General features: G+C 43.0%; 4 protein-coding genes across 10 annotated transcripts; 3 read left to right on the plus strand and 1 right to left on the minus strand.

Moving 5' to 3' along the window:
* Nucleotides 1-36,428: 36,428 nt before the first annotated feature.
* On the plus strand, nucleotides 36,429-285,927 carry MCPH1 (microcephalin 1). The gene is made up of 15 exons (XM_065401927.1): nucleotides 36,429-36,447; nucleotides 37,090-37,155; nucleotides 41,224-41,315; nucleotides 60,350-60,468; nucleotides 65,017-65,101; nucleotides 65,975-66,089; nucleotides 66,527-66,667; nucleotides 71,114-71,209; nucleotides 74,213-75,544; nucleotides 84,295-84,407; nucleotides 110,088-110,125; nucleotides 118,280-118,442; nucleotides 148,561-148,638; nucleotides 280,974-281,211; nucleotides 285,872-285,927. The coding sequence occupies exons 1-15, from the start codon at nucleotides 36,429-36,431 to the stop codon at nucleotides 285,925-285,927; spliced, it is 2,751 nt and encodes a 916-aa protein (XP_065257999.1).
* Nucleotides 153,961-224,160, minus strand: ANGPT2 (angiopoietin 2). 4 transcript variants are annotated; one of them, XM_065401167.1, is made up of 9 exons: nucleotides 223,873-224,160; nucleotides 198,465-198,620; nucleotides 195,368-195,489; nucleotides 188,279-188,511; nucleotides 185,257-185,384; nucleotides 170,777-170,878; nucleotides 170,046-170,212; nucleotides 155,720-155,850; nucleotides 153,961-154,121 (listed from the first exon to the last, which is right to left on the minus strand). In XM_065401167.1, exons 1-9 carry the CDS (start codon nucleotides 224,158-224,160, stop codon nucleotides 153,961-153,963), a joined length of 1,488 nt encoding a protein of 495 aa, XP_065257239.1. The 4 variants fall into 4 exon arrangements, with proteins under 4 accessions (XP_065257239.1, XP_065257238.1, XP_065257241.1 ...); XM_065401166.1 differs by having other exon boundaries at nucleotides 185,257-185,387; XM_065401169.1 differs by lacking the exon at nucleotides 198,465-198,620.
* Nucleotides 285,928-332,349: 46,422 nt separating the features above from the next.
* AGPAT5 (1-acylglycerol-3-phosphate O-acyltransferase 5) lies at nucleotides 332,350-470,487 on the plus strand. The gene is made up of 8 exons (XM_065400398.1): nucleotides 332,350-332,568; nucleotides 371,876-371,945; nucleotides 376,380-376,495; nucleotides 384,607-384,696; nucleotides 412,163-412,253; nucleotides 441,077-441,238; nucleotides 468,363-468,486; nucleotides 469,981-470,487. The coding sequence occupies exons 1-8, from the start codon at nucleotides 332,350-332,352 to the stop codon at nucleotides 470,204-470,206; spliced, it is 1,098 nt and encodes a 365-aa protein (XP_065256470.1). The 3' UTR covers nucleotides 470,207-470,487.
* Nucleotides 470,488-538,300: 67,813 nt separating this feature from the next.
* Nucleotides 538,301-550,890, plus strand: TMEM14A (transmembrane protein 14A). Of its 4 annotated transcripts, none has more exons than XM_065400570.1 (5): nucleotides 538,301-538,453; nucleotides 541,611-541,696; nucleotides 542,727-542,828; nucleotides 547,952-548,039; nucleotides 550,212-550,890. In XM_065400570.1, the coding sequence occupies exons 2-5, from the start codon at nucleotides 541,621-541,623 to the stop codon at nucleotides 550,249-550,251; spliced, it is 306 nt and encodes a 101-aa protein (XP_065256642.1). In that variant the 5' UTR covers nucleotides 538,301-538,453; nucleotides 541,611-541,620; the 3' UTR covers nucleotides 550,252-550,890. The 4 variants fall into 4 exon arrangements, with proteins under 4 accessions (XP_065256642.1, XP_065256640.1, XP_065256641.1 ...); XM_065400568.1 differs by having other exon boundaries at nucleotides 538,302-538,463; XM_065400569.1 differs by lacking the exon at nucleotides 538,301-538,453 and adding an exon at nucleotides 538,580-538,675.
* The last annotated feature ends 5,131 nt before the right edge of the window (nucleotides 550,891-556,021 follow it).

Consider the following 556,021-nt stretch of genomic DNA (forward strand, 5'->3'; position numbering starts at 1 on the left):
TTCACACTTCTCTTTGTGATCAAAAGAAAAAAAAAAGCCTTGATAGCAACGATCAAAAGAAATTTAAAAAACCCACTAAAATAATTCACTTTAGCAAAACTGAATAAATAAATGTAAGTCAGATAAAACCAAACAGACAGATGGTAAATAAAAATCATGCATAAATTAAATAACAATAAATTTATGACTTTGCATAAGACCTTTTATTCAGTACACAGACTCTACAAAGACAAAATCAGTAACAAATAGCTTTTTTTAATCTTGCTGTGTAAAATATTTTTTTCTACTCAGAACGGAAAGACTATGTTCAGTAAAGATGGCTTTTTTCCTATCTTTGGCTCAACATTTTTGTCACATCACTGCTAGATATTTACAGTGATTCTCACATAATCCCTTGGGAATAACAATAATCTACATCAAAGGAATGTCCTGGGGTTCACAAAAGGAAGTCGAATATAAAGCTGTTAAAATGTCAATATACGTGCTTCAAAATGTACAAGACACTGTTGAAATGAAAATATTAGTAATTTTTTAGCTTTATCATTTGACTCAATATTAAGTAGTAATGTTTGGGCTGGGTCTTTATGTTTGGAAAGTGCTTACCACATTTTAGGCATTAGTACAGTGCAAGGCTCGTTACTGGAAAGATTTAGAGTTACTTTACTCATGAGAGTAGTCCCATTAGTCTTGATAGTAAAGTTACTTGTGTACATAAACCTGTGCTCTAAAAGAATAATGTTAATAATAACCGAGTGAATCATCATGGTATGGCACTACATAATTCAATATTAACACAAGATGACTGATTCACTCTCAAATATCTACTTATTGTTTTTAAACCATCTTTGATGTCTTCTTGACAACCATAAGGTTATGCCATGAGAAGCCAGACAAGACCAAGCAAGAATCAGACTGTGGCCATGGGCTGACAAATGGGTAGAGCAGCTTTGGGTAGAAAAATATTTAAGTACTGTAATGATAATTAGTGTTGAAAAGCAGCAACAACAAAAAAGATTATGCCAAAATTGACTTCAGTCGGAGCATTGAGTAGACATGCACACTTCTGAGTGGTAATAAGCTGCAAAACAATGATCAGGTAAAGAATTTCATTGGATCTTCTGGACTAATTTTGCAATTGTACTATTATTATTCAATAATAATATTGCTTTAGCACCCAAAGGCCACAATCAGGACTGAGGCCTCATTGTGCTAGACACTGTACAAATGCATATAAAAAACAGTTTCCTGCCCATCTCAAAAAAGATATATTGGAATTTGAAAAGGTTCAGAAAAGCACAACAAATATGATTAGGGGTATGGAATGACTGCTGTATGAGGAGAGATTAATAAGACTGGAAAAGAGACGACTAAGGGGGGATGTGATAGAGGTCTATAAAATCATGACTGGTGTGGAGAAAGTAAATAAGGAAGTGTTATTTACTCCTTCTCATAATACAAGAACTAGCGGTCACCAAATGAAATTAATAGGCAGCAGGTTTAAAACAAACAAAAGGAAGTATTTTTTCACACAACGCACAGTCAACCTGTGGAACTCCTTGCCAGAGGATATTGTGGAGGCCAAGACTATAACAGGGTTCAAAAAAGAATTAGATAAGTTCATGGAGTATAGGTCCATCAATGGCTATTAGCCAGAATGGACAGGGATGTTGTCCCTAGCCTCTGTTTGCCAGAAGCTGGGAATTGGCGATTGGATGGATCACTTGATGATTACCTGTTCTGTTCATTCCCTCTGGGATACCTGGTGTTGGCCACTGTTGGAAGACAGGATACTGGGCTAGATGGACCTTTGGTCTGACCCATTATGGCCGTTCTTATGAATACAGTCAAATGTATAAATTTTTATAGACATATTTACAATTGGGGGGTTTTTGAACTGGTAGCTCTGCCTATGATTAAGGTTGCCTAACATTTCCCATTGTAAGACCCTGTTTTCAGTTGCTTGTAACTTTGCCAAACTTCAGCCATTTGGGCTGAAATTTTCCATGCCATGTGTCTGCCTTAGGTTGAATGTTTTGGAAAAATTCAGACAAAATGGTTCAGACATCTTTGAGAATGAGTCTAGGGAAAATACATTGTTATGCCCAGGTAAAAAAAATTCTTGTGACTTATTCTTTGAAAAACTCTAGCACCCGTCTGCTTTGGAGCAGGGATTTCACATTTGGCAGGGGAGTGACCTTTGTGCTAGGGACATGCCTTTTGCCATTCTCATGAAAATCTGCCCAAATTTGGCCAATTTGAAAAGACTTTGCAAAATTGCAGTTCACATATGCTCAATAAAGATGTATTTGATTTTAGCAGCTAAATTCCTGAAAGATTCCATCTGCGCGGGGCATGTTCTAACCGAGGGCTGAACCAGACTTTCACTGCAATTGCAGCTCTGGGCTGCTGCAGGCCAGGTCAGGTACAGGCACCTGAACTGAGAGCAGGGAGCCTGTCTCTCCTGTGCTCCCAATTACCTCCCTCCTGCCCCCCGCTGAGCCCACATAACGTGGAGAGGAAGCTCCCTGATTTGAATGCAGAGGGGAAACAAGCTGGGACTGTGAGGAGTAGGCAGGGGAGTAGACTGGGACAAGGAGCCTGGTGGGGAGGAGGAATAGAAACTGGGACTGGAGGGTGGCAAGAAGATGGGGTGTGGGGGAGAGCGGGACAGGTTGTGCAAGGAGACTGGGACCTGGAGCAGGAGCTGGGATTGACTGGGTCAAGAGACAGGACCTGGGAGCCAAGTGGGAGGACTGCGACTGGCTGGGCAAGGAAACTGGGAGGTGGACAGTGAGACAGGGGGCGGGGGACTGGGCTGCAGTAGCTGGGAGTGGGTGAAGAGACAGGGAAGACTGGGACTGGCAGGACAAGGATTCTAGGACTGAGAACCAGTGGGGTAGGGGAAGGAGGAGAGAAGGGTAAGGAAGACAAATCTGAGGAGGAGTGTGGGTGCTGGGGGAGAACTGAAACTTAGCTGGGCAAAGAGAATGGGACAAGGAACTGATAGGGGGACACTGAGATTGAATGAGGAACCTGGGGAGGGAGATTGGGAGCCAGCAGGGAGAGGGAACATGGACGGAGGTGGCATGACTGGAGGTATGACAGGTCAGGGGAGAGAAATATTGTATGAGGAGATGGGGGCAGGGATTGGGACTAACTGTACAGGAGACTGTGGACAAGGACTGAGGGGCTGAGGGGGACTGGGAATGGCTTGGCAAGGGTCCTGAGGGTGGGGTGGAGATACTGGGAGTCTGGAGAAATGAAACTCAGACTTTCTGGGTAAAAAGACTGGGATGAAAAGCCTGAGGAGTGGAGCCTAGGACTAGCTAGATGAGGAGAATGGAGACTGGGCTAAGGAGCTAGGGGTAGGGAAGTGACAGGACTGGGACAGAGACAGGCTGGAAGAGGTTATGCTTTGGGAGCTGAAGAATCTGATCCCATTAAAGCACACTCCCCTCCAGAGCCTGGAATGGAACCCCAGATTTCTGTGTCTGACCACTCCTCTGCTATCAGCAAATATCTGTGAAACCCACTGGCAAAGTGTGAGTCTCATTCCCCTCTAGTACAGATCCACATATAGATTGACAACATACTACTCCTATCTGTTATTCCATTAGCTCAAGTGACTAAGGTCTGTACAGTAGATTTCAAGGTGCCAAACCTGCTGATGACTCATGTAGGTGTCAGTATGATGCCACATGATGGAATAACTGGTTTTTCAATTTGTTTTTTAAAAAAAACCTAAAAAACTACATGCATAAAAATTCTGTTAAAAGTACATTCTTAAAGTTGCAAAGTCAAGACCTCAAATGTTAGGAAATGTCAGAATAAAGATTTTTTTTTCTGTTTTGGGCTAAAATCTCACAGTTCGATCAAACCTAAACCCTACTCTAACCTAATTCAGACACAGATTAGAACATCTGCTCTTTGCTCCATCTTTAATAATACCTGACCTGAGCATTTTGAGACAGCTGTGGTGTCTTGCTGATAACACAGTTGTCAGGACTTCTGCATGAAGGAGAACACACTGGATTTCTATATTTAGCACCCAAAAATAGCATAGTTGAATTAAAAATCATATTTAAAAAACTAGATTCCTGCCCAAAAAGAGCTTATGATCAAATTTTAGAGGTGACATACAAGAGAATAACAGACAATAGGGGGAAAGTGTAAAGAAGGACAAGGCTCCCAAGATTAACAATTATGTCATAACTCAGTTTTCCCTACACAAAGTTTGATGGTTACATTGCTTTTCATTTTATTTATTTACATTTTTTAAACTTTATTTGCCTCAGCTCCACACATAATCAAGACACACATAAAATCAAAAATATAATTGGTCATAAACATGTGCAAGAATCTTTTTTGCCTATGCATCATATCAAAGAGAAATGAATGTTTATGTGACTTGGGCAGATTCCCAAAGCAAGTGCACAGTTTATACTGTGAGCTTTATCACATTCTCACTTTTCTAGTTGATCATGCCTCCTATTATTATTTTCCATAAAGACTTTGACTTTTTAAAAGTGCCTGTGGGCTGGTTTGTTGTTTAACTCTATTTATGGATGGGCAAACCTGGAGAAGTTTGGCCTTGTATTTGGGTTCACCTGAAACTCAAATAGCTCAGAAAAATATCAGCTTGCCAGACCCCAGTAAACCCTTCTGAAGATCCGCTACAAACAGATCTCCATATGGACTCTGTAAAAGTGGCATCATGGGTTCCATCTTTGTTGTTTACAAGTGTTAGTTACCAATCAGCCATGCAAACTGAATTCTGAAATTCAAGAGATCTGAAAAATCAAGCATTCTCATTCATCATCATCAATAATATGATTTGCTCTGTGGTCCAAATTCTGCCTTAAATTACTGCACAGCCTTCTAATCAGTAAAGGTGGATCCATTCCTGTAAATCCCATTGTTTTCAAGTTATGCCCTCAATTACACCTGTGCAACTAAAAGCAGAATTTGGCTCTGCATTTACAATATAGTTAATTATTCTGTTGATGAAGTGTGAAAAAGAACAGAATCCAACTTCTTCTCCCAGATCTGTGTGGGTTTTGTAGGACTTTTGTCCTTGAAATGGGCAGATACACCCAGGGATCAGATCTGTTGAGTAAGAAGATGCCATTTTTACACAGTCAGTCTTTAGAGTGAAACCAGACTAAGTTCAGATCTGTTCAAACTAAGATATATCTCCATCAGTTCCTGTTGTGAGAGAATGCAACATCTCTCATTACAGCAAAATAGGCATAAACGGAGCTATCTTGCTGAGAAATTCAGACTCCCAAGGATGTCTGGAGGACACAGATGGTCAAGAGAAATCCTGGATACACCCAATCCCCAGTAAATTAAGAAGGTAAAATGCAGGGCTGAATAGCTATTGAATATTTTTTAAATGTTTTATAGATGAGAAAGAAGCAGTGGAATTTGGGAATGGATGCTACTGTTGCACTCGAGAGTGGTAAAAATGACCAGTTGAAATCCAGCAAGGGCTGAATAATATTCTATTTGTGTACATTGTTTATGGTAATAATTGGGCTTGAGTTTGGAAGTAGAGCAGGACAATTCAGAGTGGAAATTCAATGGACTAGTATTTGATACATCCCCAATTCCTAGCTCACTATAGAGAGACTGAGTTGGTCAATCCCAATCTCTTAGCTCATATCAAGTCACATAACATTCCAGTTATTTTAATCGCTGATTGGCAAGCAGTCTGGAATTATTTTTCAAACTGTCTATCCACCTTTACTGATTTCCCAGGTGTTATTAATGAATATCCCAACCATCCAATATGACACAGCCTATCTTGCCAGCCACATGTGGCTCAAAAACTCTTTGCACCTCTTTCCTCCATTCCTCATTTTCCTTCTTGATTGCATGATTGTCAGGTCTAACGAAGTATAAAAAATCATTTGTCATTATTATACAAACCGATTTATTCTTTAGCAATAGTATTATCTGCATCATAGTCGTGCTCAGAGGCCTAGTCACTATAAATATTATTGTGCTAGTTGCTGTACTATGCATAGGAGAATATGGTCCCTACTTTTAAGAGACTGCTGTTGTCAGTTGCTACCGGTGTGGTGCTTCTGCTTTCTCCTGTTGATATCACTCGGCTGCGTGCGTGTGTTCCCTCTGTGTGCTGCCCCAGCTCTGCGCAGATAGCTGACACAGCAGACCCGAAGAGAACCCCCCAATAACCACAGAGTCTAGTAAGGTACGAAGGCACCTCGGCCAGGTTTATTGCGACCCTGACACAATTGCAGTTCCCTGTAGGTTTCTTAGCCTAATTCAGGGCATACTACGAGAAAGTGCCTCTTGGCAATGGACTCAGCTCAGTCAGTGGCGGGACTTTCCACTGCCCCCTCGGCTGGACAAAGACACCACCCCAGGGATACATTCTTATACACAGGTACAAACAAGCTACACATCACTCCTGATGTATTGAGGTGCAACCCCTCTACGTAGCAAGGTGCCGCCTCTCACCTTGTACAGATTGGTTCGATCAAAACAACTCTATCCATCATTTTACCCTTTTGCCCCCGTCATTGGGATGGGTCGGCCTGTTCCATGTTATCTGTGGAATGTTCCCCTATGGTATGTCTTGGTTCTATGTTTATACTTTAACTTTGCTAGGTGAATATATATTTATGCAACATCAGTCCTTTCCTTGCCAGCTTCTGTGAGCAGGGCCTGCCTCTGACTCACAGCTTAACTTTGCTTTATGTTAGCAAAGTTTTGACCATTACTTTAGTTCAGGCCTCAGGCCTCATACTGGGCCTTTATCAGGGCCTTCACTTACCACAACTAATCTAACTTAAGACAAGATGCAATGAATAAATGTAGTAAACAGGAGGGAATGGTGGGTGAAGAAAGCATAAGCGCAACAGTAATATGAACATGATCTTCAACAGGCTTGATGGCTTTCTAAAGAAGAGATGGCATTGTCTGGAGAATTACATACAGGTGTACACATGGGAGCCATGATTTACCTGTGGCAATTACAGTTACCATTGACCAGGAGTGCCTGGCAACGGGCAACCACCATAGCACCATAGAGATCAGAAGATACTTTGCTGCTGTCACTTTGATAGGATGACTTCTGAGTGCTGCAGTCATACCATTTCTCTGGTATCAGGCAGAACGACATGCATGGCATTGGTGTGAGTGAGCAGTTGCTTGGCTCGTAGACCTGCTTCACTGGAATCACACTCTCACATGTCCAGCTGCTTTCTTCAAGGAAATACAAGTGTTGAATAGAGAAGTGGAGCCTGAGGTTACAGAGAAATGCAGGAAAGCCCTTGTTAAAGTCACATGAGTGCAGGCTATAAGAATGGACCAACAGCATAAACAATAAAATAGCAAGATTGAAAAACGAGTGGTTTACTATCCAGAGTTCTGACACTCTGGTAGTCTGGCCCCATCTCAGCATGTAACAGAGCTCTATACAAAAAACTGTGAGGTAGGCACACCAGCCTAAGGTTCAGGTGAAACAAGGATCTGCCCTTCCTCCAACATCTGTCCTCCCATCCAGCATCAGAAGCATGATGATGAACTGCTTTTACAACACATATTAGTGCCTTCTATATGTGGAGATTATCATTTTTTGGACTATACCACCATAGCTAGGGCATCAGTCCTGAGCACAAGCCATTCCTCTTGTCTTGCTCACCTGATAGCGTTGTCTACGGAAAACTACTCTTCAGTAAATCAGGACCATCAACATGGACTTGATCTAAAGACCCATGGTGACCTTACTGGGAGAGTGTTGTGATAGCAAAAGCAGCAAAAATACAGAGAATAAAAATACGACTAGGGGCAGGAGCTTCCATACAAGGAGAACTCAAAAAGAATAACGGCACACACCTTTGGGAGGTGAAAAGTGTGCTGAAAAGCATTCTGTGAGTTAGAACTGGTTAGCTTTCAATTCTACCCTCAGGACTGCAGCCATGAGGAGAGTAAAACGGGGTGGCTTGCAAGCCATCCTCTGTATGATTCTTCTTGCCCATTCTTCCCCGACTCGTCTGCCAGACTCCTTTAGTGCAGTTACACAAGGCAAAAATTATAGAGGCTATCAGTCCCCATGTTTGTGGGCATAACATGGACACCAGCAAACATCAGGAAAAATATTCCTCCTTTGCAATAATGCATCAAGGGATTATGGTCATTTTACACCTTCCTCTGAAGCATGTGGCATTGACATCTCTCCAGGAAAGCCTTAAATGGCCACTAGCTAGTATTTGATATGGCATCCTGTTTTTCCCTGCAGAAGGACTACACATTATTTCTGCAGAATAGAAACCTGGGCTAATTTGTACGTTATTATATTTGTACATTATATAGAAACATGGAAGATAATAGTCAACAGATTCATTTCTGTTATGTGTATTTCTCAAACACTATCTGCTTTTTCATCTAAAAATTTAATTTCAATTCAACTAAAAAAAATCTGTATTTCATTATATTTTTTTCTTCTCCCCATCCTTTCTTTCCCATTTCCCCCTCTTTTCTAGGGGAAAATAGGTAGAGAAAGAGGAGATGGGGAAGAAAGAACTAAAAATGAGTACCACAAATATTTTTTATTTCAATAAATTTGAATGAAATAAAAACTTTTATTTCAAATCAAATGATATTTTTCCTATCAAAACTAAGTAATGTTTTTCCATTTGACAATTAACAATAATGGGACAGTCTCACAGATATTGTTTTTAAAACAATGGATTAGTCTTGGTACAAAAATAACTACCAAAAAAACCTTAATTCTACAAAATTTGAATGTTACTCACTGCTAAATGCATTTGGATTTAAGTGAAGAAGCAAATTTAACCATCAACTTGAAAGAACATATCTCCTTCTTAAAATTCAGTATCAGCAAGTAATTTCTAAGATTACTAGACCAATTGGAAGAAGTGAGAGGAAAATTGAGACCTCTCTCTCTCTCTTTTCTTTTCTCTGCTTGATTACTATGTATTGACAGTCATTTGCATCACTGTCCTACTGTGACTGCCATACATTACTGCAGGGAAACTTGCATGCACACTCTTTTCTTGGTGGGGTACTTGGGTGACTATCTAGTATACATTATGCACTGGGTGATGCTGATTATACATTTATTTTTACAGACTACATTTCTCTTCTATGATTCACCTGTCTTGCAGCCCTCACAAATTTTAAAGCAGAATAGCACCACCTAGTTGTTCACATACCAAAGTTAATGCCCTTTTTAGAAAAATGTGAGTCGGCTTTTGGCAACATCCTTGATGATCAAACAGTAGACCTGCAACCCAGTTACTGTTTCCCAGAAGACAATAAGATTTTCAGATCTCTATTACAGATATGAAATGCTAAACAATTATGATAACCCTGGGTATAATAACAAAGCATACTCTTTGCATTGTTTAAAGTTTGTTTCTGTATGACTGTAAAGGGGGGAACTGAACTGCTGAAGACCTTGAACACAATAGAACTGACATGGTTCCACTGCGTGTGGGGGGGGGGGGGGTGAGTGAGTGAGAGAGAGAGAAAGAGAGAGCAGGATTCGAAGAACTCATGTAGGGCATCTGCACTCCATGCATTTGCAGAGCTGCTCTCAATGAAAACTCTCTTTGTCTTCTTCCAGAGGGGTCTTCTGGGTGGGAGCTGAGTAGCCCCACAAAAGCCCTTCCCCATTCCCTTGTGAAGGGGAGAGCAGCAGATGTGGGGGCTACAGCTTGCTAATGTAGGATTCAATCCTTCACAGCCCTTGTGGCCTTTCCCGAAGCACAGTCCAGTTACTCAGGATTTATCCTTTGTTTCTTGAATTTATCTAAATTATTTGCAGAGTATTCTTGTCAACATATGCTTGCCATTTATTTTCTTACTTATGTTCCTCTCTGAACACCACTGTAGATATTTATGTACACTGCAGATCAGTACTGTCCACAGTGAGGATCTTTGCTTTACTCAGTCAAATTCACTTACAGATCAGAACGGAGAATTTTACACTTTGACTTGCTCTTAGTCTGTTGTGTCTTTCACCAGTGCTCTTCTGTGTCACTGTGTCAAATTAAAACTTTGCAAAAATGGAACAAATGAAGCCACCTGAAGGATATGGACTGTAAAAGAATGTGTCAGAGAGCTGGCGAAGGGATTGCAGCACTTCCACATTTTCCTGGAAGAAAGTGGTAATCTGTGTGTATAATATATCAGAAAGACTGAAAGCCTCCATACATCTTCTAGTTGGGAGATCTAACATTACATTCCAGCGGAAGCATGAAGGAGATTACAAACTGTTAAACATTCATTAAACAAAGTCAAGACTACTGTGAACCTTGCAAGAATGTCCTTTGGGATTGGCAAATTTTCTTTACAAGAAATTAGTTGCCAAGTGAGATTACTATAAAGGAAAAACCTCTCAATGGAACAGAAACAAATGCCAGATCAGGCTAAAAGATTCTAGAAATGGGAGGAGATTTTTATAGTTAATATCATTAAAATGTGCTGTAACTGGTTAATGTTTGTGGGATGAGGCTGCCATCCCTTCCTACACATTGTTTATCTGAGGGTCACTAGTAGAGAGCAGGGGAACACATGGGTTGGAAGGAGTGAGCTTTACCATCATGGTTGCCACCTTCATTGTCTCTTGGGAACCTAGGATCTACCATGACACTGTTGGGTCTTCATTAGTCTGATCCTGAAAGGAATCTTGATCACATAGGGCCAGAGAGAGGGAGCCAATGACTTCACCGCCTCCACCTGACCTCTATCCTGACAAACACGTGGAATGTGAGACTTGGGTTTCTGCTGTTACCCTCCCTTGTGTGTCATTTTCCTTCTCCACTTTATTTATTCTCTTTCCTTTTTGTATTCTGTCTTTTAAAAAAACAGAACAAAACAAAAAAACAAAGAAGTTTTGCTAGCCAAGTCAACTCAATCTTTTGCAACACATCTTTTGCAAACTTGTGACAGAGAGGCAGCTGAAAGCTGACACTGACTGACACTGGTACAAGTTTGCCAGGTCTCGGAGGGCATGTCTACACTGCAACTGGAAGGTGTGATTGCCAGCGTCGGTAGACAGACTCACACTAGCTCAGCTCAAGCAATGTAATAACACATTAGAAATAGAAATTTGGTCACCATGGGACGCCAAATGAGTAATAACCCACAATTCTTGAGGGGCTCATGTCAGCAATTCTCTTTGATATTTCAGTTCAAACACACCATGTCAAAGTACTGACTTCTGCATAGTCAAGTGGGTTAGCAGAAAAGTCAGTAAAGTCAGTACAAGTAGCTATATATAAAATCTCTGGTAAATTTCATACTTAGCATTGTTCAAATATTGCAACACACTTCACAATGCTTTATTAGGATCACTAACTCATGGGCAGGAGGACAGAAACCATCATGCTAACTTCTGTTAAGCTTCTTGAACCAAAAACCTTTAACCCTGAAATAGTTACAAAAGAGTCAGGAAAATAGAATAGAGGAAATACTGCAACAAAAATGCTAGACCCCCCAGTGGTAGTGGCAGAAGGTGTCAGATTTGAAACAAAGTGACTGGCAACTTTCAAGATAACAATTGTACCTTACCCAGCAAGGTCATACATAAAAACAACCTCAGGAGGAAGACAGGATACCTAAATAAAACCAAAGAAGACATTGGCTCTCTACTTCTTCAGGATATCTGGTGTTATTGACCAGATCTCTCCACTAGACTGCATTTTGTAGTTCAGTTGGCTTTGGACCCATTTGAGGCTCCCTGTTCTATCATACTGCCAGTGCTGGTAATATCCCACAGAAGGGAAGGCAGTTTTAAGGGGCCAGTCAGAAGCAGCTGCTGAGTGGTGGGAACAGAAGGAGGAGGAGGCAATGCCTCTAAATGGCACACTGCCTGCATGTGCATGGTGGTTACATCGTTACACACAGGGTGCAGGCAGTGCTGGATTAAGTCATAGAAACCATGTAGGTTGCCTAAGGATATCAGTCCATGCATAGGGCCCCAGTTCCCAAGTCATGTGATGAAGGCAGACTCTCAGCTTTCATTTAAATTGTCTTTTTCTCTAGTCCTTGTGGTTACAAAGAAAAGCTTAAAAGCATGAGTCACCTGAATCTGCAGACAGAATGGAACAGTACTAGCTCTGAGACATGTGAAATGTCCCATGCATCTCTGTGGGATGCATTAACTCCAAGATCCACTATTCCTTGGGAGATGATCTGCCAATACCCTAGCTGCAGAAGAAGGTGCAATAACCTATGTGTGACAGGGAACTATTTGTCTGTATTGTATGTCTTATGATATTTTATTTGATTTAGGAAGAAACGGGCAAAACATAACAGTAGTCACTGTAGTTAGTGGCTACTGATCTCATTCATGTGACAGGAGAATTTGATTCCTCTGATGAGCAGAAAGTATCCAGGATGTTGTTGGTGTTATACAATGTTAAACTGTCTGGTCTAGGTACTTTTACCATTTAATATGCAGTGTGCATGCATACAGTGTTTTTTACTTTTCATTTCTGGCATACAGATCTTGCTGGACCTCAGCCATGCTCCTTCCCTGCTACTCTCCCATTCTTCTGTAACCATCTCCTTCTCCACTTCCTCTTCCCCTGACACAAATTGTGTTGATAAGAGAGCAAAGCTCGGCCCCTTAAAAAATATGTACAACTCCATCCTGTTTACTCCAGTTAGGGTTGACCTCTTTGTCAAAACTGCAGAGCTTCACACTAAATTACAGTATTATGAAACAATGGAACTTTAATGTAAATGTTTCTCTGCCTGAAAGGACTTAAGGGTACCCAAGTAAAAGCAGTGTGCAAACATTAATTAATAAATGCTCACAACACTCCTTTGAGTTAGGGAAGTAAAAATTACTAAGGCAAACTGAGAAAAAGTAGCTGTATCACCTTATATTTTGAAAATGTATCATTTTAGTTTAACTCAGTTTACAGTAACAAAGGTTAAGAAAATTGAAGTTTATGTCCCCTCATCCTTCTTTGTACCTGTTTATATTCAGAAATGAAAACCTTCAGTCATTATCTGTGGATCATTTTGGTTACCCCTGAATTTACTAAACAAGATCTTTATCTCTGTTGGTCATAGCCTACTTTCAGAACCTGAGAGCAACAGCAATGTCCCTCGGTATAAAAGAAAACTATTGGAAAAATTGCTAGCTGTGTTTCCTTTTAAGTTTCTAGGTGACTTTCTAAACTCAATCTAGACCAAAAAGTTATGTAAGTACGATGAAACAAATGAAGAAACTGCTTTCCCTGAAGCATTTTGTAGTTTATCTGACTCTGAGATTAATGACACTCCTCATTTTCTCCTTGTAACCAGAAGCATTGATCAGTTTTGATTTATGTAAAGATGAGCTTTTGGTTTGTTTCTTTTTGTGATGTTGTGGGTTTAATTTAATATGCTAAAACTTAATTTATTGTTTTAAAGCTTATTAGGAGAGTGTGACATTTCTGGATGTTATCCAGACTACTGAGGGGCTGTGTGATTACCTGCCCTGTAACCTGGGGTGCCTTGCAATACCTTGCTGCTGTAGCTCTCAACCTGGATTGCTCACAAACAGCCATCAGCATGCAGCATGTCCCTGAGTGTCTGTGTATAACTCAGCCTGCCAGCCACATTCTGGTCACACTCTGGCTCTCACTAGCATTGGTTGTACTGCAGGGTGACCCCCAACACGCTCCCAGTCCCGGATTTCCCCCCCAAAATGTATGTTCTATACTGTCCAGCCGTCTCCTGGACAGTCCAGAGATATTAGGTCCATTGTCCCTTTAAGAGAACAATACACAACAACTTACCACCTTAAAAGGATTTATCCAGACAATTTAACTTAAATACACTGGATTAGTTTCAATTAAAGAATAAAACAATCTTTTTAACTACAAAGAGAGAGATTTTAAGTGAGTACAAGTAATGAGGCATAAAAGTCAGAATGGTATAAGACAACTAAAGATAAAGCACTTCCTAGTGCCTAACTTAACAAAATATATTTGATTCAAAGTGTGGAAGTTGGGAAAAGAGCAGACATCTTAGTCTTCCAGGAAGAGCAAGAGTCAGGCTAACCCTAACAGCTAATAATGCGAGACTTCCAAGCAGGGCCTGGGCGAATGGAAAAGAACTGTAAGAGATGCTGTTTTTCGACCTTGTGTTAGGTAAGAATAGAATGCAGACTGTAGCAGAAATTGCTGAGAAAAGTAAGATATCAGAAAGGAATATGTATAAACAAAATGCAGTTGTTGATCATACTGTATGTCACAAAAGGTATAAATGCTTGCCTTAATTGTTTATCTAACGGAGACCTGCCTCGGGAGGGGAACCCCTGCCCGTGAGTACTCTCCCCTTGCAAGTGTTAAAGAAAATAAAGCTGCCTCTGGCATGTTGCAACCAACCTCAGAGTGAGAACTCGTTTTTCTCCCATAATTTGGTGCCGTGACTCAGATGGCAAACGCCTGGCTGAGACAGCAACAAGTTACTACAGACTGTTCCCCTGCGAACCCCATGGCGCCATAATAGACGTAAGAGACCTTTTGAAATCTCTATTGGGGTGTCGCAGGAGGACTGACCGTGGGGCCATCTGTCCCTTTGGGCTCATGCCATGCGAACTTTTGCTTATGCAACAGGATCAGATGCAGAACGGTGTTGGGGAATTGGTTGCCCCATGTAAGGTTAATTGGATGCATACGCAGGGGCTGGGAAATGTGTTGTTGCCCCAGGGTAAGCCAATGTGTGGCTTAGGTCAGACCTATGTGAGTTGAGGGGTTGTGGTGATGCCCTCAGATTGGAACACAGGTGTGTTCAGTCCGGACGGAGGGGTTGTGGTGACACCCTCAGGTTTAAAAAAAAAACAAAAAATGATGCATCTAGATATGGGGAATGAGTGTGTGTGTGTGTGTATGTAATATGTGTGTTTGAATGAATAAAGGCTGGTTATGAGCTGCTGACCAAGTCTTAGACTAAGCTGACTCCAGCCGCACCAGGGCTACCCCATGTGGGAGTTCTGAAAATAAGGGGGGGTGACCCAGCGGATAGGAATTTTTCCTTATTTACGAGCCACTGACCCCAGTGGACCCTTTCCTGGGAAGTGAGAGAGTGAGAATTTTTTTTAGCTCATGAGCTGCTGAGTGAACAGTGCATTTCCTGGAGTGTGAGGGAAATCCTTTCTAGCTTATGAGCTGCTGACCTAGTGGACAGGGTGCCCCCCCCCCCCCCGAGATTCCCTAGTTTATGAGCCGCTAGCAAACAGGGTGCCTCCCCCCAGTGTGTGTGACTGGAAAATGGGTGGGGGGCAGTCTAAGAAAAAGCAGCTGTATTGCCTTACATTTTGAAAATGTATCATTTTAGTTTAACTCAGTTTACAGTAACAAAGGTTAAGAAAATTGAAGTTTATGTCCCCTCATCCTTCTTTGTACCTGTTTATATTCAGAAATGAAAACCTTCAGTCATTATCTGAAGGGGTGCTCTTTTGGCGGTGGGGGGGAATTCTTAGACTGCAAGTGTTAAAGAAAATAAAGCTGCCTCTGGCATGTTGCAGCCAACTTCAGAGTGAGAACTCATTTTTCTCCCACGCTATCATAATGTGATGAAATGGCTAGGATGTTTATGTATAGGGCCCTACCATATTCACGGTATATTTAGGTCAATTTCATGGTAAAATTGTAAATTTCATTATTTCAGCTATTTAAATCTGAAATTTCATGGTGTTGTAATTTTACGGGTCCTGACCCATAAAAGAGGGGGGGGGGTCACAAGGTTATTGTAGGGAGGGTTGCAGTACTGCTACCCTTAATTCTGTGCTGCTGCTGGCGGCGGCACTGCCTTCACAGCTGGGCAGCTAGAGAGCGGCGGCTGCTGACCAGGAGCTCAGCTCTGAAGGCAGAGTCGCTACCAGGAGCAGCGCAGAAGTAAGGATGGCATGGTATGGTATTGTGACCCTTACTTCTGCACTGCTCCCTTCAGAGCTGGGCCTTCAGTCAGCAGATACCACTCTCCGGCTGCCCAGCTCTGATGCAGTGCAGAAGTAAGGATGGCAAGGTATGGTATTGCCACCCTTACTTCTGCGCTGCTGCTGGCGGCACTGCCCTCAGAGCAGGATACCCGGCTAACAACCGCTGCTCTCCAGCCGCCCAGATCTGAAGGCAGCGCAGAAGCAAGAGTGGCAATACTGCAACCCCCCTAAAATAACTGCGTGAATTTGGTAGGGCCCTATTTACGTACCACTACTATCTACTGAACAGAATGAGAATTGTGTGTCATATGTCCTATGTAGGGTGACCAGATCACACAGGTGAAATAGACTCATAGACTCATAGACTTTAAGGTCAGAAGGGACCAATATGGTCATCTAGTCTGACCTCCCGCATGATGCAGGCCACAAAAGCTGACCCACCCACAACAGAATCTTCCAGCCTGCGACCCCTGCCCTATGCTGCGGAGGAAGGCGAAAAACCTCCAGGGCCTCTGCCAATCTACCCTGGAGGAAAATTCCTTCCCGACCCCAAATATGGCGATCAGCAGAACCCCGAGCATACAGGCAAGATTCTACAGCCGGACCCTCATTTTACCCGCGATGGCACGTTAATGCCTAATTGACTAAAATCACGTTATCCCTTCAAACCATTCCCTCCATAAATTTATCAAGCCTAATCTTGAAGCCAGAAAGGTCTTTCGCCCCCACCGTTTCCCTCGGAAGGCTGTTCCAAAATTTCACCCCTCTGACGGTTAGAAACCTTCTTCTAATTTCAAGCCTAAACTTCCCCACGGCCAGTTTATATCCATTCGTTCTCGTGTCCACATTACTACTGAGCTTAAATAATTCCTCTCCCTCCTTGGTATTAATCCCTTTGATATATTTAAAGAGAGCAATCATATCCCCCCTCAGCCTTCTTTTGGTTAGGCTAAACAAACCGAGCTTCTCGAGTCTCCTTTCATAGGAAAGGTTTTCCATTCCTCGGATCATCCTAGTGGCCCTTCTCTGTACCCGTTCCAGTTTGAGTTCATCCTTTTTAAACATAGGAGACCAGAACTGCACACAGTACTCCAAATGAGGTCTCACCAGCGCCTTGTATAACGGAAGCAGCACCTCCCTGTCCCTACTAGAAATACCTCGCCTAACGCATCCCAAAATCACATTAGCTTTTTTCACAGCCACGTCACATTGCCGACTCATAGTCATCCTGCGATCAACCAGGACTCCGAGGTCCTTCTCCTCCTCCGTCACTTCCAACCTATGCGTCCCTAACTTATAACTAAAATTCTTATTAGTCATCCCTAAATGCATCACCTTACACTTCTCACTATTAAATCTCATCCTATTATTGTTACTCCAATTTACAAGGTCATCCAAGTCTCCCTGCAGAATATCCCGATCCTTCTCCGAATTGGCAATACCTCCCAACTTTGTGTCATCCGCAAACTTTATCAGCCCACTCCTACATTCGGTTCCGAGGTCAGTAACGAATAGATTGAATAAAATCGGACCCAAAACCGAACCTTGAGGAACCCCACTGGTGACCTCCGTCCAACCCGACAGTTCACCTTTCAGTACTACCCGCTGCAGTCTCCCCTTTAACCAGTTCTTTATCCACCTCTGGAATTTCATATCGATCCCCATCTTTTCCAATTTAACCAATAATTCCTCGTGCGGCACAGTATCAAACGCTTTACTAAAATCTAGGTAAATTAGATCCACCGCATTTCCTTTATCTAGAAGGTCTGTTACTTTCTCAAAGAAGGAGATCAAGTTGGTTTGGCACGATCTTCCTTTCGTAAACCCATGTTGTAATTCGTCCCAATTGCCATTCACCTCAAGGTCCTTAACTACTTTTTCCTTCAAAATTTTTTCCAAGACCTTGCATACTACAGAAGTTAAACTAACAGGCCTGTAGTTACCCGGGTCACTTTTTTTCCCCTTCTTAAAAATAGGAACCACATTAGCTATTTTCCAGTCCATCGGTACCACCCCCGAGTTTACAGATTTATTAAAAATTATCGCCAAGGGGCTTGCAATTTCTCGCGCCAGCTCCTTCAATATTCTAGGATGGAGATCATCCGGTCCGCCCGATTTAGTCCCATTTAGCTGGTCAAGTTTGGCTTCCACCTCTGATACTGTAATTGCAATCGCCCCTCCTTTATTCCCCTCTGTCCCGCTCCCTCTATTCCTAAGCCCTTCATTAGCCTTATTAAACACCGACGCAAAATATTCATTTAGATATTGTGCCATGCCTAGATTATCCTTAATCTCCACTCCATTTACATGCTTCAGCGGTCCCACTTCCTCTTTCTTTGTTTTCTTCCTATTTATATGGCTATAAAACCTCTTACTATTGGATTTAATTCCCCTCGCGAGGTCCAACTCTACACAGCTTTTGGCCTTTCTCACCGCATCCCTACATGCTCTGACCTCAATAAGGTAGGTTTCCTTGCCGATCTGTCCCCTCTTCCATTCTTTGTACGCTTTCTGTTTTTTCTTAATCGCCCCTTTGAGACGCCCGCTCATCCAGCTAGGTCTAATTCTCCTGCCTACTAACCGTTTCCCCTTTCTCGGGATACAGGCCTCGGACAGCTCGTGCAGCTTCAGCTTGAAATAATCCCAGGCCTCATCTGCCTTTAGCTCTCTAAGTATGTTAGCCCAATCCACTTCCCTAAGTAGTTGCCTTAATTTATTAAAGTTGGCCTTTTTGAAATCGTAAACCTTAGTCACAGTTTTATTTCTGTTAATCCTTCCATTTAGTTTAAACCGAATTAGCTCATGGTCACTCGAGCCAAGGTTGTCCCCTACTACCATTTCCTCAACTAGGTCCTCACTACTCACCAGCACCAAATCTAAAATGGCATCCCCCCTCGTCGGTTCAGCTACTACTTGATGAAGGAATTCATCTGCTAGCACGTCTAGGAACATCTGAGCCCTATTATTGTTACTAGCATTTGTTCCCCAATCTATGTCCGGGAAGTTAAAGTCCCCCATGATTACACAGCTCTTATTAGTTTTTACTTCCTTAAAAACATTAAATAGTTCTCTGTCCGCATCCAGGCTAGATCCCGGCGGTCTATAGCACACCCCAAGCAGTATCTCAGGGGAGGCTCTAGTAGTTCTTTTACCCAGTGTAATCATTGCCCAGACAGACTCTGTCTTATCCATTCCATCACTTATTATTTCTTTACATTTTAGCTCATTATTCACATACAGTGCCACACCCCCACCTTTACCTTTTTTCCGGTCATTCCTAAACAGCACATACCCTTCCATACCTGTACTCCAGTCATGACTACAGTTCCACCACGTTTCGGTTATTCCTATGATATCAGGTTTCATTTCTTGGACCAGGAGCTCCAATTCCTCCATTTTGTTACCTAGGCTTCTCGCATTGGTGTATAAACATCTTACCGTATGCTGTCTATCCTTTCTCCCATTAGTTATGCACTTTGGTACGGACCCCGTAGTGTCCATCCGCCCCCTCCTTCTAATGTCCAATTCCCTACCCCTATCTATATCTGTGCTTATCTCTTTGCCCTCTTTTTCAGTGTTGGAATCTGGCGTGGAGATTAACTGGACATCTCCCAACCGTCTCCCCCAAGTTCCTAGTTTAAAGCCCTTTTGATGAGATGAGCCAGCCTCCCTCCCAGAAGTCTATTCCCTTCCCTACTCAGGTGAAGTCCATCCCGCGAGAACAGCTGTCTGTCCCCGAAAGCCTCCCAGTGGCCATACATCCCAAAGCCCTCCTTATAGCACCACTCCCTCAGCCAGCTATTTATCCTCACAATTCTGTCTGCCCTTTGCTGTCCTTCTCTAGGAACAGGCAGAATCCCACTGAAGATAATCTGAGCCTCAACTTCCTTAAGCGTCTTCCCCAGCCTGGCATAATCTCCCTTGATTCTCTCTAGCGAGAACCTAGCCGTGTCATTCGTTCCTACGTGAAGGACGATCAAGGGGTTCTTACCTGCTCCTTTTAGGATCCTTTTCAACCGCAGGTCCACATCCCGTATCTTAGCGCCCGGCAGACAGCACACCCTTCTATTTTCTGGGTCCGCCCTGGTCACAGGCCTGTCTAACCTCCTCAGTAAGGAGTCCCCAATCACATAAACCTGCCTTTGCCTAGGGGCAGCGCAATCTACCAATCTATCCCCTGTTCCCTGCGGCCGTAACTCCTGTCTGTCTCCATTTTCCCTTATAGTCCCCCTATTGCCATCCTGTATCCTCCCGGGGCCGAGTATTGATGCTGTCTCCATCAACTCCTCCCCCCTATTGGACTAGCTGCCCTTCTTTTCTTCCTCTGCCTCCCACCATCAGTTACCACCTGCTGCGTCCCCTCCTCGTTAGCCAAACACCCAAACCTGTTCCTGAGTTCTATTTCCCCGTCACTAGCCCTCCTTTTCCTTGGCCTGCTTCTCACGGTCACATGCTTCCACTGCTCTTGTTCTCCCCCCGACATTCCCCCCTCACAGACCATAGCCCCCGCTTCCACCTGCACCCCCGAGCATTCCCCTTCAGTCACCCCTTGCCTTTGCTCCATTAGCTGCTCAAACCCCCTTCTAAACTCTACCAGGGTCTCTACCTGCATCTCCAACCCCCGAACCTTTTCCTCTAACAGGGCAAGTAGGCGGCATTTCATACAGACATACCTCTGATCAGGTGCACCTGCTAGGACTATATACATACAGCAGCTGCTACATGCTTTCATCTGCATTGTGTCCCCTGCTGCCTGGCTCATGGCTGCTATGGTCTCTGCCTGCAGCCTCTGAGGGAACAAAGCACACCGACCACCGCGCCCTCCTGCCTCCCCTTCCACCTCCCCCTGTAAACTCCCACTTAAACTCCCCTGTTAGCCGCCCTGTTTGCCGACCGCTGCTCGCTGCTAGCGAAATATCGGGAGATGGGGGGCAAAAAACAAAACAAAAAGCCGGCGGCGGAGGAAAAAAAAAAACGCCGCCAGAGTTCCATGCCCCGCCCCTCCCCCACACCAGCTTGCCTCCGCTCCGTCTCCACCTCCCCACTCCCTCCAGCACTTGCGCCGCCATACAGCTGATCAGCGCAAGCCTGGAAGGGAGGGGGGAGGAGGAGGAATGCGGCGTGCTTGGGGAAGAGGCGGGGCCAGGGCAGGGATTTGGGGAGGGATCCAATGGGGTAGTGAGGGGGTGGGGCTGGAAGCGGGGCCAGGGCGGGGATTTGGGGAGGGATCCAATGGGGGAAGGAGGGGCGGAGTTGGGGCAGGGGGGCGCGAGCCCCCTCCGGGCTCCGCTCCGCCTGTGAGCGGAGGCAAAATATCGGGACAATTCGCGTCCCGACCGAAGGTAGGTCGGGACGCGGGACAAATAAGCAAATATCGGGACAGTCCCGATAAAATCGGGATGTCTGGTCACCCTAGTCCTATGCTGCTAACAGCTAATTGAGGTTGTCCTTTAGCCCAAATAATAGAGGTCTGTGGTTTTTGAAGCAGAAGAATGTAAGTTCTACCTCAGATGTTGCCAGGAAATATCAAGTGATTATCATGTTTATCATACTGAGAATTATAATGATCCTACTTGGCAATGGATTTGTTAAAATATTGGACAGTTTATATCATCCCTGTAAGCTGGCAATTCTCTCACCCTGCTCTTAACGCAGCACATACAATGCTGGACCATGTCCATCTTTATTAGGGCTTGCTTTATTGCAAACTTCAACAACAAAACATAAACCTCACCCTAAGCTCTCTTCTGAGCTTTGCTGTTCCTGTTTGTTTGTTTGTTTGTTTGCCCTTGAAGGATCCCTCTGCCTCAAATCCTTTTATGCCCATATATTAGAGCTACTAGGAGACCCTCCCACAGCCCTATTCCAGTAACAGGGAGACCATCTCTATAACTCTGTGCAAGTACAAGAATCTTCTTACAATTCTTTTTTTGCCAAGGAACTTTTATAATACTGTTGTTCTACCAAATACAGCAATGCAGCATTGTCATAGTAATTTATTCACTTGCCTGTTGTTTGATACAATTTTGTTGCTGCCTGCATGTTCTATATAGAAGTGTAAAAGACTTTGTCCAGCCTTCCAATGCAATTAAAATTACTTCATTTAGGCCCAGTTTTTCAAAATGGCTACTCATTCCAGGTGCCCATTTGGAGCCATCTCAAAAGCACCTGTTTTTCAGAGGGAAAGTGCTCAACACTCTCTGAAAATTAAGGCACACAAAATCATTAGTCACTTTTGAAAAATTCAAAGGCCTAAAGCTCTGACCCTGTGTTTAACTTTATGCACTGTAATTCCACTGAAGTCAATAGAGCTACTCATAGTGCACAGAATTAAGCAAATGTGTAAGTCTTCGTGGCTGTGGCTATGCGTATACTGCAGGGACTATAGTTGCAGGGACTATGCTGCCGTAGCTATGCCGGCATAACCACATAGTGTAAATGCAGCCTATAGCAATGGAAGGGGCTTTTCTGTCGCAGTAGGAACACCACCTCCAAGCAACAGTAGCTAGATCGATAGACGCATTTTTCTGTTGACCTAGTTGCACATCCACTGGGGTTAGGCTGGCAAAGCTATGGCACTCAGGGGTGTGGATTTTTCATATCCCTGAGTATCATAGCTATACAGTAAGTCCTCGCTTAATGTTGTAGTTATTTTCCTGAAAAATGCTATTTTAAGCGAAACGATGTTAAGTGAATCCAGTTTTCCCATAAGAATTAATGTAAATGGCAGGGGAAGGGGGAGAGGAGAGGTTTAAATTCCAGGGAAATTTTTTTCACCAGACAAAAGACATTATATATATATCTACACGTTATATGTTTTAAACAAACAATTTAATACTGTACACAACAATGATGATTGTGAAGCTTGGTTGAGGTGGTGGAGTCAGAGGGTGGAAGAGGGTGGGTTATTTCTCAGGGAATGCCTTGCTGCTAAATGATGAACTAGCACTCGGCTGAGCCCTCAAGGGTTAACACATTGTTGTTAATCATAGAATCACAGATGTAGCCTCACACTCTACAAGGCAGCACAAACGGAGGGAGGAGACACAGTAGACGCATGGCAGTGGCTGCAAACATTCCCCGCAGAAACTGAACGTGATGATGAACCCACGCTATCACACTGGCGCGCACCACTCCCTCCACTTTCCAAAGTGATGGGGGGTGCATGTGTATGTGAGAAAGACACACACCGTGTGTGTGTGAGAGAGAGAGAAAGAGAGACAGAGACACACACCGTGTGTGTGAGAGAGAGAGACAGACACACACCATGTGTGTGTGTGAGAGAGAGAGACAGACAGATGCTTTGTGTGTGTGTGTGAGAGAGAGAGAGAGAGAGAGAGAGATGCATTGCCCCTTTAAGTACACTGACCCCACTCTAAGTACATTGCCTTTTTAAGTAGATCAGCAAGTCAAGACCGCAGCTGCTACCAGCAAGCTCCCTTGGTCCTGAGCCCTGTCTCGTGTCCCCCATCCCGTTCTGTGGCGATGGGGTGCAGGTGCGGGGGAGGGGGACACCCTGACATCAGCACCCCTCTTCCCCCCCCCCACCTGCTGCACAGCAAGCAGGAGGCTCTCGGGAGCACCTCCAAGGTAGAGGGCAGGAGCAGCACAGGGCAGTGGGGGGAGGGACACCTAAACTGCCGGCAATTGATAGCCTGCTGGGCGGCTGCCGCACAGGGAACTTAGGGGAGCTGATAGTGGGGCTGCCGGCCCACCCTGATTCCAAGCCCCCACCAGCTAGCTCCAACAGTCTGCTCTTCCTTCAAGCAGTAGACAAAACAGGCGGCTGCGAAACAATGTTTTATAAGGGAGCAACTTTAAATGAGCATGTTCTCTAATTGATCAGCAACGTAACAATAAAACAACGTTAACTGGGACGATGTTAAGTGAGGAGTTACTGTATGAGCCTAAATTTTAAGTGTAGACCAGGCCATTGTAGGATCAGGGTCTTAGGCCTTAGATTTTCGTCAAGGCAAACAATTTGAAAATTTCAGCTATCGTAATTAGCAGTCAGGCTCTGAAATGTGTTGATGCTCAATTACTTATGGTGAGACAACCAAAGAAAGATAACCTAGCATTGTGAGTTTCTACTAAGAAATATTCTAATTCAGGGAGAACAGTTCTTTAACTTGTCAGATAGAGATCTCTTTAGTGAAAGTGATGTGGCATGTGTGTGGTAGATTAAAATGAAATAGCAAGAACAAGTTAACTTTTTTGCTTGCATTGTATCTGGCTTTGTGCTATACAGTATTATACTCTTTGAAAGAATGCAGCAGTGGGTGACATCTACATTTCTACCTCAAATAATTTTTTATTTTTATCTCCCTTAATTTTTCCATTTTTTGTGGGACATTTTAGTACTTATAAAGGAGTGGGGATGATAGCACTGGCTATAGGCAAAAATAGTACAGGCAGGTGCTTTGCAAGCATCACACAGTTCCATAGATAATTCTCATCTGATTAGTAACCATTTTGTCCCTGTCTCATATCTCTTCTGAACAAACTGACAAAGTCACTTAATTCTGTTTTAGGTAGTTAATCTGAATTAACTAAAGGTGTGACTTGAAAAAGAATTAATTAAGGCACATTAAACCCCTGTGTGGACTCTCTTATTCTGAATTAAAGTGTTTTTTATATTGACAACCATTAAATCATAGAAATATAGGGCTGAAAGGGAGCTTGAGAAGTCATTAAGTCCAGCCCCCTGGGCTGAGGCAGGACCAAATATACCTAGCCCATCCCTGACAGGTGTTCATCTAACCCGTTCTTAAAAACCTCCAATGATGGGGATTCTACAAGGTCCATTGGTAACCTCTTCCAGTACTTAACTACCCTTATAGTTAGAAAGTTTTTCCTAATATCTCTCTTGCTGCAGATTAAGCTTATTACTACTTGCCCTACCTTCAGTGGACATGGAGAACAATTGATCACCATCCTCTACAGCCTTTAACAGATCCTTTTCTGCAGTACTACTGCCTAGCCAGTTATTCCCCATTTTGTAGTTGTGCATTTGATTTTTCCTTCCTAAGCATAGGAAATGGACATTCAAGTGGACCAAATTTATTTCAGTTGTGACCTTCTGACAGACAAATTTGAGTCCAAGTCTCAAAAAGTGCAAAGGAAATGGGTTAACGTTTCGGATCACCAAATCTCACAGCCGCCATCTATATTCCTTCTTTATAATCCAGTTCTGCTCATCCTTTCACATATTATCTGATACTAGATGGACCAAATTCAATATTGACTTCAAAGAATTCACACCAAGGGTAAATTTGGCCCCTGACAACTAAGAGTATATTATAAACCACTTTAAAATGAACAAAATGTGTTTGTTCTTGCTGACAGTAAATACATGTTTACCTAACATTTGTCATTTCTATGGGAGGAACAACGTTTGCTGCTAGTCTATAATCTGCTTGTATATGTTTCAGCACTGAGAGCTATACTTAGTTCTGTCACATCTGTTCTATCCACTTACCTTGATAATGGATGTAACTAACTAAACAGGAGCTAAGGAAATGCAAAAACATTTTGCAGCCATATTATACTGTATGTTGTTTAGATGTATTCATGGAGGAGGGGAGAAATGGATAAGGCTGATGGAAGAGGAAGTAATATTGTGTTCATTTCATAGGCTATTCACTTCCAAAATGTACAGCATAAAGAAGATATTCCCTAAAGTACTAGAACACCTAATCCAATCTATTATATGCATTTACTGAATGTCTGTTGCTGTGGCATATGAGTGCCACACAAGGCTTCAAAAGGCTGTGGTCTCAATTTGGAGCTCTGCTTCTCAGAAGGTTCTGCTTGGGGGGCGGGGAAAGGTGTATTTTAAACCATCATTTTGCAACCCGTGAATTGGGGGCCTGGTCCCCCATGTAAGTTAGTGCACCACAGGGATTGCTCTAAGTTAAAATGACTTCAAATTGCCTCCTGGAGCCTGCTCTGCCAGCCAAGACTATCTGGAGCATGAAGCACTGACCACACGCCTCCTTCTCTTGATACTCTGCTTCTTGCCTTGAGCTTGCCTTTAGCATGGGTACGTCTACACTACCCGCCGGATGTGATCGATCTATCGGGGATCGCTCTTATCGCGTCTACATTAGACGCGATAAATCGATCCCTGATCGCTCTGCTGTCAACTCCGGAACTCCACCAAGGCGAGAGGCGGAAACGGAGTCGACGGGGGAGCGGCAGCGGTCGACTTGCCGCCATCCTCACAGCCAGGTAAATCGACCTAAGATACGCCGACTTCAGCTACGCTATTCGCTGTAGACCTAGCCCATGTCGCTCCACAAAAGACTGAACAGGGAGTGGGATAAAGCCACTATTTCAGCTCTATACTGCTGGGGGGATAAAGCCACTATTTCAGCTCTATACTGCTGGGGGAACCGCACACCAGGGGTATTGCACAGAGGTCAGTTAAATTGGCTTTACAGTCTCTTTACAGCTGCTGTCCAAAATTGTGGCCCGCCCGAGCTGTCTGGAGGGCAGTTAGTTAAGTTTACTATGCCACACTACACCACTCCATGGGCAATTCGGTCTCCTTTTTATTAGCATGGTGTTGAGTCCTGCTCTCAGTTCTATAATGGGCTGTTATTTTTAAGCATGGCCCTATGTTTTCCTCTATTCTGGCTCTTTGGGGGAATGCTATGCCAAAGAGATGTGTTCTAACAGTATGACTAAAAAATCACAAGGGTAGGACTCTCTCCCATTACCAGCATTCCACATACTCAAAAGTAAACCTGGTGCTGTGTCAGCCGATTAACTGCAGGACCAAAAGGGGTCATTTTTTAAATTATAGGATAGAAAGAGAAAATAAAATTGGAGTCCCTGCTTCAGCTGAAGAACAAATATTTTTGCATTGATTTTTCTTTTTCCACAGCCTGAAGAAAGTTTTATACTTAGTACATATCACTTCCTTGTCTGTGATCATCTGCACTAGAAAATTAGAAAACAAAGCCCTCACCTTGCTGAAAACATTTAAAAATTCTGCAAGACTCCAAGATATTATATTTTCTTTAATGATAGAAAGGTAAGGGAAGTATCATTTGATTCTATCACTAACTTGCCACAGAATGAGATTTAAAGAGCGAGGCTATCAGTAAAGGTTTCTGAGAATAATATATACACATCCACTTGACAGGTTTATATAACATTCTCCTTTTGACAACGCTTGCTAAAATATTTGGATTATTTTAAAAACAACTCTAAATTTCTTTGTTTTAACATCTTACAAAATAGAAGAGAGGGGAAGAGCTAAGAGGTAAGAAATGCCCTATGTCTATTTAGGTTTTATTGCTTTGTAAAAGTGAAATTTTTACTCTTTTACAAAATAGAAGTGCAGAGCTATATTGTGGGGTTTTAACCAACAGTCACGTAAGGAGAGATGCAGGGGAAGGGGATCAACATACTATTGCCACTCCAGGGAGGGATTTTGTCTGTGGAGAAACAAGACATGCAGAATGCCTCTGGGGCCACTGAGGGGTGACTCCTACATCTCCTTTTTAGAGGTGCAGTGTATTATAAACTACTGCTAGTGCTGGTGTCAGACTGCTATTTGGTATGGAAGGTGGCAGGCTAATGGCATCCTCCCACATTACCTTTGAGTTTAATAGCACTAAGGTTAGGACAATAAGCTGGGATCTCTGGTCTGCAAAAGCCACTGTGCACTGTGTAATGTTGCCTCAAAGCAGCCGCATACGGCCAGCAGAGAATAACCCTGGTGCGCCAACTACTCGCTGTTGGCATAAATTGGGCAGGGTGGTTCTGCTGCCTCCTACACAACCCCCCCACCCATCCACCCACCCACACTCCTGGCATAACAGGAAGGAGGGATCATGTTGGGAGCAGGGTATAGGTGGGACAGAGCATGTGAAGGTCATGTCAGAATGGCACACCAATGGCATAAATTAGGGCTGCCCCTGCGTAGCCTTAAATTGCACTGGAGTTGGATGGTCTGAATGAGGTAGCCACAACCAGTGCCCTGCAGCATCCCTTTCCACTGTCTGACTGGAGCTGGGATGCAGTGGAGAATCAGGGCCTCTGAATCAGTGGTGGGACTGGTCCTGCTACAATCTTACCGCTAAAGAAGTTTTCCCTTAACTCAGGCAGTAGAAACCTGTGTTTTCCTAGTAAAGATCCTTAGTGCTATTTCCTCAGACAACTATTGTTGCCAAACTTTAAGTATTCGGGATGAAATTTTCCTAAACCTTATCCATTAGCCACATTGCTTTTCTGAATGAATTTTCCAAATCTATGTGCTCGGCTATGCTGTTTGTAATCACGGCTTTACCCACTAGACCAGTGGTTTTCAAACTTTTTTTCTTGTGACCCAGTTGAAGAAAATTGTTGATGCCCGTGCCCCAACAGAGCTGGGGATTTAGGGTATGGGAAGGGCTCAGGGCTGGGGCAGAGGGTTGGGGTGCAGGGGTGAGGGCTGCAAGGTGGGTCCGGGAATGAGGGGTTCAGGGTGTGGGAGGGGGCTCTGCGCTGGGGCAGGGGGTTGGGATGTGGGAGGGGGTCAGGGTTCTGGGCTGGGGGTGCAGGCTCTGGGGTGGGGCCAGAGAGGAGGGGTTTGGGGTGCATGAAGGGGCTTCAGGTTTGGGGGGTGCTCAGGGCTGGGGCAGGAGATTGGGGCACAGGGTTGGGCCGCGGACTTACCGCGAGCGGCTCCCAGTCAGCGGCACAGTGGGGGTGCTAAGGCAGGATTTCTGCCTGTCCAGGCACTGCGGACCGTGCTGTGCCCCGGAAGCGGCCAGCAGCAGGTCTGCCTTCTAGGCAGAGGCACGCAAGCAGCTCCGCACGGCTCTCGCCTGTACACACCACCCCCCTCCTCCAGCTCCCATTGGCCAGGAACCGGCCAATGGAAGTGCAGAGCCGGTGCTCGGGGAGGGGGCAGCACAAAGAGCCCCGTGACCCCCCCGCCTAGGAGCCAGACCCGCTGCTGGCTGCTTCCGGGGCGCATTGCGATATTGAAACAGGTAAGCACTAGCCTGCCTTAGCCAGGCAGCACCACCGATGGGACTTTTAACAGCCCGGTTGGCAGTGCTGACCAGAGCCGCCGCGACCCAGTACCTTACATTCCGTGACCCAGTACTGGGTCGCGACCTGCAGTTTGAAAACTACTGCACTAGGCAACACACCCTGGGGTACAACTGGAAACTGGGGTACTGCTGAGCCCTCTGGCATACCAACCTGGGCTCCCTCTCACACTGTGATGTTGTGACAAGCTGGAATACTCTCCAGGTCCTGCACTTACACAGCCATCCACAGGCAGGGACACACCCAGATGAGTTACATGAATGCTTCTCCTAGCCACTCATGAACTAACAATAGAGAGGCTCCAGCCAATTCCCCCAGCTCCCCAGCCTAGGACCCCAGAGCTCTACCGTCTTGCCCTGATCAGAAGTCTGATCAGTGTAAGTACATTACCCAATCCACCCGTCCCTCAATATGGAGAGGACATGCACCAACCTTCATTCCTGAGATAATTTCCCTTGCACTTCAAGCGACACACTGTTTTAGGTAAAACATATAACACATTTATTAGCTACAGAAAGATAGATTTTAAGTGCTTATAAGTAGTAAGCATACTGATCAAAGTTGATTACTAAGAAATAAAAGTAAAATACATGTAAAAGTAAAATAGACAATACAAGTAAAATAGAAAATTCCCTTCAGCCTGGGACCACATCCCCAGTTCAGTCTTTGTTCTCCGAATGTGCTTCCAGGTGTTGAGTTGTGGGGGGCATGAGGCCAAGCGATGATGTCACTCCCCCCTTTTTTAGGTTCCTCCAGCTTGCTGGAAAGATCTTTTGCTGTGACGTGAGTCAAACAGTGTCCATCGTTTGCATGCTCCCTCTGAGAAGTCTTCGTTGTACACAGATCCTGCGATAGTCCTTAGTAGTGGGGTTACCCTTAATGAGCCATCAGCACTGTCTGGCTTCTTCATTGTTGTATCTGAAAGGCTGGTTGTGTGTGTGTAATGCTGACAGACCCCAGTCGTTGGCGGACAGGATTGAACCTGGGACCTCTGGAGCTTAGTGCATGAGCCTCTAGGCTAAAAGCCAACGGGCTCTTAGCTAAGGCTGTAGAGCAGACTCATTTTATCTCTAAGTGGTCTCGGTGCCACTAAATGGGACAGAACACCACACCCAGGAGGTGTGTGGGTTACATACTTGCCTAGCTGAGGAAGCACATCCCAAGCTTCAGAGACTTCCCAGTTGAAATCCTGGACAAGCCCCCACTTGCAATGTTGATAAACCCCGGTTGTCGTCGGGCGGGATCGAACCTGGGACCTCTAGATCTTAGTGCATGAGCCTCTCCTGCATGAGCTAAAAGCCATCTGCCTCTTAGATAAGGCTTTAGAGCAGACTCATTTTATCTCTCTCTCTAAGTGGTCTGGGTGCCACTAGATGGGACAGAACACGACGCCCACAAGGTGTGTGGGTTACACGTGTTTCCAACCTTACAACATATCCCAGTAACATACACATAGCAAAACTTCATAACTTCACATACAATGATAGCACATACAAATTAACTGGATATTAATGTTCAACAGATTAAGACTTTTAAAATGATACTTTGCAAAGCATACTTTGTACAAAACATATCACCATGGTAAATATGTGAGTGCCAGGGTGTTGCTTTGGGGTACAGAGTGTCACACCCTCCCAGAGCCAGGGATAGGATCCAAGAATCTTGATCCTCAACTCTTCACTGTTGTCTAGAAAATTGTGTAACCCATTGGCAAAGAACATTTAACAGACTCTTCTAGTAACTTTTCACATAGAAGATAACTATCCAGTTTTGCCTCTTGTTAGTTCTTTAGCCTGAGTAGTAAAGGTCTAGGCTTTGGATGTAAAAGTTCTGGGTCCAAATCCTGCTGGAATTTCTCTTTTTTAAATTTTCTTAAAAAAAAAAAAAAGTTATACAGCACCCTCAACACATCCTCCCCCACCCCTGCCACAGACACACCACACATTTTAAAAATTTAAGATTGCAAAACGAAGTACTCAGAAAGTTAGGAAAAGCAGAATTAATTTTGCCCATGCCCCTATAGGAGTTGTTGCTGAATGAGGATGATGAGATTAGGCTCTGTGTGCAATTCATGTACTAGAAATGAAGTAAAGCTAGCAACGCTAGAGTGCAGTGCTTGCGAAAATTTTACATACTGCATTTTGATTTTTATGTGTAATTTTAGGGGATTTCTTTAATCATCTGTTTGGTAGTCTCAAGTGACAAGATTTAAGATTTTGAGCTGTTGATGGTTGGTTAACTCTTAAAGCCTCCGTGAAACCAGCCTTGACTCATCACTGAAGCCTTTACACAGGAGACTGAAAACTGGACAGAGTAAATACATTTTCTAAAGTTTTTGGTAAAGTAAGCATTTGTTATATTTACTAGTAATGCCTTTTTTTTTCATTTTAAATTAATCCTGTAGTTGGAGAAGGGTTTTCTGTTGTTTTTTTTTAGGGCTGCAAATTAATCGTTAACTCACGTGATTAACTCAAAAACATTAATCGTGATTAATCGTACTTATAACAATAAAATACCAATTGGAATGTATTAAATATTTTTGGATGTTTTTCTACATTTTCAATATTGATTTCAATTACAACACAGAATACAGAGTGCACAGTGCTCACTTTATATTATTATTTTTATTTCAAATATATGTACTGTAAAAATTATAAAAGAAACAGTATTTTTCAATTCACCTCATACAAGTACTGAAGTGCAATCTCTTTATCATGAAAGTGTAACTGACAAATGCAGCTGGGTTTTTTTGTTACATAGCTGCACTCAAAACCAAAACAGTGTAAAACTTTAGATCCTACAAGTCCATTCAGTCCTACTTCTTATTCTGCCAATCGCTACGACAAGTTTGTTTACATTGAGGGGAGATACTGCTGCCTGCTTCTTATTTACAATGTCACCTGAAAGTGAGAACAGGCGTTCACATGGCACTTTTGTAACCGGCGTTGCAAGATATTTACATGCCAGATATGCTAAACATTTGTATGCCCCTCCCATGTTTTGGCCACCATTCCAGAGGACATGCTTCCATGCTGATGATGCTCATTAAAAAAATAATGAGTCAATTAAATTTGTGACTGTACTCCTTGGGGGGAGAATTGTATGTCTCCTGCTCTGTTTTACCTGCATTCTGCATATATTTCATGTTATAACAGTCTCAGATGACGACCCAGCACGTGTTCGTTTTAAGAACACTTTCACAGCAGATTTGACAAAGCACAAAGAAGATACCTATGTGAGATTTCTAAAAATAGCTGCAGTACTCGACCCATGGTTTAAGAATCTGAAGTGCCGTCCAAAATCAGAGAGGGACGAGTGTGGAGCATGCTTTCAGAAGTCTTAAAAGAGCAACACTCTGATGTGGTAACTACAGAATCCAAACCACCAAAAAAGAAAATCAACATTTTGCTGGTGGCATCAGACTCAGATGATGAAAATGAACATGCGTCGGTCCTCACTGCTTTGGATCGTTATCAAGCAGAACCCATCATCAGCATGGAAGCATGTCCTCTGGAATGGTGGTTGAAGCATGAGGGGACATATGAATCTTTAGCACATCAGGCACGTAAATATCTTGCAACGCTAGCTGCAACAATGCCATGCGAACGCCTGTTCTCACTTTCAGGTGACACTGTAAACAAGAAGCAGGCAGCATTATCTCCTGAAAATTGTAACCATCCTTGTTTGTCTGAGTGATTGTCTGACCAAGAAGTAGGACTGAGTGAACTTGTAGGCTCTAAAGTTTTCCATTGTTTTATTTTTAATGCAGTTTTTTGTACATAATTCTACATTTGTAAGTTCAACTTTCATGATAAAGAGATTGCACTACAGTGCTTGTATGAGGTGAATTGAAAAATACAATTTTTTTGGTTTTTACAGTGCAAATATTTTTAATAAAAATAAATATAAACTGAGCACTGTACACTTTGTATTCTGTGTTGTAATTGAAATTAATATATTTAAAAATATAGTAAACATCCAAAAATATTTAAAATAAATGGTATTCTATTATTAACAGTATGATTAATCACATGATTAATTTTTTTAATCGCTTGACAGCCCTAGTTTTTTTGTTTTGTTTTTTTACATTGTAGAATGGTATCACTTTTTTTCTCATCTGAATGATAACTTAGTAAATATTTAATAGATTTCATTGCTTATATTTTCTTGGGTTTTGGAATTGTACTTTGTATACACTGATTATATAACTTGCTTATATCAAAATTAATTCACCACTCATTTCTTGGTGGCTCTAATACAGTGGTTCTCAAACTTTTTTGTGCGTGGACCACTTGAAAATTGCTGAGGATCTCAGCGGACCAATTAATGATCTTTCCAAATGTTGTTTGTACTGTTAGCTAACTATTGTAAAGCGCTTTGGATAAAAGCGCTATATAAATAGGGCTACCATACGTCTGGATTTCCCCGGACATGTCCGGCTTTTTGCTCTTTAAATAGCCATCCGGGGGGGATTTCTAAAAATCTAAAAATGTCCGGGATTTCCCCCTGGTCGGCTATTTATCGACCGAAAAGTGGCTGACAGGGCGGCCGAGCGCCGCTCGCATTGGGGCCTCGGCAGCCAAAGCCCCTTCCCGGCTCCCCCCATCCCCTGCAGCCTTAGCATGCCGCCCGGCAGCGCTGGGGGGCGGGGCTGTGCGCGTGTGAGGGAACGCGGCGGCGGGGCTGGCAGCGGCGGCCAGAGCCCCTCCCCCACTTCCCCCCTCCTCCACAGCCTCAGCACACCGCTTGGCAGCGCTCGGGCAGGGCGCTCCTTGGGGCACGGAGCCAGACACCTGCTCTAAGCCGAGCGGCACGGTAAGGGGGCCGGGGAGTTGGAGAAGGGGGGCAGTCAGGGGACAGGGAGCAGGGTGGGGAGTTCGGGGGGGCTTCAGGGGGGCAGGGGTGTGGAGAGGGGTTGGGACAGTCAGGGATAGGGAGCAGGGGGGGTTAGATGGGTTGGGGGTTCTGGGGGGGGCTGTCAGGGGGAGGGAAGTGGGAGGGAGTGGCTATGGGGCGGGGCTACCCCCCCCCCCGAGTGTCCTCTTTTTTGAAAGTTCAGATATGGTAACCCTAATATAAAAAAACATAAAAATTATTAACGTTCTTTTGTTCTACAAATAAAAGCACACAACTCATATTTTAATATCAGTAGTCTTACCTTTCTAACGCAGTGGATGTGCCCTCTCTCCCCTGCCACGGCAGCCACAGAGCTTAGGCTGGGAAGGAGGACCGTCTCTCCCCGGCAGCCGCAGCCCTGGAGGTGGGAAAAATCACCTCTTTCTCTGGCTGCCGCAGCCCTGCACATCCCAAATTCCCACCACCCCCTCTTCTCACCCCACTGCCCCCTCCCACCTACCCCCTATTCTCCCAAGGCCACCACCTCACCTTACATGTGCGTCTTCTCCAAGATCCAGGCACCTAATTAGTGGAGCCATGCCTGCGTGGCTCCACTAATTAGGCGAATGGCCCTTCATTCTCCTATGTGCAGCCGCCCAGGCGTGCACCTTAGAGGGAACAATTCGCGGACCACCTGAATGGAACTCGCGGACCACTGGTGGTCCACGGACCACAGTTTGAGAACCTCTGCTCTAATCAGTTGTATATTTTAGAGAGGCCCAAAATGGAGGCACCTTGGTGTGACACAGGAATCATCCAAATTTTGTTCCTGAAAAAGTCAATGGCAAAATTCTCAAAAATTTCAGTGACAGCAGAACTGGGCCCAAATTCTCCAAATAAGGTCTGGAAAGGAACTGCTAACTGTAGATTTAGAGCCAAATCCTGCAAACACTGATGCATGCACATAATTTTACATGTAAGAATAGACCCACGGATTTCAATGGTGCTATGCACAGGCATAAGTTTTTGCAGGAATTGAGCTTTCATCAAATATTCTTAACAAAATGCAAAATCACAAAGTTCAAGTAATTTTCTTTTTGTAATGCTACCCACTTGAAAAAGAACTATTTCTTCCAAAATTTTGGCCTAAGAATACAATTTTTTCTATCTAACCAGACCCATACTGCTGTGAAAATAGCCTATTTGTTGAGTGAAGGTAGCTTTGCATCAAAAACATGCAAGACTAACATTTTTATGTGACAAGTATCAGAGGGGTAGCCATTTTAGTCTGGATCTGTAAAAAGCAACAGAGAGTCCTGTGGCACCTTTAAGACTAACAGATGTATTGGAGCATAAGCTTTCGTGGGTGAATACCCACTTCGTCAGACACATGTGGGTATTCACCCACGAAAGCTTATGCTCCAATACATCTGTTAGTCTTAAAGGTGCCACAGGACTCTCTGTTAATTTTTATGTGAAAAAGCTATTTAACCAAAACCTGCACTTATTGCCCCTCCCAGCTGGATGGTAGAATTTGCCCGTCACAAAAAGGCCACAAAGTGATATTTTGGGTGGGATGGAGGAAGAGATATCACTAGATCAAATGCCAAAAAATTGCATGATAAAGCTTGAGAATACATGTGTGTCCCCCCATAACACTGGACTCAGTGGGGAATGTGTGCGTATGTGTCCCAGGGGTGAAAGTAACTGAAAGGACTTACCAGTACGCAGGGCCGTGGTCCTAGGGGGCAGGGCCTCAACCGGAAGAGGCGGGCCCTTTAAATCCCAGGGCTCTTTATATCAAGATGTAAAGGACCCGGGGCTCTGGCTGCAGTAGCGGCTGATAGGAGCCCCGGGCCCTTTAAATCACTGCCAGAGCTGTGGTGGTGGCTGGGAGCCCCAGGGCTCGGGCGCCGATTTAAAGTGCCCGAGGCTGGGAGCCCCCAGTCCTTTAAATCGCCGCCTGAACCATGGGGCTCCCGGCCGCCGCCACTACCACGGGGCTCCAGCAGCAATTTAAAGGGCCCGGGGCTCCAGTTGCTGCCCGGAGCCCAGGGCTCTTTTAAATTGCTGGCCTGGGGTAACTACCCCCCTGCTGGTACCGTCAGCTGTGTACCGCGGCTCTTGCCGGTACACCACACCGTACCTGTACTGGCTTACTTTCACCTCTAGTGTGTCCCCGTAACACTGTGCACTCTGTGGTGTGTGTGTCTCCCCACCACGCCGCATGCAGTGATGTTTCTGGGAGATGGATTGTGCAAGGGCAGTTTTCAATATTTTGCATCATCCGCCTGAGGTGACACAGAAACAAACACGGCACTGACCCCCCCCCCCCGCTCCCCACTGGGCTCCCCTGCCTCCCCCCGCAATCCCCCCAGCACTGGACCGCCAGAAAACTCCCGTTACCGACCCTGCTTCCCCCCCAGCTCTTTTCAGGCAGCCCCGCCACGCGCGAGTCTCCCTTGGGCCAGGGGAGGGGCGGGGCGAGCGCAGTGCGCAGGCGCTGTCGGCCGGGCTGGGCCGGAAGCGGTTTGAACTGCGGCGGGAGACGGCGGAGCTGATCCGGTCGTAGCGTAGCACTGAGCGCGACCGGCCCCGAGCGGGCAACATGGAGCCTATCCTGGAAGGTACCAAGCCGCCTTGTGGGCCTGTTTGCCAGCGTGTGGGGGCAGCTCCGGAGGCGGGGGGAGATAACAGCTGCTGCTCCTCCACGAGGAGGGTAGCTGGGGGGGAGTTAGCAGCTCCAGGAGGAGAGGAGGATAGCTGGGGGGGAGGGGGGAGTTAGCAGCTCTAGGAGGAGGAGGGTAGCTGGAGAAGGGTGTGTGTGTGGGGGGGGGAGTGGTTAACAGCTCCAGGAGGGTAGCGGGGGCGGGGAGGGTAGCTCTAGGAAGGGAGGAGGGTGGCGGGGGGGGAGAGAGTTAGCTCCAGGAGGGGGAGGGGGGAGTTAGCAGCTCTAGGAGGAGAGGAGGATAGTGGGGGGGGGAGAGTTAGCAGCTCTAGGAGGAGGAGGGTAGCTGGAGAAGGGTGTGTGTGTGGGGGGGGTTTGGTTAGCAGCTCTAGGAGGGGAGGAGGGTGCGGGGGGGGGGAGTTAGCTCCTGGAGGGGAGGAGGGTAGCTGGGGGGAAGGGGGGGGAGAGTTGGCAGCTCTTGGAGGAGAGGAGGGTAGTTCCCCTGGGGGTGGGGAGGTTATTGGTTCCCTTTATATTCCCCATTTTCTGTCCAGATTTTCAGGGCTTGCTATTCAGTTTTTTTTGTCTCTCTCATCAACAGAAGTTGGTCCATTAAAAGATATTACCTCACCCATCTTGTCTTTGCTAGGACTTTACTTGGAGTTAGGTAACTTAAGAACACACCTTTTCTCCTAGTGAAGACACATCCTCTGTTGCACCCATTTGAACTGTTTCTTTCGTCCCACCAGTTTCCCTGTCATTTTCACAGTTTCCTGGCAAACTTGTATTAAAACCCTCTTGTCCTGGCCAACAAGACAGTTGGGCCTTGTTTACATTTGAAAATGTTGTAACCATTCTCTATCAGCAATGTAGCTGTGATGAGTGCCTTAAGCAGTAGTGTAGATCGGATGGGGGTGTTTTTGCCATCAGATTACGAAAACCTGCTAGGGTTGCCAATTTTCTAATCACACAAGCACGAACACCCTAGCCCTGCCCCTTCCCCAAGGCCACGCCCCCCACTCACTCCATTCCCTCTCCCCCACCCTCACTCACTTTCACTGGGCTGGGGAAGGGGGTTGCGCCCCGGAAGCAACCAGCAGGTCCGGCTCTTAGGTGGTGGCGCATCAGGCGGCTCTGCACGCTGCTCTCGCCTGCAGGCACCGCCTCCGCAGCTTCCATTGACCGTGGTTCCTGACCAATGGAAGTGCGGAGCCAGTGCTCGGGGCGGGGGCAGCATGTGGAGTCCCATGGGGGCCTCTCCCCCGGCCTAGGAGCCGGACCTGTTGGCTGCTTCTGGGGCGCAACACGGAGCCAGGACAGGTAGGGACTAGCCTGCATTAGCTCTGCCGACTGGACTTTTAACAGCCGGTTCGGCGGTGCTTACCGGAGCCACCAGGGTCCGTTTTCGACTGGGTGTTCCAGTCGTAAACCGGACACCTGGTCACCCTAAAACCTGCTGTATGGTTTTCATGATGTGGAGAAAATCCCTGAGTTGTGCTACATTAACACACCATTGCAAGTACTGGTGCGACTGTACTGTTGCTGGAAAATTGATACATTTTCCAAAGTAGGGTCAGGGTGGGAGTTGTTACTCCTGCAGCTGCTCTCTGAGCTGTGTTTGTGGTGACTGGAAGGCACTTCTAGCCTGGTGTAAGTAGGGGAAGGGAAACTGCTACACTGTTGTGAACACCTCATTTCATGTAAGAGTCCCTTAGACCTTATTTACATGAGCAAAAATAAAATCTCTATTTCAGCAGCTGCCTGCAATGGTGCAGCTTCACTGTTAGCAGCGGTAAAACAATAAGCACTAGTATATAAACACTATAACATTGTATACCACTATATCATGAAAACTACTGAGTAAGTCTTCATGAAATAGTAGTAAAAATTCCCAAACCCTGTCTATACTATACGTGCTAAGTTTGCTTGTCTAGACATGCTCAGAGATAGTGCCATGACAGTAGAAGCTGAAGTACGCCTGGAAGCATAAAGAATAAAAGTATAAAGGATTTGTTGTCACTTCCCTAAAATAGAACGTTCACTTGCCAGTTAGGGGCCAATTAGCCTGAATGTCCAACCCTGATAGCATCTGGCCCATAGTGGATGCCACCTGTAATAAAATAATAGAATATCAGGGTTGGAAGGGACCTCAGGAGGTCATCTAGTCCAATCCCCTGCTCAAAGCAGGACCAATCCCCAACTAAATCATCCCAGCCAGGGCTTTGTCAAGCCTGACCTTAAAAACCTCTAAGGAAGGAATTCCACCACCTCCCTAGGTAATCCATTCCAGTGCTTCACCACCCTTCTAGTGAAATTTTTTTTCCTAATATCCAACCTAAACCTCCCCCACTGCAACAGTCTAGAACAGTCTAGATCGGGGCGGGCAAACTTTTTGGCCTGAGGGCCGCATCGGGTTTCCAAAATTGTATGGAGGGACGGTTAGAGGAGGCTGTGCCTCCCCAAACAGCCAGGCGTGGCCCGGCCCCCGCCCCTTGATGGCCCCCCACGGACCCTTGTCCTATCCACACCCCCCCGTTCCCTGTCCCCTGATCACTCCATGAACCCCCGCCCGACTGCTGCCCGACTGCCTCATCCAACCTCTCCTCTCATTCCTGACTGCCCCCCCGGGACCCCTGCCCCATCCAGCCACTCCTGTCCCCTGACTGCCCCTGGAACCCCTGCCCCTGACTGCCCCCCATCCAACCCCCCTCCTTCCTGACTGCCCCCCTGCCACCCCTACCCCCATTCAACCCCCGTTCCCCGCCCTCTGACTGCCCTGATCCCTTCCACACCCCTGCCCCCTGACCACCACCCCTGAACTCCCCTGCTCTCTATCCACCCCGCCCCCTTACCACGATGCCTGGAGCACTGGTGGCTGGCGGTGCTACAGCCGTGCCGACCAGCTGGAGCCAGCCATGCCACCGCGCAGCACAGAGCACCGGGTCAGGCCGGGCTCTGCAGCTGCGGTGCCCCAGGAGCTCACAGCCCCGCTGCCCAGAGCATTGAACTGGCGGCACAGTGAGCTGAGGCTGTGGGGGACTGAGAACAGCAGGGGAGGGGCCGGGGGCTACCCTCCCGGGCCAGGAGCTCAGGGGCCGGGCAAGAGGGTCCTACAGGCCATTGTTTGGCCACCTCTGGTCTAGATCCATCCTCTTTGGAACCCCCTTTCAGGTAGTTGAATGCAGCTATCAAATCCCCCCTCATTCTTCTCTTCTGCAGACTAAATAATAATCCCAGTTCCCTCAGCCTCTCCTCATAAGTCATGTGCTCCAGCCCCCTAATCATTTTTGTTGCCCTCTGCTGGACTCTTTTCAATTTTTCCACATCCTTCTTGTAGTGTGGGGCCCAAAACTGGACACAGTACTCTATATGAGGCCTCACCAATGCCAAATAGAGAGGAATGATCATGTCCCTCAATCTGCTGGCAGTGCTCCTACTTATACGGTCTAAAATGCTGTTAGCCTTCTTGGCAACAAGGGCACACTGTTGACTCATATCCAGCTTCTCGTCCACTGTAACGCCTAGTTTCTGCAGAACTGCTGCCTAGCCACTCGGTCCCTAGTCTGTAGCAGTGCATGGGATTCTTCCGTCCTAAGTGCAGGACTCTGTACTTGTCCTTGTTGAACCTCATCAGATTTCTTTTTGCCCAATCCTCTAATTTGTCTAGGTCCCTCTGTATCCTATCCCTACCCTCCAGCGTATCTACCACTCCTCCCAGTTTAGTGTCCTTGTTGGATATGGACATGTCATATGACAAACGTGTCCTTGTTGGATGCTACTGTTGTGGCAAATGATGCAACCACTTCCTTTTCTGCAGTATTGGCAAGTGGCTGGTTATATTTCAGAATAATTCTTGAGTTTAGCTTGGAACAATTTAGATAAAACATGTAGCTTATCATTATGCTCAACTTGTGGAGCAAGCCTGAGAAAAGGAGGCCAAGGAGAAACTCTTGACACCTTAATTTTTTGGAGGCTAAGGATGGTCTATTGGTAAGGGTGCTAGTCTGGAACCTGGATTCAATTCGCTACAGCTCTGCAGACTACATGTGTAACATTGGGCAAATTTCTCAATTTCTCTGTGCCTCACCTCACTATCAATAAAATGGATGTAATAGTATTTTCCTATCTCATAGGGATGCTGTGAGGATAAATACATTAAAAAAAAAAAAAAAAAAAGAGACTGAGGTGCTCAGATGCCATGTTACTGGGGGACCGTATAAATACCTAAGAACATAAGTTTAAAAAAAGAGATAGAGGTTGATCAGGAAATAAATGCTGGAGACCGTCCTGTTTTAAGCCCCATATTTAATATCCATTTAAACTTTGTGATTGGCTTTTTGGCACGTCTGAGATACAAGTCAGACAAAAGCATCTGGGTCATTTGGAAGGCCAGATTTAGCTGTACTTTCATGCTCTTACCAGGCTGAACTGGCCAACCATGGGAATGTATTCGCCAAACTTGTCAGTTTCAGTTTTACTAAAATTCTAGCAGCCCTTCTAAACCAGTCTTAAAAAAAAAAAAAAAATGCCTTCTGTTGCTGATGCATGGTGTTAAGTTTATTAAACACATGTAATTGCTGGTGATAAGCTTACCCACAGTGACACTTCTTGCAGAGTAAGTTACTACTCTGTACGAGTAAGGGTGGCAGAATCTGGTCTTAAAAGAGACTTGAGCAAGTTTTTTTCAATATACATAGACAAAAGCACATGCTAATACACAGCTTTTGTTCCCCAGGTGTTTCAGCATATGTAGAAGTATGGTCATCCAACAGAACAGAGAATTATTCAAAAACGTTTGCACAACAACTTCTGGATATGGGAGCAAAAGTAAGGAAATAATTTTCTTGTAAATGAATCAGGAGGGCAAAGTTCCCTCTCAGACTGTTGCTTGCATATTCTATTTGTCATGTATGTCTCCTTGTATGTATGGGTTAATCTAGGAGGGATGTTGTAAGAGTCAATACTGCTACCATCACTCAAATTCATGAATGTGTATGGCAGATGGGAAATGTGTTAAACCCTATTATATAGTAGTATACCAAAAAACACGTTGTTGTGAAGCAGTTAGGCTGGCTAAACACAACATACTTGACACAAACCCACAAAAGCAAGGAAAAGAAAAGCTAAGCTGCTTACCAGGACATATCCAGTACTCTTCCACGAACTTTCACCCACCTTGTCATTGCTATAACTATCATAAATCCCAGACCATGCACCACAGTCTTACCTCTAACCTTGTCAACCCACCATCCTGCCAACATCCCTACTAGTGTGGCACTGCTCTGAAAAGTGGCTGTAAAAATAGTATTGGGGGATTCTATGTATGTGTTTCAGTGGTGAATATCTCTAATGTGTTTGGTTTTCAAGTGTAAAAATGTTTAACTCCAGATTTCCCCCTCATTTTTTAGCCATGCTGAGCTTGAACCGGAGGCTAGACATCTATGAGGATATGTCAGAGGGACAGGCTGAGATTTTAGTTTGAACGGAAGGAGACAGGCCTGGAGTAGAAAGGGAAACCTACTGTTTACTCATGTTAGCCCAGCAAAGCCCAGATGCATGGGCTCTGCATCTAAGAGAGTGCGCTTGGTACTATCTTTCATGTGAATCAGAAAAATTGTTTACTAAATTACAATTAGACACCTGTGCAAGTCTATTAAAGGGGTTGGCACATGTCATTGATAGTACGGGCTATGGAATCTCTATTAACTGGTGACAATGTGAAAGAAGGAAAGATCCCAGCTTGACTCTAAGCTGATGGAACCTTCCTATGACTTCTCTGTTTCAGTCAGCCTACAAAAAGGAGTTCAGGAGAGCTGGCAGTTTCTCAGAGACAACATTAAAGGCACAATATCAATCTGTCACGATATCTATTGAGCTGTGACACTCTAAGGCAGGCCTGCACAACATACAGCCCGCGGGCCGCATGCGGCCCGTGGGGGGTCACTGTGCGGCCCGCGGGGGGTCACTGTGCTAGGCACCAGCAAAACAAGCTGGTGCTTGGGGCGGCACATTTTTAGGGGCTGCATGGCCGGCGCGTAAATGCCGCCCCTAAAAATGTGCCCCGGCCGCCCTAGCTCACCTCCGCTGCTGCTGCCGCTCGCGCGCCGCTACTCGCCCTCCCTCCCAGGCTCTCAAGCTCTCAAGCCTGGGAGGGAGGGGGAGCAGCGGTGCGCGAATCAGCTGTTTCGCGCGCCGCGGCCGCTCGGGGTCTCCCCCTCCCTCCCAGGCTCTCAAACCTCGGAGGGGGGGGACACTCCGAGTGGCCGCGGCGCGGGCGCCACTTCTCCCCCTCCCTCCCAGGCTTGAGAGCCTGGGGGGAGGAGGCAGGGAAGGGGCGGAGTTGAGGCGGGGCCGGGGGTGGGGTAATTAAAAAACAGGGGGGGGCGGGGGGGGCGGCCAAAATTGTTTTTGCTTTGGGCTGCAAAAATCCTAGAGCCGGCCCTGCGCGGGGGGATTCCAAACCCCACGCACACAAAGTCCCGAGGCTGGCGTGGCGGCGCTTCCTGGGGCAGCTCCTGGTGGCGTGCCTACCCGCCGACAGGAGCCAGCAATGCGGGCGGCTGAGTCCAGCCCAATCAGACCTGCGGGGGTGGGGCTTTCAGGCGCCCCCCACCCAACGCCGGCGCAAGGATATTTTTGCGCCCTTGCGCGTCACCGGCCCCCCTGCCCCAAGCGGGACACGGGCAGGGAGCCCTCGCGCGCTGCCGCGCCTCCACCCCCCCCCCCCGCCCCAAGCGGGACACGGGGATGGAGCCCTTGCGCGCCGCCGTGCCTCCACCCCCCCCGCCCCAAGCGGGACACGGGGATGGAGCCCTCGCGCGCTGCCGCGCCTCCACCCCCCCCCCCCCCGCCCCAAGCGGGACACGGGGATGGAGCCCTCGCGCGCTGCCGCCCCCCCCGCCCCAAGCGGGACACGAGGATGGAGCCCTTGCGCGCCGCCGTGCCTCCACCCCCCCGCCCCAAGCAGGACACGGGGATGGAGCCCTTGCGCGCCGCCACGCCTCCACCCCCCCCCGCCCCAAGCGGGACACGGGGATGGAGCCCTCGCGCGCCGCCGCGCCTCCACACACCCCCCCCGGCCCCAAGTGGGACACGGAGCCCGCGCGCGGCGCCGCACCCCCCAGGCCTCAAGCAGGACACGGAGCCCTCGCGCGCCGCTGCCCCTCCCCACTGCCCCAAGCGGGACACGGGCACGGAGCCCTCGCCCCCCCCCCCAGCGGGACACGGGGCTCAGCCACCGCCCCTGTCCTGAGTGCTTTTTGGCCCACCTCCCCCGGGACTCCTGCCCCATCCAACCCCCTGCGTTCCTTGATGCCCCCCCCCCGGGACCCCTGCCCCATCCACCCCCCTTCCCTGTCCCCTGACTGCCCTCCGCCGCCCCATCCAACTCCTCTCCTGATTCCCTATCCAACCACCCCTTCTCCCTGTCCCCTGACCACCCTTGGAACCCCTGCCCTTGACTGCCTCCCACCGCCCCATCCAACCCCTGCTCCTTCCTGACTGCCCCCCGGGACCCTTGCCCCCATTCAATCCCCCTGTTCCCTGCCATCTGACCGCCCCGACCCCTATCCACCCCCCTGAACTCCCCTGCCCTCTATCCAACACCCCCTCCCTGCTCCCTTACCGCGCTGCCTGGAGGTGGCTGGAGGCGCTACAGCCGCGCTGCTCGGCTGGAGCCGGGCCACGCCGCCACCATGCAGTGCCTGGAGCACCGGGTCAGGCTGAGCTTGCAGCCCCCCCGCTTCCCGCGAATCAGCTGTTCGCGCCGGAAGCCTGGGAGGGCTGAGAAGCAAGCGGCGGCTTCGCGCTCAGGCCCAGGGAGGCGGAGCAGAGGTGACCTGGGGCGGGGAGCGGTTCCCCTCCACGCCCCTCCCCCCGGGTTACCTGCTGTGGCGCGGGCGGCTCCCCCCACCCCAGCTCACCTCCACTCCATCTCCGCCTCCCTGGGCTTGAGCGCGAAGCCACCGCTTGCTTCTCTGCCCTCCCAGGCTTCCCGCGCGAACAGCTGATTCACGGGAAGCGGGGGGGGAGGGGGAGAAGCGGGGCAGAGTGTTCAGAGGCGGAGCGGAGGTGAGCTGGGGCCAGGGAGCGGGGTGGAGAGCTGGAGCACCCATGGGGTCGGCTCCTAAGGCGCCACTTTTGGATAATGTGCTCAGGGGGAGCAGCCGCTCCCTCTGCTCCCCCCCAGCTACGGTCCTGGTCACTTCAACTTACCGGTTGTTAAATTTAGAAGCCCTTTTAGAACCGGTTGTCCCGCGCAGGACAACTGGTTCTAAAAGGGCTTCTAAATTTAACAACTGGTTCCCGCGAACCGGTGCGAACCAGCTCCCGCTCACCACTGGAGACTCCCCTTGCCGCTCTCACCCTAGGAGCCAGAGACCTCCCAGCAGGGCTGGTGAGTGCGGCCAGGGAAGGGGGAAGGGTGTGGTGGAGTGAGTGTCTGGGAGATGTGCGGGGGGTGCTGGGCTGTGAGGGTGTGGAGGGCGCTGGGCAGTGGGGGAGGTTTGTGTGTTTTGGGGTGCTAGGCAGTGGGGGCCTGTTGGGGGGTGCTGGGCAGTGAGGGAGATCTGTGTGTGTCAGGGCACTGGGGGTCTGTGTGGGGCATTGTTTAGTTGTGGTGGTGGGGCTGTGGGGAAGGACACTGGGAGGGAGAGAGGAGAAATCTGTGTGTATTGGGAAACTAGTGAGTGGGGGGTTCTATGTGGGGTGCTGATGTGTATTAAGAGTTACCAGCTGGATTGAGGACTGATAGATCTGGACAGAGTTTATATTGAATGGGCAAATTAAAAAGATCGCAGGGAAAAACAGTAAGGTTAGTTTAGCCGTCTTTGACATTTCGACCAATAAGGAAATTAAAATGCATTTGTAATTACATATCTTACTCTTGGCTGATAACACTGCTCTACAGCCAAAATGCTTCTGAAATAAATGTAGTCAAACTTTACTAATTCTGGGTCACTGAGAACGAAAATGATGCTTAAAATTGTTGATTGGCTCTAGTTTTCAAGATATGCTATTGGGTCAGTATATACGACCCTTGACTTGGGAATGGCGGAGGATAAGTGAGTTATAAAGGGAAGGGATCTCAATTTAAACCAGAAATGACTAAAATACATCTTTGACTGGATCTATGAATAAATCTATGACTGGGTTTGGACAGTACTTGTTTTTTAGGCAAAACAATGAATGATGCAATCTGAAGCTGGTATTGCGTCATACATGATATGAATTGGATCATGTTATTCCTAGAAGTCATGGATGATGCAATCATAACGAAGCTTACATCACTCTGCTGAACAAATTGCCCTATATCAGCTCTAGAAATCATACAGTGTCGTGCTCTCTTATTTGTCAGTGTTTGATTTTGCAAAGGGACACATTTCTGTTTAGCCAAAGTGAGCAGAGATGCCTCGTACTTGTGTAAACAGTGCAGATAACTTCTGCTATGTTTGTGGTGAAGTGACTTTTGCATCACAAAAGCACAGTATAACCACTATGGTTAAGAAAGCCTATCACCTTTATTTTGGCTGCAAAATTGGAGATCAGGACAAGAGGTGGGCCCCACACATATGCTGCAACACTTGTGCAACAAATCTTCACCGGTGGTTGAACAGGAAAAGGAAATCTATGCCTTTTGCAGTGCCAATGATTTGGAGAGAGCCAACAGATCATCCCAGCAATTGTTACTTCTGCATGGTGCCTCCAGTTGGGAAAGGTGTGTCAAAGAAGAAAAAGTGGACTGTGCATTATCCAAACATTCCATCAGCTATACGCCCAGTACCCCACGGAGAAGGACTGCCGGTTCCTGATGCACCAGAATCATTCTCACTCGAGTCAGATGAGGAAGAGGAAGAGGATGAAACTTCTGGTCCTGAACCATCAATGTCACAGGACCCACATTTTCTCCCATCCTCCTCCTCTGAACCACACCTCATAACACAAGGTGAACTGAATGACCTTGTCAGGGATTTGGAACTACCCAAGAGTAAGGCAGAGCTGTTGGGCTCCAGACTACAGCAGTGGAATCTCCTGGCAGGTGATGTTAGGGTTTCCATGTTCCGTGACCGTCAAAAGGATCTTGTCCCATTCTTCTTCATGGAAGGTGATCTTGTAGCCTGCAACAACATCGATGGTGTGATGGCAGAACCTCAACATCGTTCACAATCCAGATGAGTGGAGACCGTTCATTGATTCATCGAAGACGAGTCTTAAAGCTGTTTTACTGCATAATGGCAATGTTTTGCCATCAATTCCAGTTGGTCATGCAGTCCATATGAAGGAAACCTATGACAACATGAAACAAATTTTGAGGTGCATAAACTATGACCAACATCAGTGGCAGCTTTGTGGCGATTTGAAGGTTGTTGCTCTCTTGCTTGGTCTGCAGACTGGATACACAAAGTACTGCTGTTTTCTCTGCGAATGGGATAGTCGTGCAAGAGATTCCCACTACATCAAGAAAGATTGGCCACTCCGACAGTCATTGGAGCCTGGGAGGAAAAGTGTTCAGCATCCACCACTTGTTGAATCAAGGAAGATTTTGTTACCACCCTTACACATCAAGCTGGGTCTGATGAAGAACTTTGTCAAGGCCATTGACAAAACACAAGCAGCTTTCAAGTACCTCCGTGGAAAATTTCCAAGGTTAAGTGAAGCTAAGATAAAGGAAGGTGTCTTTGTTGGTCCTCAGATTCGTGAACTTCTTCGAGATGATGCATTTGACCATGCACTGCGTGGCAAGGAAAAGACAGCATGGAAAGCCTTCCAGTTAGTGGCAATAAATTTTCTCGGAAAGAACAAGGCAGACAACTACAGGTTGTTGGTGGAAAACCTCCTCAAGGCATACAAAAGCCTTGGTTGCAACATGTCACTAAGGATACATTTTTTTGCATTCTCATCTAGATTTTTTTCCACCAAACTGTGGAGCAGTGAGCGACGAGCACGGCGAGTGATTTCACCAGGACATTGCAACAATGGAGAAATGCTATCAGGGCAAATGGAGCCCATCAATGCTTGCAGACTATTGCTGGACAGTGACAAGAGATGAATTTAATGAATACAAGAGACAAGCCAAGAAGTGCCGAGTAGACACTGAATAGGACTAAACTATGTACAGAATAGTTTTTTGCCTTTTGTTTCATAATAAATTTTATTTATATAACCCTTTTGCTGATTTTTAAAGTGTTACAGAAACAGGACAGGTGAAATCTTATCATGTAAAGCAACCATAAACACATGAAAAGACCTAGGTTTACAATTTATGATTAAAACTCTACTATCTACACAATATACATAGACATAAAATGTAAAAACTTAAATATCTTAGAAACAGTAGCCAATCAGTTATTTTAATTGTCATATTTGAATTCAGCACATCAAAATACATAATAAATAGCACATTTTATCTCTGAAGCAGACGACTTCTCAAAAATTGTAGTGAATCATTTATTGATATTTTTTAGGAAAATTTTCAATTTAAAACACACACTTTTGTTTTTCTTTTTTTACTTATGATGTCTATCTGAAAACCCATATAAATTGACACAAATTGCAAATTAAAACTTTTTAAATGTATAAGCATTTTACTCACTTGGGCGCATTTGCCTCATGGCACACAAATTTGAACTCTGCTTCAAAAATTTGCACAGAAGAAATTTTTCTTTTACCTTAATTATACTATCTTAGGAGCCCGCTATAACATAGTACCAAGGTTCAATACAAAGTCATATAAAAGTTATACAAAAATGCATAATGCAGAGATTTATCTACAACCGCATTGATTGACTGCTGTGTGCAGTAATATAGTGACCCCTGGACCTACAGGCTTCCACACACCGTCAGTGCCTTGCTAGTGTGCCATGCCGTGAGATATCTCTTCTCTTTGTGTGTGACTGTGAGTGTTTCCCTTGTGTGTGAATTTATTCAACAAAATCTTGAGCTTCATAATGGATACCATGAGTGAAAAGTAAAAGAGAAAAATAGAATCAGAGCACAGAGTTTTCAACACTGAATGGACGAATAAATACTTATATACTATTTCCAAAGACAAAATACTGTGCCTCGTGTGTCGCGAAACGTTAGCCGTTCCTTCGGTGGCACTTTGAAACTAAGCATCCCAATCTCGCCAAATTGAGCCCAAATGAAAAAATAATTAAGGCAGCCAGTTTAGCGAAAAACCCTTAGTAGAGAACAGCAAATTTTCAAGAAAGTGAGCACTGAGAACGATACAGTTACTAAAGTAAGCTTTAAAATTTCTAAGGAAATTGCTGCTGCTGGGAAATGCTTGACAGAAGGCGAGTTATTAAAAAAGTGTATGTTGATTGCTGTATCTGAGTTATGTCCAGAAAAGAGGGGAATATTTGAGAATGTCAGTCTATCACGCATGACTGTACGGAGAAGAATAGCTGACATTTCTACCAGTTTAAGTGATCAGTTAAAGCAGAGAGTCAGTGAATTCTGCTTTTACTCCCTAGCTATGGATGAAAGCACCGATTTAAAAGACACCGCCCAACTTCTTATTTTTATTAGAGGTATTGATAAAAACTTTGAAATTACTAAAAAAAAGAACAGGAGTACTTGTGGCACCTTAGAGACTAACAAATTTATTAGTCTCTAAGGTGCCACAAGTACTCCTGTTCTTTTTGCGGATACAGACTAACACGGCTGCTACTCTGAAATTTGAAATTACTGAAGAACTTGCTGGCATGTGCTCCATGACGGGTTGCACAACCGGAAAAGAAATCTCCAGTGAAGTGATAAAGTGCACGAATGATAAGTCGGGATTAGATTTCACAAACTTGGTGGCCATTTGTACTGATGGTGCTCCAGCTATGTGCCAAAAAAATGTTGGAGCAGTTACTCTTCTTGAAGAATTGATCGGGAGAGAAATAACCAAACATCACTGCATTATGCATCAGCAGGTTTTGTGTAGCAAAGTCTTAAAATTTGAGCATGTAATGTCAGTGGTAGTTTCCATTGTAAACTACATGCGTTCTAGAGGACTAAAACATAGGACATTTCGAGCCTTTCTTGAAGGGGTAGACACCGAGTGCAATGACTTAATCTACCATACAGAAGTGAGGTGGTTGAGTCGAGGAAGAGTGCTCCAGCGTTTTGTTGCTTTGAAAGAGGAGGTAGCAAAATTCCTAGAAAATGGGCCAATAAAATTCCCAGAGCTTGAAAATGAGTCCTGGAATCAAGATCTCTTTTTCTTTTGTGATATTACAGCACACCTGAATGATCTCAACATTCAACTTCAGGGAAAAAATCAACTTATATTTCAAATGTGTGCAGCAGTGAAAGCTTTCAAAATGAAATTGAAACTTTTCAGAAGTCAGCTGTCAAAAGGTGAAATGTGTCACTTTCCCACTTGTGCACAGCGTATCCCTCAGCACAAACACGCTGAGTTAGGAGAAAAATACGCAAAGCACATCATTCTTTTGATTGAAGAATTTGACAGAAGACTTACTTTGTCTAAAGAAGAAGACGTCCAGTTGAAGCTGATTGCAGATCCCTTTTCTGTGGATCCAGAGGAAGTGCCACTAGATTTGCAGTTGGAGGTTATTGAACTTCAGTGTTCAGCAGTTTACCGAAATAAGCACAGCGAAAGCAGCTTGCGGGACTTCTACAAAAGTCTGGACAATGAAGTTGCACTGAAAACGTTCAGCATTTTTGGACGCACTTACATATGTGAACAAACATTTTCCATCATGAACATGAATAAAAACAAGCAACGATCTTCTCTGACTGACGACCATTTGGAAGACATTATGAAAATATCCACTTCAAATATGACCCCCAAATGCGAGAAGCTTGTTGCCGAAAAGAGATGTAATATTTCTCATTACATTTGCAAGGTAATTATGAAAAGTACAAATGTTTTCTTTCAACGGAACAGATGTTTTTAATTTTTCCATGATTAATAAAAAAAATTAAAATAATTTAAAAAATTGTTTGATTTAATTGAAAAATTCTTAATAAAGTATCACACACCCTCCCCCCCAAACCTTAGCTGTTTCGGCGGGGCGGTGCTGGGGAAGGAGGGTTTGTTTCCGCGGGGCTGGGCGGTGCTGGGGGGAGGGTGTTTCCGCGGGGCCGGGGGGTTTCGGCCCTCAGCTGTTTTCTTTGGAGTAATATGGCCCTCGCCGCTTTATGAGTTGTGCAGGCCTGCTCTAAGGGCAAGTCTACACTACAAAATTAAGTCGACTTAAGTTATGTTGACGTACAGCCACCTCAGTAATTAAATTGGTTTTTCATGTCCACGCTACTTCTGTTGGTGGTGCTCATCCTCACTAGGAGCCCTTCCACCGATTTAACTGACCATGTGGGGCACTGTGGAGCTCTGGGGCTGACAGCTGGAACAGTCAATGCAGTGTCTACGCTGACTCTGCGTCGACCTAACTATGTTGACCTACGATCTATGCCTCTTGCAGAGGTGAAGTTATAAGGTCAGTGCAGCGGGCGACTTACATTGGCGGGAGCAACATTATAGTGTGAACGCTTACAGAGTTAGGTTGACCTAACTCTGTAGTGTAGACCAGGCCTAATTTCCCCAGACCTGAAGAAGAGCTTTGTGAAAGCTTGTCTCTCTCACCAACAAAAGTTGGTCCAATAAAAGATATTACCTCATCCACTTTCTCTTTCTAATATGCTGGGACCGACATGGCTATAACAACACTGCATACTTTGCACTTGTTTTTATTTAATTTCATTTTGTTGATTCAGACAGTTTTCCAATGTGTCAAGGTTGGTTTGAATTCTAATTCTGTCCTCCAAAGTGCTGGCAGCCCCTCCCAGCTTGGTGTCATCTGTACATTTTATAAGCGCACACTCCATGTTGTTATCCAGGTCATTAAAGAAAATAGTACAGGACCTAGGATAGAAACCTGTTGTATTAATTTAAATGGAATAAATGAGCCCAAAGAAGTTAACATGACCCTGAAACTGTCCAACATTGAACAGTTTTTTTAAAAGTTCAGGGTTTAATATACAGACTTCAGCCTGCTTAGGACCATGGGAAACCCATTTTTTTTAACTTTGGTTTAAAAAAAAGGAAAAACAGTTTAAGAATTTGAAATATAAAGTGTTAAGGCTTTCATTTTAACCATATCCAATGTTCATTTTCCTTTAGCTATAGAGAATTTTTATAAGGGAAAAACTTGTTTGACATCCTTTTAGGTGGCATTAAAGATTATAACTGTCCTTTTTGTGCAAAGGAGCAAAAGTTGGTTGAGGTACCCTGAAGCTGCTGTTGCAGCTTGATTCTGTTTTTTAGAAGACAAAATGACAAAAGAGGGCAGAGGAAAGAACAGCAAAAATAGCAAATGCAGCTTCTGTCTCTGGTGTTGATTTTCACTTGCAATCTCGCTGCTGGAAAAAGACAGGCACCGCAGTGGTCTTATTAGCCACTCAAAGTTTTACCAGAATTGTGCTCTTTAGGGCACTGCATTTAGCTTTCTTTCTGGCCACAGGGTTACAGCAGTGTTAGAAAATATAAAGTCTTGGCCAGCTAAGTCGGACTCTCTTAGTAAGCAGAAGGGAAAAAGGATAGAGATAGGAAACAGAAGAAATAAAGTAGGGAAGGAAAAGGACACTTCGGGTGTTGGGAGCAGCCAGTCTCACGTTCCAGTTGGTGTTTGGGATTTAGTCAGGGCTGGAGGAGGTGTCATCTGGGTCCCTCTCTCTTGCCTGGTCTGGTCAGGACAGCTCTTGGGATTAGAATAAAGAAGGCACAGTGGCATCATGCTGGATTCTGGTGTCCCAGGCAGGGTGGATTTGATTTAAATCACTAGTCAGGAAGACTCGATTTAATCATGGATTTCTACATAAAAGTGCATTCTTGTTGGTTGTTATAACCTTAATACGTGTTCTTCACAACTCAGAGATAGATGTAGGCTTCATTTTTAGAAGGTACACACTATACATTTTTAAAGTGATTTATTTTGAAAACTTTTCAGATTAGTTTTACAGCTATATCAGAAAATTAATGATTGTTTGGTTATTTCATTTACCAAAGGTAATTGAAGCAGATATTTATGAAGTCATTGAGAGGTGAACTATCTCCAATTCAACAGGTTAATCATTAATATTTGGAGGACTTTCTTGCCATGCTGTATTAGGAGAACATCACCAGAAAAGACATTTAAATTGTTTTATTTAACTAAAACAACAAAGTTATGTATTCTGGATTTTTTCTTCAACAGCAAACATATAATATTTTAACAAAACAAACATATGAATTTTTGAATTTAGTTAAACATTCAATTTTTTTTAAATTAGTTTTTTACTAAAATAGTTAAATGAAATATTAAAAAAACAAAATTAAATTGACTATGTCAGCCAGGTCAACATGAGAAACTTAAAATATTGGCTTCTGCAGCTAACTCAGTCGTCTTCACCTTCATTTTCCTGTTTGTTCATAATCTGGAAAAGAAAAACAAGCTTTCCTGCTTTTTCAGGTCCCAAACGATTTCTCAATTTGGAATGAATTAGTCCAAAGGAAGAAAATATTCTTTCTACACTGGCAGAAGAAGCAACTGCTGTTAAAAGTGAAATTATCACTTCAGTAGTCTCTGAATCCAAGTGCTTAAGTGACTTCCTCCAGTTCACTGGTGTGACTTTCTTTAAAACATCATCAGCAAACATATATTTCTTGAATGGTTCACCCTTAGCTCTGGAGTTTATTATAGTTGGTATTATGGAGGGATGATTGCTGGATGTCCATGTCATAGCCAACTCCTCTTCTTCAGCAGTTAAGGTTTGACCCTGGTACCGAGTATTGAGAAATAATATATAGAGGTGAGAATATTTGCAAGAAAATGAGCTGGAGATAGTGCTTGTCTCATTTGTTTTTTTAATGCTTGTAATTTAACACTCTCATTGCATATTTCTCTTTTTAAGATCTGACTCAGTTCCTTCCAAATTTCAACAGCATCAGCAATAAAACAGCTATTTCCCTGCATTTTGTTCAAGGCTACAGAAATAGGCTTCAGGGTACTCAGCATGTGTTCAACATTTCTCTTAAGCCCCAATGTTGAGAACTTTGGCTGTGACAGTGCTATCTATTTTTTCACGATTTTGTTCACAAACTCATCAGATTAGGCCAGTTCTTGATATAGTGCTCAAAACAGTCCACTACTGAGTTCCATCACACGTCTTGTGGGAGAGTTAGCTTGATTCCTCCCACGTTTTTCAGAGCAGCTGGTGCAAAGTGGTTGTTACGGAAGTATTTTGCAATTTTAACAACATTAGCCTTTATTTCTGGCACACTGTAGTCTTTGGCTAGGAGGTGCATCAAATGAGCACTGCAACCGTATGTTACTGGCTTGGGACTCTCTTTTAAATAATTTCTTCTCATCTTGATACATTTGCAGCATTGTCTGTGACCAAGCTGCGTACTAGACATTTTAATTTTTTTTCCACAGTTTGTTATAGCTTTTACTGCTACTTCTTGTAAGTATTCTGCTGTGTGCGCATTTCCTGATGTATCAATTGTTTCTGTAAGGAAGACATTCCCCCCTTCTCTTGTCACACAAGCACATACAACAGGGTCATTGTGGATATTGCTCCACCCATCAAGACGCAGGTTAACAATTTTACCCTCTAGACCTTTTGCACACTGCTCAATTTCTCTTTCATACACGTTATCCAGCAATTTGCCTGTGACATCTGCTCTGTTGGGTGGACTGTATCCTGGTCTTAATGACTTGAACCATGTTAATGAAGTGTGGGTTCTCAATCATACGGAAAGGAGAATTTGTTGCATAAACAAACCGGGCAGTTTTTTCATCAATTACCCCTTTTTGTAATCTGCTGGTTCTTATCACAAACTTATCTATGGTTGTTTCTGGATGATGGAGGTTTTTTTTTTCTTTTTGCTACAGGTGATATACTGTGCGCCCACCCTCCCCTGCAGCCGCTGTCACAAAACTCTTTCCCGTGTGCCCCCCAGACACTGCCAACACACTCTTATCAACCTCCTGGCTCCAATCTGTACCCGCGGCATTCCACTCCTCCCCTGTCACAGTCCAACACTGCGGACTCCCAATACCCACTGCACTCAACGCCCATCCCTCTGCAGTTTAGCCTTGCTGAAGTACAGTACCTGCTGCACTGTACTCCAAAGGAGAAGGTTGGATATGATTCCTGGACATACACAAATCTTTAACAGTCCTCTGACCCTTCCTTCTCCCATCCCCCTCAGTGCTGATGGGTATTTTTGTTTGTCTCTCTCCTCTGGTTGTTGTTTTTTAAATAAAGAATTGTCTTGGTTTGAAAGCAATCTTTATTCTATTAATTGAAAGCAAACAGAGCCCTGCAAAGCAACAATTATCTTAAACCTTCATATTGCATTGTCTGCACCAATCACAATCACCTCCTAGCATTACAAGCACTGCATAGTAACAAATATTTGGCTTTCAGCTTCAAATTGCTGCCTCAAGGCATCCCTGATCCTTATTGCCCTGCGCTGCGCCCCTCTAATAGCCGTGGTCTCTGCCTGTTCAAACTCAGCCTCCAGGTGCTAAGCCTCAGTGGTCCATCCCTGAGTGAAGCTTTCACCCTTCCCTTCACAAATATTATGGAGCATACAGCACGCGGCTATAAGGATAGGAATATTGTCATCTAGGCTTCCCATCTAGGCGGTGCCAGTGGGCCTTTAAACGGCCAAAAGCACACTCAACAGTCATTCTGCACTTGCTCAGCCTGTTGTTGACGCTCCTTGCTGCTGTCAAGGTGCCCCATGTATGGCTTCATAAGCCATAGTATTAAGGGGTAGGCGTGGTCTCCTAGGATCACAATGGGTATTTCGACTTCCCCTATGGTGATCTTCTGGTCCAGGAAGAAAGTCCCTGCTTGCAGCTTCCTGAACAGGCCAGTGTTCCAAAAGATGCATGTGTCATGCACCTTTCCAGACCAGCTTGCGTTAACGTCTGTGAAACGCCCAAGGTGATCCACAAGCGCCTGGAGAACCATAGAGAAATACCCCTTCCGATTAATGTACTCAGTGGCTAGGTGGTCTGGTGCCAGAATTGGAATATGCGTGCCATCTATCGCCTCTCTGCAGTTAGGGAAGCCCATTTGTGCAAAACCATCCACAGTGTCACACACGTTGCCCAGAGTCATGGTCTTTCGGAGCAGGATGCGATTAATGGCCCTGCACACTTCCATCAACACAAGTCCAACAGTTGACTTTCCCACTCCGAACTGGTTAGTGACCAATCGGTAGCAGTCTGGAGTAGCCAGCTTCCACAGTGCAAATGCCACGCACTTCTCCAACGGCAGGGCAGCTCTTATTCTCGTGTCCTTGTGCCGCAGGGCTGGGGCGAGCTCATCACACAGTTCCATGAATGTGGCTTTCCTCATCTGAAAGTTCTGCAGCCACTGCTCGTCATCCCAGACACGCATGATGATGTGATCCTACCACTCTGCTTGTTTCCCGAGCCCAAAAGCGGCGTTCCACTGTGGTCAGCACCTCCATGAATGCCACAAGCAATCTTGTGTCGTAGCTACTAAGCGTGGCAAGATCAATATTGCACTCCTCTTGCCTTTGTAATTTAAGGAATAACTCCACTGCCACTCCTGACGTGTCAGTCAGAGCAAGCAGCATACTGGTCAACAGTTCGGGATCCATTCCTGCAGACCGAAGAGGCAGAGTGCGTAGTACACAAACCGTTAAAGATGGCGCCAAATGCGGACGGAAGCACAGGGATTGCTGGGATGCGAAGCAATGAATCGCGGGGCATTGGGACAGGACCCAGGACCTGTGACCCCCCTCTGCCTTCCCACAACTCTTAGCATCAGAAGAGGAAGAGCTGCTCTGTGGGATAGCTGCCCAGAGAGCAGTGCTCCGAATACCACTGCAAGTGTGAACATGCTATTGCACAGGCAGCTGACAGTGTGAACACACAACAGCGGTTTCTCTTCTGAGCAGCACTGTAAGTCTGCCAGTGTAGACATACCCTTCTTGACAAATCCATATTGGCTATTCCTTGTAGCCTTGATTACTTAGGTCAGTGGTTCTCAAACTTTTTTTTCGTGGACCACTTCAAAATTGCTGAGGATCTCGGTGGACCACTTAATGATCTTTCCAAATGTTGTTTGTAATGTTAGCTAACTATTGTAAAGTACTTTGGATAAAAGCTCTATATAAAAAAAAGTAATAATTATTAACATTTTTTTGTTCTACAAATAAAAGCACACAACTCATGTCATGCCCCTCTTTTTGCATTCCTCGCCTTCTCTGTTGCATACTTGTCTTAACTTCCATGCCCTTCTTGACCTATGCCCACCTTACTTTATCTTTCTTTTACTATGAAGATGTTATCATCACCTCTGATTGGCCCATGATGCCAGCCTCTCTTGCCCACTTGTTAAATTTTCAAACAAGTACCTTCATGCTTTCTACTATGCTGTCCCTCATGGTTGAGAGGAGCTCCCAAAGTTACCTCCTTCAAATTCTTCTTTGCCATGATACCTGTGAAAAACTTGACAATGATTAGACCATTGGTGTGCTCAGACCACTTCCTATCATGCAGATCAATGTTGTCTCATTGTGGGGAGTACAAAGAAACAATCTGTATGTCTGTATCCATCAGTTGTCTCTAGTCTTATACTTAGATTGTAAGCTTTTGGGAGCAGGGACCATCTTTGATCTGTTTGTACAGTGCCTAGCACAATGGGGATGTGGTCCATGACTAGTGCTCCTAGGTCCATGGTGATATAATAATTTGTTGCAAAAGCAAATGTGACTCACAATTAACACGGAGTAGATCTGTTGAATAAGAAGGTGTTATTTCATGTAGACAGTTCAGGCTATAATTACATTGAGGTCTTGAGAATTCTGAGCTGCTGATTTTCAAGGTTCTCTGACCGTGGATGACAGCACAAGTAGCAAAATACAGTTTTTGGTCCATCTGTTAATGATACTTTTGATATCACTCACTCTGGCAGCCAGCAGTAAATTTGCACAAAGAATCATAGACTTTAAGGTCAGAAGGGACCATTATGATCATCTAGTCTGACCTCCTACACAACGCAGGCTACAGAATCTCACCCACCCACTCCTGTATCAAACCTGTGTCTGAGCCATTGAAGTCCTCAAATCATGGTTTAAAGACTTCAAGGTGCAGAGAATCTTCCAGCAAGTGACCTGTGCCCCACGCTGCAGAGGAAGGTGAAAAACCCCCAGGGCCTCTGCCAATCTACCCGGGAGGAAAATTCCTTCCCAACCCCAAATATGGCGATCAGCTAAACCCTGAGCATGTGGGCAAGATTCACCAGCCAGACACCCAGGAAAGAATTCTCTGTAGTAACTCAGATCCCAACCCGTCTAACATCCCATCACAAGCCATTTGGCATATTTACCACTAATAGTCAAAGACCAATCTCATTATACCATCCCCTCCATAAGCTTATCAAGCTTAGTCTTGAAGCCAGATATGTCTTTTGCCCCCACAACTCCCCCTGGAAGGCTGTTCCAGACCTTCACTCCTCTGATGGTTAGAAACCTCATCAGATTTCTTAGTCATTTGGGAAGGTAACTTATATAAAAAAACATTTTTAAACACCTGCTTTCTTCATCCTTTGCAAAACACATTCTTAACTTTTAGCAAAGTCTTTAATTGTGTTTTGGGATGAGTGGCCCTGGTGCATGGTGAAGTTGGTTGACAGATGCTCAATCTCTACATGTCCCAAGAAGCTCTTTCATTTTCAAGTCCAACACTATAATTTGTGCAATACAGCTTTCCCAATATGAGTTGTCTTCTGACAGACTAGTGTCAGTTTGAACCCCACCAAAAGATTTCAAGATGCTAGTAATCTTCCTGCATCCTCTATTAGAGTGATTAATTGTGGTGCCATACACATGGATGGAACCTTAAACAGAGTACCTGCCTCAGAGAATTAAGTTGACAAGAACAATAAAAGATCAAAGAGGATGAGGTGAGGAGATGATGACGATGGAAAGATCATGTAATCTCTTGAGTAATGCATGTGTTTTGAGGGCTACATGGGTATTTTTGGTTTGGCTAAGATAATATTTTACAAGTTTGTCAAAAGCAAAATTTAAGTATCGTATATACTCGATCATAAGCCAGTTCGTTTATAAGCCGACCCCCACAAGATGAATAAGTAAAAATGGAAAATTTTTATAACCCATTCATAAGCCGACCCTATAATTCAGGGGTCAGCAAACTTTGGCTCCCGAGCCATCAGGATAAGCCGCTGGTGGGCTGAGATGGTTTGTTTACCTCGAGCGTCCGCAGGCATGGAGGTAAACCTAAGTAAACAAAGTGTCCCGGCATGCCAGCTGCTTACCCTGACGGGCTGGGACAGCAACTGGTGGGGAAATTTTTGTGGGAGGAGAAGCTGGGAGTCAGGGGAGTAACCCCTGTGACCACCCCCCACATGACCCCACCCCTAGCCCGGGACCCCCACACTCTCCCCATCCCATCCCTTCCCACCTTATCTGGGGAGGGCCAGAGGAGGATGTCTCTGGCCTGGCTGGAGCTGCTCCGGCAGGCTGGGCAGTGTTGCTGCAGCCTGCTCCGGCAGGCCAGACCGGGCGGCGCAGCCGCAGCATGTTCCAGCAGGCTGGGCCGGGCAGCACGGCCCCAGCGTGCTCTGGCAGGCCGGGCAGCACGGTCACAGCATGCTCTGGGGGGCGGGGCCGAGTGGCACGGCTGAAGCCTGCCAGCCCCAGGGCTGCAGCCTGCCAGCCCCGGAGCTCCAGCTGCTTCAGAGGCTGGGGGAAGAGCAGTGTGGCCAGAAGCGGAGAGACTCTGACCCCGCCTCTTCTTTTCTGGCTCTGCTGGATGTGCTGCCTCTCCTTGCTCCCTCTTTTGGGGGGAGGGGTTGTGTCCCACCTCTCCCTCTCTATACCCGTTCATAAGCTGACCCCCTTCTCTGGTGCTTCCCCTTTTTCCTAAAAATAATCGGCTTATGAACGAGTATATACGCTAACATAGATGAAGGAAGGGTGGAACATTAGAAGGATGGTGAGTGGTGAAACAATTTGAATTGAGTTCTAAACACTGGCTTGTATTCACTACAAAATTTTACTATGTTTATATGTTTATGAAGGTTTAGTTAGGTGAAATTATTATCATGATTTAGTGGTCAGTGTAATACAGTTCCTGAGGGTTTAATTGTGATTAGTCAACATGATGCTGAAAGTGACTTGTCCTGATACACACTGACCATATAGTTGTTCTCTTGTCATGATTCTTCACAACTGTGATTAGTTTTGTAGTGTAGGCCAGCCTGCTGTGAGGGCCATTTCAAAAGTACAAATAAATTATATATGGATGAAAATCAGTTAGAGAGAGGTAACATTAGAACTCTTCAGCCATGTGCATACTTTAATATTATATGGTGATGCACTTATTATCATTTTGGATGATGCTGACTAGTTTCTGGGTCTACCTCCTGTGACACCTGATGCATGAAGTCATATTTAGGGCTTCTTAAATGAGGTAACCTTTCCAAGGCATTCGGATGGTTGAAAATAAGGGTACAGCAGGCAGCTAAAAAGTGGTGGCCTAGAACAAAGCTCTGTTTGAAATCATGAGTCCATTTTATCCTACCTTACATGTTGGAATTCTTGCTTTGAGGTGGTAAAAGCTCTTCTTTAGTAACATACTAGTTTGACTAACGAATTGGCTTGTTTTTGGATGTTTCTTGCTGAGAAAGGAAAGATCAAAACAATCTTTGACGAAACACGCTTTAAAATAATTTTTTACAGTAACTTTTATGAAGTCCCTGGATTACTACTTGCAATAAAAGTGGACTATTTTATGTAGCTTCATGAAGGTTTGCTGATCAGTGAACTGAAATATATAATACTTCTTTGTATAATCCTGCAGGTTTCAAAAACTTTTAACAAGCAAGTGACTCATGTAGTCTTCAAAGAAGGACATTTGGCTACATGGAGAAAGGCACAGAAGACTGGAGTAAAACTAGTTTCTGTACTCTGGGTGGAAAAGTGAGTAGTGCTGTATATTAAAAATGTGACTTTTTCCAAGGGGAAGAGGGAATCTAATCAAGTACTATGTTTTTAAGAACTGCAAAAAAGTACAGTATATAAGTTTTTTGTATATTTAAAATAACCTTCACAACTATGGCTAACTGGCCATTTTGAGAGGTCACACTGAAGTGATGTACATTTGGTATTTTTATTTTAAGGCATGTTGGTTCCCTAAAGAAGAAGAGCGTGGTTCTATTTTGAAAAGTGAAGTGACTGTAAACCTGATTTCACAGTGTATTCTCTAATATTCATACAGCCCTCTCTTCTCAGAGACCTGTACCAAAACTACTTTGGACAGATGGGCAACGGAGATCATACAGAATAAATGCACAGTAGAATTTCTACTTTTTCCTAGGAAACAGTTTCTAGTATGCTACCCTCTGCCCGCTCTAACAATCAGAGTAAATTGCCCTGCTTTTAAAAAATCAGCTCCATATAGAATGTGCCCGCACAGGAGAAAGAATGAGGGCCGTATTTAATCTGGTTCCTATTTGATCTTGCAGGGATAGATTGGTCCTGGGTTTGGAAGTTTCTCAGCAGCCACTTGAAAAAGTTCAAATTTGAAGTTGGCCCAGACAACCATATCATAGGGAGGTTTTCTGTCATCCACAAGCCTCTGAGTGTCATAGACAATTTTGTCCAACACAGAAGAAAATTCTTTCACTTTTGCTTATGAGTGCCAGCACTTAAATACAGAGCTTTGCCCTTCCAGTTAGCCACAGCATCTTGAGTTTTTTGTCAAAATCCTTCTGGTGCCTGTGGTTACTTTCTAAACACACAATTCAAATATTTTCTCAAAAAAATGTGGTCCAGGTGCTGTTGCTGTGGATGCAGTGTCTTAGACCTAATCAGAGGATCTTCTACATCTATGTTTTCACCTTTTGCTCTCTCTGAATAATCCAGAGAATGAAGTGGGAGCAGAGCAACCATGGGGGTTCCAATGTTAAGAGCGTAAGTTCTGTTTTATATAGGTTCTTAGACTACACTCATCACTAGTATCTGAGCATCTTCCAGTAGTGCATTAAGCAATGTGATAAACATCTGTCACATGTTTATTCTTTCACCTCCCGGGAGGGAGGGGGGGGAGAGAAGAGAAGTGTACAATGGAGTGTTTTTGTTCTGGATTTTTTTTATATATATTACCAAGGCTGTGGGTTTGTCACAGAAGTCACGGATTCTGTGACTTTCTGGAACCTCCGTGACTTTTGCAGTGGCCATTGCAGCTAGACCCCAGGCCAGCTGCACCGGCTACTGATGGGGCAATCGCGGGCCACCCCAATCCCCTTGTCCCCCTGCATCACCAGCAGGAGTTTGAGTGTGGGAGGGGGCTCAGGGTTGGGGAGTGGGAGGGGGTGAGGGCTCTGGGCGGCGTTTACCTCGGGGGGGAGGGGCTCCTCGGAAGTGGCAACATTCCTAAGCGGAGGTGTGGCCAGGTGACTCTGCCTCTGCCTGCAGGCACCGCCCCTCAGCTCCTATTGGCGCGGTTAACAGCCAATGTGAGATGCGGAGGCAGCGCTCAGGGCAGAGGAAACACGCAGAGCTGCCTGGCCACGTCTCCGCCTAGGAGCTGAGGGAGGAAGATGTTGCCACTTCTGGCGAGGCGCAGAGCCAGGTAGGGAGCCTGCCAACCCTCTCCCCCAGCATCATCGGGGGGCCCGGGCCGTGCACTGCCCTCCCTCCCCAGCACCAGCAGGCGTCCCGGGCTGCATGCTGCCACCTGCCCCTGCCCCGAGGCACCCCCAGGCTACCTCCCCCCCCAGATTTAGTCAGGTGTATATAGTACAAGTCATGGATGAGTCATAGGCTGTGAATTTTTGTTTACTGTTCGTGACCTATCCATGACTCTTACTAAAAATACCCGTGACTAAAACGTAGCCTTATATATTACACATGCTGCTATTAGTTTGTTAGACAAGGTAGGTCAAATAAATGAGCCTTACACTTGCAGAAGGTGGTGAGGTTTATCATAGTCCTTATTTCCTGTGAGGGGTTCATTCACAGGCTTGAGCCAGCCCACAATGAAGCTCTGTCTCCTCAGCCAGAGGGGAGCCCTAAGTATTTCATACTTTTTGGAACTCATGAATCTGAGTGAACCCCTTATGGTTGCTCTGCTCAGACAGGGCATTATATGACAACGACCAGTCCATGGCCTAGAATAAAATACTATGTCATCTATAGCCAGGAAAATGGAATTAAGCTGCCTGGTTGTTGAGAGGAAACAGCTAAAGAGAGAAGAGACTATGGTGATTGATCACATTCCTGTCATTCAGAAGGAAATCAGCCAATTGTCTATTCAGTTAGTTGAATAAAGTTCAAATACTGATGCAGAATATATCTCCCAGATTAACCATAATTTCATAAATACTGGAAACCTAAGTGTTGAGTATGGGAAAAACTCAATTATTTCTCAACCCAGACAGCGAGAGTTTCCTGAGAGTAAGATCACTACAGGTGCCTCAGACAATGCATAGAGTACCTCCATGAGAACCTGATTTGGTATTAGAGGCTTTTTACAAAACCACAGTTTGAGCTCCAAACCCATGCGTCTCTGGTGCTCTTTTGTTTCATCAGTCTGAATTTTATTTGAAAAGCTTTTTAGGGCGAGGATAATCCCTCTATTTGTATCTGAGCTCAATATAATGCCACAACTTAACTTACATGTCTATTAGAGAGAGAAATACTGTTAAAATAATGTTAAAGTTGCAAGGCTAAGCTCTGAAAAGTCAGGAAATGCCAAAAAGTAAAGATAACTCAAAAGCAGGAGAGCAGAAATGATTCTTTGTGGAATATGTAGAACCTCTGAAAGGTGCTTTTCTTTCATGTATTAAGCAGAAAAACACTTATTTTTGCTTTAGAAATCCAGGTCTTGTCTACCCTGTTAACATTATCTCACCAGTTTTTACGGAATATTTCATCAGAGATGCTATGCAATTCAACTTGATTGGCACTGTTTCTGCTTAGATTATTGAAAGTTCTGTGTGTTTGTTAAACACAAGTTCATCTTAGATGCCCAAATTAAGTTTGGAGAAAAGGTGTTCAGATGCTACAGGGAACTGAAATTTCTAAATTCAATGTGTCTCTTTAAAAAACTATACTGATGTAGCATTAAGGCTCCAGATTTTTACACAAAATGATAGGAAATGCAAATCAATGTTCTCTTAGAAATGTGTGACTTATTCACATTGCATATATTAAATATTAAAGGTGCTTTTATTAACAGTTTAACTGATCTTATGCAAATTGGACAAATGTTTTCATTTCCTGACTTTTGTTTAAATTCTCTCCACCTCAGTGCTGTTAATATAACTTTTTCATATTTAAGATAGTCTAGTTATGTTCTAGGTGGTAGCATCTGGGATTTAATAATAGCCATTTGTTTAAAGCTCATTGAGTATCATGTTTTTTTAAATCACCTTTGCCTGATGTTTCAGAAAACCTCAGTAAATTCAGATTAATGTACTAACATCTAACTCTTTGAAACTGCACGTTTTGCATAAAACAAATCTGTGGCCGTGAAGCAATTTGTTCGTATATTTTCTACTCCAAAACTTAAAATTACTCAGATCATGCTATATTGTAGTTCTGAAAATGTGTACTTTATAAATGTAAGATCACTAGGTGTCACTAGAATCACATATTTGAATTACTCTAGTGCAGTGTTAATGCTTCATAATTTTTTTTTCATAGTCAATTCTATTAGGTACTGAAAAATTGTAGAGTAATGAAACTTGTTTACTGTTTCTGGTTAAAATTGTTTTTTAGCTCTTTGTTTTATGTAGTATATTCTATATTAGTACCCAAAGTGGTGTCCCAGCTTCCCGCAAATTATTCACAACTACAGATGGATAGGACCCCAGCTCACAAAGATTTTAGTCCCAATATTCTCAGGTCAAACTCCCAATAGGAAAAATGGAAGAAACATAGCTGACTGGGTTGAGGCAGCATGTTTGCCAAAGTCAGCTGGATGAGTAAAAATGGACCTTGTCAGGGGCTAGTTCCTTCACTCTTTGTGAAGACCGGGTGAGGAATGATTAAAAGTGAAAGTCAAGATGGGATAGGGCCTCTTTCTCTTCACTTGCCTGACTGCAAACATCTCCTCTTCCTTTTCAAACTATTGCTTACCCATGGACCCTAGTTTGAGAGAATAGACTCTCAGAAAGGGAACAGATTAAGTCCTTAATTTATAGGCACTTAGAAAGAAGTTCACTGCCTGATCAGAGGAGACCTTTAGTTCCCAGATGCAGGTCAAGGCCACTGGCATGATGGAGAGCTAAGTCATGCCAGCTGGACTTTGTAAGGAGCTCTCTGCCTGCTGGGCAACTAAGGAGTCAGAGGCACAGTTTTTGGGCTTTCCACTTCCCTTCAGGTATTATTTCTAGGTCTGTTCTCTCTGTTAATTTAGATATTTGTTGTGGCTAATCGGTATGGCCTTTTTACCATTTTAAAATTAAATTCTATTTCTAAACAAAGTAAATGTATTAACTGCTTATTTATTATATTGTACAGATGCAGAGAAGCTGGTGCCCATATTGATGAATCATTATTTCCTGCAATATACACTAATGAAGGGTTACCCCTTCTAATTAAAAAAGTGAGTGTGTAATTTTAAAATGATGTACAGAATAGTAAACTTCCTGATTTTGAATCTCTCTTCCCATCCCCCATCTTTGTTCCAAGGGAGTCTGAATTACTAACTTTCAGAACACTGGGCAAAGCTTATCTGTTTGAGTAGGGATTTGAGGATGACTGACGTGTGTGGGGATCTGACATGTTCCTAATTTCAATGATACTTGGCCTCCTAGGTGCTAAGTCACTTTTGAAAATGAAACTTTAGGGCCATAAATCACTTTGAGTATGTCTATGCTGCAGCTGGGAGGTTTGATTCTTAGGCCAGGTAGACAGACTTGTGCTAGCTCAGCTCAAGCTAGTGTGTTAAAATAGTAGTGTGGACTTTGCAGCACTAGTGGCAGCTGAGCTAGCCACCGGAGAACAAGACCACCCGACCCCCTGAGTATGACCTTGGGCAGCTAGCATGAGCAGCTGCCTATGCTGCAACACACATGCACTGCATATTCTAGCATGCTAACTCAAGCAGAGATAGCGTGTCTGCCTGCCTGCGCTGGGAATCTCATCTCATCTGCAGTGTAGAAATATGCTTAGGCACTTTTAAAAATGTTAATCCAAGTCTAAAATATTCCATATTTTCAAATGAGTATTAAAATGTCCACAGTGGTTTTGTCTAATTTCTTATTGGTCATTCTGATAAATCTGAAATCATTGTTTCCTTAATCCACATTGAAATTTCCCCCTAAATTTTATGGTCTATCCATGGCTGGCTAAATGGGATTTACCAGGGAGTCATAAATGATGTAGAATGATCATATAATAGTATTGTATGATAAAAGAGAGAAATGTTAAGTACAAGTTAATTTATGAGAAGTTTATGCTGTGGTTAATCTTGTAGCACAAATGCATGCAGCCAAAAGACTTCGTTGAAAAAACACCAGAAAATGATAAAAGACTACAAAAAAAATTGGACCTGATGGCTAAAGAACTAGATATACAAAAAACAGCAACCGGTGAGTTAATACATAGTTCTGGTTAGAGTGTAAAAATTAAACACTGCACCAAAAATACATGCCAAAATATCTTTGTTGTTTTAAGTTTCAAGAGAACTCATAAGATATAGCTTATTTTTACTTTTATCACTTTATAATTGAAGTTAACATAATGAGAATTCATATTATAAATAACTAAGAAAAGCTACTACAAGTATTATGCATGCTTTGGTATTAAAGAATAATTTACTTTTTAGTAATTTAAAAAGTAGTATTGGACTTCATTTTTAAGGAGTTGTTTGGAATTCAGCATTATTAAACTTGCAGTACTGACAGCATTGTAGAAATGTAGTTTTTAAGTAACAGAATTTAAAAATACAACTTTGTACTTTAAAAATTCATGCTCTGTTCAAATATGGAAGCCCCATATTAACTGCAAATTACAATTACTTTTTTAGAAACCGATATACCTGTTTTATTATTTGAGGATGATGGTTCACTTGCATATAGCCCTACAAATAAGATAAAAGATCAGTGCAGTGCAATGGAAAAGAGAATAAAGGACATGAAGGAGAAAAGGGAAAATCTTTCCCCTACTGGTAAGGAGTTAAGCCTTATGAATTCATTAAAAAGCATAAATGGTTGCCATCTTTCTTGCTGAATTATGTTGATGCTAGCCCTGCACACATTCCAGGACTGTGTAATTTTCTTTTGAATTGATAAATTAAGTTGCTGTGAAACATCTGCCTACCCTGACTTAAACTGAAAATGCATGATTAAAAATATATAAATATTGAAACCAAATCGAGGACTCTTGGTCCGACAACCTGTAGTCATGCGATTTTTATGTTGAAATCATTCAAGTCAAGCAGGGTTAAGTCATTGCTTGGATAAGGGATTTGCAAGGAACCCATAGGTGCTAGTAATCCATTAGAATGAGAGCTCTGCCCTCTGAGCGTTGAACTACTGACATAGCATAGTGTTGGGAGATGCTGTCTTTCAGAGAATATGTAAAACCAAAGTCTTGACTGCTTGTAGTCTTTAAAGAACCTTTGGCACCTCTTGCAAAAGTAGGGGTGCTGGTGAAATATCAACTTAATTACTTTCTTCCTGCAGTTAAAATTGTTTACAATATTTCTTGTAATCTAAACTGTTGATTATTGCTTTGTGCTCCATTTCAACCCAGAATTAGTAGTTCAGTGGTAGATGAAGTCATCCTAGTTCATAGTTTCTAGAGCAGCTTACATTTTTTTAAAGAACTTTGGGTACTTCAAGATGATCATCATAAAATAGAATTGAAGTATACCCCTCCCCCCCTCCACAAATGAACCTCCATTGTTTTTACCCCTTGCTCAGTGAAATCTGATGTGAACAACTGGTGGAACCCATAAATATCAGGGCCGTTGCTCTCTGGAATTCCATGCACCCTCTTTTGCCAGAGATAAAAATTGAATGGGCAGCATACTTAACGCTGGATGGCAGCATGGATCTAAGCACGGTGGAGAGTAGTGGTACAATGCTCACAGTCAACTTAGCAACCACCTCTCGTGGCTAGCGGGAGGGGTAGATTCCTTACAGTGATGGGGAATCCCTCCCATCGCTGTAGTGAGTGTCTATACTTAAGCGCTACGGTGGTGTAGTGGAAGTGCTGTCACTGTGCCACTGTAGTGGTTTAAATATAGACATAGACTAATAGTCCAGTTTCAGAAAATATCACATGGTCAAGCTCCTGGACTCTTCCTATTTTGGGGGCTGAAAACAGGTAACGAATTGAGCTTTTTTTCCTTTGCCCTCTGTCTTCAGAGTATGTCATTTAGGATCCACAGCTGTGTTAGTCTAATATCTGCCTACAGTTCACCACCAGAACTTTGTTGCTCCACCCATTTAAAGAATTATATTCTGCACTCCTGTTGCTACATGTTCCCTGGTCTAGTCTAGTCCCTTTCTAGACAGTCACCAGTCTGTTGTAAGTGGACCCAAATGCTGGGTCCCATGTGTTTTTTAAGCCACCTGGGTCTGGGCTGAGTCTAATCTGTTTCTAGTTTTGGGCTTCTAGATACACTCCTAGGCTGAGACCTTTTTGTCTGAGCCCTTTCTTGGGACTCCACAGTTCGGCTACCAAAACACTGGAACCAGTGACTCAAACCGCCTGAGCTCCTATTTGCTTGCACATGCTCCTGCAGAGTTTGTCTTAGGGTTTAACTGTAAGCCACAGCTTTCAGGGTCAATGTGGCAGAAAGGCAAGGAACACAGGCTTAGCAACGAATGTTTTTTAACCACAGTCACTTTACTCTGAAAAAGCACTAGGGTTATAGATCTTTGCAAAATGACAGAATACCTGAGGCCTGGTCTACACTGGGGGGGGGATCGATCGATCTAAGATACGCAACTTCAGCTACGAGAATAGTGTAGCTGAAGTCGACGTATCTTAGATTGATTTAGAATCACTTACTTCGTGTCCTCGCGGTGCGGGATCAATGGCCGTCGCTCCCCCGTCGACTTTGCTTCCGCCTCTAGCCGAGCTGGAGTTCAGCAGTCGAAGGGAGAGCGATTGGGGATCGATTTATCGCGTCTACACTACACGCGATAAATCGATCCCCAATAGATCGATTGCTACCCACCGATCCGGCGGGTAGTGTAGACGTATCCTGAGATGCACAACTCCTTCCCCCAGTCTAATCTCAATCCGTCTGAGAGTGTGAGGTCTTGTCAGCATATCAGGCTAGGCAGAGTCCCTCCTGCCTGGCCGTTACTTTTTGCATGTGGCGATGAATGATCTACTTCAAAGAGAAATTGTTCTTAAATAGTCTTTCCCTCTTTGCCTTGTTCATAAGAACATAAGAATGACCATACTGAGTCAGACCAAAGGTCCATGCAGCCCAGTATCCTGTTTACCCACAGTGGCCAATGCCAGGTTCTTTCTTTGGGCTCCTGTGTAGAGAATCCATTGTTCCATGGAGAACTGGTAGTTGAAAAACAACCATTTAGTAGCCCTAGTTTTTTTTTGGCTTGGGCGCTTCTCAGATTGTTCTCCAATGTGGTGTGACACACCTTTCTGGGCAGCCGATTGGAATATCTCATAATAGCCTGGTCTTGGACAGGGTTAGTCATGTGTTCAGCAAGTAATACCAAATGGATGTCCTAATACAACATGGAGCTTTTTGAAAACCTGACCTATGAGGAAAGGATAAAAAACATGTTTAGTCTTGAGAAAAGAAGACTGAGGAGGGACCTGATAAGTTAAGTGCTTCTATAAAGAGGACTGTGATCAAATGGTCTTCAAGTCCACTGAAAGTAGGACAGGATGTAATAGATTTAATCTTCAGCACTAGAGGTTTAGGTTAGATATTAGGAAAAGCTTTCTAACTATAAGGGCAGTTAAGCACTGGATTAGTCTTCCAGGGGAGATTGTGGAATCCCCATCATTCGAGGTTTTTAAAAACAGGTTGGATAAACATCTATAATGGATGGCCTAGGTTTATTTGGTCCTGCCACAGTGCAGGGGGTTGAACTTTAACTTCTCAAGGTCCCTTTCTATGATTCTATGGTGCTCAAAATACTTCATAATAACCAGCCACATACTACTCGGTCACACTCCAGTCATGAGCAGCAACATGGTAAATTTAGCATTTTTGTTCCTGCTACTAAAAACATTCCCACTAACCACAGAAATACTCGAAATTCTTAAAGATTCTTCCCACTCACTAGTGCTATTATTTTAATATTCCCTAATATGTCTATTTAAATACCATCTGACATTTCATACTATAACTGAAATCAGTGATTGTCAGATAACATAAACTGCAATGGTTCTGCTGATATGCACAGTAGAATTATGCAAGTAACACTTTGTGAGAGTGAAATCTTATTTAATCACATTTCTTGACTCAAATGTTGATTTGTTTTTAGATTTAAAAATATATATTTTCATACCAGAAACATGCTATTTTGAAGTAATTGTTTTTGTTTTGAAGTATTTGTTTTTATGGGATTAAATTTGTTTGAAACAAATTCAGTGTTAAAATATTGATTTTTGTAATAGCATGGTCCTCTAGTTTTGAACAAAAATTCCACAAAATTGAACCTTTTTGAAAATTCCAGCCAAACCAGTTTTTTCCTTTTTTAATTTTTATTCATACACTTAATGTCAGGTCACTACAAAAGGGAGAGCTCGTGATAGATAAAAGACATAAGCAATCTAAATGTTACTAATTTACTATACAAAGTAGCACTGGATGGTCCGATTTTAAATAATCAATTTAAATATTTTTTAAAGAAACAGGTTTAAATTGGGTTGTGGCTATATTAAGCTGTGCAAGTTTGTGCTATTTGTAATAACAATGAACTGAAGTATAAACACTGTATTTGCAAATACCGCTACTGGTATTTGAATTTACAGAACTATCTGCAGAATTCAAAACAATGAAGATTAAGGCCTTGATCCTGCAAACATTTAAGCACATGCATAACTTTACTCACATAAATAGTTCCACTGATTTCAATGGGAGCATTCAAGTGCTTGAAATTTTAGTAGGTGCACAAGTGTTTGCAGTGTCAAGGGCTAAAATTGTATTTTCCCTTAGTGGCATAATTTCTCTTTTCACTTCACACTAAGATCCCTTCACAGTTAACAATAAAAAGCTATTTAGACTTTTAATACTTTAACAATGCACTTGTGAACTTGTTTATACACACAGGCCAAAATTTTCAGAAATAGGAGCCTAAAGTTAGGCTTCTAAACCCATACTTAGACACCTAAGGGTGGAATTTTAAAAAGTATCTAAGTTACTTAGGGAGGGACTGAGAGAGCCAGGTTGAAGCATTTTAGCGTTCTTGGCTTATGGAGGTTCAATATATCAGAAAGTGGTATTGGTTGCAAATATATCGCAGGCCTGTTTGCTTATAATTTTGTATGTGCATGTTTTGCATCACAGTAACTATGTTAATGACTTTTTGGATTTGTCTCTTAGCATAGACGAGCATTTTAAATTTGAAACTTTCATAGGGAAAAAAGTGTAATAAACTATTCATAAATTATTTTTTAGCTTCACAAATGTCTCAGATATCTACACTTAATTCAACACAGCCTGGATATGGAGAGTCTCTTGGTGTCACCAGTTCTGCAAGTGCATTGCTGCCAGGTAAATAATGTAACTTTAAGTTCTGTGAAATATATTTTTTAAAATTATAAATGTTCTAAGTAAAACCATAATATATTCTAGATAGTTTGTATTATAGTGTAGTGTCACATACTCAGATTTTGACTTCAATGAGACAACCTCTCTTATATAGCACTTTTTATTAGCATATCTCAGAGTGCTTCACAATCCTTAATGTGTTGCACGGATAAATATCCCTACGAGATTTGGGAAAACATGCTCATATTTGAATACAAGTGGTAAAAGTAAACAAAAAGTTGTCCCCTTGATTTGAAAAGCATGTAAAATGTAAGAACTGTAATGAAAGAGCATGAGAAACTATATGAGGTAAATGCCCATCCTTGTTCTTGTGGCTTGCTGTCTTGGTTCACTATTGGTTCTCTTTTCTTTTAGTAGTCCTATATAAACTTTTGTGTGTGTAGTTCAAACAGTCTGATACTGGAAGCAAAATGAGAATTAAATACAAAAAGAGAACTCGAAGACAAGGCCTTTGTGGAGAAACTAAATGAATCCTTTGCATCGGTCTTCACTCAGAGGATGTGAGGGAGATTGCCGAGACATTCTTTTTAGGTGACAAATCTGTGGAACTGTTCCAGATTTAGGTGTCAATAGATGTGGTTTTGGAACAAGCTGATAAATTAAACAGTAATAAATCACCAGGCCCAAGAGTTCTGAAGGAATTCAAAGATGAAATTGCAGAACTAGTAACTGTGGTATGTAACCTAACCTTTAAATCAGTTTCTGTACCATATGACTAGAGGAAAGCTAATGTAACACTGTTTAAAAAAAAAAAAAAAAAAAAAGAGTCTAGAAGCCAGCTTTTCAATTAGGGCTGTCAAGCTATTAAAAAAATTGTGATTAATCACGAAATTAAAAAAATAATTGCGATTAATTGCAGTTTTAATCGCACTGTTAAATGATATTCTATTTTTTTAAATATTTTGGATGTTTTCTACATTTTCAAATATTGATTTCAGTCAGAACATAGAATACAAAGTATACAGTGCTCACTCTATACTATTATTATTTATTACAAATATTTGCACTGTAAAAAAGAAACAAAAGAAATAGTATTTTTCAGTTCATCTAATACAAGTACTCTAGTACAATCTCTTTACATGCAAGTGCAACTTACATATGTAGATTTTTCTTTTGTATTACATAACTGCACTCAAAAACAAAACAACGTTCAACTTTAGAGCCTACAAATCCACTCAGTCCTACTTCTTGTTCAGCCAACCGTTAAGACGAACAGATTTGGTTACATAATGCTGCTTGCTTCTTATTTACAGTGTCACCTGAAAGTGAGAACAGGTGTTCACATGGCATTTTTGTAACCGGCATTGCAAGGTATTTACGTGCCAGATATGCTAAACATTCATATGCGCCTTCATACTTCGGCCACCGTTCCAGAGGCCATGCTTCCATGCTGATGACTGGTTCGGCTCGATAACTATCCAATGCAATGTGGACTGACACACATTCATTTTCATCATCTGAGTCAGACGCCACCAACAGAAGGTTGATTTTCTTTTTTGGTGGTTCAGGTTCTGTAGTTTCCAAATCGGAGTGTTGCTCTTTTAAGACTTCTGACAGCATGTTCCACACCTTGTCCTTCTCAGATTTTGGAAGGCACTTCAGAGTCTTAAATGTTGGATCGAGTGCTATAGCTATCTTTAGAAATCTCATATTGGTACCTTGTTTGTGTTTTGTCAAATCTGCAGTGAAAGGGTTCTTAAATTGAATAACAGATGCTTGGTTGTCATCCAAGACTGCCATACCACAAAATTTATGGCAGAATGCAAGTAAAACCATGGAGCAGGAGACATACAATTCTCCCCCAAGGAGTTCTGTCACAAATTTAATTAACACATTTTTTTTTAACGAGCTTCATCAGCATTGAGGCATGTCCTCTGGAATGGTGGCCGAAGAACGAAGGCGCATATGAATGTTTAGCATATCTGGCACGTAAATACCTTGCAATGCGGGTTACAAAAATGCCATGTGAACACCTGTTCTCACTTTCAGGTGACATTGTAAATAAGAATCAGGCAGCATTATCTCCCTTAAATATAATCAAACCTGTTTGTCTTAGCAATTGACTGAACATGAAGTAGGACTAAGTGGACTTGCAGGTTTGAAAGTTTGACATTGTTGTGTTTTTGAGTGCAGTTATGTAACAAAAAAAAAATCTACATTTGTAACTTGCACTCTCATGTAAAGAGATTGCATTATAGTACTTGTATGAGGTGAATTGAAAAATACTATTTTTGTTTTTTACAGGGCAAATATTTATAATAAAAAATAATATAAAATGAGCACTGTACACTTTGTGTTCTGTTGTAATTGAAATTAACATATTTGAAAATGTAGAAAAACATCCAAAAATATTTCTAATAAACAATAATAAAATACCAATTTAAATTTGTGATTAAAACTGTGATTAATCATGATTAATTTTTTAATCGAGTTAATTTGTTTTGAGTTAATCTCTTGAGTTAACTATCATGAATTTGACAGCCTTATAGGCAATTACAGGCCGGTAAGCATAACTTCATTACCATGCAAACTGGTTGAATCTATATAGTAAATAACAGAATTACCAGACACAGATGAACATGATATGTAGGGAAAAAGTCAACATGGCTTTCTAAAAGGAAATCATGCCAGGTTTCTCAGAGCTGTTCTAGAATAATCAAACATTCTTCTAATCTGTATCTGAGCCCTGGATTGCTCGAGTTCTGAAAAGATTCTTTTAAAATTATCACATTCTTCCACCAAACACTTTATAAAGTGAATATTTTAAGAGAGAAAATACAGAAATACATTTTTTCAATATTTCAGTGAAAATCTTAGCCGTGTGAATGTTAAGTGGCTAAATCCTTGGACAATTATTTCAGTAACTTCCCACATACTTCAGTAACTTAACTTTGTACTATTCCATTTTGTTAAAATGTTTATACTGCTGTTCTTAATGTCTTGCAGAAGAGCACATCAGTGATTCTTTAAACTCGAGTTTTGATGACATTTGGGGAAACTGTAAATACAAAAATCAGAAACCAGCATCAGTTGAAAGTGATATTTATGTTTCAACACCTGCATCAGAGTATTCTCTGTTTTCCAGCAGTGACCAAGGGAACTTAACTCCAAAATCATCTAACAGAAAACATTTAAACAAAAAACTAATTTTGCAACACCCTCTAAAAGGTGAACTATTTGCTAAAAAGAGAAAATCTGAAGTCTCCCCTAACCTAAATCAGAGTGGTGAAGATACTCTGACTTCTGCGTCAGTTTCAACCAAAAGTTCTTTTCTCCAAGAAAAAGGCTTGAGTCACATCACTCTTTCCCCAAAAATGGTCCAGTTGGAAGCTGCTGCAGTTACCACAGGTAATCAGTCTGATTCATTAGTGAGCAGTGAAGATTCTATTAATATGCATTTGGTTGACATAAATATTCCTGTTGACACAAGGGATTGTAGTGTCAGATACAAAATAAGGGGGAAACCAAAAAGAGAAAAATATAATATGAAATTGACCACCTCGTCATGTAAGGTAGGGTCTGAAAATGAGTTTCTTGTAGCAATGACCACACGTAACAAGTCATCAGACATAGAGGAAGCTTCGTATGATGACTTTTTTTCACCTTCTAATTTGAAGAAAAGTGAAATGCAAGTAAGACACTTTCCTTTGCAAGTTCAGCAGAAATCGCCAAGTGCTCCTGAAGTGAGTTGCAAAAGAGACTTTTTAAGCCACAAACAAGATAGACTGTTTGAAGGGTCAGATAAACAGTGCACTGCTGTTATCAAAAAAAGGAAGAGAACTGTTAAGACAAGTGGTGTTTCAACAGAGAGTGACTGCAAGCTAACTGAATGTTCAGAAAGTACAATAAGTGTGACCTTAAACTGCATATCAGGTGGAGTAGCCACTGAGACTGCAGAAGCCCTGGGTTCTAGCCCTCTGAATAAACTGCCTCAAAATATTCAGAAAATATCCTGCAGAACTAGCGTGAATAGCTGCCCTCAAGCTACTGGTAAGTTGCTCCATTCAAGTGAAAATTCAAAGATGCAGCATCATGATGCATTAAAAATGCTTGGGCAACTAAATTCTAAAATGGACTACCATGTGGAAGGAAAACAATGTCTTTCAAAAACTAGACTACCAGAAGAAAATACTGTATTGACGGCACCAGATTCTTTAAAAAGTGACAAAATGGGTGTAGTGGAGCCAAAAGAACACCCACTTACTTTTCCAGACTCTACAAATACAGAAAAATCAACAGGAGAAAAGAAGGAAATCCTGCTCAAAAAATGCAGTCCAAGTATGTGAACTTCTTTTTCCTGATACACCTCTACCCTGATATAATGCGACCTGATATAACGCTGTCAAGGTTCCTTCCCCACTCTGAACTCTAGGGTACAGATGTGGGGACCTGCATGAGAACCTCTAAGCTTAACTACCAGCTTAGATCTGGTTTTGCTGCCACCACCCAAATTATTTATGAGTTATTTGGGAAACTCTGTCTACCTCTCCCCTAGAATATCTCCCTCCCAAGTACTATAACCCTTCCCTGGGTAGCCTTGAGAGACTTCTCCACCAATTTCCTGGTGAACACCGATCCAAACCCTTGGATCTTAAAACAAGGAGAAATTAACCATTCCCCCTCCTTTCCCCCCACCAATTCCTGGTGAGTCCAGATCCAACACCCTTGGATCTTAAAACAAGGAAAAATCAATTAGGTTCTTAAAAAGAAGGCTTTTATTTAAAAGAAAGAAAGGTAAAAATCATCTCTGTAAAATCAGGATGGAAAATAACTTTACAGGGTAATCAGATTCAAAGAGCCCAGAGGAACCCCCTCTAGCCTTAGGTCCAAAGTTACAGCAAACAGAGGTAAACCCTCTAGCAAAAGGAACATTTACAATTTGAGAAAACAAAGATAAAACTAACACACCTTGCCTGGCTGTTACTTACAAGTTTGAAATATGAGAGACTTGTTCAGAAAGATTTGGAGAGCATGGATTGATGTCTGGTCCCTCTTAGTCCCAAGAGCAAACAACCCCCAAAACAAAGAGCACAAACAAAAGCCTTCCCCCCACCAAGATTTGAAAGTATCTTGTCCCCTTATTGGTCCTTTGGGTCAGGTGTTAGCCAGGTTACCTGAGCTTCTTAACCCTTTACAGGTAAAAGGATTTTGGAGTCTCTGGCCAGGAGGGATTTTATAGTATTGTACACAGGAGGGCTGTTACCCTTTCCTTTATAGTTATGACAAACACAAATTTGAATATAACACAGTAAAGCAGTGCTCCGGGGGGGCGGGACTGCGCACTCTGACAGATCAAAGCAAGTTTGATATAACGCGGTTTCACCTATAACGCGGTAAGATTTTTTGGCTCCCGAGGACAGCGTTATATTGGGGTAGAGGTGTATTTGGCACACTATAAATACCGTGTGCCATTTTTCTTGTGTATCCTAAGAAACAATATTATCATGGTTAATTGTACTGTGATTTTACAAATTGTCCATATTATATAGTTCTTAATTTGGAGTGTGTATATTCCTTTTAATCCACCAGTGGAAAAACTACCTTTAAATAAAATTGCAGTTAAAAATTAGTAGGGGGAGATGCCCATAAAAATATAAGTTGAAAACTTGCATTGCTGTAACTCATGCCATTGGTGTAGATGGAGGTGAAGGAGTGAGTCCGAAAGATATGGATGGAATGCCAATTTCAACTTAGAATTTGTTTTTCAGTGTGTTGCAGGCTTAATTTTTAACAGTCATCAGATTTTTTTATTACTGGATAATCATTTAAGCAAGTTTAAAAATTGCTAGAATCATTCTGGTATTAGAATATACTAGTATGATACGATACCAAAGGAATTTCCCCGCAAAAAATTACTGTCTGTTGTGGGTATGCTATTTTTAAAATTTGATATTTTTGACTTTTGAATATGGGAAAAACTTTTTCATATAAGCTTAATTTCATTTTGTAAATTTAGTTAGACTTTTACAAAAGAGTGCTAGAATGACGTCTAAATTTTATTATTAAAAACTTCATGCAAAGTTTTAGTGCACAGAAAGCATAGCTGATTATGAATCATGAAAAAAAACCTAAGTTGACAGAGAACCTTAAATATAGCTGTAGGTATGATATCTCTACACCTCCCGCTACTGGTTTGGCTTAATTAATAAAATAAGTACCAATATTTTAAGGTCTGGAGTACCCCACAATTGTGTAGCTCAGGGGTAGGCAACCTATGGCACGTGTGCCAAAGGTGGCATGCGAGCTGATTTTCAGTGGCACTCACACTGCCCGGGTCCTGGCCACCAGTCCGGGGGGCTCTGCATTTTAATTTAATTTTAAATGAAGCTTCTTAAACATTTTAAAAACCTTATTTACTTTACATACAACAATAGGTTAGTTATATATTATAGACTTATAGAAAGAGACCTTCTAAAAACGCTAAAATGTATTACTGGCATGCGAAACCTTAAATTAGAGTGAATAAATGAAGACTCGGCACACCACTTCTGAAAGGTTGCCGACCCCTGGTCTAGCTTAAAAAAATAGCTTTTGTCTCAAGTTTAGACCTAAATGATTATGGAGATCTATATGTTTTGTGCCATGTACCCAAGCTTAGAAAATGGTCATAAAATTAACATCTTTCCTTTGTTCTTTTTACAAGATAAGCATAAGGACCTCAAAGGTGCTTTTTCCATTTGTGTGGTTTTAAACTTAGATAGCTGTATCAATTGCTTTGATATTAGTTGAATTTTAACTTATAAATTATAGCTCCAAATCCAAAAATGAGCTTCTCTTCGGGGCCACTCTGCTTTAATTCCCTCAAAGAGGAACTTTCATACTTTGGCAAACTTGAAAATATAATCAATTTACTGAGCCTTTACATTTTTCTGCCTCCTGCTGCTATTTGAAAATCTGTTTTTTGGTTAAGAACTTCCAATTACTCCAGTTCTGCTTGATCTAATGATGTTATCTGGCATTTACCATTGTCACTGTTTTCTTTGGCGGTGCTTCTGATGTCACAAGGTCAGCCTTGTGATTTCACTGCAGGATCAAATAGAGCCTGAGTTTGGGGAGCCCTTGTGTTTAAAATCATTTGAAAGGGAAGGAGCAATAATGAAAAGTATAAGATTTGAATTTGTTTAGATATAAAGTTATGTGAAACACAAGTCCCACTTAAACTTTTAGATTAGTTAATGTGGAGAATTGTAACAGCTGTGAATCAGTGTAGTTATTAAATATTGATGTTTTGTAAATAAAGCCTTCATTTTTATTTTGGATTGATTGTGAATTCCCTTCTAATACAAGAGAATTTATTTGTTGCTGTTTATGTTGAAATAGTCAAAATTGTTTAATAACTTTTATTTTTGTTCCTATGTTCCAGGTAATTGTTTGAAAGTGTTATATGCAAATATTGATTAGAGCTAGCAGAGAGGAAACTACTGCTTTTTAAAATGCTGAAAAAAATCTCTAATAAACCTTTGACCTTTCTCCTGAAACATGTAGACAAAAAGTAATCCAATATCCATGATGACAGAACTGATCTGCTTTCTGCATAAAAGATTTGTCCCTTGAAAAAAAAATTTTTTTTTTTTTGCTCTGATACTCTTATGCTAGAGTTTGAAACTTAGAGAGAAAGATTTGACCCCAAATATTTCTCTTTCCTTTAGTTATTGGCAAAATTCCCATTGACTTCAATGAGAGGATACTTATTTTCAATGGATCCTCAATTCTGTCTTTGCCTGCGCATGTTATTTTTCACCACTAAGACTTGTGTGAGCAGTTGATAAAATTTTCATGTGCAAACCATTTGTGGCCATAGATGTGAGTGCACGGGTATTGCATGCAAGTGAAATCTGGGATCTGACAATTCAGGTCTCCTGCTCTGACTTTGCAAACTGTGCACAATTTCCTAAGCAGTTCACTTTTATAGGTTTCTGTTCCCACTGTTGTCCGTGTCTCTTCCTGAGCTGTGCAGGAATAAAAGTGGCAGTGCTTGGTTTCACTCTACTGCTAGGAGCAGTACGTGCAGGAGAAGCACAAATGCAAGAGCAGTAGAAATTAATTAGTAACCATAAGAGACTTAAATAAAACATCTCCCTAAAATAAGATTCCTCTTGTCTATTAATTGTTTTGGTGGAGTAGAGAATTCTTCTACCCTTGATCATTTAAAAAAAAAGAAAAACTATGGTTAACATCTTATAGTGCTTTGTGATCAGTGAAATTTATGTCAAGGTCCTAGATTTGCGCTGAACACAAGGGAGAGAATTAGTGGTTTTCTCATCTGTGAATAAGAGTTAATGGAAATGCAGCAGTATACACTATTTTCAGTGAACATTAATATACCGTGAGATAAGGGAAGCCTAATGGGTTTGCTAGTTATCGAATTATGTAAAACTTCCTTGTAGTTCAAACTTAATTAAACTATACATTTTATAGTAATACAATTTCCATCAGTCTGGTTGTGATTTATTTTTTGATAGGGATAGCGATTAGATAAGTTAGTGTTCTACTGTGGTTTAGAATGGTAACACTTGCCCAGATCTGTTTAATTCCTATAGCTATTTACCTGAAAACCCCAGCAATAAATGATAGGTTAGGCAAGGAATGGAACATTAATAGATTTTAAGAAAGATTAAACATTCTTCAGTTGTTCAGATGACACTTGAACAGATTTCATTCACATTATTTTTAGTCTTTTTGAATTACAAACTTGGGGATTGAGTGATTTTTTTTTTTTTTTGGATGATCTATAGTGAATATGGGAACCGTACATTCTCTTACATGGCAAAAGTTGTAAATTTCTCTGGTCCCCTATAGTCTTGTGGATTGATCACAAGGCTGAAGAATCAAGAGTCCTGAAATCTCTTCATGGCTGCTATTTGCTTGCGGTGACAATGGGCAACTTTAGTCCCATTTACTTGGATGGGAGCTCCAGGGGGTGACACTTGGCTTCTCTTGAAGTCAATAGGAGTTTTGCCACAGATTTCAAAAGTTGGGCCAGGCTTTCATCCTGGGTGTTCAGCACTACTGATATTTGAGACACACAAATTTGAAAATGCTAGCCTTAATTTCTCTACCTTAATTTTTCCACCTCTGTAAAGACACAGATACTTTAAGGTCGGATAACTGTGTGTGTGTGTGTGTGTTTATATAACAGCTTGTCACGGGGTGTCAAGTTGAGGCAGACAAAGGAGTAGCTATGGCTCAAATGGCAAGAGTCACTAGGGTGCTCTCTGTCTTTAGGGCAGCTTGGCCTAGTGGCCAGAATCCATAGGGCCACCCTTGCTCCCAGGGCAGTTTGGCCTAGTGCCCAGAGTCATTGGAGTTGCCCTTGGCCAGTCATGTCCGCCCTACATGTGCCTGCACCCAGCGGTAAATGTGGGGCAGGATAGGGGGTCCTAGGCTCACCCTACCCTACCAGGTCCTGACCCGGGCCTTATGAAACCTGTAGTCCTGGATTCAGGCTCGGTTTCCCATTTTAATCTTCGTATTCCCTGGGCTGCCTCCTATGCTTGATTCTGGCTCCGTCAGTTCCCTTGGGGGTAGTGACCTCCTGTCACTCTGATCCTCTGCGGTTGAGGGGATTTCCAGCTCAGATGCCGTGTCTTCAGCCTCGGAAATCTGGAACTCTAGCAGTTCTCTGGCAGGAGCCTGCAGCATACGTCCACTCTCCTCAGTCAGTCCAGACTGAGCAGGGCTGCTACCTTGTATATCCTGCTTCCAGCTAGAGCATGCCCAGCAGGGGCAAGGGGGCATGGCCTCTTCAGCCCACTGTGTGGACAATTCCAGGTGGGCCAGTGTGGGCTGCTTATACCCCGTCACACAGCTACATATTATATTTCTTAATGTTTTTAATCCTTTACTTGTAAATAAATGTTTTATATAGGGCTGTCAAGCGATTAAATAAATTAATTGCGATTAATTGCACTCTTAAACAATAATAGAATACCATTTATTTAAATATTTTTGGATGTTTTATACATTTTCAAATCTATTGATTTCAGTTACCAGACAGGATACAAAGTGTACAGTGCTCACTTTATATTTATTTTATTAAAAATATTTTCACAGTAAAAAAACAAAAGAAATAGTATTTTTCAGTTCATCTAATACAAGTACTGTAGTGCAATCTCTTTATCATGAAAGTTGAACTTACAAATGTAGAATTATGTACAAAAAAAATGTATTCAAAAATAAAACAATGTAAAACTTTAGAGCTTACAAGTCCACTCAGTCCTACGTCAGCCAATCGCTCAGACAAATAAGTTTGGTTACAATTTGCAGGAGATAATGTTGCCCGCTTCTTGTTTACAATGTCACCTGAAAGTGAGAACAGGAGTTCTCATGGCACTGTTGTAGCCGGTGTCACAAGATATTTACATGCCAGATGCGCTAATGATTCATATGTCCATTCATCTTCAACCACCATTCCAGAGGACGTACTCCATGCTGATGACGGGTTTTGCTCTATAATGATGCAAAGCAGAGCAGACCGATGTATGTTCATTTTCATCATCTGAATCAGATGCCACCAGCAATTTGATTTTTTTTTGGTGGTTCGGGTAGTTTCCTCATCAGAGGGTTGCTCTTTTAAGACTTCTGAAAGCATGCTCCACACCCTATCCCTTTCAGATTTTGGAAGGCACTTCAAATTCTTAAACCTTGGGTTGAGTGCTGTAGCTATTTTTAGAAATCTCACATTGGTACCTTCTTTTCATTTTGTCAAATCTGCTGTGAAAGTGTTGTTAAAATGAACAACATGTGCTGGGTCATCATCCGAGACCATGAAATATATGCAGAATACGGGTAAAACAGAGCAGGAGACATACAATTCTCCCCCAAGGAGTTTAGTCACAAATTTAATTAATGCACTATTTTTTTAACGAGCGTCATCAGCATGGAAGCATGTCCTCTGGAATGGTGGCCGAAGCATGAAGGGGCATACGAATGTTTAGCATATCTGGCACGTAAATACCTTGCAACGCCGGCTACAAAAGTGACATGCGAACGCCTGTTCTCACTCTCAGGTGACGTAAATAAGAAGCAGGCAGCCGTATCTCCCAGAATGTAAACAAGCTTGTTTGTCTTAGTGAGTGGCTGAACAAGAAGTAGGACTGAGTGAACTTGTAGGCTCTAAAATTTTACATTGTTTTGTTTTTGAGTGCCGTTATGTAACAAAAAAAAAAATCTACATTTGTAAGTTACTCTTTCACAATAAAGAGATTTCACTATGGTACTTATATGATGTGAATTGAAAAATACTGTTTATTTTGTTTATCATTTTTACAGTGCAAATATTTGTAATAAAAATATAAAGTGAGCACTGTACACTTTGTATTCTGTATTGTAATAGAAATCAATATATTTGAAAATGTAGAAAAACATCCAAAAATATTTAAATAAATTTCAATTGGTATTCTATTGTTTAACAGAGTGATTAATTTTTTGAGTTAATCGTGTGAGTTAACTGCGACTAATCGACAGCCCTACTTTTATAGTTTTCTATACAGTGCCTTGCCTGATGGAATCCTGGTCTATAACTGGGGTCAGTAGGCACAAATGTAATTCAAATTATATATATAAAAAAACCAATATGCTAAAGCTATGTAATTGGTACTCTGCGTTTAAAAGGACACTTTAATTTAAATTAAATCCCAATTTTAGCTCTTGCATGTGAAAGGATTTTACCTGAAATGTAATATTAAGGTATATGCCTTCATGAATGAGTGAGAATTTTCATTATATAAATACTACTCTGCAGTGTTGGAATTAAAACTCATCAGCTTTTTTCTGTTCCATCAGAACCAGAATGTGACACTCTAAATCCAAATGAAACTTACTATTTTGATTTTATCATCTAAATAATGAGTAAGGTGCACACATTAAATAGAAGAAATGGTAGAATACTTAACTAGATTAAAACTGAAAACATTTAAATACTAATGGATAAATGACACTTTTTTGTTCTTAAATTACTTGCCATATTTTTGTCCTTTTAAAAAAATTTTTAAATTCTTGGGTGTTCTTGGATAGTTGATAGAGAATTTGAAAGTTTTATATTTTAGTAATGAAGATTTTTTTAAAAAAAATCATGTATATGATTCATTTTGCTTGGTCAAGTTTTAAATGCAGTTATATTCATGAATATTGATTTAATACACTTTCGTATTTTATGCTCTAAAAGAAATGGAAAATCAGCTTATTTGGGGGAAGCTGAATTTCGAATACCTGGTGCACTAAATTTTCTTTAACAAGACATTAACATTTTGAAATGAAAAATTGTGCAATGTCCTAGACTAGACTCGAGTAAACTAAATTGGCAATAATGACCTAGTTAAATCTTCAGTAATTAAACCTGCGTTTATCAAAAGATTGATCAAAGTGTATACATCTTAATCACGCAAATTAACTTCTCAAAAGTGGTTTTGACAACCCTGGAGACTGAAAGTTATTAAATCACAGAACAGATACAGCACAGGCAATGACAGTACATGCTTATCCTTTTCTGGAGGGCCATATTTAGAGTAGTAGCTAGGCTCCATGCCCATTTAGTCCTCTACCTGATGACAAGGTGCCAATTGTGTTGGAGGGGTATGACTTGAAAATAGACCTGAGACCACCAATTCATTTTAAGTAGGCTAATAAACATTGACATATAAGGAAAATTTCAAACATCAGTGCTTTATGTCCCCAAATTTAGGCTTTGTGTGGATACAAAGAAATTCTGAATACTTTTCTAAATAAAAATGCCTTTGTGTGTTTTGAAAGTCCACATACTGTATCATTGTGCCACTGTGCATGAGATTAGAAATTGTGAGGCTAAACCAGAGACATAGGAGTGTAAATGCACTGTCATAGTTTGAGTGAAACAGAAAAGTAAATACCACAAATATTAATATGCAAATGATATTTTGAAAATGTTTTAGTTGTATTTGCTGGTATTTGGGTGAAAAGATTTCCAAAAACTTTTTTTAGAATTTTTTTTAACCAGATTGCACCTTGCTTTCTCCGCAAGGTTCTAAACTTTTGATGCACTTGGTTTCTAGGTACTGAAAATGAAATTTCAGTATGTGAGGCTACAGATGTCTCTTGTGAAGTTTTTAATGAAAACAAGAATAAGCCCAGTGGAGAATCAAAGAAAACTGGGAGAATCAAAAAGGTCAGTCTACATAGACACAATGTCAAGACCATTTTTTATATGTAATATATGATTTTAACACCTTTAAAAGATAAAACTTTCCTCAGTATGCAATGCAAAATGATCTATTGAATTTTCTGTCATTTTTTTGTTTACATTTTGGGTGAATATTGAATAGGAAGGCCTAGACAGGCATACTCTAGTGAGGCTTGACTATGTATGAACTACATCATATGATTGTCAGTGTATTTAGAATATGACTTGAAAACATGCCTTAAGCTTCTCTTTATCAGAGAACTACTAATTGTGATATTTTTAGTAGTTGTATTGTGAAGAAGCATCCATTTAAACAAAGTGGGGTTCACTTCTATGTGCTGTATAGTACTAAACAATTTATGGTTCAAGCAGGACTTGAATGTAAAACTTTGAAGATGAAGCATTACTATAGAACTACTCTCACTTAATCCTTCTGGTTTTTCACTTTTCAAAAACCTTGTTTTTGGTAAATGTAAAATTGATTAGCAGCAAATATAACTGGTAAAAGTAAATTTACATACTATGTACCACCTGGCAGAATGAAGATAAAGATGGCTGAAGTTTCTTGCGGACAAAATCACCCAGAGAGAATGCAGAGAGATGAAGTATAAACCAGCTAAAGTAGGATAGAAAGCTAGCTCATGTGTTTCAATGGATGTCTGTCTAAAGAATTTCAAAGAGATCTGCTGGTCAAAAGACCTATTTTCCTTCTACATTGAAATATTAAGTAGGTGCAATTATTGGATAGCTTCCAAATTAAATGCCACTCTTGGTAGCAGGTTGCTGGACTAGATGGACCAATGGTTCCTGCCTTTATGCTACTTGATTCTTTTAACTGTTCACAGACAGATTCTCTTTAAAAAGAAAGAGAACAGACTTGCTGAAATCACGGCTGTTGCTATATTTGGAGATTTCTGGTCCACTATTTTGAAGAATTTAGTCAGAACCATCTCATGGTTTGCCACAAAAATTTGACTCTGTATTGCGCCCCCAGAAAATATCACCATTCAACCTTTGTTATGACTACTTACAATAGCAATGATTGAGATTCTGTATCAGATTTGTAAAAAGCAACAAAGAGTCCTGTTGCACCTTATAGACTAACAGATGTATTGGAGCATAAGCTTTCGTGGGTGAATACCCACTTCGTCAGACGCATGAATTCTTTGTCACTGATTCATTCATCTTTAGTTTGTGTAAATTATTTACTACCACAAGTGTATACAATAGTTCCCATTTTATCTCATTGCTCTTATCTGTTTTGGCATCCTTGTTTATCTTAACTTTTTGTTTGTTTAGTATTAAGCATTTTACATAATTCAATAGACAAGCAGTATTAGCAGAATCCAATCTCATCACAATACTAATTTACAAGGCTCTTTCAAAAGTTCATAAATTGCTGTTGCTTCCTGTCTAATTGAACCCAAGAGTGGTTCTGCAGAATTCCAGTTGTATAAGGCTGTGTTTGATCCTGCTTCTGTAGTTACAGATACTCATTTTGAAATGTGATCTGCTCAAATTATTATTTAGCCTGTAAAAAACAGTCTGGGAAACAGTATAAACTACAGTTAATTTTCCTTCAAAAGTTGGTTTAGAATCAGGACTCCCATAAGAAGTATTTTGAATGATAATTGATTTTAATACTTTTTCGCAAGTGAAAAGGTTGTCACTATATTAACTGGGATTCAAGAATTGTGTTTCCAGCCCTCTCTCCTTCTCCATTAGTGTTGAACATCAATGATACCTGTACTGTCTAGGTGAGAGGTAGATCTTTGCAAAGTGCAGTATCTGTTGCTCCTTCCCAGCCAGAACTCGAGAAGCCTGGGAGCTTCACCTATGAAAGCACCTAATGGAGAAGGCTATGAGGCCCCTTTCTGATCCGGGCCAGGGAGACCTCCTTGTATGTCCGCCTCAACTGACCAACAGTGCCCCCCAAGTATGTGCCAACATCTAAGCCCCAAGACTCTTCTAGGGCTCCCCATGAGACTAGAGGGCACTCTCATGGGCATAAGGACAGATCCTCTTTGAGGACTGTCCATAAGAAACATGCTTCCTCCCCAAGCCACTTCAGGTCGAGTGAGACATCACATTCTGAACTTAAGGAACTGGCTCCAGTGAAGACTCCCAGATTAGAGGGTAAAGCACATAAAAAGAAAGATCAGTCAGTCACCTTGGTACAAAAGCAAGAGGATAGGTGTTGGCCCATTCAGTTTGAGTGCTGGTCTGGACCCATCATCGGTAGTGCTTTGATCATCTAAAGACGGTCCGGCTGCCACAGATGCACCACGTCCTTCAGACTTGACTGCTGCAACTCCTATACTCCTGGAGGAAGTCTACCCCAATAAATCTTAAAATTCTGTGCACAATATTTTAAAATTCTGCATATTTTATTTGTCAGAATAACAATATAATCATGCCAGTTTCAGTTATTTTGCTAATTTTATTTCAAGATACCTGTCAGCAAATATGTCTGTAACAATGCAGACAACGAAAAAGATTCAGGAAATGTTTTTTGACAAATAGATTCCTTACTAGGCATATTAATACAGAACTTTGAGTAATTAATGTAAACAGAAATATATTTCCTGCACCCCTCAGAAGCAGAGCAAAAACTTGGGGGGATCAGGGGTAACAGAGGAGCTGAGGCAGAGAGAAGTAATTGCTGGAAAAAAGCCTGGGAGTGATCTTGCAGGGTTGTTGGGTGTGAGTGGGAGAAGTACAGAACAGTTATTTTTTTGGGGGGGAGGTATTGTTAGGGAGTTGGGGAGCCTTCCCCATGCAGATCCTGGGGAACTACAGATGATCAGCCTCACTTCAGTCCCCGGCAAAATCATGGAGCAGGTACTCAAGGACTTTTGATATGGTCTCCCACAGTATTCTTGCCAGCAAGTTAAAAAAGTATGGACTGGATGAATGGACTATAAGATGGATAGAAAGCTGGCTAGATTGTCGGGCTCAACGGGTAGTGATCAACTGCTCGATGTCTAGTTGGCAACCGGTATCAAGTGGAGTGCCCCAAGGGTCGGTCCTGGGGCCGGTTTTGTTCAACATCTTTATTAATGATCTGGATGATGGGATGAATTGCACCCTCAGCAAAGTTCGCAGATGACACTAAGCTGGGGGTGAGAGGTAGATACACTGGAGGATAGGGATAGGGTCCAGAGTGACCTAGACAAATTGGAGGATTGGGCCAAAAGAAATCTGATGAGGTTCAACAAGGACAAGTGCAGAGTGGGAGAGAGCAGATGCCCACTGCAAAGGAGGGGGATAATGCTCCAGCCCCTCCCCCAGTGGTACAATTGTTGCCAGACGAGGCAGTTGCGGGGCTTGGGCAGACCAGCCCACCCGATGACTTCAAGGAGCACCAATCCCTACTGCGAAGGATGGCCTTGAATTTGGGCTTGGAGGTGGAGGAAATGACAGAGCAATTGGACAACCTATTCAATGTGCTTCCGGCGACAACCCCCTCGCAGGTCGCATATCCTGTGCATGAAAGGGTTCTAAAGATAGCCAAGGCCCTCTGGCAAACCCCATCCTCTATCCCGCCAACTTCCAAGTGGGCTGAAAAGAAATATTTTGTGCCTGCTAAAGGGTTTGAATACTTGTATACCTACCCGCCCCTGGGATCGCTGGTCGTTTCTGCGGCCAATAAAAGGGACAGGCAAGGGCAGGCGAGTTCCACTCCCAAAAAGAAAGATGGCAAGAGGCTGGACCTTTTCGGAAGGAAAGTTTATTCAACAGTCAGCCTTGAGTTTCGAGTGTCTAACATCAAGCCCCATTGGGCAGATACAATTTTATTTTGTGGGACTCCCTAACGAAGTTTAAAGACTCCCTGCCCGAGGACCTGGGCCAGGAGTTTGCCACCATTTTGGAGGAGGGTACCGCTGTGGCGAGGAGCTCCCTCTGGATGGCCTGGGATGCGGCCGAGTTGGCAGTCAGGGTTGTTACCTCAGCCGTGGTGATGGGGCGGAGTTCCTGGCTTCAATCCGCGGGTCTGTCCCAGGAGATGCAGTCCTCCATCCAGGACCTCCCCTTTGACGGGAGTGGACTCTTCTCGGAGCAAATGGCTGCGAGGCTGCATGGACTCAATGACACTCAAGATACCCTCTGCTCGCTAGGCTTGCATATGCCGCAATCAACGAGGAGACAGTTCAGGCCACCCCCATGATCTAGGCCTTGGCTTCCCTGGCAGGGCTCCTCTAAGAAAAGAGATAAAGACATGGTGTTCAGCTGTCACCGTTGCCCCTCTGTCTCCCGTTCACCCGTCCAGCTGGGCTCCTCAAAACACCAAGGGGGCCAGAAGCACTCGTTTTGAGGGTACGCTCAAGGATAGTGCCCAGTCAAGCCTCAGGATCCACCACCCTAGTCATTCCTCAACCACATGCGTCCCTTCCGGTCGGCTTGGTCGCGAGTAACCTCTGACTGCTGGGTGCTCGGCATAATATCTCTGGATGACACTCTGCAATTTTCGGCCTTCCCTCCCTCCCCCGTCCCTCTTCAGGGACCCTTCCCACGAGCAACTCCTCGTTCAAGAAGTGGAAAACCTCCTATGACTGGGAGCCGTGGAGGAGGTCCCCCGGGACATGAGGGGAAAAGAGTTCTACTCCCACTATTTCTTAATTCGGAAATGAAAGGGGCCTAAGACCCATTTTTGACCTGCGACACCTCAACAAGTATCTCAAAAAGTTGAAGTTTTGCATAGTCTCCCTGGCCTGCATCAATCCCTCCCTGGATCTGGGAGACTGGTACATCACCCTTGACTTGAAGGACGCATACTTTCATATCTCCATCTTCCAAGGCCCCAGACTGTTCCTCCATTTTGTGGTGGGCCAGTGCCATTTCCAATTCACGGTGCTACGCTTTGGATTCTTGTTGGCCCCGCGAGTGTTCACAAAATGTATGGCGCCGGTAGCTGCTTACCTGACGCGTCAAGGGGTCCAGGTTTATCTATACCTTGACAACTGGCTCATCAAGGGCAGATCTTGGGATCAGGTTTGAAGGAGCCTCGATCTGCTATGTTCCACCTGCCACGATCTGGGCCTGTTAATAAACAAAAAGAAATCAACCCTGATACCGGTACACCGGATAGAGTTTATAGGAATGGTCCTCGTCACCATGTGGGCCAGAGCCTTTCTCCCAGAGTCCTGTTTCCAAGCCATGTCAGACCTGATCTTGCATGTGAGAACCCACCTGTTCACCACCTCCCACGTGTGCCTCAGGTTGTTAGGTCACATAGCCGCCTGTACTTATGTGGTCCGTCACGCCCGGCTTCACCTCAGACCACTGCAAGCGTGGTTAGCATCGGTCTACATCCCCAACAGGCACGATCTGGACTGGGTGGTCAGGGTGCCGGGTCACATACAGTTGTCTCTGGAATGGGTGGCTGGACCCTGGATCAGTGTTGAAGGGTCCCTTTGCTGCCCTGTCCCTGTCGCTGATCCTGGTCTCCAATGCCTCGGACCTTGGCTGGGGAGCCCACCAGGGCAATCTCAGCATGCAAGGCTGTTGGTCCTGAGATGATTGCTTGGCCTGCCAGGCTTTCCTGCCTTACCTGAAAGGTAAGGTGGTGCAGATTCTGATGGACAAGGCCACAATGTTTTACATCAACAAGCAAGGCAGAGTCTGGTCATCAGTCTTTCGTCAAGAAGCTCTCCGTCTGGGATTTGTGTGTGCAGTATGCCCTTCATCTCATGGCTGCACACTTCCCCAGAGCCAGGAATGTGGTGGCCGATCGCCTCAGCACGACCTCAGAGACCAGGTCTCGCCACGAATGATCTCTCCATCATGGTCAGTGTGATCTTCCGAAGGTGAGGGACTCCCTGGGTGGACTTGTTCTGGCAGAACAGAACAGAATGTGCCGAATCTTCTCGATTCGGGGGATCGACAGGGGCTCCCTATCAGATGCCTTTTTGCTCCCATGGTTGTGGGCTCTAATGTACGCCTTCCCACCGGTGCCATTAATCCACAGGTTCCTTGTGAAGATCATACAGGACAAGGCAAAGGTTATCCTAACAGCCCCAGTTTGGCCTCGTCAACGCTGGTTCGGCACACTGCTGGACCTCTCGGTGGCTGCCCCGCTGCGACTGCCGCTCTGGCTGGATCTACTGTTTCAGAACCATGGCACTCCTTTGCACCCAAATTTGGCAGTGCTGCACCTGATGGCTTGGCTGCTGCATGGCTAAAAGCACGAGAGCAGCCCCAATCCTGGACCCCTGCCTCTGCAGGGCCGGGTGGCGGCCCCGGACCCTGTGGGGCTGGGTGGTGGCCTCGGACTCTGAGGGGCTGGCTTAGCCAGCAGTCCCGATCCCAGACCCCCACCGCGCTGGGCAGCCTGGACCCCGCTGCGCCAGGCAGCCGGGAACCCGGACCCCACTGTGCAGCCCGGCGGCCTTTAGCACACAGTTGGGTTGCAGCTGTGTGCTAATTGGGCCGCATGCAGCTCGTGGGCCACGGGTTGAGAACCGCTGGACTAGATGATCTCAGTGGATCCTTCTGGCCTTATCTGTGAATCTATAAATTTCAGAAATACTATAGGTATAATCTATAGTGGGGGTTCTCAACCTTTTTCTTTTTGAGGCCCCCCCAACATGTTATAAAAACTCCACGGCCCACCTGTGCCACAATAACTGGTTTTCTGCATATAAAAGCCAGGGTCAGTGTTAAGGGGTAGCAAGCAGGGCAATTGCTTGGGGCCCCATGCCAGAGGGGCCCCTGTGAAACTACATTGCTCAGGCTTCGGCTGCAGCCCCAGGTGGTGGGGCTCAGGGCCCAGGACTTCAGCCCCATGCGGTGGGCTTTCAGCTTTCTGCCCTGGGCCCCAGCGAGTCTAATGCTGGGCCTGCTTGTTGGCTCCCCTCAAACTTGCTCGTGGCCCCCGAGGGGGCCTCAGAGCCCTGGTTGAGAACCACTGGTCTATAGAGTATCCCATTCCCAGCAAAATTCCTGTATACAATCATCTTACCACTGTTTACCACTTTAAGATATTAATACACTTATCAACTTGTTTGCTTTTTTACCACCTATCCCAGGGTGTCTTACGACTTCTACAGAGGGGGCAAATTCCTTACTTTATCTCCTGGACCATAAATATAAACTTACAGGCTACATTAGTATCCTTAATTTACAGTAGAACTCACAGTGATATCAGTGGAGGCTTGCACAAAGATCAGTGGTAAAATGTAGCCTCTATGGTAAACAACTGAAAGTTTAGTTACTGTTGTTGGGTACCTAATTGTTATTTTGAGGTTGTAATTAGCATGCCAGAAAACCAAAGCAATTCAGTGGGCTGCAGCTGCTTTGGTGATGAGTCAGTGTAAAACTGAACCTGTTCCCCTTTTGGCATGAAAACTACCAAGAGGAAAAGCAACTGCTGATGAGATCCTCCCATTTGGGATATTTAACTTTTGAATATCCTTTGCAAGCTAACTGATATCTGGCATAATTCTGTATGTCGGAAATAGTCTAGTTTACGGAACAGCATTCTAAATTATATCCATACAGCTCTTGAAGATTGTTGTAAATCACTCTGAACAAGAGATTTCCTTTTTCCATTTCATTAGCAATTGACATAATTTTTGTATTAGTAATATAACACTTTTATTAAGTGAATTAGTTTGTATTTTTATGTCTTTATTCATTCAAATTAACCACTTCTTTATGGATGCATACTGTAGGTTGAAGAGAATCTGTTAAGATTTATTTTACTTATTTTGTATATTACACTTATTTAAATAGTTGGGCCTCTCTCCATTACAGAAAGCATAAAAGGTGCTTGATGCTGCAGGTTCATTAGCTTTGAAATGAGTGGCAGTTTTGCCTTAATGCAAACCACAACATTTGACTGATAGCTTTTTAACATGAGGTGTGCTGCCATTGTTGGGGATGGGTGAAGAAATATTAATATTCATGGGGGTGCAAACTCCAACAGAGGGAGAAACTGACTTTTAAAGCTGAAGCTGTTTACACACACAAACTGTGGCTTTAAATAACTCAATTGACAGTTATGTCAGCTTTTAAATTTCATTTTTTATATTTATAAAGCACATTCCTATAGTGGTGGTGGTGTATTAACTCAAAACCAACAAACTATCAAGTCAAACAAGCCAGTTGGACAGATTCAGCTGTCAAGGGACCAAGGCCAGCTCCAGGCACCAGCTTACCAAGCAGGTGCTTGGGGCGGCCACTTCGGAGAGGGGCGGCACGTCCAGCTGTTCGACGGCAATTCGGCGGACGGTCCCTCACTCCTGCTCGGAGCGAAGGACCTCCCGCCAAATTGCCGCCGCAGATCGCGATCGCGGCTTTTTTGTTTTGTTTGTTTGGCTGCTTGGGGCGGCCAAAACCTTGCAGCCAGCCCTGCAAGGGACCAGGAAACTAAAAGCCCTATATTTAAACAATTAAACTAATGGTTGCAGGTGGGTTTTTTCTGTATGGCTCCAGTCATAGTTGTGCTAACTTTTTAATTGAAATTGTTGCTGTAGGAGCATAAAACTGCTGTGACGGATTCGGTCACAGAGACTCCCTTGGGACTGTCACCTGACGTGCTAGAATTACCTCTGAGCCCATTTTTCCTGCCTGCTTGGGACTTCCGGAACCCTGTCTTGTTGAGCCAGACACACTAGCCTGCTGCAACACAGGCCCAGGTCTGGTCCACGCCCCCAAAGCTGCAGACTTTAACCAAAAACTGCTCAGCAGGTTACCTGCCTCCAGCACCCAGACACCGAGTTCCCAGTGTGATCCAAACCCCAAATAAATCCGTTTTATTCTGTTTAAAGCTTATACAGGGTAAACGCATAAATTGTCCTCCCTCTATAACACTGATAGGGAGATATGCACAGTTGTTTGCTCCCCCAGGTATTAATCACTTACTCTGGGTTCATTAATAAACAAAAGTGATTTTATTAAGTATAAAAAGTAGGATTTAAGTAGTTTCAAGTAATAACAGACAGAACAAAGTAAGTTACCAAGATTTTCTTCTTCCCACTCCAAATTTCCCTGGCTTTTATGAGGGTGTAGAGCCTCTGCCACTACTCCGGTCTCTTGGGTACTGTGATTGGAATTTATGGTGCTGCTCTACCTTTCCATCTTTTTATGGAGGGAGGGATGCTACTCTGCCCTCACTCTTCTTTGTTCGTGGGTTGGCTGTCCAAAGGAATAACTCCAGTGCCTGTATTTTCTGTGTATTGTGAAACTGCAGAACTTGCCATGGAATTCTTCCCTTGCTGCAGAATTGTGCTCCAGGTTTTGTTTTCATTTTAAAAGAACAGTTGTTTTTAGTCGTCGTCGTTGCAAAGGGAACACGGAAAGTCTGAGCAGACTGTAAACCATTGCAGTGATGCCACCCACAGTGTGAAGAGAGTCTGAAATAATAGCTCTTTGGCACTCCCTGTTATCTCAATAACAGGGAGTCCCCTTGGACTTTGCTGTTCTGTGGCCATGGAGTTTCATTCTTCCAAGGTGCAACAGAATCAATATTTTTGCAGTGAAATTTGCCATTTTGTTGCAGCCAGCACCTGACATTTAATTTTGTCTCCCTGTCCTGTCCGCACCTGTCTGTCACTTCCTCTGCTCTCCAGTGTCCCATGAGGAGTTAATTGAATTACAGTGCATATACCTTTAACTGCTGCATGGAGCTAGGAAGAGGAGTCAAGAAGCTAAGTCTGGTAGTCAGTTTGCAGGCAGGGGATAGAAAAAAACAGAAGTGTAGGCTGGCAAGCTGGGCAATATTAGAGGTCCAGCAAGTGGAGCAGGGTTGTCTGGAGAGTATAGCAACAATAATTCCTTAATTTTAAAAATCACTGAGAATAACTGATGAATGTTGTCAGTGGGTGTTATCAACTGTGAGACAGTCATACATTTATGTGTGGGAAGGTGAAGAATTGGAAATGAAAGACATTTAGACTCATAGACTCATAGACTTTAAGGTCAGAAGGGACCATTATGATCATCTAGTCTGACCTCCCGCATTGTTCCTGTCTTTCCTAAACAGCACATACCCCTCCATACCTGTACTCCAGTCATGACTACCGTTCCACCACGTTTCGGTTATTCCTACGATATCCAGTTTCATTTCTCGGACCAGAAGCTCCAATTCCTCCATTTTGTTACCTAGGCTTCTCGCATTGGTGTATAAACATCTTAATTTATGCCGTTTGGCCTCTCTCACATTTGTTATCCAATTTGGTACGGACACCGTACCGCCAGTGTGACCTATTAGTCTAGTATCCATCCCCCCCCTTCTCCTTATGTCCAATCTCTTCCCCCCGGCTGTAACTGTTCTTATCTCATCGACCTCCCTCTCAATGTTATAATCTGGTGTGGAGATTAACTGGACATCTCCCAACCGTCTCCCCCTAATTCCTAGTTTAAAGCTCTTTTGATGAGATGAACCAGCCTCCCTCCCAGAAGTCTATTTCCTTCCCTACTTAGGTGAAGTCCGTCCCGTGAGAACAGTTTTCTGTCCCCGAAAGCCTCCCAGTGGCCATACATCCCAAAGCCCTCTTTATAGCACCACTCCCTTAGCCAACTATTTATCATCACAATCCTGTGACCCCTTTGCTGCCCTTCTCTAGGAACAGGCAGAATCCCACTGAAGATGATCTGAGCCTCGATTTCCTTAAGCGTCTTCCCCAGCCTGGCATAATCTCCCTTGATTCTCTCCAGCGAGAACCTAGCCATGTCATTCGTTCCTACTTGAAGGACGATCAAGGGGTTCTTACCTGCTCCTTTTAGGATCCTTTTCAACCGCAGGTCCACATCCCGTATCTTAGCGCCCGGTAGACAGCACACTCTTCTGTTCTCTGGGTCCGCCCTGGTCACAGGCCTGTCTAACCTCCTCAGTAAGGAGTCCCCAATCACGTAAACCTGCCTTTGCCTGGTGACAGTGCGATCTACTAATCTATCCCCTGTTCCCTCTACTTGCAATCCCTGTCCATTCCTATTTTCCCTTATAATCCCCCTTATGCCATCCTGTATCCTCCCGGGGCCCAGATTTGGTGCTGTCTCCATCAACTCCTCCCCTCTTTCTATGGGACTAGCCGCTCTTCTCTTCTTCCTCACCCTCCCCCCTTCAGTTACCACCTGCTGCACCCCTTCCTCGTTTTCCAAACACCCAAGCCTGTTCCTGAGCTCTATTTCCCCTTCACTGGCCCTCCTTTTCATGGTGATAAAATAAATGCCCTGGATTTTGATGTCATTGTGCTCTGAAATACAGGACTCTGATCATAGTTTTCCTAAGCTACAACAGAGTGAAATTGACCTGATTCTTGGCTGTTTCATTGTGATCCACATAGTTCTGTGTTATGGACCTGGTCATTGAAGTACTTGATTTCTAAAATACAACAGTGAACACTGAAAGTATGTGCCTTAGTTCAGAGCCACTGGCAGAGGCTTGGGAGCTGGTAAGTGCCCCAGAGGTTGGTCCTGGGGCTAGTTTTGTTCAACATCTTTATTAATGATCTGGATGATGGGATGAATTGCACCTTCAGCAAGTTCGCAGATGATACTAAGCTGGGGGGAAAGGTAGATATGCTGGAGGGTAGGGATGGGGTTCAGAGTGACCTAGACAAATTGGAGGATTGGGCCAAAAGAAATCTGATGAGGTTCAACAAGGACAAGTGCAGAGTTCTGCACTTAGGAAGGAAGAATCCCATGCACCACTACAGGCTGGGGACCAACTGGTTAAGCAGCAGTCCTGCAGAAAAGGACCTGGAGATTACAGTGGACAAGAAGCTGGATATGAGTCAGCAGTGTGCCCTTGTTGCCAAGAAGGCCAACGGCATACTGTATGAGTAGGAGCATTGCCAGCAGATCAAGGGAAGTGATTATTCCCCTCTATTTGGCACTGGTGAGGTCACACCTGGAGTATTGCATCCAGTTTTGGTCCCCCCACTACAGAAGGGATGTGGACAAATTGAAGAAAGTCCAGCTGAGGGCAGCAAAAATGATTAGGGGGCTGGGGCACATGGCTTACGAAGAGAGGCTGAGGGAACTGGGGTTATTTAGTCTGCGGAAGAGAAGAGTGAGGGGGGATTTGATAGTAGCCTTCAACTACCTGAAGGGGGGTTCCAAAGAGGATGGAGCTAGGCTGTTCAGTGGTGGTAGATGACAGAACAAGAAGCAACGGTCTCAAGTTGCAGTGGGGGAGGTCTAGGTTGGATATTAGGAAACACTATTTCACTAGGAGGGTGGTGAAGCACTGTAATAGGTTACCTAGGGAGGTGGTGGAATCTCCATTCTTAGAGGTTTTTAAGGCCCGGCTTGACAAAGCCCTGGCTGGGATGATTTAGTTGATGTTGATCCTGCTTTGAGCAGGGGATTGGACTAGATGACTTCCTGAGGTCTCTTCCAGCCCTAATATTATTCTATGATTCTAAGACAAACACATGATCTAGAGGAGATGGGGTAGGGCATCCCTAAACAAATGGAATATTGTTCTTGCATGCTGTTTTGCTTTTAAATGGACTTGACAAATCCAAACTAGTTATCTAGTCTGTGATCGCCACTAGGAATGATTCCCTGGCCAAACCCTTGGCACGGAGGTGGGCAAACTACGGCCCGCGGGACCCTCCTGCCTGGCCCTTGAGCTCCTGGCGCGGGAGGCTAGCCCCGGCCCCTCCCCTAGTCTTCCCCCTCCCCCGCAGCCTCAGCTCACTGCGCTGCCGGCGCAATGCTCTCGGTGGCAGGGCTGCGAGTTTCTGGGGCAACGCAACTGCAGAGCCCAGTCTGACCCGGTGCTCTGTGCTGCGCGGTATGTGGCTGGCTCCAGCCGGGCGGTGCGGCTGTAGCGCCGCCAGCCACCAGTGCTCCAGGCAGCGCAGGCAGGGAGCAGGGTGGGTTGGATAGAGGGCAGGGGAGTTCGGGGTGATGGTCAGAGGGCGGGGAGGTGGCTAGGGGTTGGGGCGGTCAGAGGTGGGGAACAGGGGTTGAATGGGGGCAGGGGTCCCAGGAGGGCAGTCAGGAATGAGAGAAGAGGTTGGATGGGGTAGCTGGGGGCAGTCAGGGGTGGGGGTTCTGAGGGCTGTCAGGAGACAGGGAGTGGGGGGAGGGTGGATGGGGCAGGGGCTCCGGGGGGGGGGGGGCATCAGGGAACAGGGAGGGTTGGACGGGGCAGGAGTCCGGGGGAGTGCCATCAGGAAGTGAGAAGCAGGGGGGGTCGGATAGGGGGCAGGGCCGGGCCGGGCCACGCCTGGCTGTTTGGGGAGGCACAACCTCCCCTAACCGGCCCACCCTACAATTTCCGAAACCCGATGTGGCCCTCAGGCCAAAAAGTTTGCCCTCCCTGCCTCTCTGGTCACTCAGTAACAGACTTAAAGGTGGCAATTTTGCAACAGAAAAGCTTCAAAAACAGACTCCAACAAGAAACTGCTGAACTTGAATTAATATGCAAACTAGCTACCATTAACTTTGGCTTGAATAGAGACTGGGAGTGGCTGGGTCATTACACAAATTAAATCTATTTCCCCATGTTAAGTATCCTCACACCTTTTTGTCAACTGTCTGAAATGGGCCATCTTGATTATCACTAGAAAAGTTTTTTTTCTCCTGCTGATAATAGCTCATCTTAATTAATTAGCCTCTTAGAGTTGGTATGGCAACTTCTACCTTTTCATGTTCTCTGTATGTATATATATCATCTTACTGTATGTTCCATTCTATGCATCTGATGAAGTGGGCTGTAGCCCACAAAAGCTTATGCTCAAATAAATTTGTTAGTCGCTAAGGTGCCACAAGTACTCCTGTTCCTTTTGCAAATATGGAAAGTTCAGTTCTTTTATCTGGCTTTCTCATCTGGTTTAGTAGATGAAAAGCACTTGTGGTCCTATTTCCTTCATCACTGAAATAATTCCACTCTAGGTTGTGGCTTTCTCCAGATTTACTGGTACAGTCAGTAGGGGAATATTTGGACAAAGTAGTGCATATTAAATAGGTGGCATATGTTGCTTGGACAAATTCCACTTGGCCTGTGAGGATGAGATGCCTAACTTCCTCAGACCTTACATCCAGAACTTAGCCAGGAACAAATGTAAAATATTATTGTTCCAAGCAAATTTTTATCATGGATGCATTTTATTTAGCAGTCAGAGAACAAATTTGGAGGTTGGGTGTGTCTCTTTGCAGTATAGGTCAGTTAACATACAGGAAATATCACATTGTTTTTAAGTACTGGCAGGATTTATAAATGCTGTTTCCTTTGAGAGGTATTGAAATACATGTTTTATATTTCATGTGACTTGGAAAAAATATGCTTGTTGGCAGACTCTAAAATGAAATATTTAATGCAACTGTATTTATGAGAAAGACTTAAAGAAAAAGCAGAAATCATGTAAAGGTCCTATAGGTGTCTAATTTATACCACAGCATGTATTCCAGACTTTGTGTCATTTGGGAAAAATGTGTTCTGTTTTAGAATACAAATGTGAAGATCTTTAGGAATCACAGATGAATGATAAATAAAAAGGGTCGGTTTGCCTAATGCCACCTTTTCCAGTGTTTTATTAGCAATAATTCTGGTATAAATGTGCATTAGAAACTCAGTGATGCTCCCCAGATGGGTTTTTTTTTACCATTTAGAAAAGAAACTGCTAATTTAAAACATGTTTACGATAAAAGCGCAATGTAAAATAAACCAGACACAAATAGTGTAGATAGTGTATATAAAGGGGCAAAAGGGAGTAAAAGCAATTAATTTGAAAAATGTAGAACTAAAAATTGAACATAGTTTGGTTCAGTTTTCTACTGACGACCATCTTAAAACACATTGGTTGTCCTATTGAAGCAATAGGACACATGTCTGCTTAATAGATGACCCCTAGCTTGCAGAAATGTGCACTTTTGAATGAAGAGGGAATAACAGTTCATTGGGAGTGAAATTCACCCAAGTTCATAGTTTGCATATGGACTTCGGTGTTCCTTAAACCTCATGGTAGACATTTTAAAAGAGAAGCTACTAACAGAGCATTCACACAGGCTAGTCGCTGTACCCATTCTGTGTGCCCCAGAGGCTCTCTGATGGCCTCACAAGGCTGACTTTAAAGGGAGTGGTGTCAGGACAGGCTGATCCACAACTGTGGATCCAGCAGTATTTACACCCTGAATATGTGTCACTGGAGGCTGCAGCCAATATCTCAGTTTATAGGCTTGAGAAGCAGCTGCATGAGGGCTGTACTTCAACTCTGTGTATTGACCTTCAGTTAGGCAGCTTTTGTGGTACATTTGGGATAACGTATCCTTGGATGCAAGTTCAGCAAAGTTGGGAGTCTGACTGTTAATACTGGTGTATTCCAAAGTATTGAGTTTGTGCTGAGGCAACCCACAGGTAATATAAATACATAGGATGAGATTTGCCACCCAGGCAGAGGGAATAGGGTGGGGAACTGTAGTCTTTTAAAGCTATCTTTGTGGTCTCCCAGCTCTGGGGGCTGGAGAGGCCTCAGTGTAACTTAGGGTATGTCTACACTACGAGAGTAGTTCGATTTTACTTAAATCGAATATGTGGAATCGATATTACAAAGTCGAACGTGTGTATCCACACTAAGGACAGTAATTCGACTTTGTGAGTCCACACTAACGGGGCAAGCGTCGACATTGGAAGTGGTGCACTGTGGGCAGCTATCCCACAGTTCCCGCAGTCCCCGCTGCCCATTGGAATTCTGGGTCGAGCCCCCAATGCCTGCTGGGGGAAAAAATGTGTCGAGGGTGGTTTTGGGTAACTGTCGTCATCCAACCGTCACTCCCGCCCTCCCTCCCTGAAAGCGCCGGCGGGCAATCTGTTCGCGCACTTTTCTGGTAAGTGACAGCGTGGACGCCACAGCACTGCGAGCATGGAGCCTGCTGCGACCATCGCTGCAGTTATGGCCGTTGTCAACACCTCGCACCTTATCGTACACCTTTTCCAGAGGCAGATGCTGAGAAATCGGGCGAGGAGGCTACGGCAGCGCGGTGAGGACATTAAGTCTGAGAGGGGCACAGACCTCTCGCAAAGCACGGGACACCGCGCCGTGAACATCATGGTGGCAATGGGTCATGTTGATGCTGTGGAACGGCGATTCTGGGCCCGGGAAACAAGCACGGACTGGTGGGACCGCATAGTGCTGCAGGTCTGGGATGAATCACAGTGGCTGCGAAACTTTCGGATGCGGAAGGGAACTTTCCTGGAACTTTGTGAGTTGCTCTCCCCTGCCCTGAAGCGCAAGGACACCCGGATGCGAGCAGCCCTGACTGTCCAGAAGCGAGTGGCCATAACCCTCTGGAAGCTTGCAACAGAGAGCTACCGGTCAGTCGCGAACCACTTCGGCGTGGGCAAATCTACCGTGGGGGTTGCTGTGATGCAAGTAGCCAACGCAATCGTTGAGCTACTTCTGTCAAAGGTAGTGACCCTTGGAAACGTGGAGGTCATCATAGATGGCTTCGCCGCGATGGGATTCCCAAACTGCGGTGGGGCTATAGATGGAACTCACATCCCTATCCTGGGACCGGACCACCAGGCCAGCCAGTACATTAACCGAAAGGGCTACTTTTCAATGGTGCTGCAAGCACTGGTGGACCATAGGGGACGTTTTACCAACATCAACGTCGGATGGCCGGGCAAGGTTCATGACGCTCGTGTTTTCAGGAACTCTGGTCTGTTTAGACGGCTGCAGGAAGGTATTTACTTCCCGGACCACAAAATAACTGTTGGGGATGTGGAGATGCCTATAGTGATCCTCGGGGACCCAGCCTACCCGCTAATGCCCTGGCTCATGAAGCCCTATACAGGCGCCCTGGACAGTGAAAAAGAACTGTTCAACTACCGGCTGAGTAAGTGCAGAATGGTGGTGGAGTGTGCTTTTGGACGTCTCAAGGGGAGATGGAGAAGCTTACTGACTCGCTCTGATCTCAGCGAAACCAGTGTCCCCATTGTTATTGCAGCTTGCTGTGTGCTCCACAATCTCTGTGAGAGCAAGGGGGAGACCTTTATGGCGGGGTGGGAGGTTGAGGCAAATAGCCTGGCTGCTGATTACGCCCAGCCAGACAGCCGTGCGATTAGAAGAGCCCAGCGGGACGCGCTGTGCATCCGGGAGGCTTTGAAAGCTAGGTTCCTCAGTGAGCAGGGTAACCAGTGACTTTTAAGTTTGTTTAAAGAGAAGCTGAACCTGCCCCCGTTTCTTTACCTGGTTAATGTTGACTATCCTCTCCAGCTACATACCCCGTTCACCCCGTCCCCCCCCTTCCAACCCACATTTAAAAATAAAATAAATGGAACTTTGTTAATGAACCCTGTTTTCTTTATTACGGGTTTTGCGGTAAACTGTTGAAACTGGGACGCAGACTGTGGTGGCGAGCGGGCGTAGTGATGGAAAGGACGCTTCTAAACTAGAGGAATGACAGGCTCCTGCTCCTAGAGGGGTCCGCAGTGGTGGACTGGTTGTTTCAACGGAGCCTGCCACCCCTCCTTTTCGGGACTCTGTGTGTGGGGGCTATGTGACTTTGTGGCGGGGGAGGACGGTTACAGATCCCCTGCTGCGTGGCTCTGTGATCCAGGATAAGGACCGCTGCATAAGATCTCTAACCGCCCTCCCCCGCCACAAAGTCACATAGCCCACCCCCACACAGAACATGAAAACCACCTCCCAGACTGACCAGGGTGCCTAGTGACTGCAATGTGTGTGTGACCTGCTGCTGAACCTGCTCCCGTGTCTGTACCCTGGTAAAGGTGACTGTCCTCTCCAATTACCAACCCCCTTCCACCCTTCAAACACACTCTCCTGTAAAAGAACATGATGGAAACAATAATTAACAGAAACGTATTTTTTATTAGCAACTACACAGTTAGGGGATGAAACTGGGACGGGGGCTTGGGTGAGGCGGGAAGGAAAGGACTTATCAAATTTTGGGGAATGAGAGCCTTCTGGTACTCAAGCAGTCTGCAGGGGTGGAGTGACAGTTTTCACGGCCCCTGCCGCCCCTCCTTCTTGGGACTTTGGGTGAGGGGGGTATGGGACTTTGTGGCGGGGGAGGGCGGTTAGAGAGAGACTGCAGCGGGGCTCTGTCCTCCTGCCTCCGGTCCTGCAGAACATCCACAAGGCGCCGGAGCGTGTCCGTTTGCTCCCTCATTAGCCCAAGCACCGTTTGAGTCGCCTGCTGGTCTTCCTGCCGCCACCTCTCCTCCCGTTCAATGTTTGATCGATGGTATTGCAACATGTTCTCCTTCCACTGGGTCTGCTGGGCCGCCTCGGCTCGGGAGCAGCCCATAAGTTCTGAGAACATGTCATCCCATGTCCTTTTCTTTCTCTGCCTAATCTGCGCCAGCCTCTGGGAGGGGTATGCCAGGGTAGGTCGGGAGACATTCGCAGCTGTGGGATGGGAAAAAGGGAGTGAATTCCTCAAAAAGATAATTTTTTGTGAACAATGAACATAGTCGTTCTCTGTGAACAAGACCATGCACAGCACCTATCACATGCGCACTCAGGACAAGGTCGAATTTTCGGCCTTCGCATTCAGTGCCTCGGGTCTTGCAGTGGAGATCAGACAAGCGCGGCAGGACAGCGGAATTCGGGTAGCAGGCTGACATGGTAAGCCGTAGACTTTTGGCTGCTTAAAACTTAAATTATAGCAGTGCCCTCCTTTCACGTTCAAAGCAATGCTCCTAGCGTTGGCCAGTTCCTGCTGCCGGCAATCCGGCAAGCATGAACTCTGCCCCTGTCCCACCCCCTCGCGGCTGTCCCCGGGAAAGATCCCTGTATGCTGCCCCTCTCCCGCCTCCACCGCGTGGCTGTAAACCGCCGGTTACAGTTCTGTAAAGGAACAGGCAAGCAGTCCCAATAGTAACATTCCCCTAATTCTAAGCAGGTCACCATGAGCGACATCACTCTGCTGAGGATTTCTGAGACAGAGAAAGAACGCATGCTGCGTGAAAGCCAGCAGAAACCAGGGCCGTATGCCGCCATGCTCTGCAAGGCAATGATACCAGAGTACTTGATGATAGCCTGGCGCAGAAAAGTTTCCTACCACGGAGGACACAATAAGGCTGCTCTCCCCAGGAACCTCATGGAAAGGCTTTCCAATTACCTCCAGGAGAGCTTCGTGGAGATGTCCCATGAGGATTTCAGCTCTATCCCCGGACATATAGACCTTATTTTCCAGTAGCTGCACTGGCAAGGACTGAAAAGTAGAGCGCCTAGGGCAAACTAATCATGATAAACCGGACATTGTTAGATTCTTTTGCAGTAGTTGCACTGCCAAGGACTTAAACGTTAAGCGCCTAGGGCAAACCAATCATGAAAAACCCATTGTTAATGTTCCTGTTCTGTTCAAAATAAATGTTTACATGTTTAAAACACTTACCGACTGATCCTTCCCCTGATTCAGGGTCCGTGTTAACACCTAGGGACGGTTGGTAGGGGATCTCTGTGAGGGTGATGAAGAGATCCTGGCTGTCGGGGAAATCAGCGTTGTAAGTGCTGTCGACTGCCTCGTCCTCCTCATCTCCTTCCTCATCTTCCCCGTCCGCTAACATCTCCGAGGAAGCGGCCGTCGACAATATCCCATCCTCTGAGTCCACGGTCAGTGGTGGGGTAGTGGTGGCGGCCGCACCTAGAATGGAATGCAGTGCCTCATAGAAACGGCATGTCTGGGGCTGGGATCCGGAGCGTCCGTTTGCCTCTTTGGTCTTCTGGTACCCTTGTCTCAGCTGCTTGATTTTCACGCGGCACTGTGTTGCATCCCGGCTGTATCTTCTCTCTGTCATGGCTTTTGAGATCTTCTCGTAGATCTTTGCTTTCCGTCTTTTCGATCGCAGCTCTGAAAGCATGGACTCATCGCCCCACACAGCGATCAGATCCAAGACTTCCCGATCAGTCCATGCTGGGGCCCTCTTTCTATTCTGAGATTGCATGGTCACCTCTGCTGGAGAGCTCTGCATCGTTGCCAGTGCTGCTGAGCTCGCCACGATGTCCAAACAGGAAATGAGATTCAAACTGGCCAGACAGGAAAAGGAATTCAAATTTTCCCGGGGCTTTTCCTGTGTGGCTGGTCAAAGCATCCAAGCTTGGACTGCTGTCCAGAGCGTCAACAGAGTGGTGCACTGTGGGATAGCTCCCGGAGCTATTAGCGTCGAATTCCATCCACACCTAGCCTAATTCGACATGGCCATGTCGAATTTAGCGCTACTCCCCTCGTTGGGGAGGAGTACAGAAATCGAATTTAGGAGACCTCTATGTCGAACTAAATAGCTTCGTTGTGTGGACGGGTGCAGGGTTAATTCGATTTAACGGTGCTAAATTTGACATAACCTCCTAGTGTAGACCAGGCCTTAGACAGCCCCTAAGTTACAGCAGTCTCTCTGGGCTGTGCTGTGTGCCACAGTGCTGCCTGGGATCTCTGCAGCATGGCATGCTGGGGCCCTACCCCCAATAAGCCTCTGTTGCCCCCACCCCTGCCCCAATACACCCACTATGGCTAACTTTTGCAGTGCCTGTGCTGGGGCAATCCTTTCATAGCTAGATATGGGGCTTTTTAGGACTTCTTTACATGGCTCCAGCCTTTGCCCTGGGTGTAAAGTGGCCAAAGTGGATCTGACTCCTAGTGTTTTACAGATACACAATCTAACTATTAACTGTGCCAGTATTTTTGCTATCCACCATATTCTCCTAATGGCTTCCGTGACACTGCCCATAGGAATATGCCCCATGCTGGTAGTAAACAAGACCATATCACCTGGATCCAGGTTGATATGGGCTTTATTGGAAGGATGTATTTGAGTGCCTAATATGAACATGAAAAGTCCAGAAGTTGGATTTATTTTTTTAGGAAATTTTATTAAGCTGATGAAGATTCCAAGAGCTATTGACACTAACAGCTTATGTGAATTTGGCAAAAATAAAGTGGAAAATCTTTTGGCTAAGAAAAGAATGAAATTTCATTATCTTAGATATGTAAATAAAAATCTTCCTTCCAGTTATTAGGATAGCAATAAGTACAGACATAATCAGCAGGTGCTACCATTAGCAAGTTAAGTGTTTGGTAAGATGCATTGTATGTTTCTAGTTAAGGTGCAACAGGATTGAGTTCATAGTTTTTCACATTGGCTAATCTTCAGATACAGCTCCTGTTTATCACCACCATTTCAGCACACCACCTCACTTTTTGCACTGTTTTTCTCTTTTTTTTTGTTTACTTTGTTATTCCTCTATACTTGACTGTTTAATTTCTTTTGTATTCTATAATTGTTTACTTTTGAACTATTATCAAATGCCTGTGTAACTTACAGCAGTGTTTCCTAAATCTCAGGTATAATATATTTTTTGTCCTGATTTTGTATATGTGTAGAATCATAGAAGCATAAAGTCAGAAGGGATGCAAGGGTCAGTTTAGTCTAATCTCTTGCCAAGATGCAGGTTTTGTTGTATCTAAACCATCCAAGATGGATGGCTATCCAGCCTCTTTTTGAAAACCTGCAATGAAAGAGCTTCCATGACTTCCCTAGGTAGTCTGTTCTATTGTCCTACTGTTCGTACAGTTAGGATTTTTTTTTCTGAGATTTAATTTAAATTTCCTATACTGTAGTTTGAACTCATTGCCTCTTGTTCTGTGCTCTGTGGCAAGAGAACAACTTTTCTTCATCTTTTTAATGACAGCCTTTTGAGTATTTGAAGACCACTATTATGTCCTCCCTTAATCTCCTCTTTCCAAACTAAACTTACCCAGTTCCTTCAACCTTTGCTCATATGGCTTGCATCCATCCCATCTTTGTTGCTTGCCTCTGGATCTTTTCTAGTTTCTCTAAATTGGTGACCGAAATTGGACACAGAACTCTAACTGAAGCCTAACCAGGGCCAAGTAGAGCGGCGCTATCACCTCTAATGACTTGCATGCTATGGCTCTGTTAATGCAACCCAAAATTGTGTTTGCTTTTTTTGCAACAGCATCGCATTGTTGACTCATGCTGAGGTTGTGATCCTCTACAACTCCCACATCCTTCTCAGCAGTTATCCCCCATTCTGTATTTGTGCATTTGGTTTTTCTTCCCTAAGTGTAGCACCTTACATTTGTCTTTGTTGAAGTTCATTTTGTCATCTGTAGGCCAGTTCTCCAATTTATCAAGATACCTCTGAATTTTAGCTCTATCCTCCAAAGTATTTGCAGGGCCCCCCTCCCCAGCTTTGTGTCATCTGCAAATTTGATCAGTATGCTCTCTATTCATACATCCAGATAATTAATAAAGATGTTAAATAAGACCAAATCCAGAACTGATCCCTGTGGAACCCCACTTGAGACCTCCTTCCAAACTGCCATCATTTACTCCTGAAGGCATTCTGTGCCAAAAAATTAAAAATTCTGTGCACAATATTTTAAAATTCAGCAAAACTCTGCAAGCTTTATTTGTCAATAAATAAATGCAGAGGCTCCAGCATGGCAGCGGGTAGCACGGGCCACTGGCTGTACGAAGGTGGGAGATCACCCTGCAGCCTCCCCACACCCCACTCCGGGGACACACAGACTTAGTGGTGAGGCTGCACTCAACCCTGACACAGCACAAGGCCTAGGCCTGTTCCAGAAACACCCTGGGGCCCTGCCCCTCTACACCAGGTGTGGGGCAGGCAGGCTCAACCAGGCAGGATCCAAGTGTGGAAGGGGCTCAGCGTGGGGGGATCCAAGTGTAGGATGAGAGGATTCTGTGTGGGACAATCTGGGTGCAGGCAGTTCAGGAGGGGTCTAGGTGTGGGGGGATCTGGATGCACAGAGGCTTGTTGTGGGGGTTCCAGGTGCAGGGGCAATGGGGCTTGCAGGTGACAGTGGTTGGGGCTCAGCAGAGGGGTCTGGGTGCTGGGAGAGTGGGGCTTGGTGGGGTGGTGGTCTAGGTGCAGCTAGTTGGGGGTCTGGCTTGGGGGTCTGCATGTGGGGGCTCAGGGCGGTGCAGGGGCTGAGGCTCATCAGGGTGGGGGTTTGAGTGCAGGGAGCTTGGGGGTGGTGGTGGTCTGGGTGCAGGGGTTGGGATCTGAAGGCAGGAAGTCTGGGTGCAGGGGGGCTCCAGATGCAGGGGTTGAGGTTCAGTGGGGTGGGGTTCAGGTATGGCGGGCTAGGGGAGTTCTGGGTGTATAGGGTGAGGCTTGGTGAGGGTATCTGGATATGGAAGGTCCAGCTGCACGGGGGTTGGGCGAATGGGGGAGCAGCTCCCTGCACAGTGACCTCTCCCCCTGTGGCTGAGGAGCGATAGGGGCAGGAAGCAGGGGAGGATGCTGAGCTTCCTGCAGCTGGAGAAGGTTTCTGGAGGTGGGTCTGACACAGCCCCAGCCACTCCTTGCAGGGGAAGAGGAAGTCCCGTCTTCTCCTGCCTCCAGCCCAGCCGGGACTAGCAGCTGATCCCGGCTCAGGGTAGGAGCCACTGGCTGGGGTGTTCCCAGCCCCAGGGTGATTTTCATCTCTGCCAGCTGCTCAAGGTGCCTGAAACAATGTAACTGCGCTGCTAGGGAGTGGTGCCTGACTGCTCTTGCAGCTTCCCTTTGCATCCCTGTCAGTGGCACAGAATTCCCCCAGGAGTAATCATTCCATTAACAGTGACTCTTTGTTTGAGGTTGTGTAACCAATTATGTATCCACTCAATGGTAGTTCCATCAAGCCCACATTTCTCCAGCTTGTTTATCAGAATGTCATGTAGGACTGTGTCAAAAGCCTTGCTTAAATCCAGGTATATTATGCCCACCACATTCTTCCTATCCACCAAACCAGTTACCTTGTCAAAGAAGGAAATTAAGCTAGTTTTGCATGATTTGTTCTTAGTAAATCCATGCTGGCTGCTAGTGATCACCCCTTCATCCTCCAGTTATTCACAAATTGAATGTACAGATATATACATTTCTAAAAATTCTATTTCTGTGTTACTGTATTTATTTCCCAAAAGCTTAACTGTGGTTAGTCTCTCTTCTTTTGAATTTCCTTTAAGTTTTTATTATCTATTTCAAACTCTGAAAAATGTCTTTTAATGGCTTTTCTGTGTCCTCGTCCCATTTCTTTTAAAAATAATGTACTAATTAACGAAGGATAGGAACAAAGCATTTAAGCAAAGGGAAAAATGTGAGTGTATTTACAACATTGATATTTATAACTCACTGTATAATCTGAAGCCAAATTATTTATTTAAAGCCCATTCACATCAAAGAATGAATATGCATTCTTGCTGCAAAGTAAAAGCCATTAGTCTAGTAAAATAATTCCAAGGAACTCTCCTCTTCTTATATTACTTGACTATACAATGGAGAATAATTCTGTACTGGTAGGGGAGTTTATACTGTGGGTCTGTTCTTTCTCTAATTGTGATTCATTAATAAGTAAGATGCAGTGAGGCGTTCAGCCACCTCTTGAACCTGTGCTACAAGCTTTAAGCTGATTTACAGTATCTTAGGCATTCTCAACTATGTACATGATTCAAAGGAAACTAGTTGTGGGAAGGGGTCAGCAAACTTGGGGTTGTGGCATGGCATGGGGAAACAGTAGAAGAGACACTGTGTGGATCTCCTGTGGATCAATAGATTCGTAGGAAAACTTCTAGAGCACAGATTTATTTAAAACACTATATGAATCATACAAATATTTTCAAACAAACCTTACATACCTTTTTGTTACTGTGGGTAGTATATGTAATAATATAGTACTAAGCAGACCTGCTTGCCTTCAGTTTTTGGAAAACTTATTTTAGGTATATCTGTTTCTTAGGTAGACAGGTTGATGCTATATGCAATGTATATGCTTCAGAAAGATGAATAAGTACTTTGCCACAATTTTCTATGTTAAAGAAAAGCATAGATTTGCTAAGAGAATGAATATATTCTGTATCTTGGTAATATACCTAATTTTCTTCTAATGATTGGTTACCAGCTCGAAGGCGTAACTCAAAGTATGGTAGCTGTACAGTGGCATTGGACTGAAGTTTTTGTAAACTAATTTGAAGTATTAATCATTATCACCAGCTGAAACTAGTACACCTCTACCCCGATATAATGCGGCCCGATATAACATGAATTCAGATATAACGCGGTAAAGTAGTGCTCTGGGGGCACGGGGCCGCGCACTCCAGCGGATCAAAGTAAGTTCGATATAACGCGGTTTCACCTATAACGCGGTAAGATTTTTTGGCTCCCGAGGACAGCGTTATATCGGGGTAGAGGTGTATTACAGAACCATCTTGTTTGCACCGTCTCTTGCTCAGGCACCACATTGGTGGTTTTACACTTGTATCTTAACAAATGGTTGTTTGTTAAGATACAAGTGTAAGGGGGTTCCGAGGCTCTAGCCCACCTTTTATAATAGATTCTAAATTTCCCCCCAAGAAATAATTTTTTGTCCATTTAAGTGATTGTTAACATATTTGGATGGGGCCATTGGAGCATTTGCTTATGCTTCAGAGAAGGGCAGATGGCAGAAAGTGTTTGTGCAGTGTATAGCGGTTGCCTTCCCTGATGCCAAAGTGCATCACTTGTGATATGCCTGACCATCACTGTCCTTGGAATCATGTGACATGTAATCTGTTCAGAATTCTTATTTCCTGCAACATGCAGCAGGCCTGCAAACTAGTGTCTTAATCCTGATTTACTTTGTGTTTTTAGTGGAATCTCTTATAACTTAGTTTCTGTGGGAAAAAGTTTTTCATATTTTTGACTTTGTTTTCTTGTTCTTCCTTTTTTAAATCTCTAGCCAACAAGAACATTAGTCATGACAAGCATGTCCTCTGAGTAAGTACTACATATTTTTGTGTCTTTCTATTCAGTGTAAATTTTGAACTTGTTTATAGTCTTGGCTTTCACATACTGAATTAAATTTATTTGTAGGTTATCCATGAAGTATATTTCCTTCTGTTGAGTGGCATGCATATGCTTAAATACATGGTGTTATTCTGTAGACTAGAGCAGGAGTTCTCAACCTGGGGTACACAGAGGTCTTCCAGGGGGTACATCAGCTCATCTATATATTTGCTTAGATTTACAACAGGCTACATAAAAAGTACTAGCGAAGCCAGTACAAACTAAAATTTCACACAGACAGTGACTTGTTTATACTGTTCTATATAATATACTATACACTGAAATGTAAGTACAGTATTTATATTCCAGTTCATTTATTTTCCAATTATAGGGTAAAAATGAGAAAATAAGCAATTTTTCAGTAATGGTGTGCTGTGACACTTTGTATTTTTATGTCTGATTTTGTAAGCAAATAATTTTTAAGTGAGGTGAAATTTGGGGTACAATAGGCAAATCAGACTCCTGAATGGGGTGCAGTAGTCTGGAAAGGTTGCGAGCCACTGGACTAGAGTACATGTTATGGTTGTCCTACACAGCAATTAAAGGTAATAAAACTACAGTATAGTACATACATATTTGTGGAAGAGTTAGTATTTTTCTGGTATACTCTTTTTATTCTCCTTAAACTCTTACAAAATAAAGATCATCCAACAAAAACACAGTCCCACATTTTATGTTAAATTCCTTTGACAAAAAATAACAAGTTATTTGTGCCACCCACATGTCTGTTTCAGGTTTGAAAACATTTGATAAACCATGATGGTTATATAAAGATGAATACTTTAAAAATGCACTTGTCTAAAGCATTTCTTTAAAGATAGCTACTAACCGTGTTTCTGTCAATTTTTCCACTTTCATTATAAAATAATAGTTCAGGAAGCAGAAAAACTTAAAATATAGTTTTAGTTTTTATCTTCTTTATGCCTCATGAAACTCGACACTAACACCCATCCATTTTAGAGCATCAGTGCACTTCACAAGCCTTACATTTAACTGCACAACACAACATCCCCTATAAGGTAGGTAAATATGATCACCATGTTACAGATGAGACAAATGAAGCACAGGGAGGTTGTGATTTGTCCAAAAACACAGGAAGGAAGTGTTGGCAGAGCTGGAAAAACAACCCAGATCTCATGGCCATATTGCAAAACCATCCTTTCTCATATTAAATGTAATCTTCTTGCATTGATCCTCCTTGTCTAGCTATCCCACAGTTCCCACAGTCTCCGCTGCCCATTGGAATTCTGGGTTAAGCTCCCAATGTCTGATGGGGCAAAAATATTGTCACAGGTGGTTTCGGGTACATGTCGTCAGTTGCCCCTCCCTCCGTGAAAGCAACAGCAGACAATCGTTTCGCGCCTTTTTTCCTGGGTTACCCATGCAGACGCCATACCACGGCAAGCATGGAGCCCGCTCAGCTCACCATCACCGCTGCTGTTGTGAGCACAGTAAACACCTCACGCATTATCCTGGAGTATATGCAGAACCGGACTAAGAGACGCCAGCACGAGGAGGATTTTGATGAGGACATGGGCATAGACGTTCCTGAAAGCACGGGCTGTGGCAATTGGGACATCGTGGCGGCACTGGGGCTGGTTGATACAGTGGAACGCTGATTCTGGGCCAGGCAAAGAAGCACAGACTGGTGGGACCGCATAGTGTTGCAGGTATGGGATGATTCACAGTGGCTGTGAAACTTTCGCATGCGTAAGTCCACTTTCCTGGAACTCTGTGAGTTGCTTTCCCCCACCCTGAAGCGCATAAATACCAAGATGAGAGCTGCCCTGACAGTTGAGAAGCGAGTGGCGATAGCCCTGTGGAAGCTTGCAATGCCTGACTGCTACCGGTCAGTCGGGAATCAATTTGGAGTGGGTAAGTCTACTGTGGGGGTTGCTGTGATCCAATCATTGACATTCTGTTATCAAGGGTAGTGACTCTGGGAAATGTGCAGGTCATACTGGATGGCTTTGCTGCAATGGGATTCCCTAACTGTGGTGGGGCGATAGACGGAACACATATCCCCATCTTGGCACCAGACCACCTTGCCAACCAGTACATAAACTGCAAGGGGTACTTCTCAATGGTGCTGCAAGCACTGGTGGATCACAAGGGACGTTTCACCGACATCAACATGGGATGGCCAGGAAAGGTGCATGACGCTCACATATTTAGGAACTCCAGGCTGTTTGAACAGCTGCAAAAAGGGACTTACTTCCCAGACCAGAAAATTACCATTGGGGGTGTTGAAATGCCAATAGTTATCCTTGGGGAGCCAGCCTACCCCTTGCTCCCATGGCTCATGAAGCCTTATGCAGGAAGTCTGGACAGTAGTAAGGAGCAGTTCAACTATAGGCTGAGCAAGTGCAGAATGGTGGTAGAATGTGCCTTTGGACATTTAAAAGCTCGCTGGCGCTGTTTGCTGAGTAGGTCAGACCTCAGCGCAAACAACATTCCCATTGTTATTGCTGCTTGCTGTATGCTCCATAATATCTGTGAGAGTAAGGGGGAAACGTTTATGGCGGGGTGGGAGATTGAGGCAAATTGCCTGGCGTCCGATTTTGAGCAGCCAGACACCAGGGCGATTAGAAGAGCACAGCAAGGCGCGCTGCGCATCAGAGAGGCTTTGAAAACTAGTTTCATGACTGGCCAGGCTTCGGTGTGACAGTTGTGCATGTTCCTCCTTGATGCAAACCCGCCTCCTTTGTTGATTTAATTCCCTGTAAGCCAACCACCCTCCCCCCTTTGAAATAAAGTAACTATTGTTTTGAAACCATGCATTCTTTCTTTATTAATTTGGAAAAAAAAAAAAGAGAGAGATAACGTACAAGGTAGCCCGGATGGGGTGGGGGAGGAGGGAAGGACAAGGCCACATTGTTTATTGTAGTCACACTAATAATCAAACTGTTTGAATGACAGCCTTCTGTTGCTTGGGTCATCCTCTGAAGTGGAGTGGCTGGGTGCCTGGAGCCTCCCCCCCTCCTTCCCCCCTGCGTTCTTGGGCATCTGGGTGAGGTGGATATGGAACTTGGGGAGGAGGGCATGCGGTTATACAGTAGATGCAGCGGGGGTCTGTGCTCTTGTTGGCTTTCCTGCAGCTCGAACAAATGCTTCAGCATGTCCATTTGATCCCCTATTAGCCTCAGCATCGCCTCCTGCCTCCGCTCTTCGCGCTCACTTAATTCTTTCCTGGCCTCTGCCACTGAATGCCTCCATGCATTAAACTGTGCCCTATTAGTGCGGGAGGACTGCATGAGCTCAGCAAACATGTGATCATGAGTGTGGGTTTTTTTGCCTTCTAATCTGCGATAACCTCAGGGATGGAGATGATAGAGGGAGTGTAGAAACATTTGCACCTTGGGGGAGATAAAAAGGGAGAGTAAAATTTAAGATGATACATTTCTGAGAACAAAAGGGAGACTCTTTCACAGTGAATCAAGCAATTCACAGCAGACAGCACATGTGCTTTAGGTACAAGGTCAAATTTTGCCTTTTATATTGAGCGCCTGCCGGTGTGGTGACACATCTCACACACACGGCTGGGCAACAGAATTCGGTTTCCAGGCAGCCATGGTAAGCCAAAGGGAACGCGGGTTTGGCTTCTAACGCCTTCATAACATGTGGGAATATTTTCAAACTGCAGCGCCCTCCTTTCCCAGAGCAAGCAATGGGTTGGGTTTCACATTTAAAAGGAGGGGCTGCGGTTTTTGGGTGGATGTGCAGCACACACCGACCCCCACCCCACCACGTGGCTATTCTCTGGGATGATCCCTTCTCCCCTCCCCCCGCTGCGTGGCTATTCTCGGGATGATCCCTTACCCCCCGCTGCATGGCTATTCTCTGGGATGATCCCTTTTAGCCAAGCGCAAATAGCACAGCATGAACAGGGTCCTTTTACTGTTCCCTTACAAAAATTCCCCTATTTCAACCAGGTGACCATGAACGATATCACTCTACTGAGGCTAACACAGAAAGATATAGACTGAATGTTGCTTGAATGCGACCAAAACCCAGAACCATTCGCTGCCATGCTTTGTGCTGCAATGATTCCAGAATACTTGCTACTGGCTTGGCGTGGTAAAGTGTCCTACTGTGGAGGATGAAATAAGGCAACCCTCCCCAGAAACCTTCTGCAAAGGCTTTCAGAGTACCTCCAGGAGAGCTTTATGGAAATGTCCCTGAGGGATTCCCACTCCATCACCAGACATGTGAACAGACCTTTCCAGTAGCTGTACTGGCCTCGAATGCATCCCAGTTCTTCAGGGCAAATCAAACATTAAACACTATTGCTTTTAAACCCTGTACTTTAGTTACAAATGTGCACTCACCAGAGGTGCCTTCTCCAGCTTCAGGGTCGGGGATCCCGCCTTGGGAGGGTATTGGCTCCAGGGTGATGAAAAGTTCCTGGCTGCAGGGGAGAACGGATTCACCGCTTGCCTGCTGTGCATTCTCCTTCTCTTCCTCATCTGCAAAATCCTCCTCCCTGTTGCGTGAGACTCCCCTCTTGCAGGTGTCCATGGACAGTGGTGGGATAGTGGTAGGGTCTCCACCTAGAATGCCATGCAGCTGGTCATAGAAGTGGCATGTATGGGGCTCTGACCCGGAGTGACGGTTTGCCTCCTTTGTCTTTTGGTAGGCTTGCTTGAGCTCCTTAACTTTCACACGGCACTGCTGTGTGTCCCTGTTGTAGCCTCTGTCCAACATGCCCTGTGAGATTTTTGGCAAATATATTTGCATTTCTTCTTTTTGATCGGAGTTCGGCCTGCACAGATGCTTCTCCCCATACAGCAATCAGTTCCAGTGTCTCCCTTTCGATCCATGCTGGAGCTCGTTTGCGATTCTGGGGGGACTGCATGGTCACCTGTGCTGCTGAGCTCGCCATGCTGACCAAACAGGAAATGAAATTCAAAAGTTCCCGGGGCTTTTCCTGTGCACTTAGCTAGTGCATCGGAGTTCAAAGTGCTGTCCAGAGCGGTCACAACGGAGCACTCTGGGATAGCTCCCGGAGGCCAATACCATCAATTTGCCTCTGCACTATCCCAAATTCGACCCAGCAAGGTCGTTTTTAGCGCTACTCCCCTCGCAGGGGAGGAGTACAGAAGTCAATTTTAAGAGCCCTTTAGGTCGACGGAACAGGGTTGGTTGTGTGGACCCAATCATTTTTAAATCGACCTAATGCGGCTAAATTTGACCTAACCCCATAGTGTAGACCAGGCCTTAGTTTATGTTATGGTATGTATATGGCTAATGGTAACCAAATTTGTCCCTCAAAAGTCTGCTTTCTACTTTGAGGTCTGTGCTTTGAGCTGACTGCATTCAGAGTACAGAGAGCACATTATAGGTTGTGTTCCCCAGTCTATGGGTGGGGCGGACTACCTCTGGAAAGAGGAGGAAATGCATCCCTCTAGGAGAGAAGCCATCTGCCAAGAGCCTGTTCTGCCTGAGTAGGAGCTAGGGCTATAGAAATGAGTCAGTGGAATTTAAGTAAATATAGGGGTGTGAGATGAGTGGGTGTCTTGACATTGTTTTCCTCGTATAAGAGCATAGCATCACCCACTGGCCCACAGCAATACCTAGCCATATTGTACTTCACGGAATTGCAAACCCGTAAATCTGTATCAGTAGGTTTGTAGCTTGTTGAAATGTGAATTGGCTAGTTTCTATTGTAAACTATGATATTAGAGCTATTTCAGTTCAGATTCATATTGTAGGACCTTTCCTCTCATTCCAGAGCATATCTCATGTAGACACCAAAAAGAGCCAAGATAAGCTTTGGGAGGAGTGTGTAAAACATATCCCCTGAGCATATAGTCCAGGTAGGGTCAGCATCCCTGTGAGTTCAAAGTTGCCATGACCATCACACACAATCTCTGTCCAACTAAAACACTCTGCCGGATAAAGGAAGCATAAATATATCCAGTGACAAATAGGTAAGGCTAAGATGATCACAAATGAGGGTCTAAAGTTAGGCTCCTAAGTCTATATTCAGGCAGTTAAATAAGTTAATAAGAGCTCTGCACTTGGCATCTCTTTCAGTGGGAAGTCAATTTGCTAAGCTATTTGTTTTCTTTAAATCTCATTTTAAAAGCTGTTGCTGTCTCTATGAAGAATCCTTTTAGGATCTTCTTAGAGTTCTGTGCACTCTTTGTTTTAGCCAGTTTATTTTGGGAGCTTTTTTATTAAGTTACTTTCTGCAGAGAGAAATGTGGATGGAATGAAAAAGTGCCCCACAGGCTATAGGAGATGTCCTGAACATGCTTACAAGATGGCATTGATTGACATATGAACTCAGCCTATTTTTCCTGAGAGGATCAGCATTGGACTAGATGGGTGAATCTGCTCCAGGCTGTTTCTTAATTACTTGAACTTGAGTAGAGGTGTTTCTGAGCTTCCCCTCAAGCTCCCAGGCGTCAGGTGTGTGGACAGAAAAGACATTGGAATCAAGCTTTTGGTTACAGTACTGCAGCAGTAAATTGTTCTCATACATCATCTTTCTTCCAGGGATACTAAGATCTCAGTGGTCACATGATGATGTATTTATGTACTTCAATATTCATATTCATAGGTAATATATAGAGAACTCTAGTTACAGGTCGACATTCAGTATTTTACATGGAAATTTTATCTGGTGGCAATAACTTGTAGGACTAGTGAGCTTCGTGCTCTGGTGATTGATTCAACATACAGTAATTTTTATGATGGTATTGAGGTGTCTAGACAGTAGGGACAAAACTTTAAAATTAGGCATTTGAGTTTGGGACACCTAGTTTAATATTTAGGCTAAATGCAGGGTGGATTTGATTTAAATCAAATTAATTTAAATCATGATTTAAATCACTAGTCAGGAAGACTCGATTTAATCATGGGTTTCTACATAAAAGTGCATTCTTGTTGGTTGTTATAACCTTAATACATATTCTTCACTTTTAGAAGGTACACACTATACATTTTTAAACTGTTTTATTTTGAAAACATTTCAGATTAGTTTTACAGCTATATCAGAAAATGAATGATTATTTGGTTATTTCATTTACCAAAGGTAATTGAAGGAGATATTTATGAAGTCACTGGGAGGTGAACTAGCTCCAATTCAACAGGTTAATCATTAATATTTGGAGGATTTTCTTGCCATGCTGTATTAGGAGGAGAACATCACCAGATAGACATTTAAATTGTTTTATTTAACTAAAACAAAAACGTTAAGTATTCTGGATTTTTTTCTTCAACAGCAAACATATAATATTTTAACAAAACAAGCATATGTCCCTCACTTCTCACATTTATGTCCAGACTTCTTGTCCCGATCTATTCCGCCCCCACCAATCTTCTATTCATTGAACTTTTTAAAACTTTGCACTTTTAGAGAGAGGTAAGGGGTTGACTCTGTGTACACAAATTGGCAGAGGGACAATAGAGTTGAGGTCTGTTATTTCTCACCTCTATATATTATTTATTTAAGAACATTTTTGCTGTTAACAAGCATGTTACCTCTGGAGAGACAAATCCACAGTTTGAGAACTGTAAAACTAAGCATCTCTGATGGTATCTTCTAGACTTAGCACTGAGTCCCATTGGGTAGATAGAAAGATTAACCTAAATAATCTATACAGAAGCCTCTGGAACCCCATAAGATTGGGTCCCTAATCCATGAACTATTGGAATTCATTTACAAAACTTTTCTTAAACATTACATGAATATATTGTCTCGTACTATAGAATTAGAATTTATAATCCCTATCGCATTATGAGAGATCTTTGAACTATAATGTATCTTAATTAAAACTATCTTTAGATAGTTTTTTCCCTCAAAAAGCATTTTATCAAAAAAATTCGATTTAAATAAAAAAAAATCCTTTTTTTAAATTAAAAAAAAAAAATGATTTTTATCCACCCTGGCTAAATGTGGCCTGATGTTTGGAGGTGCTTAACAACTGGAATTTCCCTGTGAAATCTGTTAAGCAAAAGTTTTGATTGAATTTTTACATTTATGCATATACCCTAATAGTTACTGTATATAAAGTAAACATTTAATATTGAGTTCTACTGATTGTGGATTCCCCACCTCCCCCTTCTGTGTTTTGGCAGGAAGCAGTGTGCAATAATTCAGGTGGTGAATAAACTTGGAGGCTTTTTGTTTTCGGATGATGTATGTGAAACGACTACTCACGTGGTTACAGGGAGTCCTCGTCGCACCTTGAATGTAATGCTGGGAATTGCCCGGGGCTGCTGGATTGTGTGTTACGAATGGGTAAGAGATATATCTGAATTTTACAATAAAGTAAATCAGGTTTGTTTGTTCAGCATTAGCTAGGATATAACATCCCTATCAAAATCTTGCCATTAGCAATGGCATCTTCATTATTCTTTTGCATTAAATAGAATTCTGTTCTGAAACAAGTAGCTCTATTTTTGCAAATATTGAATACACAAGGATTGTCATAAGTGGGTTTTTTTTTTGAGTACTTCTAAAATGATATTGAAACATTTGTTAAGGGAATCTATTTTTAGATAAAACAGTTTCTTCCTTTTTATGATCTACAAAAAGGAAGACAAGAAGATTGGAAAACATGCTTTATGAAAACCTTGTATACAAGCAACTATGTAGTCTGAAGATGTGCATCATGATTGCTTTGAATATGTTTTCTTGGTCAATTTCTTATATTCTTTTATATATTAGTTTAAAATGTAATAGTTTGTATTTTTTCAAGTATATCAAGCATGTTGTTGCCTTATAACCAAGAATAGAGGACCAATGTCATAGGGCCAGATTTCTAAAGGTAATTAGGCACCTAAAGCAGCAGATAGGAACTTAGTGGGATTTTCAAAGGTACCTAGGTGCCTAACTTCCGTGAAATCAATGGGAGTTAGGTGCATAGGTGTTTGAAAATCCTACTAGGCCAGTGGCTTTCAACATTTCTAGACTGCTGTACCCCGTTCAGGAGTCTGCTTTGTCTTGCATACCCCAAGTTTCACCTTACTTAAAAACTACTTGCTTACAAAATCAGAGCTAAAAATACAAAAGTGTCACAGCACACTATTACTGAAAAATTACTTACTTTCTCATTTTTACCATATAATTCTAAAATAAATCAATTGGAATATAAATATTGTTCTTACATTTAGTGTATCGAGCGGTATGAAATTTTAATTTGTTCTGACTTTACTAGGGTTTTTTATGTTGCCTGTTGTAAAACTAAGCAAATATATCTATATGAGTTGATGTACCCACTGGAAGACTTCTGTGTACCCCCCTGGTTACGTGTACCCCTGGTTGAGAACCACTGCACTAGGCAACTAGCTGATATTTTAGGTGCCTAATACTTTAAAAAAATCTGGCCCATAATCATAGGTGCTGGAACTTGGGGTGCTGCCGCACTCCTGGCTTGAAGTGGTTTCCATTACCTATTGGGTTTACAGTTTGGTTCAGTGGGGTCTAAGCACCATCCACTATAAAACTTGTTCCAGCACCCCTACCCATAGTCTTGTATCATTTAATACTTCACATAAAGATATCTTCTTAACAGTATATTTCTATAGGGTGCTACTTTCTTTAAAAGATGCAATGAACATGAAAATTATATATTTCCATCCTAAAATTGCTTCAAATAACTAAGATTATAGACAAATCTTAGTAATTTTTTTCCTGTTCTTTGTGTAGTTGACAATATTTGGGTAGAGTCAATTTCTCTGTTTTGTCAAATGTCAGTTGCACTTCTCTCATGACTATTGTCGGAGAAAAACACAGTTCTCACTTTTTGTTTGGGTACAGCAAGTCAGATGCTTTATTTTCTCTCTATCAATTGCATAGAGGGAGAGAGCTAAGCAGGTCTCTCAACAGGTAAACAATTACAGCAAGCATTTATACCTTTTGTTACAGACAATAATGAGCAACAACTGCATTTTGTTTATACATAGGTCATTCTGATATCTTGTTTTGCTTACTAATGTAGACTCTTAGTCTACATTCCATATTATCTACACAAGGTCGCAACAACTTCTTACACAGTTCTTTCCCACTTGCCTCACACATTCCTCGCTTTTACAAATCTCGCGTTATTAGGGTTACAGTTAGCCTAACTCTTGCTAACGAACTGTCATGCATTGCATTCCCTTCCTGTCAGTTCTTTCTCTGCTTCCACACTATCATGATGTCATTGATCTCATATAATGTTCTATGTCAAAAGCTCCAACAGAGCATTAACTAGGAGCAAAGCCAAAAGTATCGCTTGATTAGGAATAATCCAAATAGGATCATATTAAGATCAACACTTTTACCCGCTGGGCCAACTTTATCCATGCTATAATGCCAATGAAGTGAATGGAATAGATCAGGGATTAATTTGTTCCTTTAAGTATCATTGGACCAAATCTTTAAGCTGTCTTCACTCTTTTTTTTTTTTAATGAGTTGATGTGTGGGCAACACACTCACTGAAGTAAGTAGGAGTTGTGGATGAGTAGGATATAGGCAAGTCTGATAGATGCTATGGAGTCATGGAATAAATATGCAAAGACTATTGTATTAAGTTTATGCTATATGTATCTTTCCGGGCTTGCTAGTGATTGTATTCCTGCCTAATGGGTCAGATAACAGATGCTTCCTGCAGGAACTAATCCCCAATACTTAAACAATGCAGGTAACAAGTCTTTTTGAAGTTTTGCCCCCTTGAGAAAATAGCACACAGATGGGTTGACACTTAGTTCAAAGGCTTTGGCAGACAAAGGACTTGAAAATAACAGCCTTGATCTGGAGAGAGGGTCATGGTCACAATCCAAAAACTGACATGCATAAAACTCAGTGCAGCAGAACTAGACCTTGAGGGAGGATCTGAAATATTTTAGAACCTACTAGTGTCTGCAGGTGGTAGATGAGTGACCACCTTGTAAGCTAGCCTGTGTATAAGCTGTTTATTCTTTTTAAGATACATTTACTCTAATATTTTTTGTTTTGAATAAATAGTACTTTGTTTTATGAAAGCTGCCCGGTCACTGGTTAACCCTGCCATTGCCCTAGAGAGAATAATGAACTGAGTTCAACAGAGCTGAACTGAGGTCACATCTGCTGAGGCGAACACAATGAATTGCAGGAGTCTGCAGCCTGATACTGTGGTCTGAAGTGAGAGAATCACGGGATTCTATCCTGAGAAAGGTGTCAGGCCTTCAGCTGCCCCCTAACTTGGGTGGCTTCGAGGAAGCCACAAGAGGGTCAGAGGTACAGGTAACTCAGGAATTTAAACTGTAAGGATAACAGGCTTTGGTTTAATATTAATAAGTAATTTATTTAATATTTAGATTCCTTTAACTGTGAATATTATAATATCATTTTGCTTTAACTGTCATCCAATCACTAAAAACGATTTTGGGGTGTGCAGAAATGTAAACATTCAGTGCCAAAGGTCACTAGGAACTCTCCATATCAAAGGTTTCATAAACACTGTTTTCTAACAGATGTGAATAAAGTATTTTATCTGTCACTAAGACCTTGAAATGAATTATTTCAAAAAAGGAAAAGTCTAGTTAAAGGGCACCTCTTATCCAACAGGGCATTTTTGTCTCATTTCTAATTTTGTCATCAGTATCAATTTGCTATCCTTTCACCCAAATTATTCATGACTCAACACCCTTATCAGAGGAGAGGAAATAGTTGAAGCCATACACATTTATATGAAAGTTCATCTGTCTTCCATGACCACAAGGAATACTGTAGAAAATTAGTTAGAGGAAATTCAGTAATGCAGAACATAGTCTGTCTTTTCCGATAATGCTAAAATAATGAATCCATAAACTGCTTTAACTTAAATCTTAATATTACTACTCTCAGCAGTAGAACATTTCGGATTGGACACTGGAAATAATTTATCATTTAGTTTTAGTATATAGAGTTGCTTTAAAAAGAGAATTAATTATAGAGACTTAGTAGTGATATTTAGGTTGCCTAATACTTTCCATTAAAAGGTTCTTTTGACCTTTTTGAGAAGCTTTAACATTTCCATTGTTTGCCACAGGCCTTTGAAATTCAGCAATGGGATTGAGGTTCGGCGAGGGAAGTGCCTTTTCTTTGGAAATTCCATACAAAAATCTATGTTAAAAGAACAGTATTTAGGTTTCAAAATCAAACACACAAATGTTGGGGAATGCCAGATTTACAGTTGGCCAGGCAACCTTAATTCAGTCCCCTTGTGCACATGTATTGCGATACATTCATTATTTACATGATTGCATACTATTTTTCCCCTACAGGTGGATTTTTTTTGTATGTAATATAGAGAATAGATGCAGCATGGTACATTTTCCACATTGTCCCACCAAAGTGCTTCAACCAGGTTTTGGAGGTTCAATTGATAGTCTAGACCAGGGGTCTCAAACATGCGGCCCACGGGGTGATTTTCTGCGGCCCGTGAGCCTCTCGCAGCCCCCCTACCCTCCCCCAGTGTTTACCAGAGCGGCTCCGGCCGGACGTGCACCGGGAGCAGGGCAGGCTCCGTGCCTGCCTGCCCTGCCCTGCGCAGCTCCGGGAAGAGGCTGGAACATGGGGAAGGGGGGGCGGAGGGGCTGTGTGTGTCTGTTGCTTCAGGCAGCGCCCCCAGCAGCTCCAATTGGCTGGGAACGGGGAACCGCGGCCAATGGGAGCTGCTGGTGGCGGTGCCTGAAGCAACACACAGTCCCTCTGCCCCCCCTTCCCCACGTTCCAGCCTCTTCCCGGAGTGGGGCGGGGGCAGGGCAGACAGCCAGGCAGGGAGGGAGCCTGCCCTGCTCCCGGTACGCGCCAGGCCAGATCCTGCCCCCCGAAGCCCTCCTGCAGCCGAACCCCCTGCCCTGAGCCCCCTGCCGCACTCTGCACCCCGACCACCTGCCATACCCTGCACCCCGACCCCCTGCCTCACCCCGCACCACTCCTGCATCCCAACCCACTGCCCTGAGCCCCATACCACACTCCTCCTGCACCCCGACCCCCTGCTGTACCCTGACCCCTGCCCTGAGCCCCTGCCGCACCCTGCCCTGAACCCCCTGCTGCACCCTGCACCCCTCTTGCACCCCAACCCCCTGCCCTGAGCCCCCTGCCTCACCCTGCACCCTGACCCCTTGCTGTACCCCTCACCCCTCCTGCACCCCACACCCCAACTCCCTGCCTTGAGCCTCCACCACACCCTGCACCCCCTGGGGGCAGGGAGGGGGCAGAGTTGGGGTGGGGATTTCGGGGAAGGGGTTGGAATGGGGGCAGGGAAGGGGTGGGAAGAGGCGGGGCAGGGGCGGGGCCTCGTGGAAGGGGTGGAGTGGGGGCGGGGCCGAGGGCGGCAGGGGTGGGAGGTGTCAGTAATGCGGCCCTCGGGCCAATGTACTAGTCCTCATGTGGCCCTCATGGTCATTTGAGTTTGAGACCCCTGGTCTAGACTCACTAACTTACTTAATCATTGATTACTAGTAAAAATGCCAATGATACTGATGCTTTGTGTGATATGGATTGTTCCTCACTAGGAACTGAAACCACAAATTTACTTTACTTAGATCAGTGTTATTTTGTTTCAAATTCTAGAATATAATTATAGAATATAGTTCTCTTTGCCAGAAGCTGGGAATGGGTGACAAGGGATGAATCACTTGATGATTACCTGTTCTGTTCATTCCCTCTGGAGCACCTGGTATTGGCCACTGTCGGAAGACAGGATACTGGGCTAGATGGACCTTTAGTCTGACCCAGTATGGCTCTTTTTAAGTTCTTCAGTAAATTACTTATGGTCATTTAAGTATGTTGCATAATGACAGATGGTTAGAAGACATCATTTCCTCATACATCACCCTGAACACAAGACATGTCTTTAAGCAGCATGGCCATGTGGGCTTTTGTGTGTTACTGCTTAACAATGCTATAATACAACATGACAGTAATAAAGCAGTAAATAATAAGTAATAAATGAAGCTGTACAAACTAATGAATGGCATAACTAGTGCTTAAGCAGTGAATTTTTTTCTGGGGCAAAACTCTTGACATGAAAAACGTGCACTAAAAATCCCTTCCATGCTAGGTTGGGAAGATTTCAAGAACAGGAAGTACTGAAGTGCCAAAGGTTTTGTGCAACAGATGGATCATATTTGCTGTAATCATAATCAAAGAAATTATCGTAGGCCAGATACTCAGATACAGGAAACACACTTGAAATACGTGTTGCTTTACCATACTTTGTAAGTTAAATCTTCTACTATACTTGAAAATATTATGAACTTTTCTCTTTTAGTATAATTTAAACACTTCAAATATATTCTGTAATTCTGCAATTTTCTTTAGTTTTTATGTTTTTATGTATAAGAAATTTTGAGTTATCGCTAGCAGGTCAAAAGAAACTAGTTAACTCAAAGATACTAATATATTTAATTATCCCTTTTGTTTTATACTGTTATAATTACTTGGACTAATGTCTCTATGTCAGTTGTCTGTACAGAAACTATTTGGAAGTAGCTTATTTTGTTGTATTTTCCGAGTGCTGTTTTGAAAACATTGGATGAAATCCTGGATCTATTAAATTCAGTGGAAAAACTCCCGTTGACTTAGCAGAGATAGGATCTGGCCTACTGTGTTTATGAAAACTTTGAATGTTTCAGTGACAGAAGTTATTTACCTCTGTGACCTGTTCATGGACTCTGTATCTAATTTTCTGTTAAAGTAGGAAACTAGATACTGTGGCTTTGCACTCCAGTCCAGAACCATGATAGACAGATGAGCTATAATCCATCTTGTATTCAGATAAACAAATTTAGTGTCTAAACTAAATTGTGTAAATACTGTAAGGATTGATTTAGGGCTTAACTGTAAAATTGGATTTCATTTTACAAACCAATTACCCAAACCTAACAAATCTTTTAGATTTATCTATTAATCTACTTGATTGGTTGCCATTTACTCTTGGTCAAAATACCTTTGTAGTTACAGCATTGACATGCTGCACACATTGTAGTGCATGGTACATCAGTTCCTGCTGGGTATTATCTATAGAGGAACCAATTCTCATTTAATATATCTGAAATGTCTAAGAAAGTGCTGTGTGAAATACTACAATTTTCTCAGCTCAACTGGATTTGAATTGCCAATCGTTTTTCAAGAGATATATCTCAGATTAACGATGTCAAATAAAGCTGTAAATCTAAAGCTAACTGATATCTTAATGTTTACGTTTAAGTGATATTTAATAAGAATGGCTTCCTTATTAGATGTTATCCTTTGTTCTACTCTGAGACATTGTCTGAAAAAAATTGCAGCATATGTTGAGGCTAAATACAATACTTCATTATTATGTATTTAGCATGATTATTAAAAGAATAGACCATGCAAATTATTTGACACAGTAATGACTTCTTTATTTTGGCATTTAACACGTTAACTTTGGATGCTGCAGATCATAATTGTTAATTTTACTAAAAAAACAGTGTTGCACTATCCAACTTCCAAATATTTTTTTTAAAGATAAACATTTCTTTGGATTTCTGCAATAACAGACAAGTGTTTTAGGCTCCCTTCCCACTTACTAACAAGAATAAAACATAATTAAGTAGCAGTTTATCCTCTCCAACATCCAGAAAAATTGACTCGCCCAACAATACACAATTTTCCTCCTGCATTGCAGATCTCACCCCACCCTCTGTAGCAATCTATGCAAACAGTTATGGCATGCTCCAAAAGTCAGCAACTCCTTCAGACTGAGAACTGCACATATTATACTTGATGATTAAGAGCCTGCAAAAGTTCATTTAAAAAACACAAAAGCTATTCTTAGTAACAGAAAATGGACAAAAGAGCTCCTAAAACTGCCTTATTATAAAAAGCATTGCTCTTCTTTGAGTGGTGGTTTGTATTGTATTCCACTGAGGGTTTTTGCAGAGAATTTGAAAATAATGTATATTGGTCCGCTCATGCACCCTGACTCTCCTCGTGCTTCTGTCCGAGGCGATAAAGCATGGGGCAGACTGACCGCATCTCCAGGTCGGATCCTTCTGTGTCCTCGTCTGACGCAGTTCTAAAAAGCATAGTTGTAAATAGTTTTTGCAGTTTTAACTGTAGCTTCACTAGTTTTATTTCTTTCCTAGTTTTAGTAGTTAGTAGTTTTAATGTCTCTTTTGAGTAGACTTCAGGGATTTTTGTCCCCTTTCCCGGCCCTCCTGTCGGTACTGGACTATACCCAGAACTTCGGGCCTCAAACTCTGCTCCTCCTGCCCCTGCACCAACGCTGCCTCTACTGCCTGGGAGAAGCTCACATCGTGGCCAGGTGCAGTATTTCCCAGTCCTTCCACAGCCATGCCTGAGAAGGCCAGGCACTTCGTCTCTGGAAGTTTCTTATGGAGATGGCCATGAGACTGCATTCAGACCCAGGCTTGGAACCCTCCATGTACATCGGACTGATTCAGTGAGGAGTGTGCCTCCCCCTGCTGTATCTGATTCTGGTGTGGGCAGAACCACTCCCACTGACCCCATGGTGGGGCCTAGTCAGGAGATTAAGAAACACTCTCATAAGCACGATACTTAGGCCTTGTCTACACTACGAGAGTACTTCTATTTTAGTTAATTCGACTATGTGGAATCGATATTACTAAGTCGAACGTGTGTGTCCACACTAAGGACAGTAATTCGACTTTGTGAGACTTTGTGAGTCCACACTAACGGGGCAAGCGTCGACATTGGAAGCGGTGCACTGTGGGCAGCTATCCCACAGTTCCCGCAGTCCCCCCTGCCCATTGGAATTCTGGGTCGAGCCCCAAATGCCTTCTGGGTAAAAAAATGTGTCGAGGGTGCTTTTGGGCGCCTGTCGTCATCCGTCCATCACTCACGCCCTCCCTCCCTCCCTCCCTGAAAGCGCCGGCGGGAAATCAGTTTGCGCGCTTTTCTGATTACTGACAGCGCGGACGCCACAGCAGTGCGAGCATGGATCCCGCTGCGACCATCGCTGCAGTTGTGGCAGTTCTCAACGCCTCGCAGCTTCTCCTCCACCTGTACCAGAGGCAGCTGCAGATCAATCATGAGAGGAGGCTACGGCACTACCGTGACGGCATGAAGTCGGACACTAGCTCCGACCTCTCTGAGAACATGAGACCCAGCGCTCAGGACATCTCGCTGTCACTGGGTCTTGTTGATACTGTTGAACGGCGATTCTGGGCCCGTGAAACCAGCACGGAATGGTGGGACCGCATAGTGCTGCAGGTCTGGGATGAATCCCAGTGGCTGCGCAACTTTCGCATGCGGAAGGGGACTTTCCTCGAACTGTGTGAGTTGCTGTCCCCTGCCCTGAAGCGAAAGGACACCAGGATGCGGGCAGCCCTGACTGTCCAGAAGCGAGTGGCCATAGCCCTCTGGAAGCTCGCAACGCCAGACAGCTACCGGTCCGTCGCTAACCAGTTTGGCGTGGGCAAGTCTACCGTGGGGGTTGCTGTTATGCAAGTAGCCAGGGCAATCGTCAAGCTACTGCTATCTAAGGTAGTGACCCTGGGAAACGTGGAGCTCATCAGAGATGGCTTTGCCGAGATGGGATTCCCAAACTGCGGTGGGGCTATAGATGGGACTCACATCCCTATCCTGGCACCGGACCACCAGGCCAGCCAGTACATCAACCGGAAGGGCTACTTTTCCATGGTGCTGCAAGCACTGGTGGACCATCGGGGACGTTTTACCAATATCTACGTTGGATGGCCTGGCAAGGTTCATGACGCTAGGGTGTTCAGGAACTCTGGTCTGTGTAGACGGCTGCAGGAAGGTCTTTACTTCCCGGACCACAAAGTAACTGTTGGGGATGTGGAGATGCCTACAGTCATCCTCGGGGACCCTGCATACCCGCTAATGCCCTGGCTCATGAAGCCCTACACTGGCGCACTGGACTCAGGGAAAGAACTATTCAACTACCGGCTCAGCAAGTGCAGAATGGTGGTGGAGTGTGCTTTTGGCCGTCTCAAGGGGAGATGGAGAAGCCTACTCACTCGCTGTGATCTCAGCGAGACCAATATCCCGATTGTGATAGCTGCTTGCTGTGTGCTCCACAATTTGTGTGAGAGCAAGGGGGAGACCTATATGTCGGGGTGGGAGGTTGAGGCAAATAGCCTGGCTTCTGATTACGTCCAGCCAGACAGCAGGGCGATTAGAAGATCCCAGCGGGACGCGCTGTGCATCAGGGAGGCTTTGAAAGCCAGGTTCCTGACTGAACAGGGTCTCCAGTGACTTTTTACTTTGTGGACACAGATGCTGAACCTGCCCCCGTTTCTTTACCCAGTTACTGTTGACTATCCTTCCAAGTTACATACCCCCTTCCCCACCTTCCCAACAAATAAAATCTGTTCTGTTCTGTTAATGAACAAGGTTCTCTTTTTTACTGTTTTCGCGGGAATGTTTTAAACCGGGGACGCAGACTGTGGCGGGGGGCGGGCTTAGTGTTTTAATGCAAATGATGCTTCTAAAGTCCGGGAATGACAGGCTCCGCAGTGCTGGATTGGTTGTTTCAACGCAGCCTGCCAGCAGTCCTGGGCGGGACTGGATGTATGTGTCGGCCAAGTGACTTTCTGGCAGGGGGCGGAGGGTAACAGATCCCCTGCTGCGTGGCTCTGTGATCCAGGATAAGGACCGCGGCATAGGATCTCTAACTGCCCTCCCCCGACACAAAGTCACAGATCAACCCCCTCGCACCCCAGAACAAGAAAACCGCCTCCCAGACTGACCAGGGTAACTGGTGACTGTGCTGTGTATGTGTCCTGATGCTGGACCTGCCCCCGCCTCTGTAGCCTGCTACAGGTGACTGTCCTGTCCAAGTAACAAACTCCTTCCCCCCCTTCAGACAGAATCCCCTCCAAAAGACACTCTCGGAAACAGTACTTAACAGAAACAGATGTTTTATTATGAACCGCACATGAAAAGGGGGGGGGGGAGGAAACTTGGACATGGGCTAGTGTGAGATGGGTAGGAAAGGACTTTTCAAACTTTGGAACGAGAGCCTTCCATTGCTGCAGCAGTGTGCAGTGGCCGACTGACAGTTTTAATGGCCCTTGCCGCCCCTCCTTCTTTGTACTTTTGGTGAGGGGGGTGTGGGACTTGGTGGCGGGGGAGGGCGGTTAGAGATAGACAGCAGCAGTGCTCTGTCCTCCTGCCTCCGGTCTTGCAGAACATCCACTAGGCGCCGGAGCGTCTCCGTTTGCTCCCTCATTAGTCCAAGCAGGGTTTGAGTAGCCTGCTGGTCCTCCTGGCGCCACCTCTCCTCCCGTTCCATGACTGCTCTGTGCATTTGTGACAAGTTCTCTCTCCACTGTGTCGTCTGGGCTGCCTGCTCTCGTGAGCACTCCATAAGTTCATAAAACATGTCTTCCCGCGTTTTTCTCTTCCTTCTTCTAATCTGCGCTAGCCTCTGGGAGTGTGATGCCAGGCTGGGTTGGGAGACAGTCGCAGATGTGTCTGTGGGAATGGGAAAAAGGGAGTAAATTCCTGAGACAGATAAATGAAGTTGCTAACAAAGAGCATAGTCTTTCTCTGTGAACAACACCATGCACTGGACCTTTCACATGCGCACTCAGGACAAGATCGAATTTTCGGCCCTCGCCTTATGTGTCTGGGGTCCTGCAGTTGCGATCAGAGAAGCGTTGCAGGACACCTCTACTTCTGCTGCAGGAAAACATGGTAAGCCGTAGACTTGTGGCAGCTTAAAAATGTAATAGTAGCACTGGGCTCCTTTCGCACTGAATGCAAGGCCACTCTTTGCTGGCAGCAATCAGGGAAGCATGAGCTCTGCCCCTGTCCCACCACCTCGCGGCTGTCCCCGGGAAAGATCCCTGTATGCTGCCCCTCTGCCGCCTCCCCCGCGTGGCTGTAAAGCAGTCCCAATACTAACATTCCCCTCCCTAATTTAAAGCAGGGCGTCATGTGTGACATTACACTCATGAGGATCTCGGAGACCGAGAGGGGAAGGATGCTGCGTGAGAGCATGCAGAGGCCTGGGCCGTATGCCGCCATGCTGTGCCGCGCACTGATCCCCGACTACCTGATGGACTCATGGCGTGGGAACGTGTGTTACCACGGGGGACCGAACAAGATCGCCCTGCCGTGGAACCTCATGCGCATGCTGGAGCGGTACCTCCAGGAGAACTATGCCGAGCTATCCCAGGAGGACTGTCTGTCCATTCCCGGGCATATTGACTGCCTTTTCATTTAAGTTCAGCATAAGGGACTACAGAGTGGAGCGTCCTGTGGTGGACTAATCATGAATATACGGACAGTACTTGATTTTCTATACATAGTTAGGAGTAAATAGTTCACTAAGCCAACCAAATCATGAACAACAAATTACTAATATAGTTAATATTCCTGTTTTGTTATAAATAAAAGTTTCTATGTTTAAAGGAGTGACTGAAAAGCCCATTCTTAACAATATAAATATTACAGTTATGTTAAAATGAAATGTTTAGATGTTTAAAGCACTCACTGCTTGATCCTTCCCCTGATTCGGTGTCCGGGGTACCGGCTGTGGACGGTTGGTAGGGGATCTCGGTAAGGGTGATGAAGAGCTCCTGGCTGTCGGGGAAATCAGCGGTGCAAGCGCTGTCGACTGCCTCGTCCTCCTCATCTCCTTCCTCATCTTCCCCGTCACCTAACAGTTCCGAGGAGGAACCGGCCGTGGACAATATCCCATCCTCGGAGTCCACGGTCAGTGGTGGGGTAGTGGTGGCGGCCGCACCTAGGATGGAATGCAGTGCCTCGTAGAAACGTGATGTGTGGGGCTGGGATCCGGAGCGTCGGTTTGCCTCTTTGGTTTTTTGGTAGCCTTGTCTCAGCTCCTTGATTTTCACGCGGCACTGCGTTGCATCCCGGCTGTATCCTCTCTCTGCCATGGCTTTAGAGATCTTCTCGTAGATCTTTGCATTCCTTCTTTTGGAGCGCAGCTCGGAAAGCACGGACTCATCGCCCCACACAGCGATGAGATCCAAGACTTCCCGATCAGTCCATGCTGGGGCCCTCTTTCTATTAGATTGCACGGCCAACTCTGCTGGAGAGCTCTGCATCGTTGCCAGTGCTGCTGAGCTCTCCACGCTGTCCAAACAGAAAATGAGATTCAAACTGGCCAGACAGGAAAAGGAATTCAAATTTTCCCGGGGCTTTTCCTGTGTGGCTGGTCAGAGCATCCGAGCTCGAAGTGCTGTCCAGAGCGTCAACAGAGTGGTGCACTGTGGGATAGCTCCCGGAGCTATTACCGTCGATTTCCATCCACACCTAGCCTAATTCGATATTGCCATTTCGAATTTAGCGCTACTCCTCTCGTTTTCGAGGATTACAGAAGTCGAATTTAAAAGAGCTCTATTTCGAACTAAGTAGCTTCGTGGTGTGGACGGGTGCAGGGTTAATTCGATGTAACGGCGCTAAATTCGATATAAGCTCCTAGTGTAGACCAGGCCTTAGTCTTCCGCAAAGTCCAGGAAAATGAATGTTCCCTCCACCAGCATGACCCAAGGGGATGGAGCACATTCCAAGTCCCACAGGCACAAGAAGACCCATAAATAATGGGATCCAGCAGTTCCAGGGGATGAACCATTAACATTATTGGCTAAATACGATTTCCTGAATTACACTGTCACAATAGGATCATGTCTGCCTCTAGGCCCATGTCGAAGAAGGGAAACTCATAGCCAGAACTACCCTCCAGTCCGCAGTAGATGCAGCTGATACCTCTTCCAGAACCATGGCTACAACTATTGTGGTGTGGTCCTGGCTTCATGCTTCTAGTTTTTCTAGGGAGGATTAGAACACCATCAAGTACCTGCCCTTTGATGAATCCCATCTCTTCAACCAGAAGACAGATGAATCGTTACATACACTGAAAAACTGCAGAGCTACCTTTGGTTCATTGGGCATCTACATTCCTGCCCGAAATGAAAGTTCCACCACCTGTTGTCCATCCAGTGGTACAGGTCTCCCTAATTTTACCAACAGAGACTTTACAGACTCCCTTGCAAACAGCAAAAGGTGCAGAGGTCTCGCTTCCTGAGCCTCCCTTCACAGGCTTTCATGTCTCAAACCCAACCACAAGCCAAGAGGTATTTTTGATGCAGTTCAAGAGCCACCAACCACTGAGCCTAACACCTTATGACTTTCCCACTCCCTTGGGGGTCGTTTAGCATTCTTTTTCCATGCTTGGAGTGCAAAAACAAAGGAGAAATGCGTGCTGAATGTCATGTCATGGCTATACCATTGAGTTTGTAATGCTACAGCCTCAAAAAAAAAAAAATCACTCCCCGTCCCCCTTCAGGGACCACTCTAGACAAGAATACTGTCATGAAAGATGAACACTTTATTACAATGAGGAGCAATAGAATGCATTCCTCTAGAATATCAAGGAACAGAGTTCTACTCAACTTACTTCCTCAGACCCAAGTAAAAGGGAGGTTGGAGACCAATTCTCGATTTCTGCCACCTCAGTCGCTTAATCTGCAAATTCAGGTTTCACATGGTCATGCTGGCAGAGATAATTCCAGCCTTAGAAAAAGGTATGTCTTTCACGGCTCTCGATATGAAGAATGCTTACTTCCATGTTGATATTCATCCCACCGACAGATGTTTTCTCAGGTTTATGGTTGGCGCCAACGTTTTCCAATACAGGGTACTTTCCTTCAGGATAGCTACCACTCCCAGAGTCTTCACCGAAGTATTTCAGTAGTAGCAGCTTGCATCAGATGTTAGGCTCTCCTTGTTTTCCTGCTCTTGATGACTGGCTCCTAACTGCCAGGTCCCATCAGGAAGCTCACGTGTTGATCTCTCTCTTACTTAGCCTCCTTTCTTCACAGGGAGTCAGCTTCAACATCGAGAAGTCGATCCTCAAACACATGCAATCACGGGACTTCATCAGGGCTACTACAAAGTCTATCACAGCATGGCCATGTCTACCCATAGACAGGTTTCAGAGATTAACATCATTATAGCTTGTATCATGAACAACCCCTATGTACCAGCCAGGACTTGTTTGTCTCTTCTGGGCCAAGTGGCTTCGTGCACTTAGGTGACCCACTTCCCGAGACTTCACCTCCGCTGCCTTCAGACACGGCTTCATTCCATATACTTTTCAAACTGTCACCCTATGAACAGCATGCTGACAATCCTAGCCAGGGTACAATACTCCTTTGGTGGCAGACCCATATCACGTACGTGTGGAAGTCCTCTTTCTTTCCTCGTTCCCGGACAAAACGGGTATAATAGACGCGTCCATGTTAGGCTGGGGAACCCTTATGGATGACCACACAACACAAGGAAGTGGACGCTTTGGGAATCCAGGATGCATATCAATATGCTAGAACATCAAGCAGCAAGAAAGACATGAGTCCTTTCTTCTGTTCTTTGGCTCCCATCATGTTTTGATCATGTCGGACAACACTAACACTGTATTCTATGTCAACAAACAAGGGGGAACGAGATCCGCCACTCTGTGCAGAGGCAGTCAATCTCTGGAACTGGTTTATCAGCCATCAGATCATCCTCTCCGCAGCTATCTTCTGGGGGGACACAATGTAATCATGGTCTCGCTCAGCACACACTTTGCAATAGACCATGAGTGGGAACTTCATGTTACAGTGCTACACGACAGCTTCATGTGATTGGGAACCCCAATTAGGGACCTATTTGCCTCTCAGGTGAACAGCAAGTGGCCACATACTGTCCCAGGGAGCCCTCGCCTACACTCCCCGGGTGATGCTCTCCTCTTCTGGGCAGACCAACTCAGCTACATCTTTCCCCCACTACCACTCCTGCCTCAAGTGCTGCACAAGATCCGATAAGACAGGTCATTCTGATCACCCCTTCTGGCCCAGATAATTCTGGTTCCCCAATCTCCTATGCATATCTCCTGCCCACTGATTTCCATCCTGAGCTTCCTCAGTCTTCTGACACAGTATAATGGCAGGATCAAGCATCCCAATCCACATAAACTCCACCTCAGGGTGTGATATTTGGATGGACATCTGCTCTAGAACAGATATGCTCCTCAGCTGTGCAAGACATTCTCTCTGACAGTAGGAAGGGTTCCACTAGACAGTGTTACTGGGTTAAGTGGAAACTTTTTTTTATCTTGGACATAACACAAGGGGATTTTACCAGAAGCAGCAGCAATTCCCCTCATTCTGGACTATATTCTATCCTTCCAGTCATCGGGCCTCACCTTCAGCACTTTGAGAGTCCACCTGGTAGTGATCTGTGCTTTCCATACTTCTGTGGAAGGTCACTCTCCCTTTATATATATAACTTCTAGATTTTGGAAAGGCTTCCTCCGCACTTTCCCACCCCTCCAAACAATCACACCTTAATGGGACCTGAATCTGGTACACTGGGTATTAATAAAGCTCCCATTTGAACCACTGGCATCTTGTTCCATGCTCCTCCTTTTGATGAAAGTTGCCTTCCTTGTTGCTTTCACCTCAGTGAGAAGAGTCGGTGAACTCAGAGCTATGATGGCAGACCTGCCATTTACAGTATTCCACAAGGATAGGCTCTACATCCAAAATTTTTACCAAAGATAGTTTCCCAGTTTCACATTAAGCAATCCATTCACCCACCTGTTTTTTCCCCAAAACTGCACACATCTGCAGAAGAATGTCGATTCCATTCCCTCAACATCCGACAAGCTGTGGCCTTCTACCTGCAGAGGACAAAACTATTCAGGAAATTCCTTAGACTGTTCCTTGCAGTAGCAAATAGACTTAGGGCACAGGCCATCTCCACCCAGAGAATCTCCAAATGGATTTCTGGCTGTATTAAACTCTGCTACCAGCTGTCGAGACTACCTCCCATCTATAGGGGTATGGGCTCACTCCACTAGAGTTCAAGCTATGACCATTGCATCCTTTAGGACATATGTGGAGCATATCTCATAGACATATGTTGAGCAGCCACATGGAGTTCTGTATGTACTGTCTCCACACACTACACCTTGGAGCAGGACTCTGTGGTGGATGCCTCCTTGGCATGGCAGTTCTCCGCAAGACCCTTCTATCCTCATCCTCTCACCCTCCTCTGACTTAGGTACTGCATGTCATGAAATTAGTGGAATAACTCAGGAAGTCATAACTCAGTGGAATACAATAGGGACCATCACTAGAAGAAGAGTAGGTTGCTTACCTGTAACTGGAGGTTCTTCGAGCTGCGTGGTCCCTATCTGTATTCCGCTTCTCACTCTGTCCCCTCTGCTTTGGATCTGTCAGATTCATGGTGGAGAAGGAACTGGAGATGTAGTTGGTCTGCTCTGACCTTTAACGCCTTGGACGGAAGCACAAGGCTGGTCAGGGCATATGCGCAGACCAGCGGATGCTGCTTTCTAATTTTTTGACTCTGTGTGCATGGTGCGCATGCATAAACACTCAGCGGAAAAACCATAGGGGCCACACATCTCGAAGGACTTCCATTTACAGGTAAGTAACTTCAATGACATCCCCCAGGGTACAAGATGGACTTTTGAACAGCAGTGTCCCCTTAATTTTCCAGATCGGGGTGTCTCTTACTAGTGCTAGTGAAAAGCAGCCTCTCCAGGGTCTGCTCACACTGCCATGTCAAGGCACACCCAGGAAAGTTACATGAATGCTTTCCCAGCCACTCATGAACTAATGCAGGGCAACACCCGCATATCCCTCAATCCCAGCCTTGCACCCCACAAATGTGCATCTTACACTACTCAAGGCCTCCTGGATCAGAGTAGGCTCATTAATTAGTTTGTCATTTCATCAGTGGAAATGATCATGCCACAGCCTTTGTTTACTTTAGAGATTCCCCCAGATACTTCAGTCAAAACACACTGGTTTAGATAAAATATTAAAACAAGTTTATTAACTAGAGAAAGAGATTTTAAGTGATAAAAGTATAAAAGTCAGAATTGGTTACAAAAGAAATAAAATATAGAACCGCAATCTAATTCCTAAATTTACCAAGCTAACCAAGACTTGAAGCAAGCAACTTTCTCACTCCATCTCCAGTTCCTTCTCCATCCATCAGATGCTGCAGGTAGTTCACAGTTCATTGTTCTTAGTTCACAGGCTGGATCTCCTTACAGCCTGGGAGGGCTACTCCAGTTCAAAGGTTTTCTTTGTTTTCTAAACGATCTTGCTCTGTGAGTGGGCGGAGGGTGGGGGGGGGGGTAGAAGCCATTGTCTCTTATTTTATACTTTCCTTGTTGAGGAACACACCAGTCCCCCCCCGTCCCCGCTGGGGTGTAGACAAAGCAATCTCTTGTGTATGTGAGATTCAAAGCGTCTCTCAGGTGAATTGTAAATTTCTGGCTCATACATTCTGTATACGTGACATTTGCGATGACATGCAAAGCCTTTGTTATTTCTGAGGAGGTGATCTGTGGGCGTTCTCCAGACTCACAACTTGTTTCAGTAACAAACCTATAGCAAAATTGGATAACTGTATACAATGATGGTACATACATGTTAACAGGACAACAATGTTCAATAGATCATGAGTTTTCAATGATACCTCACAGGGCATGCTTTGTACAAAATATATCATAACCATACAAAAGTGGTGAACATGGGGTACAGGGTGCCACAACCTCCTCTTTAGAAACACAGAAGTTGCCATACTCGATCAGACCCATAGTCCATCTAGTCCAATATCCTGTCGGGCAGTGGCCAGTACCATTTTTGAAGAATCAACATATCAGATGTGAGATCTGTTATGGCAACTTTCAGTGTAGTGTGAGTGTTTTATAGTTTATAGTACGGTTAACATCTTGGATTAGGTAGAACCTCTTTTTTTTAAAGGATCCCAGAAATTTTATAAATTTAAATCTAAAATATTATATAAAACTATACACAGGAATAACTTCATGCACCAATAAAATTCAACTTGTTCTGGGATGAATTGTGGGAGTACTTTAACAGTGCATAGAAATGATAACAGAAAGAAATAGACCCCATTTACTTGAAATGGCAGGAAGACTATGTAGGCATTTGCCAGAATGAGAATTGGGTTGGGACAGAGGATTTACCTTCTAAATTCAAATGGCCTTTTTTTGTACAAATATATTTTTCCATTCAGCTTTTATTCTTTTTATTGCTATGTAAACTGCCGACAGCTTTAATTAATTGAATTAAATAATGCATGAACTATACTGTCATCCTTGTGGATGGGTGCCCATTTGGTCCACATTCAAGCCTTGCTAAATGGGAGGTACTGGAGAGATATTGTGGAACTTGAATGTTCTGAAAAGAGAGAGAAATGATTGAATTGTGGCAAGAGTGCATTAATTTATGAATAAATTATGCAAACAGCTTGTCAGCCATTCAATACTAGAGTGGGGAGATTCATGACCCAGGAAGAGGTAATAGGATGGAGCACGGTGGTCCTTCCTTTCAACAGAATGTGTATCTGTGCTTCAGAATTCTCAGACACCCACAATACAAAGGCTAATATGAAAAATTGAAGGGCTTGAGGATAGTACCCTGGTCGGAATTTCATTATTCTCTCTCTAACATGTAGATGGGATGGGCTTCTTCTCCAAGACATTGTTCCTGAACACTATTAGTGAGGTTTCTCAACCATATGTCTTATTAGCCATAGGCAAATAGGCTTAAAGGTAAACTGTTTTCAAGAACTGATTATAATTTGTCCAGTGTTTTCTGATTTTTTTCTAAAGTCCTATGAAACTGATGTAATCCAGAAAATACAAAAGTTTCAAGAATCTGTAAAATGAGTTAGTTTCTAGAGATGTGGCGGTCAAAGTATGCTGCTCATTTATTTACCGTATTAGGAGTAGACTATTTCTGTGACAGGTAGAAACACGGACTGTCTCTACAGGGAAAACGTCACTGAGCAATGTTAAAATACAATATTTTTTTAACCCCTTATCTAATCATTTTGTAATGGCCCTACTGGGAACAGAAAGCTGAAGCAACTGCTGAAAGTGTCACAGCTGCTCTGAAAGTCTACCTCTGAAACTCTGAATGGCCAAGATCCTTGAATATAAATGATGCTGTTTGGGTTCTATTTTATGCAGATAGCCATTACGCTGTATCATTATTAGCCTTTTTTTTTTTAATGCTACAGTAAATACAATTTCCAAAGGATGATAGGGGAGGGAATTAATGAAATGGGGAGCTCTTCCTCTTTGCATATACACCTACCTGTATACACCTCTACCCCAATATAACGCGACCTGATATAACATGAATTCGGATATAACGTGGTAAAGCAGCACTCTGGGGGGTGGGGCTGCACACTCCGGCGGATCAGCGTGTCTGGCTCCGACACACTGCTCTGAGCGGCGTGTTAAGGGTGTCAGGCCAGGGCTGAGGGTTTGGATAAGGGGCAGAGGATCTCGGGGGGCGGTCAGGGGACAGGGAGCGGGGGGGTTGGATGGTTTGGAGGTTCTGGGGGCGGGGTGGTCAGGGGACAGAGAACAGGTTATTGGATAGGGCGTGGGAGTCCTGGGGGTTATTAGGGACGGGGGGGGGGGGTCTCTGGAGGGGGCAGTCAGGGGATAAGGAGCAGGGGGGCTTAGATAGGGGGTGGGGTCTTGGGAGGGGTGGTTAGGGGCAGGGGATCTTTGGAGCGGGGGTAGAGGGGTCAGTCAGGGGGCGGGAAGTAGGTGGGGGTTGGATAGGGGGCGGGGCTAGGCTGTTTGGGGAGGCACAGCCTTCCCTACCCAGCCCTCCATACAATTTTGAACCCCGATGTGGCCCTCGGGCCAAAAAATTTGCCCACCCCTGCATTAGGCGTACTCATCTCTCCCGCCTATTTTAATCTAGTTTCTAAATTGTGTGCAGTATAAACTAAGCTTAAGTTGTCTCATTAGTTGTATTTTGGAAACATTGTAACTCTGTGCTGACATTTTCTAAACAATTTAAAAAAATTGTTAGCATTAATACAGTATTAAAATACCATTGATGTGATGGCAAGTAGTTCACAGCCACGGAAACGAAAGGCATGGACAGTCAAAGAAAAATTGGAAGCTTTAGACAGACTGAAATCAGGAATGAGCCAAGCGAAGGTCTCAAAAGAACTAGGAGTGGGGGAATCAATATTAAGAGGGTGGATCAAAGATGAGGAAAAATTACGATCAATGCTAGTTGAACTGGATGAAAGTGAAGGCATGGAAGGGAAGCGCCTAAAAACTGCCAAGGATAACCAACTAGCTAGAGCAGTATTTATGTGGTTTACCCAAGAACGCTCCGACGGCACACCAATTTCCGGTGACATTATAAGGAAACAAGCAGAGAAATTGAAGAAGGATCTTGATTTTAGACGCTCGGGTGAGAACGCTTCTGCACATCAAGGTAACGAATTTAAAGCTAGCAGTGGATGGCTTAATCATTTTTTAAAACGTCATGGCATTTGGCAAGTCGCAATTTCAGGAGTGATGCGCTCCGCAGATATAAGAGCTTGCGACGAATACCCGCTAACGTTACAAGAGATCATCATCGAAGGTGGCTATGCTCCGGAGCAAATCTATAATGCTGGTGAAACCGGCTTATGTTACCATATGCTGCAGGATAGAACACTTTCTTCTAGGACCGAAGAACAAAAGGTTTTAAGGTGATAAGAGAGAGTGACAATACTTTTCTGCATGAATAAAACCGGTTCACATAAACTTAAACCTCTGTGCATAGGCAAATCCAGGTCACCTAGGATTTTCCACCATAAGAACATGGATTCGCTTTCTTTCATTTATCGCCATTCAAAAAATGCTTGGATGACATCGGATATTTTCGAGGAATGGTTTAAGAAATATTTTGTACCAGCTGTCCGGAGCCACCTACGCAGACAAAACCTGGAGCCAAAGGCATTGCTCCTACTTGACAACTGTCCCGCCCACCCCCCAGTTGAGACCTTAACCAGCAAAGACAGGAAGATGAAGGTGAGCTACCTTCCTAAGAACACGACGTCCAAAATACAGCACCTCGATCAAGGCATTATAGCCACATTTAAAATGAACTATCGTAAAGCCTTAGTAAAGAAAATAACGGATGTCATCAAGAAATTAATTTTCTGGATGTATTTAACTTAGGCGAGACAGCCCTGCTAGGAATCACTCCATGAATGATAGAGAAATGTTGGCATCGCGGTCTCAAAAGTATTTTTGTCACTGAAAGCGACGACAGCCAAGATGAGGAAGAAGACGAAGATGAGAACAACTTTGAAGGTTTTACGGTTTTACGGAAAAAGAGTCCATGGAGACAGAACGAGTCTACAGGGAACTTATGGCTCAAAGTGGGATAGCTGATGTTCAAGAGTGGATGGAGGTGGATGCTATGTGTCCAACCTATGAACAACTTACAGATGTAGATATAATTCATAATGTTGCCCCTCAACCACCTGGTGCCTCAGAAAATGTGTCTAACCCTGAGGATAGTGACGAAGAATCCTTGGCGCCACCGCCCAAAGCTGCTGATGCGGTTGTAGGGTTAGAGATTGGTCTTAAGTGGCTAGAAAGCCATGATGTGGGTAGACTGCAATTACTGCAGTTAAAATCCATAATTGACCTGGCAAAGAAGGCTCGCAGTAGCATGAAGCAACAAAGTATAACAAGTTATTTTTTTTTTAAATTTTTAAATGTTCTTAAATAAGAAAGCATCTTGTACCCCCAAAAAAGGTATTTACCATTTTATCAATGTCTCTAAAACTTGATTACTTTACCTTTTTTAGCTTCATTTTAACCTTTTCTATAAGTAAAAACTCCCATCTCCAAAATGTTTTCAGACTATTTAATAGTTAACAGTTCATATTACTTAACAATCTACGTATAACATACAGTAGTTGGCTAAGAGACAAAGTGGCCCATGCTCCTATTTGCTAAAATACCAAAATCCTTTTTTACAACAATTTGTAAGGATGTGTAATTAAAAGCGTTTTCTGATATTTTATGTGAATTTTGCATTTTCCTAAGCATTACACGCAGACCAAACAATTGATGTATGATGAAACATAGCCCACATGGTTGCATTTAGCAGTGCTTAGTACCTGTGTTGTTAATACACTGTATCTTTTAAGTAAGCTTATAAAATAATTGTCATTAAAGAAAGGAGATACAATTTAACCATTGTAGAACAGATTTATTTACTGCATACACCGTGTTAGTTCTAACAAAAATGATTTGCTGACTATTAATAACGGAAATCCTTGAGGCCAAAGCAAGTTCGATATAACGCGGTTTCACCTATAATGCAGTAAGATTTTTTGGCTCCCGAGGACCGCGTTATATCGGGGTAGAAGTGTGATATGGATTATGTATGATAGTTTTAAATTACAAGATCATATTATTTTTCCCCTACATGACCTCAATCTCATTTTACTCTGTAGGTTGAATGGTGAATGAAACAGTTTTGTATAGGAAGGAGCCTAATCTTATTTGTATAGTAAATGAAGTAACAGTCCTCAGGACACCTGCCTCATACAATGCAAGAGTCAGATGGTGTGTGAAGCATGAAGCTTGCATTTGACAATGCGGATAAAAATAAATGTTGAGCAGCTGCTTCGTGCACTGAGCACTATCCATTTTGCACACTGAATGAGTTAGGGGCCCTGCAGAGAAAAGTAGTATGTGGTTGTGCCACTTAAGACTGCATCATAATGCACCAGCATCTGGAAGAGAGTTAAGGTTGCATGGAAAATCTTAATTTTATGACTCTGAGTGTTTCACTTTGCACTTTGGTCTCCTAATTGTTTTTTTTAATATGAGGTGATATACAATTTCTGATCTTTCTAAACTCAAGATACGGACAGTGCATTGACACATTTGCCCCAAAAAATAGGATTTCAATGTTTTTAGGGTATGTATAAATTAAGGGAATGAGATACATTGTCATTACATACAGTGCAGGTTGGTTAAACCCTATTAATATAATTAGTTGCATATTTCATTGGCATAAATTTCAAGATGATATATCATAGAATATCAGGGTTGGAAGGGACCTCAGGAGGTCATCTAGTCCAACCCCCTGTTCAAAGCAGGACCAATCCCCAGAGAGATTTTTACCCCAGTTCCCTAGATGGCCCCCTCAAGGATTGAACTCACAACCCTGGGTTTAGCAGGCCAATGCTCAAACCACTGAGCTATCCCTCCCCCCAAAACAGGGAATTGAACCTAGGTCTCCCAAGTCCTATGCTAGTGCCTTAACCAGTGGACCATCCTTTTATATATATATATAGAATTGTAATAATTTATTTGGAAAAATACTTAAACTTACAAGTTTGCATTATTAAACCGAAGAGGTAGATTTTTATTTTGTATATTGTATATTGTTCTTAGGACGGTTTCCTAATACTACCTAATGGAGAACTGAATTGATTTGTTAACACTTAAAGGGCTAGAGAAATATTTACTATGATAATAAAAGGGACCCCACCAAAGCGCTCAGAATGGTGTTCATTGGAATAGAAATAAATATAATAAAAACTTAAAAATACACAACTTCTTAAAATATTAACACAAAAACAAATGAAAAGTGTCTAATTTTTCAATGGGAAAGATTGAAAAGGAAGGTAATATATTACAGGGTCAGTTGTCATTCTAGATTCACACTTTGTAAGAAGCACTTTAAAAACTTCCTGCCAAGTGAGGAGGTATGAAATCAGATAGTTTCAAGGTGGGGAGGACATGTGCGAGTTCAATATTGTAGTGTCAACCACAACGTGGTGTGCTCTTGACTTCAAGCACAGCAATGGGATCCTTAAAACAGTGGTAGCCTGTGGGCACAGAAACCCACTACATGGCCCCATCAGTGTTATTGTCAGATAATATCCCACATTACGCATCAAGTTCAGTCTCTTAATGATCCTTTATCAGTTACTTGTTTTGTGTCATAACTGGTATTCATTTAAATCATTAATGCCGACTTGCAATTCTCTCTCAGGGCTAGGTCCACAGATCCTCAGTGTGGGTTGTCTCCTGTCTGTAACTGTAGGGGGCAGAATCAAAGCTGATTGGACAGCTGACAAGGGACAAGCCCCCACCTTCTGGAGACCCCCTGAGTTTTGTTCTCTCTCTACTATCAGGCAGTGAAATCCAGCACCAACTGAGAGAGAATGGTGGGGAAAAAAGCCTGAAAAGGCAGTTTGTCTCCAGCCAGAATTATGACATCTCGCAACCCCCCCACCCCCCACCCTCTACGACAGCTTAGGTAACGGGCTAGGAGGTTGGCTGAGAATGGTCCAAACAGGGGACCAAGGCTGTGTTCCTCCTGCTCTTTAACTTTGCCAGAGCATGCAGAAGGAGAGGCATTGTGCACTCCAGCCGCTTGGTCAGAAAGGTTTCACTTTGGCCACCGTAGCCAGACTTAGGAGACTGATTCCCCAGGCATCTTGACAAGCAGGCCACAAATGTCTCAAGGGATGGTGGAAAAATTAAGAGAGCCCTTCAGCCGCAGGAGATGGTTGCCTGAAAAGGCAACAGCCCTGCATGGGGAAACCATAAGTGAGACCGGCTGAATCCATCACAGGCAGAGCAAGGAGCAGTCGGTGAGACGATTTTGTGTGTGCATCTTCCTGCAGTGCAGGTCTCATTACTCCCCACCCCTTCCTTCCCTTGTCAAGCAATTCAATCTCTTTCCCCATGGGAAGTCAGGAATTCTGCACAGAGGGGAGAAGGGACTCCCCCCCTCAAGAAGAAATTACCTCTTGGGCTAGGGAGCCCCTGGATTTAGCACAAAAAGCTCCTGTACCTCAGCTATCACCATCTTGTGAGCCCCAGGCAGCAGCTACAGTGTCCCATCACAGGCATTCTATCCTCTCTCTAAAGGACAAAGATAATGAGGTACCTATTAGCAGAAGTGGTTTGCAGGACTCTTCGTCTGACCCAGGTTCCCAATCCCCACCTCCCTTAAGGAGTAAAAATTTTTAAAAGGGCGAACAAGGTTCAAGAAATTACCTCAGAAACTTAGAAAACTGGCCGGTCCTCCATTTGACAGCCGTTCCTCTGACTTATCCCCAGAGGATGCCAGAGCTAAAGGCTCTTCACATAGGGTTTTCATACTCAGAAAGAAAAATCATAATAAAAGGAGTAGAATTTGTTGTCTGGTTCTTCATCATCATCATTTAATTCATTTTCATCCTTATCTTCATGGGTATCAACAAAGAAAAAAAAGAAGGTTGGGAAATCTGTTAAATTTAAATCAAAGGGAAGAAAAAAGAAGTCAAGAAGAAAGTCAGGACATTCTTCACAGGAGGAAGGTGAACTCTCAATCTCAGAATCACAGGATGAAGAGATCAATAGGATCTTTTTCCAGCTGAATGATTTGAGAAAGGTTGATTAGATACTTAAGTATTCTATCGGATGAGCCTACTAGAAAAAATTCTAAGGAGGAAGAATAGAGGATTGGTACAGAAATTACCAAAAAAAAAAAAAAAAAGTATATTCCAACAGGTTAAGCTGAACCATATATTCCCCCTTCATGTCTTTTTGGAAAGAGTAATTAAAGCTGAATGGGAAACCTTGGTACAAGTCTATGACATTGTCCAGGTGTGAGAGAAAATTCTACAACATGCACCATAGCGAAGCAGATTTTGTGTCTTTTCCCAAAGTGGATGAGGCAGTTTCATCATTAGTCAAAGAGACTGCTGGAAGGGGACTTTTTCCTTAAAGAATCCAATGCCTGCAGAGTGGAAATATAACTGCAGCATACATTTTGAGTCTGTATCTTCCTCTCTGACAGCTTCTGGTGTGACAACATGTTAAGCAAGAGCAGTACTGGCCTGGACTGACAATTTGGTAGCCAGATTGCCAAAAGGCTAAGCAATCGTGGTTAGGTTCAGAGTTAAAGAAAGTCTCAATGGCTTCAGCATTCATAGCTGATGCAACCAGAGATGGTTTGAGGTTTTCAGCACAGGTCTCCAATGAGGTCTCCAATGTGGTGACCAGATAGCACCTCTGTTTACATGACTGGAAGGGCTATATAGAGGCCAAAATCACATTAGTAGTTTGTTTGTTTTTTAAATATTCAGGAGCTTGGTTATTTGGGGAGCCATTAGACAAAGGTTCCTCAGATAAATCAAAGACCTTACAGAACCTTCCTAACTCCAAATCCCGGTCTAAAGGTTTTTACAGGTCTAAATATCCTTTTTCTAAGTATAGAAGTCAACACTACAGCAAAAGCAAATGTAACGAGTCTAATCCCAGAAAGGAGAGAGACCAGTCTTCCCACAATGCAAATTCCAACTCTAGGAACATTCTCATACTATGGTCAGGAGAGTACTGACAAGCAACACCTATGGGGGAGAGTATTAAAGTTCAAGGACTCAATGGCCTCTCTCCACATCAGACAGATGGGTCCTGGATGTGGTTTAACAATGGTACATCAGAGAATTTTCAAAGATTGTGAATTGTCGTTTTCCCTTTCACTAGTATCATCAAATCTGCAAAAGAGGTAAAATATGCTAAAAGCCATAGTTCATCTTTTGTGAATCAGTGTAGTATCGTTCCTGAGATGGAGACGTTCTCTGGTCACTACTGAATCTCTTGTTCTGGTACCCAGGAGGTCTGAGGAGGACAGAGCTGTGTTGGACTTAAAACACCAGAACAAGTTCATAAGGATCATGTTCATGAAGTTCATATCAGTGCCGATCTGCCAGGGGATTACTTTGTTAATCAATTTGAAGAAAGCCTATATTCACCAGGCACACAGGAGATTTCTGCAGTTTGCTCATGGGACTGATCATTTTGCAGTGCAAAATGCTGTATTTTAGACTGTCATCTGCACCTTTGAGCATTCTCAAAAGTTCTCATTGTTCTGGTGGCTTTTTCTCAGGCAGAAGGGGATACAGGTATACCCTTTCCTATTCTAGACAGAGCCCCGTCCAAGGAGGTGGTCTGCTTGAGTGACTCAGCAAATGATCCAAACATTGGCAGCAAACCATTGATAACTACTCTGAGTATGGTCCGTGAGGCTGAGGAAAGGTCTCTTCCAGTCCTATGTTTCTATGAATCTATACTCAGCATCATGTAACCAAAGTGTCTCATGTTCTGGAATTTTTACAAGATGGTTTTGATATCAGGTTGCAGCTCCTGTAAGTTAAAAGTTCTTCTTTGAGTGCTTGCTCATGTCGATTCCAATTAGGGGTGTGTGTGTGCTGTGTGCACAGTAACCAGAAGGTTTTTCCTCTAGCAATACCCGTTGGGTTTGCTCAGGTGCCCTCTGGAGTTGCACCTCCATGGCATCATATATAGGGTCCCGCCACCACCTCAGTTCCTTCTTCCTGCCTGTGACGGTTAGCCAGAACGCTCATTTGCTCTTGCTTCGGCAAGCCTTCTCCCTAGTAATCTTCAGACTGTCTTTCTGTAACTAGTTTAATCAGTTAGTTAGTAGTTGTAGCTAGTCATTATATAGTTGGATTCCAGTAGGGAATTGTTCTGGGGGTACCCCCTGCTTCCCTACCCCCTCTTCCCCAGTGCTGGGGCATGCCTCAGTCCCAGGGTTTAAACCCCATGCAGCTTGTAACAAGCCTATGACCAGGAGCAACCCTCACACTTCCTGCTTGAAGTGCCTGGGGGAATCGCATCAGAAGGACCATTGCAAAATCTGTAGGGGATTTTGCCCCAGGACTCAAAAAGAAAGAGACCAATGGTTGAAGATCCTTCTGATGGAGGCTGCCCTCTGCCCCCACTCGGACCCGAGTTCGGCCAAACTGATGCCTAGCACCTCAACATTGGTGCACAGTGCTCCGGCATTGACACAGGAAACTTCGGCGCCGAGAAAGGACTTGGATACAGATGCTCGGCACCAACAGGGCTCCAAGCATGGCAATGCATGGCACTGTTCACCAGTCCCTGGGTGCCCCACAAGAAGAAGAAGCTGGACAGAGGGCACTCATCCACACCGAGGCCGGGATGGAAGGGCTCTGGAGCAGTGAGACCCACATTGGGCCAAGTAAGTGCGGCACCACCTCGCCTGGCACTGCTGACTCCTGCACCAACAAGGGGTCAGTCGAGTCCAGCTCCTCAGGACTCCCTCCTCGGGAGAGTCGCAGAGAGGCTTTGGAGCTGCCCTTCACACTGGAGACCTTTGAGGCAGCGAGAGAGCTCATCGCCTTCACCACCTTCCCCTCCCAGGCGAGAGAGCCTAGATCTCCATCTTGGAATTTAAACGTTGTACTCAGTGCCATAATTCAGTTGTCCTTTTTACTTGACTATCAAAACGACTCTTCTGACTGCTATCACTTCTTCAGCAAGAAAGTTGTTAGAGTTGGGAGCATTATCCATCCTGCTTCATCTTTTACAAAGATAAGGTGGCTTTGAGAATGGATCCCACCTTTATTCCAAAAGTGAATATGATTTTTCATCAAGCACAAGGGATCTCATTGCCTGCTTTTTGTCCACATCCTTCTCACCCAAAGAAGCAGCTATGGCATTTGTTGAATGTAAGATGAGCCTTAAAGTTTTATGTGAAAAGGACTGAGCATAAGAAAAACAGACTTACTGGTCTTATTTCATCCAAGAAAAAGAGGTGCTAAGGCATCTAAATCATCAATCTGAGTAGATACGCTGATGCATTGCTGAGGCATGTAGAGCAAAAGGATTCAATTCTCCACTGGGCATCGGAGTTCACTCAGTACAAGTGGTGGTGGCATTGTGGGTGGAGAAAGGACAGGCCGGTTACAATGAAATCTGTAAAACTGCAGCTTGGTCATCCCTGCATATATTTACCTTGTTTTACAAAATAGATATTCAGTTTTCAGGTGATGCAGCCTTTGTCATGTGGGTTCTGCACACTGATGATTCCTTTTGGTAAGAGAATCCTTTCTTTCATTGATATTTTGTTCCCTCCCTAGGAATTTTGTCACTGCTGAGAAAATCCCATGCAGAGGATCTGTGGACCTAGCCCTGAGAGAGAGAATGGGAGAAATTTTGGTTGTTTACCTGAAATTTTTCCCTTTTCGAAGGAATAGGCCCACAGATCTGTTTCTCCCTGAAAAAGGGAGATCTGTTTAAAGTTCTCTGCAGTAGTTAAATTTTTCTTTGAGTATTATTTTGGCAAGGTGCTGATGCAGGATGAGAGATTCATTTTTTTTGTTTCACAATCCGGAGAGGCTAGCTTTGGAAGCATCTCAAAACTGAGGGGGTCTCCAGAAGATAGGGGCTAGTCTCTTATCAGCCATTCAATCAGCTTTTATTCTAAACCTACAGACAGGTGATTATCCACACTGAGGATATGTGGACCTATTCCTTTTGAAGAAAGGAAAGACTTCAAGTAAGCAACCACAAATTCTTATTTTTAAACCTCTTATTAATCTGCAGGAAAACATTTGATTTGGGTTTAAAAAAAAGTGTAACCAACTATTCTAACTTCAGTGTTAATTTTAGTTGTTTTCAAAGTGGCTGCTGTTTTATTGCCTCTTAAAAAGTACTATAGAATTTTAAGTGTCTACTTATTACTTAACTTATTTTAGGTACTGTGGTCTTTGGAATGTGGACATTGGATTTCAGAGGAACCATATGAACTGTCAGCCAATTTCCCTGCAGCTCCTGTAAGTTAAATGTTTGTGAATTTAGATTCATTTCTCTGTTAAATGAATAGTTACAGAACTAGGGGTAATAATGGTGACTGGCTATCATGAATAAGTGTCTTTATTAGAAAAAATATAGATACACGTATTCTCTCTCTTGCTCACTCGCGCTCTCTCTCCCCACTCTTGTCCAATCCTCCTTCCTGAACAGTATGCAAAACCTGTGGTACAATATGTAAACATTTAGAAAGAGATTCACTTGTTGAATAACTTCTGAGTAAACAAGGGCAGGTCTACACTTAAAAAGCTGCAGTGGTGCAGCTTTAGTGAAGACACTACTTTGCTGACGGGAGAGCTTCTCCCATCAGCGTAGTTAATCTACCTCTGGGAGAGGCAGTAGCTTGTCGACGGGAGAAACTCTCCTGTCCACATAGCACTATCTACAGTGGCGGTTAGGTTGCTATAACTGCCTCGCTCAGGAGTGAGGATTTTTCACACCCTTGAGCAACATTATACTGTTATACCGATGTAAGTCTGTAGTGTACACCTGGCCTAAGTTTCATGTTTAAATATGCATGTTCTTGAGTTTTGTAGTATCATGTCTTATTTCTTGCTGTGCTCGTGTCTCAGTTGGAGACTATCATAAGGTAGGAAAAGGCAACAGGCCACAGCTTTAACACTTCTGTTCCAGATGCTGCGTACATTACTGTTTTTTCCACTGAATGGATTTCAGGAACTTAAAGTCGCTCTGGGCTTCACAACCCAGTAAGTGAGTAATACAGAGCACTTCTTCTTAAATGCTAGCTTCCCAGCAATGACTTGAGCATTTGTGCAAAAAGTTTTATTACCTATATATACTGGGCTATCTCCAGGTACACCCCAACTTCATATTGTCTGAAGTTATTAAGCAGTAAATTCGTTTTGGGCTTTGATACAAGCAGGATTGTACCAACCTGATGGTTGATCACATCACAAAAGGGTTTACAATTTGTCTTACCTGTATAAGACATATTTTCTTCAGCTACTTGTTTCATATAGTGTTTCACACGTTTTGATGAGAGAACATTTAACTGGTGATTGAACTTTGCTTTCCTAACTACAATTTTGTTGTATTTTTTGAATTTGGGATTTTTAAATTCCTTTTACATTCATAATCATTTTATCCGAATATTTCCAAGATAAAGGTTTCTCTTTGGTTTTTAATAACATGCTATTATAGTGTAGAGCAGAGGTGGGCAAACTATGAGCCACTTTAAGCCGTCCCGCATGCTCTTGTTGGGGAGTTGGGTCTGGGGCTTGCCCCGCTCCAGCCGGGGCGCAGGCTCGGGGGCCGTTCCACGCGGCTCCCAGAAGCCACGGCATGGCTCCACTCCGGCTTCGAAGCACTCCAATGGGAGCTGCAGGGGCGGTGCTTGCCGATGGGGCAGCGTGCAGAGCCGCTTGGCCGCGCCTCTGGGTAGGAGCCAGAGAAGGGACATGCCACTGCTTCCGGGAGCCGCTTGAGGTAAGCGCCACTCAAAGCCTGAACCCCTGAGCCTCTCCCCATGCCCCAACCCCCTGCCCCAGCCCTGATCCCCCTCCCGCTTTCCAAACCCCTTGATCCCAGCACCCTCCTGCACACCAAACCTCTCATCCCCAGCCCCACCCCAGAGCCCGCATCCCCAACCGGAACCTGCACCCCTTCCCACACCCCTGCCCCAGCCCTTATCCCCCTCCTGCCCTCCAAACCCCTCCTACACCCCAAATTCCTCAACTCAGGCCCACCGCAGAGCCCGCACCCCCAACCAGAGCCCTCACCCCCTCCTAAACCCCAACCCCAATTTTGTGAGCATTCATGGCCTGAAATACAATTTCTATTCCCCGATGTGGCCCTCAGGCCAAAAATTTTGCCCAACCCTGGTGTAGAGAAAATACAACAGTTATTCTAAAATGACTGTGTGAGTGTAAAAAGAAACTAGTGGTGCATTTATAGATTTGTTTAACGTAAGAGTCCTTTTGGAGAGAGGTGGAGGGATGTTTTGTGGGGCAGCAAATAACTAGCATGTTGTTTTCTATCCAGGTAGGTGTGCTGCTTCTGTTGTGCCAATCATTGTTTATAGAGTATGTTGAAGAGAGAAGCAGGAGAAAGCCAGATGATTTTAGCTTAAGGCTGTAGGGTTTTCTGTTTCTTTTAAACCCCTTTTCTCATTAATAACTTGGCATGTTATCAGTAGTTTTGCACAACATTCTGTAAAGCCCTTTGAGAGTGATTTCTGCCTTTTATTAACTTCCTCACTTCTGTCTAATATCTGCTTATCACCTTCATTCCTTCAGTAGAAATGGGAAGGCTTGGGGGACATTGAAAAGTTAGGTTGAGGCACATTAGGGTTGTGCAGAGAGTTTTTGTCTGGGTTGTACTTTATCTGTGAATAAGTGAATCTATCCTCTTTTCAAACACTCCCATCTCAAGGTGTTTTAATTTTTCTTGTTGTAATTACCGTAGTTGCACTCAAAAGAGTTTCCTTCCTTTTCTTATTATATCTCATAAGAAGCATTTAAGAAGGGAGGATGGGATAGGAATGAAGAAATATATAATGCTTATGCTTTTGAAGGTTATTGAGGAAGGAGGCAGGAAAAGGCACTCTTGCTAATTTGTAGTTGCTTCTTGCAGTCACTGCAGGCTGTGGTACAAGTCACTGAATGGTTGAGATTGCCTTATCTGACACCTGTATAGTCTCTCTTAGATAGCGTTTGCACTTTAAATAAGCCATGCAATCTTATTTAGTTAGAAAGGCATCTAAAATTGATTAATTGAATTCTAAACATTAAGGTTTGATTTAAAAAAACTACAGAATTTTCAAATAAAATTAGAGATGGTAATTACAGAATGATGATTTTAAAACTTTGACTGGAGTAATGATCAAGGTTAATGCCATGGTAAAGATTGAGAGTTTTGGAAAATCAAACTAGACCAGCAATGTCTGCTGGTTAGATGTGCCAAAAATTTTGAGCACTCATCAGATAATTTTTAACAATATTATGAAACAAGAATTCATATTTTACAGATCTGGCTCACACAACTCAATTCATAATAGGAAAAAATAATTAAACCTTAAATCAGTGTTCATTTCATTATCTGATATTCTCCCTGTACTTTCCTTAGACAAACTGAAGATTATAGTTGAGGTCAAGGAAGCATGATTTTTATTTAATGACTGACCAGTCATTCATACTGTGCCCATTGTTGTGCTGTCTGATACCAAGATGTTCCTTAATGAGCACTTTTAAAGAATGGATTGTTGCTGTGGGTGATGACCTAAATCTTTCAGATGTTGAGGATATCTTTTGTATTTCTTCATATGAATAAAAGTATTATGAGTATTTTGGTGATCTATTGAATTAAAAATGGGGGATAAAGTATCATACCATTGTAAGACAGCTGTTTTATGCAAGTGATTTGCAAAGTAATCTTTTGACTTAGTATGTTTGAAGAAGAATGTTATAAGCTTGGTAGAAGTAATATTACATTTTTAAATAACGGTCTTAATTATATTTTGCCTATTATGTAAAATGCTTGTTAGGACAACTCAATTAACTGTTCATTCATGGGATTCATATAAATCACAATGAAGTATTATTTTTATAAGTCTCATAATATATATTTTGCCTCCATTCTCCTTGAATAATTCTGATACATTACTTGCTACTACTACAGCAGTCTGTTTTTGCCACTGCTGTAGTTAGCATATAACTGGGTAACTTTTTGAGAGCAGTTGATTTACAACAATAATTACTGATGTAATGTGCATATAGAAAAATAAAAAGACTTTAACATGTTTTGTTATCTGAGCCTCAAAAAAATCTAGAAAATGTTCAGTACCGGAAACATGCTTTTTTGTGTCACATTTGGAACTCAAAGTTCAATAGCGGTCAATGAAAAATTTCTAAAATTGTCATGTTGGGGCTGATACCAAGCATGAGAAATTTCAAGCCAGAAGTAATTTTTTGTTGTGACCTATATAAAATACTGAAAAGTGTTTAGAAGAGAAGTGTCTTCTGAACCTTCATTTTAGCATTTCTATCAATAACCCATAATACATATTTTTTAAGCATATTGTTATAATAAACATAGGGAAAAATCACCCAATAAAGCCATTTATTCACTTAAAGATATACATTGAGGCCTAGATTATCACCACACTCAGAATTGCCTGAGTCTCATACAGCTATTTCCCACACAGAAAAACTGTCTGTCCATAGGATATTTTTAGGTTTCTCTTCTTTCTCTTTCTAAAATGCAATAAAATTTATCTTAGGAAATAAACATGAGCTTTTTTCCATAAAAGAGCAGATTGGTTTTAAAGAAGTTATTAAAGTTAGCTTGTTTTTTACAAAAGGTCTAAACAAACATCACCAGGTGATATTTAATTGCATGGAGAACAGCAGTTGTCTGGTGTTTTAAGTGAGGCAACAGCATTATGTAATACTTAATTCTCAGTTTTTATACATTAAACAACTAGAAACGGGGGAAAGTGCAATCTTCATAGAAAATGTAATGAAACACATGATACCATACTATAATTGGCAGGAGAGTTTGTACTTTAAAATATCAACTGTAATAAGTACAAAATCTGATAATTTTTAAAAAAAACATAAAATAGTGATCAATTATACACAGTATTTTCCAAGAATAAATGCAAAGCACTTAAATGGAGATACTATTTCTACTAAGATTGTTAAATAAACTGATGTGGACTACAAGAAAAGCCCCAAATAAGTCTAAACGCTATTTGCAAAGAAGTCTTTGCAAAGGAATGTATCCTTTAATTATGACAATGAGCTAATTACAAGGCACTATATATTTTTATGTACATAAACTACAAACAAGGTATGGGATAGAAAAATAGTTCTAGATTAGATTGCAAGTTAGGAGAGTTTTATATTAATGTAATGTTTAAAGTTCAGTGATGAGCACAAAGGCACATTTCTAAAACTAAGTTTTTAGATATTTTTCACAGTTCCAGTTATTTACTAACACACACAACATAAATGATCAAGAAAACAAAGTCCTTAAATTGTCTGACAGTTTCTTGGACATCCTTTTTTACTTAGTCTTTCTGCCAAAATCATTGTTACACAGATTATTTCATGTTTTAGACTTTGCTGTGTCTAGTTGAGTAATGTGAGCTTGAACTGATGAAGACTATCACAATTCAAGAATTGGAACAAATTGATCCCTTCAGAATACTAGTGCATGTTTTCTGGGCTGGAAAATGACAAATTGCAGCTGTGAGTTTAAATGTTTGGCAAATGTAGTTTTTGAAGACTATACAATACACAATTCACATAGAATGCAAAAGGCATTTAGAAATCTGCTGGTCGGATCATCATAGTTGTGGCTTTGAGAGAGTACCCTGATCCTTTCCAGTAATACCACTTAATACCATTAAATTTGTTGGTGTTCTGCCGCAATGGATAGTACATTCCATTCAAGTTGGAGGGACCACATGCATCAAACCACCAGCCTGTAAGAACAGAAAACAAACAAAAATCTGAAATAATGAAATTATCAGTATAAGTAGTTTTCAAAATTGTATGCACAAATACCTTACAGTGTCCTGATCCTGAAACTAGAAAAAATATAGGAATATTAAAATACCTAGTTTTCACTCGTGTGCCTCCAGATCTCTCCTCCTTGGTAACTTTAACCACGATGAAATGTATATAGCAGAGTAACATACTTGAGGAATATGCACTACAAAATTTAGCTGTAGGAGTTGTAGCATTTTATGGGATGTGGTTGTAAAATAAGGGAGGGGGCTTCAATAAACTCCTCAAAAGTTTATCTTACTACATATTTCAGAGGTTGATGGTGATAGATCTAAGGGCAGAATTTGGCTTGAAGAGGATAATCATGATATTGTATCTTTTTCCTTCTGCCTTCTCTCAAGATTATATAATTTTCCACTTTTAAAGTCTACATTTCTACTTAAATGAAAATTGCTTCCCTTGCAGCGAATTCAGTTTGCTTCAGTGCTTAAAGTCTGTAAAGATGTGCACTATTTCTAAGCCCCTCAGTACTGAAACAGCTAGCTGAACTCTGCATAAAGGAATGGTGAGAAAAAAAGTAGCTAAACATATTCAGTTTCACATCTTTTTCTTCAAATTTCGCTTGTTGTCCTGAGTTGTTAGTAAGGAATAGGGAAACTTTATTTTTATTAGTAAAAACAATATTTTTACACTTTTGTTATACTGATGGTAATAGGAGTGCTGTGTTTTACAAGGCAATAATCCAGTTCTCCCTTTGGATAAATTTAAGCTGCCTTCAGACTTGCAATCTATACAGTCAGGAAGCAGATCACTGTTTTGTAAATTGAGTGTGCCGCTCTTAAGCAACATTTAAATTACAGAAGGTGTGACTGGATTGCAGAATTATAGAGAAAGTTAAACCTGCTTTAAGATACAGAAACAATCTAAAATGTAATGTCAATAAACGTGTGAACAAAATTGATCCAGAATTTATCCACCTACATAATAATTTTGGTATGCTTTGAGTAAATGTATTCTTACTTCAAATTATATTTAAATATGGGAAAAAAGTAATGTTTTGTATTACTGAAATGTATTCTTTCATGACAACTACATTCTAATTGTCATACTTTTAAAGAGCCTATAAAATGCTTAGTTCCCATAGGATCACTAGAGATTTCTTGTGCCTAATTAAACAATTAGAAACCATTTTGTTGATTAAAAAGATGATTCCTGATACTTTTGGGGGGCATTTTGATCATTGGGCTACTTTCCCATGCTATTTGGAAGCGCACTCTGCTGTCTTCTGTTCATACCAGTTTCACAATAGCAGGCCTTGTTGTTGCACAAGCTGTGAGAGAATGAAGGTCTATTTCCTCCCAATTTTAACTCCTCTCATTTTTACTTTAGCTGAGCTGTCTTTGAAATGGTAAAATAGAAAATTTGAACTCACTGAACTAGCATTTCCAATTGTGAGTTTTGGACTTTGTCACTAGTCAGGATTTAATACGTCAAAATTACCATCTATTTACCTCATGGACTGTTTTACTGCCAATAAAAATAGGAAGATTGAGAAACAGAAAACCATTCCTACCTCCTGTTAGCATTTGTGAACATTTGCAAATACATTTGTCATTGTCTGCATCCTTTGTGCTAAAATCATTTCCTGGTTGGCTGATGCTACTTATTTTGCCCGCTGTCCCAGTAAGTCCTTTAAGCTGGATCCTGTAGAAGTGCAGAACGGAAAAACAAATGTTAGATTGAAGCTAATGGCAGTTGATCTACACAGTAATGAGGAAATTTTTTGTAATAAATATCCTGTTTAAACAACAGTTTGATTCTCCTCTTGTTAATGTACGGCTATAAACTTTCTTTGAAGGGTATTGTGTTGGTATGAACAGTAACACTGTCAGCATAACATTATATTGAAGAGATAAAATAACCTCTGCTTTTATAGATGTTTGTTCCACCTGTGTTAGATTAACAGAGATTATATGGAGGTATATATTGATAATCCTTGAGAAATGTACTCTATGTAAGAAGAACTAATACCATAGTAACTTGCATATTAAAGTGCATTACATATAAGCAATACTAGTAATGGATTTTTAAATCCTCTATCTAATTTTCTCCCTGCCCTATTCTTACACTGGGTTACTCCTGGGGGAATACTGCGCCTGCACAGAATTCATGTCCCCTGCAGATTTCTTTGCTTCCCCGCAGAAAAATGACTTTCTGACAGGGGCGCAAAGGGAAGCTGCAAGAGCAGTCATGCACCACTCCCTGGCAGTGCACGTACAACATTTCAGGCACCCAGAGCAGCCGGCAGAGAGGTAAATCACCGCGGGGCTAGGGACACCCCAGCCAGTGGCTCCTACCCTGAGTTGGGATCAGCTGCTAGTCCCAACTGGGCTGGAGGCAGAAGAGGACAGGACTTCCCCTTCCCCTTCCCCTGCAAGGTGTCAGACCCACCCCCAGAAACCAGGAAGCTCAGCATCCTCCCCTGCTTCCTGCCCCATCACTCCTACGGGTGTGGGGGGTCACTGTACGGGGAACTGCTCCCTCCATCCACACAACCCCCAAGCATCCGGACCTCCATACCCAGACATCCCTGCCAAGCCTCACCTGTTATATCCAGAACCCCCCTAGCCCTCCATACCCAAACCCTACCCCACTGTACCTCAACCCCTGAATCTGGCGCCTCCCTGCACCCAGACCCCCTGCCTCCAGACCCTCACACCTGCACCCAGACCACCCCCACTGAGCTCCCTGTACTCAAACCCTCACCCTGATGCCCCACCCCCTGCACCACCCTGAGCCCCCACATCCAGACCCCCATGCCACTGACTGCCAACTAGCTGCACCCAGACCCCCCCCACCAAACCCCACTCCCTCAGCACCCAGACCCCCCCTCCCGCTGAGACACCCAGACCCCTCCGCTGGGCTCCAACAACCTTTACTTGGAAGCCCTTGCAGAGTCCCATTGTCCCTGCACCTGGACCCACCACTGAGCTGCCTGCACCCAGACTGTCCCACACAGAATCCTCTCACCCCACACCTGGATCCCTCCACACTGAGCCCCTCCACATGTGGATCCTGCCTGGTTGAGTCTGCCTGCCCTGCACCTGGTGCAGAGGGGTATGGCCCCAGGGTGTTTCTGGGGCAGGCCCAGGCCTTGTGCTGTGGCAGGGTCGGGTGCAGCCTCACCCTTGACTCCATGTCCTGGGGGTGGGGAGGCAGTAGAGTGATTTCCCACCTTCGTACAGCCAGTGGCCTGTGCTCCCCACTGCCACGCTGGAGCCTCTGCATTTATTTATTGACAAATAAAACTTACAGAATTTTAAAATATTGTGTGCAGAATTTTTAATTTTTTGGCACAGAATTATTAATTTTTTTGGTGCAGAATGCCCTCAGGAGTAACTGGTATTAACATGCTGTGGCAGTCTAATATGAAAACTGTGTATCAGTGATGGGTAAAATTTCATTGGTAATAAGGTTGATTTTCTCTGTCCTTTCCTTCCCACTTCCCAAAGGGACTCTTCCTTTGCAAATCTTTTGAGAATTAAAAAAAAAATGTCAAATCAATTCATGGTCAACAATAATGATTTTAATTTTCAAATATTGGAGGGAAGATATAGGCTATATAGCACTTCATAGTCATATGACAAGTCTAACTTTCAAGTGAGGCTGCTACTACATTGTTTTTAAAAACTGAAAGATTTATATCATGTGATTATCAAGTAGTATAGAGCTATCTTGTTTATTTAAGAGAGAGGACTGATCTTCTAAGGAATTTTTAATTTCTTCTCAAACTTGTCTTGATCTTGCTATGTGCCTGCCTGCTGTAGAATGTCATTAGATTAAGGACCATCATCCTGGAGTCAGTTTTATTACAATGCTGAATTTTTCTCTAAATGTTAATTAGTTTTTAAATTATTTTAAAGAGTCTTGGGCAATTATAAACAGAATATTTTGAACCATTTCACACTTCCTCATACTTTCATATAAGGAAATATGGATGTTTATCAATAACAATGGATTTTAAAAGTTTAATGATCTTATTACAGATTATCTTTTTTTGAAATATCCTTTTAAAAGTGTAGGTGATGTTAGAAAAAGCTTAATGTAGATGTTGAACTTTTTTTTTTTTAAAGAGTTCAGACTTAGGTTTCAAATACTGATCCAGTTAAGCCAATTTCTAACATAGTTTGTCTGTGCAGTGTTGACAGTTTCCAAACATTGTGTACAAGTCTAGGGTTAGTTTTCAAACATTGTTCGATGCCTGACGTAAACAGGCCATTATTCTAGTCACTGATTTAAGAAATGGTTGGATTGAAATCAGGATACCTGTGAATAACCATTTGAAACTACTTTTGATGTGAAAGATCCCATTGCAACTTTCTGAAGAGCATAGATTTTTCTCAGGTGGTTTTGGCCTAAATTTCCCCTCTCCTGTTTCGGTGTGCCATCATTTAGTTCCTTCCTTTCCTTCCTTATCAAAGGCTCCATTAGAGTGGGGCTATCATATATTTGTAACGTTTGTGAATCACTTTGGGGTAGTGTGGGGTAAAAGGCTATATATAAATGTGAACTCTTATTGATTTTGATTGAATGGGTCTTTGGATTTTTTAAAACCTGGTGTGATTAATCTTAACTAGATTTTTTTCAGAGCTTTTGAAAATTTACCTCACAGGGTTTGTGAAGTTTAATTGATTGATTCTTGAAAAATGCTTTGAGATCTTCAAATAGAAAGTCACGTCTATTGCAAGTGCATAATTGATGAAAGTTATTTTTAAAAGGTCTTCTAAAGTTAGGAACCTAAAGTCTATATTCACTTACCTAAATAAGTGGCTCTGACCAAAAACACCCCAATATTCACTCCCTCCACATTATTATAATAATTGTTGTGCAAAATACATCTTGTTGAGGTATCATTTAAAATCTAATAACACGCAGATCGTCAATATTCTTGTGTAATATATATACGAAACATGTATTAGGAGTTATGAATATAAGCTGAAATTGATTACCATGTGTTTTCCAGCAAGTCTGGGGAGTGGGTAAACCGGTTTCTCAAAGACACAGGATAAGCTGCCTCCTCTAGCCAGGTGTCAAAGTTTGATTGCCAATCACCTGTCAAGTGACTATTGTTTGGCAATGAAGGGGGGGTAAGAACAGATCTATCTGAATTTTAGCAAACAACGTGGACATTTTTTCACCATGAGACTTCATGTCTCTGTCCTCACAGTTGGAATGAACTTTATTTAGGGGTAATCCTCAGGAAAATGCATTTCAAAGGGTGACTGGACTATAAAAGCGAGGTGCAAAAACACCCCAACCTATCTCTCTCTCCCTCTCTCTCATCTAAGAAGACAAAGGAACCAGCCCTTTGACTTTGGGGGAGTAACTGACCTGAGAATTTGGTCAGTAATGTTGCTGGGAAACTGGTAAGGATTTTACCTTGAACCAAGTCTAGCTTGTTATGTTTAACTACTAAAAAACATTTTATCTTTATTTCTCTTGTAACCATTTCTGACTCTAATACCTTATATTTTTGTACTCACTTAAAATCTCTTTGTAGTTAAACTTGTTTTATTTTTTTAATAAAACTAATCCAGTTTTGTGTTTAAACTGAACAGTTAAAGTAGCAAACTGTTGCATATTGACCCCTTACAGAGGCAATGTACCTCTAATATCTGAACAGGAGAGGGCTGGAAAGTGCAGAACACACGTTTTTGGGAAAATTCAGGACTAAGAGTGTGTTGGGGTCACCCTGCAGGTAGTATCCAAGGCTGATGAAAGCCAGAATGTGACTGGAGTGTTGTTGACAGGCAGCCAATGTTATTGCTGCTGGGCCAGGCCTGTAGCTATACACAGACACTCAGCACGTGAGCTGCATGCTGTTAGGTTTAGAGTTGCCAGGCGTCCGGTTTTTGACTGGAACGCCTGATCGAAAAGGGACCCTGGTGGCTCCGGCTGTTAAAAGTCCAGTTGGCAGCGTAGCGGGTCTAAGGCAGGCTCCCTGCAACTCCTGGAAGCAGCCAGAATGTCCCTGCAGTCCCTAGGTGCAGGGGTGGCCAGGGAGGCTCTGCGTGCTGCCCCCACTCCAAGTGCTGGCTTCATAGCTCCCATTGGCCAATGGGAACTGTGGGGGTGGCAACTGCGGACGGGGCAGCATGCTGAGCCACCTGGCTGCACCTCTGCCTAGGAGCCGGAGGGGGGACATGCCGGCCTCTTCCAGGAGCCACCTGAGGTAAGCACTGCCTGAAGCCTGCACCCCGCACCTCAACCCCCAGCCCTGAGCTCCCTCCTGCACCCAAATTCCCTCCCCAGAACCTGCAGCCCACACCCCAACCCTCTGTCCCAGCCCTGAGCCCCCTCCTGCACTCCAAAACCTTTGGCCCCAGCTTGGAGCCCCCTCCCAAGCCCCTCATTTCTGGCCCCACCCCAGATCCTGCACCCCAATCCCCTGCCGCAGCCCGCTGAAAGTGAGCGAGAGCGAGCGACAAAGGGAGGGGGGATGGAGTGAGCGGGGGCAGTGCCTCTGAGAAAGAGTGATGCAGGGGGCAGGACAATTGGTTTACTGCAATCAGAAAGTTGACAACCCTGGTTAGGCTGTTTGTGAGAATCCCAGTTTGGGAGCTACAATAGCAAAGCATTGTGAAGCACCCAGGTTACAGGTGATGACACAGCCTCTCCCTGGCCTGGATTGCACCCTGAAATGTGACAATGGCCTTATTTCCAAAAGTGCTCAGCAACCAGCATCTCCAAGGGAAGATCATATGAAATTAGAAACCTAAGTATAAATTATTGGCCAATGATGATAATTTGGATAGAAAGTGAGAGATTGTAAGTACAAAGATCTCAAAGCACTTAATAGGCATTAAGTTAAGGTTAAGGTTCACAGTCTCCTTTTCAGGTAGATAGCTGTAATTCTCCCAGTTATATAGATGGAGAAACCAAGACAATAAGTTGCCATGTCCAAAGTCACCCAGAAAGTCTCTCAGAGCTGGGAGTAGAACTAGATCTCATGACTTAGTCTTTTTCTAACCATATATGTTCCTGTGCTAAGTGGATCGGTATATCATTTTTTCCCCTTACATTGTTTCTTTGAAGCATTTCAAAAACTTACTAATGTAAAAGGAAATTATTTTTATGCCATGAATATTACAGCGTAGCTGAATATTTTCAAGATAATTTTAAAATGTATATCCTTTTTATAATGTTAAATAAAATATACTTTAAACCACTGAATTTTATGGCACATCAAATACTTGCTTGCATTTCAAGAGGAAGCATCTATTTGCAGACAGCCATCTTAGTTTGCAGTAATTATTTTTTAATAATGTAAATGGACAAGGGTAATGACCCATTTTGCAAAGGTTGTCCTTATAAGTATTATAGTGCCTTAATTTAAAAATAAAATCTCTGCTATAGAGTCTGTTTCCAGATGAGAAAATATTTGGTTTGGATTTGAAACAACCACATACTATTTAGGCATTAAGATCCAACTTTTGTTGGAGGAATTGGGGGTAAGATATTGATAGTTCTTTGAGTGGCCCTGCACATTCCCATTTATGGGGTACTGAGCTGCCTTTGGTGGAACCTCCTCCTACCAGTGTCAGCTAGAGCACCCTCACCCCCTCAGTTCCTGCCAACCGTGTGTGCATGGATGGATGTGAACTTCAATCTGTTTGTGAGCTGAAGCCTTTTTCTTCTTAAGCCTTAAGCCTTTCTTTCTTCTAGTGGTAGTTTGTTAGTATATTTAATGTTTTCTGCCATTCTGGGTTATAGTGGAATTAAAGCAGAGGAAGCAACCACATGCGGTGCCTCAACTGCCAGGGAGAAGAACACCCACCTTCTGGATGTTTGATTTGCTGAACCTTTAGTCCCAGAGCCTGCAAGGACACTTGAAGATCCTTCTCAAGGAAGCTCTCAAGGCTAGACTTTCTGGATCAGATCAGTCCTCAGATCCAAGGTCTCAGAGGCCAGTCGTGGCTCCTGTGAGTTCCAGTGACTGAAGGGTTCCAAGAAACTCAAACCCCTGTTGGGGCCGGATTCAATTCCTGCGCTTCCACAGTAAAGCTCCTGAGGCTACACATGTCCAAACCGGGGCTGCATGGTCAGATCTGACTGCCCTAGTTCCAGAAGAGAGGTCAAGAGACAGTTTGATCATCCTCACCAATGCCATACCTCATGCCTTGCAACTTTCTGATCCTGATGGATCCCCCTCAACTGCAGGACCAAGGTCAATTCCTACTTCCACTTCCAGATCCAGGAAGATTCAATCAGGCTACATCTACACTACAGGGGGGGATCGATTTAAGATACGCAAATTCAGCTACGCGAATAGCGTAGCTGAATTCGACGTATCAGATCCGACTTACCCTGTTGTGAGGACGGCGGCAAAATTGACTGCCGCGGCTCCCAGTCGACGGCGCTTACTCCCACCTCCGCTGGTGGAGTAAGCGCGTCGATTCGGGGATCGATTGTCACGTCCTGACGAGACGCGATAAGTCGATCCCCAAGAGATCGATTTCTACCCGCCGATTCAGGCGGGTAGTGTAGACCTAGCCTCAGTGTGTCAGAACTGGGGCCATCAACGCCTTCAATTCTGAGTGGTGTAGCACCGAAAAAAGATACATAGAACAAAGCAGCCACTGTTGGCTGTGCCACTTCCTATGCATCAGAATTATTGATTCTGTCCAATTCTGACATGGCTGATATCGTTCTAAAGCAGAGACCTGTTTCACCTCCAAATTTAGTAGCAATGGAGATGGATTTGTATATAATGTTGGATCTGATGTTGTCCAAGTCTTCGGACTTGCTGTAATTCCTGCTTTGGTTCCAGTGTTGGTTCCAGCTACATCAGAGGTGGGCAAACTGCGAGCCACATCCGGCCCGCGGGACCATCCTGCCTGGCCCTTGAGCTCCCGGCCAAGGAGGCTAGCCCCCTGCCCCTCTGCTGTCCCCTGCTCCCCCCCCCCCCCCGCAGCCTCAGCTCGCCGTGCCGCTAGGGGATGGTAGGATAGTCATGGGAGTCCCGAGGGGGCCTGTCAGGGGGCGGGGATGTGGATAGGGGGCGGGGCAGTCAGGGGACAGGAAGCAGGGGGGGGTTGGATAGGGGTTGGGGTCCCGGGGGGGGCGGTTAGGGGTGGGAGGTCCTGGGAGCGGGTGGTTAGGGGACAAGGAGCAGGGGGGGTTGAATGGGTCAGGGGTTCTGAGAGGGGCAGTCAGGGAGTGGGAAGTGGGAGGAGGCGGATAGCGGGTGGGGGCCAGGTTGTTTGGGGAGGCAAGCCTTCTCTACCTGGCCCCCCAACCCCGATGTGGCCCTCAGGCCAAAAAGTTTGCCCACCCCTGAGCTACATCCATGGTTCTGGAAAGGTCTGTCACCATGCAGCCCAAGTTCACTTTTTGGCTCCAGTTCATGCATTGGATCTGAGTGTGAAATGCAAAATTTCTAAAAGGAGGCATGTTTCCCTGGTTCCAAGATCCATCATAATCTTTGTCTATTGTTAAGAAGAAGAGGCCATAAAGTGGACCTGTACGGGGTCTCCATAAAGAGCTGAATCCTCAGACCTTCCTCCTCAGACCTACCACTGTCATCTCTGGTGCATTTTATCTCTGATCCAGACCTGGGTCAATACCAGGAGGAAGATAGAACAGCAATTCTCAATAAGGTCATCAGCCCCAGGACCGCCAGTCTCCCCAGCAACTTGGATTCAGGAACATGCCTACAGGAGGTAGTCCAAAGGGTGGTACAAAGCAAGCTATAGGTCTTTGTGTTCCTGTATCTCAGGGGTTCTCAAACTTCATTTCTCCGCGACCCCCTTCTAACAAAAATTACTACACGACCCCAGGAGGGGGGACCAAAGCCAGAGCCCGCCTGAGTCCCTCCAAAGCCCAAGGGCTTCAGCCCCAAGTGAGGGAGACTGTAACCTGAGCCCCACCACTCAGGGGACCCCAAAGTGGGTCACAACCCCATTTTAATGGGGTTGCCAGGGGTGGCATTGGACTTGCTGGGGCGGAAGCTGAAACCTGAGCCCCACTGCCCAGGGCCAAAGCCGAAGCCCAAGGGCTTCAGCCCTGAGTGGTGGGGCTCAGGTTACAGTCTCCCCCACTTGGGGCTGAAGCCCTTGGGCTTTGGCTTTGTCCCCCCACCCGAGGTGGTGGGCTTTGGGCTTTGGAGGGACTCAGGCGGGCTCTGGCTTCGGTCCCCCCCTCCTGGGGTCGTGTAGTAATTTTTGTTAGAAGGGGGTCGCGGAGCAATGAAGTTTGAGAACCCCTGAGATACAGGAACACAAAGACCTATAGCTTGCTTTGTACCACCCTTTGGACTACCTCCTGTAGGCATGTTCCTGAATCCAAGTTGCTGGGGAGACTGGCGGTCCTGGGGCTGATGACCTTATTGAGGGCCACCTCAGGAATTCGTCAGTTATCCTCCATGTGGATGGAGAGGTAAAGTTTTATCTACAAAGTATCCAACAGTTCAGAGATCCTCAGATCCAACTTCTCTACGGCCATTGACATTTCAGACAGTGCTTTCTGAGGAAGAATGTAAGGGGATAGCTGTCCTCTTTGAGCAGGAACATATGGAAACACACTGTGAACCTGATTTATCACCAGATGAACGTGTGGGAGTGGCTTTAGCCTCCTTTCCTTTCGAAGACACTTTGCAGTTCCACAATTTGGTGAACTGTATGGCGTCCACTTTGAATCTGTCTGCAGTGCCTGTGGAGGAGACTTCTCCCACGCTGTTTGATATCCTTGATGCTACCTTTAGGAGTAGAATATCTCTACCCATTTTGGATGGTTTGCTACAGCTGGCTAAATGTGTGTGATCTGCTACTGCCTCCTGTCAACCTGTCTCCAAAAAGGTTGACAAGTTGTGTCAGATACCATCTGAGGGGTTTTCATGTTTCCATACACATCCTATACCTAATTCACTGTGGTGACCGCTGCCGCTAACAGGGCAACATCTGGACAATCACACTCCACCCCATCTAATAGGGAGAGGGGAAAAGATTGATTCATAAGGGGAGGAAAGGCAAATTATCAGGTAGTCATGGCCCACTACAGTTCCATTTATGGAAAAAGATGACATTGTTTTAACAAAACTTACATGACACTTTGGACCCTACTGCCAGAACATTATCATTTGCTCTATCAGGAGGCAAGATTGGCTTTGTTCCTCCTCTCTAGCTCTGGACACTTGGCTTATACTGGAGGAGCTCTCTTTTCAAGGAGGGGGAGCGCCTTTTCAGTGAAAAGACAAATTAATAGAAAAATTAAAGGACAAGAGATTGACAGCCCACTCTCTGGGTTTAATTTTCTCTGCTTGGAAAAGGCCCTCTATTTTATTTCTAGTACCAAAAGCAGTCCTACCCCCAGTCTTCATTATTTTATTTTTTGTCAAGTCAAAGATTTCAACAATACCAGCAACCTGTAGCTTTCCAGAATCAATGTAGAAAGAGGCCTTTCAAACCAAGGTCTAAATCTAAACAGCCCGCTTTCTTGTCATCATCTTCGTAGTGGAACAAAAAGCTTCAGTTTTGATGAGAAAATTAAGAATCAAGAAACACCCAATCAGGATCAGTCTACCTTCTTCTTTCGAAACAAACTAGCCCACTTTATCAATGCATGGAGGCAAATTACATCAGACCAATGGGTTCTAGAGATTGTAGAAAGGGACTATGCCATACCTTTCGAGATTCACCCTCTCCTCCTCCCCCCAGTTTCTTCTACCTTTAACTCGTCAGGGACCCTTCCATTGAGGCTATTCGTCTTGCAGAAGTTGAAAAATTGCTTCTGATAGGAGCAGTCGAGGAGGTCATGCAAATACCAGAGGGATTTGGGTTTTTTATTCCTGTTACTTTCTGATGCAGAAGAAAGATGACAGAATTTTTCTAATACTAGACAGAAGAGGCTTGAACAAATACATCTGGAGGTTTTGGTTCTGTATATTGCTTTATGGCATCCTGTACTTACATGACTCCATTTGCACATCTTAAAAGGAAACTTATGCAGTACTGGATGTTTCAGCTCTACAGGCCAGTTTGGGACAGCCTTTATATGTTGATCACCATGCCTCAGAACAGCATAGTTTCTCTAGGATGGTGGTCAGTCAGAGAGAATGTGTTCAGAGGTGTACAGTTCTCTCAGGGTAATTTCAGATGCATCAAACAAGGTGTGAGGGGGACTCATGTGAATCATTTATGACAGTTCAAGGGCATGTGCAGGAGAGAGCACTGCACATCAATGTGTTGGAAGTGACGGCTATTCACCTGGCCCTCAGACTTCCTCTCTCACCTACAAGGGAGGATTGTGACAGACAATGCATGGCTGATGTATTACAACAAGCAAGGGAATGCTTACTCCGCTCTCCTGTGTGCAGAGGCTATAAGCCCACGGGATTGGTGTTTTTTTACTAAACACCAATTTTTACTAAAAGCAGCAAAGAGTCCTGTGGCACCTTATAGACTAACAGACGTATAGGAGCATGAGCTTTCGTGGGTGAATACCCACTTCTTCGGATGCATGGGTATTCACCCACGAAAGCTCAGGCTCCTATACGTCTGTTAGTCTATAAGGTGCCACAGGACTCTTTGCTGCTTTTACAGATCCAGACTAACACGGCTACCCCTTTGATACTTAACATTTTTACTGTGGCCCTATATCTGGCAGGGGGAAACAATGTAGTTGCTGATCATCTCAGCAAAGACAGCTTTCAGATGCACAAATGGTACGTAACAGATCTGTCAATTATCATATTCTCTAGCTGGAATTGACCAGGTGTGAAGCTGTTTGCAACATGGTCCAACAAAAAGTGTGACCTCATCTGTTCCAGAGTGGGTAGGGACTGTCTTGGTCAGATGCTTTCCTGCTGCACTGGGGAAAAGGCCTGATGTATATTCTCCCCCCCCCCCCCTTTCCCGTGATTCAGAAGGTGGTTAGATACACCAGGACAGGGCAAAGATGATTATCATTGCCCTGGCTTGGCTATGTCAACAGTGGTTTATTGATCTCCTTCAATTCTCTGGTGGAGTCTTAATGTGTCTGACAATGCCTCCAGACCTGCTGTTTCAGCAGGAGGGCAGGAATCTTTCACACAGATCCATAGTTTCTTCACCTGTCGGCACTGGCAATTAGACTTTGACTCTGTCTGCTCTTGAGCAGTCATGTTCTTTGTCTTTGCAGGACATGCTAATTAATTCTAGAAAACAGTCTACTAGAAGCTGTTACTTCTTAAAGTAGACCCAGATTTCAGGCACGGATGAGGGAAAATCTGATTCCCTTGTGTCTGATTCTCTTCCTTGTGTTCTGAATACTTAATGTACTTAAAATCTCAGGAATTATCTAACTCACTGTTAAAAGTTCATTTGGCAGCCATCTCTGCATATCACACGTTAGTAGTTGATGTTTTTTCATAGTTCAGTTAGCCATGCTGGTGAAGTAGCCCTTTCAAACCTTGGCTCAGTGTTCTTTCTATTATTTAGTGAACAAAATGGCTTTCATTATTGCCATCACATTGGCTTGGGGCGGCAGTGAATTGAATGCTCTTAGGGCTTATACACCTTTTACTTCTCTTGATAAGGACAAAGGTAGTTCTCAGACCTGATCTCAAGTTCTTACTTAAAGTGGTGGTTGATTTTTTTTTCACATCAGACAGTTAATTTGCCACCCTCCCCCTCCCCCAAGCCGCACTCTAATAAGGAGAAATTGGTCCTGCTACACGCTTTGGAAGCCAGAAGGTCCCTTGCTTGTTATTTAGATAAGAGTAAAGTTTTCATATATTTTCTAGATTGTTAGTGTCATGCTAAAAACTACATGGGTTATACAGTTTCTTCTTCTCTTGATGGATAAAATGTATTGCTGAATGTTACACACTAGCAAAAGTTCCTATATTTGCTTCAATTCAACCACATTCCACTAGCTGTGGTTACTTCCTTTGCTTGTCTTAAGCAGGTGCCAGTTGCTGAAATTTGCAGAGCTGGAACCTGGACTTCAGTGCACACTTTTAGGAAGCATTATATTTTGTATTTGGCCTATAGGGCAGATGTTGGATTTGGTAAAGTGGTGCTTCAGACTCTATTCAGTTAGGACTTTGTTCCTGCCTCCAAGTTAGTTTTCACCACTGCTCAATTTGTTCCATAATTGGGAATATGCAGGGCCACTCAAAGAAGAAATGAAGGTTACTTGCTCATGTTTGGAGTTCTTTGAGAGGGCTCTGCATATTCACACTTTCCACCACCTTCCCCTCTCTGTCAGAGTCCTTGTTTGTTCTGTGTCTCTGGCTTTGAGGTGGATGCAACTAAGGTGGTGAGGGTGCTCCGCCTCTTACATAGCCTTGCCCTCAGAACATCAGTGACACTGAGGGGAGGGGTGGGAGTATGAGAGAGCTCTAACTGACACTGCTACAGGAGGTTCTACCACAAAACACCACAAGGTGGCGCAGTACACTGTAATCTTGACTATGCAGAGCCATCTAGAATAACTCCAATTGCAGGTGAGAAACTTTCAGTTTGGGACTGCTTTGTATGTGGGGGTTGAGGTGAAGTCAAAGTATATTTCAGTTAATCTTTGGTAATCTCCTGATGGCGAAAGTCTTCTATTCTAATTTTATTTTCCTTGATGAAAAAAATGTAATGTTTAAGAGCTCATGTTTTTAATGGCTTCTGAACTCCTTGGATACAGTTCAGTTTTTGGGTGCAAAATTGTATTTTATAAAGGTTTTCATTTAGAAATCTATGAATTTGGGTATCATGGAAGGTGTCAGATTGACCTTCCTTGTAGTCTTCTAACTTGTCTACTGGACAAAGCTTGGACAGCAGTACTATAAGCCTCCTCATGCTATTCCATCCAGTGGTACTCAAAGAAATGTAAGTCTCCTCATACAACTCCCTCCAATGGATCTCAACTCTTTTCTAAATAGTTCACCTAAAGCAATCTTTCCCAAAGTGAAAGGCTCCTTATCACATTACCAATCCCTTCTATCATCCAGCCCCCAGGACCTTATTTACCCATAGGAATCATGGTTTCAGTGACTCCTTTCTTCCTTCCTTTTTTTTTTTTTTTTTTTTTTAAAGTAGTTCCTGACCTTAGTCTGGTAACTTCTTTTGCCCTAAAGACAAGACCACTTAATTCCATTCAAGAATAGAATATTAAAGATCCCCCTGAAGACTTTCCTTTTTAACATATGGGTAACTGTAACTGTGGACGGAATATATACAGGCTAAAGTTACAAGAACACACTGCTAGGCATAAAGTTTTATTAAAATAAGAGGAACAATGAAACTAGAAATTAAACCCTGACCATTGGGATAAACCGAGGACCCACCAATCAGTAACTCAACTGGGAGCTGCATTGATTCTCAAAAATAAGAGAACAAATCAACCCTACTTTGGCAGACTGTGCAGCTGCATCTGCAACCTTGTGGTTGCTGTGTGCATGTCCATGGGTGTAGATCAGGAAGTGGGGGGACTGTCACTAGATGTAATTCCTGATCTGCCTGCTTCTGCCTCTTCATCTCCTCAAGAGAACACATGCACGCAGGAGGCCACTCCTTCACGACCCCCTGAGAGCTATGTGCCAACACCCAATTCTGGCCTTGTTGGGTTCTCCCCCTACACACAACTATATTAGGTATATTGCATGTTGGGCTGTCTATAAGGGGAAGGAGGGGCCTGAAGGTATTACTTACCTACTGTATACTGGTGAAAAGGTACATACTGTTCTATTTTTTAAAAATCTACTAAGATTATGTAAGGTATAGATGAAAATTAGTAGCAAAGACATACTTTAAATGCATTCAGAGCAACTGCTTTGTAATTAATATAAAAAGAAAGTTATGTAGCTGAACAATTCACAGGAATTAATAGCTGACTGATGTTTTTTTCAACTCAGTGCTGTGTTTGCTTACCTGTACTTTAGTTCTTCACTTGCTAGATAGAAATGTTCATACAATGAATATGCCTCATTTCCTTCCCAGTCTTTCAGGTGTATTTTAAGAACATAGCGTTTCTGATTAGTCAGTTGAGAAACTAACTCATTTCCCAGCCAGTACTCCCCAGCAGGATCACCAAATCCCTGTAATTCAAGTTGTATATTTAAATAACTTTAATTTGTTTTTCTTTGATTTTGAAATAATCAGTTCATCAATTTTTAAATGTAATTGCTTTGTCAACACAAAAAGTACACTACAAATATGAGGATCCTAGGTCTTTGGTATTTCAAATTTTGGATTTCAGCAGGGACCAATTTAGGAACTTTAAACAAAATGTATCAGTATTAGACTTATTAGATCTGGCGAACATTTGCCAATAGAAACACAAATATAAATAACTTAATGAAAAGTAAAGATGTGGACGCAACATGAAATAGCTTAGAAAAAAAATGCTACATTTCTTTGTAAAAACAAACATCACACTTGCAAGTCTCTGCTTAGGCAAACAGTTCATATTACTCTGGCATTTCCCAAATGAAAGCACAATTTTTCATCTGAGAACTAAAATGCAACTTTAGAACCTGTTTAGGCAATACAACTTTAAGTAACTGATTAATATTCTTTTGTGATTAAGTCAGTGTAGATTTCAGAGATTATCAGAAAAATAATAAATTAGATTTAAAGCTTCAAAAGAGTGTGGCTCTTACCATCTTGTACTCTTTCCATGTCCGGTGAAAGTCCACACTGCCATCTTTACGTCGCTGAATAACTGTCCACCCCCCTCCACTGCTTTCCATATCACAATATGTCTGTCAATAAGAAGAGTGTGTAATTGCATAAATGCAGGTACTCACATGCCAATTGACACATATTGCACAGTATACACTAAAACTACTGTTGGCTTTTGTTTGCCTAGCAGAGCTTGCCAGGTTTGCTAACACCTGTGAAGCTGAGCTGTTTTGAATAGCTTGCAGTCTAATTAATGATGATATTGAAACGGTATTGAATGTTTTTGAAATACTGTACTTACTGTATATTGGTTTTATGTTGTATTACAGGGGTCGGCAACCTTTGAGAAGTGGTGTGCCAAGTCTTCATTTATTTACTGTAATTTAAGGTTTTGCATGCCAGTAATACATTTTACATTTACAGGGGCCTGCGGACGGAACCCCAGACTGGCAGTGGGCTGAGTGGGGCCAGCGGCCAGGACCCAGGCTGGCAAGGGGCTGGCGGCCAGAACCCCAGACCAGCAGTGGGCTGAGCAGCTCAGCCTGCTGCCGGCCTGGGGTCCTGACCGCCAGCTCCTGCCAACCAGGGTCCCAGCTGCTGGCCCCGCTCTTGTGCAAAAATAGTTTAAGCAACTCTCAAACAAAATATTTGTTTTATTTTTATGGTTTCTCAGAAAAAATATATATTTTAGTTAAAAGAACACATTGATTTTAAAACAATTTAGATTTTTTAAATGCCTTGCACAATGCAGAACATAATGAATTACATCAGTTTCTGCACTAATGTGATGAAAGGCTGACTTCAAAAGCTGCAGCTAAACTAGTGCTTTAATAATATTGCTCTAAGCTACGTTTTATATTAAAAACACAAAACAAAGTTAAGCCAGTATTTCTGACATTTCCCAAAAGTTATCACAAAGCCTTGAGAGTCTCTAAAGATGTCCACTTGAGTTAACCTTCACTTTAATATAGTTTTTAGATATTGGATTAGAAATTTGGATGGGTCTGTGCCATGCTCTGAACTATTCAAGAGTTCATTTTTTCATTTGTTACATAAGAATGAGCTATGCGATAGAGTAATTTGTCTGAGTGATATTCCTGGCTCTGCCACTGACCTGCTGGGTGACTCGCCTTCTCTGTGCCTCAATTTCCCCATCTGTAAAATGGAGATGATAATCCCCTCCTTTGAAAAGCACTTTGCCATCTGCTGATGAAAAGCGCTATATCAGAGCTAATTGTTACTATTATATGTACAGTATTATATGTACTATTACAGTACATTATATTATCTCCTAATGCTTAGGAAACTTACTGTGACCTGGTCATTAAAGTATTACATGCAAAGAACTGCCAGTTACAATTTAAGGTTCTCTGTGAACTACCTTTTAGTATTCTGTCCTTTCCTGTTTCTTGTTATAGAAAATTATTGGAGCAGCTTTACCAGTGTGAAAACACTGAAAGAAACTAATTCATGTAACATGCATCCTGGTTTAAAGAAGAGATAAAAATTAGATCACTTCAGTTTTAGAAATGTTAGGCCATATTTAATTTGGTGGAGTTAGATTTACATTTGCCAGTGGCAAATTTGGTCCATTAACTACAGTAGTGTTTTATTTTTCAGACCTTTTAATCTAATTTACCTTATAATGCAGACTGAGGCTTCATACTTTCTTGGATATACCATTTATACTACTATAGCTTAAACATGGAATAATTGTTCCATGTTAGTTTTAATGTGAACATAAATTGATGCTGTGTGTTGTAGGCTTAATTGCAACTCTTTAAATGTGAACAATGTATATATTAAATTAGACCTAAGCTTCCTAGTTCTGTGGGAAGGTGAACTGTTTTTCCACTGGATAAAGTAGCCACACTTCATGAAAAATGCCTGCAGTCATTCCTCTTTGGGCTGAGATTTCATCAGCTAAGCAATGTTAGGACTAGTTAATACTTAGATGGGAGCCCTCTAAGGAAAATCTGAGCTACAGGAAGTGGTTTGGTGAGTCAATTTGTAATCTTACAAAGAGATGCTAGAAAGACATTCTGCTGGAGATGTAAAACAGAGGTTTGGACTACCTACGATCATTAAAGATCCCTTTTCTTATTCTGCCTGTATTAAAATTACACTGGTTAATTAAAAATAAGGTGTTGCTGTGTGACATGTGACTCAAGGATATTCAGCCATTAGTTTACGTTTTGCATAATGTAAGCTAATGGCTAGTTCATTGAGAACCTTTCCTTTTAATTTTGCAGAATGTAAATGAAGTCCTAAAGACAACTAATATAAAGTATTAAAAGGACACTGTCAACTTCAAATGTAGTTTGCAATGTTATTGTAGCCGTGTTGATCCCAGGATATTAGAGAGGCAAGGTGGGTGAGGTAATATATTTTATTGGATCAACTTCTGTTGGTGGAAGAGACAAGCCTTTGAGTTACAAAGCCTTTGAGAGCTCTTCGGGTCTGGGAAATGTATTCAGAGCATCACAGCTAAATACAAGGTGGGGCAGACTGTTTAGCATAAGAATTGACACACATTGTAAGAGAGCATTCAAGATAAAGTGGCTGGTTAAGACTTCTGCAGTCAGAGGTCAAAAAAGGGGGGGGGGGTTAATGGATTAGATTATTATAATAAACCATAAATCCAGTGATTTCTAAATCCATGATTTTTAGTGTCTAACAAAGCTATGAATTTAAGCTCCCAGGCTTGTCTTTTGAAAACGTTGTGCAGGTTTTCTTTGAGGATTCAGAGGTCAGATATGGAGTGATTGCATTATGAGAAGTGTTCACTCACAGATGATATGGTGTTTTTGTCTTTTATTGTTTTTTCTGTGCAAGTTCATTTGAGAGTGTAGTGATTGTCTCATTTCACCCACATAGTTGTAATTGGGGCCTTTAGTGAACTGGATGGTATGATAGGCATGTGTAGGACCCATGGGTCTTGAAAGATGTGTTGTGTGGCGGGTATTGGTCATCTTAGAAGGGGAGATATGTCTGCAGGTTTTGCATCTGTTCTGGCAGGATCTGGCACTGCTTTGAGTTGGTGTGTTCTGGTCTGTGGGGAGTTTACTTCTGATGATGATCTTGGTGAGGTTGGGGTGTGTTTTAAAAGCCAGAAGAGGGGGTTCAGGAAAGATTTCTTTTAGGATGTGGTCCCCATCCAGTATGGGTTGTAATTGTTTGTTTGATTCCCCCCTATGATCATCTACCACCCAATGCTGAAATCCATATGGGCTAGCAGTAAGGTTCCAGCCTGTTTCATTTGGTATTGTTAAAGACTGTATTCCTTGCTATGTAGTGAAGGTATGAATCTTTACAATATGCTTCCAACTGTGGAGGGGTAAAAATATTTGGATATTTTAAACACTTGTTTGAAAAGGTTTAAATATATTTTTATTAATGTTAAGATAAGCTAACTTTTAATCAGTATCAAAATAATTGAAGCATTTCTGTTGGACCCAACTTAGTTGGCAAGGAAGCATCATCACAAATGTTTTGTTGATTTCAGCTCTACCCTCTTTCTCCCATTTAACTCCAACTGTCATATGGTCTAACTTCAAATAAAGTTGTTCATTCCCACTTAAAGCAATGGATCAATCATCATAAGTCAAAACAATATACTTCAATGGAATATATTTTTTATGTACTGCCCCAGACTGGATTTAAAAAAACAAAACTGTTGACCACAGAATATCGTCTACCACCTGATAACAAGGATTTTCCTTCATAGTTAAACTCTGACTCATCTCCCCCGCCCTCCCCCCCCCTTTTTTTACACACGAAAAAAAAGCACCTCTTGTATATTCTCCCTCCTAAAGTTATCACTAACTGTTAGAAGGTACACTTACATCTCCAAAATCATGACTACGCACTACTTTTAAGCTCTCTACCTATTTCACGTTATCCTCTAGCTCAGTTTCTAGGTCCTCCTATCAAAGCTGTGACTTTTTTTTTTTAATCCTTTGTTTTGAGTTCCTGAAATCCTGTCTAATTGAAGTTAGTGGCAAAATGCCCATTAACATCAGTGGAGCCATGATTTCATCCTTGAGTTCTCTTGCAGCCTTTGTATGTGGCAATAATGTGTAGGTCATCTTGGGATGAAAAGTGTGTCCCCTTAAGTATATGGGCACAGCAAGTGTGTATTACTATGGCTAATTATAAAGTAACCAAGGTAATGCATACTGGTTCATTGTACCACCTTCCAAGGAGGAAGCTCTAAGAGTGCTAATATGAAGTACAGGAAAGAGGTTTTATCAATTGATCTTAGGATGTAGGATATCCAAAGCAGAGAAGATACTAGTGATAGGTTGTACTTGGGGTGTATGTTTAAGATAGGATAGTCTTATGTCATGCTATTGAAACTTGTTGGGAAGGCTAAAGAGAGGAAGAAAATGAGTTGGACTAGGGACAAATTTGAGCTATTTAGAGTATATCATATGAGTAGGATTAAATTGAAGGCAGCAACCTTACTATTTAACATTATTGGTAAATAAGAGTTACATTCAGTTGAGCGGTTCTATTATACCCAAAGCCTGTTGTTTTTGATTTACCTCTATTTTATAGTTAATGATTTGATACAGCATGCATATGAGATGTAGTAAAGACTAGGATTATTTTTTTTTTAAAGGAAAAGTTGGAGCATTAAAAATTATGAAAGGTATGGTAAAAACTGAGCAGTCAAATTTAAAATCAGTAAAAGTTGATTTATGTAACCTATAATGCATAGGTAAAATTCATTACCATGAGAGGCAATTGAGACAAATACCATAGCTGGATTTTAAAATGGGTGTAAATAAGTTTATTAAGCAGCTACTCAAGTTAAGATGTTGATATGGCAGAGGCATCAAGGCTTATTCATCAGACTGAGTTAATCATTGAAGGGGTCAGGAAAGAATTTGTACGTGTATGTAAAGCATTGCATAATTTACCTGGTACATTATAAAGAATTTGTTCACCTTCCTCTGAACCATCAGGTATAGCCAATGATAGAGGCAGGATATTAATTTAGATGGACCTAATTTTAACAATTTCCTTATGGCCTGAGAGCTTGGGCTAAACTTCAGTTCCACTGGAGTTTGTTTTAAAGTTATAAACTCCTTAAAATAGGATTAAACAAATAGTTCTAACAAGATTAAAATATTCCCAAACAGTGGGATTTTACATCATAAAATAGAATAATTTACTTAAATTCTGCAGATGTCTCATATAAAATATTTCTCTGTTCTAGCAAATATTCATTTACGCCCCCGAGCAGTAAGAGTATCTGCTTCTTTTTTAGACTTTACAATCTTAGGGCTAAAGACTGAGTTTTCACTTTTATTTGGAAACTACCTTGCATGCTATAGTGGCTACAGAAATACAAAAAATAAAATTTGCAAGACTAATAGGAATGAACAGAAGAAGTGGTTCCAGAAAAAAAAAAAGTTAGTCTTATTTAATGGATTTTCTTAACAGTACTGATTTGATAAATATAATCTTAAAACAGAGGCAGGATGCATATTTCCACACCAAAGATTTCTGAATCAGTTGGGTTTTTAATATGTATTATGTTCTTTTGAAAGGTGCCACTTTTTTAGCCATGGAGATGAAAATCGATTTGATTGGCAGAAAAGGTATTGCAAGGTAATGTGAATGTGCCAGTGTATCTCACCTACTATTCTGAAGATACCAATTTTAAGGGGTGAGAAGGTAGCTATCTACCTGAGATTTCAGTGTATGGACTCTGACCGTGCCATTTTGCATGTTGTTATTTTACAGACCTCTCCACAGGGAAATGGACTGAGCACAGAAACTAATCACACGCAGAGTACTAAATTGCCTTCAAACAGTGATAAACTTTCTTTACTTATCAGGGGGTAGCCGTGTTAGTCTGTATCCACAAAAACAACAAGGAGTCTGGTGGCACCTTAAAGACTAACAGATTTATTTGGGCATAAGCTTTCGTGGGTAAATAACCACTTCTTCATCTGAAGAAGAGGTTTTTAGATGAAGAAGTGGTTATTTACCCACAAAAGCTTATGCCCAAATAAATCTGTTAGTCTTTAAGGTGCCACCGGACTCCTTGTTATTTTTCATAGATTCTAGGACTGGAAGGGACCTTGAGAGGTCATCGAGTCCAGTCCCCTGCCCTCATACTTACAATCTTGATTGGCAACCTAGGCCCCCAACTTGTAAACACTCATGTACTCAACTTTACTCATGTGAGTAAACCCCTTTGACTTCAGGATTAGTGCCTTTGAGGTGAAATTTAGTATCCTGTTACTAACTACTTGACTGATGCAGGTTCCTATCTATATCTGCTAAATGTAATATTTATTATAAAGATAGTAATTTAAATATATATTTCAATAATTTTGTGGTTTAAAGATCAGCCCTTTGGGCTGGAGAATAACAAAGTAGAAGAATAAAGATGAAGAGTAAAGAGAAGGAAAGGTTAAGTTAAAGAAACTAAATTGAGGGGAGTAAGATACTTTAGAAGGATTTATCAGAATTTTTAGAGATTACAGACAAAGATAGCTTGATTTAAAAAAAAAAAAAAAAAATCTTAAAAGCCTAAAGAAAGAGATGGGCCATGTGAGTAAGGGGAAGACACAGGGACAACTGCTTAGTTTTAAAAGAAACACAGTAGATTTACTGTGTAAAAGTTTGCTTCCAAGGACAGGGATTTCTTTTCATTTAGTAACTTATGTGAAAATTGAAAAATGAGGGATGGCTAATTGGTGGTGTATATAATTGGATCAGAATTCCTTTAAAAGGATTACATTAAAATGAAAACAGGACTTTCTCTAGCACTCTTTACTCAGGTATAACTCCCCTGGACTTTAAAACCTCAAAGATACGAACGCCAGAGTTACGGACTTACCAGTCAACCGAACACCCTCTGGAACTGGAAGTAGTGGAGACAAAAAAAACAACTGCCTCGGGGCTTTAGTCCTCAGGGCTTCAGCCGGGGGAGGGGAGGTTAGGGCTGCAGCCACAGGGTGAAGGGGGGATCAGGTCTCCAGGCGGGTGTGCGTGTCATGGCTTCTGATCCTTGGGGGCTTGGGGCTTCAGCCCCACGGCTCCTTTCCCAGCTTCAGCCCCACGGGGGGCACAGGGGCTCAGGGCTTTAGATAGGAGGGAAGCACCGATTTCAGCCCCAGAGCTTCCCCCATAGCTAAAGCACCTGAGCCCTGGCACTCCTGGCGCTCCGAACCCAGGAGCAGAGCCGTGGCGCACCCCAAGCCCTGGCACCCTCCGTCCCCCCCACAGGGCAGAGACGGGAATGGAGATTCAGGGCTGAAGCCCTGAGTCCCGGCACCCCTTGCAAGGCTGAAACTGGGAGCGGAGCCATGGGGCTGAAGCCCCGAGCCCCAGTGCTCCCCCCGCCTCCGATCTAAAGCCCTGAGCCCTGCTGCTCCAGAGGGTCAGATGCCCTAACACTAGGGTTACCATATTTTGAGTGTCCAAAAAGAGGACACTCCACGGGGCCCCGCCCCCAGCCCCGCCCCCGCCCCAACTCCACCCCTTCCCCAAAGTCCCCGCCCCAACTCCGCCCCCTCCCCTGCTTCCCGCGAACATTTGATTCGCGGGAAGCCTAAAGCAGGAAGCAGGCAGCAGGTAAGCTGGGGGGGGTGGGGGGAGGAGGCGCGGCCCAGTCTGGTCCCCTCCGGCGGCCGGCCCCGGCCCCGGCGTCTCCAGCCTGGCTCGGCTCGGGCCCTGGGGTGCCGGCCCCGGGCCAGCCCCCGGCCGAGCACCCCCGGGCCAGCACCGCCGGCCCCCGGCCCGGCCCCAGCGCGGCCCCGGCCCAGCACCGCCGGCCCCCGGCGGCCCGGCACACCCCCCGGCTGCCCAGCACCGCCGGCCCCCAGCGCACCGGCCCCCCAGCACCCCCGGCGCACCGGCCCCCGGCCCAGCGGCACCGGATTTTCCCGGACATGTTCGGCTTTTTGGGATTTCCCCCCGGACGGGGATTTGAGTCCCAAAAAGCCGGACATGTCCGGGAAAATCCGGACATATGGTAACCCTACCTAACACCCACCTCCCACTCATGGCTGCAGCCTCAAACCCCCTCCCCCCCCCAGTGGCTGAAGTCCGTACATCTTGTTCAGAGTTACCTCCATTCCCAGGATGTCCGTAACTCTGAGGTTCCATTGTAATGTTGGTTGGAAACAGGAAAAACAGATACAGGTTTAGACAGGCAGCAGGCATCTTCAGACAGATGCCAAACACAAATAAAGATATTAGCCTCTCGGATTACAGCAAACTGGGCCTGTGTGCACATGCACGTGTGCACATATTTGATGTATTTTGTGAACAAACTGCTAGATGGCTCAGGGGCCTAGCAGCTGTGGCACTATGTGGAAACAAAACTTGATTATTATTAGTTATTTGTATTATGGTGACATTAGAGGACAGAGGATCAGGGCCATATTGTATGAGGTGCTGTATGAAGGTCCTTGTACCAAAGAGCCTAACTTCACGCACTGTGAGAAGTCAGTGGGACTACTCAATGTGTGAAGTTGAACATGTGTGTAAATCTTTTTAAGGATCCAGCCCTAAAAGTTGATACTATGGATATTATGCAATTTGAGTTAAACTCTATACCTTGCCTAACAGATTATGATGAAATGATAAACTAAACAGCAACCATTTACATGTTTCCTACATGTACAAAACACTAACATATGTCCAATACTGAACAAAGTTTCCCATTCAAGGAAAAGGAGAGATTCTGGATATACTACCCACAGCACCAAAACATGAAAACAAGGACTATTTAAATTCATAAATTGTAAGTGACATGACTTTTGAAATTATATAATGTTGCCATTCTCACAACTTCATTGCACAATATTTGATTGCTTTCAGATACATTGATGCATGCAATTTGTTGAGAATCTCAGGTTTCCTTTTCTTAAAAAAAAAAAAAGTTTCCAGTCTTCATGGCTGTGGGGAAAAACTTGAAAATGTGACTTCTAAAGGCTCAACCACCAGAAGGCAAATGAAAGGATACCATTTTTTTTAGTCTCATGATTTTTAAGTCAATGTCATTGTTTTGGGGGACTTGACTCTCAATTTTTGGATGTTTGGCAACACTGAGTATAAAATGGAGTAATCTAAAACTTCAACGGGTCCAAGTTTCATCCCAATGAAGAATGGGAACATTTTCAAAACCTCAAAAAAATTCCTGTCAGGAAAACCATTTCCCACCTAGCTCTATATTACACTTATTTAATTCTGTATTATGATTAAATCTACCAATAATGAAGTAACATAGGTTTACACAAAAATTGTTTATAACCAATGGGAGATCAGAAGGTATTATAAGAGGAACAGATGAAAATATAAACTGTAGTGCAGCACTTTGGCAAATAAAAAAATTCATTCTGTTTCCTGGTCTGTATGGCAATCCACATCATAAACCATAGAAAATTGTGTTACCATGTTGATTATCTAGAATAGATATAGATATCTATATATACACACCGATTCTCTTGACACTTCATTTTATGCATTGTCAATATAAAACTGCCTCAGACCTGAAAATGTAGGGGTAGTGTAAAATAAAATTTGAATTTGATACCCTGAGAAATAACAAAAATATATTTTCTATTCTCTTAATGTCTTCTTTTTCCTCATCTGCAGTACACAAGGTGAATTTATTTTTCATTTTTAACATAGCTAATTACCCCGTTCTCAAAATCTTCAAAGTATTAGGTCTTTCTGTTCAAATATTTATTGCAAAACTAAATATTAAAATATGAGCCCTGCAAATATTTTACAGTCAAGTACATTTTGCATTCTAAAGAGTTTGATTATAATAATTCATCACAAGGATGGTATATTTTGACTATTTTTACACACAATTTCAGAAGTGTTTTTTTTTTTTTTTTTTAAAGAAACAGGTGAATCATGCTATGAATACTTACACCGGAAACAATGCACAAGTTACTTAAAATGTTTTTGAATTTAAGCCATATTATTAAACTCTCTGATAGTCATAAATCAGTTCTCTCTTGTACTGTTAACAGGCACATGTTTTTACAAGCTACATAGTCATGATCCAATATATTATATTTGAAGGTGGAGTCAAGACCAAAGGCCAAAAAATGTGACCACAACAGCTGTTCATAGTCTCCATAATTTTACTTTTACTGTAATGTCTGACTGCTGTAGTCCAGTGCTTACATATTCAGTGGTTTGCATCTCTTTTAACATTTGAAGTTGTGAATGTAGACTTCCTTTGCTTTTAGGCATCTTAAACACGCCAACCCTACCCCTCATTTCATTACAGCAGTGGAATCTCATGTTACTTAATTTTCCTTGTAAGATATATATATCAATTCACATATTAGTGTCTCCAAACATCCCCTTTTTTAATCTTTCATTTTATACACTTTCTGATAATATTTTTGTAAATTCCATATGCACTATACAAAAAAGCTATGAGAATTCATTAGATATTTTTTCCCTTTGTAAATATATGGCAGCAAGATTAAATCCTAAAGCACTCATTGTGCTGTTGCAGCAAGTCTGAAAATTAAACGTGTGCTGTCAGTCATGTGCTTTCAAATTGTCAACTTATCCACCAGTTGACTGTGATGGTTTTCTTCCAAGACACTATTAAATTGTGGTGTATAAAAATCAGATGAGGATATAAAATATGTAAAGCTGCCAAGTTCCATCCAGAGGCTGAAGGGAGATTTGAGAGATATTGGAAGGAGTGTTGAAGTAATTAGTGCAATCATATAACACACAATCAATTGCCATTGTCTAAATATTTGCCAAAAAAGGACTTAAGAGCACACCACAATAACTCCTAATGTTGCCTTGGAAACTCAAAACACAAAAATATGCATTAATCCAGCATCACTCCTGTGGATGCTCATTGAATTTTTATTTTGTTTTGTTTTGCAGGTTTTCTTTGGCTCTGCATCCAGGCATTATCTGTCTTCCTAATTCTGTTGTCCTTATAAGAACATAAGAATGGCCCTACTGGGTCAGAACAAAGGTCCATCTAGCCCAGTATCCTGTCTTCAGACAGTGGCCTTAACTGACTCTGGTACCTCTCTCAAGTGTCCCACGTTTCACACAGTTGCATTTTGATTGGGTTTTGTAGGGTTTTTCCACCATACTGCCACATCCCTAGACTTGCTTGTACTTGTGGCTCTTGCCAGAACTGTCTGCAAGCTGCAGAGCCCACACAGTTGCTTCTCTGCCAGTCCTGCCAGCTATCCGTAGAACCATTTTAGAACCCCTCCCTCAGGCCTTGTCTGGATAAGGAAGTTGCACTGATTTAAAATTGATTTTGGAAACTGATTTAAATTAAACTGGTGCAAAACCCCAGATTCCTAATCTATTTAAAATAAACTGAAATAAGCCTGGTTTAAACCAAAATAAATGTATCCATGCAGGGGTTTGCACCAATCTAACTAACAGTATGTCTACACTACAAAAAGGTGTGTTCTTAACTTGCATTAGCTAATTTGGGTTAGACATGGCAACTCAGCTTTTAACTCAGGTTAGCAGCTCAAATTTAAGGGGTGTGGCGATGTCTTCACTGCTATTTTAACCCAAATTAGCTCATATGAGTTAGCTAATCTGAATTAAGAAAACACCTTTTTGTATTGTAGACATAGCCTCAGTTTAAAGTCATACCTTTTAGTTAAACTAGTGCAATTTTCTTAGGTAGACAAGGCCTCACTGACTGCACAGCTGGACTGGCTGAGCCCCAATGAGTGTGTTCACCCATGTTGGGCAGCTTCTGCCTGCCTGCAGCCGCCACTTACATTTACTCTCCCACATCCAGTTTCTTAGAGTAAGGTAGACTGCCAAAGAGGCTTAACTGCTAGGCCTTTCTCCATCTGAGAGGGCTGGGCTGGAGGGAACTGTGATCTGTGTAAAGGGAAAAAGACTGCAAGGCCTGCCTTCCCTCCCTTCCCATGCCTCACTCCACCCTCAACCACTGACAAGCGTCAATGGTTACTTGGGCTTTCCTTTATTGGCAAAAGATTTATGGTCCTAAGATTGTGTTGGAGAGTCCTGTTGGTGAACTGGCAGGTGCTGCTAAATTGAGGAAGTATTTACAGCAAGAATGCTCCAGTTGCCTACAGTGTTCCCTCTAATTTTTCCCTCACATCACCTTCATATTGGTGCACATAACAAAATTCATGGGTGGGGCTGAGGGGTTTGGAGTGCGGGAGGGGGCTCAGGGCTGGGGCAGAGGTTTGGGGTGCAGGGGTGTGAGGGCTCTAGCTGGGGGTGTGGGTCTGGGGTGGGGCCTGGAATGAAGGGCTCAGGGCTGGGGCAGAGGGTTGGGTGCAGGGTGTATGTGCTCTGGGGTGGGGCCGGAGATGATGGGTTTGGGGTGCAGGAGGGTGCTCCGGGGCTACGGCAGGGAGAGAGGTCTCCCCTCAGCAGGACCTGGGCTTGGGGGGGGAAGAGGTGCCTCTCTCCACCGCGGGAGCTCTGGGGCTGGGACTGCAGGATAGGCGCTCCTCCCCCAGCCCCAGCAGGTCCGGGCCAGGGGAGGGCCGCCCCGGCCACGGCTGGATCCTGGCCGCTCCAGGGTTGGGCCGCGGCAAGTCCAGGCCGCAGGCTGAGTTGGGACCGGGGTAGGGGTGCTTCTCCGGCAGCAGGTTGGGGGCTGGGCTAGGTGGGGGCCGGGGGAGGGGCACCCCAGCTGCGGCAGGTCCCTGGGCGGGTTCCTTGAGCGCCTGAATGGTGCTAAATAGGCGGCCGCGCAGCTTACAGGGAACTTAGGTTGCTTATACTGTCCTGCTGTCTCTGTTCGATCCGGGTACATTTGAAGAGGCAGCTAGCCGTGCAATGATCTATACAGCTGTGTGCTGATACATACAGTGATTTTAACTGTTGCATCACAGTTAGTGGAAGTTATGGTAGTAAAACATCAGTACAGTAGAACCTCAAAGATACGAACACCAGAGTTCACACCAGTGTCTACCAGACACCCTGTGAAACCAAAAGTCCTCAATCAGGCCTCAGTGCGCGTGCACACACACAGCAAATACTGTACTGCCTTGGGGCTGCAGCTGCAGGCGGGTGGGAGTCAGGGCTCTGGGCGGATGTGGGGGCTCGGGGCTTCTGACCCTTGGGAGCATTGGCGCCCAGGGCTTTAAACCGGGCGGAGCGCTGGGGCTCGTGGCTTCAGCCCTGTGGATCTGTTCCCAGTTTCAGTGTGGGAGGGGGAGCGCGTCGGGGATCAGGGCTTCATCACCGCGGCTCCACTCCCAGTTTCAGCCCCACGGTGGGTTCGGGGGCTCTAGCTTTAGCTACACATGGAGTGCTGGTTTCAGCCCCAGCGCTCCCCCCCGTAACTAAAGCCCCGATATGCAGCACCCCCACTACCCAGCTGAAGCCAGGAATGGAGCTGCAGGGCTGAAGCCCCAATCCCTGGTGCCCCCTGTGGGGTTGAAGCCAGAACAGAGCTGCAGGGCTGAAGCCCTGAGCCCTGATGCTCCCAGGGGACAGAAGCCCTGATCCCCCTACCAGGAGCCCTGGTGGGCCCCTAGGGTCAGAAGCCCCAACTGCGCCCTGTGCCCTGACCCCCCCCCCCCCCCCCCGAACCCTGCGGCTGCAGCCCCAACTCCCCCTTGGTCCCCCCTGGCTGAAGTCTGTAACGTCTTGTTCAGGGTTATGGACCATTTCGGAGTTACGGACAACCTCCAATCCCGAGGCGTCCATAACTCTGAGATTTTACTGTAGTTTGTCTACACTAGCATTTCTTTACCTCCTGGGTAGCCCCAACAGTGTTAAGGGTACGGTTTTTTGGGTGGGTTTTGTTTGTTTTTGTTTCCAGAGAATAAGGGTTAGTGTAGACCAGACCTTTTACTTTTTCCCAGGCAGTTATGCTGTGGCATGTGAACTGTCTGTTTGCACATATACAGAGCTGTTTTGTTGTGTATGTAACATAGATATGTTGAGGCAGAACCTTACAGTATCAGTAGCATTAGTTTAGTTCTGTACTGTTCATGTGGAAATGAGGGGTGAAATCCTGGCCCCTCTGAAGTCAATGGTAAAACTCCCATTGGTTTCAGTGCAGCCAAGATTTCACTTGAAGTGCTTTTTTTTCCACAGAGTTCAAACGAAGTACACCTCTACCCCGATATAACGCGACCCGATATAACAGGAATTCGGATATAATGCGGTAAAGCAGTGCTCCGGGGGTGCGGGGCTGCGCACTCTGGCGGATCAAAGCAAGTTCGATATAACGCGGTAAGATTTTTTGACTCCCGAGGACAGCGTTATATAGGGGTAGAGGTGTACCGTAATTCAACTGAAGTAATTTCCATATGGAGGAGTGATAAGCTGCCATTAGCAAACACGAAGAAAATATTACTTTAAAAGACTGGTTACCCAATTTGGATTTAAAATATCTTATTTGCTAGATACATTTATCTCCTTAACAGTTAATTTGGTACTGCACAATTAGAGTTACAGGCTTTGGGGAACACTCTACCTTTTTTTCTTCTGCACTATTAGGAACTGTTAAGGTGTAGATTCCACTGGTTGTAAGTCCTGATTTGAATGCTTCGGCACAGTCTTTGAAACGGATTTGTTCTTCTTTAGCCAAAAAGTTGTTCTTGGCTGCTAAAAATGAAATAAACACATTGAAGGGATATAAGAATAGATAAATAGCTCAAATAGCGCTGAGCTCAAGTTCTTTTCTGAGAGAACGTTACCATGATGTAATAGTAATTAACGATGTAATGAAATAACAGTATATTGACTTTGCAGTCCTGAAGTAGGTTTTTGCCCTGCCCCTGCTGGTGGAAAGCACCAGAGGAAATTAGCTTAACACGCTAGTGATATTTTGCTTCTTCATATTCAGATACAAACATAACTGCTTGATAAGTATCAATTCCTTTATACCTATTTGCATGCTTGAATAGAATAACATAGGCATATTTTTCCTTCAGTTTAGCAGTTTCAACTCTCATTAGAGAATTTGATGCTATCTGTATTACAAATTGATTACTAACATGTACAAAGATATCTGTACAACTATATGTACATCCTTTCATATTATTCCTTATGTAAATAAAAAAGATGCCTTTGTGGTGATCTTATAAGTGAGCCAATGTCTTCAGGTCAGCAAGATGTCTGAATCATAAACGACCTTTTTCTTAAACTGAAATCAGTTAGTACAGTATCTTAGGCTGGGGGCAAATGGAGCTGGTCTACACCAGAAACTATGTTCTTTTTGATGAATTAGAGTTCAAAAACTTAGCCTCTTAGCCAGTACAGCAGTATGTCCTTTGCTTGCAGAGATGGATCTCTCCATAGTATACATATATCTGGGGTTACCCATAACTGCCAGTCAGAAGTTTCAGCTAGTGTGCAACATACAGTCTCTGCACTCAGCATGACTGCTTCTGTGTGTTCAAGGGTGAAGCTCAGGGCATTCTCAGTGAGGGTTCCTCAGTTCTGGAATTTGTTGATGTATTTTTTTTTTTTTTTTTTTTTTTTTTACATCTGTGCCTATGCCTGGCCATGTTTTAAAGCGCAATCTAAAATGTATCTTCTTGTTTGTTGATAGAGGGTTTGGAATTTCCTGGCATTTAGTCAACTAGTTGATATCTATATTTGACCGTTTTGGGGTGGATACTGTGTTGGGGCAGTAGAGTATATGTTCCCTATTTTTGATTCAAAGAGAGGAACGTGGCCACACACTACAATGATAAGCCACCTGTAAATGTGTGTAAATAATACTAGCATTATTTTTATTCTTTTCAGCTTGTTTATCAGTTTACCTGCTTACATAGTTCGTTTACCTCAAATATAAAAGAACACATTCAACTTTATAATTGCTTTTCCACACTCTATTGTTTGTAAGCTAGCTTAGAAGCTTTCCCTGTTGATTTTGTCTTGTTGGCAGTCGTTATTTTTTCCGCTCCAGGTTTCATGGTTCTGTAGCCAACATGACTTTGACTTGTTTACTTATTTGTTCACTAGCATAATAGATAACATCAGCAGGAATGTGCACAGCTTCAGGAATGGTATTCAGTGAGATACTATCAGGTGCTATAGGGCTAAAGTTTGGGGTTTGGTTTCTTTAAAAAATTGACAATTGTAGATATGTCTTCAAGATTGTTTTTTGAAAAATGTTTTTCTTCTTTAAAAATTAATTGCTTGTATTTGCAATCAGACTTTGAAGCATTGTGCCTAGTGCTTGAGAAATGCAGAGAAATTACTACAAATCAACTAAACTAGACTGTTTTCATTACTTTCTATATTGCAGTCAGCTTAGATAGAGAAACAGTGTAAAATGTGAAAAATAAGGTTAGATTTTTTTAACTCTTTTGCTTTCAATAATAAAAGAAAAATACTCTTAAACAGTTTAATTTTAATTTAACAATAAATATTTAGAGTGCACTGGAAATTCTTTTTGAGCCGCAACTTTTTACATAGGTAAAAGTGTAGGCCCAAACTATTTATGGAAGCTAATAGTTATAAGCAAATTTGGGTTCTGTGGAGATTGCTGAATTGAGAATACTGAAGTCATCCACACTGTACTTTCAATTGTACTGAAAACACTTGTTTTAAACTGTGTGTGTGGTAATTTCAGACATCATAAATTTAGAGGCTATGCATGCTGCACTGTATTCCCAGCCCCTGTCAACCTAAAGAACAAAGATTCTATAGTCTTACTTGGAAATAATTTGCATATAGCCATAAATTTCAGCATCTGGTCAATGCACCCTTCCCCAAGTACCGGTAGGGTTGGACATGGAGCGCACAGATCTTGCCAGCTATGGTTAGCATAGGTGAGTGGGTTCTAGGGTATATGGGGAGGGGTCGGGAAGTCTGGGTGGAGTTGTCAGGGGTGTAGATGCATGCTGTCTGTGGGTTGGGGGTCTTGCTTGAGGGAGCCTTGGGCTAATATTGAGCCCCTCATCTTCAGCTGCCTATCCTGGCTGTTCCTTCCTTGCTCAAACCTGGGGAACTGAAAGGAGGAGATAGAGAGGTTGCCGGTGCCAACAAAGCCTGTGCCCACAATTGCCCTTAGGAAGAGAAACTACAGACCCTGCTGGCAGCCCAGCTGGATGTGCAAGGATCCAGCTTGGCAAGGGTTGTTTGACAAGGCTGCCAGATGTGTTTGTGCCATGTTGAGACTATGTGACATTTGTCAAACTCAACAGGGATGCCTACTAGGAACTGGTCTGGCAAAGCAAAGCAATATAACTCTCAGAAGCTAAGCAAAATATTGTTGAAAACAAATGTATGGGATATTTGTTTTGGTTTAGGGGTTTTTTTGAGGGGGGAGGGAGGGAAAGGTTGTGACTAATGGGCTTACCTCTTCAGGATAAGTCTTAAATTGTATAGCAAGTCAAACAATTCACCGATGCAGGACTTTAAGACAGTACAATACATACATGCATTTTTGAGATGCTAAGGTGGGGAGAAGATAGAACATGTAAGGATACACAAAGTTAGTGAGTGCTATTCAGCTGATATAATAGTGTTTATACTTCACTTACAGTTTGGTGTAGCTATCATAGTAAGCAAGTTGTGAACCGTCTCCATCAGATCATGTTGCTGTTTTTGCATAACTGAATTGTTTACCGTAGCAGTGACTAACTGTTTCTCTAGTTCTTCTATTATAGAATTTTGTCTGGATACTAGTACTTGAAGTTGATCTTTTTCATCTTTGATTGATTGTAGCTGAAGTGTGTGCTTGTCTTCCATATCAAGGACTTTTTTTTCTAGAAAGCTAATAAAAAGAATATTATTAGGGTCAATTCAGCATTTCTGTGTTTTTAGCTGAAGACTATTAAGCCTGTTATAGTTATTTTCCATCTTAACATATTTTTACTGTGATTTTTCTAACTGGATTCTGCAGAGAATATTATACACGTAGTGTCATGCAGAACACCGTGAACTGTATTTAGTTGACATATGCTTTGTCTGATGCATTACATAACTATAATCTGTTCTATTAGTCAAATAAATGAACGACTTTTTGGCCATTGTATAGTATGCCAGTTCATACACCATAACAACTCTTATGTGTTCCACAATACTTCGGTAGTATGAAGGGAAAAATATAATTTTCCTTTCTGGACTTGAAAGGAAAACAATCTCTCTTGAGGGTAGTAGGAGAATCAGACATGACAATGATTTAAACCTAGAGTAACTATTATTTATGGTTATTCAAGTGCCTTGAATAATACTACTTTTCTCTTCAGTAATTTAAGGAAAAGCTAGCCTCAGAGACCTTTATCATTAGAATTAAGTGACCCATTTAAAGATCAAACCTATTCAACTTTCTATTTTCTCTCCAGTTTTTTAATTAAATATTTCTTTGGCCTCAACAAATAGAAATTAGTTCTGACTGTTATATTTGGAAAAGCTATGAATATATAATTACTGAAAGTGTGCTTGTTACCTTTTCCAGAATTGGAGAGGGAGAAGGTTAAAAGGATGTAACTTGCTCTGATGTTGGTCAAATCTTTCATAGTGTTTATTTAAAACATAAGAGTTTTGGGTTTTGTTTTGTTTTGTGTTATTTATTTATTTTATTTATTTATTTTTGAAGGGATAAACTGAATGCTGGAAAGTTAAGAAATAATACCTACAGTATTCAGATCATTCTTACATGTTTCAGTAATGATGTGGTGATCTCAGGTCTGGTAACTGTAGTCAGAAACTATAGTGACTTTTTAAAATTGAATATTTACTTCGCTCCCATTGGATAAAGATTCTTGTTTGTAGATAGCTGGTATATAAAGTCTTCAGGGAGCATACACAAATATAACAGGGCAGCAAACACAAATGTCAAAACATGTCTGTCCAACTTTTTTTCTCATTGAAAAATATGGTTTTGATGTAGATTAAAGTATTCTGCTATTGCTACTTTTAGATTCGTCTCCAAATTGTTTACTATTTGAAACTAAAATAAACTTCTGAGGTTTGACAGTTATGCGTTGTTCATATTAGAAATTAGTTTTGTCCCCCTCATAACATCCTTCAGAGACGATTAATATGACAATGTGGTGAATGAAGCTGGTTAAGCAAAAGCTATGGCATCTTTGCTGGGCAACCATTGGATATAGAAGAGGGCAGGGATAATGGCTGGATTTTAATCCTAGCTTTCAGCAAATGGAATGGTTGGGAGCCTGGGGCCTGAATAGGATCATCTCCTCCCCAATATAATGGATTAGAAATGGTAGCAGTAATCTTTGGCAGTGATTTGACTGTGCAGCTGGATAGCCCTGTGCTAACAGACAATAACACAACTTTTCTTTAAGCTGAGATGAGACAAGGTTTGATTGGGTTAGGCTGGATAGTAAGTAGCTGCAAGCCCCATTCCAGAGCCTGGCAGCTGCGACACAACGCCATCCAAGATCGCCTGATCAGAGCCAACCCACCACCTGTAGGGAAGGTTGCCGTGAACTCCTCCATCCCTGGAACCAACAGCCAACTACGACCAAACATCGTCATCACTAACGAGGACCGGAAGAAGATCATCATGTCACAGTGCCCTTCGAGAACAGGACCCCGGCCTTCAAAGCAGAGTTAGCATGCAGGTTTTCTGTCAGACCCATAGTGCATATTCGCCTCTCCCTGTCTCTCATGTAAATTAAGCATGGTAAACAAAACATGGTATGTCTACACTTAAACTGCTACAGCAGCACTAGTGCTGTCTATATCAAGGTTTAGTTTGGCATAGCTGCATCTCTCAGGTGTGTGGATTTTTCAGACCCCTGAGAGATACAGCTATGTTGCTGTAAATTCCCAGTGTAGACCATCCCTATATCTCACTGCAAGTCAGTGGGACTTAGGCTGCTAAATGTCTAGTCATTTTTGATGATGAGACTTAGGAGTTTAAGTCACTTAGGCACTTTTGAAAAATTTACCTTAAGTCAACAAGAACAACCTCTTTTCACATAAAGATATCACCTGTGACTTCCCAAAGACTGTTTAACCCAGATGTGGTTTCCTGTCTGACATAGGTTAAGTTCTTTTAAACCTAGACATCTTTACTTGGCTGTGCCCTTTATATTTACGCTGGCTGGTGGGGAGAAGGTGCAGCCAAGCTTGTGTGTCCTGGCCCTGCAGTGAGCTCAGAGCTGATGCTTTAGGGCCCTGCTGGGCCAATAGGCTCCGCAGGCCATGCAGAAAACAAGGCTGATAAGATGGCCCTCTGCCTGTCTGATTATATGTATTGGATTGAATAAAGCTGTGGCCTTTTTATCCAAACAAGTGTGCCAGTCCATTCATTAGTTGTTGGCTACCATGTCTCTAAAGTAATATATCATTCTAACAAAGGATCCTGTGTATTCATTATGAGAACTGTCATGACATGATAGTTGTTTGGTTTCCTCTTTAAATGCAACATTTCTCTTGCAAAACAATGGCATTAAAATGCATTGCTGAGCCCATTTCAACTCCTTTCTAAATAACTTTCAGAGAGGCAGAGAGAGAGGTATGACAGAAAGTGAGCAGGCAATAGATTGGGTGTGTGTGACAATGTTTTTATATGCAGTGTTGAAGTGTTGTCAGTCCCAGGATATTAGGGAGACCAGGTGGGTGAGGTAATATCTTTTATTGGACCAACTTCTGTTGGTAAGAGAGACAAGGTTTTGAGCTACACAGAGCTCTTCCTGAGGTCTGGGAAAGATACTCAGTGTCATAGCTAAATAGAAGGTCGAACATATAGTTTAGCATGAGTAGTTGGCACGTATTCTAAGGGACCATTGAAGGTGAAGTGTCCATTTACACCACTGTAATTATAGGACAAAAAGTGGGTTACAGATTGTTGTAATAAGCCATAAATCCAGTGTCTTTATTAAGACCATGATTTTTGGTAACTAGCAAAGTTATGAATTTAAGCTCCCTGGCTCGTCTTGTGAAGGTGTTGTACAGGGTTCCTTTGAGGATGAGGACTGAGAGGTCAGATATAGAGTGATTGCTTTGTGAAAATGTTCACCAGTAGGTGATATGGTGCTTTTGTCTTTTACCTATGTGAGTTCATTCGAGGGCTTAGCAATTATCTGGTTTCACCCATAGTCGCTGGGGCATTTAGTGCACTGGATGAGGTATACCTAGGGTGACCAGATGTCCCGATTTTATCGGGACTGTCCCGATATTTGCTTCTTTGTCCTGCGTCCCGACCAATATTTGGTCGGGACGCTGGACAAACAAGAAATTTTGCCCTCTGCTCTGGCGCTCGTGCCCCCCCCCCACCCTGGGTCCACCCCCTCCTTCCCCCATTGGCTCCCTCCCCAAATCCCCGCCCTGGCCCCGCCTCTTCCCCAACCATGCAGCATTCCTCCTCCCTCCGAGGCTTGCAGCTGCATGGCGGCGCAAGCCTGGAGGGAGGGGTGGCGGTGGTGCTTGGATCCTGGCGCTGGTGAGTCAGCTCCGGCACCCAGGCACCGGGCGGGCGGGCAAAGGGAGGCTGGCAAGGGAAGGAGGGAGATGGGGGCGCTCAGCTCTGAGCTCCCCGCCGTGCCAGGGGCTCCTGCCCGGTCCGCTGCACACAGGGGCCGGGAGCGCAGCCTGGAGGCTGCTCCAGCCCTGCAGCCCGCGGGGCAGCGCGGTGGGTCCGGGCGGGGCAGCGCGGAGCGGGCAGGGGCCGGGTGGGCGGCGCGGGGGCGTGAGCCGAATCCCCGCTGCTGCCGGGGAGCCCTGTGTCTCTCCCTCCCGCTCGCGGCTGCGGCTCCTTCCCGGCGGGACGCGCCCCCCCGGCCTGCCCCGGGCACATGCGGCGCGCGTCCAGCGGCTCCTTCCCAGTGGGAGGGAGACTAGGCGCGGGGGATGTGCGCCGCATGTGGCCGGGGCGGCGGGAGGCGCGTCCCGCCGGGAAGGAGCTGCAGCCGCAAGTGGGAGGGAGAGGCGCGGGGCTCCCCGGCAGCAGCGGGGATTCGGCCCGCGCCACCCACCCGGCCCCTACCCGCTCCGCGCTGCCCCCGCCCGGACCCACCGCGCGCCGCATATGCCCGTGGCGGGCCAGGGGGCGGGAGGCTCCGCGAGGAGGGCAGCGCGCGTGGCCAGGGCCTGCTAATGCCCCCGGCCCCTTTGAAACGCCTTTTTTTTTTTTTTTTTTTTTTTGCTCCGGCCCCCCCTTTTTTTTGCTTCCCCCCTTGCGTCCCAATATTTTATAGCGCTGATCTGGTCACCTTAGATATACCACATATAATAGGCATGTGTACGACCCCTGGATTGTGAAAGGCTGTGTTGTGGGGGTATTGATCATTGTAGCAGTAGAGCAGGGGTAGGCAACCTTTCAGAAGTGGTGTGCCGAGTCTTCATTTATTCACTTTAATTTAAGGTTTCGCGTGCCGGTAATACATTTTAACGTTTTTTTAGAAGGGGTCTCTCTCTAAGTGTATATTATATAACTAAACTATTGTTGTATGTAAAGTAAACAAGGTTTTCAAAATGTTTAAGAAGCTTCATTTAAAATTAAATTAAAATGCTGATCTTACGCCGCCAGTCTGCTCAGCCCGCTGGGTGGGGGGTGGGGGGTTCAGGGCAGAGGGCTGGGTGTTGGGGGGGGACTCGAGGTCAGGGCAGAAGGCTGGGTGTGGGGGGGTTCAGGGCAGAGGGCTGGGTGTTGGGGGGGACTTGAGGTCAGGGCAGAGGGCTGGGGTGTGTGTGGAGGTGCAGGGCACAAGGCTGGGTGTGGGGGGGGTTCAGGGCAGAGGGCTGGGTGTGGGGGGGGACTCGAGGTCAGGGCAAAGGGCTGGGGTGTGTGTGGAGGTGCAGGGCACAAGGCTGGGTGGGGGGCGGTTCAGGGCAGAGGCCTGGGTGTGGGGGAGGACTCGAGTTCAGGGCAGAGGGCTGGGGTGTGGGGGGGGACTCGAGGTCAGGGCAGAGGGCTGGGATGTGTGGAGGTGCAGGGCACAAGACTGGGTGTGTGGGGGGGTTCAGGGCAGAGGGCTGGGGTGTGTGTGGAGGTGCAGGGCAGAAGGATGGGTGTTGGGGGGGGGTTCAGGGCAGAGGGCTGGGGTGTGTGTGGAGATGCAGGGCAGAAGGCTGGGTGTTGGGGGCAACTCGAGGTCAGGGCAGAGGGATGGGGGGGTGCAGGGCAGAGGGATGGGGCTGTGGGGGTGCAGGGCAGAGGGATGGGTGTGTGTTGGGGTGTGGAGGTGCAGGGCAGAAGGCTGGGTGTGTGTTGGGGTGGGGGGGTTCAGGGCAGAGGGCTGGGGTGTGTGGGGGGGTGCAGGGCAGAGGGCTGAGTGTGTGTGGAGGGGGTCAGGGCAGAGGGCTGGGGTGCTCGGATCGTGGGTCAGGGCAGAGGGCTGGGGTGCTCGGATCGTGGGGGTGCTCCCAGCCCCCTGCCCTGAGCGGCTCAGGGCAGGGGGCTGGGAGGGATATGCCCTGTTCCACCCCCTTCCCCCAGGCCCGTCCCTACCTCTCTCTGCCTGCTCTACGGAGCAGCCAGCATGCTGCGCTCGGCTCTGCTCCTCTGGGAGGGGGAGGAGGAGGGGCCGGAATGCACCACGTTGTGCGAAGAAGCGGGGGGAAGAGGGACGCTTGGCTGCTGCAGGACCAAGCTTCTGCCTCCTGCCCCCGCAGGGGAGAGCGGTGGGCGGGGCGGCTGAGTGGGGCGGGGGGCCGGGACCCCCTCCCCACCGCTCTCCCCTGCGGGGGCAGGAGGCAGAAACTTGATCCTGCGGCAGCCAAGCTTCCCCCTCCCCCGTTTCTTCCCACAGCGTGGTGCATTGCGGCCCCTCCTCCTCCTCTCAGTGGGCAGCAGCGTGCCACTCAGAATCGGCTCGCGTGCCGTAGGTTGCTGACCAGAGGTATAGCTGCAGATTTTGCATCTGTTGTTCTGGCAGGGTCAGGTGCCACTTTCAGTTGGTGTGTCCTGGTCTGTTTTTATGTTAGTTCTGGTAGTGCTTTTATTTTAGTCCTAAAGAAGATGTCTGAGCTTCTGCACATTTATGGCTTCATTGCACACAATGGTATTTCCTTTATTGATCACGGGAAAACATAACCATCAAACTAAAAATGTTGTATTTAAGAACACTTTTGTAGTGCACAGAGCGGAAAACACTGCTGAAACAAATCAGTTATCCAACATTAATTTTTAACATTGCATAATAGAATGTGTAGCTAATACTAATAGTTGTAGACAAGGCAATACAAAAGTGAGGGTTTGTATTTACAATAATACATTTACGCTTTGAGGAGCAAGAATTCACGAACAAAGCGAATCATTTATAAAATTAGAGGGTTCTGGAAATTTCAGTTTTTACATCATTTTTCTTTTGAGAATGTTTTAGTAGATGTTTTCTAAAAATTACTATTTCAGTAGAAAAGTGGTAGAATAGTTAGCTTGAGACTTAATTTAGGCAATAATACCACCAATGACAATTTGTATAAATTAGAGAATACAGAGGTTCCAGTGGGTTGTTTTTCTCTGCTCATCTCATTCCAGCTTTATTATTTTATGCTTACCAAAACAAAGGATTTCCCCTTATTATTTCTTAATTGAGTAAAGGTTCTCTAAGTTGGGCACGACCACTGAGGTATCATTTTGGAAGAGAAATGTTTTCATGCAGAAAAAAAATATTAAAAGGACAATTTAGCGCGCTGGAGAGGAAAAGCTATCTTACCTGTTTTTTTCTTGCAACTTAGTTATTTCATTGGTTTGATCTGAAATCTGCCTTTCTAATTTGTTGGTTGAAAGAGAATGTTCCAGAAGCTGAAGTTCAAGTCTTGTTGTCTGATTTAATACCTAAATTAAATAAATAAAAAAGCAACTTTGAAAACCCAAGTTAAGTTTTTTTTTGTCTAGTTATAATTTAATCCTGTTCTAGGGTCAGTAGTTATCGCATGTAGAAAATAAAATAAAAATATGTATTTTTTGTCATATAATCTGAAAGATGTACGTGTGCATGCATATATATACTGATTTGGGCATAAATACATTAATTAGGATTATAATGGAAAATGCTCAGAATTACTGTAGTTTTTTGTTCGACCATTAAACAAATGCATCATAATTTATATTTCCACTTATCTTTATCCTGAGGAATGTTTCAGTGGTGGTTTAATAAACCACATTTGTGATTCAGTGTTTCAAAATTACTTTGTCCATTAGCTTTCTAATGAGGTAGATGAGAATCAGTATTTGAAATGTATTTACCGTTGGGGGGATTCTGAGTGACTGCATGCCTGCAGAAAACGCACCTCTCCCCCACAGATTTCCTGTGTTTCCCTGAAGAAAGCAGTTTGCGTGGGGGGGAGGGCGGGAGGCGACCATGGGTGCACTTTGGGGGGGGGTTGCCCCCCTCCAAACAGAGGCGAGGCATGGGGGGGGGCACAGGGGCTACATGCGCCTATTCCCCCCCCCCCCATTCTGCCGCTGGCTCTGCAGCTGAACGCCGCCTCCTTGGTCCTAGTACCGGCCGTGCTCCCCCGCTAAACAGGCCCATCAAACCCTCACCCTGACAAACCCTGACAAACCCTACCCTGCTACTCCTGGACCCCTCCGAGCCCCCCACCCCACTGATCCCCAACCAGCTGCACCTGGACCTCCACCCCATCAAGCCCCACTCCTCCAGCACTTGGACCCCACACCCAGACCCCCCCGCGGAGCCCCAACCACCTTCACCTAGATCCCTGAAGAATTTTTAGGTGCAGAATTTTAAATTTGGGGGGGCAGAATTCCCTCAGGAGTATTTATTGTATTTGTTCTTTAAAGAATAATTTCCTATGTAAGATTTTTCCCATTCTGGTGTGAATATATAAAGCATTTTCTTTTAATATGGGTGGCCATATCCTGGCCATGCTGAAGTCCTTGGGAATATTGCCTTTGACTTCAGTGGGACCAGAATGTCACAGGTGTCTAGAAGTGAAAAACATCATTTGGATTGAACAGTTTACCATGTGACCAAATTTTTAATAGACTCATTCCATGGTTTCAGTTTTAGTAAACCATTTTCTTATCCAAGTTCCTTTTTATTCAGAATTACATCTACCACTGAAAAAAACAATAGTATTGTGATATGGCGTGGAAGATCAGTTTTGCTTTGTTGCGTTACATTCTTATGTGTGTTCTCTAGACAATGTCAGTTTTCTGTTTTAGAATAGCTTTTTTTAGTTCATCAGAATTTGGCTTTAGTTGACAGGAAGAATTGATTACTCACATCCTTCATGTTAAATAGTCATTCAGGACATGATTTCACACTTAAGTGTAATTGAGAATTATTGCCAAAGAATGAGTGTCCTTGAGAGAGCAATTGTTTGGTTAATCTCCTTCTGTTATTAATTACGCTTTTAACCTACTCAACAGTAATTTCAGAGAAAGAAAGTTGCAGTGACAGTCTTTTTCCTAGTTGGGTAATTTCTGTAAAGACTTTATTGTGAGTGGATATAAATATTTTCTCAGCAAATGAAAAAACATGGGGATCCTTGAAAAATGGTGGTCCTTAGTGATAAAGCCATTAAGATGTATTTAACTTGCTTCTGACCGGAGCCATCAGTTTACCATACAGACTCAAACAAATATATATTGTAGCTGACAAATTACCTCTTCCAAATAACCAGATAATATCTATAAATAGCAGTATGTGCTGTAAATATTTATTAGTTAATATTTGCACAGTACTTTGAACATATGAAGTATAATATAAATGCTAAATATTTTAAATATCTGCTATAGAAATACATATCTGAATTTGCTTACCATGTTAACAGAATTTACAAAATACACAATGCCATTTTACTTCAATCCAGGATTTATCCTTATATATCTTACTCTACAATTTAGAACTGTTTGCTGAGACGTTTAGAAAAAATCAGTTTTTGATGATTTGTCTGCTAGCAGAACAAATGCTTTTCAATTAGAGCAATAATTAATGATACACCTTTAAATTCATTCACTTTGAAAAATGTGCATCACTTATTGTGTGGTAATAATTGTTAAATTGTTTTTTTTAACTATAGCAATAAGATAAAAGAAGGTATGTGGTTATTCAGTAGTGACCATACTTGTGGATACAATTGTCTTGAGCTTTAAACCAGTGCTGGAATTCTGAAAAGTTTTTCCACTTACAGTATGGGAACTTCTCAGTTTCTTTTAAAGACCTACACTTGAAGTGGGACTTTTACACTGAAGTCAACTAGAAAAAAAATTGCCATTTACTTTTTCCAGTAGCTTCCTCTAATTCCTCAGCCTTTCTTCCACTCATTTAATCTTCTTATGATTCATCCAACAGTGAAATCATAAATATGTACTTATGACATTAGTGTCTTATAGTGGAGATGACTGTGATTATCCTAGATTCATTATGCTCTCACAGCAGTATTCCCAAGGAGAGAATAAGCTATCATGGAGAACACTTATTGATTAGGAAAAGATAAAATAAAGTACAGAAATAAGAATCATTTTTATTTTTACAGTACTCTGAAGCATACAAAGTCATTTAACAGATCAGAAGCATGGTCCCTGTCCCAAAGAGATAAAACCCAGTTTAGCTGTGACCTGACAAATGGGAGGTGAATAATCAGGAAGGGGAGGTAGTATGGGTTACAGCAGATCATATGATTACTCAGTTTAGGCTGGGGCATATCTTGGAGGTTTTAAGTGTATTATTTATTAAAGAAATATGTAGCTAACATTTTAAAATTTCCCTATTATGACAATCCCTTGTATGGGTTGCTCCAAAGCCCACTAAAGTAAATGAGAATCTGAAATTTATTACTTACTTGAGCTTCAACATCTGTCAACTTGCGGGTCTGTTCAGCTGTTTGATTCAGTAGGTTTGTGCCTATTTCAATCATTACTGCAGTCTGATTCTGCACTGCATTTTGCTGGATCTCTACCATTTCTTTCTTCATATTGTCTTGGATGTAATTCTCAAGCTATATGGGGAAAAGAAAGAAGATAATGGCTTTCTTTACATTTTTGTTTAAGAGTACAGTCAACATGCAGACTAGGTTGCTAAATCAATCTCCTCTTAGGCCTTGTCTATCAGTCTGTTTTGTGAAAAATTTCCCTTAGGGTACGTCTATACTACCCGCCAGATCGGCGGGTAGTGTTCGATGTATCAGGGATTGATTTATCGCGTCTCATCTAGACGCGATAAATCGATCCCTGAATCGACGCCCGTACTCCACCTCGGGAGGAGTAAGCGGAGTTGACGGGGGAGCCGCGGAAGTTGACTCGCCATCGTGAGGATGGCCAGGTAAGTCGAGCTGAAGTTGCGTATCTTAGTTCGAACCTCCCCTCCCCCTCCGCTAGTGTAGCCCAGGCCTTAGTTGCTAACATGGATTTAGCTCCACCACAGGGAGCAATGGCAGGAGTGCATGCTGAGTTAAGAAACTTGTGGCCACCACAGTTAACCACTATTGTGTAGACCTATTCTGGGCAGGTTTAGAAATAACAGAGGTTAAAATGCTGGCAGCCACTTTGAACCTTGTCTATACTAGCACTCCCACCATTGTTACCACCAGAGGAGCTGCACCAGTGTTAGTAATCATGGAAAATTTTAGAAGACAAAGGCCTAAGAGTTTAGTCACCTTCCTGTTTCAAGACTTCAGAAATATTTTGAAGAGCATTTTTTAGCTGCATGATTACATGTTAAAGATCAGAGATGAAGTCTGATTATTTATTTATTTGTGTGTGTATATTATTCAAGAGCCTTTCAAACAGATGAATCCTAGGGTGAGCCATTTTGGTTACTATAAACACCACATGTCTAGGGATGCAAAAATAAAAGCTGCTGAAATTATTTAATTCTAAAATCACTCCAATGACCAAATAGACATTTATTTATTTTTTGTAGTCCTTATACCAAATAGAGCATGCAGATGCTCGCAAAGAACTAGTTAGAGGACAGGTAAGGTTTCAAATAATTTGATAGCGTCTTTCAGTCTCTCTGAATTGTCTGACAGCAGTTTGATTTTTCTCAAATGTATTCAGAATTATTCTCTGCATAATTTCTGCAAATAATTCCTGGTTTGTAGTTTGCTCATACTTGGTTTGCTCTTTTGACTGGAGATATAGGTCACATGGCATATTTATTTCCTGAATGGGGATGAGTCATTTAGATCAGCTTTCTAGTAAAAACATCAATGAAGGCGCATTCAAAATCCACTTTCTTTGACTGTTTTCTATAATCATTAGAAGTTGTTCTTTTGGCAAAAATTTCTATTGGTAAATTGGAACCTGATTTGGCAAGATGCTTAAACGTGTGGGTAGTCTCATTGATGTCAATGGAATTATTCACGTGTTCAAAGTTAGGCACATGCTAAAACAGGGCCTTAGGTCCAGGGTGGATAAAAATCAATGATTTTTTTCAAGAAAATCAAAAAAATCAGATTTTTTTTATTTAAATCGGATTTTTTGATAATGCTTTTTGAGGGAAAAACCTATCTAAAGATCGTTTTAATTAAGATACATTGTAACTCAAAGATATCTCATCATGGAATGGGGATTATACATTCAAATTCTATAGTATGAGACAATATATTCATGTAATGTTTAAGAAAAGTTTTGTAAATGAGTTCCAATAGTTCATGGATTAGGGACCCAATTTTATGGGGTTCCAGGGGCTTCTGTATAGATTATATAGGTTAATCTTTCTATCTACCCAATGGGACTCAGTGCTCAGTCTAGAAAATACCATCAGAGATGCTTAGTATTGCAGTTCTCAAACTGTGGATTTGTCTCTCCAGAGATAAAATGCTTGTTAACAGTAAGAAGTGTTTTAAATAAATAAATATATAGAGGTGAGAAATAAGACCTCAACCCTATTGTCCCTCTGCAAATTTGTGTACACAGAGTCAATCCCTTACCTCTCTTTAAAGGGGCAAAGTTTCAAAAAGTTCAATGAATAGAAGATTGGTGGGGGCGGAATAGATCTGGACAAGGAGAAGAAGTCTGGAGATAAATGTGAGAAGGGAGGGACAGGCTGTAGAAACAAAAGTGAAACTGTTTGAGCAGCATATTCCAGAATGCACTTTTATGTAGAAATCCATGATTAAATCGAGTCTTCCTGACTAGTGATTTAAATCAATTTGATTTAAATCAAATCCACCCTGCTTAGTTCACTAGAATATTCACAGAAAGGGGCATGAACACAAGTGAAACAAACTATTCTTTTTCTCTGAGCAAGTATTTGTTGAATTTTTAAGTATCCATTTCTAGGGCTGAAAGTCTGTTCAATGATTTGGATGTAAAGAAAACATTTGGAACTTTGATAATGTAAGCTATTAATGAACTATTATTTAAGGCAACATGCATCACCGGGGCGGGGGGAGGAGGGGAAAGGGGGAGTTCAAACCCTATGGTATTCAAGTGAACTTCAAGGGTGAAAATCTGCATTTAAAAGAGAACCTGGGATACCAAGTTCCAGGAATATGAAATATTAAGACATTTTTCTTTGGTCCAGCCCCTTGTTCATCTTAACATTGTAAGTTTAGAGTTGCTGGGTTAAAAGTACAACTATATTTGTCACCCTAAGGAATCAATGAGATTCCTTTTAGAATCCAACACATTTTGAAAGGTTCATTCTTAATAGTCTGAAGCTGCCAGGCTTTGTCTATATCTTGTTTAATTCAAAACCATTCACAAAACCAAATCCACAGAGTCTGAGATGAAGGGTTAAAATGGACTCTTTAAAATCATTTTATGGATTTCAGTACTATGTGAGTTAAAAAAAAAAAAAGGTATTCTTTCAAAATCTCAGGGTTTTAGAGCTTATATGAGTAAAATAAATAAATAAAAACTTTCTCCCTGAGGATCTGAGAGGTTTTGGTCTCTATGATGAATCCTGTTAAAGAAAGAAAAGGAAGCTGGCATCTCCGAATTGCATTTCAGAATTTCTGAAGCTTCACAGGCTTATAAAGCATAGAGGCCTTTCAGAAGAAGTAAGAAAAAAAGAAAGAAACCCCTGTTTGCTGAAGGGCCACGTGTTTTCCCAGTGCTTTGGAATTAGAATTGAGCATCTCTCTCAAAACCCAACATCTTTATGGGGTTAAATATAGCGCACAAACCCCCTTTTCTCTTTTTACTGCTGCTTGTAAGAGAAAAAGTCTCTAACCATAGTCAATACATGAGACTTCAGTGAGTGTTAACTTTATGAGAATTCCGTGTCTCTGTTATTACATTAAGATTTTTAGGGGGGAAATGGTCAAACTCCAGCTGTGACATTTTTTAAATGACCTGTTTTTTATATTTATTTTTATTCAGAAACTGATTTACCTGTAAATTCCCAGAAAATCTGTGTACTCGAAAGTGCTGTAATTTTGGAGAGAATACACAGTATTTGTCATACATAGTAAAGTGGTTACATTCCTGTTTTTTAAATGCAAAATTCAATTCAACCTTAAAAAGAAGCATAACTCACAGAACCACATAATAAATAGACTTCTAAGGTTTTGTTTTGAAGGATTGGGGAAAGGTGGTAGATTTCTGATAGAATTTGAAAGAAGGCACAATATGACAATATTCTAACTGCACTATGTAGTGATATTTTCCAAGGTTTTTTTTTATCATGGAAGTTGGTACTGGATGAAATTTTTGTGTAAAAAACATATGTTAAATACATGTTAATGACACCTAATTAAAGAAAGTAACCCTGAGTGAATTCACAGAAAAGTAACCCTTTTAACACAGGTTTCGATCCCAAAGCTTTTAGAAAGAGTTCAAAAAATACTTTAAAAATTAATTTATTTCATAGTTAAGGCTTTTAGTACAACCAGAATAAAACTTTTGTAGAGACACACATAAAGCACTTTATTTAGATGTAAAATCTGTACTGTCATCCCTTATTACTTCAGATCATATTAAATTATAAAATTTGACAGAAATATTTAACTTAAGTTGCCAAAAGAATGAGGGCAGATCAGTCATATTGGAACACATTCTAAAACATCGTTATTATAGCCAAGATTTTTTTTAAACAAACAGCAAGCTTGAAATTGGTGAGGGAAAGAAAAACATGTAGTATCTGTTAATAGAAAATTATCTTTCAGCTGCTGGTTTGAGTATATTATTAATCACTTGCAGAAAGAATTGACTTGCCAATTCCAATTCTTAGCTAAATGAAGAATCTTTGTGATCCATATTGTTTAGTTTGTGTTCATCTTACAGAACAACTTTGCTAATAGACTAACAAATGATTTGCGCTTTCTGGAGACATTTTAATTTGTACTTAATCCATTTAAAATTATAAATGAGATTTTGGTTTTGTTTTCTTGAATGCTAAATGGTTTATCTAAACTACTAAACATTCATGTCCTTGGCAGCAATTATTGTTTTAATAATACACACATTAAAATCCCTACTTTGCCAAGTGCCAACCCCCATGAATGGCACAAATAAGCAAATAGTACATGATGCAGATCTCGGTCTCAAAGATCCCTGGCTGGAGTGAACAATCAAACTTTTTAATCAAAGTAGGCTCATCCTGCTAACAGCCACGTCTGTGCCCTAGAAATGAGAGACATGTGCCATGAACCATGAGTCCCTAACACACCCTTGTAATCCAACTAATGAAGCCTTGCCATAATAGGAGGACTTGATGATGAAATTGACTAAAAACTAAAACAAAAGGGAAACAGATTAGCTCATTTATTGTGGAACCTAAGAAAGATGGATGTAAAGTATCATCAGAATACAATTAGTGAATGTAAATTAAGCTTCTCATTTTTATTAATATAACATTATTAATTACGGGTATTAATCTAATTTATAACACAGTTAACAACATTTGTATTTTAACATCTAGTTTTAAGATGTTAGTACCTCTAAGGAGGGAGTGAAAATAATAATAGGTGGAAATAAGTTATTATGGTAACTATGATTAAAGCATGATGTTAACAAATTGGTTGAAGTAACTGATATCTGCTATTGAAATGAGCATGATCTTTTATTTAGTTTTCAGTCCAGAAAACACAAATGTAATACAAATTACCTCTCAGCAGGATGAGATGGGAGGAGAGAAGAGAACCCACAGCAATTACTATTAACTGCTTGCTTATTTCCTTATAGCATTCTGAAACTACTGTGCATGCGTTGTGATTATAATCCCTGACTACACTGAGGATTTTAGGGAAATCTCCCACAGATACTTTAGCACTGGCACAGCTCCTCTGGTACTAGCAACGATGGTAAAAATGCCTGCAGCTGAACTACACTCGTGCCTCTACCACTGTTAACCTTGTTGGAGCTGCATTTCTATTGGTGAAATGGTACACAATTTCTGTGAAATCCTCAGTGTAGCCTTAGGCCTGGTCTACACTGGGTGGAGGATCAATCTAAATTACGCAACTTCAGTTACGTGAATAGCGTAGCTGAAGTGGACATACTTGGATCGACTTACCGTGGCATCTTCACCGCTGTGAGTTGACTGCTGCTGCTCCCCTGTCGACTCCGCCTGCACCTCTCACGGCCTTGGAGTACAGGATTCGATGGGAGAGCACTCAGGGATCGATTTATCGCATCTAGACTAGACGTGATAAATCGACCCCCGCTGGTCGATCACTGCCTGCCGATCCAGCGGGTAGTGTAGACATACCTTTAGGCTTTGTCTATACTACCACTTTTGTCAGTAAAATGTTTGCCAGTCAGGGGTGTGAAAAAACATACTCCTGACCGACATAAGTTTCACCGACAAAAATGCTGGTGTGGAGAGGCTCTCCTGCCGACATAGCTAATGCCGCTCATTGGGGTGGTTTAATTATGCTGGCAGGAGAGCTCTCTCCTGCCAGCAAAGAGCGGCTACTGGTGAGAACTTACAGTGGCACAGCTGTAGCAGTATAGCTGTACCGCTGTAAGGTCCGTAGTGTAGACATAGCCTTAGCCATCAATAGAATATGAGACTATCTGAGGTTGGGTCGTCTGCACTAAAAGGACCATTCAGGCTCTCAAAGAGATCTCCCAGATTCTGCAATAAAGGGGATGCAGTTAAGAAGAGAAAGCTGTAGCAAGTAGGTCATTGAGAGATTTCAGCCGTCTGGGGAAGTGCATACCCAACAGACAGAAGGAAAAGTTGACAATAAAGAGCTAAAGAGAGGAGAAATGTACTGCACCCAGCCTCCTAAGTGAAAAATAGAGCCGAAGAATTCATTAAGTTTGGTACTTTCATTGGATGGCAGAAGAGGAAAGCCTGAACTGCTGACTCACATGTGAAGAAATATCTGAGGAGTAAACTCAGAGAAGAGAGGTCTGAGGGGAAAAAAACAAGAAAAGGCGCCTAAGCCGCTTACCTCAGTTTGTTGCAGGGATGTAGAGAGGAGAATTTTTTGAGCATAGCAGAGGTTTTCCGAGAAACTAAAAACCGTTTCATGCCCATAAGGTGACAATAGGAAACCTAACAGAATAGACTTAGGACTAGTCTGTAGCACAGTAGGTTTGCCAGTACAGCTATACCAGCAAACTCTCCCAATATAGCTTATACTGGATCCCCAAAGGAAATAAACTATACCATCAAAAGCACTTTTTGGGTGGTATAACTGCATCTAGAATAGGGCTTTTGCCATTATAGAAATGTTGTGTAAAAAAAAAAATCACTCCTCTAACTACTATACCAGCAAAAATTTTAAGTGTAGATTTGGCTTAACACTTAGCAGTCCATTGTAAGGATAGCAGTAAGAGGAGGTGTCCTCACAAAGTCGTCCTATCCCTGTGGTCAAGAGGCCTGCAATGTCAGTTGATCATTTTCCTATTGTTTGTTTAAAGCCCTGCTCTCTCCCCTCTTTTTCTTTTCTCTGACAAACACTGAGAAATATGGTGAGACATGAAAGTAGGAGACATAGCAAACCTCCATATTTTCAGCAGAGGAGGTAAGAGTTTGAGAAGGCCATTTCTGACACTCTTTTTATGTTAATCCTGTTTTTCAGCATGCCTATTAATCCCTTCCCCCAGAAATAGCTATAGTGGTTGTGACACATTCTATATGATTTTATGAAAATATGCTAATGAGTGTGAATATAAATATGCTTCATGCAAAAGGTCTCTTGTAAGGTATCATTACAAAGCTTATAATCTACTGAGTGCGGTCATCCTATTTGTATAAATGTACCACTCTTGTATCAGATACAAGAGAAATATGAAATATAACTCTGAGGGCCTATTGTAATTATGCAAAGTGTGGGCCATTAATGTTGGTTTGGAATCTTGCTGACTCCCATCAACCAGGACAGTTGACTGCAGATGGCTCTGTTTTACAGTATTTGCAAGTCTTCCTGTATACGTGTGTGCTGGCTTGTGGGTAATGAAGTCTTACAGTGACATGTGATCATGTCACCTGAACTGGAATCCATCTTTAACCTGGTGCCTTTCCATTGAGAAGGAGGGGGTGGGAACCCAGAGAGGGACAAAGGATTCCCGCCTGATGCAAAAACTATATAAATGGGTGGAACAGAACAAAGTGAGGCAACCATCATGAGGAATCCCTAGCTACCACCTGAGCTGGAACAAGGGCTGTACCAGGGGAAAGGATTTTGCCCTGATTAGGAAGGCATCCAGTCTGTGAAAGAGACTTATGAAAACATCTTTCAGGGTGAGATTTTATCTGTACTCAGTTGTATTACTGTATTAGGCTTAGATTTGCGTATTTTATTTTATTTTGCTTGGTAATTCACTTTGTTCTGTCTGTTACTACTTGGAACCACTTGAATCCTACTTTCTGTATTTAATAAAATCACTTTTTACTTAATTGACCCAGAGTATGTATTAATACCTGGGGGGGGGGGGGGAAGCAAACAGCTGTGCATATCTCTCTATCAGTGTATAGAGGGCAAACAATTTATGAGTTTACCCTGTATAAGCTTTATACAGGGTAAAACCGATTTATTTGGGGTTTGGACCCCACTGGGAGTTGGACGTCTGAGTGTTAAAGACAAGAACACTTCTGTAAGCTACTTTCAGTTAAGTCTTCAGCTTTGGGGCAAGTAATTCAGACCCTGGGTCTGTGTTGGAGCAGACTGGCGTGTCTGGCAGGGAAAGCAGGGGCAGAAGTAGTCTTGGCACATCGGTCTGGCAGTTCCCAAGGGGGTTTCTGTGATTCAACCCGTCACAGTTGTCTTCGCATATAGTGCTGTAGTAGCACATCTGTTGTGCGTTAGTGAAGACACTACTCTGCCAACAGGAGAGCATCTCCCCTTGGCGTAGTTAATCCACATTCCCAAGGAGCACTCCCATCAACATAGTGCTGTCTACATAGAGGGTTAGATCGGTATAACTGTCGCTCAGGGATGTGGATTTTTCACCCCCGTGAGTGACGTAGTTATACCAATATAGATCTGTAGTGTAGACCTGGCCGTAGTTGTCCTCAGACTTTGATTATATTCAGCAGTGTGCTCTACAAATTATGTATTTTAAACTTTTGTAATGTACTGAACATTACTTGGCATTATGGAACACGAGTGAGTTAATATTCGAACTTACAAAGAGCTCTTCTTCAGGTCTGGGAAACATACTCAGAGTGTCACAGCTATATACAAGGTGGAACAGATTGTTTAGCATAAACAGTTGACATATTTCAAGGGACCATTCATGGTAAAGTGGCCCATTAATTGCTCTCCAGTCATAGATGGGGAAGGGGGGGGGGAAGCTGGGGGTGAATTAAGTGGGTTATAGATTGTTGTAATAAGACATAAATCCAGTTTCTCTATTCAGTCCATGATTTTTAGTATCTAGCAAAGTTATGAATTAAAGCTCAAGGCTTGTCTTTTGAGGGTGTTGTGCAGGTTTCCTTTGAGAACGAGGATTGAGTGGTCAGATATAGAATGATTGCTTTGTGAAAGGTGTTCACCCACAGGTATATTTATTTTTCTGTGCGAGTTCATTCAAGAGCTTAGTGATTGTCTGGTTTCATTCACATAGTTGTTATTGGGGCATTTAATGCACTGGATGAGGTACAGCACATGTTGTGATAGGCATGTGTAGGACCCATGGACTGTGAAAGGTGTGTTGTGGGGAGCGTTGATCATAGTAGCAGTGGAAATGGTGTCTACAGGGTTTGCATATTTTATGATCGGGTCAGTACTGCTTTGATGGGGTTCAGGAAAGATTTCTTTCAGGATGTGTTCCCCATGTGTATGGGTTGTAATTGTTTGATACCCCATATCCCAGTGCGGGGTGGTAGGTGACAACTAGTGGTGTGTGCTCAGAGGGGGCTATATTTTTGTATTGAAGCAGGCTCTTTCAGGGTGTTTGGGATGGCCTGTTTCATGATGCAGTCTGTTTCTCTGGAGTGTCCTTATTTCGTGAAAGTGGTTTTAAGTGTGTAAGGTATATATCCTGGACTTCCTGTGGTACCTTAGTTTCTGGCTGTAGATAACAGATTTCTTGGTGTTTGACATGGTCACTGGATCTGTGAAGATAGATCCATGGGTTTCTTGTATATAGTTGTCTGTAGGGTTCCATTGTTGAAGCTGATTGTGGTGCCCAAGAAGTGGATGTTAGTACGGGCGTGTTCTACAGAGAGTTTGATGGATGGGTGGCAGGGTTGTTGAAGTTGTGGTGGAAATCCTGTGAGGGAGTTTAGGTTATCCCTCCAGAGAATGAAATATCATCGATGTAGTTCAAGTATATCATTGGTTTCATGGTGCATTCAACCAGAAATTCTTCTTCAAGGTGGCCCATGAAGTGGATGCCATACTGGGTAGCCATCCTTGTATCCATGGCTGTCCTCATAGTTTGGACAAAGTGTTTTGTTCTTGAATGTAAAATTATGTGTGAGGATGAAATGGATGAGTTTGACCATGTGATTGGGCTAGATATCTCAGGGTTGTCCATTATCTGGTAAATATATGACGCAGGCAGCGATGCCATCATTGAGTGATGTTGGTGTATGACATCCATGGTGGTAAGGTTGGTGTCTCTTTCACCAACAGAAGTTGGTCCAGTAAAAGATTTTACCTCAACCACCTTGTCTCAATAATATCCTGAGACCAACATGGCTACAACAACACTGCATACATTATGGAACATAGCAATTATTTTGTGCAATTAGTCTCCTAAATTGATTGTGAGAAAAAATCTGAGGGGAAAAAATTAAAGTAAAACAAGGTCTGCATAATTTTTAGTTAGGAAAATATGTATAATTGCTTTGTTTCTCTATACTGTATTCACTACGTTGTCTAAGCTTCCTGTTGTTTCTAATTCTCTAGACTTTATTGGACAAAATGAAAGAGATTGAAAGAGTCACAGTACTCTCTTAAAAAAATAAAATAAAAATAAGTATACCTCTAGCACAATTGGGCCTTGGTCTCACTTTCTTGCCTGTTTCAGAGTGTCTGCTGTATGGCCCCATTCAGTTTCTCACTGGCTGACTGAGTCACATGAGGTAGCATCTGGCCCACAACCTGGAACATCTTTTAAAGCACTTCCCCCAAATGTATAGATGCGGCAGTGGGAATTAGTTCAGGTGGCCCTGGTGGAACTCTTGGGAGTGCTAACCCACAGGTGCATTCTTGCTCAGCCTGGAGATCATAGTGTATATAGACTTAAAATACAAGTCTCTGAAATCTACATAATTTAAATGACTATGTTTTTAAATTTAAAGCTAAGAGATTAAATATTACATTTTATGTTTTTATTCGAAATTAAAAGCTACACTAAGTGTTGCTTAAGGTGAGATTTCCTGTATGTCAATGAACATGTATAACAGTGAAATATATTCCAGTCTTTATACAAAGGAAAAAGTATAGTTTGGTTAAACATATGAGCATACAAGTTTTCATCATTCTTACAGGTACAGAAACATTTTTCCTGAATTATCAAATTTGAGAAATCTTAAGCCAGTCTTTGACAGTGGGGTTCCTGAACTCAGATTTAGCTATCATGTATACTGTAATATAGAAGGAATGAAAAATGATACTAATTGGTCTCACCATACTCTGCATTCATTTGCTCACATTCGTCTCTGCATGGCTGTAACTTCTCAGTAATATGAAGGCTAAACACTGTTAAGATTTCTATTTTTCAAACATTCTAGTTTTCTTTACCTCCATATCTGTTTTCACTTTCTGTCAATGTTACTATTAACTAAAATGGAAGCATAAATTGAAAATATTGCTAGCACTTTCATGTTCCATTTATATTACTGGACCTAAGGAAACAAAATGTTAAAGTATTATCTTCATGCTTAAAAAGAAAAAAGCTAGCTTCATTTGCCTGTTTGTGATCCAAGTTCTCTTTGTATAAAAATTCCCAATTAAAAGTATGTAACATGAGGTTTTGTTGCAACAGTATCAGAAAAATAAAATAAATCTTGTTCCATTTTACTAAAAGCCAAAACGGAAAGAGGAATTTAGTGTCCTGTAACTTGAAGAAAAATGAATAGACTATAAAACAAGCACATGATTTCAGGCTGGAAGAAAGTCAGTTTAAAATTGTTTGCAGTGTTGTCAATTTAAAACTGGTTTGTTGCTGTTGATGCTTAGGGCAGGAAGTCCCTTTAGACTTCTGTTTCACAAGGGAAAAATAATCCTCTTGAGAATGCATGTGGAAATGCTTGAGAAGCCTACAGTATTCGTTCTTTACATGCCCTACTGAGTGTATTTGTGCCAGGCCAAGCCTCCTGCTAAGCTTTTCTCTCATCTCTCTTTTCTGTTGTCCAAAAAAAAAAAGTGAAAGTAAAAACATAAATTAATAATATCTGGACGTGCATTGGGACATATTGGAAAACGTTCACAATACAATTTTATAATAAAATGCTAAGAGTTTAAGTAATAGTGTTTAGAATAGTAAATAAGCATATAAAAGCAAATGACATCCCTGATGTCCCCTTCAGGGAAATAAACTGTTCAGATAAAGATGAAAATCAAATCTCCCATTAATGACATGAAACCTAATGAATATAAATACCTCCATTGTCTTCACAAGCATTTATAAAGAATGACCATCTCAAGAGATATAGTTTCATCTGAAAGCACAGTGGTTTATGTGGAACTTCTCAATACTAAAAGATTTTGCAGCATGATATGAATATTTTCCCTTACATATTTTGAGCTAACTGCAAATATTATGACCCAAATGACTATTGTGAAAAAGCACAAGAGTACACATTAGGTAGAGAGGGATTTTCAGGTCTCAAGATATCCAAAAGCTCTTCACAATTCCAAATATTGCAATTTGTAATCTCACATATGCAAATCATATTTTTTTCCTAAATAGTTTGCCATTTAAAAGAGAATGAAGGTATTTTATATCCTTGAAGATACTTAACATTGGGGTGGATGTATATTTTTTCTTTAGTATGCGCTAGACTGTAAATGAAAATAGACTCATATCTATTTTAATTTCTATGCTTGGGATTTCTTTAAATATTCTTGGCAAATACGTGCATGCTAGAAAACATTGTAATAGTTTAAATCACTTTCTGTATAAAACCCAATGTGTAAATATATGAATAAAAGCAAAAAAACCCCACAACCTATTATATAATCAGAAATAGATGAAATTACCTGAGCTTTTATTCTAAAACACTGTTTTTCAGGATCAAAGCTAAGTGGCATTTGCTCTTAGAAGGCAGGGAAGGAATTCATAAAGTTCCCATTAGTCTAAAAATAAAGGACAAATAAATAAATAAATGTCTGAGTCATTAATGGCATTTTGCCGAAGTTCAGTAGCAATGAAGCCAGGAAGACAGTGAGTCAGTGGTGCTCCTGCTATTCACTGGAATGTGTATAAAAAGTCTTGTGTGAACATAATGAATGGGTTCATCCACACCACTTTAAGCTATTTAGAGTTAGGACTCCTCGTTTACAAAGTATATAAGTAACTTTGCCACACGTTACTTAATTTTTTATTCAAGATTTGTGTCAGGCCAAACGTTCATTAAATATTCTAACTTTTCAGGAGAGGATGTGGGGTATCTAACACCTTTGCCTTGTCAGTATTAGTAATATTTGTACAGCACCAACAATGAGCTTGGACCTTTTGCAGACAGGTATAAGGACGTGTTCCTGCCCTGAAGAGCATACGGTCTGAATAAACTGCCAGTATTCAAGATGTGAAGTAATCCTTTGCTACTTGCTTAGTCTGTTTTCAGCAGGACAGTGAACTGGATAGAACAAATAGACTATAGGTGGCTTGCTTCATTAGGGGTACTTATCACCGGGGATGCTCAGGGGTCTGTATGCATACAGGCATTGTCCAACTAATTTACTAAAATCATGAAGTTTTTAGGAAGTTAGTGGAGCTACTTGGGATTAAGCTCTCTCATTACCTTTTTATTGTACTTTAGTTCCCACATCCACATCTGTTATAAACTTCTCCTTTGAGAAGATACCCTGTTTTACAAATGTCTCATGACATGGGTTGACCTATTATAACTGAATTATTTTAGGAGGTAAAAAGTAAAAACCTTCTTTCAAAATGTGCTAGTAGTGGAAATGCTAGGCATTCACAATTTCCTCTAATATTCTACAGTAGTGCTTTTCAGGGAAGCAGTAATCTTACTTTGCACCCACACCAGAAGAAAGAATGATTTGGAGTTCAGAGATCAAATGAGTTAGGAAGCTGGAGAACACAATTAGTCCCTCTTGTTGGTTATAAAATTTGGGTGTGTCTCATTTCAAGAGTGTGTTCTTAGCGTACCTTTTAGTGTGAACCCGTTAGATGCAGAATTATTGGCATTTTCCAGACTTACAGAGAGGAAGCACTGAAAACATTCACAATATTCATTAAACTCTGGAACACTTTTGACTCTAAGTCAATAACATTTTATAAAATAAACCTCCTCTTTCTGAAGAAACTTCCTGTGAAAATCAGCCACTTACTTTTTTTAAGATGAAGACAGGCATGGTTTTGAACGTGTAGTATTTTCAACCAGTGCATACACTGTCGTTTGCTGATGTTGACTTTTAGTGGATTACATTTTATTGCTAACAATATACATTGTAATGTTCCTCCCAGTGTCAATTTTTTTTTTCAAGTTATTAATTGCAGAGATTTTTCTTTACAGATTGTAGTAACTCTCTCTAGGTTGTTTCCCTTGTTGATGTTTTTTAGCGGGTCCTGGGAGCCTCTTGTTAAAATTTCACCACCAAACAGAAGGAAAGGTGGGAAGGATTTACCTGCCCCATATGGAGTTAACCTCTCTGGATAGTACTAAAACAAACCTGTCAGAGATGACATCCCTGAGGCTCCTAATAGTACTTCTGAAGAGAAAATGTTTGACCTTTAAGTGGACCAGATTGCACTAAATAGTAGGTCTTTCAGAAAAATTTATCGGGGAAGGATCTTGTAAGACCACCCTACTACAAAGTACACAAGCTGAATACTTTGCAACTTAATATGTTTGTTTGCCAAGTGGTGGGGTTTTTTTACTCCTTTCCTTTTATTGTTCCCTCTGCACAGTAGGAGCTTTCAAAGTATTCCAACCTGAAAAACAGCTAGAATGCTATCTGCCTAAGAACTAAGAAATTCAAATATCTGGAAGAAGATTAAAGTCCTCCTATAGGTGACATGTAATACCTCTTAAAACACGACACTGCAAATGCTAATGATGGGAGTACTGCCTAGTTCTGTGTTTAACATTGACGCTCGATGGAAATTATTTATAAATGTTATCACCTTAATTAAAAAGACTTCCCACCTCAATAGGCTGCTGCTTTCGAGTTGATTGTCCTTATTTATTTTGTTAAAAAGGCACCCACACAAAACCCCTGCATTTGTCATCTTCAGTGTCTTCCTTCCAAACTTTGATCTCTGGATCACTGATGGTCCACAGAAAGCAGGGCGGTCATATAATAGTGTTGCCTCTTGTATACAACTCCAGCGAGGACTCCTGAAAGCCAGGAGCCAGATCTGCCACTACTCTGTAAATGAAGCTGCCTCCTCCACACTTCCCAGAATCAAGAGCAGCCACTCTCTGGATAAAGTGGAAGCCATTGCCACTGGCAGCAGGCCAAGGGAAGCTCCCACCACATATACTGAGAAATGAAGAGGCAACTATCAGGACAGGAGCTACCATGGGATGAAGCTGCCGCCACCTGCGGGAGCTGCTGCCAAGATCTGGGGCCCTGGGGGAGTCATTGGGAACAATCTTCACTGAGGAGAGAGACTGCAGGAAGTAGTGTTCCCTCAAAAAACATCCTCGGGTGGGAGACACTGCCAAAGAGAGTGCCATTGCTGGAGGAGGTCACCAGAGGACCCAGGTCATCAATTCTTTAGGGCAGCATTTCTCAAATGTGACCATCATGGCCGCATGCAGCCACCAGGGGATTTTTCTGTGGCAAAGACAGCCTCCTGGGCAGAGATATGTGGGGAGGGAAAGAAAGTAGTGGCCCCTCCCTCTCTGCAATGCCCAGTTGTTGCTCCTGGCTGCCTTGGTGTTTGCTGGCACCATCAGCAGATCAGCGCCTTGCACCACACAGCCTCCTGGGGGCTCTGAGCGGTGCCTCTGCAGACACATGGGGTCAGTGTGTGGTGCTCAGTGGGCTTCAGTCCTGGGCTCCAGCTCTGGGCTTCAGCCTGGGGCGGCAGGGTTTGGGCTTGGAAAAATTGTCAGAGCGGCCACCAGCAGGGGTTGGTGGCCGCACTCTGAGGCCACCAAAAAATTGTTATGAGAACCCTTGCTTTAGGGTAAATTGGCCTGGAGAGGAAAGAAGGGACTAGGCTGAGGACCCAGAAGAAGAGGGATGGAGAGGTAAGGGAGTTTAAATAGTAGGGACTGATGGGATAACGTGATTTTAGTCAATTAGGCATTAACGTGCCATCGCGGGAAAAATGAGGGTCCGGCTGTAGAATCTTGCCTGTATGCTCGGGGTTCTGCTGATCGCCATATTTGGGGTCGGGAAGGAATTTTCCTCCAGGGTAGATTGGCAGAGGCCCTGGAGGTTTTTCGCCTTCCTCCGCAGCATAGGGCAGGGGTCGCAGGCTGGAATATTCTGTTGTGGGTGGGTCAGCTTTTGTGGCCTGCATCATGCGGGATATCAGACTAGATGACCATATTGGTCCCTTCTGACCTTAAAGTCTATGAGTCTATGAGAAAGGAGCCTGGGTTGGGAGTCCTGAATAACAGGGGAAGTGGGGAAGAGGGAGGCTGGGCTGGGAAGCTGGGCCCAGAAAGAGTTAGAGGAGGAAATAAAGGGGCCCAAGCACTAGAAAAGAACGGGACATGAACAGGCCATGTAAGTGGCTGCATGTGGAAGGAGGCCAAAGAGTCTGCAGGGGTTATGAATTGCAGGGAAGAGGGCTGAGAACTGATTTTAAAAACTGGCGGAAGGAAGGGATTATTTTTTTATTTGCTTGAGGCTGGTGAGAATTGATTGCAAAGTTGGTGGGGAAATTCATTTGGAAAAATTATTGTTAAGTGAAAGGAGGATGGAGAATTAATTTTATATGAAAGGAAATGGATTGGATGGGGAACTGAGAAAGAGTGCTCTCTCGTGTGCTGGAGGAAGGTGGAGTGGCCTTTGTGATTTGTGCATATCAGTGTGATTGGATGGATGAAAATGGAGGTGCTTCATGAGATGGCTTCACTATTAACAGTTGCTCTACAATATGACAGTGCTTGGGACCCACTGCTCTAATGTACTATTCTATTGTCTTCCTGGGATATTAATTTTTTTTTAAAAGCTTCAAAAGAAAAATGCAGCAATCTAGTAACAAGACCCTTGTTGAAGCACAGTCTTAAGCTTTGTCCCCTTGTTCGGCAACCAGTAGTATTTTTACATCTTTTGCTGTTTAATGGTCTCATAATCCTTATATGTGCAATGGTTAGTACTTTCAAATGAGGCCACATTGTTTATATTGTGTTGTGGATGACATGCCCTTCTAAGTATCTCATTATTAACCTTAGATGTCCTTTTGGAATTTGTACCATGTTTCATTTTGTGTAGAGAATCTTTCAAAAAGCTTGGTTGTTAAAGGCTCAAGAGAGAGTCATGATGATATCCTTTTATTTGTATCTGATTATAAAATAAAAGTTGAGGATGGACAGGATGGAGGCTGAGGAGGTGTGTGAAACAGAAGTGAAAATGCAGGGATAGATACTGTGGGCCAAAGTCAGCCCTCATGCAAGCAAGCTCCATTGAAGTCATCTGTGTCACTTTCATTCAGATATATATGTCTTAAGTTTGGGTATATTGTCATTGACTGTTCATCTAAAACTCTGTGACCTTTTGCCTGCTTTATCCAGCTGTGCAAATTGGGTCTAAGGAGGCGAGTCTGGGGTTTACCTAGAGCTGAGTTTGACTTGCTCTATTTTAGGAAAGGCCTTGTAGATGTATTTAATTAGCTTACATTTCTGAAGGGATCAAGCAGAAACCAACAAGGGAATTGTTTCTTTAAACTCATGAAGCTGCATTGGGGAAGTTTTCTTGCACATTAAACTGAGACTGATTGCACAGGTTACCCACTGATACAATGTAGGAAAATGTAAAAAATGTACTGCACAGCTATGCCAATGCATCTCAGTCTTGACCTGTGCATTCTTGGCATTCTAGCACTGATTTCTTCCAGGACAGATATTGCCAATTGTGCCACATTGTGTGTTGGTTTATATTTAAAAAAAGCAAGAAATAGAGGTTACTGTTACTTGACTGATTAGTGCCACTTAAGAGGATGCTTTATACTGTATTTGATTACAAAACTGAACAAGTTTGAACTAAGTGTCCAGAAGATGACCAGTCCTTGTTGTGACTGAAATGAAGTGGGAGAAAAAATGGTTCTTTACCAAACAATTGATCTCAATTAACAGAATGTTGCTGTTGAAAGTAAAACATCTATGGGGAATATGTTCCCCCATTATTCTTTAGCCTGAGCACAATATATCAGTAAACTCTCTCAAGCAACTGATTCCTGAGGAATTGTAACCTCAACCACTAACCTGGATGGTTCTTGAGATGGAAGATAAAACTCTGGAAATTATTTAAGTGATGGCTTTCACATCTCTGTTTTGGGCTGGTTTGTTTTTGTTTTCAGCCATTTTAAGCTAGGGATTTGAAGGTACTAATCCTCATTATAAAAAGCAACACTTTTTCCTACTCCAAAGAATTGACATTTTCATCTTCTCCTAAAAGTTCTAGCATATAGTCCTAAAAAGCCAAATAAATTTACAAATTACAGAAAATACATATAAAATTGTTTATTCTGGTATTGGTAAGTGGACAATGAAGATGATTGAGACATCATGTTTTATATGCTAACTTTGGGCTCAAATTTAATTATCCAGGTCATGAAAGTTTCATTTTGTGCTTTTTTAGTATACTTGTCAGTTTTCATTATCCCAATGAGTGGGCTAACATTAGATGCTTCAAAGTCTAAAAATATAAATAATAAATAAATAGATACGCCTGTTCAAGAATTCCTGTTGTTGCACTAGAGACAGCTGTTGCAATGTGTTCTACAGGCTTTCCTTTCTAGGAAATTTCAGATGAATAAGGCTGCCTTTGCTGTTCAGCAGGACATTGTAAAATTTCATTTGTGTTATAAAGTCAACAATACATAGTTGAGATGATGTGAGTGAAGGGTACTCTATAATCTCTAATTCTGTTCAGTACTCAAGCTGCACATGATATGAAACCTACAACTGTAAGGTATGATTTTCACTAGGGTATCAAGGGATGGTGTCACAGTAGGATATTTCACATTACTTGGTTTCAGCAGGAATCTCTGAAGTCCATTGGTCTGGAAAGAAGTAGGCCAACTGCTGAATCACCAGCACCTTTTAGATATTCTTCAACTGTCACCCATCTAGGAAGGGATATCTCATTTCCAGGCCTCTTGTAAAGGAGAGCGCAAGTAAGAAAAAGTCAAGGTCTTTGGGGAAGAGGAAGATGACTGAGGATAGGGAGTCTTGGTTATAGCCCCAGTAGGGCTGGAAGTCCTTGGAATAAGCTAACAAACATTTGGAGGCTTTTTGGAGCAGTGTCGAGACAGAGCTCCTGTAGCCTCATAGACTTCCCATATCAATACATAATAATTCCTAAGTAGTATACTAGAATCAACATTCTATAAATTCTATGGGGGCGGGGGAGTCTATTCACTGTCAGAGAACTCTAGACTAATTCCTGTCCATGCTAGTTGCTGGATGCAGTTTGACTCAAATCTGTTGTCAGTATCCTAATTTGGAGCTTAGCCATGCTATACAGGCAGATGAAGACAAAAAGCATTTGGAGTAATATGTTTATGGTGTGATGTGGTGAAATTGCAGAAAGCAAGCTGTTAAAGAAGGGAGTCAATGGCATATGACATGTTTTCTTGGGCAATTTGAATACTGACACTGTGAGTGTTTGCAGAACCATTTAGGTGTGGAATCTCGATACAAAATATGGATCTGGATTTTGTAATCTGAAGTGCTCTTGAACACTGTGTGGTTTATTTGGAGTGTAAGGCACTTGAGATGCACCAAATAGAGCATTCCATCCTGTCTTAAAGAGCACACGTGATTATTTTCTCTTGTACTCTGGAAATACCTTCACAGGGTGAGATAAGTCTATTAAAAAGAAAGCCAAATTGATCAATAATTTTCCCAATTGACAAGCAATTTGGCAGGAAGGAGCATCAGCTTAAATCATTCTACTGTAAAATTTAACAGTATAGTTTCCATACTGCTAAAGCAGATGGTTTTAGGGATTAAAACAGACTTTTAAAAAGCAAAATTTCATTTGACATGATTACACTTTGTAGCTTTTTTGTGACATTTTCTGTCAAATTCTCTGGTGCTGCTTTTATTCACTTTTTATTTCCGGTATTAATTAATTATCATGAGGGACTTACAGGTGTCATCTGATGCATTTGTATTGCAAAGTCACCCAGGAATCCCTAGTCACCAGGTATCCCACCAGGCACCTAACACAAGCATAGGACACACTCCATTCCCCATTTTGTCGATCTTCTTTCCCTTCCCTCAAACCTATGGTTTTGGAATTGTTCTGCTGCTCTAGCATGCCAGGCCAGGGTGAAGCAGCAATGCCAGCCACAATAATTTAATTAGCAATGTTGACAAATTAGCTCCTCCTGTGAAGGGTTTTCTCTCTTTCCCTCAATTCTTTTTTTTTTTTTTTTTTCCCGCTCAGCCAGAAGGGGCTGATCTGACAGCTTTGGTGCTGATTCAGATTTTATTTGAGCTGATGGGGCTATGCGGTGTGTTACTCTCATGATCCCTTCTCTAGAGGTTAAGTTATTCACCAATGTTGCAGACCCTGACACTAATCCAGAGACTGTATCTTCTAAATCACATTATCTCCTTGTATATGTCCAATTCTATAATGTGACTATGATGCAGAAAGTAGCATTTCATTGCACCCTATACTGGCTTTCAGCCAAAGCTATTAAAAAATAAAGCAATAAATGTGGCATGAGGCTGTTGTATAAAAGGTGTGGTAAAACTTGTCAAATAAAATGCATGTATTCTGCGCTCTTCACTGAGCAGTGATGATTTACTGTGAGGAGTGGTTGTGAATCAAATAAGGAAAAATGCAGTGAACTTTTCAAAACCCCAAATACTGTAATACTAAATAATATATAATATGTATAGCTCTTGAGAGTATTAATGTTTAGAATTGTGGATTGTGAATGGACCCCATTGTCTGTCTTATACAGAGCTCAATGCTGACAAAGTACTTGTTTATAGTTGGGGCAAAGGAGTTTTCAGTGTAAGTAGTAATCACATGAGTGCTGCTGATTATTTTGCTCTGTAAGTTTTATAAAGAAATAGATACTAATGCGTCTGTTGCATAGTTGCATACATGTTTTAAAAAACAAATGCAAAAGGAGGACCAGTGGTAAGATAATTGTACTTTTGAAAAAGAAACCCAGTTTTTAAAGGTCTCTGCATGTAAGGCTATGGGAACTTTATGGAGATTATGCGCTCAGACTCCAAGGGCAGGCTCGGGATGGAATGTGTGAAGTGGGTATGCAAGCAGGCATCTTAGTGAGACATTAGTCCTGGAAACTGTCTGCTCAGTCATCTCCAGGGTTGGCTACTACATGTGCACTTGAAAGAAGAAGGGCAGTTTAACCGAAAAAATGTCAGTTGGGAATGAATTGGGAAAGCCCCCACCTGCTGCTCCAACTATCCATATGCCTAAATTGCGATACTAGTTGATGCACAACATGAGCCAGATGGTAAATCCTCAGTCTCATTTTTGAATTGTAGAATTGCACAAGAAACATTCTGCTACTGTTTGGCTGGTTTCATCTTGCCGTACAGTTTCATTCTTGTTTCATCTTGAAAATTGGAATTTTGCAATTGTAGAATAATGACATTAGCCTTTGCTTTAAGCTTGTGGGGGAATGCAAATTAAAAACATTTTTCTGGGATTTATCTACATGACTTACATTAATAAATTGCATCGTTGCTTGGAAAATTTGCCCCAAAACATACACTGCTGATGTCTCAAACTGGGGGGGAAAAGGTATTTTCTTTTTGTGTCCTGCCAGTACTCTTCTGCTTAACAAATATGTAACTGGTAGATGGAAACGTGTAAGTGAAAACAGATGGGTTACTTAGGAAAGGAATGTAGTCCTTAGATTTGAGAGTCAGAATCATCTGTTGGATACTGCAAAATACAAAACATTAACTGACTAATTCCATAATAGGAATAGTAACTACTGCATAAGCCTGGACATTTAAAACTTTAGTGGTGTATCTTAATTGTCCCCACCTTCTTCCCCTGAACTGGTTTAAAGTTGAAATGTACACATGGTTATTTGGCTCCCCACGCACCCATTTCAAAACAAATAGGATAAACAAATGCCATATTACAATAGGTAAACTGATCCTTTGGGATGGGGGATGTCCAGAAGGATCGCTCCCTTTGGGTATGTCTATACAGCAAAGAAAAACCTGTGGCTGGCCCTTGCCAGCCAGCTCTGGCTCACAGGGCTCAGGCTGTGGGGCTGTTTCATTGCTCTAGGACCAATTGCTCTGGGTCCTCGAGTCGAGGCTCCAGCCTGAACCCAGAAGTCTACACAGTAATGAAACAGCCTTGCAGCCCGAACCCTGTGAACCCAAGTCAGCTAGCACGGGCCAGTTGCTGGTTTTTCTTTGCTGTGTAGACATACCATTAATGTGTAGTATTGCATAGTTGCGTTGGGTGCATTATGGCTTTTTTGCCTTCCACTGTAGCACCAGTTTTTGGCTATTGCTAGATGCTTGATGGTATCTGATTCCTTATTCACAGTTTCCTTCTAATTTAATGATCAACATCAGTTATCAGAAAGGTATCTCTGTTTATAAATCACTTAAAATGGTTAAGATGTATTTACAGTGATAACATCCGTTATTAGCATGGTTCTCAGCAAAGAATATGGTATCATGAAATAAGACACAATGTGTGGCAATTATAGGCCAAATTCTCCTCTTTTTTACACAAAAGCAAAAACAGTCCTGTGCAACTAATTGTCTTCCCATTGTGTTTGTCTGTTAACCAGATACAGTGTACGTTTCCCAGGCTGTTCCATTCATACAGTCCAGTGTTCATTCAGAAACATAACATTTCCTTTGGTTAATGTATTAAAGGGGGAAATGTGAAATTGTTTTAGGATGTGCAATACACTTGGAACAAAGCCTGTAAAGTTAATTTACGTTAGACGCTTGTGAGACAATTTGAGATCATTTTAATTTCACTTCAGAAATAAAAAGATGACATGTCTCAACTATGCTTTCCTGAATAAATAATTTTTTAGAAGAACAAAAGACTTAATACCTTTCTCAAGTTCAATGTAATTGCTAAAGAAGAAGAAATTGCAGTGAATTTGTTACAATTTTCTGTCCGTGTTCTATTAAACTTTTGATATGATTTAAAATACTAATTGATCATTAGAGTTTTCATTAATAATCTGAAATATTAATGAAGTAGCATGTAGTATGGTATGTGATAGAATGAAAAAACAGCAAGTAAGGTAGGTTAAGCACTTTAAGGCTTACTGTTTGCTTTTCACATTCCCTTAGACCAGGTGGGACTAGCAAAGTGAGTCTCAACAGAAGTTGACTTTCTGAGGTGCTCTTTGTAGATATAACAGAAAACATAAAGAGCAGGTGTTAAAGCAATGAAAAGGTAAACAGTAAGTCATTCTACAGGATGTTTAGCTGCTAAATGTAGAAAGAAACAGTTCTAAATCAGCAGTGTGCTACTATGGAAACATTTGCAGAACTCAAAGAAATACTTCAATTTATGTCCTCTTTTAAAAACAAAAAAAAAACAAAAAAAACCTACCTTTTGAATTCTCAGTGTTGGATTTGCTTATCTATTCTTTTTTAGAGATTGACAGGAAAAAGAGTAGTTTGACTAAGAGCGATAGAATTATCTTACAGGTTTTTGCTTTACCTGATGTCACTTAATTAAGCAAATGCAATATTGTAATAACTGGCATTTAGCACAGAATTCTTCTGTGCGCCTTTAATATTTATTTTATGAAATGGCTTATCAACTGAATAGATTAGACTGTTTTACTTTGTATATTTTTATCTTGCATTGCACATCTGTTACTTTTGGTCTTTAACACTGCAATGGGAAATATTGCTAAATTAATAAATATGAATGTACGGAGGGAAATATTTTTTCTTATGAAATAGGAAGTTAAAGCAAAAGAGTAGTTAATGGCTAGATATTTAAGATGTAATTTGCAAACTGGGATGCCTAAAATATTAAGCACCTTAAACCCCTAAAAGAAGGCTTGTGATTTAGGGGCCTGCATAGAATCATCCAAGTTTCCAAATTATGGACAGAGTCCAAGGCCAACTTTCATATATGAAAGTACACATTGCTTTATATCTTGAAAATATGGCTGTTGTGTTTTACACATGCAAATACACTTAGCTGGTTTCACAGGATACATCATACTGTGTATCTGTGTACCTGCTGGGAGGAAGTGAATCCTAATGAGAAAATAATATTTTATAATGATAATTCATTACACATGTTAAAATAAAGAAAAAAGTTTGTTTATATTTAAGAAAGTCACTAACATACTGGACTAGTAATGAGCTATTTTCTACTTTTGTTTACAATTCAGAACCATTTTTATGCTGTCATTGAAGCATATGAAGAGAAGTATTTGCAGCATTATATTATGGTGATTATGTTAAAGCATCATAATACTTTTTGCTTAGAATATAGGCATACTAGTGTGAAATAGATTCAGGATCAGAGCTATACTGTGCAACTAAACTATTCTTCCTGTACTAAGATTAAAATGTTACGTCTGCTGGTGTAACTCAAGCTTAAGTCAAAATTTAACATACTGTTTAATATTTTGGGAATGTCCGAATTAGTTTCTGTAAAAATGTAACTTGTTTGTGTGGAATTGAATGTAATTGTATCCTCTGTTAACATTAATAACGTTCATCAGTGAATTATTTAATTGCCTTTCCGTTATTCATGTAGAAATATATAAATATTGCCTTGTTTGGGGTATGTGTGTACATGTGCATCTGTGTGTGCGCGCACCCAATGTATTCCCTCAATTATAACAGGTTGTTTTGTAGGAATTATGAGGACAGAGACTTTCTTTACTAGTAGACAACATTTTGTTTCTGCTTTTTCCTTTGTAAACTCTGTATTTGAGTGGAAGAGTTGCAGGATTCAAAGGACTTTAGTTAGCGGAGCTTTCTTGAAATTGTCATTTCCCTAGGTTAATTTCACTACAAATCAGTCCCTGGAGATATTCAAAGTAGCATTTGTAGATTTAGACACAGAATTCTTGCTAATCTTGAGTCTCATACTTAAATCTCTGTACAATGTGCTGAAAATGATTCCATGTAAATAAACTGTAGGCACTTTTAAATAGAGATGAGATAAGCTAGCCGCTGTCAGTTGTTTGTAAATAACTAGCTGATCAAGTTTTTTATTACTGTCACTGTTTCATGTATGACTTTTCACATATATGCCTGAAGCCAGTATATATAACTGCTAGTAACTGTTGTCATTAAATTTGAGTTGCTTGCAAGCTAAACAGCATACGTGTTCTGCAGAATAATGCAGCTCTCTCCTTCTGCTTGTGGTATAATGATCCCTGGCTTCAAAATGAGCTTTTGATTGAACCTCTTAATTTGCAAACTTAGCCTAGGAAATACATAGTTTGGTGACAATTTTGTGAAATTAGAGACTTACAGAAGTAGAAAAAGAAGCATTAATAAAAGTATATAAACATTATTACTGTAAGTCATACCCTGTGTTTAGAATAGAAATGATATTGTCTTACCTTCATTAGCCACTGAGTGTTGTTTTCCATGATGTTTTCAAGTAGTTGCAGTCTTTGTACTGAATCATCATAATCTAGTGGTGCATCCCTCTGCACTGCATTAGACACATAAGAGCTAGAAGAAGAGCGGCAGTTGTCCATCTCAGGCAATAGAAAGGTATAGCTGCATGACCCATGCTGAACTTGATACTGCTTCTTGCCGATAGTCTCCATGCTTTTACGAAAGGAGCTATACCCTGAAGCTAAAACAAGATTACAGCTCAAAATAAAGTAAACAGCCAGCCACATTTTAATTGCTATGATAACCCAGCAAATCTAAAATACTGAAGTATTTTATTTTCAGTATGATTAACAAGAGTCCAGATTATCTAGTTGACTTGCCCTGAAATTCAGTGCTTTACTGGCATGTGTAAAGTACTCTGAATGAGGGCTTTTTTTTTTTTTTTTACTTTCCCGTTGCAAACTTGGTAAAAAAAAAGTTCTGTCTTCTCTCCGGCTGTGCCCTAAACTGTCAGATGCAAATAGAGAAACAGTCCTGTCTCAGCTGCAAGTTCTGTGTTCGTTTTTAAAATAAGCTTTAATGTTTTCTTCTGCTTGTCTTTTGGCAAGATTTTACAGCTTCGGTATCTGAATCAATCACTTTCCTTTCCTTATATGATAAGTTGATAAGAGTAGCCAGACATGTGTAGCTAAACTGCTCCTCCCTCCTGGCTTATCCGTTATCTTCCTGTAGGGGGGGTCACTTGCAAGGCAGCAGAAAGATCAGAGCACACTGCTGAATGCTGTATGGTATGCTGCACTAAATCTCTTGAAAAACTGATCCATTACAGGACCCCTGTGAATTTCTTAAGCACAACTCTAATTAAGAATTTCCTAGACATCAGTTCTTTATAGCCTCCAACTATGTTTTCATAGTTGAGCTTGTAAATTTTTTGTTGTGATCATTTTAAAATATTCACACACAATTTCCTTTGTTTGTTTGTTCCTCTTAAAGAAAAATTCTTTTGAAATGTGTCTCAGCAAAGCATTGCTTGGCTTATGTTTAATAGTTTGTATAAATAAGGAGGAAGACACTTTTCTAATCATACAAAAGTAGGCTTCAGCTTACCTTTTCAGAAAGAAATAATGCTCTTTTTTTAAGAATTGAACCTTCAACTGAACATATTGTGCATAAATAAATTATACTGTAATTAGAATAGAATGATTTATGTAAATCATGTAAAAAGTGAATAGCAAAGCTTATAAACAGTTTTTTAAATGTTAGTCATGTATATTAACTGGCTATTTTAAATTATGTTCATTTTAAAAATATTCATAAATCAAAAGTCACCCAGCTGGGCAAAAGGGGATAATGTTTCAAACAGAGTAGCAGTAGGAATTCGTCAATAAATGACATGGAAGTATAGAATTTGCTATATTAGATCATACTGGCCTAATATCACACCTCTGGTTGTGGTCAATAATGGTGGTGGAAGGTGAAGAAAAATACATCATGAAGCAATATTTTAATAGTGCAGGGCTGTACATGGGGAGGAGAGGGATTACTCTGTGTCCTGCAATGATCAGCTAACTTCAAAAAGCATGAGACTACTAAACAGCTAAGAAAGACCAGGAAGGAGTTTGATTCCAATAAAATCTTGGAAAAATAAATTGTCTGCTGTAGAAAATATGCTCTGGAAACCATCATGCTGGGGAACTGATTCTTGAGGAGAAATTGCCCTATAATTCCCTGGATCTGGACACAGAGACTGGACTCCTCTTCTTAAATATTGCTTTTAATTTTATGTGAATGTTGTGCTAAAGAAGGTTCCAAAATAATACGCACTGGAGACCAAAGTCCCCTATTTATCCATAGGACAAGCAATATATATCATAAGAAGCATCATTACATGTTTCCCTATATATCTTTCTCTGCCAACGCACATTAACACTGTTTTACTTTCAATGATATGGAAACGGTATAAAGGCTGTGAAAGCCAGTTGTAGGAATTAGGCTCTCTGCTGTGTTGCTCATTGGATGGTTGAGATTTCTTACTCCACCTTATGTTTTTGTGACTGCCTTATCTAAAGATAACCCAAAAAGTTTACTTCTGGAGAACCCCAAAGTGGACAAAATGTGCTTGATTTAAGTTTCAGCTGTATGAGATATAAAACAAATATGTCAAATTTGCTTTCTGGGGAGTATTTGTTTGCCAGCAGCCGTGCTTTGGATTCCAGTTCATTGAGGTGTTTGTCTGAAGCTAAAGACATGGTGAAGGATATTTGCTGTAAAATAAATCTAGTAGTGAAACATTTGTTTTTGGCAAATAAAGAGAATGCATAGATTATATGTCCAGCTTGGTGTTGCTCTACCAAAACTAATAAATGTGACAGATACCCTGAAACTTGTTGATGCAGCCACAAAACTCTGAAGAGAAGTTTCTACTTTTCTATCTGTTTCTTTGAACAAAAATATCCTTCTGTTTGTACAATAGTTTCTTTTTCAAGGAATCAGACTACTTGGGGGGCGGGATAGCTCAGTGGTTTGAGCATTGGCCTGCTAAACCCAGGGTTGTGAGTTCAATCCTTGAGGGGGCCACTTAGGGAGCTGGGGCAAAATCAGTACTTGGTCCTGCTAGTAAAGGCAGGGGGCTGGACTCAATGACTTTTTGGGGTCCCTTCCAGTTCTAGGAGATAGGTATATCTCCATATATTTTTATATTACTTGTGGCAACCTTCAGGGAGTCTGCACAATTTTTACTTAGACTGGCTTCTCCCCTGGAAGTATGCTCCAAAGCACTTACGACCCTTGATAACTTAGTTTAAAAATACTGAAGAGGAAAATATCTTGCATGAGGTTCTGCCTCTGTTTCATGCTCCAGTGCTGAAAGTTTCCTTTTTCTTAGTGAGGAATACTTGGAAGATTTTTCTTACTTTTCTTACACTTTTTGGTGGGACCTATGTGTGTTTTCATGCTTCAGTTCGACAATGAAGTGGAAGATAATATTGACCAGTGTGATCTGTTAAAGGTTTTCTTCTTGATTGCTAGAGCTGTGCTGCCACCTTTATCTCAAGGAGACTGGGACTTTGAGAAGTTGTCAGACAAGGAGGGGCCAAGAACCCTTTCCTGAGAGGATTTATAAAGTAGCTCTTGATCTGGAAAAACTCTTATGAGATGGCAGCTCTGATTTACTAAGGATGATGCATTCATCCCTCCACACACTGGTCGACTAAGTCACTGAGAACATATTTGCACTTCAGTTCATCTGGGTTTTTGAGAAGGGACTGGATGTGATCAAGCAACCCCTCAATGCCAACTGGCAAGAGGGTTACAAGAATATTTGGATTCTGGTTCACCAAAGAATGTCATGTGAGGTCTTAACTGAAAGCCAGCATCACACTGGTCATTAATATTGTTATGAAATGTATGTACAGATACTATCTAGGAGTTATGCATATATATTGAAAATGAAGTTATAAAGGCTGTATTATGGCAGAGATAACAGCTTTTCTGTCAGACAAAAGATGTTTATTCACCTCTCTCTATCAGCCTATAAATTAAGCATTACAAAATCAGCAGAGACGTGTAGAGTCACTAGGGAAGAGCACACAGGAAAAACAAGCAATGGGGTGATACTGTCTCAGTACAGACTGAACTTTTTGGATGCAAGTATAAAGTAAAGAAAACACCCACTGATCCTCCACTTAGAAGGTAAACAGGCAGTGCGTTTACATTCATGAAAATGGGATCACAACCAGCCTTGGTTGAAGATGCTGCAAAAGGCTTTGGTGAGATAAACATCTTTAGACATGAGATTAGCCTGTTAAGTTTAGTCTCTAGAAAACGTGCTATGAGTTTGTTTTAAACGGTAACCTTTTTTTCCCCTATTATTCTTACTCACAATATCTTGAATCATGAATCTTTTGGTAATAAATTTTATCCTTGTTTTCGCTATAAATATATCTGTGCTCTGATATTAGGAAAGGTGTTGCTGATTCTGAGTTAAATCATACAAGCTGGTGTGTATACTGTTCCCTTGGGGACAGCAGACCTGGTATTTCTGTGAGTGTTCAGGGGATAAAGGGCTAGACACCACAGGGGAATGCTTCAAATGAGCTCAGGGACTGGGGTTACACCTATTTCTTTCAAGGCAAAGTAAGGGCTGGCACAGCCCAGTTGAGAGTGGTTGGGTGGCTAACAGGCTGGTGATGTTAGGGCGCTGACAGTTAAACACAAGCAAATCTCTCTCACTGAAGTCAAGGAAGTAACAAGATGAATCACAGTTATGGGTACCCTGAGAACCATCACACTGGAGCCCTGGCTTTTGAGGGTTGAACCTGCTTCTGTGTTGGGAACTGCAGGACTGTGACTCTGAGAGGCTGTTTGAGGGTAGAGGGGCCAAGAGCAAGATTGGAGTAGAGGACCCTGGCTAATAATGCTTGATATAGCTTGGACCTCCACAGGAAAGAAATCAAGTGGTTTGAATGTTGGAAAGATCAACCAATTTAGCATTTCTGTTGAATGTGTGGCTCCTAATTGCTGCAGTGGCATTCGGGAGTAGTGTGGAGAGTACGGAAATCTTTCTCCAGGAATGCTGGCTGGAACCCATGTGGAAGCAGTGGGCAAGTCAATAGCTTCACAGCAGCCTCTTCTGAGATCTGTGGCTAGGTGCACTGCTGTGACTAACCTTCTGTGTGTGGAGGATTAGTTTAGTGCTCCTGCACAGGGAGAGACTGCTCTTCTTTACTGTCTGATACACGCTGTCTGGTGGTGAAGTGAGTTGAATGTCCCCCTCAGGTATATCAGTGAGGACTTTGCTGTCTCGACATCTGTCTCAACTTACTCTCTACTTTGCTGCAGGGATCTTAGCTTTTCCCACCATGTGTAGGAAGCTGAAAGTGAGGCACCCTGCCAACAAAATGAGCATAACTGCTCTTTAACCCTATGTTGGAAAAGTTGCTGCATTTGGCGCATCTTTTTGAACATGGTTTGCCCTTGTCATCCATTTGGGAGCAGCTTTCCCAGCAGAGGAGGGAAAGTTGTGCCTCCAAAGTAATTATCTCCTGCAAAGCCAAACTAGCCATAGCTCAAGGGGAATGGAAATGGGAAGAAGCTGAATTTGGAAAATTAGTGTGAAATGTAAGGAAAGTTTAAATAAATTTTTGTCCTCAAAAGTTCCGGTGAGGAGGAGAAATTCTGAATGCTGCATTGTTACTGTATCTCTGAGGAGTTGGAACATGTCTGGCTTCTCACTTGGAGGGCAGGGCTTATTCCACAACTGCTGAATGACAGGCTGATCTACATCCTATCAACAGTGAGAGGAAACATCCCATTGTAAGTTTGTCAGACATATTAAAGTAGGAGGATTCTGAATAACTTGGCACAGGGTTTTGTATATTTCAGTACAAAATTCAATAAAAGGTTTATTATAGTTCATATTAGTTGTAGTTGCCTTTCAATACTTTTGTTATGGTCATCTCCCTTTGGTGGTGCTTTATAGATGGAGGGGCCTGTTTGAATGTACAGTACAATGTATTATCCAAACTGAAATTGTGATGCTTAGTCTGCAATTTCCTGATTGCCTTTTAGTTAAGTGTATATAGTGTTTGACATAAAATAGCAAATACTGCCCAGTATATTTAAAGTAAAAATTAGATATTTCCCCCCTTTAAAAAAAAGCCATTCACTTTACAGAACTCACCTTATAAAAAGGAGTGAAATGTATATTTTGCCAAAATTAAGCATTTAAACCTTTTTGCCAGATGTGCTTCAGGCAATTTCCTTTCTTGGGAAACAGTAATTTCCCTTACTCTACCAGTTCTGTTTTTATTTCTTACACTATATGAGTACACTGCATTAAAAGCAAGACCACTAATATTATCTTTCCAATTATCATTTTATATACAGCTGTACAGCTTCTGTTTGACAGGCAAGTAGAGAGGCACTTCTGTGAGATCTTTGATACTAAAGGAAGCATAAAAGTTTGTGAAGTAATATAAGAAAATGTTGATTCTGTCTTAGTCTATATTTGCAGATTTTTGCCTCCATCTCATTTTAAGGTTGTTAATTTTGTAGGAGAGTGAATTGTCATTTTAATGCTTTTTTTAATTCAAGTTTTTGCCGTGAGACTAAATCTGAGGGAGAGAATAAGAAACCAGGCTATGATGATGAGGCACATGTGCTATTTGATTCACTATTATAGTAATATTTAACATTCCTGAATAATTTAAAGAATTGTTGTAATATGAGAGAATTAAACTTCAGAATAAAGTTCTAGATGCAAATAAGAGATCTGAAATCTTGTAATAAATTTTAAAATCATAAAAACCTTTTTGTAGATTGCTGGTACCTGAATTTTAGCCATTTTGATACTTTTCTGCTAGGACCTCATCTTTGATTCTTGGGTCCTTTTAATATTATTAGTCTATAATAATTTCATTTGATGACTCCAAAATATTTTCCTTCCTTCCTTTTTTTTGAATGTTTCTCAGAAACAAATGCAAACAAGGACAATATTAATAAAATCACAAAATTAAAAACAGTAATAGGGTTTTGAATACTAACTAGTCCACTGATAATCATGCCATCTAGTCTGCAGTCTTACTTTTCCCCCCTAAGAGAAAGGAATGCCAAATATTTTGTTGCAATGAGCTGAAATTAATGAATATTTTCTTTGTGACCCATAGTTAAATCAAGCCAACTCTAAATCCTTTCTGAAGTAAGCAGTAACTTCCTATCAGTTTGTTTATCTAGGTTTTTATACCATGCCCATCATCTTATTATCCAAGCTTATCAATGTAGGATGTACTTGTATGTGATGTATTTCCTATGAAATTTGCTAAACTTATTGTGCAAAACAATGAGCTTATTTTAAAAAGCCAAGACATTCTGAATAACTTTAAGTTTACTGCAGCCTGCCTCTTTTTGTTAAGCATATAAATAAGAAGTAATTTTTTTCAAATACATTTATTCTGGAAAATTATTTATTTAGAAATGTATATTGTGCCAGTCTCAAATTGGTCATATTGTATTGGTGTAATGCCATGGAGCATTAGTTACAAAAGAGAGTAACAAAATCACTCTTTGGTCTCGATTCATCTGAGTGACTCATGTCCTCAGTACCTGACATTTATTTGTTGCCACATTTTACTCTCCCTCTTCAGACAGAATCCTACTGAGTTTTTCGAAGACCTTCACAGTCTTCTTCCTTCATAAAATCATAGTGCTGGAGGGGACCTCGAGAGGTCATCAATTCCAGCCCTCTGCAATGAGGCAGAACCAAGTAAATCTAGACCATCCCTGAGGGTGTTTGTGCAATTGGTTCTTAAAAACCTCCAATTATGGGGATTCCACAACCTCCCCTGAAAGCCTATTCCAGAATTTAACTACCCTTTATAGTAAAAAAGATTTTCCTAACATCTAACGTAAAATCTCTCTTGCTGCAGATTAAGCCCATTACTACTTGCCCGACTGTGATGGTTCTCAGGGTATCCAGGACTGTGCCTCGAGCACGTGAGAGACTTGTTTCTGTTTAACTGGGGGCTGGTCTACACTGGGGAGGGGGATCGATCCAAGATACGCAACTTCAGCTACGCGAATAGTGTAGCTGAAGTCGAAGTATCTTGGATCGAATTACCTGGGGTCCAGACGGCGCGGGATCGACGGCCGCGGCTCCCCCGTCGACTGCGCTACCGCCACTTGCTCTGGTGGAGTTCCGGAGTCGACGGTGAGCGATATATCGATCCCGGATAAATCGATTGCTACCCGCCGATACGGCGGGTAGTGAAGACGTACCCTGGGTGTCAGACTGCTGACACCACTATCCAGTTAGCCTTCCAAGCACTCTCTTCTGGGTACTGTCAGCCCTAACTTTGCCGTGCAGGTTAACAATAGGTGCACCCCAATCCCTGAGCCCCTTTGAAGCATTCCTCTGTCATGTCTAGCCCCTTCTCCACTGAACGCTCTCATCTGAAATACCGTCTGCTGTCCCCAAGGGAATAGTGTACACACACCAACTTGTGTGATGGCACTGAAGCCATGTACAAATAAGCGGTAATAGGTAGCCAAGCCTATGAAAGGTTTGCCTTGCTTTTTAGTTTGGGGGAAAGGCCAGTTAACAATAGATTTGTACTTTCAAGGGATCAGGAGAAATTTGGTCACCACCTACCCTACCAAAAAAAGACCTTTTGGCTCCTCCAGGTTTTGACACTTTTACAGTGAGACCCGCATCTCTGAGTCTTGTCAGCACTATTCTCAAGTGTTTTTTATGATCTGACCAAGATTTGCTAAATATTGCAATGTCGTCAATATAAGCCTGTGCAAAGTCTTGTAACTCTTTAACACTTCATTAAAGAGCCTTTGAAAGGTGGCTCCTACATTAATCAAAAGGCAACACATTCAACTCATAAAATCCCAAATCAGTAATGAAAGTGGATTATTTTTCTGTACTTCGCTGTCTAAAGGGATTTGCTAGTATCCCTTCATGAGGTTTAGAGTAATTAGATATTTCCCCTGGCCTAAAGTATCTAACGTGCCATCAATTCTGAGCATGGGATATGCATCAGGTACTGTGACAGTATTAAGTTTTCTGTAATCAACACACAACCTTGTATTCCTATCCTTCTTAGGAACCATAACAACTAGTGAGGCCCAAGGACTGTCTGACTCTTCAATTATCCCCATTTCCAGCATACTTTGTATTTCCTTATTACATTTATTCATATCTTTCCCAAAGTCTGGCACCCAGAATTGGACACAGTACTCCAGCTGCGATCTCAACAGTGCTGAGGAGAGGTAACTGTCCCCCTCTAATGTCTTAAATACAACATTCTTGTTAATATACCCCAGAATGATATTAGCCTTTTGTGCAACTGCATCACATTGTTAACTCATTGTTTGTGATACACTACAACCCCCAGATCCTTTTCAGCATTACTATCACTTAGCCAATTATTCCTTATTTTGTAACTGTATGTTTGATTTTTCCTCCTTAAAAATAGTACATTTCATATTGTTTTTAGACCAATTCTCTAATTTGTCGAGGTCATTTTCAGTTCTAATCCTGTCTTCCAAAGTGCTTGCAACCCCTCCCAGCGTGGTGTCATCTGCAAATTTTACAAGCATACTCTCCAGTCAAGTTGAAATAACATTAAATAAGATAAACAACTCATTAATGAAAATATTGAATAGTACCAGACCCAGGACTGACCCCTGCAGACCTTACTAGATATGCCCTCCAAATTTGACAGCAAACCATTGATAACTACTCTTTGAGTATGGCCTTTCAATCAGTTGTGCATCCACTTTATAGAAATTTCATCTAGACTACCTAAATTGCCTATTAGAGTGTCATATGTTACCTTCAAATGCCTTACTAAAATCAAAATATATCAGGTCTACTGCTCTCCCCTCCGCCCCATCCACCAGCCCAATAACATTGTCAAAGAAGGAAACTGGATTGCTTTGGCATAGTTTTTTCTTGATAGATCCAGGCTGGCTATTCCTTATAACCCTGGTATCATCTAAGTGCTTAAAAATGTATTGTGTAATAATTTGTTCCAGTATCTTTCCAGGTATTGAAGTTAGGCTTACTGGTCTATAATACCACAGGTCCTCTTTGTTCCCTTTTTAATGATAGGTACTATACTTACCCTTCTCCAGTCCTCTGGGACTTTGCCCATCCTCCTTGAGTTCTCGAAGATAATTGCTAATCGTTCCAGGATTGCTTCAGCTAGTTCCTTAGGTTCCCTAGACTGAAGCAGAATAGGCATTAAACACCTCAGCTTCTTCATATCATCAGTTATTAGCTCTCCTTCCCCGCTAAGTAGAGGGCCTCCATGTTCTTTCATCTTTTTCTTGCTTCTAATGTATTTAAAGAATCTCCTCTTATTGCCTTTTATGTCCTTTGCTAGGTGTAACTCATTTTGTGTCTCAGCCTTTCTAATTTTGTCCCTACATGCTTGTGGTATTCTTTTTTACTCCTCCATTGCAAATCATCCATGTTTCCACTTATCAGAGGCGTGCTTTTTGATTTTCAGGTCATTAACTTGCTCCTGGTGGATATTAGACACTTCCCTCCTTCCTTCTTTGCATTGGGATAGTTTGCAATTGTGCCTTTAATATTGTCTCCTTGAGAAACACTGACTCCTCCTGAATTCCCTTATACCTCAGATTTTCTTCCCATGGGACCTCACCTACCAGTTCTCTCAACTTTCTTCTCTGTGTCCAAAACTGGAGCCTCTCACCTGCTTTTTTCTCTTAATCTCTTCAAATGCCCTGTGACCCCATTCCTTCCTAAATTAACCTTTGACTGGTTGCTTCCTCTCTAAGCAGAATATGCTCTGATCTCCCCTATCCTCAAAGAAAAATGTCCCTTGATTCCCAATTGCCTCTCCTGTGGGATTTTGTCTTTTTTTTATTTTTATTTGGGGGGGGGGGGCACGGAGGAGGTCAAGTATAAAATCAGTTGAATATGAAAGAGTCCTGAATGCTGTTGGAAAATAGGAAAACAGCTATGCTTAAAGAAAAAAGTTCATTGTGCTTAATAACTTGTTTAAAGCAATGCCTTTTAAAAAAAAGTTTTAGGCATTAGACAGTAATCCAGCCTTCCAAACACCCTTAGTCCTTCTGATTTAAGCCTCTCCTCTGCTCCACAGCCATTCATATGTTAGTGATAGACTTGCTTGTCTAATAATGGTATACTTATTAACAGCATGTCTTACTTCCCAAGAATATGTTATTTCAACTTAAGATTCTGAACTCAAAGAAAAATTTATGTCAAAGAGAGAATGAAAAGGAAGTGAGAAATTGTGCAAGAGGAATAAACAAAGGTTTCAGGGAGAGGACATTTATGGCAGCAGTAAGGTACCTAGTTCCTGACATCTGTTTCCCTCAAGAAAAAAGTACAGTACATGTGTTAACCTTTTTTTAAGAGTGCAAGCAGAATATTTGCAGAGAGAGGTTTACTTGTTGCGGTATATTTGGCTACACATTTGTAATGAGTAGAGCCACTGTAAATTAGACTTGCCTTCTCTAAAGATGATTCTTTGTCTTCCTCTCTACTAAAGAACATGGTCAGGTGACTCATTTAAAAAAAAAAAAAAAACACCTGAGCTCTTGCATGTGCCCTTCTAGCTCTATAGCAGCAGCTAATGATTACTATCATCATTATTATTGGCTTACAAACAAGGAAATAAACAAATATGTATTACAAAGATTTCCAAATAAGGTTAGGGCCAAAATGTAAGATTTTATGCTTATTTTTTTTAAAGGTAAGAGCATTAGGAATGAGAGGCCTTCCCAGTTCTAATGTAAATAGAAACATTGACTTTTTTTCAGAATTTCTCTTAAAATTGGCTGTGAGCATTCCCCTGGGGTGTGGTGAACTGAAACAGAATAACAGCAATGTGTTAGTAACTAGGAGGAGAGGAGGTGAAACATTGCATTAAAACTAATCAACCCCTTGCATGTTCCCACCTGGGGAGAAGATATGCCACTATTACCATTTCTTCTCCATTAATATGTCCTAGTGATTTATCTGTCCCTATAATACAAGTACAAGAAGGCACCGATGACCATAAAATGGAGCACATTATAAATAGTTAAAAGGAAATTCTTTTTTTATGTAAAACAAATTTTAGATGGCCAAAACCACGTTTTTCCATGATCCTTTCAGATCTCTTATCTAAGCAGCATCAGGCGAAGTGCTGGATGAAGTGATAGTGATTTTGGAAGCTGGCACTATTTTCTCGGAAACAGTATTGAAGCAATTCCTCAGCACACACCAACATGGATGGAGTTGAGGTGCCATGTTTCAGATGAGATACAAAACTGAAGGTCTACCATTTCTGGTATTAAAGCTGCCATGGCAATTTAATTTAAGAAATTATATTCTGAAGATAGAAAAAACTATATAAAAGCAGCAGTTAAACACACAAATCAGGAAATGAAAAGTTAAAGTTGAATACACACCCCAACTCTGTTCCATACACACATTTGCAATTCTGTCTTTAGTTATGATAACATGCTACTTCTCAGTTAATACAGTATGGTATTTTTTCTATAACTTGAGAAACACATTATGGAGCTAATAACCTGTGTAATTATATGGTATTGCAGTGCAAACAGGACAGAGATGTAGTCGTGCATTCCATCATAACTTTTGTCAGTTCCTGAGTTGCATGTGCCATAACTGTGCATCCTTAATATTGCATGAATGTAGGTTTTTGTATCTAATTTTTGGTCATTTTCAGTTTTGTCCTTAATCCACATGAGAAAAAAGAAAAGTTCTCCGTCTTTTATAACTAGCAGATACTGTCCCACAAAGGTTAATTCATGTTAATCAGAGTTTCTAGAAAACTACATGTCTGTCAATCATACTGCCAGTCACTCACTACAGATGAGCACCTTGCCTACCTGTGCATAGACAGAGTAATAGATACATCAATTTTTGTTCACTAAAGTGGCTTCCTTTGAATATATCCCATTAAATACTATTTAATAAATTGAATTGGAGGCTCTTGGAAACTTCTTTTACAAAATTCATATTAGAGTTATAATATCTTTTCCAGTAATTTCCAGAAAGAACCAAAGAGAGATTTAAGAAAACAAAACTAAACAAAAAAGTTCTCCAACCTGTATATCAAAAACTCTCATATAATTTTAAAAAGCACCACCGGGTGTTCTAAGTGGCAGTATCCGAGTCTGCTTTCCAGTCTGTTCTTTGATCATCTTGCTGAACAAATCATCTGCTAGAAAGATAATAATCCATCTATAATAGATTGTGTACAGCTAATTGCTGACCAAATCTTTTAGCAGCATCATAATCCATAAAATGGTATCTTTTCTTCTCAACACGAATCACCAGTTTATCAGGCTATAAACCAATCAATCTGCTCATTTGCTTTTTAATTGTATAAATCTGCATCTATCAGTGAAAAGGTAGACCTTGAAACATTACTGTGGTATTCTACTACAAATTAAATGCAGTCTTTTTTTTAACTGGAATCCAAAAACACTTTTCATATCTGCCTTGACAGGAGAAGAATCACTAGTCAGCTTAGCCACAGCCAAATCTTGCTTCATATGAACATTAGAAATAGAAATCTTATCTACTGCATCGATCTTAAGTTCCATTTCTGATTCTGATTATAAAAAACTAATGTAATTATATATTCTCACATGATTTTGAGTCAGTTCCTTCCGTTAAAGGAGGCAATCAGAGAACTGTCAAATATTCTCCCAAGGATTCACCTTTAAAATCAAGTGATACATTATCATTAGTTACTGCATTAACCATATCCTGTAGGATGTTGACTTAATGGTCAGTGACTGGCATTGTTCTTCAACATTAGTAACTTTAGATCTAATTCATCAAATTCCTGATCAGCTGACTCTGTTTTACTAGTTTATGTTCTTCTTTTCCAAATTCCCCACTCAAATATCATTTTTTCTTTATCCATGATTATACTGCTAACAAAATTTCAATATTACTCTTATTAATCTCAGCAAATCGTTTAAACTGATAAGGTGACATGGCGTCTGGAGGAAAAAAGCCTGAAGCAGCATGCTTAGAAAAATTTCCATCTCAAGCAATTTAAATTTCATTTCCTGGAACAAGGCCCTAGTGTTTGGCCCACTAGACCTTACAAATGTCTGTTTGCTGAATCCATTTTAAAATAACATGCTTTCTGTAGTCATGTGGATGAGGTAAAAGCCTTTTAGAAACCAGTTTTCTAGACTAGATGTAGTTCTGTTTATCTATTTTGTCTTCATCATCAAACACATCATGCATTCTGGCACAATACCACTTTCTAGACTGAAAGGTCAGCATGGTCTGGAATTGAGGCTAGGGAAAACATACTGATTACATGTATGCAGACAGCTAAGAATTCAAAGTAGATTCACTGGAAAGAAAATGTGGTTGTCCTAGTTTTCAGCTGAGGTTCATTTTCTCAAATAAATTAAATGAAATACTTTTGATGGTATGGTCCAATAACATTTCTCTGTGTTCTACTTCTGCTTTTTTGGACTGTTGTGCCAGGTTTTCACATTTTATTTTCTTGTTTTTAACCTTTCTGACTCTGATTCTCACTTGGTCTATGAGTTGGTTAGAATTCAGAAGTGAGCAAGACAGATAATTGAGATGGAAGGTATTGATCTATGAGGAAAGATGAAAGGGACTTGTTGCTGCTAAATGATAATTAAGCGAAGATATAACTGGATGTAGGTATTCAAGGGCATAAACATCATAAAGGGAATGGAGTCTTAGCTGAAATTCTCAGCCTTGTTCAGGCCCCTTTGTTCCATATAAAAAACTATAGCGGCATAAAGGGGGCCCTAAATCTCTGTTAGTGGCTGTAGGAGTATTCCCCCAGTGCAGGTACTATGGAAGACAGCCAAGGAGCCCATTGTAAACGCTTGTATTAGAGGGTGGGGCAGGTGTGAGGCCACATTAAGCAGCAATAGAGAAATTACAAGCAGTGCTATGGTACATAGTCTCCCCAGGTTGTCCTGCCATAATTTAGACAGGCCTCAAGGCTATCTAAATTATGTCGGGGACCTTTCCAGCCCCCAGAGTAGCCCAGGATCATAAGGGTGCACAGATGGCTTAAAGCTACCTTGGCTCCCCCACACCCTGAGGAGCAAGATCTGTGCTGTGCCCCTTAGAGGTGTGGCATAGAATCCCCTCCCTTGCGTAGAACAAGGGGAACTAGCTAGGAATCATGGCCTAAATTTTAATTTTCTTAATTTCATGCCAAGTATCAAGAAATAACTCTTAGGCCTGAGATCTATTAGACTGTGGAATGGCCTCTCGTGAGAAGTGGTGGAATCCCTATTGCTTGAATAATTTAAAACTGGATGGACAAAACAGTAGAAAATGTACTGTAAGGAAAAATCCTGAATTGGCAGGGGTATGCATTAGACAATCTAATAGGCAGTTTTCATCTCTGATTAAATCACACCACTTGCCTTTAGAAAAATATTTATCTTGGACCTTCATGTGAAAAGCACTTAAAGCAAAGATTTCTATACCCATAACATATAAATATAATTAATATATTTAGATAAATAATGCATTTTCTCACAGCCATGAAATTAGAACCTTCAATCACAAGTACACTAAAGTGTTAATGACTGTAAACTGCTAAACACAATATCTGAGATTATATTACAATGTTAGCAACAATTTGGCTCTCGACATCAGACGTCCCATCATCACTGAATTACATACCAATAGTGGAGTGACTGTATTATATTCAGACAAATTCCATTGGTGTTATATGTTCAGTAACATTCTAAGAGCTACAATATCACCTTGTTACTTTTGGTAACAGGATAAAGACTATTCTTCTATAATTGCCTGTTTTGCTAATCAAGCCCTCACAACCAGACAAGTTATTCTAATTTATTAACACCTCAATTACTTTTTTTGTCTTTAAATAAGAATTTTTAACATTTTTTAACACTTTAACAATATTAAATGAGATACAAAATGCACCTCATAATAAGTAATACATATATAACAACCCTTCATAATGGTAATTTATGTAAAATCAGAATGGAACTTGTATCCCCATTTAATTTATCAGTTTAAGGCTGGTTATTTTCTGACTGGCCAAGTAAATCCATTATTTGAAAGCATTTTTTCCTCAAAGAGATGACTTTTTATATTCATATATTTTATGACCTGCACTGGCCAGTGTCTCCTGGAATATGATGGGGAAATTCAGCACTGATTTACACCCCTCTCTACATCTGCTGGGCCAGTATCTCTTCATTGCCAAAGCATAATAATAATATCTAGCTCTTATAAAGTGCTTTTCATAAATTGACAGCTTGGATCATGAAAACTTTACTCTCCATAGCATACAACTACACTTATGAGGCATCCAGCATTGGCCAAAGTCAGAAAGACTGACTCCTGAACTAAATGGAATGGTCTGTTCTTCATTATAACAATTCTCATGTCCCCTGACTCCACTGCTAACAAGAAGAAGATGGCCCAGTACACCTGTATGATGATGTTAATATGAACAAGGGGAATATATACAATTTAAAAAAAAAAGACAAAAGTAAATTTGAAAAATAGTCCTTGAGCTGAATCTGCAACCATTTGCAGTTTGCATAATGATTGATGACATTTTAAATGTCTCAACATCTTACCCAGTTTTAACTGCACTAATTTAACTATTAAAAAGAAACCAACAATAACACGGTTCTACAAGAGATGTCACCGTGGACTAAAATGCTGGACTTTCACACCTGGCAGCTTGGATTCAAACATGGACCAGGCTTCAAAGAAACTAATCTTCACGCAGTTTGACAAAATTCCAGTCAGTATCAGTTCTTTCTTAAAAGAAAAAGACATCTATTTCTGGAAAATAAGAGGGCACTAACTTATTCAACTTGGAGGAGGGGCAAAGCTAAGAGATGAATACCAAACTGGAGGAAAGTGAAGCAGGGAGAGAGAACTGGGAAAGGGGGTAGGAGAAAAATAAGAGAATGCAGGGGAAAGAATGCCAAGGTGGAAAACAATAGGAATAGGGAACAAAAATGGGGGTGGTCATCTGATCTCTTTTTATTATTATTATTTTCTTTCACTGAAAGAAAAGGCAAGATACACGAAGAGAGGATAAAATGGGAGAGAAACAAATGAATGTCAAATCCTAATTCAGTCTCTAACGTTTCTTACAAGAGTCAACTGTCAGTTATTCTTCTCTGCTTGTAAACAGTGCCTTTAAGCTAAACATGTGAATTCATACAGCATATCTAGAATAGTAAGGCCTACAATTAAACACATTGAGGGTAAAAAAATGCAAAAGTGTATAACTCCCCTTTTCAAAAGTGATGTAGGGTCAGGTTTTTAAAGTAAGGTATTTAGGCACCTACTGGGATTTTAAAAAGCACCTAACCTGCTTAGGCACCAAAGTCCCATTGCAATTAAGCATTTAAGCTGCTTCAGTGTTTTCTGAAAATCCTACTAGGCACCAGTTTACCTCTTTAACTGCCCAAATATCTTTGAAAATCTGGTCCTTAAGCACTAAGGGTATGTCTACACTACCCGCCGGATCGGCGGGCAGCGATCGATCCAGCGGGGATCGATTTATCGTGTCTAGATAAATCAACCCCCGAGCGCTCTCCCGTCGACTCCTGTACTCCAGCGCCACGCGAGGGGAGCGGAAGCAGTCGACTCACTGCGGTGAAGACACCACGGTAAGTCGATCTAAGTAACTTAGATCAATCCCCCTCTCCCCTCCTCCCCCAGTGTAGAGCAGGGCTAAGAGAACTTTCAATGAGAGTTAAGCTCCTAAGCACCTCAGTCTCCAATAAATCTTGGGGAAATTCCTGAAGACTGGAAGAAAGCTAATGGCATGTCAATTTTTAAAAAGGCTTTATAGGGTGACCTGGGTAATTATAGGCCTGTCAGTCTGATAAAGGCAAGATAAAAGAGCGGTTGATACGGGACTTAATTAATAAGAAAGAAGAGTGATGTAATTAAATGAACATGGGTTTATGGAAAATAGATCCTGTCAAACTAACTTGATGTATGCAGTATTGTCGTAGCCATGTCGGTCCGAGGTTGTTAGAGAAACAAGATGGGTGAGGTAAATGTTTTTTAAGTACATCAGAAGCAGGAAGCCTGCTAAACAACCAGTGGGGCCCCTTGACGATGAAAATACAAAAGGAGCGCTTAAAGATGATAAAGTCATTGCGGAGAAACTAAATGGATTCTTTGCTTCAGTCTTCACGGCTGAGGATGTTAGGGAGATTCCCAAACCTGAGCTGGCTTTTGTAGGTGACAAATCTGAGGAACTGTCACAGATTGAAGTATCACTAGAGGAGGTTTTGGAATTAATTGATAAACTCAACATTAACAAGTCACCGGGACCAGATGGCATTCACCCAAGAGTTCTGAAAGAACTCAAATGTGAAGTTGCGGAACTATTAACTAAGGTTTGTAACCTGTCCTTTAAATCGGCTTCGGTACCCAATGACTGGAAGTTAGCTAATGTAACGCCAATATTTAAAAAGGGCTCTAGGGGTGATCCCGGCAATTACAGACCGGTAAGTCTAACGTCGGTACCGGGCAAATTAGTTGAAACAATAGTAAAGAACAAAATTGTCAGACACATAGAAAAACATAAACTCTTGAGCAATAGTCAACATGGTTTCTGTAAAGGGAAATCGTGTCTTACTAATCTATTAGAGTTCTTTGAAGGGGTCAACAAACATGTGGACAAGGGGGATCCGGTGGACATAGTGTACTTAGATTTCCAGAAAGCCTTTGACAAGGTCCCTCACCAAAGGCTCTTACGTAAATTAAGCTGTCATGGGATAAAAGGGAAGGTCCTTTCATGGATTGAGAACTGGTTAAAGGACAGGGAACAAAGGGTAGGAATTAATGGTAAATTCTCAGAATGGAGAGGGGTAACTAGTGGTGTTCCCCAAGGGTCAGTCCTAGGACCTATCCTATTCAATTTATTCATAAATGATCTGGAGAAAGGGGTAAACAGTGAGGTGGCAAAGTTTGCAGATGATACTAAACTACTCAAGATAGTTAAGACCAAAGCAGATTGTGAAGAACTTCAAAAAGATCTCACAAAACTAAGTGATTGGGCAACAAAATGGCAAATGAAATTTAATGTGGATAAATGTAAAGTAATGCACATTGGAAAAAATAACCCCAACTATACATACAACATGATGGGGGCTAATTTAGCTACAACGAGTCAGGAAAAAGATCTTGGCGTCATCGTGGATAGTTCTCTAAAGATGTCCACGCAGTGTGCAGAGGCGGTCAAAAAAGCAAACAGGATGTTAGGAATCATTAAAAAGGGGATAGAGAATAAGACTGAGAATATATTATTGCCCTTATATAAATCCATGGTTCGCCCACATCTCGAATACTGTGTACAGATGTGGTCTCCTCACCTCAAAAAAGATATTCTAGCACTAGAAAAGGTTCAGAAAAGAGCAACTAAAATGATTAAGGGTTTAGAGAGGGTCCCATATGAGGAAAGATTAAAGAGGCTAGGACTCTTCAGTTTGGAAAAGAGAAGACTAAGGGGGGACATGATAGAGGTATATAAAATCATGAGTGATGTTGAGAAAGTGGATAAGGAAAAGTTATTTACTTATTCCCATAATACAAGAACTAGGGGTCACCAAAAGAAATTAATAGGCAGCAGGTTTAAAACAAATAAAAGGAAGTTCTTCTTCACGCAGCGCACAGTCAACTTGTGGAACTCCTTACCTGAGGAGGTTGTGAAGGCTAGGACTATAACAATGTTTAAAAGGGGACTGGATAAATTCATGGTGGCTAAGTCCATAAATGGCTATTAGCCAGGATGGGTAAGAATGGTGTCCCTAGCCTCTGTTCGTCAGAGGATGGAGATGGATGGCAGGAGAGAGATCACTTGATCATTGCCTGTTAGGTTCACTCCCTCTGGGGCACCTGGCATTGGCCACTGTCGGTAGACAGATACTGGGCTAGATGGACCTTTGGTCTGACCCAGTACGGCCTTTCTTATGTTCTTATGTTCTTATATTTCCCACTGCAAACCTGATGACACAAACAGCAAAAAACTTTTTTTCAAATTTTCAGATTTGCTGATGTGAAAACAAACAAGGGATCTATGGCAGGGATCGGCAACCTTTGGCACGCGGCTCGCCAGGGTAAGCACCCTGGTGGGCCGGGCCAGTTTGTTTACCTGCCGCGTCCGCAGGTTCGGCCGATTGCGGCTCCCACTTGCCGCGGTTCACCGCTGTAGGCCAATGTGGGCTGCGGGAAGCGGTGCAGGCTGAGGGATGTGCTGGTCACCGCTTCCCGCCGCCCCCATTGGCCTGGAGCGGCGAACAGCGGCCAGTGGGAGCCGCAATCGGCCGAACCTGTGGATGCGGCAGGTAAACAAACTGGCCCGGCCCGCCAGGGGGCTCACCCTGGCTGGCCGCATGCCAAAGGTTGTCGATCCCTGTTCCATGGTTTTGTTGTAAACCACTTGGCAAACAACTGGGTCTATTTCACCAGCTTGGATGGAGACATGACATGTCTATGTTAGACAAGTTACAAAACAGAAGCATTCATCATCATCATCAAGTTAAATTCTACACAATGGATACTTTCCCAGTATAGGGCAGAGGTAAAAAGCCAGAAATGTGTGCAAGAGCGCCCTAATGTCATGAGTATAAAATCTAGACTATTCCTTGTTGAATATAAAACACTAGTTAAATCTGCTCTAAGGCAGGGCTAAATTAAACTCCAGATGTAACCCAAGTTTTCAGTGTAATTGGCAGTATTGCAGGGGTAGTATTTTCTTAGGATTTAACTGTTGAACATGTTAGCCAAATTACTCTTGATGACAGAAGTTTATTTTCCTTAGATATTAGATAAACATCTTATCTTTTTCAATTTTTTTCTGGGGCAAAGGTATTTACTGTAGCTAATGAAAAGCAAGTGCTTCTTGCTAAAAGCTGTATCCAATTGTGATGAGCTATGGAGTTCAGCATCTTCCAAAACTTCAGATAAATTTAGAGTCCTGCTAGCAGGAGTATAGTACAGTGCTATCCCACAATTATGTACACTGCAACTGTCCCACAAGTTTCCTGTTTAAATGGGATCGTTTGGGTGAACACCACAGGGTAGCTGAAACATACTATGGTGGCCACAGCAAGAAATGTCATGGCATGTGACCCGTGCAAATGCAGCTGTTTTTGAGCCTTTCAACTCACGGTCACCCATCCAACAGAAACCCTGGAAAACTTACAGCTCTTCTTCATTTACTGCCTGTTTGAGTAACTGTTAAGCTACCATTAAGTCCAAAGCCTGAGACAGAGATGCCAGGGGCCATATGTCAGCCATTTTCTTAGTCTGTATATTGGGGCAGAGACTGAGCTATAGGATATAACTCTGACAAATCCTGCAAGCCACATATCATCTTTCCATGCATCATTCCACAGCTTATGCTGATGTCTGTTTTATGTTGGTGCATGGAATAATCCATATTCCAATTCCCACAGACTAGAAAAAGATTCTTCAAATAGCCATCACGAGCAATGCAAAAGTTAACTGTACTACTATTTTTTTATTAAATAAAGATACATGGTTGAAAGTTGGCACTAACTTTAAAGTTTATTACCAATTAAGACATGAGAACTTGAAGCCAAGTCATTAAAACAATATATCCGGCCTCCACACTAGGAAAGTTGGCTCAAGGTTGAAAAAGAAAGAAGTATTATAGTTTTTGTCTTTTAAATGTTTTATCCAGAAATCAAGGGCCACTTTCACCATACAGATACTTCTAAATCTTCTTAAGATGGATATAATTTACCCAGACAGCAAAACAACCAGGACAAATCACAATTTTTGAAACCTCAGACTTTATATATGCTTTGTGTTATTCCTCAGAAAGTTTAGTTCGCTGAGGACACCCAAGCTCCTGTATGATTTCCTTCTTTGATGCACTGGATTTGTGTCTGAGTAAGTGTGTGATGATGTCCTCTGGTGGCTGGCTTACAGATACATTTGTGATCTCTCACTACTAGTTGCTAAGGGGGACTCATTTTAGCTTGATTAGAGATTTTGGTGATAAAGGTCCAGGGTTCTAATTCCACTCTGTGTGTTTTGTGTAATTCATATAGTGATTGTTTGCTGCACATGCATTTGTTACAGCTTCCAGTGTCCTCCTTGCTGTCTCTGTCTTTTACCTAATGGACTCCTACTGCCTCAGCAAACCTTGGTCCTCCCTTTCCCACAAACAACCCCTCATCCCAAAGAGTCCCTTTCCTTGCAGGAGTTGCCTTTCTGGTGAGCTTTGACATTTTGCATTTTGTGGGGTCCTCAGCATATACTGTAAGGAGAAGTTAAAGTGAAGTTGTAGTCCCTTTTCTGGCTGAAGCCAGGTCTGGAGGGCATTCTGGAGACGATATCACTAATAGAGCAGAACAACTGCCTACAGATATAAGAACAGCCACGCTGGGTCAGACCAAAGGGCCATCTAGCTCAGTATCCTGTCTTCCGACAGTGGCCAATGCCAGGTGCTTCAGAGGGAATGAACGGAACAGGTAATCATCCATCCCCGTCACCCATTCCCATCTCCTGGCAAACAGTATTGCAGCAAACACCTGGAACACTTCTACAGGCAATAACATTCCCTCTACCCCATATCCTTGCTTCTCTAATGATAATACCTCAAGAAGGTTGAGGGAGACAGAGAATTGTCTGATATGGGAGGCATATAGGTCCCAATGGCTGATAGTGGGGGAAGGGTTGAAGGGCAGTTGAAAAGATCCAATCAATCTAGTTCTCTTTGCAGCAGGTGCTCTAGGAGAGTAGAAGAGAAGCACATTTCATTTGCTGGGGTATCACCAAGAACTGGCTCTTTTCCTGTCTGAAGCTTTATCTCACTTCATCAATTTGTCTCATCCTCGAAAAATGCCAGAGAAGAACAACAACAATTATTAAAGGTCTAGAAAACATGACTTATGAGCAAAGATTGAAAAAAAATGGGTTTGTTTAGTCTGGAAAAGAGAAGAGTGAGAGGGGACATAACACTTTTCAAGTACATAAAAGGTTGTTACAAGGAGGAGGGAGAAAAATTATTCCCCTTAATCTCTGAGGATAGGACAAGAAGCAATGGGTTTAAAGTGCAGCAATGGAGGTTTAGGTTGGACATTAGGAAAAACTTCCTGTCAGGTTGGTTAACCACAGGCATAAATTGCCTAAGGAGGTGGTAAGTCAAGTATCAGGGGGTAGCCGTGTTAGTCTGTATCTACAAAAACAACAAGGAGTCTGGTGGCACCTTAAAGACTAACAGATTTATTTGGGCATAAGCTTTCGTGGGTAAAAACCTCACTTCTTCGGATGCATGAATCCGAAGAAGTGAGGTTTTTACCCATGAAAGCTTATGCCCAAATAAATCTGTTAGTCTTTAAGGTGCCACCAGACTCCTTGTTGTTTTTTAAGGAGGTGGTAGACTCTCCATCACTGGAGTTTTTTAAGAGCATGTTAGACAAATACCTGTCAGGGATGGTCTATATAATATTTAGTCCTGCCATGAGTGCAGGAGACTGGACTAGATGGTTCCTTCCCGTCCTTTGATTCTGACTCTATGAACACAAGACTTAAAATCAGAGGGCCAAATTTATACTTTCAGTTACCACTAGAGTAAATACACTGAAATAATGGAGTTATTCTAGATTTACAAGTGTTACTGGGACCAGACTGTGAACCGGTATCGCTGCTGTCAATTCCCCCCCACACACCCTGAAAAAATTTGAAGTTACACATCATCATCATGGTGATAACTTTTAAAATGTTCTGACCTGCTCTAGTGATAGCACTTTCTACACTTACATTTATCTCTCCGGACTGAAACTGTAACCTTACACTTCCACAGAATCAATCAGGGCTTGGGGAAGTTAAGATTTTCATGTAAAAATACAAGTAAAGTTTTATGTTGGTCTTTGTCCTCCCTAATGAAGGGGCTAGTTGAAGTTATGTGCCTCTGGCTTTTTGCCAACTTTGTAATGATGATACTGATGGTGTTTGAGTTCCCTCGTGCTTGAACTTGGCTCTGATGCTATGGTTTGCTCTAGGCTTGCCATCACGCACAGTGCCTGCAGACAGTCACCTGTATTTTGTGATAATTCCTGGTAACTAGTTAACTTCTAGCTTTATAGAATCCTTTCACCTGGGGTGAATGGATGAGACTTCATTCTTCATTAATATCTGGTAAATCATCCTGAAAGTGTATCTGAAAGATATCTGCTTCTTACCATCCATTAAACAGGAGTACTGAATACTGATATATCTAGGAGTGACCAGCATGAGCCAGAACCTCTGTGCCAGTTAGTACATCACAGGATGGGATAAGAAATAGACATTTCCTCCAATGGTAATTAGCTGCAAAGATGATGTCTGTCACTTCACATCTAAATACCCTTTTACCCTTTACAGTATAACTGGCTGTTTGCTCTCTGAGCATGCTCAGTGGTTTATAAGTCGTGAATATATTCCATATATGGGTCATGGTAAAGCATGAATTCTTGCTCCATCTTACCAGGATGTTGAAGGCTAAATTTTTTATGAGAGCAATATAGGGTAGAAAACTTCTTGGTTCCTGTATACTTTGTGGTAATTAAACCTTTCGAGCCCCACAGAGGCTATAGAGCTAAAACCACAGAAATCCTACTTTGTCTCACTTGATCCCTGCATTTGTTATCGTAGAAGGGCATTGTTTATGTATATTTTATTGCATAATAGTAAATTTGGCTTTTATGCAGCATTTATCTATCTTACTTTAAATATTTGTTGTCCAAAATATGGTCCATACATTTAAATTGCAGAAATGCAGGGGATCTGTATTACAGTAAAATTAGTGCCATCTAGCAACTTTGTTATGAAGGAGAAGAAATGTGTGAAATATGTGATCTTATCACTATAACATGTCAAAGGCAGTCTTCATGGTTCTTTTAATACCCATGGTTATATATATTTAACAGTAGTTTTAGATGGAACAGCTGAAGAAGCAACAATATGGTGAAGCTTTGTGGGGGACTATTTATAGCTATCTTAAATCTCAGAAGGAAAAAATCCTAATTCCACAGTTTTAGTGAAGACAGCTGTTGAGGAGCCTTTGTTGGCTTTTGTTTATCAAGAACGTAGTACACTATATCCAGGCTATAAAAATTAGTTATAAATCTACTGCACTTATAACACTGACACATAGTGGTTCCAAAATAAGTGAATCCATGTATTTTTATTTAAAGCTGTCTTGTTTTTGTTTATTATATAATTCCTGATTCATTTTCCTCTTTCTTTTTAAAATAACATCAAAGGGCTATGTGGTTCAGTGTAGACATACCTACGCTGACGGGAGAAGTTCTCTCATTGGCATATATAATCCATTTCCCTGAGAGGCAGCAGCTAGGTCGATGGAAGAATACACGGGGACCCCTGACCAATGTAGTTAACCAAGCTAATTTTCTAGTGTAGATGAGGCCTCAGTTATATTCTTGCAGCCCCACAACATGTAGACTGCAAAGGTCCGTGCTAGGGTGTCCAGTGCAGGATCAGGGTCTATCTTTTTTCATTACAGATTATGTACTTTGGTCCAGTTTCTGTCCTCGGTTATTCCTGTGCACGAGTCCCCTGGACTTCAGTGGGGCATCACAGGGTACACACTAGCAGACCACAATGCAGGTCCTTTTTTAGGGCTGCTTCAAGACTGTGATTGAGATGAGGTCTTTCCTTGCTGCTCTGATTCTGCTCTTCCAGAGTAGATTTAGAGCCCAGTTCAAAAAGGACACCATGCACTGGTGGACACCGGTATGTCGCATTGAAAAGAGGGGACTCTGCATGGGTGCATGTTAGCTGATCCCAGGATCAGGATCTGTTTTTAAAAATAAAATATAAGCACTTTGGTCCAAATTCTGCCCTGGGAAGGTCCATTTCCTCTGATGTAAAGCAAACGCTGTGAATAGCACCTTGGGTTCCTGACTCCCAAACCCCTGCTCCAACCACTGGAAAACACTCCCTCCCTCATTTGAAAATGTTTTCATAAGGTAGCTGCAAACCAGAGCTCCAGCTTGAATGTATTTGTTTTGGATTTTATTTGACTTATTGTATATATAAAAGTTTCTATTCTTGTCCATAACACATTTGATTTATTATGTGATGAGGGGATTCTGTTGTAGACCTTTCAGGCTTTTCCAAAAACAAGAACTTGATCAATTATCAAGTTCTTATGATGATTTATGTGCTGTATACTGAAGTTATTTATCATCAGAACTATTTACCAGAGCATCTAAATTAGCAATGTTTGAAAATATTATTTTTTAATATTTATATTAAAAAAGCTCCCAGAGGCTCTAAGCAAGAGCAAGGCTCCATTGTACTAGTTTATATACAAAAATATTGTCATCATTATATATTTGTATTACTGTATCACTAGTCATCTTAACATATGCGCAACGTGCCTCAAGTTGCACGTGACCAGTCTCTATTGTGCTGGGCACTGTGCAAACACAGAACAAAGAGACAGTCTGTTTCCCAAGCAGCTTACAAGGTAATGAAGATGAAGACATAGTTCCATTTTATTTCTAATAGAGTGCATCTAACCTAAATGTCTTGGTATCTTCTTGCCTGAAGAACTCCTTCTTGCCCTCTTCCCTTGTCCTACTGACACAAACGCAATCAGAGGAAACACTCAAACTGGATCCCACTCAGTTTAAAAAGAGAGGGGATTGGCAGTAGAACATTTTCCATGAGGGACCCTTAACTGTGGAACTAGTTCCTCCCTCCCCACTGGTCAGAAATACACAGTTATATTGACTTTCAGTGCTTCATCCTGCAAGGCATGTTTGTTCTCTCAAGCTATTCCAGAATGAGAAGTTTAGTGGGAGTTATGTTTGCCTGGGGGAGGGGAACTTTGTGGGCAGTCTGAAAGGGATTGAATTATATTGTTTTGTTGTGGGGTTAGCTACTAAGTTAGTTTCTTTTGGTTTTGTAACTTATTTTGGGGCACCTAGGCCTTAGGGTAAATGGCCCTTTTTATTTTTAAATTAGTAAAATCAAAAGGAAGAAGCATTAAAAAATCACCATAGAGATTGAAAATTGAAATGGTGCTGAACTTTTATACTGCAACCCCAAAACAAGCAGTTTCTTTACCAACCTAAAATTTGGGATAGCTGTACCAAAAGGTTTTCTTGATTAACCTGGACAAATTTTTTGTGGTGGGGTTGGGATTTCTGGTTTAGAATCAGGTTAAACTCTGCCACTCTTGTTGAGTGTTAGTCTTTGAGATTCTGGGTCTACTCTAACATGAAATTCAAGAGATGAAAACCCATGTGGATAAAAAACCTGCAAAAGTTTGCACAAAACCATGTCAGCTGATGTTCACATAACTCAACTGATAAGCAACTAGACAGTGTTGATAATACAGATCATTTATGTCTATATTTATTTAACAAGGGTTACAGTGTATGATGAAATACTGTTTATGCACTTCAAAAAAGCAAAATTGTGTTTGAATCTGCATAGCTTTTATAGCTGAGTTAGTTCTAGCTGGTGAGAATCATAAAATAACAAAACTGCACATTACTGATAGGTGGTTTTGTTTGTTTGTTTGTTCTATTGAATTTTCATCACCAAGCAGCAGTCATTAGTAAATAAATGTGACATTGTTATAGTTTCCTGCAGCTGTACCAACATGTGCTGTGATCCTGTCTGATCTCTCTATGTGGATTGGACTGGGTCAGTTGTCAGTCAGTACTTGGATAGGAGACCTTTGAGCAACATCTTTGGAGTCCACAGAGGTGGTACTGGTGGTGTAGAGGCTCTTCTCTCTCTTCTCTCTGAATCGGTCTTCGCTGTTGAGGATGTGAGGGAGATTCCCAAACCTGAGCCATTCTTTTTGGGTGACAGATCTGAGGAACTGTCCCAAATTGAGGTGTCATTAGAGGAGGTTTTGGAACAAATTGATAAATTAAACAGTAATAAGTCTCCAGGACCTGATGGTATTCACCCAAGAGCTCTGAAGGAACTCAACTGTGAAATTGCAAGACTACTAACTGTCATCTGTAACCTATCATTTAAATCAGCTTCTGTACCAAATGACGGGAGGATAGCTAATGTGACACCAATTTTTAAAAAGGGCTCCAGAGATGACACTGGCAACTACAGGCCAGTAAGCCACACTTCAGTACCGGGCAAATTGGTTAAAACTATGGTAAGGAATAAAATTGTCAGATACATAGATGAACATAATTTGTTGGGGAATAGTCAACATGGTTTTTGTAAAGGGAAATCATGCCTCACCAATCTACTAGAATTCTTTGAGGGGGTCAACAAGCATGTGGACAAAGGAGATCCAGTGGATATAGTGTATTTAGATTTTCAGAAAGCCTTTGACAAGGTCCCTCACCAAAGGCTCTTAAGCAAAATAAGCAGTCATGAGATAAGAGGGAAGGTTCTCTCATGGATTGGTAACTGGTTAAAAGATAGGAAACAAAGGGTGGGAATAAATTGTCAATTTTCAGAATGGAGAGAGGTAAATAGTGGTGTCCCCCGGGATCTGTACTGGGCCCAGTCCTATTTAACACATTCATAAACAATCTGGAAAAAGGGGTAAACAGCGAGGTGGCAAAACTTGCAGATGATACAAAACTACTCAAGATAGTTAAGTCCCAGGCAGACTGTGAAGACCTACAAAAGGATCTCACAAAACTAGGTGACAGGGCAACAAAATGGCAGATGAAATTTAATGTTGATAAATGCAAAGTAATGCACATTGGAAAACATCATCCTAACTCTACATGTACAATGATGGGGTCTAAATTAGCTGTTACCACTCAAGAAAGAGATCTTGGAGTCATTGTGGATAGTTTTCTGAAATCATCCACTCAATGTGCAGCGGCAGTCAAAAAAGCAAACAGAATGTTGGGAATCATGAAGAAAGGGATAAATAATAAGACAGAAAATATCATATTGCCTCTATATAAATCCATGGTATGCCCACACCTTGAATACTGCGTGCAGAAGTGGTCGCCCTACCCCAAAAAATATATATTGGAATTAGAAAAGGTTCAGAAAAGGGCAACAAAAATGATTAGGGGTATAGAACGGCTTCCATATGTGGAGAGATTAATAAGACTGGGACTTTTCAGCTTGGAAAAGAGGCGACTAAGGTGGGATATGATAGAGGTCTATAAATTCATGAGTGGTATAGAGAAAGTAAGTAAGGAAGTGTTATTTACTCCTTCTCTTAATACAAGAACAAGGGGCCACCAAATGAAATTAATAGGTAGCAGGTTTAAAACAAACACAAGAAAGTATTTTTTTCATGCAACGCACTCTCAACCTCTGGAACTCCTTGCCAGAGGGTGTTGTGAAGGCCAATACTATAACGGGGTTCAAAAGGGAGCTAGATAGATTCATGGAAGATAGGTCAATCAATGGCTATTAGCCAGGATGGGCAGGAATGGTGTCCCTAGCCTCTGTTTGCCAGAAGCTGGGATTGGGTGACAGGGCATGGATCACTTGATGATAACCTGTCTGTTCATTCCCTTTGGGGCACCTGCCATTGGCCTCTGTCAGAGGACAGGATACTGGGCTTGATGGACCTTTGGTCTGACCCTCAGTATGGCCATTCTTATGGTCAGTATTAAATCAGTATCCCAACATATTGCTAGGGGACGTGCCATTATTTGAGGCATGATATCTTAGTCAATTTGCTACCACTTTCTTAACAGTTTGAGACTGAGGAGAAGTGAGATCATTTATGGCAAGTTTTGGATTCTTCATGACTGATCAAACTATCACATGTTTCAAGGTATGACAAATGTCCCCCTAAGAGAGGTAGTGTTGGCTATTTCTCTCAGAATTCTCTATTGGCCTTGACCAGCCAATACTGGCATAGGACTAGCCAACAGTGGCATACCATAGTGGTACAGATCTCTTTGAAGGTATCTAATACTTCCACCTACAGAACTGAACACAATTCTGACAAGGTGGGTAGTGATTCTATCTACATTTGACCGACAAATTATCCCAGATTTTTCAGAAAAATAGGAGCAACGTCTCTCATGATGGTATATAAAATGTAAATAAACACCTTTAACTTAGGCATTCCATTTGGGATAAGTATATTATAATATGTCATTTTTAAGCTTCTGTTATTTAATTTTTGACCTTAGTTTTAGTACTGGTAAATCAGCTATTTAAAAGAGCAAACAATGTAGGTTACTAACACATTTCTAGTTTTATCACTGAGGTAGATTCTGAAACAAGGATGTTTGCACATTTTTCTCAGCTTTGTTTTCAGGTGGCTTCTAAACAGAAGCTAGTTGACAGAAGTGACTATCACTCTGTGCAATGTATTGATTCTAGGAAAGAAATGTTGCTCAGACAAAGGGCTTAGTACTGTGCTTGTTATAACTAATTGATACCAATAAAATTAAGGAAAGAAACTAATGCATAGGGCTTGTATTGTACTTAACCAGACCATTATGCTGTAGTGATGCGTTTGCCACTCTATGATTTAACTCTACTTGGGAGGTTGCCTTTCTCATAATAGTTCTAAATCAAGCAGAAAGAGCTTTTTTATCTGGATTCTTAACGTTAATGTAAACTGTTAATATGGAAGAAAGGGTAAGAAAAATAAAAAGATCCTTATTACTTTGATCAACTAGAACATGTTGAGACAAAAACAGTGATCACTTCCCATTAGGATGGGAATTATAATTTTCAAATTGTATTTAATTGTTTTAATTGGGTGAGATATATAAAATTACCTATACAGAACAGTATGATATTTTAAAGTACAATGCCATCTTCCCAGAAATATCTTTGATCCATTTCACACAGAAAGCATTCTGTTTTGTATGCCATTAGAATTTTAGTAAGAGAATTGTTAATCACTTTCCATTTTTTATTCTAATAGGACCTCATCAAAAGATATTACCTGTGTTTAGTTTAGGACTAGCATATGCCAAAATGAAATCAAGCTCTTTAAAGCCAACTTAAAGTGAATGAAAGAATTAGCCAGCAAAATGATCTTTCAGACATTTGGTCTGTGATGAATGATGCTTGTTTTTCTCCACTCTTTAATTAGAATGTTTCTGCATTTGCCAAAAAAAATGTTGGAATGCAGACAAAAACTGAAATTATAGGAACAGGACTTGATGTAAGAGCATATTTGTAAAGGAAACACAACTTGTTTGGTATTTTATTGAAACAGGAAGTTCAGAACCCCAGTACATACAAGCACAACAAATTCTCAGGTGCTAGTTGAGTCATCTGTTGTTGGAAGTAGTCTCATAGTAGGTTTCCCCTTGATTTGCTTTGAATCTTCAGTTTAAAAGGGGAAGGAAATTACATACAGATTCAATTTTAGATTATGTATAAAATTCTCGTGTCTGCTAGCAAGCCTGATTAAACAACTGAATAAAACAGGTGTCTGTCTATGTCATCCTGATATACATATGTTTGTGAGTATATCATGTTGGCACAAAAGCATTGTTTATGAATGAATATGTTCAGCTTTTAATGGATGTAAATGATCTATTGCATCTACCTTTAAAAGTAATATTTAAAAAGCACAGTTAATAAAAATGTTCTGTTTTTTCTCCCTTTATTCACCCTTTACCTGAATTATAATATAAAGCTGTTCTTAATTTATGTACCAATCAGGCATAATTTTCAGCTCTTGCATGGTAGTAATAGATAATATAGCCACTTTCATTTAATTTATTTATTTTTAATTTAGAATTATTTGTTCTACAATAGCAGACCTCAGTGGAAGATTTTACTTTTTCCCTTCCCTCAAAGCTCTGTATACAACACTAGTGTTCTGCAAGTAAGAAGGGCTTTATTGAGCTCCCTTTAAATCCCATCAATACAGCTACTTTGCTTAGCCACAGAGGTATATGCAGAGTGATCTCTCCTTCCCTCAATCCACAGGCTGAGTATGCTGCCTCTGCAGCACTCAGAGCAAATATAAGTCTAGGAGCACAAAAGTGAGCATGGGTGTTGGACAGTGCACAGCAGTGACCAAAGGGCCACCGCTTCCATCAGTAGTTGAGTTTTAAAAAGAACTTCCTTTCATGCTTCTGGAACTATTATCTCAGCGCTATCTAGTTACAAAAGGAAATGCCTTTTTTCAGTCCTCTAACCAGCCTGGACATTTGAATATAGGTCCTCTGTCGTCTTATGTAGGCTGAGAACAGCTACATCTTGTAATGATAATTCCCCGACATATACAGAATTCACAATGGCTTCAGGGTTTGTCCTCATGTTAGTAATTCTGAATATCTTCCTGTGTAAAGGAGTCAACATTGCCCTCCATATCTCATTTGGTCTGTATTATATTGACCCTGAATTCCTGTTGTGTCCACCAAAATTCCCACTGAACTCAATGGGAGTTTTGGGGTGAACAAGGACTGCAGCCATCATTTTAAAATAAATAAATGGAAACTATATGTGGAACATCTTCTAATGAGAAATTAGTTAACTTGTATGTTCTTCAGGTCTATTCTTCTCTGAGTGACCCAGTCTGTTGGCTATGAAAAACATCTCTAATAGGCTTGTGTGAAGCCCCATCTTATTTCTGTGTTTTAAAGTATTTTCTGCCTTTACTTATCCCTCACCTGACTCCAATATCCAGCTGTTCATAATTTATGTACAGTATTTGCTCGGTACCTCTGCAGTCTTTAATCTCTATTTGCTTGTTTATGCCGTTAACAACCTACTGGAAAGGCTTTCTACTCTCACTAAAATACATTAGCTGCAATGGAGATTTAAAAAAAGAACTGTGGATCTCGCTGTCCTGCATAGTCCTTAAAATATGAGAACACCTAGTCCACCTGACTGACAAAATACCCCAAAGGAAAAGTAAGGATATGAGAAAGGAACCTAGGAAGGAGCACTCCTAGAGGGAAGAGTCAGCAACTGGCACTGCAAGCTTCATCCAACAACTCTGAAATGCCACCAACACTATCATATAAGGACTACTCAATTCTCCACGTTTAGCCTTATCATACCAGCTTACCTTTATTTAAAAAAAAAAAAAAAAAAAAAAAAAAAAAGCTTTGCAGCTTTATTTCAAATGTAAAGCAACTTTTCCAATATATCTACAGAAAAATCTTAAATTACATTTACAGAAAATAGAATATCTTGATCTGTGCCTTCTCCATGTCCTTATATGTTAGAGTCATGCACAATGATAGTCTTATCTAGAAGCCAAGCCTTTTTTTTCCTGCAGCAAATCCTGCAAGGGTGAATATAGACATCATGTAACTTAAAGGAACATTGCTCCACTTTTTGTTTAAAACTACAGGGAAACTCTTAGTTAAGCAGAAAATAAGTAATATCAATAATACTGTCTCAGAATGCACAATATGCTCCAATATCTTTTAAAGGTGAATGAAAACACTTTAAAAAAATTTAAAAATGTTTGAGATCCCAAAACAGTAGTTATATTTTAAAATGACAAATATATTTGCAAAGAAAACATTTTGAAAATTGTTTCCTCCTTTTCCTCTAAATACCTGCCAAGACCACTTCAAACTTCTGTTTTCCCTTCAGCATCTGATGTGATCACTGACAGTTAAAGTAGTATGAAGAGTGCAGTTCCCTTGCTTTGCTTCAGGTTCCTGTAAGGTCACCAGCTCTTTAACAGAAAGCACAGGAGTGTGAAGTAATCTTGGCAAACAAAAATGATTTCTGTTAGCTGCTAAAATGATTTCTGTTAACTGCTAACTGTGTACCAAACCACAAGATGGGGGGTGGCAGTTTCTGAAATCAGAGACTTTGAAAATGATTGCTTTGAGAAGAAAATCATTGGCCATAGACCATATCCTTTCTTTTTGGTTTTGTGTTTTGGGGTGGATTTTTTGGGATGTGGTTTTGTTTTGTTAAAACAAATCTTTTAAAGGGACACTGTCAACTTGAAATCTACTAAGTTTAAAAATGGGATAAAAGTAGTTTCAGGTACTACAATTTGGCCCTAAGCCTCCCTACCAATGTCTGTGGCATTAGAACCACTCTTGTCTATTTTTCCAGGATTTTCTCTCCTTTGCTGAATGAAAGGCCGACCCAAAGTGTGCTCAAAGCACACAGTAAGCAAACTGGAAAATACTACTTCTGTAATTTTTCATTTATAATTACTCTAAGGGTTATAACAGTAGTAGATAAACTTCAAACAGAAGAGCATTTTTAAATGCCTGTGAAGGAAGAGCTGCTACAGCAGCTATCATGGAATCCCTACCTTTTTGAAGTGACTGTCATTTAACATGTTAGTTAAAAAGCATATGACTAAATGTTTTTAAAACAGAACCGTGTTTTACTATGGCAGGGTGTGTGCTTGAAGCTGCAACCACTACTATGTCAAGGGCAGGACTGAATGACTCCACATACTCCGTGTGCTATATCTCCTGTGAGATTTCTCTCCCTTAATCAGTTGCAATAGTTTAAGTGGACACACCGGGAGAGATGGCATTACCCACAAATAAAATTTTCTGCCATGAAGTGATGGTCATAAAAACCTTGGACCAGAAATATTCATAGTAGTAGGGCCATCAGGAGCTCCTGGAAGGTGGGTAACTTATTGTGTCCAATATTTCTTATGTTACATTGTTGCAGTAAGGATCCATTCCACAGAGGTCACATCCAGTTGAATGATATATCAGCTAATATACTTCAACAATTTTGCACTGTTAGTTTCAGAATGGCTTTAAAGACTTTGCTATTAGGGCACGTTTGCTCCAATTTTAGCTGGCCCCTCTGTTGGTACTTAGGGCAAGGTACACACAATTTTCAAAGTGGTTTCATTTTAGTGCAAGTGAAGAGAGAGTTGCATGATTAAAAGCTTTTTTCTTCATAAGCTATTTTACAGAATTGGTGCATGATAATGACTTTTTTAGTGTTAATATGAGATCTCTGAGCTTTGCATTACAAAATTGTTTACCGGTACCAATTACTGTTGTTTCATCATAAGATAATGTATTGTGGTATTAAAGTGCATCATTTCTTAGACAGAGGTGTTTTTACAATGTTAAAAAAATATTGAGGGACTATTTTAAGCTGTCGTACTTAAATGGGTACATGTTAATCTCTTTTAATATAACTGAAAAGAACAAAGCTAAACTTTTTAAAGTAATTTTGCTGATGCCTAATTTATTTTTTTTAAAAGCAACGTCCTTTCTATTTGTTTCACTGAAGCATATCAAAAAAGATTGAGAAAAGTCAAGCCTAAGAAATTTGAAGAAAAAAGAACCTACTGTGTTCAAGCTTTGACATATTTCATGAAGCTGTTGAAAACAAAGGCATGAAAGCCAGATTTATGAGCTTTTTTTAAAGTTATTTGTAGATTCCCAAGACGATTGTGTTCCCATCACTTACTGTAGCCTTTAAAACTCAAATGATGCTTAAAAAAATTCAAGTTTGGCACACATTGCGGTACTGTTGGGCGTTCTTAATGGCATTCAGCTTCAATTAAGGCGGGGGAGAGAATGTACTCTTGTCTTTGCTAAATAATTTTGGTTTGTTTTAGATAGAATAGAGAGACTAGAATATGTATATTTTTAGGATAATAAAACTAGGAGTTACTCTCAATGTAAGATTACTTCTATGATGGGCTAATACAACTGTTTGGGGAGAAACTCTTTAGGGAGCATCTGTGTAACCCGTCGCATTTGCCAGGCTTTTCCTTTCAACAAGCTCACTGATTTTGTTATTACTGGAAAAGGAAACCTTTTTCTTTCTCAAAGTATTATTAATCTACACGTTGCCAGGTATAGCAAATCTGATGACAGCACTGGATTTATCATTTACTGTTAAAGGCTGATGGAAGCATTCCCCCTGCCTCAGTCCCCAAAACAAATGTCATTCTTGGAACTTGCTGCAAAATATCCTGTCATTTAAAATAATAATAATAATGTAGGGCTTCCCAAAACAACAAATTAAATAAGAAACCTAAGAATTCAAATGATGCCATAATTTTAATATATTTCTTTTCTGCAAACATTGCTCCCTTTCCTAATAACTTGATCTGTACAATAAATTCCAGGATTGTCACACTGTGTGTCAGCCTGAAGCCTAGAGTGGCTGTTGAGTCAGTGTGAAACAGTTGAAAACAGCTGTAAGCAAGGTTGAGGGCTCTTTTTGTTCAAAATATCACCAGGTGAAATCATCATTGGGTTTCATGGTCTGTTATTGGCCAGGTTTTAAGTTCTCAGTCAATTTGACTTGATGAATTACACCCATGCAGTGGGTAGCTACAGTAGTAAGGCATGTATCCATTCCATGCAGAGTCCTAGACCATTGTGCTATCAAAAGTACCAATCACACCCTTACTGTACTGCTAATTTGCATGCAACAGTTCGACTTGTTGTATGAGGGAGACCGTACACCTGGTGGATTACTTGGCCCATTTCCCACAGTTCTTCTAAACCATCTACACAACAACACAGTCACCATACACAATAACCCCAGACACACACAGCCCTTCACAGCAGCACATACCACTCATTCGATGCCTGCACAAATCTTCCAGGATTGTCCCTCTGTCTGTCTATCACTCTGAAGTCTAGAATGTCTGAATCATTATGAAGTGATGGAAACAGGTACATGCCTGGCTCAGAGCTCTGTTTGCTCAGAATGTCGCCTGGTTCAATCATCACTGGGCCCTGTGAGGACCAGATGGAATGTTGTCGTCCAAAGGAAGTTGGAATGTGATAGCTGATCAGGGAAGGTGGGAGTAACACCAATGTGGGGTAACAAAATGGTGATTGTGCTTCCAGCCAGGGGGCAGTCCTGTGCATTAACTTAGGGGAACATGTACAAACAGCAACATTGCTCATTACAGCACAGCCCATGGAAACACAAGCCCCAAAATACCTACAGGCATGGCATTTTACCGCCACTCTATAGGATTTTCTGTTCAACAATATTCACTGCTTTGTATTGGGTTTGTGTGTTCACCTCTGTGGTGTTTTGTGAGTGTTTCCCGATACAGTGTTCGGTATCCGCTGGTTAGGAAAGATAGAAAATGTGGCAAAAGACCACCTTGGCTTAACCACGAGATCTTGCATGATCTAAAAAATAAAAAGGAGTCATATAAAAAATGGAAACTAGGACAGATTACAAAGGATGAATATAGGCAAACAACACAGGAATGCAGGGGCAAGATTAGAAAGGCAAAGGCACAAAATGAGCTCAAACTAGCTACAGGAATAAAGGGAAACAAGAAGACTTTTTATCAATACATTAGAAGCAAGAGGAAGACCAAAGACAGGGTAGGCCCACTGCTTAGTGAAGAGGGAGAAACAGTAACAGGAAACTTGGAAATGGCAGAGATGCTTAATGACTTCTTTGTTTCGGTCTTCACCGAGAAGTCTGAAGGAATGCCTAACATAGTGAATGCTAATGGGAAGGGGGTAGGTTTAGCAGATAAAATAAAAAAAGAACAAGTTAAAAATCACTTAGAAAAGTTAGATGCCTGCAAGTCACCAGTGCCTGATGAAATGCATCCTAGAATACTCAAGGAGCTAATAGAGGAGGTATCTGAGCCTCTAGCTATTATCTTTGGAAAATCATGGGAGACGGGAGAGATTCCAGAAGACTGGAAAAGGGCAAATATAGTGCCCATCTATAAAAAGGGAAATAAAAACAACCCAGGAAACTACAGACCAGTTAGTTTAACTTCTGTGCCAGGGAAGATAATGGAGCAAGTAATTAAGGAAATCATCTGCAAACACTTGGAAGGTGGTAAGGTGATAGGGAACAGCCAGCATGGATTTGTAAAGAACAAATCATGTCAAACCAATCTGATAGCTTTCTTCGATAGGATAAGGAGTCTTGTGGATAAGGGTGAAGCTGTGGATGTGGTATACCTAGACTTTAGTAAGGCATTTGATACGGTCTCGCATGATATTCTTATCGATAAACTAGGCAAATACAATTTAGATGGGGCTACTATAAGGTGGGTGCATAACTGGCTGGATAACTGTACTCAGAGAGTTGTTATTAATGGTTCCCAATCCTGCTGGAAAGGCATAACGAGTGGGGTTCCGCAGGGGTCTGTTTTGGGACCGGCTCTGTTCAATATCTTCATTAACGACTTAGATATTGGCATAGAAAGTACGCTTATTAAGTTTGCGGATGATACCAAACTGGGAGGGATTGCAACTGCTTTGGAGGACAGGGTCATAATTCAAAATGATCTGGACAAATTGGAGAAATGGTCTGAGTTAAACAGGATGAAGTTTAACAAAGACAAATGCAAAGTGCTCCACTTAGGAAGAAAAAATCAGTTTCACACATACAGAATGGGAAGAGACTGTCTAGGAAGGAGTACGGAAGAAAGGGATCTAGGGGTTATAGTGGACCACAGGCTAAATATGAGTCAACAGTGTGATGCTGTTGCAAAGAAAGCAAACATGATTCTGGGATGTATTAACGGGTGTGTTGTGAGCAAGACACGAGAAGTCATTCTTCCGCTCTACTCTGCTCTGGTTAGGCCTCAGCTGGAGTATTGTGTCCAGTTTTGGGCACCGCATTTCAAGAAAGATGTGGAGAAATTGGAAAGGGTCCAGAGAAGAGCAACAAGAATGATTAAAGGTCTTGAGAACATGACCTATGAAGGAAGACTGAAAGAATTGGGTTTGTTTAGTTTGGAAAAGAGAAGACTGAGAGGGGACATGATAGCAGTTTTCAGGTATCTAAAAGGGTGTCATAAGGAGGAGGGAGAAAACTTGTTCACCTTAGCCTCTGAGGATAGAACAAGAAGCAATGGGCTTAAACTGCAGCAAGGGAGGTCTAGGTTGGACATTAGGAAAAAGTTCCTAACTGTCAGGGTGGTTAAACACTGGAATAAATTGCCTAGGGAGGTTGTGGAATCTCCATCTCTGGAGATATTTAAGAGTAGGTTAGATAAATGTCTATCAGGGATGGTCTAGACAGTATTTGGTCCTGCCATGCGGGCAGGGGACTGGACTCGATGACCTCTCGAGGTCCCTTCCAGTCCTAGAATCTATGAATCTATGAAAGGGTATATAGGCATGCTGATGTGAAGACCTGCCACAACTACTGAAATAATCTGATTCCAAGCCGTGCAGAATTGAGTACAAGTGAAAACAGTTCCCATACGTCTAGTATGTGGTGGCACCCGTACCAGTACTACTCTAAGCTCTGACCCCACACAATGCCAAGAAAGAAAGCTATCCTCACTGGCCCCAGAGGGAATGTCTACGCTGCAGTTAGACACCTGCGGCTGGCCTGTGCCAGATGACTCAGGCCAAGAGGCTGTTTAAATATGGTGTAGACATTTGGGCTGGAGCCTGAATCAGCTGTCACAGGCGTCAAATTGCAGTGTAGACATATCCAGAGAGCTAAAACAAGGAGAACCCTAAGGAAAAATGAATCAGATACTGAGCACAAATGGTGGATTACCTGGCCCAACTGCCATGCTCATGCAACAGCACAGGCTTTCATCTACTAGTTCAGTGGTTTTCAAACTTTTTTTCTGGGGACCCAGTTGAAGAAAATTGTTGATGCCCACAACCCAACAGAGCTGGGGCAGAGGGGTTTAGGGTTTGGGAGGGGCTCAGGGCTGGGGCAGAGGGTTGAGGTGCGGGGGTGAGGGCTGTAGGATGGGGCCAGGAATGAGGGGTTCAGGGTGTGGGAGTGGGCTCTGGGCTGGGGCAGGGGGTTGGGATGCGGGAGGGGGTCAGGGCTCTGGGTTGGGAGTGCAGGCTCTGGGGTGGTGCGGGGATGAGGGGTTTAGGGTGTGGGGGGGCTCAGGGCTGGGGTAGGGGCTGGGGTTCAGGAGAGGGTCAGGGCTCTGGGCTGGGGGTGCAGGTTCTGGGGTGGAGCCGGGGGGGTTGGGGTGCAGGAGGGCTCTGGGTTTGGGGGGAACTCAGGGCTGGGGCAGGGGGTTGAGATGCGGGAGGGGCTCTGGGTGCAGGCTCTGGGGTGGAGCTGTGAATGAGGGGTTTGGGGTGCAGGAAGCGGTTCTAGATGTGGGGGGGCTCAGGGCTGGGGCAGGGGGTTGGGGCTTGGACTTACCTCCGGCAGCTCCCGGTCAGCGGCGCAGCTGGGGTGCAGAGGCAGGCTTCCCACCTGTCCTGGCACCACGGACTGTGCTGCGCCTGAAGCAGCCCAACAGCAGGTCCAGCTTCTAGGCGGAGGCTCACAAGCAACGCCCCCCCTCCCCCAGCTCCCATTGGCCGGGAAACCAGCAGCCAATGGGAGTGCGGAGCTGGTGCTCGGGGTGGGGGCAGCGTGCGGAGCCCCGTGGGCCCCCGCCTAGAAGCCGGACGCACTGCTGGCCACTTCCGGAGCGCAGTGAGGTGTCGGAACAGGTAGGCACTAGCCTGCCTTAGCTGTGCAGCACCGCTGAGGGGACTTTTAACGACCCAGTTGGCAGTGCTGACCAGATGGACCCAGTGCCTTACATGCCACGATGCAGTACTGAGTCATGACCCGAACTTTGAAAAATGCTATACTAGTTGATATGTAACATTTAGCTCCGTGGTACACAGAGCCTGAATACTTATTATTCTTCTTAATAAGCTATGGCTCTATTTTAGCCTGTGGTGCACCTCTCTTAAAGGGCTGCCTCTCTCTTGTCAGACTGTAGTCAGCTTGTTAAATACTCTACATTTCAGTGTCCTGTGATAAGGCACATATTTTTATGGTGTTCCTCAGTTTTGTTTTGGGTCAATACATGTTTGTATCTCTTGGCAATGTCCTTCTTATGTTTTTCTCTAACCAGATTTTGCCACTTGCATTCAGTAGTACCTTACTACTCAAGCTGTTCCATTAAAACCAATGGGACTGCTCATGAAGTATGGGAAAATTCAATAAGGGTATAATAACTGACATTGTATGAGCTGAGAGGGTAGATTGTATGTGAAAGCCACCTGGCAAAAATGGAAAATGATCACAAACAGAAGGGGGAATATATCCAATGAAGTAGTGTTCCCTATTGCTGTCATACAGGAGATTGACTGTATGAGAACAACAAGGTTGTTATGCACAAAGGTTAATTAACTAAATTGAATTAAGCCAGCCATATTTCTTATGGGTCAATCCCAGATTGGCTTTAATTTTTGTACCTGCATCTTTAGCTGTTATGGCTATGGCTGGCTAAACATTCTCTCATCTGTCAGAGTTAACCTGAGACTCACTGCCATGTGACAGTGCTTGTAAGGATATGTGTAGTAGTAATGAGCCTTTGCATCCTTTGGTAAAAGCATGCTCATTTTTGTATTACATGCCTTTTTCAGTTGTCTATAATGTTCTTAAACAAGTTCTTTGGAAGCTAAAATGTGCAATGCTTTCTTATCTCAACAGTTGTTTGTTTATTTTATTTTTTTTCAGCTACTTTTGTCTTACAGCTTGTGATCTAGGTTGCAGGTGGGGAAAGGGGACTGACAGAATGCCCGATGTGAATTTTATTCTCAACTACTTCTTGAAGTGTCTACATTCTGCTTCCTCAGAAGTAGTCCTTATTGAAACTTAAAATATATGAAACTCTGGAGAAAATATCTTAATTCATTTGTAAATTATTGTCAATTGTGTGAGTCAATCACACATAAGATGAATTTATTTTGTGTTTTTTCTGACCTAGTTGAATGGATGCAAGCAAGCAAGGATGCTCTCACTTAAAGCCATTCATCTTTCTTTTCCTTTTTTGTGGGTAGTTAAGACCTCATTTGTTAATGTAAGTTTGCATATTTAAGTCCCCACGCCTACACAGACTTTCACATGAGTAGATCCACTGAGGTCAACAGCATTTCTCACCTGTGTAAAGTTAAGCAGATATCCAAGTGATTGCAGGATTGAAGCCTACATTTCGAGGGATTTTCTTAAATTTTCCATAAAAATTAATTTGTGCTGAGACCAAACATGGAAACTTTCAGTTTAGAAAGAACAGGAGTACTTGTGGCACCTTAGAGACTAACAAATTTATTTGAGAATAAGCTTTCGTGGGATACAGCCCACTTCATCAGCTGCATAGAATGGAACATATAGTAAGAAGATATATATACATACAGAGAACATGAAAAGGTGGAAGTTGCCATACCAACTCTAAGAGACTAATTAATTAAGATGAACTATTATCAGCAGGAGAAAAAAAACGTGTGTAGTGATAATCAAGATGGCCCATTTCAGACAGTTGACAAGAAGGAGTGAGGATACTTAACATGGGGAAATAGATTAGAGTTGTGTAATGACCCAGCCGCTCCCAGTCTCTATTCAAGCCCAGGTTAATGGTACCTAGTTTGCAAATTAATTCCAGTTCAGCAGTTTCTCGTTGGAGTCTGTTTTTGAAGCTTTTCTGTTGCAAAATTGCCACCCTTAAGTCTGTTACTGGATGACCAGAGAGGTCAAAGTGAGTGAGGACAAAGTCACAAAGTTCAGCCACCACGATTGCCATGACATTATCAGGGATACTGTTCCTGATAGCTTGTAGTCCATCTTTGTGTGAAATGTTGGATATAGAGGGGTTCTACATTCATAGTGGCCAGGATGGTGTTTTCTGGAAGTTCACCAATGGATTGTAGTTTCCTCAGGAAGTCAGTGGTATCTCAAAGATAGCTGGGAGTCAGGACTGGCTTTAGGCACCAGCAAAGCAAGCATGTGCTTGGGGTGGTACAATTCCAGGGGCAGCATTCTGGGCTGTTTCGCTCCCCAAGGGTTTTTTGTTTTTTTTTTGCTTGGACAGTTGCGCTCTCGGAGCTTGGGGCAGCAAAAAACCTAAAGCCGGCCCTGCTGGGAGTGCTGGTAGCATAGGGCCTGAGGAGAGAGTCCACATAGCCAGACAATCCTGCTGATAGGGTGCCAATGCCTGAGATGATGGCGTGTCCAAGATTTCCAGGTTTATGGATCTTGGGTAGCAAATAGAATACCCCTGGTCGGGGTTCTAGGCATGTGTCTGTATAGATCTGTTCCTGTACTTTTTCAGGGAGTTTCTTGAACAGATGGTGTAGTTTCTTTTGGTAATCCTCAGTGGGATCAGAGGAAAATGGCCTGTAGAATGTGGAGTTAGAGAGTTGCCTAGCAGCCTCTTGTTCATACTGATGATGACAGCACCTCCTTTGTCAGCCTTTTTGATTATGATGTCAGAGTTGTTCCTGAGGCTGTTGATGGCGTTGTGTTCAGCACGGCTAAGGTTATGGGGCAAGTGATGCTGCTTTTCCACAATTTCAGCCCGTACACGTCAACGGAAGCATTCTATGTAGAAGTCCAGTCTGTTGTTTCGACCTTCAGGAGGAGAATTTTTTGGGAAGTTATGCGCAAGTAAAATGGAATTATAATGAAACTTACTATATCTTGCAACCTTAAAGTTTTTGATGTGATGTATGTGCACTTGAAATACAAACCTTAGTTTTAAGTCATATTGTTCTACACTAGGGAAAAAGCATATGCGTTTGATAAGCCTAATTACTTTTCTTTTCTTAAAATATATAGCTGTCATATATTTATGTTACGCAGTATTAAAAAAATTGTTCTGGTTCAGTGGGAAAAAAGCAAATCTAAACATAAAGTAAGTAATTTTGTTCTGCTTTTTTCTGCAAAAATTTGCTCTGGAGGAAGAAGTGATCCAAACATCTTCAAGTATGGTTTTGAATGTCTGCCAAACAGTAGATATGTTTGCCAAACGTTTTTGTATAGTATTCCCATTAGGACTCTGTCTTTTAGAGAATATATTGTTGAAGCCTTACTTATCAGTCTATGAGATTTGAGAGAAGTAAGGCTTGTCTGTCAACAGATAGTGTAAAGAAACTTTATTAGTAAAATTGTCTTCATTCTAGGTTTCTTTCACCCTTCACGCTCCTGTTTGCCAGGAAACACTTCTCTAGAAAACTACTGAGGAAAAAAGGGAAGTATTTTGGAGGAATTTCCAGTCTTTGCTGTGTATCAATTGTCTTTATAACACATTTCACATTCCTCTTGATGTTGTCAACAGGAGAAATTGGCAGGTAACTTTTCTGCCTCAGATTTTCAAACAGATGCTCAAACTTTTTCAGACCCCCAAACCTCTTAATGCACACACATGGATTTGCCCACGCACAGTCTGCACTTGTGAATGCATGTTGGGATGTTCACATTCCTTTATCAGTCATACAAAAAGTGTGTTAGCATTTCTGTCATTTGAAATCTTGTGCTTCTGTAGTTTGACAAAATGGGAGCCCGTACTTTAGCTGGACAGTATTGATAGTTTATAGAAAAGTATCAGTTCCAGTTAATATACTAGAATGTGGATATGATATTTTCAATAATTTGCACTAAACGTTACAGATTGAGTTTTCTTCACAGAATGATAAGTACCTGCACCAGTAATAAAATTCCTTGATGCTAATAAAGGAAAAGTTGAGACTTTGTAGCTATTAGGGCAGACAAGCTGACCCAGGTAATTTTTGCTGAGCATACTGCTATGGCTCTGATCTTGCCTGCTGGACTATGCACTCATGTGCAACCCCATTAACTTCAATAGAATTCTTCCCAGGCAAAGAACAATGTCTGCATGGAACAGCTGGTAAGCTTAAGGCAAATCCAGTTCTTAACCAGATCATATTAGTTATGAAGCACCTAATTTTAAAAACCCACTATTAAGTGCAGTATTCCAATATAGGTTTCAGAGTAGCAGCCGTGTTAGTCTGTATCCGCAAAAATAACAGGAGTACTTGTGGCACCTTAGAGACTAACAAATTTATTAGAGCATAAGCTTTCGTGGGCTACAACCGAAGAAGTGGGTTGTAGCCCACGAAAGCTTATGCTCTAATAAATTTGTTAGTCTCTAAGGTGCCACAAGTACTCCTGTTATTATTCCAATATAGTTTTAAACTAAAATATTTACTGAATAACATTTTCAACTTTAAAACTGCTTATAATGTTAAATGACCTAATAGCAAATTTCTAAAATAAATAAAGGACAAACAGGAGCAAACCAACTTTTTAAGCACTAGGATATAACGAGTTTGCACTTTACTATCTAAACAATGTCAATGTTTGGTTTGATCATTTTCATCCTTTTATATTGACATGTAGAAAGATGAAAACCTAGAGCATTTCTCCTTGGGCCCAAGCTAGTGTATAGTAAAGCAGACTTCCTTGATCCCTGTAGGATGCTGCAGATTCTTCAAATCTCTCACTGCAGGATAACCATACTTCTTAGCTGTCTCCACTGCGTTATACTATTCTTTATCAGAAGCAGGCTGATACTTTATTTCACTTTCATGTGTGTGTACTCTTCATCTTCAAATGTGCCTGGGGTTCCACATATGTGTTTTCCTTTCAAATTTTTAGTAAGTGACAGACTACCTGAAAATGTAGGACAATGTAAGTGTAATGTTTCCTATGAATGCAATGAATTAGGCCCATACTCTTCCCTAGATGTTTCTGAAGAACTATAGTGTCAGCAAATACAAACGCTAATGGCCCAATCCTCTGAGATACTGAGCACCCTCAACTATATTGAATCCCACTGAAGTTGTAAACTCAGACCTTAAGATTTCACCAGCAATATTACCCAACTCTATTAAATGTGTACCATTTTTAGAACTATCTTTCTTGCTAAATTTGTAGCTTAATGGAGCATATTATTTTTGGTGCCTGATTCACCACTCTGTTACACCATAGTTTTATGCTGCTGTAAATCCATTGACTTCAGTGCCATTAAACCAGCATAAAACTGGTATAACAGAGTGGGGAATCAAACCTTCCCTCTTTAGTGGTCAGAGCCTGTTCTGGTTGAAGGAAATGGTCAATTTCTCATTGACTTCACAAGCAACAAGATTTGGTCCTCAAATGTGTGCCATAAAAATATGTATCTCCCGTGAATGACAAGCATTATGGACAAAACTCTGCAGTCATAATTTTGAAAATGTGCACTCTGCCTCTCAGTTATATAGCTATAAATCTGTATTAATGGTGGATTTTATTTGATTTTATACTTCAGAAGCTTGGTAAGTGGACTCAGCCTTTGTGACAGTAGCCTAAATTTAATGTTTCCTTTAGCTGAAGTTATTTAGGGCAATATTTTCCCCTTCATCTTTGTGCAGAATTGCATGTTTACTACCACGTTTCAGGCAGGAGAGTACTTCAAATACAACACTGTTGTTCTTATAGGATGTGCATTAGCACTTGTGTAGTTCATAGGAAGGGAGCAGTTTCACTGATGAATAATTTTCCAGTTACATCCAAAAAAATGGTAACATTAGGCATGTCCTTATATTTTTATTACGTGAATTTGAGAGGCCACTCTGGAGTATATTGTTGGAAAACCATATGCATAATTCACAAAGACAAAAGGATTAATAACTGTAAAACAAATCATGGTTTTTAAAATATATTTTCTTTAACCTAAATTTGTTTTATCCCAAGTGCATTTTTAGTTAAATTCTGGTATCTACTGTACTGTACCTTAAAAAGACTTAGAATAACTTGGTATTTCATGTAACTTTCAACGGAATGCTAATAAACTGTGTATGTCAGGTGTATGGCTGTTTGCTACTAACACTCCTGTGCCATCTATTCCTTTTCTCATGCTTGACCTTATTCTCCCAAAATCAAAAAGGAGGCTGAGGGCAGATAGAAAAAGATAGAGATGCAGGTTGCTATATACATTTTGAGGGGTCTTATTCCAACCTCACATTGGTGCAAATCAGAAATAATTCCACTGATGTCAATATTTGCATCAGTGTCAGCAAGATCGGAATCAGCCCTATGACTTTTCTTTTGCAACCCTCACTACTCTCCTCCTTAACCTGATCATTTACATTCTTTTGCTATGTTATGACTTGGGCTCCAATCCTACAAATACAATAGAACCTCCAAGTTACAAACACCAGAGTTATGAACTGACCGGTCAACCACACACCTCACTTGGAACCAGAAGTATGCATTTTTCTTCTGCATAGTAAAGTTTCAAAGCTGTATTAAGTCAATGTTCAGTTGTAAGCTTTTGAAAGAACAACCATAACGTTTTGTTCAGAGTTACAAACATTCCAGAGTTATGAACAACCTCTATTCCCGAGGTGTTTGTAACTCTGATGTTCAACTGTAGGTGAATCTGGCCTTTTCCTGAGTCTCACTGGTCTTGCATTGGAAGTACTTTTGTCCAGGGACCTGTTTTCATACATTCTCATAAAGTTTGAGGCACAACTGTAGCACTTGATACTAAAAATGATAGTGTTTATGCGGGTGTCTAGTGTGTGTCTGTTCAGAAAGAGGAAGTTAAATGTAACAGCTGAAGCAAAAATCCCAATCCTGCATATGTGCAATATATTTCAATACATCACATTACCTATTTGCTGCTATGCAACCCACAATCTGAAGAATTAAAAATGTGAGACATGAAAAATGGAGGAAAGTTGATCAGTTATTATTATTGTAATGAAGAAATGCTGCATTACAACATCATAAATTCTCAATACCTTTAATTTTTTGTCAGTGTAATGATGATCTTTTTGAAACCCTCAGTTCAAAGGGGCTTACAAGTTAATTTCTATTATTCATGATTTATAACAGTGCCAGACAATGTAAGGGAGGTGCTACTGCCTGTTCATCTGTCTGATGAAAGAACTAAGCTAATATCTAAATCCTGAATAATGACTATAGTCAGTGGAACTCTCTTCTCAGAGCCACCTGATAGGAATATAATTAGACAGGAGAATTAGCTTCAGTGTTTGATATCATAGCAGGTGCTGGTCATGCCTATTATAGTTACAGCTATGAAATAGTTTTCATAATAACTGTTTGCACAAATGCTATTTGTGGAAATACTCACTTCTTTGGGCTGAATTTTTCCCATGTTTGGTCTCTGATTAGGATTGAAATTATAGAGATTTTGCTCAAATTTAAAAAAAATCAAAGGGTGTGCAGCAGCCCTGGAGTGCTGCAAACTCTTTGATGTTACAAAGGGTAATTCAATTTGAAGAGGTGGATTGTGCCATTCAATCTCTAGTCCAAGTTGGGGGTGGCCAAATGGCTTCCAGAGTGTGTAATATGTTTTCTCTTCCAAGACTGGCTACCTCCACTCCTCTATGCATAGGCTGGCTTTGAAAGCAATGCTAGCCCTGCAGAGTCCTTGTGCTGTCTGAATACAGGGGTTTCAATTATTTCTAGCCTCTGGATGAAGAGAGCAAGGAGTTTCTCTCCTTGTTGTACACCTGAGCAGGATCCAAGCATAATCTGGCTGGAAAGCTGCATTTAAAATTACAAGCGGCAGGAAAAGCAACATTTAAGGTCTAAACAGAAACTTTATTTTGGTCATATTGCACAATGTACAATATGCTGTTTCTATTATTCCAGTCAATATATATATATTAATACATTATTCTGGGATTTTCAAAAGAGGCTAAAGTGGGTAGGTGCTATCTCAAAGGGATTTCAGCATTTTAACTCCTTTAAAAATCCCAACCTTAGCATTTATAACATAAACATATATACCAAACCACATGAATTGTACAACACAGCTTGACTTAATGTTGCTGTTGGAATCATAACGTTTGCATTCCAGACTCTTTGTGATTAGTTGTGCAAATTTTTAACATAACATTCATGCAATTTTTTGCCTTTAATATTAATTTAATCTAAGTGTATTTCCAGTAGTAGGACCCACTGTACAAATAAAACAACTTTTCATTATGAGTCACCTCAACAATAAATGCATTCAGGGAAAATGTTTGAAGAAGTGGGAATACAGCAGACCTTTTAAAATCATGTCCTGTAAAATGTGTGAAACAGCAGGATTACAATCAAGTTACATTGTACGTCTTCCATCTAAGAAACTCATGTCCTGTTGGGTTTTTAACATAAACAGAGCTTGTCAATCCTAATCAGTTTCATCTTGGAAACCCTAGAGCTCCAGGCTAACAAAAGCAGCATGGCAAGTTGAGCACAAAGGTCCCTTGGAATCAAGTCTGATTGTTAATTTTAGATAAACTAACACTAAATTAATGTCTCTTGGTGATTATTTTTTCTCCTTTCAGATGTAGCTGATTTGTCTAAATAAACAACTCAGGAGATTAGTAGATGTTCTCAATTCTCTCTGATGGAAGAAAAAGGCTATTTGAGCCACCAAAGATAGGATTGTGTTTATCATGAGTCTCTGTTTCTGGGTTGTTTTCATTAGAGTATAGTGTATAATTTGTTGAACTTCTTACCTGTATACTTTTTAACTGAAGCATTTTTATGTTTGCTTGGTGATTTACACATTTTGAAATAACTGGTAATTCATGAAAGTGAGTGAGTGCAATCACAGGAATATCAGAATCCTGCCTTTTATTTGCACATCAGAAATTGCAAAGTGTATTACGGCCTTGAGCATGTACTCATTGAAGTCAGTTGGGAAAGCTCTCTTTGACCTTAGTTATGCATATGTTGTTTGAACACTGTACATTCACATAAGAATAAATAGCTACAACACATTTTTGACCGCATTTTAGCCCTTTTGGCCTGCCTTAACTATATCAGCTTCTGGCTTCTCTAAAATGTCCTGCAAGCCAGCTTATAGAAAATTAACTGTTTGTAGTTTCAGCAGAGCAGCCAAGGATTTCATGAGCATAAAACGTTGTACCCTCATTTCTGGAGATACCACTTCTCAATAGGACCGACTTCTCTGAAGAATGACATAGATGGAGATTGTGCCACTACTGCCTGTGCTATCTCAGCATGGGCTTTGTTTTTCACTGTTCCTCTGGCACTGATCACCAACACTAAGGGTATGTCTACACTACGAGAGTAGTTCGATTTTAGTTAAATCGAATATGTGGAGTCGATATTACAAAGTCGAACGTGTGTGTCCACACTAAGGACAGTAATTCGACTTTGTCAGTCCACACTAACGGGGCAAGCGTCGACATTGGAAGCGGTGCACTGTGGGCAGCTATCCCACAGTTCCCGCAGTCCCCGCTGCCCATTGGAATTCTGGGTCGAGCCGCCATTGCCTTCTGGGTAAAAAAATGTGTCGAGGGTGCTTTTGGGTAACTGTCGTCATCCAACCGTCACTCCCGCCCTCCCTCCCTGAAAGCGCCGGCGGGAAATCAGTTCGCGCACTTTTCTGGTCAGTGACAGCGCGGACGCCACAGCACTGCGAGCATGGATCCCGCTGTGACCATCGCTGCAGTTGTGGCCGTTGTCAACGCATCGCAGCTCATCATCGACCTTTCACTGAGGCAGATAGAGAGAAATCAGGCGAGGAGGCTACGGCACCGGGGTCAGGACCTGAACTCCGAGAGTAGCACACGCCTGTCTGAAACCACGACACCCAGTGCCGAGGACATCACGGTGGCAATGGGTCTTGTGGATACTGTGGAACGGCGATTCTGGGCCCGTGAAACAAGCACGGACTGGTGGGACCGCATAGTGCTTCAGGTCTGGGATGAATCCCAGTGGCTGCGAAACTTTCGCATGCGGAAGGGGACTTTCCTCGAACTTTGTGAGTTGCTGTCCCCTGCCCTGAAGCGCAAGGACACCCGGATGCGAGCAGCCCTGACTGTCCAGAAGCGAGTGGCCATAGCCCTCTGGAAGCTCGCAACGCCGGACAGCTACCGGTCAGTCGCGAACCAGTTTGGCGTGGGCAAGTCTACCGTGGGGGTTGTTGTCATGCAAGTAGCCAAGGCAATCGTGAAGGTACTGCTGTCAAAGGTAGTGACCCTGGGAAACGCGCAGGCCATCATAGATGGCTTCGCCGCGATGGGATTCCCAAACTGCGGTGGGGCTATAGATGGGACTCACATCCCTATCCTGGGACCGGACCACCAGGCCAGCCAGTACATCAACCGAAAGGGCTACTTTTCAATGGTGCTGCAAGCACTGGTGGACCATAAGGGACGTTTTACTAACATCAACGTTGGATGGCCGGGCAAGGTTCATGACGCTCGCGTGTTCAGGAACTCTGGTCTGTTTAGAAGGCTGCAGGAAGGTATTTACTTCCCGGACCACAAAATAACTCTTGGGGATGTGGAGATGCCTACAGTGATCCTCGGGGACCCAGCATACCCGCTAATGCCCTGGCTCATGAAGCCCTATACTGGCGCCCTGGACACAGAAAAAGAACTGTTCAACTACCGGCTCAGCAAGTGCAGAATGGTGGTGGAGTGTGCTTTTGGCCGTCTCAAGGGGAGATGGAGAAGCTTACTGACTCGCTGTGATCTCAGCGAAACCAATATCCCCATTGTTATTGCAGCTTGCTGTGTGCTCCACAATCTCTGTGAGAGCAAGGGGGAGACCTTTATGGTGGGGTGGGAGGTTGAGGCAAATCGCCTGGCTGCTGATTACTCCCAGCCAGACAGCCGGGAGATTAGAAGAGCCCAGCGGGACGCACTGTGCATCCGGGAGGCTTTGAAAGACAGTTTCCAGACTGAGCAGGGTCACCAGTGAATTTTAAGTTTGTGGACTCAGAACCTGAACTTGCCACCGTTTCTTTACCCAGTTACCGTTGACTATCCTCTCCAGTTACATACCCCCTTCACCCCCTTCCCAAAAAATAAAATCTGTTCTGTTTTGTTAATGAACACCGTTGTCTTTATTACTGTTTTCGCGGGAATGTTTTAAACCTGGGACGCAGACTGTGGCGGGGTGCGGGTTTACTGTTGTGATGCAAATGATGCTTCTAAACTCCAGGAATGACGGGTTCCGCAGTGGTGGACTGGTTGTTTCAACAGAGCCTGCCAGCCCTCCTGGGCGGGACAGCGTGTATGTGTCGGCTATGTGACTGTCTGGCAGGGGGAGGAGGGTTACAGCTCCCCTGCTGCGGGGCTCTGTGATGCATTAGATCTGTAACTGCCCTCCCCCGCCACAAAGTCACAGAGCAACCCCCCCCCCCCCCAGAACACGAAAACCACCTCCCAGATTGAACAGGGTCACTAGTCACTGCACTGGGTATGTGTCCTGATCCTGGACCTGACCCCGCCTCTGTACCCTGGTAAAGGTGACTGTCCTGTCCAATTACCATGCCCCTTCCCCTCGTTCAGACAGACTCTCCTCCAAAATAAAATCATGGAAACAGTAATTAACAGAAACGAATATTTTATTATGAACCACACATGAAACGTGGGGGTTGAAACTTGCACGGGGGCTTCTGTGAGGTGTGTAGGAAAGGACTTTTAAAATTTTGGGGAATGAGAGCCTTCTAGTGCTAGAGCAGTCTGCAGGGGTTGACTGAAAGTTTTAACGGCCCTTGCCGCCCCTCCTTCTTTGTACTTTGGGTGAGGGGGGTGTGGGACTTGGTGGCGGGGGAGGGCGGTTAGAGATAGACCGCAGCGGGGCTCTGTCCTCCTGCCTCCGGTCTTGCAGAACATCCACAAGGCGCCGGAGCGTGTCCGTTTGCTCCCTCAGAAGTCCAAGCAGCTTTTCAGTAGCCTGCTGGTCCTCCTGACGCCACCTCTCCTCCCGTTCCATGACTGCTCGGTGCATTTGGGACAAGTTCTCCCTCCACTGTGTCTGCTGGGCTGCCTGGGCTCGGGAACAGCTCATTAGTTCTGAGAACATGTCCTCCCGCGTCTTCTTCTTCCTCCTCCTAATCTGCGCTAGCCTCTGGGAGTGTGCTGACAGGCTGGGTTGGGAGACAGTCGCAGATGTGTCTGTGTGAATGGGAAAAATGGAGTGAATTCCTGAGACAGATAAATGAAGTTGTGTACAAAGAACCTAGTCTTTCTCTGTGAACAAGACCATGCACTGCACCTCTCACATGCGCACTCAGGACAAGGTCGAATTTTCGGCCATCGCCTTCAGTGCCTGGGGTCCTGCAGTGGTCTTGCAGTTATCTGAGAAGCGTGGCAGGACACCTGAACTTCTGTAGCGTGCAATCATGGTAAGCCGTAGACTTCTGGCTGCTTAAAACTGTACTAGTAGCACTGGCCTCCTTTCACATTGAAAGCAATGCCAGTCTCTGCTGCCAGCAATCAGGACAGCATGAACTATGCCCCTGTCCCACCCCCTCGCGGCTGTTCCAGGGAAAGATCCCTGTATGCTGCCCCTCTCCCTCCACCGCGTGGCTGTAAAGCAGTCCCAATACTAACATTCCCCTCCCTAATTCAAAGCAGGGCGTAATGAGCGACATCACCCTGCTGAGGATCTCGGAGTCCCAGAGGGAAAGGATGTTTCGAGAAAGCCTTCAGAAACCAGGGCCGTTTGCCGCTATGCTCTGCAGGGCAATGATACCAGACTATCTGATGGTGTCGTGGCGCGGTAACGTGTCCTACCACGGAGGGCCCAATAAGATCGCCCTACCCAGGAACCTGATGAACAGGCTGGAAATGTACCTTCTTGAGACCTACGAGGAGTTCTCCTATGAGGATTTCGCCTCCATCCCCGGCCATATTGACCGGATTTTCGCGTAGGTGCACTGGGACTAAAGAGTGGAGCGTCTTGGGCAGCATAATCATGACTTACCGGACATTGTAAAAAAAATTTTAAATACTTGGGACTAAATTGTGAAGAGCCTAAGGCAGACAAATCATGAAAAACCCTTTGTTACGATTGTAAATATTCCAGTTTTTTTGCAGTTAATTGTTTACATGTTTAAGCACTTTAATAAACAGCCATTGTTAATATTATAAATATTCTAGTTCTTGTAAAAATAAATGTTTAGATATTTAAAGCACTCACTGCTTGATCCTTCCCCTGATTCTGTCTCCGGGGTAAGGGATGGGGACGGTTGGTAGGGGATCTCGGTAAGGGTGATGAAGAGCTCCTGGCTGTCGGGGAAATCAGCGGTGCCAGCGCTGTCGACTGCCTCGTCCTCCTCATCTCCTTCTTCATCTTCCCCGTCCGCTAACATGTCCGACGAGGAACCTGCCGCGGACAATATCCCATCCTCAGAGTCCACGGTCAGTGGTGGGGTAGTGGTGGCGGCCGCACCTAGGATGGAATGCAGTGCCTCGTAGAAACGGGATGTGTGGGGATGGGATCCGGAGCGTCCGTTTGCCTCTTTGGTTTTTTGGTAGCCTTGTCTCAGCTCCTTGATTTTCACGCGGCACTGCGTTGCATCCCGGCTGTATCCTCTCTCTGCCATGGCTTTAGAGATCTTCTCGTAGATCTTTGCATTCCGTCTTTTGGAGCGCAGCTCTGAAAGCACGGACTCATCGCCCCACACAGCGATGAGATCCAAGACTTCCCGATCAGTCCATGCTGGGGCCCTCCTTCTATTAGATTGCATGACCATCTCTGCTGGAGAGCTCTGCATCGTTGCCAGTGCTGCTGAGCTCGCCACGCTGTCCAAACAGGGAATGAGATTCAAACTGGCCAGACAGGAAAAGGAATTCAAATTTTCCCGGGGCTTTTCCTGTGTGGCTGATCAGAGCATCCGAGCTCGGACTGCTGTCCAGAGCGTCAACAGAGTGGTGCACTGTGGGATAGCTCCCGGAGCTATTACCGTCGATTTCCATCCACACCTAGCCTAATTCGATATGGCCATTTCGAATTTAGCGCTACTCCTCTCGTTTTGGAGGAGTACAGAAGTCGAATTTAAGAGAGCTCTATGTCGAACTAAATAGCTTCGTGGTGTGGACGGGTGCAGGGTTAATTCGATGTAACGGCGCTAAATTCGACATAAAAGCCTAGTGTAGACCAGGCCTAAGAAATTCCCTTTTATAAAGATAATAAACCTGCTTTGTAATTTTATCTGGGGATCTGAAAGCTCTTTACAAACATTAATTAATCTTCACAACCCCTTGTAAATTGGGTGAGCATTTTTATCTTGACTCCATAGATTTGTAAACTAAAGCACAAAGATCTTAAAAAGTGACACAGTGAGTCAGTGTCAAAGTCAGGAGTCCACTGTTCAGATCATTTCCCTATTTTTCACATTGGTTAAAAATTTCCAGCATCAAACAACATCTCAGCTACTCTTGTGCCCAAACGTTTATTTTTGCCTTCATCTCCTCTTGTACTGGCAATTGTAGCTCATGTTGTTTATTACCTAAGAGCCAGTTCATCAAGCTTCAACAAGGAAAACAGGGACAAAAAATATCAGATAGGTTTGGCATGTCCAGTTATCAGTGCATTTATTGTATATGTTGTTAAACCTGAACTAGACTGAGGTGGTGCTGCTGGCATGAGGAAGATATTTCAATGAACTAGTCAACAAGGACATCTGCCCTCTCACTGATCAAGTGGTATGTAGCACAGTGTCCTCCTAGAACCTATACTTACACTGGAAACCTAAATAGCAGCTGTTGTGGTGGTTTTTTAAAAAAATGCTGCCTTCTTCCTGTGGCTGGCCATGAGACTTTACCTAATCCTGGCAGACAAAGACTTAGATGTGATGTTCCATGTATTTGTGACCTCCAGATTTGATTGCTGTATTGTACTGTACCGGGAAGTGAAATCACAGACACTGAAAAGACTTTAACTGGTGCAACATACATCTGTCACCTTTATGAACATCATTTTGAACACCTGTCCTAATGTTCAAGTCATTATGTACTGCAACTAATTGGCTTATAAAAACCCCTTTTATTATAATGGTTTGATTATTTCAGCTCTAGATAGTTTAGGGGTAATGGTTAGTCTTTAGTACTTGCAGTAGCAACCTGACCAGAATAGTTCTGAACTTCATATTTGAGCTAAAGGAAATGGTTTTTCATTCCACAGTACTCTATCTGCCCTTTCTAGAGCAGTGTTTCTCAACCAGGGGGCCGCCACCAGGTTACAGGGGGTCCTCCATGCATAGCCAGCGTTAGACTTGCTGAGGCACAGGGCAGAAAGCTGAAGCCTGGGGACCTGAGCCCCGCCACCTGGGGCTGAAGCCAAAGCCTGAGCAACTTAGCTTTGCAGGGCCCCCTGTGGCATGCGGCCCCAGGCAATTGCCCTGTTTTCTACCCCCTAATGCTGGCCCTGGCTTTTATATGCAGAAAACCTGTTGTTCTGGTACAGGTGGGCCATGGAGTTTTTATAGCATGTTAGGGGGGCCTCAGAAGGAAAAAGGGTTCTAGAGTATACCAAACCTACCAGGAGAAGAAATTGCTAGACACTCCTCATGTATATCAATCAGCTTTTTTCTTGTTTAATTTTAAGTACACAACCACATTAATAGTGTTAAGGACTGCACAGTATTTGTAAAGGACTTCCCTTTTCTCTGTCTATGTTATGCATGGAAAAAGTCTTCTAAAGATGGAAAGAGTTTGCATGCAAGAGGTACAGTGTGTAATAGTCCCATTATATAGACACATATATCATTAATCTTAAATCTGGATTTGGTTGTTTTAAGTAATCTTCTGTCCATTCATTCTCTGTATTCTTGGCCCAGTCTGATCCTAGACTGAACAGACTTCTCTGGTATTCTTTACCATAATTCCAGCATTTCTTCTGCTTAATCCTCCACACATGGGGAGCGTGGGGGGGGGGGGGTCACAAAGGGGTCTTTACCCTTACCATGGCATATTTTCCCTGATTCCATGTTCTGGTTGCCTAGGGTTTTTTCACTTCATTATAACTACCAAACCTTCTAAGCAAATATAGACAGTGGCCCTGCAGGGAAAATATTGTTTTTGTTTTTTCCCCGGGTTCAGGACTACATTTCTTTTCCTTGAAATATGTTGGGCTCTTTCAGCTGTGCAGCTGAGTCCAGCTTCTTCCAACAATACAAATCTCTGATGTTTTGAATATGGCCCTTACACTTCGGCAGCTACCTTTTCTCAACCCAAATTGGATGTGATTGCGACTAAGGATGCTCAGCATCAAGATTCATTAACGGACCATATCTTACCTTCCCAAGGCCCAGTTTACACTGGCGTTTTTAGCAGTAGTGTAACTACACATATATCGTTTCCACTAGTAAACCTGAGTGTAAGCTGCACCAGCACAAGCTGTGGTTTACAGCAGCATAGTGCATCTCAATACCAGGGGTATCCCTTTTTAAGTCAATGGGAGTTTTGCCATTGATTTCAATGGAGCCAAGGTTAGGCATTTACACACGTGCATGGTTACATCAGTGCTAAAGCCCCTAGTGCAGACAAGGCCTATTTTTAAAGGTTTCCCTTAATGCCTCTTACAACTGGCTCAAAGTAAAATACAGGATTAAGTTTTTCATGTGTTGGTCTTAATGGTCAAAGCCTTCCAGTGGCTTGGACCTGGGCTGTCTCAAAATACTTCGTGACCATTTACTCTGCTCCCTTGGAACAATGATCTGTCTATAACCAGAAGCAGGAGATAGAGGTTTTTCAGCATCTTGCCTATACTTGTGGAATTACTTCCTAAAAGCCTAAAAGTGCCCACCATTCTCACCGCATTCAAGAAAGGGAGGGAGAGAACCAAAGGTAGAGCTTATCTGTAAACTACCTGCCGGATTTATACACTTGTAAGGTATTCAAATACCATGTTAGAGTGAGCATTGAATAAATACCTGGCTAGATTATGGAAATCAAATAAGTGGCACATGGATATTTTGGCTTTTGTATCAAGCCAAAAAAAGTCATAAATAAAAAAATAAATATCTACTGATTGTTAGCTAATCATGGTACGACTTACCCAAGAGTTTACTTGGGAATGTAAAGAGTTGTTTTCATATCCTGAAATTCTTTTCCTAAATGCAAAGACTAGCTTCACTTGCTGCTTATAAATGAAATTGAAACATGTTAGTTCTTAATTTCCTTGTTTCCTTAAAAACAGATCTGCAGACTTCAACGCCACCTGTCATCAGGAAGATATCAGCAGGACCTCTTTTCAAGTCAGCCTGTAATGTTTATATCTCTTGCCAGTCAACCGCCATGTGACAAGCTAAGTGAACTTGTACAGTTGTGTGGAGGAAAAATATGTAAAACCCTGCGACAGGCCAAAATCTACATTGGAGAATATTTGGGAAAGAAGCAACCTGAAATAAAATATTTATCAGAAAAATGGATACTAGGTAAGAGATTTAATTTCAGCTCAATATAATATTATGAAATGTGCTTTCAAATGTGCTAAGGGTTTTTCTACCCAGTGTGGTAATATGCCGTACGGGGGATGTGATTTCAAAAGCACACTAATGTGTTATACATTAATTGGTCCTTGTAGACTTGCTGGTGTGTACTAAAAGTTCCCTACTGCGCTTTAGTATAATGCACTTGGTCTGTGTAAACCCTGCTGCTGCTCACTAAAGTTCCTATTGGACCTTAACATAGTGCTGTGCACTACATTCAAGAGCACTAGGGAATCTTTAGTATGTACCAGCAGGGTTTACACAGACCAATTAATGCACAAGTGAATTTTAGAAATTGCATCCTCGTATTGAGCATTGCTGCTCCATATAAACAAGCCCTAAGTATGGGCGGAAGATTACCAGAGGGAGAGTGTGGAGAGAAGAGAATGGACAGACTGTGCTACAGTTGTTACCCTTTAGGAAGACCTGACTACGTGCTGTCAGGGACTTTCTGGTAAAATTAGGGCTGGGCTGTGTTGATCTTAGGACCCACCTTTATGAATTGGACCTAGCATAGTGCTGTACAAATTACTTCATATTGTGCCCTCCATATTTCATGGGAGTTGTTTCATTTAAATGTGATACTTGTCTAATTAAAGTAGGTTATGAGAAAACACTTAGGAACCACTCTCTTGAAATGTCTGGTGAAAAATTTGTCTTTCAAGATTATAAAAATATGTGGGGACTATGCTCAGCTAGTGCAGATTGTCATAGCTCTGTTGACTTCAATAGGTTCTGACATTTTGCACCAGCTGAGGATCTGCCTTATAGTATATAATATGTAATTTAATATGCATGTCTGAAATGTTCTTTGCTACGACTATCACTCTGCTTGAAGAAAAATTCTTGCTAAAATCTGTGGGTGTTGAGTTCCTGGGAGTTGCTTGTCCTGTGGTTTTTCCTAAGACACCATAGAAATTAGTTTTAAGCTTGACGTTCTTGCTGTAAATTGAGTGTACATTTGCAATATCCCCACAGAAGAAAACTTTTGGTGATCTACTTGGGATTCACAGTCCTGAGAGTATTTATCTTTTAGATTAGCTCCACGGCTTCTCCTCCTAAAAAGAATCTTTTTGCATAATACAACACAAGAAAATAAGATATTTGTGTTTTGAATAACAGTCTTCTTAATAAGCTAGCTTTACTTTCTGCTTTACAGCAAATACTAAAGCTTTCAGATACTATTTGTTAAATAAATCAATCTGATCATAATGTTGCAAAGTCTGAGTAAGAACGCTGCTGAAGGTTGAAGCAGAAAGAAAACCTGGGTTGTAAGGGAGAAAACACTTGTCAAAACAAAAGTATATTTCATACTTTATAAAAGATAAAATTATTAAAGAGTTGAAAGACAAGTGAGTTCCTATTTAGATTGATCTGCAATGTGAAAGACACTCTCTAAAGTCATAACAGAATTAAAGAACAGCTGTGTCAAAAAAAGGAAAGATAAGAGGAGACAGCATTGTATGGTATGTAAGAATTCCAGAGAACCAGAAATAGGGCATGAGGAGAAGACTGGAACTGTGATGTAGTAAATTAAACAATACACTTGGACATATTAGTATTTCAAGCATAACTTTCAGATGGACAGAAATAATAATCCAGACTGACACTCTAACATCCATTTAACAATGTATGCATAACCAATGGGTGTGGAGAGTAATGTTTGTGTTGTTTTCGCGTTGGTCCATAATTTTAGTCCAGGGATCCACTTTTTCTCCTGTGCCTTTTTCAAGTAGTACAGCCTGCTACTATATTAAATTCTGATGATGAAATTAATACAATAGTCCTTGCTCAAACAATAAAGCCTCATCATGATTTCCTTATAATTGCATTCTTCCATTTTAAATATCTGACTTCTGTTATTTTTTTAATTGTTTCACCTTCCAGACAATTTTTAATAAAAGATCAATATTGGCACAAGAGCCTTAAAATATATAGAGACCAGGGGCTCTGGAGGTGAGATGTGTCCTCTACCTGACTGCCAGAAACGATCATTAAAGTAAAAATATGCACAAGTACTTGAACCATTAGGTACATAATCCATTGGCGCCATGGAAGGATGGTGAGCCAGGCCCTCAGCCTTAAAACATCAGCATCTGGAAAGAGTGCAGTGCACTAGCACCTCTCACTGGGTGAATCTACGCCTGTAAGAAGGGTGCTTTGGCACATCAGTGCTTTTGCAGCTTTAGCTCATCTCTAAAAATATTTCATATACATATAATTCTGAATTATATGAATTCCATGGTGCACTGTATAGCCTCTCCTGCCAGATTCATAAGGTCCAAAATTGAGGATCCCAATTCTTCCATAGAACCTAGGGGGACAGTGAAACCAAGCTCAAAGCAGAAACTCTCTCAGGCCAGTTGTCTGTTTACGTTGTAAATTCCTTGAGGCGTGGACTTAAACAGCACCAGCCCACGCTGTCAGCGTGTAAAAAATAAATGAGCTAGAAAATATTTTTAGTTCATTTAATTGATCTCCTTCCCAATGCAGAAAGAAAATCAAGCTGTTAAAAGAATGCTTGGTAACTACTGTGTATGAAACGGTTCATTTACGGCCCTCAGTAGGAAAGGGTACGACTACACGGAGATAAAATATCCATGGCACAGCCACGGCTGGTCCAGGTCAGCTAATTTGGGCTCGTGGGACATGGGCTGTGGGGCTAAAAATCGCTGTGTGGACGTTCGGACTCAGGCTGGAGCCTGAACTCTTAGACCCTCCACCCTCGCAGGGTCCCAGAGATTGGGCTCCAGCACAAGCCCGAATGTCCACACTGCGATTTTTCAGCCCTGGAGCCTGAGCCCAGTGAACCCAAATCAACTGACCTGAGCCAGCTGTGGGTTTTTTATCCCTGTATAGACATACCCTAAGTGTCCTGCTCTGTATGTTAAGCTGTGAGAGTGTTCTATATAATGCCTTGCTTGCCTTTCATTAGTTACATATTGTCCCTTTGTATCCTGCTGTGAGAGTTGTGTGGGTGGAGCTCTTTGAAAACCAGTCTCAGCTGGAATTAGCTGCCACTTAAAACATTCCCCTTCATCTTGCTAGGGATATTGAATTAATCTGTTATAATTAGGCGTGAAGGATTAGATTTTTGTCAGTAAATGTTGGTAAACATAGATTTCACTGTACACACACAAACCAAAGAAAAATACTGATAGGCAAAGTAAAAAACTGCTGCTTGAGAACTTAGAGTTTAATTTAAGGATATTTCCTTTATATATTTTGACAATGGTGTTTTAACAGCTATAAAACTTTTAACTTTTTGAATCTCAACATCTACTGTCATTAGATAATTGTCTGATCCCCCATAATCTCCCACAACTATAAAAAAATTAAATTAAAAATATAGAATAAAGTTTAAAACCCAAAACTATGGGAACTGTAAAAATTCAAATCGATGATAAAAAAATGCTTAAAATTAACATTGATATAGTCTGTCAAATTTATAAAAAAAAAATTTTTTGAATTCTGCCATGTCTAGTTGTAATGAAGTAGTTACTCTCCTAGTTCACCTCTTTGTAGTGCTTTAGAGTTGGGCCTGAACCAGATCTCTGAATCCAAACATTACTGAAGTTTGCAGGAGGGGCTGTCAACATCCAAATTAGGCTCTCAATTTTGCAAAAGGGCCATATCTTTATAATGGGCTGACCCAAAATCTCATATCAATTAATCCAATCCTAAATCAATTCCAATAGATGCAAGTTTTTTAGGTATAGACTTAGGTTTGTACATCCACACCTAGAATATTTAAAGTGCGCACACAGGTATGTGTACCCATAAGTTGTGAGTGTACGTACAGACCCAAGAAAAAGTGGAGGCTGAGTACAGACCTGTTTGAAAATGTGTCCCTTCCAATCTATATAATATGGAGATATACCTATCTCATAGAGCTGGAAGGGACCCTGAAAGGTCATTGAGTCCAGCCCCCTGCCTCCACTAGCAGGACCAAGTACTGATTTTGCCCCAGCTCCCTAAATGGCCCCCTCAAGGACTGAACTCTCAACCCTGGGTTTAGCAGACCAATGCTCAAACCACTGAGCTATCCCTTCCCCCCTCCCCCTAAAATTATATATTATAATCTAATATTGAAAGTATGTGGGATATCAGATTTGTACAAATACAAATCCAGTCAAATGGCTAGACATATATTACTCAGGGATTTATCCAATTTCGATGCTCTTATTGTTATCAGAATGTATCCCTAGTTTATGTAATCTAGTTAGTTTCTGGTTATAAACGTTCTGCTTTCCACACCTAATGCCAGCTGTTCGCTACTGAATAAATTAGTCCTACAATCAATCACACATTTGATACCTGAGAGATAGAGAGTGAAATACATTTTTTTTTTTAAAGGAGATTGGAGGTATGTGCAGTGTACATATTATACCACTAGTATATATCTTTATGGTCCTTCTCACTCCCTATGTTCTCAGCTCCTCAAAGGTACTTTATACCAAAAATTCAATCTGCTGAGTTGATTATTTTGTTAGTAGTGTATATTGTGTTATACAAAGCATATATTTCCTTTTTAATAAGAAGCTATTTGCTATGTATTCATCCTAATATGCTAGTATATAACATATTTATTTTTGATTTCCTGTAGATTCAGTCACTCAGCATAGGATATGTCCTCTGGAAAACTACATGTTCCAGCAATGAGCGAACGCAAGACCCTCCTTATGGTTGTGAGGAAATTAGTAAAGGTGTTCAGTTTTTGATTAAATAAGAAGCTGAACTAACAGTGAATAAAAGATTTTACAAAGAGACAGTAATGGGTTTTTAAATACAGCCAGAAGTTTGGTATAGTGTGGTGAGTCTAAGTGTCTGTCTAATGAAATCCTTTGATTAGCCTTATGTAATAAGGTATTTGCCCAATAAAAATCCTTTTGCTTTGTATTTATTTGTACACTATGCAAGTCTTTGGGCCTAATTCTGGTCTCATGTACAAGCATTATACACTGGAGGCAACATTATCAAAAGCACTTAAGTGACTTAGGCTCCCAGGTCCCCTTTTGGACTTAAGAGCCTGTCACTTAGGTGCTTTTGAAAAGATTACCTTAGTATAATAATTCCAAACATAAACACAAATGAGTCTGAAGACAGTTTTTAAGTGGGCACAGGGTTATGTCTAATTTTCTTTTAGAACTTAGTATGTAGTATATATTTAGATATAATTATACAACCTCATATTTATGGAATGACATATGAGCACCAGTAAAAGTAATGGATAATCAAATAATTTCACTGCAGCATATAACACATGCCTTTCAACCCCAGTCCTCCCCTCAGAGAATTGTTAAACTAAGACAATAGAAATTCTGTACTAAAAATAAAAAATTCCAAGCAAAAATCACAGAGCTAACAAGATACATACTTCATAAACATCACCATTTCATCGCACTGCTCTAGTTCTCTCTTGTATTTGTGCACTGAAGCTGAGATTTTCAAGCTACACAGGGATTTGGATTCCCAATTTTCATTAAAATTGATAGTGATCCAAATTGCCTAGGTTGCTTTGAAAATCTCAGCATCGTTATCTAGAGTGGAAGTTTTTTGAGGCCAAGAACTTTGTCTTCGTATCTGCCCTGTAAACATGTAACACACACAATGATAAAAACACTAAGGATATGGCTACGCTATGGTTTACGTGGACATAAATTGTGTTACCCAGGGATGTGAATTAGCCACCCCCCTGAGCGACATAACTTATACTGACTCAAATGTCAGTGTGGAACATAACATAAGAATGCCCATACTGGGTCAGACCAGTGGTCCATTTAGCCCAGTATCCTGTCTTCCGACAAAAAGCAACAGAGGGTCCTGTGGCACCTTTAAGACTAACAGAAGTATTGGAGCATAAGCTTTCGTGGGTGAATGCCCACTTCATCAGACGCAAGTAATGGAAATTTCCAGAGGCAGGTATAAATCAGTATGGAGATAATGAGGTTAGTTCAATCAGGGAGGGTGAGGTGCTCTGCTAGCAGTTGAGGTGTGAATACCAAGGGAGGAGAAACTGCTTCTGTAGTTGGATAGCCATTCACAGTCTTTGTTTAATCCTGATCTGATGGTGTCAAATTTGCAAATGAACTGGAGCTCAGCAGTTTCTCTTTGGAGTCTGGTCCTGAAGTTTTTTTGCTGTAAGATGGCTACCTTTACATCTGCTATTGTGTGTCCAGGGAGGTTGAAGTGTTCTCCTACAGGTTTTTGTATATTGCCATTCCTGATATCTGACTTGTGTCCATTTATCCTCTTGCGTAGTGACTGTCCAGTTTGGCCAATGTACATAGCAGAGGGGCATTGCTGGCACATGATGGCATATATAACATTGATGGACGTGCAGTGGTCAATGCCAGGTGCTTCAGAGGAAATGAACAGAACAGGTAATCATAAAGTGATCCATCTTCTATTGCCCATGCCTAACATCTGGCAAGCAGAGGCTAGGGACACTTCAGAGCATGGTTTTGCATCCCTGCTCATCCTGGTTAATAGCCATTGATGGACCTATCATCCATGAACTTATCTAGTTCTTTTTTGAACCCTGTTATTGTCTTGGCCTTCACAACATCCTCTGGCAAAGAGTTCCACAGGTTGACTGTTTGTTGTGTAAAGAAATACTTCCTTTTGTTTTATTGCTGCTTATTAATTTTGTTTGCTGATCCCTAGTTCTTGTGTTATGAGAAGGAGTAAATAACTCTTATTTACTTTCTCCACACCAGTCGTGATTTTATCACCCCATCATATCCCTCCTCAGTTGTCTCTTTTTCCAAGCTGAAAAGTCCCAGTCTTATAATCTCTCCTCATATGGAAGCTATTCCATATGCCTAATCATTTTTGTTGCCCTTTTCTGTACCTTTTCCAATTCCAATCTATCTTTTTTGAGATGGGGCGACTAGATCTACACAGAGTATTCAAGGTGAGGGCGTACCATGAATTTATATAGAGGCAATATGATATTTTCTATCTTATCTATTTCTTTCCTAATGATTCCCAACGTTTTGTTAGCTTTTCTGACTGCTGCTGCACATTGAGTGGATGTTTTCAGAGAACTATCCACAGTGACAGCCAGATCTCTTTCTTGAATGGTAACAGCTAATTTAGACCACATCATTTTATATGTATAGTTGGAATTACGTTTTCCAATGTGCATTACTTTACATTTATCATCATTGGCCATGGTGCATTATGTGTAATCATTAGCTGAATTCATGTTATAAAATATAGATTCTTATGTTAACAACAACATTGACACTGGATGAGAGGAAAGCAGCTAAAACTGTCTCCACTAGTCTTCAAATACTGTATATGTCTTCTATATTGGAATTAAAACTGAGAAGCATTATCTTTTTAGACTTAAATGTGAATAAAAGCAACAATAAGACTGCCATTAAGGGAGGATATTAAGACTCCCAGAAGCTACAAGACACACATTAACAAGAAAAAATTACACACTAGTTTCCGTTTGCATGTCCACAAGCCCTTAAGTCAGTCAGTGCTACTGTGCAGTATTGTTCACTATAGCAAATTGCATATTAGGATCGTTGCTGAAATCAAAGAGAAAAGAAATGTCCCAGACTCCAGATCACAATGTCATCCACTCATGAGAGCTTTAACTGAAATTTGACTCCTGTGCTATTCAGTAACTGTTCTCCATGACTGTTCAACGTCAATTGAACATAAGCATGTATTTAAGTGCTTTCCTGAATTGGGTCCCAAACAATTAACTGGCAGATAGTGGCTCACCCCTCCTCGCACCCTGCATCGTTCTAAAAGGGTTTCTTCCAAAACAAAATAGGGCCTAAAACATCATCTTTACAGCCCCAGTGGCTAATAATACAAGATTGACTGAAGAGTGTTTTGATGGCAAGAGTGGAAACTAATGGTAGGTGGGTGGATTGGGCATTTATTTCCTTGCAAGCAGTTTTAGATTATAAATGCCTTTGGGCAGGATATAGAGTGGATAACAAGCCTGTAAATGGCTACATTGTTGCTAATATAGGAGCCATCTGTTGTGGATTTCTTAAAGCACAGATTTGTTTAGCTACTTTTATGTTTTTATTTTCCTGACTCATCCAGAGGGGCCACATTTTGGAGGTTATTACTTTTTAAATAAAAATGCTTGTAAAATGTGTTGTGTAGCTTAGTTTTCTATTTATGGTTCCCGTATAAGAAACTCCTGTGTCTTAATGAAACAGTACCCAGGATGACTGCATCATCTGGAAAGGTACTATCAACAGATTCTGAGCCAGAAAGCCATTATTAACTCTAAAGCTTGTTTCTCTGTGAAGGCACTTAGGATCTTAGTAGCAAAAGGATTTTTAATTAATGTTTCTGAATAAGAAGAGTGGCAGTCAGTGAAGCTTGGCTTGTATCGTTTCCAAAGCATGATCGGAGGTGTCACAGAAACACTAACTCGGCTGAATAAGCTAGAATCCTGTGGTCAAGAAAAGTTAACAACTCAGAAATAGCAAGAAGTCTGGCTGAAAACTGGAGAATATGGAAGTTTGAGTGTCTGTGGTAACTGGAGTCTGGTTTGTTCATTGAAAGGGCGAATAACAGGTTAACAAATTGCAAGCAGTGTACCACGTGTGTTAAGCAGTGATTTTTTTTCTCTTAGTATTGTTCTCCATTTTTAGTTCTTCTTATGGTGAGAGTAACTGGGTGATTCTTCTGGAACGTTATCTGCATAGTACAAACATTCAACCTTATGGTATTTTAAGGGGGGGAGGGATAGCTCAGTGGTTTGAGCATTGGCCTGCTAAACCCAGGGTTGTGAGTTCAATCCTTGAGGTGGCCACTTGGGGATCTGGGGCAAAATCAGTACTTGGTCCTGCTAGTGAAGGCAGGGGGCTGGACTCGATGACCTTTCAAGGTCCCTTCCAGTTCTAGGAGATGGGATATCTCCATTAATTATTATTATTATTATAAAGCTTTAGGTGGGAACTAGCAGATGGTATTTTAAACTTGTTAGCTATGCTTTCTGTATAGAGCTCTTACTGGGAGCTGGCAAAGCAGGGCATAGTTCTGTTGTTGGCCTAGATATGAGACAGTGCTCTGGCCTCTAACTGGCAGCTTAAACTCTTGCTCAAGGCTGACGAGTTAATGGGGTACCACTAACGGGGTACCAAAGGTTTGTTTGAAGTTTCTGAGGTGGCTTTCCTTTGCAGAGAGGCATTATCTGGTGGTTTGCAGCGTGTTGCTGGAGAGCCAATGCCCCAAAGCACTATCTGATCATTGTTGTGCAGAGGCCTGTTCTCTAAATTGTACAAAGTAACAAAAGTCCAACTCTGCCTGTTACATAAAATTGCTTTTAAAAGTCAGCAAAAATTAAATACAGAATGAATTAGTCCAAACAAAGGTCTCACCCAGGACTATGTCAAGATTGTGAGTGGTAAACAAAGGAGAATGGAATGGGAAATTATTGGACCAAAATTGGAGTGTCAGAAATTAGGCCTAATTGGTGGACAAAATAATGAGAGGGTGGCCTGTACTACCCACCAGCCCTTTTTGCCATCCTTAAAAAAGAAACTTTGGGAAGGGAGGATCAAAACACCTGGGATAGCTGGACTGAAAGAAGCAAGTTTCACCATCGTGGCTGCCACCCCCACAAGTCTCCTGTGTAACTGATTTATGTGTTCCTAATTAGTAGTTTAAAGATAAGGAATAGCACCAAACTGAACTCTTTATGGTTTGATCCTGCAGGGTGGTTAGAGATAATTTAATTTAGTTATTCCTTTTTTTCCCCCCTTTAATATTTTTAAAAGATATTTTAAATGCTAGGGGGCCAAAGTCTCTGTACTCAAAACTCAAACCATATTTAACTGGTTAGTGTTGGACAGGGACAGGCTCATGTTAACACCTTTGACTCTCTGGGCCCATTTATGCCATCAAATTTAACATGACATAGTTTATGGTACATTGCTAGGAAATCAAAATCTGGGGGTTGTACCAAATAGTTTTATGGTTACTATACAGCTTTCAACTTCAGTCTTCTCAGACTGTGAGGGTGGTTTCTACTGTGTGGATAGCACTTCAAGTATCATTAAGGAGATCTGAGGAGTTTTATTTAAAAAAGATTCATCACTTGCCAAAATGTTAGTATTTCTTTATCCAGTGAAAATAAGAAAATGGTTTCACGTGTGTATTTTCCAGCTCTGTGCTGCTGGTGAAAATATGTTTTCCTCCTCTTCATGGGTGCACTCAGAGGTTGGTGTTGCAGGCCAAGATGAGTTTATGGGTTATTGTTGTTATTGGGTTTTGGGGGGGGGGGGGGGGCTTGACAGATTTGTATGAGACCATCTTATTATGGTTCTGAAAAGACACAGAAAGTGGATTGTTGAAGGAAGTGCTTTGCCCTGAGTTGTTCAGGATGAAATGCCCAGAGGGGCCTGATGTCTGCTATAACTCCCCATTGTGACATGATCTTTTAATAACAGGCAAAACTCCTGAACCTGGAACTTTGAATCTCTCCAGTAAATAACCAGCTTCTGAGGCAGGTGAGACTTCTATAGATGCTACCCTTTAAGTGGTGGCAATCAAAACTTCATCATCTGATATAAAGTGAAATTGTTAAAGAAATATAGTTACTTTAACATTATGACCAGTGGAAATTAAATTTTGTCTCGTGGATAAACCTGAAAAAGCAGCTTTTCAATCTGAGAATTGTGAACTTCAATACATATTGGGTACAATGTGTAGAAAAGGAGACAGTAATAAGCTTACTCCATGCTGTTGCATACTGAGAAATTGTCTACTGATTCCAAAGATGACATCATGTCTAAATTATAATGCAGGATGTTTACATCTAAATATCAAAAGATCACAGACTGAAACACAGGGTAAACAAGGAAGAATTAGCCTTGACAAAGGTGGGAGAACTTCCTTTACATAAGGATGTCGCACAGACCCTGCTAACAGAGAATGAGGACTTGTCGGCAAAAGGGCAGGTTCATTCACATGGGTGCATGTGTATACACATACTCTCTTTTGCTTAAATCAAAAGGAATTATAACCAGTATATCCTATTCTGTCAGGCCCCACCCTCTCTTAATTCAAATTGCTCCAAAACCCCATTTTTTTCCATAATGCCCACAAAATTCCATGATCGTCTGTCACTCAGTCCTATAATCCTGGCTCCATCTTTGACTCATCCCTCTCCTTTGAATCTTACCTCCAGATCATGTCTAAATCTTGCCCCTTCTTGCACAGCATCTGTAAGATCTAATCTTTCCTCTCTGTCAAAACGCTTGTCCAAACCCTGCTCACTGGCCTTGGTACCTGGAATTGCTCCCCACTCAAGTCCAGTTGAAATGATGCTGTTTAAGATAATTTTTCTTGGCTCATTGCTCTGACTTTGCTGTGAGCTCACCCTTTAAAGTCCCTCTTACTGGCTCCCTTTCTTCCAATTTATCAGAGACAAATTTCTTGTCCTTACTTACAAAGCTGTCCACAGTTTAGTCTGACCCTATCCACCTGGCCAGTTTCTTTATCGCAGGTCACCTCCCATTTTTGCTCCACAAGGATGCCAACCTTGATCACCTGATTCTCTGCTTCTCTGACAAGCGCTTTCTTACACACCACTTCTTGTGCCTAGGAACAGCTCCCTAATCCTTAGAGCCAGCACCTCCTTCAAGTCCCTCCTTAAAAATCAGTTCTTCCTTAATGCAGACAGTAAACTGCAACCTGATAATGGCTAGGCAGGTGGAGAGCTGTGATCAGTGCTACTGACTGGCTAAGAATTGTGCACATTCTGTTAGATCTGTTGCCTTGTCTACCCCATTCTCACCCCCATGACTTGTTTGTATTCTCTGCCTGTTATGTCTTGTCTTTTAGATTGTAAGCTCTTTGGGGCATTATTATTTGTTTTTACAATACCTACTGTGATGGGATCCAACTTGGTTGTTGCCTTTAGCCACAACTGCAATATAAACGTTGAAAAATAATAGGAGACATTTACTATATATTTTCTAAAATAAACTGTTAAATTACCTCCTCTTAATTAGCACTTCTTGTGTCGTCTAGAATGTAAACTCTTTGGGGCAAGACTGTCTTTATGTTTGTACTTTGTACAGTTCTATGCCTGTTTTCAGCACGTAATAAATAATGCTGTAAGACTGTATCCTATCCCAATGAGGCTTTGTGTAGTCTCATGATATATACACCTAGAGATTTCACTTTATATCAGATGATGAAGTTGTGATTGCCACCACTTAGCATCTATAGAAGTCTCACCTATTCCAGGTGCTGCTGACTCACTGGAGAGATCCAAAGTTCCAGGTGTTTTGCCTGTTGTTAAAAGATCATGTCACAATGGGGATGTAGCAGACATCTGGCCCCTCTGCTTAACCTTTAATTGAATTTTCTCCCTGTTTTTTATCTTGCATATGTCTGGTTGTATTGAAGGGAACTTTTCAAATGTTGACTGCCATTTGGGGTAAGTACTGCAAGACATTTTTTGGTGGGGAGGGTCGGCAGGAAAGCCACCCTTCAGATTTTGATGGCTCAGAGTGGAGACATAGGTATCCTTCTGGTTTAGTCACTCAAAGTCAGGGGCACAGAAAGCTCAATCAGGAGAAGTGCTGTAGAGTGGTCACTTGAGTCCTGGAATAAACCTAAAGACAAAGAATGATGTGCATGGGGGACTGAAAGTGAATTGACCTGTAACACTCTGGATGCTAAATGAAGATGTGTCTGTCCCTACACTGAGTAAACTGAACCAAAGTCTGAAATTCTGCATCTTAACTTTTAGATCGAGAAAATTCAGGGGCATAAGTTATAACAGACAATTCTAGCAGCAACATAGCGCTTTTCTTAATGACAGTGGGGCAAATTCAGACCTGCTCTGAATTTAGCCCAGTATGTTACTGCATAGGAAAACCAAGACATTTGAGACCATTACAATAAACTGTAACTTACATGTACTTGACCTTTGTGAAGAGGTTTGAAAGAGTTCATTCTTATGCCACTTTTAATGGACACTTGAAGAAATCTGATACACCCCCATTGATGGTTGAATCTCCCAGAATAACTTTTAAAATTCACACCCATTTGAAACTCTCCTGACTAGAAATATGCTTTTTGGACACTCTCGCCATCATATTTCAGTAATACACAAAGATAGCCATTTCAGAAGTTTGGAGACAGAGCACTTCTTCTTTAAAGAACAGAATTTATATTTTTCCAGACATTGCCCAGGCAACACAGGCTTGAATAAAAAAATTGTCACTAAAAGCAGAGTTCTCTAGTCTGGGAATCAATGCTGTTATTTTGTTCCCCGCTAAGTTCTGTTTTTTGCTTAATAAAAAGAGGAATGTCTCTAATGACTGTAATGATGCTGAACATTTTGATGCCCCACATAAAAGAGATGGGATGCAAATAATGGAGTCTAGACTTTTAGAAAGGTGGAGGTGGGGGGCGATTCTGTTTCCCATGTTTTTTTCATTTCCACATTTGGGTATCTCTTGAAGATAGTTATTCAATTGAATCTACAGGTCCTATAATTAAGGAAGTTACTGAAGGATTTTGGGGTGCAAATTTGAATCCAGAAAGACCTCAGACTCTTGAAGATTTCAATGGTAACACTCTGACACAGTTTAACTGACAGCTAGAATCATAGTACCTTATTTATAATAAAAATAAAAAACAAAATAAAAATGTGGAACTATTAAGACAAATGCTAAACATCACCATTCAATTATGTTACCTTGTCAATTTCCACACCCTCTTCCTTATGTTTGTTCATTGTCTATTTAAGTGGTCTCTCTGGACTGTAAGGACTTTGGGGTCTGGAGGTTGTCTTTATATCCATCTCTAAAGTGCTTGGCACTCTACTTATGCAATACAAATAATGTTAAATCAGACACTTGTACATGTATAAAATTATTATCACTAGTTAAACTTTTATATTTATAACTTAATATACATTGTTTGGAATGTGGCAGACTTAACTTGCTATTAGAAGCTTAAGTTTGCATCTCCTGACTTTTGTGTGTGCAAATTTGCAACTTTATTGTAGTTTTTGCAGCAATGTGGTTAGAGCATATGACTGACAGGTGTTCTGTGTCCTATTCCTGATTGTGCCACTGACTGTCTGTGTGACTTTGGGGAAGTCATATATGTTCTCTGTACCTCAGTTTATCCATCCATACAATGAACTTAATTATCGTGCTTGTAAAGTATTTTGAGATCTTTGGATGAAAAGCATTACTGAAGTGCACTGACCTTACTGTTACATTAACACACGTTTCCTGTAACTGCAGCATGGTGGGGTGTTTCTTTGGGGATTATTTGTCATTAAGTGTGTATTTATGATTAAATTAATATTAGGGCTGTTGATTAATCGCAGTTAACTCACGTGATTAACTAAAAAAAAAGTAATCACAATTTTAAAAATGTATCGCAGTTAATCGCACTGTTAAACAATAGCATACCAATTGAAATTTATTAAATATTTTTGGATTTTTTTTACATTTTCATATATATTGATTTCAATTACAACATAGTATACAAAGTAGACAGTGCTCACTTTATATTGTTATTTTTATTACAAATATTTGCACTGTAAAATTGGCAAACCAAAGAAATAGTATTTTTCAATTCACCTCATACAAGTAGTATAGTGCAATCTCTTTATGGTGAAAGTGCAATTTACAAATGTTGATTTTTTTGTTACATGACTGCACTCAAAAACAAAACAATGTAAAACTTTAGAGCATACAAGTCCACTCAGTCCATTCAGCCAATCGCTAAGACAAACAAGTTTGTTTACATTTATGGGAGATAATGCTGCCCGCGTCTAATTTACAGTGTCACCTGAAAGTGAGAACAGGCGTTCACCTGGCACTTTTGTAGCCGACACTACAAGGTCTTTACGTGCCAGATATGCTAAACATTCGTATGCCCCTTCATGCTTTGGTCACCATTCCAGAGGACATGCTTACATGCTGCTGACACTCATTAAAATAATAATGCAAGAATTAAATTTGTGGCTGAATTCCTTGGGGAGAATTGTATGTCTCCTACTCTGTTTTACTCACATTCTGGCATATATTTCATGTTATAGCAGTTGTCATAAACGTACAGTTAAGGGTTAATTCCTCTTTTACCTGTAAAGGGTTAAGAAGCTCCCATAACCTAGCTGACACCTGACCAGAAGGACCAATAAGGGGACCAGATACTTTAAAATCTGGAAGGGGGAAAAAGTCTTTTGTCTGTGCTGTGTGTGTGCTTTTGCCGGAGACAGAGAAAGAAGGAGCCATCCCACTCCCATAGGGTAGTGAATATTTAGAGAAGGAATGTATTAGATTACTTTTATTTTCTTGTTTGTGAGTACTTTTGCAAATAAGAGGAAGGATAAATTTGGGTTCTTTGTATAACTTTAAAGTTTTGCCCAGAGGGAAACCCTCTGTGTTTTGAGTCTGATTGTCTGTGAGATTATCTTTCATTCTAATCTTACAGAGGTACTCCTCTTACCTTTTTTCTTTAATTAAAATCCTTCTTTTAAGAACTTGATTGGTTTTTCATTGTTTTAAGATCCAAGGGTTTGGATCTGTGTTCACCAGGACTAAGTGGTGAGGGGATATTCTCAAGCCTTCCCAGGGAAAGGGGTGTAAGGGCTTGGGGAGAATTATTCTCAAGCCTGCCCAGGAAAGGGGGGTTAGGGACTTGGGAGATATTTGGGGGAAGGCAGAGTTCCAAGTGGCTCTCCCTAAATATTTGGTTAATGCTTGGTGGTGGCAGCGTACTGTTAACCTAAGCTGGTAAAAATAAGCTTAGGGGGTCTTTCATGTGGGTCCCCACATCTGTACCCTAAAGTTCAGAGTGGGGAGGGATCCTTGACAGCAGTCTTGGATGATGACCCAGCACATGTTCATTTTAAGAACACTTTCACTGCAGATCTGACAAAACGCAAAGAAGGTACCAATATGAGATTTCTAAAGATAGCTACATCACTCAACCCAAGGTTTAAGAATCTGAAGTACCTTCCAAAATCTGAGAGGGATGAGGTGTGGAGCATGTTTTCAGAAGTCTTAAAAGAGCAACACTCCGATGTGGAAACTACAGAACCAGAACCACCAAAAAAGAAAATCAACCTTCTGGTGGTGGCATCTGACTCAGCTGATGAAAATGAACATGCATCAGTCTACTCCGCTTTGGATGGTTATCTAGCAGAACCTGTTATCAGCATGGATGCATGTCCTCTGGGATGGTGGTTGAAGCATGAAGGGATATATGAACATTTACTTAATCTGGCATATAAATCTCTTGCGATGCTGGCTACAATAGTGCCATGTGAATGCCTGTTTTCACTTTCAGGTGATATTGTAAACAAGAAGTGGGCAGCATTATCTCCTGCAAATGTAAACAAACTTGTTTGTCTGAGCGATTGGCTGAACAAGAAGTAGGACTGAGTGGACTTGTAGGCTCTAAAGTTTTATATTGTTTTATTTTTGAATGCAGGGTTTTTTTTGTACATAATTCTACATTTGTAAATTCAACTTTCATGATAAAGAGATTGCACTACAATACTAGTATTGGGTGAATTGAAAAATACTATTTTGTTTTTTACAGTGCAAATATTTGTAATAAAAAAAATATAAAGTGAGCACTGTATACTTTGTATTCTGTGTTGTAATTGAAATCAATATATTTGAAAATGTAGAAAATATCCAAAACTATTTAAATAAATGGTATTCTATTATTGTTAAACAGTGTGATGAATCATGTGATTAATTTTTTTAATTGCTTGACAGCCCTAAAATATATAAAAAAGTAAGTATTTATAACAATTTGTGTGGATAGTTGAGGGTTTAAATAGGAAGCTGGTGAATTGATCAGTCAGATCAGATATGTTTTAAGATGTGATCATCTAAAGCTAGACACCTAATCTATAATTAAGCACCTAAACCAGGTAATCAGTATATATTCACACTTTCACCCTCCTAGGCGCCTACATAAATTATGGATTTAGATGATTCATTTTAGGCATCTAAGCTTGAATACTTTTGGCTAATGTTTCAGAACTCAAGGTACTGAAAATAATTAATGTGGGAATTACTAGTGAAATAGCACAAAGGGGCTGGCTAGGCATAAAATTTTCAGAAGTGTTTAAGTGACTTAGCAGCCTAAGTCCCACTTTCAAAAGTGATTTAGGGAACTAGAAACTCAAATTCCATTGACTTTCAGTGAGTAGGGCCCTACTAAATTCACATATGTGAAAAATGCATCACGGACCATGAAATCTGCTCTCCTCCATGAAATCTAGTCTTTTGTGTACTTTTATCCTATATTATACAGATTTCACGGGAGAAAACCAGTGTTTCTCAAACTGGGGGTCCTGATCTGAAAAGCAGTTTGGGGCGGGGGTCGCAGTATTGCCACCCTTACTTCTGTGCTGCTGCCTTCAGAGCTTGCAGCTGGAGAGTGGCAGCTACTAGCCGAGGGCCCAGCTCTGAAGGCAGCAGCACAGAAGTTAGGGAGGCAATACCATACCAGGCCATCCTTACTCCTGCACTGCTGTGGGCAGCAGCTCTGCCTTCAGAGCTGGGCTCCTGGCCAGCAGCAGCTGCTCAATGGCTGCCCAGCTCTGAAGGCAGCACCACCGCCAACAGCAATGCAGAAGTAAGGGTGGCAATACCACAACCCCCCTACAATAACCTTGTGACACCCCTCCCATAGCTCCCTTTTGGGTCAGGACCCCTACAGTTACAACATCATGAAATTTCAGATTAAAATATCTAAAATCAAGAAATGTATTATTATTATTATTACAATCCTATGACTGTGAAATTGACCAAAATGGACTGTGATTTTGGTAGGGTCCTATCAATGAGACTTAGACTCCTAAGTCATTGCTGAAAATGGGACTTTTAGACTCCTAATTCTCTTACACTTTTGTAAATTTTATCCTAGATCTAATTGTTTTATATTTCTAATGATGCACCCCAGCACTCATCCTTTTGGAAAACACTCAAAGCTAAGAGTTCAGAAGGAAAAACTGATAGCATGTGGACTTGGGAAAAGGGCAGAACTTTGTTCTTTTAAAAGAGGATAAACGGATTTGCAGTGATCATATTTAAACTGGATCGAGTTAATACCACCAGTGACTTATTAGATGGATCTGCTTATGGAGGTCAAGTTTGTAATGTAAAGAGAATTAAACAAAGTATCTAGAAATTTGATTATAGCAAGTATTTTCAGACTTCTCAGAAGATTGGCTTATGAGCCATCTCCTCTGGCATTCACAAGCATGTAGACCATTTCCCCTTCCAGGTGTGATTGTGCCTGCAAGTCAGGAAAAAATTCTCTCTCTCCTAAACACAACCCCAGCCAATGAGACTCCCTGCCATCAGAGGTTTAATCCCTTCTCTAGTGCTAGGTGAATAGTTGGCCTTTTTATGATCAGTAATTCACAAAGATAACTCACTTTTTCCCCACAATGATGGAGCATCAATATTTTCAACGCTGGTGCTAATCTCTGATTAATTCCCTGATGGTAATCTCCGTCTCTAACTGCCAGTGGCCCAAACAAGGGTAATTTGGGGACTGCCTGTGTATCATCCCTCGTTCTGTGGCAATAACAGCAAATGCCAAGGTCTCTCAAGAAAATCAGGATGGTATATAAGGAATGTGGGGGGATGTTAGAGGAGTTCTTCAAGTGATTGCTCATATTGATTCCAATTAGGTGTGCACGCACCGCGTGCACAGTCGTCGGAAAGTTTTTCCCCTAGCAGCACCCGTCGGGTTGGCTGTGGAGCCCCCTAGACTGGCGCCTTCATGGCGCTCGATATATGACCCTGCCGACCCGGCACCTCCTCAGTTCCTTCTGACCACCAGTGATGGTCATTGGAACTGTGGCGTCTTGCTCAGCAAGTTCTACCACGTTCCCCTAGCTTCGTTTGTTTGTTGTTCTCTATACGTATTAGTTAGTTTTAGTTGTTAGTATTAGTAGTTAGCAGTTGGGTTGGGGGGTTTACCCTCTGTCCCGACTGCTTTTTTCTTGGAAAGGCTTTCATGCCCAAGTCCCAGGGTTTCAAGCCCTGCAAGTCCTGCAGCAAGCCCATGCCAACGGGTGACCCCCATGACACTTGTCTAAAGTGTCTGGGGAAGGCTCACCAAGCTGATCGGTGCAGGATTTGTAAGGGGTTTCGCCCCAGAACCAAAAAGGAGCAAGACTTTTGCCTCAAGGAGCTCCTTATGGAGGCAGCACTTAGAGCTCAGCCTCCACCGGTGCAGCAAGACCTGGCGCCGAGCAGCACCGCTGCTCCCCGACTCCAAAACCAGCGGGATTGACCCAGCACCGCTCCCACTCCCTGGCACAGAAGCGGCACCAGAAGCAAGGGAGGAGCAGCTCTCCATCCCAGAGGTCCAACCCTCTGGAGCCGGCCAATGGGGCGCGTCTTCGTGAGGAGCATCCAGCACTGAAGTCTGCAGAGACGGCACCGTCGACTTCAGCCCCACAAGAGGGACCGTCGAGTCCGGTGCCGTTGGACTCCCCGGCCCAGATCATTGTGGAGGTGGAACTGCCATCCACCCCAGGCACCTTTAAGTCCACGAGGGACCTCATTGCCGTGACAGTGCTGAGGTCACCCACCCTTCGGGCCAAGCCTGTGCTACCACATCGAGTGGCACCATCTCGAGGCAAACCGGCGATGCTCTGACCCTCAGCACTGCTGATAGAATTGCGGCACCACTCGGAGTCCCAGCACCAATCACAATCGCACCATCGGTCGGACTCGCGGCACCGCTCCAGGTCGCACCAATGCTCCCGCTCACAACACCGATCCACGTGTTAGTCCCTGTCACGCAGCAGGTCCCACTCTTGAGACTGGTCCCAGCGCCACTCAGCGACCCCGTGCAGCTCCAGATCGCAGCACTACTCTCCAGCCTCACGGCACCGCTCTCCAGCGTCAAGACACCGCTCCCCAGCGCAGTGCCGCTCTCTGGATCAGCTCTGCTTGGCACCGCCCTGGCCTTTGCTGTCCCGATCCCAGTCTTTGGACTCGGAGGCAGGATCTAGATACTCAGAGTGGGGCCAACACCAGTCAGGCCATGGACACTCTGAGGTGGGGGAAGGGCCATGGCCTGCGCAGTGGCAGGGACCAGCGCAGTGGACATTTTGGACCCCGTGGGCATACCGCTAGGCGCAGGGCGCCCAGTCTAAAGACTCCCGATTGGTCACCTCTGAACCACAGATGCTGGAGGCTTCCACCAGTCGCCCTACCCCTAGGGGTGCCAAGGAGGCGCCATGCCCCCACCCCCCCATGGAACCAACTCCTGAGCAGGACCCTGGTCTACCTGGTCCAGCCAACGAGACAGGACAGGAGGTTCCTGATGAGCAGGAGGGACAGGAGGACCCTGTTCCCTCCACGTCCTCCACCCCAGACGAGGCTGTTATGGGGCACTTCTGTCTCCGGACTGCCCCCATAGACAGCTGCGCCCACCAGGACCTCCTTCGCAGGGTGACGCAACATGGGAGGTTGACATTTTGGCCCCAGAGGTCCTTTGAGGGTTGCTCTGCCTCTCATCAAGACCATACAGGCCAATGCCAAGACCATCTGGCAGACCCCGGCCTCCATCCCTCCCACCGCCAAGGGCGTTGAGAGGAAATACTTCATTCCATCAAACGGGTACGAATACCTCTTCACGCACCAGCAGCCTTGTTTATTGGTGGTTTCAGCAGTGAATAAGGAGAGGCGGGGGCAACAAGCCCCAGCACCTAAGTCAAAGGATGCCAAGTGCCTGGACTTATTTGGGCGTAAGGTGTACTTGGCGGGAGGGCTACAACTCAGGATTGCCAATCAGCAGGTAATTCTGTGCCGGTATAACTTCAACTCCTGGAACTCAATGCTCAAGTTCAAGGAGCTGGTGCCAACTGAGTCCAGGGAGGAGTTTGGAACGATAGTGGAGGAGGGCAAGGTGGTGGCATGGACCTCTTTACAGGCTTCACTGAATGCTGCAGACTTGGCATCGCCATGAGGTGAAGCTCATGGTTGCAGGCCTTGGACCTTCCACCTGAGGTTCAACAGACAATGCAGGATCTGCCTTTTGATTGGGCAGGACTGTTCGCGGAGCAGACTGACTCTCGGCTGCATAGCCTAAAAGACTCAAGGGATACTATGAAATCTTTGGGTATACAAACCCCGGCAACCCAACACAAACATTTCAAGCCCCAACAGCAGCATCAGCGCTCCTACCCTCCTCGGCTGAGGCAGGATTTTTACAAGAGAAGGGGCAGGAACAGCAGAAGGAAGCCTTCCAACCCCCCTTCTGGGCAGGGCCAGGGCCCAACTAAACCATTGTCAGGTTCCAAGCAGGCCTTTTGAAAGGGCGCTCGAGGACGGTGCACCAGCCTCAATTCTGGATCCTTCCCCATCTTTTTTGAATCATCTGTCCCACTTCTATTGTGCTTGGTCCCAAATAACTTCGGACCGCTGGGTCCTCCGCATGGTGGAAGTGAGATATTCTCTCCAGTTCTGCTCCTATCCTCCCTCCCACCCTCTTTCCCTGTCCCTCTTCAGGGACCCCTCTCACGAGCAACTCCTTATCCAGGAGCTGCAGATGCTCTTCGCCATGGGAGCTGTTAAGGCTGAATCCCCACTCTGTCACTCTGAGTGGAGAAGGTAGGGGCCTGCAAGGATTCTAAAAATTAATATGTGCCACTCCAGGCTTGTATTAAACTCCCAAGGTTACAGCTGTTCTCTGACCTTGGCTTGATAAACGCTGCCACCACCCAAATGCAAAAAAAAAAAAAAAAAAACCAACCTTGGACCCAGGAAGGAACACTTGGGAATTCCTCCCTGTGGGGTACCCTCAAACACTTTCACACACCCCTCAACCCGGGGAAGAGCTGAGAAAGAAAAGAAAGGAAATTAGCTGTTGCCACCAGCTAATCAAACAGCATATGCACAAACCTCTTAGGACACCAAAAATCCAATCCTGTTCTAAAAAAAAGGTAAATTTTATTAAAAACAAAAAGGAAAAAAAATACATCTGGAACTTAGGCTTTTCCTAGATTTTAAAAGAGCAGTTCCAAAAATTAAGCACCCAAACTAGCTTTCTTGGGGGTTCAGCTTAAAGGTTACAAGCAAACAAAAGCATCTGGGGTTAGCACAGAGAAGATCCACAAGCCAAAATAAAAAATAAACCTGATTGTGTCTAACTAAACATTCCCTATCCAAATAATTTCTTCTAGGTATAGAAGATGAATTTTCATACCTGGCTCAAGCCTTACACAGCATTGCTGCTCTGTCTCCCCTTCTCTGGAGAACAACAGACAAAGGGAAAGTTTCTTTCCCAATTTTAAAAGTTCTAGCCTTCCTTCCCATTGGCTCTTTTGGTCAGGTGCCCACTCCTTTTCTTTTACCTGTGGGCTTGTTAACCCTTTACAGGTAAAGCAAGCAGAGAACAGACACCGAGAGGGATTTTACAGCTAACTGGCTGGCTGGGTGTTTATAAAAGGGAGCCCCCCCCCCCTTTCATTTATCACATGCCCCGCAAATTACAGACGGTGCTGGCCAGCCTGGTTCAGGTCAGGTCCACACCGGCTGGGATTTCTTCCTGGAGGTTTAGGAAACAGAGTTAATAAGTTACATGTACTGCTAATTTTACTATTAATTACATGAAGAACTAAACAGTACTTTTTACATTTCAAGGACTACAATGACTTAGAATGCAGGGACATTTTTACCTGACTGATTTTGTGAAACCTTCCCTGGAGAGTGCATCAGCCACTTTATTAGAGGCTCCTGAAATGTGTTGTATCTTTAAATCAAAGTTCTGAAGAGCTAAACTCCACCAAAGAAGTTTTTTTTTAGTCTCGTTGACTGTGTGAAGCCACTTCAGTGCAGCATGGTCAGTCTGCAGGTGGAAACGCCGTCCCCAAATGTATGGGCGTAGCTTTTCCAGAGCATACAAAATGGCGTAACATTCCTTTTCTGAGACTGATCAGTGGCTTTCCCTCTCAAAGTTTTTTACTGCGAAACACAACAGGATGGAATTGTTAATCTGGTCCTTCCTGCATTAAAACTGCTCCTACACCACGCTCGGATGCATCTGTGGTTACAACGAATGGTTGGTCGAAGTCCAGGGCCCTCAGTACACGGTCAGATGTAAGGGCCGCCTTAAGCTCGTTAAAGGCTTTTTGACACTTTTCAATCCACTGAACTGCATTTGGTTGTTTTTTCCTGGTCAGGTCTGTCAGTGGGGTGGCAATTTGGCTGTAGTTTGGTACAAATCGTCAGTAATACCCAGCCAAGCCCAAGAAAGCCCTGCTTCTTTGACTTAGGGACAGGCCAATTTTGGATAACATTTATCTTAGTCTGTAAGGGGTTGATAGTATCTTGACCCACCTGGTGTCCAAGGTACATTACCTTATTTAGGCCTATTTGACACTTTTTGGCCTTAATGGTTAATCCTGCCTCCCTTATGCGTTGGAAGACAGCTTGGAGGTGTTCCAGGTGTTCTGCCCATGAATCGGAGAATATAGCCACATCGTCGAGGTAGGCAACTGCAAATTCCCCAAATCCAGTCAGAAGGTTATCTACCAATCTCTGGAAGGTGGCGGATGCATTTCAGAGTCCAAAAGGGAGCACATTAAATTCATAAAGCCCTACATGGGTGATGAAGGCTGACCTTTCCTTGGCAGGGTCATCTAGCAGCACTTGCCAGTACCCCTTAGTTAAGTCTAAGGTGGAAATGAACTGGGCATGTCCCAGTTTCTCAAATAGCTCATCTGTAAGTGGCACTGGATAGTTTTCTGGGCGAGTTTCAGCATTTAGTTTACGGTAGTCCACATAAAAGCGGATTTCCCCGTCTGGTTTGGGAACCAGAACCACTGGAGAGGCCCATGCACTCTCAGAGGGGCAGATTACACCCATCTGTAACATGTCCTTGATCTCCTTTTCTATTGCGATTTTGGCTTTGCATTGGGCTCTAATTGGGTGAGCATCACCTGTGTCAATGGAGTGGTACACCCTGTGGTGTCCTGTGGTGGCTGAAAACATTGGCGTGAAGCTGGTGCACAGCTCCTGGATTTGCTGTCGCTGTTTACGCCCAAAGGTCATGGAAAGGCTCACCTCTTTCATGCCACTGTTGCTTTTTTCATCATAGTAGACTCCTTCAGGGCACTCAGCGTCGTCTCTCTCCTGGGCTGAAAACTGGAGAACCTTGATTTCTCGGGAATAAAAGGGCTTTAATTAACATGGTATACTTTAGGTTTTAGGGTAGGGTCTGGGAACGCTATGAGGTAATTAACAGCTCCCAGGTACTCTTGGACCATAAATGGCCCCTCCCATGACGGTTCCATCTTATTGGCCTGGAGCGCTTTCAGGACCATGACTTGGTTACCTACTCCGAAGGAACGCTCTCTGGCATGGTTATCATACCAGGCCTTTTGCTGTTGTTGAGCATCCTATAGGTTTTCTCGAGCAAGGGCTAGAGAGTTTTTGAGGGTGTTTTGCAGGTTGGTTACAAAGTCCAAAATGTTAGTTCCTGGAGAAGATGTAACCCCCTCCCATTGCTGCTTTACCAACTGTAATGGCCCCTTAACTTTGTGGCCATAAATGAGTTCAAAAGGTGAAAATCCCAAACTGGGATGCCGTACAGCCTTGTAGGCAAAGAGCAACTGCTACAACACTAGATCCCAATCATTGGAGTGCTCATTCACGAATTTATGTATCATGGCCCCCAAACTCCCATTAAACTTTTCCACTAGGCCATTTCTTTGATGGTAGTAAGGGGTGGCAACCAAGTGGTTTACCCCATGAGCTTCCCAAAGGTGTTTCATGGTCTCTGCCAGGAAGTTAGTTCCCGAATCAGTAAGGATGTCGGAGGGCCAACCTGCCCTGGTGTTGCTTAGAGCTACTGCTTCCGGCCATCGGGTGGCAAAATCCATGATGGTCAGTATGTATAACTTTCCTCTGGAGGTCTTCTTAGGGAAAGGACCCAGAATATCCACAGCTATATGCTGAAATGGAACCGCAATGATGGGGAGTGGCTGGAGAGGGGCCTTGACCAAGTCTTGGGGCTTTCCCACCTTCTGGCACACCTCACAAGACCGGACATAGGTAGAAACTTTCTTGCCCACTCCCTCCCAGTGGAATGACTTCCCCAAACGGTTCTTGGTCCTGTTCACCCCAGCATAGCCACTAGGGTGATCGTGGGCTAAGCTCAAGAGCTTTTCCCTATACTTAGTTGGAACTACCAACTGTCTCTGAGGATGCCAGTCCTCCTTCTACCCACCACAAAGAGTCTCCTTGTATAAGAGTCCTCCTTCTATAACAAACCTGGACCTGTTAGAAGAGCTGAGAGGCGATGGGTCGCTCTCTGCTGCCGTCCAAGCTCCCTTGAGTCTCTCATCTGCTTCCTGCTCTGCCTGGAACTGTTCCCTTGATGCTGGAGATATTAGTTCCTCGCTGGGTTGTGGACTTGAGCTTGGTCCCAGTGGGAGCGATGCAGGTGATGGTGTTGTTTCTGTTGACTGTGAACCACTCTCCACTAGTGCACTAGGTGGTATTTCAGGCTCCAGTTGAGCCTCTTGCACTGGTCTAGCTGCTGCTGCAGGTGCAGGCTCTGTGGCGCCCTTTGGTGCTGGCTCCCCTGACTCTGGTGGGGTTGCAAGCACGGGTTCTGGTGCTGACTGCTCCGCCAGTTCCGATCCTTGGGCTGGTTCTGGCTGGGTTCCAGGAACTGGATTTACAACAGCTGCCACGGACTCTGGTCTGGAGTCCCATTCCACCATCTCTGGCTGGGTTCCTGTAGGAGGCTCAGGAATGGAGTTAGGTGTGGAGGCCTGTTTAGCCTGGCTGGGGGTGACCATCCCCACCCTTTTTATTAGCCTCACATGGTTGGCTAAGTCTTCTCCCAGCAGCATGGGAAAGGGATAATCATCATAGATTCATAGATTCTAGGACTGGAAGGGACCTCAAGAGGTCATTGAGTCCAGTCCAATCCCCTGCCCTCATGGCAGGACCAAATACTGTCTAGACCATCCCGGATAGACATTTATCTAACCTACTCTTAAATATCTCCAGAGATGGAGATTCCACAACCTCCCTAGGCAGTTTATTCCAGTGTTTAACCACCCTGACAGTTAGGAACTTTTTCCTAATGTCCAACCTAGACCTCCCTTGCTGCAGTTTAAGCCCATTGCTTCTTGTTCTATCCTCAGAGGCTAAGGTGAACAAGTTTTCTCCCTCCTCCTTATGACACCCTTTTAGATACCTGAAAACTGCTATCATGTCCCCTCTCAGTCTTCTCTTTTCCAAACTAAACAAACCCAATTCTTTCAGCCTTCCTTCATAGGTCATGTTCTCAAGACCTTTAATCATTCTTGTTGCTCTTCTCTGGACCCTCTCCAATTTCTCCACATCTTTCTTGAAATGCGGTGCCCAGAACTGGACACACTACTCCAGTTGAGGCCTAACCAGTGCAGAGTAGAGTGGAAGAATGACTTCTCGTGTCTTGCTCACAACACACCTGTTAATGCATCCCAGAATCATGTTTGCTTTTTGTGCAACAGCATCACACTGTTGACTCATATTTAGCTTGTGGTCCACTATAACCCCTAGATCCCTTTCTGCCGTACTCCTTCCTAGACAGTCTCTTCCCATTCGGTATGTGTGAAACTGATTGTTCCTTCCTAAGTGGAGCACTTTGCATTTGTCTTTGTTAAACTTCATCCTGTTTACCTCAGACCATTTCTCCAATTTGTCCAGATCATTTTGAATTATGACCCTATCCTCCAAAGCAGTTGCAATCCCTCCCAGTTTGGTATCATCTGCAAACTTAATAAGCGTACTTTCTATGCCAATATCTAAGTCGTTGATGAAGATATTGAACAGAGAGGGTCCCAAAACAGACCCCTGCGGAACCCCACTTGTTATACCTTTCCAGCAGGATTGGGAACCATTAATAACTACTCTCTGAGTACAGTTAACCAGCCAGTTATGCACCCATCTTATAGTAGCCCCATCTAAATTGTATTTGCCTAGTTTATCGATAAGAATATCATGCGAGACCATATCAAATGCCTTACTAAAGTCTAGGTATACCACATCCACAGTTTCTCCCTTATCCACAAGACTCGGTATCCTATCAAAGAAAGCTATCAGATTGGTTTGACACGATTTGTTCTTTACAAATCCATGCTGGCTATTCCCTATCACCTTACCACCTTCCAAGTGTTTGCAGATGATTTCCTTAATTACTTGCTCCATTATCTTCCCTGCCACAGAAGATAAACTAACTGGTCTGTAGTTTCCTGGGTTGTTTTTATTTCCCTTTTTATAGATGGGCACTATATTTGACCTTTTCCAGTCTTCTGGAATCTCTCCCGTCTCCCATGATTTTCCAAAGATAATAGCTAGAGGCTCAGATACCTCCTCTATTAGCTCCTTGAGTATTCTAGGATGCATTTCATCAGGCCCTGGTGACTTGCAGGCATCTAACTTTTCTAAGTGATTTTTAACTTGTTCTTTTTTTATTTTATCTGCTAAACCTACCCCCTTCCCATTAGCATTCACTATGTTAGGCATTCCTTCAGACTTCTCGGTGAAGACCGAAACAAATAAGTCATTAAGCATCTCTGCCATTTCCAAGTTTCCTGTTACTGTATCTCCCTCCTCACTGAGCAGTGGGCCTACCCTGTCCTTGGTCTTCCTCTTGCTTCTAATGTATTGATAAAAAGTCTTCTTGTTTCCCTTTATTCGCGTAGCCAGTTTGAGCTCATTTTGTGCCTTTGCCTTTCTAATCTTGCCCCTGCATTCTTGTGTTGTTTGCCTATATTCATCCTTTGTAATCTGTCCAAGTTTCCATTTTTTATATGACTCCTTTTTATTTTTTAGATCATGCAGGATCTTGTGGTTAAGCCAAGGAGGTCTTTTGCCACATTTCCTATCTTTCCTCCCCAGCGGAATAGCTTGCTTTTGGGCCCTTAATAGTGTCCCTTTGAAAAACTGCCAACTCTCCTCAGTTGTTTTTCCCCTCAGTTTTGATTCCCATGGGACCTTACCTATCAGCTCTCTGAGCTTACCAAAATCCGCCTTCCTGAAATCCATTGTCTCTATTTTGCTGTACTCCCTTCTACCCTTCCTTAGAATTGTGAACTCTATGATTTCATGATCACTTTCACCCAAGCTGCCTTCTACTTTCAAATTCTCAACGAGTTCCTCCCTATTTGTTAAAATCAAGTCTAGAACAGCTTCCCCCCAGTAGCTTTTTCAACCTTCTGAAATAAAGAGTCAATAAAGAGTCATAGACTGCAACAGTCCATATCCCTGACCAGCCCGTGTACTGGACAGGCAACTTGGCTGTAGGCAAGTTAAAAGAGTTGGCCTTAAACTCTTAAACCATCACTGGGGCCTCTGGGTCAATGAATTTGTGGTCCACCAGGGATTGGTGAATAGCTGACACCTGTGCTCCAGTGTCTCTCCACGCAGTAATCTTCCTCCCACCCAAACTCACAGTTTCCCTTTGCTCTGGTGGTATTTGCAAGACATCTGGGTCTGAAGGATCTTGGTAGGACTCCGAGGTGATGAGTTGTAGTCAGCTGGTGCTCTTGGGATAGTTGGCCTTCACATGCCCCACTCATTACATTTAAAGCATCCCCCAGCTGACTGTGGGCTGGGGCGAGGTGGGTGGTTGGAGAGTGGGGTGGTGGAACAAGAGGGCATCAGGGGTCTCCCTGGCTGTGTGGAGGGCTCCTCCTTGCGAGGTGGGGCTTTGGGCTGACCCCGATCGTGGGGTGTTGTCTTGGGTTGCCCCTTCTGGTATCCACACCAACTGCTACTAGCCTTCTTCTCCACCACCTCCACCCATTTGGTTCCGATCTCCCCCCCTTGATTACAGTTTTGGGCTTTCATAGAATCATAGAATATCAGGGTTGGAAGAGACCTCAGGAGGTCATCTAGTCCAACCCCCTGCTCAAAGCAGGACCAATTCCCAACTAAATCATCCCAGCCAGGGCTTTGTCAAGCCGGGCCTTAAAAACCTCCAAAGAAGGAGACTCCACCACCTCCCTAGGTAACGCATTCCAGTGCTTCACCACCCTCCTAGTGAAAAAGTTTTTCCTAATATCCAACCTAGACCTCCCCCACTGCAACTTGAGACCATTGCTCCTTGTTCTGTCATCTGCCACCACTGAGAACAGCCGAGCTCCATCCTCTTTGGAACCCCCCCTCAGGTAGTTGAAAGCAGCTATCAAATCCCCCCTCATTCTTCTCTTCTGCAGACTAAACAATCCCAGTTCCCTCAGCCTCTCCTCATAAGTCATGTGCTCCAGACCCCTAATCATTTTTGTTGCCCTCCGCTGGACTCTTTCCAATTTTCCCACATCCTTCTTGTAGTGTGGGGCCCAAAACTGGACACAGTATTCCAGATGAGGCCTCACCAATGTCGAATAAAGGGGAACGATCTCGTTCCTCGATCTGCTGGCAATGCCCCTACTTATACAGCCCAAAATGCCGTTAGCCTTCTTGGCAACAAGAGCACACTGTTGACTCATATCCAGCTTCTCGTCCACTGTGACCCCTAGGTCCTTTTCTGCAGAACTGCTACCCAGCCATTCGGTCCCTAGTCTGTAGCAGTGCATGGGATTCTTCTGTCCTAAGTGCAGGACTCTGCACTGGTCCTTGTTGAACCTCATCAGGTTTTTTTTGGCCCAATCCTCTAATTTGTCTAGGTCCCTCTGTATCCGATCCCTACCCTCTAGTGTATCTACCACATCTCCCAGTTTAGTGTCATCTGCAAACTTGCTGAGAGTGCAGTCCACACCATCCTCCAGATCATTAATAAAGATATTAAACAAAACCGGCCCCAGGACCGACCCTTGGGGCACTCCGCTTGAAACCGGCTGCCAACTAGACATGGAGCCATTGATCACTACCCGTTGAGCCCGACGATCTAGCCAGCTTTCAATCCACCTTACAGTCCATTCATCCAGCCCATACTTCTTTAACTTGGCGGCAAGAATACTGTGGGAGACCGTCTAGGATGTATCATTCTGTTTCCTCAGGAACACCCTCTAAGAACTGCTCCATTTGCATTAGGAGAGACAGATCTTCCAGAGATTTAACACTTGTTCCTGATCTCCTGGCATCTCAATTTTTTACAGTGTGGTAGGCGTGTCGGGAAAATGCCACGTCTGGTTTCCACCTTAGGGCTCTGAACCACCGACGGGCATGCTTGGGTGTTAGCCCCATTCTAATTCTGGCCTTTTGTTTAAAAAGGTCATACTCATTCATGTTTCAGAGTAGCAGCCGTGTTAGTCTGTATCCGCAAAAAGAACAGGAGTACTTGTGGCACCTTAGAGACTAACAAATTTATTAGAGCATAAGCTTTCGTGGGCTACAGCTCACTTCTTCGGAGCTTGGCACCTGGATCTTGGTCGGGGAGGGCTGACCCTTCCCTCTTGGGAAGTTCCCGATCCCCCATCCCGTCCCTTCATTTCCATCATGGAGCTGGATGTCTGGGCTTGATCTGGGTCTGTCTTCTCCGTGGCATGCCGCTTTGGGAAGACTGGTTTCTCTCGGGTTTCGGTGCCTGACCTCAACCTCAACCCTCAAGCAGTGTGCAAAGGAGTCCCCTTCCACAACCCTCAGCCTTCCTTGTCCCTGGTTACGGACATGTTGGCTCTGGGATGGGGTGCGCAACTGGGAGACCTCCAAACACAAGGCCTGTGGTCGCAGGATGAGCTCTCCCTACATATCAACATCAAGGAGCTGAGGGTGGTGCGCCTAGCCTACCAGGCCTTCCAGGCCTGACTGCAAGGCCAGTGCGTAGCAGTTTTAATGGACAACACCACCATCATGTTTTACATCAGCAAGCAGGGTGGAGCCCATTCCTCTCTCCTATGCCAGGAGGCCCTCTTGCTGTGGGAGTTCTGCATAGCCCACTCCGTTCACCTGGAAGCATCCTTTCTACGAGGAGTTCAGAACATGCTGGCGGACCGCCTCAGCAGGTCCTTCCACACACGAGTGATCCATCTGGCCAGATGATATACACCCTATTTTCCAAAGGTGGGGGTTTCCCCAGGTCGTTTACCACCCGACGCAACAAGAAGTGCCCAATGTTCTGCTCCTTCCAGGGTCACAGCCCAGGCTCATTCATGGACTCATTCCTGCTACCCTGGAGAGGTTTCCTGCTCTACGCCTTTCGCCAGTTTCTTCTCGTGCACAAGGTCCTACTCAAGGTCCACAGGGAGGGGGCAATTCTGATAGCTCCAGCATGGCCTCGACAACACTGGTACACTACGCTACTGGAACTGTCATCAGTGGACGCACCGGTCACGTTACCTCTGCTCCCCGACTTACTCTCTCAGGACCACCACGGTCGCCTCCATACTCCGAAATGTGGTCCCTCCAACTCTCAGCTTGGAAGCTTCATGGCTGAACCCCATGGAACTTCTGTGCTCAGAACAAGTAAGGGAGGTCCTCCTCGGCAGCAGGAAGCCCTCTACTAGAGCCACGTATCTGGCAAAGTGGAACAGATTCTCGTGCTGGTGTGACCAACATCGTACACACACCCCCCTCCAGGCGCCTGTACCTCTCATCTTGGATTACCTCCTACACTTGAAACAGCAAGGCCTGGCAGCATCCGCCATAAGGGTATACCTTGCTGCTATCTCGGCCTTCCACCCAGAAGCATCTGGTCGATCCATCTTCGCCAAGCCTATAGTTGGTCGCTTCCTCAAAGGTCTGGACTGCCTACATCCCCAGATCAGGCAGCCTGTCCCTGGGTGGAACCTTAACCTGGTCCTCTCTAGGCCCATAGGGCCCCCATTTGAACCACTGGCAACTTGCTCCTTCCTGTATCTGTCATGGAAGGTAGCTTTCCTGGTCATCATTACTTCTGCAAGGAGGGTGTCTGAGCTAAAGGCCCTCACCTCTGACCCACCTTACTCAGTTTTCCACAAGGATAAAGTGCAGCTCAGGCCACACCCAGCCTTTCTTCCCAATGTGGTGTAACACTTCCTCCCCAGCCAGGACATTTTCCTGCCTGTCTTTTACCCTAAGCCTCAAGGCAGTAACTGTGAGCAGAGGCTGCACTCCCTCGATGTTCGGCAAGCACTAGCTTTCTACATCGAGCACACAAAGCCGTTTAGAAAATCGAACCAGTTGTTCATAGCAGTGGCAGACCGGATGAAAGGGCTCCTGATCTCATCTCAAAGAATATCCTTCTGGATCACGTTGTGCATCCACACGTGCTAAGAGCTGGCCAAAGTACCGGCCCGGGCTCTTGGCACACTACATGAGGGCCCAGGCCTCATCAGCAGTGTTCTTGGCCCAGGTCCCAATCCAAGAAATCTGCAGGGCAGCAACTTAGGCCTCGGTGCATACATTCACCTCTGACTACGCCATCGTCCGGCATGCCAGAGATGACACGAATGTCGGCAGAGCAGTGCTGCAATCAGCATTTCCTTAACTCTGACCCCACCACCTAGGTAAGGCTTAGGAGTCACCTAATTTGAATCGATATGAGCAATCACTCGAAGAAGAAAAACGGTTACTCACCTCTCGTAACTGTTGTTCTTCGAGACGTGTTTCTCATATCCATTCCAAACCCACTTGCCTTCCCCTCTGTCAGAGTAACCGGCAAGAAGGAACTGAGGAGGCACCAGGTCGGCAGGGTCATATATTGAGTGCCATGAAGATGCCACTCCAGGGCACTCCAAGCTGACCCGACGGGTGCTGCTAGGGGAAAAACTTTCTGACAACAGTTACGAGAGGTGAGTAACCATTTTTTTCAGGTAGTGCCTGAACACCACTTCCTCTGTCACTGGAAATTGGTGAAGCAGAACTCTGTTCCACTGTGGCTCTGGTCCTGAGGAAATCTGGGTAATAGATTGTTGAATATGATATATTGTCACAGACTTTAGATAATCTTTCTATTGAGCATCAAGAGCAAAATCTGCAAGTACATTTTCCCATTTAAATTCAATGCTTTTCTGTGGTCAGATCGAGGAAAACATTAGTGTCTACTTATTTGCACATGAGTTATCACCTTTTCCCTTTAATGATGTCAGCTAAGTGGAGCTAATTTTTGCACCCAAAAGAAAGCTGATGGAATTCCATTTAAATTGGCTTTCCTCTCTCCACTAATTCTTTTTTCATCTGGTGTCTCCCTCCCATTGGCTAGATACAGGAGAATTTCCTTCCACAATAGGTGGCCTGTGGTGTCTCATCCCTTCCCAGTACCACTCACTTTGTGGGCTGTCTCCTCATAAAAGAGAAGGAGTCTATAATTGCAAAATGTTCAACACAATCTCCAAGTCCTACCATTCTAACTAATTGCTGGGAGAGTCATCCTACTTATTTTCTGCCCTGAATTTTCAGTGACTGGCACTAAAGTTTTACTTTACTATTTTTAATAGGTAGAGTTGATTTTTAGAATGTATGGGGTTAGTTAAAATGGTCCTCTACATCAGTGGTCTCCAAAGTGGGGTGCATGCACCCCAGGGGTGCGCAAGAGGATCCTTGGGGATGCGCGGCAAGAGGAGCGCTTTTTTTTTTTGCTTTGGCAAAAATGGTAGAGCCGGCACGGCAGGGGGTGCGTGCTCAAAAATTTTTTACTGATAGGGGTGCGTGATCAAAAAAGTTTGGAGACCACTGCTCTACATAGTAGACAGCTGCACCCACAAGGGGTGGTTTGCTTGCAGTTGGTCCTTGTGAATCACTCAAATCTCACTAGTGGCTCCTAGTAGCTGTATGTTCACTGAGACTTTGAGACCTTGAGACTTTGCTTTGGCTTGCATACTAAACCTAGTGAGGGTAGCTAACGGTAAAAGCAGCCAGTGAAAGGGCATATCTGGCCTTCCGACTGCATGAAGTCTCCTATGGTGAATCTGACCAAAAAACAACTTCTAAAGTATTATAATGACAGAAACAGTGCTGGAACAAACCAGTGGATAGCTTAGAGGAGTGTTGCAGATGGACTATGATACACTGGTCAGCACAACCAAGGAGTGAACACTTGGTGAATACTAGCCCATAGAAACTGAATGAAGAATGGAAAGAGAAACAAAAGCATGTCAGTTCTGTCATCGCCAGACAAACAAGGGAAATTCACCACTCAGAAACTGAGGTGGGGTGAAAAGTCTGAGATCAGAACGACCACAGCAACATGCAGAAACAAACAACTGGATAAGTGAACAGTGTAAAGATGAACAAAGCCAGGAAGCTGGTACAAGACAAAGTGGTGGAAAGACTTTATTTGGCCCCATCATTGCTGCTGAACTAATGGACGCAAATAAAAAAAGAACCGTTGATTCTCATGAATATATGGGGGAAAGTGAAGTATATACTGTACCAGTACACTGGGAGAATACCTCTCCTTTGAAAAATACCTAATGTTGTCTCAGATAGTGCTCGGAGCAGTATATATATTGCTGATAATGAGGCAATAAATGGCTGCACTAGTGTCAATTAGGAAGCCCTCTGGTAAGTCAGTCTGTTAGAACACAGGACTATCTAACTCCCTTTAAGCCTGTTTTTAGTTTCTTTAGAAGGTTGTGGAGCTGTTGGGAGAAATGCAGAGATATTAATAAAATGATTCTATACACTGAGGTACTTTGATAGAGAGAAAAATATATTTTTCTCTCTAACATATTTGTATAAACATATTTGTGGGTGAACGCCTAACTCTTGCTCTTTTCAAAAGTAGAGGAGACTGAAACTAGAACCATTTACTCACACTGACTTCTGGGGAAATAAGGGGTGAGACAAGAGTTAGATAAAATGGGACATGGACCAGAACCATGTTGACTTTGCAGAACAAAAAACCTAAGCAATGAGGTTTTGCCAAAGGCTAACCCACAGCAAGTAGTGTCCAGCTCGCTCTGAAATAGAGATGGACCACACCATCATTTATTCAACTCTCCCACATTTTCCCAGTTTGGATAAAATAGAACCTGAATCCAAGCCAGCACAGGTTTGGGCTTTGATTGTGCAAAACTAAAACTTACCACAACTTCGTTCATCTGTACTTCAGTGTTAATAGTGCAAATATAGCTGTGATGGGCTCATTCTTTCCAAAATGGGAGCCAAATTCTGCTCTGTTACCTCCATTGACTTCCAGACCGGCCTTCAGTGCTTAGCGGTAGCATAGTCAGCTCTGGGATGAGCCTAAGCTAGAAGATAAGAGAGAAATATTATTGCTGCGAGCCACAGGGTGACCCATCAAGCCAAGCAAGGCTGCTAAGACAATGAAAATGGTCTTAATGTTAAAGATAAAAATCATTTGCATTTTAAAAGAAAACATATAAAAATAGATTTGTTCCAACTTCACTTATCTGCTAACTCCTGAGTTCAGGGTTCTATTTCCTCTCCCTTCCATTACTTACTGACACCACAGCCATCTCAGACAGCCCAGGGAGCATTCTGGGGCCCCAGCATAAATACAACAACACAAATTTCAACATTATGACTTCACTGCAGGATCAAGCAGGAAGAGAAGATTGGCCTAGAACAATAATAATCAGATCCATAGCACACTTTTTCATCTATACCCATTGAAATATTTTATAAAAACCCTTTTCTGACACAACCATCAAAAATAGAAAATGACGCACACAAAAGGTGAATGTCTTGTTTTAAGTATAGGTGGGTCCAAATTAGGACCCCAGATCCAATCCACTTCACCCAAACTTTGGGACAGTACAGATCTACATGGGACTTTGCATCTCGCTCTTATCTCTAAAATGGGCCAAACTGAAACTCCCCGATCCAAATGCTACCCTCAAACTTGGGGAAAGTTTGACTCCAAATCCAAACTTCACTGATCACAAAATCTCTAGTTTTAAATTTCAGATATTTGAAATCTACCTCCCAAGAATGAAAGTTCCTGATTTAATACACCTACTTACTGACACTTGTGTGTCTCATTTTTGGGTACATATAAAGGTTCATTGGTAAATACTAATGTGATAAGTGGGCCTACAAATTTACTCTAATTGTGAGCTCAGCTGTAAAAAGTATGTGAAAATTTATAAAATGTCACAATAACCTATAATAACAAACGTTAATGGGAAAGGGAGAGACAGACTGAATTAGTCTTTTTTTTTTTTTTTTTTTTTAAGGACTACTGGTATAGTTCAAGGACTGTGTTGAAATCATGTTTAGTAAAAATAGAGGATGTGGAACCAGACATTAATGAACAAAATGAATATGTATTAGGTCTAACTGGTGGACAAATAACAAGGAGATGGGCTATCCATCCATCACTCCCTTTTTGGGTCCTTAAAGAAAGAGACTTGGGGGGGGGGGGCAGATGGAAGAACAGACCGAGGCTTCTGAAGCGAGCTTCGCCATCATGCTGCCAGCCCCTAGGACTCCTCTTTATTGTAATCCCGAGGGATGTCCTGACCAGACCAGGCCAAAGAGAGGGATCCAGATGACATTGCCACCCCACCAGCTCCAGCTGAATCCCAGTGAAGATAAAATGGGATCGGACTTTAACAACAGCAGTTCCAGCCTATCTCAACTAACTTATTTTCTTTCCTCCAAAAGGAGTTATTACCATCTTTAATACCATCTAAAAGACTGTCAAACAAGGGGTTTTTTTCCTTCTAAAAACTCTCTCCAGGGAAAGGAAACAAGGGATATTGTTAAAATAAAAGCCTTACTTAATACTTATATTTCATATCCTTTAACTGTTTTTCCTTCTTTTTTTTTATCTTAATAAAAGGTTTAAATGATTTTAATGGTGTGTTTGTCATGGTACTAAGCAAGCTGAGGCCTCTGTACACCAAACTCTTGACCTTTGTTGAACACTGTTTAACGTTGGACAGTGACTGGGTTATGTTTACCCTTTGACCCATTTATTACATCTAAATTAATACAACAATACTAATAGAAGGATGTTGTGGAGGTGCTTGGTAAAGTGTTGGATTATGAAAGGCGAATCAGGTTGTATTTTTTGTGTATTATATCTCCACAGTGGGGAGTAACTGAAGGCACACATTTGTCATAGTATGATGTAGTTGGCATTTTAGCAACAGAACTGATTTTGAACTGTCACAGTGATGGACAAGTTTGCTTAGTATGCTCACAGGCATTTATTATTAACAGTATTACAATATTATGCATATTATAATGGAGGAAAAATATGCATGAAGATTATCAGAATAACAATATGCTATATGAGACTGTTCTACTAATAAACTATATTTTGCCTTCTTTCTGTGTGAATACAACCTTTCACTTAATGCTGAGGTTACACTTTGTGTCTGTTGATTATTTACATCACTGTTGTCAATTGTGTACTAGATAAGTCATTGTTCTGTAGTGTACTGTACAGACTGAATGACTGGAGTTGTTGGAGTTAAGAGATGCCAATTACTTGACTGTGGCAAAATTATCACAAAATTTACATGAAAAAAACTTTTTTAAATTGAGTATCAGCAGCCAATGTGATCTGTGCTGTACAAAAATGTAAGAAGATGAGCACCTTTCTTCAATCTGTGGTCCAATCCTGTAAACCATCTAACTGTGGAATTTATATTCCAGGAGTTGTAGGATTGGACCCTAATTTAAACAAATAAAACAAGATATAATACACATGGTTATGCTGCAAGCACAAATCAGCAGTGATATCTAGGAAAGATCACCAACTAAAAGGCCTCCTCGAAAAAGTTCAAAAGATTTAAACAGAGAGAGGATTTGATGTATAAAAACAAGTAGAGACTAATTTTGTTTTTAATAATTTGGGGGGGCTATTATACTATAGTTCTGCAACTTTACAATAAAATAGTTCATTCAGTCACAATTGTTTAGGTAATTTCAGCTGGAATAACTCAGTTTACGGCAGGGGTTCTCAAACTGGGGGTCGGGACCCCTCGGGGGGTCGCGAAGTTATTACATGGGGGGTCGCGAGTTGTCAGCCTCCACCCTAAACCCCACTTTGCATCCAGAATTTATAATGGTGTTAAATATATTAAAAAGTGTTTTTAATTTATAAGGGTCGCACTCAGAGATTTGCTATGTGAAAGGGGTCACCAGTACAAAAGTTTGAGAACTACTGGTTAATGGTAACTCAGCAATAGTGGCAGTTCACCCGATATGTGGATTTTCTGTAGCAGTTGGTATCAAAAATCCTGAAGCAAAAAGCCCCCATCAAACAGTCTAATTTGCAGTTATTATGAAAAACTGAAACCACTTGGGCCCTGATCCTTCAAGGAGCTGATCAGCCTCAATTCCGAGTGAAATCAACAGGAGCTCAGGATGATCAGCATCTCAGAGGATGGGACCCTCCAGCAGTATGGAAAAAAAATATTTCTTTCCAAATGTAAAGTGAATGTTTGCTCTGCTGAACACCATGTGCTGTATTCATCTTGTTTCTAGAGTTATTTTTATTAGTTATCACTAATGTTTCAAACGGCTGTTTCCCCCTTCCCTCCCTACCCTCCCCCCCCCCAAAAAAAAACAACCCCCCAAACAAAACTTATTAGTTTAACTTGGATAAAAATATATGTAGATTTTTGAATAAAATTTCTGGGCTTTACCCTTTTAACCCAAAGAATATCTATAAATAGATGATAATGTCTGGGATTTCCACAGCCTATGAGCTGCTATAAATAGTTCTAAACATTTTCCCACTTCATGCTTTTGAAAAGAACATTCTTTACTTCCTTTCTTGGAGAACCCCTGGGAATAATGCTAGGTCACAACTCAGAAAATATGTACATTAGGAGAGTTTAACAAAACAGAGCTAACAAACTTGCTAACAGCAGCTCTCAAATTGATTTCAGAGGAGAAAGGGTTAAACATATTCTGTTTCAAGTTCACATTCACAATTCACACCAAAATGTCCCAGCTAATCATTTGTTACATGTGTCTATTCACTTAGTCTGCAACTATCTTTTTTTTTTTTTTTCCTTCATTTTACTAAGGAATTAGGTTTTTTTTCTGGCCTCACGAGCGATAGTAGAATTTATTTGTATTTACTTGATATATGTGCATGCATTTGACATTCTGTAGATCTAACACTAAAGCAAAACACATCCCTTCATATTTTTTTTAAACATAAACTGGATAGCCTTCTAGAGACATCTGTTTGACTTCAACGTTGAAGTCAAACTGTTCAGACTAGATGTAAAGTTTCTATCTAAAATCTCTGTTCTCTGAGTTTTTCCCATAGCAGCAGAATCCCTAGCTGCAGGCTAAGTGCGTTGTGAAACTGCCTAAATCTCTAGAGAAAGGTGCCAACTGCCTGAATTGCAGCACCCCCTGCAGGAGGTAAGCCATGTAGCAAAGAACACTTTGAGTGTAGAAGAAAATAGTTGCAGCTGCCCTTCTGAAGTGTGACAGGGCAATGTAAGGACAGAAAGGTATAAAAGAATTGCTCTGTGACTATTTATAATAATGAAAGCCAGGGCCTTGTCTTAATATAGCATTGGTGTCACAAAATGAAAGAAAATGGACATTCACTTCCTGTGCAAATTAATATAGCTATAAAAAGGGCTTGTAAATCTGAAGCCCAGGAGGAATTAATGCTAAAGAAAAACTGTATAATTGGTGGGTGGTAAATGTGACAAATATAGCTCCCTGCCATTCTGCCCCTCACCCTTTTAGAATATCCTCTTATCTGACCCTTAAACTCTACAGTCCTTTTAATTAGACAAGCTCCAAGTATCTGTGCCAATCTTGACTTGCAGTTATTTGAAGCAACTACAGTTGGTGACCTGAAAAGACTGAAATTTACTGTTACAAAGGACAGTAAGAAATTTATTTGTCTAGGAAAGCAAATCAGGCATCCTCTCCTAATGGACGGTCCCTTGCAACATTCAACTATACAGAATAGCTTCCAGCTGAAAAATGTGGCAGGCAAGTAGAGCCTGATAGAGCAGTTCAATTTCAGTGACCCTGAATGGCTCAAAAAGTGTACATATGAAAACAAAAACTCCCAATGCTTTTAAACCATTACAAAATATAGAGCTGTTTACTGGCAGTGTTTCAAGCATGGCTTACATGTATGCAAAGATCGAGATAAACATTAATGAAAGACCAGATTCAAAACACACATTTTAAAATGGGGTCTAAAAACTGGCAGCAATGTAGAGTTCCTAATGTTAGATGGCAGTAGCTTCTGTAAACAAGAAGCATGAAAAGAGAAAGTCCTAACCATACAGGACCTCCAGTAAAACAAGAAAACCTCTGCTCTTTGAGGTGCAAAAAGTATGATCATAGACAGGGCCGGCTCCAGGCACCAGCTTAACAAGCAGGTGCTTGGGGCGGCCAAGGGAGAGGGGCGGCACCTGCGGTAATTCGGGGGCGGCAGGTCCCTCACTCCCTCTAGGAGCGAAGGACCTGCCGCTGAACTGCCGCCGCCGATCACGGCTTTTTTTTTTTTTTTTCCTCCCAATTGCCGATCGCGATTGCGGCTTTTTTTTTTTTTTTTTTTTTGCTTGGGGCGGCAGAAATGCTGGAGCCGGCCCTGATCATAGAGATTAGCCAGTCAAAAATATATACTGGATACACCCCCGTGTGAAATGCCTTGCAAGTCATGAGTAAATCAACAAGGGGTGCCTCGTGAATCCAGGTTTGCTTTGTTTTGTTCTGTGAGTTTTTAAAAAATGTATTGTACTGAGTCACACTTGGAGTAGTGTTTCTGAAAGTTACATATGTCAGCCAATTTCTCAAGGAATGGCTGATTATCTTTATATTTTTCATACCTCAAGAACCACAGTTCTTTTTCAGATCCTTAGTTAATTCATAATATGGTGTGTGAACACAACACTCACTTAAATAGTGAAGAAGTTAAGGCCTACATATTCCAAAGTGGCTCTATTTTGAGTATTTCTGACTTTGGGTACTCATGTTTAGACACCTTAGGGACTCATTTTTCAGAGCTCCTCCATTGTGATTGATTTGGACTGCGAAGATGGAAAATTCTTAATAACAAAAAAGATTTGACTCTGTATGTGAGCAGAGAAAGCCCTTATTCACTAGACTGGTGACCTCTCAGGACACTGCTCTAGACTTTGCACATGCTGTGGTGAAAGGAAAACTTTCTTAGACTCCACTGCAGCCAGAACACGGGGACATAAAAACTCTCTCTATTACAGCTGATTGGCCACAGAATAGGGCAACTGCTAACTGCACTCTGGTCCCCTTCCAAAATACTTCATCTGTCACAGGTTACCTATACACTAAGGTGCTGTGAGGACGATATAAAGAGAAGAATATCTTAGAACCACAGTATGGCTGGACAATGACAAATGATGATCATGATGTCTTACCAGCTCACTGGGTGAGTAGCCCAAAGGCTGAACATTATTCTCACTCAGTATTTTGCAACAACATTGGGTCTATTGGTCTACACTGGCAGACCAATATTATAGGTCTCCCATTTTGATGGTAGCAAGGTAACCCAGAAATAGAATTGGTGATGTAATCGAGACAATGCTTTGATCATCACTCCCTCTAACTTCCAACCCTACCCTGAAAACAATACAGAATATACCAACCAATGTGTTGCACCAGAAACCACCTGGGATAGTGTTATGTTTGTCCTACAAACTGTGTAGGGTCAAATAAAAACTACAGTAGAACCTCAGAGTTACACACTGACCAGTCAACCACAGACCTGGAACCGGAAGTACACAATCAGGCAGAGACCCAAAAAAAAAAGCAAATACAGTACAGTATTGTGTTAAACATAACCAAAAAAAAAAAAAAAAGGAAAGCAGCATTTTTCTTCTGCATAGTAAAGTTTCAAAGCTGTATTATCAATGTTCAGTTGTAGACTTTTGAAAGAAAAACCATAATGTTTTGTTCAGAGATACGAACACTTCAGAGTTATGAATAACCTCCATTCCCGAGGTGTTCATAACTCTGAGGTTCTACTGTATGCCGCAGCTTAGTTTTTATCATCTCTAAATAAGTGATTTGATTCTCTGCAGGCCCTCATCCCAGTCTTCTGCCTTTTCCCAAATCTTCTGATTTTTCAGTTAGAATCTTTTACCATCAAACATTGTTTTTAACATTCACAGTATTAATCTATAGCCATCCCTTTTCCAGGAAGTGGCAGTCTCATTCTCTTCTCTCATCCATGCCATATTTGTTTATACAGCCCTCATCACTGTAGTATCTGAGTGCCTCACAATCTCCTTTATATATAAAACTGGGCAAACCAAGATAAAGTGTAAACTTCCTGATTCAGCTATAGGCCCAGTAATTTTATCCTAAATAATGTAATTGCAGAGGCTATCTAACAATTTCCTGTGGGAACAGGAATTGCAGGTGAGTTTTCAGAACTTGTAAATTACACAGGCTAAAGTAGAGCTCTTCCAAAGAAGATTTTCCATAAGCTCAAAGATCAAAATAACAAATTCATAGGATACTATTTAAAAATGCATCCACTGAGTAAAATATGGGGATAGTATAATCTACTGGTAATTTGTTATTTTGACCCGTTATATTTTTGCAAATTTTAGGAGGCAAAGTTAAGTTTGGGTGTGAGATGTAAGTCAGCTGGGGTATCAGTGAGTGAAGGATGATATGGCAGTGACCGATTATTGAGATTGTTTAACTGTTTATTTCCAGACTTTCTAACTTTGGATTTTTAAACAGGTGTTTAATTTTTAATAAAGAAAGAGTAATATTGTGGGGTTTTTAGATATTAGCTGGAGTCAGAAGCATACTTTCAACCTTAGCAGTTTTTAATGAAGGTTTTTGCTTGTGAATCTTGGGGTACTGTTTTGAAGGAATTGGTTATGCGAAATGGGCTACTGCACTTGTCTGGCTGCATGGGAAATGTCTTGCTTTTAATGAGTTGCCAACCTGTGGGATTTCAACCCGTGGGATTCCAATGACCTGTGGGATTTCAAAGTTCCCTTTTTAATTTAAAGGAAACGATTAATATATCTGTCTTTAAATATGATGACATTATTGTGAAAAAGGAATTCCATTCATTCATTTTGTTTCTAATTTAAATGGGATATATTGTGGAAGTTAGACTATATTCTCTTAAAGGACTTGCCTTTACTAGTGATACACGGCACTTTTCAAACTGGAGAACAATGAAAAGGATGATACAGTTTTGTATTTACTCAAAGTATTTGAATTCTTACTATAAAAATGATGAGCATGTTTAAACAATTGTTTGACTGAATAATGTCCTGAATGTAATTGGATACTAACATTAGTTTCAGGTATCTATTAAAGTAATATTGTCCTTAAAACAAAAACAAAAAATTAACTGTCCAAAAAAGGAAAAAAGTGTTAAAATAGCAATCTTCTCGGTATATTTTTCATTGACAATGTAGCTGGCAATCCTGGTCCACAGAAGAGTATCCTAGGACAAATTTGCATTGGCTGTGATATACAACATATCCAATTAATTCTTTTAGGGCCCACATCCTGTGCACAGCCCAGATAAATGGGCTACGGTAAGGATTTTCCAATTTTGTAAATACCATCTAGTTTCTATAATACTTTTTTGTTAGTAATTAGGAAATTAAGTTTGTCTTCCTGACCTTCTGTAAATGACCTGACTAAAAGATGGAACCATCTTGAGAGTATGGGTGGCCAAAATGCATCACCTGTTTATGCTGCATCAGTTGGACCAGAAAAGCTCCTCCCGTTACAGCTGCTGTACATCAGCCCTGATTTTACGTTGTGGCTCAGATGCAATGGAACCAGGAGTTTTTCCTATCCCACTGCTACCAGACAAATATCTTTCAAGCATTCATGCTTCTCTGGAAATAAGCTATTTGATTTGACCAGCCCTTATATCTTCATGCCAAGGCCCTGATCCTACAAAAGAGTTTCACATGGGAGGAGGCCTACTCCTTCACAGGGCCACTCTGACCTCAGTACGGTGCTGTGCGGGCCCAGGAGTTTGCCTACAAAGAGTTCATTGCAGGATCAGGGCTCAAAACTGAAATTGCAAAATTAACACATTTTTCAGTTACACAAGCACAGAAAAGTATTTTTTTTTCTACACTAGGAAAGGGGAACACCAGCTTTATTCCCACAGTTGGATATCTCACATGCCACCTAACAGAATTTTACCAAACACCCCAAAATAATTCCCAGTTCAGTTTTAGGTTGCGAAAGGTATTTATAAGATTAGTGTTTGCTTGGTTTTGTGTGTGTTTAAAGGTACTTGTCTGCCACAGTGATAGGTGGGAAATCCTGGATTCTGCAAATATTTGCATTATGCACAGCAAGGAGCATAAAGATGTTGCTCCAGTGCAAGTACAAGTATTCTTGTATGCACTGTTCCCCCATTACCCACTCAGCTATAACATACCCAGCACCCCATGTGAAACTTTCCCAGAGCCCCATTCTTTGGGGCCATCATTGTGGTCCTATAAATCAGTGTAGCTCTTTTTGGTAATGGAAATGTGTTTTCTGCCTGTGTCCAAAATAGGCCATGAACTATGTTAGAGGAGACAGAGTGGCAGTGCCGCCTATTATTAAGGTTGCCTAACACTTCTCATTATAAGTCCCTGTTTTCAAATGCTTATAACTTTGCCAAATTTTAACTGTTTGGACTGAAGTTTTCCATGCCAGATGCCTGTCTCAGGCTGTTTTTGGAAAGTTTTAGCCAAAAAGGTTCAACCAGTTCCAAGAACGTGGTTAGGGAAAATACATTGTTCTGCCCATGTTCAAAAAATTGCTGGCAACCTTTTCTTTGAGCTTTAGCAACCCCATGCTTTGGAGCAAGGATTTGAAATTTGGCAAGGGGGAGGCCTTTGTATCAGAGATGTGCCTGTTGCTGTTACTGTGAAAATCTACCCAAATTTGGCCAATTTATAAGCCTTTGAAAAATCTGTGTGCACATGCTCAGTAGAAACTTTTTAGAGGTTAGCAGGGCACCAGAACTTAGAAGAAGGAACTTGTGTCTCCTGTACCCCCAATGGCCCCTCTTTTGCGGCCTAAACAGAGGAGGAAGCTGCTTGACTTGAATGATGGAGTCTCCCATCAACTTTGATTGATGAGCTACAGTTACTTATTGTGGCTCCTGAGATGAGATCAAAGACCAACTTCAGACCTGCAGCCCTGTCTGCAAGTGTCAGAGGTGAAGACAATTGTAGGTGAATGTGCTCTGCTTTTAACTTTATGCCTTGCACATCTTTTCTTGATTTCAGCAGTCTCTGAGCTCTCAAAATCTTTCAGTCTGAGCTGGCAGAGCTGCTGCCATGGGATCTTGTCATGGGCTAAGAGCTCCCAAGTGTTGAGGGCAATATTGCAAGATAGGAGGTTGACCTTGAGAGTGTCTTTCTAACATTTTCATGGTCTTCCCCTAAAACAAGTTCCTGTCTGTAATTCTCCATAAAAGGCAGCCTTCAGTATTCTTCTGTCAGACCTATAGGCTGCACTATTTCAGCTGTTCTCTCACTACAAAAGCTTCAATGCCTGTGATGTTGCAGAATTCAAGGACATTTTTGGAAACAAATCTTACCATTTAATTCTCATTATCCACCACAGACATAGTAAGTCAAATTGGTCCAAGCATTTTATGAGGCGTTGATAAGTATTGCAGCTGTACAAGCATGGTGATGGCGCGATAAACATCAGTTTTTGTTAGCAGTCTGACACCATGTTCATTCCAGAGATGATGCTGAAGTTTTCGGAAGGCACTGCTGGCTGCACCAATACGCTTTGTAATGTTATCATCAGTCCTTGCATCTTGCAAAACTACACTGCCTAGGTAGCAAAATTTGTCAATGACCTTGAGTGGTTCATCATTGATGAAACAACTGGAGTAGTTGCAGTACTTCCCGGTTGAGGCTGGACCATGTCTTCTCTGTCTTCTTTAGGCTGATCATTAAACCAAAATGTTTTGCTGCATGCACAGAGCAGTCAGTGAGCAGCCATGCTCAGCTGATGTGGCAACTCATGGTGTCGGATGCCATTAGATGGTCAAGGGACATTTATCTAGAACACATCACTGGACATTGGCAATACCAGGAGAGATGAGAAACAAAATCTGAAAGTAACTTAAATACTTCTCTGATGGATTATTACTACTAAGGGACAACCTATCCTAAATGTCCAATTACTGATGGACAATCTACATTCATTCCTATATTTGCTTTCTACAACCAACTCTCTGTATAACTTTTCATGAGTAATGTACCAGAATACTTGGATGTTAATATCTAAATTCAAGTATCAGAGGGGTAGCCGTTTGGATCTGTAAAAAGCAACAGAGAGTCCTGTGGCACCTTTAAGACTAACAGATGTATTGGAGCATAAGCTTTCGTGGGTAAATACCCACTTCGTCAGACGCACGAAATTCACCCACGAAAGCTTATGCTCACAATATCTAAATTGTTTCATTAAATTTATTAATCTTATTTGGGTTATTGCTGATTATGTACTATATATTGAATTAATTTTAAGCCAACCTTTGTACGTTGGATAATTTAAGCACTATACCCAGATGTACAGACACTCCTTCCTTAACCTGTGTATTATATAATTTTAACATTGGCTTTATTTAAAAAATGTATATCAGTACTACTGAAAAAGTGTATGAAGAATTTCATCAAGTTTTTTAACAAGCCTTATACACGTGAGTTCAGATTTTAACGCATGCACATGAGGTGGGTATTAGATATTTGTCAACATCTGTGCTGTTTTAAATGGAGGCTCAGCATCATTTTACAACTCATGAGCTGATGATCAAACCACATGCACGCTCCCAACATTGCATGGGTGATTTTGATGTCCCAACAGTTGCGTTGGCATACAATGACATAGTCAATTAAATGCCAGTGACCGGAGTACTCACTGGCATGCATTCATTTTGCGTTGTTGCTTTTGAAATATCTTATTTATGGTGGCTAGCTGGTTCTCTGCACTTTTTGAGGAGTGTTGTGCCATTTGAGTTTTCTTTCCCCAAATCATATTTACCGAATACTTTGGGCCAATCTTCATGATTGCAACCAATTCTAGAATTTAAGTTGCCTGGGATGATTAATTTGTTGTGAAAATGAGCTGACTTTATGGTGGTGTTGAAGTCTTTGTAGAATTTTTCTTTGACATTATCAGCACACATCATCATGGGTGCATATGCGCTAATGACTGATACATAACATGCAGATGCCAAGTTGAGGTGAAGGACTATCAGGGAATCATTTATTCCTTTGGGTACACAATCAAGTGCAATAGACATCCAAATAGTAAAGTCAACCCCTGATAGTCATCTCTCTTCTGTGGACTTGCCTATCCAGTAGAACATGTATTCAGCCCCAACCTCTTCAAGATGGGACTTGGCTGGGAAAGATGTTACACTCAATGGAGCTACATCAATTTTGTATTTGGCCTTTCAACACAGCATCATCATAAAGAGTGCAGACATTCCAGGATGCAAAGTTCAGCATTTTTTGTCTGTTGGTGAAGACTGGCCTGCCTCCCAAGGCCTGTGAAAGCGAGGGATCGTTTTCCAGGATGGGTTGTAGATCACTGATGATGCATTGGAGAGGTTTTAGCTGAGGACTGTAGGTGATGGCCAGTGGCGTTCTGTTGGTTTCCCACAGACAACTCGCCAACTTTAAGCATATTCTCACCAGCAACCACACACCACACCATAGTAACTCTAACTCAGGAACCAATCCATGCAACAAACCTCAATGCCAACTCTGCCCACATATCTACACCAACGACACCATCACAGGACCTAACCAGATCAGCCACAACATCACCGATTCATTCACCTACACGTCCACTAATGTAATATACGCCATCATGTGCCAGCAATGCCCCTCTGCTATGTACATCGGCCAACCTGGACAGTCACTACGTAAAAGGATAAATGGACACAAGTCAGATATTAGGAATGGCAATATACAAATACCTGTAGGAGAACACTTCAATCTCCCTGGACACACAATAGCAGATTTAAAGGTAGCCATCCTGCAGCAAAAAAAACTTCAGGACTAGACTCCAAAGAGAAACTGCTGAGCTTCAGTTCATCTGCAAATTTGACACCATCAGCTCAGGATTAAACAAAGACTGTGAATGGCTAGCCAACCACAAAAGCAGTTTCTCTTCCCTTGGTGTTCACACCTCAACTGCTAGAAGAGGGCCTCATCCTCCCTGATTGAACTAACCTCGTTATCTCTAGATTGATTCTTGCCTGCATATTTATACCTGCCTCTGGAAATTTCCACTACATGCATCCGACGAAGAGGGTATTATCCACGAAAGCTCATGCTCCAATACGTCTGTTAGTCTATAAGGTGCCAGAGGACTCTTTGTTGCTTTTTGAAATACTATGTCATCTGCGCAATATGACCATGTTAATGTTGCTGTGAGAACTTTGACTTTCCAAACTTTAAATGTTCATACTTAAGTTGATATTCACATAGTATTTTATATTTATGTGTTTGAATTTTGTGTGACATTATCTGGCTTCATCCATTCTAATTAATATTTACTGGTTGTGGGTGATTAAATTTGCCAATACCATCATGTAATTAACGCTATGAGGAATACAATTTTAATATTTTAAGCTGTTGTCTCTAGTGCTTTACATTTCAGGGTTCCTTCAGGAGGAAAAGGGTGGGGCTAGGCAAAATGCCATTGTATGGTATGAATTGTTTAGTTTGGTTTGGTGGGTGGGGGAATTTATAGGTTGAAGAGAAATTAATACACACGCATCTGTGAACGAAACAAACCGTGTTTGCAAGGCTGGAAGGCCTAACCCAAATTCCTCTCACCAACAACCAAACCGCGTGAACTTTAGGCACATCAGGTTGCCATCTCATCTTAAAAAAACAAAACAAAACAAAAAACAATTGTCAAACATGTTTCATCTAAGCTGAAATGCTTTGCAGAGACGTTTGGTTTCAACAAAATTTTCAGCGTGAAAGGGGAGGAGAGAGGGAGTGTATGGCTTTAGGCTGGTAGACACACACACACTTCCTGAATTGAAAAACTCAGTCAAAAAATAAATTTTGACACAAGTTCATTTTCACAAAAATGTTCAAAAGCTTTGGGTTTTGTTCCAGATTTCAAAAGCTGTCATGAAATGGAATGGTCTTCTGGTCAGCTCTAATACATAGCATCTGAGGGCTAAATTTACTAGGGGGAAATTTACATGGGGAAATTTACTAGCATAATTATACTGATATACAATTATACTGATGTACGTTCCCACATGGACACTTATTCCAGAATAAGTGCTTCCACATATGGAATTATACCAGTATAACTGTAGCGGTATAATTATATTAGTAAATTTCCCCATGTAGACAAGCCCTAAACATCAGTACAAGAGTTGTACTCATTAAATGACCGTGAAAACTACATGGAAAAAGCTGAACCATTTTGGCTGAAATTAAACAAACAAACAAACAAACAACCCCACAATCAGTTTGAGGCAGACACTCAGGATGTAAAATTTCAGGCTGAACAATTAAACTATGGCAGAAATATAAAGAACTGAAAACAGGGTCTTAGAATGGGATCTGTCAGGCACCTTGATAATAGGTGGCACTGTCAGCCCTGTCCATATAAATGAGCAGGCCAGGTTTCCAGAAAAGAACTTTTTTGATAGATATAAACAATCCACTGACTGGGCTTAGTAAGAAATTTCCTTGTGGGCCGGTTATTATATAAGCGTCCTCTACATGGTGTCTTGCACTTTTCTCGAAGCAGCTAGCCACTGTTAAAGATAGCATATTGTTATTATTTATTTGTGTTGCAGTAATGCTGTGGACCCCATGGTGTTAGACACTGTACAAACATGGGTCAGACAGATGGTCACTGTCCCAAGAAGCCTGCAGTCTACTGTCTAGTATGGCAACTCCTATGCAACACGGACAGAGAAGGATCGCCAGCACCCACTGAAAACTGCGTCACCAGCATCTTGCTACACTGGCATCCCAGCAACCATAAGCTGGGGGAACCCTCACTAAACCTGCTCCCCTGTGAGATGAAAAGTGTCATGGTCCCTGTGCACTGCCTGGCTTCAGGGGGCTCTAGGATGGTGCTGGTGGGTGCCCAGAATAGGGGGCTGTGAGACCTGTGACAGGAAGGGGGTGATGGTGCATGGCCTGGGGAGCTGTGAGACACTGGATGGTGGTGGATGGGTGCAGCGGACAAGGGCTAAGGCTCAGGGAGGGCAGGAGGAGCTAGGTGCCCATGATAATGAGCCAAAGTGTACAATAGGAGGCAGGTGCCTGGGACAGGGCTATGGGGAAGGGGCAGTGGGTGCCTGGGATGGGGATGGGGCTGGGGGGAGAGGGGGGAAAGAGGCAGGTGACCAGGCCAGGGATTGAGGCCATGGTGGGTGATTGGGATGGGGTGGTGGAGGCTTGGGGTGTTGAACTCTGGGACAGGGCTGTACGTATGTGTGTGGGGGTGGTATATCTGTGTGGATGGGGGCAGGTGTCCAGAATAGGGGTTAAGGGAGAAAGGTGCGCAGGATGTGGGGGTGGGGGGCAGCGGGTGACTAGAACATAGTTAGGAAGGGGGGCAGCAGGGCCCAAGACGGAGGGCAGGCGGGTACCTGAGACGGGCTATGGGGGGAAACGGGTGCCCAGGATGGGGGTTGGGAGGAGAGGGTGGCCAGGACGGGGGAAGGAGAGTGGGTGCCCAGGATGGACCTGGGGGTGGGGGGAGAGCGGTTGCCCGGAACGGGGATTGGAGGCGGCGGGGGGCCCGGGACTCAGCATGGAGGGAGGGGAAGGGCGGAGGCCCGGGGCGGGAAGGGCAGGAGCTGCCCGGTCCCCGCCGTCGCTACCCAGCCCTGTCCCGAGGACACACCTCACGCCGCCCAGGCTCCAGCCCCACCAGCACCCGCCGCCGAGCGGGGCGGGGCGGCGGCCTCCAGTCCCTGCCCGCCCCCGGAAGTCTCCCCGCAGCCACTGAGGAGCCACCTTGTTGCGGCCCGCGCCGCCGCTGCTGCCGGGCAATCTGGTGGCCAAGCGGAGGCGTTTGAGGGGCAGCGCTGAGCCCGGCCCAGCCCCCACCGCCGCGCTCGCCCTAGCCCGGGCGCCGCCCCTGCCCGTGCCCGCCGCGCGGGCCATGCGGCTGGGGGCCGGAGGCGGCTGGAGGCAGACCGGACGCGCTCTCAGCCCAGCCGGGCGCGGCGCACGTGGGTGCTGAGGGGCGGCGAGGCCGGGCCGGGAAGATGCTGTTGTCCCTGGTGCTGCACACCTACTCCATGCGTTACGTCCTGCCCGCCGCCGTGATGATGGGCACCGCGCCCACCTACGTGCTGGCCTGGGGCGCCTGGCGCTTGCTCTCCGCCCTGCTGCCCGCCCGCTTCTACCGGGAGCTGGATGACCGGTTCTACACCATCTACCAGAGCATGGTGCTCTTCTTCTTCGAGCGCTACACCGGCGTGCAGGTGAACCCCCCGCGCCTGGCACCGGGGGTGGGCAACGAGAGGGGCGGGGGCACGGGGGGCTACATTTGGGGTTACTGCCAGGCTTGTTGCCACGTGGAGGGCACGGGATCTGATCTGGCACTTGTGAATCCACCCATCGCTGTGCTGCTCGGGTGCCGAACTGTGCCACTACATGGACTGCTCAGAGCGGGCTGAGCCTGTTCACCCCGCGGCAAGCATTTGTTGCACTTAACCTGGTGCCCTCATAAATACTTAGGCAGATGTTAGCCTTGCTCACCCAACTAGTCTCATTGAGATCAGAGTAGCATGAAGGCAAAGAAAATATACTCAGACCACCACTGGATCTTGTGATTGCCCACCTAACCCTCTGTTTGCACAACCTCTCCCTTCAACCTCGTTGTCACTCCTTCCTGGTCTTGTCTCAGTTTTGCAACTAAGCAAGCTGCCCTTGATTGCCGCCACTGACCTTGAAGCTCTTGAGCTGCACCCTTGGAAATCAGTGGTAAAACTCCTACTGACTTCTGTGCAGGCTCAGGCCTTTCCATTGTAAGCTCTTGGGGGGCTCTGACTCTCTTATTTTGTAAAGAATCATCACAATAAGTTTTTATCTGGCACTTTTCATTCACCACTCTAAAAGTGCTAGTATTGTTATGCTCATTTTACAGGTGTGGAAACTGAGTCACACAGTAGGGAAGAAACATGGGCACAATAATGCTATGGAATCCAGACCACCACCACCACCCACCCCCCAGTTAGTGTTTTTAACAACTGAACCATGCTGTCTCTTTTGCACAATCATGATACTAGATAGATAGTAGGTAATAAAATAATAGTTACATGAATAAGGCAAGCAGGGTTAATGAAACTACTAGATGTTGCTATTGCTACCCAAAGAAAAACTTGAGTGACCTTCCTTCAGTCCTTTGCAAATAATGGATCCAAACATATCTATATTGCTGAACACTATGAATACAGCTTGGGTCATAATTGCTCGTCTGACTTGGGTTTCAGGTTGGACTTTTTCTATTACCCCCTAATTCAAAGTAGAGAGAGTGTTAAAGGGACACCTTTGAGATAAAATAGTATGTAAAATGAAATTCCTTACTATATTGCAAATAATAGTTTAAATTATTATAACTAATGAAAGTAAACATAACTTCTCAATATTTGTACTGCTCATTTGCCTAAGTTTTGGGCCAACTGAAGTTAATAGGAGCTGTGATCACTCAGCAGCTCTGAATTCAGGTTCAAGATCTCAAGTTAGGAACCCAGGATTGATGGCCTCTCTTGCAAGTTTCAGCCTTCTGTTGCCCCTGTCAATGTGCATCTGTGTGCAAATAATTGTACTTCATATTTATAGAGAACCTTGTCTTAGAGAATCTCAAAACACTTTACAGATATTAATGAATGACGTCTCCTAATGCCGCTGTGAGAGGATTACATCTCCATTTAGAGTAGGAGAAACTGAAGTATAGAGATGTTAAGGCCTACATTTTCAAAAATGTCTTAGTTATGGATCCCCATTATGAGTCACCTATGCCCTGTTTTCAGAGCAACTGAGCACCCTTTATAGATCCAACTGCAGTCAATAAGCACCTATGAATATAAGCCCTAAGTGTCTGAAGATGGGTAACCAAAATAATGGACGCTTCTGAAAATGTAGAACTAAATCATTTGGCCAGGTTCACATAGGAAGTTTGTTACAGAACTGGAGATGGAGCCCAGATCTCTTGACTCCAGTCCTGTAACAAAACTATCCCTCCAAGTATGAGCATTCTTGGAGACTTCAGGAACCAAGTAAGTGATGTGCATATTTTTATTTACAAGCTTGTTAGTGCCTTTCAGTGCTAAACTTGGACTTCTCCTGTGTGGAAGTTAAATGCATAAGGAGCACTAACTCATTTGATTTGTGATATAAACTAGAACAGGGAGGAAGGATATGCTGTGTTTAGTGCACAGGACTAGGATCTGGGAGTTCTGTTCCCTGCTGTGCCACAAATTGTGTGACTGTGACCAACTCAATTAACTTCTGTCTCTGTTTCCACATCTGTACAATCAGAAAAACAATACTTCCCTATCTCACAGGGTGATGTTAATTGTTCACTTTGTTCACAGCCTTGTATTCCCATAACAACTTCCATCCAAAGATCTCAGTACATTATTATTTATTAGACTTGATCTGCCAGAGGTGAAATGCTAGCTGTTTAACTCAACCAATCTTAAGGACAAAATTCAAAATCAAGAATATATGTATGATATAAACCATAATAGAATAAGTATATTGTTCACATTTCCTATTAGGAAGGTGCCCTGGGGTAAGTATTATGAACAGGACACTTACCATTGAAAAATGCCTGCTCTGTTGAAAATCTAGCACTAACTCATAAGAAAATAAGAATAGAGAATGCCAAGGAAAGACATAGAAGGGGAAGCATCAAGAAAACCACTGGCTATGCCAATACTGTGCTTTTTTCTTAATTTCCCCCGGTTGCTTCAGTGCAAGTCTATCAGTGATGGCAACATAGACCATTAGCTGCTATTTTTGTCATAGGATCAAGTTACCCTGCTAAGAATTGCAACAGTGGATGATCTTTGGAAAAAGTGCACTGCAGGCAAGGCTAAAAAGCAAGAGGGAACAGAAAGGAACCAAAGGCTAACAAAGGGGAGAATCTCCAAGACCAATGCTTGTGGAATAATGCTTGTGGCTTAAAACCAGGAGATGGAAAAATAAAGGGAGGGAAGAGGGAAACAGAGTAAGAATTAGTCAGAGAAATGCCAAATACCTGGTACTCTCAGCATTTGCAGGTGTAGGAGAGAGAATCCCTGAAACTTGTTTTATGTATACATTTTACTACTCTTGATTGCATTTCGCTGAAAAATATTCTACAGCTCTTAACTTGGAGAGTGGTATGGTCATGGCATAGGCCCCAGCCCTGCAAACTCTTAAGTAGGTGTTTGCTGGATTGAGGCCATAATCTTGAAACTGCTACTTTGGGGCATATAATTAGGTTAACAGGGCAGGCAAAAAATTTTCCCTAAATGTCAAGCCCTGGTGCTTATAATAAAATATCACTAAACTAAAATCGAACAACAAAAATAGGACATAAGAATGTTAACATTATACTTCTATAGTACTCTTCATCAGGGCATCTCAAATTGCTTTACAAACATTAAAGCATCCCAACATCTCCCCTGGGGGAGCTAAATTACTGGGTGATGAATTGCATAAATTAGCAGAAATGAAAAAGATCTAGCTTAAATCATTCTCTAGTTTTACAGACAGGGAAACAAGAGGTTAAGGACCTGATCAAGCAAAGCACTTAAGTATATACATAGTCTCATTGAAGTCAATAAAACTACACATGAGTTTAAATGCTTTGTTGGATTAGGGCCTTAAATGACTTGCTCAAAGTTGTACAGTGGGACAGTGGTAGAACTGGAAAAGATAATTTTATTTGAGACTGTGTCCTGTCCAGGATTCTTTGAAACTGTTATATTTGCATTATTTGTGGATTTTTAATGCAATAATATATCTGTTCTGTCATAAATATTGGATGTGCCTGCTTTTAAAATCCTATCTGTTGTGAAATTTCCATTGATATCAATGGGAGTTTTACAGAGTTAACACTGTGAGTTTGAGGCCTATATGTAGATTATTTTTTCAACTAAATTAAAATAATAGTGTATCTTATTTTTGCAGGAATGGAGAGGAGAGGAAAGGAGGTTTCTGTGTAGCAACAGCTGTTAATCCACAAAGAATCTAATTACGCACAATTTTTTTTCATTCCTCTAACTTAGTGTTTCTAATCAACTGAGTTTATAAAAACAAAACCCCTCCTCCATGCTGCATCTGAATTTTAACTTTACAGCAAACACTTTAAATTTAAAATTGTGAAATAAAATGGAAACTGGGATATATATTTAACTATGTAGCAGAGCTAGTCCGATATCCTAATAACCTATAGGGATTGGGACTAGAAATTAAATTTAAATATATAATTGTTATCGCAGAGCTCTAAAACTATAGGAACCACTGCTCCAGCATTTTTGTTTTAGAGTGTGGTTCTGGTACCTTCTTACTCAATCATCTTTTCTTCCTATATTTTCTGAGTCATATCTGCTTACCTTCCTGCCAAAAATATGTTTTTTGCTCCTGTTAGCTTTGCAAATCCCACACAGCAATGAAAGAGAACTAGATTCTGTTGTGGCTCTCACGTAATCAACAAAACTGTTAATGAATTTTCAAATGCAGTCTTATTACTGGTAATGATGCGTGGCTTGGCTTTCAGAACCCAGAGTGAATTTACAGAGCTGGCAATTAGAAAAAAACTTTCTAATCTGCAAATGAAGTCAGTTTAGACAGACACATTTTTGTGATTGTAAACATGAAATCCCATGATGCCACTTAGAACCATTTTCAGAGTATAACTATATTTTAACTGATATTCATGCACTTTATTGAGAATCACATGCTATAAATATTTATTAATATAAATCCGTATGCTACATTCTGACAATGCCCAGGAGCACTAGCTTGGATTACTAGTGTATAATACTGAAATGTGTAAATGCAATCTACCGAAAAATGGGGCATGGATAATCGCCACATTCCTTTCCCTCTCACACATCTATATTGTTGCAAGATCATTGTGTTCTTAAGATACGTTTCTATTTTTCTTTGACTTGGCTGTTGAGTCCCCTTTGCTCTGCTGTGAGCTATAGCAGTGTTACAATATGTTTTTACTAGCTAGGACATATACAAGATGTTTAAACACTTTTTAATATAGTTTAAAGTGAATAGAAAGTTTGACAGCAAAGGATGTTAACTGAATGACTTGATGGGTCAGAACGGCTACTGACACAAACAGGTGCAACTCCTCTGAGTCATTGGAGTAGCATTTGCTATGCTAATTTTGGATTTGGTCCCAAGTTTCTAAATCTTCAAACATATGTGGGCTGTTTGCAGTTGCTCACTTAGGGCTAGTCTACACTTACCGGGTATTTCGACGGCTGCGGATCGAAGTTCCGAGTTCGATTTATCGCGTCTGGTGTGGACGCGATAAATCGAACCAGGAAGTGATCCCCGTCGACTGCGGTACTCCAGCTAGACGAGAGGAGTACCGCGAAGTCGACGGGGGAGCCTGCCTGCCGCGTGTGGACCGCGGTAAGTTCGAAGTAAGGTATGTCGAATTCAGCTACGTTATTCACGTAGCTGAATTTGCGTACCTTACTTCGACTTGGGGGGTAAGTGTAGACCAGGCCTTAGTGTATTAACTGTTAGGATGTCTATTGTTTCTTTTTGAATTCACCTTTATGTTCCGAAGGAGTTCTGTACCCTTGCCTTCACTTCAGGGATCCCGGAGTTTGTATGTTCTTATTTCAAGGAGTGACTGTGAAAACAAAAATGATTAAAAATATTTCTGTGATTAGAGTGCTTGAATGGCTGAAAGGATTGGTAATGGGATATGATAAAGCCTTTCACCTCTTAGTGACCATTTAGACCAGGGGTTCTCAGGACAATTTTTTTGGTGAACTGGCCTCAGAGTGTGGCCACCAACTCTTGCTGGTGGCCGGTCTCATATTTTTTCCTAAAATACTTGTGGGCTGGAGCTGGAAGTCCTGTGTCCAGATCCCGAAGCCCCACAGACGGGGCCTGGGGATGGAGCCCGAAGCCGTGTGGCTGGAGCCTGAGGCCTGCTGCCACACAGCCGGAGCCCAGGGATGGAGCCCGAAGCTCCATGACCAGAGTCTGCCTCCCCTGGGCTAAAGCCCAGACTGAGCCTCACTGTCCTGGGAAGGTGGGGAACTCACTGGCTGCCTGCTCCTCCAGCATTGTGTCTCCAGAAGGGGGCAGGGTCCAACCCCTGCTGGCAGCCCCAACAACCAACACCAAGGCGGTGCATCCAGGAGCAACAGGGAGGGGCTGCTACTTTGCCACTTCCCTCCCCACCTCCCCCAAATCACAGCACAGGAGGCTGTGGCCGCAAGTGGCCATGATGGCTGCATTTAAGAAACACTGATTTAGACTCCTATCCCAGTTGCCGTCCGGGTGATGAAATTAATGCCTGTTGTGTTTATGCATGTTTTTCTGAGCTGGTGAGGGGTAAATGCTCTTGATTGTAATCTTTTCTAATTTTGTTTGGTATTTGTGTTGACTGGCAATGTAGAAATATTAAAGAAGAAGCCAGAGTGGTGATTTCTTTAAGAATTATTTTCAAGCTGCAGGGTTTTGATAATGATGTAAAATCCATGCCTGATTTACTCTGAATATTTTTTTCCCCCTTGTCCAACATGCACACATCTGCCTTTCTTTCTCTGTCTGCACCCTCTTTGGAGCAGAAAATGTTAGAAGTAATGCTTCAGCTAGAAGCATTATGAAATTCTAATTTTAATAAGGCTCAAGTTACTAGGAGAATTGGATGTCTCTCATTGGTAATGCTTCCACAGTTATAGTCAGCATTGTTGTTTCTAACATCCATTACAGAGTATGTGCTACACCACAAGTACACTACATTGTGTAATAGCTTTCTGCAATGAGAGTTAAAGTTTGGACCTGTATACATTAGTAGACAAATAGTTTTTAACGCTTTGGCCTTGTCTGTACTGGGAAAACGGCATGGTGTTAGAAAATGTGCTGACTAACACATTGTTAAAAAACAGCTTGGCATCTAGTAGACAAGGACAGCTGAAAACGTTAGCTGCTGATGGCCAGGAATGCCTTGTTTGTCCTAGAGCTCTCACTGATATTGCCACTGGTGATGCTATAGTAGCAGTCATGAGGCATGTTGGGGGGAAAAGTCCAGTATAGTCACAGCCTAGTATTTCTGTCTAATGCCAAAAGCTCTTAGTGAGGCAAATGGGTGGCAAAAGTTTGGGAATGGCTAAGGGGACAGGTTTGAGACTATAAAGAGTGTGTTGAGGGGAATGAAAGTTACTATCCCCAGAAAGGTTTCAGAGGGGTAGCTGTGTTAGTCTGTATCAGCAAAAACAACGAGGAGTCCTCGTAAGGTGCCACAAGGACTCCTCGTTGTTTTTATCCCCAGAAAGGACATCCCTTTATTGACAGGCACTATAGAGGAGTGCTGAATCTCATGATAAGGTAACGAAGCAAGGAAATGTTGGGATCTGACCCTTAGTTTTAAAATTATGACCCATTTGTTTGGGTCTGACTTTAACAAACTTTAGAAAGGATCCCCACTTTTTCACAATTATTTCCCAACAGGACACTCACAAACAGAGACTGGTTTTAGAATAAACTGTCTCACTAGGGATGTTAGATAGATCAGGTGGGTTCGGTAATATCTTTTATTGGACTAACTTAGGGATAGTCAGGAAGAGGATTCTTATTAATGAATATGTGCCTTTTATAGTACAATATTTCTTTGTGTATATTATTGTACAGGTGTTAAATGATGCTGCTTAAGCACAATGGATAAAGTTTCCAAACGTAGATACCTAGTTTTAGATACCTAAATCCACAAATAAATCTAGATAGCTAAAGTTAGGCACCTGAGTGAAACTTTGGCCAAACTCTGTATGTCTCAAACATATTTTTGGATATGTGTTTCATGGTTTCATGCTACCAGATGCAGAATATCCCACACTGGGTTCATGTATGCATGCAAGATAGAGTCTGTCTGTCTGTCTGTCTATCCTTAATTTCTATTCTGATTGCCTTTGACTGCCACTGAGGGTGAAAGTGGTGTCCCATTTAAACACACAGAGATAGTGTTTACCATTCAGTTGGATGCCAAGTAGAAGTTTGGTATATTGCAGCCTGTGACTGGAAGAGAATAAGGGCATGGCTACACTTGCAGATGTAGAGCGCTTTGAGTTAAACCAGCCTTCGTAGAGCGCAGTAGGGAAAGCACTGCAATATGTCCACACTGACTGCTTCAAGCGCACTGGCGTGGCCACATTTGCGGCACTTGCAGCAGCATTGGGAGTGGTGAATTATGGGCAGCTATCCCAGTATGCAAGTGACTGCAATGTGCTTTTAAAATGGGAGGGGTGGGGTGGAGTGTGACGGAGTGTGTTCTGGGGGGAGAGAGAGTGGGTTTTGGGGGGGGCTGAGAACATGTCAGCATGCTGTCTTGTAAGTTCAGACAGCAGCAGACCTCCCCCTCCTCCCCACCTCTCTCTCACACAGCATTCCACACTAATGGCTTGCATGCTGGCTGTCAGAAACGGAGCTTTGAAAGGGCATTTCCACATTCCTACAGTTCAAAACAATGACAGGAGTGGCCACTTGATTTAAGGGGATTATGGGACGTTTCCTGGAGGCCGATCAGAGCGCAGCAATGCAACACTTCGTTCACACTGATGCCCAGGCGTTGTAGCCAAGGCGCAGCAAACATAATTCCACTCACCGAGGTGGAGTACCAGCAGCGCTGTAGCCGCGGAGTCAGAGCGCTCTACGTGCCTTGCCAGCGTGGACGGGTAGTGAGCTAGTGCGCCCGGGGCTCCTTTATTGCACTGTAACTCACAAGTGTAGCCAAGCCCTAAGGTAGGGGCCAGCACTGCGAGATTCAGTTAAACCATGCAGGACCTGACATTCAGAGGTGTTGTGTTCTTGTTGCTCCCATTGTCTTTGATTGAAGTTGTGGGTACTTAGCATTTCTAAAATCAAGCTTCTGTTGTCCAAGCCAAAGTAACCTAAAAGCTCAGGCAGTTGGCAAACTATTAAAAACTTGTCTGGACAATCTCGTAAACTGCACTGTCTTTTTAATTTCCAGGTTATGACTGTACTTGATTCTTATAATGATATCAACGATCTATGGTTGTATCTGTATCTAGTATCAACATGTGGCATTGTCAGTAAATATAAAGTTATGCATCTAGGGAAATCCTAAGAAGTCAAAAACATATGTTGGCTACCACTAAAAAGAAAAGGATTTATGAATAATACAGTGGGGGATCAAAACAAAAAAGGGTTTGTGTTTGAAAGCAGGTTCAGCTGCAAGAACAAGAAGATGAACTAGATGGATTTGCATTTCTAAACAATCATTTAAATAATCCTGTTTGTGATTGAGAGTCAGGAGATTTAATTTAATCACAAACAGGATTGTTTAGATTGAGAGTCAAGAGATTTGACTTAATCTTAACAATCCTGTTTGTGATTAAGTCAAATCTCCTGGCTCTGTATCTAGTGCTCTGTCCTCTCAACCTCCATATAGGGATAGTTTCTCTCCTCAAATACATTTTACCCCAGTGGTGGCTGAGGAACTGTCCCTTTCTGAAAGAGTGACCGATGTGTAGCTGTTTGGTATAGTGAAACCACCTTCTCTTCGTTAAGCGTCTGTTTTGCAGATTTTCCTGCTTTGATTGACCTTATAACTCTTCAGGAATTGTTTGAACTACATTGCCCCTTTTTTGGCATCATAGTTATTAACTGGTGGATAATGGAAATATCCCCAACAGCTTTATATTTAATACAACTAAATAGTTTGTGTAAAGTCGACTGTTAATAGAATGAAAAAAGACTTTTTTATATTTGGTATAGTGCCCCTCTTGCTCTGTTATTGTGACTCTCACATTGTTTGAAAAAATTGGGAGTTACTCTGGATTGACCGTGAATTACTTCAGACTTAAAGTGGTATAGCAGAGTAGAATTTATCCTAGGGTCCCTTAGTAGTGTTAGATTTGAAAATAGGCTTGGATGAAAGAGATCCTGACACTGCAGATATAAAGAAGTGTTCTGTTGAGAGGAAAAGGTGGATTCACCTTCTTTGACTTCCTTATCTATTTTGGATTATTTTCTAAAGAACTTTATGCAGAGTGAAATGGGGAAAATCTTCTCTTTCCCCTCCCCCTGCTTTTGTCACTCAGTATGTGCAAAGCAACCCCACTATAATAGATGGGGAGCTGGATGCTCATAAGTATTGGAGGGAGAGACTAGTTTGTTTCAAGTTATTTTGATTTGCATTTAAAATTAGTCATTCATATTTGGATGAATTCTGCTTATTTGAACATATGCCTATATACTAAAAAAATAAATTTCAGACTGCGTCATGTTTGTAACATGAATATCATTTACAGAATCACACATTGCTATTAGACCAGAGAATTGTTGGAGAACTAAGTAAGGCACTTTTGAAAAATTGTAAGTAACATTTTCAAAAGTAACTTTGGAGCCTGAGTTCCACTGAAAGTCAATAGTATTTAGGCTTCAAAATCACTTTTGAAAATAGAGAATAGGTGCTTGTGAAAAACTTATCCTGAGTCACAAATGAAGAAACTATAGCATTTTCACTATCTTCCTTTTCCATCCCTCATGATTCATTGATAAGTACACACCAGCCGAAGAGTTTAGGGGGTGAGAGGTGGGGGGGGGGGGGGGGAGTTGGATAGAGGGCGGGGGCCGGGCCACGCCTGGCAGTTTGGGGAGGCACAGCCTCCCCTAACTGGCCCTCCATACAATTTTGGAAACTCGATGTGGTCCTCAGGCCAAAAAGTTTGCCCGCCCCTGGTTTAGGGCATACTTTTATACAAACATTTGTACAATGTTCTAGATAACATTTAACCAGCTCCCTCTTCAAGTCCCTTGCAAGAGGTTAACTATAAGGTACTGTACAAGAGTGTTTCTCTACCTAGAACTCCTAAAGATGTCTGTCAGAATGTCCCTGATTCTTGCTGTTAGAGGAGGGACTAAGGATAAAATTTTCAAAAAGCACCTAAGTGATTTAGGCTCCTAAGTGTCGTGTTGCTTTTGAAAATTTTAGCATTCTAATTATTCATTAAAGGAAGATGTGTTCTTGGGAAATAGTTCTTACATTGCATTTGAGTCACACCTCTCTTTTGAGGAAATCCCAAATTTTCTTAGGTCTTGAATGACTGCTACAGGATTATAGGGGAGACTATTTCAGGCATTTTTTCTATCTTAATGAAGTCAGTTGGAACAGCTTGTTCTAGGTGGGAAGTGCTTTCAAGTTTTTAAAAAATCAAGATGTTCACTTTCCTGGCAATACTCTTCAGCTGGTTCAGCAGAAATCTTTGCTTGTAAATAGATTTCCTCTCGCTTTACATTTGCACAATGATTTCCTGGAGGGCATACTGCTGTGGTGTTCATGGAGCAGATCAAATGGTGGAGTGCTCCTTCTGGGCTGGAGAAGTGAGCACTGACTGGTGGGATTGCATCATAATGCAGACGTGGAATGATGAGCAGTGGCTGCAGAACTTTCATATGCAAAGGACCACATTCCAGGATCTATGTGCTGAGTTTGCCCCAGCCCTCCAGCTCAGGAACACCAGAATGAAAGCTGCATTGACAGTGAAGAAACAAGTGGTGATTGCACTGTGGAAACTTGCAACGCTGAGTTGCTACCACCGGTCAGTAGGAAATCATTTTGGAGTTGGAAAATCCACTGTGGGGGCCATTGTCATGCAATGGTACAGGGCCATTAATAATCTCCTGCTACACAGAACTGTGACTCTCGGCAATTTGCAGCAATGGAGTTCCTGAACTGCGGTGGAGCAATAGACAGCACTCCTCTCACTATTTTGGCACCAGATCATTTTGGCACCAGATCACCTTGCCACAGAGCACGTCAACAGAGGCTATTTTTCTATGGTTACGCAAGTGCTAGTGGGTCACTCGGGATGCTCCAGCAACATCAGTGTTCGCTGGTCAAGGAAGTTGTATGATGCTTGCATCTTTAAGAACATAGGTCAGTTCAGAAAGCTACAAGCTTGGACTTTTTCCTTGACCAGCGGATTACCATTCGTGATGTTGAAATGTCAATAGTGATCCTAGTGGACCCAGCCTACCCTTACTCCCCTGGCTCATGAAGCTGTACACTGGTCACCTCAATAGCACCAAGGGAAGATTCAAATATTGTCTCAGCAGGTGCAGAATGACAGTTGAATGCACTTCTGGTAAATTAAAGGAGCACTGGCATTGTTTACTAATAAGATTGGATCTCAGTGAGAAAAATATCCCAATAGTTATAGTAGTCTGCTGTGTCCTGCATAATATCTGTGAAGCAAAAGGTGAAAAGTTGTTGCCAGGGTGGTGGGCGGAGGTGGAATGGCTGTCTGCTGAGTTTGAACAGCCAGACATAAGGGCTATCAGAAGAACTCAATGCAGAGCTATAAGGCACTTGAAAGAGCATTTTAACAGCGAGCCACAATAATGCATCATTGTGTACAGTGCTCTACCTGACCCTGCAATTTGGGCGCCTGTTAGGAATTGTTTGGTGCTTAGTGCACATCTGTGAGTATAACACTGACAATGCACATATTAATTTTGTGGAGCTTGCTGTCCATTTTTGATTATTACACTGTGTTTGCCACTGATCCTATGAGTTGTGTCCCAGTGTGTAAAACAACTAGTGGGTGCTTTCACTACCATTAGGCACTCTGCAGCATACGTTGGGAACTAATAAAGATGAATTATTTCCAAACAATGGAATTTTATTGAGTAGCAAAAACACTTAAATTCTGTGCAAGTTAAAAGCATATACATTAAAACCTTAATAAATTTATGGAACAGAGCGTAAAGAAGAGGAAGGAACATTCATGTTCATTTTAGCTACAAATACATCAGTCATAGCTCTCACAGGTCAGTCTATGTGAAGTTGTGATTCTCCTATATTTAGTAGGGAAGGGATGCAGCCCTTGATGCCACGTGGAATGTTGGAGGGGTGGGGGTGTAGGGAGGTGCTATACTGGGGTTCTCCAGGGTCTGCAAAGGGAGGTGAGCCTGGAATTGTTGAGCCTATTTATCCACAAGAGTCTGCGGCATCTGTGCTGCTGCCAGAGAAGCCCCGTTATGTCCTGGTGCATCTACCTCTCCTTTTCCTGCGGGGCCTCTTGGACCTTTCTCCTGTTTGCTGTTTCCTTCGCCATATAGTTTGTGTTATTCATCTTCCAGGCCCTCTGTTCATGATCTGATGCAGCCCTGGCTTACAGAATCTCACTGAACATGTCATCCCAAGTCATCTTCTTTCTCCTCCTTTTCTGGCACAGGCATTCCCTGGGAACCCCTCAAGGCCTCAACAGCAGCAGCTACAGATAAAACACAGAGAGACTAGGTCTGCATTGGGGGGGGGGGGGGAGTTGTCAACCTAAGATACGCAACTTCAGCTACACGAATAGCGTAGCTGAAGTCGGTGTATCTTAGGTCGATTTACCTGGCCATGAGGACGGCGGCAAGTCGACCGCTGCCGCTCCCCCGTTGACTCCGCTTCCACCTCCCGCCACGGGGGAGTTCCGGAGTCAACGGCAGAGCGATCAGGGATCAATTTTATCGCGTCTACACTAGACGCAATAAATGGATCCCCGATAGATCGATCACTACCCGCCAATCTGGCGGGTAGTGTAGACGTACCCAGACGTATGATTGTCAGTATAGTCACAATGGAAAGTGAAAGTTAAGATTCAGAACTCCCTTCCCTTGCTCCCCTAAAGTTTTAAACAAGACATGATTATTACATACTTCTGCTTGGAGTGCTTGTGCATGGCGCCATAGCACCAGCCATGGTGACTGTGGGTGACCAGGGGTGAGGGAAATGTGGGGATTGCTCGGTTGCATGAAACTATGATTATAGGGCAATACACTGAATATTGGCACCATTTTCCATAGGCTGTGGTGACTTTAGCTGATATCTCACTCCTGAGGGTAACAAAGGCAGAGAGCACACAGCTGCTACAGGCATCCCGAAGCCACCCAGGCCCTTTTTACTGGAATGTTTCCTGCCAAAGTTATCACTTACTGGCATGGGAAAGTCCTACTGTGGAGGAAGAAATAGGGCTGCCATCCTAGAAACCTTCTGGAGAGGATTGCAGAGTACCTTCAGGAAAATTTCATCAAGATCTTTCAGGTAGATTCAAGGGACATCCCTGTACATAAACAAAGTGCTCCGCATGGCCTCTCCCTTGCCTAACTCTACAGAGGAATGAAAAGCAGATGACAATGCTCTCTCTTTTTGTTCTACTGCTATCTCTTCTAGTACAAGTAAATTAATGAAAAGTTGATAACTGTGTCCTGCTAAGTTGGGGATGCCATCACTGTAATGGGAAATAAATTTACACACTTAGCCAAAGTTCCTTTCCTGCATTGGGCTCACCCATGCTCAACTGCCAGGACTGACTGGACTGCGGTGGAGTCTCAAACAGGTCCTGGCTCATGGCATGACCTCTTCCTCCTCGTTCATGCCAGGGGCCTGTGACTTAAGCTTCGTGGAAATATCGGTGGTGTGCTGGTGGTAGGTATGCAGCTCTTTGTAAAAGTGGCAGGTCTGTGGCTTGGCACTGGATTGATTCCCTGGCCTTTTGATATTTCTGACACAGTCTTTTCACTTTCATATGGCACTGCTGCTGATCCCTGCTGTTGTACCCCTTCTCTTGCATCCCCCGTGCAATCTGCTTGTAGTTTTCCATGTTTCTACGACTGGTCAGGAGCTGTGCTTGCATTCCCTCTTCTCCCCACAGGCCCAGGAGATCCTTTCTATTCCAGTCCAGAGCACATCTGGAGCATGTAGCCAGCATGGTCAGCTGGGAAGTTGTGCATGGCAAGGAAGAGCTGCTAGGTGTGCTCGCCAAGCTGGGCAATCAGGACAAGGCATTTCAAAAATTCACAGGGTTTTAAAAGGCTTATGGTCTCTGTGACTTCTGGCAGTGGAGTTCACAATTGTGACCAGAGCAGTCAGTGTTGGGCATTGTGGGACAGCTGCTGGAGGACTATTAGGATTGACATAGGTAACACAGCGTCTGCATTTGTATGGTGTCAACCTCAGTATATTGACCATAGTTCAGCACTGTTGGGGAGTGGTGTTACGATGTAGGTGTAATGGAAAGCTTACATCAGTGGGAGACAAATATAAGTGTAGATACATGCACAGCTTCGTCGATGCAAGCCATCTTAGGTACACCTAACTTTGTACTGTAGACTAGGCCTCACTCTTGATGGGACTCCAGTCCCAACTGCCATAGACTTTCTGAATGGCCTGGGACAGGCCACTTGAGCCTTTATTTTAAAAAGTGTCCACTAATTGAAATTACTTGAAGATATTTGGCATGTGGTTGTTCAGTATCTCCAAAAAAGGCCTCAATTTAGTACACAAAATCAGTGGATATTTCTGAACATTTTGTTTTTCTCTCGCTTAGTTTTCCCATCTCTAAAATGGGGTCAATAAAGCACTTTGAGACTATTTAGGCAAAAAAGTGTTAATAAAAGAAACTCAGGACTGCGTTTTATATTTTTCTTCGGCTGCTGTACGTAGGCGCAGCAAGTAAATACTTCTGTAGCTAGCTTTCCTCCTGTGAACTTAGATAACTGAAATTAGTGGTTTAATATTTATAAAATAAGTCTTTCCTACTGTTATCACCTGCCTCTTGTTTTTTTCAGTAAGATGAAGATAATGAGCCTTTTTTCACTTTACATTTTCCCCTTCCAACGGGTTATCTGCTGTGGAAATATCTTTTTACCCATTTTAATAGAAGCTTTATGATTCTAGATGGGTAGACTACTATAGTTTAAGGCCTGAATATTTGAAAGTTTACATTTTTAGGGTCAAATACTAAAAATATATGTAGTCAGAGAAATATGAGCAGAATGAAAGATTCCAAAACTACATTTTTCATGCCATTTATAATACTATTTTATTACAATTATTTTTGTATGTTTTCTTTGTCTGACTAAAATAATCCCATTTTCTTTTAAAATGTCAATGATTCCTTTTAACTAGGAATAGCACCTGCTGGCAAGACTAGATCAGATCCTTTGCAATTCAAACTCAAGACACATTTATGACTATGTCATATGTTCCTGTTTAATTCAGGTGGGGAAACTAGTGGAGCAATTATTTATATTTTAGTGCCCAAAACCCGGATCCTACAAAAACTTAAACATGTGCCTAATTTTATGCTCGGGAGACATGTGCCTAATTTTATGCTCGGGAGTAATCTCATTGATTTCAGAGTGAAAACTCAGGTGTGTAAATGTTTGCAGGATTAGGGTGTAAGAATAAAAGTCAGGGCAAACATTTGAGATCCGGAAGTTTAGTACTATACATCAAATGACATAATCAGAGTAAACAAAATAATAAATTGATAGCTCTAAATATCATTTCTAGACAGAGGAAATAAATCAAAATATCTTTTTATTAAATCCTCTGCCTCTCAATACAGCCAAGTAAAGGATTTCTCAGACATCTTAAATTATGCATAAGGCTCTCTACAAGGTGCCTGTGAAGTTCAGTCTCTGGGGTTTGGCAACAGTTTCCTTCCCTGAAGGCAAACAGAACACACAACTGCACTCTATTTCTGAGTGAATTACCTGCATTAGTAATCTGGATTGGAAGTAAACTGTGACCTCATTGTCTGATGAGGCTTTCAAGCCAGGAAATTCCACATTGTGACCATGAAGTCTCTTTTCCCACTATATTGCTATACCTCATATCTTATTAAGTGGTTGTATAAAAATATATGTGAATGTAAAGGATTTTTTTTCAGGAAAAAATATTATTTAAAGCCAAGAAGTTTGGAGTTGCCTATTCATAAGAACGGCCATACTGGGTCAGACTAAAGGTCTATCTAGCCCAGTATCCTGTCTTCCGATAGTGGCCAATGTCAGGTGCTTCAGAGGGAATGAACAGAACAGGTAATCATCAAATGATCTATCCCCTGTCACCCATTTCCAGCTTCTGGCAAACAGAGGCTAGGGACATTATCCCTGCCCATCCTGGCTAATAGCCATTGATGGGTCTATCCTCCAGGAACATACCTAGTTCTCCTCAAATTAATGGGCTAAAAAATTAAAGGACTCTTTCCTTCCCTCTCCTTTCATCTCTTCTGTCAGATGGGGTTTGAACAATACTTGGGGGGGGGGGGGGGAGGGGAGAGAGAGAGAGAAGAGAGAGAATATTTTGTTGCTCTTGAAGCACTGGTCCAGTGGTAAGGGCATTAGCCTATGGACTGGAAGACCTGAGTTAAAATCCCTCTTCTGCCACAGATGACCTGTGTAACAAGTCATTCAGTTTCTCTGTTCCATAGTTACCCATGTGAGGGGGACAATGGGGATAATAATACTTCCCTACCTCACAGGTGTATTGTGAGGATAAATACATGAAAAGATTGTGAGATGTTCAGATACTGTGGTATTGGAGGCCATATAAGTACCTGAGAGAGAGAGAGAGAGAGTTCCGTGTTCCAACGCCTGCAGTAGCATTCTCTCTCAAGCCCCATTACTGTCAAATGAAGGAGAAGGCTCTGTGGTCTGAACTACTTCTGCTGAGAAGCCCAGTATGGGCTATTCTTCTCATCAACTGAGTAAGTAGGAAAGAAAGAAGGGAGCCAAAAAACCCAGGATTTTTTTTTTTTTAAGTAAAAATTTGAACAACCTCAAACATAACTATACAGAAGCTGTTGTGATTTAATAGTAAATAAAACTGACATCAAAATGGTTATAAATAGTTATTTCTTTCCTCCAGTAAATCCTTTTATAAGAGCAGTAACATCACAGGACCCCAGTACACACACAGTTTATGTTGGTTTCTGAATGCATACCTTACAGTTTGTTTGGTGGTTTGTGGGTGAGACTCCACTGCACACTGCTACAAAAATATCTCCATACTAATCAATTTCCATTTTAAAAGAAAGAAATAGAAACAAATGAAGTAATGCCCCCAAACTTACTGTATTGGAGTCTTTTTGTGGTAGGTGCTGTATTAAAATGAGCTGGGCTCTGCCCCAAAGAGCTCACAGCCAAAAACTACAGTATCATGATAAGCTGAGGTTATTTGGGCTGTTATTGTAGAATACTAATGTACTTTTTTGGGTTGAATCTAGGCTAATTATTATTATTTTTTTTAATCATAATCGCGAGATTTAAAAAAATAGTTGCAATCGCAGTGAATTGAAAAATACTATTTCTTTTGTTTATCTTTTTTACAGTGCAAATATTTGTAATAAAAATAATATAAAGTGAGCACAGTACACTTTGAATTCTGTGTCGTAATTTAAATCAATATATTTGAAAGTATTTTATGTATTGAAAATATTTATAATAATTTTAAATTGGTATTTTATTATTGCTTAAAAGTGCGATTAAAACTGTGATTAATCACAACTATTTTTTAATCTAGTTAATTTGTTTTGCATTAATTGTATGCATTAACAGCAATTAGTTGACAGCCCCCTAGTTAAATCTTTACCCTTTAGTAGATCTGATAGTTTAAAAGGACCTGATCCACTTTCCATAAGTAAATAGGAACATTTCCAGGGACTTCAGTGGAAATTGGATTGGTACAAGTATCTCTTTATAGAAACATAATAACCTTTATATATAAACAAAAGGGAGATCAGGCAGCACTTGAAACCTACCACTGTGCAGGAAGAGTGAATAACCAGGTATTCACTTGCATGGACAGCTGGCTTTTCCTATCTGTTTTATTCTCTTTTTGTTCAGCTCACTACTCTGACACTGTTTTCTCACTCTCTTTAGCCTAATCCCCATTATTGTTATGTTTCAGTGCCACTTCGTTAAACAGATAACAAAGGAGTCCTGGTGCCAGAGACCTCACAATCTTAAATTAGTAACACAGGAAAAGGAGGAGATGACAACACAGAGCTGGGAGTTGTGGGTAGTGGAAGATTGAAAACAATAGGATCCTGTGGTTGTTTGGAGGAGAAATGCTGATAGCTTGAGTGTCTGTGTCTATGAACTCTTTAACCCTTGACTGTTTCCTAGTATTTTTATACTTCCAATTTCTCTTCCTCTCTAATTGCCATTCCCAGTGTACTTGAAACCTTATGTAACTTTCTGATTACACAGTCCGCCCTTTCCTTCTGTAAAAGGAGCATGGTGCAAAACACTTAGCTTGGTGCTGGAATAGCAGCAAAGAGGAGAAGACTGTTACTTATTGTGTATTTTAATGTGCAGCTGCCATCCAAAAGGCCAACAGAATGTTAGGAACCATTAGGAAAGAGATAGATAATAAGACAAAAATATTATAATGCCACTGTATAAATCCATGGTATGCCCACATCTTGAATACTGCATGCAGTTCTGGTCACCCAATCTCAAAAAAATATATATTTGAATTTTAAAAAGTACCGCGAAGGACAACATAAATGATTAGGGGTATGGAACAGCTTCCATATGAGGAGAAATTAAAAAGACTGGGACTCTTTATGTTTCTATAAAGAGATACTTGTACCAATCCAATTTCCACTGAAGTCACTGGAAATGTTCCTATTTACTTCAATGGAAAGTGGATCTAGTCCTTTTAAACTATCAGATCTAGTAAAGGGTAATAGAGGTCTATAAAATCATGAATGGTGTGGAGAAAGGGAATAGGGAAGTGTTATTTACCACTTTACATAACACAAGAACCAGGAGTCACCCCATGAAATTAACAGGCAGCAGGTTTAAAACTAACAAAAGGAAGTACTTCACAAACACACAGTTAACCTGTGGAACTCCTTGCCAAGGGTTGTGAAGGCCAAAAGTATAATCCGGTTCAAAAAATAATTAGATAAAGTTAATGGAGGATAGGTATGTCAGTGGTCATTAGCTAAGATGGTCAGGGACGTTGCCCCAAGCTTTCGGTGTCTCAACTTCTGACTGCTAGAAGCTGGGATTGGATGACAGGTATGAATCACTTGATAAATTGCCCTGTTCTGTTCACTCCCTCTGCATCTGGCACTGGCCACTGTTGTAAAACAGAATACTGGGCTAGATGGACTGTTGGTCTGACCCAGTGTGACCAGCCTTATGTTCTTATCCAGTTTCCTTTTACATTGGGGAAGAATTTCTGCAACTGACACTGCAGCCGGTTAACCTGTTGGGACTGACCTGCAAGGCTCTTCTACTAATGAAGATTTGCCTGTTGTGATAGACGTCTACTCTGAGCCTTTGTACCTAGAATATAATTGAGACCTGTTTTATTTTCTTTAGCATATATGGGGTTTCCTATGTGCAAAGCTTTTTTTTTATTATTATTATTATTATTTAAATATTTGCCTAAATGAAATGATCTCACATATTCTGTTAATCGTAGAAGTGTAGGACTGAAAGGGACCACAGTAGGTCATCTAGTCCAACCCCCTGCACTCAAGGCAGGACTAAGTAATAATTAGAACGTTCCTGACAGGTGTTTGTCTAACCAGTTCTTAAATACCTCCAATGCCAGAGATTCCACATCCTCCCTAGGCAATTTGTTCCAGTGCTTAACTACCCTGACAGAAAGTTTTTCCTCATGTCAAAACCTAAACCTCCCTTGCTGCAGTTTAAGCCCACTGCTTCTTGTCCTATCGTCAGAGGTTAAGTACAATTTTTCATCCTCCTCCTTGTGCACAACCACCATTTATATACTAGAAAACTGTTATCATGTCCCCCCTCAGACTTCTCCACACTAAACAAACCCAATTTTTTCAGTCTTACTTCATAGGTGATGTTTTCTAGACCTTTAATCATTTTTGTTCTCCTCCTCCGGACTTTCTCCAGTTTGTCCACATCTTTCCTGAAATGTGGTGCCAAGAACTGGACACAATACTCCAATTGAGGCCTTATTAGTGTGGAATAGAGTGGAAGAATTACTTCATGTGTCTTGCTTACATCATGCCTGCTGATACATTCCAGAATGATATTCACTTTTTTTGCAACAGTGTTATACTGTTGACTTGTATTTAGCTTGTGATCCACTATATTCCCCAGATCCCTTTCTCCAGTACTCCTTCCTAGGCAGTCATTTCCCATTTTGTGTATGTGCAACTGATTGTTCCTTCTTAAGTGGAGTACTTTGCATTTGTTCTTGTTGAATTTCATCCTGTTTGGAGAAATGGTCTGAAATAGTTTGTCCAGATGATTTTGAATTTTAATCCTATCCTCCAAAGCACTTGCAACCCTTCCCAGCGTGGGTATTGTCCACAAATTTTATGAGTATACTCTCTATGCCAGTGGTCACCAACCCGTCGATCGCGATCGACAGGTTGATCCTGGAGCCTCTGGCTGATCCTGGAGCCTCTGCCAGTCGATCGCGATCTCCGGGCCGCTAAAAGTCTGGTGGCGCAGCTGGGCTCAAGTAGGCTGCCTGCCTGCCGTGGCCCCAAGCCGCTCCTGGAAGCAGCTGGCTGCTGGCACATCTCTGCGGCCCGGGTGGGGGGGGGGGGAGGGGCAGCAGGCCTCCATGCCCCCACCCCTGCACTATCCCCACAGCTCCCACTGGGCAGTTTATAATATATGGAGATATACCTATATCATAGAACTGGAAGGGACCCTGAAAGGTCATCGAGTCCAGCCCCCTGCCTTCGCTAGCAGGACCAAGTACTGACTTTGCCCCAGATCCCTAGGTGGCCCCCTCAAGGATTGAACTCACAACCCTGGGTTTAGCAGGCCAGTGCTCAAACCACTGAGCTATCCCTCCCCCCCCCCCCCCGGGGCCACAGAGACGTGCCAGCAGCCAGCTGCTTCTGAGAGCGGTGTGGGGCCACTGCAAGCAGCAGGTAGGCTGCCTGAGCCCAGCTCCACCGCCGGCTGAGGCCACCTGTGGTAAGCAACTCCTGGCCGGAGCCTGCACCCCGCCCCCCGCACCCCAACCGTCTGCCCCAGGTCAGAATCCCATCCTGCACCACAAAAGACACTAATAAAAAGTAAAATTCATGAAATGTCAAGTGGATTCTATGAGATTAGGTGCAGTGTGACCATATGACCCCTGCACCCAAACTCCCTCCCAGAGCTTGCACCCCTCACTTCTGCACCCCAACCCTCTGCCCCAGGCTGAGCCCTGAGTCCCCTCCCACATTCAAACCCCCCCAGCCCAGAGCCTGTGCCCCCTCCCGCGCCCCAACCCAGTGAAAGTGAGTGAAGGTGGGGGAGACCAAGTGATGGAGGGAGGGAGGAATGGAGTGAGCTGGGCCAGGCCTCGGGGAAGGGGCAGGGTAGATCCTGAGTTGATCTTACGTTCAAAAAGTGATCATGTGCATAAAAAGTTTGGCGACCACTGCTCTATGCCATTATCTAAATCATTGATGAAGATATTGAACAGAACCAGACCCAGGACTCATCCCTGCAGGACCCCACTTGATATGCCATTCCAGCTTGACTGTGAACCACTGATAACTACTCTTTGGGAATGGTTTTCCAACCAGTTATGCACCCACCTTATAGTAGATCCATCTAAGCTGTATTTTGCTAGTTTGTTTGAGGAGGTCATGCAGGACAGTATCAAAGGCCTTACTAAAGTCAAGATATACCACATCTACCACTTCCCCTCTAACCACAAGGTTTGTTACCCTGTCAAAGAAAGGTATTAGATTGGTTTGACCTGATTCATTCTTGACAAATCCATGCTGACTGTTACTTATCACCTTATTATCTTTTAGGTGTTTCCAAATTGATTGGTTGGTTATTTGCTCCATTATCTTTCCAGTTCTGAAGTTAAGATGACTGTCTGTAATTCTCTGGGCTGTCTTTATAGATTGGCACTATATTTTCCCTTTTCCAGTCTTCTGGAATCTCTCCCATCTTCCATGAGTTTTCAAACATAATCGCTAATCGCTCAGATATATCTCCTCAGCCAGCTCCTTGAGTATTCTAGGATATATTTCATCAGGCCCTGGTGACTTGAAGGCATCTAAGTTGTCTAAGTAATTTTTAACTTGTTCTACCCTATTTTAGCCTCAGATCCTACCTCATTTTCACAGGTGTTCACCGTGTTAGATGTTTGATCGCTACTAACCTTTTTAGTGAAAAATGAAACAAAATACACATTTAGCACTTCCGCTATTTCCACATTTTCTGTTACTGTCTTTCCCCCTCATTAATCAGTTAGCAACCTGTGTCTGTGACCTGAATGAACTGGTGGTTTGACTATGACCAAACTGGTGTTTTAAAAATGGATGAGCTAGACTGTAGGCCGCAAGTCATATTGCATAGACTACAAGCAGGGCTTTGAAATAACCAAAACTGACTAACTGAGACACTTGCATAAAAGTCAGGGTGAGAAATAGATTCGTAGAACTGGAAGGGACCTTGAGAGGTCATCTAGTCCAGTCCCCTGCACTCATGGCAGGACTAAGTATTATGTAGACCATTCCTGACAGGTATTTTATCTAACCTGCTCTTAAAAATCTCCAAAGATGGAGATTCTACATCTCCCTAGGCAATTTATTCCAGTGCTTAACCACCCTGACAGTTAGGAAGTTTTTCCTAAAGTCCAATCTAAACCTCCATTGCTGCAATTTAAGCCCATTGTTTCTTGTCCTATGCTCAGAGATTAAGAACAACAATTTTTCTCCCTCCTGCATGTAACAACCTTTTATGTACTTGAAAACTCTTATCATGTCCCCTCTCAGTCTTCTCTTCTCCACACTGAACAAACGCAATTTTTTTCAATCTTCCCTCATAGGTCATGTTTTATAGACCTTTTATAATTTTTGTTGCTCTTCTCTGGACTTTCTCCAATTTGTCCACATCTTTCCTGAAATGTGGTGCCCAGAACTGGACACAATACTCCAGCTGAGGCCTAATCACCGCGGAGTAGAGCAAAAGAATTACTTCTTGTGTCTTGCTGTGCTCCAACAGTCATATAGTTGCAATTTAAAGCCTAAAACAGTTGTCTACTGTACTTTCTATATTGTCAGTCACCTTTCTGGTTAAAAACTTTCCTTTCCTGGCTTCACTATGCTATTTTTCTCTTCCTATGTTGTCTTCAATGTTTCCCCCCTCCTCCTTCTCCACTTGCCTCAATCTCTCTCTCTCACAAGAACATACTCTTCTTACTTATGCCACTGGTCTCTCCCACTAATGCATCCGTAAGGCTTAAACACTTTTACCTGGTAGTTAGAGGACTAAACTTACTAGCCAAAGTTTGATATGAAAGGCTAGAGTGAGGGTGGGAGGTATTCTCCAGTATTACTCCGAACAGCCCATGCCTCCTCTCCCCACCTCAAGCTGTTGGGATTGACAAGACTAATCAGTTCACTTTGTTGCAGCTTGGCAAAATTATAAGCAGCAGGAAGGAGGCTGGAGCTGTCTGTCTGCAGACTTCAGAATACAGCACTACATTGTTGACACTCATCTATCTCACTTTGCAACCATAAATGTTAGGCTTTCTTGTTCATAGAAAGGCCTAGATTGCCTAGAAGTTGAAGGCACTTGCTGAGGAAAGCTTCCCACACTCGTCATGGGCAAGTAGATTTTTCAAAATCCATCTCTGAGCATTAGGTCTAGTCAGTGTTTTCAAGACCCCCAGTCAGGAACACCTGCCTCTATCTGTATACCAGTTATATGTCATAGCTAATCCACAGTGTCGAAGGGTCAGAAATTACATTTTTTTGCTATCTGCTGTGGATCATATTAGACTGATTTGAAGAGAGATTTTTATAATGTACTTTCTAGAGCCATCTTTTAAGGTCTTTGTGAGACTCTTCAGCTGAACTTGCTAAGGAAAGAGTGTAATATTTCTGTTCAATAGAGTCCTTGAAGTCTCCACTAGTCCTATGTTTAGTGACCATGAAGATTCTAGGTATACCTCTACCCCGATATAATGCGGTCTGATATAACGCGAATTCTGATATAATGCGGTAAAGCAGCGCTCCGGGGGATGGGACTGCTTTACCTCGTTATATCCAAATTCCTGTTACCGCAAGCGGTTTCTCTGCGCCCGCCCGTTACTTGTTGCGGCCCTCCCCGGGGCCCCACACCCCAGCTCACCTCCGCCCCGCCTCCTCCCACGAGCGCGCCGCAGCTCTGCTTCTCCTCCCTCCCAGGCCTGCTGCACCAATCAGCTGTTCGGCGCGGCAAGCCTGGGAGGGAGGAGAAGTGGAGCTGTGGCGCGCTTGTGGGAGGAGGCGGAGCGGAGGTGAGCTGGGGCACGGGGGCTGCAGCAAGTAAGGGGGGGGCGCAGAGGAACCACACCCCGCTCCAGCTCTTCTCCGCCTCCTCCCCTGAGCGCACCACCGCTGCTCCGCTTCTCCCCGCCCCCCTTTCCAGGCTTGCCGGGCCAAACAGCTGATTGGCGCAGCAAGCCTGGAAGGGAAGGAGAAGCGGAGCGGCGGCGTGCTCAGGGAGGAGGTGGAGGCAGAGCGGAGGTGAGCTAGGGCGGGGAGCAGTTCCTCTCCCTACCCCGATATAACGCGGTCTCACCTATAACACGGTGAGATTTTTCAGCTCCTGAGCACCACGTTATATTGGGGTAGAGGTGTACACAGCACTGAAAACAAAAGTTATCCATCCAAAGGAGTAGTATGACATGAGTGACAACAGTGCAAGCTTCTCGACTGTGCCCTGCTGTGTCCCTCAACTCAGACCTCTTAGAGTGAGAGGGTGGCCCTGTAATTTCCATCAGGTTCTTCTTGCCAACAAGGCTAACGAGGACTTCGATGATGTAGTTTCAGTGCAGTTCCTAGCGGATGAGTGTCTAAATTCAGTTCATTAAGGCCACCAAACAGCTGTCAGATGGTAACAACCTTTTGCTCATCACTGAAATGGGCCAAATTGAAATCGGTGACCTAGAAGTAAAAGTCTTTACATCCTGTTAACCTGAGCCATCCTGTCCCTCAAGATTTGACAGTATTTGGATCCTCTCTTTCTCATTTATAAAATAAGAGGTAAAAAAGGCTGGAAATATTCTCTTCAGTTCAAAACAGGAGAATATTGATTTTATCTATATAGCTAAACAATGTATCTCTTTTATTGGATATAGCTGTATTTCGTGTTTAACATGTGTCTTGAATAAATAAATTTTTCTTTGGTCATGTACATGGAAAAACTGTTACGGACAGTACTCACTTTGAAAAAAATCTATTTAGAAAAAGCAACATAAAGGTGCTTTACCAAACTGGGATTATTAAAAATTAATTATAGGGAAAGATCCGACTCTGAAGAAATAAATAATGCAGATTTCTTCTTGGATGTGGCGGATAATCCTGGCTATAGTATAGGATGCTATCTTGGGATACAGTACTGTTTGTTTTTTAAATTCATTTTTCTAATTAGTTAGTCAAAAGTCAATCGTGTATCTCAATATTGATGTAGGGTTTGGAGAGAGAAAGGGAGGCACTAAAACTTAGTTTTTTAAAATATTTGTTTCCCACTGGATTTTTCTGTAGGTTTATCCCTATTTTGTTGTACAAGCTTAATGGTAATAAACAGTTTTTGTTGTTGTTCTTATTCTTCTTGCAAGACTTAAATGTTGTGAAATAGCTGGTACTGTTCAGTGACCTTCTGCATAAGTGTTTGTTTCTTAGGGATGGATTTAGATTGGGTTTTCCCTCCTCAGCTGAAGCATTATCTTTGCCAGGAAGGGTGTCATTTGATTCAGAAAAATCTACAGAATCATAATTTCAATGATGTCACCCTCTGCAGCATGGCCAGTGGAGACTTGCTGCCCTTCCTTTCCCCCTGGCTCTGAGCCCCAGGTCTTGGTCAATGTTCCTTCTAATTTTTTCCATCTATGTATTGAATGAATTTTGTTATGTACACCATTTCGAGGTAATGTGCGGATGTGTGCCACCAGTAGAAACAAAAAACCTACATATAATATATATTTTTAAAAAGTTACCATGGGGATAATTATTCCAGCCAGGACAGATTAGGCATTTTAGAACTCACTACTCACAGATTTAAATTTAAGCGTAAGAGAGAAATAAAAACTATGAAATGCATAGACCAGTCAAAACACTAAAATAACACACTTTGAAAGAATATTATTACAGAGAATATATGTGTATTGCATGAAGTATCAAGAAGTAACAACAATAATACAAGTATGTGTTGGGAGGTGAGTGTGAAAGACAGACACACACTGTGTGTGTGAGAGAGAGAGAGAGAGAGAGAGACAGGCATGTGCTGCCCCTTTAAGTAGATCAGCACTCACCACTCTGAAGCCTACTTGTTCAGACACAGCAGCAGCTGCCAGCAAGCTCCGTCCCACTCCTGAGCCCTGTCATGTCATCCCTCCTGCTCTGTGGAGATGGGGTACAGGGGCGGGGGGAGGAGGACTCCCTGACATCAGTACCTCTCCCTACCCCCCCCAGCTCAGCACAGCAGGCAGAACACTGCCAGAAGCAGCTAGCCAGGGGCTCCAAGGCAGAAGGCAAGGGCAGTGGGGGTAGGGGCACCTGAAGTGCGCGGCACTTAATAGACTGCTGGGCGGCCATGCAGCTTAGAGGGAACTTAGGTGTTGGTAGAAATTTTGATAATACAGTGTCATCAGTCGCAGTGGGTATTATTAAAAACCCTTTCTCCCATGAATACAATGGTACCAAACATGGCAAACCTAAACAATTATGTAAATATATGTTCAAGAAAATTTTTAAAAATCGTCTTTTTTTAAATGATGCTCTGACACTGGCATATCAAACATGCAGCCCTCACAAAGTTAGATTTTGGCCCTCGACTGACTGTTCTTTATCACCTACTGCTCAGAAGATGACACCACATTAATTTTTTTGAATGCTTAACAGATTACTATAAATGGAAGAGTGTTTCAAATTGATTTGCCATCATGGGCCAAAAAAAAAAAGTGGCTCAGTGATATTATCAGATTTATTATGCCAAAAAAGTTGTAATGAGGCACCAGTTAAAACGTCAGCAGCCAACCAGAAATTACTGGAATCCCTCTGTAAACAGTATGCGCTTATTTATATAACATACAGTACATAATATAATTCATTACAATCCCAAAGTAATTTATTACAAAATCCCTGTTTTTTACTTTGGTCTTCATGATTTTTAGGCATCAACGGGGAAATGAACAGTACTGACTAGTAGCTGAATCTTTGGAGATTATTTCTGGGGAGGACTTGGTTAAACACAACACTCAGTGGCTTCTTACATTCTGTAAGAAGTGCACCCATAAACTGAATTTGGCAAGGTTGGAGTGGAAATCCATCAGGAAAAGGTTGAAAATGCCAGGACAAATGCCAGCTGTGCACGAGACTCACCTTCTAGTAGGTCCCATGACATGGGTTTAGAGAAGAATGCCTGCTTCTTCTGCAGTAAGCTGGAAACCCAATGGCATCCATTAAGTATAGTTTCAATATGAGACAGGTGAGAAACTGTATGAAGCAGTCACTCTTAGCAAGAACGTTGCATGGAAAGTAAGCAGGTGCATTAACTCAAAAGACATCCGTGCATACATTGCATATCACATCATGTGCTACGCCAAGTATAAATGTAATGTGTTGCACCCAAAGGAAAAAGCAACAGAAATTAAGTACTGATTTTTTTACTGTAAACTGCAACTCAGCTGGAGTTCATAAATTGCCTCACAGAGGCTCTAATGGATGGGAAAGTGGTGGTGATGGCTGATACAGAGGTTAAGAACAGAGAAATATGTGTTTTGTATGGGATTGAAGAGGAACAAATGCTCAGCAGAGAGGCTCTTAAAGAACTTATTGAAGATGAACTGTGGGATATGGATGTAATTTTTAGCAATCCTATCTGCAGAAATGAATCACAGTGCATATCTTTAAAAACTGCAAAATAGGTGATCCTATCAAAAGCAAAAGAAAGTACTGATGTCAACAGTAATATGAAGACTGTTTGCACAATGTCACAATGAAGAAGCTACTGTCTCATACTCACAGGAATGAGGAGTTAACCACATATATTTATAAGAAAAAGTATTTTGTCTTATAGTATATGGGAGTTTCAGAGATTAATAACTGATGGCAAACTGAGGATATAATATTGCATGACCTGCACTACTTGAAGTTTTGCATCGGTAGTCGCAGTGACTTCATCACCATCAGGTCTGACAGTAAGCAAATGGAGCACAAGGATGCCATTTTATTGCAAAGCTTCATATACAGGAGTTTGAGCAAAAGATAGATTTCCAACACATACACAACAACTGTATGGCTTCTGCGTAATCTACCACTACAGGTGGTTGTTGGCTTAACAATTCATTCCAAAACCCATAGCAAATTTCTTGTGCAGCTTATGCACAGGATTGGCTCCTCCATTGACTATAGCAAAGTAGTCCGCCTGGAGACCGCAATTCCATTCGGTGAAGAACCTCATTTGCAAGTGAATGGAGGAATGTGCGTTCCCCCCAGAACTCGTCATGAGTGGGTCTATATTTTGTGCTGCTAATAACTTAGATTTCCTTGAAGATGCATAAGGTAGCAAACATACCTTCATGCTACTGTTATGGTCTGCTAAGAGGAACGTATTAAGGGATACCTGTCCCAGTCTCAAGTCCTGTCTGGATCAGCAAAGACCATTCCATGAAGGGGCTTCCTGTCTTCATGGCTTGCTTACTTTCCTGCCAAGGTCCAAAAATTCTGAAGACAAGAAGTCCAGTTTTCAATGAATCAGCAGTTGAATTGACTATAATAGAGCTTTCAACATTCATTAACCTTGACTTCACTTGATCATTGTGCAGAAGTCAGGTACATTCCGGGGGCAAAAAATCATTGAGTACGCCATCAGCTGAAGAGAGAGAAGACGTATCCTCAAATGATCCAGACGCCCAGCACATAGCATACCACACCATTTCAGGAGAAACTACATTCCAACATGGTCATCCTTTAACTTGGCACTATGTAAAGTGCAAGAGTGAATGACCTGCAGATGCATCCTGCCAATCATTACTGTTTGCCCCATGGTTGCTGTTTGAATGTGACAGAACAGTGTATATGTGCTTGGGGAAAAGCAAACTAATGCACATCTTAAAAACCTTAGAGGTTTTTAAGACCTGGCTTGACAAAGACCTGGCTGGGATGATTTATTTCGAGTTGGTCCTGCTTTGAGGAGGAGGTTTAGATTCTAGGACTGGAAGGGACCTCGAGAGGTCATTAAGTCCAGTCCCCTGCCCTCATGGCAGGACCAAATACTGTCTAGACCATCCCGGATAGACATTTATCTAACCTACTCTTAAATATCTCCAGAGATGGAGATTCCACAACCTCCCTAGGCAATTTATTCCGGTGTTTAACCACCCTGACAGTTAGGAACTTTTTCCTAATGTCCAACCTAAACCTCCCTTGCTGAAGTTTAAGCCCATTGCTTCTTGTTCTATCCTTAGAGGCTAAGGTGAACAAGTTTTCTCCCTCCTCCTTATGACACCCTTTTAGATACCTGAAAACTGCTATCATGTCCCCTCTCAGTCTTCTCTTTTCCAAACTAAACAAACCCAATTCTTTCAGCCTTCCTTCATAGGTCATGTTCTCAAGACCTTTAATCATTCTTGTTGCTCTTCTCTGGACCCTCTCCAATTTCTCCACATCTTTCTTGAAATGCGGTGCCCAGAACTGGACACACTACTCCAGTTGAGGCCTAACCAGTGCAGAGTAGAGCGGAAGAATGACTTCTCGTGTCTTGCTCACAACACACCTGTTAATGCATCCCAGAATCATGTTTGCTTTTTGTGCAACAGCATCACACTGTTGACTCATATTTAGCTTTTGGTCCACTATAACCCCTAGATCCCTTTCTGCCGTACTCCTTCCTAGACAGTCTCTTCCCATTCTATATGTTTGAAACTGATTGTTCCTTCCTAAGTGGAGCACTTTGCATTTGTCTTTGTTAAACTTCATCCTGTTTACCTCAGACCATTTCTCCAATTTGTCCAGATCATTTTGAATTATGACCCTGTCCTCCAAAGCAGTTGCAATCCCTCCCAGTTTGGTATCATCTGCAAACTTAATAAGCGTAATTCTATGCCAATATCTAAGTCGCTGATGAAGATATTGAACAGAGACGGTCCCAAAACAGACCCCTGCAGAACCCCACTTGTTATACCTTTCCAGCAGGATTGGGAACCATTAATAACTACTCTCTGAGTACGGTTATCCAGCCAGTTATGCACCCACCTTATAGTAGCCCCATCTAAATTGTATTTGCCTAGTTTATCGATAAGAATATCATGCGAGACCATATCAAATGCCTTACTAAAGTCTAGGTATACCACATCCACCACTTCTCCCTTATCCACAAGACTCGGTATCCTATCAAAGAAAGCTATCAGATTGGTTTGACATGATTTGTTCTTTACAAATCCATGCTGGCTGTTCCCTATCACCTTACCACCTTCCAAGTGTTTGCAGATGATTTCCTTAATTACCTGCTCCTGGTAATTAAACTAACTGGTCTGTAGTTTCCTAGGTTGTTTTTATTTCCCTTTTTATAGATGGGCACTATATTTGCCCTTTTCCAGTCTTCTGGAATCTCTCCCGTCTCCCATGATTTTCCAAAGATAATAGCTAGAGGCTCAGATACCTCCTCTATTAGCTCCTTGAGTATTCTAGGATGCATTTCATCAGGCCCTGGTGACTTGCAGGCGTCTAACTTTTCTAAGTGATTTTTAACTTGTTCTTTTTTTATTTTATCTGCTAAACCTACCCCCTTCCCATTAGCATTCACTAGGTTAGGCATTCCTTCAGACTTCTCGGTGAAGACCGAAACAAAGAAGTCATTAAGCATCTCTGCCATTTCCAAGTTTCCTGTTACTGTTTCTCCCTCCTCACTGAGCAGTGGGCCTACCCTGTCCTTGGTCTTCCTCTTGCTTCTAATGTATTGATAAAAAGTCTTCTTGTTTCCCTTTATTCGTGTAGCTAGTTTGAGCTCATTTTCTGCCTTTGCCTTTCTAATCTTGCCCCTGCATTCCTGTGTTGTTTGCCTATATTCATCCTTTGTAATCTGTCCAAGTTTCCATTTTTTATATGACTCCTTTTTATTTTGTAGATCATGCAAGATCTCGTGGTTAAGCCAAGGTGGTCTTTTGCCACATTTCCTATCTTTCCTCCCCAGCGGACTAGCTTGCTTTTGGGCCCTTTGAAAAACTGCCAACTCTCCTCAGTTGTTTTTCCCCTCAGTCTTGATTCCCATGGGACCTTACCTATCAGCTCTCTGAGCTTACCAAAATCCGCCTTCCTGAAATCCATTGTCTCTATTTTGCTGTACTCCCTTCTACCCTTCCTTAGAATTGCAAACTCTATGATTTCATGATCACTTTCACCCAAGCTGCCTTCTACTTTCAAATTCTCAATGAGTTCCTCCCTATTTGTTAAAATCAAGTCTAGAACAGCTTCCCCCCTAGTAGCTTTTTCAACCGTCTGAAATAAAAAGTTGTCTGCAATGCAGTCCAAGAACTTATTGGATACCCACTATGTTATTTTCCCAACATATATCTGGATAGTTGAAGTCCCCCATCACCACCAAATCTTGGGCTTTGGATGATTTTGTTAGTTGTTTAAAAAAAAGCCTCATCCACCTCTTCCACCTGGTTAGGTGGCCTGTAGTAGACTCCTAGCAAGACATCACCCTTGTTTTTTACCCCTTTTAGCCTAACCTAGAGACTCTCAACACTTCCGTCTCCTATGTTCATCTCCACCTCAGTCCAAGTGTGTACATTTTTAATATATAGGGCAAGACCTCCCTTTTCCCCCTGTCTGTCCTTCCTGAGCAAGCTGTACCCATCCACACCAACATTCCAATCATGTGTATTATCCCACCAAGTTTCAGTGATGCCAACAATGTCATAGTTGTATTTATTTATTAGCACTTCCAGTTCTTCCTGCTTATTACCCATACTTCTCACATTTGTATATAGGCATCTAAGATACTGGTTTGATCTTGCCTCCCATTTTTGCCCTTTCTCTCTGCCATTATAGCCCACGCTCCCTCTTGTTTCCGACCCATCTCCCAGGTCTCCATGTTCCCCACTTACCTGTGGGCTTTGCTCACCTGTCCCCGTCAAACCTAGTTTAAAGCCCTCCTCACTAGGTTAGCCAGTCTGTGTCCAAATAGGGTCTTTCCCCTCCTCGAAAGGTGAACGCCATCTCTGCCTAGCGGTCCTTCCTCGAATAGCATCCCGTGGTCGAGGAAGCCAAAGCCCTCCTGGCGACACCATCTTTGCAGCCAGGCATTCACCTCCATCATGCATCTGTCTCTGCCCGGGCCCCTATCTTTGACAGGAAGAATTGAAGAGAATACCACCTGCGCTCCAAACTCCTTCACCCGTACTCCCAGAGCCCTGTAGTCACTCTTGATCCACTCACTGTCACACCTCGCAGTATCATTTGTGCTCACATGGATGAGTAGCATGGGGTAGTAGTCAGAGGGCTGGATAATCCTCGACAATGCCTCTGTAACATTTCGGATACGGGACCCTGGCAGGCAGCATACCTCCAGAGATGAAATGTCAGGGCGACAGATGGGCGCCTCCGTCCCCCTCAACAGAGAGTCTCCGACCACCACTACCCTACGTTTCCTATTCGCAGTGGTGGCAGCAGAACTCCCAACCTTAGGGGTACAAGGCTTCTCCTCCTTTACTGTAGGGGGTGATTCCTTCTCTCCTGTATCAAGAAGAGCATAACAGTTACGTATTACCACGGCGGGAGGGTTCGGAGCTGGGGTGGAGCACTGCCTGCTGCCAGAAGTAACCAGCTGCCAGTGTCCATCGCCTCCTCCACCAGTGGTGTGTCAGCAGTCCTGTGTACTGGGACAGCTACCTCAGCTGTCTCCACATGGACCTAAGCCAGCATCTACTGACAGTGTAGCTAGTACCTTATGCCAACAGAGGTGTCTGAGCATAGTAATCATAGATGGTATGGCTGAGGTACAAGCTTTTGACCATCCAGAAAAAGTTAATCTTCTGAGATTGGCTGAATTCTTCATTACGAGGCTACAGAGAAAATACTGGACTTATGACAAAGTCCACGTTGTGTTTGACATGTATGCAGGAAAATAGATTACAAATATTACCAGAAAGAAAAGACTCCATAGTATTGCACCTGTCCAGTACAAAATCATTGACTCCACAAACATCTCCAATGTCACAATGAAGAAGCTACTGTCTCATACTCACAGGAATGAGGAGTTAACCACATACATTGCAGGAAAAACGTTCCAGCATGCAAAGAATTTTGTCATTGCATGGCGTAACAAAGTTGCTGCCTCACACTGTTGCGTGGAGTTTCTTTGTAGGTCCCATGAGTAGGCTGACACTAAAATTATCTTGCATGCCATCAATGCCACAGAGAGAGGTGCTACTTAATTCTGGATTTTTGCACAAGACACAGGTATTCTAATGCTCTCTATGAAATGTGACCAAAGATTTTTGCAAGACTCTGTTTTTGTACCTAATGTTATAGAACAGAATTGCTGGATATCCCTCAGCGATGTGTTCCTATCACTTGGACCATTTAAGCCACCCCACTGCCAGGTATCCACACCCTTTCAGAATATGACACTACTGGAAGGTTGGCTGGAAAGACCAAATTACCTTTTTCTGGAAAGCATTTGATTAGCCTCCGAAGACTTTTCTTGCTCTGAAGATGCTTGGAATAGCTGAGACAATCACTGATATGCAGTGTGGATGACGATCCGTGTGACATGTCTAGCAGTGGTGCCCTAGACTAAGACGACAATGATGGTGACTTTGATTTGAATAAATGTTTTCAGTCCTACATGTCAAGGCTAACTTCCCTAGAATTACCAAAGATCAATATCTATTTTATGTAAGTAAACCATCCCTGTGTTAAAGTATAGTTTTAAAAAGTTGATTTAAAAAAGGAAACATCTTCTCAAATATATAGCTACATAATTATTCTAGGCTTGTCGCATTTGGTACCATTGCATTCATGGGAGAAAGGACTTTTGAGTAATACCCAACTTGATCCATTTCCAACTAAATTGTATTATTAAAATTTCCACCAACCAGAGGATCTGGAGCTGGGAGACAGAGGGACAGCAAGTCCCCCGAGCACTCTGCAGAGGGTGACACCATTGAAATTATGATTCTGTGGATTTTTACGAATCAAATGATACCTCCCTTGCCTTTCTATCACTAAATTGCCAATGGAATAAGATTTTAGTACATTATGCTCCCGCACTAAAAAGTCAAAGTTTAGTTTCACAAACTAGATGATTTATGATTTCTGTGGAATTTCTGTAAATGAGTTGTAGGATCAGGCCCCTAAACTGTTGCTTTGTTCCTGAACAATGTATAATATCTACAGTTGGCATTAAAATTTAAAATTAAATTTAAAATTTCCAGTGTAATGCAGTGGCCAAAGGGGCTAATGTGATCCTGGGATGGTTAAACAGGAGAATAGTAAATAAGAGTGTGAAGATTATTCCCCCTTTGTATTTACACTGCTGTGACTGCTGCTGGAATACTGTCTAGTTCTGGTGTCTACAGTTCAAAAATAATGTTGATAAATTGGAAAAGGTTCAAAGAGCCACAAGAATTATTAAAGAATTGAAAAACATGCCATATAGCGATAGAGTGTTTAATTTAACAAGAGAAGGTTAAGTGGTGACTTGATCACAATTCATGGGGAACAAAAATTTCATAATGGACTTTTCTGTGTAGCAGACAAAGGTATAATGGGATCCAATGGCTGGAAGTTGATGCTAGACACATTCGGACTAGAAATTAGGTGCAGATTTTTATCAGTTAAGGTTAATTAACCATTGGAACAGGTTACCGAGATTTGTGGCGCATTTTCCATCAACTTTTAAAATCAAGATTGGATATTATTCTAAAAGATGTTCTCTAGATAAAACCTTAATTCAGGGAAGTCTTATCGCCTGTGGTTATGCAGGAGATCAGACTAGATGATCACAGTGATCTTTTATGGCCTCACAATCTATGAAATCCTTACATAAGAAAATGCTCAGACACATTCCATGAAGGTTTTGGAGAGCTGTCATTCTGGATATTTTCCTTGTTGACTGGAATTCAAATTACAAAGACAGTTTTAAATTGGAGTACTGACTCTTGGGCTAATTTTAACTCAGTGGGAGTTACACCCATTTATATAAGGCCTGAATTTGACGTGAATGTCTCTTTGCCATATACTGATGTAATTCTCTGCAGACGTTGTAATCGTGTGTGTGTGTGAGAGAGAGAGAGAATAAATCCATTAAAGCAGTAGTCCAGTGTTTTCTCTATCTGTCTTTAGTAGTAGAGGAGCTGAACGTATATGTAATGTAGTTTTTAAAAAAAAAAAACTGGTTACAGGGATTATGAATAGGAAAGGTGAAAATAAATGTGGCAAACTTCCCTGGGCCTGAACAGAGACATCTGTTCATAAGAGCCAAGAACTAAAACTAATCCACAGAAAAATGTTTTGAGACAGTTTTATTGTGGAAGTTGGTGGTTGCTCATGACCTGATTACATTCAATATGGGCAGAGGACAGTCCCAACCAGTAATATATATTTAGTGTTTCAAAAGGACTATTTTCCCAAAACTGAGGAAAATTATCAATTGTTTGGGAGAAAAAATTTAGACAAAAAAACATGAATCAAAATTGGCAGCTTCTTTTAGAAGTTTATCAAATGGCCAAAAAGCACAATGCCACAATTAATAAGGAGGACATCTTTGGCTAAAAGCCCATCCTGGGTCAGTGCTAAAGTAAAGGCAGCAATTAGATATAAAAAAACAATATATAAGAAATGGGGAAAAAAGGGGAAAGATGTAACAATCAGTATAAAGCAGAAGTCCTGAAGTGCAGAAAATTTATAAGGAAAGCTAAAGATAACAGGGAAAAATCCATGACTGGCAGGGATAACAATAAGAAGAAGGGGTGTGTGTGTGTGTGTTTATAAAGTTTGTTAAGAACAAAAGAGATCCTAGCAATGGAAGAGTTCCATCACTAGACGGAGGTGGTAAAATTGTTAGTAATGATGCAGAAAAGGCAGAAATGTTCAATAAATATTTCTGTTCTGTATTTGGAAAGAAGTGGGATGATGTACTCATCTCATATGAGCATTAAGTACTTTCCAGTCAATTAGTAACTAAGGTGGCTGTTAGACAACATCTACTAGGAATAAACATTTTTAAATCAACAGGCCCAGATAACTTGCAGTCAAGAGTCCTAAAAGAGCTGGATGAGATCTCTGGTCCATTGATGTTAATTTTTAACAAATCTTGGGGTACCAGGAAAATACCAGAGAGTGGAAGAGTGCAAATGTTGTGCCAGTGTACAAGAAGGGCAAGCGGGTTGACCCAGATAAATGTATGCCAGTAGTTAGCCTGACATTATTCTGAGGCAAAATAATGGAAAATTTGATACAGGAGCCCGCCTTAAATTCAATTCAATTGATAGAGAATTGGAGAATAGGAATATAATTAATGTCAGTTGACATGGATTTATGGAAAATAGGTCTCGTCAAACCTTATTTTATTCTTTGCTGAGATTACTGAGATTGGTTGATAAAGGGAACTGCTTAAATGTAATAGACTTTTGTTAGCCATTTCATTTAGTATCACACAATGTTCTGGTTAAAAAATTAGCACTGTACAAGATCATTAAATGGATTAAAATCTAGCTAATGGACAGATCTCAAAAAGCGATCATTAGGGAATCATCATTTAGTGGGGTTCCATAGCGATTAGTCCCAGGCCTGATGCTATTCAACATTTTCATCAATGATCTGGAAGCATAAAATCAGAGTTGATAGCAGATGATGCAAAGATTGGTGGAGTGGTACCATAATGATGACAGGGCATTTATACAGAGCAATCTGGATCACTTGGTAAAGTGGGCCTATTCAAACAAAATGTCTTAATAGAGCCAAATGCAAAGTTATACATCTAGGAATATGGAAGTAGCCCATGCCTACAGATTGAAGGATTGTATCTTGGATAGCAGTGGGTCTGAAAAAGGTCTGCAGGTCCCAGTGGACAAACAAATCAACATGAGCTCCCCGTGTAATGTTATGGGAGAAAGGGCTAAATGTGATTGGGCCCAGTTCTTGTGTCCACATTTTAAAAAGAATATTGAAAAATTAGAGAAGATGCAGAAAAGAACCACAAAAGAGATTTGAGGGCTGGAGAAAATGCCTTGCAGAAAGAGCTTAAAGATCTAAATCTGTTTAGCTTATCAAAAAGATCAAGAGGTGATTTGATTGCATAAATACCTTCACAGGGAGAAAATACCAGGTACTAATAGGGTTACCATATTTAACAAATAAAAAAAGAGGACCCTCCACGGGGCCCTGGCCCCGCCCATTTCCCACCCCCAGCCCCGCCCCAACTCCGCCCCTTCCCTGCCCCAACCCCGCCCTAACTCCGCCCCCTCCTCCCTCCCACTCCCAGCCACGCGAAAAGGGCTGCCCGAGCGCTATCGGCTTCACGGTTTGCCGGGCAGCCCCCAGACCCTGTGCCCCCGGCCGGCGCTTCTCCAGCGCAGCGGAGCCCGGGAGGGGAAGCGCCCAGCTGGGGGTGCAGGGTCTGGAGGCTGCCCGGCAAACCGTGAAGCCGGTAGCGCTCGGGCTTCGGGCAGCCCCCATGCCTCCGGACCCTGCGCCCCCGGCCGGGCACTTCCCCTCCCGGGCTCCGGCGGCGCAGGGTCCGGAGGCATGGGGGCTGCCCGAAGCCTGTAGCGCTCGGCTCTTAAACAGAGCCGAAGAGTCAGGGGAGGAGCAGAGCCGCCGCGGCCGGAGGCTCTGCTCCTCCCCTGACTCTTCGGCTCTGTTTAAGAGCCGAGCTGCCCGAGCGCTACCGGCTTCGGGCAGCCCCCATGCCTCCGGACCCTGCGCCGCTGGAGCCCGGGAGGGGAAGTGCCCGGCCGGCGGCTGGGGTCTGGAGGCAAGGGGGCTGCCTGAAGCCCATAGCGCTCAGGCGGCTCGGCTCTTAAACAGAGCCGAAGAGTCAGGGGAGGAGCAGAGCAGCCGCGGGAGGGGAAGTGCCCAGCCGGCATTTTTCCCGGACATGTTCGGCTTTTTGGCAATTCCCCCCCAGACGGGGGTTTGATTGCCGAAAAGCCGGACATGTCCGGGAAAAACTGGACATATGGTAACCCTAGGTACTAACATACTCTTTAGTCTAGCAGAAAAAGGCATAACAAGAACCAATGGCTGGAAGCTGAAACCAGACAAATTCAAATTGGAAGTTAAGAACAAATTTTTAACATTGTGACACACTACCAAGGGAAATGGTGGATTCTCCATCTCTTGATGTCTTCAAGTCAAGACTGGATGCTTTTCTGGATGATATGCATTAGTCAAGCACAGGTTATTGGGCTCAGTGTAGGGGTAGTTGGGTGAAATTGTGTGTTCTGTGTAATCCAGGAGGTCAGACTAGGTGATCTAATGGTCCTTTTTTGCCTGAAATGCTATGAATTTATGAATCGCATGGGCATAAGGATCTGCCTGACTGGATCCCATTTCAGGATTGAGACTCAATTAAGGAAATGTCTTTCTTACTTCAGGAGCAGCATATAGACATTACTCACTGTTTGGAAATAGATTGTACACATGATGGTTCCTGATAAGATCTCACTAGAGGTTATTTTAATTAATGATGGTAACTGGCTGAGAAGTTCTATTGCTTATTGTTCATTAACTCTCTTTATTAATTGAAGTAATGAATGTAAATAATGAAGTATTGTTTTATTTTTTTTAGATTATAATCTATGGAGATTTGCCAAAAAATAAAGAAAATGTAGTATATTTATCAAATCATCAGTGTACAGGTTTGTATCTCATTTGTTTGCACTTTTTTTTTTTTTTAACTGAAAGGTAGAAAAGCTGTTGGGCATGCTATTTAAAGAGAAATATTTCAGATTTTGCCAGTATAATCTTAAGTATAGACAGTGCTCTTAAATATAGCTAGTAACTATGTTTTAGCTAAATCTCTGTAGTGTTTATGTAATCTGTATTTTTTAAGAACAACCTTAGCAACAAAGTAGGAGATTTTTTTTTAACAGAAAGTCATAAACTGACCTTGAAAATGAGTATTATAGCCACTTATTTCTTACATTAATTTCTTAAGAGGAGGGTGTCACAGATAAACTCAGATTATTAGCGAATATGAGTCCAGACAAATATAATCTCTACATCAGAACCTGTGCTTTAAATTTCTTTTGGTGTTTCTGGAACTGAACCTGCAAAGTGTCTTTGCATATGATCCTACTTAGCACTGAGTGCAGCTAATGAGAGGCACTTGGCACCTTTCAAGGTTCAGCCCTATCTGAATTACCACAAAATGTAAGTCTTAACATTTAAACTCTAAAATCCAAGATGCAACCCTAAATGGAGAAGATGAGGAGGCAGCTAAATTCAGCAAGGAAAAACTCCTGAAATTATTTCCTCTCTCAAGCACCTTTCAGGATCAGGCCCTGAGTACCTTAATTTCCATTGACTTCAGTGAAGGCACTCAGCACCTTAGAGGAGTAAGCCTTTTAGTCCAATCTACTATGCATTATAAGGTAACTTGGTTCAGCTGTGCTCATCCAAGTTTCCTTATGTCTGGATTTCTCTACAGGGAAGACAGATACCACCTGTAACTCAAGATCAAGGTTCAGTTACCTCTCTGCTAAACATTTGATTGGGTCTGTGCACCTCATCAAACAAAGGTTGTTGGAGTGAGAAATCCCACTGAAAACTACAGCTAAGAATTGGTACCTACAAACTTATGTGCTTTATGGCCCATTTGTTTTAGCTTTCCTCAGAGGAGTTAGGTGTACAGTAGGCTGATATGTGGAGGTGTTGGTATTTGATTTATGTGGTGCTGCTTGGTACAGGGGTGAACTGACAGTATTGCATTTTGTTTTTGTGACTTTAAAGGATTGGCTGGGTGCTCAGACCTTGTGTATGAGAGCTTTTTATTTATTCTAAATTGAATGAAAAGAAATGTATTTATGAAACTGTCCACAGCATAGTGTCTGGGCAATAATCAACAGTAATGTTTCTATACCTAACTTGTTGATCATTGTCAACTCTGGATGAGTCTCACCCATCATTTAAATTATATAGCATCCCCATTAGGCAAAAGCCCAGGAGAAAACAGTCTTGCAATGTGCCCTGAAGATCAATAGAATCTGGCTTTGCCAACCTAGTGAGAGCAGCAAGTCCCAGAGCTAAGGGTCCTCTACTGGAATGATGCCACTGTATTTCTTTTGATTGATTTGACAAAGTCTGTTCTTGCTTTAGATAAGTGTTTTGTGCTTATCATCATTGGTCTTTGCAACTGATCTAAAGAGCAGCACTGAAGGACTCCAAAGGAGAAATCCATGGTGTCCTCAGAGGTAGGGGGTCATAAAGAAGAAAAAATTAAATGGCAAGGAAGTGAGGGAATCTCTCAAGCTTGAGTAGGGACATACGAAGTAGGGGACCTTCCCCTACTTGGAGGAGAGGAAAGTATATTTTTCATACACGGTAGAGAAAACTACTAACTTAAAACAAAATTTCATGATAAATTGAGTGCACCTGATGGCTCTTTGCACTAGCAAATTGCAGAGTCACATGCCTAAATGCCACAAATTGGACTTTCAGTTGATCAATGAAACTGGAAAACAGGCAAGACTCTTTTAAAATATATTGACTATAGTGTTTAACATATTAAAATAAGATGATTGTCATCAAATGTCTGCTTTCCATATTGTGGGACATGTAATATGGAAATGGATTCTGATGCCAGGTTTTTCAGAAAGATGTTGTTTGTGTATGCACATGTGCATATACACAAAATGTGTGTCATTTAAGGTTATTTCAAGTAACATGCCTAATTCAAATCTTCAACAACAAAAAAACAAAAAGTTAAGTAACAGTACATACCATCTGTTCCTCCACCCCGAAAGATATACCTCACCACTAGCACAACCACTGAATACCACAGATAATGTATCTCAACCTTAACTCTGCCCCATAGGGAATGCCCCTCTTTCAGTGACCACTTTTTGAAACGTCCACTACAGTTATCTTCATAAAGACCAGATACCTCCCACTATTACTTCTACACAGTTTTGGGAATCCACGTGAACTCAAGCTTTATAGAATACACATGTATTTAAGTCAATGTGGCTACTTGCGTGCATAAAGTTATGCTTGTGCAAGATCAGCCCTTTAATCTTTGCAGGTAATTGATGACAGAATTTCAAGTGTCACCAAGTTTTTGGATCTGGAACTAAATTGTTTTTTTTTCTTGTTAAAGATGTAGTGAAGTGCTGTCCGTGCAAATAACTGCCTTGGAAGGAATACTGCAGAAAAGAATCTGGGTGTTATAGTGGATTAAAGATTTAATAGGAGTCACCACTGTAATACCATTGTAAAAAAAAAAAAAAAAAAAAAAAAAGGGTGGGGGGGGCTTTAAAATACATCCCAGATGAGGGGACATCATTCTGGGATGTATTAGCAGAAAAATTGAAAGCAGGACACGAGAAGTAATTCTTTCACTCTGCTAAGCTCTAATAAGGCCTCAACTGGAGTACTGTGTCCAGTTGTAGACACCACCCTTCAGGAAAGATACAGACAAATTGGAGAAAGTCCAGAGAAGAGGAACAAAAAAGATTGAAGATCTAGAAAACATAACCTATGAGGAAAGATTGAAAAAAATTGAGTTTAATCTGGAGAAAAAAAGACTGATGGGGGGGAGGGGGGACATGATAACAATCTTCAAGTACATAAAAAGTTATAAAGAGGAGGGTGATAAATTGTTCTCCTTATCCACTGAGGATAGGACAAAAAGTAATGGGCTTAAATTACAGCAAGGGAGATTTAGGTTAGATATTAGGAAAAAATTACTTACGGGGGTTGTGGAATCTTTGTCATTGGAGATTTTTAAGAACAGGTTAGACAGACACCTGTCAGAGACAGTCTAGACCAGAGGTGGGCAAACTACGGCCCGCGGGCCCCTCCTGTCCGGCCCCTGAGCTCCTGCCCGGGAGGCTAGCCCCCGGCCCTTCCCCTGCTGTTCCCCCTCCCCCACAGCCTGAGCTCGCTCTGCTGCCAGCGCAATGCTCTGGGCGGCGGGGCTGCGAGCTCCTGTGGCAGTGCAGCTGCAGAGCCGGGGCCTGACCTGGAGCTCTGTGCTACACGGTGGCATGGCTGGCCGCCAGCCGGTGCTCCAGGCAGCGCGGTAAGGGGGCAGGGAGCGGGGGGGTTGGATAGAGAACAGGGGAGTTAGGGGTGGTGGGCAGGGGCGGGGGTGTGGATAGGGGTGGTGGGCAGTCAGAGGGCAGGGAACAGGGTGGTTGAATGGGGCCAGGGTCCCCAGGGGGCAGTCATGAGGGGGGGTTGGATGGGGGGGCGGGGGCAGTCAGGGGCAGGGGTTCAGGGGACAGTCGGGACAGGGAGAAGGGGTGGTTGGATGGGGCAGGGGTCCCCGGGGGGCAGTCAGGAAGGAGAGGGGAGGTTGGATAGGGTGGCGGGGGGCAGTCAGGTGCAGGGGTTCTGGGGGCGGTCAGGGAACAGGGAGAAGCGGTGGTTGGACGGGTCAGCGGTCCTGGAGAGGGCAGTCAGGAATGAAAGGAGGGGTTGGATGGAGTGGCGGGGGGCAGTCAGGGGCGGGGTTCCAGGGGCTGTCAGGGGCAGGAGTCCCGGGGGGGTCCATTGGGGGCGAGAAGCAGCAGGGGTCAGATAGGGGGCGGGGCGGGGCCATGCTTGACTGTTTGGGGAGGTACAGCCTCCACTAACTGGCCCTCCATACAATTTTGGAAACCCGATGCGGCCCTCAGGCCAAAAAGTTTGCCCGCCCCGGTCTAGACAATACTTAGTCCTGCCTCAGTGCATGGGGATGGACTAGATGATCTATCAAGGTTCTTTCCAGTCCTACATTTCTGTGATTCTATGAAGCTAAAAAAAAACCCCAACAGCCACCTCTTGGAATGGAATATTTAAAGTTATGAATGAACAGGAGTAATTAACGTGTCAGGAAAAGTTGACAAGGAAGTAACAAATAAACATGATTCTGGGAAGATTTCTTAGTATTGTCATTGAAAAATATCAGTCATCTTGAGTGTTTACTACATGCTTTTTTCCTCTCATGAGATTTCTGTTATGAACATCAGAAGCATAATTACTGTTTCAGAAGAACTTTAGTTCTATCCTGTGTACAAAACGTTTTTTGTTTCCTCCGGGATATTTGAGGCCCAGTTTGACTAAAGAGTTCTGGGTTTTTGTCTTTGCAGTTGACTGGATTGTTGCAGACATGTTGGCAATCAGACAGAATGCTCTTGGGCATGTCCGATACGTTTTGAAAGATGGGTTAAAATGGCTTCCCTTGTATGGGTGGTATTTTTCTCAGGTAACTCCCATTTGTTTGTTTTTCCTACTGTTTGCACATGTAGCGTAAAATGTATTATCTTCTTTACTGTGTATTTCTAGTACTACTTGTTCAAAAGGAATGGCAATGAGTCAAAATGTTCTTGGTGTGCCTTTATTTTAACAAGAAAATTGATTGGTCTCATTCAGAGGGGTGTACATTTGAACATTTATCTAATATTGATGTAAAAGACAGCTGTTTATCAGAGGATTGTCTCAGCTTTTTTAACTAATATTTCTTAACTAATCTTTCTAATTAACAAAATACTGTGTTTTAGAGTAATATCAGAATTAAAATCATGGGGCAAAATTTAGAGGTGGTGTCTAACTTGGGGTCCTTTATGCTTGTTCTCCCTTTCAGATATTTACATATGTGTGCTTGTCAATGTGTAAGAGCCAGATTCTCCTTTCATCCTTCTGTAAATTGGGGGTAATTTCATTGAAGACAGTGGAGTAATACTGATGTAAAACCAGTAAGAGAGGAGAACTGGGAGAATATTCTCAATCATTTTGTCAAGGGAGGTTGAAGTTTGCCTTCATGCTATTGCCACTACAGAATGGTTAGGGTTGCCTTAATCTGCAGGTGTCATGAGATCTGCACAGATCTCATTACACCAATAACGGACTATTGCTTCTGCACAATTGTCTAGGCCAACCTCTCCCGCATGACAGCATGGCTCCTTTAGTACAGTAGAACCTCAGAGTTACAAACACCTTGGGAACGGAGGATTGTTCGTAACTCTGAAATGTGCACAACTCTGAACAAAACATGGTTGTTCTTTCAAGTTTACAACTGAACATTGACTCAATACAGCATTGAAACTTTACTACGAAGAAAAAAAATGCTGCGTTTAACCATCTTAATTTAAATGAAACAAGCACAGAAACAGTTTTCTTACCATGTCAAATCTTTTTTTTAAACTTTCCCTTTATTTTTTTTTAGTAGTTTATGTTTAACACAGTACTGCACTGTATTTGCTCCTCTTTTTTTTTGGTCTCTGCTGCTGCCTGACTCTGTACTTACAGTTCCAAATGAGGCATGTGGTTCACTGATCATTTCATAACTCTGGTCATAACTGAGGTTGAACTGTAACTACTGCCACTGGCTGGCATCTCCATAGCTTTGGAGGAGTAGTTGTAGAGATGGTTTACTCAAATTCAGTGCTGCGTGGAGCAAGCATCAATTCTCAAACACCCTGTGGATATGGAGGAGAGCATGCCACAGAAGGTATCTGCTTCCTTACTCCACTCAACTCAATACACACAGAGCCCAAACCCTGTGGTGCTCCAGGGAAGGGGCTTCTATTGGGTCCTGAGAACAGGGGAGAATGTGCTATGGAGACAATGACCCATCCTTCTCTGTTCTCTCCCCTACCCACTTGAGCCCCCAAACCAAAGTGACAGTTTCTGATGCTCTTTTATTTCTCCTCTGCCATGCATTAGCAGAGTGCAAGAAGAGAATATGATCCGTGGAAAGAGCACTACTGTTGCCCTTGCATCTAGTCACTATGTCTCTGGTGGTCTAATTCTGCCTTTATTATAATGCTAACAATTTAGGTTCTCTATTGCATCCACTATCACTTGGTGTCCAAAGTAATTTTTGTAATTTTCCAAAATCTTGCAGTGGCTCTCTGGAATATTCTGTGTTCAACTTCCTGACTACTATACTGATTGTTAATAGACTGTTCCTCTGGAAGTTAGTGTGAATGTAGGCTACACTTTTATACAGAACGTAGTTATTAACTTAAACCTGTGTAGTTTTGTGTGTCACACAACACTTTTCACACTATTAAAGACATTAAACAGAGATGGATATATTTCTAATCCAGGGACACAAATGGAAGCCTGTTTACAGACACTAGTATTGTGTGTATTTTAAAAAATGTATTTAAATTACTGAAAAGGGATACACCAGGACTGTAGTGCAAGCTAATAGGTATTTTTATTGTCTTTATCACACCAAACACTGCTAAAACATAAAACACTTCCTCCTCTTCCTGTTGATGCTCTGTCAGTGATGTCACTCACAGTCCACTAAAACTTTCCAGTGATATGTACTTACGGAATACTCACGGAATTCATATTCCCTACCTCAGGTAAACATCCTGTTTGGAATATGCACACATTTTGGCTATCTAGTTGTGCAGAATTCAGGCGCTAAGGAAACACAGTTGTAAACATAGTTCGTTGTTGATCTAGAAACATGTTTTAAAGTACAGAGAGAAAAAATTGAAAATATAGACCGTGTGCTTATGGACTTCCAGTAATCTGTTTTGAGCCTACACATATATTTTGATATTATTCAAAAGCAGATACAGTAGAAATTCAATATAAATTAGGGAACTGGATCTATAGATGACTGCATAGCTAACAAATTCCTTTTTTTTTTTTTTTTTTTTTTTGAATATGTATTTCTAATGGTAACAAACAAAGAAGCTCCTTACATTCATCTGCTGTGGCACAGGATTGTTCTATTAGCTAAAAATATAATAGCTGTGTATCTAAAGCTGGCCTTAATATTTTTGTGTGCTTCTGCAGAACAGTTTCTGCCCAGGCCTTCTCCGCTAAAATGCAACCATGCTGGATAAAAGGTCAGCAGAGAATTTTGGGAAAAATTAAGCAAAAAATATTATATACGCTTTTTCTGTGCTTCCTTCCAGTCCCCTACTAGCCCTCACTGCTTGTCTGGATAAGTAGCCATGCCTCAACTGGCTATTAGCCTGTGGTAGTTTTGTGATTCCCTTCTGAGGTGGAGTGACAGAACAAATAGTGAGGAGTTAATGCACCATTGAATTTATGCTCCATTTTGATGCTATTTTTTGGAGAGCAATATGCTAACTGTGGCTCTCACTCTTCAAACAGAATATCACTGCTAATACTAGGTGGGCTTTTGCAACCCACAAAGTTCATTTGGGCAAGTCCATCCTCAGGTTAGCCAGTGTCTAAAAAGATGGACAAATTATATAAATATTTACCCCAAGAGGATTTTTCAGACTCTTTGGTAGTAGAAGCTGCTGTTCAGAGACCTAAGGGTGGATTAGTACACTCTATTTACTCAGATAAAAATAGAAAGAAAATGAATTTATTGGGAAAAAAAGTCTTCTCATCTTTCACATTAAGTTAAATTCTATGAATTACCAAACCACAGTGCGCTAACAATACCATCTTTGGAAGAAAATGTCAGTGTTTATTGACTTGCGCCTGAATGAACAGAGGAAACTTGCACATGCTGTCATAACAGAAGGTCTCCAAGTAGCATGACATGCCTTGATAGCATCTATCGACTTCAGATGCAGCAGCTAGAGCTGTAGCTACTACAATTTCTATCAGAAGGTATGCTTGGCTTAAATCTTTGGGACTGCCTCCTGAGAGCTAAAGTGGAGGATCTTCCTTTTAAAGAAGGAGGACCATTGGGTACCACCACTGATGAGTTTCTGTAAAAGATGGAAAATAGATACACTGCCAGTTACTTGAGCATCTATCAACAGCACAGGAAAAGGCCACAAGTTCTAGGTTTTAAATACCAAAGACAACACTACCCTTGATTGTCTTCTCACTTTACTCAAAGGAGACAGTAATATCACCAGCAATAGCCTCCTTGGCAGTTTTCTCAACCAAAGAGAAAGAGCTTCAAACTGAGATCAAGAGGCAATCAGGCATCTTGAGTAGCTGTGTTATTGGGCAGTATGTCAACTTCGTGGCCTAAGGCCCGAGAGCTCTGATCCAGTCTTAATTCAGGTTCACTCCCCTCCATTTGGAGACTGGCTATATCATTTTTTTCCACTGTTGGACTTTTATAACCATGGATAAGGCTACGATTTTTTCATGGAGCTCGCAGAAGTCACAGAATCCATGACTTCCAGCAACCTCTGTGAATTCAGCCATGGCAGCGGGAGCTGCAGGGTCCCCTGCCGCCACAGTTGGCGGGGGGACCCCTGCAGCTTCCAGGTGGCGGGCCTCCCCCCTCCCCCCCCCCCAGCTTCCAGCTGCCACGGGAGGCAGGAGCTCCTGGCCACTGCGGGCGGTGGGGGGACCACGCCATAAATTCAACCAGAGCTGGGAGCAGGCTCCTGCAGCTGCCCAGCCTCAGCAGTCAGTGTGGGGACCCCGCAGCTGAGCTCCCCATTTTGTCATGGATATTTTTAGTAAAAGTCACGGACAGGTCACAGGCTTCCATGATTTTTTCTTTATTGCCCGTGACCTGCCCGTGACTTTTACTAAAAATATCCATGACAAAATCTTAGCCTTACCTATGGACAAGTGGATTTTAGTGATTGTCCGCAGAAGATATTCAATACAATTAAAAAAAAAAAAAATCCATCCTTCCAATCACAAGAACCTGCTGAGATCGGAGATTCTAGCTCTAGGAATAAGGAGGAGGTAATATGTCCTGCACCTAACAGAACCTGCATCACAAAATCCTGGAGATGGTACTTCCAAAAAAATGTTTATAATCTAATTTAAAATAAACCTGCACGCTTATATAACAGTAAAACTGAATAAAATAATAGTGCTTTACACTGACATAATACCATTCACTTGAGGGCCACAAAAGGCTTTGTAAACATGAGTCGCATCAGTATCACGATCCTGCTATGAAGTAGATGGCCCTCATGCTCCAGGACTTCCACTGGTTGCCTAGAGGGGTCAGGAAGGAATTTTTTCTGCAGTACACAATTGGCTAGGTGTAGTGTAAGTTTATTTATTTAGCCTTCCTCTGAAGCAGAGACTGGCCAGAGCAGGAGACAGGATAACAGATGGTTTGGACTAGTGCTCTGAGGTGGTACAGAGAATCCTTTTTCTATATGTTGGACTGGTGTATCTTGCTCACATGCTCAGGGTTATAACAGATTGCCAGATTTCGGGTTGGGAAGCAACTTCCCCATGTCAGATTGGCTGGGACCCTGGGGTTTTGGTGGATTTTTTTTTTTTTTTTTTTTTTCCCCCTTTGAAGCAGTGGACATGGTTCATATGCTGGGATCATCTGGGCATCTCACCTAATCAAGTCCTTGCTATTGCAGAAGTCTTGGGTATTCATGGCACTTTGGTCTCTCACAATCTCTCCCTGTGACACACACAAAAAGGTGGAAGCCTTTGCCTTAATTAAACCTCAAGAAGCTCAATACTTTCATCAAGACATCTTGTTTCTGTATTCTACCCTAGCCTCTATCATACCCTCCCTTTGAAAGATTGGCTTGCAGCTCGTGATTAAAGGACAGGCATTTACATATTTCCTCTTGTTCTTATTGCAAATACCTTAGTTTCATAGTGGGAGAGGACTACTTCCAGTACAGGATCCTTCCATTTGGACTTTATGCTGCCCTCATAGTATTCTCAAAATATCTATCAGCAGTGGCAGCTCATCTAAGAAGAAAGGGAATTCTCGTGTACCCTTATTTGGAGGATTGACTAATAAAAGTGTCATTAAAGGAACATCTTTGTAATGCTCCTCTGCACATGTACTCTCTTCAGAAGTATGGTTTCATGATAAACCCTAAGAAGTCACTCTAATAAATCAGTTATGAAATCTTATCTCTGTTAGACTCTGAGATAAGCAGAGTGCTTCTTCCTCAAGAGAGGTTCCTGAATGTAAAATCAGCAGTAGAAACTTGGCACTCTCAAAGGGTAATGTTCTATCTCAAGTTGATGGGACTCTTAACTTCAACAATATACGCATGTCTCAAAATAAGAACTTTACAGCATTGGCTGTCAGCCAACTACAGACAAAGTACAGACAGATGAATCAACAGCTTTCCATTCCAAAGAAAGTGCTAATATCTCTAGATTAGCAGGGTCAACCTTATGATGTCCTCAAAGAGGTACCATTCAGTCCTCTTCCATCCATAACAGATACTGAATAATCCAACATAGAATGGTATGCTCACTGCTGCAGGTTCACAGTCCAGGAACATTGGAATCCCCCCAAAGACAACATTACATTAAATTACATTAAAACCTTATAGAGCTCAGAGCAATTTGTTGGCATTTAAAAACATTCTAACCTCATGTCCAGCACAAAGTTGTTCAGGTGCTTATGGACAATATCTCTAATTTATATAAACAAGCAGGAAGGTGCCCATTCTTAATTTTGCAGTGAGGCAATGGGAATGGTGCCCTCTCCACAACATGTGGCTATGCATCTAACAGGGAAAAACAGCAATCTGGAAGACCAGCTAAGCAGAATCATGATAGCCACTGGTGAGCGGTCACTGGAAACTTCAGTGATACAGGAAATCTTCACATGCTAGGGACACCCATAGACAGACTTCTTCACAATGAAAGAAAATGCAAAATGTGAGAAGTTTTGATCAAGAGCAAAGGCAGACAGACATTCAATTTCAGATGTGTTCCTCAGATAATAGAGCCAAAGTCTCCTATATGCCTTTCCTCCTATTGTGTCTAATAACAGAGTGCTAGGGGGGACATGAAGAAGATAATTTTAATAGTGCCTGTTTGGCCCAATCAGCAATTGTTCACAGATTTACTACACATCTCAGAAGGGATGTACAAAACTCTGCCTGTCATTCCAGATTTGCTTACTCAACAGGATGGTTGAGTCTGCCATCTAGACACAAACTGTTCACCTTATTTAGGTTTCTAACGGAACTGAATGTATTGCCTATCTTGTTCCACTTCTGTTCAGGATATATTAGTGAGCTCTGGAAAACATTACATTTTAAAATGGAAAAGGTTCACAATGTGGGCAGAGAATGACGATAATGATCCCATCTCACGGCCTCAACCTAATGTATACCTGAGTACTTCCTCCAGCTCAAAATAGCAGACCTATCACTCTCTTCAATTTAAGGTTCATTTATTAGCCTTATCTGCCTTCCATTCTCTCAATGATAATAAATTGGTGTTTGCTATGAGACAACATTTACTATCCTATTGAAAATCCAGCATCCTCTTGGGATCTTAATTTAGTTTTCATATATTTAATGAAACATCTATTTGAGACTATAAGAGAATGTTCTTTACTTATGTGTTTAAATCTCTCAAAGATTTTTATTGAAAAAAATCAATGCAAGTAGTCTAGTACAGTACTTAGAAAAAGCAGTAAATGTGCAGCAATGATGAAAAGATGATTTGGTAAGATAACAGATTTTAATTTTGAACATACAAAAAGATTGTTATTTATAACAATGAGGAATTTATTTTTAAGAGGCAAATTTTATTTATATCCTCTTTTTTATCTTTTTTGCTTTAGTTATGTTTCTCTCTTTTCAATCTTAATAGTGCGATCAGTCTCTCAGTTTTAAAATGTTAATAGTAATATGTCTGGAACAAGCTATAAAACTAATCTTTTCCAGGAAATGGTTTAGTTTTTCATAAGATTTCCCAGTGAAAATGCTATTATTGTGAAGAATCTTTTGCCTTCTAAAACAAGTAGTTATTTTAATTTATCTGAGTATCATCAGTATCTAACTTCCTCTTTGCAATTACCAGACTTTCTTTTATTTGTGAAAGTATATAATAGTGTGATATGATCAGTGCTGCTTGTTACTACATACGCACATACATACATACATGTATCTACAATATGATACCTATTACATGTCTTCAGTATTTGTCTTCTGTTGCTATTTACAGCATGATGCCCAGATTTGAAAATTCTGATCTGCAAATACTTATGCAGATGAATAACTTTACTCATGTGAGGAGTCCTATTAATCTCAGTGGTACTACTTGCATTAATAAAGTTACTTCTGTGTGTGTATTTGTAGGAATAGACCCTCGTGTCAGTTCCAGTGTTGTCTTCTGATTCAGTAACATTGTTAAACAAGACAGGTCAGGTGCTTTCTAATTATCTGTGTGGACATTGTGATCTATATGTATAGCACTTCTCCTTATATGTAACTTTGTTGAAGAGTATGTATTGCTTATGCAAATGTAAAATGGTGTGTCTTTCATCCTGAGAGAGAATGTTCTCTACTATGCAGGCTGCTAATTTTATCTCAATAGATGCTTCTAATGACCTGTCACCATAATATCTAAAATTGTTTTTATCCAAATTCAAACATTTGTTTTTTCATCAAATGTAGTATCTGATAAATACTAAATACTTTTCATTTTTAAATTTTTATGTCCTAGCATGGAGGAATCTATGTAAAACGAAGTGCCAGATTTAATGAAAAAGAAATGAGAAACAAGCTGTGGGCCCAGGTGAAAGCTGAGACTCCAGTAAGATTACACTTTTTTCTCTTTATTTTATTATTATTATTTTTAAATAATCAATCTTTGTAACTGTAAATGACTGCATCAGAGGAATTAGAAATAACTAGTATCTGTAAATTACAAGACAAGCAACCATATGCATGTTTTCATTATGTATTTTCACTGATTATTCTTAGAGCTACCATTACAGCAACTGAGTTTCTTTCCAGAAACAGCCAATTTCACTGTTCCCTATATTTTAAAATAGCATCTTGCTTACTGTAGTAATGCCTGTCAGACTGATTTTTTTTAACTGTATATCAAATTAGTTTGATCTTTTGAAAGTCAAGAAACATTCTTACAAAATGTTAATTAATCAGCTATCAGGATGATTAATCATTTTTAATGTAAATGACATTTTAAAACTGAATAACTTTGTCTGCTACAGGGAAAATCTCTTGATAATTTTCTATTTGAAGAACAACTGTTACTGCCAAGTGACTTTTCTCATGACTCCCTCTATGGTCCGTGGTTCAGTGGTTGGAATCACTATGCTTTCATTTGTATTAGTTACTGTACATTAATATGTTGTGTTTTCCCCCTTGTTGGCTTGGTGCATTATAACCCACTTGGTAATACTTGAGATATCTCAGTTGATCAGCTATGCTTTAAAATATATGAAAAAGGAATCCTACGAAAAGTAGAAACATGGACAAGTTGCTACGGATGAGAACAAAAGAATAGCACAGCATGTAGGGACAAAATCAGAAAGGCTAAGGCACAAAATGGGTTACACCTACCAAGGAACATAGAAAGGCATTAAGAAGAAGTTCTGTAAGTACTGTAGGAGCAAGAGAAAGACAAAGGAAAGTGTAGGTCCTCTACTTAGCGGGGAAGGAGAGCTAATGATGGATGACATCAAGAAGTATGAAGTGTTTAATGCTTATTTTACTTCAGTCTTCACTAAAATAGTTAATTGTGTCCAGATACTTATCTAAATATTAAGGTTAATTGTGTTAAGTTAAGCCTGGTCTACACTTAAAAGTTAGGTCAATATAGCTGCATCCAGTCAGGAATGTGAAAATCTACACCCCTGACTGAGGTAGCTATGCCAACCAAACCCCCAAGATAGACACAGTTATGACAATGGAATAATGCTGCTGTCAACATAGCTACCATCATTTAGGAAGATGATGTTTGTACACTGATGACAAAGACCCCTACCATTGATGTAGGCTGCATCTACTCTAACAGAGTTTTGCTGCCATAACTACAGCGATGTGGCTGTGCCGGTATAGTCTCTGTAGTGTAGGCATACTTCCAAACGTATACAAGTTGATGGAATTCCCCTTTGGGTACTTAAGGAACTAGCTGAAGGAATCTCAGAATTACTAGCTATTATCTTCGAGAACTCATGAAGGATGGGTAGGACTGGAAAAGAACAAACATATTGCCTATCTTTTAAAGAGGGGAACAAGAGGACCCAGGGAATTATAAACCAGTTCGCCTAACTTCGGTTCCTGGAAGGATACTGGAACAAATTAGTAAACAATCAGTTTGTAAGCATCTGAAGGATAATAGGGTTATAAGTAATAGCCAACATAGATTTGTCAAGAACAGATCATGCCAAACCAATCTAATTTTCTTTCTTGACAGGGTTACTGGCCTACTGGATAGGGGAGAAGCAGTAGACACGGTATATCTTGGTTTTAATAAGGCTTTTGACAGAGTCCCACATGACATTCTCATAAGCCAACTAAAGAAATAAGTCTGTCCTGTGTCCAGTACCATTCAATATTTTCATTAATGACTTGGATAATGGAGTGGAGAATGTGCACATAAAATGTGCGAATAAATCCAAACTTGGTGGGGTTGTAAGTGCTATGGAGGAAATGCAAAATACTATACTTAGGAAGGAAAAATCAAATGCACAACTACAAAATGGGGAATAAATGGGCAAGGCAGTAGTACTGCTGAAAAGGATCTGCAGATTATGGTGGATCACACTTTGAGGATGATTTCCATTCCATACGGCTAAATGCAGTGCCTTGCATGGTGTCAAGTATCAGAGGGGTAGCCGTGTTAGTCTGGATCTGTAAAAAGCAACAGAGTGTCCTGTGGCACCTTTAAGACTAACAGATGTATTGGAGCATAAGCTTTCATGGGTGAATGCCCACTTCGCCGGGTGCCCACTTGCATCCGACGAAGTGGGCATTCACCCACGAAAGCTTATGCTCCAATACATCTGTCAGGGGCGGCTCTAGGCACCAGCTAAACAAGCTTGTGCCTAGGGCGGCAAAATGTATGGGGCGGCAAAATGCTGAGCTACCGGCTCCCGCCTGGGGGGGGAGTGGCCACTGCCCGCAGGAGAGCGGCGCGAACAAGCCGAGGAGCGGCCCGTCCTCTGAAGCCGGGGCAGGACCGTGCTACCGGCGCCTGCCTGAGGGGGGGGGGATGACCGCTTCCCGCTGCCCGCGGGAGAGCGGCGTGAACAAGCCGAGGAGCGGCCCGTCCTCTGCAGCCGGGGCAGGGCCGCGCTACCAGCTCCGCCTGGGGGGTGGGCGCTGACAGCGGGAGAGCGGCGGGAGCCAGTAGCGCGGCCCTGCCCCGGCTTCAGAGGACGGGCCGCTCCTCGGCTTGTTCACGCCGCTCTCCCGCGGGCAGCGGGAAGCGGCCACCCCCCCCTCAGGCGGGAGCCGGTAGCACAGCCCTGCTCCGGCTGCAGAGGACGGGGGAATATGGCGCCCGGGCGGTCCGCTCCTCCTCGGCTTGTCCCCGCCTCTGACTCCTCCTCCTCCTCCTCCTCCTCCTCTCTGCGCCGCCTCCTGCCAGGGGAGGGGAGAGGGGAGCAGAGCGGCAGCCCGGGCTGAGCCCAGCTCGTCCCAGGGCCAAGGCGAAGCCCAAGGATGAGCAGGGCTGGGATCCAGCAGCAGCCCCAACCCCTGGCCCTGGGAGCGGCGGTGACCAGAGATGACTCCACCTCAGGCCAGATCTGCAGCAAGGTAAGAGTCGGGCCAGGCGGGAGGGTCCCCAGGACCCCTGGGGAGCTTCTGCCTGCTGGAGCCCCAGAGGCTGCTGCCTCCCTCCCCAGCCCCTCACAGCACTCCAGTACCTGGAGTCTCCTTCTGCCTCCCCTCCTGCAGGGGGCGAGCGACCTGGCAGAGAGGAGCAGCATCTGCCCAGCAAGCCCAGCACCTTTTCCTTGGTTCCTCCAGCCCCAGACCTCTCTCCATTGCATGCCCCTCGGGCTCCCAGCAGGGTGGCCTCAGGGTGCCGGTGCCTGGAGTCTCCTTCTGCCTCCCCCCCTGCAGGGGGCGAGCGACCTGGCAGAGAGGGGCAGCATCTGTCCAGCAAGCCCAGCACCTCTTCCTTGGCTCCTCCAGCCACAGAGCTCTCTCCATTGCATGCCCCTCAGGCTCCCAGCTGGGCGGCCTCAGCGCTGGGAAAACGCCAGCAGGGCTGGGTCCAGTGTGTATCCGAGCTCGTGGGGAGCTCTCTCGCCCCAATGACTAGCGCCTTATCTACGGCAAGTACAGTAGTGCAATAGGAGTGTGACGTGAAAAATATCATGTCATGTTGTGACACGGTCACTCAAATCACGATTACGTGTGTGTACTGTGCTGCCCTATCAGCGCCATTCGCGCTAATTTCCGTTTCGCGTCGGTGCCAGTGGTTATAGGGCTAAAATGCCGGGACAAAAACGAAAACGACTTTCTGGTGCTGCTTACCGGCAACAAAGAGAGAAACGGCAAAAAGAATTAGAAAAACTATCTCGTACTTCAAAAAAGTATTTTTAAAAAGTCGACAATCAAGGAGAAAGCTCTAAGCAATGATGGTGATTATTCATCAACTGATGAAGACCGATCGAACCAAAGATTACCTTTATCAACTGATAAAGATGAACAACAATCTGACCAAAGATTATCTTCACTAACTGATAAAGACGAACAATCACAATCCATCCAAAGATTTACTACTTCAGCTGAAGAGTCCAGAAATGAAGAACTGTTATCCAAATCTAAAACTGAAGAACAATTATTGGAAGGTGGAGAGACTGACATAGGATCGGATCCAAGTACATGGCCGACAATAATTACTGATACAGTGCGAATTATTATTGTGAAAAAAGGTCCTTCAAAACTAGATCCTACATTTGAATATCCATTTAATGAGTCAAATCGTCAATTTATGCCATCCAGTATGAAGAAAAAAATGAAAAATGGGAACAAATTAATAGATCGTGGTTAGTGTATTCACAGACCAAAGATGTAGTTTTTTGTTTTTGCTGCAAACTGTTCTGTAACTCAGACATTTTTCTGGCAACTGCAGGTTTTAATGACTGGCGAAATTTGCATCAGCATTTGAAAGAACATGAAACATCAAAAAATCATTTACGCTCATTGACAAATTGGATTGAGCTGTCAAACAGATTACGTACCGGTACAACAATCGATGCGGTACAGCAACGTCAACTAAATTCAGAAATTCTACGTTGGCAAGCAGTGTTGGAACGTTTACTGGCAATCATTAATTTCCTAGCCGAACAGTGCCTCGCATTCCGTGGATCCTCGGATATTTTATATGAGAATAACAATGGAAATTTCTTAAAATTGGTTGAGCTATTGGCAAAATTTGATAATGTTATGGCTGAGCATGTACGAAGAGTGAAAGATGGAGAGATTCACACCCATTATTTGGGTAAAAATACACAAAATGAGATAATAGAATTAATTTCTAATGGAGTGCGTAATGAAATTTTATCGAATTTGAAACATGCCAAATATTACTCAATTATAGTTGATTGTACTCAAGATCTGAGCAAAAGTCAATAGTTTTACGATTTCTGAAAATTGATGAAAATGCAGAAGTGAAAATTTGTGAACACTTTCTACCAGTGAATGAAACTACTGGGAAAGCCCTCACAGATGTAATTCTACAGAGATTGGAACACTATGGAATACCTTTAGAAAATATGCGTGGCCAAGGGTACGATAACGGCTCAAACATGCGAGGACGACATGCAGGTGTACAGCAAAGAATATTGAATTTAAACAATCGAGCTTTTTTCATTCCTTGCCATGCGCATTCGCTCAATCTGGTTGTCAGTGATGCCGCCAAATCATCTAAAGATGCCGTTTCATATTTTACCACAGTGCAAGCAATTTACAACTTTTTTAGTGCTTCCACACACTGTTGGGCAGTCTTGAAGAAGCATCTTGAACAAAAACTCACACTTAAGCCTCTGAGTCAAACTAGATGGGAAAGCAGGATAGAAGCTATTAGACCATTCCGATATTCATCAGGAAAGATTTACGATGCACTATTCGAAATAAGCCAGGACTTGTCTTATGATCCTTCATTTCGACATGAAGCTGAAACATTGGCTCAGAAAATGATGCAGTTTCAATTTTCATGTTGCACGGTTATTTGGCACAATATTCTAAATCAAATTAATTTGACCAGCAAAGTTATGCAGAACATAACCATAGACATATCCGAGGCAAAGATGATTTTGAATAAAACGCTGGAATATTTAAAAAAATACCGTTCAGATGAAGGATTTGAAAAAACTGTCAAAGAAGCAACAACAATAGCAGAGGATCTTGATTTTGAACCAACATTTGCACCTCAAAAATTCATTCGTCCTCGGAAAAAAACAAGACAGTTTTGTTATGAGGCTCATGATGATCCTATTCTCAATCCAAACGAAAGGTTTAAAGTTGAATGTTTCTATTGTATTTTGGATGTAGCTATAACTTCCATTGAAGAAAGATTTTGTCAGTTGCATGGTCATTGTGAAACTTTCGAATTTTTATACGATATTGGAAATATTAAAAATCAGTTTTCCAAAGAAGACCTCATGAAGCAGTGCCAAGACCTACATTTAGCGCTCAGTACTGATAACGCTGCTGACACCTGATGCAGTAGAATTGTATGATGAATTAATAGCTTTATCTGAGCTCATAAGTCCTAAAACTTCTCCTCTAAAAGTATTAGAATTTATAGCAAGAAATGATTTTTTCACTCCAAACACTGCTATAGCATTACGCATTCTTTTAACATTACCAGTATCAGTGGCTTCTGGTGAGCGCAGTTTCTCAAAACTGAAATTACTAAAAAATTATTTGAGGTCCACCATGTCTCAAAATCGTATGTCAGGACTGGCATTAATTTCAATTGAAAGTACTATTGCAAAAAAATTAGATTTCACTGACTTATTAAAAGACTACGCAAGTATAAAAACCAGAAAAATTCAGTTAATATAAATTCTTTTAATTTATGAGAAACTGGAAGACACTAACGTTTTTCATTACAGTGTATAGTTGAACTCAAATTGTTTGTTATTGTGTTTTTGTTAAAATTAAATGACTACACAAGTATAAAAACCAGAAAAATTCAGTTCATATAAATTCTTTTAATTTATGAGAAACTGGAAGACACAAAAGTTTTTCATTACGGTGTATAGTTGAACTCAAATTGTTTGTTACTGTGTTTTTGTTAAAATTAAATGTTAAAATTACACTAGTAGGAAATTGTTTTATTTCACTAACTACAAATTCTCTGTTTTCATTTTTTTTTAATTTTAAACAGTCAAAACAAAACTGCAAAGTGCAAACATGTGTAAAAGCCAAAAAAAAAGCATGCTGGGGGGGGGGCAGCCAAAATTTTTTTTGCTTGGGGCAGCAAAAAACCTAGAGCCGGCCCTGACATCTGTTAGTCTTAAAGGTGCCACAGGACTCTCTGTTGCTTTTTACAGATCCAGACTAACACGGCTACCCCTCTGGTACTTTGAGTATGGGTCAAGAAAGTGATGCATTTTGAAAAAGAATGGTGATCAGCTGTTCTCCATGTCCACTGAAGGCAGGACAAGAAATAATCAGCTTAATCTGCAGCAAGGGAGATTTAGGTTAGATGTTAGGAAAATCTTTCTAACTATAAGGATAGTTAACTACTAAAATGGGCTTCCAAGGGAGGTTGTAGAATCCCTGTCTTTGTAGGTTTTAAGAACAGGTTAGACCAACACCAGTAAGGGATGATCAGTACGAGGGGCTGGACTAGATATCCTCTTGAGGTCCCTTCCAGGCCTACCTTTCTATGAAATACACACACAAACACTTTTAGTGATGAGTTCTAATGATGGCACGTGTTTTAAAGCTGAAACCATGGTAAAGATTATTTGGTCTTAATACTCTTCAGTGTTCAAGGATTCAGTGTGGTATGATTTTCTTCAAATATTAAAGTGGCCTTTTTGAATAGTCATTCAAAAGAGGTTTATACTTGATAGTATGTTTTCAGTCAAAGCTCTGATGTGCTTACTTAAGGCCCTAATTCCAGAAGGCATCTGTATTCAGGACAGCACTTAAGCACATTCTGTCCTCAATCAGGGCTTAGTATGGACATGTTTTGTTAGGATGAAAAGAACAAACTTGTCTGTTTAGATTTATAAAAGTAAGAAGTGGATTTAAGTTATGACAACCAAATATTTAACAGAGTTTTTCTTTAGGTCTTTGGCTAGTGCAGCGGTCAGCAACCTTCGGCACGCGGCCCATCAGGGTAATCCACTGACGGGCCGTGAGACATTTTATTCACATTGACCATCCGCAGTCATGGTCCCCCACAGCTCCCATTGGCTGGGAACAGCGAACTGCAGCCACTGGGAGCTGCGGAGGGCCGTGCCTGCGGATGGTCAACGTAAACAAAATGTCTCACGGCCCGCCAGCGGATTACCCTGATGGGCTGTGTGCTGAAGGTTACCAACCCCTGGGTTAGTGTGTGAAATGTCATTGAGTTTTGCAATGTTAAACTCTATTTGCCCTGTGTGAGAACTTTTTTTGTGTGGGTAGGTAAGTGATATAGTTATTATTAGGGCATGGTGGAAGGCAAATGAGTACGTGACTTGGTTGTTAAATTTTCATGACACTTCTGTAATGCTGGCTTAGTTCAGTTTTAGTAACTATATATTATCGTATCTGTGCGTATATTTTGTTTTTTAAAAGGGCCAAATTCTGCCCTATGTTATATGGGTAAAATTTACTTTGAATTAAGTTATACCTCATTGCAATTTCATGTTATAATTAACAATAAATGCTCTGAAAATTGTTGGCTGGGCTGCTTAAAAATATTTCTGCTAATGAAAGTGATCACTTTTTGCACAAAGCAAGCTTACATTCAAACATTTATGTAATATATCTAACCACTTTAGGTATTAATATTACAGTGAAGTCAGATTTATGCTGTTGCATTTGTGTTTGAAATTTCACCACATGAATACATTAAATATTTGTGCTTCCTGTCAATCTGGATAGGAATCCTTCCATTTTCTTTCAAGCCCAACGTGCCATGAAATAATAGCAAAGTGAACATATACACTGCACTTAACTCGTACTAGCAAATGGCAGATACCCAAGTTGCAAAATAACCTACAGAAGAAAATGCTTGCATCCAGTACTTTGTCCTCTCATCACAAATTAGAACCATTTTATTCTCTCTGTAAGTAGTATATGAATTGTTATAAATCTGCAGAAAGAATCTTTCTCTGCCTTTATCACACACAAAAATGTCTCAACATAATTTGAAGACCCAGCTTGAAGTAACCATGAAAAATAAATAGTTGGAAAAATCTTCCCTTTCCCTGTTTTGAGATATGAGATTGTATCAGGATTTTGGGTGCTTCCAATATTTTAAATTTGAGTCACTAAAGTCTAGGACATAGACTCGTAGACTTTAAGGTCAGAAGGGACCATTATGATCATCTAGTCTGACCTCCTGCACAACGCAGGCCACAGAATCTCACCCACCCACTCCTGTAACAAACCCCTAACCTATGCCTGAGTTATTGAAGTCCTCAAATCATGGTTTAAAGACCTCAAGGTGCAGAGAATCCTCCAGCAAGTGACCCGTGCCCCACGCTGCAGAGGAAGGCGAAAAACCTCCAGGGCCTCTGCCAATCTGCCCTGGAGGAAAATTCCTTCCCGAACCCAAATATGGCGATCGGTTAAACCCTGAGCTTGTGGGCAAGACTCACCAGCCAGCACCCAGGAAAGAATTCTCTGGAGTAACTCAGATCCCACCCCATCTAACATCCCATCACAGACCATTGGGCATATTTACCTGCTAATAATCAAAGATCAATTAATTGCCAAAATTAGGCTATCCCATCATACCATCCCCTCCATAAACTTATCAAGCTTATTCTTGAAGCCAGATATGTCTTTTGCCCCCACTACTCCCCTTGGAAGGCTGTTCCAGAACTTCACTTCTCTAATGGTTAGAAACCTTCGTCTAATTTCGAGTCTAAACTTCCTAATGTCCAGTTTATATCCATTTGTTCTTGTGTCCACACTGGTACTAAGCTTAAATAATTCCTCTCCCTCCCTGATATTTATCCCTCTGATATATTTATAAAGAGCAATCATATCTCCCCTCAGCCTTCTTTTGGTTAGGCTAAACAAGCCAAGCTCTTTGAGTCTCCTTTCATAAGACAGGTTTTCCATTCCTCGGATCATCCTAGTAGCCCTTCTCTGTATCTGTTCCAGTCTGAATTCATCCTTCTTAAACATGGGACACCAGTACTGCACACAATATTCCGGATGAGGTCTCACCAGTGCCTTGTATAACGGTACTAACACCTCCTTATTTTTACTGGAAATACCTCGCCTGATGCATCCCAAGACCGCATTAGCTTTTTTAACGGCCATATCACATTGGTGGCTCATAGTCATCCTGTGGTCAACCAGTACTCCAAGGTTCTTCTCCTCCTCTGTTACTTCCAACTGATGTGTCCCCAATTTATAACCAAAATTCTTGTTGCTAATCCCTAAATGCACGACCTTGCACTTTTCACTATTAAATTTCATCCTATTACTATTACTCCAGTTTACAAGGTCATCCAGATCTTCCTGTATGATATCCCGGTCCTTCTATGTATTAGCAATACCTCCGAGCTTTGTGTCATCCGCAAACTTTATTAGCACATTCCTACTTTTTGTGCCAAGGTCAGTAATAAAAAGATTAAATAAGATTGGTCCCAAAACCGATCCCTGAGGAACTCCACTAGTAACCTCCTTCCAGCCTGACAGTTCACTTTTCAGTACGACCTGTTGTAGTCTCCCCTTTAACCAGTTCCTTATCCATCTTTCAATTTTCATATTGATCCCCATCTTTTCCAATTTAGCTAATAATTCCCCATGTGGAACCGTATCAAATGCCTTACTGAAGTCGAGGTAAAATAGATCCACTGCGTTTCCTTTGTCTAAAAAATCTGTTACCGTCTCAAAGAAGGAGATCAGGTTGGTTTGGCACAATCTACCTTTTGTAAAACCATGTTGTATTTTGTCCCAATTACCATTGATCTCAATGTCCTTAACTGCTTTTTCCTTCAAAATTTTTTCCAAGACCTTGCATACTACAGATGTCAAACTAACAGGCCTATAGTTACTCGGATCACTTTTTTTTCCCTTTCTTAAAAATAGGAACTATGTTAGCAATTCTCCAGTCGTACGGTAGAACCCCTGAGTTTACTGATTCATTAAAAATTCTTGCTAATGGGCTTGAAATTTCATGTGCCAGTTCCTTTAATATTCTTGGATGAAGATTATCTGGGCCCCCCGATTTAGTCCCATTAAGCTGTTCGAGTTTGGCTTCTACCTCGGATATGGTAATATCTACCTCCATATCCTCATTCCCATTTGTCTTCCTACCATTATCCGTAAGCTCCTCATTAGCCTCATTAAAGACTGAGGCAAAGTATTTGTTTAGATATTGGGCCATGCCTAGATTATCCTTAACCTCCAGTCCATCCTCAGTGTTTAGCGGTCCCACTTCTTCTTTCTTTTTTTCTTCTTTATTTATATGGCTATAGAACCTTTTACTATTGGTTTTAATTCCCTTTGCAAGGTCCAACTCTACATGGCTTTTGGCCTTTCTAACTTTATCTCTACATGTTCTGATCTCAATAAGGTAGCTTTCCTTGCTAATCCCTCCCTTCTTCCACTCCTTGTAGGCTTTCTGCTTTTTCTTAATCACCTCTCTGAGCTGCTTGCTCATCCAGCTTGGTCTACAACTCCTGCCTATGAATTTTTTCTCCTTTCTTGGGATGCAGGCTTCTGATAGTTTCTGCAACTTTGACTTGAAGTAATTCCAGGCCTCCTCCGCCTTTAGATCCACAAGTTCTTCAGTCCAATCCACTTCCCTAACTAATTTCCTTAATTCTTTAAAGTTAGCCCTTTTAAAATCAAAAACCCTAGTCCTAGATCTATTTTTGTTTATCCTTCCATCTAGTTTGAACTGAATTAGCTCATGATCACTCGAACCAAGGTTGTCCCCTACAACCATTTCTTCTATGAGGTTCTCACTACTCACCAAAACCAAATCTAAAATGGCATCCCCTCTTGTTGGTTCTTCAACTACTTGGTGAAGGAATCCATCAGCTATCGCATCCTGGAAAATCTGAGCCCTATTATTATTACTAGCGCTTGTCCTCCAGTCTATATCTGGGAAGTTAAAGTCTCCCATGATCACACAATTCCCATTAGTGTTTACTTCATTAAAAAGATTAAAGAGGTCTCTATCCATATCCAGATCGGATCCCGGCGGTCTATAGCACACCCCAAGCACCATCTCAGGGGAGGCTCTAGTAGCTTTCTTTCCTAATGTGATTTTTGCCCAGACAGACTCTGTCTTATCCATTCCATCACTTCTTATTTCTTTACAGTCTACCTCACCATTGATATACAATGCTACTCCAACACCTTTGCCTTTATTTCTGTTTTTCCTAAACAGCACATAGCCTTCAATACCTGTACTCCAGTCATGACTACTATTCCACCATGTTTCTGTTATCCCTATAATATCTGGTTTCACTTCCTGCACCAGTAGCTCTAGTTCCTCCATTTTGTTACCTAGGCTCCTCGCATTAGTGTACAAACATCTTAATTTTTGCTGTTTGGCTTCACTCACATTCTTTACCCGATTAGGCACAGACATTCTACCGCCAGTATCACCTGTTAGACTGGTATCTACATTACCCTTCCTCCTTACGTCCATTCTCATACCCACGGCTGTATCCTTTCTTACTTTGTTTTCTTCCTTCTCAATGTTAAATTCCGGCGTGGAGATTACCTGGACATCTCCCAACCATCTCCCCCAAATTCACTTAATCCTTGGAGTTGGGTGGAGATTGAGTGACACTGCCATATCATTTAAACAAAATTATGCTTCAGAATCCTCTTTAGTAATCCATCAGAGATTACTAGCATTTCTGAAATGGCTTAACATATTGTACATTTAGCGGTGAGCACAGTGGCAAATGTGTTAATCAACACCGCCTAATCTGTTTAGGTGAATATGAAATAGAAATAATTACTGAATACCTTGATGGATGTCATGGCAGCATGTCTTAAACTTTTAGTATGAATGGCCTGTCTCATTTGAAGTATTCTAAAGCTATGAAAACAGGTTCAGGAAAATCAAACAGTCAAAAAACACACACTAAATACAGGCTGGATTACTGTAAAGTTCTCTACATGGCATGACTCTTGAAGTTCACTCAAAAGTTATAGCTGGTACGTTATTCAACTGCTTATTAATTGATTGGTGATAGTCACAGGAAGCTTTGCTTTGGTGCTCCAGTTGATTCGCTGGCTCTCTATTCACTTCTGGGATCTTTTTATTGATATAAAGCAGGAGTTCTCAACCCTTTTTGGGCTCAGGATCCATTTGTAAACCTTAGTGAACTGTCACACCCCACAGACAATCCGCCCTTCCCCAATTACTCCAGCCATGATAAAGGCTAATGCAAACCTAGGGTGCATTAGGTGATGTATTTCCAGTAGAGAAAGGGAAGCGTTGTTATCATTGTACAAGGCACTCGTGAGACCTCATCTGGAATACTGTGTGCAATTCTGGTCTCCCATGTTTAAGAAAGTTGAGTTCCGACTGGAACAGATGCTATTAGGATAATCAGAGGAATGGAGAACCTGGTTTATGAGAGGAAACTTAAGAAATTTGGCTTCTTTAGCCAAACAAAAAGAGAGGCTGAGAGAGATATGACTGCTCTCTATAAATGCATCAGAAGGATAAATACCAGGAAGGGAGAGACATTATTTAAGTTAAGGGCCAGTGTTGGCACAAGAACAAATGGATATAAACTGTCCATCAACAAGTTTAGACTTGAAATTAGTTGAAGGATTCTACCCATCAGAGGAATGAAGTTCTGGAACAGCCTTCCAAGGGGAGCAATGGAGGCAAAAAAACCTAACTGGTTACAAGTCTGAGCTTGTTACGTTTATGGAGGGGATGGTATGGTGAGGTTGCCTACAATGGCATATGGCCTGTCTGCATTTGTTGTAGCAAATGTCTCCAGCAACCAGAGATGGAATAGTAGATGAGGAATGCTCTGAGTTACTACAGAAAATTCTTTCCCAGGTGCTCAGGGTATAACTGATCACCACATTTGGGGTCAGGAAGCAATTTTCCCTCAGGTCAGTTTGCCAGGGACCTGGAATTTTTTTGCCTTCTTCTGCTACATGGGACACGGGTCACTTGCTGGTTTGAATTAGAGTAAATGGTGGATTCTGTATAACTTGAAGTCTTTACATCAAGATTTGAGGACTTCAGTAGCTCAGCCAGAGGTTATGGGTTTCAGGAGTGGGTAGGTGAGGTACCGTGGCCTGCAATGTGCCCGAGGTCAGACTAGATGATCATGATGGTCCCTTCTGGCCTTAAAGTCTGAGACTGAGATGCTCCCCGACCCAATCTCAAAATGTTGATGGAGGGCATTGTTCTGCAAAGTTTTCTAACACTGAGTAGCACTTACTCATGCAACTATTCTTAGTGAACTTTTGAAAATGGTTTTCAAGTGAAATTGGGACTGTTCCAGCATTTCAGCGATGGTGTTAGGTGTGAACTGATCAGCGTAGCCAACATAGAAATGGGTGTACTGTTTTATAAACTTCTTTCCAAACAAAGAAGAGAATTTAAGTTTACCAGACTGAAATAGAACTGTCAAGATTATACTTACTAAACCAAATGCTCATATCTGTTAAGATAAAAGAAGCAGTGCTACTGAGTCATTATTTCAGAGAAGACTTAAGTTTCCATTATCTACTCTGAGAATAGTTTAAATATAGATGTTGTAAATACACTTTAATCTACAATTACTATATTGAAACAAGAAAGTGATAGCTTTATGCACTTAACACTATTCATGAAGATACTTGGTAGTTCTGAAATCTAACATGACATGTCCACAAGACATCAAATTGTGTTTTTAATGGAATACCTTTTAGTCAGACAGAGCTTATGTGCCAATGAATTTAGCGCAAGCATAGATATTGCTATATACCTTGACATGACAAATAATGGCAGACCTTCCAGAATAATAATTTGTTTACCCGATGCTGCAGTCAGGGCAGAAAAGCAGTGTGACAACATGCAAAAAATAAAACAAACCCTTTTATTTAGTGTTTCTAAAAAATCTTATCTTATTCATTTCTTTAACTGTCAGGGAAAGGGTTGTTTGCAGATTGAGAGAGATGGGGGAATCTGTACTTGGGATCACTTTATTATTTATCATTTTCACCTACAGTTTTAACAAAAGAATCAAAATGATTAATGTTTAGGCTTTCTGGAGTAATGCCTGCTCCCATTAGCAAAGAAACTTGAGAGTTCAAGGAAGACAGGAATGGAGTTGAGGCAGACCAGCTCTTAGTTTAGTGCAGCTTTTGGTTACATATATATATTTTTACTACCTCATGTCATGTGGTCCCCTTCATTTTTCATTCTTTTAAAAAATAACACTTGAGTAAAATGGAAAAAAAATTGACCTCCTCACTGCCTCCTGTATTAAACTGCTGCAAAGATAAACTGCCCATTTTTGTCTCTGCTGCTCAGAGTGGTTTCAGTCTTTCCAAATAGGGTGTACCAGAAGAGCTTTCTTTCAAGAGCTGGAATTTGATTTTTAGAGGTGTTAGAAATTCTCACAGTATAGTAAACTAAAACTTCTTGCTAGAATTTGGAAATTATCAAAATTGCCGTGTTCTTTCAGGAAATTTCACTTTTGCTTGCTAAACCCACATTGAAATGGATAGTCAGCTGTGCCAGCATCATATCTTTTTATTTTTAATAGGCAAAGCATTTAAGTACCTTTGCAAAAGGGAAATAATGGAAAACCCAACCACAAAACTATTAAATTGTGCTACTTCACTATCAGCTATTTCTTATATAATTGTAACATTTTGCACTTGCATCATAAGGGCAATAACTGTTTTCACAAGAATTTGTAGGGCAGTTTTATAATCATATCACCATGAAATAGGGGTATTATTACTATTTTTTTAATATTACTACAACTTGTGCATTAGTATCGTTGCAGTCAGAAAAGTTACTTAAAAAATTACTTTTACTATTCAATATTCTTCAGCAATTACTGATCTACTCAATATGCTAATTTATAAATAAAGTTGACCACGGGCTCTGGTCCTAACTGCAAGCTGTGAATCTTAACTTGTTTCCTGAAAAGATAGCCTGTATTCTCTCTTGCTAACCATCAAGAAGAACAAATCCAAAATCTAAATCCTGCTTCCCTTATGCACTGGAAGACAGCTTGGAGGTGTTCTAGCTGTTCTGCCCATGAATCTGAGAATATAGCCACATCGTCGAGATAGGCGACTGCAAATTCCGCAAATCCAGCCAGAAGGTTATCTACCACTCTCTGGAAGGTGGCGGGTGCATTTCGCAGTCCGAAGGGAACACATTAAATTCATAAATCCGTACATGGGTGATGAAGGCTGACCTTTCCTTGGCTGGGTCATCTAGCAGCACTTGCCAGTATCCCTTAGTTAAGTCTAAGGTGGAGATGAACTGGGCACGTCCCAGTTTCTCCAATAGCTCATCTGTGCGTGACATTGGATAGTTTTCTGGGCGAGTTTCAGCATTTAGCTTACGGTAGTCCACACAAAAGCGGATTTCCCCGTCTGGTTTGGGAACCAGAACCACTGGAGAGGCCCGTGCACTCTCAGAGGGGCAGATTACACCCATCTGTAACATGTAATTGATTTCCCTTTCTATTGCGGTTTTGGCTTGAGGAGCCATCCGGTAGGGTTGGGCAATAATTGGGCGAGCATCACTTGTGTCAAAGGAGTGGTACTCCCATTCTCACCGTCCGGGGGAGGCTGAAAACATTGGCACAAAGCTGGTGCACAGCTCCTGGATTTGCTGCCGCTGCTTACACCCAAAGGTGATGGAAAGGCTCACCTCTTCTATGCCATCGTTGCTTTTTCCTTCATAGTAGACTCCTTCAGGCCGCTCAGCGTCGTCTCTCTCCTGGCCTGTAAACTGGAGAACCTTGATTTCTCAGGAATAAAAGGGCTTTAATTAACATGGTATACTTTAGGTTTTAGGATAGGGTCTCTCAGGCGCTCTCGGACCATAAATGGTCCCTCCCACGACGCTTCCATCTTATTGGCCTGGAGCGCTTTCAGGACCATGACTTGGTCACCTACTCCGAAGGAACGCTCTCTGGCATGTTTATCATACCAGGCCTTTTGCTCTTGTTGAGCATCCTGTAGGTTTTCTCGCGCAAGGGCTAGAGAGTCTTTGAGGTTGTTTTGCAGGTTGGTTACAAAGTCCAAATTGTTAGTTTCTGGAGAAGATGTAATCCCCTCCCATTGCTGCTTCACCAACTGTAATGGCCCATTAACTTCGCAGCCATAAAGAAATTCAAAGGGTGAAAAATCTCAAACTGGGATGTGGTACAGCCCGGTAGGCAAAGAGCAACTGCTGTAACACTAGGTCCCAATCATTGGAGGGTTCATTCACGAATTTATATATCATGGCCCCCAAAGTCCCATTAAACTTCTCCAGTAGGCCATTCATTTGATGATGGTAAGGGGTGGCAACCAAGTGGTTCACCCCACGAACTTCCCAAAGACGTTTCATGGTCCCTGCCAGGATGTTAGTTCCTGAATCCATAAGGATGTCGGAGGGCCAACCTAACCTGGCAAAAATATCTGCCAATGCCTGGCTCACGCTTTTAGCCCTGGTGCTGCTTAGAGATACTGCTTCTGGCCATCGGGTGGCAAAATCCTTCTTAGGGAAAGGACCCAGAATATCCACAGCTACACGCTGAAATGGAACCTCAATGATGGGGCGTGGCTGGAGAGGGGCCTTGACCTGGTCTTGGGGCTTTCCCACCATCTGGCACACCTCACAAGACCGGACATAGGTAGAAACGTCCTTGCCCATTCCCTCCCAGTGGAATGACTTCCCCAAACAGTCCTTGGTCCTGTTCACCCCAGCCCAGGAGGGCTTTAAACTAGGTTCACCGGGGGAAGGAGACCAAAACCCTGAGGTAAATGGGGAAATGGGATACTGGGAGGAAGCGTGAGCAGGTGAGTGTAAGAGGGGAGGACTCCTGTCTCAGACTGAGAAAGCGGGACGATCAGCGAGTTATCTTAAGTGCCTATACACTAATGGAAGAAGCCTGGGAAACAAGCAGGGAGAACTGGAAGTCCTGGCACAGTCAAGGAACTATGATGTGATTGGAATAACAGAGACTTGGTGGGATAACTCGCATGACTGGAGTACTGTCATGGATGGTTATAAACTGTTCAGGAAGGACAGGCAGGGCAGAAAAGGTGGGGGAGTTGCATTGTATGTAAGAGAGGAGTATGACTGCTCAGAGCTCCGGTATGAAACTGCAGAAAAACCTGAGAGTCTCTGGATTAAGTTTAGAAGTGTGAGCAACAAGGGTGATGTCGTGGTGGGAGTCTGCTATAGACCACCAGACCAGGGGGATGAGGTGGACGAGGCCTTCTTCTGGCAACTAGCAGAAGTTATTAGATCACAGGCCCTGGTTCTCATGGAAGACTTTAATCATCCTGATATCTGCTGGGCGAGCAATACAGCGGTGCACAGACAATCCAGGAAGTTTTTGGAAAGTGTAGGGGACAATTTCCTGGTGCAAGTGCTGGAGGAACCAACTAGGGGCAGAGCTCTTCTAGACCTGCTGCTCACAAACCAGGAAGAATTAGTAGGGGAAGTAAAAGTGGATGGGAACCTGGGAGGCAGTGACCATGAGATGGTCGAGTTCAGGATCCTGACACAAGGAAGAAAGGAGAGCAGCAGAATATGGATCCTGGACTTCAGAAAAGCAGACTTTGACTCCCTCAGGGAACTGATGGGCAGGATCCCCTGGGAGAATAACATGAGGGGGAAAGGAGTCCAGGAGAGCTGGCTGTATTTTAAAGAATCCTTATTGAGGTTGCAGGAACAAACCATCCCGATGTGTAGAAAGAATAGCAAATATGGCCGGTGACCAGCTTGGCTTAACAGTGAAATCCTTGCTGATCTTAAATGCAAAAAAGAAGCTTACAAGAAGTGGAAGATTGGACAAATGACCAGGGAGGAATATAAAAATATTGCTCAGACATGCAGAAGTGAAATCAGGAAGGCCAAATCGCACTTGGAGTTGCAGCTAGCAAGGGATGTTAAGAGTAACAAGAAGGGTTTTTTCAGGTATGTTAGCAACAAGAAGAAAGTCAAGGAAAGTGTGGGCCCCTTACTGAATGAGGGAGGCAACCTAGTAACAGAGGATGTGGAAAAAGCTAATGTACTCATTGCTTTTTTTGCCTCTGTCTTCACGAACAAGGTCAGCTCCCAGACTGCTGCACTGGGCAGCACAGTATGGAGAGGAGGTGACCAGCCCTCTGTGGAGAAAGAAGTGGTTCGGAACTATTTAGAAAAACTGGACGAGCACAAGTTCATGGGGCCGGATGCGCTGCATCCGAGGGTGCTAAAGGAGTTGGCGGATGTGATTAGAGAGCCATTGGCCATTATCTTTGAAAACTCATGGCAATCGGGAGAGGTCCCGGATGACTGGAAAAAGGCTAATGTAGTGCCCATCTTTAAAAAAGGGAAGGAGGAGGATCCGGGGAACTACAGGCCAGTCAGCCTCACCTCAGTCCCTGGAAAAATCATGGAGCAGGTCCTCAAGGAATCAATTCTGAAGCACTTAGAGGAGAAGAAAGTGATCAGGAACAGTCAGCATGGATTCACCAAGGGGAAGTCATGCCTGACTCACCTAATTGCCTTCTATGAGGAGATAACTGGGTCTGTGGATGAGGGGAAAGCAGTGGACATGTTATTCCTTGATTTTAGCAAAGTTTTTGTTACGGTCTCCCACACTATTCTTGCCAGCAAGTTAAAGTAGTATGGGCTGGATGAATGGACTATAAGGTGGATAGAAAGCTGGCTAGATTGTCGGGCTCAACGGGTAGTGATCAATGGCTCCATGTCTAGTTGGCAGCCAGTTTCAAGCGGAGTGCCCCAAGGGTCGGTCCTGGGGCCAGTTTTGTTCAATATCTTCATTAATGATCTGGAGGATGGCGTGGACTGCACTCTCAGCAAGTTTGCAGATGACACTAAACTGGGAGGAGTGGTAGATACGCTGGAGGGTAGGGATAGGATACAGAGGGACCTAGACAAATTAGAGGATTGGGCCAAAAGAAATCTGATGAGGTTCAACAAGGACAAGTGCAGAGTCCTGCACTTAGGACGGAAGAATCCCATTCACTGTTACAGACTAGGGACTGAATGGCTAGGAAGCAGTTCTGCAGAAAAGGACCTAGGGGTTACAGTGGACGAGAAGCTGGATATGAGTCAACCGTGTGCCCTTATTGCCAAGAAGGCTAACGGCATTTTGGGCTGTATAAGTAGGGGCATTGCCAGCAGATCGAGGGACGTGATCATTCCCCTCTATTCGACATTGGTGAGGCCTCATCTAGAGTACTGTATCCAGTTTTGGGCCCCACACTACAAGAAGGATGTGGAAAAATTGGAAAGAGTCCAGCGGAGGGCAACAAAAATGATTAGGGGGCTGGAGTACATGACTTATGAGGAGAGGCTGTGGGAACTAGGATTGTTTAGTCTGCAGAAGAGAAGAATGAGGGGGGATTTGATAGCTGCTTTCAACTACCTGAAAGGGGGTTCCAAAGAGGATGGATCTAGACTGTTCTCAGTGGTAGCAGATGACAGAACAAGGAGTGTGGGGGAGGTTTAGGTTGGATATTAGGAAAAACTTTTTCACTAGGAGGGTGGTGAAGCACTGGAATGGGCTACCTAGGGAGGTGGTGGAATCTCCTTCCTTAGAGGTTTTTAAGGTCAGGCTTGACAAAGCCCTGGCTGGGATGATTTAGTTGGGAATTGGTCCTGCTTTGAGCAGGGGATTGGACTAGATGACCTCCTGAGGTCCCTTCCAACCCTGATATTCTATGATTCTATGGCCACTAGGGTGATTGTGGGCTAAGCTCAAGAGCTTTTCCCCATACTTAGTTGGAACTACCAACTGTCTCTGAGGATGACAGTCCTTCTTGAGCCCACCACAAAGAGTCTCTTTGTATAAGAGTCCTCCTTCTATAACATACCTGGACCTATTAGAAGAGCTGAGAGGCGGTGGGTCGCTCCGTGCCACAATCCGAGCTCCCTTGTGTCTCTCATCCACTTCATGCTCTGCCTGGAACTGTTCCCTTGATGCTGGAGACATTAATTCCTCACTGGGTTGTGGACTTGGGCCTGGTCCCACTGGAAGCGATGCAGGTGATGGGGTTGTTTCTGTTGACTGTGAACCGCTCTCCGCTGATGCAGTAGGTGGTATTTCAGGCTCTGGTTCAGTCTCTTGCGCCGGTCTAGCTGCTGCTGCAGGTGCAGACTCTGTGGCGCCCTTTGGTGCTGGCTCCCCCTGACTCTGGTGGGGTTGCAAGCACGGGCTCTGGTGCTGACTGCTCCACCAGTTACGATCCTTGGGCTGGTTCTGGCTGGGTTCCAGGAACTGGATTTACAACTCCTGCCATAGATGCTGGTCTGGAGTCTCGTTCCACCACCTCTGGCTGGGTTCCTGTAGGAGGCTCAGGAATGGAGTTAGGTGTTTAGCCTGGCTGGGGGTTACCATCCCTACCCTTTTTGTTAGCCTCATATGGTTGGCTAAGTCTTTTCCCAGCAGCATGGAAAAGGGATAATTGTCATAGACTGCAAAAGTCCATATCCCTGACCAGCCCTTATACTGGATAGGCAACTTGGCTGTAGACAAGTCAAAAGAGTTGGCCTTAAAAGGATGCACTGTCACTTGGGCCTCTGGGTCAATGAATTTGGGGTCCACCAGGGATTGGTGGATAGCTGACACCTGTGCTCCAGTGTCTCTCCATGCAGTAATCTTCCTCCCGCCCACACTCAGTTTCCCTTCGCTCTGGGGGTATTTACAAGACATCTGGGCCCGAAGGCTCTTGGTAGGACTCCGGGGTGATGAGTTGTAGTCGGCTGGTGCTCTTGGGATAGTTGGCCTTCACATGCCCCAGCTCATTATATTTAAAGCATCTCCCAACTGACTGTGGGGTGGGGCGAGGTGGGTGGGTGAAGTGTGGGGTGGTAGGACAACAGGGCATCTGGAGTCTCCCTGGCTCCTCCTGGCTGTGTGCAGGGCTCCTCCTTGCAAGGGGGGGCTTTGGGCTGACCCAGATGGTGGGATGTCGTCTCGGGTTGTCCCTTCTGGTATCCACACCAACTGCTACTAGCTTTTTTCTTCTCCGCCACCTCCACCCATTTGGTTCCAATCTCCCCTGCCTCAATTACAGTTTTGGGCTTTTCATCTACGATGTACCTTTCTATTGCCTCAGCAACACCCTCTAAGAACTGCTGCACTAGGAGAGACAGATCTTCCAGAGATTTAACACTTGCTCTTCATATCCAGGCATCCCAATTTTTTACAGTGTGGCAGACGTGTCGGGAAAATGCCACATCTGGTTTCCACCTTAGGGCTCTGAACCGCCGACAGACATGCTCGGCTGTTAGCCCCATTCTAATTCTGGCCTTTTGTTTAAAAAGTTCCTACTCATTCATGTGTTCTTTAGGCATTTCAGCTGCCACCTCTGCTAAGGGTCCACTGATTTGCAGCCTCAACTCCACCATATACTGGTCTATAGGGGTGTTGTATCCAAGGCAGGACCTTTCAAAATTTTCTAAGAAGGCCTCTGTATCATCGCCTACCTTGTATGTGGGGAATTTCTTGGAATGGGGAGCGGTACCTGGAAAAGGACTGTTAGGGTTACCTGGTGGACCCAGCTTAGCCCTTTCCAGCTCTAAGCACTTCAGCTCTAGCTCCGCCTCCAAGCGCTTTGCCTGCATTTCTGCCTCCAAGCGCTTCGCCTGGCTTCTCTCCTCCGCTTCCAAGTGGATCATCTGTAGGAAGAAATATCCCTGTCTTCTGCAGTCAGAACTCGGTCTGGATTAAGAGCATCCCTCCAGCTTGGCACCTAGATCTTGGTCAAGAGAGGGCTGACCCTTCCCTCCTGGGAAGTTCCCAGTCCCCCATCCCCTCCCTTCATTTCCGTCAGGGAGCTGGATGTCTGGACTTGATCTGGGTCTGTCTTCTCTGTGGCGTGCCACTTTGGGAAGACTAGTTTTTCTAAGGTTTCGGTGCCTGACCTCAACCTCATGCACAGGGCTGCCCAACTCTAGCCTAATTATTTCGTTGCCACGAAGATAGAAAATAAAATAAAATAAATGGCTTGTTTGACTCCCTGGCTTTGCAGGCCGATCCCTTTGTGGGCCTGTTTCCCCTCAGGCAGCAAAGAAAAGAAAAGAAAGGGTGGGGGGAGAAATCCCTGGCTTTCAAGCAGCCAAAAGGAAAAACATGTCCTTTTAAAATCCTGAGATCTGTGCCTCTGGTTCAAAACTATCCCACCATGCTACCACCATGTCAAGGCTGAATCTCCACTCTGGCACTTTGAGTGCAGAAGATAGGGGCCCGCAAGGATTTTAAAAATGAATACTTGCCACTCCCGGCTTGTATTAAACTCCCAAGATTACAGCTTTTCTTTGACCTTGGCTTGGTAAACGCTGCCACCACCCAAATGCAAAAAAAACCCCAATCCTTGGACTCAGGAAGGAGCACTTGGGAATTCCTCCCTGTGGGGTACCCTCAAGCCCTTTCACTGCCCCCCCCAGGGAAGAGCTGAGAAAGCGGGGGGGGGGGGAAAGGGAAATTAGCTGTTGCTACCAGCTAATCAAACAACATGCACAAACCTCTTGGGACACGAAAAATCCAATCCTGTTCTTTAAAAAGGTAAATTTTATTAAAAACAAAAAGGAAAAATAATACATCTGGAACTTAGGTTTTTGCTAGATTTTAAAAGCAATTCCAAAAATTAAGCACCCAAAATAGCTTTCTTGAGGTTCAGCTTAAAGATTACAAGCAAAAAAAAAAGCATCTGGGGTTAGCACAGAGGAGATCCACAAGCCGAAATAAACCTGATCGCATCTATCTAAACATTCCTAATTTACTTACATATTTGGGGGGTTTCAAATAAGTAATTCTAGGTATGATCTGATGATTTCTCATACCTGGCTTAAAGCTTTACACAGCATTCCTGCTGACCTCTCCTCTTTCCCTGAGAGACACAACAGATACAAATGGAAAGCTTCTTTCCTAATTTTAAAAACTTCTAGCCTTCCCATTGGCTTTTTTGGTCAGATGCCCACTCCTTTTCTTTTACCTGTGGGCTGTTAACCCTTTACAGGTAAAGCAAGCAGAAAACAGACACCAAGAGGGATTTTACAGCTAACTGACTGGTTAGGTGTCCATAAAAGGGAGCTACTTCCGCTTCATTTATCACAGGAGCATAAACTCTAGCAAATAAAATGTAAAAATATAATTAGGAAGAGCAAAAAAGAGTTTGAAGAGCAGCTAGCCAAAGACTCAAAAAGTAATAGCAAAAAAATGTTTTAAGTACATCAGAAGCAGGAAGCCAGCTAAACAACCAGTGTGGCCACTGGATGATCAAGATGCTAAAGGAGCATTCAAGGATAAGGCCATTGCGGAGAAACTAAATGAATTCTTTGCATTGGTCTTCACGACCGAGGATGTGAGAGAGATTCCCAAACCTGAGGCATTCTTTTCAGGTAACAAATCTGAGGAACTGTCCCAGATTGAGGTGTCATTAGAGGAGGTTTTGGAACAAGTTTATAAACTAAACAGTAATAAGTCACCAGGACTAGCTGGTAGTCACCCAAGAGTTCTGAAGGAACTAAAATGTGAAATTGAAGAACTACTAACTGTAGTCTGTAACCTATCATTTAACTCAGCTTCTGTACCAAATGACTGGAGGATAGCTAATGTGACGCCATTTTTTTAAAAGGGCTCCAGAGGTGATCCCGGCAATTACAGGCCGGTAAGCCTGACTTCGGTACCGGGCAAACTGTTTGAAACTATAGTAAAGATCAAAATTGTCAGACACATAGATGAACATAATTTGTTGGGGAAGAGTTAGCGTGGTTTTTGTAAAGGGAAATCATGCCTCACCACTCTACTAGAATTCTTTGAGGGGGTCAACAAGTATGTGAACAAGTGGGATCCAATGTGTACTTAGATTTTCAGAAAGTGCTTGACAAGGTCCCTCACCAAAGGCTCTTAAGCAAAGTAAGATGTCATGGGATAAGAGGGAAGGTCCTCTCATGGATTGGTAACTGGTTAAAAGATAGGAAACAAAGGGTAGGAATTAAATGGTCAGTTTTCAGAATGGAGAGAGGTAAATAGTGGTGTCCCCCAGGGGTCTATACTGGGCCCAGTCCTATTTAATATATTCATAAATGATCTGGAAAAAGGGGTAAACAGTGAAGTTGCAGAATTTCCTGATGATGCAAAATTACTCAAGATAGTTAAGTCCCAGGCAGACTGCGAAGAGCTACAAAAGGATCTCTCAAAACTGGGTGACTGGGCAACAAAATGGCAGATGAAATTCAGTGTTGATAAATGCAAAGTAATGCACATTGGGAAATATAATCCCAACAATACATATAAAATGATGGGGTCTAAATTAGCTATTACCACTCAAGAAAGAGATCTTGGAGTCATTGTGGATAGTACTCTGAAAATATCCACTCAAAGTGCAGCGGCAGTCAAAAAAGTGAAGAGAATGTTGGGAAGCATTAAGAAAGGGATAGATAACAAGACAGAAAATATCATATTGCCACTATATAAATCCATGGTACGCCCACATCTTGAATACTGCATGCAGATGTGGTCGCCCCATCTCAAAAAAGATATATTGGAATTGGAAAAGGTTCAGAAGAAGGCAACAAACATTATTAGGGGTATGGAACAGCTGCCATATGAGGAGAGATTAATGAGACTGGGACTTTTCAGCTTGGAAAAGAGACGACTAAGGGGGGATATGATAGGGGTCTATAAAATCATGACTTGTGTGGGGAAAGTAAATAAGGAAGTATTATTTACTCCTCATAACACAAGAACCAGGGGTCCCCAAATGAAATTAATAGACAGCAGGTTTAAAATAAGCGAAAGGAAGTATTTTTTCACACAACGCACAGTCAACCTGTGGAACTCCTTGTCAGAGGATGTGAAGGCCAAGACTATAACAGGGTTCAAAAAAGAACAAGATAAGTTCATGGAGGATAGGTCTATCAATGGCTATTAGCCAGGATGGGCAGGGATGGTGCCACTAGCCTCTGTTTGTCAGAAGCTGGGAATGGGCGACGGGGATGGATCATTTGATGATTACCTGTTCTGTTCAGACCCTGTGGAGCACCTGGCATTGGCCACTGTTTGAAGGCAGGATACTGGGCTAGATGGACATTTGGTCTGACCCAGTATGGCCGTTCTTGTGTTCTCATGAAAGATTGAAAACATTGTGTGTGGTTAGTTGGGAGGAAAAAAGACTGAGGGGGACATAATCTTAATGTATGTAAAAGGTTGTTATAAAAAGGAGGGGTGATAAATTGTAGTCCTTATCCATTGAGGACAGGACAAGAAGTAGGGAGCTTTAATTGCAATAAGGGAGATTTAGGTTACATTAGGAAAAAACATCCTAACTGTAAGGGTAGTTAAGCACTGGAACAAATTACCCAGGGAGGTTGTGAATATCTGAGATTTGGAGGTTTTTAAGAACAGGTTAGATAAACACCTCTCAGGGATGGCCTAATACTTAGTCCTGCCTCAGTGCAGTGGACTGGACTAGATGACTTACTGAGGATCCTTCGAGTCCTATGATGCTATGACTATGACCACTCTACTCCCTGTCACTCTGGACTGGTGTCATCTTTGACTCCTCCCTCTCTTTTCCTCTACACATCCAGGCTGTGTCCAAGTCCTGTCACTTTTTTGTCTACAACCTTTAAATTCCATCCTATTTTTTCCTCTGTCCATGCACCTGAAGCTTTCTTAATCAAATCTTTCTCATGACAATCAAGATGTTGCCTCTTTCTCTACACTTTTGCAAACCACCCAAGTTGCTCCCTCCAGTTACTTTAAAATGTAGCTACTAAGATTTTTGCATGTTGCCCTGACCATATCACCTCCACTTGCTCACTAAGTTCCACTGCATAAATCTTAAGCTTCTTTTCCTACCATTTAGGGCTCTTCATAACTTCGACCTTCGATAATGGTCCATTCCTGTCTCTTATCCCATCCCTTTTCCCTCCAAAGACTTCATTCCACAGATGCCGGTCTTGTCTTCTCAGGTGTCAGCTTCTCACTCCAACCTCTCTGTAACTTCTTCTCCACTGCTCTTATGTATGGAACACCTTCCTTTGACTATCTGTAAAGCCACTACCTTTTTTTCTTCCTTCAAATCTTTTTCCAAAAGACCCACCTCTGCTATGACACCAGAGAAATCAGCTATTTGGGTTAACCACAACTGGCTGACATGATTTTACACTGAGTAAAAGCAAATCATGTTTAATTTCATGCTAGTTAACATTTGCTATAGCATGGCATTTCCAATGCATATTATGTATGTTTTTAATGAAAATCCAATCAAAGGTATGCAGCATTGTCATGTAACATTGTGGAATTTATATTGCTCAACTAATAGACCTTCTGGTGATTATGGGGTCTGAGATAAAGTTTAACATAATGAAGAAAGTTAAGTTAAAAATAACATCAGTGGTAAAGCAGAAAATCCAGTTTAGCTCCCCTGTGATATATCAATGGAAAAGAGTAAACGCTTTATATTTAGAGTTCATTCTGCCGCTGTATTTTAAGTTGAATACTACTAAAGATTATTATATGAGAACAAGAATTTTGTTCTTAGCTCAGCTGCCCCTGCTGTTTATTTCCTCAATTGATTTCCTAATCTTCCTTTTGGTATGTGGCTTTTTTATCTTTCCTCTTAAAATTTGTTAAATCACCTAATGGGCTTTTTACTGCAGACATATAAAACCCTGAAAATTGGGTTAATGACTGAAAATAGTTTTAAACCCTAAACTGTAGCATTGCAAATGAACCAGCTATGTATGTGACATAGTTAAAGTAAGCCTCCTATAGCTCTGTAATGAGTGTTGATTTTCTTCCAATACTTGCAGCTGTATCTGGCATGTGACGTTAATCTCATGCGTAAGGCCAAAATTGTATTAATGTTTTCAGAAATTATATGCTATGTCTGATTTTAAAAATATGTGCATATATATTTTTTTAATCCCACAGATGTATCTTGTGATTTTTCCAGAGGGAACTCGTTACAATCCAGAGATGCCAAAAGTCATTGCAGATAGTCAGTTATTTGCTGATAAAGAAGGTAAGCAAAACTTCAAAGAACTTTGGTGAATGAAGAGGGAGAGAACATTATTCTGTTACAACATCACATGTTATAACTGTTGGTGTGTGTATGAGTGAGATAGAGACAAGGGAGACTTTTTGTGTATTTTGTAACATATAAAAGATTACTTCAAATGTCTTCTGATTTGAATTAGGAATTAAGTTTGTCCACTCCATAAATCATTCTTAACAAAATGACAACCTTCATGTGGTGCTTCTGTTAAGTGCTGGGTTTTTTTGTGCTCTGTGTTTTGTACAAATCCACCAACGTACCAATGTCGTCAATTGGCCACTGGACGTCGTTTTACCGACCTCCAAGTGAACGTAGCAACGATTATACTTCCTCATAAACTTGTAGTTGTTGCTACCTACCCAAGCCATATGAAAGAAGAACAACAAAATCAGCTACCATTTTTATCTTATCATTATTGATTTACTGATGTTTTTTAATAAAGAAATAGTTTACTTTTTGAAGTTTTAATGTATGTATGTTTGTACAAGCCTGTGTCCATTTTCACAAACAAGGTTGTCTGTTTGATTATTATCTATAATAGCTATACTTCAGGGGAATTACTTTAGAAGAGCTTTTAGGAACATGGATCAGACTACTGGTCCATCAAGTTCAGCATCCTGCCTCTGATGATAACCAGTACTACATGTGTAATAAACCCATCATACAGAATGACTCGCCCAAGGGAAAAGTTTGTTCCTAGCATTCGTTCCTAAGAGCCCTCGTCATGGATCAGGACCCCATTGTGCTAGGCACTGTATAAACAAACAAAGGATAGTTCTTGTCTCAAAGAGTTTACAATCGACGTACAAGACGAGAGTACAGATGGTGGAGTATAAAGGAACAATGAGACAGTATCGGTCAGCATAATAGGCTGTGGTCAGTGCACCAGTGGTCTAACTGTTGAGGTTTTTGTAGGCATTATGACAGATGAGAGTTTGAAGGAGGATAATGAATTAGTTTGGCAGAAGTTTATGGGGCGCTCCTCCCACGTGGGCAGGGAAAGGAAGGGAAAAAGCATGAAGGTGCTTGTTTGAAAATTTAATAAGTAGGCAATGGAAGCTGGCATCATGAGCCAGTTGAAGGCAGGAGTCAACATCTCAAAATGTTTACACTTTTAAGTATAGCTGTTGGGAGAATGCATTTCCTGGGTTTTGTTTGTCTTTTTTCATATTTTTTTTTTCCTGTTAATCAGAAGTGAAATAAAAAATACAACAATGGTTCTCAGTCATTTTTGTGACACTGAATTGAATTCAGAAGTATGTGAATCGGCATGCTGATATTGTCAGGCTATTGAACTTTGGTTAATTTTAGCCCAAAGGGATATAATTTTTTTTTCTGCTTCTCAGGAAGAATGGAATTTGTGTGTGTGTTGTGTGCATGTTTAAGTCATAGTGTATACATCTCTTCAGTTTCCTGTTGAAAATGAATGACGGGTGTTAGTGATATTTTTTCCTGGTCTTAATTATATCTCTGCTATTTTGTCACTTTATGATGTTTTTTTTCCATGGTCCTTGATGTTTCATAGCATCTGTTTACTTATTCCAGCACCTTCTGAGTGATATATTCTGTTGTTATTCTAAATCTTAAGAGAAACTCTTGTTTAAAAATACTAAAAAATTATCCTTTTAATATAAATATTTCTAGGCTATTGTCATAAACATACAGCTAAGGGTAGCATAAAATCCCTCTTTACCCTGTAAAGGGTTAATTCCTCTTTTACCTGTAAAGGATTAAGAAGCTCAGATAACCTGGGTGACACCTGACCAAAAGGACCAATAAGGGGAGAAGATACTTTCAAATCTGTGGGGGAAGGTTTTGGATCTGTGTCTCTCGGAGCCAGCCAAGAAACCAGGCAGGGAATTTAAATCTTCTTAAGTATATCTGAACTAAGCAGAAATAGTAAGTAATAGCAGAAAATAAATGCGTTAGATTACCTTTTGTTTTAGCTTGTCAATTCCCCTGTCTAAGTGGGAGGTTTATCCCTGGTTTTGTAACTTTAAGGTTTTGCCCAGAGGGGGAGATCCTCTGTGTTCTTGAGTTTTTTGTTATTCTGTAAAGTACTTACCATCCCAATTTTACAGAGGTGATTCTTTTACCTTTTCTTTCATTAAAATTCTTCTTTTAAGAACCTGATTGATTTTTCATTGTTTTAAGATCCAAGGGTTTGGGTCTGTGTTCACCTGTACCAATTGATGAGGATATTATTCTCAAGCCTCCCCAGGAAAGGGGGTGTAGGGACTTGGGGGGGGGGGGATATTTGAGGAAGGTAGGGCTCCAAGTGGCCCTACGTGAGTGTTTGTTTAATTCACTTGGTGGTGGCAGCATACTGTTCAAGGTGGAATTTGTGCCTTGAGAAAGTTTTTAACCTAAGCTGGTAAAAATAAGCTTAGGGGTTCTTTCATGCGGGTGCCCACATCTGTACCCCAGAGTTCAGAGTGGGGAAGGAACCCTGACAGCTATAAAATGCTTTCAGTTTTAAAGTAGAATCTTCCTCATCTGCATTTTTCTAATTCTCACATTTTGTTGGGGGAAAAATGGTCTTTCCTCAACCCCTCAGCCAAGATAGAATAGCGCAGTGTAGATTTGTTCCTGCTTCCATTCATTAAAATGGAAAGAGTCTTAAAGTAAAGTTTACTAATATTATATTATGAAATATCATAAAAATGAACTACAGTTGTGAAATTCGTGCATTTTGTTTGCAGTATCCTTTTTTGTTCACTTATAATTTCACAAAATTTAGTAATTCAGAATTCATTACCTACTGTTTAAACTTTGCTTGACTTGGACAATAAAATCGTCTGGTCAGTTTTATCTTTTGTTACAGTCAGTTTCACTTTGATTCTTATGCACTAGCACAATGCACCGATGTTTGGGTTGCAAACACTGTATGAGGTTTTTTTTCTTTTAAAAAAAATTGAAACTTGAATAAAAAGACAAGGAGACATTTCTCATGATAGTTTTTTAAATTTATTTTTGTTAAACTTAAATGTTGATACCAAATTTATTGAATATAATTCTCTTAAAATATTTGTTCAGAATCAGTTGAAGTGATGAGACCTAAAGCATAAAAAAGTTTGCTGTAACTACTCTATGAATATACAAAATTGTTGAAGATCACAAAGCTGTCCCAGATCACAGAAAAAAGCTGTTCTTTCGTACTTTGTTCTGGTGTCTGAGCTCTGGAAACATTGACTGTTTTGAGCATGATTCTGAGTATACCTGAGAAGTTTATTTTGCTTTTACAAAGTGAGAAGTATGAAAAACTTTCTCTATTTTTATCTTCTGTAGGCCAAATTGATTCCCTGGAGAAGCTTTCTGAAAACAGGATGAATTTATTCCCCCTTCCCTCCCCCCCGCCCCAATCTTTGGTTATAAGATTGATATGTATCTTTGTCTGATTATTGATATTAGTTAAATATCAGTTATAAAAAGGCTGCAGTAACTACACATTCAGATTGACTGGATTGCAAGATAGTTTTGGGACTGTAGAGGAAAAATATCAGACACTTTGGTAAACATCCAAGGACTTGATTTGCAGGTTACTGACCTCAAATACATGCCCATGGCATAATGCAATATGAAAATGTAAATAAGCTTAACTGTGCATGGATAAGGTGGAAGAATATCAAACACAAAGAATTTAAGCCAGTTGAGATCTCTGGGGAAACAAAGAGGTGATTTTTATTTTTATTTTTATTTTAGTTTTATTAAATAGACTTCCACGTGATGGTTTGCTGAACCATGAAATTTGGGATCTTGTCTGCCTGATTTGGTTAGGAAGCCTCCTGTTTCTAAAACAGAAGCAAATGAGATGCATAGAATTGTTTCTGCCTTGTGGCAATCTGGGTATGAAGAAGATGATATTCCAAACTTCCCTGGGAGGAAAATGGGCCTCCTCCTTACCCCAGTGCTCTCAGAAAAAAGAATAGGGTTCTTTAACGTGAAAAATGAGCTCAGTGAACTGGATTTGAAAATTGCCATAATGCACTCTGCCAAGTTCTCGATTGAGTATACTGCCAGGTTTTTTGTTTACAAAAATCCAGAGGATGCCAGAAACTTCTGGAGGCTAAAGATGGAGTTAGGGGGTATTAATATTCCTGTTTGGGGGGAGAAACTGAGATGGACACACACTGATTAGACAGTACAATCAAATATTCCTGTATAGCTGATGAAAAATAATATAAATTGTTCCACATCCTTAAACCTGTGTGTACAAATAGGAGTTAATTTATAGCCTACAATCTATCCCATAGATAGTATCTGTAGATATGAAAGGGGAAGGATGAGGATTTGTTGATTTTAAAGTATGAAAAGTATGAAAGAACAGCTTTTTTCTGTGATCTGGGACAGCTTTTTTCTGTGATCTGGGACAGCTTTGTGATCTTCAAAAGTTTTGTATATTCATATAGTAGTTACAGCAAACTTTTTTATAGCGGACTTGCTTCAGAAATAACTTATCTCCATAGCATTCCTGCAGTACATCATGCTGGATGCTGTAAAGTATTTCAGATGGAGGCTATGCCTCAGACTCAAATTATGCCCCAATGAGTGGGGGGCTGAACCCTAATGGGCTGCTGTGAAGTTAACTTTTTACTTCTACTATAGTAGAAGTAACTTTGAGCCAGGGGAAGCAACCTCCATGACATTGCCTACTAGCATTTTGTCATTAGAGAGGCTTTCAGAAAAACTGAAAGAGACCTATATACATTTTCCCCCATGTGTTCATTTTGTTGTTGTTTATATTTGAGCAAGGAAGCATTGTTATTGACAATTGGTGAAATAGTCAACGAGAGTTTTATGACAGAATTCATTTGGGACAGGATTTCATCCAGTGCTTGTAAGGTACTTTTGAATATGTAAAGGACTATAGAAGCACTGTTGTTTACAAACAGTTTTTACTCATCAAGATCTGAGATAAGTGTTGTGTTATTTTTTCACTTTTTAAATTATAGGCTGAGATTTTAAAAGGAGCCTAAAGAAGTTAAGCACCCATTGTTAGTCCTTTTGTGTCCATTGAAAATCCCAGGCATGAGTGTATTCTAAAATACTAAATATAGGCATTACTTTATTGAAAGGTTGATTATGTTGTGATATGGTGAGATACTTGTATAATCAAATACTGAGGTGACATCAACTCTAAGGAACTAAAAATATTTACTATTCACATTCAGTGGGTGCCAGAAAGTTCTAGGCAACCTTTTACATTTTAGTTGGAATAAGAATAGTCAACGTTTTAAAAACAAAATCAGATATTTGATGCAATTCAGTGCATTTCAGAAGTGAAAAATGTGCTCTCCAGAAAGAAGTATTTAATGAGCCCCAGATATAAAAGTGATTTCTGGGAGGCATGATACAGCAATACTCAAGAGAAATGAGGAAGTTCTGTAGAGAGAGGGAAATCACTTGAACCTTTCATTCAGCTTGGTGCCATAAATACAACAGTTCCATTCAAGAGACCTTATAGGCATGACAATCTATGCAAGTTTTGCCAGAATGCAAGAAAAAGGCCCTGAGGTATCTGTCAGAGGCAGACACAACCCACCCATGATAGGGTTACACACTATGTCTGGATTTGATCCCCTGTATCCATTTATTGTCTATTCCTGACATGGTGTAGGTGACTGTGTGTAATACAGTGACATATCTCCTTTCTCCCAGAGTCAGGCACAATTGTTTTCCTCATCACTTTCTGATGATATGTCTTTTTATGATTCCTGATAATTTGAGGAAATTTCTTTCTCACACTTCTTTGTATTTGGGGTATTGGAGTAGAAAGTCCATTTCAGTTCCCCCTTTGTCACGTCGTGTGCATAGTCACTCCTTTCCAGGTTTAGACTATGGTTTTTGCCTCCCACTTTCCACAAATTCCATATTTCAGTTTGTGGTCACTGATTCTGCAGGTGGGGAAAGTCTATCTTACTTTTGCACGTTGTGGTGAGGTAGTCAGCTACCTAGTTGTAATAGATCTGTGTATGATCTGTAGCAGTCTAGCTTGTTGGTGTCTTTGATTTGTTCTTCCCAGTGATGTGTATACTGGTATTTTAGGTAATGGTCTAGCATCGTAAGCAGCTTTCAGTTTTTATTGTTGACTGCACTGGTCGCAGGTTTTGAGTTGTTGAGCCTGAGGAGCAATAACATATAGGTGAGGATTGTATTTTCATTTGGATTTAGTATTTGATCATTTAGTCCTTTGTAGTGGAAGTAGCGTTTACTGCCTTCTTTGGCATCTACAATCTACAAACCCTTTATAGCATATTACTGGCCCTCTGCTGGAGACGAATATTTCTGTAAAAGGCACAAAATATACATACATTTTTCTTAACACTTTTACATCTAAGCTAGTAGCTGCTCTACACTTCACTATGGATACCATGTTTAATTGTGATCTTTCTCTAGCGTTAGGCCTATACCATCACAAACAGGAAAGCAGGACCTCATTTTCAACATTCCATTAGGTTTAGTAAAACATGAAATTCACTAGATTTCATAAAGGGCACTCAGAAGTTTTGAAAACAAATGGCAATGAACTTGAGCCTTGCCATTCTTAAAATTTCTTTAGTAACTTTTGAAATGATGAGCAAATATTTTAAAATGGTCAAAAATTAAACTTGGCTTACCGTTACCAAACCAAGACAAAACAATCTCCCCTGGCAAAATACATTCCGGAATTTTCTAGAAATATCGATGCCAGAAACTAGACACATTTTTGCACGCATGTTCATACCCATACCAAATAAAAATTAATTTATTAAATGAAGAGAGTTGAAAATATTTATTTTAAAATGTTATTTAAATGTAAATATTATCTTGATTGAGATCGCTCTTTCAATTTAATCTTATTCTGCACGTACAAACATTTATCTTAAATTATCTGTGAAAGTGATATTTCAATTGACTTAATTAGGTCCTGACACTTGTTTTGGTTTGCATTTAAAATAATTTGTAGTATTTTCATACCTAGAAATGATTATTTGGAACCCCATCTTACAAAAATAGCAGCTTTGGTGATATCTTGCTTTTGCATACTTTCAACTCTTATATAAGCAAATTAAATAAAAAATGCAGCACAAAACGTGGAGAGGAAGATGTAGAATAAATTTAAAGTGTGACTCCTGTGTTGCATTGGAAACATTGGAGAGTCATGCTTAGGAAAAAGAACATAAGAGCTCCCTAGTGTCCTTTGTTTCTTTCCATGGGGGTGTCTAATACTGGCAACGGTACCTTAAGCAGTTTTGTCTGGGGTTGGTTTGTTATGGGAAAGCCCTGCTGCTTTGGGTGTTAGTTTCTTTCCTTGTAGTTAAGTATGTAGTAACAGCAGTCTATCTTACCTAGAAGGGTTTGTAATACTCGTATTAATGTCTTGAATTATCATTTGAGTCCCAGCTCTTGAAATTGGTGGGAAGGCAATGCAGAAATGGCATTCTTGATTGTGTTACACACAATGGCAGGTTGTTACACAGCACTTCCCTTTAGAATTGTTCAGTGTCACAGGCAGGGTAGGATAGGGGCATTCTCTTTAGCTTGTTCTAAAAGAGACAGTAATAAGGAAGGGACGTTATCCCAAGCCATAATCAAAGGCTAAAATGTTTAACCTAAGGTTCCATACTTGGGCACCTACATTAAGTAACCTGATTTTCTTCTTCGAGTGCTTGCTCATGTCGATTCCATTCTAGGTGTGCGTGCGCCCACGTGCGCGGTCGTCGGAGATTTATGCCTTAGCGGTATCCGTAGCATCAGATGTGGCGCCCCCTTGAGTGCCATGCTCATGTGTCAGTATATCAGGCACCACTGGTCCTACGCCCTCTCAATTCCTTCTTACTGCCCATGGTAGTTAGTCGGCGCACCTTTCCTTGCATAGCAAGGGCTAGCGGTTTTGTCTCTTCTGACTTCGAGCCTTAGGGCCTTGTAAATCGTTGTTTATAGTAGTTAGTGTTAAGTAGTTGTTAAGTGTAGTTAGAAGTTAGAGTCCCAGTGGGGACTTTGCCCCAGGCAGGGCATGCCCCAGTCTCCGGGGTTTAAGCCCTGCATGGACTGTAACAGGCCTATGCCTGTAAGTGACCCCCACAACAGCTGCCTCAAGTGCTTGAGGGAATCACATGTGAAGGACAAGTGTTGTATTTATAAAAAAATGTTGACCTAGGACTCAGAAAGAGTGGGATATTTGTTTGAGGGCTCTCCTCATGGAGGCTGCCCTTCGTCCGACTTCAGAGCTGTCCCACCAAGACTCAACTCCTAGTATCTTGGCCTCGGTGCGCAGTGCACCGGGTTCCGCCTGGCACCACTCCCCATCGCTGGTGCCCAGAAAGAAAACTAAGAAGCAGGGCTCCCCGGCACTGGGCAAGAAAGGCCTCGGGGCATCGGGCAAAGGACCCAGTTCAGGCTGCCCAGCCACTCCAGAGCCAAGTGGATGTGCCTCCCCAGTCGGGGCCCTTAGCCCCTTAAAGGATCCACCACCAACTCCCAGGAGCAGTAGGGGACCCACACTTGTGGCAACATTAATGCCTTCCCAAGCTCCCCTGTCGCCCAGAGAGAAGAGGCCTCCACCCGTGCCACAGGACGCATCAAAGTCTCCCTAAAAGGGCAAGCCAGCCTTTAAGACCCCCCAGGCGGCAGTGGAGCACTGCTGATCCCCCAAGCCAAGGCAGCGCTCTCTGTCTCCGCACCGCAGATCTCCATCATAACAGCTCAGATCCTCTGGGATTCGCCCTTGGTCACCGGCATCGCGTTCATGATTCCTGCCATCTCAACGCGGATCGCCTAGGAGGAGGCATCCATATTACCGGCAGTTAGCCCTCCTGCTGGTCGTCCTTTCGGCACAGATCTCCATCGCCTGCCCCGTGAGAGCGCTCCCGTCATGATACCAGTCCCCCCTACACCGGCACCAATTCTCCCACTCCAAGCACCAGTCTCCGGTGGCGACGGTCAGCAAGCAGACACAGGCTGTGACAGTCCCACCATGGTCACTGGAAGGAGGTTCCTCTGACAAAGAAGGCAGTTTAGCCCCTCGCTGAGACTCCACCAGCATGATTGGGCACCTGAGGCCGCGTTGACTTCTACGGCGCCGCCTGGGCAGCACAGCCAGTGGCCAGTGCAGTGGCCTTATTGGAGTGCGTGTGGCATGCCAGTGATGATGATGCTCCTTTTGCACCGCTCATATGCCGCCACCTTGGAGCAACAGTTGGCGCACCGGGCTCAGGGGGTCGGGGTAGAGGACACCCCAAAACCCCACCCCAAAACCCCCTTCCCCCATAGGGGATGATGCCTCGGGGCCTCCCCCAGCGGTACAGTCATCGTCCTCAGCCCCGGATGAGGCGGTCATGGGATCCTCGAAGGCCAGCCCGGTGGACGATTTTAAAGAACACCAGGCCCTGCTTCGACAGGTGGCCGAGAACTTGGGCCTAGAGGGGGGAGGGATAGCTCAGTGGTTTGAGCAGTGGCCTGCTAAACCCAGGGTTGTGAGTTCAATCCTTGAGAGGGCCACTTAGGAATCTGGGGCAAAAATCAGTACTTGGTCCTGCTAGTGAAGGCAGGGGGCTGGACTCAATGACCTTTCGAGGTCCCTTCCAGCTCTGTGAGATAGGTATATCTCAATATATTATTATTATTATTATTATTTATTATAGAGGTGGGGGAGATGGCAGAGCAGGCAGACACCTTGTTCAGTGTGCTCCCAGCCTCTGCCCCTGCCCGTGTTGCACTACCAGTGTATGACGGGGTCCTGAAAATTGCCAAGGCCCTCTGGAAAACCTCATCATCCATCCCTCCCACCTCCAAAAGGGCCAAAAAGTACTTTGTCCTGGCCAAAGGGTTCGACTACCTTTATATCCACCCACCTCCGGGCTCGCTGGTCGTCTCTGCAGCCAACAAGAAGGACAAGCAGGGGCATACCAGTTCAACTCCCAAAAATAAAAAGGTCAAAAGGCTGGACCTTTTTGGGAGAAAAATGTATTCGGCAGCCAGCCTACAATTCCGGCTGACGAACCACCAGGCCCTCTTGGGCAGATAGAATTTTAATTTATGGGACTCTCTCTGTAAGTTCAAGGAGTCCCTCCCTCAAGGTTTGGCCCAGGAATTCAGCACCCTGGTGGACGAGGGTTCCGCGGCAGCAAGGTGCTCTCTCCAAATGGCATGTGACACTTCAGACTCGGAGGCTAGGGTGGTCGCTTTGTCGGTGGTCATGAGGTGCAGCTCCTGGTTTCAGACCGCCAGCCTGTCCCAAGAGATGTAGACCTCGATCCAGGATGTCCCATTCAGCGGGAATGGACTCTTTGCAGAGCACATGTATGTGAGGCTGCATGGATTAAAGGATACTCGGGCCATCCTTCATTCACTGGGTATGCATACGCCGCAGTCTGCAAGGAAGCAGTTCCGGACGCCCCCACCACCAAGACCTTGGCAGACTCGTCAGGGGTCTGCAAGGAGAAGGGATAGAGACATGAGCTTTAGTCATCACCACCCTTCCTCCACTCGCTCAGCCTGGCCTGGCAAAGCATTCTGTGGGCCAGGAGCGCTCATTTTGAAGGTGCGCTCAAGAGCAACACCCCAGTTAGCTCCCCGGATCCACCTTGTTCTTTCCTCGACCGTCTTTGTCCCTACCGTTCGGCTTCATCGCGGGTCACCTCGGACCGCTGGGTACTAGACATAGTTTCTTGGGGCTATACCCTGCAATTTTCATGGCCCCGTCCCTGTCGCTGACCCTGGTCTCCGAAGCTTTGGACCTGGGTTGGGGCATCCACCTGAGCGAGCTAAGCACCCAGGGCCGCTGGTTGAGGGACAATCTGGCCCTCCATATCAACGTCAGGGAGCTCAGAGCGGTTGCCTGGCCTGCCAGGCTTTCTTTTTCCACCTGAAGGACAAGGTGGTGCAGATCCTGATGGACAATACTGCCACAATGTATTACATCAACAGTCAGGGTGCAGCCAGGTTGTCAGCCCTTTGTCAAGAAGCTCTCCACCTTTGGGATTTTTGTTTATGGCATGCCATTCATCTGGTAGCCCCACACCTGCCCGTAACCAAGAACATCTTAGCTGATCACCTCAGCAGGACCTTCTCGTCTCGCCACTAGTGGTCACTCCATCCAGAGGCGGTCAGCATAATCTTCCAGATGTGGGAAACTCCCCAGGTGGACCTGTTCGCATCCAGGCAAAACAGGAAATGCCACATGTTCTGTTTGATCCGGGGGATGGACAGGGGCTCCCTATCAGATGCATTTCTCATCCCGTGGTTGGGGCCTCTAATGTATGCCTTCCCGCCACTGCCATTGATTCACACGGTTCTTGTGAAGATCAAGCAGGACAGGGCGAAGATTATCCTAATAGCCCCCATGTGGCTTCACCAGCACTGGTTCAGAACGTTGCTGAACTTTCGGTAGCCACATTGCCGTAGCTGCCCCTCGGGCCGGATCTGCTGTCCCAGAACCACGGACGTGGGCGCGCGCACACCCAGAATGGAATGGACATGAGTAACACATCTCGAAGAACAACAGTTACAAAAAGGTAGGTAACAGTTGTTGTTTTTTTCCCCAGAGGGAGTTGAGCAACAGTAATTCCCATTAAAACCACTGGCAACTACGTTTTCTTGGCACTGCTCAAAATCTAACTACTTTTTAGATGGCTGGCTTTAGGTGACTACATTTGAAAATTTCAGATTTATCATAATTAGCCAATTCCAGAGTATGCTCTTTTTTTTCCTTAGCATAATATCAATTTTTTCATTATGAGTATATCCTTTTAACTATGTGCAATGAATTTTGCCTGCCATCATCAAATTACTGGTATATAGTAGAGAAGATGGGCAGGCTCATGAAGAATTTAGAAAACAAGCCCTGGAGAAATAAAGTATATTTGATAATCAGCAGTAGGGTTCTGATGTGACAGATATGCAATTTCCTGCAATATCCTTGAAAAACCTTACTGAATTAAGTTTAAGTATCTTTGGAGTCCATTGTATTAAATGCAAAGGTTATGTGTTATTGTAGGTTGGGTTTCATGTAACTTTTGTAAGGGGAGGTGAATGCAAATTTCCTACCCCCGGTTATGCTAAAAAGGTCTAGCCTTTTGCAGCTGCTCCCTGAGGTGTGGACCATTGTCATAAGAACATAAGAATGATCGTCCTGGCTCAGACCAATAGTCCATCAAGCTCAGTGTCCAATCTTCCAACAGTGGCCGATTCGTTATCAACATTGAATTTCATCTACCATTTTGTTGCCCAGTCACCCAGTTTTGTAAGATTCCTTTGTAATTCTTCACATTCTGCTTTGTCTGCTGATCACCTGTTCTTGGAACCTGAAGATCAAAGGCCCAAGCTGTATAAAGGAAAGACTGAATTATTCATGGTTGTGCTAATTATGAGCTCAGGCTGTTAGGAACTTGTAACCACAGTAAATACCCTTGGTGGGGTTTGAAGGACTGACTCCTTCCAGAGCCCTTCAGGTGTGACCTTTAGTAAGCTTATTAACAGAGGCAACGTGTGGGGGGGGCATGTGGGGTCCCATGCCCTCTCCCTGACTTCTGCCAGTGTTTGCCAGCCCTGCTTAGCCACATGGTGCAGCCAGACCCCTCCTCCCTGCCAGCAGCTGCAAGAGCAACAGTTGGGAGCTGCAGGGAGGGGCTGCTGCTTTCTGGGAGGGGAGATTGAGGGTACGTCTCCCAGGGGAAAGGGGCAGAGTGGGACTCAAGCTGTTCAGGGGGCAGCCAAACCTTTAAATTGTGGGGGCCCCATCAGCAGGTACAGGTCGTCTCTGCTTATTAGCGTGTGTATAGGTTCTTTTATTTTTATTAATATTTTTTCTCTGCGGTGCTTTCACCTTACAAATAAATGTGCTTGCTTACAAGGAGCTGTATGGTAACTTGTAACTGCTGACAGTTACATTGTTCATAGCGCTCAAAAGAGAAAGCAGAGCACAGATGCTGGCCTGTTTAGGCAGTCTGGCTTGCTGAGGAAATCACAGTGTGGGCAGGGAACTGTGGAGCCTGGAAAAACCCCAGTCAGGAGGGCAAGAGACACAGATCTCTACCCAGGGGAGGTGATGGCTGAGGAGCCAGGAGCCTAGAATTGGGTGCCATTGGTAGACCGCAGATGGGGAAAACAGGTTTAGTTGCCCTGAACTATGATATCTGGTAATGCAAGTCCAGCCCTACATTGGATGTCCCAAAGTCATGAACAAAATGACATTGTCACCAAAGTAGAAGTGTCTTTCAAACACAGCAGTGAAATGGTTTGGTGTGTTATATAGCCTATCTGACATACGGTACGTTCTGCATCATGGTTTGCATTTTAAGAGTTCACGAAACAAAACAACTTTCACTTGCTACTTGTCTGCATGTTTTCACACGTTTCCTTGATGTTCCCCCTTCACCTTCTTCCTCTGTCTCCAAAGTCCCTCCACCAGGAAGTTGCGTATTTGTTCCTTTCTTGGAGATTTATAAATTTATGATGCTAGACTCATTTTAAGATTGTGGCCTAACAAATGGTTTTCTGTCTGTGTGTGTGGTCTGGTAAAGTGTATCTTATTGGTTGGATAGCAGACAGTGTCTTTATTTGAAGATACTGGAAGCAGGAGATGTGAAATTACCACAGAGCAGCTAACTTACCCACTGTGGAAATAGCTGTGATATTTTTGTAACCTCGCTCTTGATCAGTTCTCTAGCATAGTTATTGACATAGTTCTCTACAGTCTATTCCAGTAAAGGGAGAGTATGTGACCCTAATAATATAAGAGACCCCCACCCACACATCCCAGGTTAGCAAGAGCTTCTTCTTCCATATGTAACTTAGAACTATCTTTCTCTGTTTAACTTTTAAAAACAAAGCTGTTAACTATGTAGAGAGAAGAAATTGTAGGATTAAAGAAGTGCTATTACCAGGTGGATAAAATGCATCTAGCTTATCCAGCTTGTCAGCAGAGTTTATCCCTTATCAATAGATGTAACCATACAGTAGAACCCTGATTTTATGAACATCAATCTTTGAATGATCAGTTATATGAACCATTTTTCTGCTGTCTAAGTCAGTTTCCTGCTGCCAAATATGACTTCAGTCCTTCATCCAAAGTTCAAGCAATTGTACAGGTTTAAAAACTAAGAGATTTGATAGCAAGGGATTCAGTTCTCTCAAAGAAAAATCATTTTTATTGTATACATTTGTTACCGTTCGTTATGTATACTATGCACTGTACCTACTGTAATTTTCAGGTGTTCAGTGTTATGAACTTTTTGATTTTTATGGACTGTTCAATTCTCAATTAGTTCATAAAATAGGGATTTTACTGTATATAAATCCAGACAACTGGATACTGATCTATCTGAACCCATTAGAAAGTATTTGAAAAGGGTTAAACTAAATGATTCTCTCTCCACTTTTCATCCACAGAAAACACCATTGTGGAGTTTTAAAATTAACATTACCAAATCTTGTATTTTTCTCCATAAGCCTCTAAATTGCTCAAAGCCAGTCTGTGAACCATGATAATCTGGGTGGGGATTAGTGTGAGACTTTAGAATACTTTGAAAGTGTCCATAAATGTTGTTAGAATGTAATGAGTATGTCCATAGATTTTTTCTTACTCGTTGGTCTGTTGGTTGGGTGGAGTTTCCCATAAGTACGTTTTGGAATTTCAAAGGGTCCCTGAATTTTTGGTAATCACAGTAGTGATTTTTTTTAATGCCTTGCAAAGAGAAGACTTTTCATTTATCTCTAGAGGAAGAAGATTGGAGAGGAAGGGAGGTGTTTGTGTTTCCTGTGTTCTTACCTCATGGTATGCTCCACAGTTGGGTTTGTTTTGGGTCAGAGACTGTGTGAGAACCCTAATGTGTAATTTTTGGAAAAGTAGATTTTGGACTACTTCAGAGAGTTTGTGAAAATGTTTGTTTTACAAGTTAACAAGTCTTATGGATTTTGTCGCCATGTTAGACAGTGTCTCTGTCAGTTCCTCTGGGGAGCCTTTGGTGTCTGATTTTTAGATTAGAACAATGTCCAGGTTAGTCCCTTTGGACTCTCAGTGGAGATACTCAAGGGAGTCTGATTCTAATTAGATTTTCCTGTGTCTGAACATGGTAGGAAATAATATCATGGCTCCTCTCCTCCAGATATGTTAAATTAAATTAAATTAATGGAGATATCCTATCTCCTAGAACTGGAAGGGACCTTGAAAGGTCATTGAGTCCAGCCCCCTGCCTTCACTAGCAGAACCAAGTACTGATTTTGCCCCAAATCCCTAAGTGGCCCCCTCAAAGATTGAACTCACAACCCTGGGTTTAGCAGGCCAATGCTCAAACCACTGAGCTATCCCTCCCCCCTCTCTCTTGGTCTGTGGTGAATACAGTTTCTGGGGGTAAGATTAAAAAGGGGGGAACCAGCTGATCTAACATTAGTCCTGGATGATCACTCAGCCAGGTTTCTTGTCCAGTGATTTGTCTGCAATAAAATTATGAAAGGTAAAAGGCATATTAGACTGATCTTTAGTTGATCAACCTGACTCTGAGGTCTAGGTTTCAGTCTGTTTTGGGCTCTGGTGATATAGGCATTCCAGATTCATTATAACTATCCATTGATCTTTCCAGGCTCTGGTTGGCATTTTCTCTGTTCATTGCCTTCAGATACGACTTGTATCGAGGAGGAATACAAGTGAATTGTCAGACATTTATATATCTATTTTTAATTAAAAAGTTAATTTCTGAAGATGGTGGTGGCTTAGGCCTTCGTACTCATGAGGGAAAGCTTCCCATTCATCTCTGCTGAGTAGTTCTCTTTTCTGGGTTGAAATAATCTTGACTTTTACTAGAATCTGTTCACCAGAATGATACTTGAAGCATCATTGTGCTCTTGATTTTCATTAGATTATCTGACCGTTTTAATAGAGGCCAGTTCTTTTTTGGATTTATTGGCCTCCCTAGCTTGTCTGTTAAGACTTTGTATTTTTTATAATAGTTTACTAACTTGATAAAATTCAAAAATTAGCTTCTCCTCTATATATTAGCAATGAGAATAGCATTACAAGGTAAAGTCTGACATTAGATATTTAGCTTGTTTTCTTTGGCTTTTAAAGTAAAATCTCATGACCTCAAATACTTTAACATAGAGTCTTAACTTTGTATTGCCCAATATTAAAAACAGTTTAAGCATAGCGTGTTTTGTGAATTGGATGCAGACAGGCTGTCAAAATAATTGTAATTAGTTGATTTTAAATTATGGTATGTTGACTTTAGCAAAGATTATCAAGTGATTGCAAGAATATCTAACATTTTTATAAAACAGATACTTTTAAAAGATGTGTTGTATGCCCAGTACTTTCATTTGTCTACAATATTCTGAGCTAGGCATATTAAATAGTGCATTACTGTTTTTATTTTTTAAGATATTTCTTGGACTATCTTCATTATTACCCAAATGGCAGGCCCAAAATCAGAGCTTACTTTGTGCTTAGGCCTTCAGAGCTCACCAGTAACTCCTGGAATGGGAAGGAACTTCATTCTACTTTCACAGTTAACAGCTTCCCAGTGACCACCCTAATCTCCAAAACAGGATCATATTTTCAAAATTTCATATTCTTCGAGTGCTTGCTCGTGTCCATTCCACGTTAGGTGTGTGCGTACCACATGCACCATTGCCAGAGATTTTTCCCTCAGTGGTATCCATCAGGATGGCTTTAGCACCCTCTGGTGTCACACACTTATGTGCCTGTATAAGGGGTGCCGCCGGCCATGCACCCTCTCAGTTCCTTCTTTCCGCCCATGACAGTTGCTGTAACAACCCCTCCTACTTCGGCAAGGCTTCCCTCTCCCTATTGCCAAGGGGCTGGGGCGGGGCATGCCCCGGTCCCTGGGTTTCAAACCTTGTGCCTCCTGTGGCAAGCCTATGCCCATGAGTGACCCACACTCCAGCTGTCTGAAGTTTTTGGGAGAAACTCACATGAGAGACCGGTGCCAGATCTCTCTGGACTTTTGACCCTGTACAAAAAGGGACACAGAGATTAGAGGTTATCCTAATGAATGCGTGTTCAGACCAGCCTCAGAGCCAAGCTGCTCCCATTCTGCACCAAGCACTTCAGACTCAGTACAAAGTGCTCCTCCGGCACCACATGCTTCCCAGCACCATTCCCCATCTCCAGTGACGAGGAAGAAGCACAGTAAGCAGCACACTGACAGAGGGCACTCACCGATGCAGAAGGAGGACAAACATGGGGAAGGCAGTAGTGTGACGTGCGCCAGGCCACTCCTCCAGCCCAGGTCCCACGGCGGCACCGTCAACTCCATTCAGAGCATTGAGTATCCACCTTGAGGTTTCACATCTTCTGAGAGCTCGGAATGCACTGGCGGGTCACTTGAGCAGATCCTTTTCCTCTCACCATGAGTGGTTCCTTCACCCAGAGGTCACCAGGTTCATCTTCCAAAGGTGGGGGTCTCCCCAGGTAGACCTGTTTGCGACCAAGCAGAACAGGAAACGTCATCAGTTCTGCTCGCTATGCAGGCACAGCCCGGCTTCCTTCTCAGATGCCTTCCTGCTTCCCTGGACAGAGCTCTTGTTCTACACATTTCCCCCAGCCACTCTGGTTCACAAGGTCCTCCTAAAGAGCAGATGGGACAAGGCAAAAGTTAGTCTTCTAGCATCAGCGTGGGCATGCCAGCACTTGTTCGTCACGCTACTAGATCTATCAAGAGCAACCCTGCTTCCACTCTGCTCTGTCCTGATCTCTCAAGACCATGATCGGTTACTCCACCCAAATCTTGATTCCCTTCACCTAACTGCATGGAGGTTACATGGCTGAACCCAGAGGAGCAGACCTGTTCATAACAAGTTTGGCAGGTCTTGTTAGGTAGTAGGAGGCCATCCACTAGGGCTACCTACCTGGCCAAATGTTAGCATCTCTCAATATGGGCATCCCAACAAGGCCTCTCTCCAGTTCCGTTTTCCCTTTAGTCTATCTTGAACTACTTGCTACATCTAAAACACCAAGGTCTGGCCCTCGCATCTATCAAAGTGCATTTAGCAGGAATTTCACCCTTCCACCCCCCAGTGAATGGCAGGTCAGTGTTCTCTCACAAGCGGATGGCCCTTAAGAGACTGGAGAGACTTTATCCTCCGGTCCATGAGATGATTCCCCCATGCGACTTAAACCTGGTTTTCTCAAGGCTCAAGTCTTCACTTTGAGCCACTAATGTTGTGCCCTCTACTGCTTCTCTCATGGAAGGTCGCCTTCTTGGTAGCGATCACCTCACTCAGAAGGGTCTCTGAAATCAAGGCCCTTACGTCAGAACCACCATACCTGGTGTTCTTCAAGAACAAGGCCCAACTGCGCCCCCATCTGGCCTTCCTGCCAAAGGTGGTTTCACAGTTCCGTAGCAACCAGGCCATTTTCCTGCCAGTCTTCTTCCCAAAGCCTCATAAGAACTCAGAAGAGCAGTTGTACGTTAGGCGTGTCTTCACCTTCTATATCAAGAGGACTAAATCCTTTCGCAAATCCACACAACTCTTTGTAGCAATAGCAGAAAGGATGAAAGGGCTTCCAGTGTCAGTCCAGAGAATCTCATCCGGGATAACCGCCTGCATTCGGCCATGTTACGAGCAGGCAAATGTCCCACCTCCAGCCATCTTAACCATTCACTCCATGAGAGCTTGGGCCTCTTCAGCAGCATTCCTCACGCAGGTTCCAATCCAAGACATTTGCAGGACTGCAACTTGGTTTTTGGTGCATACCTTTGCATAGCACTACACCATCACCCAACAGGCTCAAGACGATGCCAGATTCGGAAGAGCAGTGTGGTAGTCAGCATGTTCATGAACTCCAAGCTCACCTCCTGAAGTACTTCTTGTGAGTCGCCTGAATGGATGTGAGCAAACACTTGAAGAAAAAACGGTTACTAACCTTCCATAACTACTGTTCTGTTCTTTAAGATGTGTTGCTCATGTCCATTCCATGACCCAACCTCATACCCCTCTGTCAGAGTTAGCCAGCAAGAAGGAACTTGAGAGGGTGCGTGGCTGGCAGTACCTCTTATACTAGTGCATAAGCGCGCAGCACCAGAGGGCACTAGAGTTGGCCTGACAGATACCACTGAGGGAAGAATGTCCGGCAACGGTCGCACACACACCTAATATGGAATGGACATGAGCAGCACATCTTGAAGAACAACAGTTACGGAAGGTTAGTAACCGGGTTTTTTCTGTAAGTACCTACATGGAGAACACATATGGAATAATGGGCTCTTCAATCTAGCAGAGAAAGGGATAACGCAGTCTAAGGCTGGAAGTTGAAGCTAGACAAATTCAGACTGGAAATAAGGTGTAAATTTTTAACACTGAGGGTACTTAATCATTGGAACAATTTTCCAAGGGTCATGGTGGATTCTCTATCACTGGCAATTTTTAAATCAAGATTGGATGTTTTTCTAAAAGATGTAGTCTATGAATTATTTGGGGAAGTTCTATGACGTATGTTATACAGGAGGTCAGACTAGATGATCACAGTGGTCCCTTCAGCACCCAATAGCTCCCAAATAGACACCTATATGAATGACCGGGTCATGAAAAGAACTCTGTTCCCGTTTAAGCCTGATTTCCAGTAGTACTCCTCCCCTATTGAAACTAACGATCCCATTCATGGTCATACTTTTTAAAAAAAACTAACAAAACACACACTCCTCAGTGAGTACTGTGTAAACGCAGAGTTTGAAAATCAAGTCAGAATAGAGTTAATTGAACATGCGCAAATTATAGAGTATTCCTTGAATGTAGAGAGAGTTGGGTTTGTGTTTTTCTGTCTGAATGGGTGTAAATGTTTCCAGAAAGATCTATGTGGTGATGGTAGCAGGGGGAATGACAAATTTCAGGCCACAAGGAATATATTTGGGAAAATTGAAGCAGCATTAGGTGTGTTGAATGGAATGTCCACACTCATAACTATATAATTGCAGGTACAATACTGTAATATTCAGCAGTACATTTACAGAATAAATATTTTGAAACATAACATAGTGACATCGTTTGAAGTGACAGTTCACAAAATAAAAAAATATGGCAACCATATTATGCTTCTAAATATTTACATAATTGATGTAATATTGAATAAACAAATATCACTGGGGCAAGTAGGGCTTGTCGTATATGTGGTGTACCTCATTCAGTGCACTAAATGCCCCGATAACAACTGTGTGGGTGAAATGAGAGAATCATTACACTCTCGAAGGAACTTACAGTGTTTTTGTCTTTTTTCATTTTTCTATGTATCACCTGTGGGTGAACACTTTTTTCGCAAAGCGATCGCTTTATAGCTGACCTCTGAGTCCTCATTCTCAAAGGATGCGGACTTCACTTTCAAAAGTTGAGCCTGGGAGCTTAAATTCATAACTTTGCTAGATACTAAAAATCATGGACTGAATAGAGACACTTGATTTATGACTTATTACAACAATCTATAACCCATTTAACCCTCTTCCCCCCCCTCCAGCTTTTTTTTTATATGATTATTCCTTTCCCCCCTGTGACTGGAGAGGTGTTAATGGGCTACTTCACCTTGAATGATCTCTTGAAATGTGTTAACTACTTATGCTAAACAATCTGTTCCACCTTGTATTTAACTGTGACACTCTGGGTATGTCTACACTGCAATTAAAAACCCATGGCTGGCCCATGCCAGCTGACTTGGGCTCGTGGGGCTTGGGCTTGCGGCTGTTTAATTGCAATGTAGATGTTCGGTCTTGGGCTGCAGCGACCCTGTGAGATGGGAAGCTACCAGAGCTCTGGCTGCAGCCCAAGCCCAAACGTCTGCACCACAGTTAAACAGCCCCTTACCCTGAACCTTGCAAGCCTGAGTCAGCTGGTTTGGGCCAGCCGTGGGTGTTCAACTGCAGTGTAGACATACTCTTTGAGTACCTTTCCAAGACCTGAAGAGCTCTGTGTAAGCTCGAAAGCTTGTCTTTCTCACCAACAGAAGTGAGTCCAATAAAAGATATTACCTCACCCACATCGGCTCTCTAATATTCTGGCACCAATATCGCTACAACATTGCATACTCCTAAAGAAGCAAGATAGGGATAATGACTTATACAGATCCTTTCAACTTTAAGGATCCCAGAGCACTTTAGAAATGAATTGTTTAATAGCACTCAGCAGTACTACAAGGCAGTTTCACAACGTTAGGTCAGGAAGTGAAGGAAATCCCAGAGGTTCTCCCCAGAATACTTCAAGGTGTCTCAAACTTTGTCATAGCGTTCTTGTAGCCTTCTGCATTGTAAAGATTTATTTAAAGAATGTGGGGTAACAGACAGTCACTGGCAAACCTTTTTAATGTTGCAATGATTTTGTCAAGTCCTAAGCAAAAAGAAACTGTTAATATTTTAACTCTGTAAATTCAAAAATTCCTTAAGCAGTACTGCAGTATTTAATATGTTTACTCTCTGCTTTGGAAATTCTGGTGTTCAGTGAACAGGCGGCATGGGGAACATTTTTGAGACAGAACCAACAAAAGATAGAATATCTCCTTGGAACAGTTGAGGCTAAAAGTGAGTAATCTCCAAAGCGTTCTAATATTTTACTTGGAGAAGAAGTTTTGTTAATAGCAAGAGACTGGAATTTTTCACTTCACATGCGGTCCATTTTATAGAAGTATTTTTAAAACATCAAAACACTGACTTCAGATCATCTGTTTCTGAGATTCAGTGCACGTTCAAACTCTGTGGAACTAGACCATAGTTTCACTATCAAACACAGATAAAAGTACATATATTCTGGGCATGTTCAAAAGTATGTTTTCTTACATAGAAATGGGTATGGTCAGCCACAGCAATCATGGATTTTAAACATTTTGGTTAAAACTTTTAGGGTGCTATGAAACTATGTACTTTTTTGTGTCTAGTCACACAGAACTTCAGACTGAACCAGTGTGCAAGCCAATGGGCACCTCGGTGTTCCTCAGGAAAACTCTGAAGGTTTAGCTGTTCAGGGAGTGTAGATCTCTTGACATTCCTTCACAGTTGTTTTCTTAATTCCACATTTCCCCAGCCACATCTGCTCAACCTATCTTCTGTTATGCACCTGTCAGCTGGAAGTAAGCTTTTTTTTCCAGTTTTTATCTAAGCCATTTCTAAGGCCTCAATTCAGTGTCTGACTTTAAGCAAGCCATAGTCCCATTAACCAATAGTCAGTGAGATTATAGGGTATGTCTACACTACGAGAGTAGTTCGATTTTACTTAAATCGAATATGTGGAATCGATATTACAAAGTCGAACGTGTGTGTCCACACTAAGGACAGTAATTCGACTTTGTGAGTCCACACTAACGGGGCAAGCGTCGACATTGGAAGCGGTGCACTGTGGGCAGCTATCCCACAGTTCCCACAGTCCCCGCTGCCCACTGGAATTCTGGGTCGAGCCCCCAATGCCTTCTGGGGAAAAAATTGTGTCGAGGGTGGTTTTGGGTAACTGTCGTCATCCAACCGTCACTCCCTCCCTGAAAGCGCCGGCGGGAAATCAGTTCGCGCACTTTTCTGGTCAGTGACAGCGCGGACGCCACAGCACTGCGAGCATGGAGCCCGCTGCGACCATCGCTGCAGTTATGGCCGTTATCAACACCTCGCACCTTATCATCCACCTTTCCCAGAGGCAGATGCTGAGAAGTCGGGCGAGGAGGCTACGGCAGCGCGGTGAGGACCTGAAGTCTGAGAGTGGCACAGACCTGTCACAAAGCACAGGACCCCGCGCCGAGGACATCATGGTGGCAATGGGTCATGTTGATGTTGTGGAACGGCGATTCTGGGCCCGGGAAACAAGCACGGACTAGTGGGACCGCATAGTGCTGCAGGTCTGGGATGAATCCCAGTGGCTGCGAAACTTTCGCATGCGGAAGGGGACTTTCCTTGAACTTTGTGAGTTGCTGTCCCCTGCCCTGAAGCGCAGGGACACCCGGATGCGAGCAGCCCTGACTGCCCTGAAGCGCAAGGACACCCGGATGCGAGCAGCCCTGACTGTCCAGAAGCGAGTGGCCATAGCCCTCTGGAAGCTTGCAACGCCGGACAGCTACCGGTCAGTCGCGAACCACTTTGGCATGGGCAAATCTACCGTGGGGGTTGTTGTGATGCAAGTAGCCAACGTAATCGTTGAGCTACTGCTCTCAAAGGTAGTGACCCTGGGAAACGTGGAGGTCATCATACATGGCTTCGCCGCGATGGGATTCCCAAACTGCGGTGGGGCTATAGATGGAACTCGCATCCCTATCCTGGGACCGGACCACCAGGCCAGCCAGTACATTAACCGAAAGGGCTACTTTTCAATGGTGCTGCAAGCACTGGTGGACCATAGGGGACGTTTTACAAACATCAACGTCGGATGGCCGGGCAAGGTTCATGACACTCGTGTTTTCAGGAACTCTGGTCTGTTTAGACGGCTGCAGGAAGGTATTTACTTCCCGGACCACAAAATAACTCTTGGGGATGTGAAGATGCCTATAGTCATCCTCGGGGACCCAGCCTACCCGCTAATGCCCTGGCTCATGAAGCCCTATACAGGCGCCCTGGACAGTGAAAAAGAACTCTTCAACTACCGGCTGAGCAAGTGCAGAATGGTGGTGGAGTGTGCTTTTGGACGTCTCAAGGGGAGATGGAGAACCTTACTGACTCGCTCTGATCTCAGCGAAACCAATATCCCCATTGTTATTGCAGCTTGCTGTGTGCTCCACAATCTCTGTGAGAGCAAGGGGGAGACCTTTATGGCGGGGTGGGAGGTTGAGGCAAATAGCCTGGCTGCTGATTACGTCCAGCCAGACAGCCGTGCGATTAGAAGAGCCCAGCGGGACGCGCTGTGCATCCGGGAGGCTTTGAAAGCTAGGTTCCTGAGTGAGCAGGGTAACCTGTGACTATTAAGTTTGTTTACAGAGAAGCTGAACCTGCCCCCGTTTCTTTACCCAGTAAATGTTCACTATCCTCTCCACTTACATACCCCGTTCCCCCCCTTCCAACACACGTTTAAAAATAAAATCACTTGAAATTTGTTAATGAACACCGTTTTCTTTATTACTGTTTTCGCGGTAAAGTGTTGAACCTGGGACGCAAACTGTGGTGGGGAGCGGGTGTAGTGTAGTGATGCAAAGGACGCTTCTAAACTCCAGGAATGACAGGCTCCGCACTGGTGGACTGGTTGTTTCAACGGAGCCTGCCACCCCTCCTGTTCGGGACTCTGTGTGTGGGGGCTATGTGACTTTGTGGCAGGGGGAGGACAGTTACAGATCCCCTGCTGCGTGGCTCTGTGATCCAGGATAAGGACCGCTGCATAAGATCTCTAACCGCCCTCCCCCGCCACAAAGTCACATAGCCCCCCACACACACACACAGAACATGAAAACCACCTCCCAGACTGACCAGGGTAACTAGTGAATGCAATGTGTGTGTGCCCTGCTGCTGAACCTGCCCCCGCGTCTGTACCCTGGTAAAGGTGACTGTCCTGTCCAATTACCAACCCCCTTTCCCCCCTTCAAACAGACTCTCCTCTAAAAGAACATGATGGAAACAGTAATTAACAGAAACGTATTTTTTATTAGCAACTACACATGAAACTGGGGGATGAAACTGGGACGGGGGCTTGGGTGAGGCGGGAAGGAAAGGACTTATCAAATTTTGGGGAATGAGAGCCTTCTGCTACTTGAGCAGTCTGCAGGGGTGGAGTGAGAGTTTTCATGGACTCTGCCGCCCCTCCTTCTCGGGACTTTGGGTGAGGGGGGTATGGGACTTTGTGGCGGGGGAGGGCGGTTACAGATAGACTGCAGCGGGGCTCTGTCCTCCTGCCTCCGGTCCTGCAGAACATCCACAAGGCGCCGGAGCGTGTCCGTTTGCTCCCTCATTAGTCCAAGCAGCGTTTGAATCGCCTGCTGGTCTTCCTGCCGCCACCTCTCCTCCCGTTCCATGTGTGATCGGTGCATTTGGGACAAGTTCTCCCTCCACTGGGTCTGCTGGGCTGCCTGGGCTCGGGAGCAGCCCATAAGTTCCGAGAACATGTCCTCCCGTGTCCTCTTCTTCGTACGCCTAATCTGCGCTAGCCTCTGGGAGTGTGATGCCAGGGTAGTTCGGGAGACAGTCGCAGCTGTGGGATGGGAAAAAGGGAGTGAATTCCTCAGAAAGATAAATTTTTTTGTGAACAAAGAACATAGTCTTTCTCTGTGAACAAGACCATGCACAGCACCTATCACATGCGCACTCAGGACAAGGTCGAATTTTCGGCCTTCGCTTTCAGTGCCTGGGGTCTTGCAGTGCAGATCAGACAAGCGGGACAGGACAGCGGAATTTGGGTAACAGGCTGACATGGTAAGCCGTAGACTTGTGGCTGCTTAAAACTTTAATAATAGCACTGGCCTCCTTTCACGTTCAAAGCAATGCCAGTCCCTGCTGCCAGCAATCGGGCAAGCATGAACTCTGCCCCTGTCCCACCCCCTCGCGGCTGTCCCAGGGAAAGATCCCTGTATGCTGCTCCTCTCCCGCCTCCACCGCGTGGCTCTAAACCGCCGGTTACAGTTCTGTAAAAGAACAGGCAAGCAGTCCCAATACTAACATTCCCCTACCTAATTCAAAGCAGGTCACCATGAGCGACATCACTCTGATGAGGATTTCAGAGACGGAGAAAGAACGGATGCTTCGGGAAAGCCTGCAAAGAGCAGGGCCGTATGCCGCCATGCTCTGCAAGGCAATGATACCCGAGTACTTGATTGTCTCCTGGCGCGGAAACGTTTCCTACCACGGAGGACCCAATAAGGCCGCTCTCCCCAGGAACCTGATGCAAAGGCTTTCCAATTACCTCCAGGAGAGCTTCGTGGAGATGTCCCAGGAGGATTTCTGCTCTATCCCCGGACATATAGACCGGATTTTACTGTAGCTGCACTGGCAGGGACTAAACAGTAGAGCGCTTAGGGCAAAACAATCATGCTAAACCGGACATTGTTAGATTTTTTTTCAGTAGTTTCACTGCCAAGGACTGAAACGTTAAGCGCCTAGGGCAAAGTAATCATGAAAAACCCATTGTTAATATTCCTGTTCTGTTAAAAATAAATGTTTACATGTTTAAAACACTTACTGACTGATCCTTCCCCTGATTCTGTGTCCGGGTTAACGCCTGGGCGACGGTTGGTAGGGGATCTCTGTAAGGGTGATGAAGATATCCTGGCTGTCGGGGAAATCAGCGTTGTAAGCGCTGTCGACTGCCTCGTCCTCCTCATCTCCTTCCTCATCTTCCCCGTCCGCTAACATGTCCGAGGAACCTCCTCGGACATCCTCAGAGTCCACGGTCAGTGGTGGGGTAGTGGTGGCGGCCGCACCTAGGATGGAATGCAGTGCCTCGTAGAAACGGGATGTGTGGGGCTGGGATCCGGAGCGTCCGTTTGCCTCTTTGGTCTTCTGGTAGCCTTGTCTCAGCTCCTTGATTTTCACGCGGCACTGCTCATCTTTACTGTGTGTGGAAAAATGCAGCGGGTATTCTAGCATCCCCAGGAGGAGTGAGTGTTCTATCCACCTCACTATGTGCCTGCCTGCCTTAATGGAGTTGAGAGTAAGTTACCTTTGAAAACTGTTTTCCCATGAATTGTTGAACTAGTCTTAAGACATATTTGCAAATAACAAGGTGTTTGTTTGCCTGGGGATATAGTCTTCTGGAGACCACATAACACTTTACTGACTTTAATGGGAATTGTTATAGTTTATTGATGGAAGGCTATGGGCCCTCTTTAGCAGTCATTGGCAAATACCATTCATTAGTTCTCGTATCTTGAGGGTTTTTTAGCCTTTTTCCTCCTCCCTGGTGGGCAAAGAATTCTTTCCCAGTCGTATACAAAGGAAGGTACAGAATAAACTGGGAGAGTATTCAAAGCTTATGAGTTCTTCAGTTAGCATGAAGAGATATTTTCTAATGGAAACTTTTGAAAGCCCTCTGTTTTTAATTTTTTTTTTTAAAGCACAGGTGAGGAGTAAATTTCACAAGAATAAAACTTCAGTTTCCAGTTGCTAAACAGCTCCCAGGTCAGATGTGCGAAGACTTCATTTTTCATGCTTGAATGCGAAGTGTTTTTAAACAAATATCTTGTCAGTTACATTATCAAAAATTATACATCAAATGGATGTGCTGAGCCAATCAAAACACACAACTGCATTACTACTGTCCTAAGGATGGGTTGTTTAGTGATCCAAATGGTATAATTAGCAATAATGGAATAGAAATGAGGAAAGAACAATTCAGGTTGAATCGAAGGGATAACATACTGTAAGAGAGATCTGTTAGACTGTATTAGTAATCTCTCAAGTGAAGTTGTGAAAGCGCCACTGCTTGAGTCCATTTTAAACTGGAGTGGTCAAAGCACTCAAGTATATTCTCTAGGGAACAGTTATCCTTGTCTCTTTTCAGTCTCCGGCTTCTGTGATGCTCCATGATTCACATTATTATGAAAATATTATTTCTGTAAAATAAATGGGTAGTGATATTTCCTGATACTCATTTCACACCTTCGGTATTATCACTTTCCTTCTATCCTATCTCAACATGATATCTCTTATCTGTTTTCTGTTACTGGCTTGATTTTATAAAAGTGTGGAAACAGGATTAATCAAATATCTCCAGGTTAAATGTGATGTGGAGCTGGAGAACGTGCATGTTTTTTGTGTCCGTCCTTGCTTTTTTCAAACGTCCTTAATAGTAGAATCCCATTTGTGATGCTGCTGCTATTTCAGACTGTGCTCCTTTGGCAGTGGTGGTATAAGCAGCAGTGATGCTATGTTGTGCAAAGTGAAAACTAAATCGTAGAGAAAATGGGATGAGGAAGGGCCAGGAACAGAAGTTGCAAAGATGTATGCACACACACAGAGGGGGACTGCACCATTAGTATAGCAGCATCATTTTAGTTAGGAACAGAATTTGGTTCCTCATATGAGGAAAGACCTTTGATTGCTCTTAATCAGCCCCTTCTGGCAAACTGAAAAATTGGAGTTGATGGGCTATCAGAATAACCACACTTTTGACTTCTCAAACAGTGGGATGGTTGCGGTTATACAATGCCTTTTGAAAGAGGGAGAATTAGTATTTAGGGAGGAGAAACAATGTAAGCATATTGAAATCACCAATTACACTTTGACAGTGCAGCCAAGAATAGCATCCTGTCTAATCACACATAATTTGAATAGATTTCTATGTCACTGATATCGAGGAGTAATGGAACTCAATATGTAGTGGAGAAAAAATTGGTTGCACACAGGGAGTAAGATGTTGGGCAAATATTAAACTTGTTTGAATTTACCTGTGTTTATGGTTTGCCTTCTGAGTTGGTTCCAGGATACAAAATTTCAGGAAACAAACTTTATGTTCTAACATTTCTTCACAATTTCAACTCACTTTATACCTCTGTGAGTCAGAAAGAAGCTATAGAATGACATTTTTCACACACCCCGCTCGCAGAATTTAAATGGTGTTCATTACTACTTACAGAGGTTCCCAAACCTTTCCACAGTGAACCATATCTTTGAAATTTACTCCTCAGAGATTGTTTTGTGGACCAGCCTCCCTTTCCATTAACAATCACATAATGTCTCTATTGCAACTACAGCAGTTGTTTAGGTAAAAATACATTAAATATGTTCTGTCTTTTTAATGCAGTTTAGCAAATGGATATCAGTAGGAGAAACCAGCAATATGTAGCCAGACTGCTCTACACAGACCATAGTTTGGAAACCCCTGACCAATCATCTTTTGAAAATGACTTTTCCTTTGTATATTTTCAGTATTTAAGTCCAGTTAATTGTATCCTTCCAATGTATGTTTGTGCTCTTTCCTAGGGCTTGCAGTATTAAAACATGTGCTGACGCCACGTGTAAAGGCAACTCATGTTGCCATTGACTCAATGAAGAATTACTTAGATGCAGTTTATGATGTTACAGTAGCATATGAAGGTACTGTGGACCACAAAGGGCAAAGAAAAGTGGCACCGTCCATGACTGGTGAGTTGACATTATTATTTATTAATTCATACATGCACTTATAAAAATACAGGGCCAGATCCATCACACAGCTCAGTTTGCGCTGCTCAGATGGTTAGCAGCAGCAGTAAAGCTTGGTGGATCCAACCCACTGAGGACTTCGCACTGGGGATCTGTGGATGATGAGCGTATATAGTGACTCCTACACAATTCGGTAGGAGGTTCCCAAACTGTAGGCTCCTACACCAGGTCACCGCTTCTGGCCCTCAATTCAGGGAATATTCCTATGGCCAAGTCGTACCAAATGATTAAGATGAACTCTTGTGGGCATTGGCAGCCAGGTGACATTAACTTTTAAGCTTGTGCTGACTCCAGGTTTGGGAGACTATAAAACTCGCTTAAAGCCTTCCTCTCTGGCCCCCCTATTTTTGTCATGCCTTTGGTTTTCTGTGGAACACCTTAGAATATAGCTGGTAAATTTTACAAGGGAAAGTATACACTTAATAACATTATTTGAAAAATTACAAATAAAATTATTATAGTTTAATGTAATCTAAAATCTTATCGAAAATATAGCATTTTGTCTCCTAGGCCCAATCTAGTCATATGGACACATGTCCAGTAAAACTTTAAACAGTGTCAATTTTAAAAGAACATCTTTTATTGCACTGTAGCTTTTCCAGAGTTTTTTTTTAATATAACCTTCTGCTCTCATAAAGTTCAATTGCTTTCAATTATCATGTGCTATTAGGATGAATTAATGGAGATTTCTAACTAAACTAATTAGTAGTAGTTCCTTTAACTCTCTTAAAACAGGAGACAGGATTTTTTTTTACTGTAACAAAGTAACTCAAGTTTCAGAGCAGCAGCCGTGTTAGTCTGTATCCGCAAAAAGAACAGGAGTACTTGTGGCACCTTAGAGACTAACAAATTTGTTTGAGCATAAGCTTTCGTGGGCTACAGCCCAAGTAACTCAAGTTTACTTGCAACGGTATTGACATGCCAGATGTTTTCCTTTCGCCAGCTTCAATTGGTGAGTTATCATCACTTCTGGGCATCACTATCTGGGTGCATTAAGTTGCATCTGTCAGTAATGAAGGCCAAAATGTTCACTGTCAAACCTGATCTTTAATTGTAATTTGTCTTTTCAGTACATTAGAAATCTGACTTTGCATACTAGCTGAATAAGCCTTTTTGACTTCAGAGTCTGCTTTGGTGCAGAGTTGTCTTTTTCAGTCGGAGCAAGGGTAAAAAGGATTACATGAGCATTCTAGCTCTATGCTATTTGAAAGAACTGTATGCAGTTGAGCTTTGGGTTGCTCTTCTGTGATAATATGAAGGAGGAGCCTGGATCTTTATCTAACCAGTATGATCATTGTTTTGTTACAGTTTAGTGGTGGGTTTCTTGTACAAATCTTAAGTGTGACCAACACATTTTTTTCAAAATAATTATTCAACATATTCCTTCATTGCAAAAATGATGTATATAAAAATCTGTCTTTTTAGAGACCTCCTTATTCTTCTTCCATCTAAGAATAACTCATAGCTGTAGACAGAAATGTAGTTCAGCTGTTCCCAAGTCCAAATTATTTTTTGTTCAATTATAAAATATTTTCAAGAATATGTGAAACTTTTTGCTATGACTTGCTTCCCCCCCCCCCCTTTAAAAAAATGTTCAATGTTCTGAACTCAAAGCATTTTGTCTCCTAGGCCCAATGTAGTCATATGAACACATGTCCAATAAAACTTTAAACAGTGTCAATTTTTAATCAACATATTTTACTGCACTGTAGCTTTTCCAGATTTTTTTAATATAACTTTCTGCTCTCATAAAGTTCAATTGACTACCCCATTACTGTTATAATAGAAGTTTGTTTATTAAATATCTGATATTATTTATTTGTCTAGTTATTTTAAGAAAGAATTCCGTACATTATTACTTTTCATCTTAAAGTTCTCTTCAGACTTTTTTGGCAGCTCCCTAGTACTGAGTATTGCCAAGGTGCACTTTTGTAAAACCTGATTCAGTTTGTAATTCTGCAAGCCTGATGAACATCTGTAGTAAACATTTTGAGAACACTATTTTCCATTCAGTTCTTCAATCTTAACATTTAGCTTTCTCTCTCTCTTTTTTTTTTTAAATCTTTTTGAACTTTTATCTTGTCTTAAGTGTTATGATCAACTAATATATTCTGTCTGTTTGTAAAGTGCTGCGTAAGTTTTATAGTGATAAACAAATATATAAAAAAAATTGAGATGTATCCTTCAGCCAACTAATTGTGAAGGTTGAGATGATTACGGCCTCACACTTGTCTGTACTTTCAGCAACAGAAAAACTAACACATGTGATGAACATTCAGCTAAATAATTATTTTATTCATAACCAAGTAGCCATATGAAACATCTATCCAAAACATACCAGATTCTTGTAGTAGTCACATAATCTACATAATTTATTATTGAACATATAAGAACTAGGGCTGTTAAGTGATTAAAAAAATCATGATTAATCGTGCGATTAAAAAAATTAATCACGATTAATCGTGCTGTTAATAGAATACCATTTATTTAAATATTTTTGGATGTTTTCTACATTTTCAAATATTGATTTCAATTACAACACAGAATACAAAGTGTACAGTGCTCACGTTATATTTATTTTTATTATAAATATTTGTGCTGTAAAAAACAAAAGAAATAGTATTTTTCAATTCATCTCATACAAGTACTGTAATGCAATCTCTTTATCTTGAAAGTTGAACTTACAAATGTAGAATTATGTACCCAAAAAATAACTGCATTCAACAACAAAACAGTGTAAAACTTTAAACCCTACAAGTCCACTCAGTCCTACTTCTTGTTCAGCCAGTCATTTATACAAACAAGTTTGTTTACATTTGCAGGAGATAATGCTGCCCGCTTCTTGTTTACAATGTCCCCTGAAAGTGAGAACAGACATTTGCATAGCACTGTTGTAGCCGGCGTTGCAAGATTTTTACGTGCCAGATGTGCTAAAGATTCATATGTCCTTTCATCTTCAACAATCATTCCAGAGGACATGCGTCCATGCTGATAACAGGTTCTGATCGATAATGATCCAAAGCAGTGCAGACTGATGCATGTTCATATATATGGAGATATACCTATCTCATAGAACTGGAAGGGACCCCGAAAGGTCATCGAATCCAGCCCCCTGCCTTCACTAGCAGGAACAGTGCCTTCACTAGCAGGAACATCATCATCTGAGTCAGATGCCACCAGCAGAGGTTGATTTTCTTTTTTGATGGTTTCGGGTTCCGTAGTTTCCACACTGGAGTGTTGCTCTTTTAAGGCTTCTGAAAACATGCTCCACACCTCATCCCTCTCAGATTTTGGAAGGCACTTCAGATTCTTAAACCTTTGGTCGAGTGCTGTAGCTATCTTTAGAAATCTCACACTGATACTTTCTTTGCATTTTGTCAGACCTGCAGTGAAAGTGTTCTTAAAACGAACAACATGTGCTGGGTCATCATCTGAGACTGCTATAATATGAAATATGTGGCAGAATGCGAGTAAAACAGAGCAGGAGACATACTATTCTCCCCCTAGTAGTTCAGTCAAAATTTAATTAACGCATTACTTTTTTAATGAGCATCATCAGCGTGGAAGCATTTCCTCTGGAATGGTGGCCGAAGCATAAAGGGGCATACGAATGTTTAGCATATCTGGCACGTAAATACCTTTCAATGCCAGCTACAAAAGTGCCATGCGAACGCCTGTTCTCACTTTCAGGTGACATTGTAAATAAGAAGCTGGCAGCATTATCTCCTGCAAATGTAAACAAACTTGTTTGTATGAATGACTGGCTGAACAACAAGTAGGACTGAGTGGACTTGTAGGCTCTCAAGTTTTACATTCTTTTGTTGTTGAGTGCAGTTATGTAACAAAAAAAATCTACATTTGTAAGTTGCACTGTCACGATAAAGAGACTGCATTACAGTACTTGTATGAGGTGAATTGAAAAATACTATTTCTTTTGTTTATCTTTTTATAGTGCAAATATTTGTAATCAAAATAATAATTTAAAATCAGCAGTGTACATTTTATTCTGTGTTGTAATTGAAATCAATATATTTGAAAATGTAGAAAAACATCCAAAGATAGTTAATACATTTCAATTCGTATTCTATTAACTGTACGATTAAAACTGCGATTAATTGCAATTAATTTTTTCAGTCGTGATTAATTTTTTTTAGTTAATCACGTGAGTTAACTGCGATTAATCGACAGCCCGAGTAAGGATATATGAAAAATTATGAAGATGGTCATATTTGTCATTCTCTTGAACCCTCAAGCCACAAAATAGAAGAAAAGTATATGTTCTGAAAAGACCATTCTACCATTTGCCAGGCAATAGCCTAAGAACTGTTTTGTTCAAGAATTAATATAACATGGTTTGAGGGCACTGGGAATCAATACAGAAAAACTCCTAAAATTAGTATTATAGAACATCCAATATATGACATGTACATATTCATGTCAAAATTAAAAAGAAAAAAAATGTAATTCACATCAAAAACAAAATGGCAGCACAATCATGTTAACTTTCAAAAGAAGATAAAGTTGACATTTCTTTTTCAATTTAGCAGCTTTGATTGGAATTTATTGTATGGAAAACAAACTTTTGATAAGCACAACTCTAATTGAAGGCAATAGATTTATTATGTTGAAGCATTATTTCCCATGTGAATAAAATTTGACTTCCATATAGTTAAAACATATTTCTCAAGAAATCCAACATGCTTTCATAACTGTAAAACAAAATTCTTCACGAGCCCCTGTCATTGTCTCAGAACCCATATGTGTCTAGGGACTTGGTTAATTCTTTGCTCACAATTTGTGTTCAGTGGTAGTCATGAGTAAGGCTACATTTTAGTCAAGGGTATTTTTAGTTAAAGTCATGGATAGGTCACGGGCAGTAAACAAAAATTCATGGCCTGTGACCTATCCATGACTTGTACTATATACCCCTGGCTAAATCTTGAGGGGAGGTGTGGCTTGGGGGTGCTGTGGGTGCTTGTGGGAGGGAGGCAGCCCAGGGGGTGCTGCGGGTGCTCAGGGACGCCAGGGGTGCTCAGGGGGGTGGCCCGGGACCCCGCTGGGTGAGGGGGGGTTGATTGGTGGGGCTGGCAGGTTTCCTACCCAGCTCCTCGCAGTTCCCTGGAAGCGGTGACATGTCCCTCCCTCGGCTTCTAGCTCTGTGCGCTGCCCTCACCCCAAGCGTTGGCTCCACAGCTCCCATTGGCTGGGAACCGTGGCCAATGGGAGCTGCGGGGGCAGTGCCTGCGGGCGGAGGCAGCGTGCGGCGCTAGGAGCTGAGAGGGAAGGACATGTCGCCGCTTCCAGGGAGCCTCCCATGGTAAGTGCCACCCAGAGCCCTCACCCCCTCCCGCTCCCCAGCCCTGAGCCCCCTCCCACACGCACCCAAAATCCTGCTGCTGCGGGGGTGGGAGGGAGGGGATGTGATGGCCCGAGACTGACCCAGCAGTGGCTGGTGCGGCTGGCCCAGGGGCTGCCCGAGGTCCTCAGGTGGGCCCCTGGGCCAGCCGCTCCAGCTGCTGCAGAAGTCCCGGAGGTCCCGGAAAGTCACGGAATCTGTGATCTCTGTGACAAACTCGCAGCCTTAGTCATAAGAGATAAAGTAAAGTGGGCACTACGTACTCTGTGGTTAAAATACAGCGCCTCTCCAGACAAGCAAGATGTTGGCAGTGTAAATGACTAAAGAAACAGAACCTAAGAACAACTGTACTAGATCAGACCAATAGTCCATCTAGCCCAGGGGCGGGCAAACTTTTTGGCCTGAGGGCCACATCAGGTTTCCGAAATAGTATGGAGGGCCGGTTAGGGGAGGCTGTGCCTCCCGAAACAGCCAGGTGTGGCCCAGCCCCGCCCCCTGATGCCCCTTCCCCCCCAGGACTCCTGCCTCATCCAACCCCCCCGTTCCCTGACGGCCCCCCCACGGGACCCCTACTCCAGCCACCCCTACTTCCTCTGATGGCCCCTGGAACCCCTGCCCCGACTGCCCCCCGCCGCCCCATCCAACCCCCCCTCCTTCCCGACTGCCCCCTCGGACCCTTGCCCCCATTCAACCCACCCTCTGACCGCCCCGACCCCTATCCACACCCCCGCCCCTGACCACTCCCCCAAACTCCCTTGCCCTCTATCCAACCCCCCCCCCCCCAGCCCCCTTACTGCGCTGCCTGGAGCACCGGTGGCTGGCAGCACTACAGCCGTGCCACCCGGCTGGAGCCAGCCACGCCACCACGCCGAACAGAGCACTGGGTCAGGCAGCGGCTCTGCAGCTGCACTGCCCGGCAAGAGCTCACAGCCCCGCCGCCCAGAGCATTGCGCCAGCGGCGCAGTGAACTGAGGCTGCAGGGGAGGGGGAACAGCAGGGGAAGGACCAGGGTCTAGCCTCCCCGGCCGGGAGCTCAAGGGCCAGGCAGGAGGGTCCCACGGACCGGATGTGGCCCCCGGGCTGTAGTTTGCCCACCTCTGATCTAGCCCAGTATCGTGGCTCTGACAGTGGCCAGTGACAGATGCTTCAGAGGGAATTACAGACCATTTGACAGAATTTACAGTCAATTCTGAAAAAAAAAAACGAGGAGTCCTTGTGGCACGTTAGAGAGTAACAAATTTATTCGGTTATAAGCTTTCGTGGGCTAAAACCCACTTCATCAGATGCATGGAGCGAAAAATACAGTAAGCAGTATATATATACAGCACATGAAAAGATGGGAGTTGCCTTACCAAGTGGCGGGTCAATGCTAATGAGACAATTCAATTAAGGTGGAAGTGGCCTATTCTCAACAGTTGACAAGAAGGGGTGAATATCAAGAGACGGAAAATTACTTTTGTAGTGCTAACGAGCCAATGCAATCAAGGTGGATGTTGGCCATTTCCAACAGTTGACAAGAAGGTGTGAATATCAGCAAAGGGAAAATTACTTTTTATAATCAATTCTGAGTTATCCTCTGTCATCCAGTCTCAGCTTCCGGCAGTTGGAAGTTTAGGGACACCTGGAGCATGGGTTTGCGTCCCTAATAGCCGTTGATGTACCTATCATCCATTAACTTATCTAATTATTTTTTTAACCCGATTATACTTTTGGCCTTCACAACATCCCATGGCAACAAGTTCCACAGGTTGACTATGCATTCTATGGAGAAGTACAGTAACTCCTCACTTAAAGTTGTGCTGGTTAACGTTGTTTCGTTACGTTGCTGATCAATTAGAGAACATGCTCGTTTAAAGTTGCGCAATGCTCCCTTATAACATTGTTTGGCAGCCTCTTGCTTTGTTCACTGCTTGCAGGAAGAGCAGCCCGTTGCAGCTAGCTGGTGGGGGCTTGGAACCAGGGAGGGCCGGCAGCCCCCCTATCAGCTCCCCGCTCCCCTAAGTTCCCTGTGAGGCAGCCGCAGGCTATCAATTGCTGGCAGTTCAGCTGTCCCTCCCCCCACTGCTGTATGCTGCTCCTGCCCTCTGTCTTGGAGCTGCTCCCAGGAGTCTCCTGCTTGCTGTGCAGAGAGGGCGGGGAAGAGGGGTGCTAATGTCAGGGTGTTTCCCTCCCCCACTCCTGACACCCCCCCCCGCATCTGTACCTTATCTCTACGGGGGGGCGGGGGACATGATAGGGATCACAGGACGGAGGGAGCTTGCTAGCAGCAGCTGCTGTCTCAACTTGCTAATCTACTTTAAAAGGCAATGTACTTAGAGTGCGGTCAGGGTACTTAAAGGGGCAACGTGCATCTCTCACACACACAGTGTGTCTCTCTGTCTCTCTCTGCCATGCTGTCTCTCCTCCCACCATTTGTGCTGCCTTGTAGAGTGTGAGGCTACATTAACAACAATGTGTTAACCCTTGAGGGCTCAGCTAAGTGCTAGTTCATCATTTAGTAGTAAGGCATTCCCTGGGAAATATACCACTCTCTGACTTCACCACCTCAACCAAGCTTCACAATCATCATTGCGGTGTACAGTATTAAATTGTTTGTTACAAACTTATACTGTATGTGTGTGTATATATATTATAGTCTTTTGTCTGTCGGAAAAAAATTTCCCTGGAACCTAACCCCCCCATTTACATTAATTCTTATGGGGAAATTGGATTCGCTTAACATCGTTTCGCTTAAAGTAGCATTTTTCAGGAACACAACTACAACGTTCAGTGAGGAGTTACTGTATTTCTTTTTATTTGTATTAAACTTGCTGCCTATTAATTCCATCAGGTGACCCCCAGTTCTTTGCACTTTTCAACATAGAATTTCATTTGCTCTTTTGTCACTCAGTCACCCAGTTTAAATAAGAGTCCTTTGTAATTCTTCACTGTCAGCTTTGGACTTAACTATCTTGAATAATTTTGTAGCATCTGCAAATTTTTCCACCTCACTGTTCACCCACTTTTCCAGATCATTTATGAACATGTTGAACAGCACAGGTTCCAGTACAGATCCTTGGTGAACCCTGCGATTTACCTCTTTTCACTGTGAAAACTGACCATTTATTCCTACCCTTTGTTTCCTAACCAGTTACTGATCCAGGAGAGGACTTTCCCTCTTATCCCATGACAACTTAGTTTACTTAAGAACTTTTGGTGTGGGACCTTGTTGATGGTTTTCTGAAATCCAAGTACACTATAGCCACTGAATCACCCTTGTCCCCATGCTTTTTGACTCCCTCAGAGAATTCTAATGGATTGGTGAGGCATGATTTTCCTTTACAAAAGCTGTGTTGACTCTTCCCCAACCTATCATTTTCATCTATGTGTCTAATAATTCTGTTCTTTACTTTCAACTAATTTGCTTGGTACTGAATTTAGGCTTACCAGCCTGTAATTGCCAGGATTGCCTCTGGAGCTTTTTATAAAAATCGAAATTATATTAGCTACTGTCCAGTCAGCTGTTTCAGAGGCTGACTTAAGTGATAGGTTACATACCACAATTAGTAGTTCTGCAATTTCATCTTTGAGTTCCTTCAGAATTCTTGGGTGAATACCATCTGGTCCTGTTGACTTATTACTGTTTAATTTATCAATCTGTTCCAAAAACTTATCTCTTGACATCTCAATCTGGGACACTTCCTCCGATTTGTTACCTAAAAAGATGGCTCAGGTATGGAATCTCCCTCACATCTTCTGCAGTGAAAACTGATGCATTCATTTAGCTTCTCTGCAGCAGCTTTTTCTTCCTAGAGTGCTCTGAGAGCATCTTGACTGTCTACTGCAGGGATTCCCAAACTTGGTTCGCGGCTTGTTCAAGGTAAGCCCCTGGCGGGCCACAAGACGCTTTGTTTACCTGAGTGTCCGCAGGTATGGCCACTCGCAGCTCCCAGTGGCCACAGTTCGCCGTTCTCAGCCAATGGGAGCTGCAGGAAGCGGCGCGGGCTGGGCCACCACTTCCTGCAGCTCCCATTGGCTGGGAATGGCAAACCACGGCCACTGGGAGCTGCGAGCGGCCGTACCTGCGGACGCTCAGGTAAACAAAGCGTATTGCAACCCACCAGGGGCTTACCCTGAACAAGCCGCAAACCAAGTTTGGGAACCCCTGGTTTACTGGCACCACTGATTGTTTGACAGACTTCCTGCTTCAGATGTACTTAAAAAAAAAATGCTGTTAGTTTTTATGTCTTTTGTTAATAGCCCTTCAAATTCTTTTTTGGCCTGTTTTATACTTTTACACTTGACTTGCCAGATTTTGTTCCTTTCTATTTTCCTCACTACGATTTGACTTCCAATTTTTAAAGTATGGCTTTTTGCCTCTTATCACCTCTTTTACTCTCTTGTTTAGCCATGGTAGGATTTTTTGGTCCTCTTACTATTTTTTGTTTTATTTGGGAAATACATTTAATTTGCGTCTCTATTATAGTGTTTTTAAATAGTTTCTATGCAGCTTACAGGCATTTTGCTCTTGTGACTGGTCCTTTTAATTTCCATTTAACTAGCTTCCGCATTTATGTATAGTTTCCCTTTTTGAAATTAAATACTATTGTGATGGGTTTCTTTGGTGTTCCCCACTCCCACCCCCAAAGGATGTTACATTTAATTACATTATGGTCACTATTGCCAAGTGGTTCAGCTATTGTCATCTCTTGGACCCCATCCTGTGCACCACTTAAGACTAAATCAAGAATTGCCTCTCCCCTTGAGGGTCCCAGGACTAGCTGCTCCAAGAAGCAGTCAGATGGTGTCTAGAAATGTTATCTGTGCATCCTGTCCCGAGGTGAGGGGTACCCAGTATGGGGATAGTTGAAAGCCCCTATTATTGGGTTTTCTTTTTTGTAGCCTCGCTAATCTCCCTGAGCATTTCACAGTCAATGCCCTCATACTGGTCAGGTGGTCAATAGTATATTCTTACTGCTATATTCTTATTTTTCAGGCATGGAATTTCTATCCATAGGAGTTCTATGGTACTTTTGATTCATTTAAGATTTGTACTATATTTGACTATGCTTTCTTTAACATACAGTGTCACTCCCAGCTACTCTGTCATTCCTGTGTATTTTGTACTCTGTTATTAGTGTTCCCATTGTTCTGCCAAGTTTCTGTGATGACTATTATATCAGTATCCTCATTTAATACCATGCACTCAAGTTCACCCAACTTAGTATTTAGACTTCTAGCATTTGTATACAAGCACTTATAAAATTTGTCTATATTTAGTTATCTGCCTTCATGTGATGTAATGGAATGGGACTCTTTTTCATTTGAGTATTTTTCTTCAGTTCCTACTTGTACTTTATCAACTTCTGTCCTCTCCTCTTTACTAGGATATAGAGTATCTCCTTTAATAAATCCTTCCCTAAGGGATGTCTCTGTCTGAACCATGTGCTCCTCCACCCCGTCAGCTTTCCCTCAGACCTTAGTTTAAAAATTGTGCCAAGAATACCTGTCCTCTATTCCTCACCCCAGTCTCAGCAATGTGTTCTTGGTGCATACTCCAAGCATGCTTGTTCGTAACTCCCCACCCAGAGGGGCAGGGCGTCCCCAGATCTTGGCACACACACATGGGAGTAGACATCCCCAGAAGGGCAGTTATCAAAGAGCACTTCGGAGGGAAGGACGATGAGAAGAACGGCTCAGCCCATCCCCCACTCCCCGAAAGTCAAGTCCTCTCCAGTACCTGGCTCACATGAAAGGGGACATAAATGGTTAGGCCCCACCCCCCAGATCCTGGCACACACACACAGGAGCACAGGGAATGGGGTTCAGACACCCCCAGAGAGGCAAGGTCCTCATATCTCAGCAGGGAGAGGGGCTGTGACCCTCCTAGATGGTCCTGGCGCACACACAAAGGTAGTGAGTGGGGCTCAGACCCACCCAGATCCTGCCCCACACTCAGAAGGCGAGAATGTAGGTGTGAGGCAGCCCTGCCCCTATTCTCCTCCTGCCACTCCCTTCCCCGTGTCCCTCACCTTTTCCACCCGCCTCCTATTGAGGTAGGCACAACCCCCCTGACCCCTGTTGCTCCCATTCTCCCATCCATAAAATGCCCCTCCCCTTCCAGCAAGCATTTGCATGTTTAATTTTTTTTTGCTAAAATACTTTGATTACACCCACACACACCCCATCAGAGACAGATTTTTAGCAATATGCCTTCTGCTTGAGGTGGTACTCAAACTGACACTCATTGGATGTGCCAGTTTCAGGAGTACTGCTTATCTTGAGCCATCCAGCTGATGTGAAACTTTCAGCACTAAATCCCGTTGGCTCCTCTGTCTGTGTATGCTCAGTGTAATCTGTTTGGTGCAACGCCAAACATTGCAAAGGTTGAAGTGCCTAATTAAATAACTAAACTCTTTGGCTAATAATATTTTAAAGGCTAATGGATGGCATGCACTCTATTGGAGTCGCTCACAAGCACTTGAGACCCTCGTGTGATTATGTCAGCCCTGGTTTGATATGTATCTGCACAAAAATTTGCTGCCAGAACATGTTAGTTTTAAGAAAAGCTGTTTGATTCCAGGGCTATGTCTTGAGAACTCCTTGTTTAAATAGCCCCAAATTTGGATCACTGACCAAACCCCATGCCCCCATGAGGCACACAAAATTTAAAGGCAATCTGAGTAACCACGCAGATTTTAGAGTACTTAGAAGAGTCGAGCTTTAAACATAAAGCTGGTTTTAATCTTAACTATAGCAGAGTTGGTGCAGGGCTCCTTACCTCTGTCGTACTGCATCACATCCAACCCCAATCACTGACTGAAAGTTCTTTCTATTTGTTGGCTATTCATTGCCTCTTGTGACATGAGTGAGTGGTCTCAATCAAGTTTCTCGGGGACATCACATCACTGCCTGGAGCAGTTAGTGCAAACAAGTGGTGGTTACACAAAACTATCTTCTCCCACACCTCTAAAATTGGTATCTCCTAGTAAGGGATGAGAAAGTTTGGTGGACCAGTGTGGGGAAGCTTGCACTGCTAGTTACCTGTTTATTTTTAATAATCTCTGTTAGACTCCAGTGTTGTCATTGGTACTTCAATGAACACTAAATTCATATTTGCATCTTTATATACTCTGCCTGGGGTTTTTAACACAAGCAGATGGTATTTATCTGGGGATTCTAGATTAAATAAAGTGTGAAGTATTAGCGTCTGACAATGATAAACACTGAATAAAAATAGCAAGTGACATAGATAGACTCTGTGTTAAAGGAGCCAAAGGAAATCCTGAGAATTACTGACAGCCCTATCGCAGTTCCAGACAACATGGTCTGAAAGGTTAGGTTTTGTTTTGTTTTATAGTTACTGCAGCATTTTGATCAATATAACCGGAAAGGATTAAACCAGTTTGACATCCTTGAAGGAAAATGATGCCTTTCTTATTCCTTAAATTTTTGGTACAATCTAATAAAATGGTAGATAAGTAACCCAGTGAGAATAATTTCCTGGATTTTTCAAAAGCATTTAGATTAAAACCTTCAAAAGATGATTAATGAAGATTGAATTGCTATGGATTAATGGTCAATAGCTTGTGAATTAAGAAATGGCTAACAGATAGGAAATAGTCATATTGAGGAGGTAATAGTGGGTTAGCCAGAGTGCAGCGGCAATAAAAAGAAATCAGAGATATAGAAAATAATCCTCATCAGGAGCACTGTCCAAATTTTATTTCACCTTTTATGTCTTAAGCTCCAAAGAAAGGTAATCGAGATAGCTAGAGATACGATGTAAGAATCTGAAACTAGACGTATTAACCTGTTAAAGAGAAGAGTGAGAGGGGCTTGAATAGCTAATTGGAATGATGATGTTCATAGTGAGAAATGATCAAGCCACATCACTTCAACCTGTCCCTTAATATAAAAGAGCAAAGGGACACTTAGCAAAAATCAAAGAACAATGAATTTAGAGCAGGGGAAGTAAAGAAGACACTACTATTCTTGATGCTGCGTATTGTCGGCATGTGGAATTCAGTGCTGCAGAAAGTAATTGACCTGAGTATGTGGCTGGCTTTTAAATATGACTGGATAACTAGATGCCATGAACAACCCATGAATATGTACAAGCTAAAATAAAAATAATGCTCATATTTCCTGGTGTAAACTTTCCCCTTGAAAGATGCGGGAGGAATTTTCATTTAAGAAACGTTTAGCTTGAATGTCAGTTTTGCTATATTTTACCATATCACATGACTTTTTAAAAAACAAAAACCATAGTTTTACCCTGAGAGAGGTATTGGAGAATATTTTTTTTAAATTAACCGAGCTTTAACCTGGGGTAGGTAAAAAGATAATATTAAAGCTTAAGTGGTAATATGCTGTGTTTATTCTATATAGGAATAGAGACATAATGGTAGAACCATATGTTAAAGATTAGTTCCGGCAACCTGGTGGTTAATGAAAATGCTGGTATCCTTGTATGTATGTCATTGATGTAAATGGAACTATTAACATGCATACATTTAGGTACATGCATTAAGTTTTTGCCAGTCAGGATCGTAACAAAAGTAATGTGTTGTGGTAATATTCATATGCTAAGTTTTTCAGCAGTTTAACAATGAATAATGTGCTTCTATTTGGTCATATGAAAATAATCTAATAAAATACTTTCCCAATAATATCAATTTCTGGAGTGTGCATATACCCTGTGGTAGTCTTTTCTATAGAAAATCCATTCAGATTAATGGAAAAAATCAGGCTGTTCTGGGCATGTGTGATGTCTGTCACAGTTTATGGAGCTAGCTGCTGCACCTTTGACTCCTTACTGGTCTCTGAGTGCACACACTTCACCTCCCGCGCCTGGCCCCCCCCCCCCCTCCGCCCCCCGGTGTGAAGCCTCATACCTTTACCTGTCTTGGGTGGAATTTAGCAGTTACACCTCTACCCTGATATAATGCGACCCGATATAACACGAATTCGGATATAACGCAGTAAAGCAGTGCTCCAGGGGGTGGGGCTGCGCACTCCGGCAGATCAAAGCAAGTTCGATATAATGCGGTTTCACCTATAACGCGGTAAGATATTTTGGCTCCCGAGGGCAGCGTTATATCGGGGTAGAGGTGTATCACACTCTTAATTAGGACCTGGGCTAAGGTACCCTGTGCATCAACCATTATTATGCTGCAGGTCTGACTGAGTTTGGACACCTGTGGTTTTTCCCTTTGGTAGTCTGTGGCCAGTGGTATACAAAACAGCCTTCTCAAATATGTTTTGTTTTGCAGTAGGAGCCACACAAAAGGATTTTAAAGCAATAGTCTACACACATCTGTCTTACCTAAAGGCTCATAATCCTCTGATGATAATCTAGGCAGGCCTGACTTCTTTAGGCATCCCAACAGGATCCTATGTGTGGCTGGTTCCCCTGAATAACAACTGCCCCTGTCTTCAGGGAGTGTCTCTTTTCAACCTTGCCAGAGTTCTTCTGTGTTCCTGGGCCTTTTCTGGAGCTGGTCAGAATCAGTTTTGTAGGTTTGCTGGAGGAGAGGTAGAAACATCAAGCTAACGGTTCTGGCATTGTCCGTGAATGATGTTTGTTAAGAGGTGGCAATCTTGAGCTATTCTTTTCCTTCCTGCCTGTTTTTTCCAAACAGCCTTCTATTGAGCTAAACCAGTATATTCACACAGTAAGTATCCCAGTAATCTGCCCAACATACAGTATTCATATGTTATTACAGAGCAGCTTCAAATCTCTCACAATGTGTCTCTACACTAGAGGAGAGTATTTACTGTATATTTTCGCTCTATCTGACAGAATGGAAGGGGTTTATTCAGTGAACAAGGCCCTGTAAATACTACTGTTCTCTGTCAAATATTGTCTTGTTTCAGCTAAACAGTTTGCATTAGCCCTTTCAACTGTCTGATCTCCTGTGCTAATAGTGTACCACTTACCTTTTTAGAATAGCAAAATCTAATTATTTGACAGCCTCCATCTCTAGATCTATATGTCTTGGGAACCTCGATCAACATGTAATTTCCTGAAGAGATCCTGTAATTTAGAATTTTCTAATTACCTGTTTTCTTTGGCTTTAAGAGATTAACAATTTCATGATGGATTTATCTTTAATCAAGTAATTGTTCCCTGGATTGTCAGACAGAATGTCCCCTTCCCCACAATGCTACTTCCCTGTACAAGGTTGCTGCCTTTCAACAGCCAACATTGCAATGGAATGTCACCATTTTTCACTAGAACCAGCAGTGAAAGGGTTTTCTGTCAACTGGATTCAAGATGGTTATAGATGTGAATCTGAGAGATACTCTGGCACTCATAATTAATGTTTGATTTACTTATTGGTTGCTAATTTTGGATATAAAACCGTAAAAAGCAGTGAGATAGTATGTCTTACTCTACAAATCAAGTCCATTAATAATGGTTTGAGTCTAAAGGTTCAGTCTAGACTGATTGTATGAACTGCAAAGTAAAAAACATTATAAAATAACTAACGGATGACACTTGCAGTTTGGACAAGAGCTTTATTGACATGAGTTGTCGCCATAACAGGCAGGGCTTATATACCACAACTTTCAATATTCTATTGCTAAAAGGATACATTTTGAATTTTATTTCTATTAATAAAATCTGCTTCAAGTCAGATTTCAACCTCCTGTGATGTCATGTTCAGTGTGTTCCAAACATTGCCAAAGTCCTTCAAGGTTAAAGGGGAAATCCGGATCTGATATTGATAGATATTGTAGTATATAGGTAGGAACTGGTTATTGTGTTTTAAATAGTTTGGGAGCTCTCTAGTAGCCCTCTATCTTCAATTGCAGAAGCCATTAGAACCCTCAGAGCAGCGGTGAACATAGGTACCTAGGTCTTTTGGTTTTACGTAGTTAATAAACACGGTTATGTGGAATGCCAACTTTGCCAGTGTGGTTTCCCATATTCTTAATGTTGTACTGAAAGCAAGGATGCAACAATTGGCATTGAGGATGTGATGATCCTCATCCAGGTATACAGGTTAACTGGAGCAAATGAAACACCTTTGTTGTGCCAATGCTGAAAAAGAATGGGGCTGTCCTTATCTGTGAGCATTTCAAGGTTACCATTAACCCAGTATTCTTTACCTAGAATAGAGAATATGTTTGCCTCAATAACTGGTGGTATGCTGTTCTCCAAGATCAATCTAGCCCGAGCCTATCTAAAAATGGGGATTGAAGACAGTGAGAAGAAGTACCTCACAATTAACACACAAAAGGTCTTATTTCAATATAACAGGGTAGTGTTTGGAATAGTCAGCACCCACTTTTTAGTAGCAAGACCCGTATCAGGAATTAGGGTGTTCCGAGTACTCAGTGTTGTTTGGATGATGAACTGGTCACAGGATCTAGTGTTGTATACCACTTTGAGAACCTCCCAAAGGTACTCGCAAGGCTGGCTGAGTATGGTCTTGAAGCAACTAAGAGAAAATGTGAATTTTTCAAAGATTCAGTAGCATGTAGTGGCCACATCATTGACAAAGATGGTTTCTGTAAATTCCAAGAAAAAGTTGAAACTATCCTTAAGGCACCTGTAATGCAAAATGTGTCTATCACACTTCTTTCTGAGGATGGTCAGTTATTAGCATAGGTTCCTACCTCATGCAGCAAGCAGCCTGAGCTGGCTTTTGTAGGTGACAAATCTGAGGAACTGTCACAGATTGAAGTATCACTAGAGGAGGTTTTGGAATTAATTGATAAACTCAACATTAACAAGTCACCGGGACCAGATGGCATTCACCCAAGAGTTCTGAAAGAACTCAAATGTGAAGTTGCGGAACTATTAACTAAGGTTTGTAACCTGTCCTTTAAATCGGCTTCGGTACCCAATGACTGGAAGTTAGCTAATGTAACGCCAATATTTAAAAAGGGCTCTAGGGGTGATCCCGGCAATTACAGACCGGTAAGTCTAACGTCGGTACCGGGCAAATTAGTTGAAACAATAGTAAAGAACAAAATTGTCAGACACATAGAAAAACATAAACTCTTGAGCAATAGTCAACATGGTTTCTGTAAAGGGAAATCGTGTCTTACTAATCTATTAGAGTTCTTTGAAGGGGTCAACAAACATGTGGACAAGGGGGATCCGGTGGACATAGTGTACTTAGATTTCCAGAAAGCCTTTGACAAGGTCCCTCACCAAAGGCTCTTACGTAAATTAAGCTGTCATGGGATAAAAGGGAAGGTCCTTTCATGGATTGAGAACTGGTTAAAGGACAGGGAACAAAGGGTAGGAATTAATGGTAAATTCTCAGAATGGAGAGGGGTAACTAGTGGTGTTCCCCAAGGGTCAGTCCTAGGACCTATCCTATTCAATTTATTCATAAATGATCTGGAGAAAGGGGTAAACAGTGAGGTGGCAAAGTTTGCAGATGATACTAAACTACTCAAGATAGTTAAGACCAAAGCAGATTGTGAAGAACTTCAAAAAGATCTCACAAAACTAAGTGATTGGGCAACAAAATGGCAAATGAAATTTAATGTGGATAAATGTAAAGTAATGCACATTGGAAAAAATAACCCCAACTATACATACAACATGATGGGGGCTAATTTAGCTACAACGAGTCAGGAAAAAGATCTTGGCGTCATCGTGGATAGTTCTCTAAAGATGTCCACGCAGTGTGCAGAGGCGGTCAAAAAAGCAAACAGGATGTTAGGAATCATTAAAAAGGGGATAGAGAATAAGACTGAGAATATATTATTGCCCTTATATAAATCCATGGTTCGCCCACATCTCGAATACTGTGTACAGATGTGGTCTCCTCACCTCAAAAAAGATATTCTAGCACTAGAAAAGGTTCAGAAAAGAGCAACTAAAATGATTAAGGGTTTAGAGAGGGTCCCATATGAGGAAAGATTAAAGAGGCTAGGACTCTTCAGTTTGGAAAAGAGAAGACTAAGGGGGGACATGATAGAGGTATATAAAATCATGAGTGATGTTGAGAAAGTGGATAAGGAAAAGTTATTTACTTATTCCCATAATACAAGAACTAGGGGTCACCAAAAGAAATTAATAGGCAGCAGGTTTAAAACAAATAAAAGGAAGTTCTTCTTCACGCAGCGCACAGTCACCTTGTGGAACTCCTTACCTGAGGAGGTTGTGAAGGCTAGGACTATAACAATGTTTAAAAGGGGACTGGATAAATTCATGGTGGCTAAGTCCATAAATGGCTATTAGCCAGGATGGGTAAGAATGGTGTCCCTAGCCTCTGTTCGTCAGAGGATGGAGATGGATGGCAGGAGAGAGATCACTTGATCATTGCCTGTTAGGTTCACTCCCTCTGGGGCACCTGGCATTGGCCACTGTCGGTAGACAGATACTGGGCTAGATGGACCTTTGGTCTGACCCAGTACGGCCTTTCTTATGTTCTTATGTTCTTAGTGTTACATCTCCTGAATGAATTGGACAGAAATAGCTTTGGTCCCTACAGTGTAACAAGGCTTTTGATGAAGCCAAGAAGCTCATATAATTTGAAATGGTTTCTACTCACTTAAAGGCATATTTTCTATTAATTTAGCTTGTGACACTTCCTTGTATGGAATAGGAGCAGTAATTTCATGTGTAATAGAAGATCATACTGAAAAAGCCTATTGTCTTTGCTTCTAGATCTCTTACCTCAGCAGAATGTAACAATGCTCAAATTGATAGAGAAGGGCTGAGTTTAGTCTAGGGAGTTAAAAAGTTTCACCAGTATCTCTATAGGAAACTATATACTTTTGTTACAGATCATCAACTGCTATTTTCAGTTTTTAGAAAAGGAGTACAGGCAATCACTGCAGCACAGTGACAGAAATGGGCAACATTCTTGGGTGCTCACTGTTCCAATATTAAGTTCAATGGTACCAGCCAACATGGTAATGCAGATTGTTTATCACATCTGCCATTAGAAGTGGCAGGAAAGGATAATGAAGTGGAGGCACAGAGAGTAAATATGTTCTATATGGCACAAATTGAGCCCTTGCCAGTAACAAATGCCATGATACAATGTGAAATTCAAAATGATCCAGTGCTGGCTAAAGTTCATGATGTTACAATGAGTGGATGGACTCAGGCACACAAATAACTGTGTCCAGTTTTCTTAGCTTGAAAAGATTGCATAATATGTGACACTAGAGTGGTTATTCCTATTTAGCCAAAGTCTCTCAAACTACAAGAATTACCCAAAGGACATTTGGGAATTGCAAAAGTGAACGTCCTGGCCAGGAGTTTTGTGTGCTAGCCTGGGATTGATAGACAAATAGTGAAAATGGCAAAACAGTGTCAGGGTTGTCAGCAAACTCAGTACATGCTCCATTGCATCCTTTGGAGTGTCCAACTACCTTGTGGCAACAAGTCCTTACAGATTGTTTGAACCATTTATGGGACATATGTGTTTGGTTGCAATAGATGCTCATTTTAAATTGCCTGGAGTATTCTGTATGAATTGAGCTAGTTCAGTGGAAGTGTTAAAACTTTAGTTTTCAAGGACAGGAATTCCTGAACAGACTGTAAGTGACAATGGAGCTCAGTTCACATACAAAGAGTTCCAGTTGTTTGTCTGAAGAAATGGTATCAAACATGTTGACGTTGCACTGCATATGTTTTATGGAAATATGCTTATGAGTGTGAATATGATGTAACTGGAATATGCTTTCTGCAAAAGGTCTCTTGTAAGGTATCATAACAAAGGTTATAACCTACTGAATATATTCCTCCTATTTGTATGTATGTATCATTCTTGTATCTGAAGCTAGAAATATGAAGTATAACTCTGAGATCCTATTGTAAATATGCAAAGTGTGGGCCATTAATGGTGGTTTAGAATCTTGATGGCTCCCATTGACTAGGACAATTGATTGTAAATGTGGGTAATGAAGAATGAGGGTAATGAAGAATGAGGTCTCACAGAACATATGACCATGTCACATGATACTGGAATCCATCTTACATCTGGTACTTTTCCATTTAGAAGGAGGGGTGGGGACCCAGAGAAACAAAAGATTCCCACCTTGTGCCAAAGCTATAAAAGGGAGTGGAACAGAACAAAGGGGGCTGCAGTCATGAGAAAAACATCTTAGGTGGAAAACAGAGGCTGTTGGAACTAACAAGGACTGTACTGGGGGGAAGGACTGGGCCCAGACTAGGAAGGAGTCTAGTCTGTGAAAGAAGCTTATTGGAACCCAGTATAAGCTTTATACAGAGTAAAACGGATTTATTTGGGGTTTGGATCCCATTGGGAACTGGGTGTCCGGTGTTGGAGATAGGTGACCTGCTGAGCAGTTTTTGGTTAACGTCTTCAGCTTTGGGGGCATGGACCAGACCTGGGTCTGTGTTACAGCAGGCTAGTGTGTCTGGCTCAGCAAGGCAGGGTTCTGAAGTCCCAAGCTGGCAAGGAAAACGGGCTCAAAGGTAATTCCAACACATCAGGTGGCAGTCCCAAGGGGGTCTCTGTGACTGAACCTGTCACATGTCACATTATATTTTTACCATCCTGCCACAAAGGGATCAGTGGAAAGATTTATTCAGATACTCAAGCAAGTGATTCATGCTACAATCCTGGATAAAGGTAGCTTGCAAACAGGTTTGTAGATTTTCCATTGGCCTATAGGAATTCAGTACATGCTACTACAAATCAGGGACCAACAATGTTTATGGGTCAGAATTTAAAATCTAACCTAGACTTGTTAAAACCTGATCTACAGAAGGACATTTGAAAGAAACAGTGTGATCCAATGGCCACAAATAGTCCCACTGCGCACCTTCATGCAGGAGGAAAAAATCTTAGCAATTTCCAAGAATTCATGGAAGCCTAGTGTGATTACATCACAGACGAGTCCCCTGTCTTATTGGGTAGAAGTAGCACCAAATATGTAATGGAAAGGACACATAAACCAGTTTTTGAGCACAAGTTCAACAGGATATTCTACACCTGTGATGCCTATTGAAAATACTGAGCCTTCAGTACAGCTACAGACAGTGACTTGTGATAGTGCCAGTGAGCCTCGTGTCCCTGTTTCTTCTACAAACGACCCTAACACTTCAGAACAGGAAGATGCTGTTGATACAGCTATTCCAGAAAGTGCAGGCACTTTCAGAAACTGTTGCTATGCCTATGAGACATTATTTAGAAAGAAGTCTTTAACCACCTCTCAAACTTAATTTGTAGCATATGTATTAGTACTTTATAAAGTAATACATTTATAATATTTTGTATGTCCTTTCATGCAAAGGGGGGAAGACTATATAGTGTATAGAAATTGGGTAATATTTCTTTAAATAGTTTGGGTGACCTACTACAGGTCTCCCAGTCTTCTATTGCAGAAGCCACCAGAACCCACTCACAGCAGCAGTGTACATAGGTAGCTAGGTTGTGTATATTTGTACATAGTCAATAAACACAGTTATTTGGAATCCATCTGTGACAGAATGATTCCACAAAAAACTAATTTCTGGGGAGAGAAGAGTTTGAGGCTTTTCATATACATCATTCAGTGGAAGTTTTATATTTATATAAACAGTGTTTTTGTGTTTCGGGCAGTGTTTGGTTTTTGCTTTGCAGTTCATCTTTTATGGACTCGTCTTTGCCTTCCTCGATACAGAAGACTGAAAATGTTAATCTATTTTGAAAATATGGTATTAATATATAAAAAGTGGTGGAATTTTACTGGAGGCCTAGCTAGTGAAATACCATTGACTAGATATTTGTTTAAGACTGAAATGCATTTGGAATCTGATTGTCCCTTGGAGACTATCAATGACGTTTTTAAGAATCCAAATAATACATTATAACTCTGTGTGCTATGTTACCATGAATTCGTTCTTGTATACTGGGCTTGGAATTTCACTGTGTACTAATGAATTTAACATTCTTGCCCTTAAAACATAGTAAATTGCCATATTTTCCTTCCTCTTGCTTTGATTGGTCATTAGTATCATTATAAAAGTTTTGTGCTTTTAGATCTTAAGTTGCTGCTAAATCATTTTGTAAGACTGAAAGCTTTTATTAGCAAGTTATCTCCCATATGAGAGTCAGTACACTTTGGTCCCATGTGAATTATTAATGTTCATTTAACACATATTATACTTGGTTCTTGATTTATGATCATAACTAAAGTTGTCCCTAATCAAAAGTTTGATACAGTGCATGATTCTCAATTATGTTGTATCTTTTGCAGAAAAGTTCAGACTTGTTTGTTCCTCCTGTTTATTGTAACAAATTCTGGTGATATCCGAGATTTGCAAAGCCTGTCAAATGTTGGTTTTTAGGGCCAACAGCCCTAAAGTTGAATTTAATTTGTGCATAATAAATTGCTACAATAAGGTTTCTTAGCTTAATTACAAAAGCCTTTTGGGAGTTAAACTGATGTGAAATTAAGGGTCATGGGACTACCACAAATTTCTGGAGGTTATAGTGATAAAATCCATCTGTTTCTTCTCAAAAGCGACAGCTCAATAAATTGTTCTTATCCACTGGTGTACTTAAGTGGTTGCAGTGACATTGTATGTCTAAAAAATAAAAAAATGGATTAGTCACATTAAAGCCTAAAATGAATAGCATAATAAAAATAGCTCAAGTAGCTGGCATGATTGTTTACATTTGAGCATTTTGTATAGATGTACTGGAGGGCAGTTTAAAAATGGTCCTGGGGCTGAGAGCAAGGGGATTGGGGTGGGGAGGGAAAGGATCTTTTAACACTTGTAGCGACAGATAAGAAAGTAGCACAGCAGCCTTGGATGCAGGCCAATCTGGCCATCCAGCTGCAAGGGTGAGTTTGATGCAGATATGAGTGAAGGGATTAGGTTTACATAGTGAGGAAACCTTGATGGGTAGGAAGGTTTAGGACACATGCATTGGCACTTGCTGGGGAGAGGCAGCATCAGTGCTCAGATATATGGAATTTCTTTGCCAGGAAAGAACAGTTTCTTTTTAGGTTTGATTAAAAAATCACATTGTTTTTGAGCAGCAAATCATGAGGAATCAAATCCCCCTTTGTTTAGCTGTATGGATAAAACTGCAGAAACTTTGAAACATTTTTTCTGTTTGCTTCTATTGAGCTACATATGTTCTGTTCCCTTTTGTTATCAGTACAGTAATGGGGTAATATAGTCCTTTGCTATTTTACAATGACATTGGGAGCTAATCAATATTCTTCTACAGAGTTTGATAATAGTTGTAAAAATGCCATATGGCTGTTATCAATGGTTTTGAAATGCTATTTTAGACTGGTTGGGGTTTTGTTTGTTTTTACTTAATTGTTTATAAATAAATGTCAGGGAAGAGCTATTTGTTCCTTTATAGAATAAAATCATAAAATAAAACTTGAAATGATAAATGTACACTGTAAAAGTTCCACCATACTCCAGAACAATATTTTTAATATCTTTTAAAGGTAAATGGATACATTTGTATATAGCGGCGGTTCTCAAACGTTAGCAACACAAGAACCCCCATTTTGAAGTAAAATTTTTCAGGGACCCACCAGCCCCCCTGCTCAGGCCACACCCCCGCCCCAGCTCTTCCCACCCCCTCTCACTACATCCCCCCTCCCTCCATCACTCACTCTCCCCCACCCTCACTCACTTTCGCCAGAATGGGGTAGGGGATCGGGGTGCAGTAGGAGGTGCGGGGTGCGGGCTCTGGGAGGGAATTGGGTGTGGGAGGAGGTGCAGGGTGTGGGCTCTGTGAGGGAGTTTGGGTGTGGGAGGAAGTGCAGGGTGTGGGCTCTGGGAGAGAGTTTGGGTGTGGGCTCTGGGAGGGAGTTTGGGTGTGGGATGCGGTGCGGGCTCAGGGCTGGGGCAGGGGGTTGGGGTACAGCAGGGGGTTCAGGGTGCGGGCTCCAGCCGGGTGGCGCTTACCTCGGGCAGCTCTGGAAAGTGACCGGCACATATCTCTGGCAGCGGCTCCTAGGCGGAGGGGACCAGGGAGTCTCTGCTCCCCGCCCACAGGCACCACCCCCGTAGTTCCCATTGGCTGCAGTTCCTGGCCAATGGGAGCTGTGGAGTCGGCGCTTGGGGAGGGGGCAGTGTGCAGAGACCCCCTGGTGCCTCCCCATCCCCAGAGGCCATAGGAATGTGCCGGCCGCTTCCGGGAGCAGCACGGAGCCAGGGCAGATAGGAAGCCTGCCTTAGCCCCTCTGCGCTGCCAGACGTTTAGCACCTAAAATCTCCCGGTTTGGCTTCAGTAGCCCCCAGGAGATGGGGGGGATGGGGAGGCGTTGATCAGCGGGGACCGCAGACCCCCTGGAGTACCCTCGGGGACCCCAAGGGGTCTGGGGACCTGAGTTTGAGAAATTCTGGTATATATGGTAAAATGCTGCATAAAATCAAGTTGAAAAAAGACTTGATATGACCATTTGTTTCCTATAATCCATTTTTGCATATTTTAGAAAGTTCCATGTTAAGGCTTCTCTCCCTTGCCCAGAGGATGAGTTGTTCCTTAATGAAAGTTAGTTATTAGCATTTATTGAGACACAGATAAAGCCCCTTTGGTTTTAAAATATTAATTGTGCACTCTTAGGCATCCCCACTCCATTAGTTTCAGGATTAGAATCTAAGATATGGATCTCTCATTTGTTTTGTTAAAGTATTTCAGAATCTTAAATGTGTGAAAATTGAAATACTTAGAAACTGTTTTCCTCTAAAGAGACAGTCTGTGCCACCTTCTAAAAATTTTGTCCTGTATCTCATATTCCCACATCAAGATGTCATGTGTGGTTTCATTGTCCACCCTCCCCATCCCCACATTTAAAAAAAAAAAAAAGTCAGGGAATACTAAGATCTGGCAAGTATAGTTTTTGCAGCATGGTACCACATAATAGATACTGGTGTGGTCGTGCAAGAATAAAGATGGGTTTCAGCTGTGACAGGCTATGATGTGGTGCATATGCCTCTGACTCTTTGCCCAAGTTTTAACTATACCTCCACATACCCCATATCTTGCATGGCTACACTGTTCACAAAGTAAAATTACAGCCACTTATTATATGCACCGTGGCCATCTGTTTTCCATCTGTTGTCTGTCTATAATATATAAAGGCATTTTTGGACCCTTTTCAAGTTTAACATTGTCCAAATGTTGAGGTACTGCCACCTTCCCCAAAAATGCAGCATCGGGATGAAAAGGTGTGTTAAGGGTTTCTGTTGGTGGGACACCATGGTTACTACCTTTTAAACTTACATTTTCATCATTATTCATGAACACAAAGTGATATCAACAAAAAATCCAATACAGGATGTAAGATCCGTTAGTATCTAACAATTTAAACAGTTTAGTTGAGGTAATAGCTTCCACTAGGCTGTTCAGAAAATATAGAGTTCTATTCATAATTGGCTTTGTATTTGCGTAGTGAACTGCTCTAAGCATAAATATGAGGTGAAAAAAAAAGATGAGAAGCAACAATCAAGCAATATAATGCTCTCTATAAAAACAGAAAAGTAAAGAGGTGTCAGAGGATCTGTCTCCTAAGCAGCGGGGGTGAAATAACTCCAGGTGACCATATTTTAAAACAAGTTTACCATCATTGAGATGATATTGATTATCAGACAAAAACATAAGTATACCCTGTTCTCTATCAAGAACACAGAGAAGCCAAGATTCACCGCCTACAACTAACATCACCTACAACTGGCATCACCTACAACTTGACTCGGGTGATGCCGGTATAAAAGAGTCCTTTATATATCTCAGACAGCCACATTAACTAAAGGGAAAAATTACCCAAGTCCTGTGTAGTTCACTTTCCTTTAACAAACTATGATTACTGTGTTCTGACATTAGGCTGTAATTTATTGATTTAGGATGCATAACAAGCCATTCAGGCTATTTCCCCAGAATCTTATTGAAGTATTTTCATTCAGTGTACGTTAAGTAAATGAAATACCTGATCTGGGAGTAAAAGATACTATCAATCCTACACAGTCCATTCCAACTAAGAATAGGTTGGAATTTTCACTCACTTTACGCTGTTCTATCAGGAATGACTTGATATTGAAATCAGTAGCATTATACAATGTAAAAGTATGTAATCCCACTCAAACCCAGTGACTATTGGCAATTAACAGAAGACAGAAGAAGTGTATGTTTTGAGGACTGCATTTGTTTTTTAGTTATTACACACTTAAATTATCGGTTATTTTGATTCTAACCCACATCCTCTTAGAGATGTCCAGGGAAGTTACAGTACAGTAGTTTGAATTTTGTTATACAATATTTCAAGCTAGGAGCTATTTTTTTTTTTTTTTTAAATCTGTAACTTTTGATTTTAAAAGGGACAAGAAATGGGTATTAGATCTTAAACAGTTTAAACCAAAATCTAAAAATCATAGGCTGGATAATTTTATGACCAATAACATGTAATAAAATATGCTGAAACAGAGGTAATCAAATCTCGCAATACAGAACATCAGCTGATTACTACTGGGATTTGGAAGGAACTTTCTCCATGTTATACAATTGGGTTGATGGATTGTTGGAGGGTTTTCCACACTGGATAAGATAATGGATAAAATTTTCAGAAGCACCTGGGTCACTTAGAAGCCTAAATTCCCCCAGTGACTTAGCTGCTTTTGAAAATGGTACTTAAGTTCCAAAGTCACTTAGATATTTTGAACATTTTGCTCTATATCTATCTTTATTATTTTGTATTTATTTGGAGAATGTTTTTTCTACCATGTAAAAAGTACTTACAAGACTTGGTTGTGGTTTTTTTGTTTGTTAGAGTTTCTGTGTAAGGAATGCCCAAAAGTTCATATTTACCTTGATCGGATCGAACTGAAAGATATTCCAGAAGAACAGATGTATATGAGAAGATGGCTTCATGAACGCTTTGAAATAAAGGATAAGTGAGTAGCAATAGTCATGTCACAGCTGAGACTTAAGATTTGATATGCTTCAAAGTAACTTATTTTTAGTATTAACACAATGAACAGTCTTAGACCTCCTAAACATTTCCATGGACCAGCTCACCCACTCTGCTAAGAACCCCATGGTAGGGGTCTGCTGGGGGACCCAGTTTCCCCCAAATTGTTCCATTGATGGGGGTAGATGGTGTTTCCCACATTGGAATGTCCTATGGGGGCGCGTACACACAGTGGATCCACATGAGAGTCTGGCATACTTACAGTGGTCTGTGCCTCCACATCAGCTCAGATTCCCCTCCAATTCTCTCTTGTTCCCATGCAGCATAGTTCAGCAGGAACTGGCCTGCCAGAGTTTCCTCTGTTGGCAGCTGCTCCTAGATATAAATAGGTGATAACTAATTCATCTAGTGAGTTCCTAACCTTCTGTATACCGGCATACATCCTATAAGTGAAAGGCTGCCACTTGTGACTCAATGGGTTCTGTAGGAATATATACCATTTCAAACTCACAAGGCTATAATTGTCCCTGGTGTAACTTCATTGAGGTCAATGAATAGATGAATTTGAGCTTTGAGCCCATGTGGAAGGCAACTATAGATCTAGGCATATATATATGGCCCTCATCACCATAGTATCTGAGCATCTCACAACCATTAATAAATTTTCTCTTCACCACACTCCTGTGAGGTAGGAAAGTACTGTTATCCCTATTGTGCAGATACAGAACTGAGTCACAGGCAGAAGAAGTGACTTCTGCAGGGTTACACAGGAAGTGTGTGGAGCCAGGAACTGAATGGAGGTCTCTAGGCCCAGTTCAGTGCCCTGTTCGCTAGATCATCCTTCCTACCTAGATACATTACTGCTTGGCATGTGCATTTTAGAGATATGAAACATTCAGTATTTTCAGAATTTAGTTACATGCTAAAATATTACTCTCCAAAAACAGTAGTAGGAAACTGTTTTTGTTGCTGAGCCAATAAAGCCACTGTAGACATTTTGACTTCAACATGTAAGAATAAAATGTTCGTGTTTATTTCCAAAATCCTTTGAGTCTCCTGAGACTTCATTATCTTCCCTGTTTTGTTACATGCAGACACCTTTCCTTTTGTTCACAGAGTTGCTTTTGTTATGAATTATTGACAATAAAATATTATTTTATTTTACAGGATTGGGGACTTGTTTTGCTAGGTGCTGAGTAAATATAAATGTAGACACAGTAATATACATTGAAAAGAATTGTATGACAGGAAAAATCATTTGTGTTGTTTTAAGGGATTAAGTTTGAGCACCCAGGTACAGAGCATAAGTTTGTTTGATTGTCAATATACCTATAGCATGTTGTCTGTTGTTACAAAACTGTTGCTATACGCACTGCTAAATAAGTATTTGATAGGTAATAGAGGATAAGATATAAAATTATTAGATGAAAGAAAACTGCGTTAAACATGAACTAACACATGAATTTGTCTCTCACAGGTTACTAATAGAGTTTTATGATGCAAAGGATTCTAAAAGAAGAAACAAGTTCCCAGGGAAATGTGTTCATTCCAAACTAAGTCTCAAGAAAACTTTACCATCCTTGCTGTTTCTAGGTGGCCTGACTGCTAGTATGCTTCTGACAGAATCTGGAAGGAAACTTTATGTAAAAACATGGATATATGGGACTTTAATTGGCTACCTTTGGGTTAGTGTTAAAGCATAAGTAGATGCTAGTCTCCAATGAGAGAAATGTGCTCTCTTGTCTTGCACATTGCACCAAACTTTTTCCTGAATTTATAAAGAAATGTAAATAAAGCCTTATTGATTGAACATTGGATAAATTGGAATTTCTGACTTACACCTCTGTGTGGTTGGTCTGGGGAAAATATACTTAGTTTTACAAATTTGCTACTGATTTTGCTGTAAAAATGACAGATAAACTGAGTTTTATTACACATTGCTTTCCCCATGAATGAACATCCATCTGTATCTGCTGAAGATTAGTAGAAGTATGTCTTTATAGATACATAACTTAAGTGGACCAGTGAATGTATTTACTAACATTAATTTAGGGGATATATATATTCTTCTACTACTATTATTCATGTTTAGTTTTTGTTACTTTTCAATTCATTGCAGCAACTCAGTTATATCTATCCTAGCTGCATTACAGCTAACAGCAAAGCTAATGTTCTTCAGTATCTTGCTTTTCAGTTTTATCTAAATATGTTCCTCAGAAGCTGATCAAGTAAATTCGTAAATCATGAAATGTTATGCAAGGCAGAGAAAAAGTTCCTAAGAACCGTTGTTCATCGGGAAGAAGTTTTGTTTATCTAGTGCATGGTCTTTTGATTGCATTGCATTATTACCTGATTTAATTATTTTACATATGCAAAACATTTAATTATAATTAATATTATTGAACCAACAGCTTATTTTGTGCACCCTATGTTTGTGCAGAAGAGAATATGTGCAGTATAATGAAATGTTAAGTTTAATTGTGGCCTAACCAGATTGTAGCCTACCTTATGTCTAAATCGTCAATAGTTTGTTGAAGATTCAGCTCCGCTAATAGAACTGTAGAGTGTATGTGCCATAAACAGTATGAACATTCAGAAGTTTCCTGTTACCCTCATCATTATCTCAAAGCAAATTGATGTAATCTGTATAATACATAGTAATACTATTACTTCAGCAGGAGTGTATATTATGGTAACAAGGAACTTTCAGATGTTCCTACTAAACTTAAAGCATGTGCCTTTGTCTGCTAATCTATGATTTAGCCTGATATTCATTGTCAAGAAATCATTTAGTGTTATAATATTACATTAGACTTTCACAGCGTCCTAGTTGATGTACACGTCAGATGAATTGAAGATTTTGGTGTTGATACATATGGTTTGCACAGTAGAATAATTGTGAAAGAAATGCATATCTGACCAGTATGTCACTGCTTGCAAATATACATTTTAAAAACCCTTGTTGTCAGCAGGCCTATGGTTCCCGTGGCTATTGTGCCTGTGTGTTACGTAGGGAAATTCCATTTCCTCTTTTCCAGGGAATAGACTATCTGCACTAGGGTCCAGCTAGAGAAGAGGATCCTGTATTATCTTCTTCCATTAGGAAATCAGACTCCCAGCATCAAAACACAAGACCTAGAGTATGCTTTTATCTCACTTCTCCAAGCTTTAAATGTGCATCTCTTATTAGCTTTAATGGCATTTACATTGCATAAACTCCTTATGCATTAAAATAATAATATACATCTTGAAATTATCATTGTTCTCAAATTCCATCATAGTCAGAATAATTGAACAAGTGCTTGCTTTTAATACATATTTTTTTAAAAAATTTATAGAAGAATATTTACAAGTCCAGCTTAAAAATGATGCAGTACAATTTTCAGTTTGCAATTCTGTATCCTTCCATAATGGATTTTGTCACTGGACATATTTATATCATTCATTTATGCAGGAGGTGTTGATGAACCATCTTAAAACAATGACAGGGAACAATGTTTAGAATAGTATTGTTGTGAGGTTCTGAAACCATGGAAAAATAAGCCATTTTATGTAACAGGCAAACGTGCTTCCCATGTGCATCATACAGCTTGTGCTGTTCTCAACAGAATGGCCAATGGATACAATCAGAACGCAGTGTTCTCCTGTTAATCTGACTTTGACGTATGAAATGTAAATTTACAATGAATCCTCACTGTGTCATGATTTTATGTAACAGTCCAAAAGTTAAGAATAACACTTAACTGTACAACAAAAATAAATGCAAACTGCTTAACTCACTTGTAGCAGAATTACTGCTGTTTTGAAGGTCCTAATGACTACAATTTTGGATCTCTCATGTTAAAGTATCTAGAATATAATTGAGTCAGTGAAACAAAGCAACGGGCCTGTTTATTTTGAATGTCATTCTCCTGGCTACTCTTACACAATTTTTTTCTCGCACTTAGTTTATACATTTTTTAAAATTGTTATGAATTTGCTCATGTATTGGGTGTTCAGAGCATTGTATGCTATTTCTTAATATGCACTGATGTCAACTTGAAATATTTCTTTATTAAAAAGAAAAGAGCCAGATGCTCATTCAACTTTTTTGCTGTTCCTATTCTTGTTTGAAGTATTTTTTAAGCTTTTATGTTTGTAACTGTTTACAGCTGAATTATTATTCTTTACAAAAACAGTCAACATGCATGATTCTAACACTCTTCAGTAAAAAGGTTTGTGTGAACAAAAGTCAAATAAAAATGCCCTTGTCTTTCTTTTCTGTGCTGCTAAAAAGTTTCAGAAACTTGGAATGTTTTATAAATGCCCATGTTCAGTACAATACTAAGGAAATGGTTAGACCATGATAGTAGCTTCGGAACTGAGAATGCCTGCAAGATTGCATATATAGTATTATTAATCATGTTTATTATGGCAGTGCCTAAGGACCAACAAAGAGTGGAGCGCTGTACAGAGTAGTTGACAATCCCTGCCCCCCGAAGAGCTTGCAGTCTAAATAGGCCAGGCAGACAGAGAGTGGGGGGCGGGGAGGAATAACATGCAAAGCAGTGTGATGGCACAAGCCATCACTTCAGTGCCATGACTTTTTTGTGAGGGGAGGGGAGTTAGTTAGGAGGGGATAAGCTAAAGGGAAAGGAAGAGGAGTGAGCACGACAGGGCAAGAGAAGGGGGGCAGTTGTGGAGTGAAGCTGAGATGAGGAGATGCAGGTTTGGAGCAAACAGCCAATTAGCACAGAGCAGAGGAAGTCCAGTCAAAACTGTAGCTGCTTCTGTTACTGCTCCTCCAGACGAGTCTCTGACTGGCTCCACTGTGGAGTTCTTTTTCACTAAGGCCACGGTGGGGGTGGGAGAGTGGAGAAGGGAGGCACCATCTGTGTCCTTGTGCCCCCAGAGTTGGGGAGGAGCCTTCCTTGCAACATTCTTCAGCTCTGTGTAGCTCAAAAGATATGACTGCTCTCTATAAATGGATCAGAGGGATAAATAGCAGGGAGGGAGAGGAGTTATTTAAGCACCAATGTGGACACAGGAACAAATGGATATACACTGCCCATCAACAAGTTTAGGCTTGAAATTAGACAAATGTTTCTAACCATCAGAGAAGTGAACTTCTGGAACAGCCTTCTAAGGAGAGCAGTGGGGGGAAAAACCTAATTGGCTTCCAGACTGAGCTGGATACATTTGTGAAGGGGGTGGTTTGATGAGGCTGCCTACAATGACTTGTATCCAATCTGCAATTGCTAATAGCAAATATCCCCCATGGGCTGGTAAGGGCACTAGATGGGGAGGGCTCTGAGTTACTATGAAGAATTCTTTCCCAGGTGTCTGGCTGATGAGTCTTGTGAAAATTGTCAGGGTCCAACTGACCACCATATTTGGAGTCAGGAAGGAATTTTCTCCCAGGTCAGATGGGCAGAGACCCTGGGTTTTTCCCCCTTCCTCTGCAGCATTGGGCACGGATCACTTGCAGTTTTAAATTAGAGTAAATGGTGAATTCTCTGTAACTTGACATCTTTAAATCATGATTTGAAGACTTCAGTAACTCAGCCAGAGGTTATGGGTCTATTACAGGAGAGGTTGGGTGATGTTCTGTGGCCTGCAATGTGCAGATCAGACTAGATGATCATGATGGTCCCTTCTGGTCTTAGTCCAGGAGTCTATGAAAGCTTGTCTCTCACAAACAGAAGTTGGTCCAATAAAAGATATTAACTCACCCACCTTGTCTCTTAGTTTGGCATGTTCAGTACTGCTAGATTTTGTGAATGGTCATATATTTTAGGTGTCTGTGTACCAACAGTAAGGAACGGAAGTGGAGGTTTTGTGGGGCTTGTTTATTTGGTGAGAAATAAATAATGGAAGGTATTTAATTTCAATTTTTTTTCTCACACAGAGAAGGAATTCCCTAGTCTGGGGACTGTAGGATTAACTATGCCCACAAAGGCCATAGAAACAGATGATAGGCTACAGATCTTATCACCTCCCAGCCTTCTGCCTTATAAGCCTGGGAACTGCAGCACAGCCTTTGCCTGCTATGGGTGGGCTGCAGTGAACAGATCTACTCCAAGTATAGGAATTTAAGTGGAAGTGGTGGCGGTTTTTGTGAGCTCACCCTTGCCAGTATTTTTTCTTCTTTTGTTCTTCTGGCCTGTCTCACTGATGTGGAGTCCTGTGGTTCCAGTGAGAAGGAGCTTGGAATGTTTTACAACAACTTGCTGAACATGAAATAAACAGGAATATTATAGTTATGTTTGCACAAGTCTGGTCCATGATGCAATTCAAGCAACAAAATATATAGATAATCGAGTGAGTGAAAACCAGTGAAAAATACCAGTGCATTTCATTAATTTAAAATATCTACTGTAACTTACGGTAATTGAGTTCCCTATTTTGTAGTTCATGTAACCTTGTCTTCTGAGAAATGGTTTGGCTTCTTAGACTTTCTATTTTATGAGCTGTGTCCCTGTTCTGAAGGGGTCATGGATTGGATTTTGCTGTTCTATGTGTGGAAATTAAATATTTACACCAGGTCTATATTAAACATACATTCCACTAGAAATGAGGGTGTGGGGGGAATAATATCAAAGGAACATACTATTGATTTTGAATGTGCACAATAAGTAAATATTGAAATTGGAACCATCCCTTCTAAATGGTCACTTGTATCTGGTTCATGTTTATACAGTGAAAACTTACCCTTATTAGTTATTCTTGTACAAACTGAATATTTCTAGGCTGCTCTTTAATTTTTTTATCTTGTATAAAATTAAGTCTCCAGTAGAAACAACTCTGCTTTTTGTTAGATTCTCAATGTGACTACAAATTCGATGTAGGATTTTCCATCAGACCACTGGGTTCAGCCATTTTATGAAACCTGATTTCATGTTGCAGTTCTTGGCTGGGGGAAATTGCTGGGCTTTGGTGCACAACAAGGAAGGAGTGGAAGAAAATTTATTTTCGTGAATTAAGGGTTAACTCTTTGTACCTTAAGGAAGCATTTACCTATTCTCAGTAAATTGTAGTGAGGACAGGTATACTCCACCTACCCATTTTAATGTTCTCATATATCATCATGGCACCTGTGCCCCCATGGCTCCCCATTACCAGTTTCTGTGAAAAGATGTGGGTGCACGCGCACACACCTCTCTTTCCCCCTATCCTGGTCCCCTACAATGCTAGTAGGAGAGTTCCAGTTACCCAGCTGGAAGCCAGCTGTACTCTTCCTGCGGCTAATGCTTGAGCATGCAACCACTGTGGGCCCCATGGCAGGAAGCATCTAACCCTGTCTTCTGCTGCAGGCACATGCCATCTCCCCAGTGCTGCTGCTCTACAGTCAAGTATTTCTCAGTCAGGACTTTTGAGTTCTGTTCCCAGCTCTGTCACAGACTTGCATGAGTCTTTCCAAAGAGGTTTTATTTGATCAAATCAGAGCCAAATGTCGTATCCACTTTCCAGTACTCAGGAGACTAAACTGTTCTGTGCCAGGCAGAGAAGAGAGATCAAAGTGCTGCCAACACCGGAGGTCTCTACCGCATGGCAGGGAATTGATTAGGTGGGATGTTATGCTGAGATGATCCTAGCAGGTGATCCCTGCTCCATAGAATCATAGAATATCAGGGTTGGAAGGGACCTCAGAAGTCATCTAGTCCAACCCCCTGCTCAAAACAGGACCAATTCCCAACTAAATCATCCCAGCCAGGGCTTTTTCAAGCCTGACCTTAAAAACCTCTAAGGAAGGAGATTCCACCACCTCCCTAGGTAACCCATTCTAGTGCTTCACCACCCTCCTATTGAAAAAGTGTTTCCTAATATCCAACCTAAACCTCCCCAACTGCAACTTGAGACCATTACTCCTTGTTCTGTCATCAGGTACCACTGAGAACAGTCTAGATCCATCCTCTTTGGAACCCCCCTTCAGGTAGTTGAAAGCAGCTATCAAATCCCCCCTCACTCTTCTCTTCTGCAGACTATGCTTCAGAGGAAGCTGAACCTCCCTTCCACAAGTCCTTGCCAAGCTGATATTGGGAAAATTCCTCATCCCTGATGCTGATGAGAAAGATGAAAACAAAAACAACCCAGGATGCATCTGGCCAGTTGTGCATAGGCGGGAGGGGGAAGGATTCTTCCTGACCCTTGCAAATGACCAGCTGAAGTCCTAAAGCATGAGATTTGATTACATCATTATTTGAATGCAGAGCTGCAGGGGTTATGAGCATGCTGAGAGCAAGTCTGAACTTCCTGTTCTCTCCATGACCTAGAAGGGAGGGAAAGAGGCAGATGGATGTGGGGAGGGGAGAGATTTGTGGTCTTTGCTTCGAGCTAAAGTGGAATTCATGTCATGGGTAGGATTAGAGTACCTCATAGGGGTAGTGCCTTAAATGCACTCTGCCTTTACACAAGACAAATCCAACATGTCCCTGACCTAAGGAGCTCACAGACTAAATAAGGGAAGACACAGAAGCAGAAAAATTCCATCTGATTGTATCTCTGTTGTGTGAGAGCAAAACAAGCTCAGTGCACTGTCCTTGTGGCGTGAACTGGACTTTGCTGAGGGACCCCAATCTCTCTCTCTCTCTGAAGTGAGGATGCTTGTGGACCCAGGGTATTGACTGAGTCTCCTCTTTATCATTCTGATTCCCAGTGAAAGCTGTGCCATCCCCAGTGGGATATCAGTAGCAACAGAGACAGGCTGGTCCTGACATTGGGCTCAGCCTGACACTAAAACTGAAGGAGAGAGGGCTGGTCCTGACTGAAAAGAGCATTGTGAAACCCCCTTGATCAAGCCAGCTGCTCTGAAGAGTTTCTGCCCAATGAAATGGCTGTACTTGGAGTAGCACTGAGAGCAAATGGTAACTCCTGGGAGTTGTAGTTTTGGTGCCTCTTGCTCCTTTTCTCCCCTATGGGCACGGCTCTCAGGCTGGACTCTGACAGTGCACCTGCAGTCACAGGACTCCCATGATGTACCACACAACTCAATGCGAGATGAGATCCCAATTCATTTTGGATCCTTAGCAGAGAATGGGGACACAAATCCCCTGAACTACAAATTCCCTGGCTTCCAGTGTCCTTGCCCAGCCAATCACAGTCTTCCCATTCCTCTCCAAGGCTCCTAGTCCCAATCTACCCCCACCATCCTCACAGGTACATCTCTTGCCCCTGTGCATTCAAATCAGGAAGTTTCCACCTCCATGCTGCCTGAGCCCAGCAGAGGGATCAATGAGAGCACAGAAGAGACAGTCTCCCTGCTTTCAGTTCTGGTGCCCAGCACTGGCCTAGCCTGAAGCAACCCAGAGCAGCAATTCCAGGGAAAGTCCTGTTTAGCCCTGGGCTGCATCATGCTCAGTGTGAATGAATCTTTGGAGATTTTAGCTGCTAAAATCTAACGAGGCTCTAGTGAGAATGTCTAAACTGAGATTTTTCAAAGGCTGATAATTTTGCCAAATTTGATTGGATTTTCATGGGGACAGCAAAAGGCACATCCCTGTCACATAGGCCACCCCTTCTGTCAAATTTCAAGTCCCTGCTACAAAGCAGGGGAGTGCTAAAGCTTTTCAAACAAAAGGTTGCTGGAATTTTGCCAAAACAACATATTTTTGCCTAGCTTTGTTCTCAGAAATGGCTACAACATTTTGGCTGAAATTTTCTAAAAAATTCAGCCTGAGGCACTCGTCATATGAAATTTCAGCCAACATGAATAAAGTATGGCAAAGTGATAGGGAACGGAAAACAAGGTTTTATAATGGGAACTGTTGGGCAACATTAATAATAGGCAGTTCTGCCAGCTCTATCTATAATATCTCTGTTTCCGCCACTGATGATTATTCTGGCATCTAGCTCTTCCCCAAGCAGTTTCCAGAATTAGGATGTGAACACTTGCTATATCAATTTTTCTGGTTTCTAAATTACCCATTGGTATTAAACTTAAAAACTTTTCTTCCTTAACTCCTAGGAAACTCGCCACTGGATATAACCTTGGGTTTGGCCAGTTTCCAGGCTTTAAAAGTAGGCCACTAAGGAGGTCTGTGCCAGAGGAGAATAAGGGTCAGGGGCCACAAGAGGAAGGAGCTGTGTAGAAGTCCTTCCTACAGCCAGTCCTGCTTTGCCTTGCTACTTCTTCTTGGTGGGAGCTGCCTCCCTCCTCTCCTCAGCCTAGGGAGCTGCAATGTAAGGCAGCATGTGCCTGTAGCAGAAGCTAGGGGCTTCCTGTCAGGGAGCCCAGAACAGCTGCATGCTGAAGAGCAGGACCACTGCTAAACACAAGTGAGCAAGGAGGATAAGCCTGATGTCTTGGGGTGGATGGGGCTCTTCAAAAACTTGTAGTGGGAGCTAGCAGAGGGCTTAAGAGGAGGTGATCTTATTTACACAGGAGAGAGAAAGAGAGAGAACTGTGTTAGCATAGGACATAGGCTATATGCAAGGGAGGCTGCAGGTCCACAGGATAAGTATATTAGTCTGAGGCATTACAGGACATTGTAGTCTACTACTTGTCCTGAGGGAGGGAGAGACCTTGCTCACCAGGTGATTTCTCTCAGCTCTAGTATTTACTACCATCTAGTGGTGAGATGGAAAATACCAGCTGTACTCAATTTCCATTTAACCCTATAAATAACAGGGAAAGGAAACAAGTTTTTCTCAGTCTCCAAGCTTTAGAGATGCTACCCAGCTCCGTGCTGTCCCGAACCATCTTTTCAATTTCCTGACAGAAAAGAAGGCAGGCAGCTACTGGGAAACATTTTCAAGTTAAGTTGTTATAGTTAATATAGATGTTGTTTTTCGGTGAGTGGAGCTATAGTGGGGAAATTCTCAGCTAGGCTATGGCCCTGACCTGCTGTTTGCAGATGGAAATTGTGTCCATAAACAAGGCCTCTATATGAATTACAAATGTGGGTCTTAGCAGTTTTACATGTCTACTACCTGTTTTGTACCTGCCATGAAACTATTAGGATTTGTGCCCACAGTTCAACTGCAGCGCAAAATTGTGCGTGCAGATTTTGTGCTTATAAAAGTCATGGGTGCAAACTCCCTGCAAAAAGGTGCTGATCTTTCTTTCTATGAAAGTTTAATATATTTTTAGCAAGAATCCATTATCCTAAAACTCCTGTGTCTTTATTCTCAGCACTTACGAAATTCTGTTTCTCCAAACTGATACAGAAGCACAGGATTTCTATAGGATTCCCTTTCATTGTGGCACAATAAAACTGTCTCATGTCTGGTGCTGGTTTACTATTAATGCCATAACAACTTGTATTACTATTCCATAGAAAAGTAAAGAGGATCCCTCTTACTCCCAACATCAGAAATTTAAAGTGCTGATACACTGAAATAATTGACTGCTCCAATTTTGTAAAGGGACCTTGAAAATGCACAAGAAACATACTTGACTGACAGTTGTTCAGGCTGGGAACATTCTGCTTTATTCAGCTATGTACAAACAAAGAGAGAAGAAAACACACACTAAACAGGAAGTAAGAGAGGGCTAGAGTATGGCTCCAACCCATAATACTCTGACTAACTGAGGCTTGGTCTACACTTACCCCCCAAGTCGAAGTAAGGTACGCAAATTCAGCTACGTGAATAACGTAGCTGAATTCGACATACCTTACTTCGAACTTACCGCAGTTCAGACGCGGTCCACACGCGGCAGGCAGGCTCCCCCGTCAACTCCACGGTACTCCTCTCGTCTAGCTGGAGTACCGCAGTCGACGGCGAGCACTTCCTGGTTCGATTTATCGCGTCCACACCAGACGCGATAAATCGAACCCGGAACTTCGATCCCCAGCCGCCGAACTAGCGCGGCAGTGTAGACATACCCTTAGTTAACATCTTGATGATCACTTTACCACATCCAACAGTTCTAGTTGAACCTAATTTAGGGTGCCACTCTGAAAATTTAAAGAGAGACATTTTCAGAACCAGTGGTTCTCAAACTTTTTTTTTTAACCGACAACTTGAAAATTGCTGAGGGTCTCAGCGGACCACTTAATGATCTTTCCAAATGTTGTTTGTAGGGTGACCAGATAGCAAGTGTAAAAAATTGGGATGGGGGTGGAGGGTAATAGGTGCCTATATAAGAAAAAGCCCCCAAAATCAGGACTGTCCCTATAAAATCAGGACCTCTGGTCACCCTAGTTGTTTGTACCGTTAGCTAACTATTGTAAAGCGCTTTGGATAAAAGCGCTATATTTTAAAAAAACCCTGAATAAATAATTAACATTTTTTTTATTCCATAAATAAAAGCACACACCTCATATTTTAATATCAGTAGTCTTATCTTTCTAAGGTGATGGATGTGCCCTCTCTCCCCTGCTGCGGAAGCTCCCGAGCTGGGGCTGGGAAGGAGTGGGGAGTCTCTCCTTCACTCCCGCACCGCCCCCCGAGCTGGGGCTGGGAGAGAGGGGGGTCTCTCCCCCACCACAGCAGCCACAGAGCTGAGGCTGGGAAGGAGGCCAACTCTCCCTGGCAGCTGCAGCCCTGGAGCTGGGGAAAGTTGCCTCTTTCTTTGGCCACTGCAGCCCTGCACATTCCAAATTCCCCCCACCCCCTCTTCTCACCTCACTGCCCCCTCCCACCTACACCCTATTCCCCCAAGGCCACCACCTCACCTTACATCTGCGTCTTCTCCAGGGTCCAGGCACCTAATTAGTGGAGCCACACCTGCGCGGCTCCACTAATTAGGTGGGAGGCCCTTCATTCTCTCATGTGCAGCGGCCCAGGCACACACCTTAGAGGGAACTATCCGCGGACCACAGTTTGAAAACCTCTGTATTAAACCATTTGGAACCTCCTTTGCTGTTGCTTTTAGAAAACAGTGGCACAATGATGAATCTCATTGCACTATATTTTATTTAGGAAGCCTGCATAATGCACAAAGGGATAGATTTAATGTTTGAGAATCACTTTGGCTTGCTAATAAATCACAAAATTTCTCTAGTGTTTGTTTTGCTTGGTGTTTGCTTGTTAAAACCTGAACTGGGTGGGTGGGAGCTGAGAGAGCACTAAGGAGTTGCAGCCACAATGTGTTTTTACTGACTGATTTCATTAATCGAAAACAAGTTTTTAAACAAGCCACCTGGCTCATGGGATGGACTTTAATATACAGTTTCTCAATATGGGGCAGTTGGACCTGCTTTCATCTCACATTCTCCATTGTACCATTGAGCCCCAAACAGCTAGCCGCTCTTCTGTGCTCATCCTGGCTTCCAGAGCTCTGTGGAAATCCATGGAAGGCCACCTGTCATCATATACTGTCCCTTCAAACCTGTCATCATATACTGTCCCTTCAATCTGAGTGCTGAGAGCATTTTGCAGACATTGATGGACTGAGCCTTACAGTGCCCTGTGAGGTAAGGGGTAATGTTCCTGCTCTGCATATGGGGAGGCTGATATTTGGAGAAGGTGATTGGAAAGCCAAGGTCACACAGAGAGTCTGTGGTAGTGTAAGGAATAGAACCCAGTATGACTCAAAGGAATCTGTGTTTGTGTGGAGAATTAGAAGATAAAATCTTGCCTTCGAAGGCTCTAAATCAAAATACCCTTAAGCCCACAAGCACTGAGTGCAAATCCATGCCTCACTCCTCAGGACTAACAGTTTCGTGGGTTATATCCCACAAAAGCTTATGCCCAGATAAATTTGTTAGTCTCTAAGGTGCCACAAGGACTCCTTGTTGTTTTAAGTTTCTATTATGTTCTCTATTTTTGCAACACCAGAGAGAGAGAGGGAGGGAGGAAAAGAATCAGTTTCTCTGACTCTGAATTTCATCACTTATAGCAGAATACTGTTGGGATATTCCCCTCCCAGTAGTGTGCGGGGAAGGGATACAACCGCCTTTGTGAACTGGTTTGCCTCCAGATCCAATGTTAAACACCTCAAATTCTGCATTTAAGTCTTTGACAGTTTATCTGTATTGTGGTGTGCCCTCAGGGAGGATGTATTAACAGGAGTATCCTATGTAAGACCTAGAAGCTAATTGTACCACTCTACTCAGCACCAGTGAGGATTTAGCTGGAATATTGTGTCCAGTGTTGGGAATCACACTTTAAGGAAGACGTGGACAAATTGGATAGAGTCCAGAGAAGATCAACAAAAATAAGAGATTTGGGAAACCTAACCTATAAGGAAAAGTTAATATAGTTGGGCATGTTTAATCCACAGGAGAGAAGACTGAGAGGGGACATAAGTCTTCAAATATGTTAAGGGCTCTTTTAAAGAGAATGGTGATCAGTTGTTCTCCATTTCCACTGAAAGTAGGGCAAAAAGTAATCATCTTAGTTTGCAGCAAGGAAGATTTAGTTTAATTATTAGGAAAAGCTTTTTAACTATATGGATAGTTAAGTATTGGAACAGGTTACCAAGAGACATTGTGGAATCCCCATCATTGGCAGTTTTTTAACAGGTTAGACAGCCCCCTATCAGGGATGGTTTGGGTATGCTTAATTTTGCCTCAGCACAGGGGATGGACTAGATGACCTTTTGAGATCCCTTCCCTCCTTACATGCCTATAATTTTGTGATCTCTGATCTATAGGTCCTGTGCTATATCTGAGTAGTAACTATTCTGATTACCTTCAGGTGGCACTGGGGACCCTGGTTCTCTTAGCTCTTGGACTTTGTGATGGGCCTGCCCTGTTCATCTTAATCTTCTCTTCCAAGGAAGAGTCTCCTTGCACAACTCTGCCTTCCTGTGCTTTATGGTTTGGAGCTCAGAGGAACAAGCTCAGAGAAGAAGCCTTCTCCCAAGAAGTTGTGCAGATTATGGCTCGGGAGCCAAAGGAAGCTCAATCAACAAATTGTACCCAGACAGTTGATCCAAACTCATAACTGTGAAGCACACAGACATACCACACCCCATGCTGGTTTGGATTTAGGAATAGATCTGCCATTGTATATGCTCTACTTTTCACTATTTCCTGGCTTCTTAATAGTTGGTGCCATAGTGCTAGCTGTATTGAATCCTATCTGAAGATAGGAAGACATAAGAAGAGGGTTGCCAACAAACTCACTTGCTATTAAGATACATTCCCATATGAAATATTAAGGCACAATTCATCTTCTGGGAGTGCTTACTGTACTTCATACACTGAAAGATGAACCACTGCTGTGATCCAGGCTGGCAATTAATATGTTCCTATTGCCAAACAAACAAAAAAAGAATAAAACTCTCAGACATCTGCAGTTTGGTCTACATAACTATCGGGGAACACTCTAAAACATAAAAATGATAGTTCCACAAGCTATATTTACAATATTACCACAGATATCTTTAAAAGTTCTCTTTAAGGTAATAAAAGGCATTGTATCAATAATCTTGTAGGATGGTAAAAAAAAAAAGATCAGATGGGCATTAACAATGTTAACAGCTGTGTATAGTGTGGGGGGATTGGGATTCCCAGGTTTTGCAAAATATTCCTTAGAGCCTGATATCCCATCCTGTTGCCAACGGGTTCCAGTTATACTGTTCCTTTCTACTTGTGTTTAAAAGTTTGTGTAAATAATAAGCTTGTTATGCTGTTGATATGAGTTATTTGTCCTATGTGGAAGGCTCACTTTCTGTTTGGTGTTGATAATCTTTTAAACATTGCTGTTGTTTGACTTTCCATGCAGAGTGATACACGATGAAAGGCTGCATTGTATTATGTTACATTTTAATAGTGTTTCTCACACTGACATAATGAAATACCTGCAGTGGAGCCAGAGTGTCCAAGGCATCCTGGTGTGTATTCAACAATATACGAGATGCAGCTGTGCATATTTCAACTAGTGCAATTGGTGGTCAAAGAAAACTGAAGAATCTAAAATGGAGGAACTTGCCTAGTCTAACATTACAGAATTGGACGCTGGAACAGTGCATAGTTTATTTATGGAGAGACTTGGGGCCTGTATTAAGTTAACAGCTGAACAGTGGAAGGATAGACCGAGTAGACTGATCTGTCTAGAATAGATAACTGCTGTAACTTTTATAACAGTATGTATCCTTCCTATAACCCATAAGCTATACTGCCTGCACTGTGCTGTATCCCCTTATCTGTGTATCTAACGCCCACTCTTATTGCTTATTCAAACAATAACTTGTACTGTCAACAGCTTGGTTTAATAGTTATTTTAAAAGTGGGAGGAAAAAGCAAAAGAAAAGGAAGAAAGTGGTGCTGGGAAGAGCCCTGCACTGCAGGGGAACAGACTAGTTGACCTAATAGGTCTCTTCCATCTCTCATTGCTGTGATAATCCCTGCTGTTTAGAAAAACTAATACGAATAGAACGAATTCAATGCACAATTGTGTTAAGTTTTTCTGTATTTGTTTTGGGTTTATCTTGCTATTTCTCATCCCACGCTCTCATCTCTCACCTTTGTCTCTCTGTTGGTTAACTTTTCTAAAGGTTTCTTTCACTTTCTGCAGGTCTGTTATCTTCCCATTTCTTGGTCCCCTTCCCCTCCATTGGTTTCCACATCATCTTTCTCCTAACCGCTGCTCTTTCTCCCATTTGCTTTGTGTCCTATTCTTGTTTCTGTGTGCCATCTTTCCCAGCTCCTTTTCTCTGTTACTTTCTCTCTCCTCTTCCCAGTTCTCCCCTTCTCTTTCAGGATGGTTTTTTTGGTCTGTCTTTGACTGGTCTTGTAATTTTCTTTAAACATGGGATACCTGATCTTCCTCTCACTCATAATCGCTTTTACTCCACTGAATTCAATGTCACCCCAGGCACCTGCGCTGGTGTGAGAAGAGGAGAATCCAGCCCCTGGCACAGCACAGTAGTTCAGTAAAGGAGAGGCAGCAAAAATCTCTGGGCTAAATGCTCCCCTCTTGTGGGGGAGGGGAAAAATCCTTCAAAAGGGTAAAACCTGCTAGAACCCTCTCACAGAGACCCTGTTGGCATTAGTGCCATATTCTGCACCCAGCAGAGCACAGGGGAGAAGCCTTTAAACTCATTTGAACATGAGGATCCAACTCAGCAGACCCCAGGACATAGTGGTATAGCTCTTTTGCATGGCTTCCCCTAGCTATTGCTTAGAAGTAATATTCCCCTCCCATAATCCTCCTACATTCTAAACCCATATTTGGGGCTCCAACCACAGGTTCTTAGGAAAGGAGGAGGTGCCATGTAGCCCCCTTTTCTCCACTCATTCCATTGGTGGCAAATCATTTTAGTTACTTTTTCTTCCATATTGTCTGCCTTTTTGCTCTGAAGCAGAGGGAGCACTTGTCCCATTGGTCTTTTTTAACAAAAGCCAGATCTACTCACAGTTTTTGTACTTAGGGTGACCAGATGTCCCGATTTTTGGGTCTTTTTCTGATACAGGCTTCTATTATCCTGCACCCCCTGTCCCGATTTTTCACACTTGCTCTCTGGTCACCCTATTTGTACTGGCATAACTACTTTGGTTAGGGAAGTGATTTTTTCCCCCAAAAATAGTTTTACCAGTACAATACCTGGTGTGAATGCAGTTATACTGCTATAAAGGTGCCTTATATTCTAGCTCATTCCCCTTCTTGTATTTGTTTAATCAAGGCTGTGCCCATCACAACCTTTTATTGTGGCATCCATCTAGAGTATTTTTAATTTGTGCAAAAATGTGTAAGAGCAAAATTGAGGAAATAGACCAAATAAAAATGTCATTTAAAAAAAAACCCCAAACTCCTATTTTTAAGCCATTCTCATTTTTCAACTCCTACGGTTGGTAATGCTGCTAGCACTGCATTAGAAATCAGAGGAAAGGCTCCCAAGAAGTAGTCAATCAGTCTGCAATCATAAAAGTTACGTACAGTACACCCTTCTTTAGTCAGAACTATTTAATATATGAAACATGGTCATCTCTCCTGATGCCTATTAATAATATTAAAAATTCCCTCCTTCATCCAAAAACTTGATTATCCAAACCTAGTCAAAGTCCCCCATGACACTGGGATAATCAAGACTGTACTGTAGTTTCTTCAGCTGCTCTGTTTCCTGCTATGCAGGGCCATCCTTACTTTTCAGACTCCGGACTAAGAACAATATTCGTGTGTTCAAGTTTCGTTTCCCACATTGTGTGTGGGTTTTTTGTTTGTTTTGGTTTATAAAATTGGCAGTCGAGGGCTCTGGAGAAATGATTTTCTTGGACCTGACACTTTGAATCACCTTTAGTTTGCAAGTACAGCCCTCAATGACAAAGATCAGCTCAATGGAGGTTGACCCATTTGAAGTGCAGAACAACTATGGTTTGGGTTTCTGAGAGTCACAATAACTTTTGAATGCTTTCTGAGCTGCAGTGTGTATTAGCAATTGACACTGATGATCACAAGTGCTGAGGATCATTGTACGTTAAAATTGCTACAAAGAGCTACTGTAAAAATTGGAGCTGCTCTGTGACCCCAGCAAAATAGGGAAAGGGACTTGAGAAATGTCATGGATATATATGTCACCTATCCCGATGCTATCTACACTAGAAGTCTGGCTTGACAAAATCCATGATGAAAATAGCCTGCAATTTTTGTGGCTTGTACATAGAGTAATTTTAGGGAAATATAAATATACCACAAATCTTAAATGCTTAACATTTATTTTGGTGATGTGCATGAAATAAATACTATATTCAACTTACAGTATGTAAATTTTTCAAGCCAGGAAAAACATTCCTTCCCTCTCCCACCATGTGGGCTTGGGAGAAAACTGTAGAGAGGAGCCAGCCAGAGACTCTAGCTGATGGGGCGGAAGCTGCCAAAGCAGGGACCTTTGGTTGTTGGACACTCAGGGTGTCTCTACACAGCAATGTAAGCCCCTGGTGAGTGGAACTCTAGTCATCTGACCCTTACTTAGAGAGCCCAGAGCTTGAGCATCTACACTGATTGTTAACCCTATGGTAAGAATTTTCTAACACAGGCTGGAACCTGGGTCTCTGGCGTTCATGCTGCAGCATGGAGACCTGAGTCAAACCAACCATACCCCAGACTCCATAGTACCCTCCTGAAATGTGGCTACTCTAGCTCTTTGACTGTTGTGCATTCTGGAAAAACTTGACTGTTCACCCTGCAGGTTACTGGAAGTTAGAACAGCTGCCAACACAGCTTGCTAAGCAGTCCTTTTGGTCTGAGAGTTCCCAGCTACCTGAGCCAGCAACACGGAGGAGGCACCTTTTGAAGAACTTCTCTTGCTTGCGCTTTCACTCCTGTGTCAGGAAATGGGCAGAGCACCTGTGAGGTGCTGGTGGACATTTCAATGGTGTTTTCTGACCCACCAAATGTACCTGACATAGTTTATGATGGAGCAGGAGGAAGAGGGGGTGGCAGAGGAGTGCCCCCAGGCCTGGCAGATTCGAACTGGCCGATGCTATTCATGACACTCAGTGCAGCTGCTAATGCCCCCATGTAGACTGGCACTTCTGGCGCAGGGCCACAGGCACAGACTGGTGGAATCACATCACCAGGCAGACCTGGGATGACCAGCAATGGGTCCAGAAGTTTCGCATGAAGAAAGCTATATTTCTGGAACTTGGTGAGCAGCTTTCCCCAACCCTCCAACATCATGCATGTGGGTGGCCATCACGGTCCAGAAGCAGAGTGCTATAACCATCTGGAAGCTGGCTACACTGCAGTGTTACAGGTCTGTTGCCAACCAGTTTGATGTTGGAAAGTTGACTCTGGGTAAGGTGGTGGAGGAGGCTTCTGAGGCAATCAAGCATGTGGTTTACCCCAAGGTGATAGCATAAAAGATATTCCTGAGGTCATTGCTGACTTTGAGACAATTAGATTTCCAAACTGAGTTGGGGCCATTGATGGGACTCATGTACCTATAGTTTGCCCTCCTCAAGGTGCACAGGAGTACATAAACAGTAAAAGGTGCTACTCTGTTGTTACACAGGCCCTCATGGACCATAGAGGGCGATTTATGAATGCCAATGTGGGTTGCACTGGGAAAGTTAATGATGCCAGTGTTTTTTGCTGATTGGGATTCTACATTGCCCCCTGGGGACGGCCCTGGCCCTGGAATTGCTGTTGGCAGGCCTGGCTGCTCCTTAGAGGGGGCATCAAACAGCTCCTCCAAATATGGCCCTAGGAGGTGCTGCTGCTGCTTCTGCTCCTGCTCTAAAGCTGCCTTTGGGTCCAGTTTAAGCAACAGAGTGACTTTCAGTGCCTGCTGCTGGCTCCCATCAGTCCCCCTGTTGGATTCTGGGACCAGCAGGTTACCATCCTAGCTGGCCAGCTCATCATGCACACGCACCACTGTTGGCACCATGCTTGGTGCAATGCCCAGCACACCTCATAAAACAGGCATGATGTTGGTGAGTTGCCCAACGTGTGGTTCTGGTCCCTGGGTTTCCTGTGCTCAGTCTTGAGCCACTTAATCTGCTCTCTGCTCTGTTCACCAGTATGGTAAATTTGCAATGCTGCTAGCTTCCTCACTATTTGCTGGTATGCACGGTCATTCCTGGTATTCTTACTAAAGGCCACTGTTTTGCAGGCCTCACACCAGAGATTTACCAAAATCTGGCTGTGCTCCCATGACCATGAAGCAGCACACTTTGCAAAAGGCTTCTTCTCTTCAGTCTCCTTTGTAAACACAGAAGGCTCTCCGATGGCGTGTTTGCAGCTCGGTGGTCAGAAGACAATGGAAGGGTTAAACGCTGACTCCCCAAGCTGCTGCAGACACCAAAAGATGGGGGGGACTTCCATTTTCACTGGAGTTGGTTGGAGATTCTTCGGATAGAGAGGACAAAGGAAATTGGCCCATGGGATTGTGGGATACTTTTGGCGGACACCCAGGACCCAAGTTGGGGGGGGGATGCATCTACACTGCAAAGCAAGAGGGTTTGAAGCCTGACTCCCGGCCTGATTCTGGTCTTGACCATCCACCCCTGCAGTGTCGTAGAACCCAAGTTCAAGCCCAAGTCTGACAGATTTGCGAGTACACAGAACAGGAGTGTGGGCTTAAGCCTGATTCTGAGCCTGGGCTCACATTGCTGTGTAGACATACCGACAGAGAACTTGCTATAATTTTGACTGGACTTTCTGTGCCCTTTCCCTCACAGTCTTTTGACCTCATCGTCACTCCACACCTGTCCTGTCTTCTCCCCATTCACCCTTCCCTTCCCTTCCCTTTTCTTTCCATTTAGCCTATACGCTCCTAACGACTGTCCCCCCAAAACAAACACAAACACTGTGAAACTAACATGTTGCTTGCTGCCATTACATTGTTCATGTTGCTTGCATGTTACCCATTCCCCCGGTCTGCCTTGTCTGGTTAGACTGTAAACTCTTCAGGGTGGGGACTGACTGCTACTCTGTTTGCACAGTGCCTAGCACAGGGGGGCCCCACTTAGGTACTACCATCATAAACATGTTAAATAATATCACTTTTATGACTATAGCATATAAGCAGGAGGGTAGCTCTCCCATGTTCCTCTACTATCTTATTCTTGCCCTCCGGTGACTAAGGGCACTGATTTACAGTGAACAAATTGCCATAATTCCATGTTCAAGTTTTGCAATCCCAGGACTGGAATGGTCTCTGATGAACCTGTGGAGGGCTGTGGGGAAGGAGAGGGTTGCTTGTTATTTAGTTCTCTGAAATGTTTCATATAGCTCTGTGCCCTCTAATCCCCCATTCATGTCACTCCTCACGCATGGCCTGCTTTCTTCTTGCTCCTACTGAACACTGAAAAGTGCTTGAGTGGCACTTTGTGGGGGGGTGGGGTGTCCTTGGCCACGTGCTCCAGGATAGGTGCCATTGGCTCCCTGACTCAGTCATATGCTTCTACTCAGAGCATATAGTGCAGTGGTTTTACCTAGAGGGAAAGGATGTTCTGGTGGTTAAAGCACTGGACTGGGACTTGGGAGATGTGTGTTTAATTCCCAACTTTGTTATCTCAGACAAGTCACTTTAATATCTCTGTCTTAGTTCTAGACCTACTTCACTGCAAGTTCTATGCAGCAGCATCTGTCTCTTGCTGTGGGTATCTATGGTGCCTATCCATTGGAATCCCAATCTCAGCTGAGACCCCTAGGTTCTACGGCAACACCCCAGCTACTCATAATAAAACAATCTAAGACTCAAAGGATCTTACTAAGAAACCAGATTTATGATGAATAGCTGAGAAAAAATCAGATTAAAACAAAAGAAATGGTGCAATCCCTGTAATCTTCAATCTAGGTGTAATCTGTACAATCTGTGTAGTTACCATAGAGATGGAAAGGATTACTTGTCTAAAGTAATCCACTCCCCCAACCTTCAGTCCTCCTCTGACCCCTTGGCAGGTCAGAATTCCCCCTTGGGATAAAATGTTTTGTTGTGATCTCGCTTTGCTCCCCAGGATCCAAATCTTTTATAGTCTGTGTCCCTTTCGATGATGCAGGTGCAACAGTATGCGTCCTCATATCAGGCAGGAAAGTGGAGAATCACATCGGCATTGCAATCTATGTAATGTTTGATCAGGTGCACTGTCTGGGGGCTGGGAACAGGCAGAGTTCAAACAATCTCTTATGTGTACAATAGTTATTGTCCCCTATATCTGTCAACTCCAGAGCTAGAAAGGGGAGATGTTGTTTCCCAATTTTCTCTCTCAAAGTCTAGCATTCAAAATACCCCTTTGATCTTGCCTTTACCTAGAGCGTCAAGGTAACAGGATCCTGGTTTGCCTATTAAGGGCTCTCTTTCCTCACTTGGAGCATTAGAGCTAATAAGATTTGGGGCCTGGGTCTCCATTGCCTTCCCCCTCATGTTGTCATTTATACTTGTTCAAAGAAGGTGTAAAATGCTGCCATTTTGATCTGGAATATTTTATACCCACTTTGCAGAGCTGTAAATGGTTGTTCAAGGCAGTGGAGCAGCAAGCCCTATAGGGCTCATATTGCCTAATCATCCTATTTTCTTTCCAAACCCTCAGTTTCACATGATATAAACTATTGTTCCCTTTGTCGACCCGAGCAGCGAGTCAAAGTTCAGGGCCCTGGGGATGTTCCAGTTGGAAGTAGAAATTGATGGAGTCTGGTACTTTCTTTGATGCAGTTTTGTTTAATTACAAGATACATACAAAGTCCTGCTTCTCCAAATGCAGGAGGCATCAAGGACAAAAGGAGCATTTTCTTAGCTTACAGTCCCAAGCCTCTTTAGCCAACAGACCTAAAAACACACTCTTTAGCTTTTTCCAGGGTCACACAGTGCTCACCACTTGTTCCCCTCTTTCTTGGCTTTCTTGTTCCCCTCTCCCTGTTTCTATTTCTCTGTTCATGTCTGTCCTCAGTTTCTGTGTGTTCCCCCCCCCCCTCTCTCTCACACACACTCACTCTCACTCACTGCGTCAGATCAATGGTTCATATATCCAGAGTCCCAGCACTTCAGGGGGAGTGCACAGAACAGGGCTATTGGCATGACCCATCCCTGTCTTCCCCTTCCAGCTTTTGGCAGTCACATGATACTCAGACAAAAAGCTCCTCCGCCTACACAATCCAAAACTCCTGGGTGGGGTCTAAAAGGCTTTATTTTAGGTATGGCCCCTTAACTGTCTCACAACTATTTTAAGTGAAAGGGGCATTCACCCATCACTTCTAATGAGGTGTTTGTCTTTAACTCCTCTCTCCCACTCTCTCTTTGTCTATAAATTATCTAAATTGATTGTAAGCAACTTGGTTCAGGGATCTCTCTCATTACATGTAGTTCTTACTTTGTAAAGAAAGTGGTGCCAGGGCTAAAAATGGCATGCTCCACAGAGTGTGAGCTCACATGCACTGTAGGTGCAAGGTCACTCCTTGCATGGAGGTGTAGCTTGCATGCATTACTAAACACCACTGACAGAAGAAGTGCTGAGGCTATGCCCCAGCATGAAAAGAGGTGCTGAAGCCTGGCACAAATTAAGCTCTGATTACATGTCTATAAAATGCCTAGCTTGCTTTTGGGTGTAACGGGCTCCCTGGAAGGAGGGTGGTCTACTGCACAGGATTGATGCCCAGGATTCCTGGGCTCAATTCGTCACTCAGATGCAGACTCCCTGTAAGACCTTGGTAAATCACTTAAGCCATGTGTCTCAGTTCCCCATCTGTGAAATGGAGGCAATACTTCCTTACTTCACAGGCGTATTATGAAGGTGAATTAATTAATGACTGTGAATTGCTCAGATACTAATGGCAAAGGCCATATTTAAATGGATAGTAAATGTGCTGGGTTATATATGCTCTTTGAGGCTTGTAAGCAGAACACTCTTGTTCCAGGTCTGGCTGTAGTAATACCTGTATCACAGGGAGGGAAAGCACTTCCAAAAAGGGGAAGGGAATTGTCTTGGAAAAGCAGACTGCAATTTATAAAGAAGCCCTTCCTGCCAACCCCTGCTTCAGGGCCCAAGGGCAGGGTTCCTTGAGGAGGGTGGGCTGAAACTCCTCTCTTCCCTCAGTAGGGAAAAACAAGACTGGTTATTAGTAGCTTCCAGCTGATCTCTCTCCCATTATCGTGGAATTTATCATGGACTGGGGTGGGAGAGCCACGCTCCAGGGGTGGAGGGGTGACGGGCGCAGGATGGGGGTGGGAGAACCAGGCTCGAGAGTGGAGGGATGATGGGGGGCAGGATGGGGGGAGGGGGAGCCCTCCTTTGAGGTGGAGGGGTGACAGGAGCGGAATGGGGGAGGGAGAGCTGTGCTCCAGGGATGGAGGGATGACAGGGACAGGATGGGGGAGGGAGAGCCACACTCCAGGGGTTGAGGAGTGACTAGGGCAGGATTGGGGAGGGACAGCTGTGCTCTGGTGATGGGGGGGATGACTGGAACAGGACCAGGGAGGGAGAGACATGCTCCAGGGGTGGAGGGGTGACTGGGGCAGGATGGGGGGCAGGGCACAAAAGAGGCTGAGACTGAGGCCTGGAAGGTGAACCCGGCCACTGGCCCTGCTCCTCAAACGCCACACGCTTCAGGATCCCTCCCCCTGGCTGCTAGTACCTCTCTCCACCGGAGCCGGGCAGTTCCTGAGTGATCCTCCAGCTCCAGCAGCAGCTGCTCTTCCCGCCCTCCTGGCGATGGAATGGAAGCTGATTGAGGACCAACTTTTGGTGTCTGGTCAGTAGTACTGACAGGACACTGTCAGGTCCCCTTTTCAACTAGTCAAAAACTGACACCTGGTAACCCTAAGCTGAGACCCAAGAGAGCCAGACAGGCTGAGATATGGCATCCATGACAGCCATATTTGTTGTCCTGGGTTTTGGCAAGGCCTGCTGGGAAATAGGAATATGTATATAAACATCACCCTTCTCACAGACCAGGCAGAAATTTGGAAGGAGCCTGCCTGACTGGAGGAAGAGGCATCTTTTCAAGAAGTATTGGGTAAGCAACTTATTGCTTGTTTTATCGAGTAATATTTCTTTGTAAGGACTCTGGGGCAGATACTTCAATAAAATGTGTGGTACAGACCCTGAGACTGGATGTAGGGATGTTTCCTCTTTTTTTCATTTAGAACCATATGAACCAGAGACCCTGACAATGGGAATTTTTGTTAAAAACTTTCTGTTTTGTGGCTTGGCCTATAATCATAAATGATCATGTATCTATCTAGCTAGGTACTTGTCTGGCCTTTCATTTCTTTGGAATCCTTTGTCTGTCCTGCTGCTGCACAGCACAGTGTCTGCCCTTTGCCACTCAGATCCCCTCTGCAGCATCAGTGAAAGGAAGTGCTGTGTGTGTCCCAGAAAGCCGTGTTAGCACATTGTTGCCGCCACACTGGCAGACTACCACCAACAGGGCTGGTGCAGTCGCAGAAATAATCTGGTTTATATCATGTGAGTGAAATGGCAGCCATCATGCTGTAGAAAGCAGCTGGTGGAAGGCCTGGTTCTGATCGGACCTAGCTAGATTAGGGCCGGGGTACACTTCAGACATGTACAAGGGCAGCAGCAGCAGAGGCTTAGGGATGGGAGTGGGCCTGGGAGTCCAGAAAGGCAGCAGTAAATGTTTGGGAATTTGATGTTTATACACCAAACAAGAATGTCACATTCTCCCTAGGGTAACATTCACATGTTGCCTAGCTTACATTTGTTTGTGTGCAAAGAAAAGACACTTGTCCCTGATAAGTGAGCGTCAAAGCTGAATAAAGATAAAGTTCCAAATACAGATGCAGATAGTGAGAGCAGCTGTCCAACCAGCCTGCTGGAGAAGATATAGCTGTATAAATACAATACATCCCTTTTATCATGAAACAGCGTGCAGAGGCCAGTTATTTATTTAAAACGTTTGCTCTCAGAGAGCCTGCCTTGTTGAGATACACATCTTGCTTTTATGAGAGTCCCAGGGGCCGCTGGTTAGTTATTATTTCACGCAAGCATACTTCAACGGGCACTCAGATCATTACAATGCATACCACTCATGCAAAAGGTGCAGACACCACTGAGCAGTCGTGATGGCGCTGAGAAGCTTTCTAAATGAAGGATTAAGATTTTCTTAAAGTCAGAAAACAGGGGTGCTTGTTCTAATAGACTAGGGAGCTGACTCCAGCTTTCTTGGGTACAGCAACTCTAAAGCCTTCCTCCCACAGTCCATTGGAATGCTGGATACTTTAATAATAATAGCACTTAAACCTTTTAGACTGTGGATTCCAAAGCTTTACAAAGGGAGAAACTGAGGCCTGGAGAGAGAAATAATTTAGCCAAGGTCACCCAGCAAGGCCAGTATCAGGAACTGAACCATGGTCTCCTGATGCCCCATTCATTGCCCTGTGCACTAAGTTGCATTGTTTCCTTTAATACAGATATAGATTACAATTTTTGAGTGTTATCAAAGCTGGCTTTCAGTCTGCATGACCTCTTTCAGGTGATCTGCAAGGGGGGAAAGTTGGTTACAATACCCTTTTGGTGTTTCTTACAGATAGACTAAAAGGCAACCCTCTGGATAAGGGCAGGTTTTTTACAGAGCCATAGTGGCTCTCTTTCTCCCACCCTTTAGCGGAGTATCCTGAGAACACTTTACACGTGGAGATTAGTACTTCCCTGCAGTACATCTGTGCCACAGCCATTACCCCACTGCTCAACACGTGGTCTTCACATGGTTTTAGCAGCATCACTCCACAGGACAGAGCTTTCTAACTGAGGGGTACATTTCCAGTGTATAGAGGCTCAGGAACAGAACTTCCATTAACAACACTAGCTAGAGCTGTGCATCTAATCCCTTGTGCATTACACCAATCCTGACCCCATTGAATTAAATGGCAAAACACCTATTGACTTACAGGTGACAACTTGCCTTATTTAACTATTGTGGCCACATGCAGACAATCTTTAAAGAATATATTTGCACACAATACTTTAGTGAAACCTAGCCAGGTTAATGGAGTTACACCAGTGTAAAACTGGAGTAACAGAAGGGTGAATCAGGCCCCCCCCATGTGCACTATTTCCCCCTCCCCTTCATTTTATAGTTGCTCATCTTAAAGCTACAATACAGTATTTCCCACAGAACTTTCACACTTTCCCCTTATCTGGCTGCTCAGCAGGCTTCGTCCCTCAGAAGTCATGTACACTGCTACCAGTGGGTAGGAGCAGGCTGCAGCCACTACACCAGGACTAGCTAGGCAATTACTGAAGAGCTTGGGGGGTGGTGACAAGAAGTGGTGGAATACTTTCAATTCCCCTTCCTCCTCCCTCCCCCCTCCCACCCCCCCAAAATGAGGAACATGCCCCAACACTTAGAGGGCTTGAGTTGACAGGACGGGGATAGGATCTGTTTTATGAATTAGATATTGACCAGAGTGTTTCCAGGACTGATGGAGACTGGTTCGCATGTGGCCCCAATCTCTTTGTATTATTTCTGGTAACTACCATCAGTACAGAGGGGCTGAGTCAAGCCTTGTGTGCATATATGGTCTTTGACTGTGCAAGGAGATCATGCCGCGCTCCCCAACAGAATTATCATGGAAAGAAGAAAACTGAGAAAAAGAGTAGCCTAGTGGTTACGGTAATGGTATGGGCCTCAGGAAGGATCTTTTGGGTTAAAATCCTAGCTCTGCTGTAAGCTTCCTTTGTGACCTCCGGCAAGTCACTTAATATCTCTGTGTATTAGTTCCCCATCTGTAAAATGGGAATAACAATATTTCCTTTCTGCTACCTTTTGTTTTATCTATTATTACAGACTGTAAGATCATTGAGGCAGGGATTGCCTTTTACTATGTGTCACCCAATGCCTAGAATACGGGGGCGGGGGGGGGGGAGTTCCTCACTCTGTTAGGGCCTCTTTTCCTACCATTAATAATGATGGAAATGAAAAAGGAACATTGGGAATGAGCAAATCTTGGAGCACATGTAAAACCCCTGTACAAAAACGTACAGGGAAAATAAGATAATGAATTTCCATAATTTTCAAAAGTCTGTCAGTATTTTGTATGGCTGCCGACTTTAAATCTAAACTGACATGTTTCTTATGTTACTCTGTGTAGGGGGAGATAATTGCATCTCATTTCTCCACGGTACACTGTGTAAAATGCTGAACCGCATTTCCACTCTGTCTGTTCTTCTTAACTCTGAGGAGCTTTAACTACTTTTGATTCTTGAGTCCCAGAAAGCCACTATTTAGCAATTAACTTTTTTTATGAACTATTAAGCCAAATATGACTGAAAATGCCAACAAAAATATGTCTGAAAAGATAGATAACATGGCTGTGCCAATAGAAACAGATTGTTGCACTATATGTTTCCAATGTATTTAATGAACATTTTGTCAAATGAAAAGTTATACTGATTCTGCATCTCTAAAAATAATTGTCTTAAAACTGGGAATTTTTAAAATACGAATAATAATCCTATGCTGCAGCTTTAAAAACATAAATTCTTCAACTATTCATATGTGCTTCTTTTGTGACCTGGAGTTCAAATTTCTCTGCTGTTTCACTGCCTACGAACATAAGTTTAACAATTAAAGTGAAGCTGGAAAAAGCATGTTTGGTTTTGCGCTCTAGCACTGTTACGCAATCGTGAAGGCCGAAGTTCCTTTCTGTTTTCCTTCTGTAAGCTGTGAAGGGAAATAGCTGCCTAGTCTCGTGTTTCAAAAAACATTTGTAGGCCTCTCTGTAATATCAGTCTGTACATGAAAAAGGGATTCTTCCATTCAAAGGCACTTGATTAGAAAGATTCGTTTAGGGTTTTCCTCACTTTATTACTTTCATTGTAGAAGACTGTTCGCAATGATAGTACAAGAGCGAGAGCTACATGGTCTTTCGCAGCAAGGCACAGGGGTTCTTGTTTGTAAATGGTCTTGGTAGCGTAATTTTAGTTAGGTGTTTGTTTGTGCATCCTAAATACCAGGTAGCATGCTCTGCAATGTCTTGTCATTGCAATGTGAATTACAGTATCAGTAGAGTATGTTTTATTGAGGAGACCCTTTAGTACACTTCCAACCTAGTTTCCTGGCAGGTTGTGTTCCTACTAATCTTATCTCCCTCTCCCCTAGCCTGCACTTTTCTAATGTAAAGCACTGATAGATCCTTTCCTCTGGATGTTAGTGGAAAGAAGCAAGTTGGCTTACTTGGACAGAAATGGTGATTTATGAAGGCTGAATGGATGTGCCCCACAGAAAAGGTGTCACTGATTCACTCTTTGTCCAAAGCGGTATGAGGCTAACAAAATTATTCTAGGCAATGAATTCCCCTTGAAGTGTGAATAGATATCAGAATCACTGATATAGTCATAGCAATTAAACGTAGTTTGTTGTATTTAAATTCTACTTTTAATTGTTAAACACTTCTTAGCAATCTTTGTTTATCTTAATAGTGTGACAGCCAATGTAGGTGATGTACATATGGAGACATTACAGTTGTTTGCAATATTTACCAGTTGAAACCTGATGACATAGTCCAGATACAATAAGTTAGTCTTTGCTTCATCCAGCCCACTAGACAAACAAAGTAAATTGATGAAAAGTTATAGTCTACGAATACAGGAAAGCTGAAGTAGTTTTCACTAATTGTCAGGGACACAGACTTGGCACTTGAATAGAAAACATTGTCCAATATTTGCTTCTCTTTACAAAAATTTGGTGACAAACACCCATGCTAATTTTAATATGATAAAGCACTAAATCATCTAAGTAATGTCCGCTACTTCTGAAAGTCATGTGTATCTCTTCTAGATAGAGATTTTCAAAGACCCAAAGTGGAATTATATGCCCAATAACCATAGACTTTCAAGGGAAGTTAGGTACTTCTAAAAGTTGTATGTAATGGGGTGTAGCTATACCTTCTTTGGAAAACTAGTGGGATTTGTGCGCCTAAATCTTTCTGGTAAGTCTGAAAATCACCTTTATGTGAGTTGTGTATTATGGGGGAGATTTTCAAAGTCACAGAGGGGAGTTAGATACTTTAAAAATCTTTCCCATAATACACAACTACATAGGGTTTTCAGAAGTCCCTAAAAGATTTAAGAGCACAAGTCCCACTGGTTTTCCAAAGAAGGTATAGCTACACCCCATTACATACAACTTTTAGAAGTACCTAACTCCCCTTGAAAGTCTATGGTTATTGGGCATATAACTCCACTCTGGATCTTTGCAAATCTCTATCTACAAGTGTAACTGGTATGTGAAATGAATCCTACATATTCAGCAAAGTTTTCAGAATGATTCAGCTGCAAATTGGTTATGATCCCACAGAACATAAGTGGGGGAATTAAAATCCTGGAACATGATTTGTCAAACAAAAGGGAGGGAAATTTAGTCAAGTACATAAGACATAAATATGAGGTTAGAGGTGACATTTGGCTGTGAGGTCATCTTTAAAACTTTTCCAATTTGGTTTGCAGCCAGCACACTGCCTAAGCTACACATTTTTGTTTAATAGTTTACATGATATGTGCTTCTGCTTGCACGTTCTTTCCTACCATTTCAATCACTGAAGGAACATTAAATGTTAGCTGTGGAATACTTTTCTTTTAGGCACAACACATATGGTCTGAGTTGCTTTGCTTAAATGTTTGGAAATACAGAGACCAACTGCCTTGACAGAGGTATGGTACCTATCTTGTCCACTCCTTCCTGTTATGAGGTTCTAAAGATTAGAGGTATTTGGAATGATTTATATTTTGTCCCCATGCTTGGGTAACTCGTCTTTTGGTTCAAATATGGACCTGTCTGTGAGTAATACCAGTGATCATTTTGACCCTTTGTGGATAGCTATCATGTATGGAGCATTAAGATCATGAGAAAGGATCATGTCAGTGGTCAGTCAAATCCTGCGGGCCTCTTTTCTGTTTTTTTTCTGGAAGAGATTTGTAACATAGCATTGAGATTAAAGGGCTCATTCACTCTTTTGATTAGATTATGGGGGAGGGTCTGGGATTGAAACAAGAGTAAGGAAATATAATAGAATTTTAATATCGTGTGTGTGTGTATATGTATATGTGTGTATATGTATATGTGTGTATATGTATATGTGTGTATATAGTGCTTTTCACTCAAAATAATATCACGCACAATAAACCTACATGATTGCTTTCACCCACAACTGAAATGTAGCTACTTCTCAGGTAGAGTGCAGAAGTGATTTAAGAAAGGAAGCAAAGAATACCATAGACAACGGAAACTGCAGGGAGAATTGAAGTAGGCAGAATGTTCTTAACTAAACTAGGTTGGCCAAGACCCAAAGATTACCACTCAATTTACAAAAAGAGCTTAAGTGACTACAGTTGGTCAGGACCTTGGGAAAGACATCTAACAGCACAGTGACCCCTAGCACCAGGCTGGGATACTGCTGTAGTACTGGCTCAGAGGAATGAATGTCATTTACTAAATCAACAACACAACTTCCTGTGGCCCAGTCCTACAAACTCTCCAATCCTGACTAATCTCCCAGCTCCACCCAAGCACACTGCTAGGTGAATGTTCTGCAGCTTCTTCCTACTGCCAAAAGTAGATACTATGGAAAGTCAGAGGAGCCTTCTCTCAAGTGGGACCAGTATTTTGGAAAGTTTATGTCACAAAAGCTCATCTCAAAGCTGGCATATGGTTTATCAGTGTGACTATGGTTTCAGCAGCAGCAGCCAAATGCAAAGGTGTCAGTTTCAGGGTTTTGCCTGAAGGTTTGGTGAAATACCATCTATATCGCTATGCAAATGTCATGATGCCCATCCACAAATTGGGGGATGGTGCAGCAGCGATAGAAGATGCAAACTTCATATGGCAAGTTCAAATCCAATTAACTCATTTATGTTTGGATGCAGTTTGGCTGATACAAATGTGTCTGAAACAGACACATTCAGCTTGTTCCTGAATGGTACATGAAACCCTTATTTTTACCCAATTTTACAGCGAAGATGGCTAAAATACAAAGTCAAGTAGCTCGCTGAAGGTCATATCTTGAGTCATAGGAATAGAACTCTCCCGTTCTGGGATCTAGGTCCATTGCTCTAATCTTTAGTATACAAAATGTAATGAAATGTTGGCATATCCCCAGAAGAGAGTTTTGCTTAGACCACTTCCTCTGTAGTTCACTGCCACAGATCTCAATTCTGGGTTTAGGCACATTTCCAGCTCAAATACATGATCTTAAACAGCAGCATTTTAAGTTAAATTTCAAGCAGGATAATGAGCATCTACAGTATTTCAAAATACAATCATTGTTCTAAATTTAAATATAATAGCAAGGAAGAATATTAGAGAATATTCATGAGACTAAACAATATATAGGATAGGAAAATATATGATGGGCTCATTGTTAGTCACTACTTAACATGTTTAAAAACAGTTCTTTGCATTTAGTAATGTCTGTTTTTCACCAACTTTTTTCACTTAACAAATATCTCTTCCTCTTCCCTCTGTCCCAGGATAAAGTGAAAACCGAAGAGCTGGTAAAGCTAACTGGCTATGCTGACTTGCTGAGAACTCATTGATAGCAGTAGACATTTTATTAAACTTTTACTATTTAATAACAGTGTAAAGAAGTCTTCATTTTATAAAGTCTTAGGGTGTTGCAAGGAAAGATGTGATAATTCCCATGTAGCCTCATAAATTCTCTTCCTAGTCAATCCTGAGTCTATGAATGCTAATAAAATTCTCATGAGAACATAGTATCCGTCCATAAAAACTCCTGAACTCCCCATGGGAATCGGCTGGTTTAGAAGGGTTCAGGGGATCAAGTCTGTGGTTTATTTATTAAAATTTTCTCAGTAAATAGATCATGGTACACTAGATAACACTGTGCTGTACAAGGAACAACCATCCTTTATATAATACATGAACATTAAGCCTTAAAAATAGCAATATGGAAGAAACTTAAGCTAGATTGAAATGAAAATATATTGGATTTTCTCTTTAAATAGAGTCTCAAAACACAAGAGAAGGGTTGATTTGTTTTAAATACAAGAAGCTGCTCAAATTTTGCTATATGTTAGGTTATGAAAAGAAAATTCAGTTCACCTGTGTTGTTGTTAATAGATTGTGATGGGGCTAGGTGCTTACAACATAACTAAGGCCTGGTCTACACTACGAGTTTAGGTCGACTTTAGCCGCGTTAAATCGAATTAAGCCTGGACACGTTCACACAACGAAGGCCTTTCTTTCGACTTAAAGGGCCCTTTAAACCGGTTTCTTTACACCACCTCTGGCTATGTCTATACTACAAAATTAGGCCGAATTTATAGAAGCCGGTTTTATAGAAACCGGTTGTATGCAGCCGATTGTGTGTGTCCCCACATAAAATGCTCTAAGTGCATGAAGTCGGCGGACCGCGTCCACAGTACCGAGGCTAGCGTCGACTTCCGGCGCATTGCACTATGGGTAGCTATCCCACAGTTCCCGCAGTCTTCGGCGCCCATTGGAATTATGGGTTGAGATCGCAATGCCCGAATGATGCAAAACAGTGCCGCGGGGGGTTCTGGGTACATTGCGTCAGGCCCCTCCCCCTCCGTCACAGCAACGGCAGACAATAGATTCGCGCCTTTTTACCTGGGTTACCTGTGCAGACAACATACCACGGCAAGCATGGAGCCCGCTCAGCTCAGCTCACCGTCACCATATGTCATCCGGGTGCCGGCAGACGTGGGACTGCATTGCTACACAGCAGCAGCAGCTAACTGCCTTTTGGCGGTAGACGGTGCAGCATGACTGGTAGCCTTCATCGGCGATCGGGATGCTGGTAGCTGTGGGGCTGGCAGCCGTAGGGCTGCATTGCACCAGTCCCTTGCCTTTTGGCAGTAGATGGTTTATTACGACTGGTAACCGTCCTCGTCGGACAATCATAGCTATCAGTCATAGTATATTATTTTCTGCCAAGTATTGTCTGCTAAGCACCCAGAAGAGGCCGAGGGCGATCTGGGTGCTGGCAGACATGTGGCTGGCACACGTGGGGCTACACATCAGCAACCCCTTGCCTTTTGGCAGTAAATAGTATATTATGATTGGTATCCGTCATCATCATACTGGTAAGCGCCCAGTATTTGCTGCCAAGCACCCAGAAAATGCCGAGGGCTATCAGTCATGCTGCACTGTCGTCTTAAGATGTAAAAAATAGATTTGTTCTGTATTCATTTCCTTCCCCCCTCCCTCCGTCAAATCAACGGCCCGCTAAACCCAGGCTTAGGAGTTCAATCTCGGGGGGGGGGGGCATTCTGTGTGACAGTTGTTTGTATTTTTCCCTGATGCACAGCCACCTTTCTTGATTTTAATTCCCTGTACCTGTACGCCATGTCGTCACTCGCCCCTCCCTCTCTCCCTCCCTCCCTCCTTCCCCTGGTCTTTCAGATACTAGTTTCGCGCCTTTTTTCAGACCAGACGCCATAGCTAGCACTGGGATCATGGAGCCCGCTCAGATCACCGCGGCAATTATGAGCACTATGAACACCACGCGCATTGTCCTGGAGTATATGCAGAGCCAGGACATGCCAAAGCAAAACCAGGACCAGCCGAGGAAGAGGCGATTGCAGCGCGGCGAGGAGAGTGATGAGGAAATGGACATGGACCTAGACCTCTCACAAGGCACAGGCCCCAGCAATGTGGAAATCATGGTGTTACTGGGGCAGGTTCATGCCGTGGAACGCCGATTCTGGGCCCGGGAAACAAGCACAGACTGGTGGGACCGCATCGTGTTGCAGGTCTGGGACGATGCCCAGTGGCTGCGAAACTTTCGCATGCGTAAGGGCACTTTCATGGAACTTTGTGACTTGCTTTCCCCTGCCCTGAAGCGCCAGAATACCAGGATGAGAGCAGCCCTCACAGTTGAGAAGCGAGTGGCGATAGCCCTGTGGAAGCTTGCAATGCCAGACAGCTACCGGTCAGTCGGGAATCAATTTGGAGTGGGCAAATCTACTGTGGGGGCTGCTGTGATCCAAGTTGCCAGGGCAATGAGAGACCTGGTGATACCAAGGGTAGTGACTCTGGGAAACGTGCAAGACATAGTGGATGGCTTTGCTGCAATGGGATTCCCAAACTGTGGTGGGGCGATAGACGAAACCCATATCCCTATCTTGGCACCGGCGCACCAAGCCACCGAGTACATAAACCGCAAGGGGTACTTTTCAATGCTGCTGCAAGCCCTGGTGGATCACAAGGGACGTTTCACCGACATCAACGTGGGCTGGCCGGGAAGGGTACATGATGCTCGCGTCTTCAGGCACTCTGTTCTGTTTCGAAAGCTGGAGGAAGGGACTTTCTTCCCGGACCAGAAAATAACCGTTGGGGATGTTGAAATGCCTATCGTGATCCTTGGGGACCCAGCCTACCCCTTAATGCCATGGCTCATGAAGCCGTACACAGGCAGCCTGGACAGGAGTCAGGACCTGTTCAACTACAGGCTGAGCAAGTGCCGAATGGTGGTGGAATGTGCATTTGGGCGTTTAAAAGCACGTTGGCGCAGCTTACTGACTCGCTCAGACCTTAGCGAAAAGAAGATCACTCACGCAGTGCCAGGCCACAGATTTCAGCTTGCAGGCAGCCATGGTAAGACACAGTCTTTTGGCTTTTTTAACCTTGTTAACATGTGGGGATGGTTTAAAACAGTACTGCTCTCATTAACCATACCAAGCACCCGTTGGGTTGGCCATTTAAAATGGGTTTGCAATGTAAAAGGAGGGGCTGCGGTTTCAGGGTTAACGTGCAGCACAAACCCAACTAATTCCCCTCCCCCACACACCCAATTCTCTGGGATGATCACTTCACCCTCCCCACCACCGCGTGGCTAACAGCGGAGAATATTTCTGTTCAGCAGAGCAGGAAGGGACACCTCTGAATGTCCCCTTAATAAAATTGCCCCATTTCAACCAGGTGACCGTGAATGATATCACTCTCCTGAGGATAACAAAGAGCGATAAGGAATGGATGTTGTCTGCATGCCAGCAAACACCGGGACCATATGCTGCCATGCTTTGTTATGCAATGATTCCAGACTACGTGCTACTGGCCTGGCGTGGTAAAGTGTCCTACCATGGCGGACGGGATAAGGCAGCCCTCCCCAGAAACCTTTTGCAAAGGCTTTGGGAGTACATGAAGGAGAGCTTTCTGGAGATGTCCCTGGAGGATTTCCGCTCCATCCCCATACACGTTAACAGACTTTTCCAGTAGCTGTACTGGCCGCGATTGCCAGGGCAAATTAATCATTAATCATTAAACACGCTTGCTTTTAAACCATGTGTAATATTTACAAAGGTACACTCACCAGAGGTCCCCTGTGTGCCCACAGGGTCTTGGGTGAGTTCGGGGGTTACTGGTTCCAGGTCCAGGGTGATAAACATATCCTGGCTGTTGGGGAAACCGGTTTCTCCGCTTCCTTGCTGCTGTGAGCTATCTATGTTATCTCCATCCTCATCTTCCTCGTCCCCCGAACCCGCTTCCCTGTGTCTTTCTCCAGTGAGGGACTCATAGCACAGTTGGGGTAGTGGTGGCTGCACCCCCTAGAATGGCATGCAGCTCCGCGTAGAAGCGGCATGTTTGCGGCTCAGCCCCGGACCTTCCGTTTGCTTCTCTGGATTTGTGGTAGGCTTGCCTTAGTTCCTTAATTTTCACGTGGCACTGCTGAGCGTCCCTGTTATGGCCTCTGTCCTTCATGGCCTTGGAGACCTTTCCTAATATTTTGCCATTTCGTTTACTGCTTCGGAGTTCGGCCAGCACAGATTCATCTCCCCATATGGCGAGCAGATCCCGTACCTCCCGTTCAGTCCAGGCTGGAGCTCTTTTGCGATCCTGGGACTCCATCACGGTTACCTGTGCTGATGAGCTCTGCGTGGTCACCTGTGCTCTCCACGCTGGGCAAACAGGAAATGAAATTCAAACGTTCGCGGGGCTTTTCCTGTCTACCTGGCCAGTGCATCTAGGTTGAGAGTGCTGTCCAGAGCGGTCACAATGAAGCACTGTGGGATAGCTCCCGGAGGCCAATAACGTCGAATTCTGTCCACACTAACCCAATTCCGACCCCCTAAGGCCGATTTTATCGCTAATCCACTCGTCAGAGGCCTGGTCTACACTACGAGTTTAGGTCGACTTTAGCCGCGTTAAATCGAATTAAGCCTGGACACGTTCACACAACGAAGCCCTTTCTTTCGACTTAAAGGGCCCTTTAAACCGGTTTCTTTACACCACCTCTGACGAGTGGATTAGCGATAAAAGTTAGTTGGGTTTGTGCTGCATGTTAACCCTGAAACCGCAGTCCCTCCTTTTGCATTGCAAACCCATTTTAAATGGCCAACCCAACGGGTGCTTGGTATGGTTAATGAGAGCAGTACTGTTTTAAACCATCCCCACTTGTTAACAAGGTTAAAAAAGCCAAAAGACTGTGTCTTACCATGGCTGCCTGCAAGCTGAAATCTGTGGCCTGGCACTGCGTGAGTGATCTCTCACACCAAACCTGCAGGCTCTCAATATAAGAGGAAAAATGCGACCTTGTAATGAAAGCACATGTGCTGTGTGATGTGAACAGCAAAATCTAACGTGAAAGAGTGTACCCATTGTTCTCTAAAATGTATCTTTTTTAACCACCTCTCCCTTCTCCTCCACCAGCTGGAAATGTTTCTCCTTCACAGAGGCTAGTGAATATTCGAAAGTGGAAGCGAAGGACGCGTGACGAAATGTTCACTGAACTACAGACTGCCTCCCACGCTGACAGAGCACAGCAGAATGCGTGGAGGCAGTCAATGACTGATTTTAGAAAAGCCCAATATGAGTGAGAGGAGAGGTGGCGTGCTGAATCGCGGGCTGAAGAGCAGAGGTTGCGTGCTGAATCGCGGGCTGAAGAGGAGAAGTGGCGTCAGTTTGTAAACAGAAAGCAAGAGTCGATGCTCCGGCTGCTGGAGCATCAAACTGATATGCTCCTGCGTATGGTTGAGCTGCAGGAAAGGCAGCAGGAGCAGAGACCGCCGCTACAGCCCCTGTGTAACCAACAGCCCTCCTCCCCAAGTCCCATTGCGTCCTCACCCAGACGCCCAAGAACACGGTGGGGGGGCCTCCGGCCACCCAGTCACTCCACCCTAGATGATTTCACGAGCAATAAGTTTTAAAGTTTTAAAGTGCAGTGTGTCCTTTTCCTTCCCTCCTCCCCCACCCATCCCAGGCTACCTTTGCAATTATCCCCCTACTTGTGTGCTGAATTAATAAAGAATGCATGAATGTGAAGTAACAATGACTTTATTGCCTCTGCAAGTGGTGCTTGAAGGGGGGGAGGGTAGGGGAGGGTGGGGTGTTTGGTTTACAGGGAAGTAGAGTTAACTTCTACAGACTTAGAGAGGGCCAGCTACCAAATCTCCAACCCCCCACCCACCCACTAAGGGGGGTGGGTGGGGGGTTGGAGATTTCATCAAGGAGAAACAAACAGAAGTTTCACACCGTAGCCTGGCCAGTCACAAAACTAGTTTTCAAAGCTTCTCTGATGCGCACCGCGCCCTGCTGTGCTGCTCTAACCGACCTGGTGTCTGGCTGCGCGTAATCAGCGGCCAGGCGATTTGCCTCTACCTCCCACCCGGCCATAAATGTCTCCCCCTTACTCTCACAGATATTGTGGAGCACACAGCAAGCAGCAATAACAATGGGGATATTCTTTTCGCTAAGGTCTGAGCGAGTCAGTAAGCTGCGCCAACGTGCTTTTAAACGCCCAAATGCACATTCCACCACCATTCGGCACTTGCTCAGCCTGTAGTTGAACAGGTCCTGACTCCTGTCCAGGCTGCCTGTGTACGGCTTCATGAGCCATGGCATTAAGGGGTAGGCTGGGTCCCCAAGGATCACGATAGGCATTTCAACATCCCCAACGGTTATTTTCTGGTCCGGGAAGAAAGTCCCTTCCTCCAGCTTTCGAAACAGAACAGAGTGCCTGAAGACGCGAGCATCATGTACCCTTCCCGGCCAGCCCACGTTGATGTCGGTGAAACGTCCCTTGTGATCCACCAGGGCTTGCAGCAGCATTGAAAAGTACCCCTTGCGGTTTATGTACTCGGTGGCTTGGTGCGCCGGTGCCAAGATAGGGATATGGGTTTCGTCTATCGCCCCACCACAGTTTGGGAATCCCATTGCAGCAAAGCCATCCACTATGTCTTGCACGTTTCCCAGAGTCACTACCCTTGGTATCACCAGGTCTCTCATTGCCCTGGCAACTTGGATCACAGCAGCCCCCACAGTAGATTTGCCCACTCCAAATTGATTCCCGACTGACCGGTAGCTGTCTGGCATTGCAAGCTTCCACAGGGCTATCGCCACTCGCTTCTCAACTGTGAGGGCTGCTCTCATCCTGGTATTCTGGCGCTTCAGGGCAGGGGAAAGCAAGTCACAAAGTTCCATGAAAGTGCCCTTACGCATGCGAAAGTTTCGCAGCCACTGGGCATCGTCCCAGACCTGCAACACGATGCGGTCCCACCAGTCTGTGCTTGTTTCCCGGGCCCAGAATCGGCGTTCCACGGCATGAACCTGCCCCAGTAACACCATGATTTCCACATTGCTGGGGCCTGTGCCTTGTGAGAGGTCTAGGTCCATGTCCATTTCCTCATCACTCTCCTCGCCGCGCTGCAATCGCCTCTTCCTCGGCTGGTCCTGGTTTTGCTTTGGCATGTCCTGGCTCTGCATATACTCCAGGACAATGCGCGTGGTGTTCATAGTGCTCATAATTGCTGCGGTGATCTGAGCGGGCTCCATGATCCCAGTGCTAGCTATGGCGTCTGGTCTGAAAAAAGGCGCGAAACTAGTATCTGAAAGACCAGGGGAAGGAGGGAGGGAGGGAGAGAGGGAGGGGCGAGTGACGACATGGCGTACAGGTACAGGGAATTAAAATCAAGAAAGGTGGCTGTGCATCAGGGAAAAATACAAACAACTGTCACACAGAATGCCCCCCGCCCCCCCGAGATTGAACTCCTAAGCCTGGGTTTAGCGGGCCGTTGATTTGACGGAGGGAGGGGGGAAGGAAATGAATACAGAACAAATCTATTTTTTACATCTTAAGACGACAGTGCAGCATGACTGATAGCCCTCGGCATTTTCTGGGTGCTTGGCAGCAAATACTGGGCGCTTACCAGTATGATGATGACGGATACCAATCATAATATACTATTTACTGCCAAAAGGCAAGGGGTTGCTGCTGTGTAGCAATGTAGCCCCACGTGTGCCAGCCACATGTCTGCCAGCACCCAGATCACCCTCGGCCTCTTCTGGGTGCTTAGCAGACAATACTTGGCAGAAAATAATATACTATGACTGATAGCCATGATTGTCCGACGAGGACGGTTACCAGTCGTAATAAACCATCTACTGCCAAAAGGCAAGGGACTGGTGCAATGCAGCCCTACGGCTGCCAGCCCCACAGCTACCAGCATCCCGATCGCCGATGAAGGCTACCAGTCATGCTGCACCGTCTACCGCCAAAAGGCAGTTTGCTGCTGTGTAGCAATGCAGTCCCACGTCTGCCGGCACCCGGATGACATATGGTGACGGTGAGCTGAGCTGAGCGGGCTCCATGCTTGTCGTGGTATGTTGTCTGCACAGGTAACCCAGGTAAAAAGGCGCGAATCTATTGTCTGCCGTTGCTGTGACGGAGGGGGAGAGGCCTGACGCAATGTACCCAGAACCCCCCGCGGCACTGTTTTGCATCATTCGGGCATTGCGATCTCAATCCATAATTCCAATGGGCGCCGGAGACTGCGGGAATTGTGGGATAGCTACCCATAGTGCAATGCGCCGGAAGTCGATGCTAGCCTCGGTACTGTGGACGCGGTCCGCCGACTTCATGCACTTAGAGCATTTTATGTGGGGACACACACAATCGGCTGCATACAACCGGTTTCTATAAAACCGGCTTCTATAAATTCGGCCTAATTTTGTAGTGTAGACATAGCCTGTGTCAGAGAAGACAGTGGTGAGTTGAAGCTAAAAAACAAGGACTAGTATTAGAAGAGTGTTTCTGATCCAGAATCTTGGAGGGAGCCTGCCAATACCAAATGCTGGAACTTTTGTGTATTTTGTGGTTACAGCTTTTCCACCATAATGGGTATGACTTAGACCTACCCACCTCTCAAAAACCAGAATTCCAAGCAGATCCTCCTACAACTGGGGAAGAAAAGTAGAAGACTCCATTAAGTCCACAAGGGACCCTCTACAAGGATTTAATTTACCCAGGAGGCACTGAAATAGTATGGTGATTTGTCTGATGGTTAGATTATATAGATCTAATTACTCTAACATCAGCTCTAGATATTCATTTCCCTGTGTGAAGACATGTATCACCAAAATACTTATTGATCTATTCTTTTTTGCTGAAAAAGCAAAACCTGTTGGCTTAAATCTTGAACCTCTTGTTCCACATACATGAAGAACACTCACAGACATGCATCCTGAATCAGTCCTCCAGGAAGCGATAGAGATGCCACACACTCATACACTCTAGATACAGTCTTTGGTTTCCTGGGACATGCTTCCAGCTGGTGCAGAAATGAAGAAGCCCAGGACAGGACAGTTGCAGGTTGCAGCTTCACAGAGCAGTAGAAAGTCTAATCTCATTTCTGTACATAGCTCTGTTCAGAATACAGTGCTTCTCTTGATGCCAGTCTGCTTGTCAGTAAGATACTACAAGGCACAATGTGCTGGGAGACCCAGTGAGAGACAACATTGCAATGGCTGCTAACAGAGCCTGTGCATTGCCACTACTTCCCCACACCCCTGAGAATCAGGGGAAATGCTGAAGATGCCTGGAAACAGTCAAACCGCAGTTTTAGCAGTATATGAAAGCCATGAAACTGGAGGATGAGCAAAAGATTGCTCTGCTCTTAACAGTGTGAAGCACAGAAGCCCTAGATGTCTACAATGCATTCCACACAGAAGGGGTGTGGGGTTGATGAGGGCAGAGGAAAGCCTTGTGGAAATAATGAAAATATTTGAGGACCACAGTGTCCCTAGAAAAAATGTTACTTATGTTCAGGATGAGAACACAGAATGAATGAGAAACAGTAGAGAACTCTGTCACAGTCTTAAAACTAAAAAATCAGTCCCGTGAATATGGAATATTAAAAGTCTCTCTCAATAAAAAGAGAAGTATAACAATAAAAATTCCATGAACAGTTACTAAGGGAGAAGGATCTGACACTAGAAAGGGCAATATGTATATGTCAAGCAGCAGAATGCATAGGAACAGAAATAAAAAGCATAGACAGGTACAGTGCACATGACTGTGAGTACTATAGCTAAACCAGCCAGGGAAAAGTTCACAGAAATTAAATTGGCCAAGGACAGAAACATGGAAAGCAGGAAACAATGCCAGAGATGTGGCAACCAGCATGAGTATAGGAAATGCACAGCATTCAGGCAAATACGTAGACACTGTAATAAAACCAACCAGTATGCTAAAATGTACAGAGAAACAGGAAAGAGCATGTATTAAGTGCAGAAAGGGGTTACTTAAGTGAAGAGGAAGAGCTGTCTTTAAGCACAATAGCAGAGGATGCTGAAAATGCAAAAGATTGGCTACTTAAAATGTGCACAAATGGCACTTATGTGATAGACAAGATAGATACGGGGAACAAGTAAATGTAATAACAGAAACCGAAATAGATGTAAGGACCATATGAAAGAAGAAAAGTTAGAAGTGTTTGTGAAATAGACTATAATGAAGGAACAATTCCAGTGTTGGGAGAGTGCACACTGACTCTTTAATACAAAGGGGAAATGAGAAAACAAGAGTTTGTGGTGGTACACAGAGGCAAGCCACCAGTCTTGGGCCTATACACGTGTGAGGAGCTTGGTCTGGTTAAGAGGATGCATACCATGGAGAGACAGAAAGACAACACAGAACCAGTTATGAGACTATTAATAACATTGTATGAAGATGTATTCACAGGCAATAGGTGCCTCCCAGTAACATACAAGATTTAGTTAAGAGAAGATGCAGAACCTGTGGTACATGTTACCTGAAAAGTTCCACAAGGCTTAAGAAGGAGGCTGAAGAAGAGCTGCAAAACATGACAGCAAATGGTATGCTTTGGAGTACAGTGGACCCAAAAGATTGGGTTAACTCCTTAGTAATTGTAGAGCAAAAAAGGAGGGGGACTATCAGGCATGCACATGTACATTGATGATGTAATAATTTGGAGCAGTACTGCCATTGAACATCAAGAACGACTGAGGAGAGTACTGGAAATTGCGAGAGTTAATAACCTTAAACTAAATAAGAACAAATGTCAATTTCAAACAACAGGAATAACATCCTTGGGAGAGAGACTGACCTCCAAGGGAATCTTGCATGATAAACCAATGATTCGAGCAACACGGAACATGCCAATTATTCAAAGACTGATAGGCATGTTGAATCATGTCAGCAAATTCATACCTAACTATACAGCTTGCTCAACTCGCCTCCGACATCTCCTCCGCAAGGTCACCAAATGAGCATGAATGCAAGAGCATAATAGATAGTTAACTGTTTTAAAGCATATTCTGACAGCTGCAATTTTTTAACCTGTTGAAAGTCATCAAACTCTCCACAGATGCCTCAGAAGGAGGGCTGGGGCCAGTACTATTACAGTGTCAGGAGTGGTGTATAGATATACACAATCTATAGTTGTAGCTTCAAAGCAGAAATGGATCACAAGCCACTGATTACAATACAAAAAAAGGGACTTGGAGAAGCACCTCCAAGGATACAGCATCTACTATTGAAAATACACAAGTATGATGTGACCCTAGAGTTCCTACCTGGACACCTTTTAGTAATGGCAGACACGCTCTCAAGAGCATGTGCTCCATTTGATGATACACAGCCTGGTGATCTGGAAGAAGCAAAAACATATATGTGAACAAGATTAAAGTGTTGTGTTGTATCTCCAGGCATATGGGATGAACTGGAGACAAACAGCTAAAGATTAAATGCTGCAAGCAGTGATACAAGCAATAAGCAAAGGAGGAAAAAATCAACACTTCCCACCTACCGTATTCCCACTATACACATGAGCTTTCAGTGAGCTCAAGAATGCTCTTGGAGAAAACACAGATTGTGGTTCCCACAGTGATGAGAAGGAAAATATTAGAACCAATACAGAGAGGGCACCTGGGAATGACCAAATCAAAAAGGAGAGAGAGAGAAATGTTCATCTGGCCACAGCTGAATAGTACCATGAGAAATGGTGAGCAAGTGTGGAACATGTCAGAAGTGCAGAGATTCCCAACAGAAAGAACTAATTATACTGCATGAACAGCTCTCAGTTTATGAGACAAAGTTGGAACTGACATGTTCTACTTGGGAAGACACAATCTCCTGGTTATAATGGACTATTTCCCAGTAGTCAGACTTAAAGATACTACTGCAGCGACAGTTGTCACAGACATTAAATCTGTAGTTTTCATAGATTCATAGATTCATAGATTCTAGGACTGGAAGGGACCTCGAGAGGTCATCGAGTCCAGTCCCCTGCCCGCATGGCAGGGTAATGTGTAATGCCAACAGAGCCCAGCCATTGGCAGCCGGGATCAGACCTGGGACCTCTGGAGCTTAATGCATAAGCTCCTACTGCATGAGCTAAAAGATGAATCTCTTACCCAAGGCTGTAGCAGACTCATCAATCTCTAGCTGGTCTAGATGCCACTAGAGGAGGACAGAGTGTCACACCAAGCAGGCATGGGTACTATTGCATGTCATGGAATTCCAGGAACAGTAATAACTGACAATGGACCACAGTTCAAGAATAGGAAATTACTGGACTTTGCTAAAAGGTATGACTTTCATCATGAGACATCTAGTTCCAGATATCCTCAAACCAATGGATTAGCTGAATGTGGAATACATATAGTGAAGAATTTGCTCAAAAAAGCAATGGTTGCAAGAGAAGAGCCATATTTAGTTTGCTTCAGCTACTTCCTTAAGTATCCAACAGTAAATTTCATCAGGTCCTGCTGACTTGATTACATCTAACTTATCTACATATTCTTTAACTTGTTCTTTTCCTGCTCCAGCTTATTGTTCTTAACTTGTTCTTTCACTTCCCCCTTATTGTTAATATTAATTGTGTAAACTATCTACTCATAATTTACCTATTTAGAGAAGACTGAAGCAAAATAGGCATTAAACACCTCAGCCTTCTTTATTTCATCTGTTATTTGCTCTCCTTCACTGCTAAGTGGAGGACCTACACTTTCCTTCATCTTTCTCATGCTCCTAGTTTATTTACAGAACCTGTTCTTATTGCATTTTATGTCCCTTGCTAGGTGTAACTCATTTTGTGCCTTAGTCTTTCTGATTTTGTATTTACATGCTTGTGCTATTCTTTTGCACTCCTCCTCAGCAATTCATCTATGTTTCCACATTTTCTAGGATTCCTTTTTGATTTTCAGGTCATTAAAGACCTTGTGATGGAACCATATTGGCCTCTTACTATTTTTCCTATCTTCCATTTTCATTGGGCTAGTTTTGCTGTTATGCCTTTCATATTGTCCCTTTGCGAAACAGCCAGCTCTCCTGAACTCTTCTTTTCCCTTAGATTTTCCTCCCAGGGGACCTTACCTACCTGTTCTCTGAGTCTATTAGTCTGCTTTTTAGAAGTCCAATATACTTATTCTGTGATTTTCACTCCTTCTTCCTGTGAATCAGGTTATTAAGGCCCAGTTCATATTACAACTTTCAAACAAGTTTGTTACCATCTATTTATAAGATTTGTGTCTATAGACAACATGGTTAAAATGGTGGCAACTAACAACTTTTTGTCCTGGCAAGAGACCCAGACTGGCCCATGGCCAGGGCCGGCTCTGGCTTTTTTGCCGCCCCAGGCAAAAAAGCCTCCGCCGCCACCCCCCCCCCCGCGGGGGGGAGGGCGGCCGGAGCCCCGGGGCGAGGGTGGCGAGCCGGGGGGAGGGCACCGGAGGGGAGGCCGGCCGGAGCCCTGGGAGGAGGGTGGCGAGCCCCGGCGGGGGCTCGGCTCTCCCTCCCCCTCCCCCCGGCGGCCAGAGCGCCGGGGGCAGGGCGGCGAGAGGGCGGCGAGCCCCGGCTGGGGCTCGGCTCTCTCCCCGGCAGCCAGAGCGCCGGGGGCAGGGCAGCGAGAGGGCGGCGAGCCCCGGCTGGGGCTCGGCTCTCGCCCCGGCGGCCAGAGCGCAGGGCGGCGAGCCCCGGCGGGGGCTCGGCTCTCCCCCTCCCCCCCGGTGGCCAAAGCGCCGGGGGCAGGGTGGCGAGCCCCGGCGGGGGCAGGGCGGCGAGCCCCGGCGGGGGCAGGGTGGTGAGCCCCGGCGGGGGCTCGGCTCTCCCCCCGGCGGCCAGAGCGCCGGGGGCAGGGCGGCGAGCCCCGGCTGGGGCTCGGCTCTCCCCCCGGCGGCCAGAGCGCAGGGCGGGCTCACCGCTCTCCCCCCGGCACCCGGGGGGAGGGCGCGGGGGGGAGGGCGGCCAGAGCGCCGGGGGGAGGGCGGCGAGCCCGGCTGTGGCCCCGCTCTCCCCGGCGGCCCGAGCGCCGCGCCGCCCCCCTCCAGGTGCCGCCCCAAGCACCAGCTTGGTTGCCTGGTGCCTGGAGCCGGCCCTGCCCATGGCTAGTTGTCTACCTGTAACTGGTTCAGCGCACTCTTCTTAGCAGCGTGGACAGGTCCTCTTAATTGTACCTGTGTAAGTGGTCTGGCCAATTCTCCTTCCTACTAGCTCTGCAGTAGGACATTCCAGAATTCACTGTCTCATGTATTGCTGCTGCTGTTCTGTGTGCATGTCATTTGGGACCTGTATCCTCTGCTAATGCACTATGTGATAGCTGCCTAAATTTTCCCAGCTGTGGATATATACTGACCTGTGTTACTTGCAATCAGATCAGGAGACCATGCTTTTGAATGGTACAAAAGTGCAGTTAAATATTACAATGACGACAGGGCCTAAGCAAGCAATCAGTAATTGTCTGTCATTTTGAACAGAAACAATTTTGTTTGAATTTGTAAATGAACCAAAAAAAATTGCTGTTGGGCTGGAAATCTGTCTGCTGGGTATTCCAGCCGGAAATAATTGTATTTCACAAAATTATAAACTTCAAATTAGGGTTTATAGTGGAAATACTGACTGGCCATTATCTGTATCATTGTACTCACAATGTTATAATTACACTCATTATGGTGGAGCTAAGACTTTGTGGTTAAAATGATGGCTGAAGTATGGTATTTTTCCATGGGATATTTCTTCCTTAACAGATGTTTAACTTGAAATCTGGAGTATAGGCTGCAGTTTTATTTGGCATCATTTTTTTGTTACTCACATACATAGGGCCTGCTTATTTATTTTTTATATTTTCCTTTTTAAAAGCCTCGAGTTGAGTTCTCCTTTTGTGTCTGCAAATAAATGTAAATGCACAATAAATTGCAGGTTCAAATAAAGGTGTGTAGACCTCATATGGTAATTTGATGTAAACATGCTGGCATTTGGACCTTCAAAATTACTTACACACTTATTATCAGTCACAAAAAGTAAGGCTGCATTTCAAAAATTAGCTGACTAATGTTGTTATGCCAGATCTATGGGTCTGGCCAACGTGCACTCCCTCAATCTTGGGAGCAGTTTTGGGGCTGCTTTGGCCTCTGGGGTAAGTTAGAGCAGACTCAGGACTGCTCTAACCTATGTTGGCTGGTAACAACTCCCATTGGGTGCTGGTTTTACCAGCTCTATGCCAGCCAGACATTCCCTCAGGCCAGGAGAATCACTAGCTGCCTTGTTAGGGCAGCTTTCTGGCTCCTTGGCACTGTGGGAGTGGCACAAAGGAAATGGAGCAGAGGCTCAGGGTCTGGCCTTATTACTGTACTAACCTGAAATATGGTACTATCAAACAGTCACCATTGTATCTGGTTTGGCTGGGTTTTGAAAGCGGAGGATCAGGGAAAGAAAATTAGTATTTGAAAATGTTCAAAAATGATGTAGGTAGCCCCCATCATTGAAAAGTTGAGGGAGTATTGACTGAAATGGCTGAGTCATATGAGACAACAAAATGTGGGATATGTTGGCCAGAGAGTACAAGAGCTAGTAGTTACAGGACAAGACCATGAGGAAGACCTAGAAAAAGGTGGCTGAAGAAGCTGAAGGAGGACATGAAGGTTGGTGTCAGCTTGGCAAACACACTTGACAAGAACACTTGGAGATGAAGAACAAGAGCTGTCAACCCCGACTGATGGGATAAGGCAAAGAAAAAGAAAAAAAAGAAAAAGTTCAGAAAGGTCTGACAGTCTTGGGGGATGGGGTAAGAACCATTCACAGATGCAGCTGAGTATTGGTATGGGCTCTTTCCCTCCAAATATCCCAGCTCTAATAAGTTTTGGATAGGAAACTATACCAAAAACCTCACTGAGAAAAGAACTGGAGCATAGAAATGGCTACACTAGAACAAACTAGGAGCCCAGTCCTGTTAAACATTATTTACCTGAATAGTGTTTATGAGAGTAGTCAGTTGGACTACCTGAGAGAATAAACACTACTCACATAAGTAAGGGCTTTCAGAATTAGGTCTTAATAATCCATCTGTTCTGGTATCCTTTCTCCATATTGGCCCATGCCAGATGCTGCACCAGAAGGCATATCCCTCCCATAATTGACTCTAGATAATTCATCTAAAACATGTCATGAACTTAAAATAGTAATATCACTGGGATCTCTGAAATCCCTATGACATCAATGGGACTCCATGCTGGCACTTGAGTCTGTCCACATAGAATTAGTTGTAGGATAAGAGACTATATTTGTCACAAGGATTTTGGGACTACAAACACCAGAGTGTTCCCAGAGAATCCTTCCCAGATTTTACATGACCCCCATTGGGACAGGACATTTACTGATTATTTCATTTACCACTATGGGATACTCAACCACTGCCGACAAATCTCATAGTTAGGGTACATTAAGAGAACATTAAGGTTGCAAAGTCAAACATGCAGAAGTTAGGAAATGCCAGAATTAGGGTCGCCCATGCAGGGGAACACACCATGAGTGAGCTTTGAAGCAACACTTACAGCATTTTAATAATACAGACCCTTTTGATCCTCTTTTTGGGGGCCATATAGTAACATCATCATCTCCTGCTTTTCCTCTTCTTGTCTGGTCCCCTCCTGTGATGACCAACAGGAAAAAAAGGGTTTGCTGCCACCTTATGGGAAAAGTAGGGTATTACCTGCTCAGCAGCACCCACAATGCACATCAGTAAAGCTGGGCAAAAATAATTTCTGGCGAATAGTAAATTCGCTGAAGACTGTATTTTTCAGGGCACTGAAACTATTTGCAAATTTAGGCTCAATTTGGCAAATAGTTTCAGCCGAAAAAAAAATGGGGAACATTTTCTAAAAAGTCAAAGCGGTTCATTTCAACCATTGTGAAACGGTTTGTTTCGACTTTTCATTTTGAAACAGAAATTTAGCTAATTTTTAACAATTCAGTTTAGAAATTTAGCATTTTTTTAAAGAAACAAGTGAAATACAACATCAACAACAAAAGGCAAAAATCCCCAAACTAAAAATAAGAAAAAGTTTGGTCAAACAAAACATTCTGTTTGACCCAAAATGGATTGTTGTTGTTATTTTTGGTGAGAATAAAGGGGAGGGAAATCAGTTTTCATTTGAACTGAACCAAACAAATGTTTCAGTTCAGCCCCCAAACTGGTTGGTGTGTCTTCTGCAGTGTCCTTTTGTCATTAATGTCCATTCCTGATCTGGTGGCCATTTGCTACCATTGGTTCAATGCCATCTCTGTTGTCTTTCCATGGTAGTATTATCTGAAATGTTTCCAGTTCCATGTGCAGGACCAGTTAGACAGGCAGAACTGCAGGGTCTCAATGTGTGACTGAGATGATGGTGTAGGGAGGAGAGTTTTAGGTTTATTAGGAAAGGAGGAGCCAATACAGGAAGGATGGGCTCCACCTCAACCAAAATGGAACCAGATTGCTGGCATGTAAAATTAAAAAGGTTTTAGAGAAGTGGTGCCCAAATTTTTCCTGGGGCCGGAGCTGGGCTGGGGACAGAGCAGGGGGCGGAATGGGACTGAGGCTGGAGCTGGGCTGGGGATGTAGTGGAGTGGAGCTCAGCTGGGATTGGAGCTGGGTGCAGAGAGGGGCTGGTTGGCACTCCCTCCCTGCCCCCAATGGGGGCTGGCCCAGGCCCCACCACACACCCCCACCAACGTTCCTCTGTGCCCTCTAGGGGAGTGCACCCCACAGTTTGGGGACCACTATTTTAGAGGATTTTTTAAACTAAGCTGGGGAAAAGCCAGCAGATGTGGAGGAGTACATGGTTCGGGCAGAGACATCCCTAAGGGATGAATTTATTAAAGCAGGAATTCTATCTCCTAGTAAAGGGAATAGGTAAGAAGTTGGTAAAGTACAGGCAGGAGCTAGTGGGGAACAGTCAAAAGTAACTGCTCAGTAATAGTGACCATAATGTAATTAAATGTAACATCCTTATATAGAGAAAAATATCAGAAACCCACTACAGTAGCATTTAACTTAAAAAAGGGGAACTACACAAAAATGAAGAAGCTAGTTAAATTGAAATTAAAAGGAACAGTCATACGGGTGAAATGCCTGCAAACTGCCTGGAGACTGTTTAAAATTACCATAACAGAGGCTCAAACTAAATGTATGCCCCAAATAAATAAAACAAAACAAAACAAAATACCCATAAGATGTCACCATGGCTAAACAGCAGAGTAAAAGAGATGGTTAGAGGCAAAAAAGGAATGTTTCAAAAATTGGAAGTCAAATCCTGCTGAGGAAAATAGAAAGGAGCATAAACTCTGGTAAGTCAAGTGTAAAAGTATAAATAGGCAGGACAAGAAAGAATGTGAGGAGGAACTAGCAGAGGACACAAAAACTAATAGCAAAACATTATGTAAGTATATCTGAAGCAGGAAGCCTGCCAAACAGTCAGTGGGGCCAATAGACGATCAAGAAGCACTCAAGGAAGACAGGCCCCTTGCACAGAACCTAAAATTCTTTGCATTGGTCTTCATTGCAGAGGATATAGGAGAGATCACCTCACCCTATCCATTCTTTTTAGGGGAATATATAAGGAATTGTTCCAGACTGAGGCTTGGTCTACACTTACCCCCCAAGTCGAAGTAAGGTACGCAAATTCAGCTACGTGAATAACGTAGCTGAATTCGACATACCTTACTTCGAACTTACCGCGGTTCAGACGCGGTCCACACGCGGCAGGCAGGCTCCCCCGTCGACTTCGCGGTACTCCTCTCGCTGAGCTGGAGTACCGCAGTCGACGGGGATCACTTCCTGGTTCGATTTATCACGTCCACACCAGACGCGATAAATCGAACTCGGAACTTCGATCCGCAGCCGTCGAACTACCCGGTAAGTGTAGACTAGCCCTAAGGTGTCAATAGAGGACATTTTGGAACAAACTGATAAATTAAACACTAATAAGTCACCAGGACCAGATGCTATACTCCCAAGAGTTCTGAAAGAAATCATTTATGAAATTGCAGCACTTCTAACTGTGGCATGTAACTGTGAAGGGGTATACAAACCCCACACTGGGCAGCCAGGGGTTAGGGAGTTGGTCTGGGCCCAGCCAGACCTGTCCTGCCACACCTGCAAGAGATGCACAGGCTAGAGAAGGAGTTAAAAGGGCAGAGCAGCTCATTTGTGGGCTGACCAAGGAAAAGAAAGGATCTTTAACTTGCAGCTGCTGAGGGAAAGTAGGATCTCTCCCATCAGTAACCGCCTGACGGTCCCTCCCTGAGGGAAAGGAGGACTTATGTCTGATAGATCCTGAGGGAGAGGCATTTCCCCCTCTTGCATACTGGCTCAGTTTGCTTGTGTTCATTTCCTTTGTTTTGTTTATGGACGACAGGGATGGATTACTTGATGATTACTGGTTCTGTTCATTCCCTCTGAAGCACCCAGCATTGGCCCCTGTGGGAAGACAGGATAATGGGCTAGATGGACCATCGGTCTGATCCAGTATGGCTGTTCTTATGTTCTTACCATGGATAGGAAGAGACTTGAAACTTACCTGGCTGGAGGCTCAAGTCACAAGAGGAGACAGCTGCTGCCCAACAGGGAGACAGTTGCCACACCACACCTGGCCACAAAGAGGCCTCAAATGGTGAACTGACTCCTTTCAAACTCTCTTGTTATGGACAGCAAAATTTCAGCATTAGAGGGGTGATAGGAAGTGGCACAGAGAGGGCAGCCTTAAGGTGCTCCTGAGGCCAGACCCTTTTGTTAGCCCTCACAGGGCCCTGGGTCCAAGTCTGGTGAAGTGAGAGGGCCCAGGCTCCCCTACCAACCCCCTTTCCTGCCGTCAGAGCCACTGAGAGCGGGTTTGGGCCCCGGTGAAAAAAATGTTTTGGGTCCCCCAGCAAGGGCGGACCCGCTAAACAGGGCCGACTGGGGGGGGGAGGAAGCCGGGCCCCGGGCAATTTGTACCGGCTTCCCCCCCCCCTCGTCGGCCCTGCCTGCCGTATTTCAAAGGGCCTAACCCTTTGACCACTAGGCTATGCTCCCCATAAGCACCGGCCCTCACAGTAACCTATTGCTTAAATCAGCCTCTGTGGGAGATGACTGGAGAATAGCTAATGTAACACTGATTTTTTTTTAAAAAATAGGCTCTACAGGCAATCCTGGCAATTACAGGCCAGTAAGTCTAAATTCAATACCAGGCCACTTGGTTGAAACTACAGTAAAGAACTAAATTTTCAGACACATAGATGAACACGGTACGTTGGGGAAGAGTCATGAGAGCTTTTGTAAAGGGAAATCATGCCTCACTAATCTATTAGAATTCTTTGAGGGACTCAACAAGAATGTGGACAAGGGTGATCAAGTCCATATAGTGTACTTGGACTTTCAGAAAGCCTTTGATAAGGTTCTATACCAAATTCTCTTCAGCAAACTAAGTAGCCATGGGATGAGAAGGAAGGTCCTCTCATGGATCAGTCACTGGTTAAAAGATAGGAAACAAAGTGCAGGAATATTGGTCAGTTTTCACAATAGAGAGAAGTAAATAGCAGGGTTTCCCAAGGATCTGTACTGGGACCAGTGCTGTTCAACATATTCATAAATTATCTGGAAAAAGGGGTAAACAGTGAGGTGGCATAATTTGTAGACATTACAAAATTACTCAAGATAGTTAAATGCAAAGCTGACTGTGGTACAAAGAGCTCTCACTAAACTGGGTGACTGAATGAGACAAGGTGATATCTTTTATTAGACCAACTTCTGTTGGTGAGAGAGACAAGCTTTTGAGCTCTTCTTCAGGTCTTGGAAAAGTACTCAGAGTGTCACAGCTAAATAATTATATTAAACAGGAGATAAATATAACAGAACAGGGTAAAACTCTATTTTCATCGGGATCACCGGTGCCCATACTGAATTTCCCCAGTCACGTGACCTCATATAGCAAACACACAATTTGTGTCCCATTGGTATGCGTACTTTGTGGGGGCCCTTGATGACCTGTGACCACAACATTGACTGTGCAGAAGTTAGCAATGTGGCTCACTGGGTTTAGTACAGCCCAAAAGACTCACAAGTGGGATAAGGTGGTAAGTCCCTCCACAGATTTAATAGGCAGCAGGTAATAAAATCCCCAACCCCTTATCACGTGTCCCTAGCCTTTGTTTGCAAGAAGCTGGGAATGGACAACAGGGGATAGATCACTTGATGATTATTTGTTCTGTTCACTCCTTCTGAAGTACATGGCATTGGCCACTGTCAGAAGACAGGATACTGGGCTAGATGGACCTTTGGTCTGACCCTGTAAGGCCGTTCATAAATATATGGTGGAACAGATTGTTTAGCATAAGTAGTTAACGCATATTTTAAGGGAACTTTCAAGGTGAAATGGCTTGTTAAAATCCAGTCATAGGGGAAGGGAAGGTGGGGAAGTTAGCTGATGGGGTTTGTTAGTGGGTTATAGGTTGTTGTAATAAGCCATAAATTCAGTGTCTGTCTTCAGTCTATGATTTTTAGTATCTAGCAAAGTTATGGGGTGTTGGGAAGTCTAAAAGTATAACTGGGTTCAAAAAAATTAGCTAAGCTCATAGAGGATAGGTCCATTGATGCTATTAGCCAAGATGGTCAGGGATGCAGCCCCTTGCTCTGGGCATCCCTAAAACTCCAACTTCCAGAAGCTGGGACTGTATGACAGGGGATGGATCACTTGAAATTGTCCCGTTAATTCCCTCTGAAGCATTTAGCAATAGTCACAATACTAGATTAGATGGACCATTGGTCTGACCCAGTATTGTGATTCATACGTTCTTCTTTTCCCAGGGTCAAGCTCTCTTTATAAGGAGCTGGGGACTAGAACCTCTGTTTGCAAAGCCTGGGGTGGTCAAGTGCCGCTGGATGGCCCTGCAGAGGCAGGGCCAGGGAGCACTGTGGAGAGTAGGCACTGCAGGAAGTAGCACCCATGAGACACAGAGTGACAGTACCTGCGTCCCTCTGATTGGCCAAGTGCCCCTACTTAACCCCAGGGGTTGGCCCAGGAAGTTGTCTAGGCAGTCATACAGATCTTGGCCTGCTACATAACCAGACTTTGCCTTGTCTCCTGGTCTCTGACTGCAGCCTGACTTTGACCCTGATTCTCAGTTCTAACCTGGTACTACCTCTGATCTCTGGTCCTTGGCCTGACTCTGACTCTTGTTTACAGAACCTGGCTTTGTGATTCCTCTAACTCTGGCCCAGTGATTCCTCTAACTCCTGTCCCTGGTGGGCAGACCTCAGCCCAGCTGTGACCACTAGGCAAAACCACCCACGCCCTGGTCCCTTACATTCATGGCCTAATTCCTCCATTTTTGGAGCTAGTAACCCTCTTCTTCTGTGGGAATCAGCCAGTTGTAAGACTATCACAGGAAGATTAAAGGAAGATCTGGAATGAAGAACGGGGGAAAAAAACAACCTGTGGTTGCCATATTATAGGTGGTGAAGGTAGTAATACCTATTGCTAAGGTTCCCTGATACTTCCCATAATAAGACCCTGTTTTCAAATGCTTATAACTTTGCCAGACTTTAGCTATTCTGGGCCGCACCTACTGGCTCCCTGGATGCCTTTGAGGAGCAGTGGGTGCTGTCTGGGGTTCCCTGTTTGGTGTCCCACTCTGGCTCCCTGCTTTTGACAATGTGACCCTCACTCCTGTCCCTGTTTTTTCATTAGTTGTCCCCTTAATTTACTTGAGCCCAGGGCTCAGTGGCTCTTCCCCATAGACTGAGGGAATTTCACCCTCACCACCGAAGCCACAATTTAGTCTGTGTAACAGCATCTCTTGGCTAGGAGTTCTGTTGGTACCTCACAGTGTTACAGATGCCCTAGGCTTCCAGCCTGTCCTTGATCCTGACCCAGAGTTGCCTGAGCCTTGTTCCAGCCAACTTCAGTCTTGTCTGTGCCCTGCACCCAACCCTGCTCCAGCCCTGCAGCTGCCTCCTGACCCTTTGACTGACTCCAACCTGGCTTTGACCTTTCACCTGTATTTAGGCTCTGATTACAATCCTGATTTGGCTTGTTCATGGACTCTGACCCCAGTTCTGATCCTGACCCTGGTTTCAGAGCTGTCCTTGGCCTGATCCCAACTCTATGTCTGACTTTGACCACCGCTCCAGCCATCAGACCTGACCACCTAGAACCCAGAGCCTGACACTCCTGTGTTCTCAGTGCCCCCAGTGGATGCCCAGGCAGTTAGGAGAAGGAGGACGCAGCCTCACTTAGAATGCAAAGGGGTGAGTAGACATGGGAGTGGGGGTTGCAGGAACCAAAGGGTTGAGGAGGTGACACTAGCTAGAAAGATGAGAGGGGGACAGAAGGGGAAAGAAGCTGGAGGGGGGACAGCAAAGTAGGAGGGTTGGATAGGAGAAGAAGAGGGGAAACAATCTGGGGGTACATAGGCTTGAATGGGGGGTTAGACGGGGCAGGAGCTGGGGAGTAGATGGGGCAAAAGGAGAGGGGCAGGAACAGGGCCGTCCCCAGGTGGGTGCGGGCCCCAGGACAATAGAAATTTGGCACCTATCTGTCGGGGGGGTACTCCCCCTGGCCCCGCCCAGGCCCCGCCCCCACCCCCACCCCACCCTTTCCCCCAAGGCCCCGCCCACCCCGCATCTTCCTGCCCTGCCTGTTCCCCGTAGTGTGGCCAGAAAGCAAATGTGAAAAATTGGGATAGAGGGTGGGGGTGTTGCAGGCACAGAGGCCCGAGGACAGCAACAGACGGGGGTTCGTTGCCCGGCGTGCTTCACGCCAATAAACACACCGGGGTGGAGAAACAATCAAAGTTTATTTGAGATCTCAAAGTGGTGCAAGGAGACAGGCAAATCTCAAATCGAGCACACCAGCAAAAACAGTTTCTCTCTTCTTATACTTTTCACAACTAAGCCCCCCCTTCTCTCCCCCTGTATTACCCCCCCACACTCCCCCTCCCTTCTCTACCGAAGACATGTTTATACATTTAAGCCGTTAAGTCATTCTAGGGCTATAAATCTAGCTTGTTAGTAACATTCCTCTAAACAATCATTTGGTTCTATTTACTTTTAGTTTACCACCCCTCCTCCAGCTAGAAACATGCAAACCTCATCATTATTGCTTAGGACCTGGTTATAAGCAAGGTTGTAATAGGTAACTGGTTATTTACACATTCCAATTCCTGTCCTTGGCTCTTAAGGCCGATTAGAATTAAACATGGAAGGACAGAGTTTAAACATGGAAGAACTCTGGTTCATATATATAGGCCTAATGGCGTCATCAGTTCCCTCCTTTGAGAATACTCAACAAACTTTTGACTGAGTTTTCTCATATTCTGTAGACAAGATACGATTGAGTGCCATAGAGCTAGGGTTCTCAATGAGAGGGTATGCTGGGATTTCTGGGGAACGGGGGGCACAAAGCTTACGGAGGAGCAATTTAAAACAAGCAATCAGGAGGAGGGTGACCAGGCACAGTACCACACCTGTGAGGAGGAGACGCACAAGGCTATTTCCCAGTCCTCCTAGGTTGGGCAACCAACCCCAAAGGGAATCAAAAACTGTGGGTTCCCTTTCCTGAGCCTTCCATTGCTCAAAAGCCTGTTCGGCTGACAGGACGTGCTTGTTAATGTCCTGTGAGTTTTCTGGGACATAAGTACAACATTCACTCCCAATAAGGACACACACCCCGCCCTGGGAGGCTAAAACATAATCTAAGGCCTGTCTGTTTTGCAGGGACAGCAACCGGAGCTGGTAAAGCTCTGAGTTAAGGCTTTTCTCTATGGCCAAGGTCTCATTGGCATACTTGGTGAGAAACACAGAGCGCCTACGATAAAATTGAGCCAGTCGTCCCACCCCATAGGATGGGAGAAAGATCATACCCAATCTGTCTCCTTCTGAAATGGGCTCTGGGGTGGCATACAAAGATCTATGCTGCCTAGGGCGGCCAGGGGGCAGTTTAGGGAAAACACGAAGGGGAGGGGCAAGATATCCTAGATAGCAGCTTCCATACCACCGATGCGGCAGCCACTTATAAGCAGAGGTACCGCAAATATAAAAGGAGTGGCCATTCCCTACCAAGCCATTATAACCGCTACTCCACCCATTTGCTTGTCTGGCATTCAACGATCCGAGCCGGGCGGTAGAGTCGGATTTGCCATTAACATAGGGTATGTCTACACTACAGGATTAATTCGAATTTATATAATTCGAATTTAGGAAACCGATTTTATAAATTCGAATGTATTCGGCCACACTAGGCACCATTAATTCGGTGGTTTGCGTCCAAGCTACCATAGTATCATCGATTTCCAGAGCGTTGCATTGTGGGTAGCTTTTACATAGCTATCCCATAGTTCCCGCAGTCTCCACCCCCCTTGGAATTCTGGGTTGAGACCCCAGTGCATGATGGGGCAAAAAACATTGTCGCAGGTAGTTCTGGGTACAGCCTCCCCCTCCCTCCCTGAAAGCAACGGCAGACAACCATTTCGCGCCTTTTTTCCTGAGTGAACTCTGCAGACTCCATTCTGCATCAAGCATGGATCCCGTTGTGCTCCAGAACGCAGTCTCGAACATTATAAACACCTCGCGCTTTCTCGTGGAGTTTATGCTTACACAGGACCAGAAAAAAGAGGCGAGGAGGAGGAGGAGGCGGCGATTGCAGCGCAGCGACCAGCGTGATGAGGACATGGACACGGACACAGAATTCTCTGAGACCGCGGGCCCCGGTGCTTTGGAGATTATGATGTTAATGGGCCAGGTTATAGGCTTTGAACGCCGATTCTGGGCCCGGGAAACAAGCACAGACTGGTGGGACCGCATAGTGTTGCAGGTGTGGGACGATTCCCAGTGGCTGAGAAACTTTCGCATGCGTAAGGGCACTTTCATGGAACTTTGTGACTTGCTTTCCCCTGCCCTGAAGCGCCAGAATACCAAGATGAGAGCAGCCCTCACAGTTGAGAAGCGAGTGGCGATAGCCCTGTGGAAGCTTGCAACGCCAGACAGCTACCGGTCAGTCGGGAATCAATTTGGAGTGGGCAAATCTACTGTGGGGGCTGCTGTGATGCAAGTAGCCAAAGCAATCACGGAGGTGCTGCTACGAAAGGTAGTGACTCTGGGAAATGTGCAGGTCATAGTGGATGGCTTTGCTGCAATGGGATTCCCTAACTGTGGTGGGGCAATAGATGGAACCCATATTCCTATCTTGGCACCGGAGCACCAGGGTACCCAGTACATAAACCGCAAGGGGTACTTCTCAATGGTGCTGCAAGCACTTGTGGATCACAAGGGACGTTTCACCAACATCCATGTGGGCTGGCCGGGAAGGGTTCATGACGCTCGCGTCTTCAGGAACACCAATCTGTTTAAACGGCTGCAGCAAGGGACTTACTTTCCGGACCAGAAAATAACCGTGGGGGATGTTGAAATGCCAATTGTTATTCTTGGGGACCCAGCCTACCCCTTAATGCCATGGCTCATGAAGCCATACACAGGCAGCCTGGACAGGAGTCAGGAGTTGTTCAACTACAGGCTGAGCAAGTGCAGAATGGTGGTAGAATGTGCATTTGGCCGTTTAAAAGGTCGCTGGCGATCCTTATTGACTCGCTCAGACCTCAGCCAAACCAATATCCCCATTGTTATTACTGCTTGCTGTGTGCTTCACAATCTCTGTGAGAGCAAGGGGGAGACCTTTATGGCAGGGTGGGAGGCTGAGGCAAATCGCCTGGCTGCTGATTACTCGCAGCCAGACACCAGGGCGATTAGAAGAGCACACGATGAAGCGCTGCGCATTAGGGAAGCTTTGAAAACCAGTTTCATGACTGGCCAGGCTACAGTGTGAAATTTATGTTTGTTTATCCTTCCTGAAAACCCGCTCCCTTTATTGACTCATTCTCTGTAAGGAACCCACCCTCCCCCTTCCCCCAGCTTGCTTTCAAAGGAAATAAAGTCACCATTGTTTAAAAATCATTTATTCTTTATTAATTGATTATAAAAAGAGGGAGAGAACCTGAGTGGGGTTTGGGAGGAGGATCAGCGGGAAGGAAAAGCCCAGTAAAAAAAGGTTAAGAAAATGGCAGCCTTTTGCTTGGGCTGTCCACTGGGGTGGAATGGGAGGGTGTACGGAGCCTTCCCCCCCGTGTTCTTACACGTCTGGGTGTGGAGGCTATGGAACATGGTGAGGAGGTAGGGGGGTTATACAGGGGCTGTAGCGGCACAGAACCTGAGTGGGGTTTGGGAGGAGGATCTGCGGGAAGGAAAAGCCCAGTAAAAAAAGGTTAAAAAAATGGCAGCCTTTTGCTTGGGCTGTCCACTGGGGTGGAATGGGAGGGTGTACGGAGCCTTCCCCCCCGTGTTCTTACACGTCTGGGTGTGGAGGCTATGGAACATGGTGAGGAGGTAGGGGGGTTATACAGGGGCTGTAGCGGCACTCTGTTCTCCAGCAGCCGTTCCTGAAGCTCCACCAGACGCCGGAGCATGTCTGTTTGCTCACGCAGCAGCCCCAGCGTTGCTTCCCGACTCCTCTGATCTTCCTGCCGCCACCTCTCATCTCGAGCGTCTCTCCTCTCCTCACGTTGGTCCCTTCTGTCCTCACGTTGGTCCCTCATGTCCTCACGTTGGTCCCTCATGTCCTCACGTTGGTCCCTCCTGTCCTCACGGTCACTGGCTTCTTTCCTATACTTGCAAACCGTCTCCTTCCACTCATTCAGATGAGCTCTTTCATTCCTGGTGGATTGCATGATTTCGGAAAACATCTCTTCTCTCGTCTTTTTTTTACGACGCCTTATCTGGGATAGCCTTCGGGAAGGAGGAGGGAGGCTTGAAACATTTGCACCTGCTGGAGGGAGTGAAAAAAGGAGAGAATTTTTTTAAAAGATACATTTTTCAGAACAATGCTTATACTCTTTCACGGTGTATACTATTCACATTACATAGCACATGTGATTTCTGTGCAAGGTCGCATTTTGCCTCTTAATATTGAGTGCCTGTGGCTTTGCTGCTAGAGATCACAGACGCAGGTCGGGGCAACAGAATTCACCTTGCATGCTGCCATGGTAAGCCACTGTCTTTAGGCTTCTGCGCCCTGCTTTCCCACATACCAAGCAAAGCCCGTTGTGCTGCAGTTTTCCTGTTAGCTTGTTTTCTGCTGCTGAAGGTTAACACCCCCCCCCCCATCCAATTCTCTGGGATGATTGCTTTCTCCCTCCCCCCACCGCGTGGCTGGTATCAGGGAAGATCCCTGCAGGAACCAAACTAACACCACCCCCCCCCACCCGCCATGAATTCTCTGGGATGATTGCTTTCTCCCTCCCCCCACCGCGTGGCTGGTATCAGGGAAGATCCCTGCAGGAACCAAACTAACACCACCCCCCCCCCACCCGCCATGAATTCTCTGGGATGATTGCTTTCTCCCTCCCCCCACCGCGTGGCTGGTATCAGGGAAGATCCCTGCAGGAACCAAACTAACACCCCCCCACCCCCACCCGCCATGAATTCTCTGGGATGAGTGCTTTCTCCCTCCCCCCACCGCATGGCTGGTATCAGGGAAGATCCCTGCTAGCAAAACGCGAAAAGCTCTGGGCCAATCCTCCCCCCCCCCTTGCACTTGGCTAAATGCAGGGAAGGATTTCTTTTCAGCCACAGGCAAACAGCCCAGTAGGAACGGCCACCTCAGTCCCCTTAATTAAATTCCCTTATTTCAACCAGGTTACCCTAAGCGATATCACTCTCCTGAGGATTACACAGCAAGATAAAGAACGGATGTTGCTTGAATGCCAGCAAACACCGGGACCATACGCTGCCAGGCTGTGTCAGGCAATGATACCAGATTACTTGCTACTAGCATGGCGTGGTCAAGTGTCCTACCATGGAGGACGGAATAAGGCTGCACTGCCCAGAAACCTTGTGGCAAGGCTTTTGGAGTACCTCCAGGAGAGCTTCATGGAGATGTCCCTGGAGGATTTCCGCTCCATCCCCAGACATGTTAACAGACTTTTCCAGTAGCTGTACTGGCTGCGAATGCATCCCAAGTGCTCAGGGCAAATTAATCATTAAAAATGCTTGCTTTTAAACCATGTTTTCTATTTTAAAAGGTAAACTCACCTGAGGTCCCTTCCATGGGGTCATGGTCTTGGGTGCTGGCTTGGGAGGCTTGGGAGGGTACTTCAGTCAGGGTGAGAAACAGTTCCTGGCTGTTGGGGAGAACGGAGAGCTGGGTGCTCTCTGCCAGCTCGTCCTCCTCCTCCTCCTCCTCTTCCCCTTCCACGGAATCATCAGGTGTACCTGATGAGATTATCCCCAGCTCGGAATCCACAGTCAGAGGTGGGGTAGTGGTGGCGGCCCCCCCTAGAAATGCATTTAGCTCAGCGTAGAAGCGGCATGTCCGCGGCTCTGACCCGGAGCGACCGTTTGCCTCCTTTGCTTTTTGATAGGCTTGTCTGAGCTCCTTGACTTTCACGCGGCACTGATCTGTGTCCCTATTGTGGCCTCTCTCCATCATGCCCTTGGAAATTTTTTCATAAGTTTTGGCATTTCGTCTTTTCGAACGCAGTTCAGCTAGCACTGAATCCTCTCCCCATATAGAGATCAAATCCAGTACCTCCTGTACGGTCCATGCTGGTGCTCTTTTTCGATTATCAGCCTGCATGGTTACCTGTGCTGATGAGCTCTCTGTGGTCACCTGTGCTCTCCACGCTGTGCAAACAGGAAATGAAATTCAAATGTTCCCGGGTCTTTTCCTGTCCACCTGGCCAGTGCATGCGAGTTCAGATTGCTGGCCAGAGCGGTCACAATGGTGCACTGTGGGATAGCTCCTGGAGGCCAATAACATCGAATTGCGGCCACACTAACGCTAATTCGAATTGACAAATTCGATTTTGGCGCTACTCCGCTCGTCGGGGTGGAGTACAGAAATCGAATTAAAGGGCTCTTTAATTCGAATTAAATGGCTTCGTTGTGTGGACGGGTCAAGCGTTAATTCGAATTAAGGCAGCTAAATCCGAATTAAAGTCGTAGTGTAGACCATAGACAGGGATGGAAGTGTCACTGTCAGGGGATAAATAATACTGACAGGTGCTATTCCCAGCAAACCAGGTGTGATTGCTGGACTTAAACTGTCGATAGCACACCAAACCAGGGGCCACTGGCCGCAACCTAATAGGGGAAGGGATATACGTTGAGTTGGCCTGCGGCCTCCAGGGGTCGTCCCTTAACGCATACTGGGACTCAATGGTACAGTTCTGTGACAAGGGGGTACCCGAGACATTTTTCCCTCTACTGAACCATCCCCAACAGATATCTGACCAATTCTGGGGAACTACTCTCCAGGGTAACCCTGCAGCATGGTGCGGGATTTGGGAGCATACCCAGCAGTTAGAGAGGTTAAACTCTTGGGCAAAGCAAACCTTCAGGGACTCATATGTGTTTGTCTCTAAGTTAGTAGGGATTCCTTTCCATCCCGCATGTGCCGGGGGGAAACGGGAGATAACAAGAGGAGTGTCTCTATGGCAAAGAGCACCACTGTGGCAGACCCTAGACCTGAACTCATATTGGGCAGGTGACCCTAGGGCCTAACAATCACAATTCCCCAAATACCCACAAAATAACAATTACCAATAGCAAGCAGATTAAAAACAACAGGGACCAGGCCACCAGGTTAGGCCGGCCCTGTGAAAATAAACACAACCAACGCTCAGAGGTCTCACGAGGAGTGCGCTGTGACTGTCCAAAGAGAGCACAGGGCATTCCCAGCAGACACTATTGTCGCCTGAATAACAGCTTAAGTCCCAGATCGTCGCTGGCAGTCTTCTCTGCAGGCTGGACGGTCCACCGTTCAGGAGCAGGCACTGCTTTCAGGCGAGAGTGATGAATCCAGTTCTTGTGTCCCTCAACCTTTGCTGCTGTATGGGAGACCAGCAGGACGGTGTGAGGTCCCTTCCACTTCTCTTGGAGAGGCTTGTCCTTCCAAGTCCGAACGAGTACGGAATCGCCTGGCTGCAAGGAGTGGATCGGGACATCCAGCGGGAGAGGCTGCAAATCTTTGGTATACCTGTGGAGAGAACAAAGAACAGCAGACAGAGAGCACATGTACTGAGATAAGAAGCCACACCCCATTTCCCACTCCCCTGCCAGAACCGGTGTACCATTCATAGGCCATGCCCTTCCAAACATAATCTCGAAGGGACTGAGCCCTAACCTGCCCTTAGGGAGAGCGCGAATGCGGAGCAAAACAAGGGGCAAAGCATCAGGCCACTTAAGGGAAGCCTCTTGGCAAACCTTTGAGAGGTGCCGCTTAAGAGTCTGATTTGTACGCTCCACTACCCCACTGGCCTGCGGTCGCCATGGCGTGTGAAGCTTCCAGGGGATCTGTAGGGCATCCGATATCTTCTGAACGACTTGGGATGTGAAGTGTGTTCCATTATCAGATTCCATCCACTGGGGAAGCCCGAAGCGAGGAATGATCTCCTTGACAAATTTGAGAGCCACTGTTTTGGCAGTGTTGTTACGGCATGGGAAGGCCTCAGGCCATCCGCTGAATCGATCTACCAAGACAAGGAGGTATCTGAATCCTTGGGTCCGGGGGAACTCAGTAAAATCTATTTGCCAAACCAGTCCCGGGCCTGGAGTAGGCTCCAGAGTGGCTGGCAACACTGACACTCCCGGTCGAGGGTTGTTCTTCTGGCAGACTAAACATTCAGCCTGCACCTGGGAGGCCAGAGGCCTAAGTCCAGAGGTTAAAAAATATTTACCCATTAGCTGAGAGAGAGCCTCTCTCCCTGCGTGAGTGGTTTGATGTAGCTGCTGCAACACCGGCCGAATTAGGCCCTTTGGTAATAGGATCTTTCCTTCCAGAGAGTGGAACCACCCCTCTTTTTCCTGGAGACCGAGCCTGCCTGCCAGGTTCCTTTCTTCGCCAGAGTACTGAGGGGTCGGGAGCTCCCCCACTGATGGGATGAGGGCATGCATATGGGCATCCTCAGCTTCCAGTGGTTCCAGGGTAGCAGCTCGCTTGGCCTCCCTATCCGCTCTAGCATTACCTCTGGCCACATCTTGATCTTCCTTTTGATGAGCCTTGCAGTGTACCACTGCTACAGCTGAGGGGAGCTGCACCGCTTCTAACAGCCGGAAAATCTGGGGTCCATGTTTGACAGGAGAGCTTTGAGCTGTCAATATTCCTCGTTGCTTCCATAAACCAGCATGGGCGTGTGGTACTCCAAAGGCATATCTGGAATCAGTAAAAATGTTAACTCTTTTCCCTTTTGACAGTTCAAGTGCACGGGTTAAGGCTACCAATTCAGCCAGCTGGGCTGATGTCCCAGCAGGTAAACCCTCTGCTTCCACAGTTTCGTGGACAGATACAACAGCATAGCCAGCCCTCCTTTGCCCATTTACAACTGTACTACTGCCATCCGTATACCACTCATACTCAGCATTCAAGAGGGGTTGATCTTTTAAGTCTGGGCGGCTGGAGTATTGAGCATCTATGACTTCCAAACAGTCGTGTTCCTGCTCCTCTGTCTCCGGTAACAAGGTAGCTGGGTTAAGGGAGGGACAGGTCTGTAAGGTAACTTCAGGATTTTCTACAAGCTTTGCCTGATACCGAGCTACCCGAGCCTGGGTAAGCCAGAGACCACCCTTAGTATCCAGCAGGGCTTGAACCATATGGGGAGTATACACTTGCACAGTTCCCCCCAGTGTCAGTTTCTCAGCTTCCCCAAGCACTAAGGCAGTTGCTGCGACCGCTCGCAAACATGCTGGCCATCCCTTAGCAACTTGATCCAGTTGTTTAGAGAAATATGCCACGGGACGTTTCCAGGTGCCTAATAACTGAGTAAGCACTCCCAGGGCCACTCCTTTTCTTTCATGCACATACAATTGGAATGGTTTAGTGAGGTCGGGCAAACCCAGAGCTGGGGCTTCCATCAGTTTCCTTTTAATATCAGGGGCAGCACGGCTGGTAAAGATACCCTTTATAATTGCCTCAGTAGCCTGATCATCGGGGTTTGCATTAGTAGTTTGCCTGATGGTATCCCGAATACGCTGCAGAAAAGCAACCGGACTCTCTTTTGGCTCCTGTACTAGCTCATACGGCTTAGCCCAATTGTTATGTCGGACAGCTGAATGTCGGAGACCATGTAATAGGAGCTCCTTGTATACAGTGAGAAGGGTGAAATCCGCCAGCACATTGGGATTCCACTGGGGGTCTGCTGTAGGGACCTGAGCTGCAGCAACAGGAACGTTTGCTGCATCTGCCTCATGTCTACGCTGTGCCTCCTCCCGTGCCTTAGACACAACCTGATTTCGCTCCACCTCAGACAGCAGGGTCCGCATAAGGACATTACAGTCATCCCAGTCAGGCTTATGACTAGCCAGACACCCTTCAAAAACCGAGATAAACTTGCTTGGATTCGTAGAGAATTCCCCTGCCTGTGTCTTAAAAGCTGCCAGATCCACTGGATTAAAAGGCACATGGGTGTAAACCTGCATTGTAGTGGCCGGACGATTATCTGTTCCAGTACGGGCTATCCGAGTCTCAGTAATCAATGGATAGAATACCACCGAGGGGGCAATCTCTGGGACCTGAGGCACCCTATCTTTATATGGTGGGGGTGTTGGAGCCGAAGGGGACACCGACTCTGCCATCACAACCGGGGGAGGGTTCTGGGGACTAACAGTAGTTACTACCGAACCTGTCGGAGTCAAATTACACCTTTGCAAAAGATCTGACCTATTTCTTAACAACATAAACAACTGTACATACATATGTTCATTCCATTTACCCGTTCGCTGACAAAACAAAAGCAATTGAAGGATCGTATTATAATTAAGTGATCCCTCCGGTGGCCACCTTTCCTGGTCCTCTAGTTGATATTGAGGCCAGTCTACTGTACAGAATCTTTTCAGTTTACTTTTAATCAACGGATCTGATCCAAACACTTTCCAGTTCACCAGAATGCATTCTAAGGGCGTACACCTTGCCCTGCCTGCAGTACTCTGCCCCTGCCCCATACTCTAGGGAGACACTGGGCGTCCCCAGGTCAAAACAGGTAAAGTCCCCACTGGACTGTTCCTACCTTATCCAAGGGTCCGGTTCTGCACCGTCGCCCGCAGCTGTTTCTCCACTAATCGAGCGCGTTGCACCGTTGTACCCTCCGGGGTCGACCAAACCACGTCTCCGCCGAGGCCCCCGATGAAATCACCGGTGCGCGCTGGGCGTCGGTCGTCGCCGCAATCCGTCGACCTCCGAGAGGGGTCCGGGCAAGGCTAAATTTCAGCCTCGAGCCCACCCAGGGACGCCAAGACTGTTGCAGGCACAGAGGCCCGAGGACAGCAACAGACGGGGGTTCGTTGCCCGGCGTGCTTCGCGCCAATAAACACACCGGGGTGGAGAAACAATCAAAGTTTATTTGAGATCTCAAAGTGGTGCAAGGAGACAGGCAAATCTCAAATCGAGCACACCAGCAAAAACAGTTTCTCTCTTCTTATACTTTTCACAACTAAGCGCCCCCTTCTCTCCCCCTGTATTACCCCCCCACACTCCCCCTCCCTTCTCTACCGAAGACATGTTTATACATTTAAGCCGTTAAGTCATTCTAGGGCTATAAATCTAGCTTGTTAGTAACATTCCTCTAAACAATCATTTGGTTCTATTTACTTTTAGTTTACCACCCCTCCTCCAGCTAGAAACATGCAAACCTCATCATTATTGCTTAGGACCTGGTTATAAGCAAGGTTGTAATAGGTAACTGGTTATTTACACATTCCAATTCCTGTCCTTGGCTCTTAAGGCCGATTAGAATTAAACATGGAAGGACAGAGTTTAAACATGGAAGAACTCTGGTTCATATATATAGGCCTAATGGCGTCATCAGTTGGTAATAGGAGCCCATATAAAAAAAAGCCCCAAATATTGGGATTGTCCCTATAAAATCGGGACATCTGGTCACCCTAGTTCCCTGCCCAATTCCGCCCCCTCCCCCGAGCGTGCTGCGCCCTTGCTCCTTCCCGTTCCCGCCCAGGGCCTCCTGACGCCGCAAAATATCTGATCCGCGGCAGGCGGTAGGCACTGGGAGGGAGGGGGAGGCGCAGATCGGCAGGGCCTGCCAGCGGGCAGGAGGCACTGGGGGGAGGAGGAGGTTCTGGTAGGGCAGGGCTCCTCCTTGCCCCCCCCCCGCTGCCCGCCTGCCACTCACCTCCCCATTCGCCTCCACACCCCGCTCGCCCTCCTGCCTCACCTCCCCACCTGCGGAGGCCCCCAAAGTGCGGGGCCCAGGGGCAGTTGCCCTGATTCGCCATACCAAAGAGATGGCTCTGGGCAGAAAGGATAGGAAGATGCAGACTGTGGCAAGTGGGTGCCTGATCCACATACACAGTCTACCACTGCTCTCAGTTACTTCATTAGCTCAAGTGGTAGAGGATATGCTGTGGATCTAAAAGTCCAAACACTGGTGATGACCCAAGCTGGGGGTCAATATGGTACCATGTGATGGAATTTCTGTTTTTTCAGGTTGTTTTTTTTAAAATCAGGAATGCTATCCTGAAAAGCTGCATTAAAAGAACATTAAGGTTGTAAAGTCAAACACCCAGAAGTTAGGAAAAGCCAGATTTAAGGTTTCCTTGCAATCTTAATTAAGCCCCCTTGTGTGTAATACAATCTTTAATTACATGCTAACATATTATTTGTTCCACAGGACCCCTACCTCATTCAAAGTACAGAGTGAACTATGCTCTGGGAATGAATCAGCATTGTATAGAGAAGGAGGATGTTGTTTTTAGGACCTTTGCCTTATTTGGTGCAGAAGTTGAAAAGTGTGTAGTGAATGAGATGGGATTACAGAAAGAAAGGATGGTGTTGGTTGAGGAAGTTGAATGCTGCCCTGGAGAACTTAGGGTGACCAGATGTCCCGATTTTATAGGGACAGTCCAGATTTTTGGGTCTTTTTCTTATATAGGCTCCTATTACCCCCCACCCCGGTCCCGATTTTTCACACTTGCTATCTGGTCACCCTACTGGATGAATAGATTGTAAGGCCAGAAGGGACCACTGTGATTATCTAGTCCGACCTTCTGCATAACACAGGTCACAGAATTAATAATTCTTGTTTCAATATATTAGAGCATATCTTTTTGAAAAACATCCAATCTTGATTTTAAAATGGCCATCAGTGAAGAATCTACCACAACCCTTGGTAAATTGTTTCAATATTTACTTAACCTCGTTGTTAAAAATTTACATCTTATTTCCAATCTGAATTTGTCTATCTTCAACTTCCAACTATGGGATCTTGTTATTCCTTTGTCTGCTAGACTGGAGCCCATTATTAAATATTGGTTCCCCATGTAGGTATTTATAAACTGATCAAGTTACCCCTTAACCTTCTCTTTGTGAGCTCTTTGAGACTAAATCTATGTAGCTTATCACTATAAGGACATGTCAGTACACGGGCTAGTGCATAGCAAGCTGGGATGTAAAATCTACAGTGCTCTAACAGGGCACTAACTGGCTTTACAGACCCTTCTACCATGAACTAAAAGTTCTGTATTGTGCTCTTACCTACTGCTGTTTCAAACTGAACGTTTAGTATGTGGTCACAGGGTCCACATACCCATATGTAGATTTAAGAGCAGTTTAGACAAACACCTGTCAGGGATGGTCTAGATAATACTTAGTCCTGCCATGAGTGCAGGGGACTGGACTAGATGATCTCTCGAGGTCCCTTCCAGTTCTATGATTCTATGAATTAAGAAGATAAAAAGAAATAGTGAATGTAATCATTCACTGACTGCAGCAGGGGTTGGGCCAGTGGAAAAAATAGTATGTGAGCATATAATTAGACTGTTTCAGAAAGCATAGGCACAAGGGAGCAACCTGAAGTCTGGCCATGTGTGTGTAAAAATATTATACACAGAATTCTTCACCTAAGGCCTCTGTGTTAGTGCAGGGCAAAGCACCAGCTGCAGGCAAGAAAAGGCTGGGCAGCGTGGGTGCTATTGGCCTGGCAATACCTTACGTTTCCCATGAGGTGGCAGCACGCGCTTGTGTTTTTCAAGCCGCTGTGTTACTACCAGAGAGAGGAACCAAGTGCGAGGCCTTGAAGTGTTGTTAGCAGGCTCGCTCCGGTGCACGCCCCGGGGTCCTCCCACAGGCAGCGGCAGCGGAGGAGAGTGCAGAGGGCGTTGGAGGCTGGAGCCGGGGAGGTCTGTTAAGGTACAGAGGGCTCCTGGGCTCGGCCGGGCTGTAGAGGCGCTTCCCCCTTTCCACCAAGGAGCCCGGACGCCTGGCTTAGGGGCAGGCGGGGTCGGTGTCTCTGCGCCCTGCGGAGGCGCGGAGAAGGGGTGGGAGGAGCTGCAGTCCTCAGCCGGGACGCGGGAGAGGAAATGAACGCGCAGCTCCTAATGCCCGGCGGAGGCAGGCGCGAGGTGTGCGGGGAGAGGTGCCCAGCTTGTCCCCCGGGATCCCCCGCTGCTCAGACCTCCCCCGCGCGAGCGATGGTGAAAGTACCCGCGGGGCCAGAGCCGGGGGTCTCAGCTGCAGCCCTGCGGGGTCTGCAAAGCGCGACCTGCGCCAGCGCTTTGACATTCCCTGGGAGGGCACGGAAAGGGGGGCGCCCCCTGCCCTCTCCCATCACCCAGCTGTGCCTGAGAGCGGCCCCGGCCACACCCCCGTTTGCACTGGGCTGAGCAGGGTCTCGCCAGGCCTACGCAGTAGGCTGAGACGCGCAGTATTGGCCTGCGTCGTTACTAGAGCACCCTAACCAGCGGGGAGCTGGGCTGCTTTCGGGTTCACCCCCTTCTAGAGTGCGCACTTGTGTCCCCCCCTCTAGTGCTGACAGGACAAACACCACTGGACTTGAACAACCCCGTCTCACTCCCACTTACTTCTGTCCAGAAAAGCGACTCACCGCTTCAGTGTTGGTGTAATGGGGACTTTGGGTAGTGAGCTCTGGGCAGGCAGACCACAGGACACATCTTGGCAGCTTTGGGGCTCTCTGCTGGGGCAAAGGTGTGCCCGTGCTGATTCATTGCAGGACTAGGAGCCCTAGATTGTACCCTCTTCAAACCATGTCTCTACCAGTGTGGTTTGTAGGCCTCTAGCACATAATGTTGGTGATTAAATTATAACATATGCTTGATCAACTCTCTCCCTGCCTATTCTGTGTTTTGTTTTTTAACATTTAGGAAAACCTCCCTTCCCAGGACACAACCCAGGGTAGATGGGGGGAAAGGAGTGAGCAGAAAAGAGGAGGCTCTCTCTTTGGTTGGGAAGGGGGGAGATTTTATCTACTTAGGAATAGCAAATTTTTGCATGATTTTTTTACACATTTCATGTTGTTACTATGGGATTTTTAATGTAATACTCCGTTATTTGTAATTCTGTATTTGGTGAATTATATGACTTATTTGTATAGCACCCAAAAGTGTGCAAGGAACTTTGCAGAAGGAACAGAACAGTAATAATACCTAGCTCGGTTATAGCACTTTTCATCAGCAGATCTCAAAGCATGTTTTTATATCATGCTTTACAAAGGAGGTCAGTATCATTGTCCCCATTTTACTCATGGAGAGCTTGCTTGTTCCCCTCCCTGTGCCTCTGAGAGCGAGCTCCCTACCCCAATCAGCTTACTACCTATAGCTTCTAAGGCCCTAATCTTGCAAGGACTTACTCATGAGCATAAGTCTCTGAAGGACTGGAGCCTAATTTTAGATATGCCATAATGTGTAAGGTTAAAAAAATGGTGGGGGCATAGACAGATAGGAAGATGTGAGAAGGGACAAGGGTTACAGTCCACACAGTCAGGCCTGCCAACGGGGGGGACAAAGGGAACAATTGCCCAGGGTCCCGGGTGATTTAAAAGGACCCGGGGCCCCCCGGCCACTGCCACTGTGCCAGCGGTAGTGGTGGCGGTCAGGAGCCCCGGGCCCTTTTAAATCGCACAGGCAGGCTGCAGGGCTCAAAGGCCCGCCTGCCCTCTCCAGACACTTGCTCGGGCAACTTGTCGACCCAGCAGCCAGCCCCAGCTGGGGAGAGGAAGGGGCAGGGCCACAGCCGGAAGGAAGGAGGCGGGGCCAGAACCTCTCTTCTTCCGGCCACGCTGCCCAGTGAAGTGCAGCGGCTGTCCTGGGGTTCAGCTTCTCTAGGGACAATGGCCCAGCGAGCCGGAGACTTCCCTGACATGCTCAGAGTCAACTCCTGTCCCCAGAAGCTGAGCCTGGGCAAGGCAGGGAGCGGCAACAGTGGCAGCCCTCTCCCCCCCGCTCAGCTTCTGGGGACAGGAGCCAACTCTGAGCGTGCCGGGGAGGGCAGGGGAGCTACAGCTCAATGGGCCACTGTCACCAGAAGCTGAACTTGGGGGGGGGCGGCCTCCTGCTGCCGCAGCCAGGCACTCTCCCAGGCAGCTGCTGTGCTGCACCAGGAAGCATCCAGGAGCGGCTCCGGAGCCTGGCTACCAGAAGAGCAGCTGAACAGCCTGGGGGAGCCGGGCCAGCGCAGCAGGAGGACAGAGCCCCATGCCCATTGTGAAAGTAGAATGAATTATATTGTAAAAATAGAATGTATTAAAGAAATGCTGTATGTTCCTTTAAGCAGGAATAAGGAATGTTGAAATATAGTTGTCAGGAAGAGAAACATTAAGGTATGAAACAATGGGTCCACTAAAGCTAATGGTGGGACGTTAACAGGAGATCGGTAATAGTTAGTAAGGAAATAAGATACGTTTACCTGGGGCTAGATATACATATCAGTTCTGCTTCCTTTTGTTATCTTGTTAAGTTCGCGCCCTTTTATCTGTATAAATAAGATAGTTTGAGTCTTGCATGGTACTTACATTATCTGGGTGTATTAGCAGAGCGCTTTGCTAATAAACAGAGTGGTCTGACAAATCGCGAGTCCTGAATCTGACTTTGACACCAGCTAACTTGGTATGGGGAGGAGGGGTGGGGAGAGCGTGAGGGCCCCAGGCTGGGGGTGGGATAGGGAGGAATCACGTTGGAGGTCATGCAGGAGGGGTCACGTGGGGGTGTCATGTGTTGTCTCCCCCCCACAGCTAGTGCCCCCCTTTGTGTCCCTCCCACTAGTCGCCTCTCGCTGGGCCAGCGCAGGTGCAGCACTGCCCAAATGTCAGGCGGACCAGGGGCCCATTGACTGTTCTGCCATGGGGTCCGGAATTGCTGTCGGCGGGCTTGCCAGTTTAAGCCCATGCACATTTTGAGTATTGCCGCAGTACTGAAACTTGTTGTAACTCATTATTTATTATTGTTTGGAGTGCTCCTGGATAACACTTCATAATCCTAAACAGGAAATCTATTTTTAAAGCAGAATTTGTTCTTCAGTGTTGCAATTTGTTGTCTTTTTTAGACTTGTGATCATGGCGATTGACTGGATTGGTTTTGGTTATGCGATAGTGGTGGCTCTTGGCGGTGTTGTAGGATATACTCGCAAAGGTAAATGCGGGGGTGGCAGGATTTGGAAATGGAGGGGTTGATTCTCTACTGCCTTCCACCTTGTGAAGTCATTTACATCAATGCAAAGTGCGGATAAATTGCTCCTAAACCAGAATGATGATATTTTAGATCCACTTCGCACAAGTGTAAATGGCTACATGAGTCAGATCCTGACAAGTAGTTCAGACCAAGTCAGGAAAGAATTACTGCTTCTGCTGTCTAGATCAGTGGTGGACAACCTGCAGCCCATCATGGTAATCCGCTGGCAGGTCGCGAGACAGTTTGTTTACATTGACCGTTCGCAGGCACGGCCGCCCACAGCTCCCAGTGGCTGCGGTTTGCCGTTCCCAGCCAATGGGAGCTGCAGGAAGCGGCGCGGGCTGCAGGGGAGAAGGGGCATGGCTGCAGTTTGGGCCAGTCCCCATAGGGGGAGGGGAGGGGAGGGAGTGTGACCCAGCTCCGCTCCTGGCCCTGGTCCCGGCTGCCAGCCCGGGGTCCCAGCTCCCGGCCCTGCCCCCAGTTGTGGTCCCAGCCTTGGTCCCCTTACCCCTGTCCACGTCCCTCCCCTCCCGGAGCCGCGGCCCCACTCCCTGCCCCGGGTGGGGGAGCGTGGACTGGAGTAAGGGGTGGCGTTAGGTAAAAAGTTTGGGGATCACTGTACTATAGTGATGGAAGAACCCCTTTTGTCTCTGCAGCTGTGCCGCCATAGTGTTTCTAGTGTAGACATACCCTAAAACAGAACTCAATAGAGAATCTGGGGTATGGACTTCACAATACCGAGCATTGGAACTTTATTCTTATCAGGCTGTTATACAAGACCTACTCATTGAAACATTACATAGTAAAAATGATTCTTTTCCAGAGTAATTCGTAGCCAAAATGTGGGAAAACTCCAGTTCATCTCAGATTTTAGTTGTAGCAGCAAAACAGTAAATTGTCTAATAATAATAAGAATAATAATATTCTGTAGTCTGTTTTTTCAGTTGTTCCTCACATTTTCATTTTCATATTCCTTAATGGTTTACTGCAGGAAGTATAGTCTCTTTGGCTGCTGGTCTCTTCTTTGGTTTGATGTCTGGTTATGGAGCGTATTGTGTAACACATGACTCCAAAGATGTGAAGATATCATTTTGTAAGTATTAAAATGTGTACAGTTTAAAATAGACTTTTACATGAAGTAAAGACTGTTCAAAATACATATTCTGTTTAATTTTTTGCATCATATGACACCTCAGTCTGCCTGACAATTTAACTAGTTAGACACTTTGCTTCAATTTAGTTTTTTAAAGTTGGAAGCTTTATACATACAAAATACAGGTAATAGGATATGACAGAGACTAGATGTTTGAGGTAATACCTTTTATTGGACCAACTTCTGTTGGTGGAAGGTACAAGCTTTCAAGCTTCACAGAGCTCTTCTTCAGGTCTGGGGAAGGTAACTAGAGTGTCTAAGCTAAATACAAGTTGTTCACATATACTGCAGGAGACCACTTAAAACAGGGGTGGGCAAACTTTTTGGCCTGAGGGCCACATCTGGGTATGGAAATCGTATGGCAGGCCATGAATGCTCACAAAATTGGGGGGGCGGGAGGGGTGTGGCTGGGGGTGCTGGCTCTGGGTTGGGGCTGGGGATGAGGGGTTGGGGGTGCAGGAGGGGGATCAGGGCTGGGGAAGGGGCGCAGGAAGGGGTCGGGTGCAGGCTCTGGGCAGTGCTTACCTCAAGCAGCTCCCAGAAACAGCGGCATGTCCCCCCTCCGGCTCCTACGTGGAGGTGCAGCCAGGCATGTCCCCCCCTCCGGCTCCTATGCATAGGGGTAGCCCGGGATCTGCCCGCTGCCCTGTCTGCAGGCACCACCCCTGCAGCTCCCATTGACTGTGGTTCCTGGCCAATGGGAGCTGCGGGGATAGCGCTTGGGGTGGGGGCAGCATGCGGAGCCCTCTGGCTACCCCTACGCATAGGAGCCGGACGGGGGACATGCCACTGCTTCTGGGAGCCGTGCGGAGTGACGCAAGAGCCTGATCCCACTCCCCAGCTGGAGCGCCAGAGCGGGGCAAGCCTCAGACCCCACTTCCCAGCGGTAGCTCGAGGGCCAAATTAAAACATCTGGAGGGCTGGATGTGGCCCCCAGTCCATAGTTTGCCCACCTCTGACTTAAAATGAAGTGGGCAATTAAGGGTTAGCTCACCTATCCTGTCACTCTCATATCCTGGAACTATCAAGGCTACAGCAGTGCTGCAGACCGGTAAATGTTCTCTTTACGTATATTTTAAAAACTCTTCTACTATTAGATTTTTTTTTAAATTGTTTTTGACTGTTTACAAAGTAAGGGCCTGAGCCTGCAAAAACCTACATGCATGTTTAACTTTGCGCATGGCAACCATCCCAGTGAATCTGGAGCTCAATGGGACGATGTGGTGTGGAAGAAAACACAGTCTTCACTCTTAGGTTGTTTGCAACAATTCAGAGACAGTTTATTCTCAAGCAATTGCAAGAGGGAGAGTGCACACAGACAGGGATTCCCCCTTCCTAGGCAGGTCTCTGCTAGATAACCAATTACAGCAAGCATTTATACCTTTTGTTGCGTACAATAATGATCAACAGCCGTGTCTTGTTTATACATATTCCTCTCTGATATCTTACTTTTCTCAGCAGTTCCTGCTACAGGCTGAGTTCCATTCTTATCTAACACAAGGTCAAAACAGTATCTCTTACAGTTTTTTTCCCTCTCGCCCAGGCCCTGCCTTAAAGTCTCGCATTATTACAGTTAGTGTTAGCCTGACTCTTGCTCTATTCCTAGAAACGAAGATATCTGCGTCCAAATTCCCTTTATCCCTTTTTCCACTTCCACAGTGGGATAAAGCTAAGCATGTGCATAAGTGTTTACAGGATCTAGGCCTAAAAAACAGTAGTCACTACTTTATCCATCTCCAACTCTGATTGTAACAAGGGTATTTAATGCTTTGCTAGGAAACCAGAATAGTAGCACTCTTACTTTTTACATGTATGGGAAATTATACCATACAAACATGAAAGGTGTGTGTTACCAGATTTGCCCATTACTTTGGGGTACGTTCATTTATTAGGGTTACTCTTCAGGGTGGGGGCGGGGGGAGTTTTGTAATTCTATCAATGTACTGCTTGTGTCACTTGTGTTTTCGTATGGAGCTCTACTTCTCCCTTCTGCAAGTTTCCTCCCAATGGAGCTATCCTGCAGGACCTAGGTTCCCCAGGGCTGGGTTCCTCCAGCCCCAGAATCAGATGAAAACACACACGCACGCATCTGAGCGGACCGGGTCAATCAGCACGCCCAAGCTGAACCCCTTATGTCCCTGGACTCAGTAGGCTGGGTCGAGCAGCACTTCCAAGCTGACACCCTCATATGCCATGGGGTGTGTGTGTGGGGGGGAAGCAACCAGCTTAACCATAAAAGTTATTTATTGCCAAGTAATAACCATACAAGAAGAGCCAAACAAACAAAACAGTTACAATATTATCTCTAGCTTAAATTTTATTACAAAAGTCAGGTTTAGAAAACTATAACTGATCACACAAGTCAGGGTTAGAAAGCTATACCTAGAGTAGGGGGGAAAAAAGGCAGAGAGAGAGAGTTGGCTTCTCACCACTCTGTGAAGCTTGAACCGGTCAGGGTTCCCAGGTGATAGTGGTAGCTGAGGGTCCGGAGTGCTGGAGACAGGCAGAGCCCCCACCACGATCAGTCAGGAGAGATGAAGTCCCAATGGAACTGATGCAGATTTTGGATCCAGAACACTAACTTGAACCTGGGTAGGGGGTTTTGTAGGGAAACAACAGTGGTTCAAGAGAGAGCACTAGATTTGTTTATGGGTAAACTGATGGCTCAAGGGAGTATACCAATGTTGTTTTGGTCAGGCTAGACAATAGGAACTGATTATTCCTGGCTATGGGCGGTGTTCGCTTCCCTACTTTTCTGGTCCCAGAGTTCAGTGCAGTTCTTGCCTTGGAATCTCTGTTCTCTATTCTGTATGCTAATAGAGATGCCTCCCTGTCCTATCTTCTATGCAGATGAGGCTAGGGGAGTTGCCTTAATCCTGTCATCCTTGTCAAGAGGGGTTTAGGTGTGTCTTTCACTGCCTTTTCATTGTTTTTTTGTAAGTCTGTTTCTTCTGATTAGTTTTGGTTCAAGCAGAGGCTATGGGGGGGAGGAGGGGGGAAGATGTCCTTCATGAGTCAGACAGGCTGGATACTGCCCCCGATTCCACAAGAACACATAGCTGACAGGTAACATGAGTTTCCATTTTCAGTGTTTTTATAAATAAATTGTATATGTTGTCCTGACTTCCTTGAACTCTTGAATTCAGATTTCTGTGACTGGAGCAGCTGTGGGAATTTAGGCCATCATTTTTGAGTGCCCAATTTGAGACACCTGAAGCCTGATTTTTCAGAGGTGCTGATGCCTACAGCTCCCATTGGCTTCACTTGGAACAGGGGACGCTCAGCACCCATGAAAATTGGACCCAAGGTGTCTCAGCATTCTTGAGTAATCCAGGCATTAGTGCCTGGTCAGTAGCGCCTTTGTGGAATGGACACGCTTTTTAACCTGGAATGATGGTAAGTATATTCAGGGCTATAGGGGAAGCTCATGTGGTGGAGTGGTCTTGTTTTTGCTCAGGCACATGCCTGAGGTTAGATTATGGGAGCATAAAAGAAAAGCGGTGATTAGAAATCACTTTTGCTTCATTGCTTAATGAGTGTATGCTTAGTGAGTGGAATTTCATGATCTGTGTTTAGCTGTCAGAACTTGTCTTAGTATCGTGGGATGAGCCTACAGAACAAGTTTATGTTCCCTTCCCAAGCAAACATAACTAATTCTTGTCCGCTGTGACTACACTGCTGTGTGACTACACTGCTGGCTTGTGGGTTCTGGAAAGGGATACTTTGGGTTGCTCCATAATAAAAAGAGGAGGAATTTAGCATCACTTCCAGCTGCAGGAGACGTAGAGGTCGGCTGCCTATGCTGATACCTATGCTCTTGCCGACTCTTAAAAATTATTTCAAGTGATAGTTCTTCATCTCCCCCCACCCTCCCAAATAGCTGTCTGTATTTTCTGGTGAATCTTTCCACTCATATAGCATTCTACTAATGTATCAAAAACCCCTATGACAGGCAGTTGAGGATTCTTTGGCATTTCCATTTTACAAATGGGGAAAGAGTAGCAGGAGCATTGTATGATTCCCACAGTAGCCTTAATTATGCCAGTGTTGGAGTTGGGGTTAGAACCTATATTACGCTGCATCAGATACCCTATCACACTACTGAGCTATCCCATCTCTTTTAGGCCAATGTGGCATTGTCCAGCCTCAGAGGAACCTGCTGGGCTGGAACTTTTGGCGCTCTTGATGCCATTAGTGGCAACTCAGATGGCACAACCCCTCACAGTGAAGAATTGATGTCAGGTCTGCCCCCGTGAACCAAAGAGCCTGTGGCCATGCCATAGGCCATATCAATAACAATGTTCTTTAGGGAAAATATGTGACAAGCAGCTGTTTATATTTTTCAAGGCAACCTTTCAACAAAAAGACTTAACTTTTTTTTATTGCTGAGATTAGCCTTAGCATTTATAGGTTCCTGAAATTGGGGGTTGGGAAAGGCGCTATAATGGTATATGATGAGGGGATTTGTGAGGCAGTGTTCAGTCAACTGGTACAATGTGTAGTGGCTTATACTACTCTCCTGATCGCTCCTTACATGCAAATGTAGCAGAATAATTCACACTGTTTGACAGTGTTATGAGTGTCTGCAAAGTAAGATTCTGCATGTTTCTATATTTAGAAATGTTACTTACAGCTAAGAAAATCAGAGTACTGTATTTTGAAAGATTTTCGGGGCTGTAGGTTAAAATAAAGATGCACAGTTGTTTCATCTCTAGATCTCAAAGTACTCAACAAAGGAGTTAAGCATCATTATCCCCATTTTACAGATGGGGAAACCAAGGCACAAGGAGTTGCCAAGTGTCAACCAGCAATCTAGTGACTGAGCTGGGACAAGAACGCAGGTCTCCTGAGTTCTAGTCTGGTGCTCTATCCATTAGGCTATACATGTAGCTAGTTACAGCATGCTGTTAGACCAGGGGGAGTTGTATCACATGAAGTTTCACAGCAGAAGGTAGTGAAAAGTGTATTTGGTAGTCCTTTGATAAGTAACCACAGTCTTGAAAATTCCACTGCTCCATAGCTTGGGGAAAACAGTAAATATGGTGTTTATTTGTCTGTTACAGTTTCAGCTTTTATACTGACCATTGTAATGGGAATGAGGTTCAAGAGGTCCAAGAAACTAATTCCAGGTGGACTAATAGCTGGTTTAAGGTAGGTGTGTATATCTATGTTCAGTTCCTACTGCAATGATTTCAGCCTGTTTCAAATGGTAGCCAGTTGACATCCAATCCAAGAACATGGTGATTGAAGTTGTTACCATCCAGTGATTGTTAGATGGGCTAAATGAAATGAGCATGAAGTCCAGTTTCCAGTAGACAGCTATCCACAAAAAACGCACATCTGATAGTAATTGGGAGCCTCAGAAAAGAGGATACTAACAGTATGTATTGATGAAGGCCTTAAAAAGTACCTGAGGTAATTATGTGCCAAACTTTTTGAACATTAATACTTAAATTTGGGCTCTTAAATTCATACTCAGTGACCTAAATAAAAATGGCCTGGCTTTTCAGTAGTTCTGAGCAAATTTCACTGTAGTCCATGGAAGATGTAGGTGCTTTGAAAATAAGGCTACCTTTATTTAGTTGTCTTGATTTAGGTAGCCAGGTTTGAAAATTTTGGCCAATATTACTGCATATGATGAGTCAACTATTTCATTACTCTGCTGCTGTTCTTTATTTTTACATATAAAGAACATTTTCCATATTTATTCCATAATTTGGTTCCATAGTAATTCCAAACTTATTTTCTCTGACTCCATCTCTCAAAACATTTTTCAGTTTGCAAGTAAATTGTTTTTCGAACTGTTCACAAGATGAACGTGCAAATCAATTTTTTCCTACATGTTATATCATCATTATTGAAAGATTTAGGTGTGAGAACTTTCATTGATGGTACATGCATTGGAATAAAAATTATCCTCCTTTTTCAGAACTATAATGTCTGTGCATGGCTAAAAAAGATGCACATCAACCAAACTGTCAGCTCGGTTCTCATGGTAGAATCTTCAGTAGTGATTCATAAATTTTAAGGCCCCAAGTAAATATTATGATCATAATCAGTCTGACCTCCTGCATAACACAAACCATAGAATTTCACCCAGTAATTCCTGCCACAAACCCTTAACTTCTGACGGAGCTAAAGTATTGTCAAGTGATGTAAGAGGCAGAAAGTATTCAGGTCGATATTCAGGTCCTAGGTTGAATTTGCAGGACAGATACTTAGAAATATCTTTTTGACTTGTAAAAAGAAATTTTATATGGTGTCACTGAGAGAATAAGTATGGAACTCTGGTGTCACTTTTCTGACAATAACTGCATTTCATGCATGCAGGCCATGAATAAAACAATCCCCTTAGATTAATATTTGTGCAATGTCTTTATTAACATCTAGTATAGAACTCTTTGTATGGCTAAACCAGCTCACCACTAAAACTAAACACACTGGACCAAATTCTGCTCTGAATTCACTGGGGCTACCCAGAGTGCAAGTCAAGACTAAGACTGTGTTTCAAAATGGAATCATTGCTGGCAACCGTTATCAGCAAACTTTGCAAGTGAACTAGTGAAGCTGCAAGTGTAGATAAGGCGAAACCATGTTCAGCATCATTTCAACTAACTGTTGTAAACAACAGCTCAATTTCCAAGTGCAGACACAGCCAAATATTCTGTTTTAACCCATATAGGGTTAAAAGGTACTTAAGCGTTTCACACCACTCTTAATTAAATCTTCCTTATAGCAACTCTGTGTTGGACCATGCCTTTTACTGTATTTATTGAAACAGTGTGAAGACTATTTCAGTTAGAACATGAACTTTATGCCTGGCATGAGCACTTTGTCTGGAAATCATTAATATATGCAAAAGAATTTTGGTAACTTTGAAACCTAGAACACACTGGAAAAGCAATTCGGTATTTTTGTTTTAAAAAATCTCTCCCTCAAATGGATCAAAACTTAGAGGAGTGGTGTCTTCACTCATGTATACCTGACTTATATTCATATAACTCCATTCACACAAATATAGGTGACAGGAGAATCAGGCCCAAAAGCTCTAGAAGATTGTGCTTTCTCGAACCCGTAAGTCCCGATTCTCGCTAGTGTTACATTCGTGTAATTTCATTGACCTCTTCCAAGGTATGCTGGCATACAACTGGTAAATGCAATGGAGAACCAGACTCTAGAAGTGTTTTTAAAGATTTTAAGTTATAGACTCCAGATTCTCTCATCTGTACCCAGTAGCAAATTCATGAATGGGCTTTATGCTATTTGATTGTTCATACCCAAACTTTACTGTTTCTTTTACTTTTGTTCTGTGTTTTGATGCAGCCTTTTGATGATTTTGAGATTGGTTTTTCTGCTGCTGTAAGAGACAACAGCAACTAAGGACTGAAGTACGAATATCATTTCCCTTCAACAAGCAGACAAGCTCTTTGTACTTGAAGTATGTCTGTCTTTTTTGTTTTGTTTTTGTATTTGTATTTTTTCACTGTAAAAGTTAACAAATACATCCGAAATTTAATTCCTCAAAGTTCTTTGATATGTTGAAAGCTTTTTTAATTAAACAAGAAGGTTTTTGATAGTTTCTTTCTTGTATCATTGTTTTCATTTAAGCAATTTATTGGCTGGATTTTTTTTTCCAGAGGTGCTAAGGGGGCATAGCACCACTAAGAAATCAGTGAATGTTAGAAATGTTCTGCACCTTTGAAACCCGAGCTATGTATGGATGTGTCACTAAACTAAAAAGGGGATAGTATTAAACCATAATCTTGTAAGCATCTAATATCAGGTAATCAATAGAAGCTCAACGTAACATGCAAACTAACATCTTGTCAGTACTGATCATGTAATGCACTGTGTTTTATCAAAATCACTAACAGATGAGGGTATATGCTTGTGCTCCATATTGCACTAGAATATATTTTGTTTCTAAACATGTAAATATCTCCTTCCAGGGGCTAGAAAATGTATAAATTGTTACCAGTAATCAAATAAAAGATGGAACATATTAAGCAGTTTCTCTTTTAATCTTTCATGTTGACCGACCAACTCCAGAGACCATTATTTGTAGTGTCAAGTGAATGGAAGAGTTTTGATTGGTAGCTGTGTATGCCTTTCCTCCTAAGAGTCCAATTCCGTAAGGTGCCCTCAACTTCTGTTGAAATTAATAGAAGTTGAAGAATGCTGAACATTTTGCAAGATTGGGTCTTAAAATCTCACTTCCAAACAAAACGTGCTCAGTTTGCAGTTGTGATATGAAACTGACTCTCAGGATTGAGTGGAGATGCACAGGGATTCACTTCACCTCTTTACAATAACACTCCCCCATCAGCAACTGGATATTTCCAGCAACAAATTGTAGTTGGCTTCTGGCTGATCGGAGAGGGCTGCAGCTCTCCCTGTAGCTTCAAGGGATGACTGACTGGCCTTGTCCTAGCTCTTCATAGGGCAACTTGCTTCTTGAACATTTGAGGAGGTGCCAGTAAACCCTCTTCCCCACACACAGTTAGGGGTTCCTGGGAAGAGGAAGGAAGGCAGAACTCCTGTTCCTCGGAAAGATTGGCTGAGAAGACTTTAAACGAAAAACACAGTGGTTCTAATTGTAATGTGGTTAGAACAGCAGTTCTCAAACTGTGGGTCACAACCCCATTTCAATGGGTTTGCCAGGGCTGGCTTAGACTTGCTGGGGCCCAGGGCTGAAGCCAAAGTCTGAGGGCGTCAGCCCTGAGCGGTGGGGCTCAATGTTAGTATATAGGCTTGTGTGTTAGCCTGAAATAGAATTTGGGATTTGACTTTTTGATACTCTTATATCTTATACTAATATTTATAAACACAGACACTGTGTGTGTTGCTTCTGCCTAGCTGGATGGGTTTGTTAGTATAATGGGAACAGATAAGAACAGTTAAAGTGTTACTGGGCACGGTGGGAGTATAATATACGAGCGCACACTTTGAGACTGCCTCAACTCCTATCTCAAGGTCAAGCAACCAGTTGGGAAGGGTGGGGGATGAGGGGGGAAGAAATAAGAAACACTAAACACCAAAGAAAAGCCTGGCCTTGGCCAGTACACAACCTCACTCCTTACCCCTACTATGGGATACAAGAGGTGGGAGGAAGACCTCCCCTCCGCAGACTCATGCCCTTACAACTTATGGTCATGTTCCATTTTGAAAGGGGTGGGACGGGCATGCATTGCAGGTATATTTGGGCCTGCTAAGGAAGAGAAGGTGGGAATGAGGAACAGAGACACAGACAAGGCTCTGTGGCGTCAGAGCAGGGAAGGGGGATACGAGGTAAATGCTTTGCAGCATCAGAGCTGGGAATGGAACACTGGGAAACAGACTCTGCCAGCTTGTAGAGCTATGGATATGTTTACTTACAACTAACCCCAATAAACATCGCATTGCCTGCACTTCTGACTTCCGGTCTTCTGCTTTCTGTCTGCGTGACAGGAACCAGGGGAGGAGGTGAAGGGGAAGCTCTGTAACACTCAAGTTCCAGGCCCCGTGCCTGGTGCTGAAGCCCTTGGTCTTCCACTTTGGACCCTGTATCTGGGACGGGGTGGGTTCAGGCTTTGGTCTTCCCTACTGGGCTCATGTAGTAATTTTTATTGTCAGAAAGGGGTTGCGGTGCAATGAAGTTTGAGAACCCCTGGGTTAGAACATTGGATGAAAAGGCTTTAGGTGTTGCTTGTTTCCACGCAGTACTCAGAGCTGTGAATCCTCTCCTGCAATTAGGAGCTTAAGCCAGGTCAGCCATTTCTTAAAAAAACACCACACATGCCAGTCACCCCAACCTCCACCCTATTGTAGCTACTAGGTCTCTAAGATCCTAGTTTTCAAATCCCACTTCTGCCTGCTTTGGGGCAAGGACTTGAAGTTGGGTCTCCCACATCCCAGGGGAGTGCATCCTGACCACCAGGATACAGTGTCAATCTCTCTCTCTCTCTCTCTCTCTCACTGAACCAGTGAAAATTTGATACAGCATGGAACAGCTTCAAGAGGGAGATTGAGATCCAGCCCATAATACGCAGGGGCTAGGATACTGGAGAACTGGATTCTAGTCCCTGTTCCAAAACAGGTCACCCACATCCAGGAGAATGCCTTGATCACTGGTTCTTATTACCCAACCCCCTTCCCATCTTGAAGTAAATGCCCAGTTAGGTTGCTCATGGGTGTGTTTTGGGAAGATGCTCTGAATATATAGGCAGGGAAGGTGTAGTTTGAGAATCCCCCTAGGCCTTGGGTATTATCCGGCCTTCGTCTTGCATCTGGCCAGCAATGGGCACCTAGGGGACTTTGCCAGCAGAAATTTAGGGCCCTAGGGACTTAGGGCACCTCGAGGGTTAGGCAGCAGCGGGGGAGGTGTGGTTAAAGAAGGGAGGTTTGAAGGTGTTAAGTTCCTTTGTGGATCTAGCCCATAGTCAATCAGCAAGATTTGTCTCTTGTACAGTTACAAAGTTAACCCTTGGAGTAGCAAGAGGAGCTAGCCCCCTCCCCCCATCAAAAAAAGTCCTTGTTTTTTCATTTTATTTACATGGTACATTTAGCAGTACGTCCTGTATATGCAGAGGAAACAGTGTAGCAATCAGTCAGATCCACCCTCTTGAAAAGACCACCAGCAAAGAAATAAAACCAACCCCTTTATGTTCCCTGTACTCATTAGAGAGATCACTGGCAGACTGGAATTTACTGAAATTAGCCAAGGCTCAACTGTAGTTGCTGAAAGGATACTGAGTGCACTTTGGGCTTGTCTAAATGGCTTTCAGCCCTGGGTGATGCACCCATTAGTGATTCTTGTCAGGCCCAGGGAAATCTCTTGGTAGCAAGTGTCATAGGGCAGCCACCTGTGGTGCTCTCCAGTGTCAGGTCACAGCACAACCAGTGCACCTGCCTCAGGGTTCCCAGAAATAGTCCAAACAACTGAGTAGGAATAGCCCTTGCAGGGTTAGTTTATTACAAAGGAAAGCTCCATCATCTCTCCTCACCTCCAGGTGTTGCACTGGCATGTCTCATTACGCCTCCCCTCAGCTTTCAGCCCCCTCTGGCTTCAGCTCTCCAACTCAGGCCTGGTCTACACTAGGGGGGGAGGGCGGGATCGATCTAAGATACGCAACTTCAGCTACGAGAATAGCGTAGTTGAGGTCGACGTATCTTAGATTAACTTAGAATCACTTCGTGTCCTCGCAGCGCGGGATCGGGATCGACAGCCACCGCTCCCCCGTCAACTCCACTTCCGCCTCTTGCTATGGTAGAGTCCCGGAGTCGACGGCAGAGCAATCGGGGATCGATTTATCGCGTCTACACTAGATGATCCAGCGTGTAGTGTAGCCGTACCCTCAGAGTCAGCAGGCATCTCCCTCGGCTGCTCTCAGACTGCAGCCCTCTCAGGCCATGGTCTTCTGGTTCAGGAAGCTCAGCAGGCATCACCCTCTGCTGCTTCCTGCCCATTCCTGGCTCCTTCCAGGGAGGGGCTGCATAGTTTTCTGCAGGTTTTCCCAGGGCAACTGTCTGCTGTACCTTCTGTTTCTCCTGTGTTTAGAGAGCCCTCACCTGCCCCTTCCTCCCTCTAGAGCCCAGGTGCCCTCTTACGCCGAATTGGAGATCAACTGACCAGACACACGTGCACTGGCTTCTTCCCTCTTCAAGGGATGTTGCTGTCACAAGGTGACACTAATACTTCAGAGGCCAGCAGCCATCACATCTCTCCCCCCACCTACCATCTCTTCAAAATGGACTAGCAGTGGGGAACTGAGCTCATTGGGAAACAGTAACATCCTTCCCTCGCCCACCTTGGAGTCAAGGATGATATGCAGCATGGCTGGCTGGTCCTCAAATCACTCATCTCCCCATCAAGTTGCCTCATGATGGGCTGGGAAGTCAAGGAATGTGGTCAAAAGAAGAGCATGAACATTTGCCAGCTCCTTCAATCAGCAGGGCTGGTGCATCCTCTAGGCAAACTAGGCAGCCGCCTAGGGCGCCAAGATTTGAGGGCGCCAAAAAGCGGTGCCCAAAATGTCTGGAATGCTCACCTGGCGCCAGCTAAATGTGTAACCCTCTTTGATCAGCTCCGGCTGGCCGGAAAGTGATGTCATTCCTCCTCCGGCCACCGGGGGCGCTGCGCTGCTCCTTGCTGCTCTGGCTCTTCCCCAGGGCCCCAGCCCCGCGCTGCCCCCACTCTGCAGCGGGGCCGGGGCTGCACTCACCGGCAGCAGGAAGTACAGAGACTCGGCCCCAGCCGCGCCGCCGATGAGTGCTGGGGGGTGGTTCCCCCTAGCCCCCCCCAAGGAAGCCGGGCCTCCCCCCCTGCTCCCGCCTCCCCCACGGAGGCCTGGGGCACCCCCCCATGCGGGGGGGCTGCGTAGGGCCCAAGAATATCTTAGGGATGGCCCTGGTACCTGCCACCCTGCCCTCAGCCAGCCCCACACCCCCTGCCCTGCCTGCAGCCAGCCCCGCACCCCCGCCTCCATCCAACCCCTGCAGCACCCCCGTGCCCCAAGCCAGCCAGCCCCACACACCCGTCTCCAGCCAACCCCGCACCCCATCTCCAACCAGCTTCGCATCCCCTGCCCTGCCCGAAGCCAGCCAGCCCCGCACCCCCCTGTCTCCAGCCAGCCTCTGCCGCACCCCTGTATCCAAAGCCAGCCAGCCCCACACCCCCATCTCCAGTCAACCCCGCACCCCAGCTCCTCATCTCCCCTGCCCAGCCCGAAGCCAGCCAGCCCCACACACCTGTCTCCAGCCAGCCTCTGCCGCACCCCTGTACCCAAAGCCAGCCAGCCCCACACCCCCTGTCTCCAGCCAACCCCGCACCCCATCTCCTCATCTCCCCTGCCCTGCCCGAAGCCAGCCAGCCCCGCACTCCCGTCTCCAGCCAGCCCCTGCCGCACCCCCGTGCCTGAAGCCAGCCAGCCCCACACCCCCGGTCTCCAGCCAACCCCGCACCCCAGCTCCTCATCTCCCCTGCCCAGCCCGAAGCCAGCCAGCCCCGCACCCCCCTGTCTCCAGCCAGCCTCTGCCGCACCCCTGTATCCAAAGCCAGCCAGCCCCACACCCCCATCTCCAGTCAACCCCGCACCCCAGCTCCTCATCTCCCCTGCCCAGCCCGAAGCCAGCCAGCCCCACACACCTGTCTCCAG

The sequence above is a fragment of the Emys orbicularis genome, chromosome 3, assembly GCF_028017835.1.
Source record: "Emys orbicularis isolate rEmyOrb1 chromosome 3, rEmyOrb1.hap1, whole genome shotgun sequence".
Taxonomy (NCBI): Eukaryota; Metazoa; Chordata; order Testudines; family Emydidae; genus Emys; species Emys orbicularis.

Coding starts and splice junctions, on each gene's coding strand:
- MCPH1 (XM_065401927.1), top strand. Junction 66,668..71,113: donor GGAAAATCTTTCCCCTACTG/GTAAGGAGTTAA, acceptor ATTATTTTTTAG/CTTCACAAATGTCTCAGATA. Junction 84,408..110,087: donor AAACTGGGAGAATCAAAAAG/GTCAGTCTACAT, acceptor TTAAATCTCTAG/CCAACAAGAACATTAGTCAT.
- ANGPT2 (XM_065401166.1), bottom strand. CDS start 224,160: ATGTGGCTGGCTGTTTACTTTATTTTGAGCTGTAATCTTGTTTTAGCT. Junction 170,879..185,256: donor ATAGTGCAGAAGAAAAAAAG/GTAGAGTGTTCC, acceptor TCTTATTGACAG/ACATATTGTGATATGGAAAG. Junction 154,122..155,719: donor TTCACAAATGCTAACAGGAG/GTAGGAATGGTT, acceptor CTGTTCTTACAG/GCTGGTGGTTTGATGCATGT.
- AGPAT5 (XM_065400398.1), top strand. CDS start 332,350: ATGCTGTTGTCCCTGGTGCTGCACACCTACTCCATGCGTTACGTCCTG. Junction 371,946..376,379: donor ATCAAATCATCAGTGTACAG/GTTTGTATCTCA, acceptor TTGTCTTTGCAG/TTGACTGGATTGTTGCAGAC. Junction 376,496..384,606: donor ATGGGTGGTATTTTTCTCAG/GTAACTCCCATT, acceptor TTTATGTCCTAG/CATGGAGGAATCTATGTAAA.
- TMEM14A (XM_065400570.1), top strand. CDS start 541,621: ATGGCGATTGACTGGATTGGTTTTGGTTATGCGATAGTGGTGGCTCTT. Junction 541,697..542,726: donor TGTAGGATATACTCGCAAAG/GTAAATGCGGGG, acceptor GGTTTACTGCAG/GAAGTATAGTCTCTTTGGCT. Junction 542,829..547,951: donor AGATGTGAAGATATCATTTT/GTAAGTATTAAA, acceptor TGTCTGTTACAG/TTTCAGCTTTTATACTGACC.